Source organism: Platichthys flesus, chromosome 6, assembly GCF_949316205.1.
Source record: "Platichthys flesus chromosome 6, fPlaFle2.1, whole genome shotgun sequence".
Lineage (NCBI taxonomy): Eukaryota > Metazoa > Chordata > Actinopteri > Pleuronectiformes > Pleuronectidae > Platichthys > Platichthys flesus.
The window spans coordinates 15,918,753-16,407,336 of NC_084950.1; the positions used below are offsets into that span (position 1 = coordinate 15,918,753).

At 41.9% G+C, this 488,584-nt stretch overlaps 12 protein-coding genes across 23 annotated transcripts; 4 read left to right on the top strand and 8 right to left on the bottom strand.

The window, feature by feature from the left end:
* Window positions 1–25,656: 25,656 nt before the first annotated feature.
* Window positions 25,657–46,955, bottom strand: cd82b (CD82 molecule b). The gene is made up of 9 exons (XM_062390394.1): window positions 46,825–46,955; window positions 41,324–41,396; window positions 39,886–39,958; window positions 34,638–34,762; window positions 33,303–33,377; window positions 31,444–31,542; window positions 29,930–30,103; window positions 28,534–28,617; window positions 25,657–27,554 (listed from the first exon to the last, which is right to left on the bottom strand). Exons 2-9 carry the CDS (start codon window positions 41,384–41,386, stop codon window positions 27,477–27,479), a joined length of 771 nt encoding a protein of 256 aa, XP_062246378.1. The 5' UTR covers window positions 41,387–41,396; window positions 46,825–46,955; the 3' UTR covers window positions 25,657–27,476.
* Window positions 46,956–51,381: 4,426 nt separating this feature from the next.
* On the bottom strand, window positions 51,382–86,455 carry LOC133955526 (tumor protein p53-inducible protein 11-like). Of its 3 annotated transcripts, none has more exons than XM_062390395.1 (8): window positions 86,326–86,455; window positions 81,200–81,275; window positions 65,599–65,738; window positions 59,352–59,410; window positions 59,160–59,208; window positions 58,848–58,944; window positions 56,570–56,671; window positions 51,382–53,928 (listed from the first exon to the last, which is right to left on the bottom strand). In XM_062390395.1, exons 3-8 carry the CDS (start codon window positions 65,725–65,727, stop codon window positions 53,795–53,797), a joined length of 570 nt encoding a protein of 189 aa, XP_062246379.1. In that variant the 5' UTR covers window positions 65,728–65,738; window positions 81,200–81,275; window positions 86,326–86,455; the 3' UTR covers window positions 51,382–53,794. The 3 variants fall into 3 exon arrangements, with proteins under 3 accessions (XP_062246379.1, XP_062246381.1, XP_062246380.1); XM_062390397.1 differs by lacking the exon at window positions 86,326–86,455 and adding an exon at window positions 85,893–86,260; XM_062390396.1 differs by lacking the exon at window positions 86,326–86,455 and adding an exon at window positions 85,845–86,260.
* Window positions 86,456–103,216: 16,761 nt separating this feature from the next.
* si:dkey-29p10.4 (E3 ubiquitin/ISG15 ligase TRIM25) lies at window positions 103,217–109,188 on the bottom strand. Its single transcript, XM_062390563.1, has 7 exons — window positions 108,900–109,188; window positions 106,614–107,569; window positions 105,960–106,055; window positions 105,315–105,563; window positions 105,186–105,208; window positions 104,697–104,851; window positions 103,217–104,170 (listed from the first exon to the last, which is right to left on the bottom strand). The coding sequence occupies exons 1-7, from the start codon at window positions 109,126–109,128 to the stop codon at window positions 103,626–103,628; spliced, it is 2,253 nt and encodes a 750-aa protein (XP_062246547.1). The 5' UTR covers window positions 109,129–109,188; the 3' UTR covers window positions 103,217–103,625.
* A 2,728-nt stretch (window positions 109,189–111,916) lies between these two features.
* On the bottom strand, window positions 111,917–134,899 carry LOC133955565 (LHFPL tetraspan subfamily member 3 protein-like). Of its 2 annotated transcripts, none has more exons than XM_062390463.1 (5): window positions 134,651–134,899; window positions 133,711–134,514; window positions 115,791–116,027; window positions 114,002–114,031; window positions 111,917–113,244 (listed from the first exon to the last, which is right to left on the bottom strand). In XM_062390463.1, exons 2-4 carry the CDS (start codon window positions 134,135–134,137, stop codon window positions 114,015–114,017), a joined length of 681 nt encoding a protein of 226 aa, XP_062246447.1. In that variant the 5' UTR covers window positions 134,138–134,514; window positions 134,651–134,899; the 3' UTR covers window positions 111,917–113,244; window positions 114,002–114,014. The 2 variants fall into 2 exon arrangements, with proteins under 2 accessions (XP_062246447.1, XP_062246446.1); XM_062390462.1 differs by having other exon boundaries at window positions 134,647–134,899.
* A 36,989-nt stretch (window positions 134,900–171,888) lies between these two features.
* On the top strand, window positions 171,889–266,702 carry reln (reelin). Its single transcript, XM_062389645.1, has 64 exons — window positions 171,889–172,398; window positions 191,439–191,546; window positions 208,345–208,483; window positions 220,061–220,131; window positions 227,160–227,192; window positions 227,307–227,385; window positions 227,510–227,606; window positions 229,275–229,326; window positions 231,325–231,433; window positions 232,227–232,467; window positions 232,641–232,786; window positions 235,554–235,705; window positions 235,886–236,001; window positions 236,329–236,537; window positions 236,668–236,796; window positions 236,880–236,989; window positions 237,171–237,237; window positions 237,508–237,741; window positions 238,816–238,977; window positions 239,584–239,820; window positions 240,118–240,310; window positions 241,051–241,163; window positions 243,871–244,008; window positions 244,192–244,378; window positions 244,626–244,831; window positions 244,968–245,139; window positions 245,401–245,607; window positions 245,700–245,935; window positions 246,106–246,263; window positions 246,354–246,561; window positions 246,678–246,754; window positions 247,207–247,365; window positions 247,466–247,660; window positions 249,004–249,277; window positions 249,378–249,518; window positions 249,598–249,775; window positions 249,881–249,965; window positions 250,092–250,274; window positions 250,469–250,637; window positions 250,760–250,865; window positions 250,989–251,215; window positions 251,328–251,551; window positions 251,985–252,135; window positions 252,273–252,531; window positions 252,675–252,924; window positions 253,061–253,229; window positions 253,438–253,578; window positions 253,860–254,037; window positions 255,243–255,436; window positions 255,533–255,783; window positions 256,130–256,284; window positions 256,378–256,592; window positions 256,799–256,976; window positions 257,107–257,282; window positions 257,602–257,708; window positions 257,808–258,050; window positions 258,156–258,331; window positions 258,429–258,502; window positions 259,210–259,371; window positions 259,444–259,601; window positions 259,775–259,994; window positions 260,151–260,348; window positions 260,874–260,972; window positions 265,835–266,702. Exons 1-64 carry the CDS (start codon window positions 172,146–172,148, stop codon window positions 265,929–265,931), a joined length of 10,431 nt encoding a protein of 3,476 aa, XP_062245629.1. The 5' UTR covers window positions 171,889–172,145; the 3' UTR covers window positions 265,932–266,702.
* Window positions 266,703–268,420: 1,718 nt separating this feature from the next.
* Window positions 268,421–269,738, bottom strand: bncr (bouncer). 2 transcript variants are annotated; one of them, XM_062390479.1, is made up of 2 exons: window positions 269,619–269,738; window positions 268,421–269,030 (listed from the first exon to the last, which is right to left on the bottom strand). In XM_062390479.1, exons 1-2 carry the CDS (start codon window positions 269,624–269,626, stop codon window positions 268,637–268,639), a joined length of 402 nt encoding a protein of 133 aa, XP_062246463.1. In that variant the 5' UTR covers window positions 269,627–269,738; the 3' UTR covers window positions 268,421–268,636. The 2 variants fall into 2 exon arrangements, with proteins under 2 accessions (XP_062246463.1, XP_062246462.1); XM_062390478.1 differs by lacking the exon at window positions 269,619–269,738 and adding an exon at window positions 269,369–269,496.
* Window positions 269,739–269,824: 86 nt separating this feature from the next.
* On the bottom strand, window positions 269,825–270,653 carry LOC133955573 (protein Bouncer-like). The gene has a single exon (XM_062390477.1). The coding sequence runs from the start codon at window positions 270,550–270,552 to the stop codon at window positions 270,034–270,036; it is 519 nt and encodes a 172-aa protein (XP_062246461.1). The 5' UTR covers window positions 270,553–270,653; the 3' UTR covers window positions 269,825–270,033.
* Window positions 270,654–271,139: 486 nt separating this feature from the next.
* On the bottom strand, window positions 271,140–272,669 carry LOC133955545 (uncharacterized protein C3orf18-like). Its single transcript, XM_062390434.1, has 5 exons — window positions 272,612–272,669; window positions 272,233–272,511; window positions 272,120–272,145; window positions 271,921–272,026; window positions 271,140–271,838 (listed from the first exon to the last, which is right to left on the bottom strand). Exons 2-5 carry the CDS (start codon window positions 272,386–272,388, stop codon window positions 271,785–271,787), a joined length of 342 nt encoding a protein of 113 aa, XP_062246418.1. The 5' UTR covers window positions 272,389–272,511; window positions 272,612–272,669; the 3' UTR covers window positions 271,140–271,784.
* An 853-nt stretch (window positions 272,670–273,522) lies between these two features.
* pik3c2g (phosphatidylinositol-4-phosphate 3-kinase catalytic subunit type 2 gamma) lies at window positions 273,523–290,117 on the top strand. The gene is made up of 33 exons (XM_062390634.1): window positions 273,523–273,598; window positions 274,016–274,486; window positions 274,594–274,673; window positions 274,760–274,917; window positions 276,177–276,291; window positions 276,403–276,514; window positions 277,465–277,535; window positions 277,706–277,769; window positions 277,877–278,002; window positions 278,726–278,747; window positions 279,022–279,205; window positions 279,322–279,444; window positions 280,052–280,180; window positions 280,963–281,077; window positions 281,176–281,309; window positions 281,441–281,629; window positions 282,274–282,367; window positions 282,518–282,612; window positions 282,743–282,923; window positions 283,063–283,170; window positions 283,433–283,525; window positions 283,738–283,867; window positions 283,972–284,108; window positions 284,209–284,378; window positions 284,693–284,849; window positions 284,950–285,059; window positions 285,157–285,325; window positions 286,300–286,418; window positions 286,573–286,669; window positions 286,761–286,830; window positions 286,955–287,034; window positions 287,563–287,688; window positions 288,474–290,117. Exons 2-33 carry the CDS (start codon window positions 274,058–274,060, stop codon window positions 288,624–288,626), a joined length of 4,140 nt encoding a protein of 1,379 aa, XP_062246618.1. The 5' UTR covers window positions 273,523–273,598; window positions 274,016–274,057; the 3' UTR covers window positions 288,627–290,117.
* Window positions 290,118–290,795: 678 nt separating this feature from the next.
* On the bottom strand, window positions 290,796–347,912 carry LOC133954751 (1-phosphatidylinositol 4,5-bisphosphate phosphodiesterase zeta-1-like). 2 transcript variants are annotated; one of them, XM_062389232.1, is made up of 13 exons: window positions 347,713–347,912; window positions 337,557–337,700; window positions 310,019–310,120; window positions 305,864–306,059; window positions 304,399–304,600; window positions 302,814–302,958; window positions 302,518–302,670; window positions 299,511–299,664; window positions 298,280–298,396; window positions 296,565–296,734; window positions 293,806–293,932; window positions 291,324–291,473; window positions 290,796–291,077 (listed from the first exon to the last, which is right to left on the bottom strand). In XM_062389232.1, exons 4-13 carry the CDS (start codon window positions 306,051–306,053, stop codon window positions 290,995–290,997), a joined length of 1,491 nt encoding a protein of 496 aa, XP_062245216.1. In that variant the 5' UTR covers window positions 306,054–306,059; window positions 310,019–310,120; window positions 337,557–337,700; window positions 347,713–347,912; the 3' UTR covers window positions 290,796–290,994. The 2 variants fall into 2 exon arrangements, with proteins under 2 accessions (XP_062245216.1, XP_062245217.1); XM_062389233.1 differs by lacking the exon at window positions 310,019–310,120.
* Window positions 332,123–418,031, top strand: LOC133954750 (pleckstrin homology domain-containing family A member 5-like). 5 transcript variants are annotated; one of them, XM_062389231.1, is made up of 29 exons: window positions 332,123–332,257; window positions 332,383–332,459; window positions 334,292–334,349; window positions 379,793–379,876; window positions 386,659–386,779; window positions 386,966–387,070; window positions 389,835–389,907; window positions 393,823–393,923; window positions 395,938–396,053; window positions 397,976–398,482; window positions 400,388–400,868; window positions 401,229–401,312; window positions 402,056–402,175; window positions 403,171–403,224; window positions 403,810–403,890; window positions 406,703–406,765; window positions 406,858–406,938; window positions 407,843–407,992; window positions 408,119–408,220; window positions 408,964–409,122; window positions 410,051–410,206; window positions 410,691–410,811; window positions 411,992–412,107; window positions 413,719–413,925; window positions 414,070–414,231; window positions 414,748–414,881; window positions 415,621–415,763; window positions 416,012–416,111; window positions 417,001–418,031. In XM_062389231.1, exons 1-28 carry the CDS (start codon window positions 332,166–332,168, stop codon window positions 416,101–416,103), a joined length of 3,840 nt encoding a protein of 1,279 aa, XP_062245215.1. In that variant the 5' UTR covers window positions 332,123–332,165; the 3' UTR covers window positions 416,104–416,111; window positions 417,001–418,031. The 5 variants fall into 5 exon arrangements, with proteins under 5 accessions (XP_062245215.1, XP_062245211.1, XP_062245212.1 ...); XM_062389227.1 differs by lacking the exons at window positions 402,056–402,175; window positions 403,171–403,224; window positions 403,810–403,890; window positions 410,051–410,206; XM_062389228.1 differs by lacking the exons at window positions 402,056–402,175; window positions 403,171–403,224; window positions 403,810–403,890; window positions 410,051–410,206; window positions 416,012–416,111.
* Window positions 418,032–420,270: 2,239 nt separating this feature from the next.
* On the top strand, window positions 420,271–443,286 carry LOC133955552 (zinc finger protein aebp2-like). Of its 3 annotated transcripts, XM_062390442.1 has the most exons (10): window positions 420,271–420,858; window positions 421,769–421,979; window positions 422,939–423,046; window positions 423,406–423,592; window positions 424,198–424,254; window positions 424,977–425,101; window positions 431,442–431,509; window positions 439,534–439,647; window positions 441,168–441,197; window positions 442,390–443,286. In XM_062390442.1, exons 1-10 carry the CDS (start codon window positions 420,308–420,310, stop codon window positions 442,394–442,396), a joined length of 1,458 nt encoding a protein of 485 aa, XP_062246426.1. In that variant the 5' UTR covers window positions 420,271–420,307; the 3' UTR covers window positions 442,397–443,286. The 3 variants fall into 3 exon arrangements, with proteins under 3 accessions (XP_062246426.1, XP_062246427.1, XP_062246428.1); XM_062390443.1 differs by lacking the exon at window positions 424,198–424,254 and having other exon boundaries at window positions 424,956–425,101; XM_062390444.1 differs by lacking the exon at window positions 424,198–424,254.
* Window positions 443,287–488,584: the final 45,298 nt, after the last annotated feature.

A 488,584-nucleotide genomic window follows, 5' to 3' on the forward strand; every position in this document is an offset into this window, starting at 1 on the left:
TCTTTCAGGACATCCGCCGAGAGAAAAACATCCGCCGAGCATTACCAAGCAGCGTTGGAAAGCAAACACACAACGATTAGCAAACCAGGAATGATCGGACCAGTTTGGCCCCCCCCCCGCTCCCTCTTCATGTACAGTAAGTGTGCTGACTCTCCCTTCACATCCCCCTCTCCTCACCCTGAGTGCAGCCATTCCTTTGCTGCCCTGTGGTGACAGACCAAGCGTAGCTGAAACTCCCTCCATACACTCTCCCCCTCCAGTCTTCCCAGGAGGAACAACTGGCTGGTGAATGGAGGAAAGTAGGGCAGGGGAGCCACCGCTGCACCCCCTCCTCCACCTCCTCCTCCTCCTCTTCCTCCACAAATCTGATTCACCAGGAAGAAATTATAATTTTTTTTCGGGCATGCAAAATTTCTCCTCCCTTGCAATTTGGAGCTTTTAAAGAAAAATATATCAGATAGATCATGCATTTTTAACAGTGTGGATTTATTCCATGAATTCACTCAATTGCTTCAGGTGTTCTCTTCACATTCTCTGTGCTTTGGCAGGACGTCGCTCTGTGTATTAATTCAGAGACGTCTACCACTGTTCACCACGGCCTGTGGCTGCATACGCCAGCACTAGTATGGAGCTCTGTGGTTACTGGTCCCAGCCCAGACACATTTTCTGGTCTGGGAGTCTTGGATGGTGGAACTGTGGGATAAGAAGGATTTTGAAAAATGAATTACAATGTGTGGAGCGAGTCATTGTGGCCTGGTGCACTGTAAAACATTGTGAGTTGATTAAACTAAAGCAAACAATATTCTTACATAGAATCACTTTTTTATCACCAAATGAATCAGTAGCTTTTAGTACAGTAAAGCCCACATCACTGGTGACTGAACCCACTGTGGTTGGCTCAGCAGTGATGTAAAGCAGATGATGTCCCGGTTAAAAGCCACAGAAACGATCACAGTGTGAGAGATGACTGCTGTGGAATTATCCTCACAATGAGAGATTGTATAGGACTGAAAGTAAAAGCTTGACAATCAGTGCTTGAAAATCACAACGGTGCTTTAACATGCTGTGATGCAACTGTTTAGGTGGATTAAACATTATTATTGTTATTGTTATTATTACTATTATTATTATTATTATACTCACAAGAACAGAAAGAAAACAAGCCAGAACAAAGCAACACATGAATGAATAAAAGTATCTAGACACTGTTAAAAGACCTTGTCAGACTGAAGCATTCAGTGATCCCATTACTGGAAACACATCATTTATCTTAAGGGACATAACAAAACCAAAGGAAGACTAGAAACAGCGAAATGAAGTGGTCCTTGAGAAGAGCCTTGAGGCACACCCTTTGGCATCAAATCTATTGTACAACCTTGTACAGCAGCTCACTCCTCTCATTTACTTTCAGTAATAACATCTGAACTATGTATCCTGGAAAATCTGATAATCAGCTGATTAGAATTTCCCCTAGAGCTTTTGACTTTTTGCACAATGTCAAGGCTGACTGAAAGGAAAGATCCAGGAATTTCAGCTTTGTGTTGGGTCTAATTAATCAGCCTTTAAATAAAGTGGACATGTATTTTGCCCAGTTTAATCTGCAGGACTTTCTGAGGGTGATTTGTTTTGGTGCCATCGAGGAAGTGAGGAGGGAAAACCACTTCAGATTATTTTCCAGTGTCTTTACTGCTGGAAAGCACCAGGGAGAAAATGTGTCAAGCAGCCAAGAACGACAGCCGTCACAGACATTGAGCTCAAGAAGACCGAAAAACTGTCAGGGACTGTGAAGTGAAAAAACGTTGTATTTTTTTTAAACATTGTAATGATAATGATAAATCTCAGTCTCATTTAAATTGAGTTGAATCCACTACACTCCTGTATGATGTTTTACAGTGCATTTGTGTGGCGCGTCTGCAGAAGCCAGGATGACTGCTTTTAACTGGAGAACAGTCACCGGGTGTGGAAACAACACTGTCATGGTGGTCACCGTTTTTTCTCTCCCTCCAGCCCATGGGAGACCCTGCTGAAGATTAATGTGGAGACCTGTTAATATAGTTTGAACCGTGGATGTTCAGGATCATAACTCTTGCTTCTCTCCTGTCCGAACACGACGGTTGTTTTAAATGTCTCGTGAGCCGACAACGATGCTCCTGAAGTTTATTCTGGAATGGCTACTCTTCAAGATGCAGCCCAGTTACAAACGAACAGGTAATTTTCCTGTGTCCCTTCCGAGAACTTGTGCACATAAATGAAATATGGATGCAGCTTGAAATCAACTCCAGCAGCATCCAATCTCCTGAATAAACTTTAGGGATGTTTCCCTGCCAACTCTTGCTTGGATACCAACACTTCCTTAGCAACCGCATGGCCAGTGGCTATGTGTGCGTTTAATGCTGTCAGGAGCTGCGGGGCTCAGCTGTTGATGGAACACAGTTATCCTTTTTCTCATTACTGGCTGATCTATGTGTGAGATCCACCAGGCCTGAGGGAGACCATCAGGGACTTAGCATGTGTGTGTGAGCACAGTGTGGCCAATAAGGAGAACAGACCCGCTCTGTGGAAACACCTGTCCACCACTCGGAACAGAAATCTGAGCACACAAACAAAGGATTTTCTCCTCATCGCACTCCAGATGTCATCGGATATGGATGTAAACACAGCTCGCCGAGTAAACAGCTCAAACACGTGGACACGAGGACGTGCATGCATCATTTCATGAAGGATCAGAAGGCAGAAATCAGGTGCTCCTGCCGTGACAGCAGTGTTGGTTTACCTATTTCTACATGCACACGAGCCGCATCCTTCCACTGACACATAAACAGGGAAGAACCAAAAACCTTTTCTCCAAAACAACACACACCACGCTGGATGGACTTCCTGTTTCTAGGGTTGATTATATAAGCATCTTTGGATGGAGAACAGGTGGTGTCATGCCCACAGAGAAACCTTGACATTTCGTGTTTAATTTGATATTCATCAGACAATAAGTTGCAATGCTCGTTAGGGCAACAATCGCACAACTAAAAAAGTCACATTGGTGATTTTGGAGGAGAACACTACCTTTCCCTTATTAACCCCCCCCCCCCCCCCCCCCTCCTCATACAGACGTTAATGTTAGTGGGCTCCAACATCAGCCCCTAATGGTCATACAAGGTCAGCAGCAAAAGCCCTTGTCTTCTGAAAATCCCTGCGGCACAAAAATATTGTTCTCAGTAGGCTTCTTTGCTAATTTTGCCATAACGGGCTTTCAAAAGTATACTGAAATCGGAGAACATGCAAATACTAGCACTGTAACGGCACTCAGTAGAGTGACTACCTCCACCAAGGCCCAGCAGTCGGCTTTAATACAAACAAGCTGCTCCACAAACTCATGCCTATTAGTTCCCTAATTGTGCCAGATTTTTTTTAATCAAGATCCACAAATTATTCCCTGATCTGGAACCTGCATCCAGACATAATGGGTTCTTTCCTGACTAATTTACCATCTTTCCACCAAGTTTAATTTCAGACGTTAAGGCACACAAGCTGGTGAGAAGCAGAATTATCACCTGGCTGCCGTTTTGCTCAGCTCCGAGGTGTTTCAGCATCTTTCAGCGCTCTCATCATTCTCACTGTTTCCAGCAGCTCTAATGAAGCACTCTACACTACCTGTGGACATAAACAGTCAGCGATGCTCGGGGGAAACTAGCAGAGCATTTAGCAGCTAAAGCATTTCCCGATGAAGTCGGTGTTGACCAAAACAGAGCTAAAAGGAAAGTGAATGTTGGACTTTTGTAAATCATTTAGATATTAACACTCAAAATAAATGCTATAGTGTGTTATATAGTTGCTATAAAAATTATATTATAACAATAATAATACATTTTTCTCAAAACAAAGTTACAAAGAGCTTCATAATGTAAAAACAATGAAAATAGCAAAACAACAAATAGCAACACAGTAATTAAGGAATAAAAAGATGAGACATGTGAGAGAAATTGAAGCATCACATTAATGGAGTTGGAATTAGGTAAAGTTAGGAAATATTTCACGATTTAAGTACGCTGTAAGTTTTGATTCAAATGAAGCAACTGACTCAGCATTTAGCATAAAAGGTGATAATGACGCGATTTGAGTCCTTTGCTTCAGGTGTTTAATCTACTAACAACACCACCCTGCCACTGCAGCTGTCAAATACGTTACAATCTTTAAGAGAAATAAAACATACATAAAATAATTATTATCTACGATAAATAAGTTTATGATCGTTAATTTTAATTCAAAAGAAATGAAGACCAACAAGTCTGCGAAAGAGTGATAGAAACTGACATTTATTCGGCTGCCAGGGCGACGCTCCATCCATCTCCCCTGAGTGATGTGACACATTCATTTACTGAAGACCTCGGTCTCATCATTTGAAGATGTGATATGTGTTCAAAGATTATCCCGGTGATGGATTGTAACCGTCTATCACAAGGAAATTGTGTAATTATTTACAGACAAGGACACGAAGAAGGACGAGAGTGATTGAACCTGTGACCTCGAAGCGCCATCGGCAGCAAAGACCCACAGCTCAACTTATCGGCTGTGAGATATTGTCGCATCAAAGTCCTACTTAGACATCCATCTGTTGATGGATCAGAATTCGGTAAACATGTCCACCGCCATATGAGATGAAGGACTTAATGAAAAGAGGAAAGCAATGCGGGAGTGAAAGGAAAAGAGAAGCAGCACAGGTTGGCTCTCATTAGGCTCCTCTTGTCAAAACTCCACAGGAGGTTTCCTGGGGAGAAAAGCCACACATGCCGAGTCTCATAGTAAAGCTCATTTTTAAATCATAAATCAACGAGTCTGAGTCCATCAGGGGCGAAGTGATGCCTTTGTCAGCTGGCAGTGTACATATTCTCAATAAAAAGGATCTAAGTCTTTGATGCCACAGTTCTATTCCCCTGGGATGAATGTTCAATTTGCTCTGACTCCACGATACCACTCAGAAACTGACAGGAGCATGAAACTTTAACGTGAGATGTGGATTCAGGGAATACGACTCACATTAAATAAACAAAAAAAATCTCTCTCTCCCTCCATCGGTTTTCCTCGTTTGAGCTTTACAGGAAGACGTGTTGTTAATCTCCTCCAGCCGCTCACCTTGTGTGAAGAGCTTCCAGCTTGGCGGCTCTCCGGTTTTCATTAAACTGTTTATCCTGCAGGAAAGTGCATTGTTAATTACTGCTAACGATACAGACGTTTGGCGCCGGAGGGCCTTGTTTAATAATGAAAGCGCTTTTCCTCTCTCTGCTGGAGGGGATGTGACAAACTACACGCTGCTGCACTGGAACAAATTAGCGTTTGTTTTCTTTCAGGCCAACACTGGTTTAAAGATATCATCCACACGCCCAAAACAGGAGTGAAGAGAGATGTTCTGATTACAGCATGGGTCTATAATTTACATTGACCCATTTCTCTGCTTTCCGTGTGGTGAGAGAATTCCAGGAAAACAAGAACACAACACACTACAGGCACAGCACTGCAGGCAGCGCCTCGGCTGCACATCTGTTGGTGTGATTTACCTCCTCATTCGTGAATGTGGCTCAAATATCAAAGTAAAACATGCTGATCTGTGAGTATGCATGTTGTAACATAAAAAAAGTTCTAATTACATAGTTATCTGGCACAAGACTTTTTCAAGAAGCGGTATATATATATATATATATAGATGTGATTTGGGAGAATAATCACATGATTAGAAATGTGGACTGTGTCTAAATCTGAGGCGTTTAGGTTGAGGAGAGTAATGCAGGAGCCAGAAATATAGACTTCCTTATTTTACTATATAAGGAAGGAGGTGGGTCGAGACATTGAAATTTACCAGTTATACCTCAGATCCATGAAGACAGTTGAAGGCAAGATTGGAGTCGATGCCTTATCTGGAGCAAGTTCTTTGTGTTTCGACGGCCAAGGAAGTGGTTCCAGGGTAGCACCAACTCCTTGCTGATCTAAAAGAAAAAAACGCCAGGATTACATGAACACTTCAGATCGCGGTTCACTTCTCTGTGTGCAGAACACAACATTTGTGTCAGTGAAGACTTGATTAATCTTCTTTTCCAAGATCTCACTATAGACTGTGTGCTTTGTCTTCCAGTGACAGATAAGTCACAATCTTAAAAGTAAAAAAATAATGATCAAATATATGGTCGATTCCTATTCTGCCGGTGGCTGAAAACTAACAATATAAATGAAAATCATAAAGTGAACTACCGAACAAAGTTGGACACTTTGGTGGAGATTTTCCTTTTTGGTTTTAATTAATGTCTTAAATCAGAAACAAGACTTTTCTGCAGAATGAGGGGCGAGATGGAGGCGAGAGCCGAGGCCACGTCTGCCATTTATCTCGTTCCCTGTGAACCCTCTTCTAATGGCCATTTAATTCATAGAACTAAGGGATTATCAAAGCCGTTTGAAAATGAGTCGTTACGGAGAGGAGATAGATTGTGAGACAGCCATGGGAGGTGGGTCACGTTAACCCGAAAGGCCCGAAGGAAAAATACGAAGCGCATGCAAATGAAGTATAAAAAGAATGATTATTCTTCTCTCCCTCTAGATTCCACAAGCTCAACATAAGCTCTAATCAGCAATAAAGCATGAGCCCAAAGTGGGAAGCCCGCGAGGAGGAGCCTCCGTCCTCCACCCGAAATAATGTCACAGTTTCGAGGGACTCTTAGGAGGAGAAGAAAAGAGAGACAAAAGAGGATGTGTGTGTTAGAGAACAAAGCTGGACCGAGGAATGGAGACGCAAAGTGACAAGTGTACAAAATTGGGAGCGCATAACCCGATAAAATATAGATCTCAAACATAACAGTGAAGAGGCAGGGTCACCTTGTAGCCACTGAGTGCCACTTAGGAAATAGCTAAGAAAAGCTAAAGCGGCTAGCATTGACTGTATCTTATTCAGTGTTGGCCTTCGTCACTCTTCCTTTTCCCTCTCTATTGTTTACAGGCTGAACTTGATCCAGTAAAATCCCTGTCACAATGAAAACAAAACCATTCTCCTGCTGGTTTTCTGAAATATGTAATTTTCAATATAGGTTTGGGTGCAGTATGGATGAGGAAAAATTCATTAAATCTTGGTCTGGATCCAGATCAGGGAGATTCCAGGTTGTTGTTTCACTTTAAATAATGTTGCAAGACATTTTGTTTGTTTGTTTGTTTACATGTTCACTGATTTACCCAGGGAATAATTCATGGGTCTGGATGAAAAAATCTGGCATATTTAAGGAACTGGTACCTATGAGTGTGTGCAAATTTGGTGCATCCTGATCGAATTTGGGGGGACTGTCAGGACCAGTCTACCAGCACCTCTGAAACTAACATTCAATTATATCTTTTTAAATTTACAGTTTAAAAAACGAATTACTTTATAGTTATTTTTACGATGGTTGTGGGGGTTTGTTGGATTGTCACTATACAAATATCTATGAATAATTCATGGGCACTATATATACCATAACTGAACCAGAAACCCATTGTTTAAACACTACATCCGATAAAAACAAGCAAATCATCCATGATCAAATACATTTAAAAAGTCTAACATACAATACCAATACAATTCTCGGTTCAAATCCCGATTCAGTTGGCTTGTCAGCCATAGCCGTCCAAAGTGTTGGGGGTATAGGTGAGAATGAGACTGGCCTTAATTGAGTCAAATTCATGTCCATTAGCCAAATGTATGCATTATAGTTTATCATCAGTGAATATCATTTACATCTTTATGAGATATTATTACAGCCCTGGATTTAAAGAATATTGCGAACGCATTGAACTATCAAGGCTCTGCCCTGGAGACTAATGACTCAAACCTGAGGCTGCACTGGAGATGAGAGGGAGATTTAAATGTGTGGTACACACAACAAAAGCCCTATTTATATGTTACATTGAAATGCTACAATATTATTCCTGTGTGTGAGATTAAAGGGCGGTGAGAGAGGCATGCACGAGCACGTGCACGGTCACAGTGTGACACAGGCCACTTCATCAGCTCATGCCTCTGCTCACCACGGGCCACCGGCTCTGCTCCACCGTGAAAATATCTTCCGAACCATATAAATATTTATATCCATTAATAGTAAAGAGGCAGCACGAGTAGATGCATAATGCTGGGCTGATTTTTTTTCGAGGAAGATGCACTCCAACTGCCACAATGTCTCCGTCGCCATGACAACAGAGTTCAGCGCGCGAGCTAGGCAGGACTCGGCCCCGTCGGTCTGATCGGGAAGAAACACTGTGCACAGTGAGTGTGCTCCAGCAGCAACATGCATGTTAATGTTAACTTGTTGCTATACTTGTAGAACACAAGGACACATGTTTTTATATGAAGTAGAGAACGTGCGCCGCACACGCTTCCCCGGTTCCTCTGAGAATAGGCTGAGGCACAGATGTGGAAATGTGGATGTGGACGGGATCTGATGATCTCAGGCCATCTCTAGACATTAGTTACCAAATAGCAGGAGCCACACAGAATACTTTGACCATATAAAGATGTGGACGCTTATGAGGAAAACAGATGTGAGGAATTACAAGCTACCGCGTTCACATTCCTCAGGCCAATCTGTGCACGGGTCCAGAACTTTGTCTTAACAAGGAAACAGAGATTGGTTGTCCTCCTGCTGTCAGATCTTGGCTGATGGGGACATTTTGAATGAATAATTGTACACATGAACACACACTCACTGGTGTAGACAAACAAATAATTTCCCCCTGACCCCACGTTTCTCAATCTCTTAAGGCTGCTGCACACTAGAGCATAATCGGGCCAATTTAGACCCGATTTTGCCCTTCCGACAATCGCAATTATCGTTAATATCAAACCTGTTTGATATCGATAGATATGGATTCAAGGTTGATAATTGGCTCCGTCAGAGACCTGCAGCAGCGAGAGAGAGTGAGAAGGAGAGAGTGAGAGAGCGAGCTGACCAGGAGGCGTAACCAGCTGGATGTTGTGTACTTGTACAGCTGCGACTAAAGACAAGAATAAATTGCCAACTTACCTCCAGCTCGCAGTGCAAAATGTATACGCCTTCTCAGCCTTGAAATGAACCCGGTTAAAGTAACAGCCCGTACAGGACTCAACAAAGAAGAAAAGCTAACACACCTTCAATGGCGGCGCAACACTTTTATTTGTCAACACTACACAACAAGCAGGGGGTATTAGAGTGCATGCGCAGGGTTTTGAGTGAAAGCATTTCAAAACCTGAACGTGAAATCAATAAGTCCTGTTCTCAAACTGCAGGACGACAATCTTAAATACAAATGGGACACGAAACATTCACATGGACATTCCGACAGTGCTGAGTTGGACGATGGACAGCTAAGGAAGGGGGTGCTTGCATCCATCTGTAGCTCTCCATCCACAGATGGTGGATGAGAAACAAATGAAAGACAGGAGGCCCAGATAAACCTGGTGTGTGTGTCAGAAAACAGAAGTAAAGTGTTATTAGAGTGCGTGTTGAACACAGCAGCTCCATGAGCGATTAGAAGGCCAAGCAGCCGAGCAGCAGAGCAACAACACAACACTGACTGTGTGCTTTCAAGGTAACACTGCTTTGACTTCCAGACTCAGCCTGCGCACACACGTCGGCTCAAAGTGCCTCGCTGCAAGATAACAAGAAAGTTTTCTCATTGTGTGAAGACAACGCAGAATATCTTCCAGCAGACGATGGAGCTGGAAAAGTTTCGTTTTATTTCTGGTGAAAAAAGATGTGAGGTTTACATCATACAGTTAGTCATTTTCCACATGATGAGAGAGTTGCTCTGTAATGACAAGAGTCTGTCTCTGCTGCTGTCCTCAAAGACTCACTTTCCAACAGAGACGTGACCATGTGAAGGAGGAAGAAATAAGTGTATTAAAAAAAGAGAAGCAATTCAAAATGCTTTAAACGAGACAGAGAGATTTATTATATCACTAAAACAACAAAACAAAATTGTGAAATAGGATGAAGTGAATTAAGAAATGGCCCCAAAAAGTTAAGGAACAGCTTTCTAGTGCAGTTGAAGCTGATATAAATGTCTCACATTCAAAAGGTGAGCAGAGAGTTTTGATGTAGATTTGGGACTTAAGTCAGTCCACATTTAAATGGAAATTTCCATTTTAAAATGTTTCAAACTGGGCTCTTTATTTAAAGATGTGTAAATGAATGGTACCTACAAAAACCTTTTGAATCAGAACAGCCTATTGCTTTTATTGGCTGCTGCGACAGTAGTTTCTCTGTAGTATCATCAGTAAATAGTGGATTTCTACTTGGTGTGTAAAAACTGCAGCTCAGCCATGTTTCTAACCATCCGTTCAAAGATGAAGTTGAATGTTTCCTGGAGATCCACTTGGTTTATTCTCTTCATCAGAAATGTATTTTGGCCCCAGAGCAGCGAAGTGATTTATAAACTAGCAGCAGCTCTTTTTAAGTCTGTTCTCCAAACCACGGGGGAAGCCAGTGTGATGATAAATGTTAGAGGATAATTCCACTTTATTATGACTTGGACCTTATTTCTATTGCTTCCTCCCCCATCTTTGATAGAAAGATAGTGCTCAGACTTAACTACTGGAAACCTGGGACACAGCAACATCCAAAAGAGCGACTTCACAAGAAGAAACACAATTTTTATTTGTGTAACTACTCCACCACCACCCTTAATTGCTCAAAGGCATCTCAGTGGTAATAATGAGGGGGGGTGGGGGGGGCAAATCCTGTTTTTTTTTATTTTGCAGACTTGATGTGTGGATCAAGCCATGGACCACTGTCAAAATCCAGTCCTTGATGTAAGATCAGCATAGTTCTGAAACTGTCTCTGTCGTATTCTGCATGAGATTAATGACGCTTTTCAAATCGTGTATGGACATGAAACCTGTCATTCTTTGCATTAAAACTGAGGTAATAATGTATGGTATTGTTTCATGTCTGTTGGTTAATGCAAAAACGACCTGACAGATGACCATGGCAGAAGTATGTGCTGTGGATCAGGGAAGAACCGAATACATTTTGGTGTGGATCTGGATCAGGGGGCAGATCCAAGATCTGTATTCACTCTCTTTAACACTGCAAGATAGTTTTCTCCAACATTTTCACAGTTTTCCCCACCGAATAATTCATGGTTCTCGAAGAAGAAAAAACGACTGACACGTTTAGAGGACTGATTTTTCTGACTGCATGAAATTTTGATTTATTTTAATTGAATTCAAGGAGGCTGTTGGGCCTTGGTGCTGTAATGAGGGCCATTTTCTCTGGCTCCTAACTACTGTATTTCAGGCTTTGTTAGAGCCACTGGAAAACTTGCTTTACTGATGTCTCCCTTTTAGACATGATGTTATTTGTTCAGACTACAACCCCCCAACGTGCCAAAGGAGACCCCATGTAGAGACAAAATAGACGAGGGTGTGGAGGAAAGACCAGCCTGCCTGCGATGACAGCAGGACATTCCCACACACACACACAGACAGACAACCCGCTGTGTCCCACTGATATCAAACCCAAGGGAACAGAAGCAGGAGGGCAGAGGGTTGAGTTGTCCATTTTTTTTTTGGGGGGGGGGGGGGGGGGGGGGTCTCAGCTGTGCCTCAGGACAGTGAGACAGCGAAATTCACACACACACACACACACACACACACACACACACACACACACACACACACACACACACACACACACACACACACACACACACACACACACACGCCACTCACTGTTATTATCGGAGGTTATCAATTAGGCCTGACCTAGAAAGCCTGTCTGCACGAAGGCTACATAACAGAACGGACACAGACGGGCACACACACTCCAAATCCCTTTGACTCGGCTCACTGTCTGAGAGCCTGGATTAACTCACACACATAAACAACAACATTTATGAAAGACAACACACGCACACAGAGGGTGTCACTCAAACCTCTCCAACGCATGCAGGGCTGATTCACAGAAGCAGTGACCCGAGGCACAAAAAGACGGCACAGATACAAAACAGATACAGGAGGAGTTGCCAGCACGGAGATCAGGAAACCAATGCAGAGCTTTTTAAATGGCTTCACAGATGATACATCTTGTAATAGCATGTCTGTAACTTGGCAACTGTGGAGGCACAGTATGTTGCAAAAACAAAAACAACACTAAGCTGCAGTGGGTGATATGGACAATCTCACCTTTGTTTTTTTTTTATTAACTGGTGTACAGGGAGGGACTGTCGGAGTCTCAGGGGCCATGTTGAGTGAATGAGTAGAGGAGGGTGCAGAGGGATGTTCTGAAGGTGAAGAGGGTGAAAGTCGTCCTCCTGTGCCAGGCATGTGCTCACAGTTAGCAGGCTGGGACGTGCCAGGCACGTTTGGCTACGTTCCCTGCACCGAAACCCCCCCCCCCCCCCGCTTTCATTCACGACTTGGTCTTAAGAGCTTTTTCCTCCTCCATTGTTGAACGAGGCCCATCTAAAAGGGTTTATGCCACTGACTTGTACTAAGCACTCTGGGTGACAGAGCAAGAGCTCATCCTAAATCCTAAAACCCTCTGCAAATGCTTTTCTCTTCTTCCTCGCTGTTCTCTGTGTCTATGTTATTGTTTTGTCACCCCCGGCCCTCCCTCTCTGTCCCCTCCCCTTGTCCCCCAACCCCCCCTCCCCGCTCCCTCCCTCCCACTCTCTCCTCATCTCCTAATGCCTCTATCTCCCCTCCACTCTCACTGTGACAGTGGAGTGCAGGCGCGCACTAATCTAAGCCAGATGAGCAAGAAAAACACAGGCTTCCTCCGCCGCTTGCTTTCCCCATTAACCAAGAGGCCCATCATTTCTCTCTCCAATCACAGGGCAGACTTCTGAGGTTTACCAGCACGTCTGCATATGCACTAAAGCAGACCAGCCAGTAAAGCTCCTCTGTGACTGATTTATAATGACACTTGATGGCTTTGCTGCTGCCATTTTCTATCTCCTCACCACAGACCATCGGCCGGTGGCACAGAGCCAGACTTGTGGCACCTGTTGAGAACACTGCGGTGTCAAAACCGTTTTGCATAATGAGCTCTTTTAATGGACAGATTAGAAATTCCAACATATTTCAGGATGGTGGAGGTGCGTTTTGTCAGAACACATGGGTGCAGTGTTGCATGTTAATGTGGCTCCTGATCAGAGCAGCCTCAGAGTCCAGTCACCATCAGGGTCGAAGTGAGGGGCCGGCCCCTCTGTCATGGTGAGTTTCGGCTGAGGCTTTCATGTAGGACTGGTTGACTTTCGCTCACAGCCGAGGCAGAAGGACATCATGTCCCTATGGGGACGGCTGCTGTCCTGCCCTGTCACTTTCGCTCTTGTATCCACGGGCCATGAAGCACATGGCTAACAAGTCCAGACTGCAGTGAGGCAGAAGAGGGGAGGAAGAGGAAAAAGATCACCTGGACAAAAGGTAGAATGATGGAGATAAATGAATATTTTTTAACAATACAGTTTTTGACTCAGAATTAATTCTAGTTATAGGGAGAGGGTGAGGAAATACTAGTTTCTAGTAGTCTGGCTTCCTGTTTACAGTCTTTATGTCAAGCCGAATTAACCAGTTGATGAAAGTAGATTCATATTTACCGAATGTTTCGAGCCACTCATCTAACCTTCAAAGAAATTCCAAATATTTGAATGTCATGGTACAACATGTTAGATAGATGCACATGAAAACTTTGTGGGTCATCATATGATTCCAAGGGTTCATTACAGAAACCAATTTCACGAATTATAGACCAGTTTCCTCTCCTGATTTAGTGTGAACAATTTCCTCCCTCTCAAGGGAGTCTGAGACGAACCCTGATATCTGAGAAGCCAAGAGGTGAAAACAATATTCCCAATCATCTGTTCCAAATGAGAGTCAGGGTACATGACCCGAATCAGTGGGGCCCTACACGTGCCTGTAATGAGTGAAAACATCAGGCTCAAGTCAGATTAGGAGTCAAAAATACTTTGTTTGTCAGGTTCATCTAATTTTCTCTCAGGCTCGTTCGGGTGCATACAGAAAAATGCAGCCGGAGCATCACTCCACTCTTGTGTCATGTTGTCCATGCTAAATCCAAGCCTTCCTCCATGTTCCACCTTGTATCTTCTCACTCACATTGGATAACCTTGCTACCTCTTTGCAGGCTGCTCACAGAGCAGCTGTGTCGGTTCAACACCCTCAGAGTGGTACCAGAGAAGAACAGCAGAACAGGAGAAGCCTCTGAGATGAGAAATGAAATCTTCAAGTATCTACAACCAAGTCGAGTTGCCCTTGATTCAACCCCCTCTTGGATTCCCCCTCACCCTCTTCCCTCTGCCTCCCCCCTCATCTCACCCTCTTCTTTCACCCACATTCGTCTCACAGCTGAGGGTACGATAAGTGAGGATATGATTTCAATCAGCAGCAAGATCTGGGACTTGAGAAAAAAAAGAGAAACCTTCCTCTGTCAATGCATCATGTTATAAGTGCCCCCTGTGAGTACAGATCTCTTACACGGCCTCTAAAATGCTAAGATAATAACACCAGGAGGAGAGTGTGGTGCAGCAGGAGAACTCCGGATCGCACAGTAACACACTCAATAGCGAGTCCCACATGAATCAAAATGACAAAGCCAATCTAGCGACAAATTCTCTCTGGCTGGCTGTAAAGCGCTCGGCTCTCTGGATGGACGGATACAGGAACACGGGCTGAGTAAATCATGTAGTCATTTCAAAAAGGCAAAATTCATTTAGGTGCACAGCCTCTACAAGCCCACCTCTTATTCCCTGCAGTGGAGTTAATCACATCCTGTTTTACGGGACTAGTGTTCTCCCAAGTGATACAGGCTTTCACTTTTTGTGGGTGCATCATAAAGGTCTGAGAGCGGAGACGGAGAAGGTCAGAGAAAGTCGAGTGAGTCCACTTATTCCTGCAGCAGCCTGTTGAGTATAAAACTATATAGAACCACGAGCTAACCTCAAGAGAGTTGAGTATATTCTATATATAGCGCTCGCTTTTAAAGCTGCTTCCTCCAAAAGAACTATCACCACCATGAATAAAGCAGGTTATCAGTAGGTGGGCAAGAAACTAAAAGCTCTTTTGTGTCACATTTCAGTTTTTCTTAAAGCAAAACCACAACAGCACAGGGTTTCAACGTGTTAGGGCCCCACTCAGACCAAACTGAGAAACATCTGGGCTTTGGGAGATGTAAACATGCCATGGAGTCTGCTTAATGTCCACTAGTGGTAGCTTCATACAGTATTAACCATAAACTGTATATAAAGACGGGCGTCAAGTCAGACTCCCCAAAAGTGAAGCCAAGGTATCTTGATCGCCCCCTAGTGGCAGGCTGTGTTACAGGTCATAGATCCTGCCTGCTCCATCATAGTTGATGGGACATGGTCAGAATTAAAAAGTCAAGGAGAACTATAATACATGATGTATGCGAGTGGTGAGATGCAAACATGAAGAGGAGCAGGGATGAGTGAAGGGGTTAAGCTTCCTTATCTAACCAGTGTCCAGGTGCAGCATGTCCCGCCCCTCAGGTTGTGAGCCTCTGTGTTGGTGAGACCTTTAACAACCTCGACATGTAAGCACACTATCCCCAATAGTCCATAAAAGACAGTGTTCTTCTGCGCCGTTCCTCCCAGTCTGTCTGGTATGGCCTCATAAAAAAACTTAACTGGTCCCACGTGACATCTTCTGTCCACTGGTTGATGTGATTGGCTGAAGCCTCTGTGGCAATAGGTTTAAGTGGATGGTTCTTGGATTGTAAAGTGGTTCAGTGCCTCAGAGATGAGCTCCGGGTGTCTGGTCACTCTGATACGGGCTCCTTCAAATCATCAGCTAGGTCTTAAGTGTGAAAATTAAATGTTGTAATGTAAGAATATTATGGTGAAAATGGTAGTGTATGGTAATGCATAATCCTTATAATTATTGCTATATGTAGAAATGTGGTCATAGGCTCGGGGACCAGAAAGAATTAAGTCTTTGTGGTATTCATGCCGTTTTATTATTAACATTTTTTCCCCAATTTCTTAGAGAATAATTCATGGGTTCTGAAAGAAAGGGGGGTAAATGGGTTAGTTGGTTGTAGGCTCTAATTTGACAGGATTTTCCGCTCAACTATCATGTGTGTAACCATCAACACTGGCCTGGCTGTTTCACTGTTTGCTGTGAACCAGCATCACCTACACACAGACACACACTTCTACTTGATAAGAGCTCCTTCAGTTTCCCTTCCTGCCGTCCACAGTCACAGTCTGAACCATTTCCTCAACCCCTCGGTTTCTCCCTCAGTTTCTCCCCCTCACAAACACACAGGTACTCCAGATACTCCAGCACGTTTGTTTCTGCTCATCACATCGGCCCAGTGTTTTGCTCCGCCGTCTTCAAGTGCTCTGTAGCCAAAAATGTAATTAGGTCACAGTTTATCTGAACAGAAGTACTTGCAAAATAGAAGTATCTCCAGCTTCATTGCTTAGGAAAACGATATGTACACATATGTCCTCAAACTGGCAGGATTAAAAGTTTCTTTCTGGGGTCAATGGAGCTGAAAGCTTCAGATGTTCTCACCATGAACTCATCCTCAGGCTTGTTGAGCTAACACATCTGGCTCCCTGCTTTCCCTGCACAGCTCTCTGCCGAGCACAGAGACGGATCCTTCAGGATTTTGCCAGTGGGCAAAACACACACACACACACAGAGACACCCCCCCCCCCCCCCCGCACACACACACACAAACACCCAGACACCCACACACTGGCACGATGTGTTGAGTGACAGCACCTGAGAGGCTGAGCTGAACTACTTATAGGTGAAAAAACCAACAGCCGTGGCCCGTTTGTCATTATTGCAGTTAATGTGGCACAGCTGCCTGCCTGTCACATGGCTCCACCCGTCCTCAAATCCCAAGATGCTTTGTGTGTGTGTGTGTGTGTGTGTGTGTGTGTGTATCTTGGCTGGCTGCTCCTCCTGCTTAAATACCCTGAGGACGAGGAGACAGTGGGCCTGTGAGAAGCGTGTGATGTTAAAGGTATGACGTGTCGACTGTGATCATTACTGAGTTTGGTGGAAAAGGCCAGATCCCTGCTGTCCTGGTGCAGAGTAAACACACTTCCCCCGGCGAGGAATAGAGCGAGAGAGAGAGAGAGAGAGAGAGAGAGAGAGACAGGGGAAGAAAGCGACACAAACTAAAAAGAGGACGATATGAGACGAGGACGGGGACTGAGACGAAGGGATGGCACACACAGCCACAACAGGGGGCATGCTGTTCTCCCTATTAGACTGTCAATGAATCTCATTAACACGGTTTCTTTAATCAGCATCCGAGAAGTGCCATCCGCTCTGCTCCTCTCCTCCTTCCCCTCATTTTGATTACACTGATGCATATACGTTCAACGTTCATTGTAGTTTTTTATTCTCCTCGTTTTATTGAAACATTCGGATTTAAAACGCTCTGTGGTGTCCTCATCAGTGGCCCGTCTTTACTTGTGGAACGCAGCAGGCTGCCATGTTAAAGATCTCCGCTCTGCCCCCGTCACATCAGGGGAACCTGGTTCATGAGCATTCATGCTGAAAACCTGTCTTATTTAAATGATGGTTTCCTACAATACGCAACATTATGTTCGCCGGCACCACATGTTCATCCTCAGCTGTTATAAAACAGGCAGGCAATACTCCTAATGGGAAAGGAGTCATGGATCTTTTTATCAGGCTCACCCCCCGTTTTTAGAAAAAGTATACTCACTAACTTAGGTGTAACAGAGATTCTCTTATCATGTGTTGTGATCCGTGTATGAAAAGAAAAGGAAGTGTTGGCGTTCCTGTTTGGTTTTCACCTCTAAGAAGATGAACTCTCAGGGACAAAGAGGTGTCACCGATCCGTCGTAGACATCTGTCACATGAGGGGGCCCCTACAGGAAGCAGGCGGGTTGTTAAACAGGAAGCTCTGACCCCATGAAGTGACGTTTCCCTTCTTTATTTGCTGTTTGCTCGTCCTCAATGAGAGCAGCAGTGCAAACAAACCACAGCAATTGTCCGGAGACATGAGAACAGTCATATTTCATTTCATATATTCCTCGTGCATACGATGAATACAGATGACACGAGAGGCTGGAAGCAAGCAGGCATGCCAGACACATTCCCAACACCACACATGCTCATTCTTAAATCATGATCAAATCTTGCCAAAAGTGAACAAATCTGAATTCCAAAAGCTGCACAGCATCACATATGGGACCAGCAGCTTCGTCAAACAGACACGGAGACGAGTGGGAGCTCCTGAAGCTTCTCTGCAAAGCCCCAAACCTCAAACACCCTCAACACACTGTGTGACCCCGACTCTCTCCCTGTACGTCTCCTGAAGGAGCCTCGACTTACACAGAAGCTGTGACGCACATCTGTAGGTCCACAATGATGAACTATGTGTCCTCCAAGTCCTCTCCCTTTATTCCACACTCTCCTCCAGCGGCACAAGGCAGCACATTCCCATTGTCCCGTGTGCTCTCCGGGTGTGTTCCTGGCACTGAACGTGCTGATAGGATAAATAAATCACATGCAGGTCCTCTGGAGAGCAGAGAGACGGCCTGGAACAGGCTACGGGGGAAAAAGAAGACATCTGGTGTAGGAGCCGCAGCCTTTCTGCTGAGGAGAAAATCATCTACCTATAAAGACAAAAACTAATATTACAAACAGGACATAGACTGTGAAATTTCATGATCAATTTTGAATTCCAGCTATTTAAAAATGAAAATTCATTTAGAAACAGTCTCAGATCTTTGTCGTTGTTTTTTCATATTGTTAGTACATCTCTAACATGGTTCTTTACATGAAAGGTTCAAGAAACTATTAGAGGAAAGCAGTACAATGAGACCAATTTTACAAATAGCTGCTGCAATAATAATGCTAATCCTGATTTGTAAAGCACCTTTCATAGAAATAATAGTGAATTCAAAAAATCCATAAAAAGAGAAAAGAAATATAGTGATTATTATAAAAGCACAGGAGTGAAGTGCAAGATCTAGTTAAAGGCCGAAGTATAGAGAATAATTGCTACTTTAAGAGAGAGAAGATCAGCCTGTAGCTTGTGATAAAATGTGGAATGTGGAGCCTGTTGTAAAGTTCGAATTTAGTTCAAATTTCATCAATAACAAAATGCTTAATGTTTTGGCTCATCAGCTCCACATTACTATTTGTGCCAGGACTTTGAAAAGATTCTGTAAGAAACTGTTTATTCTGAGGAAAGAAACACACAGACGTGGAGGAAGCTGCCTCTTTAGTGGAGGAGGTTGTCCTCGGTCACATCTGAGTCACATTTTAAGGGGCTTGGTAGATTCTCAAGAAACCGTGAGAATGGTTCAAGATTTTGGAACCAGAAACAATATTAAGACTTTCTTCTTGATTACGAGTTTGTTCTCATAACATTACTCTATTGTTTTCAAAATCTCATTTCTATCTCAACATGGGTCTAATACTGAAGCTGAAACAGTCTTCTAGATTATTGGATGAAATAAAACCACTGACCAGACGGCGAGATCACATTGCTGCGAGCCAGAAAGCGACTCATCTCGGAGGCCTTATGTTGTGTGATCGCACATACTGGCCACTTTGGAGAGGCCACCACTTTGTAGTGCGTACACAAATGCAGTCATGGACGCTGGAACAGTTGATCCTTTGTAAACCCTCTGCTCCAGTGGGTTAGTGAGCACAGATTCTATCAAACACTGTAGCTACTGCTGCTGGGTTTAGTGTGTGTGTGGGGAGGGGGGGGGTCCACCATCCTCCATCTGCGGCGGTCAGGTTCGGCACCGAGTCAGCAGTTCTCTCCAAATGGCTGAGCTTACTTTGTGTGTGTGTCTTATTGTACAGGAAAGCGAGAGGAAATTTAGAGAGAGAGAGAGAGAGAGAGAGAGAGAGAGAGAGAGAGAGAGAGAAAGAGGATGGATGGAGCGAAGATGAGGAAAAAAAGAGAGAAAGAAGAAGCAAGAACAGCATCCGCAGCCTGTGTGCTGCGAGGACCGGGCGTCGGGGTGACAGGTGCATTATCATAGGTTAATGAGAAGACTGGTGCTGCCTGTAGCTGCAATCAGAGGAGTGCTGCCTCCACCGGCACCTCCATCAATCAGAGCCGACGTGCACGCCCACTCAAGCTCCGAGCACGCTCACAAACAGACACACAGTAGGTACAGTAAACAGGCACGCTCACAAACCAGTATCCACGGCACAGATACGGTCACCTACAGCCCGTGGTGCTCAGTGATACAACACTACTGTGGCCAGAGTTCTGTTGAATTCTTTACAGTGTAATTATGAGGTATTTATGAGCACAATGAGAGATAATTAGCACCTCGAGCCCGGCCTTCGGTTATCATCATGAAGAAGATGTTAACTAGCTGGTGCTGAAGTGTGTGACGTCTCTGCAAATAGACATGGGTGGCGAAAGTGCTGCGATCATCATTAACACGTTTGTTCCAGATCGTTTTCAGACCCGATCACGCCACTTCCGCTAAACAAGTTCAGTTTATTCACCATGTTGTGTTTAGTGGGTGCCCCACAACCTGGAAGTAAAATCCATATTCATTTCCCCGATAAGACAATGTTACAACTGGAGCACTTAGTTTGAAAAAGGTGATAGGAAATAATTGATTCGGCTAATTTATAATTTAGCAATAAATATGTTTATATTTATTCATATTTTAAAACAGAATATCATGACTGTAAATACTTTAGGTAGTATAAAATAATGTGATTAGGGTAAATCAGGGCAGATGTAGAATTCTTTAGATACCTTGTGTAAACATGGAGCATGACCCAGCTTTTTGATACGTGATGCTAATGATACAAAGTGTTGTCTGCAATACCACTAATAGAACCAGTAGATACTTCCACTAATGCACAAATGTTCCATAAAATCCATAATAAGTTCCAATAATTATTAAACTGGGTAAATTGTTAAAAGATACAATTTCACAATGTTAAAGAAAGTAAAGAAAAACATTCAAACCTGATTCAGGTTCGGAGCAACATTTTGTGTGTTCTTCCCTGACCTAAACCACATCCTTTCACCAAGTGTTGTTGGTGAGTTGTCTTGTGTAATGTCGCTGACTAACAAACACACAAACCAACCAGCTGCGTAAACACAACCGTGCCAACAGCTTAATAATGTTGGAGCGAATCAAAGTGAATCTGATCTTAGCCACGCTACACCGTTTAAACTTTGTAATCTACAACCGTTCTTCTAAAATACAGTGTAAAGTAGCATTAAATCGAAATACTCCACAGGGCTACAAGTTCTTTATCATGTACTACAGTATTTTACCTGCGTAAATGTATTCAGTTTCTTTCTAGCACTGAAAACACATCTTTGCAGCCTGCTAAATCTATGGTGCTTTTTAAAATGCAAGTTGTGCCCAGTTGTACTTTCTCTCTCTCACCTCACTGCACTATAGTGGTGAAAAATACTTTTCTTTTCACAGACTCCTATTTGCCGTTGTTCACAGGTGTTCCGTGCGGCAGTGGAGCTGTGCCAGAGTGATTTCAGAGGTCTTTACTCTCCGCAGGCCAAAGAGGCCACATGGAGAGGAGAGTTTGCCCTTATCAAACTGGATTAGCCCGTGAGAGAAGAGAGAGAGAGAGAGTTATTAAGAGGGAGAGGGAAAGGGAAGGTGGCTCTGGGTGTGAGTCAGTGTATCATTCTTTTCCAGCGCGGGATCCAACCAGCCGCTGGGCAGGAAATGAGGCAGAGGACACCCGCTGACCTGCAGCCACTTGCTGCCTCTCAGCCTATCACAGAAACAATTTAAACAGCTAATGGAACGAGGCTGATCCTCTTTCCACCGCATACAGGACCTCTGTGGCTCATTTCTGATTAGAGCTCCTCAGGCTTCTAGGTAATGTGCACCAGACAGGGGATGGACCCAGCTAGTTATGTTATTACACATATCTGTCAGACAGATGCGTGTAGCAGACTGCAGAGGGCACAATGTTTGTTTATGTGAGATCCCTGCGAGAGATTGAAGACAGGAAAGCCAGTGCAGGAGGAAGGGGACTGGGCAGTGCGGGGCAGGCTACAGGTGGAGGGTGGGGGGGGGTCCACTGTGGGGGTGAAAGAGGGGTCTGAGGGGGTGACATGAGCACATGTCCGTGACACAATGTGAAGAGGATGCTGAGGAACAGGGGGTGGCGGGGGCAGCCGCAGAGGGGCCTCGGGAGAGGGGCCCTCACCGGCTGGATGAGCACCAGTGGAGCGGAGCGACCACTGAAAACACACACCGGTAGGAAGTCGAAGAGAAACACAGAACCAACACTGTGGTAAACAGACGTCTCATTTAGTAGCTCAAACGTAAAATACATGTCCACTATGGACCGTATGAACAGATTAGTTTACACAATGTGGAGAGAAACTCAGTCCTTAGTGAACACACCAAACTCACATCCTCATTATTCATTCTTTTTATTTCATTTGCTCTCGGCGGGATCATCATCATCATCTGTCCCATTTCCTCTGCCCTGGACTCAGTGACAGTGATGTGGAAAAAACACAGGAAGCTTCCCTTCCCCCTTGTCTTTGGCCTGGAAAGTGTGTGCACGTTTATTTGTGAACGTGTGCTTGTGTGTGTGTGTGTGTGTGTGTGTGCATGAGTATGAGTATGCTCATGTGCCTGAACCTTTGGAACAGATTTCAGATCGAATATGTTAAAGTCAGTTAACTGGCAGCAGCTTGTCCAGTTGTGGACAAAAGCAGCGTTCTCCAAAAGCTGATTTGGAGTCCAAGGGGTTAACGTGTGGGTCAGCCTTTAGTTAGAATTCTACTCTTGCTTGCATTTTTCTACTCATCTGATTTTGTTTTTACTGCTGTAAGAAAGTACAACCAGTAGCTTGTGGATATACCAGTCAAAGCTAGCAACAAGGTGCCTCCCTTCACTTTTGATGCCTACAACAAACTTCTAAAGAAGGAAGCAGTGCTGGAGACCAAAATTCACCAGTTAAAACAACATGGAGTTAAATGGGCAGCGTGGAAATAGTTTACCATCGAATCAGAAAATGCCAACACACGGATCACCAGCACCAACAAGAGGGTTGAGTGCAGAATTTAGGAATTGAATGAAAGTCTGTATAAAGTCAGTTAGTTGTCAACATGAATAGTCTTCAAAAATAAATTGTTCACTATCAACTAATCTTTTAATTTGTTTCCCAAGTAATCCCTCATGACTGGAACTAATTAGTCTTAACATTATCCATCTTTAATCTGCCAATTATTATATTGATTGTTTTTGGCTGTCGTGATGGCAACACAATGGACCAGAAGTACGGTGGCCGAGACGTCTCGTGGATTAACCAGAACGCACAGCTGCAAAAGCCACACAACAGAAACACACAGGAGGTGACAATGAAATCAGAAGAGTTCTTGACTGTGGTGCTCGGAGCCTCCGCAGAACAACAACCCACCTGCACCTGTATATTTGTCACAGTTTGTCAGGTCACTTAATGACTCTCGGTTCTACTTTATACTGCCTGAGTTACTCTTTGGATTTCTAGTTCCAGAAACATCCACTGAGTGCTGGGTTGGTTTGGACAGATGAGCATCAACTAAAGATTTCCAATCGATTCTTTTTTAATGACAACACAAATGTTGTCTGTTCTTCGACTGAAGTAAAGAGAGTTAACCTTTACTTAAACATCGACCCATTTAAGAAAAATCCAACTTAAATCTGTTTCCTATGGGACCATCATACGAGGCCAACTCACATTGGTCATGTTCACAGTCCGGGCTTGAAAGGAAGAGGCCTGCACCACGTGGCCAGTCAGGTCTGTTTGTTCAGGAAGGAGCGAGCTGGCTTCCTGTTAAGCTTCTGTGGGCGGAGTCACAGGAGAAAGTAGTAGGCCAGGTGAGGAGAGGAGGGGAAGCAGGACGGGTAGTATTGTTTTGAATATTTATGATACCTGTCTACTGATATAAAGATTGGATTTGAGCTTCCACACCAGCAGACTGCAGCCTGAACACGTTCTTCTTAAATTCATTTGTGCATTTTAAATGACAGATTGGTGTTTGGTGGTTGAAGCGGGCAGCGTGGCCACGGCTCCCTGATGAGATGTTCCTTGAAAACAGTCTCCTGGGAGAACACGAGCTGTGCTCACAACGCTGAGGTGAAGAGCCTCAGCCCACGGTGGATCAGAGCAGCGAGGTCTGTGCTGTGTTGTGCGTCAGTGCTGGGGCTTCAGCTCCTGGCATTATGTGACATCATAAGACTTGATAAGAGTCACTGCACCCAAGTCTTATGAGAGAAGCTCTTCTTTATTTTTTATTGCGTCGGATAAATCCTGTTATCGCAGTGAAGTGAGTGGATGTGGAGCTCTTTGTTCTGTTCAGCCACGGGGCAGTCAGACTAAATTAACAAGCAAATACAAAGACTAAATTAGGGCGTAATCAAAAAGAAATGACTTGGCTTAGAGCTGTAGAACTAAGAAAGTAGGGAAATAACTAATTTCTTAAGAATCTGCATTAAACCCAGAATTAAACCTGCAGCTTTTACAAATTAAGCTTTTAAAAGATAATGAATACATTGATGACGCATGCTTTGTTTTATACTTGAAGCGACACAACCTACTCATTTGGCTCGTCTTTGTCCAGTTGCATTTCTGCCTGAGCCAGTGAAACAGATAAGTTTATACTGCCCTCTTGTGGTTGCTGTAGGCACGAATCCTGATACCGACCAAGAGAGAAAGAAAAACTGCCAGAAGAAATATTTATATTTTATATTTAGTTACCACTGATTAAATTTAAGAAGTTTTTGACATTGACTGGATATAAGTTTTAATAATAATTAATAATGTCAATAATAAAAACAAACCAGGGATCTTTTTGTCTCGTGCAGTAGTTAGGCCTCACCTGGTCAGTTCATGAAGTGGAACTCAACCTGAGAAGCTAAATTTGAACGAGGACACCCAGAGGGGGACAGAGAGACAGCTCACCTTCAAAGTAAAAGTTCAGGAGGCCAGAGGTTTGATTTGATTAATGAGTAATGACCCTTACTCCTTGTGCTAGTTGATGGGAACAATATGTCATTTATTTGATCACCGAATATAAACTAGAAGGTTTTGCATGAATTTTCAGAATTATATTAAATTAAACATGTCCCATACTGTGATTCTTGTAAGGCGTCCGAAGCCAAGGTTGGAAACTACTGGGTTATTCTCTAACAATAGGTTTTTAATGCATGTTAAATCATCCAGTATCTAAAATCCAAAAATATAAAAGTAACTTTTAAGTAAGGCTGTCAAATATATGTAGAAGTAGAAAGTAGAAAACACAATGTTTTTTTCTGAAATGTGTATCAATTGCAGCCTAGAATGACACACACACACACAATAATTTACCCATCTTCTTCCTGTGCTTAGTTTCTCAGTGTGGCCTGGAATGTACAGTGTTCGTTTTGGGCTAGGTGGTAGAGAGGATGTTCTCCATTAAGAGGGTTGCCAGTTCAGTCCCCACTCTGCCCCATCTTCATGCCGAAGTGTCCTTGGCAATTTCAATAGGGCCTCACTGTCTGTCAGTGCGAGTCATTGCTCAGGCCCTAATAAACTATGTTTAAATCATGATGTACAGGTCCACAATTTTTGTATTTTTTCAACTTGTAACCACACAGATCTAGTCATAACAACACACAAGAAAAACACAATACGAAGGCAAATAATACTTTTTTATTATTAAACTTTTATTTATTATCATTAAAACAAAAAGGAACTCAAGATTCTGCAGGATGTGGTCATCAATAAAGGCATTGGTGTGGCTGTGTGTGTGCATGAGTTCCATTTGTAGATTAAGAGATGATGATTTTGGATGAATGAAAACAAATTTACAAATGGGAGGCGGGGTCCCGGCCAGAAAGAACCTTTCTGATAGGACAGGAGCACTGAGCCTCCGGATAAACTGCTGCCCCATGGAAACAGAACATAAAAAAGAGCTGCTAAGAAACAGAACACATACAGACGCAGCAAGGGACCGACATACAACTAAACAAAAATCATTTCTTTTTTTTTTGTAAAAAGTGTAGAAACATCTTTAAACACACAATAAAAAACCTTCATCTCTCATTAAGTTAAATTAACGTTTCATTTTGGCAGGTCATTAAACAGAGGGTGGTTGGAACTGTAAAAGATCACCGCTCTTTTTCCTCTCTCTTGTCATGAAAACAATTGGAAGTGACTAGTGCGAGATGGCATGAAAAACTACGACTACATAGAAACACTGTATCCACTACACCTTAGAACAAATTCAGTTTGTTAAATGAAGTGGATAAACTGATGAGGAAATATAAGTAATTTTCTGGTCAAAGCACCTTCTGAAAATATGATTATATGGTTTCTGACTGTTTTCTCTGCTTTTGTTACTGAGAATAAATTAAAGTAAAGATCTTCAGGACGAGTGCTACGGTAGACTGTTCACAAACTAATGCTGTGCTAACGAATTGAAAATACAGTTTTAAGAGCGACGACAGATTTGCTTTCTGTACGCCATCAGCCACGGAGAGGAAACAAAGAACAATAGCACTCTTAAAACAAGGGAATGTGACAACTTTCCTATTTAAAACGCTGACAAAGCACCAAGGTGCTTGTAATCCCTTACCGAGGTCATAGATATATATACAGTTGTAAAAAAAAAAAAAAGAGCTAACATGGGAATATAAAAAAAGACATGAAATACTCACACAATACATCATACACACACTTACTTCATGCAAAACTAGTCATTTTGGAGAGCCACTGGCTACCAGCTAGACCCGCCCGAGAGGAGGACAGGAGCTATGATTTAGAGACGCCAACAGATGATTGATTCTGGGAGGGTGGAGGAGGAGGAGGAGGAGGGTGAAAGTGAAGGTTAATATTAAGGCTACTGAGTACAAGGTCTTGATGACAGAAGCCAAACCCTCCACCACAGCAGCCCTGCCCTGCGCCTCTTCTCCACCCTCTGCAACCAAAAATACCAGCTGCAGGATCACAGAGTGGCACTACTCCTTCAGAGCGTCTCCTACATGCTCCCTCCCTCCCGCCTCACTCTCGTCTCCCAGACTGCCCCCGGAGTCCCAAGGTACTTCAGCTCTCAGCTTCACCTAACGTCACTGAAGTGCTCTCTCTACATCTACTTCTACTACTACTACTAAGATAAGCGCTTTTTCTGAGGTCGGTCGAGGAAAAACACAACACCTGAATGACCATAATGTCAAACTGTCCAAAAAAATCACAAACGTCTCATAGGAAAACACAAGTGATAAGACAACAATGGTAACTTGTGAACTTGATCGACACAAGTTTGATTGAGAGGTGAGTGCGTTTGTGTATGTGGAGTGTGAGAAATTTGCACAGCTGTAGAGGCCGGAGAAGCTGGAATGGGGGAAGACAGCTGTCCATTTGTGTGTATTTGTGTGTGTGTGTGTAAAAAAATGTGAGCCGAGGAGAGCGAGGGAGAGAGAAAGAGTCAATCCATCTGTGGTGTGAAGCTGGCTCTGTCCTGAGCTCAGTACTTCGGCACTTTGGTGTAATCTTCCTGGACGACGCTCTTGCACAGACACATGGAGAGAATCATCCCAAGGAGCTGGAGGAAATGAAGTTGTCACTTTAGTTATCAGAGCTGAAACTGAGCAGTGGAGCATTCACTCATACTTAGACAGCATACGTGTCCAAAACAAAGACTTAGATCCCCTAAACAATGTCAGCTAGTCCACTGTATCACAGTGAGAGAACGACTGAGATCAATTAATCAGACAATTGTTTCCCAGATGCATCGACAGTCTATTGAATGCCAGAAGACAATAAAACGGCCATTGCAATTTCCCAAGCACCAGGGAGATGTTATAATCACCCTGAAAACTGAATGTATTCAGTTTTACTGTGACATAAAGCCTCTGGTTTTTCTTATTAAATGATATCAATCACATGTGCTTCTATTAAATGGGAAGCTGGAGACAGGCGACAAGTTCATTTAGCTCAGCATAAAGACTGTGTCTGCCTTCCGGTACCTTTAAATCTCACAAATTAACACATTGTATCACTTTTGTTAACTCAACACTCATTAAGTGCAATGTAACCATTTCACAATGTGGTTTGAAGGGGGCTTGTGTACAACGATGGTTTAATTTAGTTTAATCTATTCCTATACCTCAAAGTCAGACTAACAATCTTCAAACTGGCCAAGAATGCAGTGAATGCACTGATGTATGGATTAATGGTGATATACATCTTATTGTGGTTATTTCCCTCTTATTTGTGTCACCTGCTCTGTTTATTGTTGATAATGAGCCTATGATGTCACTTCCTGATTTATCCAGGAGCCTAAAGGCCATCGGGAGTCAGAACAACTGGGAACATGGGTTTTGCTACAGGAGTTGAAGAGTTGCTGATGTCATCACCTATAAGCCACATTAAGATAGGGTCTTGGTTTATTTCCTTCCTTTGTATCAAGATTCATGGTCAGCATGACATCAAGAGTAGCAGTGACCTAACCCATACATATGACATGGAGATAGTGCTGAGAAATGTCGGCACAAAATGTGATGGAGGGATAAATATTTTACCTCCACGACTGCCACGCCGACACACATTCCCAGAATAACGCCACAGTTGTCCAGGAGCCATTTCTCCACGCTGGTGATACAGCCCTGAAGGAGGGAAGAACAGAGGGAGAGGGGGGGTGAGGCCGAGAGAGAAATAGAAGGAGGGCAGGCTGAGGGCCAACGTGCAGAGCAGAGATGGATGACGACGTGATCCCAGCCGGACATGAACAGAGCCTTTTCAAAACACCACTGTTAGCTCTGGGCTGAGTCGCAGAGGGGAAGAATAACACGGCTTAACTGAGCTGAAGGAAACAGTCGACAGAGTAGAGTTCCTGAAACACGCCGACCAAACAACAGGTCAGCTCTCCATTGTCTTTTCTTTTACAACAAATCGCTGAGCACAAACAACCCGACTCGGCCATCACTGTTCACTGTGCTGATTAACCACCCAGTGTAACTGCAGTGCCCAACTGAGCTGGAAGCCAGAGTTACACAACATGAGTCTAACTGATGTAATGAGCGGAGGTGTGTCTATCAGCACAATGCAGGCCTGCAGAAGCATTGTTCAAACAGCTGAAGGAACAAGGACTATGGTCTGGACCCAAAGATAAAATGAATCAATTCATAAAGAGCTCAGCTACAGCTGGGTGGCTTTATATTGTAGAAGGAAAGTCAGAATGTGTCAGGAAAATGTCACCATGGTACTGCACTAAATGTAACAAAGTGCATTTACTGTAAATAAGTACAGTTTTAAAGTACTTTCCAACTTGTTTACATTTACAGATGCACCATGTTGACATCATACCTAACAGGCTTAATAATAAATACCACCGAGCCAACTTAGTAGCAGTAAATGTAACAAGGTACATTTACTGTATTTAAGTACAATTTCGTATTGCTTTATATTATATTGAAAAAGCTCAATGTTATAAAACCCCCTCGAACGGCATAGTGGTGAGTAGATAATGAGTGAATTTTCATTTTTCTGTGAACTATCCCTTTAATGTAAACGACAACAGTTAACCTAAGTGATATCCTGCATGTGAATCATGAATCATGGCTGAGCAATTTAAATGAAAACACTGACAACAGAATAAAACGCTCAAGAAAAATTGTCCATTCAGCACAAAGAAGCAGAGAGCAGGCAGCAGTTTCATATGAATGATTGAGATCAAAATGAATTATGAAGCAAGGAGCCACATTTTGAGGGAATTTACCGCCGCTCGTAGAATTATGTTTCTCCATAACTAAAATGCATTCACACATACTGACTAGTTTATGTTTCCTATGCTCAGCCTTGATACTGAGACAGAAATGAAATGGAAAAAACTGGATAAACAACTTTGAGTAAATTCAGATATATGATTTGAAACCTTAGTGCAGAAACAGCCTGAAAGACTTTAGAAGAGTTATGTACCGTTTCGTAGACAGGTAGCTGTGGGGACGTGTGCTCACACAGGCCGACTTCCTGTATGTCCGTGCCAGGCAGGTCCTCGTTACGACAGGAACATGGGTAAAGGTTCCTGGAGCTGTTCATGATCAAATGGTTCTCAGACCAGTTTCCTGGACCAGTCCATCCACAGCACTTCATCTGGTGAATGAACGAGAAGAAGGATGTGAAAACAAAGGATTGCACAAAACTGATGTGAAAACCAATAAGATCATGGGAAAAATACAAAATTGTTTTCAGATTTTCTATTGTGGTATTTCAGGTCATTCTCTTGTTGGCTCCTGTTTTCAGAAAGAACCGGGGGAGAGTGGTTTGGCAGGAAAGAGAGAGCAAAGAGTGGTGCAAGGAGATAGTGAAGACAAATCTTAATCAGAGTGTGGCGCAATCTGACTTCAGCTTCCATCAGACCTACTTTTATTTTATATGGGCTGATGAGTTCATTCAAAGTACAAAAACACAGTTTCCCACTTATCCCTGAAGGTGTAAGCATTTCATTTTTAAATATGAAAAAAACTAATAACATCATGCTTTTATTGAAAATACCTGTACCTCAATTTGCAAACGTCCATACCTGCTATTAAAAGTGCATAAGTGCTTTCCATCTAACAACCACTACAATATGAAGTGCACCAGAAGCTTGATGGTGCTGTCAAAACAGTCAAAATGTTGAGTGGAAAACGCTCAGCATTTTGTCTGCGGAGGGAAAGGAAAGCAGCGGAAGATAGAATGATGGAGGCCTAATTTCTAGGCTGCATGAAACAGAGGCTACACACATAAAGTCAAGTGAGCAAAGCAGATGGTAGATATTTTGGTTGGTAACAATCTAGGTCACATGTTTAGCTGTTTATCTTCATTCATTTCCATCTCTCTTGTGTTGGCAGTAAACTTCCGGATTTCAAAACCTAGGCACATAAAACCATAGCTGTCGGCTAAATACCGCTGGAGAAATATGAAAACATTCAACATCTTGTACTTGACACTGTAGAATAATGTTTTACGTGTAACTTATGCTCTAGTATTGTTAGATAGTAATTATAAGTTGGAGAAAATATAAACATCAGCCTTTGAGTTTTAATTACTAGTTATAGATGAGAAGGATTTCTGACAGCTAATTTAAAAGGAGCTGTATAAAGTTTTTTTCGAGGCCAGTGTTCTTCTCATCCTCTAGACATGGTGTGGATGCAGCGTTACAATGACTAGAAAAAACAGAGAACACTTCAGAGTTAAAAGTTGGATTCAAACTAGTGACGTCCACTACAAAATATGTGCATTCAAGTCACTATAAGAGTTATTATATGCATTAAATCTTGTTCATTTATTAACAGGAGGATTAATGGTGCCAGCAATGCAAACCCTTTAAAATACAATTTGTTTGATGCATTTAGTTTGCTGCATTTTCAGCTCAGTGTACTGTATCATTCAAACTGTCGATGACATTAAACATTTGTGTTTGTCTTGTACAAAGCAGGTCAGAGACTTACCGTCCTCTGAACGAAGTCCCATGTGTGCTCTGTGGTTCTGTTCTGCCCGGTGTAGTTGATCATCATGCCCTTTATGATGTTGGCCATCTCATATTTCAACTGCAATGAGAGGACAATATGTCAAAGTCGATTGCATGTAATACAAATAGTCAAATTATTGTTATATACAGAAACAAATAAATTCATCTCTGGTACATGGAAGAGAAACAGTCTTAAAGAAAAACAGCCACTTTTAATATTTTCAAATATTTACAACCATCTGAACTTTTCTGAAACTGAAAGTTCCTTAGGGCAGCACCTCGGGTGGTCCCGCCCTGGGCTGTTGGGCTGAGACATGGCACAAATATAGCTTAGTAGCAGCATGACTGTTTGTGTGTGTGAGACCACAGAACAGTAGCAGCGCTGCAGCGTCAGAGCTCGACTTGAGATGAGTGAGAGCCTCACCCCATTCTGGGAGAGGGCACCTCCCTGCCCTGTGGTGAGTCAAAGCATAGGGAGCGGGACGAAGGCTACACACACACAAACACCACACACGTAGACACACACAAACACACGCAAACACATGCACATGCAGATCAACAAAAGCGGTGAGGTATTATCAACGGGTGAGTATTTGTTTATGTCCTTGCCATCAGAGTAGGAGACCAGCCCTGGAGGTCTGTGTGTTTAAACACTCCCTGTACAAACAGTGCAAACACACAATGCTGGTTTCTTCTATTTAGGCTGGATCGTGTACTGATTCGCCTATTGGTTTGTTCTGAGAGATATTAAAGGGAAAAAATGGAGACAGCTCAAATTATTGCCCAGTTTGACGGTCACTTATTTGTATGAATGTATTGGATCTGGTTGAGATGCTTTTATTGTATTTCTATGGATTTTATAATTCATATTTTACTGATATTGTTACATTTGAAGGAAACTCTTCCTGAGCCACACTGTCATCTTAAAATCACTTTTAGTGTTGAAGTGTCAGTTGTATAATTTAACAGAAAATATATATATGTGTTGTTATTTAGTTTAACTACACATTATAAAGGAACAGTTCAACTTTCTGTCTGTTTTAGAGTCACTTGATTCTCACTGAGCAGTGATCATGTGTGACCTAACTGACTTGTTTTCTCATTTGTGTGTATTAATGACTAATTTAACCCGCCGGCTTATTTAGCTATGCATCTGGTAAATGATTGAAACTTTATTACACTTCTCTTTTTAAAAACAGACTGACACATATTTCAGAGCAGAGGCTGAGACACATTTTAGTAACTTGGTGATTTGGCGAGGCTGCCTGCAGGTACTGTATATTCAAAGGCATTGTTAGAAAGTGGTTTGGGTCCCTGGGCTGATAATTATGGGGAAACACTACGCATACCAATGGAATATGTCAGCATATAACGGCAGCTCTAGGAAACTACAGTCAACATAGATTTGTTTACTCAACACCGGAAAAAACAGAAACACCCAGAGGCTGAAGTGAGACGACAAAGGAAACATGGAAACACAACAAGTGTAGGAGACTGCTTACTATTTCCCCTACACAAAACATCTCAGTCAATACACCCACTTCATCTCACATTCTACAAGCACCAACATCACATCAGCCACAACGTCCATTCACTTTCCGTTCATCGAGCTATGAAACTGTGTTTGACCACAGAATGCAGGTGCTTACTATGTTTAGCTAAACCATAAAAAGCAGCCAGACAGGCTCCAGCTGTACCAGTGAGAGGAAGAGTGGAGAACAAAAAGAGAATCTTTAAAAAAAGATAAAGTAGAAAGAAGGGGATAACATATTTATCAGGGAAATTAAGAAAGAGGGGAACAGAGAGAAGTAAACGAAGATAAAGCACATTGTCGTTTACCGGCTCTCTCTGGAAGTAAATGAGGACTCCAGCGGTGACCTGGGCAATGATGATGAGCAGGAGGCAGGTGAAGTACTGTGGAGGATGAGGGGAAAGTCAGTATCACAACATTTAGAATCCATACTTTTAAAGCACACTGCTTGAAATCAATCATTTTTGACTGAAGATTATGGAAAATTTAATAATAATTAATAACTTTCGAGGCAGCTCTAAACAGCAGACACACACAGATCAATGATCTTGTGAAGATAGTGAAATATTTAGCAGTGAATGAGCCAAATATTCTCCTAAAGAGACGGTTTAGACCAAAAACAGAGCTAAAAGAGATTTAATACTATTAACTCAATCTTGTTGGTCGAGAACCATTCAACTCCAAAGTAATGATCCTTTTCACTGCCAGATGTATAAATTCAACAATTTCCACATATCAACTTAGTACTAAGGTGGTGGTCAAGTCAATGTTATGTTCATTATTTGTTTCGGGTTCCACCAAATGATGAATAAAAATCAATTACTGAGGTTTGAAAACACAACAAGAAAGGACTTAACAGAGCATTTGACACATCATCTAACATTTGTGTCTAGATTCCTCAGATAACATCTGAAGCCTCGAGCAATTCATTAAAGATCCTTCCATTGTTTTGTCCTCTGTGTGTTTGTGTGTGGATGCGTGTGTGTGATGGGCTGGTCTATCGCCAGCTGGTCATTGTCACTGGGAGAAGTAGGTCACAGCAGTTCTTCAGTTAACTCCTTGCAGGTTTAACAGGATAGAGGTCATGCAGTTGACCCCGCTCTTGTTGTACCCCCTGCATCTTGCTGGCTTGATCCCTGTCAGGCCTCCTCTCTCAGTAGATCAACACATGCTGCGAACCCTCTGCTCACACATGAGCAGAAATGCTCAAGGGCTTTGCTGTCAGCAAGAATCTGTCAGGTGTTGCTAGTCAAGCTTGGCATTTCCAGCAGGTGCATTTAGCTTGATGAACAAGTGCTGTAATTGATTGTTTTAAAGGTGGTGCGATAAATTCAAAACAATAGGAGTGTCCTGTACGTGCAACTGACATATCGTGTAATGTATTTTGTAATTATGTATTGTTTGGGGGCATTTAACTTTGTCTTTGTAATAGAAAGATCAGGTTAAAGTTCTGGTTTGAGACCTATTTATCTTCTTTGTCTCGTGGTTCAACATTGAGTTTCCTGTGTGGTCGTACATGAACGTCTAACAGGAGTGTCTCATGCACATTTCCTATTCAGCTGCGATAGCGATGGTGTTAACTGTGTGTGAAACTGAGCTGTGGTACGTTTGTGTTAGAGCTGGACGTGGATGTGATTCCTCACCAGACCCAGCAGGCAACGGATTTCGTAGATGGCTCCGATGCATCCGAAGAAGCCCATGGCCATCGACAGTGAACCCACTCCGATCAGGATGTATGAAGCCACTTTCACCGTGTGTGACGATTCCTCTGGTGAAAACACAGGGAGAATTTAACGTCAACTGCAAACACATACTGCACATCGGCTGCAGCAGTTTTATAGCAAAAGTTTGAAAGTAAAATTCAGTTCTTCAGTTAAACTCAACATCTTTTCTAAAACAATCACTTAAAATGTTTTTTTCATGATAAAGTCTGAGCAACAGGCTCCTGATCTCTAATCTTGTTTTCTTGCTTTAACCACAGCGTGTTTTGCAAACTAATGCAGCTCAGAGGAAGAACTCGTTCACTTGAAAACCCATTTTGAGGCAGATGGCTACAGTGAGCCAAAAATGCTTCACGTAACAAACCTTCTTCTCCTCGGATTTCAGAATTTTCTGCTGCTTTTCTCAAACAAAAATGATTTAATAGGCCACCAAAGAGAGTTGGACCAGGACAAGTAAATGTGTGGCAAGATTAACTGAGTTCCCTCTTTGGTATGTAGAGCAGGCGATATCCAGAAGGAGGGGCTGGCGCTGAGAAGGGAGTTTGGAAGGTTGGAGAGGAGATAAACTGGAGCCATTATGTGACTGTGTTATCTGGGCTGGAGGAGCTCCAGAGTGTCAGTGCTCAGTGTGTGGATGGAGCCAGAATCTGAAAACTGTGAAATGGCTTCAGCTTCTAAAGATTCGTGGGCCAAACAAACCAGCCAGCACTCTCGGAAAACTCAGTATCATCTCTTCAGTGGAGAAGCTGACAGACCCAGAAGCTCCTTCACCAATGCCCTGTGAAAATGATGCAGTGTTGCTTCTGCTAATATATATGTAAGTTACATATTTAAACATGAAATCTATGGATGAAGCAACCAGTTTAAACTTAGACTTTTACTTAATTATACTATTCATCAAAAAAAATAAATGATGCAGTGTAGGCCTCACTAATTAGGAGAGGTGTTGTTTAAAATATTCTAAATTTAATTTTCACAGACAGTGTTAAGTACGATTTCCCCTTGATATTGAAAACTTAATTTCTGGTTTTGGACTGTTAGGACTGGGATCGATGTTTTAAGACATGACTTTGGACCCTGGGGAATTATAATCCACATTTAAATTTTATGAACCATGTGTTTGATTTTCTAATCAGGAAAATGAGCTGCAGATTAACTGCTAAAAATAAGTAGTCGTAGCTGTAACTCGACGCAAAACACATATTTGATGAATAGACGTGGTGCACAGATGTGGTGTCCTGAAACATCTCTGACGATGCTCTCGATGTAAACTTGCATCAAAGCTCGTAAAAAGATGTCATTACATGCATGTACAAGGCTGCGTCTACATGTTTTACCAGAGCAATGGTGGTTTGAGAATAATTGGAAGCTAAAAGTACTTGGGTCAACATATGCAGAGTGTTTATGTGGCTACAGGGTATTATTTAAAGGGAGGAAGACAAGCATACGGTAGGTTCTATATCCAGCACTGTTGGAGCATGTTATTTCAGTCTCTCTCTTACCCACCCACACAGGCAGTGTCTGCAGAAGCAGGTGGTGTGTGTGCAATTGTCTACAGTTCCTTGAAAAATGAATTACCAGAATTTGGGGGAGGGGGGCATGACATGTATGTTGAGGATTACCAGACCAAACCGTTGCAAGAGACAGTTATGGTTGTTTGGTGCCATAAATAACACAACTATATTTGAGAATAAAAGAGAAAAAGGTGACACGTGTCAGTCCTGAACAATAGACTGTAGACAAAGGTGAAAGATGGGACAGTGAAAGTGAAGCCAAAGCCTTAACCAAAATGCCTTTATATAATTTCTGTCATTTTAGTAAGTTCTTATCACATTGCATATCAGCGTTCATATCCGTCATGTTTTGGCTTCACAACTAGATAGCAATGAAGCCAGAACCGTCTCTGCTCTGAAATGGGACTCCCTGCTAATTGCTCTTTCTGATTTTTGTTTGTAATTTTTAGTCTTAATATTTGGTGAAAACATAAAAACTATTTGACTGCACTTGTAGAACATTCAATCAAAAGGCAGTTTTCCATGACGATTAGCTAACTGTGGGAGCTAAAAATTGAGATGGACGTTTCTGTGTGGATTCCCTGTAACTCTGTGAACACTTTTTGTAGATTGGCTATTTCCTTTAAGATCATATAGCAACAGGAAAACCCTATTAACTGGACTTGTATGTCCCACATGTTGTTTCTATCCTACACTCTTTAAATGAAAGTCTTGTAAAAGGGTGTTTCCTCTCAGGTGTATTTGGGTTACAGAGCAACAGATACTGTACTTGACAAGTGTCCAGCTGTTTTAGCTAACATCTGTATTCTTCTGTGGTCAGACTAAAACACACACTCTGCATGTGGTCGCCCTGTTACTGTGCTGTTCTGTCATGTACTATGGCACATTTCCATGTAGGTCTCTGCTCGATTTTCTAAAATAGATCCTTGGGTGGTTTCCATGGAACTTTCCATTTAAAGAGGCAAGAATTATGGAGCACTTCAAGAAAGCTGCCGTAGGGGGAGCGACGGCTGTTGTTGAGAAAACGTGACCAAAGAGACATGGTTGTTCTGATTTAAAAAGTAAAAGAATAGCTCTGTGTTGAATCGGTAAAAAACATCTTCTCTCTGTTCACGTCTATGGAAAGTTTCTGAATTACACTGCAGCATATTTCCAAACTCTGCTTCGGCAAACTCTCCAGCTCACAGACCTACTTTCCAAGTCTGACTTTTGTTAAGTGCCAACAACATCAACTCAGGATTTTATATAACTGGGGTAAACTATTAACACACCATTGTCTTGATATCGAGGGGCGTATATTTAGGGGCAGATGGTCTTTTAAATTAAAAACAGGGGTCATGAAACCAAGACATTCCCCAAAGTTCCCCTGCTTGGGAGTCAGTGGGACAGCTGCAGAGGCCTCTATTAATATCACTCATAAAGAATGGAAACTGAAAACACAGAGATCCTGTTTATGGCCAGGCAATGGGACAACTTCTGAGGAGCGCACTGAGTCAATAAACATAGTTGTGTGCTGCCTTGGTTTTTCTGTCCTTTACAGAGTGGTAAGGGATTTCCAGTGAGAATATAAATCCATGGACACGGGTAGGAGCTGAGGTCGAACCCATCCTGAGTACAGGGAACAAAAAGACGTGGAGGAGAGAAGGTCATCATGTCCCACATCCAGCAGGAAGGGATATCCTCAGGGTAGCAATGATGCAGGTTCTCTGCTATCTCTGGAAGAACAGCTGGATTATTGTAACAGTTTGACTAGGGGAGGCTGGGATGATTGATACTGTACCGTCTTTAGATTCTGAACGCATGACTGGATGGAGATAAGCAAACTCAGCTCAGTGATAACCTTGGAGTGATTCCTCCCTCGACAGTGACCTCGAGAGCTGAAATAAAAAAGAGGTCTCTGGAGTGTTCAGGACACAAGGTCAGATCCTTGGGTTCTTCGTCATAGCTGCAGCCTCTTCACGACTCATTAGTCAAAGCAGCACAAAGCTTCAGCCTAAATATAGATTTCTTGAGTAGTGCCTGGCCCTCACAAATGGAGCTTTCTTATCCAAAAAAACATAACGGACATCATGTTATCCCAGAGCTGAAAATAATGTGTTCAGATTTGATTTGATTTTCTCTGATCAACAATCCAATATCAATTATATAAGGTTTTATGATAACAAAGAAAACAAGCCTTTTATGCTGTAAACCACTGGAAGATGCTTACAAATTAAAAGGTGCCGATGCTGGCATCTTCTAAAAACTGAAAACATTACATTTGAAGAGGCACCTTTCAGTAGTCTGTTTAGCTGGTTTTAATTAACCCATTTATATAATTTCAATTTCTTTTGTTTCTCTTTATTTTATGAGTCTAATTATTATTTTATCTAATCATATTTTATTCCTACTTTCAATATGCATGTTGGGTTTCATTTAATGTTTACATTTACACTTTCTACAAAGTATATATGTTTACAACTTCCATGGTAGCTCATGCTTCGTGCATCCACATGGAATTACATATGTTATTTAAACAAAGCTTTATCTTGTTTTGCTAGTTAATAATTAACGTAATTTAATCAGCTATTTATTTCAGCTCAATACATTTCTGTTCAGATAATGTCTACTTAAGAGCAGTAACTCTCACTCTCCTTTCCACAGGGATGCAGGTAATAACCAAATATGAGGCGGATCTGAATGTGTTAACAAACTTAGTACTAATAGCTTAGTGATCCACTTCATTAAGTTCATCTCATTTAGGACAGACAGAAAAGTAAAAATTGACTTCCAACAAGTACGAAGTTGTGAGATAATAAACCGTAGGAATTCTTATTTAGAAACTGGGAGAAAACTTCTCCGCTCGCCTCGGCACAGCTCCATCTGGGAAGAATACACTGAAAGCATTCATAACTAGATTTATGGCAACTAAGAGTTTCCATCCTTGGTTCCCTGTTCTTTTCAGGCAGGGCTGGAACTGGGTTTCATACCATTTTCTCTTCACAATAAATAAAATCAGAGAGACACATTGCTGTCTATAACAAAACTGATACCCTTGCCTCTTTCAGCAGGGTATTGAGAGTCTTGCTGTCTCTCTTACAAAACCGTGACTACAAATAGATCTGTGGCAACATCTGTGAGGGTGGGAGATTCTATCTGTGCGTCTCCACCATCTGGGGAACGGAGAGAACACGCATGCTCAAAGTATGACTCTGTGGAAAGTGTGGGGAAATAAACCTGCTGATCTCCAGCATAAGCTAAAAGAGCTTGATCGCCTTGATAATCGATAAACCCTCTACTCCCCTGACAAATATATTCCCATGCATCCCAACATCTGTTATCTGTCTGTTATGTATGTGTGTGTCCACAGGGCAGTTTTTGAGTGGCTGAGAGAGTCATCCAGTTTCTATGTGAGTCATATTTTTGGTTTGTTGGAAACATCCTTTTCCTTGGAATTAGTCCTAGGGGATACAAATCACATAGACTGCACAAAGTAGGTCTGGGCTTTTAGGATTTGACAAGCACACTCTGCAATCTCTATTTTCACCTCCACTGAGCTGGGAGTCACTGGGTCAAAAGTGCTGAATGTCTGTTGAAGTGAGTGTTATCAGTAAAGGACGTGGCATGACAGCGGATGCGTGTGTGTGTGTGTGTGTGTCAGTGTTACAAACACTTACGCAGTACAGAAATGAAGCTCTGATTATCAAAGAGAACCCAGAGTCCAAAGCCCATGATCAAGGCTCCGAATATCTGTGAAGGATGAAACAAACAAAAGTCAGGCACCAAATGTCATGGGAGTAAAACACAACATCTGTGCTGGATGTCTGAAACACTGAGGCATATTTCTGCTTCTTCAGTCTGTCACATCTGGGATTAATCAGATCTTAACTCTTCTCTCTGTCTTTTTGTCTTCCTGTCGCTCTCTCTCACAGCAGACACTGATGGAAAGAGGAGGCGTGTAATATCACAACAGGCAGATCTCCCCAGCCTTCAACAGCCCAACTTTCTCTCATCGCCACTTTGCTGGCTTTTATCAAATTGAACATCCGGTAGTGCTGAGTGAGGATAACCGAGTCAAGACTATTGGAAATGATTTCTAGACTGGGACATTTTGTCACTAGCGTCTAAAAATGATCAGCTCTACCCTTTGTGCTATTGTAATGAGGTAATGAAGTGCAGGACTTTTACATAATTGAGAGGGTGCTTGTGTGGAAGTTGTGGGGCACTGTAGAGGGAGCGAAATTTATAGATGAGAGGCTTTGTTGATTCACCAGCTTCCCCCTTGTTAGCTGCCCCTGCCCCTAATCTACAACAGTAATTAGAGCCCTGGTTAAGAACTGCTCATTTACAGGGCCTGTTGAGCTCCCGGCAGCCATCATTAGCCCACCACTTCCTGGCTTCCCCTGAGCCTCCCCTAGTCCAACGTGTCCACATGGACAAACACTGACACAGACACACATGCTTCCTCTTAGACACCCGTTGAGCGCTCACATCAAAAGGTCTGCGTCAGGTTTACAGCCTCACACTCATTGGAAAGGTCTGGACATCCTCGCAGTCACGTTTAGGAGTCTGGGGTTTTATCAATCCCTGGACTTTATGTTGGGGCTGATGTAAAGAGGAGGAAACAAACCACCTGCAGCTGTTAAGACTAGATTGTGATGAGGAACGCGCTTCATGCAGAGCTGCAGCTACATTTCCCTATGTATCTCAACTAATCTCTCATGATATTTGAATGATGACACATATTCAAATAAAAACCTGAAAAACCCCACACAGATCTCAACGTGTCATGAGTACACAGCTGAGTAGAGCAGTGTCTTCACAGGAAGTGGCTAACTAGTTATGAAGTACATTGCTGGGAAGTTGATCAACAAACACGACAGATATGACGATACAGTACATATATATATATATATATATATATATATATATATATATGTATATATATATATATATATACATATATGCACCAAGGGATGTATTGTATATACTGTAAAGTAACTACATTGTCTTTTTATTGTGAGTAAACAAAGCTGCTGAGGAAGTGGGAGTAATGCTATCTGGAGTTATTGCAGGATGGCCACTAAACAGGGATGAAGAAATGAGTTTACTTACAAAGAAGAGGAGGTTGAAGAGGAACAGAAAATACTTGGTGACTGTGATGCATCCTTTCCCCATGGTTGTGATTCTAGAGGACAGAAGTGAACAAAATGTGAAGGTTAAACATCAAATAGAAATAAGTCATGTGAAAGAAAAGAAAGACACAATATGGACAAAGACACATTGTATTGTATTGTAGGGCTTTGAAGGCACATTTGCTCTTTTTATTCTTGACAAACAAGAGTAACCACCAAAATGAGACAGACTGGAGGAAGACCACCACAAAGTGGCTAGTGGTTTAGTCATGATGACTGTTTGGGGTCCATGACAACAGATGTGGTTAGGTGTGCTGTTGTCGTTACAAGAAGAGGGGAAACTAGGCAAATGTAATGTTATTACCAGCAACAGGCTAGGTTAGAGACACATGTCTTTTTTACAGTCCATTTATTAAATACTTCAAACCAAATATTCAAAAGTGTAGCTATTTATGACCATATTCTGGCTATACTCAACAAGTCTGATTCCATATAATAATTATCATAATTATATTTTAATCAGCCATATTTGTAAAGCTTAACAAACGTATGTACTTGTATGCTTAACAAAGTCAATAAACGCCTAAAAAAAATTATAAAGACAAAAATAAAGCAACAACAAAATGGCCACATAACAGACAAAATAATACTGGTTAATTCTATGTCATTTGCTGTCTGTCATTTTGAGTTGGTTAAGTTGGGTTCATTGTTATGTTTTCTTTTCTTAACTCTGTGTGTGTGTGTGAGAGTGTGTGTGTGTGTGTGTGTGTGTGTGTGTGTGTGTGTGTGTGTGTACTCATATGGCCGCATTCAGTGAATAACACTTTCCTTAGAGAAAACACCTGCAGGCCAGGCCTGCACCACACCACACTGCAGTACAATAGAAACAAACTCTCTGGCAACATGGTCCATAAGTCCAGAGAAAATATTTACCATAACCAGACATTTTCCCGTCAGAGAAGAACTGAAAATATAACCAGCCATTGTGGTTGTTTCAGGAGTCTGTAAATATCCCATGAAGACAACTCCCTGTGAAACAGATGACAAGCTGTTCTCTTCTCTCTGTCTCTTGGAATAACTCAGCTGCAGGTTCTTCCCAAAGCCTATCATGTGTTTCTTACAGTCCTTCAACTCTATTTTGAAAGATCACAGAGGAACTACTTTTTCGAAACTGTAGATTTATTGTACGTAGATTATATACACACATGGCACTGAAACTAATGCTGTGTTAATAAGGCAGTGCAAGAACTGGCTGGTTAAGAAAAGTAATGTACTTTATTACTTTAATGTAAAGTAATGTTTCATGAGTAAAAAATGAGTCACTTGTCAGTGTCCTTCTTTCAACAAGGACTTGTATGTTGGATTATCAGTAAATAACTTTTGAGTCACCTTGGAAACAGTCAAATATCACAAAATAACACCTCTCATTTATAACCGCAAGACTTAAATATCCCTCTCATTAGCAGTGTGTCTGTGTTAACATGCAGGTGACAAGTGAAGCATTAACTTCCTGGTTTCCTTCTCCTTTCGATAAGAGCATTGTCACAACAGGAAATAAATCACTGTCACTTTAATGACCAAAAGGGTATAAAAAAAGTTATTTAAAAGGAATTAAAGAAAAGACAACAGAGATGTAAATGTTCTGTCATGTTTACTTACTTTATGTTGTATCTATGTAACAATTACTTAATTAAATTATTAACAATACAAAATTAAAATGCTGTTTCTCAAATTTAGGCCTTTACTACACTCTGGATATTTTCTTAATAGAAACCTTCCCCTCGATTTAACAATATATCACAGAACGACAACAAAAGCTCAAACAAGCATGCCAGGGCCAGTAGGTGGCGATAAAGTCTCCATCGACTATCCGTTGAGCGAAAAACATACTATTCCATGTAATATTGGGTGATGCCTGACATGGGGAATGCCGTTAATGTGGTGCTAGCAAACTCTTAATTAGACCTAGCAGTGCTAACCAAACGTCTTTCACAGATGCACAATGCAGTGGGAGGTTTTCTGCACAGATGTGTTCACAATAGCAACAATAGCAACGAATCCTCTGCACTATTCAAGCGAGAGGTGGAGGAGCCAGGTGCAGAAGACAGAAGCAGGAAGTAATGTATTTGCTCTGCTGCGTAGATCAAGTGATTTTGTTGACAGCACCCTGATGCAATTGTCAGCTCTTATCACCACAAACTGTTGAGACATCTACGTTTGTGTTTTTTCCGCCAGGAGAAATATGTTTTCTTTGAGTTTTTTTCCATTTGTGCATCTTTCGCAAAAAGAGCTTATAATGAAATCAGGATACACAAAGTCACATCACAACACCATTAGTTATTTTAGTGCAACCAACATATGAACGAATAAATACTGTGCAATCTTTCCCATCCAGCAGACTTGGTTGGGTTTAATCTTTATGTGGACGACACAGTATCTGTGGCTGCTATTAAAAGACATATGATGGCTGTTAAATTCACTCAATAACCTAAATACCACTATAAAATTCATGTTTTCAAAACCGAAAACAGCTCAAAGCCCAAACCACACAGCACATACCCCTGCAAAGTAGATAATCCTAAAAGGAGATTGTTGGCCTTTAGGTCTAGATAGTGAACAGCAGTGGAGATTAAAAAACGGCTTAGTTATGAGTACCATTGTTTGTTGACCGAGCTCTGACCATGTGAGAGCAACTCCTAAAAATGCTTTAGTGCTACTTATTATATTTTTCTAAAGACATATAAGACATGCGAACAGGCCCAGCCCAGTTGATTCTGAAGCAGCTAACTAAATACTGAGGTTGAGAGCAGAGCCAAGCCAAACCATAAAACAGCCAAATGATTTTTGCAGAACTTCCATGAAGATAAAATGCAGCGTTAGAGATTAATTTCTTCCTCTGGCTCCCTGAATGTGAAAGACAAATCTCTTCCAAAGACGGGAAATTGCGATGGAAATTCAAATGGCACAGTGTTACCTTGGATAAGAGCTACAGTGGTATTAGAGACAATGCAGTTTATTTGGACTGGGGCAAGAGAAGAAAGGCCAGAGGAGGCTTGAGCAAATGAGTCATCTGAACTTTCCAAACTCAGTGACCTCACGCAGCCATGTTTTATTCCCCTTCATCGGCCCCAATCGCCCTCCCTGTGGTTCGGCAATGGGGTGACCATTACACTATTAAACACCTCTTATACTGAGGTGTCCCGTTGAAATCTGTGTTTGTTCGCTGTGAAAAGAGCAAGTTCAGAAGCGCGAGGCACAGATATGATTGTGAAGACAGCATGAGAGGGGGATAGCACCTACTGTGTCTGTAATGGACGCAGCATGGATCAACTACAGCCTTGTTGTACAGGGAAACACCAGGCCTTGGGCCAACCTCCAAGTACAACCTCCGATCAGATAGAATTCACTGTCACATCTGTGAGGTCGTTGTGCTGGCATGATCCTGATCCTGTCTCGGTCCTAAACCCTTAATACCATGTCAGCAACCTGCTTTACACATCTGCTACGATGTCATTCATCCATCTGTTCAGAGAGGATGTAGTCTACAGCTGTGTTTGTGACTAAACAGAAATGGTGGGGGAAAGAGTTTCACCATACATTTCCACAAACAGCTACTTGTGTTAATTCAGCTTTTCCGCTTTCCTGCCAGAGGACTAAAACTGAAAGCAATGATTGTTTTTTTTATTATCTGATTATTGTTTATCTGTACAAATGTTTTCAATCATTTGGGTCATGTGAAAGCTGTGGTCTAGACAATCCTTCAAGAGTTTAAGCTTCAACGAATTCTGTGAGATGAACGGGTTTTCCCATCTACAGGACTCTAATACCATATGACATAGAGGGGGGAAATCCCCCCCCACTGGAGTTCAGTGCCCGCGAACTTTCCGACACCCAGTGGAAATGATGAAGCATCTGTAGCATGGTAAAACAGAGCACATGTGCCTTGAACCTGAATATCAGTGCTCATCTGTTTAATTTTTTTCATATCATTTGCAAAAAAGAATGATGTGTCTTACAAGTTACCAGAAGCAAAGCGATGTTCCTAAAAGTCAAAGAACATATTTAATAAAAAAGTATCAGCTCAACTGCAACGCTCTCTACTAAAGCTTTCCAAAAGACAGCATGTGGTTGTATATGAGCTGTTAAAGACTTTGTAATACAGTGATATACTGCAGTTCATAGTCACGACAAGCAGCTGCTGAATACACGGCCAGCTGAAGGCTGACGGAGACCAAGTGGAACCTGGTGTCTAACCCAAAAGCCAACTTTTCTATGGACCCATATTTATTCAAGTCAAGGTTAGGAAAGTTTTAAGTGACTAAGAGTTGTTTCTCCTTGTAAACCATAATACTGCTTAAAAATGCAACTGATGCAAGAGGGACTCAAAAGTACTGCGGACTGGATGTTGCCTCTGTGGAGTACGTGCCTTCCACATGGTTTCTTGAGAGCTTTGCCACAGACAAACTCTAGTACAGCTCACCATTAGGGACATATGATGACCTGTCAAAAACAAGTCTCTGTCCCATAACTACAAGGAACCATGAGACATCTGTGACAAAGTCGTTATAACGTTTACCTGCAAACAATTGCACTTTCAAATTGTTTTGCAGCATAATCAAATTTCATCCAAAGTAGGGGTGTTGATTCTATTGTCGTTTAAGCAAACAACACACAATGTGTTTTTACATTTGCTCTCAAACCAATTGGCTCCGTCACTCAGGGTAAAAAGTCTGATAGGGACTGGGGGGGGGACTTTTAAAGTTCCCACACCAGGTTGAACCACTGGCCGCTGGGATGATGACTGTTATCCTGACACCCTGACCAGAGGACTGTTTTTCACCACTTCTCCGTCTGGGACCAATGAGTTAGGCTGATCCTGGAGGTCCTTCAGGTTCGGCTCTTTTAGAATATCACCAGGTCCCTGACATGAACACTGACAGAGTTTTTTACTTCTTGTACTGATCCCACCCGATCTGTAGATTTGAGTGATGGGGGACAAACTGCTGAGTGTAAAACGCACTGTGAACTGGATTTAAGTTATTATCAAGCTAGTTTACAGACACAATATGTTCCCATCGTTTCCATAGGGTTCCTCTACACGGGGGAGGACTCGCAGTGTTGACAGCGTGGAGCCGGGCACCTGACCAACGGTTTACAACTTACGTGGAAATGTGTTGTGCGCACAAAGTGTCAGAAAGCGAAGCCGAGGCGGAGAACGGGACGTAGCGACCACAGTGACAGACGCTACGTGCAAACACATTCTACGTGTTAACCTTTAACACACTGTCGGTGGTTTTAACACAGTCAGTTTAGTAACCCTAACCCCGTTAGCTAGCGATACGGCGACATTAACCGTAGCCGACAAGCTGTAAACACAGAGAGGGAGTTTGTTCAGCAGCTGTTGCTCCGCGGCTAGAGGAAGTTTCCTAAAGACAAATAAAATGGCAGCTAACCTAGTGGAAATAGGAGGAAAACACTTACCGGGACTTCAACGGAGGAGGTAACAGTTGTCTGAGGGTCGACCGTCTCCTGAGCTCTGCACACTGTGACTGCCCCGTGTGAGTGTGTGTGTGTGTGTGTGTGTGAGATCCAGGACGGGCGTGGGTGCGTGGGTGTGTATGTGTGTGTATTTGTGTGTGTTTAACCCTCTCCTGTCCAATAGTGGAGCAACACTAACGACGATGTAATTACTCTCAATATTTACGTGTACTCCGCTGTATTACTGCACTCTACACCGCATCTACTTTATTTTATATTACTGACACGTTACACTCACACGTTATTCCTCAGATGGTATTTCACGTAATCTCCACTACCATTTCTGACATCTCAAGTTATTTCAAAGTGAAGCTGTGTGCATACACCACATATGAAGTGTTTATCTCACTTCTTAAGACACATCTCTATAGAAAACCTTTATCGTGGGCTGTCTATTACCTTTACATCTATATATTAGTAGTAGTAGTACTAACGCTAGTATAACGCTTGACGCATTTGTTAACAATCAGTGCAACAGCAATGGTATGAGCCATTTAATCAATTAATTTACTTTGATGGTGTTTTCATGGATCCAGGGGATTAGATTTTCTGATCTTAATTATTTTCAATTCTATTTTGAATTCCTTTAATCTATTTCGAATTATTCTGTTTCAAAACAAGCAATGTACATGTGTCACTTTGGGCTCAGGGTAATTGAGATGAGCCTCTCCTTTCGGAATTTTTTGCAAGCAAATTAATTTAGGAGTTAAATCGATAATGAATTGTCCTCTATGGTTAAACCGAAAAGCTCCATCAACCACAACACTGAGCTCTTTATTTTTGTAATTTTGTAAGTAAAGTTTTCTACTCATACTATACTTCCTGCAAAGTGTTAGTAATTGTACTTACATACTTGCATAAACGACCTGAATGCTTCCTTTCCCACAACACCCAGGCGTATGTGATGACACATAATTACTTCATTGTCTGTTTCCTTCTCGTCAGTAAAAATCGGACATTGTGGTGTGCAATATCATCAGCAGACAATGAGCAACCTCTTCTAGACATTGCTTTATATTCTTTAATGCCGTATAATTTGAACTACTTGATTACATCATAGCCATACTATGAGTCTTGGACTAGTGCCGTAGAACTAGTAGTGGCAGCCTGTGGTATTCAACAGTAGTAATTTCAGACCTTGTTATAGAAATGTTAGAAAGAACCTTTATGTGGTTAGACTATATACTCAGCACATGTCAAACATTAGACAGACATTTTCTTGTATTCAACTTTATTTTAACTCGGAAAGATATTGAGGTAGAGACTTAATTTATGCCAAGATGAGACAAATTAACAAAAAATTAAAAGGGAAACATGACACAATAGAAGGAATGAATTATAACAAATCGCAATAAATAGCAAAAAATAATGAATAATTATTCAGCTCCTTCATAGAGAGGAAGGAAGTGAAATAGGGTTAAATTAAACATTTCAGATGCTCTAAGGATAGAAATAAGGTTGTTCAGCATATCAGATACAGGAGCATGGGTTGCAGAGTCTACATGTTCAGGTTACAGGAGCATAAAGAGAAAAAATAGATTCTCAAAGTTCAGTGAAAACCGTCCGGCAACATAATCCAATCAATTGTGCTTGTTTTGGAGGAGCCAAAGTTGAAAGACAAAACGAAAGTAACATATGGTTGTAAAAAACAGTAAAGGCCTCATAAATAAATAAAACCCAGTCTGTCATGCCTCACATGGGAGAGGGCCACCCAACCTTAGCACACAGTGCAAAATCATAATTATCACTGGTGATAAACGTAATGTAGCATGATAATCAGGACCCAAGGGTTACAGAGTCATAACTGAGGCGCGTGGACGAAAAATGTCACCATAATCCAGAACTGGCAAGAAAGTTGTCCCAATAAACACCCGTCTACTATGCATCAGAAACATGATTTACTCGGGATGCTTAGTTTGCTCTCATCCATCCAGATTCCACCATACTTGTACTCCATGACACGTATTCAATTATACAATATCTCCATCTAGTTTTGAGTGGAACGTCCAAGTCAACAAAGCACTTCTGTAAATAATTAAGAGCAGAATGTATCAGATCTGAAATGCATTACAAAATAGACTCATCAGCATAGTGTGAATAGAACAGACCCCGGCATTGAGCCTTGAGGGACACCTTTTTTTTAATCAATTCTGAATTGACATTTTCAATAATCCCAAACAGACTGTCTGTCCATAAGGTAACATAAGGAGCATTTGTTATCAATTCAATCAAGACTTATATGATGAAGTATTTTTAGAAGCAATATCTGACTGACTATATTTAACATCCCAAAAAGTATCAAAAAATACTTTATACTGAGTATAAAATAAATAAAGTTTGTCCTGACCAACCAAATTCTTCAGATCTTTAACTTGCAGTGCATTGGTCACTTCAGCAGAATATAATAGTTGTAATGTAAGACAAGGGGTTGAAGTTGGCTGGGTGTCAGGATCAATGACAGAAAGAAAGGGCACTGTACACATCTCATCAAACACATCACCAGCAGATGTAAAGGGTTTATTTAAAGCTGCACACGTCTGTTTATGGTCTGATACTGAGGAGGAAAGGAAACACTTGTGGTTGACAGAATTTGCTGCCTTCCAGAATTTTGCTGGAGCTGAATACGATTTGAGGATTAGAAACAAATAATAGTCAAATTCAGTCTTTCTTAATGTAGGCGTACGTTTGTTTCTAAGATGCCTAAGAGCAAGAGAGCGATTGGGATTCCCAGCATGCTTTTTTCCTTTTCCTTTCTTCAAGGAGGGATGACATCTCGGCTCAGAAACAAGGACTTGACCCATTTAAAAAAATCTATGTTTGTTTCAAAAGGTGCCTGCTTATCAAACACTTGGGTCAAGGTGATATTATCCACAGTTGAGAAAACAACAGTGTTAAGCTCAGAAAATAATATTTTTTTGTTGATGAGACACAACATAATAATATCGACAGAAATTTCAGGTCTAGTCTGCTGAAAAATGATGCAAATGCTTTATTTACTTATATGTTAATAATGCGGTGTTGCTGGTTAAACCGGACCAATTGTTTACATAGCATTATAAATCATCCATTGTGAACCATTCTAAAATGCGTACCACCATGCCTGAAGACATAAGCCAGGACTCAATATATTAAATGGAAAGTATGGGGAGAATGCATACACACAGAGACACGTGGCAGCTTTTTGCCTATAAACAACCTTAAACAAACATACATTTCCTGTCACACACAATCCTCCTTTTCACCACGTGCCCAGTGTGTGTGTGTGTGTGTGTGTGTGTGTGTGTGTGTGTGTGGAAAGACTGAAGTTAGACTTTGTGGTAGGATACACCAGGTACATTCATTTAAATTCACTGAAGGAATCCAGGTGAAAAACCTGTAGATGATCGTGTTGTGACACGTTCAACAGCCTCAAAATAGAAAAAACTTAACAGAGGGTGACATTACCTCACAGATCTTAAGTGTCCTTGTTGAGACACGTTAGAGCAAAGACGCACATTTTTTATTGTCGCGTATTTTGCTGAATTTGACCAGACGTTTTATGGAAGTCTCTCCATTTTCAAGCAGAGCGAATACTGTTACAGTGATGTTTGATGTAGATAGATGTTCTCCACCTTCTGTTTCCTGTGACGTCAGGCATGGCATCTGTGGTATTTCGCTTTGTTTGAAATTGGATGTTAACCTTTTTTTTTGTTATTGTTTTTTTATTTAATGTCTATAAGAGCTTGGGTTGAGCTTTTAACCATTCCAGTAGGCATTCTAGCTGTCATATTCTGAAATACAGTTACAGGTTTTCACTAATGTTTCATCTAAATTGTAAGAATTTTGGTTTTCTTTAAACTAGAATGAGCTCTTTATATTTATATACTTTATATTTACATCTGGAGCGAGTCCTGTTTGTGAGGCCGCCATGTTTTTTTACAGTAGCCTAGACTGGACAAACTTAACAGCTTTTGAGTTTTTATGACAACTGAAGGCTGCCACAGGTTCTCTTTCATGTTTGGAAGGGGTGGGGGAGGTGAGGGGTATCAGCTGCAACATGCAACTCCACCACCTCATTCGAAACACTAAACCCTTAAAGCAGGAACAATGGCCTTATACCACCATTACATTCTGCATGATTGGATCTTGAGGGCTTCAGCATTTAGAGGGAAACATATATTTCTGATGTTGAAACACTTCATTAATTGATTCATGAATTAGTTGACTTGCAGAATTAATTAGTTTGACTTGCAGAGAACGAATCAGCTATGATAACATTTCTGATTGCAACATGAGGATTTTCAGTTTCTCCTAAATTGAACGCGTTTACTTTTATTTTGGTTTGGTTGGACAAAGAGTGATTTGAAGATTTTAAATTTTGCTTTAAGAAGTTGCTATTGTGAAAATAGTTTTTGTTGCAGGATTTCTTATGATTTCAATGAGTTCAGAAAATAATATATTTTACATAACATATTTCCATCAGACAAGACAACAGGGAACAAAGTTGAAACTTTTTAAGTCTTTAAAATAAACAATAATGTTTTTTATTTCAAACTAAATAGTGGAAATCCATAACAACTCATTTCTGAGGTACAGTATCGCACAAATATAGGCTACATAAAAACACAATGCTACAACTTGGAACAGTTTGACCTGGTATTCGAGTCACAAAAGTACAATATATTTTTTTAATCTACATGAGGGAATGAAAAGCTCAACTTACCATTCCTCTAAAATTTAAAGGACACAACTTACCAATATAATATCTTGACTTATCTACGTCAGAAAAGCCGGAGGATGAAAGAGCCATTTCTTCGCCTCCCTACTGCCGCACATCCCCCCCGACATTGCCCATCCCTCCTAAAATAACCAGCTTTAAAGTCCTCTGAACATTTCACAAGGCTGATGATTTGAGGCCTGCAATATCGACGGAAATGGAACGGCATTTCTCTTGAACTCAATAATTACCATGCCAGCCAGGACAGAGCAGTAGGCTGGGGCATACAATGTCACTCAGGAGACCTGCATTTAATTAAAAACTTGAAAAAAAGGATAATTACTACTTTTCAGGAGTAAGGAAGACCTCACCCATGTTTCACGTTCCCTATCTGAACTGAAAACTCACCCAAACTAACGAGCACATCTGCCTTCGGCGCTGGACTCGCGACTGCAAACCCACAATCACTGGGACCTCAGGACCACTCCCTTCTGGGGCAGAACTCAACGTGGTCATTTGCAACAATATGGACCACCTTTGGAGGCGTCCTGCAGTGTGTTTCTTGTTTGACTCAAAATGATGTTTCAAATTAAATTGACTGTATGATTCAACTGTCTTCTTGACTGGCCTTATGTGCTGCAGAGTTTTAGCTGCAGAAAACGCAGTTAGCATTGCTGGCGTGCTGAACCAGAGCGAGGACATCACGTACCTAAGGGAAGAGATAGAGAATGTTTCGAACATATTGATCGGGTGTTAACTGAACTTTACAGCACAGGGAGTTTAACTGCCTTACAAACGAATGTTGCCTTTTCAATATTTGAGCCATTTTTGGATAATCCATCCACTGTCCATCTTTATTATCAGCTTCATGTTCCTGTTGCTGGCAGCCTGCTACACTTTCTGAGCTAATAACTTTTCTGGATAATATTGCATGCAAGTTGTCGAAACACAAGTGTCACTTTAGAAAATCTGAACTAATATTGAACAAGTTCCCTGTTCTGTTCACAAAAACACCACAAAATGGTAAATAATTCTATTTACATATATACAAAAAGTAGGTTGCAGTGTTGATGACTGTTTTTAAGAAGCTTTAAGGCAAGACTAAGGACACGGTTTGTGTAAAAACTGTGCTACATCGCTAAAGAGGAACCAGTTCAGGTGCGTTAACCCTGACATGTGACACTAGCTCTACAGTAAAGGTCAGAATGTAAAAGTCTCTCCGTAAGATCACTTGGGCTTCGGTCCTGTCGAACAGTGCACACAACAAGGAGAGAACCGCCCGTTTTTGAGTACATATATTAATCTCCGACGTGTAAATAATCTGTACAAAACTATTCCTGTTCACTTTGGTAGAATCTCATGACTGATACCTCAAAGAATAAAAAAAGGTCACCATTTCCCTGAAAACATTGTTTGGATTCAGCATTTCCTTTTGGGTAAGTCTAAGTGTGAACGGCTGATGGGCGTGGTTGAGGGTATAAACTGACCTTAGGGAGGTTCCATGGTGTGCTCAGCAGTATAAGGAAGGGTTCAATGTCACTAAACAAGCGTTTAGATCTGACTGCACCTGAATCCTACACTAATCACAGCTGCTACTTTTCCATCTAGTGCAATCAGTGGGAAGTTTGTCAGGGGAGCATGCGAGAGCGCACACATCGAGGCTTCACTTCAGAATACATACATGTGTGTTAACATCTACGGCAAACAGGAATCACGTTAAAGCACTAAGTCTTGGTCCTTGAGAGGGTTTAAGAAGCCGTGTCCAGATGCCTTTTTTCAACCAAACACAAATACGAAATACCCCTTCTAGAAATCATGTAGCTGTACATTTAGAACACAGTCAGATGTTTAAAATTACTCTGTACTGTACATATTAAATCACAGGACTAGGTAATACAAGAATGCAATGCACTATATACTGCTAACAGCACTCAGCACTGCACAAAGAACGAATGTGTGTCGAGAGGGGCTTGACCTCACAGTCCAGTGAGAGCAGTTCACTTTCACCATGAGGTTTCTCTTTCTTGTTGTGGACTCTGGAATATGAGACTGTGCTCGGGGGTCACAATAGGTTATGTGCCATAGAAAGGGGCAGGGGGCATCTGCTGGCAAAGAGATGCTCCAAGCCCCAGTCAAACAATAATCCAACCTTCTGACCCCACACGTTTGTGATCTTTGCCCAGCTGTCCCCTCCTTGGAAGTATCACATGAGGCCGCTCAGATCTTCTTCTGCTTACGGCCCAGGTGGTAATAGTAGGCCATGGTGATCGCCAGGAAGAGCACTCGGCTGAGGAGCAGGAGCATGGCAGCATGGGGCAGGATCCCGATCTCCATTAATGTGATGGATGTCACTGAAATCACAGAGCAACATTACAGCACTTAAAATATGACTTTTTTTTACCATAAGTTACAGGCACAATGAATTTAAACCTATGGGAAGAGGATATGAAATTATAGGTTCATATTTTCCAAGTCAGTTCACATACCTATATGTATATTGAAAGAGTTACTGGTCACTACTAGTGAAAGTCTCTGCTTAGGTGCTATTCACTGGTAAAACCCTAACACTGGTAAAACACTAACATCTGGATTTTGTCTGCAATGGGAATGGATACAATCAGCATTCACTCCCAGGTCAAATTACACTACAGTAGACAGGTTTTCATCAGCTTTTGGCTGACAGGGCATCTCTTTTCTGGCACGATGTTATGACAATCATTGAACTTCTAGGCATCGGCACAAAAATAGCTATGAACATTTGTGTAATTATTGTTTTTCACATCTTGGGAACAACATGCAAAAGCTTTTTTTGTTCTCCTTTTCTTCGTAACGTGCAAGATGCAACACTGGCTAGAAAGCGATTTGAGAGAGCTCTGCTTCTGGCACGTCTGAGACGTTGAAGAAAAAACGACATATATCCGCTAAATGATGTGTTAAAGAGGTGTAGGAAGCAGCGATGATCATGGATGCCACATGGATGTGTGAAATGAATTTAATAAACCTTGGTGTGAAACTGTGTCAGACTGACAGGCATTCAAAAAAAACAGTCTAAGGCATGTCAGATGAATGATGTGGGATGAATGAGTGAAGCACTATGATGTATCAGAACAAAAGTCAAGTCAAGCAGAGTGAATTCTGTATGTTAAGAGCACATTTAAAAACACTTGACATGCACAGAGATGAAAGTACAAAATTGTTTGACTGATGAATAGAATCAAATCAAAGCACGGTGAAAACAGTGGCAGACTTCACAAAGGGCGGCCGATAGATATGAGCGGGCAAGGAGTGAAACGCATATAATGTGAGAGTAGAAACACATCATCAGCTTGTGTCATCCATCTGCACCGCTCTTAGGTTTTGTTTTGAATATACTGCTCCACAAGGTTTCCTTCTTTGCCAGAGTCACACATGTATAAGGTGTAGTTACTGCCAGTTTATTGTCTGTGCTAATGACTGGTTGGTTTGTAGATGTGGGTTGTAGCATAAGTCACACTGGAAGTTGTTGTTTTCGTTTGCCAAAGGTCCAAGTGGTCATGAGAGGACGCTGAGCCTGGACCACAGGTTCAAATTGAATTACATAGATTTGACAATTTTTGTTATCTTAGACTGGGATCGGAGTTTGAAGGTCCACATTAACACTGTGACCAAAACCAAATTCTTCCAGCTTAGAAACCAAGCAAAGGTTCGGCCATTATGCAGATGCTGAAAAGCTGATTTATGTCTTCATTTCTAACTGACTGTAAGAGTGAAATGCACTTTTTACAGGCCTCCAGAAGAAAGCAATTGAAAGACTCTGCTGATCGGCTGATAAGCAGAACCAAGAGGAGAGGTCTCATTAGTCCAGTTCTGCTCTGCACTGCATTGGCTGTTACACACAGGATTGACTTTAATGCTTACATACAAGGTTCTGATTGGGCCAGGGCCGAGCTGACTCTCTAGTTAACTACGTCCCCTCTAGAGCACTGAGTTTATCTGCAGTCAGTCTATTAGAGGTTCCCATCAACCGCCAAAAAATAAAGAGTTGCAGCTGTTGTATACCACGCTCCAAAGATGTGAAAGAGACGGCCGCTAGATATCAGAGAAGCTAGTTCTTCTAAAAATCTGTTCTCATATATCAATTACAGTATAACATGTTTTTATTTGTATCTATATTGTATGCAATGCACTTTGAGCGACATTCATAGTATGTAAGGTGCTATACAAATTATGCTTATTTATTTTTATTGCGGCTTTCAATGCAGAGACCTGGAAATCACACAGAGTACAAGGGCGTTGAGGCAATTCAAGAGGAAATACAAAGTGTTATTCTTGGTGGGAAATTCCCTCTTTGTGGTTCCCTGGACAGTACCTTCAGCTGCAGTGAAGGAACAGTAACACAAAAAGGGAATTCTGTAACAAAGAATTTTGGCTCTTTGGAACCAGGGCTGTGGAATTTATCCACCACCGCTAAGTCTGTCTAAGGTCCAGTTCATACTGGAAGGGTGTTTATACAGTTTCAAAGTATATGTATATGGGCAAAGCAGTGGTTCCCAACCCGTTGATCGCGAATCTGGCTGCAGTTCCTCAACAGTGTCGGTTGTCTGTTGTTCTCACTGGTAATAGATACAGTTCCATAACCGCCTTGCTTTGTGCATATTCATCCTGATTTATTGCGCCTTTAACAGAAACTGGAAAACGAATATATATAACCTTCCTGAGTGTTATTTTTGGAAGATATCAGGGTGGGAGATCTAGACTTAATGTTTAGAATTAAAAAAGTGATCTTGGCCTTGAAAAGGTTGGTGAACACTGCAATGCTGCAACTCTGCTTACTGAACTCAAGAGGGCAGTATCAACACACATTTAAAACACTGGCAGACTCCAATCTGATTTGTAGTTTCATTTCAACACAAACTCAAGCCCATACGAGAGATACACAGGGGTTGTGTGGTGGTTGGAGTAAGAAGACACGACAATCACTGTAAAAATGATATGTTGGATAAGTGTAATCACCTAGGAACTGGACAGCGAAGTAGCAGGCTTCACTGAGCAGAGTCCACTGGATGATTATCTTCTCTGCTGTGTACAGACCATTCCACATGATGAGGGACAAGCCTGGAAAAGGAAGTGATAAAAGGAAATTTATAAGGTAGAGGAAATGAGAATGAAATAGAAAAACAAAGGAGGCTTTCTAGCAAAGAAGATGTAAGACATGTCTAACAGCACCACCATCAAACTGCTATGAGGGCAATTCACTGCAGCAGTACTCAGACTGCAATCTGTGACATGTACACATGGTGATAATTGGACTATTGATTGTGCTAAATCTCCATACTTATTGATTCTGAGAAAGGCCGTTACAAAATTATTTCATTCCCTGACATTCTTCCCGTTCACTTTCCTGTATTTCACTCCGCCCACGCACGCACACCAACGAGGCTGTGGAAATGAGCAGGGGTGGGCAGAAAAGGTGGGAGTGGTGATGGACTGTATCCTCTCCCTGCCAGGTTCCATCTGTGTGGCAGATGCGACCCCCATCCTTCGCCCCTTCACCGCTCCTTGTCTCGCAAGACATCGCCCTTTCCATCCCTCCTAATCCCCACAGCCCAGCTGACATTTACATAAGGGAGCCGGTCTTTTGTTGGCTTTATGAGATTGAAAGCTGGTTCATATCTTTATCCACAAGTCCATGTATTTGAGGTTGTATCTCTCTACAGGAAAATGCATGAGGACTATTTTTTTATTTGTTTGGATTTGATCGTGTCAAGATTTGAATACGACGTGTCAGAGGACAGGATGTGGTGATTCCTTAGTATCCAATTCATGTCATGAGGACGGAGGCGAGCATATTAAACAGATTTGATATTTTGTGTTACTCTGTGTATATACGTTCAAGGTACTAACGTTCTGTCAAATGTATTTGCCTGATTTAGCTGAAAGTGACAGCCTGGGAAATTTCACTGGATATATTTTAAGCCTGGGCTCTCACCCTCTGTTCCCTTCTTTTCTTTCCCATCGAGGAACAAGCTGTGTGCTACCTGCGTCTCTGCCACAGGCGTGCTGTGCCCCTCACAGCCATCCTAGATCCTGTAATCACTAAGTGACTCACTGACTTGCCTGACAAGTCCTGTCTAACGCAGAAGCATGCGCCGGCCTTTAAACTAAATCTATTAAAATAATGACAATGTAATTCCTCTGTGACAGCGGAGCAAAGAACGAACAACAGATTTATGAGCGTTGATAGTCTCCTGTTGTTGACACGGACGAGTGGGAAAAAAATGATCAATTGAATGCACGACTGAGAGCGAGCATTCAATTGAGAGGAGGTAAACTACCTCCTCTAAAATCAGCCCCCCCCCCCACACACACACACACACACACAGTGTACATACACTGTTCTAACGTCTCCCACTGTGTTCCCACCAGAAATAGACATGGTATATGAGGCGACTGCTGTGAGTCTTTTGGAGAATTAGCCTCTTAAGCCTTCGTGGAATCTAAATGTGCAGCGAAGGACTGTGTTTATGTGGACACCAATATTCCCACTAATGACCTTACTCAGAATAGGACACTATTTTGATTATGATGTTGACATAAGTTGCTAATAAAATATTCCATTCATTATTAATCTAAGACAATCTTTTTTTGGTGATTGTTTGCTCTGTTCTTTACATCAACTTCCATTATGTTGTACATCCTTTATTTATTTTGTGTTTTTGTAAATGCACATCACCATATCTGCTGTGGTAGAGGTTGGTGTTTTCTTATGGAAGCAATAAAAAGCCTGATTCTGAAAAATTATTTTAAACATGTCGACAACAACTTAGATCAGAATACTCCTTAAGTCTTAATTCGATTAATGCTTACACTGAGTATAACCTTGAATAAAGTTATGGTATCAGCTAATGCTGTTTACATGAGAATGTCTCATTCAGACCTTTATATTAATCAGGTTAATATCAGAATATTGGTGTACGTGTAAACGTAAACATTGATGTTACAGCAGGAGGTGTTTTTGTTTTGGTTCATTATCTGAATGTTTGTGTCAGTGTGTGACTTGTAAAGAATGCATTGAGTGGCCTTATCACACTACAGCAGCAGTAAACAAATGTATGTTTAAGGCAGTGTGAAAATCAATATGAAAACATTGTCAGCATCCCTGCAGTACAGAGACTTTACTTCAGTATGCCCAGTATACTCACTGAACTGCAGCTATGCACAACAAATCATGAAAAGCTTCATGAATCTATTATCTGTGTATGTTTCTCGCGTCTTAGAAGCGAGGACTTACTGAGCAGAGCTCCTCCATAAAGGCGAATGGAGATGCTGGGCGAGGAGAGTTCCTCATCAAAAGCAACTTCGTATAGTTGGTTAGGGAACACCAGGGCCTGCGGTAGAAAACAAGCACAACACAGTTCCGTCAAATTAATATAAGAGGATAACATTCTGTATTTCCCCAACGCCCCCACAATAGCCCCAGAATGCAAAAGTACTGACTAAGTCTTCCCGTTTGTGTGTGCTGCCCCTGATACACGGAGGATATTGAGCTCTGTTGGGTTTAAAACAGGATTTGTTCACGTAAAGAGTGCAGAGCAACGCTTACCATCAAGGCCACAGCGGTGAAACCCACTGCAGAGATGAGGATCCACACCCTAATAAGAAAGACATTGCATAAAATTGAGTATAATCCCCTAATTTAGATTGTATATTTGTTTTTCTTGGAATTTAGAAGATGTTGAACTATATTTAACCACACACAGTCTTACGTGTTCACTGTGAGCGGCTGAAATCTCACCTCAGCCCGATTGGTTCTCGCACTGCAAACTTCATCTCATTTCCGAGCATCTGACTGATCTGCAAGAGAACATGGGACAGGAAATGTAACACTAATCATTTAATCTTATCACAAATCAGTGGCTGCTTTCATACATGCGCTCTAACCCTTCACCTTTGTAGACATTACCCAAAGGATCTGTCTGTGTATGATCCTAAAGGGAATAATTAGTTGAACCAGAGATTAATCGGTGTTAAGTGAAGAATGTCCGATTGAGCCGATGTGTGAATGGAGCAGATGATTGCCCATGGAAATCACAGGCACCCAGTGGGCGTGTTCAAATCCAGCTTCCTGCATGTGCTACGCTGTCGACAACCCCTACCTAAACCAGAGGGAGTATTTCCAGTTGGTGTGAACTCCTCTCACAAAGACCATCTCTGATTTTGTTGTGCATGTGTGAAGGCCCGGGCAGGCCATACGTGGAAACAGTTTCTTATGACAACATGTCTTACAAAGCATCGCATGACCACAAAGAAATCATCTCTTCATGGAAGTCTATTTAATGTCAACAGCTCAGCTTTACCGAGCTCCTGGAAAGAAGTGCATTAAAGAGGTGGAGAGAAGAGATGAGTGTCAAAGTAGGACCTATTAGGATGTTAATTAGAGACTGTGAATGTCTTCACCTCGTTATTCAGCCCCTGAGGATTAAGCCGGAATGTCATAACAACATTTACAGTCAATTCTGGATGAACGACCAACTCAAAAGTGTCTGGCAACAGAAAAACCATTTCACTACATATTAACTTAATCTTAGCAACGCCAGGACCAGGCAGCACTCTATTTATATTCCTGAAAGCCTGATGCAAATGGTGAGAGGACTATTCAACAAATTGAAAGCAAAATGTGCCACGCTGTTTCTTAGTAACCAATTTTTAATCACAGCTGAATACAAAGACAAATAATAGTTAGTGAAAAGTAATTAAGAAGGAATGAAGCAATTTTGAGAAGACACACCCACATGATTCATATCTGTTATGATGAGCATCTCTTATCGCAGATGCTAGAAGATTCTGGAATGTTAATAATCAGCAACTTGATTTTCTAGCCAGCTACTGATTTTATCGAAACACACCATTCAGTCACAGTATGTTACCAGCACGATGTTCATGAATGTAAAGCTGTGATAGTGCTGGTATGATGTAGTAGAGTAGCATGTACCGAGGTGAACTAGGTTAGATTAAGATTCAACAGTGACGCTAAACGACCAATATGGAGTCTGAATAAATGTAAACGTGTTTGATTCTATTAAGTGGTAGAATTAAAGAAATGTGTCTGACACATCCTTTGCTTTTAGTTAACTATTGCAAAGCTGCGACTTTCAGGATGTCAGGCAACATTGTGCTCCCCCCGGGGAAATCCACCCCTGAGAGTTTCTGGACAAATATCTGAAAAAAAATGTTCAGAAGTACATTCATCATGTTACTGGGGCAGATTCAGGCTTCAAATAGATAATAACAGGGAGGCAAACCACAAAAACGGCAAGTGAAAAAAATTCTTACAGAGCAGACAGTCAACCACGTTTTTTTTTTATATTCATGAATTGTATATGTTGGCTGGTTGTGAGCAGGGTGACAGCAGATATTTTCGTGAGATGATATCAGTCTCATAAAACATCCTGTTTTCAGGGTTTGATGCTACACGGAATTTTCCAAATACTCTTATCAGCAACAATGAGCCTGGGGGCTGAAAACAGAATGGTAATTCTGGTTGAACCTGGCAGTTTTTATGTTGTTACCAGTGGGGAAGCTATTCACATCCTTTATTTCAGTACTAACACCACACTATAAAAGTACCAGGCATTACAAGTACTCAAGACATTATATATATAAATATATATATGTAGAGGGTTTGTTAATATTTTATGGTTTGTGTCCAATTGCAACTAATTTAATGGTTAGTCGAGTGACTGATAAATACTTTTTTGATAATGGATTTTGATTATTTTCTCAGTTAATTGATTGATTGTGTATTTAAAAAAATGTTGTCACATGTTCTGAACAATAATTGCAAAATGGTTACAATAACTTATTTGTGTGCGACAGGAGAGCCAGACTGAATCTGTCCGAGTCTTGAATACACTCACTTATGTCTGCCCCCGGAGCAAGGAAAGTTTGTGTGTGTGTTTCTCGATGGGGTCAGACTGAGGTCAATGTGTGTCTGTTTTCTAAGTCAGAGGTCAGCAAACGGACAGACAACACAGATGAAGCCAGAGCCCAGATGTGGAGAACTACTCAGAAACCTGTCAGTACATTTTATGATCAACCTTTACAATGTTCAGGCCACCCAATCTTTATCCTTCTCTGAGAACCCCATCCCTCCTCAAAGAACAAACATGTCAGATGCGTTTCCTCCTTTGGCAGCCACTTTGGATCCACATTTTTTGTTCAAACTGGATCCTGAACTTAAGGACAAGCCTGCATTAATTTATAAAATGACCAAAATAACAGCACATTGCAGATTTTTATTTAGTTTTTGAGGGAGGGACATTGGTAGTATCTCTCTTGCGTCTCTGCAACTTTCTCCCCTACATGTGAGTGTGGTGTTGAGAGTCAGTCAAGGAAGAAAGGAGACATGTGTAGGTGATAGTCTACACATGAAGAACATGTATCAGGTATGCATCTTTCATGCCACTGTGAAAACTGCCACACCGAAACTCCACCGAGCCAAACAGTTGAACCACTTCATCCACAGCTTTCAATTATTTCCCTTTATCATTAAACTTCTCTCTTCTCTAAAAAACTGAAACTGAAAATGCAGAACAGACGACTGATTTTCTGGACAGCAGCGTATACATGGATCCTACTGTAAGTTGCCAAGTAGTTTTCTGCTTGACAAGTCTGTGAGCTTTCAAAGCAGAGCTAAACACTAGTTAGATCAGGTCAGGGGGGTTACGAGGGGTTTTCTGAACCCCATTTCCATTGGACCTCGAGGTATCGGCATGTTAATAAATCACGCAAAATGCAACATTGGCAAGACAGCATGGTTGGAGACGTCAGGCATCACTCACCGGGATAGAAAAAGAACACAAAAGACTAATTCCATCACAGTTTTTACCCATGTTTAAATAAACCTCTGTATACTTGCTAAATTTGGTGTTAAAAAGATATGAAAGAAAACTTGAAATAGCAACAAAGCATAACAGAAGACGGGATGAAATCAAATGAGAGCAGAGAATCCACTGATAACACAACAGTGAGTAATCAATATAGTGATTGTTGTACATCTGTTGCTGCATTAAATATTGGCCTGTAGCTGACATCAATACTGTTCTTGTGCTGTGCGCCTTTCCCCCCATATGGAATAATGAGCATTGATGACTATTTAGTCCCTCTGGGATAGAAAAGATCATGAATGATTTTTCTATAATCTTGATATTGGTTAGCGTGTTCAAATGATTGGATAAGTCAATGTACAAAACACATTTAGAAACTAGAACGGCACTTATAACTAAAGCCCTTTATCGCCATGTGTAGAAGAAAAAAATGCTCGATACAAACAAATAATTATTGGTTCTTCCTTGCCTTGATCATGCCCCAACCGGAAATCGTATCAATATTATTTTAGCAATCCTGCTGGCAGCCAATTAAATGGCAATGAAAACATAACCCTCTCGGCAGGAATGTGTTGATGAGCTTATCATCACATCAAAAAAGGAAAGATTTACTTTCTACATTTTTTTTGGCTTATGCTGATTGCATCTCTGGCAAGATGAGAAAGCAGAGGAGTGGGGCAGGCAGGAGAAAAGAAATGAGAGACCTCCTATGGAGGTGAAGATGTGAGAATCGAATGGACAGGAGACACAGCGTTAAAGCAGTTTGGCATGTCAAAAATTTGTCACAGTTCAAAAGAAGCCGCGGATATGACAGAACTGTACAAAGCTTTGCAACATATAATCCATCATCACAGTTTCATCCATGTCAAGGGTTTTATTTCTCTCTGAGAGCTCTACTCCTGCTGCTGAAAATAAACATAATAATGAAGTTGAATGAGCTTCAGATTGCACTCTTTTTGGTTATTAGGATTTCATTTTGTGAAAGGCAGCCTCCACGTCTGACTGGAGGCGTCAGGTACAGCCCAGAAAAGCATGTCTTCTCATCATTTCACAAATATCAGGCAGAATCTAAAGATTTCTGGGCTGGGCTGAGCTCCCAGTGTTTCAACCTCCTCAACAGGGTCTCTGGTGCCAGCTGTGATCACGTGACCAAGTGATTCACTCCTTCCTGTGCCATGGGAAGATTTTGACAAGATCACATAAATATGCATGACTGGCATAAGAAACACTCAAAGGGAGCCGAGCGTCAACCGATGGCACAGGACCGGCTCGGGCGGAATAGAAGCAGAAGGGAGAGGTGCAGAGAGAGAGAAACAGGAAAAGGAAGGGATACACAATGCTGTTTGCAGGAAGAGATGCTTATTCACAGCTGCGATTGCCCAGATTTGTCATCAATCTCTCAGTCCGATGTGTAAAGTAAACAGAGGGAAACTTTTCAACCAGAGGGCAGGAAAATATCCCGGAGAAAAATAATCAGTTTTCCACAGAGCTACAATTTGTCATGTCAGTACGTATATCTGATGGATGTTGCACAGTCAAAACAAATATAAATTATGGCTAAGTGGACATTTTCTGGGCCACACATTATTCATACAACTTTGTTATATCTCTTATTTATGAAGGCCAAAGCTCGAGCTGTCAGAGTTTGTTCGTTGATACATGACCTTAACACTAAAGCAGTCTGCCTTCCAGTGGATTAAAGAAGCCTCCAGCACAGCTGCACTCATACAGCACAGTGGCATGAATACCAACCTCGCTCTCACTTAAGTATGACTATGAGCAAAAGGAATTGCATTCGTATCTCTGGACTGTAGAAGGAGCAGGAAGAGAACAATCAGTGGAGTGCAGCAGGACTTCCCTCCTTTGTTTACAGGTACCACAGGGATAATGTCAACTGTTTCCCATCAAAACCAACTATATGCAGCTCACCGTACTTCAAATTCACAAACACTTGTGGCGAAGATAAATGGAACGACTCAAGTACCAACACAATGTATAAGAGAGGTGGAACAACTAAACTCTCTATGCAACAGTCAATGGCCACTTTATAAAAACAGCAAAGTCACACAATTTTCCTGAAATTTTCCATTGGGTGAACGCAAATGTCGAGTCAGCAGCTCCAAACATTTCCCTGAAATTTTCCACGTCTGCGAATAGGTCAGACCCAGAACCATAACTTGGGCTTAACTCCGGTGAATGTCCACAGCTAATGATTCAGACATTTATGTTCCTACATACAGTTCCTTCGAATAATGTCAGGAGATTGTGTGGAGTTCAGTGGATGTCTGAAAGCAGCTTAAATGTATCTTTTTCCATCCCAATGTTCTGTGAAAGGGATCAAAGCGGCAGATGTCTGGGTTAGGCTAGTTGCTGAGACATTAAGAGAGAACACAAACACTCGGGAGGGCAGAGAAAAGGGTGCTGACATCTCAACACATGCCATCAGCCACCTTATGCCTGCTTCCTTCTGTTCCGTTTCCTGCTCCCACTTGCCTGATTAATATTTCAGTGAGGAAGTGTTTGCTCTGCCTGTTCTCATTCTTATTTCATCAGATTAAAAATGATGCAGTAAAAATCTGAAAAATCGTGATATGTGAGCCCTCTGAACCATAACAAGAGACTCTCATCAGTCTGCAACTGTGCTCCACATGCATGATTATGATGGGTGATTGTGTGACTACTGATATGCACCAGCATGTGTGCTGTTTTGGTGTACACATGACTGTACACTGTCCACACAAATGTTCAAATGTATGGTAGGAATGACATAATACATGGGAAGCAGAAGGCAGGGAGTCTCTCCGGGGAGACAGTCCCATTTCAGTTCAGTTGTGTGAACTCATGGGAATATGTGATCTAGATTCGCTGAAGCATGAGGAGCAAAAGCACACAATGGGTTGTGAGTGATGAGACAATTAGCATCCTATTTCGGCTTTTAAAAGTAATCCATTTCTCTGGGTGCCCACATCTGTGGTTGAGTGCATTTACCTGTTTATACCCTGCATAAATTTTATCTGATTATGGTTTAATACATGCTCATATTTATAACAAGCAGTTTTTTGCACTCATGCAGAAGCCATTTCCCTTTGGTATCTGCATTATCACCCTAAAAAAGGCTAAAAATGACTGGACTGTGTTCATGTGATGTAATCTGACCTTTGAGCGGTGAACTTCACCATCGTCATCCTCACCACCGACTCCGAGGATCTTTCGGCTCTTCAGGCGGCTTATCAAGTCTGTCTGACTGTGCTTCTTCATTAGAGGAGGGTGAGGTTTAGACACCATGGTGCACACACCTAACGAAGGAGGTGATAAAAAAAAAAAGTACAAGGTTAGAGAAGCTGGAATGACAAGCAAATGAGTGCAGAGTCTTCATATTGCAGTAGGGGATAATACATGGAATACAAACACAAGGGGGAAGAAAATGGGGTTTCCATTTTCCATTATGTAAAAATCATCAGTTGAGTATTTCTTATGCGATTACCCCCCTCTCCAAAGCAGCCACTTGTGCAGAGCAGAAGCAGGAAGATGCAGTTACCAATATACAAATAATCCCCTCGAGGACTCGATTTATGCAATGCAATTACATAACACGTGTCTCGCAAATACAAGCAGCAACCCATAAAACCTTCCCCTCAAGTCAAACTAGAAGCAGGAGCCAGAAGTCATGTGGGTCTGTCAGGAGACCAACAGATGTAGGTGTCTCCACCATGAGCCAATGCATTGAACAGAGCTGAGGGTCTCACTTTCCATATCGATTAAGTTCTACTGATGACATGGGACTCGGTAAGCGGACAATGGTTTTGATGTCAGCTTGTACTGCCTACACAGCAATATGCCCTGACCTTGGCTACAGATATATTCATGTCTCACTTAAAATTGGTTCCTCACTGTCTCTTTACGACAATAATGACAATTACTTGTTTTATCCCCACTGGTGTGATTAAAACACCTAAAACTAGTTTTCAATCTTTACAATAAGTTTATGATTGCAGCTTGCAACTACACCTGTTAAGCAGTTATAGTATTCCACTATAAAATAGAGTGGCCCTCACACACAAGGGCAAACATCACCGCCAAGGACCAACCTTATATTCAATCAAACTGAAACGAATTGCTCCTGCAAATATGCCGGATTTTTTTTCATCAAAATCCATGAAACTTTCCCTCAAAATAAAGAAAATCCTCCAAAAACAGTAATAGAGTAATTTATCAACACCTTTGTCAGGATCCACACCAAAGTTGAATGGGTTATTATTTGGCTGACGTCCCAACCTTGTACTTCATTTCGTGGAAAAGAGTTCATTACATTTTCACTGAAAAATCTCATGCAATCCAGACATACATTTGACCATATTACCATTTCGATACAATTAATTGCTCAGCCTTACGCCATTCTCTAGCATTCTCAAACAAGAGCAATTTGTGAACCACTCTCCTGTGGAAGAGGAGAGCAGCTCTAAAAGACAACCGAGGGAAAAACAATCAGTGCTACCAGGAAACAACATAAAGTGCTCACTTTTCTTACAAATGGAGAGTGTAACATCGTAGATGGAGCCACAAGATGAACATTGAATACAAACAGTTGAAACCGTGTATAGTGATGATGCTTATCTCGGGCCACATTGATCACTATAAGCAGTATATTACTATAACCAAATTATGGACCTTCTGTATGATAATATGATATATGTCCACTACCGGAAGTGGCTATGATAGTGGCCAAAGGAAGATGTGCCTGAGGGAACGTGAAAGCGGGACATTTAGGCTAAAAACATGGTGTAAATGATGCAGTTTTCACTCGATTATGAATGTCAGGGCTTGCAGCCACTTGGATGACAACACACAAGCAGTATAGAAGCATTTTATGTTTTTTTCTGTAGTTTACCCCTGAGACTCCTACAGTTTATTGCGGGCTAAAACGCTTCACCCACCCCTCCATCAGCATACTGGTGAGAGGATAATGAGTACATTTTATTTTTGGTGAAGTATCCCTTTTATCCAACAATCTTCTCACAGCCTAAATACCCGCCCTGCATGTTTCCTTTCTTGTTATGCTCTACTGCCATGACCCCATCAAAATCTGTGATCAAACACCAAATAAGACACATCACTGTGTGCCTTGGTAAATCACATGCTTTTCTCACGTTCTAAAATACCCTTGCAAGTCTCTGCCTCTTCATACCACTGCTCCTTGACTCGTCAGCAATGCTGATGTAGTTGCCTAGCAACTGCCAATGGAACGATAGCTTCTTCAATATTGAAAACACCTTTTATGATACTAACCACTTTGGATAATGAGGTTTCTGCTGAGAGTCAGTGCTATTACGCAGTCGCTCTTCTTACTATCACCAGTGACATTTTAGGATACATAAAGAATCTGATCTGTATTCAGTAAATTGGAGTAGAGACATGTTTTCCTTACGAGTGGGTACTATTCAAAATAAAAGGCAAAGCAGGGCTGGGGAGCATTTTTCCTATTAAGGGTCAGGCTAGAATAGCTTCTCTTTACTGAGGCATCAGATGTAAGATATGATGATACGATGATACTTGCAACTACAATGGCAAGAGTCCATTTTCAGAGGAAATGTTGACACAACGTTTCTGAAGGTTTCAACAAGCTAAAGTTAAGACTTTAAGATCATGATGAATTCATTTTAATGTAATAATTTCATTTTATGATGTGTGAAGTGTGACATATATGAAGGGACATCAGGGTCCCAGATTTACTTATACTTCCCCATGATTGAATCAGTCCCATGTTGGTCTTATATTTATTTTTATTACACCATTGTATATATCAATCATTGAGAAAGAACTACAAGACATGGAGACATGTTGCCAATGTATTTATCTTGAAATAATAACTAATTTAAACTAAAGAGATATTAACAAAATTTAAATTTAAGCCTCAAGTTGTTGCAGAATAGCAAAGATGTTCAGTTCCTTTTATTTAATATCCTTAGAACTCTTACCTGTGCTTTTGTTCTTGCACAGCGTAAAAATGCAGTGTTGCCCTTTGCCAGTTGCACTTGCAACAGCATTTCTTGACAGATGCCATGATGTAAGTCGCTGATGACATATAACCACTAGCTGCATGTTGTGTTCACCCTGATTGTGACCCTGTCTGAGGTGCAAGTTAGTCTACTACTTAGTGTTATGGCGACATACATATGTACTCTATTTGTGAACCCAAACCCATTGCACCTCGATGATAAAGGGCTCAGAGACTAAGAATATTAGAAAAAGGAGCTGAAAAAAGGAGACAGCAGTCCACTGTGGGTGGCCAAGATTAAAATTCCAACAGACACAGAGGATGTATGGAGATGCGGTCAAGATAGAAAAGCGGAGTATACAAATAAGTGGAAGCTGTTTACAGGGGTGATTTGGAGAATTACTATTATAGTATTGCTTTAAAATCCTTAGAGTTCTATTGACAAAATCTTTATCGTTGTACCTACAGGGACGTTTATGAGTGAGCGCATAAATGGTCCAGTAACACACAGGCTCTTCTTTACCATTGGAAGACTTAGGCACAGCACCTAGACATGTATTGCAGATTTGTAGTACTCTGGAGAGAAGAGAGGAGAATGAACCAATTGCTGAAAACAATGTACCAGTAATAATCACAACTCTCTCTCTCTGTTCTTTCTGCAGACTCTGTGACAGAACATGTGCTGTGGATGTAAAAAGCTGCTGAACATTGGGGAGATATATTGAGGGACTTGAGGTGAGAACTCCCTAGAAAGATGTTCTGTAATAAAAAATAAATAAAAAAAAGAATAATTGGATCACACGGACAAAAGCAGTGTGTGGGTGTAAAGGATCAACTGTGAACAAATGTGTTACTCAAAATAAGAAAGCAGATTCTACAGCCTGCTCATGGCCTCCTCTTTTCGATAAATAACCAGAGACACAGTTGCTCAATAGTTCCTAAGTCCCCTCACCACCATGTTTGGGATCTCGAGCAGGGCTATGTGGAGCCGAGATAATGACAAAAAAAAGAAGAAAAAACACCAATTCAACTCAACAGACTCTAGAAGCAAGTGAGGGCAGTTAGTCGTGAATGACATGTCTTTGTCTTGTGTGCACTTACAATGATTGACTGAACTCAGTAATCGTATTGCCTCTCGTGGTTAGTGTTAATGTTGTGGATTTCTCATTGCCCTGAGGTATATAGGCGCTTCACCACATTGTGCTTTCAAGCTGAAGACAGGGAGGATCAAGTCTCCGTGCTCTATTTGAGTTAAAACAAGCATCATTGACTCTCAGGGGATTACAGTAAAGTAATCTATCTATCTATCTATCTGTCTACAGATCCACAGTGCTAAGGAGGTGCTTGTTTGACTTACTGGTTCAACTCACTTAACTACCTTAACTACCTCATCTAGCCCTGAGGTTGGAAAACAATTGGTGACTGAAAAATATATGAGGGATTACCATAAAAGTTTATACTCTGACATGAATGGTTCCCATTTCCAATTGAACGGAGTTGTCACTTATCTAGTGAATTACATCTATGAGATGGATGGACGCACATTTTGTAACTGACTTGCATAGTTCTCTGACAATGTATTATATGGATTTATGAAATTATGTGTGACCTCATCTACACACTGAGAAGAGGAGAAAGGCATGAGTTCCCTTGATCCAGAATATCATGACTGTCTTGTGCCCCAGGGGAAGTGGATGTGGGTAACTGTGGAACTTTACTTTGAAGTCTCAGTTCTGCAACAAGCTAAAAAAAAAAAACAGTTCAATGGGAGATGCAGACATGCAGAGTTGCAGCCAGAGTTTCCTTTCTTTCGTAGCGGCTGGCATTTTAAACAGTCAAACTTATACGTGGTACAGCTTCCAATTGCAGAATATTTTACAGATATACATCAATTTTTCAACATCTTCCTGATTCAAAAATGAATGCCTGATGATGGATATGGTGCCGTTTATTTTCAGATCTAAATCGTCTACCTTCATTTTCTATTATCAATGCAAAACTCTACAAATATTTCAACTCCAACCAAGCACCGTCAATAGAAATAGAATTAAACACCAGGGTTGTTTTGAAAAGGTGAAAAGTGTTAATTCTGTTTATTCTTCTACCAACAAGGGAAAGATGAGATAATATGAATTGCACTAAGAAAATAAACCCTCAAATTTTACTACGAGTTGAATGAACACAGTTCTAAAACGACAACAAAAACAAACCTCTTTAAAATATATTTAGTCAGTCCTTGTAATTGTTTTCAGATCAGAAACAGATTACTAAGAGATAAACATGAAGAGTCTAAAATGGCCCAAGTCTTAGTTGAGTGTGGGCACATGAAGCGTACATCAGATATTGCAAAATGAGAGATAGATCCATGTCAATGTATCCAGTTATCAAGGGGCGATGAAACTCAGATTTCTTCAAATCAGCTAAAGTAATAGATTCCTTGCCTGACAGATGCTGGCTCTGATGTAGTGGAAATTACAAATGAGGTTCAATTGTGGTAAAATAAAGAGAAAATTGATGAACACAGAAAGCAGAGCTTACTACAGCTGGCGGCATAAACAAAAGACAATGGAGGAGGCAGTTAGTTCCTGCCTTGAGGTCTTGTCTTGAACAGGCTACCAATACATGGAAACACAAAAGATCTGGAAATGCAGGCGATCTGTGTTGACGGCTCCTCAGTCACTATCAATGGATTATTGTGCATCTGAGTTGAACAGATAAATGGTGTTGTGTAATCATCTGGGAACATTCGACATGAGATGAACTCGCCCTAATGAATCCAAGGATAAGGAGATCCCTGTCTAATATTCAGTTATTACATCACACTAAACCAAGGGAATTTACCCTCTTGTTGCCTGACTCACTCTGACGTGATTACGCAAGCGTGTTGCTGGAGAGATGTCTGAAGATCTTTGGGTAGTTACACACAGAGCAGAGCATACAAGCAGTAACTGATCCTGTGATATGATCTTAGTACAGCATCTATGAAGGCATGGTTTTAACAATGATTTTACAATGATTATGATGTTAAAATGAACATCCTGATGCTGTTAGATACTGTCAGTCAGAACGTGGATCTCTGAACAATTATTTCAAGCACTATCCAATCCACTCAACCGAAGGGATTGTGGATAATGACGGGGTTCACAGGACTGCAGCCCACCATCCCTCCTGGCATTGCTACTTCTCCTTGGTACATCAACCACTAGGAGAAACATATCACATATCACACTTGAATACTTTATTTTTGCAATGCTGGGTTGCTCCCAGTTGTGTTAAACTTACATGTTAAATTAGACACACTATAAACTTGGGAACATTTAAGAATAAGGCTACAAACAACCCATATTGAAACACTTTCCACTTCCAAGCTCATTCTGGAGGAGCCAGTACAAAAAAAACAAATCATAGAGTGAGTGACCGAAGTACGACTTGACACTGCTTTATACCTTATACACAATGCACTTATATTTATTGGTATGTGAAACAGCCAGGTGGTTTATTTGTACCATCTCTTACTCAGTGCTCATGTGGGGTACAGGAATTGGGAGGGGGTGCTAGGGATTGTTTGGTGTTTCCATCTCTGGAGGCATCCTGACACGGCAGGCTCACCGTGAGGCCAGCTCAAAAGCAGTGAAGACATGTTGAGCTTAAGCAGAGCTGACACTTAATGCTGCCGTGCAGCTGGGAGGTAAACAATCGCTTCCCAGGAGCAAAACCGTCGATAATAAACTATTCATTCATGTAAAATATAAACACATCTTTTCTAATTTGTTTATTCAGTAAAAATAAAAGTTTCCAGATCAGTAAAAATAAACACCAATTTGTCTGTCAAGTCTAATATCCGTTGATTTTTTGTCAGTGAACGGAATCAGCGAGGTATGTACTTACAATTAATCTGATTTGCTCATCTCTGCCATGGTCTGTTACTTCAGTGTCACAGTAATTTAAAGATGAGTTATAATTACAATTACACAGAAAATCAATTTAAAAAGCAGATCCTGTCATCATTACTGTAACTAATGACAAATCAACCAAAGCTACAACACTTTCACAAATTATTTTAAATCATGCCAAAGCTTGAAAAAGCTATGGACTTTAAATAATTAAACTATATACACCCAGTCATCAAGACAATCAGTATTGTTAAGGCAGGATTTACTGAATAACTGCAGTATTCCACTAATAGCATGAACACTGTTCATAACTCACAGGGCAAAGTCTGACAAAATGAAGGCACAGGAGGTTTAGTGGAGTCAAAGCAAGAAATACCAGATGTCAAAAGCTTGTCGTCCAGGGTAACTGTTCACCAGGACTTATTAAACCATCTAATGAGGCATTCTTTAATGACACACAACAAGAACTTATTAGCGGATAAAACTCTGCAAACCCAAATACTTTCTCCTCAGGACTGCTGGGAGATTACAGGAGACTTCTTAACTTTTCAGGGGGAACCACAAACACTTCATCACAGAGTTGAATGGTGCAGTGGCAGTGAAAGGGGTTGTGTTACTGCACTTTGTGGATTCAGGCAAATTACATTTAGCTTTAACCTGCACTGCTACAATGCTCTACATTTTCCCTTGCAGGTCACAATTAGACTCATCACTTGCATTACCCTTGAAATAGACTAGCAACAGACCAAGTGGTGGTAACTGGGCTGGGCAGAACAACAGAGGAATCATTAGGGTTATGTGGTTGTATGGAATGTACAAGTGCATCTTAATAAGAGCAGTGAGAAATATATTAAGTATAATAAGTAGATGGCAACTAGTAATGATCAGTTAAAGCAACATTATTAAATCTCAGCGGTGGTTGATTTGTTTTTTTTCTTAACGTTCCTCTGCTGCAAAGAAATAAAATGGACTATTTCAATTGTATCACATTTTACAACATAATTTGGTGTTCTGTAGCTCCCCGGGAGTTCAGTCTCTACCAACACTTCCATTGATATATTTATACACAGCCCACTGTGGCCAGATTAAGAAAATGGTTTTCCTCACCTTCTGAGAAATGGTTAGAGAAACAAGCTTTGAAAAAATCCCTGTACAAAAACCCTGGGGCAACAGGCCCATAGCTTAGGGTAAGAAATTCAAGAAACAACTAACAAAACACTGTCCGGTTTTCTGAACCATTGATCAAAAATAAATTCAGCAGTTCAGCTCCTGTTGTAGACGGAATTCATCAAACTTATTTTTTCACTTCTTTGATTGACTCTTAATGTCGACCATAAACATACCTAACAGTAAGCACTAATCCCTATAAAGTATGAAGTGATATTTTGATGGTACTTTATCAGTTTTTCTGCTGCTATTATTTCCCACAGCTGCCCACCACAATAAAAAATCCATGCATAGTCTGTATACACTTCACTGTGGGCATTTGTGCAACACGCAAGCAGTCCAGGCAGGCAGACCATCGCCCTAGCTCTATATACTGTTGGATGAGTACTTAGTGTGTGCTTGTTTGTGTCCCAGCTATGCCAAGCGTGTAGGGTAATCAATACAACCAATCAACCATCTAATCCAATAGTGGTGACTTGCCCTGGCAGGCGTTTAGATAGTTGGAAGGTCTGTTTTTACTCTCACAGTTCCAAGTGCTGTGACTAACCCTAATGGCATACACTTATCTGTGGCTGCAGCAACATGCTGGAACTGATCTCACACAACAGGAGAAAACCACTCCCAACAACAAATCAGCCACCTACAACTGTGTCACTGGTGCAGACAGGGTGGAGGGAAAGATGAGATCAAAATCCCAACATAGAGAGACTGGGTGGGACCCATATTTAAATAGTGTTTAAATGTTAATGGCTTGGTTATACTGTATTTCAAACACTCTGTTTAAAAAAAAACAAAACACCACACATGATTAATAAATGAGACAAATTTAAGATTGTTCAAATGAAAATGTTCTTAATCCAACTAGTATTCAGTAGTACCCTCAACTACCCACAGTCACAGTGTGCCCTTCAGCCTCAGAAAACACTGAATTATGCAGTTCTAGGGCCAGTTGAGAAGTATTTTAGCCAGTTTACTCAAGCAGACCAAAGATATAATTCTAAACCCTGTCCCACACTACTGTATATGAATCATGCGACTAAGCACTTTGTTACCCCGTTTAGCTAAGTGCTATACAAATTAAGTTATTATTATATTGTTATATAAAAGCATTGTAATTTTGTTTTTTGTTTTCAAACTCTCTACTTAATTACTCTAAGCTCTCTTTCTGTCTTTCCTCTTTGCTTTCTTCTATTCACTGATCTTTATGACGACAGAAGAACTAATCAGGGAGGAGGATTATCTGCTACTACAAGTAGAGTGAACATGTTTCTCAGTTACTAAAGGTAAATCCTCATGGTTTGGATATTTTCTTTGCAAGTCAGTGAATTACGCGTTAAAGCAACTGAAGACTATGAACAGCATTCAATGGAAATACAGTCAGTCACTGATTCTTTAAAGTTGTACCCTAGTGAACTTGTTAAAGTACCGTTTGTGTTGCCGAGGACAACCGCTTCTGGTTGTAGACATACCGTCTTAAGAACAAATCAACCAGGGTCAGTTTATCCATAATTAAAACAATGTTACTTGAAGAGAATATTGATCCATGAGGTGCACCAATAAGGCAAGTTCACCCTTGCTCAGCCTGCTGGAGTGCTACCTGGTTGCTAGGCAGCCGTGCCGAGTGACGAAGACGACTCACTTGCAGGATCCTTCTGCGTCACAAGGGATTAGTTCATGTGGAAATAATTGTAAGATAAAGGGTCAAAAAGAGATCCTTGAAATATCCATCATATTGCCATTTGAGTTGTCATTGTAAAAATGTTATCCTTTGCCATCTCACCTCCTCCCATGAACATGTGTAATCAAGCTGGTCATATATTACTGGGCTCATCATTCTAGCCTTGATAGTGATGATTGATGCACACACACGTAGGTTGGTTCACACAGCAATAAAAACACCTCCATTGCTTATAAAATTCAGATGAGCCGATAAGAGTATTCCATACTAAAAGCCACTAACATCAACATTAGTGTGCAGGTACACGTCAATTTTTAAGTGTTAGGCGAGGAGCTCATAAGACCAAGAACAACAAAAATCCATTTTATTAGCATGTCATTTTCCTAATTGGCCTGTGTGGAAAAAAGACCAATTTGTGTACCTCAAACTGCTAAAGCATTGAAGCAAATATCAACCAGTACATGACAGCAATTACCAAGAATGTGCCATTTCTTTGGTTTATAAAACACAAATGTAGTAATGACTTAGGCTTGATCAGGTAAGCCAGAGATATTTCACAGTCTGTTCTCTGCTTTAATGGCTCTAAAGACCGCCACATGGAACATTTAACAGACATTTAAAAAGCTTTGTGTCCAAAATCTCTTTTGTGAAAACACATTCTTCATTCTCAGAGAGGCCTTCAAACTCCTTGATTTACTACTCAAACCAGTCTTCCTAGATACTATTTCATCCTGTCACTGGCACTTGTTGTTGTTTTACCATGCCATGTTTTCTGTCAAATTACTTAAGAATCTGACCAAGCCTTTGATGTATTACACTGATCAATTTTCAAAACTACAGACACAATGAGGTTTGTGCTCAGGCAGTGCAGTTTGCTACTCAGCCCTCATTCTCTCTCAATAGATCAGCCTCTTGTGATGCAATTGAAAATGCGTGCAGTGTTTCCCATAGACTGTGTCAGTCTGACAGAGTCTAATTTGTCACGCCACAGTTTAATAATGATGCAATTTTGTTTTGACACTTCTCATAACACAGAAGAATCTCTAACTTTGTGTTTCAGACCAGTGCTTCACTGTAAAACTGTGTGCAGCACTATCTGTCCCAGTCTATGTCTCCCTTTGAGCGGTTGCACATGAGAGCGTAGTGGGTGCATGTTACACGATCACATTGATCTACCCTTATCAGCCAGTATTATTGCCCAATAGGCGCTCTTGCTTTTTGCTTTGCCTTGAGTCACTTAACTCAATTTCTGCAGATAAACAGCAAAAAATGAACTGTGTGGGTTTTATGACAATACAAAAAACAGTCGGGCCATGACACTGTGTTACACCTGTAAGACTGACTTAACACTACAGAGCTACTCAGAAGGTAACTAGTGAACTGATTACTTCAACATTATACAAATTGTACAAAAGTAATACATTCAGATTATTTCCTAGCTGTAGTTCTGTGTTTGAAAGTCTTCTCTCGTGAGATTTATTCCTGCGAGACACCTCGTTTCCAAGCCATAGGCCCCTGTCTGAGACAAAGAAGCCTCATATCATCATTTCATCAGACTGCCATTCTGTTACCCTGCTCAGATCCGATGACAGAAATACTTGAATCAATGCCCTTTATCAGAAGGCAGAGCACCTTCCATAAACAGTGCAATACAAACAGCTGCATCCATAGCGGCACAGACACAAACAGCTCCTGTTACTATTCAGACTCTGATTGGAGTGTCCATCACTCTCCCACACTGTGCAAATAGTAAAGGTTATGAAACATTGCCTGTTATGACCTCGCTCAAATCTCAACCCTCCTCTAGTCTAGGCTGTCTGCAGAAAGTATGAAACAGACTTAAAATGTTGGGAACCTCTAACGACATGTCATTCAGCACTAATTAGTTTTAATTACAGGGATAGCGAGGGTTATGTATACTTGTGTTGGTGGGCAGCAATAAGTTGTACAAAAATAATCAACTGACAACATAATGTCAGTCATTTTCTGTGAGATGATAACTCTTCTGGGAAATCATATGTTTTTGTTCAGCCTACAGGTTTACAGAGGCAGTAGACACAGCTCACTTTGCAAGTAGTCAGAGTGACGTAGAATAAGTCTCTGTTTGTTGTATAGCAGCAAAATGTGTTGGTCCTAAACAGCTCTGAAATACCTCGTAAGTCTGGCAGTGGCAAGGCATGTTTGTGTGTTTGGAGGCATGTGTGCAAAGCCTCTGATGTACTCTACTTAAATCACATCCAGGAGAAGAAGGTTTCCCTTAAAACATAATCATTACTGCCAGTTTTGTCACTCTCTATATTGTTAACCCATCCTCAGATATGGCAATGCTGTGTCTTGTTAAATGTGAGCGCGCCCCCACACAGCTTGCTAATCAGGTTTGTGTAGAGCACCCAAATGCCATGAGGGCTCAGCTGAGTTTACACAGAAACAAATGAGGGAATCAACCTTAGCCAACAGCAAATCGTTGTCTGCACAGAATGGTTAGTTCAGGCGTGATGAGGAAGACATCTAATCTGGAAATAGGCAGGATTTGTGTCCTGGACCTGTTAACCCCAGATTATTCCTTTAGCAAGAGTCTGGTTGTGAGGATTGGAATCAATTATAATAAAATGTCTCCTGTCAACTGCAGAATGTTGCTCACTTCCCTGCTTCATAAAAATCAGAAATCACAGTCAGTCAGCCATTGTACAAAATCAACAGATATAAAACCCTTTAATAATTCAGTTATTTGCAATTAATGATGCAACTAAGAATTAATTGATACAGATTAATTATTGTTTATAATTGTGACTTAGTAAAAGCTCTGGTAGACAGACAATTAAACAACCAATCCAGTTGGCAAGTTATGTCCTGCAGCTTTTTAATTATATAAAGGCAAACTATTAGTTCCTAGCTGACAATTTAAACATCTCACCACCCATTTAATATTTGGCTTTTGCTGTAATAAGCTTGACAACACAATATTTCAGAAAAGATTTACAAATTATAGTGTTGTTTATGTTCAAAAAACAACAATAGTTCTTTTTTTGAGAATGACCCCAGCCATTAAGGCTCTGGTAAATCTTGTGTTGCTGGAGTACTGAAGGTTTTGTTTTCGAATGCTGGTATTCAATTTCATCGATGCGGGAGGAAAAAAAGCAACACCATCTATTAAAATGAATTTGTTAAAATGGAAAAGGTGAGCATGGTCTGGTGTTTCTGTGCAGCAGTATTAGATTAATGGTGTTAAAAAATGGCATTGTTTACAGTGTTTTCAAAGGTGTCCTTAGGCAAGGAAGAAAACGTGTATGTGGATCTTGCAACAAACACATCCACAGATTATGGATAACTGTAACTGTGTGTTCCCCTATACTCAGATTCTTGAACTATCTATCTGTGTGTCTGTTGTGAATGGACAGCGAGTACAGTCCAGGCCCATGCACTCAGCACGCTGGGCACAATGCCTCCAGGACCTGCATGTATATACCTTATGTATATGGAGAATAATGGCGGTTTGAGGGACGTTTAGTTTTGGTACCTGCAGCAAGTGTTACTCTTTACAGCACACCAGATGTGAAAGTGTAGAAAAGCTGTGGTAGGGTGAGTCTGAAGTCTATTAGTTACATATTCCATGTTCAGACATGACCAATGGAATTGGCTCCAGAATCTACCTGTAGTCTGCCTTTCACACATGCACAATACAGTGGGAGGTTCTCTGCACAGACGCGTTCACAACAGCATCAAATCCTCCGCATTATCCTGCCAAGAGTTAGAGCAGGCATGTGCGGCGGACAGAGGCAGGAAGTGATGTATTAACCCCGCTGCTGAGATCATGTGATTATGTCTTATGTCTTATGTGTATGACATCACTTTTTCACCAGGAGAATTTTGTTTTTGCTTGTCATATTTTAGAAGTGTTGTCAGACCCCAAACTCCACTGAATCCAGTGGGGGATCCCCCGTTGCTATTCTCATATAGCTAGGGCGCAAGCTTTGCTAATTAGGGGGCCCTTCATCATGCATGTCGACCAATAAACTGTACATCGTGCTAAAAATCAAGAACCAAGGGATGCTTTAAAATGACGTCACAAACGTCACAATTCTGTAATACATAGTTCCCATCCTTCTCACATGTTTTCTGTAAACACCAACTGACATGTAAAGTTTGTTAAGAATCAAAAGGACAGATTTTGGTTAGAGCGGCCTTTAAACATCCTGCTGCCCTGTGAATTGGGGCCATAGATTTGTGGATGTTGTAGCAGCAGCTGTTACCTCCCTGTGTTTTCATGATCTTTTTACCATATGTTGTGCCACAGGCAAAAGCTTCTTTCACCATCTGACTTCGGCGTATGTTGTAAGCACTAAGCTGTACTATTGTGGCTCTCATCTGTCCAGTCTTCGTACTGTTTGACAGGTAGAAGAGGCGAGTGGTGTTTTGAGTCTGTTCTACTGTTTTCTGGTCCATGTCAGAATCTTCATGTCCAAACTCAGTCCACACAGAAGTAGCCCCTCTTTTAAGTAAGAGCTCCTCATTTTGTCTTGGCTGGTCAAAGTCCTTTTTCCGACTCATATATTGTTCCTCCATGTTTGTGTTGCCTTCTTGCAAATGTCCTCCTTCTATCTGTGCTGTGTGAACGCAAAGCATCATCCAAGACTCCAATTTTTAGCCCAATGAAATAAACCCTGGAGTATATTACACAATATACATTTTTCTATCATCATGCAAATTATATATATATATTTATATATCCTAATGCAAAGCCCTATGAGACCCTTCTCTGAGGTACATGGTTTGTAAGCAATGTTGACAACTGTGTTCTGCTTACATTACCTTCTGAGACAGTTTAAAGTTTAATGTCCTTCCTCTCTGTATTCACTGTTGCTATGTGGTGCTCAGCTGTTTTTAACATCTTTTTAATATCATTCACAATGAGATTTGTTTTCAGCCAGAAAGACTGCTTATAAATTGCTTATCACGGGTTCCCATGTGTTTGTGCCCAACAGCTTGTGTTCCAGCTGCTCCTTGGCTCAGTGACTGTATTAACACTAATGCTGAAACGTTTACTGTAGCTGAGTGTCTGTGATTAAGTGCTGTGTGTTTTTAGCATTCAGTTGTTTCTAGCGCCCTCCCTGTTAATGTCATAAATTATGACATTTCATAAAGTTTCATAAATCATGTTAACTCCACACAGAATTTTAACCAAGAACCGTCCTGCTGTAAGGAAATAATGTATTTTCTTACTGTATCACAGTGCCCCCACCCCCACCTATTTCATAATAGACCAAAAGACTTTTTACCTTTCTCATGACATAAAAGATATCTCTCTCTGAATCACAGAAACAAGCCCTGAAGGTACAGACTGCTTTGACAGTGAGCCCCCTTTTACTACGTTTGTCACAGAGTCTACTTTAATGAAACAACCTAGAGATTAACTGAAACGTGAAGTGATCCATGACGCACTGAAGAACACGCACTACAGCAGCAAAAGTAGCAGCAGTTCAGTGGGATCCAAATGATCAGTGACGAGCTGCTGCTAGGTTTCAAAATCGAAGTGTAATCAGTGAGTCAATGAACGGGACAGAACGACAACAGGATGAGGAAACCATGCGGCTCTGAGTTGATGGGGTAAATCTATGACGAGACAAGGCTGCCACCTAAATTTTTACATTTAACATCTTAGATATTCAGATTTCTTACCAATGGGGTCAGTTAAGCCAACGTATAATGCGTGCATTATACGTTATGCTGAGGAGAAATGAAAGGAGACTTTGTCCAAATGACAAATGGAGAGAATGTGAAACCATAAAAAAAAAACGGTTCTGTGCATGCAATCAGAGAAGCAGTCAAAATAATCACAATGCTCCACTGTGAGAATGAATACAGACTCCTCACAACCAGTCTCCACAGCAGAGCTTGTTCACCAGCTGACAAGCACAGCCTGGTATATTCCTCATTTCCAGTGACTGCAGGCCTTTTCCCACACACTTTAAAATGACTAAACCATATACATGCGTGAAGTGAAAAAAAATTCCAACTTTGACTTACTTAATTTGGGTTCGTCAATTGAGGAAGATAATGCTCCTGCTTTTCCCAAGGTCCTGTGACGTCCTCTGAACTTTACCTGTCAAATGAAAATCAAATAATAACATATTATAAAATGAAAAACACAAACTTATAGTCTGAAATCTCTTGGAAGAATAAACCAGAGATTGTTTGAGAAAATAAAAGTGGATGCGACTCCAACTCAAGAAAGCAGCAGATATTTAAAGCATTGCAATAGGAAGTAAAGGGTTTATCAAAGATGATGAACCCAAGATAACATTTTTTAGTGAAATGACTTGCCCAATATACACAGACATTTTCCACAATGTTGTCCCGCCACTCAACAATGGAATTGCTTTTCTGTCAGTTCCCCAGATACAATCAATGAGTTGAGCTGCTTCTGCTGCCATAAAACAGCAAGGTCTGAAAAGCAGCATATGGTCTCAGCTTCTCTAATCTTGTTCACTGGAAATAAACATACTAGCGTGTGTGCTGTAGGGTCGTTATTAAAGCCTAAAGCTACACCCCTGTCACACTAGCAAGTAGGAAATTAAAAGCAAAGATGCCAGGAAGAAAGCCATCCTCCATGGCAGAACAATACTGCTGGTCCTTAGAGACAGACCAGAGGTCGGCGAGTGCTGGAAGATGAAACTAAATATAGCTAACCACCATCTTGCTTAGCTCAATCATATTTGTTTCTATTCTTAGACTCAATCTAAAGCAATAATCACCAAATCAATACAAGAAGAAGATACCTACTGTAGGGAGTGCTGTTCTTGGGGAAAATGAACAACTTATCCATTATTAAATTATCGTATATAAATAAACAAGAAAGTCTTGTGGCAAAGATGCTGATCAGCTACTCACGGTGTTACTTTGTCTGATCTGAAAGGAACAAGTGCCTCAGGCAGTGAACATACTATTCTCACAATACAGAGGCCTGCAAGTGTACATTGGTAGAGTTGAACTATAAATAAATTCAACCTAAAATTACAATGCTCACAGTTTGTGCTATCGGTGGGCTTGGTAGGTCACCCTCTGCTTTGGCTAGCCAGCATGCAGCATGCCAGGAGTGTGGGAAAGACCTGTGGGGATTCCCCGAGCTGTACCCAGTGCTAGTCCTTGCTTCAGTGCCTCTCCACAAAAACCACACAAAGACAAAAAAAACGGTTTCATGTACTACTGTGTAACTCTCCAAGGATCATACCAGCCTCACAGTCCAGCTCCACTGAGACCAGATCAAGTCTCTATCCATTTTCACTGCGTTTGGTAGAACATATAACACAGCTCCCACCAATAAATCCCAGCAGTGAATGCGAATGCTTTCAACAAGGAGGCCATAACAAAGTGTAATATTTAAAGTGCACATGTATGACGGTGTTTACCAATGTAAATGTGTAACATAGAGCAGTGTTGTTGTTCAGCCTGAGGACCATTAGTGATCTAGGTGTTGGCTGGGACATGATATCCTGCAGCCACAAGTATTAAACGCATTAAAGAAAAAAGGTTATCAGACATGGCCCATTTAACAGAGCCACTTCTTAATTCTGACAGTAGATTGTTACTCTATTAACTCCGTGAAAATACCTCATGTTTTTATCATGCTTGCTTTGAATAAGATGACAGGGATGCTGTTGAGCACACACACAAGAAGGAAACATTGTTGGTGGCTGCTTCAGTGCAGCCACTTTTACAGATGTTCAGATACTGATACCACCATCAGAAGTGCCTCAGATACTGCTGAAAATTCAGGACATTGACGATTGGGCAAATCTATCTACTGAACCGATACCGGATCTTTAAAAGGTCATTGGTCTTATCAATCACTAAGTATTCACTCCTCGATAACAGCAGTTGCCCTGTACTTCCACTGGAAACTACTGTTTTTAGTGGCGAAGAGAAGGGGCTTTCCAGTAGTGTAGCAAAAGCCAGAGCTAGCTAAAATGTAGACAATTTGACAATAAATTAAGACAGATAGATAATATAATAAGTTCTAAGGCATTAATTCTGCATATGTATTTGTTTTTCAGCTTGGGTTTAGCCTAAGCCAGGCCACACAGCAATGATAGCAATCATCACTACCATACAGCGTTTGTAGCATACAGCTTTTAAAATATGTAATGTTAGTTTCCTACTTATTACGGCTGATAGTCCGGGTATGGGAATCCAAATCAGGAAGGGTAGATGGTACCGAAATATCGCTAGACACTACCTTCAACAGACATCCATTGTCGCTTACTCCGAGCCTTTTTTAAGATAACTTGGGGGCATTTTTGCCTTGATTGATAGAACATCTAAAGTGTGAAAGGAGGAGAAAGAGGGGACGATAAGCAGCGAAGGGCTACAAGAGAGAGTGGAATCTGCAGCACATGGAGCACCAACTCTAGCAGGTGAGCTACCAGGCTCCTTAACTCCACGACAACTTCATTAACTTCCATCAAGCTGAAAATGAAGTCACCATGGTCGTTAAGAACAGAGAAGAATCCCTACTTCGTTTTTCCTGATTCCTGAGATTGGAAATCCCTGCCCAACCACAGAGCCTGGGTAATATATGGTTTCCTGATCACAACCTGATTAAAAAAAACACTCATTTATCTCCTCATTCGACATCACACTTCCTTACTGAGAGTTATCAGGAATGTATTAGCCACCTTGTTGCCGCCCTCATGTTATTGACCGACTCAAGCCTGCACCTTGGGCCTGGTTTTCTGTTGTGTGTTGGAGTGCTGGCACCAATACAAACATGAACAAGCTCATGTACATTACGGAAAATTACAACAGCCTCTTCTTCCGAGTAAACAAACTGGGCAGGTGGAGGTTGTAAAATGAGTTTAACCTACTTGTCAGTCATCCGGTCATCTGACCTCAAAGGAAATGAACCTGAGACTTTCCCTGCAGACTGGTGAACAGGACGCTACAGCTCAGTTCACAACACCAACAACATGAGTGTTCATGAGAGCGCTGCTTTATTGCTGAACTGCACTTTAGACAAGTCTTGACATGTCGAACACTAACCTGAATTATTAGATGTTGAAAACACTCTCACACCAAGGGCTTCATGCCTCTTGAGAACAGCCATGACCTACTCCACCAACTGCCCTCTCTACCTTTACAGTCAATTTCTGACTAAATGTTGCATAAAAGTTCAATGGAGAGGTAAGGTGCGAATGAAACAAACGTTTTTCATTTCCATACAGACATTACAGCACACTGACCAGCTTGTTATGTTGGTCACGGTTCAGGTTATTTAGTCTTTTCCCTTTGAAATTGGCATTTATGTCTTTTCCAGTTCGTTTGAAATGGGCTATGAAGCATGGGCAGAAAAAAAAGAAATCTTAGAAAAAGTTAAAAAGGATGTTTGAGGAAATAACCCAGTGAAGGTTTGCAGTAATATGTCTGATGATGAAATGTCTACTGCTGCTGTCAGTCAGTCTTGGAAATGTCAATGGGTGATAAACAGTTAAAAGATTTAACTTGTGACGTTGCCAGTCCTCCCTCCCTCCCCTCTCTCTCTGAGACTTGCGGGATTAGACCTCACCAAATGGACACTACACTGTGGTGCGGCACACACTCTCCTTAAAGGGAAGCATTAGGGATGTTTAAAACAATGTCTAGTTTGTTAAGTCCATCCTCGCCGCTAACACATCCACTACGTCTCAATCACTCTCTGTTTCCAGATGCACCAGACGCTTCCTGTCACCTAACAAAGGCCCACAGTCACATTCCATGCACCATGGCGCATTAAAATCGGTCCATATGTTTTTATTGACTCGTAATTGCAAATGTTTCCACAACAGTGGGGCCTCAGAGTCAGTGACAGTTTGGGTCAAACTAAAGCTCATTATAGAGGCTACAACATGTAATCACAAATGCAGCTCTAGTTGAGGCATCACTAGGATTATTTCATATTCAATTCCTGCCAATATATCCCCTTCACCTACCTCTTACACGCTGGATTTTTTTCAGAAACTTTTTAGAATTGTTGTTTGGCCTTGTTGGAGGTATGAGCCCTACAGCGTAATATTCCTGTCCCTACATTTTAGCTTTAACAGTTGTTAAGTTGTTTTCCTAATACTGCTGCCAAGGAGGTTATGTTTACCTCGGCCAAGCTGTTAGATTACACTTTCATCCGTGTTTGTTTGTCAGCAGGATTACCCAAATTTACTGGACAAATTCCTACGAAACTTGTTGAAAGGATGAGGAGCGATGACGAAAGAACCCATTAAATTTGGGTGCAGCTGCGGATCAAGAAAATGTCTCTCAGCTTTCTTTAACACTCTGAGATGGGGCATATTTTACAAATTTGGTCGATTTCTCTGAAAATAAATCGATGGAACTTGATTTTAAAATAGCAGGCATGAAGGGGACTGGTATTTATGAAGGTGGACAACTTAGTGAAGATCCAGATCTTAAATATGCTTTCATGAGTTGGCTGTGTGGCCCCGGTGGAGGAATTCTAGTTTAGCCTGATAAATGAAAAACAATTATTACCCAGCCTTACTTATTAAGCAAATAACTTACTAAAAAAATTAAAAAAAAATAGGAGCCGATTCTTTTAAAATAACAAACAATAACCTACAAAAAAAATAAGATTTGAAAGTAGAAAAATGTTGGTCTGGTTAAAACCCACCAGGAGAAAACTACTTACATGTTGTTATGATGAATGAAGACAACAGAGAACAGAACAAGCACGCACATGTTTAGGGTTGCTGCTGAACCACTTCACAGGTCCTGTTAGTGGGGTGGGGTGCAGAAGCGCTACCGTTACTATGTTTACACATTTTGAATTAAAAAAAAAGCATCGAGAGGTACTTTCCTTTCAAACCTGTATACGGAGTTGTTTATCTTTCGCGTTATATTTGACAGACACGACCGCCACGCTCCCTCCGCTTCTCCTCCAGCTCTTTGCTCCACACGTCCCAGTTAACGAAAAACTACAGCTACGACCAAAGAAACACTCAAACAACACACGGAATCGAACGCGTCCAGTTCAAACAGTGACACGCTCTTTCTGTCAGGGCAGCGAACTCTCCCGACACACACACGCGAAACATGGCTGCAAGCGAGACAGAGTCAACCCGGAGTTTGTGGAACACGCAGTAACAAAAGACCAAAGGTGCGAAACTCACAGCGGGAGCGGGCTGGTGTCCGGAGTCCGTCTCACAGAGGAAGGGTCGCTGCTGGAGAGGAGAGTGTTCGGAGAGAAGGGTGTCTCATCACAGCGCTGAGAGAGGGAGGGAGAGAGAGAGAGAGACAGAAAGAGAGAGAGATGCCGAAACCGTACCGTAAACATCCGAAAGAGCACACACACACACACACACACACAACTTCCTCTACCGTAATATTTCACCTAGAAGCGCGCCGTGAAATTGGTCCACATCTGCTATAAAAACCTCATGAAACAATGGGTTAGTCAGTGGTTCATTATCCTACAGCGGCCCAAGTCTTATAGGAAACAAACACACAATTCATTTGTAGGGTGGTGACCTCACTTATTGTCCTGACCACCTGACAAGTTGCACGTCAAACGTCAACAGAACATTAAATCTTGATGAACGCAGATTACTTGTGAATCTGTGTATTAATGTCGTGCGACAGAACCAGACCAGTGAATCTGATCAAACATTTTGTTTAAAGGTGATGGATATTTCGTGATGTGCACAATAAACATGATGAACACAGAAATGCATATATTGTTGTAGGAAATTGTAGATTCAAATATTTTACATAAGGATTTGATAATAACATTTTAACTCTTATCGGATCTTATTGCTAGTTGATTCAAAGCAAAAATCAATCACTGATTTTGTTGACGTTGTGGCTTAGGATGAAGAGTGGCCATTAACCTCAAGATCGGTAGTTTGATTCCCAGCTCCTCCAATTTGCATGTCCTTGGGCAAGACACCGAACCCTATATTGCCTAGAATGACATTCCTGTAAAGAAGAGCCCTTCTGGAAGCACTGCATGAATGTGACTATGACCTGTGTGATAAATAAGGCTTTCTGAGTTATATACAGAGGAAATGCATGAAATTTGTCACTCCCTCCAAAAATATACAGTGGACCTAAGATACAATATAGACTGTGGGTGCCTATATGAATGTCTGTGCCTATATATAGATTTTTCTTATACTAAAATGAGGCTCATTGACATACTGTTCTTATCATTCTTCCTTTCAGAGCAACATGAATAATTCGGGAAATCAGCTGCTTCTGAAGTATCTGTCTAGTACATCAACGTAAAGACGTCTTTTGATATTATAGAACGGGTTCAGCTCAACAGCCTTCTTCTCCCACATTTTGTCTTCAGACGAAAAAGAGCCAGGTTTTCATCTTTGATTGCCTTTGTAACAGCATTAAGGTTATTCATGAAGGGGCTAATAAAACAAGCTCATCAGCTCAGAACAGAGTTTGCTGAGTTAATGCTGGAGGAAGCACCTCTGAGGGAATGCTGGCAGAGGCAGATGACAGGTGGAGGAGGAGGAGCAGCACCTGGAGGTTGGTAACATAATGGATTAGAGAATACCTGCATACATTTCAAAAGAAACATCACACAGATGACTTTACATTGAAAATTCAGGTAGAGGTGAACCAATCCATATTTGGCTTTTCAATTTAATGTACATACATATCTTTTTTATTTCTGTGTCATGCCAATGCATTTGGCCCATCCCTTCCTGGGATTGCAAGTCGTACCTAATTTACAAACACATACATCTTCTGGTATCCCATTAACAAAACATGTGGAAAAAAGAAAAAGAGAAGACACACACAAAAAAATACCAATCTAAAGCAATTCCAGACGAACTTTAGCTTTGAGAACTTTTTGCAGAACATATCTGCATACATATCGATTTGCTCCAATTGGTTTTCTCCAGAGAAATGTCTAATTAACCCAAGTTTAATATGTCAACAGCCAACACAGTCTTTGCACATCATCCATATTTACGAAATCGTTTCTATTCATCAGCATTCACAATAAAATCTATCACTTACTTGAAATGTGGCAGTCACTTTATACAGATCCCTTATACAAACTAAGGGGCTAAAATACAATTCAAAATATTACAGGACTATTCAAATTTAGAGGATATTTTGTTCCAGGTTCAGTCCGTGTTTGAGAAAGCTCTCTCTAATGTTCCAAGTTTTCCAGGAATAGGGGGGAACCCTGAGAGAAGTGTGTTCTTGTTAATTAATGATCTTAGTACAGGAAATAACCGACAAAAGGATATTGGATTGGAGACCAGTCTGTAATCAGGTTGCAGTGACATTTCCACCCACCTGTGTGGCATCCACCCCTCATTGGCTTATCAGGTATTGGACACTCAAAGGAAACAGTGACATTTCAGAGGAACTGATGATGGTAGCGGGTCGATGTCAAAGGTGAGGATGGTACATAACGGCAGGCGGGGGTCCTTAATAAGAGCGAGGGAAGGAGGGGAGGTCGGGCAAGCAGCCATGTAAATAGTAATGAGAGCACATGCGGAGGGAGAAGATATAGTTTGGTTGAAACGACATTAGGAAGGATACAAGAATTATTTCACGATTCACCATTTTTGGCCTGCGGACAGAGGAATGTGCACGTGCAGCACTTGCAATGTGAGCAGCACATGATAAATTACGAGCTCTAAAAAAGGGGCTGGTATGTGGGAGGCATGTGTTCTTTGTTTTCACCCTCACTCAAACCTGTCAAACAGACAACACGGGTTTCCGACCACAACCAGCAGCATCCAAATTCATCGCCGAATTCATCTCCAACTTCAAATATGGAATCCAACTGGTTTTGGTGTCCTCGCACTTTTCTAAAAGAATACAAATCCTCCACAGCAAGGTGAACCCAGCATGGCTGAAGAGTAGGAGCAGGTCATCAGCTCCATGTGTTTGACACCTCAGTGGACCTAAGTGGCACCAGGGTCGTGTTATCAGCTCTCCACAGACATTCTTACCTCTTCAGATAATCATGTGAGACAGCCTTCTAGGCACTGGACTTAAAGCCCCTCCACTGTTCTTCATCTCATTTCACGACCCAGGATTCCAGGATGTTTTGAAAGCATGACTTATCGCTCACATATGTTAATCAGGTGGCTTTAAAAATTGATTAAGACTAAACAAATCCTCTTAATCCTCCCTTGCCTGGGGATGTCAGGATATGCTGCTTGAGGATTGTCATATTTGTTTCCTTTAAAGGAATGGATTATTTAAGCTTGTTGCCAGCAGGCTGAGGAAACTGAAGCCAGTCATCACCACAGGGAGACTGTGTGAAATTGATGAGGAAGACAACTTCCTGGAATAGAGCAAGGATCATCGGCAATGCTGTCCACTGCAAGCACTGCATGACATGTGGAGGGATATGATGGATCAGACGCTGTAAAATGGGAAAATTACAGGTTATTCCTGAATGTGTGGGCAAATGGAGAGGAGGATTTTGACCCCAGTGGATAAACCTCTGTGTTTTTCTGAGGGAAACATCAACTGTCCTGCATGAGGCCTCCCCCTCTGTCACATGCAAACACAGAGATGAGGATTGGAAAGGTTGACTGAGGTGCTGGCTCACTGACGAGCAGAAGTCAGCTGTTCACCCTGGTTTGGCTGTTTATTTACCAGAATCTCCCATGAGGCTTAGCTTTAGCACAACAGTTGCTCAAAATGAAGGAGGCAAAGGTCAGGTATTAGTAGACTCCAGCCTCAGCCCCTGTCACCCCTCCACTCTGTCTGCATACAGCCTCAGTGGCCCGGCCTCAACCCGACTCCACAAAAAAAGCACAGCCAGTTAATCATTTCCTTGGTTCATCCGTTACTTTGAGATTAATCATTATTAGAATATAAGAACCCACTAATCCAAAAACATCAGGATGCAAATCCAATTACCTTTCCACTCAAAAACCTCCAGAAAAACAGAAGAACAGATACGAGAACAGAAGGTGAGCGATTTCTTTGTGGTGTTTTCTGTTAAAAATGCATTTGGGGAAATCTGCATCCTACAACATTGCACATATTGCATAATCAGGTATATTCAAAATGATTAAGCAAATGTAAATAGTCTTTTGATATGAAGGGGAACACTGAGGCTTTGGCACATTGTGCTGCTACGTGGGATCAAACTAAATATGTAGCACCTAAGCTGCTCTTCTTATAGAAACAATAGTGTTTTTTCTTTCAAGTATAATTAAATTTCCTCCTTGCTTCAGCCAAGAGCTTTTTTGAGAGCCTTGCTTTTATCTGATCCAAGCAGGAGAAAAATAATTAACCCAAACATCAGATTAATGCAGAGTTGGGGATTTATTTTAATTTTCACCTCCGAGCACCGAGTAGTTGACTCAACAGGAGCCAAGTCAGCATTTACGTTACGAATGAAAGTCCCAAGAATGATTCACAGGCTGGATGATGTCTCAGGGGTATATATAGTATAGTATAGTATATATATAAAACATAAACAGTGCTTACAAGTCCCTGTTATAAGAAATGCTAATAGATTCATTAAAAAACACATTAATTCTAATCAATTCTTATTTAAAATGAAAAAGAGCGGTTGATCGTGTCATCTTCTGACGAGACGCACTAGACTGCATATTCTTAAAACAGCAACATGTGCTTGAATCTTTTTACCGATCAATGCAAGGGCGATTGATCAAACCCGCTCCTATTACAGCCACATCTTCCGTTGCGTGTATTCCCTCATAGTCACCACTGCACACTTGAGCCTCTAGAATTGACATGTGTCTTCCTGCACACGGCTGCACAAGCTATTTGCTATAAAGGACTACTTAGCCAAAGAGGTGACTCATTTTAGAGTGGAGATTGGCTTGTTGCTCTCCTGCATCCATGAGAATACACAAAGGAGCACACTGCAGACTTCACACAACCCTGAACACAGTTTGAATACACCTTTGTTTTGCCGGTGCAACACAGACTTAGACGAGATATTTGCAATATAAAGTACCAGGAAATATCGTGTATTCATTTTGCCAAAAACATGACCCCTACAATAACCCTTTTTACTTTTTTACTGTGAAAACAGAGCAACACGTGCAATAATATCCCCCTAATATTTAAAGGGGACATATTTTGCCCATTTTACCATAAGTTGAATAATTCCTTGGGGTCTTGATGAAATGTCTGTAACATTTTTTGGTCAAAATACCACAAGGATCATTTAAAACAGCACCTTTTTACCCTGTCTAAAACAGCCCTCCTCAGATTGACCTGTTTTGAGTGCCCAGCCCCCTTCAATTCCTCCAGTGCCACCATGAGGTTGATTTTTAAGTTGTATTCAGACATGCATACGTATAAAGTCTGGAGAATTGTTGATACAGAATTTATCTGCAGTTTGCTTTTCACACATAAAAACGCACCAGGAGAGTTGCACAGAGGTGTTCACAACAATCACAAATCCTCCAGATTATTCAGGCGAGAGGTGGAGGTGCCGGGTGCAGGAAGTGTCTTACCTCCACAAACTCTCTTGACATCTTTGTCGGAGTGTTCAACGAGTATGTCTCTGTTTTTCACCAGGAGATATTTGTTTGGTTTTTCATTTTTGGGTCTCTAACGTTAGGTTGAATCCTTACTTTACTGTCCTGCCAGCACGAGGTTTGTCCCTTTGGTTTGCTTTGTTTTCAGACACATGTCCTCATGATAGACTGCAGTCACTTTGATGAGTCAATCATTTCATGTAGTGCCCTCAATAGATCCGTTGCTGTGTAATTCTCTGATAAATACTGAAGTTTAGCACATAAACATGCTAAATTAGGATGGTCTTATATTGAGGATATTTACTATGTGCAGCACTTCTAGAAATCTGAGTGAAAACCTTTGGGACCAGTGTAAAATTATGCAGTATGATTCATCCATTGAGAAACAACTTCAACTGTGGCCCACAGGGAGCTGTGTGTGTGTGTGTGTGTGTGTGTGTGTGTGTGTGTGTGTGTGTGTGTGTGTTCAGCAGAATGTGTCAAAAGAAAAGTCCAGCACTCTGCCAATGATAGAGAAGGCGGATTTAAAGTTCCTGGGCCAAATCTCCAGCAGGCTGAGAGATTAAAGCTGAGTCTACTGTGTTCCGGTTTGTCTTTTTCAAGGTTCTCGCCTCGACAAACACCTCACAGCCACGGAGGCAAGAAAAACAGGAGCATGAAAAATAAATGAAAGAGGACGTTTTCTTTGCATCACAAATAAATGGGCAGAATTCCTCTAGTGTAACACAGCAGTGGTGATGGACCTGCATTGCAGTATTTTGAAATATTTTGAGTATGTGCTCAACTCAAAATGTGGATTTTCTAAGAGACGTCAAAGCAGAAAAGTATTTCACGCTGCATTTTGTTCATCCAGAGCCGTGACATCGAGCTGAGAGCGGTTCAGACAGCCTCAGCTCATAAAAAACACGTTCTTATGTAAAGGCAAATATTGATTTGTCCCATACCCTGCTGAAAGGCTGCTCATTGGATTGATGAGACGAGAGAGAACTGAGAGCGCTCTGCCTCCCGTTCCTGTCCAACAGGAGGGGAAATGAGACCTGGGCTGACACTCTTCAAGTCTCAGCTCTGCCTGGTGATAATACGACAGCTCTCTGGTGGAAGGACAGCCGACTTCTCTTACACTTCACCCTGCTGGCTCCAGTCCTTGGTCTATGGACTATATGTCCTGTTCTCCTTTTGTTACACGCTAAAAGCTAAAAGTGCAACCTCAGTGTGATGGGCTCCTTCAAAATGTTGTTGCAATTGTTTCAATTTTAATGCTGTCATTTAAAGGGCAAAGCCTGTGTTTTGCGACTATATGAAATATATGTTTATAAAATACTATTTATTTGTACACCTCCAAATTTTTTTTTTATCATTGGGCCTGGATAGAATATAACATCTTAAATATCAATGATTCAAACTGTTCTTGTAAACAATTCTGATAATTTGTAGAAAATAATGCTTAATTAATTCTCTAATACTTTTTTGTGTCTGTCTAAAGTTAAAACTACACTCAGAAACTGACAGTGAGGCTCAGCAGTTGGGAATTTGACCCTGAGAGTCAAGATTTCCTGAAGAATCAGCAAACTCATGTTTCAATATTATTTAAATTTTTGGATTTAAATGTACAGAAAAGAAACAATGGTGAGCTTAAATTCGACCATCAAGCCACGTTGAGCTTCACCTGACTGAAATATCTGAAAATAATCCGTCATTCATGGTCCCCTGAGGACGACCCCATGTGAGTTTGGTGACCCTATGATGTTTCCTGTAGCTAGGTCCTCAGATCCAAATGTTTTTATTTCAGGTATTTGGTTTATGCCTGTATACTAAAAAAGAATGACACTGCCATCAGCCTCATCTGTCGTGTACTGTGTATTCCACAGCCATCGTCTTGACAACATAAACACCTGCAAACACATGGGACTCTGTTTCATCTCTATCATCCCTCCCATGTGAACTGGATGTGGCCTAGGTCTTGGTTTTTACTGAAATGTATCTTAAAGTCAAATGGAGAGTCAAGCTTTTTCTTAACAAATGATTCTTTTAAAGAAATGGTTTCTGTTTTATCTTTTTGTGCGGAGCAGAATCCACACATGACATCCGAATTTCACAGCAGGAATCACATTTAAGGCGCCCACACTGGAAGATAGAAATCTCTTCTCTATCACAGCCCCACTTTATCATTTAGGCTTTTAAGATCATTGTTTATTCTGACGAGTGCTTTTTGTAGTACATAATTTAAACATAAAAGTTCCCACCCAATGCATTTAGACACTCCTGATATTTTGATGGGCTTTTGCAGGAAACACCACCCACACACTTATATAACAAAGCAAGCCGAAAGCAAAACTTTTAGATGGGTTTGCAGAACTGAAATGAATAATATACAGTAACCTCACTGGTGTCAAGTCTGATGTTTTTACATTAGTCAGGGCTAACTTTGTTTCTCGCCATACTCAAGGAAAATAAGGACATAAATAACAGACAGGGACAGACAGAAGGGGCTCACATTGTATTCTGTTGGGAGCAGCCAGCTGCCCCGCAGGGACTCAGACATTATTCACATTTCACCATGAGACTGAATATGAGATGAGAATAAATCACTCATGTCGACAAAAGCTCGGAGGAGACAGATGAGGGTGTGAGAGGAAGATAGGGTGAGGGAGGGAACTGAGGGACTTCATAATGCATCAGAGGAAAGTCTTACAGTAAGATTTCATTTGGGGTTTCACCAGAAAATAAGTGGAAAGCATAGTTCAAGGTTTTTTTTCTCTTACTGATGTAACAATATACCACAAGCAACTGCCTGCTCAAGGTAATGCCAATGAAAACAGCCAATACATAATGATTTATACATTTTATCGCGTTTGGACCGAAGATGCCCACACTGGAATATTTGCAAGTCTTCATAAAAACAATAATGTCAGAAGACATTTTCATCCGTGGGCTCAAACAATAACGTATCAATTACCTTGAAATCTGTTAAGCTTGCTTTCTACGTGGGTGATAGAATAAGATTCCAGGCAGCCTACAGTAAACTCAGGGGGAAGGCAGAGCTGGAGATGAAAGCATTGCGGGTGGAATACTTCTGCACCAAAAGGGCCTGATTGCACTGGGCAGAGCTGATGATCTCAGGTTGCTTCAGCTCTCAAAGTCACAATGCTGCTGCTGCTGTGTAAATGCCAAACCTTTCGTCTCTCACTGAAGTTCAGCGCCTGAGCATTTGCTTGGGGCGAGAGCAAGAGCTCTCCTGGCTGACATTTTGACAGTGTGGGTGGGGAGATAAATGTGAAGACACATCTCCCCACGGTCGCCATTAAAACGTACGTTGTCACACAGTAGATGGATGTTAATAGTCTTGTTTCATTTACAGCTTTTCATTAATCAGCCGCAATAAAGAGATCAACATGATGAGGCATGTTGTTGCACTGGTACAGCTTAATGGATCTTCATTTTTCCCTGTGGCACTCTTGCAATATTATTAAACCAAATGCAAAACTAACCCGGGACTGAGTCCATATAACCAAACTGTTGATATTGTGGAAATGCTTGTTTATTGGTTTCTGAAGGACATGCATCCACTCACATTAGCCAGTTGGGGGCTGTTCAGTGTAACAGCGTTCTCATCAACAATAACTGCTGCTGTAACTGTCTCTCCATAATGCATCTGTACCATAGAATGACACGTCAACCTCCTCCCACTATCCAGAAATAAAGCTAAAAGATTCCGGATACAAAGGCTGCCATCTTGCAACTTTTGAGCAATTGTCCCATTCACTCACATGGAGGCGACAAGGTTTATGACGTATGCTGCAGCCAGCCACCAGGGGGTGATCAGAAGCATTTAGCTTCACTTTTGGGTGTTGACAAGTCGTCCATCTTTTAAACAGCTCAGAGAGAAATAATCAACTTTGACATCCTCACTCCAATGTTTGATTTATTGCCAGAATGGAAGTGTAGTGAGACACGGGAGACACTGCTAATGCTCACAGACATGAGTGAGCTCATCTGATGTATGCACACGCAGCAACACTGGATCTTTGGCTGCAGCAATAATGTCTCATCAATAGTTGTTTTAGCTGAGACGTGTTTGTTTATCCATCAATAAGTATCTTAGGCAGAGCGTTAGAAAGCAATCAACCAGCACTGTTAAACTAATCAAAACACAGTGCCGCTCTGTTTGTGATGGGAAACCTTCATGTTTGGCCAGAACAAGGCACAAACATTAGATTTTGAAAGCAGAGAGAGATCTCAAGCGTGCCGTCGTGGAAAATGAAGTTGCAGAATGATTAGAGCTCAGAACTGGTTCAGTTCATCTCTGCAAATACCTTATCAATAAATCCTACAAATTAGATGAGGGAGTCCAAAGAGGCAAGTAAAGCCGTTTTCAGACATGTCCTGCGGGTAAAGTCCGGAAACGTGGATACAGAGTTTACCCAGAGTTTGCCATTCCCACATGCACAACGCAGCGGGAGGTTCGTGCTCACAACAGAAACGAGTCCTCTGCATTATTCAGGTTACAGTTGGAGCAGCCAGGTGCAGCACACAGACGCAGGAAGAGATGCTCGGCTGCGGAGATCACGGGATCCTCACAACACATATGTTTGAAGCGTCTTCATCTGGAAATCTCTTGGTAGATGGACGGTTCTGTTCAATTGATCATTATTGTAAAAATAGAGCCAATAAAGAAAGGATGGAAAATCCAATCCTGTCGACATTTACTACCTCATCGGTTTTTCAGTTCCAATTGTAAAGTGTTCCGTTTGGAGGCTGTTATCTTTCCCCACTGCTTTCTCTCATCTCATCTCATTTTCATCCGCTTATCCGGGGTCGGGTCGCGGGGGGAGCAGCTCAAGCAGGGGGCCCCAGACTTCCCTTTCCCGGGCCACATTGACCAACTCTGACCACTGCTTTCTATCAGACCAAACGTTTTAAGACCACTTTCTCTTTCTCTTAAATAAAGATGGTATCTTTGTCAGAGAGATGGCAGGGGATAAGTCTTTCATTTTGCATTTCTATATTTGGCACTTTAAACCCAAGAGAGTTACTATGAAGCAGTTCTTGTTGGATCTACTTCTAAGAAACAGAAAGAATTTTCTGATCAACAGGAAATGAAGTTAAAACATGTGCATCTTTCGGGGAAATGAGTTGAATCTAAATATAGACCCATAAGTATCCATAAGTATCCTCAAATACAATTTTTTTTGTCCCCTATCTTGTCTGACTGATATGTCTAATTCGGTACAGCCTTGATTCGCAGCTCTAGCATTAGTATATATTAAACAAATAAGCTGAAATCAAACTGGTCATACAGGATTGAAGGCTCAGCCGGAGTTCTCTCTACTCACATGTCCTTGAACAAGACACTGAATCCCAGGCACCTCCCAAGGCTTTGTTCTGCCACCCACCCTGCACTTGATCTGACCTTCCCACAGAGAGCCAAGTGGAGAGAAATGCTGAAGACACTGCAGACATGCTGGGAGATGACAGAGAGGAGGATGAGGTTCTGAGGAGGAGGACGATGAGGCAGACAGACACCAGAGAGCTCAACTGAGTGAAGCATGCAGCGTTAGAGATAGAGATTTTGATTATCATATGTTTGGCCTACACTACCACACTGTGACCTGGCCCAGATTCCACGTAGAATCCTGGCACTTGGGTGGTCCGCTCCTGTTTGCCAGATCTGGACCAGAAGTCAGCCATAGCAATACCACATATCAACCAAAGGTGGCCAAAAATTTGCCCTTTTACCACATGGCCCCCTTTATGTTCACATCCAGATCACACTTTGCAGAGAGCACCGCATGTTTTTCCAAAAAGGGGCAGCATTTGTTTTGGGATATTTGGGCCACATTAGCCATTTTACAAGTGGGCCACTCTGTTGTGAGTGGTCCACTTGTTTCAGAAGTGCTGCATCATTTCCTAAAGTGACCCACATCCACAAGCTATCTGGCTATGATATCAACTGCATTTTGCAATGTCGAGAAGAAGCACTATACAACCCACAATCCTCTGATTGAATACTGATGTCTCCGATTGGTGGAGTTCACGCTTACCATGGAAATATTTTCCACGACCGTGAGAATCATGTTGCTTCAATCATATGGTTTAACCAAACATTATGTTTACCTTTGAGTTATAGGGGTGAAAACCACAACAAGATTAAATTTCAGGAAGACAGGCTTGAAGTCATTTGAAAGGAGTCATTCATAAGGGTTTATTGGATGTGTTGTTCCTTCTCTCTCAAAATAATAATATACACAGCCTCGAGATCAAAAGTTTTATGGTCATGATTCATCTCGTACCTGGTGGACCTGGATTAAAACTCTTTTTACAAGGATTTTCCGAAACGTCAATTAAGAAAATGAATGGGAGATTTACTTCTGGAACCAGAGCTGTTGTACAAGAGGGCAGTCACTGTTACGCCCTATAAAACCTACAGGGATGCAGACTGTCTTTAAAGTAAACTGTACATGATGCCATGTATAAAGGATACGTACTGACACATTTAGAAATCATACATTTTGAGAATAAACCACCTGAGAGCAGCACAGACACATGAGACATGGCTTTCATCCAATTGGACGTTATCGCCTCGGCCACAGCTCCAAAGATAAGTCCGCTCATGAAAGTCATGAGGCGTTGGCTGTGGCCCGATGAGGAGAATAAATCGATTTGCTGGAGGGTAGAGGTGAAGGAAGAGAATGGGCTTGCACCTCATCAATAGGCCCATTACCTTTTTCTGTTTCAGATTTCCATGGACCGAGTCTGGCAGATGACTGGGTGAGACTCGTGAGACTTTCCCGCTCACCAGAGCCCACCGACTGTTGCCATGCCAACAAAAGGTATAGCCACAAGGCATGAGTGTGTATAGAGGCTGCATGGTATCCATGTAACGTTTCATACAACATAGCATGTAAGCTGCATCGTGAGAGAAGATGTCACCTCAATTTTGACTCTTGTAGTTGTTTTTATTCATTTTTGACGACAATGTAGTTTCTGGCTTCAGCTCTGGCTCCTCAGAGGACACTGTTTACACCACTGAGATAAAACCACTGTTGGCTCAGTTTTTCCAACGGTCCCTTCTGCTCCAGCAAACTAATCTCATTTGAGAAGAGGTTTCACGGAAAATGAAATGTGTCACATGCACGGGTTAGAAATCAAACTGGAAACTGCTGCATGTCTCAGAGAAGAGACTGGGAGTCAACATGCTTGTTATGCATGAGCAGTCCCATCTCTGACACCTGTTGACAATGGGATGAAGTGGACTGTGAGCGCATCTCTCTGGAGGAGGTTGTTTTCCTGCCATTTTTATATGAACCCAAATACATCCTGTTACCTAATAGCTCCTATTCCAGGCAATAGATGTTGTGGGATCAGTTGAAATTGTTAAATGGAAGTCAGCGTTTGAATCCAACGATAATTGAATTGTGCTTTTTCTTTCTTTCTGAATAATTATGATTAAAGTATTTTCAGTTACTAACCCTAATCTAGGTTTATGTTGTGTAATAGTCCTAGTATGTGTCTTTCATGTGTTTCATGTGTCATACAAGTTGTATTACAGTATGTTAGTATCTACATCATGGATAAAGTACAACACATATAGACTTTACAAACTATGCAGGCTGTCAAAAACCTAAAGAAATATATTATTTAAGTGACAGAATTAGGGTTCAATGAACGTTAACATAATTAATGGCAGATCCATTAAACCTTGAATTTCTGACACCTGGGTTAGAAGTTGCAACTAGAACTTCCCTCAGGTCGGAAATTAACCTCAGAAGGTCGGAGGAACCTTACCAGCCCCGACTACGAAATCCAAGATGGGCCCTCCGTATGTCAACAGTAGTGAAAGCTGTAGTTTTTACTTTTATAAGCCCTTCTGTCATTGAGTGTGCCTTTATACATAGTACTGTCCAAGTACTGTCTGTGGATGCTTTACTACGGTATTAGCGTGCGTGAAATGCTGCGTAATGCGTAAGACCTGGTTCATATTGGTTAAACATATTTAAGACTTTTTTTTAATCAAATTATTACATTTTAGACTTTAAAAGAGCCTGTGCAAAGCTTGAGGCCATAAGTGACATGGGTTCCTGCTCAATTTGTACACAAACCAAAAGTACATTGGTTATTGATGTATGTTGTTGTTTCTATACATATACATAGAGCATGGTCATATCATTTACAGCAACCCACTTTAGAAAATACTGCTGGGTAATAATTTCCCTGATTCTGGTAACATGAGAGGCAGTAACTGGAGCTAATGCAGGAGCTGATGGTCAATAAATGTAACCTTTGCAAGCTAAATGGACTTATTGTGACTCGAATCAGTGGCTTTGACTGATCCTGCTCCAGGAGGTAAAAGGCTGACATGTCCAGCACTCTCTCATGGCTGCTGGCTCTTCCCTCGTCCAGGAGCTCAAGCAAACTGTGCTGCACAGTCTTCACTAATGTCACCAAAAGAGAAGAGAAAGCTTTTTAAAGTGAACTCCCCCACATTAAACGGCTCTGTACATCGACCTCTGGAAAAGAAATAGGAACAGTTTAACATCTCAGCAATTTATCATAACGTCGCCGACAAATCAAAGCGAAGCACATTCACCCACTTACTGTGCTGCATCCGAATGAATCGACTGGAGAGGGAAAGATAAAGAAAAAACCTGAGGCTATTCTTAAGAGGTGGATGAGTTTAGATTTGAGCTTTTAATTAAGGATTGATTTTTAAAGTGTTGGATCTCGTAGATCTGTGTTACAACTCCGTCAATGAGTGTTTTCACCGGTCCATTTGTCCGATGGTAGATTTTTGTTAATTAGCAGGATGACTCAAAAAACAACAGAAACGATTTATCTTGAAGGGGTGGAGCATTAATGAAGTGTTTGTGTTTGATTCTACTAATCTGTTTTCACTTTCTTCATAGAAAGTGTCAAAAATCGATTGATGGATCTTGATGTAAATAAATCATGTTTAGACATGTTAAGGGCTCTGATATTTAGGACCGTGTGCAATTAGATGCAGATCTAAATATAATAGATCTACTGATTTAAAATGTGGTTTCATAAAGGGACTTTGAGGTATGCAGCTCAAGTCGGTTGGTATTTATGTTTATGAGCAAGCTGATTTCTCAGAAATTTGGTCAATAACAGTTTAGGTCAGAGAAGAACCCATGTTCTTTTCACCAAACTATTTGTAGTTGTGAGATGGGGTGTTTTTCCAAATTTTCACCATTTTCCGAGGGACATCTTAATCCAAAACTAAATCAGGCTCATTTAGGTGACTGACATCCATGAGTGTTTGTAATTCGGTGCAGCTCGATTGTATTTAAAGAGACTGTTGGTCCTTGGCGGAGGTGGACTGGATTTATATGGATCTTTTCCGGCACGGCAGGTGGAAATGGGGGAATCGAACGGTGACCTTCTACAAATCATCTGTTTTCAATAAGTGCATTCAACTTCATGCAGCCCTGTGCAGCGCTGACTTCCCATGATGCCTGCTGGTCTTAAAACAATACATGCTGGTTAGAACGTTCGTCCAACTTCATCCAGCGCTGCAAAACGTCTCCAGGTCACGTGACCTTAAAACATCGCAGGAGGGAGCCAGCTGGAGTCAGACAATACAGATGTTCCCCTCCAGCTGCAGCAGCTCTGTGACGACAGAACTCTACTCTGATTGGCTAAAGACTTCCCTGACACGCATGATGTGTGGTATGTTTTTATTCTATGATGCGTTTTCCTGCTGTATATATCCAAAAATGAAGTTAATTTTATACCCACATTTTTTTAAATATAGGACAATTATCTACCTCCAGGGGTGGACTGTACATCAGGACATGTCATGGTACTATGAAGCGAGCTCATCATATCCTTGATATCTTTCTGTTATCCGTCTGAACTTATTTTTTTTCTTCTCTCTTAATACATACAAATTCTCAATATTTATTAAACTTATCCACATAACCGCAGGAATTCATGTACCTGATACGTAACAATGCAACAAATCTCCGAAAAACCATGAAATCTGGCATACAGGAGGGAAAACAGTGACACCTAGTGGGTCCACGCGAAGGCAGGAGGAGCCGTAGTGTGATTCTTTTGTGAAGTTTTGGTTTGTCTGCTTTTGTTTCTATGTTTAGGATGTGTCCCACGTTTCCCTTATGTGGGGATTTCTGGATTTGTGTTCTGTGCACTCTTCACCATGAGGTTTACACCAGCTTCATATCATACACCAGTCCCAAATAATTATCACATTTACAAACACTATTAATAATAGTCATTCATAATTGTTATATTAATAACAACAAAGACAAGACAACACACACGACACTGCTCCATTATGATTCGCGCTCTACTGAGATCTAGTTTGCTTTTGGGAACACCAGTTGAAAAACCAAAATATTACCATAAATCGACTGACACTAAATCGTTTATCACTGTTCACTGATGTGCCACGGACACAGTGATGTAGGAATTAGATTCTTTGCTTATCCTGCAGACACAAATACAGCAAGTGTGCACGTCACCACATCATCCAGACCGAAGCCAGTGAGGATGTCTTATTAGGAAAAAAGATTTTGACAAGCACACTTGCTCCTTGCTCCAACCTCTTGTCCCTTGACTTAACACAGCCCCATTAGAACCCAATGAGGCTGTCTAGAGATATCAATACATCAAATGTTTTATATTCCTCAATAATTATCCAATATATACCTAATGGGAACCCAGTGTGGGAAAAAGCCTGCGAGAGGCTGGCTGAGTTTGAGAGACCACTGGATGGACAGGGAGAGTGGAATTTAATTATACTGACTGCTGAAACCCCCTCCTCCTCCTCCTCCTCCTCCTCTCAGATATGTCTTACGCTCGGCCTTCATGTGTCAGCTGGGGGAAGAGAGAGAGAGAGAGAGAGAGAGAGAGAGAAGCAGAGCCTGCAGAGTGTTTCTGTCTACCTCTGCATCATGTGGCGCCAAGTGTGAAATTGTTGCCATGGTTGGCTGGTGCACCTGCGTGGATTCAAGTCTCTGAAGTGTCTGAAATTATGTGGAACCAGTCTTGTCGCGAGAAGGAAACAAAAAGCTATTAAACCTGGATTAAGAAAAATAACTGTTGGTGATTAGACTGCACTCGTCACAAAGCTCTATTCCTGTGAGCGCTTGAGTTCCAGGCTGGTTGAAGACTTCAGTAAATCCCTTTCTGGAATAGTTAATTTCATACTGCAGATTCTTACAATTAGTCTTTGGAACCACAGCAAGCTGCTCCCTAAACCACTGACATGCTGGTGCTTTCCCAATCATCCAGCATGAGTTTACAGAAAACGCTACCTTGATCCCTCCCAGTGACATCAACAGCGCAGAACCCCGTCAGAAAAAATGAGCCTCAGAGAACGCAGCGATCAGTGAGGCTCTAACGAGTTTGTTCCAGAGGTGGTGTTAATTGTCTGTGAAGCTCGCATGCGGCGAGGTGTCTGAGAGTTTAAACATTTTTGCAAAACAACCGTCAGCTGCAGGGAGAAACTACACCACCCACTCACCTGTGTCTCCAAATGCAAACAGAAAATATCAAGGAGAGAAAAGGATGAAGGTTTTTCTTTGATTGTGACATTTTATTTCTGTCGAGTGGATCATCAGAGGTATCACACATTTCAGCAGGAAGAACATTGGATTTTAAGAGGAAATATTATCCTTTATATATTATTCAGCACTGTCAAATTGTCTCCCACGTACAATAAAAAAATCTAAAAACGTAATCAAAGTTCCAGTTTGGAATTTATACTGTATGCACATGATAGATCCAGTAAAATTTTTATAAAAATCTATAATTTTTGCTAAGTATAGCATTATTAACAGTGTTTGACATTATCCCAAGAGTTTTGCAAATTGCCACATTTATTGAAGAAATGATTTCACGTAATGAAAAAGGCACTGTGCTTTCTTAGTAATGTGTAAATCAACTGACGTGCCAGTGTTAGGGTCACAAACATGTGTTTATGTCTGGAACAGATCACAGATCGTCAGCTGTGTTTTTGACACAGAGAACGCTGGGTAAAGAGCATCAGAAAACCTGTGCTGATAGGAATGCATTAATACTAGACTGCCCCCTGGTGTCACATTAAAGAATGATAAAATACCCTCCTCAAAGTCGAGGAACACTCCCACCCTCTGCAGCTTGTCTACGTCCAGAGGAACAGACACCTTGTTGTGCACGGCTTCCACCTTCCTCCGGTCGCAGGCGACGCACCAGGAGAAGCTGTTGAAGCCCAGACGAGAGTTGTCCCTTTGGCCCTTCCTCTCTATCTGCCCCTCGCTCAGCCCCACCTTCCATCGACCCTCGTCCACAGGCACGCTCACTTCCCAGTACCAGCGGCCCCCTTCCAGGGCCGAGGAGGCCAGGACTTGCGGGAAGGAGCTGAATCGAGCTTCGTGCTCCATGTAGATCTGCTGCGTCTCGCTGTACGTCACCTTCCTGTTGCTGTTTGACAGCTGCAGCTTGGAATGAGCTGTATCTGCATCCAGGATGAGGACGGTACCATCTGAACACAGGAAATGAAAAAAGGGACTATTTTGAGATCACATCTTAGAGTAAGACTTATTGAATGTGGCACTTTCAGGCTGACAGGATGCTGTGATTCATCAGAGTGGAAAGGAAACTGGTGCAGGGATAAAGGTCTTTTCATACTGAAAGTAGTTTGCGTTGCGCTTCATGCTTTGTTCAGAGCAAAAATTTTTGGGTAGAATGTTTGTCACTACTTACACTAATATCCGGGCTCCTGATCATTTCAGATTTCCCCCCCTCTTTCTCTTTCTCATGAAAATAATATATCAGGGAACTCAAACACAAACAATTTTAAGTCGTCCTCCATTGCTCAGTACGAATCTGGCGGGCAACTTCACTTCTACTGGACACGCGACTGTTCCTCACAGCCCTCAGCGGTCAGAGTTCAATATTGTTGAGCCTTGACCGTAGCACGCACAAGAGGCCGTTGAGCCGACATGGATCTCAGAGCGTAGCAGTGCCTGTTGTGTCCTATCTAAAAGAGCCTTAAGAAAATGTCTCACAGAGCAGTCTGTAGAGGTCTCCGTCTTCCCCAGGCACGGTGAGGGTGACGGTGTCCAGACGCTTCTCGGTCCAGCTCTGCAAACACTTCAGCCGGGCCTGATCCACTTCTTCTGGAGCCTCCGACTGCTGCAAACAGCGTCCCAAGTTACTGCCGCTGGGGGGAAAAGGGGAGCAGAGAAAATTATATATTGAAAGTATACATAAACTCATATACAGTAAAACAAGCACACTCTGGTAAATATTTAGCAAACAAGGTTTGATAAAGATTTGCTTATTAAAGGCCAAACAGAAAGCACACACATGATACATCTACAACAAAAGGCTGCAGTGTTTCATAGAATGAGTATCGTCATTGTAACATTTCTTCTAGTAAAACTGTACACAGCGAGGACAAGGCTAAGCAACCCTTTAAGACATTTTCATAGAGAATACACAGTTGTTGGATCATTCAGCTATTGACATGTTCAACAAAGTAGAGAATCACTTACAGTTGGGTCACTTTGCTGTACTCCTGCCATGTGAGGAAGAGCAAAAAGACATTTTCTTAGGGTTAGTTTTCAACAGGATTTATGAAGATATTTTACCAACAAACAAACAAATGGAAGCACACAACTCACCATAATGAAGGCCTGCTCCTGAACGCGTTGGTCTCCCTTGGCATCAGCCAGCTCCTCCAGGGTGTGGAGGCCCTGCTGGATGGAGAGCAGGTTGCTGCTGAGGAGGCTGAGTTTGGCCTCTAGTCCCCCCAGAACCCTGCTCTCCTCCTTCAGCACACACTGAAGAGTTGACTGCTCCTCCTGCTCCAGGGCCTCTCGGATGGCTTCGTACTGCTGCTGCACTCCTTTTCGTGCCTCACTTAAAACCACCTGGACAGAAAGAATAAACAATCAAGATCCATATAAAGTTATATATTTCTCATTTGTCATCACAAAAAATTGTAGTTTGGTCCCATATCCCTTCAGATTCATTCTCTTTTCAGTTTCTGATCAGTTAGGGAACAGCTTGTCAGATTCTCAGTGTTTGTATGACTTGTGGTCCTGTGTGTGTGTGTGTGTGTTGTCCAAATATTACAAATGATGAGGGAACCTTAATCACACTATCACAATTTAAATAGACACATTATGGGGACTTGTCTTGCTTGTAAATATTTACATTTTACATTGTGTGCTGCGCTGCAACACAACAGCGTCCCAGCAGGACCAAAGGGAATGAATCTCACTCTGTATTACTGAGCAGTTGTGTATTAAGATTAGTTGTCTTACTCGGGACGTCTCTTTCTTCTGCTTAAGTTCAGTCACTCTGCTCTCCACTTGCTGTTCGGCGTCCTGCAGTTGTTTGATCTCTTCTTTCAGGTTGCCCTTGGGGAAAATGTGCACAATTTTTTTCACGTAATTATGCTAAAGACAGGTTTACATCAGGCTTCAACTGTAACCACCACTACTATGCATCTACTACGCCCAAATGATACATCACACATTTGATTACATCAGTCGATTTAAGCATTTCAAAGTCTGAATCTTTATGTAGAAATACTAACACTTCTATTTTACAAAATAAACATTGCAGAAAATATATGATTTTTTTTTATACTTTATATTAAATAATTAAGTTACTTTCATTCGTTTGATATTTTATATGCTGAATATATTTGGTTGGTTGTATTTGTTTTCTTTTTATTAACAGTAAAATATCCAGCCTTAAATACATTTTGTTGTCATAAGGTAATAACGATAACGTCATCTTATTATTGAAAGGAATTACAGAATTATTTTTTGCATGTATCTGCTGATATAAGGGATTGGATTTATCGGTATCAGAAAATATTCGCTCCCTAATATTGGTCTTGGCCTTTGCCTGCAAACATCCAGTCGGGCTCTGGTATGTACCGTATGTATGGTTCTATAATTCAAACTCACCCTGAGCTCTCTCTCTGCCTCCCGGATGCTGATGCAGACATGGCCGCGGTGTGAGCCTATGACCGTACACACCGTGCACACACACACTACACACTGCCGACAGTAGATCCGGTTTATCTCCTGGTGCTCCTGGCACCTCCAGGGAGAAATGTCCTCCACTGGAGGAACCAGGGTGTGATTCTGAAACACTGGGGAGTCCAGGTGGGGGCGCAGGTGCTCTGAACACATGGAAGCTCCACACACTAGACAGGTCTTCACAGCAGACTGATACACCGTTTTGGGGCAGTAATGGCACGGCACAGGGCTGGAATATTTGCTCTCCGTTGTGTAAAAGACACCAACATTGCTTGAAGATCCTGAAGCAGCCGGATGTTTGGTGAATATCAGAGGTGGCTTGACGTGAGGTACAGGAGACTTATCTTTTTCAGGCTGTGAGAACCCAGGAATTGAATCCAAGTTGGCAGGTGAGGCCGGTGTCTTTGGTGATGCGTGACTTCCTGTCACTAGTGTGTCTCTTTTTGGGGTTGTAAGAGGAGGTGCCTCACATATGTCGACTTCATCCGAGCTGTCAGAGTCAACCAATGTGACGACCTCTGCTTTACGCTGACTCTGCTGGTTTGAGGCGTCTCGTAGCGCATCACTTGCAGGTGCTGCCTTGCTGTCAGACTTGTCACTTGAGGATGGGCCATCACCGCTCTCCGTCTGTGTCGATTCTGGGCGCACTTTTTTCTCAGATGTCTCCAGACCAGTAGACCGCTTAGAATTGTCTGAAATGGAAGCGGTGGGCATCTTGAGGTCGATGGGGCGCTCACAGGGAGATTCCACAGTCGATCGCTTCGTGGCAGGTTGCTCTGGTGCAGGGGTGCTGGCCTTTCTCTTCCCCAGGAGTCTGCTGGAGAGGGAGGGCCGCTTCAACGCTGCGTCGAGTTTGTTCTGCTCATCATTATTGGATGTGCCTAAAAAATAGAGCAGAACATTGATTCAGCACCTTTACAACAATACTTCACATACATTCATACAAGTTGGCTATTGACCAGCACCACTGCACTAAGGTGTGTTGACCTGCAGCATAAAAGCATCTGCAAGAGTAAGCAGCGACTTTCAGATTTTTCCCAAACTCATCGTAGTGGCGATCTAGTTTGCGTTGTCATATCTTTGGAGGTCGTCTTTACACACAGGAAGTTAATCCAGACGCTTGACTTTTTCAGCATCTGAATGCAAAACATAAAATCCTGTTACATAAATCTATCAGATAACAAAAAAATTTAGTCACTCCTAAAATCCCTGATGCTTCATCCACAAACACTCATTATCTAATTACATAGAGGTGAAATGCGGAAAACTTATCATGGTGATTTATGCCAAACACAGGAAAACTGCATGGACTCAAATCCTACTTGACAACGCACCATAACAAATGAGTAAGACCTTTACTCTCTCTGTGCATGTTGTTTTACATTACAGTCACTAAATCAGGATGGTTTGGTTTATATTTAATAACATATTAAGACTGTATTATACTGTACATTATATACTGGTAGAAAGCATTGAACAGTAAGAACCAACTTTTAATTCTTTACAAAAACGTGATCTGTGGTTGGAGCTTGTATTCATAAGAAAATAATGAGAAATGTCTGTTATAATCTGCAATAGACCAAAGTGGACATCTGAAGATGCTTTGTGTTGTCTGAGCAACAGTCAGAAATAAAAACAAAAGATCCTCCCTTTACTGACACGCAGAGAAAATTAGTTTTTTTTACAGCATTTCAACTTTGTCATTATAGCTGTTAAACCTTGTATTATGAATTCATTATGAATTTTTAACATATATTATATAATGAGATTTATTTTTGTTTTGCGTTAATAAGAGAAGATGTCGAACATCGTACAGATCGTTAAGTCACGTGAGGGTAAGTGTGATAAATGAATACGGGCTATTCAAATAGAAGTTGATTGATAATGATGCTATCATATTATCAGTCACCGGGGCGAATTGTCTGCACTCTTACTGCTTTAGTTACAATTTGCTGAAACTACTTATGTATATTTACTCAAAATGGATGTCGGTGATTTAAGTGTAAAGTTGCTGCATGTGATGACGATGAAATCCAGCCAGCTCTTTATCAGGAAGTAGCTCCAGAGTACCATGAGCTAGCCTGAGGTTAACCCTGAATGTGATAACAGTGTGTTAGCCTGTTAGCCTGTTAGCATGTCCCCGTGGACCTGCTTGAATCAGCTGTGGTCACAGTCACACATCCACTACTCCCAGTCTCCAGCAGCTTGTACCTGCAGCCCATCGGCCCGGGGAGGACATCAGGCTGCGGTCGAACGGCAGAGTGCTGTACACGGTCTTACACCTCCACTCCGGACAGTGGTACGGCCCGTCCGGTGTGACGCTCCACAGGTCCCCGATGCACCGCTGACAGAAGCGGTGGTTACACTTCAGGGTGACGGGCTCCATGGTCAGCTCGCTGCACAGCGGGCAGCTCGTCGGGGTGTCCAGCAAGTTCCCCATTTTGTTTCGACTGATGTTTGGCTGAATTGGCTCCTGTTTCCGAGAAGGGAAGCGGCGGGGGGCGGGGCTACACGTTTGAATCCCGCTTTCACCGCCCCGCCCCGTCCAGATCTTAAAGAGACAGTGTGTGTTTTTATATATAAAGGCTGACTCTTGCTTCTGTGTTGAGGCTATGCTCTAACTGGACCCAGCGTTTATAGTTGAGCACAAGTGTGTGTGAGTTCAGCTTCAATTACACCAGAACTCCAGTGGCAGTCAACTTTCTATGCTGGTGTTAAAGTCTTCCAGCTTCTTGTCTGCTTGTTTAGCATCTGCCTGGCGTCTCTGTTTAATTCAGAACGATGGCGAGTGTTACCAAGCGGATCGGGTTGGAGTTGGAGCTGATAGGTGTCGAAGAGGATTTCTTCCTTTTCTTAACTGCCATGAAGAAAAGAAAGACGTTGTCCAAGTTCGTTTCTTCAACTCAATTCAAAAATGGCGGTGAGTCTGCCGGAGATGCGATGCTACCAAGCGGACCAATCGCAGCTCTGTTCTCTGGGTCGCCTCAACGCGTAGTTATCTTTTTGGAGGTGCACGTCTGTGTACGAAGTCGGGCTCTACGCGTCGTCTGCGGTGAAGCTGTGATGCAGAAGCATGAATTGGGCTTAACTATGAAGGAAAAAACATGATATAGTATAAATAGCCAATTGTATAATAAATAATCAGATACATTTGAAAAATGAAAAAATAAAAACAGTACTGTATTTTTTATTTTATTATTTATTACTTTTTACATTCATTCATTCATTTAGTTCTAAATGAGTTTGTTTATTTAATTAGCTTGTTCACACTAGTGTCATGTTTCCGCCACGGCCAATGGGAGCCAATTAAAAACCTTTGTCTACTAACAAGGTTGTAAATGCAGATTGAATCCATTCCAATTGCCGACAAAACCCGGATGTTAGCTGGTGTTTGTGGGTTTTTTGACCCTCGGAAAAGGAGTTTGTAAATACGCTAAGTACCATTATAATTCAGTGAGTCATTAAAAGCATCCTACACATCCATGGTCCATCCCCACTGATGGGCTCTCTAATACTACCTGATTGAATCTCTCTGGACTGTGTCAACGTGAACCCATGCTGGAATTTTCATTGTCTGAGTTCAACTGCTTCCTCAAAATGTACCCAGGTGTTTCTATCATTCATTACTCCTCATCCTGTCCTGGGTTTAACCTGTAGAGTCTGAGTTTACTAATCCCGAATAAATACATAGGTGACTAAATGTTTCTAGCAAATCGGTAGATAGATGGATGCTTTATTTTTCCCAAGGGAAATAAAGGACAACAAGGAACAACAATTACCCAGTTGCCCTTGAGGCACTGCAGCCTTTTAATGTACCACTTATTGAGATACAGTGAAATGCAATCATACAAACCCGTGTGCCCCGTCTGTGGAGAACTGAGACGGCTCCCATGAGGACAATGAACCACACAAAACTAATCAGTGAACTGAGAGCTGAACTGGCTGAAAGCACTGATTGCTTTGAATAAGAGTAATGTGCTTTCCCCCCTCCAGATCACAGATCTGAACCACTGACACTGGTTGTTGCCATGCTTTCATAAAGCACCAGATACAAACAATCGTAGGTAAAAGTGGTAGGATTTTAATTCTCTCTCTCTCTCTCTGGGACATTCCTCTCTGTGTTGTGGACGAAAGGTGTGACTTGGATTAAAAGCCTTTTGTGTTCCCTTCTGAGTTAAAGGTCAATCTCCTAATCTCAGAGCAATTTTATCTCTAAGAGAGACGGCATTTCTTTCATCAACTGTGTAAAGGTTTCTCGGAATCATGAAGTCAGAGTTAAAGGGCCCGAGAGAAAGTTATATTTCATGTTTGAATACTTTGTATTTGTAATGCAATAATTTAAAATGAAATATTTGAATTTTAATCAAAATTTAAGAATAATAATAAAATCTGAAGGGAATTTTCACATCTCCAACCGATTATGTATATATTTATATTTGTACTTATTTGTTTTTGCTTTTATCTTGAGGATGGCAACACACATTGACCAGTTTTTAATAAAAATATAACACATTGACCGAAATTCTTTGTCTATCGGCTTGTATTAATAATTTATCTGCATGCATATAGAGAGAGCTGTTAAAAGAGATAAGCCATAATGTTGTCCCCACCTAGAACACAAACAAAAGCACCACTGTTATAATATAACACTATCTCTATCAGACATTTTCTTATGTATAAATACTTGAAACATTGAAACACCTTTCCATTATATTAAAAACTCTTTGACTGTCCGTCCTGGGAGAGGGATCCCTCACATGTGGCTTTTTCTGAGGTTTCTATGTGTGTTTTTCCCCCCAGCAATATTGTTGTTGTTGTTCTTTACTCTTGTTGAGGATTAAGGACAGAGGATGTTGCAGCTTGTTAAGCCCTATGAGACAAACTTGGAATTCAGAATATGGGCCATAGAAAATTTTATTGATTGATTTTGCATTTTTGGTGACGCACTTCCATTAATTTGAGAGACTTTAAATCACCAATTTGTAAAATGACTTTAAATGAAATGCAGTCCTTAGTATGGGCCAAGTCCAACAAGTAACTCAGAGCAGGTCTTTCATTCAACACTCCCTGACTAGTCTTTCTCCATGTCTTCAAACCTGACACCCTAAGATTGCAATGCAAGAGTGCTGTTATTAATTTCTAGTCTTCAAACCTAAACTGAAATGTTCTCAGAACCCAGATGACAACTGCACCCCCGTCCCTTAACAAATTAACAAACTTCACAGCAGTGTTTTACAGTGAAAACCTTTATTAAGTGTTAATATAGTCTTAAAGGAATCTCTTGAATTGTTGTAGGTTCATCTCCTTGTTTCCTAATTGTTTGGTATCTATAGAATATCTATTTACATCATATCCACAGGTGAGGCTGGGACAGGCCTCATACTAACCCTTTGTCACTGGAGTTCAATCCTCCGGCACGCCTGTCGCTTTACACAACACTCAATTACTCCGCTGTGTTACCCTGTATGTCCCAACAAAACAAAGCAAAGAGGAGAGAGAATCAGAAAGTGAGAAAGACGGAGACAGATTTAGCTACGCAACGGGACGACTGCGTGCGAGGCCGGTCCGCCAGCCCGACAAACGACTGCACGCAACACATTCACGCAGAAACTCACATAAGAGCATGCACTCAAACACACACACACTCACACAGCAGCTACGAGTCCTGCAGCAGAGTCCTAATAGCCTTCATCACAGTGTACAGACTATAAAATATTTATGTTCTTAAACTGAAGCGTTGTGCAAAGTTAGCTAGCAGGGCGTTGAATGGATTTTTGTTAAAATTTCTAGAGCATCTTTTAATATTCACTGTACATACTTTGCAAATACATTTTTTGGCTCTTTTGGGTGATACTCTTTTATAAAACAGTTTTAAATATCTTTTTTTTTCACCTAGTAAATAAGGAGGAACCAAGGAGTGTTCAAGCAAAAGAAGAAAATAAAACATTCACTCTATTGTCAAACCGTACACATGGAACACAATAGATTTACAGCAACACAATTTTTTCTGAAACGGAGCGGTTTCTTCTTTTCACAAATAAAACAGGAAACACGTCCGGACGTTGATACACACAGCTAAGTGTTAACATAGTCTAATATTTGTCAATACAATTGGTTCATGTAGTGTTTGAATGTACTGTATGGGTGTGGACATGAGTGAGGCAGCACATGTGTATGCGTGTGGATCTGTGCTCGTACTGCAGGTGTCGACCCTGTGCCTTCTCAGGTCGGTGGTGGGTCATCCATACACATCTCAACAGAATAACAGTCTCTGCCCCTGCCATGGTCTATGTGATGTTGTGCAAGGGTTAGCTCCATATAGACACAATGACATAAGAGAGCGCTGGGCTCCATCTAAATACTGGGACTGACGTAAAGGGACTGTGGTGGTCTTCCGGGGTGCATGGGTTACACAGGTTGCTTTAGTTTGGCAGGTAGATGTGAAAGGCAGGCTGGCTGGTTCAACGGTATTCCTCTCCTCCACAGACCTGGACTGCCTCCACACTTTCTAGGATGTTGAGGGACTTAATGAAAACGAACATGGAGATTCAGGAACCTGAGAGAACGACAGAGAAAGTAGAAGTGGAGAGTCACCATTACCTGCGTTTTATTTCCGTTCCATGCATTCATTTGTCAGTTTTACTTTTACTTTTTAGAAGAAAAAAACAGTTTAACAGTTTAACCCTAAACCACGAGGATGGAGGGATGTGCTTTTAGGGAAGAAGGGAAAAGGGTATGAAGATATGAGGGAAGAAAGGAGAAGAGGTTGAGGATATGAGGGAAGAAAGGAGAAGAGGATGAATATATGAGGGAATGAAGGAGAAGGGGATGAATATATGAGGGAATGAAGGAGAAGGGGATGAAGGGATGCGGGTAGAGAAGAGATAAGGAGGAAAAAGAGGATAAAGATATGAAGGAAGAAGGGAAAAGAGGATGAGGATATGAGGGAAAGAAGGAGAAGAGGAAGAAGGAATGTGGAGATGATTGCAGAAAGGAGAAAAGAAAGAATGGATGTGAGGATAAGGGAAGGGGAGAAAGCGGATGAGGGGAAAAAGGGAGTGTGATGGGTTGACCTGGACCATGTAGGCTTGAAAGGTGATTAAAGGTCTGGTTGAGACATTACCCAGTTCCTGAAGCTTGACTAGTAAATTAGTTAACTTCATTTAAAATAGTGTGAGTTGTTTGCATCTCCACTTAAGAGTGAGTTTCCCTCTCAACTCTGAGATGGTTTTAATAAATAACAATTTGAGACCTTAATAGAGAAAGAGTGCATCATTTCAAGATGGATTGTTGGGTGTTTTGTTTTTACTTACGATGTTGATTTGATTAGGCGTTGCCTCCCTCTGTGAAATAAAGCACAACCCCAGAGAAAATTATGAAAGTGCACAACATGGTTCTCACGGTCAAGCTATTAATAGACATGCTTGTTCACACATTGTCAGATATGAGCAGTCCTCACAGAGGTCGATTGTGCTTCACCCAGTCACCAGTAGATGGCATCAGGGATGAGCTAATCGCTCAAAGACAATACAATACAAGACAATAATAATAATAATAATAATAATACTTATAATAATAATAATGCACATTATTTATGTAGTACATATCCAAGGTTAACGAATATATTGGAATTATACAACAAAGAACAAAACAAGACGAAAAAAGAATGATAACAAAAAAAAACAACATTAAACCAGTTCCAAAACACGGCATTAAAAGACTCCACCTATAAAATAAACATGTTTTAAGCAATGATTTAAGAACAGGAAAAGTGCTACCAAGTCTAACCGCCCCAGTTTAGGAGTTCTAGAGGCTGTCGGCCCTGGTCACCCTCAGTCACCTGCCTTGACTTATAGGAGCTCTACCAGCATGTGTTGGCTGGAAGATCACATATTATGACTAGGGGCATAGGGAGGTGGCAGCTTTCTGAGGGCAGACTGTGCTAAGCTGTAAAAGAATTATAAAATAAATCCTAAATTTAACAGGCAGCTAATGAAGGGAGGCAAGAACTAAAGAAATAAGCTCTTTCACTTCGTCCCTTTATCTCATATTTGTCACTTGAAGGTCACCGGGGGTTGAGGATGAAAAAATAGAAATTTCAGGCATCTCCTCTGAGACATGGTTATGTGACTCTGTCGAGAATAATAACTTCTGCATCTCCAGATGATCAAACATGTCACCCTGTTGATGTTACATGTATATTTTGCTCATAACAAGAGGGTGATACCAAACTGAGGAACCATCATTACCTCTTCAAAGGAAGCTTGTTTAAGCCCCCTGTCTGTCTGATGGTTTATTTCCCATTAATAAATGGATCATGATGAAAAAAACCTAACATGTTTAGGAAACTGATATTTAGAGTTTGTGAAATATGGTGCAGCTTAATTGAATTAAGGGGGACTGTGGGGCCTGGGTGGAGAGATGCACCTAACTGAGCGCCACTCCAGTCACGTTCCCTTCTTTCCTTCCTTCTCCTTCTTTCTCCCTTCCTCTTATCGTGTAATGCTGGATGTCCATGCCTGTCTGGTTCTATTACAGGCTACACACCATTAACATACTAATCCCATTTCCCACTGGAACACATACCTGGACATATACATATACATGTCACAGCGTAGGCCTGTGACAGTGACTCAGAACTGCATACAGTATGCAGGGATCTCAGTTTGAGACGGACCAACTTCATGACTAAATCATCACGTCACCTCTCTGTACGATAGATCTCTGAGTGGCGCACTGAGGCCTGATATCAGAATAACCTGCTGGTTTTGGATCCTTAATGGAGCAGCAAAATGCAACAAAATGTAATTCTTCCCAGGCCCAAACCCATCCCTCCACCACTTTTGCTAGAAATCGGTTAAGTAGGTTTAGCGTAACAGTCAAAGGAACCAGCAAACAAAACACCGGTGAAACCACAACCTCCCTGGTGGAGCTATAAGTCAGAAGTGTAGCTGTTCGGTTTTAATGTTTTTAAGTGGCACTGAATCCCAACTGGCTCTGTCTTTCAGGATGTCGTAGAAGTAAAGAGGAACATCTCTTACAAAGGAGATCAATAAAACATCACATTTGATCCATATTGAGATCTGGATACATCCTCCTCACCCTTGCTCTCAGCCAGCAGCTCCTCTGACATGAGTCCGTCCTGCCGGTTCCCCAGCACGAACGCCAGGAAAGAGAGGATGAGCGCATCCAGGATGCCCATGATGGACAGAATGTAGGCCCAGCGCACCGAGCAGGCTCCCAGGCTGTATTTGTCCGTCTGCTCCCCGCACATCCTCCGCACCTCGTCGCTGTCCCAGCCGTCAGGATAGATCATACAACCCAGCACCAGACAGACACCTGCAGGGGGAGGCAGAGAGCGGAGGAGTGAGTAAAATGGAAGTTAGGGATGAGAGCGGATGAAAGAGTGTGGGAAGAAAAATGCAGGGTCATAAATGAGGGCAGGGATAATGAGATTTCATGGGGATAAAGAAAAAGAATGATAATTTGGAAACTCCAGCCTTATAATGTCCAGTTTATGTTGCGTTAGTCAAATAGATTTTCATATCTCCTCTTATAGGTAAGTGAAACAAGCAGTCTTCAAATAAAATGTTCAGGATTATATTCAGTCTTTCTTTTTCTAACACAACTTTGTGGATTCTCTCTCACTCTTGCATTTAAGAAATCATTTTTGAATACATCGCATCTACTTATTCTCAGTTTTTGCCCAAAGTATAAAAATCTCTTTCATCTTCTATATGGATCAGTCTCATCTTCACATTAAAAGAGATTCTGCTCTGAGGTGATGCTGCGGCAGAGCAGCACAAAATAAAAAGACTGTGCCCAGTCTTGCAGGCTTTTCTCCCTCTCCGGATTTTTTACTAAACCCTCCTCATTCGAAGTTTTTGCCCAAGGGGTAAAATCTCTCTCATCTTCAGTTTTGGATGAGGCTCTGCTCTGAGGTAACACTGCAGCAGAAAAGCAGAGGACCTGGAAAAAGAAGCTGAGTGCACATTATTCATAGTGCACTGCACATTAATAATAAAACAAACTAATAAAATGGACCAGCGTCTCTATCCCCCAACAAACACTTTCCTCCCTGAATGCTGTTTGTTTATGTGCTATAGGGTTTAGGTTTTTGAACACTACTCTAGTCTGTTAACCATATTATCTACACAAGGTCCTGTATACTGCTCTATGCTTTATACTTTATACTGCTTTATACACCTAACAGTAATGTTTATATAGTTAAGAGCCAAATAAAAAAAAAACTGAAAAAAAAGATATGACATGAGTCGTCACATAATGGGAAGCAACATTTGCTACGAGTAAGAAAAAGATGTAAAACATATTTCTGTCAAACAACTCGTTTGAAATTTGTTTTTGCAGAATTTGGTGTCTGGGATCTGATCTGATCACTTCCCCAGAAAAGATTACATTAATTTAAAGGAGGCAAAATGAGCATATATCTTTAACCCTCCTGTCGGGTCTGCAGATTGACGCTGGGGTGGTGGATGGGCTGGAATCGACTGACCGCCATACTGACGCAGGCCAGCAGAGGCAATGACAAGCAAAGGGAGAAATGGTAAATCTCTGGGAGGTAGTGTAAATGGTGGAGGATTGTGGAGACGTGTCACATGATTTCAGGCTAATTAAAAGTTTCCCAAACGAATGTGATAAACATTTGCTCTGCTTATGCTCACTCACGCTCCCCACACATGTGTATAAAGCTGACACACTGCCCTTGGTCACACTGCAGTCTTTAACGGTCCTGAGAGATGGTGGGTGTTGGGAGGTGTTTAGAATAAGAGAAAGAGAGAAAAATGACAGAGTCCTACATGCTGCAGACAAACTGCGTACCTAACGGAGCTGAGCATCCCTGAGACTCCTCTTCTACCTTCCTCATCGCTCATACTGTCATAAGAAATGAATCTGCACGCGGTGTCTCAGAGAGAGAGGACTCAGGTGCTCGTTCTGAGTCAGATAGATGGATGGAGCAGGGCTTCAATGAGCCACTCTACAACAGGCCATTCTCAGCCATTTTACACAGAATATGTTCCTATAGTTATGTGAGCAAACCACATGTAAACGATTTGTCATATACTGTAGTGCCACACTGGTAAAAGCCTGGTTTTATGTCCTGATTCAAGCAGCACTCCTTTTTCATTCAGGTCTCAGTTCACTTGAGAGGACGTGATGGGCCCTCACTACTATATATATCTGTCACTCAGCCCATCAGAGCGCTGTGTACAGTATACAGTATCACAGGCCTCTTGACTCTAGCACACGATTAAGCTGCTACAGTGTGACTGAGGACATGATGCACATTGTGACCAGTATGACGGCCGACAACTGTGATTACAGGATTCAGGATAAATCGAAGGACTCTCAAAGGCCTTATTAAAGAAAAACTAACTCAGAGATTTTGAGAATAAAGTCATAATATTGCCAGCATAAAGTCATAATTTAAGGAAATATGTTTTTTATTTTTTTAACGAATGTAAATATAAGAATACAGTCTTCATTTCACAAGGGAAAATTCACTATATGTCCAGAAACCGAAAACTAGAATTACTACACTGTTGAATGCCTCCACCAACCAATGCAGTTTCGTTGTTTCTACGTACTTTCCCCCCCCCAGATTCATATAAGGTCTCTGTGATCTTTACCTTTGACCACTGAAACATACTCACTTTATCTTTGAGTCCAAGTGACAACTGATCAAAAGTTAAAGAAATTCCCTCAAGCGGTCTTGATACATCACATTCAAGAGGCCAAGAACATGTGTTCGAGGCCAACGTGACCTTTGACCACTGAAAGTGAATCAGTTTATCACTGAGTCCAAGTGAATTGTGCCTGATGTAATGAAATTCCCTACAGGCAGTGCTTGTATATCACATTCACAAGGATATTACCCTTGAGCTCAGGCCATGGTGACCAAATAAGAAGAATTACAGTAGACAGTTTTGAGAAAATTACAGGGAAAGTCAGCTTAATTTTGGCAATCCAAACTTTTCCTTTTAAATATGACGAGTATAAGATCAATAAAAACCTAACACACACTTTGACCAACACCAAATATTTCAACCACAAAAGAGGCAATTTCCTCCAACTCCAGGTGGTTCTTTCTGCTCAACAGTCCTCATATTAATGCAAGCAACAGACTGATTTTCTAAATGACACATAGTGTAAACTCAGGACCTAATTTTCATTAAATTACAACTTAATTTTCAAATCTCTTTCCCTTTAAGTAGCCCTGATAAGCCGTCGGACAAATCAGACTCTGGCAGTGGCTGTGTTTTCCCAGCATGTGCAGACTTTTTGTTGTTATTTGTTTAGCAATGTTTGAGTAACAGTTTGCACTATAATAATCTTGGTCAACAGCTGGTAACTCCGAGGGGAAGTTTGCTGAAGTCAGTGCAGATGAAAAGAGACAAATCTTCCTCTCCAAGTGCTGGATTTTGCTTTCGGCTCTGTCGGGAAGGTGCTGATCTGCAGAACTCATCAGTCAACATTAATGTTATTTGGAGACCGAAGGGCAAAAGCTGTCTGTGTGTTCTGTTTTCTCCTCCATGTGTTGGGGTTGGAAATGAAAATGGATTTGTTTTGATGTGAATATAAATTGTCTCCCTTTAGAATAAGGATGAATTCCTACCAGCCCTGTTTCTCAAAGCTAGTACACTATGAATATTATAGAGGTTTATGTAACAAGATCCACTGAACAGAGGGAGCACCATAATAAACGCGTGTGAGTTGATACATATTATACTCTCTCCCTCCTGATACAGTTGCCAAAGAAGCTTCTTCCAGATACTTCTGTGTGTTTCCTCAATGCCTTTGGCTCAAATCAGCGTCGTCATGAATATATCATCGATGCACAGGAGGAGAGAGAAGAAGCTCACAGAGCTGTAGAGCAGGTGAGAGAGGAAGAGAAAGGGAGCGAGGGAGCAGGAAAAAGACGAATAAAAGGGGTTTGAGCCGATAAACGCCAATAGCATCGGAGGAGAGAGACCAAAAGAAGAAGAGATACAGGAGCATTGTAATATCTGTCACAGTTACTGCCGCGCATTATCCCCACCTAAACCCTGAAGAACGTCTCTGGCAGAGGGATGCACTGGCCACGCTTCCACCAACAGAGGGTGCTACATATGTCGCGCCTGTCTCCAGAAACAGCATGTGGTCACAGGAGGAGCTCAGTCTGGAGGCAACTAATCCATACAGGCTCATTTCAGCATTGTGTTACATCCACTTACATAAGGAGAGGCTTAATCAATAGGAGAAAACACAACAATACTGACATACAGTCTGTACAAAATATACAAAGTACCAGAAGTAACCATGAAACTTCTAACATATAATATGTAATATATATATAAATATGTCTCTCTCCATATATATAAATATTTGTATATGTATTAAGGGTTGCTGCTGTGTCTCTGTAGATAGAGTACCGTCCACTATCCAGAGGGTCGGTGGTTTGGTCCCTAGGTCCTCCAGTCCATTTACCATGAATTACTTTCCAAAACTATGATCAAATATACAGTGCTATAGTACATCAATACAAGACCAAGATAACGGATGAAAGAAAATATTGTGTTTTTAGGTCAGTCCCTCACAGCTGGAGCTTCATTAAAAAAAAAAGAGACTGATTATACAATGAAAACATCTGTAATACGTGAAGAGGCTGTATGGTCAGGGGCTCACAACATTCAGGTCATTCTGGAAAATGCAGAAAATTGAAATGCAAACACTTACAAAGCACGTTAAGTCATTTTCGACAGAGGCTCTCATGTTTTTCTGAGCCAATGACCCCCTGTCCTCATGTAACATAGTCTTTATCCCTTTACACTTCTACTTAGTAATGTGAAAGAACAACACAAGATAAATGTCTTGGAAAAATATCAGACTAACAATAGATAGATAGATAGATAGATGTCTAATTTATTAATCCCGACGGAAATTCAGACCAATATTGTCACCATGCCAACACAGAATACCTGTATATCATGTTTATTTATATGTATCCACACATTCTCCTGACTTGGCTCATGCGCATGTGTCCTCTGTGTCTATTTGTGCTGAAACGATTGGTCACCGAGTTCAGAACCTGAATGTCTGATTGTGTTGGTTTGAATTGAGTTACTATCAAATTTAGCTGGAGATCTGGATCTGGATTCTGATACAGGACTTTATTTGTGAGATACATTATGTGTAAGTGTTTTTACATTTTTCCCGCTATTGATAATTGACTGATATTTATGTGGGAAATTTGGTAAAAAAGAAGGAGCTGCAAGTTCTTTTGACAACTGATCACTAATTTAGGTAATTTATCAGCCGACAAGAGTTATAATTGCAATCGGATACTAAATATTAATAAATACTTAGAAATACTAAGTGTTATCATCTGTTTTCTGAATGCTTATAATACTAAACAGGGGGATTTGAAGTCCTTATCGCTGAGTATTTGCAGGCTTCACTCACGTGGCACTGGAGCAGAGATTCACACTGAAGTAATGAACGCTCTGCTCCAATTCCTGTCCACAGAAATAGCAGCACACCTGACAGAATGCAGCTGTCAGTGAGAGTGGAATCGAGCTATCTACTGATGCCGTTATCCCTCCCTTTCAGCTTTGCCGTCTCTCTCTCTGGAGAGGATGCATCAGGGAGGCAGGACGAGGCAGGGACACAGAGAGAGACAGGAGATATGGTGAGAGACAGAGCCCATGTAGGGTGCCATGCTCAAACCGTACGTATGGTCGCCCGCAGGTACTCAGCACCACCCTAACGTCATGAGCACTGGTTACCATATGCTCGAGCACCTCGGTGGAGCTATTCTCAGCCTTTATTCCGTCTTTTCCTCATACACCTCTCTGTGTTCCTGGGAAGACGGGGAGCATGCAAGCAGAAAACCGGACCGAGAAGTGCTGGTTGGCTAACGGCCGCTTATGTAAGAGACTGTAGGTAGGGCAGATTAGGTGCAAACAGCGCTACAGGGAAGTCTGAGGCCAGACCGGCAGATGGTGCACAACGGTAGGACGGCGGTAGATTTGGCAGAAGTACATGGGCTCGTTTCCCCAAAGAGACAACTAAATCCCATTGATTTCCAGAAGAATCCCGTGGCCCTCTATAATCTCTGTGCGTCATTTGCAAGTGGTGTATAGGTGACTGTGGGCCAGCGTGACCTCCAGAGCTGCAGCTTGATCGGATTTAAATATCAGCTTTACAGAGAACAGAGGACAATAAATCACACAATCAAATAATGTAGATGACTAGACTTTAATCTGACCTCCAGAGCATCTGCTTCAGGCTTCACTGTCTGAGTGTGTGTCCGCATGCCACTGACTGCACGGGATGGCAGATGGAAATGTACACTTTTGTATAGTCTCCGCTTTTTCCATCATTTACGCATCTGCAGCACATCCAAGCAGCAGAAAAGGAATTTCCCATTTTTCAACTCCCACAGTCCTTGTGCATCACATTTTCTCCTCTCAGTTCAATCGCTGTGTCGAACTGAATTAGGCAGATGCACAAGCCAAACTCTGCCATCTTCCACTGAATATGCATATCCACGTCTACAACACACACACACACACACACAGATATATGTGCCAGACGTGAGAGATTCCATCTTGGTTTCAAATATACCCATTAGTCATGCGTCATTTGCTTTCCACTTCTTATAGAGACGCATCTTGTTGATGAATAATGAGCTGACAGTCTCTCTGGTGAGCGGCATTTAAGGTAAGAGTCAGCTTCCAAATAGAAAAACCAGCGCAGACGTTCTGGGAATAGCCTGCAGTGTGTATCCCAGTGGGGCATCCCATGACAATGCAGAGGTAAGTTTGCTTTAATGTAAAAGATAATGTTACACTCCCGCAGGTGATATAGTGACCTGAATGCGGGTAGAAACCATCCACTTGAGTTCAAAGGGTCCCTTTATGTCTTCAATACTAATTTCACAATCATCGGACAGAGCTGAATCTTCTCTTATGTCCTCAGTTAAACGACAGCAGCATCCAAAACTGGCAGCATGCGGCCAATAACATCTGTCCTGCCAGGTCATCTGGATAATCTGATTATTTTTATTTCACTATATCAGACTGACACAGGCATTCAACTGTGTCGCATGTGTGAATCTTCACTTCCTCTTTAGAGATTTGCTTTAAAATTAAAATAAAGTTTGTCTTGTTGCTCCACTGCTTTATGTCAAACTGATTTAGAGAGCTTTCATTTTCATAAGTTGTGAATTTGGGTGTGAAGATTATGTCAATCACTGAACAGACTGAACAACAAAATAAACTTTCAGTGTCATACTATTAAAAACAATGACATTAACATCTTGACTGCAGATAAACCAGGTAGGATGAACATAAAGTTGTCTAACTTCACTTTGCACCAAAGACTCTTTTGAAAAAGCTCTACACACAACATCCAGCACACAAACAATAAAAAGGTATATTGTAGAACTGTCTAAAGTGGACTCACTAATGAAAAGGAATAATTCAGCTCCGGACAATTAACACAGTCAGGTTTCGAAAAGGCACGGCACTGTAGTACACCTCAAAGTAAGGATATGATGGGAGCCCACACAACAAAAAAAAAGAGATATGAAGAGACGGCAGCTTTATTACTCACATCCAAATATGAGAAAACCGCAGTGTCAGACTGTTCTTTATCAGAACAGTAATGTGATCTAACCCCCCCTGAAGACCCAGATGTTCCCCGATGCTTGTTGTCTACGTTGTTGATCTCAGAGAGTGTTGAGGTGTGCCAGTGTGGCTCGGGTATTTCGGATGACTGGTGACAAGCACCCCAACGCCGAGCGGCACGATCCGGAAGAAGAGATGGAAGTGATACAAAATCACCTCAAGTTTCAAGGACGGCACAGCTGGTTGTTCTTGTTTTAACAGCATGAGCACGAAAAACAGGATTCCAAATGCACCCACGGGACGCACCCCCCCCCCCCCCCCTGCGAAATGACGAGGGTACAGGCCGTGGCCGGTTTATCCAATCTTCTTCTTCAGCGGCCGGTCCAGACATTAATTAGGAGTGGGCAGCATCAGCCTCCCCTTCACTCTGGACAATCAGGACATCTCTCTGGCAAGTACCCAAGAAACATGGCCCGAGACCAGCGCGATGATATGGCATAATTACTTTCAGATAAATGGGGCAATTAAGAGTGGATGATCTATAGTGGGACTAAATGGACTGTGAAAATGTGGCACTGCTTTAATCTGCAGGTTTATGGAGTGGAAAGATATCAAAGAAAAGGGGGTTCAAAATGGTGGAATAGGGCTTTTATAGAAGGTATTACAGTCGCATTGATGGTTTTATAATCTGTGGCAGTTTATGTGGCTGGATGAGAAAAATATAATGACAAACATATGGGATTTTTCCGTTTCACATATAGAAAGAAGATGAGCACACATTTTAAACAGCTAGCTGCAATTCAAAGACAGCCCTTAGAAATGTTTTCTTAAGCATCAAGTGTACGGCAGAAAGTGGAGTGAGAGAAAAAACGTATAAATCACTCCAACTACCTCCCCGAGAAGGAGATGAGGAGCAGGTATCTTGAGATGAGCTGTCTGCCGTCCAAATTCTATTCCTGCCTCGGCTGCTGGCAAAACTCAGCAGCGGGAGCGAGGAGCTTCCAGGCATCCGCCGCATCCCACTCTGTCAACAATCCTCTGCAATTTTCTGCACGGCGAGCACACGATGCCCACAGCTCGCCTATCAGGTCGTTTCAAAGGCATCAGAAGTGGCAAGCTTGTTTCATCCAATCAGTTCTGCTCAGTGTCAAGACAAGTTTTCCAAAATAATACCAAACTTTTTAACCACCTTGCAGGGCTGCAAATAATCTTCCTGTAATAGCATATTGCAAATTATGATGTAGCTGCAGGCTCCAAGAGGCACTTTGAGCTATACTACAGGGAATAAGGCTTCACAAGAGCTTTAGAAATATTATTTTGTCTACTGCTTCAGTGCCTGACAGAAGAGGATGAAAAGGATGCAATGTCTTTATCACCACCCACTCACTGCAACAGCCAAAAAACTGTCAATCAATTAAACAAGCAGAATTTTCAATACCCAACCAAATATGAACAGGAACAGGCTACACATAATAAGAAATGTTTAATTTCAAATTAAAAACCGTCCTACTTTGGTCATATAGCAAAATGTCACTTTTGGGAGGTGTTTGCTAATTTCTTTGTCTTTCGTGCACAAATGTAAATGAATGTTGACGGATGTGATCACATCGTTTGATAACCCATGCTGTCTAAACGCTATTAGCACTTGCCTATGCTGATGTCTGATCCAATGAGGACATATATTGCACACAGACACATACACAAACATCCAGCCCACCAACTGCGTGGAATGATGGCACTTAGGCGGTCCGCTCCCGTTTGGAAGATCTGGGCCACAAGTCAACCGCATGTAAACCAAAGGTGGCCCAGATTTGTTTTGTGGTCATTGGGCCATAATCACCGTTTACCACATGGGCCACTTAAGCTTTACATCCAGATTACACCGCATGCTTGTCAAAAAAGGGTCCACATATTTTCAGGATCTCATCCAGAAAAGACAATCACATTCTCATAGCAAAATAAAAAATGTTTTAAATGCACATTCCTTGATTCTGTGACACATAATACTGCTCTATAATTAGCATTCTTATAAGACAAAGAAAGAGCCCATGAAAATAAGCCATTCCCCCCTTAGGTGACATTTAATAATCAACTTCATCAGCTGCAGAGCAATCTTCAAGCACGGACCATGACCTAACTCAGGTGACAGAGACATGTGCCCTTATAATACACGCATCATGTCATGTTACAGCAGAGGAGGCACTGCAGAGTTAGAGGTTGGAGGGAGCTGCTGTAGAGGAAGAGGAGTGCAGCGCAAACCGCCATGAGCACTGCAAGAGCGAGTCAGGCCGGGGTGGGTGGGGTGGGGTGGTGCTTATGTAACAGATCCAGATGCAGCCTGTACCTCCACAGAGGATAGAGACTTGCAAGGGCAATGGGGATCAAAAGAGGCCTTTGAAATACTCTGTGAAAACACTGACTGGGCCAACACTTCAGAGACACTGGAGGCCACGGCTCAGGCAGGACTGTGCTGCCTCAGTCAACAGTTAACATTAGCAGTATTCACCAGAGACTCACTTCAGACACTGGGTCTGCAGCACAGCACCAAACCAGTGATGATGAGGACTGAGGCGTTTGCAGCGACAAAATAGCAAAATTAACAGTTTAATCCAAATTAAAGTTAAAGGATTTAGTTAATGCTGTAATAGAGCTTCAGGCCACACTCCGGTAACAGACTCAAATCAATGTGTCGAACTGTTTTAAATGCGTGTGGAGAGGAGGATGACATACGAATTATAAAGTATTCAGTCAAAAATAAATAAACCTCCACCAATGAGGATATATGTTATCTGAACGCGAGGGACAAGGATTTGGGGTCAGATGTCTTCTGGTTTCTGACTCTAGTTCGACCAATCACATCTCAAGAAGTATATCTGTTTGCTTTTTTTGTGTGTTTTCGTGTGATGAAAGAAACTAGTCAGAACATAAACAGTGTACGACCGCAGGGAGACCGAGTTACCCCGGTAGACCTTAAATATTGGCTGTTGCAACCACAGGCTAATTCATTGGCGACGATGGCCAATGAGCTTTTAAACAGGAGGAGTGGTACTTCGGTACTTTGGGCAGCTGGTCATGGTGATTATATAATACAGCATGAAAAGATGTTTTATGGGACACAGTGTCCTTGCTGTCCCACCTTATCTCTCTATTTTTGGTTTAAATCAGCTGCCTCCTCTCCTCCGGCTCCAGCCAGGCCACTTCTGAGGTGAAGTGTGGGGGGGGGATTAACTCTGTTGAATCTATAGTCTGCACCCTGCAGGGCAACAAGGAACACAGGGGAGTCACGATGACGACTTGGCTGACATTTCGATTTTGTATTCACACAGCGCTACACCTGAGCTCAAAGTGTGAGCTAATTAATGGCCATCGATCTGTTTGGTTTGAAGTCTAACAACATGACCTCGAGGTTCCTAATTTATACCAACCTCTCTGAATTTGCAAATGAGCCGTGAATCGATGGATGCGCATTATAAAACAGCACATGGCCGTGCATGTGAAGCTCTTCCTCTGCTGGAACACCCGGGCCATGATGTGCAATTAAAAACATGTTGAGTACATGCATGTGGAGTGGATCCATTCATCCTCTTCTCTTGCTGTCAGCAGTATAGTGAGAGCTGCATGGTTGATGGTTCCCCAGTGCCTCCCGACGGCTATAATTAGATGCTTCGGCTGGCTGTGTGTGGTTCTTCACTTCGAAAACACAGGAGTGTGCAGGGTGTTGATGCAGAGGTGATTTGAAAACAGATTGGCTGTTTGTTTGTGAGGTGAACGGGTAAGAGAGCGGGACAGAATGTTAATCGCTCTGAGATCTTGAACGAAAGCAGAGAAAATAAGAGCGACAGGTTGAAAGACACACGACAACGACAAAAATGTCCTCCTCTCCCCTTTGAGGGTCTCCTGCAGGGAGACGTGTGGATTAGTTCACGAGGCAGGGCTGCGTGTCCAGTGGTTTTGATGGGAATAAGACGGCCGCTCAGCACATTCAGTCGGTGTACCTCTGTGAAAAGGGCCTGGTGAGAATACAGATCAGCTCTGCAGTTATCCCAAAGCAACTGACATCACCTCTCTGCACCACCTGACCGCCAGCGTCAAGCCACCATGGCCGTCAGATTTGCATTCCCCCCCATTCTTATTTTGGGTTTGAGAGCATCTCCCAGCATAGGATTTACATTTCTGTTGCTTCACACTCTCGTGGCCTTGTTCTGTCACATAAAATAATATGAGACCAGTTTCTCAATCACAGACACACTCACCAGTGTTCATAGTTAAAGAGCTAATGCACCTCATTGTAACAAGAGGCAAACAGTGCTTGGTTGTCTCATTGTGGTACTCAATCTGCTCCACTGGGTGTCTGACTCGACGCGCTGCAGAGAGACACAACTCCCTGCTCTGCATCAAGAGTAGAAAAAGGTACGATTGGCCTCCTGTTGTTAAAGTTTAATCGTTCCAGTGTTGCACATTCATTATCACTTTACAGACACTGTGCAGAGAGGATGTGCACAGTGAGACAGTCAAAGGACAGACTAGGATTTATATGTGTATAATTTCTTCCACATATTATACCCTTTACATTACTGTGTGTAACACGCACAATGTCTATGTAATCATAACATATTTTAAACCAGCATGATTCCCAATATTTGATATGAACATGTCTCTACAGCAACTGAATGAGTCGAAAACTAAATATGAATTTACTTCAATGAGGATGTGAAGAATCAGTTCACATTTTCATATATTTTCAACTGGGGTCCCATTATGCACAGGCACAAACCAATTGATTTGGGATTTGACAACGCTGTTTTCAATAAGGATGCATCCGGTCAAAACTTTAGCCAAGCCCCAAGCAAGGAGGGTCCGTTATTAGTGTGGAGACAAAGGATGTGGCTCCTTCATTTCTCCTGAATGAGCTGAATGTTAATATGTGAAGCATGCACTAACACACAAACACACAAACAAACACAAGAACCACAGCAAAAGCATCAGCCTTTCCCCTCAGTCAAGCACTAATCTAAGGCAGGAAAGGGGATCCAGACATGGTGCTCATTTGTAGCATTAGCTGTGGAGAGCTGGAGCTCGCATGTCTGCTCCTGCTGCAGTGGAAAGTGCAGCTCCGTGATGGCCGCTCTCGTGTTCAAGCGCCACCACTTTCCACCTCTGCATTCAAATAGGTTTTAGTGCTCCTTTCAGAACCAGCCTCTCAATAGAGCTAATGGGCCATGGGAGTGAAAGGAAGCCACAGAGGCACACATAATGTAAACAGCGAGAGAGGGAGGGAGAGAGGTGGAGAGACGGAGATATCTTTCCTTATCCCCCCAGACCTTAGATTGTCCCCTCACATCATCCTCCCTTCTTTTCTTTTTATTTTTCATCTCTCTTACTCCTTCATATTCTTACTGACCCGATCTCTCAGAAAACAAAGTTATACACTTTGACGTGTCGATTCATCTTGTTTGATTTTAATATTTAGAAAAAAAAAAATTTAACGGATTTCTTCAAGGCTCTATTTTGGTGAAGCAGTTATAGCTCCAGCCGTAATTAGATGTATCTATTGAAATGACTGCGACAGCTGAATTGTGTGTCTCCTCAGTTACACAGGGACGCTCGCAGATGGCGTTCTTATGAGGGTAGAATGTAATGATCAAGATCAGACAGTAGTTAGTTGCAAGCTGTTCTCAGAAGATGGACTCCTTGTTGAACTACAGTACATGCTGTACTGTACAGTTTCTGAGCTGAAACCATGAACTCAAAGAAAAAGTACCTGGAAACTCTAGGTAATATAATAAGCATAATTTTACATAAAACGATTTGGCACTCAGTAGAGCGCACACCTCCACCAAGGCCCAACAGTATCCTTAAACTCAATCAAGCTGTACACAATTTCACAAACAATAGATCGGCCCCTTAAAGATGTCGTAAACATACCAGATTTTTTTCAAACATGTCCGTTAATAATTCCCTGGGAAAAATGGAAAACAAGTTTCATAACACCCTATCTTAAATGAAAAACAAAATCCTTTTATACGTTCTTTCCTGAGCTCTACCACATCCTACCATCAGGTTTCATGGGAGTCTGCTCCGTTGTTTGATTAGCAAACAAACAAACCAACAATCACCAACTATTACCATCATCCATGTGTTGGTGCAGCTTTTATTAATGAAAAAGTCATATAACAACAGCATGAGAGACATGTTGGATGGTCAAAGTAGGAAAAGCTCTGGTGTATCTTATACACCTGAGCGTATAAGATACACTCGGGTGTATAAGAGTATATACACCCAAATAGATACACAAAATCTATTCATCCTAAAAATATTTTTAGGATGAATAGATTTTGTAATTTTGCTTTCCTATTAATTCTAGGAAAGCGATCCTTTGTAAACACACTGAAAAATAAAAACTGTCAAAACCAAGTTTAGAATATGACTTTATATTAACACAATTAGTCACCTTAATTGAAACAGCTTTTTTTATTTTCGGTTCTAACCATTTAACTAAATTTGGTTGCTGATATTTCTTTTTTTATAGTGCAGTCCGTATCTTTCCAACAGGTCACCCTCAGTCTGCATATTTTATCTGCTGACTTTACAAAGCCTGCGTTCTACATATTCACAGGTGTGATTCATATCCTTCTAAAAAAAAGAAACAATCCCATCTATTAGAGAAAAGCACCGGCACCCGACAGAGACTGGGTGTAAAGCTGTGAAGTAATTATCACTGACCTCACAGTCTTCCCAGTTAATTGGCGTGCAGACCCCTGTAGAACAGCAGCAACAGGGAAATGTACAGCACATACTGTACAGTACTCACTGATGCAAAGACGTGAAAATAGAGGGGATGATGGGGTCAGGGTGAAAATGAGCTGTTGAAGTCGACATGCACAGGGGGTGGGAACTCATGGGAGGGTAACTGACAGAGATGAAGGGAAGGGGCTTGCTTTTGCATCATGTATCTTGCTGTGCTTAGCTCAGCGGAAACAAACACATATTTGCATCTGCAAGCCGTGGACTTGAGCAGATGGATGCACGGACCGAAATAGCTCTGGTGCGGGAAAGGGAGATAGGGAAACACACAAGTCCATCTAGGGCAGCCTGGACGCAGGAGCACTTGTGCACTCTGCTTCGTTTGGCTGTGGTCGATGTTTTCAGCATCCTCCTGTGCCCTGGTTGTTTGATTCCTCATCAAACATTTAACATTTTTGACCTGGGCCTCGCAGAGAGCTCTCTCCCTGCAGAATGCTTGAGACGTGTGCGTGTTCACACGAACTGAGGAGCTCTGTGCAATGGCGTGAATTTGTTGTATGTGGTTAAATGTTTATCTACGACCTCCTGACCTCAACCCAAGGGGATCTGTGAAACCTGCAGCAGAGGCATGACCTAAATTATATATATATATATGGGACTGTGACAGAGAAAAAATGTGAGCTCATTATTTACAAAAAATCTAAAGAAATGCAAATACTTCTCATGATTCTCTTGACTTTATATAACTGAGAACTTATAAAGAAATGATAAGCATTTAATTCATTTTAAGATAAATCACCACATGATGTTTTTTAAGGCCACTGCCAATAATCTAGATGAAAAACATTGGCCTGTTTATACGTAATTGACCCATATAAATATAGTCTTGGCCTCCACATAGCCTGTTTTCAGAGTTTGGGTAGATCTGGATAATTGGGTCCTGACTTTACCCGCAGCAACGCAGCAGGAGGTTCCCTGTACAGATGCGTTCACAACAGCAACAATTCCTCTGCATTATTCAGGCGAGAGGTGGAGCAGCCGGGCGCAGCAGGAAGAGGTAGGAAGTGACGTATTAACTCTGCTGCGAAGATTCCTGCGTTCTCACATCGGTTTCTCCTGAAATTCTACGGACTACATACTCGGAGGCAAGACAGATAAAATCCGCAGATAATCTGGAGCCTCTCTCTGGAACATTTGTGTTCACACATACACCTCCTTCGAAGAAAATACAGAGGATCTGCAGAGTTCAGTGCAAGTCTGAAAGTATCTATAGAGTATGACCTTCATATTATGTAAGTGTATGAAATAGACCTTTTACTCAACATGTTGCCCCAATGTAAATCTGCTCAGAGACAAATAAAAGTCAGGAAATGTTGTTTCACCGTGTGGAAAAAAAAGAAAACCAGTGATGATGATTGCTGAAGCGGAGAGAGTAAGATCACAGCCAGGGAGCAGAGAGCAGTGCTCTGAATACTGACTGTGTCATTCACGTCCTTGCACCAGTCTCGTAGCAGGGAGGACAGCTTATGGCTGGACCCACTGTGTGAATATAAATTTCATTTTGCTTTACTATCGAAAGATGAGGCAAAAAACGATTCAGGGGGGGAAATAGGGGATACAGAGGAGGGGAGCAACACACATACACATATTGTGGCAGTTATCACAAGCATATTGATGATTTGTACCTCCTCATCAAAACATCAGCTGACAGTCAGGGGCCCATTAGGGATGCCAGTGGGCCACCTGTCCTCCACAGGGCCGATAAGTGAAGGCAGCGTGGCTTTAACCTTCAGGTAAGTGTAATGATGTTTGACAGCGCTAAGCAGCCAACCTCGCTCATTAGGGATCCCTGTGCCAGCCTGTCTTGGTCAGGGTCTCTCCTCTTGGCTTTCGCTTTCATCTCTGTGCTGCAGAAGCACAAACCCCAGCAGTCTCCTCATTAGGCAGGCTTATTGCATTAATTCAGCCCAACATAACACACTGAGCTGGAGTCGTTCCAAATAATCCCCCTCGTTTGTGTTGGTTGTGAACAGGAAAACCCGGCTGCTGCGACCGCTGGTGCAGCTGAGAAGAACAGTCTTTGGAAGCATTTTGACTCTTTTCAGACGACAGAGGCCTGCACTCACGCTGGACGACATTATAGTCCACAGCTAGAGAGACAAAATGCAGCCAGCAGGTGAAACGCTGACCTCTATGACATGTGAACAACCCTAAACTCTGATACACCACACTGAGACCTGTTGGCGAAGGAAAAACTGCAGATACACTAACAGCAACCTCTGCCAAGGCCCAACCGTCCCCTCATATTCAATCAAGCTGCATCAAAGATACAAATCCTCTAAATATGTCTGGTCCTTTTTTATAAAATCCATGAATTATTCCTTGGGAAATCGGATAGAATGACAAAAATCAAAGAACGCCCTATATCACAATGTTAGAGGATATAAAAAAAATGATGCCCCCTTAACTGGATCTGCATCCAACTGTAATAGGTTCTTCCCTGACCCATACAGCATTCTTCCACCTAGAGTTGTGGAAATCCTTCCAGTTATTCTGGCTACAAGCAAACAAACAAAAAACCAACAGGGTTAGAAACTTAACCTCCTTAGAGGAGGTAACTAACTAGAAAAGACAATTCACCTTCACTTCAGCCACATACAGAGGGTCCAGAAGTCCAAACCTCTGAACAACACCACTGTTTATATGTGCACAATAATAAGTTCCTTATACAAGCAGTGTTGCAGGATTATGGTTTTGAATAATGTTATCATATGAACCAAACAAACAGTACCAACGTCTCTGGCCAATATGGAAGAAGAAATATCCACTTCTCAGAGGTTTCAGCTGCATGAATGATGTTGTGTTGAATTTGAAAAAAGATTTTCTGACTGTAAGACTTTGGTGTATTTTGAAAAATAAGCTGAGGAACATTTTATTTCTGACCATACCTGTAGTTTATATAGTAATAAGGGCCCCCCCTCACTGGTTGGCCCCTTAAATATGACACCTGTCATTGTCTCAGCAAAACTTCAGCACCATGGACAGCACTGTCTGTAGAGACAGCTCCCACAGAGATACTGAACACTCTCCACCTTCATCACTCACCGCATTTATCTGATCAACTGATCAAGCACATTCAAATAAATCCCACTGATTATGAGTTCAATGGTTCTAATACACAACAGGAAAAAATAGGCCACACAGAAGCATTTTATCTTTCAACATGAGAGAGAGAGAGAGAGAGAGAGAAAGAAAGAGAGAGAGAGAGGTTGATAGGGAGATAGACACAGAGAGATGTAAAGAGGTATATGGATGACAATCTAGAGAGATATACATAGAGAAAGATAGCAATATATATATACATATATATGTATATATAGAGAGAGAGAAAGAAAGAGAGAGAGAGAGATAGACAGAGAGATATATAGTGCTATAGAGAGGTAAAGATAGACATATAGAGATAGAGTTATAGGCCGAGAGATAAAAATGGAGAGACAATATATCAGTAGGATATGGTGTGTTTAAAACTTAACATCTTATAGAATAAAGGTCTTTGGAACTATGTATACGGTATAAACCTATATATATATATATATAAGAACGAAGAACTAGTTGAATCACCCCTCACCCTGGAGGTAACAGGCACTGACCTGATAATGCCTGCATCCAGCCGCAGATCTTGTACACGGTGGAGGTGCTGAGGAGGAAGAAGAGGCTGAAGCAGCCGATGCAGGAGCAGACGAGCATCATGGACATCCCGACGAAGAAGGAGGCGGCCTTGAAGGCGGTGGAGGGGATGGCGGCGAACTCGGTGAAGGTGCCCTGACAGTCCAGGTCCCTGGAGATCCCGTCCCCGATGCAGTAGTGGAAGAGGCCGAAGTAGCCGACCAGCGGCGTGTCCATGCCATCCCCGATCCAGTAGGGCTGCGAGAAGATGATCACGTTCACGATGCCGAACAGGATGGTGAAGATGGCCCACAGGAGACCGATGACACTGGAGTTGCGGACATAATTGGTCTGGTAGAGTTTCGCGGCTTCGGCAGAGGGTAGCATTGATGCGGCGGATCCCGGGATCATTTTACGCAGAAAAAAACTGGGGGAACGCTGCGATGTGTGCGATCACAGGGCGAGGACTGGACATTTAGCACACGGTGTTGTTTTTCTTACCGAACGACCCCGAAAACAGCGCGAACAAGCGGTTGATTTACGTCCGCGCAACCGCAACCATGCAACATCTGTCAGGCGCGATCAACTCATGACGTCGCATCCGAGAGCCAGGCGGTGGGGCAGGGGCGATGGAGGCTGGAGCTGAGCGCTGCTAGCCGGGATGGGTCGCCGATCCCCCGATGTCTTACTCTGAGAAGTGTTCTGGATGTAAACACGCTCCCACTTGCTCCGTCTAGCCGCCAGACGTGCACATCTCTGCCGCACCGATGTCCTTGGAAAGCCGCCGACTGCAAGAACACAGGGAAAACAAAAGGCCCTTGTTATTCACTGCGATCACAGCCACACCACATACAGACAGCTGCACCCCGCTCGGGTTTGGCGACAGAGCGGGATGGTAACACATAAACTAGGCCCCATACCTACGAGTTAAAGAGACGATCACTCAGGGATAAAACAGCACAGACCCCTCCTGGTGGTGGCTGCTCTCCGGGCTGTCAGTGATGCTGGAGGAGGAGGAGGAGGATAGATGGGTCGAGGGAGGAGGGAGGGAGGGAGGGACACAGACGCAGTCCGTGATGTGCGTGTCTGTCCGTGCAAACAGTGACACACACCTCCCGGGGACCGCTGCGTCAACATGCGCCGAGCTGACGACACCAATGCGTTTCTACAGCATTCGTAAATAATCAGAGTGTGGAAGTGATCGACAGCAGATGTATTAATTCTCGAACACGATATCGTCATCCTCATGTCAGCGTCACCTGACGTGTTAAAGACGCACTGCTCTGCTCCATGAGGCGCTGCGCTGCTAGCAGGAGGTTATGTAATACTTCGTGATGCTGCACATGGTGTCCCTCAGCAAACAGAGGCGACACATTACTGAGTAGTATAAGCATTGAATACCTTTTTTCCCTTTAATTTTGTGTATTTAAAAGAAAAATAAGACGCAATGATTTCAAGATATGATGATAAAACAAATCATCGTAAGAGGAAAGAAATTGGGGAGAGTACTGGATGTAAATCTCTCAGTTACATAAGACTGTTTGGAGGAGACCAACCCCAAAATGATATATTCAACTCTCATCTCTCTGCTTATTATCCCAGAAAGGATGATGTGATGTGATGTGACATGTCATTCAGAATTAGAAGCACATTTCACTATTATAGAAGTAAAAAAAAACTACATACAATCATTTCTAAACACTACCTTGGTAGCCGTGCCTATTCCTGTTGCATGCTGCCCTTTAAATGATTGGACTCCTTTCTGTTTCAGATGCATTGTCCTATTTTTGCTCCCTTCAGTGTACTGAGGACTGATGAAGTGGAGTCTATTCATCTCACTGAGTGTATGAAGGAACTGGACTCATGGCATCACTGGAGTCAGTACTAAAATAGATGTTTGTTGAATAGTTGTTTCGTAGATTTGAATTATTCTCCTCAAAAAAGTACTGCACAGATGTATTACATGTATATAATCCTGGCCTTTTTATGGACACTAGACATTTAATAACAATTTAAATGTCATGACGATGGAATAATGTTTTTTTAAATCACATGTATTAAGTACCATGTTTTTACTACATCTGTTTTAAATAGAAATTCTGTTCACCTTCATCATCGTATAAGATAAACAGCAGCATACATTGTCAAAAAATCTATTTCCTGAATTATTTTGAGACATTACATAATAGTACACTAACAGTGTTTTGATTCAGTACTGATGTTCAGATTAATATAAAACCGGTGTTGGACTCAATAGTATTATATCGAAAGGTGCTTTTAATATTCTGACACCTTCATTAATTGCGTATGGGAAACATGAGGCAGTGCCAGGGTCAAGGACCTGAAGGAAAATAAGTCACTTCTATTTTGAGTTGCATAAAAACAAAAAAGTAAGGAAATAGTCAAACATCTGGACACTGTATTCTCTGTACTAGAGAAATTAAAAATGAATACAAGATAGACCTAATTTATGTTACTTTTTGTTTAAACTTTCAGCAAGTCTACAGCAGCTCCTCTGACTGATGCTGGATTTGATTACTGCAAGTGAGGAGTGGAGAGTGTGGGCTCCTACCATCTTGTGAAGGAAACCCCTCTAAACCACATGAAAGAGCTTCAAGTTCAGACATTAACTCTTGATATGGCGAGATGTGAAACCTAACACCATCATCAAGCATGGGCTGAAACTAAATTACACCAACTGAAAAATGTATATATTAGTGGTGAACCGTCTGATCTGGGGTTGCAGAAATGGAAATAAGTAAAAACGATAGTGACAATGTAAAAATAGTTTGGTAGCCAATTGCAGACACAACTTGAGGAAAGTTACAAAATAAAAGTCTTTCACATGACTTAGAGGTTTGGTTTAAGGTAGGCAGTCAAATCAGCTGTATCCTAAACATAGAGGCAACGTTCAAAAAACGTACCCTGGTCACACGCACACAAGGAATCATCACTAGGAAAAACACAGGAAAACTCCCAGTAGAACAGATCAGACAAACTGGGAATGAAGAAAGAAAAACAGACTAATCACACAAGATGAAACAAAAAGATGTGAGACTGCTTCAAGGGGGAGCAGGTTATCACGAAAAGCATGAAGGCAGACAAAGACAGGAAGTGAACCGAGAGATTGAAACAAAGGGAAAGAAGCTTCAACATAAACACAGGGAAGCCTCTTTAAACACAATTTATACCTTAGAGCACTTCAGTAGAGAAAGAGCAGACAGCAAACCAGAGGGGATATTTACCGACTATAACCACAATTCTTTAACAAAGAGCAGAACAAAAAAAAGCTTTATTTAGAAGGCCTACTTTCACACAGTGAACCCTACAAAACAGAAAACTACAAAATCATGCAATAAAAACCAACTGATATCTAAGTTGGATTTAAAAAGTCATGCAAAAAAGTGAAGTGGCTAATAAAATAAGTATTCACAATACACACAGAGGTCTGGTAACATAAATTAATAAATCTCTGCCTCTCATCTAACCTTTCCTTATTGGAGGTTTGTTTTTCCTACTGGGTTATAGTTAACTGGACAAGGGTGTATCCAATTGTGATGAAGGACCTTCTCTGATTGTAAGGGACCAAGAAGCAAGGCAATGAGGAAACCTGGGTTTTTATTGTAGCCCAAAGAAATATAAAAAACATTAGAAACCAAGAATTTAATAACTAGGCATATCAAAGGGGTCAAATAAAGGTTCAATGCTCAATACTCAATATAACAACTGAAGACTGTGTTAATTGAACAAACTGTCCAAACCAAATAGCAAACAAGGGGTAAACAAGATGGACACCAACTGCAACTAAACACAAAGCGAACTAACTAGACACAACCACTATCCAAGCAATTTCTGGGGTAACTTACCTGACTAGTTGATTCCAGCATGTTAGAGCAGGAATACCACTGTTGTTGCTGTTTTAATGATGGTTCTATATATCATGATTCTGTCCCAGTTTTGAACTTTGACTCTTTTTAAGGATTGTTTTACTTTGTGAACCTTTCTGTTGTGCTGACTTTTTACCCTGTGAATGTTTGATTTATCTTTGATTGCACTTTGAGTACAGTATTTTCTGTTTTACTTTGAAACTCCATTTATCTTGCTTACTTTTCTTCCTGTTTCCGTCTCATTTGGCTGCTTCTGAGATTTTCTGCACCAGCGTTAATGTCACATCTTAGTTCAGTTGTCCCTCCTCCTTTTCTCTATACATGCTCTGTGCTACTCTCCTCTGTTAGTTCTTCTGTTTACTCGTTCCTTGTGCCTAAGTCTCTGTTAACATGTCTTGAGCATTTGTGCTTGGTCTTTTCCCTTAATTTCTTTGTGCCTAAGTTTTGCTGGTTTGTATGTTTTAAGTTACAGACTTTTAAGTTTGCTTGTCTGCTTAAATTTAATTTGTCACATCTTGCTCTGACATTTTTTTTAAATCACAAAGAAACCAGAATATGATGTCATGCATTTTCAAAGAGGCCTTTCCCAAGGTATCAGCATTCAATGCGTACTATAGCTATAACCCAAAGCTTATATCGATGACAAAAATAAATCATTTATAAGTAGGAAGTAGGAATTGTATCAATATGAAGTAAGAAAGGTGTCATATAGTGTGAGTGTAGTTATGCATTATCGCACCAACCATGCCCTAATTGCTAATCTGGACAAGTTCTATTAAAGTAACTGTAAAACTTATCAGCTATTCAACGAGTCACTATTTGATAAATAGTTTCAGCTCATGTGTTTCAATGTCGGCCTACCTACTATCTTTATGTTCTTGATGCGGCTTTATTTAGAAGCAGATGGTTATCTCATTTACCAGGAGATGGAGCTATCATACACATGTATGATTAACTTAAAGGGATTGTGAAATGATGCACAATTTGCAACTTTTGTCGAATTTAACTTATTACGTTAAAAGTTTAATAGAAATAATGTTCGCAATGTAAACAAATACTGTTATTATTTAACAACTTCCCCATTTGACAGTAGTTATAGTACCTCAACTGACCATTGAGGGGCAGTATAGCCCAACATTAGGCTGTGGTAGAGCCCCTCAATGAATTGTGTGACATTGCCACATATAGAAAGTAAATATATTAATATATACATATATCTTATGTGAGAAATAATCACTTTCTTATAATGGAGTTTTGAGTCTTGCTCTCGGAGACTCTGTTGTACCAAATTGCTCTAAGAGATGATTCATGAAGTCACCAATCTCTCGCTGTGCCCCCTGGACCATGACCCACACTGAGCCTGGTGCTGTGCATACAGATATAAGAGCAGAATAAATAATTCATTTGGAGCAAGCTTCAGCTTTCCTATATTGTTCTGTCCTGGTTAACTTTTCCGCTGCATGATGTTGACCAACAACACTGTCCAAATAACTGTCACCAACGGACATGATTGTGGGTGCTTTTCCCCACATCTGTCTGAGCTTTAACTAGCAAACCTGTACCTCGGGAGGCCTTCAGAGCCTGTCTAACCAGGCTTTGGCTAATGAGAAAAGAATAGACACATTCGCTTGGGGCTTCCTCAGTTGAACTAGATTATTTTAGGACAAAAAAAGGCACTGGAGTGAGAGAAAGCCAGAAAAAAAAGGAAGGATGCAGAGCGGGGCTGTGACAGTGAATTGGTCAGTGTTTGCCAGAAAAACAAGGAGATTTCAGGGGCAGCGCTGGGACAGAAGAGGAAATGGTGCCTGCAAGAACTTAGTAGAAAGAATGGTTGGGAGAGGATGAGAGAGATTTTGCCCCAATGAATTTTGGGATCAAAGATGTGTGTGTGTGTGTGTGTGTGTGTGTGTGTGTTTGAGTTTGTGTGTGTGAGAGCGAGAGAGAGAAAAGGAGGGAGTGAATGCCAAGCAGAGAAAGCCTGGGTTTGCTGAGATAAGCGTGGGTTGTTGTTTTCTGGCTGCACTACATGCCTGTGTAGTTTTGTGCTTGTGTAAATGATTGTCCTCCTGTGTGCACATAACAGCCGTGACTAGTTGTTGAATTGTGATGCGACTGCACACAGCCCCTTTTTTTTAAATGTTGACCCGCAGTGGCTCCACTCTTGATAAGCGTCTCTCACTAAGTTTTCTTGATCCTTCTGAATTTCCCTTCTGTGTTTCCCACTATTCTGTACTTCTTATTTCCAAATGAGGCCAAAAATAATGTCTTATCTTCTCCGTGCTGGGAATAGAGCCTGCTTCTGACCTTTTGCTGCCAAGCTGCAATCACTGCTGACTGAACGACTCCACTCCATGCAAAACTAATGAGTGCTCTGTGATGGTGGACAGCAGAATGATGTGCAAATGGCCATATGTTGATTTATGCAACAATGACTTGCAGGACATCAAATCAACTTGCTGTTTGGAAGCTGAAATTTAGTCAACCAAATATTTTGACTTTTGGGCATAACTCAACTCAAACTTGATAATGAAATCATTGATTACATTTGTTTTATAAACCTGGATATAGTGTTTAATTTCATTATTTTTAACTTAACTATTAACATATGTAACACATTTTATTGGGGGTTCAGCTTTGTCAGGTAAGTTAAATGAGAAAGCTAACTGACTTAAATCTTAAAACTCTAAAACATGGACTTGTATTACTTCCACCAGAAAAACTGAAAATCTATGAGACTTTCACAAAGATTACTATGTCCTGAAACTTCAACTTCTTAGACTAGCAAGTCCTCGCTACAATATAAAAGTTAAACACTGATAACAACATCAAAATCATCATGCTTGTTTTCAAGATAAAGTGCATGTTCTGTTGAAGACTGCAGATTGAAGCTGGGGTGTACTCTGGCCTGGAGGGGTATTGTATGGCCTAGGCTATTTTACACCCCCGGGTATAGTTTGGCCTACAACAGTTTATCCCCGGGGTATACTCTGGACTAGGCCAAAGTATACCCAGGTTTAATCTGGGCGGGGGTTAATTTGGCCTGTTAAACCAGGACACATCACTTGGACGTACAAAATCTGAGTGTGCTGTGAGAGATGAGCAGAAACCAGTCCACCTGCTGCATGTGCATGATCTATTCACACTAGTCTTGACCAAGCAATGCTTTACAGTGGAGCTTTTTCCATTCAACCATTCACAAACACAGTAATACTGTATATGTTCAGCACTTTCTCTATAATACATAACTCACACACATGGAGGAGCATGGAGTTCAGTATCTTGCCCAAGGACCCTTTGCATTCAGAATGGAGGAGACCGCCAACCTTCTGATTAGTGGACGACCCTCTCTTCCTCCTTAACCACACCCAGCCTGGTCCTTCTGGAGCAAAGCAAAGATTGTAGATGGTCTTAATAGTCACTCTGTGTCAATGGTGTCTCAATTCTGCTTGAATAAAATTACATTTTGTATATACATTTTTTTATTTGACTGGATACTGGATTAAAATCATATATCACATGAAATTGGGTTTAAGTGTTTTTCACAAAATCCGGCAATTGATTGGAGTCTCCATCGCCACCTGGTGGCGGCCTCCATGCTTGTGTACGTCAAATCACCTTTTCTCAAAGATTTAAGGTAAATCTTCCAACACTGATTATTGGTCCATATCCTTACGACTGTGTTGCATTTTGGGAAATTGCTCACAAAAATCTACTCATTCAGTTTTAATTTTACCAAAAAGAGCCATAAGATTCATCAGTAGAAGTCGATATAAAGATCAGTCAAAACCATTATATAATTCAGTTAAAATTGTTGAAATTTCAGGAACTAGGAGATTACAGATTACAGTTTATTCATCATCTGCAAATGATGAATAAAGCTCATGATAAAACTTTGCCTACCAACATCCAGACATTATTTGAAAAAGGAGAAAGATATTATTTCCTAATAGGAGAAGAGATTCCAAACAAAGTTAGATTCAGAACCAAATAATGGAATGGTGCATGACAGTGAAAGGAGTTTATGAAAACATCTAAAAAAAGACACCAAAGAATCTTAAAAAAACAATATATTAAGAAAAGAAAATAGAGTCGATATGTTGAAGAAATACAATGAAATGTGTTGATTAAGGTTTGTTCTGTTTTGTATCAGGTAAATCATATAGTGAGCTTCTTTGAATGGTGTAAAATGATTTGTAACTTAGGAATTAAGGAACTAATATAGGAATGGGAGGGGCCTGCAGCTATTTAAATGTTTAATTTAATTTTGGACTTAATTGTTTTCCTTGTGAATAAATACCTTGTGAAAGGGGGCGGATGATTAAGATAATTCTTCTTTCTGCTACTTTTCATTCAAGATTCGAGATTTTGTATTTGCATTATAATTGTTTTGTTTGGTCAATGACCAAAATAAACTCACCAAATGTAAAATTTCAAATGCACGTTTTTTCCAGTTAGTTTGGTGCTAATTAGTTATTTGATGCTATGAAAACCAGGTGAAATGGCTTGATTGGCAGGTGAGACTGACTCATGATTGGTGGAGAGGGTGTATCGGCGGGAGCGGGAAGTTGCTGCCGTTGCTCCACCCCCTCATTGCCACTGCGCAGACTACAGTCAAGTGCTCAAAATGGCAGCCTGAGGAAGTGGAGACGTGAAAATGGGACACAGACAGTACAGACAACCCAGAGCAGCACCAGAAGTGAGTTGTAATTATTTTCATAGATAAACATGAAACATCCTCAAAGCTTCTCAGCTGTAATTCAGCACCTGTTCCTCTTCTCTGTCCAGAAACTCAGGGGAACAGTTAGAATGCAGGTGCACCACAGAGTTAGGATTATTAACTCCAGCTATAGTTGTGCTATGAGAAAAGTTACTCCACTAAAACCTGTGTTTAAAATAAACAGGGGAGACTAATCAGACAGTTGTATGAGGCTGTTTCAAGGTTGTAGCTTCCTCAAGAGTATATCGATAAGATAGTGGTTTAAGAAAGTTAACATGGTTAGCATAACCACCAACACAGAGCGTACCATGTTCAGCAATCCACATCACATGTTGTCAGTTTTTCTTTTGTTTCAATTGTTGTACCCTCTCATATTTACTATAAATAATGCTAATGTGAATATCTAAATAATGAAAATACTGTTTCAAATTTGAAAAATGTAATCGGTTAATCCCCGAAAATGAACAATATGGTAACACCATGCCACTCATTCGTATTTTCAAATTAAAACTCATGTAGTATATACCTTCGCCAAGGCCCAACAGTCTCCTTATTAAACCACTTTCAAATTAACTAGATCCTGATTTTTCTATTGATATACACTAAATTGCATATACTCATTGATATCAGTCCCCTAAATATGAATGATTATTTTTCGTCAAGATCCATTAAGTTGTCCCTGATCTGCATCTGCACCAACATTGTATTGCTTTTTCCCAGACCCACAGCGTATCCTTCCACCAAGTTTCGTGGTATCCATCCAGTAGTTTTTGTACGATCCTGCTAAATAACAGACGAACAAACACAACCGAAAATATAACTCCTATGTAGAGTAAATTATATAAAACACGGAAAAGTAGCTGAAAAAAAACATTATTTTTTGTATCAAGGAATACACCAATTATTGAAATCATTTAATCTATATAACATAGCAAATGGGGAAAAAAACATTAAATCATATCATGTAGAACTAGATCTGCGAGCGCTCATTTTGAATTAAAAATACTTATCCAACCACAGAGAGAACCAAAACGCAAGAATTATTTTTTTACGGTCATCTCCTCTTTTGTTTTATCCCAGTACTCAGATCAGCCTTGATTGTAACTGCTCTATGAGTAAAACCCATCATAGAAATTCTTTGGCAAACCCTGGTCCTCTGTGCTTTGTTCCTCTTTGCTTCACTCCCAGCATTAAAAAAGTCATGTGGTGTTATTGATGCTAAATCACAACCAGCTTGCTGAGTGCCGACCCACCCAATCACCGCCTGAAAGGGCTGGTTGGATTGCGAGGAAGTTTCCGGACTTTTTATCTTCCTGTTGAAACTCAGGCTTGTCTATTGTAGAGGTGACCCCCACTGTGTCGCACAAACACTAGCGCACAGACTGTTTACCATCACAATGCTGACACTGGCACTTTCCCTCGCTGTCAGGAGGAACTCATATTTATGTATTTTCATTATAACTAAATGGCAGCGTCGCTTGTATTTCCAAAATGCCCTTGTTTTCCTCCACTGGCACTTTTCATCCACTGCCAACTCTTTGCTTCCCTGACCACAGAGAATTTAACCCACTGGTAAACAAAGGATAAAAGGACCCAATGGAAGCAGAGGAGGGAGTAAAATCAACACAATGGGAGGAGTTGTTGAACAGTGGCGGGAGCACTATGTAGTCTGATGTTGGTCGATCTCGAAATGGGCTGATTATAGAGGGGGGAACGAGAACGTGTCTGTGTCCTTCAATGTTTGTGAGCGACTGAGCGTGTGGATGTTGTAGTAGTTATCTGCAATGTTTTGAAAGCATGCATTGACAAATAGTCTAGTTAGCGTCTATCAGTTGGGGAAAAAGACTTGGCATCTGTTGGGAAAGTGAGAAATCCAGCTGGATTTACTTACAATCATTTAGAGCGGCAGTAACCGTTTTCTAATTGTCACCTCACCTAAGGAGGTTATGTTTTCATTCCTTGTTCATTGATTTGTTTGTTGGTTGGTTTGTTTGCATGCAAAAACTACAGATTGCATGAAACAAAGGGCTAACTCCAGGATTTTTTATACTTTTTTTAACATTGTGTATAACAGTTTTTGACATCTTCACAAGTTTCCTAAGAACAATTCATGGATCCCGATGAAAAACAAAGAAGCTTATTTAGGAGACTAATATTAAGTGTGTGTAATTTGGTACAACTTGATTAAATTGAAGGGGGCTGTAGACCGCACAGGTATATGCGCTCTGCTGAGGGACATTCTAGTTCTCATTTCTGTCTGGTCATATTCTATTTTTTTTTATACCATGTATCTGTGCATCTTCATCCTGATAGCTGGCCATTTGTCTCCCAGCGTTACCTGAAAACTATTCAAATTCACTATTAAGCCACATCATTGCACTGGCTGGCATCACCCTTCATTACTTCGCAGAGAAAGGTCCTGTGGTTTGAGTTGCTGCCAGGTAAAATAGTGTACCTCACTCACGGCAGAAAACAGTCGGTAACAAGTTCTCTCATGTTGTTACCGACTGTGGCCTTAAAAATTAAAAGTACATTTATATTTTACCCATTTTTAAAGATTTATATCTTACGTCAGAAGGCTTGAGACAGGTGGTCATAGACAGAACTCCTGAGACACAAAGTAACACATTGAAGGTTTTGGTCTTTTCTTCAGTAAATTACAGAATATTGCCAGGCTTACCCTGTTGGCCAGTTTATATCATAACATGTACTAGTACTTGTAGTTCTTGTACTATAATGTGTTGACGGGTTGTTTAATCTTGTTCACTTCCCTGGGATTTTTTGGGAGGATGGGGAGTCTGTTGCTTTTCCAGCTCAGCTGTCTCCTGTCTGCTCTGATGTTTACACTGCTCTCATTAGACAGATAACACACCACATTACTGAGCCGTGCATCATCTGACTGTTTGTTTGTGCCTGTCAGATTGCAGTTTAGTTGAATGAGTATATTCAAGCATATTTTAATGAGCATGGGTTTTTAATAAAGGATTAGGTCACGCTGGTGTTCAGATGAATTTGTGGCTTCCTTACTGGCTGGTCAGTGCAAACCAGCACTTATACAGGAACAAAATGTTCTACTGTTTTATTTGCAATTTTTATTTTATTATCCAATGTACTCTGGGACATTTAAACCACATTTTGTTTTTATGGATAGTGCAGCACTTTATATTTCTCTTATCTGTTACCATGTACTCAGTGAGTATGTCCTGTGATGTACCACTAGATGGCACCCTGAGAGAGGCGTTGGTCACCCCAGTGGCACTATTAGTTGTATTTGAATGCAAGAGGAGCATTCTAAAATAGGATTCCTCCTCACAGGCATACATGTTATATGTGCCTATACAGCTGTGAAAGTTTAGCATGAGTCTTATATTCTGCTCTTTTGTTTCTTTTCCAGCGCTTTTGCCAGTTTTATTTCTGTCGTTGCACAGAGTGACTGCCAGTTAGTTGTTTGCTGTTGGCGTAGCTGTGATTATGTCAAGGGAAGTCTTTTCCACAGATTAAAGCTGTTAAGTGAGCAGATGGGAGCAAAAGAAGAAATACTGTCATTCCTTTTTATTTACAGTGAAAGTTTATTGAACGTAAAAAAAATAATTAAGCTCATACAATAATAATTGCACATTGAAGACTCCACTGTCCACAATGTTTATACTTTGAGGGTCGCAGGGGAAGCTGGAACCAAACCCAGCTGACATTGGGTGTGTAACGGGGTAAACCCTGAATACCAACATATTTACATTCATGCTCATATTCCCATTTACAATCAATTTAGAGTCTCCGATTAACCTAATCCCAGTTTGCACGTATTGCAGGAGGATGCTGGAGTACCCTGAGAAAATCTATCTACACAAATATGGGAAGGAAGATCCTGCCTGAACCAGTATTCAAAGCGGAAGGCTAGCAGTGGTAGAACTGCACCACCGTGCCACCAGTGCTTTAGGATATAAAATGTTGATGGCTGTGATAATCTTTGTTTTTGCAGAATTTCAAGCCTGGGAAACAACGTTTACGGTTGTTCAGTCCTCTCCACGTTGTCTCATGACACGTTAACACCGTCCAAGACTCTCACAATAGCTGCACTGAGCCTTCAGGAATGTTGAAACTTCCCAAATAGTTTCAGATTTTTTCTGTGACAAAAAGGCTCTTGAGCAATGAACGTTCTTTTATTGTGACAAATATACAGCCTGTGGCAACGAGATGATGAGAACCCTCTTGTGTTGCCGTGTGTCTGTGTGTGTGTGTGTGTGTGCGTGTGTATTGAATGTTTTGCATGGTGAGACAGGCCAGGCTGCGTTTGCTGTGCGTGACTGACAAGGAACAGAGGACCAGGAGCAGCCAGCTATGTGTACCGAAGGACAAAGGTTTCATGTGAGGGAGAAATGTTCCTCCGCACCAGGTCAAGTCACCTTTCACATACCTCCTCTCCTTGTGTATAAGCAATGCCTTTTCCTTTCCATCCGTCTCCATTCTTTCTACAGTGTTCATCCATACATGATCCGCTTCATATTCTCTCTCCCCCCTTCCGTCCCTCCCTCTATCTCTCTCCCCTCAGCTCAATCGCACAACACTGGCTCTCTTTTCTTAGCAAACCTTTCTCTCATCCATTATTGAGGCTTGTTTTTTTTCCTTGAGTCTCAGAATAAAGAAGGGGAACGGATCTTTTGAATTTTTAATGCCTCGCATGAAAAATGGATCGTCACTCATTCCGCAACAATATGAACTGGTAAACTTTGAGCAGGACACAACAGTCCAAGTCACGAGATTGACGCGAGAAAGGCGAAGGAAAGAAGCGATGCACCTCTGGCGTCTTGATCTGTGGAGGCACAGAGGCTCAGAGGACCAAAGGAGATGGAGAAATGTGACTGGAAGGTAACTTTGTGATGAGCTAATTGAAAATCATCGACTGCAATCATCACAAAATTACCCTCTCATCCATATCCCACAAAAGAAGGTCACAGGGGAGAAAGTTGCCAGATTATTAGCATCAGGTTGATACATATGTTTACTGATGTTTATAGATTCATCTCAAGGAGATAATTATATTCAGTGAATACTAGGAATGATTTGAATCCCAAAGGTTGTGGTGAATACGACTGTGTAGTCTGTAGCCTTCTGGGAGTTTGGTTATGCACTAGAGAAACCTGTTAGATGTTGGGACTCCATCTCCCCCTCCAGTCATCTAGCCAGTCACCCACCTCTCCGCTCTTCACCTGCGTCTCAGAGCGTGTTCCACAGCTCTTCAAACACCAGCAGGTCAAGGTCAGCATTGTGAAATGGTAACAAGAGATAGTCACCAAACATCAAGTCTGGTCCCTGCATATGATGGGATTGATCAGGGCTACAGCAGACTGCAAAATATGTACTGTGACAGGCAAAGGCAGGTGGCGAATGGGTCTGAGCAGAAAAAATGACAGTTTGTGTGCTGTATGCTTACGTGTATCTCACTCTTCTTTTTCTCCTTCCATAACGTTTCATACCAGCAGATAAATACTGGCATTTATGATCCAGAAAATACTGGAACATAGTTCTACGATGTCTGCATAGCATGATTAAGCTCCGTGCTGCTGCATGTCAGACAAGTTGAGCTACATCAGGCTAAGAAAGTCGGAGGCATAAAATGCATTCAACAGCTTTGGTGCATGACGCTTTCTGAAAAATATACTGTACCACTGTGGATCTGACAGGCTGATCCGCCCTCATCTAGTTATCCCTATCATAAATTACCCCCCTCGGAAAAAGCGTTGGTGCCTTCCCCCTTTACCTTTACATTTAATCCATACATATACATGTCAGGGCTTAAGGTGGGGGAAGAAGAAGAAGGAGAAGGAGAAGAAGAAGAAATGGACCATTAGCCGGAGGGTGCTGTATATTCCTGCCACAAGCCTGAAGCAGACTATTCATATTTATGCAGACATTTAGTCATTTGTGTCTCCAGTTTGGCCACAGCTCATAAATACTCCTTGGGCAAATTGATGTGATTTATAGTTCCCTTATACCCCCCTCCTTCTGACCTTGCATCCTCTCAACTGGGAGGTTAATGCCAACATATACATATGCAATTGACAGGTCAGTGTGAGATTTAATTAACCATTCACTATTTCCATAGTGATCTTTGGTCTATTAACGCAATGAGACGCCTTTTCATGAATTATCTGTCTGGATGTGTAAGATCATTTCTTCAAAGTTGTGCAACTTTTTATAGTATTTTTGGTGACATAGTGAGTTGTGCATTGGGGACAGTAGAAGATTTTATATTGTTGTGATTTGGCTCTCTGGTGTTAGTTGCTTTTACTGCCTGTCTCTGGTAGCCTTGGCCAGCTTATCACTGACTGCCAGCCATCCGTCAGGGGGAGCGAGGTAGTCCAGAGGACAGGGACAGGGAGGGGCTGGCTGCTCTAGTTTCAGGAGTCAAATTGACGGCAGGAGGATGTTTCTGCCATAGGCCTTGGCTTGTTTTGGCAGTCAAGAGGATCCATTAAGGGACCTGTCCTAATCTGTAACAGCGTGTCCATGTGAATGCCATTTAGCAAGAGGTGCTGGGCTCACCAACAGCAGCAGCGCTGAAGGACACAATGACTGTGGTTTACCCTGTGGTTTTCAAGGCTCCTATGTGAACAAACAATTATTAATCAGCCCAGCGATGCAGTAAAAAGCTATCACTGGTGTCTTTGAACTAAACACGCAATCTCCTTTGCCCTCTCAGGCTTTATATGTGATTTCTTCGCTCAGTCAAGAAACCAAATTTTAAGCCGCTGTGGAAAGAAACCCTTATGCTGGATATCATATTTTACAGTGTATAGAAGCAGGTGTTTTATATGTGGGTTTCATGCACAATATGCAGAATGTATAGCCTGCGGCAATGGACAGAAATAGAACCAACAGCCTGGCAATGAACTGTCAAGAGACGAGGAGCAAGAGGTTCAAATGAGGAGGAGGAACAGTAGAGGCCCAGCTAATGAAAGAAGGACTCAACCAGTGAAATTCCTCCATAACAACAGGAGGGAAACCAGAGAGCATCTATAATCATATCTGACATGGGTGAATGTATTCTGTCTTCATTTTAGCGCCAGCCATTCCTTTCTGATAGAGATGAAGTTCTAATAAGGAATTGATTTTTTTTAGGGAGGGGAAAGCAGTTAAATGCGTGACCTTGTGACCCCATTGCTCATAGTAGGTCTGGCAGGGGATGGTCCTCATCCCAGAGAATCGATGCAGTACACCTCATAACCACCCTCGGCCGCTTCCTGAGGCCCAAATGTGTCATCAACATGTCATGGAACATACGTCTTCGCCAGAGGCGACAGAACCTCCCCCCCCCCCCCCCCCCCTGTCAGATGAGAGGGCAGAAAGTGGCATTTCCGGCATTCTGTGAAATGGTGCAGAAAACAGGAGAACGAGGGACACGCCCCATGGTGTCTATCATTAATGAGTCTGCAGTGCTGACCTCCTGTGAAACTTCATCTGGAAGCCCCCATCTATCTGTTGGTGAATGGGAAAGAGGTAAAGGAGGAGGGGGTTGTATTTGAGCCAGTATCCAATCTCCCCTCCCCTCTCCGATGCATAATTCATTGTTTCTATCACAACAGCCTGTGCTTAGAAAGGCTCAGCTCCCCCAGCCATGCGGCCGGCAGTCTGCTAATATGAAAGAAGCTCAACTCGCTCTGTTGTTCCTTCAGGATTTCTGGCTGTACACACCCTCAGTCATACTTGTATGATTTATTCAGCTTGTTCATCCATGGTGTGAGCCTCGAACCCGATGGACGAGCTGGAAACCACTTTTGTCTTTGTCAGGATCAAGCCACAGAACTTGGCAGAGGAAGTGTGTCGGCATCTCTGTGGGTTGCCAGAGACACTGGTGTAGCTTAACCTCCCACTGGTCATTAGTTTTACTGCTCTTTCTGAGAGGTCCACCACTGAGCCAGTGAACAGCAACTCTGCCTTGTCCTCAATAAGCAACCAAGGAAGGAAGCGTGGAGGACAAGAGCACAGGGTGACTCTTCCTGTTCCTCCTATGCAGTCAATTTTTGTTCCAGTCATTTAAAGTTCACCAGCAAAACTATTAAATATTTTGTGATTAACAGCTCATACATTATCCACATGTCTTATACAGATCAAATAAATGGAAATGAACCTATAAATGTTGGTCAACACTCCCACAAAACATTTACACTGTGATGGTTTATCTATCAAGAGGGGGAGGAGAGATTTTATTGCGTTAGTGCTTCACCCCTATCTTCAGTAGGGGTGTGTTGGCTGAGACCCAGAACTCCACACTGAGAACCTCTTCACTGGGCCACTGGACCACATTTTTGTCTCCCAGAAGGGGTATAGCCTATTATTGAAGCCTGGCACTACCACAGGCATGGAATTGAAACTGTAAGGACATGTTTGTCTGCTACAATGCAGTGAGTTGGAAGAAAATTTGCCAAGCGATGCCATGATTTTCCGGAAGACTCAACAGTTACTGTTTTTTTATTACTCACTCTTTATAGCTGCAATCAAGAATAAAGCTTTGTGTCTGGAATCGTAAAATCTTTGTGAATGTTCTGAGGAATTATTTGGGAAGAAAATGGCTAGATATAAAATGTAATGTTCTAAATTATCCTGCCATAGTGTCACTGCAAGACCCTGTCGCCATCAATGCCAAGTTATGCGTCTGCCAGCGGATGCTCTGAACAGTTGGATGTCCTACCCCCACACCCCAATGCACCTCATGCAGAAACCCTAACCCATAGGCCCAAACTACTACGAAACATTCACACAGATTTACTTTCATTCACCATCGTCATTACTTCTTTATGGTCTGTACAGTTTATCAAGACTTTTCACTGGATTTATTAAAACATGCTTTAAAGTTTTGATGTTGTCTAACAAGTGGAAATAATAAACTTGATTTAGGGCCAAATATTTTGACAAACAAGCAAATTTAGCCTGTGGGCCCTATGCTCTTCTGTTCTAGGGTTCAGACTGACCTTTAACTTCACATTATATAGTTGTCCTCTGTCTTATTTTCTATTGGGTCTCCTTGATTAATATGTAAACATACAATTTCAATTTCTTATCTCTCCGAGCACAAATTGATGTCTCCACTCGAGTACTCCTCTAATCTGTTTGTGTTTTGCTTCAGAGGCAGAAGATAATGGTGATTCTTTAATTGCTGTTTGGCTTTTCCTACCTTTTACTGCCCATGTGCTGCTCCAGGTCAAACAACCTACTGTGACGTCAGATGTAATGGGATGGCCTAATAGCTTGTTAAATAGTGTGGCATAAATGATGGCAGGTAAAAGGGTTGGTGGGGGTGAATGAGCCTAACCTGGCCCTGTGACAGCAACGCTTAGGCTCAAGACCATAATCCATCAGCTTCTGCCGAGGACGAGATCCCCTCTCCAAATTCATGATTGGAATTGCCATTTAATTGCACGGAAAGTTTCCACATGGTCCAAGCAAAATGGGTTTGATCTCGTCCACTGTTGTGTAAACACTTCGTGTCCCAGCTTTATCTCTCTGGTCGTCTTTTAATCTTCACATTAATAAAGAAAAGCATAGCTTTGTGAGCAGGTTAATTGTGGGAGAGCACATTGTTCATGTTTAATTATTGCAACTAGTTTTTTTTTTAGCAGAGAAATTGTTTTCCTCTTTTCATTGTGGGGTGTGGAATTAATGGTTTGATTTACAAATTCAGTGATTAATTTCATTTTAGCTGAATAATTTTTCTATTAGAAAATCTCTGCTCAAGGACTAAATGAGCAGTGCAAAGCATTTTAAGTAAATTACAATTCTGTTAGGTCTCTATGCTGTGTGTGTGTGTGTGTGTGTGTGTGTGTGTGTGTGTCAAAAAATTCTGTGGTCAGAAAAACACATTTCCGATATCTCTAACTAATAGTGCTATTATCTAAAGCATATCATATGATTACTGACATCGCAAAAAAGTCAATGAAATTGTACAAAACACATTTTCCAAGGTACCTCTACTTCCAATCGAAGTATAGATGCAACCTAATGCGTACAAAGACCCTGTGGACAACCAATATCAATAGAGAGATGATCCATCATTATGAAACGGCATTATTACAGAATATAAGTTTGCATTGCCTGATTGGGGTATAGAGCACACATGCAGAGTATGGCCAAAGTTTTTCATTTTAATGTATTTATTCTTGGAGCAGATGGACCATGTGTAAATTATTTTTTAGCAGTAATACATAAACCGTATGTGTCAATGGACTCAGTGTAGGTTACACAAAGACTTTGCTCTGCATTGGCTGTCACTGAGCTGCCAGGTTAGGACTTGATCATTAGCTACCAGTCATTAGCAGCTTGTTTAATTGAACTCATTTGCAGGCTATGCTAATCTGCTGAGGTGACCTTGATTCTGCGTCTGGGTAATGTTTATGCCATTGTGTGTCTCTCTCTATGTGTGTGTCTGCCATTATGAGCACAAAATGCAGTTATCCCCGTGTTTGGCCATAAAAGACTGCACTTCATTAGTCATAATTACCTTTGCTGTTGCCCACAGATGTGATGAGTTTTTCGCATGCTTACCAGACTGATGCCAGGAGAGCAAAACTCATCAGCAAAGGTGCTGAGGGAATGAAGTGCTAAAATCTCAGTCCTCATCTCTGCATCTTTTTCTTTCTGTTCTTTTTTTTTTCTCTTTCACTGCTCACTGTATATCAACCTGACCCCCCTGCCTGTGAACAGAGAGGTTGTAAATACGGGGCGCTCAAGCAGGACAAGCAGCAAATGCATATTGGAGGAGAGGAATGAAGGTGCTTGTTGGAGTGATGGATTAATGAGGCATGGCCTTGTCTGCGAGGGGTGTGTCGTTGCCTCTACGTGGGTTTATATTTATATCTTCCGACTGCAGCCCATGGCTCCTATTCGCCCTGTTCCTGTGGTTATAACCTAATGTTACATTGCCGGTTTGTCTAATTGTTTGTCCGTCAACAGGATTAAGCCAAAACTACTGAGCCGATTTTCTCGAAACCTTAGCAGAAGGTCGGAGTATGGGCCAAAGAATAACCCATTTAAATCTTGCTTGGACAAAGGGGCGGATCCGGGAATTTTATTAAATCACATTCTTCAACATTGCAAGATTGGGGAGTGTTTGATATTCTCCCAGATTTCCCTTGATCTATTAATTCATGCCTCATATCTATGAGGGTGTGTGGACTGTTGTAGACTGTTGGCGGAGGTGTATGCTCTATGGAATGCTATTGTAGTTTGGATTTTTTAAATGAGTTGTTTGTTTCTTACTTATTTTGATAAATATAGTTGTATCTGCAAAAGAGGGTTATGTTTTCATTTTGTCTGTTTGTCTTTCTGTTAATTAACAGGATTACACAAAACTACTGGACAGTTTCCTCCATAAATGGGAGGAATTGTTTCCAATTTGTGTTTCCCACAGAATTCAGCGGTAGTGGGGATGTTTATGCAGGAACATTGATTCCGAGTGACAGCTGAACAGATTAAAAAGTGAAAGACAAGTTCTTGCATGAGAGAAACTACTGCATTGGTCTGACTTTCGGAGTGGATGGTAATAACTTTATGGATGATAGATTTCTTATGTTATTACGGGAAGTGTCAAGTGTCAATACATACAGTTAGGTCCATAAATATTTGGACATTGACACAATTTTCATAATTTTGGCTCCGTACATCAACACAATGGATTTTGAATGAAACAATCAAGATGTGCTTTAAGTGCAGACTTTGTACTTTAATTTGAGGGAATTTACATCCAAATCAGGTGTAGGAATTACATCACATTTTATATGTGGCACCCCCCTATTTAAGGGACCAAAGTAATTGGACAATTGGCTGCTCAGCTGTTCCATGGCCAGGTGTGTGTTATTCCCTCCTTACTTCATTTACAAGCAGCAGATAAAAGGTCTAGAGTTCATTTCAAGTGTGATATTTATGTTTGGAATCTGTTGGTGTCAACTCTAAATATGAAGTCCAATGAGCTGCAACTATCAGTGAAGCAAGCTATCATTGGGCTGAAAAATCTAAACAAACCTATCAGAGAGATAGCAAAAACATAAGATGTGGCCAAATCAACTGTTTGGTACATTCTTAAAAAGAAAGAACGCACTGGTGAGCTCAGCAACACTAAAAGACCAGGAAGACCACGGAAAACAACTGTGGTGGATAACAGAAGAGTTATTTCCCTGGTGAAGAAAAACCCCTTCACAGCAGTTGGCCAGATTAAGAACACTCTCCAGGAGATAGGCGTGTCTGTGTCAAAGTTAACAATCAAGAGAAGACTTCACCAGAGTAAATACAGAGGGTTCACCACAAGATGTAAACCATTAGTGAGCCTCAAAAACAGGAAGACCAGATTAGAGTATGCCAAACAACATTTAAAAGAGCCTGTACAGTTCTGGAACAACATCCTATGGACAGATGAGACAAAGAGCAACTTGTACCAGAATGATTGGAAGAGAAGAGTATGGAGAAGGGAAGGAACTGCTCATGATCCAAAGCATACCACCTCTTCAGTGAAGCATGGTGGAGGTAGTGGTATGGTGTGGGCATGTATGGCTGCCAATGGAAATGGTTCCCTTGTATTTATTGAGGATGTGACTGCTGACAAAAGCAGTAGGATGAATTCTGAAGTGTTTCGGGCAATATTATCTGCTCACATTCAGCCAAATGCTTCAGAACTCATGGGACGGCGCTACACAGTGCAGATGGACAATGACCCGAAGCATACTGTGAAATCCACCAAAGATTTTTTTAAGGCAAAGAAGTGGAATGTTCTGCAATGGCCAAGTCAATCACCTGACCTGAATCTAATTGAGCATGCATTTCACTTGCTGAAGACAAAACTGAAGGGAAAATGCCCCAAGAACAAGCAGGAACTGAAGACAGTTGCAGTAGAGGCATGGCAGAGCATCACCAGGGACAAAACTCAGCGTCTGGTGATGTCAATGGGCTCCAGACTTCAGGCTGTCATCGACTGCAAAGGATTTGCAACCAAGTATTAGATTAGATTAGATTCAACTTTATTGTCATTGCACAGTACAAGTACTTATACAACGAAATGCAGTTTAGCGTCTAACCAGAAGTGCAATAAAAGGAGTTAAAGTGCAGAGTATTGTGCGTATTTGAAATGTAAATAAATAAGATATGTACAGTAGCAAATATATGGAATAATACAGTATTAACAGGTATTGTATGAAATAAGAACTATGAGCAGTAATAACGGAAATAGTACAGTATTAACAGCTTTTGTATAATATAAGAACTATGAGCAGTAAGTAATATATCTGAAGTAGTACAGTAATAACAGGTATTGTATGATATAATAACTTTAAGCAAGATAAATATATAAATATGAATATACTATAGGCAGGATAATACAGTAGTAAAAAAAGTTAACAGTGTAGTGCAAGTGTTCAAATGTTATTAAAAGTGACAATTACATTCATGATTATGTTAGTTTGTCAATTACTTTTGGTCCCTTAAAAAGGAGGTGCCACATATAAAATGTGTTGTAATTCTTACACCGTTCACCTGATTTGGATATAAATACCTTCAAATTAAAGCTGTAAGTCTACACTTAACACACATGTTGATTGTTTCATTTCAAATCCAATGTGGTGGTGTACGGAGCCAAAATTATGAAAATTCTGTCAATGTCCAAATATTTATGGACCTAACTGTATTTGGGTTGTTAGGAAAGTGTGGCTGGACAAAGGTATGTGCTCTTCTAGTTCATGTAAGAACAGATGATTTGGCTCAGGGCTACTAAATACAATTATATAAGCATTAGTGAATGACCAACAATACTCGATAGCGAGTAGCGTCACTGTGCAATGCACTACAAAGCCAGGCATATACTGTATGTTGACACAGTGACACAGTAACACAGTGACTGCTACACACACCGTTGACTCTCCTGGCTAGTTACCAAAAACAAACACAGTGCAGCGACACAGTGGGAGAAATAGATTTTTATTCTCTTCAGCTCCCTGAGTTGAAAGAGAGCGCTTCCCTCAGGCCAAGAGCCAGAGTCTTACCATGCAATGGGGAAAGAGAATAAAAGATAGAGTAGGAGAGAGATGGTGAGTAACAGTGGAGGAGCGTAGGAGAAAAAACCATGGAGAGAGGGCAATGACTGAGAAGAGGGCAAACACAGAGAAAATAGATTAGTCGTACAAAAAACAACAACCGGAAAGGTATGGAACGCCAGAAGAGGAGAGCAATTTATGGAAAAAGGCTTTAGATAAGAGAGATAACATGCTACTCTGTCAGTGCTAAAGAAGTAGAGTTTGTTGTTCCCTTATGGCTGGTGCAGGACTTGGGAAGAGCAGGGTAGTGAATATACAAAGAACATAAGCCTGTGATTGGCAGACACATTTGTGATGGAGACAGACAAAGAAGGGAAGCTCCGTGAGCACAGTCAATAGCGATTTGGAGGAGACGAAGTGAGAGATGACAGCTGAGCAGAAGGGTGTGAAGAGAGGAGGATGAATGAATGAGGGAAACGCTGGGAGGATGGGGAGAAGGGAGTGGGGGAGGTCCTATTGTATATTGTTGTAGGATGGGACTGTCTTGTGACCTCTGACCTGTAATTGGATCAATGAGTGTGTGGAGCACTGTGCTGAAGGACCTACAGTGAAGGATTCGACAGGGTTTTAAATTTGTTGTTGTGAAGGTGTGGCTGTGAGTTTGTGTGTGTCTGCGTGCATTTGTGCACGTGTGTCCATTCCGCGCTGTAAATTACAGTCTCATCATCGTGATGATGATGGAGATGGTGGTGAACAAAGCACTGCTCTCTTTGTCATTGGTTTTCGTAATTAGACATTTAAAGTGTACAGTGTCCTTTTTATTGAAAGCGGAATATAAAGTCAGGAAACAGATTCCACGGAGAGATGGCACATTATCATCATCCGCTCTGCTGTTCAGTATTTCTCGGTTATTCACTCGTAAATCAGTGTTACGTGCGGAAATTCACAACAACAGCTGTGTGTGCGTCTGTGTCACATTTGCATGTTAGAGGTTTCACTTTATTAAGCAGGGCCCCATCATTGATTGAGTCCCTTTTAGTCAACTATAGGTGTCTGTGCATTTGTTTGACTTGTTGATCCCCTCCATGTGGGACCACCAGCTCCTGCTCTGCTGACCCATGTAATTGAGGGCAAAGGCCTTGCTCCTCTATTCATCGGGTGAAGAAGAAGGCCACATTAACACTCTGCCACCTCCACCACCATCGACGTATGTATCATTTCGTCCACTCTTGTTGGTGGTTTTTGACAGTCTGAGTGTGTGTATACTGTTTGAACGATATGTGTCATGTCCAAATCCCTTTGGTTTACCCAGCCATGGGCAGGATGTTTATCCATCTGTGTGGGGTTTACATGCCAAAACAGCCATGATCCGTTGTGTCTCTACAGCATCCACACCCATGGAATCCACAATGCCCACAGCCACTACTTATCTCCACTTGGTTACACAATGCAGCACAATATGGATTTGGCTTTCAGCGTTAGTTGCGTTTAGCCTTTCGAGCTAAAACCTTGATGGTAATAAGACGGCTGTGGGCCAATCAGGTGTTTGCTCCCATGACAACCGGGCCTTCCTCTAATTGGCATCGTTCGACCTGCCACAAAGTCCTGCATAATAAACTGTGGAATATAAAATTGAGCCAGTTGAATTTGTTACAGCAGAGTCGCACCAGCACATTTAATTGTCTTACAACCCCTGCCCCTCTCCAGGTTGATTGCCAGGTGTCAGGTACTGGTGTGTTCTCAGAAAAATGAAAGCAGAAAACACGGTGGGCGCAGAGCTTCTGGTCCTGGTCTCTGGAGGCCCGGTATCGGTGGGATGGGTGGAGTTGAAGAGATGGATGCTGTACAGCCAGCTCTTTGTGTTTCTCCAGAGTAAAACCTTGATCAGGGATATGGGAAGGAGGCGGGGAAGGAGAAGAGCTGGGAGGAGGAGGATGGGCTCTGAGAGGGGGTGTGAAGCTACTGGTTTAAAATGAGATTTTCACTTATTTATTTATTTAGCTGAGCTCATAGCTCAAGGCTGTCTTTTTGCTTTTTGTTGTGTGCTCCGTGGCCTCAGTGCCCCCTTTCCCCCTCCCCCTGCTGTGTTTTGAATGTGAGTGTATCTGCAAGTGCAAATACTATAATGTGTGTGCATGCGCATGTACACCTCTGCTACTACTCCATGTGTGTGTTTGCACTGTGAGAGTGGAACATCGTTTCTAAGTGTGTAATAGTATTTTGTCCCAGCTATCACGGCGTGAGTCTGTGTACTCTATGTGTGAAGCAAGGGCCTGAGCTGGTGTCTGGGGATGAACGGCATCTTTTGGGATATATCTGTTTTATTATGTGTATCTGACAGCCAGACATTCTTCCCATCTATTTCACACACGAAAAGGCATCGCTCCCAGTCCTGCTGCTGAGTACAATGCCTGCAAAAAGCTCAGATTATGCAGGACGTAGCAGAATGAGAACAAGAGCTGTTTTGTATTATTTTTTTTTCGGACATTCATGGACATTTGCACGAAAAGCACTAAAATCAATATCACACCTGTGAGGGTATAAGAATTTATACAAACACACAAGGTATTTTTTGGGGTGTGGATTACAGATGGTGGGTGTGATGAGCATATCTTCCTCATTGATTTTCGGCCAAACTCTAAGCTTGTGTCCTTTTGACTGCAGATAAGGGTTTTGGGGCTAGGATGTTGACATGTTCAGTAGGAAAACTCATTGATCCCTTTTTATACAGGAAACTAGTGTCACGTCAGAATCATTTAAACAAACAATACTTTAGGACGAGAAATACATGGACACCCCTCTGAACAATGAAACAATTTCAGTGATTGCCTCCACATACTCTGCTCTCCAATGCCGTTCAAACACTAGCATTCCTGTTTTTCTTGACTCTTGGCTGTGTCCCACATAACTTCTACCTCCTGTCCTTCCTAATAGCTTGCATGCTGGACATTAGAATTGGTAAACAGCTTTCAGTGGTGTCAAACCACACAGCACTCGCTCCGTCTGTCTCTGTCACAATGTGGCCATGTGTCTGTCATCTCCCATGTCTCATACTCCTCAGCTTGTTCTTTCACAGCTCTGTTACCATGACTGCAGGATGCGAGGGGGGGGAGTGTTGCTGTGAAGACAGTGAACTGGGAGCTGAACTGAAAACGTGGAGTTTGGAGAACAGATTTTGTGTCTAGCAAATACTAAAGAAGTATGAGACCAAGAGTATGTTTTGATGCAGGCGGCCCTCAGCGTGCACTTTGCCATGCTCCGAACTCAGAACGAACTGTATGACTCACAGCTATTGAAAAAAGAACCAGACTTAAATGATGCCAGGTCATGTGCCTCCAACTCAGACGCACACCCACCAATCTTTGAAATGTTTATGATTAAATGATTCTAATAATAAATGTATAATAACAATAATATCTTGTGTCATCCTCTAACACGAAGGACTGGCAGTAGGGCGAGTGCTAAAAATCTTTGCTGTCTGTTGTATGTGTGTCTTTGTTTTGTATTTCTTTTTAAAAGTGACTTAAAATCCAAAGTTGAGGAATTGGGCGGTGGCTTCAAAGGCCAATGCTGACCTCTGAAAATCTTGGGTAATAGAAGACCAGAAAATCTGTCAACAAATTTTTGGTTCTTCAGAAGAAGACTAGTGTGTTTCATTGAAAAGTTTTAGAAATGATCAGTGAGAAGCAGTCATCTTGAAAGTGTGACTCATCTCTGTAACAAATGAGTCTTAACCACAGACTAAAAAACTTGCTTGTCTCAAGCAGGACACTGTCAAGTTTTCTCTGAAAGGAGACTGTTGGTTTTGGTTCCTCACAGGCTCTGGTACTCTACAGGTCATACTATTTAAAAGGTCCTCATGGCCACTCTCATTTCAATTATGAATATTTGTTTCAAACAATTTATTTTTTTCATTAAATTTGTGAAAGATTACCTCAACATTCTTAATACAATAAACAGAGTAGACTTAACATTGATTCAACATGATGCTCTAACAGTTTTTATTTATGACCGGTTGTCTTTAGCAGAAATTATTGCCTCAGTAATTACTTTAAAAACCACTGACTCATCCCTTTCATCAAGATTTCTGTCCTGCTAAATTCTCAGACACACAGTCACTTAATATTTATCTAATTGTCTCGGCAAAGAAGCAGTGGTCTCACTAAGACAGTTCCCTGGCCTCTCACGTAGCACTCAGTGAGTTTACACTGTCTCCTACAAACAACAGATCAGAGTCTGCAAGTCAGTTATTTATGTGAGTGTGTAGAACCACAGTCTGTGGGCGAGGTTGATCCTATTGTGTTTCAAAGGATGATACTCCACTTAATCTACAGGACAGCTTCATTTGTCAAGGTATCAGTGGAGCCACTTCCAGAGGCTCTCAGCCTAATCTGGGGTGGAGGAGACAGGACAGGGCCCTTTTATCATCCAGGGTGGGGGTCACGTGTGGAGCTCTGGGACCCTAATGACTGATTTGCTGCCTCCTTGAAGAGCAGAGTGAACTTTAAAGCACCATCCTTTGATCACTTTTTCATGTAAACGTTTCACTATTTTTAGATATTTTTAGCATGATTATGTTTTAACTCAATTTGTCACTTAATCCCTCAATAACTCTACAGTATTATTACGTGAACCAATGCTTTAATCATTTAAATTGGACATATTATGAAAATGTCCACTTTTGTAGTGCTTCTACACGTTCATTTGGGTATCTGGCATGTCTACCGTCCCAAAAACTCTGAAAAAAAACAACTCCCACGATTTGCTGTGGTTCCTCTATGTCAGAAACGATACACTAGATGGCGTCAAATGGTATAACGACCGAAAAATACATAATGTTCCAACCATGCCCATGTATGGAGTCTCGCTACATGACCTTGGACCAGCCCCGACCATCATTTCACCGGCTCCGGAGAGCTCCCCGGCAAGCGTTAATGTTAACTGGTCAATCTGAGGAGGGCTGTTTTAGACAGGGTAAAAAGGGTGCTGTTTTAAATTATCCTTATGGTATTTTGACCAAAATATGTTAGACATTTCATTAAGACGCCAAGGAACCATATCAACTGTGGTAAAATGGGCATACGGTTAAGCTTGTGCAAAGAATGCTGAGAAATATGTATTAATATTGAATAATCTCACAAAATTAAATGAAAAATTTTCAAATGAAAAGTGTTCAAGAGTTATACATACCACAATCAGGCAATACTAACTTTCTTTGCCTCGCCGCTGGCAAGGTTCATCATTTATGAACGCGATATCTCAAGAACGCCTCGAGGGAATTTCCACAAATTTGGTGGAAACATTTACTTGGACTTGAAGGTAAAAATATCATGGTCACATAACCTCACATTGTTGGGCGGCTGTGGCTGAGGGGTAGAGTGGTCGTCCTGCAACCTGAAGGTCGGCGGTTCGATCCCCAGTCTGAACAATCTGCATGCCGAAGTGTCCTTGGGCAAGATGCTGAACCCTGAATGGCCCCCATAGAATAACAAAGTGCTGGGATAGATGCACTGTATGAATGTGTGTGTGATTGGGTGAATGTGAAACTGTAGTATAAAGGGCTTTGAGTGGTCATCAAGACTAGAAAAGCGCTATATAAATACAAATCCATTTACCATTTGTTGTGAACATGATATTTCAAGCCACTTGGACTCAAGGATGATCTTATTAGATTATGGCGATCTAAGGTCAATGTCACTGTGACCTCATAAAGCAAATTTTTTGGTCTATTGAACAAAATATCTCAAGAACTTCTTGAGGGAATTCTTTCACATTTGGCACAAACATTCGCTTGGACTCAAGGATTAAATAATCTGATTTCGGTTTGCAAAGGGCAAGGTGTCGGTGGCTTCTTGAACATGATATCAAGGCTGTCTCTGGGGAACTTCTTTGAAATTTGACCAGTTGTCACTTGGACTCAAAGGTGAACTGATTAGAATTCATTGGTAAAGGTAAAGGTCATTGTGACCTAATATGAATCTGGAACCAGAATTTATACCTATGGAAACTGCACTGGTCTGGGCGGAGGCAGACATCTACATTGCGGCATGTCTTGTATTGTAAATGCCATTTCATAATGACTTTTTCATGAATTCCCTGAGCTGTTTCAAATTAATTACCTAGTCTATGACAGCCTGCCTTTGTCTTATTTGTCCCACCACAGGATTAATAATGATCAAAAGATCTCTCAATTTTTGCCATTGTTTAATTGTAGAGCTGTGCACAGAGCTTTCCTCGCAATCTCTGTCTTTATGTAACAGTTAGGCTGACCATCAAGAGCACTGGGAGACATCCCACCTGGGCTGGCTGTCTGTTAAAACATCCATAAAGATTTAAACGCTCTCAGCAGGCAGGTCGATTTCAACTTAACCATTCCCCTGCTTTGTAAGAATGTCCCCCCCCAAAGAGTGATCAGCTCCAAAACTTGATCCTTTACCCCAGCACATAAGGACCTAATGATATCAAGTGATTTGGGCTGGATGTTTTAGTAGAAGAAATAAAGGTTTACACAACATTGACGAGGCGCAACAGTTTAAACCCATCCAAGACTTTTTAAACCCATTTCAATAAATTTTGAATTATTTCTGAACTTTTTACATTCAGTCAGAGAAGAAGTAGTAAATATTTAGTATTTTTATGTACTGCATTACTTTATCTGACTTTGAACCATTGTTTGGCAGGTTTATGGTTGCAGAAAACTGGTGGAATTCAACAAGTAACCATAAGATACTTTTAGATTTTATGTTTCAGGAATACATTTTTTTTGTTTTAATGGAACAGTTTTTCGTTGGGAGCAGTTCACATGGAAAAGAGCTCTCTTATGTGTAGTGATTTAAACTGGCTTAGTCACAATGGAAAAACACAAGAAATGAACCTCTGTTTCAGCAAACCTGCTCATAATAATATATCTTGCTTTTTCTTCAGCTGTGGTGTTGTGTACAGTCAGATCTTATATTTGCAGTTATAAAGAGAAATCTGTTTAGTAGTAGTTACTAAAGCAACACTTTGTCATGTAATGCAGTGTGTCATTTATCGTATCAAGTCACTGAGATGTCTTTGTGTCAGTGATTTCATTGCATTTGTCCATTGCTGTGACCTGAATACCATGAGTACTTGTGTGCTGCCCAGCGAGACTCTTGATGTCTGTGACTGCAGCCCTTCCATCTGTGACAAGGCTTTGAGTTTTTGGGGTGATCCTGGCTGGTTTTTACACATTGAGCACCGCACCCCTCCTTTAACTCCTTTCAGGGGGGGACGAGCTTTTCATGGGACTAATTGGAGTGTGCAAACCATCACAGCTGAAGTGCTCCCGCAGGGCCTCTCTTTCTCTTTTCTTGCCTTCTCCCCTCCTCCAACACCCATGCTTTTATTATCATTTGCCATATTGAATAAACAACCTGTTAGTGTAAATTAGGGTCCAGTGAGTGATGAGGCGACACATCCATCCCCTCCTGCCTCCTCTGCCTCTGCTTTCCCTTCTTCCCCTTCGCAGTTACACTCTTTCCATCCCTTTAAGCTCTTTCCTCTTTTGTGCCCCCGCCCTCTGTTCTGCCTTGTTTGGCACGCAGCCTTTTCAAAGACAGTGGTAGTGTGTGTGTGTGTGTGTGTGTGTGTGTGTGTGTGTGTGTGTGTGTGTGTGTGTGTGTGTGTGTGTGTGTGTGTGTGTGTGTGTGTGTGTGTGTGTGTGTGTGTGTGTGTGTGTGTGTGTGTGTGTGTGTGTGTGTGTGTGTGTGTGTGTGTGTGTGTGTGTGTGTGTGTGTGTGTGTGTGTGTGTGTGGATGCAGGGGGTCTGAAATGAAGATTGAAGCGGACAAAAAAGCCCTGGCGCAACCTTGAGGTGGAAATTAATAATGATAAAAATAATTACTGCCCCTCTCTCCTCGCCCACTCCTCCCGACCTAGTTTTCATAATGGAGAACGATAGCCCCCAGTCGCACACTGTGTGTGTGTGTGTGTGTGTGTGTGTCTGTGTGTGTGTGTGTGTGTGTGCTCATAGAGGAAGGGTCTGCAGAATCGCCATGGTCTAAAGGGAATGGATATAGGACAGGACCTACATGAAGGAAACACAGAGGCCATCAGGTGCTGTGATGTGTGTTGGTCTTATTAAAGACCTCTACAGGTAAAACAGATGTTAGCTGCTGCACCCTCTCTCAGCCTCTGGTGCAACAGAAACCCCAGTGTTTGCTGAAGTGTCAAGGTTCCTCAATTTCAGGGAAATATATTTGAGTGTGCCGTGTGTATGGATTGTTTGTGTGTATATTGGATATTCATATCTGATATCAACCAATATATTTATGCTTTTAGAAAATCTAAATTTTTCCTAAAATCTTGTTTTCAAAACCCTTGACAAAGAAATGTAACTGAGTTCTGTTGTCTTACGCCGGGTTCACACCGGATGCGGAAGCGACGCCGAAGCGTGGCGTAAGTGCAGCACCAGGACTCTGGCTCCCATCCACTCCCATGTTAAACCTTTGTGCCGGTCACACCGGACGCTGAAGGGCCGCGCCACGCCGCGGCTGCCTAGCGCCGTGCTGCGATCGTTTCTGCGTCAAATCTATTTTTTCCGCTTGACGCGAGCGTATCGCGACAGGAAACACACTGAAAAATGATTATAAACGATATAGATGACATATTTTATGTGATATAAATGATCAAATATGCATCCCATACTTTGAATTCCCCTTCTGTTGTCCTGGAGTTTTATTTTACCACTTAGACATTTATTATTAAATGTCCCCCTCTGCCCATCCACTACAGCCACACAAGCAGTGATACAGATAAAAAGAGAGAGGGGGGGGCTACGTATTCTCCACATAGGCTTGAGTGGAGAATACGTAATTTACCCGCGACACCCGACATTTAACGGAGCAAACAGCGAAGTTCTTCAACATGGATGACATTATATTAATAATTGAAGTGGAGAAGTAACTTGAGTTGTATGATTCTCAGCACATGTTGTATAAAGACTAGCCTGGATGCCAGACGAACTTAGCCCCGCCCACAACATTTTTGGTCGGGCAGTTCGGTGTGGAGTCGCTCCGTTGGGAAAAAATTATGCCCGACCGGGCCAATCAGATTGTCAGGGCGGGCTTTATACGATGATTGAAAGATGATCAACGGTAACGTAATCAACCACGTCATCAAAGTGCCCTTGGGTTGAATTCGTTTTCAACAAACATGCCTGCCCCGGCGAGCTGAGATGTGTAGATGCTGCCATTGAGTCTGTTTTAGAAGACATCGACAGCGCATTCATTTTGAAAGAGGAACAGAGAACGTGGAGGCGACGCCAAAGCACCGCGCTAATCCCTATCGCCCCGGCGGTTGGCTGTTCACAACAGCCAAGTGCTTCAGCCTCCGGGGTGACCGGCACAAATTTTTAACATGAGAGTGGATGGGAGCCAGCTGTTATTTAAGGCTTGGCGCTGCGCTGAAGGGTCTGGTGTGAACCCGGCGTTAGTAAATAACTCACAATGCGTTGCTTAGCATACGTCACATACTACGTTGCTCTGATTGGTTGTAGGTCTATCCAATTGAGCTTCAGTTGAAACACGCCCCATAATCACAGCCCAATGGAGCGGTCTCAGACTCACATTCTGACTAGAATTGTGAGTCTGACAACGTCAGGCTATATAAAGACACCACCAAAAAAGACACATGTTGGGACCCTGTTACAGTTAATGTTAAAGTATATGCTTGAAAAAAATGATTAAATGCCGTTTTTACTGCAGGCTGATAACAGCAGAAGTATGTGATATTATTAGTAAGGCGCGGCGCTTCGGCGTCGCTACCGCGTCTCGTGTGATCAGTCAAGCGCCTGCGCGCCAGGGATTAGCGCTTATGCCACGCTTCCGCGTCGCTTACGCGTCCGGTGTGAACCTGGCGTAAGTTTATATAAGCTTTGTTATTAATGAACAAAAAACACACATTAAACCAGATATATAGAATATGATTAAGTAATTTTACATGAATCATAAACATTAACACACAACATCTCTTCATTGTTTATTTCCTTTTACACATGCATAATTCATATCGGCAAACATAAATGCTGATACAGCTACGTTTATTGGGCAATTGATAAATTGGTCAAGCTCTGCTGAATATAAACACACATTTATATAGAGCACTGACACTCTATTTGGTGAACTATAGACTTCTGTATGTCTGTTTTTGTCACAAGATAAAAGAATAATATCTGAGCTACGAGGTATTCATCCTGAAAAACGTGCTCGCAAATATTCATGTAACACATATAAGATGACAGTGAACTGTAATGTGGAGAAAACTGAGCCAGGATCAGCTTGCCTGACAAACCTGAGGATTTATACATCAACAAACCCATTATGTCAATGCAGTGGTTTCCGTGAAATGAATGAAGAGACTTTGACACAGAGCTTTTTCCTAAACAAGTGGGGCTAATTAAATATAATGAGCTGCGTGGGTTGTGAGTGTACCAGCCATGGAAACTACTATGGAAATAGTGGTAATCCAGTATATAAACATGCTTTTGTACAAACAAAATAAAGAGGCAGCACTTGATTGATATGAAAGTTTGCTGGACTGAGTTGGTCTGTCACAAGTAAACATTACACTTTGTAGTTATTGAAAAATATTGGGAGATTTCTGAAATGTTCCAATGGACCTGCCATCTCCCCATGCCGACCTTTCAATGTTCTAGCAGAAACTCTATGATGCCAACCAAAGGTTAAGATGCCCCCTGGCTGCTCCTAGCCTGAAGGACTTCTTCTTCAGCTTGAAATCTTTATCCATCTCTGCGACAGTCACTGAAAATCCTCTGAACATTATCTATTCAAGTTTCATTTTTTCAACGTCTCTACAGGGAAAATCCCCCATGGGGCCCCCACACAGATGCAAAAGTAAACACTCTTATTCTCAAAATGGGCCATTGGACTAACAGCTGGGAGCAGAGGGCTGATGTGTTAAGTGTTAAAAGGTCTCAGGTCAGTGTAACACAAGGAACACTTCTGACTGACACACCCCCCTGTATGCTGGCCTATACTTCTGGAAATGGGCCGACCATACTCCACGCATTCCGGGTCTGCTGAGAGTTAAGTAACTATTCCAGTCACACGTATATATACGGTTCCCTTCATACTAAAATGAGGGTTTGCATCAGTACCCATTCCAGGCAAACCTGATCCAACATAACATTCCATTCCAGTTCTTTGATGTGTTGTAATAAATATTGGGCTGCATGTGGTCGTTTGAATGGGGGTCCATTTGGACCCAGGCATGGGTTGATGCCGTCATTTACGTCTTGAGGAACATAGTGGACCCCGGCAGACATGGAAACTATGACTTATCCTTAAAGGTAACGAGCACCACCGATGTATGATAATGGACCATTGTTGGAATAGATTCACATTTTAATGTTAAAAGGTTTTTAGACTCTCTTCAATGTCCTATCTTTTAAGTGTTGTGTGGAGGTCAGTGCTGTTTCACCAGCAGAAAAAAGATTGTGGAGTGCTCAGTCTCACATTTTTCATTATCATAGATTTTAAAGTCTCTTAGATGATATCATATCTTTATCACATAACTATTTGATTCATATTTTAGTCTGTCTAATGGATTTCGCACACTTTGCTGTGCAACCCTTATCTGTAGCTCTCCAAATAAAGGTGAGAAGATTTGTGTGGTGTGGTGCAATGTACTGTATTGTGTATCACTAACTAAGTGGAATAGTCTTCATACAATCAGATCAACATCAACACATCCAACAAGGAATTACTTTATGGTGCCATAACTAAACATGTTGGATCCAGCTTAGAATGAACATTTCACATTTTCCATCTGAAAACTAATGCATACTACCTACATACCTTCATACCTAGGACTGGAATGCATCGATGTGCTTGAGGTGACTACTTGCAATTGGATTTGATCGGCCCATTCCAAGCGGTTTATCGGTGAAAACATGTCAACACCATGTACCTAACTTTGGCGTGGATGTCAAAACAAGGGACATTGTGATTTAAAAAAATAAAGTGTCATCTTCAACTAATTTGTAACAAAGTGCCTATTCTCAAAACGTCTCTCCCCTGAAACAACCTTATGTTAGTCTATTGAAAGATAAACATTTAACACAGAGTCTGTCAGAACTTAACAGTTAAGGGGTATTTTTTTGTCAGCGAAGGCTCAATGCTGTAACTACAGTATGGCAACGTTTACAGAGAGGAACGCTATCAAAGCTGCACATAAGGACTTAAGCTCTTTAAGAAGTCTCACCGGTGAGTTAATGCAGTTAGATTAATTAAAAGTGTTTGATTAAGGCAATGAGGGGCTGGAAGGTGGCTTTGCACGGGTGGAGAGGAACAGCAGAGGAGGACTTAGATAACCCCTGACCTCACTCTCCAATCTCAGCAGACTGGTCCACAGAACTGACCTCGTAGAACCACCGGGGAGGACACACTGTTTCTAAAAAGTTACTGACTTAAGTGGAGTGGACAGAGTTTCTTACTGTACTTTTTCAATTTCTGCTCTCACAATGCTGTTGTCTACATGTTGACATGTCTCAAACTGTCGTATTAAAACAAACACCTAACACTACACGTGTTTCTTGTGAAGCTGCTGCCATGCTTTTCACTTCACTTTATTTTCCCTCTGATGTGTTGTTGACCTAGAAGCAGCAGGGGTCTGGTCACAGTATTACTGAGACTTATATGAGGAGGAAAATTGCTTTCTCTTTTCAGCGACTGTGAGGACTTAGACCTGTGTGATTCTGGGTGAAAGCTGTTGCTGTATTTGGTGCCCATGAGGGCTTGACAAAGAAAAACCAAGAACTATAACATTTGATCTCTGTGAAGAATGGATTGCGACGAAACTATAAAGATAACGAGGAGAGCACTGAGCAGTTGTTTTTGCAGTTTTGCTTCAAGGTAGGAGAATAGTCTTTGAAACATTCCTTTTTTATTTCAACAAAAATGTGTTATGGTGACAAAATCTGTCAGATTACAGACAGACACACACGTGCATGCACGCACGTGCACACGGACACACACACTTTCAAACCCATTGTCATTGGTCACCTTTAGACATATTACATACTAGACATTAATTCATTTCATTGAGACTTAAGTCACTTTCTTTGTTACCGGACTTTCAGTTTAGTCTGAACCAAAATACCAGGCGTGAAAAGTGCCTTGGACTATGGTCCAGAAACCACCGATCGAAATTTCTTCCGCAAAAAGAGGTACTCTCTGTCTAGATCGAACTGAACCAGGTTTGGTTTGTTGACTTTGGGACCAATTGCATCCAATTATGTATTGTTTGACTGACAATACATTCCTTTGATGCGTTGCACCTGTAGTTGATACTGCTGGTTGTTATACAATAATGTTTTAGTGGCAATGGAATTCAAATAATGAATATCTGTTCAATGATTTCTCAATTTAAACAGAATGACTGCTGCCCACCAAATTGACAACATTTAGACGCATGCCCTTGTACAAACTAATCAATGTCAAGTATGCCTGAGTCTTAAGTCCGCTCCCTAAATTGCAGTGTGGAACCAAAACTTATAGGATCGAAAATAAACAATGATCGGATCATCAGATTTGAAAAAGCTCTTACTCTAACTATACACTTAATCTTAGTCACTGACACAGTATTAAGCCTTTTCCCCAATAATGGACACAACTCTTGTCTCTAGTTGACTGGAACTTAGTCTGGAATTTGGAACACACACATACTGTGTTAACAAAAAAGTGAAAAAAATATCATCCAAATTCTCTGGCAATACTACAGTAATGATTATTGAGTACTCATGCAATAATATAGCAATGACTGGTGTGATCTCATTGCAAGAATGTGTGCAGTTTGTAAGTTTGTAAACAAAAAGCACAGAGGCTTCTAGAGACATACATTTTAAAGTTGCACAATATTCTTTGTCCAAACCTCTTGGATGCCTGTACCTCTGTGTGGATAAACATGCTGACTGCAGCTGGACTGGGAACAGCAGCTGTCCTGGCAGGGGAACTACACCACTTGAGCCAAATATACATCTTTTAAATACTTCTTGTGTGTCTGCATGTGATGACATTCAAGAAATACTATATGCATTTTATATGTGTTGATTTGTAAACAAAAGGCCACGTGCATTTTGCTGCTGTGTGCATCTTATATTGTGTGTGTGTGTGTGTGACCGGGTTTAGTCTGTGGAAGCATCTGGCCGTGCTGGCCTGGCTGTGTGCTCCTGCTGTGGGTCAGGCAGGCTGCTAGAACAAGATGCAGCTGATAGTGTGTGTGTGTGTCGCTCGCTGGCTTGTGACTGTTTACGGCTGTAATGGGCACTTAACCACACAGACCCAGCAGGCTGCTAAAGACACCAGAAGAGATGCTCAGTGGCTTTAACAGCAAGTTCTGTGGATATTCCTTTTCACGCCGATGATTTATTTAATGTGACCTTTCTCTTTTAGCTTTGTACCCTGAAAGATATTGTGACGTTTTTAGTGTGGGTTTGTGGTGCACTTGGAAAATGAATATATTTGTTTCCACAAGGTCTGCAGAGGAATAATCGAGGGGGTATAAGTGTATCCTCTACTTGCAGAGGAAAAATTGGATGAGCAGGGAAAGTCAGACATGGAGGTAGTACATGAATGAAAAGTCTGAGGTTTTTTTTCATGTTTTCCTGGATGAAAAAGGAGATAGTGAGACGGGGGAGTGTGTAAAGATTCCTAGAGAAATACTGATCCATCATTTAGTGAGCAGGAACTGGTGAGATAGAAACAGCAGTGTTACAACTGGTGTGCTAAGTGTAGTGGTGGGTTAATGTAGAGCGGAGAGGTGGCGTTCGGCGCTCTGACAAGGGGAAAAAGTTGGAGAATCTTGTGGAAAAGGAGATTCTGATGGAAAACCCATGAAAAAAAGCAACAGTAGACGAGAAGAAAAACAAATCTTAGTACCGCTGAAGGCAAGAGGAGCAACTGAGAGGTCTGGATTTGGAAAAAGAGGGAGAGGGAGATTGAAAGAGGGGAGGGGGACTGAGGGAGAGAGCAGCAGAGAAGGAGGGGAAGAAGAGGGAGGTGAAGAGGGAGGGAGAGAGGAGGTGTGATAGTGGGTGGGAGAGGAGGAGACAGTCTGGTGGATGGGCAAAAAAAAGACAAAGGAGAGAGAGGAGAGTGAAAAGGATCTGTCAGAGGGCTGGTTAGGGATGAAGAAACTAATAGATGCATTGAGATAAGACAACCAAGGTCTCAGGAGAGGGATACAAGAGTGCACAGTGGAGTAACACAGTCATTTAGTGAGAGGTAAAGAGAAGGAGAGAAAAGAGAGAGGTGGAGGAAGAGATTTAGGAATAAAGCAGAGTGATAGACTGGCAGAGAGAGAGGAGGGAGGAGAGAAGAGCTGGATGAGAGAAAGAGGAGGGGAGGCCGTCTCGTAGAACGCGTACAGCATGCGTGGAGCTGGTGTTAGAGCGAAAGACAGACAGAGAGAAGGGAAGGAGGGAGGGTGGGAGGAGAGACGGAAACAGAGGGAGGGGTGAGGTATTTAAGCGCCGGAGCAGGACAGCACAGCCGAAGCTCTGAACTCCCCTTGAGTGAAGGTAGGACAGGGAGAGGAAGCAGAACAACAGAGAGCTTACAGTTTTCCTCACAGACAAGCCCACACACTTAGACCCTTCAATTTCACACACACTCCCACGCACGCAAACACTTTTGGACTTTTGACTCATCTGGGGACTCCAAGAGCTGTCCTTTGGGAACTCTACCTGTGCCGTCCTTGCTCTCACTCATCACTCTCCTCACCCACATCCACCTCCTCAGCCCCTCGCTTGGTGAGGGGAGATGGCCACGGCGTGGGCCTCTCTCGGGGGTGCCTTAGGCTGTGCTCTGCTGGCCCTAGTCTTGGGGAGCAGCAGCATGGATTTCGGGGCACCCCCTGCGAGCTTCTACCCACGTTTCAACCCATTCTTCTTCCTGTGCACCCACCACGGGGAGCTGGAGGGAACCGGGGTGGCAGAAGGTGGGGAAGAGGTGCTGCTCACCCTCCAAATTACGGGCAGCCCCACTGCCTACACCCCTGGACAAGAGTACCAAGGTGAGCTCACCTACTATAATCACTTTTTTTTTTTTTTGCTGCATGCTAATAAGAATGGGATTTATTGTTTTTAGCAATTATTTTATTTGTGATTAAATCATGCAATTTTAAATTTTAGTGGTTGTAAAAATACAACTTATGTGTTTTTTTTATAACTTTTCTTTTATGAAATAAATTCACTTTCCTTGATGAATTCACAATTTTGTTCTAAGTGTGTTATTATGCATAATATGCATCAAAATGAATATATCAAACCGTCAAATCAAGAATTACACATGCACCGCATTTTCTCTTGTTTGGGTCACACATGCTGCGGTGGGACTGTGCAGTTTGTGCGGGGCGGCTGTTGTTGAACAGCAGTATTTATGTAACTGTAATCAGTGTAGTGATGCTGAGTGGGACTCCTATTCTGTGCAGCGAGCAGCTTTGGTGTTTCTCTGAGCTGTGATCCTGGTGCTCCATGTGTAGGTGGCTGCTCCACAGGACTAAGAGCGAGATCCCTCCAACTGAATGGGAGTGAGAGTGCGAAATACTGGGTGTGCGAACGGACAAACGGAGAGCGCCACAGAGAGAGATTCTGTGACTGATGATTACATATTTAAACAGAGGAGACCTTGATAATTGCCTCCTTTCCCACACTGATGGGCTGGCAATTGGTCTTGGAAAAAATATCTCCTCTGACTTCCCAAACTGTCTCCACATTGCTCAGTCACTCACTGGCCACTTAACACTGGGGACAGTGACCCACTCAGGCCACCACAGAGCGACGAAGGTCACATTCCCATGCAGCTGTCCTCTTCTCCAAGATATTGATGTATAAACATTTTATTTATATTGCTGATCTTATCTATCTTGCTAAATACACAATTTTTTTTAACATTTCCTCTGTTTTCTTAATCCCATCTTTGTTCTTTTTTACCTAATTTGAAAGGATAAACAGTGGATGTACTGTATTACACTGTTCTTGTGCTGTTAACAACTGCCTCCAGTCTTCATGGCAAATAATCCCCTTGCAAAAAGGATACGTGCAGCACTGTAATTGTATATATAGAGAAAAATGATATGAGGAGGCCAGGATAACAGAGCAGGAGGAGAGAGGAGTCTGGAAGAAGCAGCATTATCCTCTGTCTGAAAACAACAGCCCGGATCAACCCTTCAGCCAAGTACCTTTTAACGGGGGCCGGGCTTGTAGGGAGAGCGGGTGAAGAGAGATTTGAATAACTAACTGGTGGATGGGAGGGATAGAGCGTAGGGAGAGGTTTAAATAATTAGCATTAGAAATGTGGTGGACTGGGAGGAGGGAGAGATTTAAATAGGGCCACGGCTGGGATCGGATGGAGAAGGAGGAGATTTAAATGACGATGAGAGGATTGAGATGATAAGATACCAGCAGCGGGGCTTGCACAAAAAAAAAATAAGACAATGTTCCAAGCTGCTCACTTTTTTTCTCCTTCCGCTGTTTTGGCACATGATGATAGCAGCTCATTGTCAAATTTGTAGGGTTTTGATAGAGTTTGCTTGGGGATGTAAGGATGAATGGCAAGTGAGCGAGTGAAACGTGGCGGGCTGTTTATGGGTAGCTGTGCACGCAGGAGTAATCCCAGTTTCCTGCGTCTCCTCCACCTCGCTCCCATCCCTCAAACTTTAATGGTTACATCCATGTAAACATGTCCGTACCGCGGGCACTGCCTCGCTCATTGTGACAGAAATTGGGTGGTTTGTGGGCTGTTTGATGTATTCGCCTACTTTGAAAACCATAAGAGAAAAAGATAGAGAGAGGGAAAACAGTACATCTGGTGGTGATATAAAAAAAGGGCGAAGGGAGTATTGCAAAAAGTTTCATTCATTTCAGTGAATGAACATTTGTATTTCCGCATGCTGCATTTATTTGTTCAATTGTTTTTTTTTCCCCTCATTGCTTTTTATGTGTTCCCAGGGTTTTAGTTTAGGATTACATTTGGTTTAATCTAGTAAAAAGCAACGTGTGATCAAACCACAGAAAGACCTGCGTGTGGAAATGGTGGGCGGAAGATATTAGACATGCTGGCCGTGTGGTCGAAGGGCTGAAAAGAAAACGGGAAAGAAAGAGCGCGAAGGAGAGAGGTTGTTTGTGGAGGAAGGGAAAGTTAGAAAAATAAGAGACTGATGACCCCTTATAAAAGAGACAGGACACAAGCGTCTCGAACAACCACCTCAGCATTGGTTGCCGAGCACGAGGAAGATACTGCGTGGCCAGTTTGTCCTGCAGTAATTGGGTTTTTGACCTGACCTCACTGCCTCTTACTTCGCTGTTGCTTTTGAGTGATATGACCGTGTGTGGGCAGCGTATCTGTGCCCTGTGTGTTTGTTGTTGATGTGATTGCTGTATTAGAAACAGAATTGAATGGCCGAGAGAAGTTGTGTTACTCGGTTTGAAATGTTTGAGAGGGTGGATGTATTGGCAGGGTCACAGTGGACCATATGAAAACAGAAATACTGAAGAGATAGTCGGAACTGCTGGGAAACAGAAGGAGGAGAAGTGAAAAGATTTCTGGAGTTGTGCGTACTTGCGTTAAGGCTCTGGGGTCAATCCTTGTACCAGACGAATGGAAAGCAAGTGACTGACACACTGCCCACATACAGCCTTATCTTTCAGAGGACAGAAAGAGAAGAGCAATGAAGCAAGGTCACTCTGGGATTTGAGGTCTGTCCTCAAAAAAAAAAAATCAGGTGACTCATTTGAACTACTTTAGCTAAACTCAGGAAACACTACTTTTTTCCTTTTTTTAATTTCTTCTTTTAACACTGTTGTAGGAATGCGATATGTTCTCCACACAGCAACCACATGTTTATGGGAAACAACACCAGAGTAAAAAACTCCAGCGACCTGTTTGTAAACAGTAAATCAAAGAGGGTTGTTTTTCATTCCTGTTGTTTCTGGCTCTCCTGCTTTGGAAACATTGCAAGTTGATTTTCAAAGATGAACAACAGTGTTCAAGAAAAGATGGTGACACAGCCGAGGTGCAACAAGAAGAGGTTCCAAACGGGCTGTTTTAGAATCAGAAGACATGAAGCACGTTGGATTCATATGCAAGTGTATAAGGGGATATCATTCTAACCAGTTAAACAGTCAGATTAGAAAGCACAATGGAAAAGATTGGTGGGGGAATGGAGCGGCAGTGCGGTGTCCTCTACAAGTCATTGGAGAATAGCTTGAAATTGAGGTGCATGAGCCGAAATGGGGCCAGTGAGATTGATTAAGTTTCTTTGTGTGTCAAGGAATTTATACCATTCCTCCCTGTCGAGTTCACCCCACTTTGTAATGATGCTTGTGCACTTTCGATGAAAGCTACAGTTGTGTTTATCATGCCGGTGGTTTTCATGCAGAGCACATGTTTGGATAAAACATGCTGTTTTGCCTGGTGTCAATTAGTCTTTTATTTTTGGTGCTTGTATTTACAGAATTTGTATTTGCAAATGGGTTTTTATGCATTTCAGTTTAAAGCACTGAATGAGCCATTCATACAAGTCCCTGCTGAGGCCGGCAGGTTCCAATTGGTAGCGTAGCTCTCCCTCGCACCATATTCATTGTCCACACAATTGTCCACGATTGAAAAACAAAATATATTTAATAGTATTCAGCAGTGTGTCTCTACCAAACTGCCACAATAGAAAACAGGAGGCAAAACAGAGGTACAGGAGAAAGTGACAGAGGCTAAAACAAGAGGGCTGCTTAGATAACTATTGACAGTACAGGCTGAAATGACCATTGGTTATATGTCAATGGCTTCTACTGAGGTCCCTGGAACAGGGAAATTATTGAAGCCAAATTAGAGACTTTATACGGTTCAAGGAGATTTGGACATTGCCACTAAATTACATTTTTCATGGGAACTCTTTGTGGGGATAAATTCATCCCCACAAAATGCCATCAGCTCTTCCCATGATAACCTATCAGATTAGACATTGCACATTGCTACAGCAGCTCTCCTGCCAGCCACCAGAAAAAAACTCAATGTGCTTCCTGAGGGAAAAGCCCTTTATCAGTCTGAAAAATTGATTACTTTTCGTGGTTCTAGGAGTTTTTCACATAGTTTGCCATTGACTGATGCCTGTAGAACAACATGTCAGTTATGTTGAAGTGAAGGTCATCGACTCAAGGCCCCAGTACAGCTGTAGAAAAGCAGATGTTATCTTTCCAGACACCGGGTCATGTCAGTGAAGCTTCAGCTTCCAACATTATGGAATACACGGGGCACATCCCTAAGTTTTTACAAAACGTACCCGCAGCTGTCTTTGTCTTAAGTTTGAATGCCAAGATGGCATCAATCTGCTATGGGTATTATGCAGCCTGTTGGATGTTATCATCACCTTCTGCACCACTTAACCTCTGAGGGGACCAATAAAGGTCTGCTTCCTGACCTCTGACCACTTCTTGTCAGTGCTGCCATGCAAGGAGCTCTGTTCTTGCAGAGTGATTAGATTTGTCTGTCATCTCTACTCGTCCTGTCCAACAGCCTAGTGCTCCTTACATCTCTTTTCAACTTACATTTACTTTAGAAAGAAGCAGTAAACCTCTGAGTATTTCTTTCGCTGCAGCAAGCATTGGTCAGTGAACCATCAAAACTGGCCTAGTTTTTATGCAGACATCCCGTTTAGGGGAGCAGGGACACTGAAAGTACGAGTGAGGAAAGAGTAGAGGGGATAGGGGCTAATGGTTTAGTAGGGCTCTCTTGTAAGCCAGGGAAAAGCAACATGCGGACAGCACCAGCACTCTCAAATGGTCCAAATCTGTGCATTCATTAGCTTCCCAGCTCTTCAGCCTCTCTGCCTCCTGCTGCTTTGTCTGAATAGGTCACTTCACTGAGTAGAGGGAAGTGTGTCAAGTGTATTACTGTTTGCAAGGGCTTGCTGGGTGTGTTTGGATGTTCTGTCTTTGTTGATGTTGAATGATGAACCATTTAAAGAGCATTGTATTCACTGAGATATGCCAGTTTCCTTTATACAAGGGAGCAGATGGGCGAGAAATGAGAATGGATATTCATCGTGAATCTTCCCTTTGTCACACGTGCATGCTTGGCCATGCACACAGCACTCAGCTCTTAGTGGGTGATCCATCATGACATAGAGACAGGTCAGATGTTCCGCTGGCTAAACACAAATGTCCTGATCAGCAGGCTATTACGATCATTCGTGTCAATGTAACAACAGGATATGACATGATAACATGAACGTAGGTTGGTATTTTCCTCCTTTCAGTTAAAGGCCTCTGTCAAGTTTACAGGAACATGCTTTTGCTACTATAGCCTAATATGAAAATGTAATGATGGTATACCAAATGGGTGACGACAGATAAATTTGTTGTTGGTTCTTTTGATATCTCCTCAAAGAATCTGTGAGTTCCAGCAACTCAGGAGGATTTGGGACAGGATAGTTGAGATGGGCCGGATGATACATTTACAGAAAATTGATTCCCTGCATCAGAGCACAGCAAATCACCTCAGATAACAGTGACATTGCCAGCTTTTGCCAGGCTGGTGCCACACTGATGGCAGCATGGGACCAGGTGTGGTAGAAAAAGCTAAAATTGAAGGCTGTGAGTGGACCCATGCCAGGCATCAGTGTGTGCCTGTGCCAGCCTGATCTGGGCATGTGGCAAAGAGCTTTACATTTTTTATTTTCAATTTCCTCAAGGGGTTCATTTTCTAGCCAAAACAAGAATGCTCTTAACCGGCAAATGTGAGCAGTGTTTTTGGTAACTTTCATGAGTGGGTAGACGAGTGGGCATGAGTATTTTCAGGATGTTTAAGTGTGTGCTTAAGTTTTGGTGGTATTGCCTTATTTGGAGTGCCCGTTGTTGGGGGGGGCAGATGCTAGACTCTCATTTGCCCTACTGCTTGCTGTTTTTACCATGTTTGTCTTTTCAAGTGTCTGGAGGGTTAAGTTGTAGATAGGACAGAGTGAACTCCTGGCACAACTTAAGCAACATGTAAACCACCAAGACCTATTTTCTTTTATTTGTTCTGTACCTAAAGCAAAAAACAACTGGTTGTGTTCTTATGTTGTTACTCTATTTTCTTTGTTGATGAAGAATAAGCACAGTGAGCAATGCTGTATTTCAGTCCACGTGAATAAATCAGTGTGGTAAACCATTTAGGGAAATACAACAGCTCACAGACGTACGTTATAAGTCCTAAGGGTGAGACACTGTGTTGGTCTTCTAACAGAAACCACAAGGGACACACCCATCCAGAGTCTGTTTAAATATTTTTTCATTGCCAAATTATAGCCTCCCCCCTGCTCCTTTGCATCGGCCTTTTTACTTTTATTTAACAAGCAGTTTGAATCAATGTTTTTAACTTGTCAGAAATCTCCATCAGCAGATCTTCGTGTGACATGTCTATGCAAACTCATGCTAATATTCCCAACCCAATCAACCTCATAACAATGAGCCAGTGTTCATTGTCCTTAAGGAGTACCAAGTGGCTCTAAGCCGGATTTTGAAAAGTGATGGATCCTTTTAAAACCTTTTTTTCCCTGCTTCCCATCCTTCCTGCTGGACGTGTTGTTCTCATGGGGTGGTTTCCCAGCCGCTGTTGATTGGCGTGTCAGCTTTGCCGATGGCCTCTTCCTTCTAGAGAATGGAGCTCCTGTTAGAGGATTGTGTACCTCCTCCACCTTCTTCTCCTCCTCTTGCTCTGGATCCTCCTACTGGCGGCTTCATTGAGAGAGCTGTAATCCCTGCTCGGGGCCCAGTGTGTCGTCTGTGCTGATAGCATTCAGAGGGCCTTGTAGCGCTCCAGTGGACCCACTACAGAGGAGGCGGCCTGGTGCAACTGGCTGGGTGCTGGGCACACAGCGCGTGGCACAGGCGGATTAGCTCCAGCCCTACCCCCCATTCAGCCCCGGCCTCTTTCAAACAACCAGACCCTCTCTGTTCAGAGAAACAGCAGGCTGGCAGAGGCAGATTACACGTTCACGCACACACACAAACTCACACATATTTCTGCCGAAAGTGACAGCATGGTTGAGGGGGTTGGTGTTTACAGGGCCCCTGATGCTCTGTTGTGAAATCCCACATATATAACCTCATACCTCTAGCCCCCACAGGTCCATGTGTCATCAGTGAGCTCTGACTCAGGGTTAGAACATTCACAGAGATTCTCCCAATAGACGACAAGAAAGATTACATACATATATCAATTTGTTCCCCCTTTTGGGGTTTATCAAATTCAACAGGATTTATGAAGTGCAAGCATAAATAGTTGTCCCTTTTGAAATGGTGCATCAACTTATTTAGCGAAATATTAGATAAACTATAAGGAATACCCAGTAGACCAGAGTATTTTACAACCCAGCAGATTATTTGTTGGATTTTACCTCATCTTTTGGGTCTGTGAGACAACAGCAAGAGACTCCAACTTCCAAAAATAAATAACAAAAACATGAAGCAGAGAATGTGTTTGTCACCTGGTGCTCAGAAATGAGACACCTCGACATTGAACACAGCCCCCTCTTGAGATGGAAATCTTGTTTATTACTTCTGCCAAGGAGGTTATGTTTTTGTCTGCAATGGTTTGTCTGTCTGTTAGCAGGATTACACAACTCGACTCAACAGATTACCACAAAAGTTGGAAGAAAGGGACTTTTAGAGTCAGGGAACCCATTGCATTTTTGTTTGGATCTGTATCAAGGGGTGGATCCAAGGTTTTTTCTATGACTTTCTTTTGTTTTGAAAAAGTAGGCATTTCTGTTGATTTCAAAGATCTCTCTCTGGATCTTGATGAAAACAAGTCCAATACCAATAAAGCCAGATTAGCACTGATCACTTTGTCTGAATATAAACAGTTCAATGTTTTGTCGAAAACACATTTGTTTACGTGCAGACATTATATAATGACAGCATAGGAAAGGGAGTGATGCAGTCACTTAATTATCCCAGCCTTCCAGTGAAAGCAAAGGTCTGAGGTAGAGGTTAAGACAGAGGAAAGATGGGATAAGAGAGTGGTGATGGATGCGCTATTAATTACACCAATGAGTGTGTTCTTACCAAGCTGAGCTGGTGTGATTAAGACTAGATGTCAAGGGAAATGTTCCCCATTGATCCACTACCAGTAGAGACCATCTAGTCTTTCATTACTGCGACCAGCTTGTTAATTAGAAATCAATCTTTCCCCTCTGTTCTCTCCAGTACCCTCCACACCACTGTGCTACTCCTTTTTCTACACAAACATTGAAACCCAAGGGCCATGAAAGCACATCAGGCTTTGACTAATGTCAGTACTTTTTCACCTAGTTGGCCATAATCTGTGGCCCCATATCCTGCCTTTCTTTCCAGCTCCTAGGACATCATTGAGTTCTGTAAAGAATTAGCCGGATTCTAGGATTGCTTTCAAACTGAGGACTGAATTAATATTCATGAGCCGATCAACAGTTGCTGTCTGTTATCTGTGACTGCACTGTTGTATATTTTAAGGATCAAATCTCTATCCTCAAATAAAAACTCAGTTACATCAGTTGATTTGTTTTAATACATAATAAAAAATGTGGATCTGTCGTTGATCTGTTGAACCATCATGTGATGATCTAATGTACTACTCCTCTGAGTGGAAATGACAAAGTCTGTAAAAAAATTAAAGCAACTAAAAAACAGTTGTACATGAATGTTTTTATATCTCTTAAATTATAGAGAGGAAACAAGGACAGCAATGGTGTTTATGTTGTCTATGTGAGAATGAGAGTGGACAGTCGCGGAGATGCTGAAAAGGGCTGTCAGAGTGGAGTTGTAAATTGAACCACTGTGTAAAGTGTTATTATTATTTGTGAATGGAGGAGCATGGTTGGAGCTGCTGTCAGCCTTGAATACCAGGGGGCAGCGAGAGCCAGCATGTGTGCTTCTGTGTGCACATATACATGTTCATACAATAATGTCTGTGAACAGGCAGAGCAGATGTCTGGTTTTGCAAAAGGGAGACGTGTCCAGATGTTTCAGGACAGTAAGCACTCACAACTAGGTACAGATGTGATTATGTTGCAGGGAGTCATTTACAGGTTAATGATGTCTGACGATTTTGGAAAAAAATCTAATTTGAAAAAGGGTACTCAGATTTGTAATCACTGTATGCAGGGAAGTGCTTTTTTTATTTTATACAGTGTCTTTGTTGGTCATTATGTTTATGAGGAAAATACTGTCTATCTGCTACACATGCCAGGAACCCTGGCTGTGCCAACTTGCAAGCCCGGCTAAATGTATATTGATTTGATATAAAACTTAATGTTTGGATAAATTTGGTCCTTTGCTGTCAGTCACCTGCTCCAAACATTACAACCAATGTGTTGCTCCTGATGATGCAATTGGAATATTAAGCAGTTCTTTGGGCCTATAGGGCATGGTTAAGGGTTGTGTTGGCCATGTTTCCTTTTATTTGGGCATGGGGGTCGGACACTCAGCTATAAGAGCACCCACAGACAGTAAAATAAATTGATGTCTATGATGAAACTACTTGAAATGGTTTCAGCATTTCCCACTGAATTAATTCAATACATGGTGCTAACAGGGGTGCACGTGCACAAGCACGAAGATCACTCATGCACTACAGATTCCTGAATGAAAGGTACACAGACTGAAGAGTGAACATTCCTATCAAAGAAGAACTGCATTGCTTTGATGTCTGAATATCTGCGTGGACAGTAAAATGGAGGTTATGGACCATAATGCAAGTTTTCTTGAGCGAGCACTTGTTATTATGAGCAGTATTTAAACATTTGTGGTTCATTTTGAAACTGTGGCCGGACAAATTAGAATGGTGAGCCGCAGCAATCTAAATGGGAAGTACTTGGTTTGATGCACTTAGAGTGGGAATATGAAATTCCAACAGGCCATTTCAGTTAAAATGTCTATTTTCTACTATATTGGAATGAATGTTTTTTGAATAAAGAAACCGACGGCTGTGTGATCTAATCACATAATAGCACTATTGACAGCAACCCCTAGAAGCCACACTTGTATTATGATAATAAAACTAACCCTAACCCTTGTTAGTCCATATGTACTGTACAATTGCTGACCAGCATAAAGTGAGCACCATGTCGTTTACTGTTCACGAATTTCAAACTGTTCAAAAGTCCAGGTTGATGCTCTGATAAAATGTGCAGTTTGATGTGTCAGCCCATGAGGACGGCTAAGATGAGGGCAGGTGCACCTGGTGCTAACATACTTACTTATTCTCTTTCATGTCCTGAACCTTACTGAGCTTCGGAAATTCAATGTTTGAAATGCAGGGAATGGTAATTCATCAAAAAGTACTATTTTTTAAACATATTTTTTTAATTCATCAAGAAAATTAGGTACTTACTTTTTTATGCCATTTTATATGATGGAAATAATTCAACAGAAGCACTGTAAGTCATTTGAATAAAACATAAACTGAATAGCTTCAAGATACTTCGAGACTCCCTCTGTAGTTTGATTCCACACTTAATTCATTTAAAAGCTGTTTCTCCTGCCCTGTGCACCTGCCATTTCTACAGTGACTATTAATTCCTCTGTGGTTTTGATCACTTGACACTTCATATACATTACTGTGTATCAGGTTAATTAATGCCATTGATTTGAGGTTTCAAGGTCAATAATTTTCGCAATAGTGACAGAAAAAACCTACTTTAGAAAGCAGGGATCATACTTTTGTACAATCAGCAATCGTTTAAAGACTGCAAAATGTTGTTGCTCTTTGGATTGGTTGGAGATATTATTCAGTGATTACGATTGAGTAGTATCCATGGCTCAAAGAGTTAATCAGAACCTTGCGTTGCTAACAGTTCTATCTTCTGATTGAAGTATGAGCATGAGATCTTGACAGAACGGAGGTGTAATGACAGAGATGATTTGGTGGTCACTGTCACATCAGATATTGGATATGATGTGGCTTCCCTGCAGTTATTGTGAAGAACATTACTCATCGTCTCTCTCTTTGCCATCTTAAAGAGCTGTTTTCTTTTAATTCAGAATTATGTGGGTATGATGGTTGTCAAAGGGATGTTAATATCTTGATAGGTAGGTTGCAGTGGACAGAAAGGATGTTACTCTTTTGATGCTGCTCTTCCTAGTCCGAATTTTCAAGGCCTTGTTTTGACAAATCCAGATCATGATTCACATCGCTGTGAAGTAGTTTGGGGTCGGCTGATGGGGGTTCTGGAAGGTCGGGGACAGACCAGCTGTGGCACAGGACGTAGAGGTCATATGGGCTGGTGTCCCTGAGGCAATGAGGTTATATAGGCTGTGGCCGACAGCTCAGCCCTCATTACTTCCTTCCTGGTTCCTGTCAGGGCAGCACCCACTAGAGCAGGTGGAATGGAAAGGGAGTTATTTACAGCGAAACTACGAAAAGTGTCTGCATTTTTATTATGCTTATTGTCAAAGCTGGTTTACTGGTTGACTATATATATGCCCGAGTGGTCGGTACATGTTTCCGTAGGAATAGGTTAGCATGTGATGAGTTCACATCCATCAATATATTTGCTGTTATGGTGTCTGCTTATGGAAGTTGGTTGTGTGTTTCCTCTTGTAAGATGCTGTGGTTTGGGCCTGACAATAGTTTTTGAGGCAGCTTTGTGTTTTCTTACATTCTTTGAATTATCTTTCGGGAAGGATGTTGTAACTTTTCTCCCGTAACCTGTGCTAGTTATTATATTGTATTACCTGGTTCATGGTTCTCTTGTTAAACACTTTGGATTTTGATAAAGAATTAGCATGTTCAGTATTGATAAGTGATGGAACTGCTTTGCTTGTTATGGCTAGTTGGCTGAAGCCTTTTCTTTGTCTGCACACGTGGATGAACACATGGTGTTGATCATAAGGACAACTAACACTCCAGTCCTGGCAGTCACCAAGCGACAGCGGGAAAGTATCATGGCGTTCCTGAACCCTATTATAATATAACCTTTTTACCGTAACCACCAATTATGTATCTGATGTTGAGTGCGAATTCTTTCATCTTGAAAGTTCTGTAAAACAAACACCTATAAGGTGGGTTCAATTAATACTTAAGCATGATTCCGTCCAACTGCGATAGGTCTCCGATTATTATATCAAGCTGTTCTTTGTTCTGAAAACCTGCAGTGCTTTCTTACCCCGTCTCCTCTCATACTATCAACACTTCTTTAAAACTGATCAAGGCAAAGTCCAAATAACTGAACTGTAGCTGATCAAAACCCATTTAGTTTCTCACAACAGAGATCAGTACTTAGCTGGGATGTGCATGCTGTTTGAGGCTCAATGAGCCTATGAATAATGTTGAAAGACCTGAGAGATGATTTTCTATCAAAGCCAATCTCAGGTAAAGAGAATAGCCTTTGAGTTTTCACAGGGTGATGTGCTTCCTCGGAAACAGGCAATGTTCCATTAGCAACTATGAAAAAATGTTCTGTCATGACTGATTTTGCCCTGTTGATTAGCTGATACACCTTAGAGGTTGTGTCCTTCTCACAAGTCAAAGTTCAACCTTTTGCCACATAGTTAAGAACAACGTGTATATATATATATATATATATATATATATATATATACATATTTGTATTTAGTAGATCATTTTCAGATTATAGAGTGTGTTCCTAGAGCACTGATTTAAAAAAACATTCAAATCTTTTACTCTGGAGACTCTAGAGTACAAAAACTGAGGCTTCTGTTAGAATAATTCATACACCTGTGCTTGCTCGTGTTCAAGCATGTGACACAGGCCTATATGGTTGTAAACAGACATGCATACACTATCGTATAAAAGCGGCACAATGAAGTGTGATTGTGAAACAGATTATGTGTGAGGAACAGGATGCTTGTGATAGAACTGCCTCTTCACTCCTGTTTTTCTCCACGGCTGTCAGAGGGGTGAAGCCAAGTTGGGCAGGCAGGACGGCTTCAGCTCCACTTCTGAGTAGAACCTCAAGAAAGCAAAGTTGACCAAGAACAATAAAAGGCTGCACGTTATAATCTCTGGTAGCTATAAAAAAATCTGTAAAGTTATCTTAAGAGGTCAATTTTCCGTCCGCAAAAACATGGTGGAGATGTTGTTGATAAGCCGACCTGTAGACCTGCTCAGTGGCTCATAGGTTGTCTGTGATCTAGTGTTTCACAGCAGCAGATGGCAGTGCCAGCAGGCCAGGATGGTGCCAGAAGGTTACGCAATGGAATGATGCCTCTAAGACCTGACTGGTACACCGCATGACACATGTGCAGAAACACACTTCCCACACCATCTTCTGAAACTGTGAAGAAGCGTCCATACTTATGTGATTCTGTCTGTCTGTCTTCAAAATCTTGAACTTGTTAGTCTAAAGGACCAATCTTTTCTTTGTCGTACCAGTAGAAACTGGGACTGATCTTGTATGGCGTCAAGCTGATGACTGATAGTTTGAACCATTCAGGAAGCTCAGAGTGAAGTGGCACCCCGGCACTGGCATGACCGAGGAAACAGATGGAATTATAGCTTCCCCCTGGTCTGGCCTTCATTTCCTGGTCCTCTCTGGGGCATGTGTGTGTCTGCCAGTGGGATATGGGTCAGATGGTTGGTTATCTTTATCCAGATTGTTGCCAGGAAAACCTCCATCCATTTGGAAACAAAAAGGGCATCCTCCTGGTTCACTGGGAGAAAAAATGGGGAATTCATTCATAACGTTCGGTATTTTCTTTTCTTGTCTTCTACAAATTATTTTAGCCACTATGTAGCTTTTTGTCACTCATGTGGTACAGTGCTGACAATGATCATTTATGTCTTTGGTTTTTACCTGAGTGCTACCAAGTCCAATCTAGTTAGAATCTCATGTCTTTCCAGGTTGAAGTATTTAATGTTTTTCTGAGGAGTAAAGTGTAGGTGTGGGGAGGTCTGATGGGTGTGTTTGTACACAAAGAGCAGAAAGGAACTGTTCAGGCTATGCCAACCACACAGCGACTTCAAAGCAAGTTGAGTAAGCGTCTCCGTAAATCAGGTCTTCTATTAGAGCGTACAGACTTCCTGTCCAGCTCCCGCCTTAATCCCTCACCACGCTGTTTTCTAAGAATGAGCTCATGCCACCAAGCTTTGCCAACCACAGTGTCGACTGTGCTACGCTACACCATAAGAAGACATTACTGTTGCTTTTAGGATGCCACTGGGCCCAATTTTTCTGGTCCCTAACATGATTACTGAAGCGGCACACAGTGAGCCATTCACATTAGTTTAGAATTTCCAACATGAGCAGCTCTTTGGTCTGTTTTTCAGAATTCAATATGCTTGGTCCTTATTCTTGAGGAACTGGCCAAATTACATCCATCAATCATCAACCCTACCCTTACTGCTGTAATTATAAACAAAGGATTGACATATTCTCAGTCTGCCCATTGGTACATACATTTCCTAAGGCAACAGCACACATCTTTGGGACTAGTTAAAAATGTAAGTATCTTATAAAAATTGAATTCTTTCTGAACCTTTTTTGTGCTGTGTTGAGGATACCTTTACAGCATTTGTACCATCAGGTAATACCCTAATGCTGTCAGAAGAAGTCTGAAATATTAATGCTAATAGTAGATGTTGAGACAAAATAAGGAATACAGTGTTCTGCAGATAAATTAACTGGCATAGAAAATATTTTGTACGATAGAATAGATTTTATTTTTGCAGAATAGTTTGTCACGAAACATTAATTTTTCCATTATTGATTAGTCCTCACTTGGTGTATTCTGCATGTGATTGAGATCTGAGTGACCTTTGCATTGTGTTTGTGAATGTGTGTTTTGTTGCACTGTGTGTTGAGTGTGGTGCCTTAAGATTACTCCTGGTGGATCCAGAGAAGTGAAGAAAGCCCCCGGCCCATCAATAGTTGAGTAGGAGCACGGTTATGTGTGTCTGTAATGAGGCATACCACATCGCATCATTAATATTACATGCTGGCTTGGGGCCAAGGGATGTGCTCTGTGGTGTGTACAAGCATAAAGTATGAGCAGTTGTATGTGGGTATGAGCGCTCTGCATACAGTGTAATGAGTGTTTTGTAATATGCAAGTGTAGGTTCACTTCCAGGAAGTCCGGTTTGAGTAATAGATTAACGTGCGCTAAGGTTTATTAGACAGCATAATAAATACTCCGCCGAAGCTTACAATACTCACACAGAGAACTTTACAACTCTGGAAAGTTATCAAGTAGCAACTTTGGAGTGTGGACATTACAGAGCAATCCTACTGGCCCTGCTGGATGATGTTTTGTTGTGAAAATACTTGAGGTAGCCAGTTTCAAATTATATCTGGACCCCTCATTGTTTGGCCCAAGACACTCACTTTAGCACACCCCTGTGCTAGTCGACAGCCTCCATTCAACTGAATGAGAAGTGGTCTGTGTTTTTTCCTTCAGGGCTAAAGTTGATTGGTCTTACTCAGCTGGCACCCAACCCATCATCCATCTCTAAACTGGCAATCAAATATCTGAAACAAATACTGTGATTTATCGCTACACAATTAAAGTATTTATTTGTGTAACACTTTAATTTAGATACCAGATATACTGTATTATATCCAGAATTAGAGATATATTCAGATTGTTATTTATTTGCTTAAAAAAAGCCTATAATGCATTTTATGTAGCTTTATCTTACAACTGCATTTCATCTTGCATGTTCAATATTGAAACCGTTACTCTTTACTGTGTTGCAACAAGAAAACCCCAAAAATCTAGTCCAGATGTTTGCATCAATTATGTGAGATGAACACCTGGTTTGTCTACACAGCTGAACAAATCACATAAAAGTGCACATAAGTACACACAGAAAATTCATTAATGTGTTGGATGAGAGTGTTGGTGATAAAAGTTCATTCCCGCCTCATCCCCCTTGGCCAAGAGAACGGTTCTCAGAAATGAGGTATAGACCAGAATGTTAAGGGCTACCATCAAAGGCTGCCAGCCTCGTCCTTTAGATCTGTGTGTGTGCGTGTGTGTGGGTGTGCGTTTTTGAGTGTGAGTGTGAAAGAGAGTATGTGTGTGTTTTTGTGTGAAGCACCCCCACAGGTGATTGGATCTCATCTCATCTGATCTCATCCGATTGGCTCATCCGTCTGATACGTTCCACAGGCGAGTGAGAAAGGGGTGTTAGAGGCATGTCTAAATAATTTAAATCTTTCATTTGTATTGATCAGGTAGCGCAGCTCTCCGTGGGCTACTCGACTACTCCCTATCTCTATCCTTCTACGCCCGTTTTATTTTTTTTTTCTTCTAACATTGTAACCTTGTGCCCCAAGCTTTGCTTCCTCTCCACTCTTTCTCCCCTCGACCTCCATATCAAACAGAGTTCAGGTACACTGCTGCGAGGGAGCAGAAAATGCATGAGGAGGGAGTGGATAGGGAAAGTGAAGGAGAGAGCATTTCTTTAAAACCATGATTTCTCAAATGGGAGTGAGGCTGAGCAAGAAAGGTGTTAGCGGTGGATAAAGAGAGAAATAGCGTGGTGAAAGCAGCAAAAAAATCTCTTTTGTGTGAGTTTGTGTTTGTGTGTGAGTAGCCCACTGGCAAATGTCTATGGGGCGTAATGGAGTCTGTGTAACCTTGGGGATTCAGGTCAGTGGAAATGCAGAAATGAGCGTATTGTGTGTACTAATGTTGAAGCCCAGTACAACTTAGTGCATTAAACCCAGTCCATTACTCCATTAAATACTGCATCATGCCTTGGCCTTGGGTCAATACAACATAATGTAAACACTGATAGCATGTCTCACCACACTCTGGATTGGACTGATTGAGTCGGTAATACATACTGTCAAACGGAAATAGCACAAAAGATAAGCACATATATACACAATATGAACATGATAATTGCTTGTTTGAATGAGAAGTTTTTTTTATTTTAAATCCCCTGCGTTCTGTGGGTACTGCGGAGCAAGAGATGCACTGTGCAACATGGATAGAATATGATAATACTTCTGTTGCCAAGCAAAATATCTCTTTCCCACAATACGACTTCTTGTACACACTGTACACACTGATAGAATTTGGCAGTATACTTACGGTTGATGAGAAAAGGGGAACACAGGGCAGTTACTTGTTGCTCAAAGCATTTTTTTAATCCATTAATACGAAAAAGAAATATCTGCACACAAATTACATTTTGTATTAGGCTCTCTAATGATAGGTATATATTTCAACTGAGAATGTTTTGAATGGGAAAAATTGTAAACAGCTTTCTTTTCATCCATTAATATTATAGCAGTAAATTGCATTCTTCATTGTCAAGGAATGCTCTTTGTGTATTTATTCATGCTGTAGTGAAGCATGTGAAATACAGTGTTAGAGCATCAGCTACATTTGTGTACTAATCTGTGACAGTAGAGTTGAGGAGGAAACGTCTGGATATAATAAAGACAGTTGTGGGATGAGTTATTGTGGCTTTGATATTGAGGCGAGCTGGGCTGGACTGTGCTTTTAAGACGGGGTGTAGCACATCCAATATAAACGCAAACAATACACACACACACACACACACACACACACACACACACACACACACACACACACACACACACACATACACACACACACACACGCACACACAGTTTGTTAATGTAGTCACCCAGACAGACAGACAGACAGAGCAGAGAGACAGGGCCACACAGGAGTCTGCTCTGCCCAGATTCCCACATCGAAACACACCAAGCCAAGAGGAATGAACGCCCCAAGCCCAAACTGACATGTAGCTATTGTTACTAAAAACACACCAGTGCCCCGGGTGTCCTCTGCTTTTCCCTGTTCAGTGTTCCCCCTTAAAAAACAGGGGGATTCCAGGTCAGGAAATAAAAATGCCTCCATCTTTCCCAAGTGCAAAGGATTTTGACCTCAATGTAAAAAATGTTTTTTTTGGTGGGTTCTCTGAGCCGCAGAATGTTCCCCCGTGCCCTGATCTGTCTGGCTGGAAGCAGTCCAGTGCCTCAGCTCTTTTTTCCTCCAGTGATGCATCGGGCTCTGTGGTTCCGTCACTCAGGGTCTTTGTTTACTGGGCGGATCAATAGTTGACTTGCTGCTTTATAGACTAAAACTATAGATCTGTACAGGTGGATAATAGAGGAGCAGTTTCTCGTCTCCTGCTTGTTTGTGTGATCTGTGACAAGTCGAGGCTTAGTGAGGCTATCAGGGTTACAGCCAATTAGCTCATCACTCCCCTTTAATATGATTGTCAATAAGAACAGGCTCTGATTGAAGCTCTGTAATTTGTTCAGGGTGAGTTAGATTACATTCTGGTGCTGTTTGCTGTGAGACCGACACTAAGGAGAAGTGAACATGCTGTTTTCTTGTTGGTTCAATTATTTTAAACATGACTTGAGCCCCCTGTTAAGCAGGTTTTTTTCTAATTTGGTGTGTGTATGTCTGTGAGGCAATGTTGCTGTTGCTTTAACACCTGCCTGCACATCTGTGCTCTCTCCTCTGCTCCCTCCTGCGGGGCGTTTGGTGTCATCAGCTTCCCAGTTAATGGTCACTTTATATTTCTGTCTGTTACCACCTGAGCTCTAAGCTCATTAGCAGCAGGCATGAGGTTAGGGATCTGGATATGTCATGTGTGTGTTTACACTTCCAGACTTCCTGTCCACACGCATGTATATCCCACATGAACGTGAACATAACTAAGTATTTGCGATCTCTGACAACTAATCAGCTTAATATTCCCATCATCTTGTGAACTATAGATAAAGGGTGGCTAAAACATTATCAGTTGATATATGACATTTAGCACTTTGGCCTCACAGCAAGATGGTTACCGGTTTGAATACCAGTGAGAGGAGTTTGCATGTGCCCCTGTGCTTGAGTGGGTTATCACCGGTACCAAAGACATGCAGATTCAAAACTGACCATAGGAATGAGAATAGTTGTTTGTCTCTATATGTGAACCCTGTCATACCCTGTCTCTTGCCCAATTATGTCAGCTGGCTCCTGCTCCCTCCATTACCCTCAAAAGGATAATCTGTATAGATAATGGATGTTTATTGTGTTATGTGACATAATCATTTCAGATTCTATTCCAATGTTAACCATTCTCCTTTCTCCCTTTCTTCAGTAACCGTCTCTACCAGTGTATCATTTGATGGTCTGCTGGTGACTGGCCTCTACACCTCCACACCCGTCCAGTCAGCTCCCATCCCGGCTCCAGCCGCCTTTGGCTTTGGTAAGTCTTCATAAGATAACACTGTAAATTTGGCTTCCTCACCCATTCTCCTCGTGCCAATACAAGCTCAGCTCCGCCTTGGACCTCATAGAACAAACAAACCATCAGATCCTGTAAATCGTATCTCAGTGCTGGGAGTATGGTGTATTACAGCAAGCACAGACCAGCACAGTAATCCACATCCGTTCCCAGAATGAATATTAGACCACTTCCCTGCTCCCATTGTGACAGCCCATGATGGATGAGGAGTTGGGGATGATGTGACCATGAGTTTGGCCAGATGAGTTTTCATTGATGTTTGAGAGAAGAGAAACAGAAAACTGGAGGTTAGATGAGGTGAGGACGTTGGAGAGCAAGGCAGAGAATATAAGTAAGGGCCTTAGAGAGACAAAACTAAACTTCCAGTAACAAAGAGCAACTTATTAATAGTCAAAGGTTCAGCGGGGTGGAGTGGTGCAGTGAATTAGCAAAGACATTTAATTTACCAAAAACATATTTTCTTCTTATTACAATAATGAAACGTTTTCTATGAAAACAATTCAGGAAACGATCATGTAGTTCAATTTTGTATGTTAAAAACGCAGATCCTTTATGACATTAATATTCTAGTTGTTGAACCCAGATTTTTGTTTATATTATCAGCGTTCCAGCATCAGCATCCATTTTGACTGTCTGCATGTGTTGCTGTGTGTTATTAATTTGTTTAGTTTCAAAATTGTTTTGACAAGTGCATTCTAATTAAGACAGCAGAGGCAACTAGAATAAAGTTAAGTGGTTGAAGATGTTTAGACTTGGATGAAGTGTGGGCGGATGGAGTCCCTGTGTGACGGGGTGGGGGTTCTCCAGGGGCAATGAACCAGCCATAAAGAAGTCCTCAGAGAACAGGGCCACTGGCCCAGAACTGCTGCACAGCGGGCTCACTTATTCTGACTAACTCCACTGTTCTTAAGATGCTGACTTCACCCCAGTCAGGGCAGCTCTTCACTCTTGGCAGCACTGTTTACTGGGGAGGCGTCCAAGCAAGGATTGCATCACCTTTGCTTCACTCTCATTAATTTGAAATGTTTTAAGGGAAGGGCTGCACAGACTGATCGGCAGCAGCCTGTGGGACTGTGGGTCTCTGCATGGCATGTGAGTGCAAAGCCCTCCGTTACAGTATGTGTAGCCCGGTAAGCAGAGATGCTGTCCAGGTTTCGCAGAGCAGTTACTCAGTCTTCTCAGCTGAAGAGCACTCTCTACTGTGTAAGGCCCCAAGAACACAAAAATAATGTTTTAATGAAGAAGAAACAGAAGGATGATGTATTACGGCCATCACAGTCCAACTGTCTAAATTGCTCTTTGATTTCTACTTTATTTAATTCATCAGCACATCTTAAGGTCGATGGGATGTTTTTGAGAAATGGAGTTGCAGCAGCCTTGATGGTCTGTAAACCCTGCTATCTAACAAGGTGTCACATCTGGGGATTGAAGCGTCTTCAGCCCTGTGAGGCCTGAAGTGAGATAGTCCCAGAGGGGAAGAGCTTCATCAATGAGCTCATGCAAACCCGTTGACAGCGTTGTGCATAAGAGGCCAAGTCTTTGAGCAAAATACTTTGAAGATAATGCACTGGAGCAATAATGGAATGAGATGTTCATTGTTGTTGTGACAAATATTCAAGCATTTGTGAGGACAAAAGGGTCATGCAACTCCTCAAGGGAGTTTGATGAGCCTGGTGTTTAGTAGAGTGTCGAAGATATGGTGTGGCTCCAAATCCCCCACAAAGGAGGCATATAGGAGACACAGATACACATGGTTAGCAACATGCATGCACACATACACACACTTAGAATCCAAAAAGCAAAGCCACGCTCACTCAAGAGCACATGCACTCACTCCACATGTGTGCAGATGTTGGAGCGGCGGATGGCTGGGTGAACATGTGGCTGACAGATGTATCAAGGCAGGAAACTCCAGCATGGGAAGAATGAAAACTCACTGTGTCACCAAATGACTGTGCACATGAAAAGATCAGTGGCAAATTAGGATTTCTAAATGAATTTTTTTTAAATTTTCAATCACAAGACTGTTAAGTTAGAGGATATTTACTCATCTGTGCCTGGGAGGATATGTATTTGCCCCTTTTGGTTAGTTTGTTGGTTGGTTGTCCACTTGGTGGAAAGATTGAACATGGTTCAACAAACAACCCATTACATGTTGATTGGGATTTAGGCAAATCCAGGAAATGGTTTAACATTAAAATTGCCAAATGTTTTATGTCTTACGTCACATTGCGAAAAGCCCAGTTTCCTCCGACAACAAGTTAACCAGCAAGCTGATTAATTACCTGAAGATGCCAAAGAAGTTTTTGATGCTACACTCAAAATTTCTTCGTCTATGGCAGGTTCAACTTCTTGTGCTAACATTAGCTTCAGCAGGGGACTTAGCTTTCAGGCTATCACACACAGCACACTCAACAGCTTTGAGATATTTTTGATTTTTGAACTGGTGTTTCCAATCAGAGGTGTTGCCTCAGCCAGCTTTGCATTTTGCTTTACAACTATTGAATTGAGCATTGTCTGCTAAACACACTTGAGATCACATTTGACTCGCCATTGTTCTGACTGTGTGCATTGATCAGAAATCAGCTTGGCCTGATCAGGTTCCAGGGGTGTGTCACATGGTCTTGATCTTTCTCTCACTCTCACTCTCACTCACGTTTACACACTCTCTCTCACCCAGATGCGCTCCCAGGTACAGAAATGTGTCACAAATTGTCTTAACGTGATGCTGTACCCAGTAGTACTGACATACTACTTCAGTTGATACCTTTAATAGTACTGAGTTTTTACCCAACCCCACTGGGACTGTAACTCACACGAGCATGTACAAATTGAATTGAATTCAAGGGGACTGTTCAGCCTTGGCGAAGGTATGCGCTCTACTGAGTGACATTTTTGTTTTTGCTGGGTTGTTGTTGGAGACAGATGGACATTAGGGAGTATGAATGGTTAGAATCAGAGAGAAATTAAGACAGGATGGACAGATAAAGGCAGGGAGTTGTGGAGACAGTGAGGTTAGTGTTTTTACACTGTGCCGGGGTGTCTGGCGGTTGGTGTGGTCAGAGCTGTGGTAGCAAGCAGACAGGATGACTGCATGCCAGCCTCTGAAGAGAGAATTCCCCATTCCCTTCTGTGTCACCCTTCACTCCTTTTTTATGAGTAAAATCATAAAACCAGTGCACGTACATGTCAACACATTCAAATACAAATGCAGTATCACTTTTCCTCTTCTTTTGATCGTCTCATGTGTGTTTCCTGTTTGGGTCAGACTTACACAAACTCATACACAAACACCATGATGCGGAGACAGAACTGAGAATTTTACTAGATTCCATTCCCTCTGAATAACAATGCACTTCACAATACTTAAAAATAATATAAAAATGTGATGCTTTGAGGGACAGACTTTTTTTTACTACGTCGTCAGAACTCTACACCCACTCATTGTCGAATTAGCTGAAATGTGCTGGGGCATTTTTTGCGGCAGTAAGGGTAGTCTGAGGAATGCTGTAGTTTTGGCTCCTCAGCTGCTGCTCCGGCTGCCCAAGGTTCATTCCTCCTGTGCCTGAAGGAAGGAGATCCCCCATTAAGTCACTGGGTAGCTTACCTCAAACCTTTATTACGCTGTAATTACTTAGGACTGGCGCAGAACCAGGCAAAATGGAGCTAAAAACAATGTTATGTTTAGGCGCTGCGTCCACATGAAGGAAAGAGAATGCAGGAGTGTAAATTGAGTGTGGTTTTTAAAAATGTGCCCGTGTGACTGATAAATTTGTCTGGCTGAGGCACAGCTGCAGCACTTATTCTATTTTAAGGTGCCAGGGACTCGCATTAAAGCTTCAACATTTCAATTTAGTCTTTACCTCGTCACAATATATAGTTAATGGACAAGGTAGAGTGTGCAAAGTGATTCATTTTGTTCTATTAGGTAGTACAGCTTGACAACCAAATTAGTCATTAGAGACCTTTGCAGCTTGTTTACAGTGAAACGTATAAACTCTCTGTTTGTCACTGTGTGTGTAAGTTGTGCGCATAGGACATGTCAACACACATAACAAGAGTCTGGACTGACTCAGCTGCTAGAGATTTCCAAATGCTTCAAGTTTTTCCCTCCTTTGACTTTTATTCCATTAAGAGCACTTTTCTTTCTGTTCCAGCCTGTTGGCTTTCTGAATAGAACTCACACCACGTTCAAGAGGACGTCAGCTAAGAAATTCTGATGAAAAAGATGCCCTGCATACGTTATCATAATCTTGATTTATTTGTTTCGGGTAGACCAAAGAACTGTTAACATTTGCAGCAACGATGAAGTGATGTATGGGCCCGCAAGAGCCAGGAGGCAAAGAAAGATGTCACATGTGGTCTGATTTGTGTTGCTACACTAATGGGAAAATGTTTCTCTTCCCATCATTATTCATTCATACACAAAGACAGAAAATGTAATAATTCAGAATGTCTTTAGCTAAGTTGTAATTATGACAGTGAACAAAAAGCACTTGAAAGAAATAGAGAGCTTTAAAACAGACAAATGGAATGGTATAAATGCCAATATGGGGCTGACAAAGTGGTTGAGATTAAGGGGATTAGTGTGAGTGGAGAGGGAGACAAGAAATGTGTAGAAACTTTGCATGAAAAATGGCAAATGGGGACCAATGAAGTAGAGGGAAGGAGAGAAAGAAGATGAGAGGGTGGCGTTCCATCACTCCCTCTGACGGAGTGGCTGATTGGTGTTGCCTTGCCATTGCTGAGCTGCTGAAAGTGGTCATTGATGGATGGCTCGTTTGCCGGGCGATGTTTATATTGTCGTTAATTTGCATATTTGTATGTATTTGCCGGGCGGTTGGCTTCTGCTGGCGAGGATCAGTCCCCATCTTAATATGATGGATCTGGCTGTCTGACAAAATGGACAGCTTAGCGACAGGGACATCCAGCCGACACTCTGTCCCCATGACGGATGGGCTCATGCTAACACACAGCGCCGATTAGAGATGAAATCCTACTGCACCTTGACCTGTGGAGGAGGGGCCAGAGAGGGTATGCAGCCAGGAGTGTAATCACGCCACCCACACATTTACTAGGACTCATGGCGTAATGAAAAAAATAATAATAATCATGTAGGAATACACAATAAAATTGATCTTTCTTTTCGTATATGCACAATTATACATTCAAATAGAGATATCCACGCATTCATCAATTTCAAGGCTAAAGGTTGGCTGTCTGCACCCTCATGCTATGAAGCCAGATTGAATGCCAGCCAGAATGTCAGAGTATGAGAGATGGCAGCTCACCGTGTCAGTATTTACAGAGACACACTACCTCCTCCTGAACAAAGCCTTGTTTTGGAACCTGTGCATTTTCTCAAACAGTCCCGGGAGAGCACAAGTCCCCCCCCCCCCCCCGCCTCCATCAATGGGATGAAGAAATATTTAGAAAGAGATACTGTGCAGGGGTAGAGATGGAGCATGAAGAGGAATGATATAAAGAAAGGGTGTTGCAGGGAGGAGAGAAGGGGCAAGGGAAGAGGTTCCCATGGGGAGAGAAGCTGTCAGTCCCTGGGAGACTTCAAACACCCTGCATCCCTGTGATCAGCCTGCTCCCTGGCTCTCAGCTGACAGCTCCCTGACTGCGCCGCTTAGACTCCCTCATACAAATGCATGCATACACACATACATGCACACTTGCTTGCTACCATAAGAGCTCTCACACTCCCTGACTTATCCACTCATACCACAACGTTTTCAAATTCCATTGACATATGCATACTCATGCTGATTCTCACACTCGGGATGCGCATCTGCGACACATCCCCCCCTCACATCGGCAAAATAGCCTTGAACACTGCCAAAGTTCCCCCCTTGCAAAACTGTCAAGGACACTGCAAAGTTCTAAACTGTTGCTCATGAGCTATCAGCTGAGCAGAGGCAAGGTGGGGCTATGGTGGTGGTTGTTGATGTTGATAATAATGATGATGACTTATCTAAGCCATTACTCCTTTCCTGCTCAGGGCTCAGGCACCAAGAGGCAGATCCCTCCTGATGATGAATTCATTAGTGCAGAAGATGAAATGAGTTTTCAGGGGCAGGGTTATGTATGGGAGGTGATTTGTGTTCTCAGCGGCACAGTATTAGATCAGACTCTAGATCAGCTGGCCAGTCTCGCTGTAAATCTCCATGCTTTGCTGGCACAAGGCTCCCACACCCCTCTCGCGCCCTCTGGACCGGGCCTTAGTTCTGCCACTCCCACTCCCATATCACACCGCCGGGTGGCTGCTAACAGGTGGCTGAACATTTGGGTGTCTCTCAGAGTCCAGAAGAACGCTTGGGCAATTATGCATGAAAAGCCACGCAGCTTCTTTCCATGTGCAAAAGCCTCTTGAGAAGCACAAAACGGAAGCAACCTTCAAAGAATTCAAACAGAAAACAAAGTATTCTATTATTAATTTAAGGCAGAGCAAAAACAGACTCTGAACAAGTGCATTAGTGTTGGCCATACATCCCACCAGCACAGGTCGAGCCTCTCAGGTGCGATGGTACTGTCGACCTGCTGGAGCCCTGCTGCTGGGAATTTACTGGTTCACTTCGCACCAGCTCTCTTGGAAAACATAGTACCTTCTTTGAACTCCCACAGCTTCGCTAGGAGCGCTTACATTTCTATGTGCATGTAGTGTTCACTGTGTGTGACTTTGTTCTTGCATGTGTGCATTTGTGTCTGCGTCGAGGTTTGTGTGTATGTCGATGTTTGTGAGAGCACACAGATGCACATGCTGAGCATTTGAGTGCTTTATCCTTTCTCCTCTGTACTTTTTGCATCCCAATGTATGGTAAAAAAGGTCCAGGGTGACATAGAGAGCGGGGATAGGACGAAGCAGAAGATGGACTGCCTCTGATGGAGATTTCAAAGTGGTGTTTGAGCTGTTGGGCAGTGTTATTTTTTTATTCCTGTTTTATATATTTTTTTATTCTGCAGGAGAGAGCAGCAGGCGTAGGCTGTTTCTCCCATGTGTGGCCTCTTTTGAGCAAAGCAATGTTATTTTCTGCCGTGTAGAGAGGTTGGTTACATGCCAAAGAGAACGAGAGAGGAAAGAGGAATAAAGATAGAATAAAGACAGAGAGAGCTTTGACTCAAAGACTGCTCAGTTTGACACATTTCTGTGAAAACCAGTGGGTTTGCATCATTTCAACACAGTGGCAAGCTGCCTTTGAAATTAATCTTTGTTCTGTTGTGATATAAAACTCCATATTCCCTATACCTCCACATGCACCGTGCAAGTGTGTGTGGGTCTCTATGTGCTTGGTGAGCAATCTGAGAGAGAGAGTGATTTTAAAGTCTTCTCCACAAGGTGCATGCCATCCAGGCTGCACTCTGAGGTCTATTCATTTTTAAAGTTCCCTTACCGAGAGTATTAGAAGTGCTCTCTCTCTCTCTGCCTCTGTGAGATGAGGAAGTTTAGTAGCTCTCCTGGTTTTTCCCTGTTGGGCCTTGACTGGATCGGAGCTCTCTACTCTCTAAAAGCCTCAGAGAAGAATGAGAATGCTCCAATGCCATTTTTATTTGCATTATATATATTTGCGTTATCCTTCAGCAACTCACCCAGATCCAATCTGACCCATATTTTGGCAGTGAAAATAGTTGGTGACCTTCTCTGTGTTTCGCCCTCCTTACGAGAGCCAGGCTGTTGCCGTGATTAGTTCGATGCCTCCCAGCACTCCTCTGTCAGACCAGGCTCAGCTCCAGCCTCCTCCGTAAACACACATTTAGATACACACACACAGTGTGTAATTACACATGCATGCAAATGCAGCACAGACGCCATGCCTCGCTTTCCCAAGGCCTCCACTGGCTCCTCACCTGTCGCCCCGGGTCTAAGTCCCTCATGCTCAACATGTCTGTGAGTGTGTGACAGAGCCTGCAAGACCTCGGCCTCACCAGTTTGTTTGTTGCATTGACGGGTGGAGAGCAGGGGCGTGGGTGCAAGAAATTAGCACAAGTCAAATCAGATTAATTAATCCTCAACTCAAACTATTAGCCGAGGAGTCGTGTTGAATTAAAAATCAAATTAGCCCTGGCGCCTGCCGGTGAAGCTGTGGTATATTCCTGCCAAGCTACAATGACACATACCCACAGACGGCAGCTGCTCATGGGCTTTCGCTGATGAATAGACATATAGATGGATAGATGGATGGATGATGGAAGAAGAAAAAGGTGCTCAAGGACTCTAGAGATGAGGGGAAAAGGAAGTGTAGTGACTTTGCCACCCAGTATGGTAAGCTTCTCTTGAGGCACAGAGCTGGCTGTCCTCCACTGTGTGCTGCTCCACAGACCTCACACCACTACCTACTCAGCAGGCCTGGCTCTGTCGCTCCGGCTTTCAGCAACACTTCACCCTGATGGTTAACATAACAATATAAACAATGAGAACTGAACCCACTTTTAAACAGGCTCCTGTTTCTCAGCAATAATATGGGAGGAAAGAGAAATAGTTTTTTGGGTCTTATTTTCTGAATGGAACAGTTCTCAAACTCTCTTGCATTTCGTTACATTTTTACATTACATGTCATTTGGCTGACACTTTTGTCCAAAGCGACTTACAATTATTACACTCAACATTTATGAGGGGCCATTTAGGGGTTCAGTATCTTGCCAAGGACATTTCGGCATGCAGATGGGGAAGAGTGGGATTTGAACCGGCAACCTTCTTGTTGAAGAACTACTACTCTACCACCTAGGCCACACCGCCCCACATTTACTTCGAAGAGAAAATGAAGGTGATTAATATGTTGCCCAAATGATCTCTTATAAAGATCCCTTTGTTTGACTAACATTACATATGTTGTTGACTAGTGTACTTACATTAACCAAATTGTTTCCAAAAAATTTAAAACCCAGAGAGATCCGCAATTTTATTCAGTGTGATGGGTTGTTTCATTTTGGCCACTGTAAATTTCGTCACGTCCATTTCTACTCTTACTTCCGAGGCAAACAACGTATTAATGAAGGAAAAACAAGGTGCTAGCCTTTTATTGGATCATGATCCATTGCTGCCTGCTGCGCATTCCGTCCCTGAAGCTTCCCATTAAACTGTAAAATCTACTGGGGGACTAAATAAACCAAGAGGATGTGGGACAATGCATGATCAATCCCTGCTTCATGACATCATCACACTTTCGTTATTGTTTTGATTAAGAGACCCAAACCGGCTGAAGCTACCTATTGTATATTTAAATAAGCATCTGGCTACGTAGAAATCACAAAAATGTACTAACAGAGCCTTGCATTAATAAACAACTTACTTTTTCCAAACTGTCTGATCAACCGAGTAATCTTGTTTCTTGTCGGACCTCACGTATGCATATGCCTTGGGTGAACTATACCATATATTTTTTAGCGAGTCTGTGAGTGTGCCTCTGAGATAGATTGTGTGCCTGTGCAGAGAAGTAGAAGTCTCGTCTATCATACACTGTGAGACTCAAAAACACACAACACTTGTTTGATTCAGAACAACATTCATTTCAATTATGACACATTAGTTCAGGAGGGTACATTATGCTCCGCTGAGGCATCTTATTCCATTTATCATTCATGGTTGTGTGGCTTGTAGCTACTGAGCACTGAGAGAAAGCAGTAAGCAGGTTAAAGCTATTAGCGTTAGCTTCTTCAGTCTTTTAGTTTTCAGTTAAGGGTGTTGATAGATGCAACATGTATGGGTGTGTGTGTGTGTGTGTGTGTGTGTGTGTGTGTGTGTGTGTGCGTGTGCGTGCGTGCATGTGTGTTTGTGTGTGGCCTTGTCCTCAGTAGTTTATGGATGATGGATGATGGCTGCTGTGAGATACAATGAAAGCCTAAATGAAAGAGTAATTGTTCTCCTAATGTATGCATATGGACAGAAGTTGGTCGGTTTCTTTGGTCAGGGGCATTCATACATAAATTTTTTAAAAACACAAATTGTTTCTTTCATAGAACATTAAATTTAATGGACTCTTGAAGCATTATATACACATATACACATGCCTGTAAGTCTCCCATTGTTCACATACTTATCGCGTCAACACTTTTTTATTCAAGTGGCAAAGCTCTCCCCCTCACTTTTTCCCACAGTCTCTTATCCCCCCTTTCCCCCCTGGTCACTGGCATCTTTCACCACCCATATTATCACACAGCTTTCTCCTGGCAGAGCTGTTTCGGACCCCTGCCTCCACCGCAATGCTGCCAACCTGTCTCCATGGCATTGTGATTGGCAGATGCTAAGATGGACGTCCGTTTTAGCCAATGGCCGATCAGAGTCAGGTTGTCATGCATCTCGAGACCCTGCAGTGGTCCGGCTGACCAGCCGAAGATGGCGTTGGGAAGAAATGCAAACACAACAGGCGCACACAAACACATGCACACAGACACACACACACACATAGCATGGGATCATTCAGCAGCACAAAGCGTATGGGGTCCCTACTTAGCTGTCAGTTCTGTTGTGATGTATCATTTATGTTGCCATTGTGTGGCCTTTTCCTGAAACATGTTGACAGAGGCATTATTATGGCTGCTGACAGATTCCCATACATTCACCGGCTTTTAATAACACATGCTAATGCTCCAATAGCTTTATGACAGATTTTAAGAATTACCACATGAAATATGAATCTTTAATGGGCCTGCTCCCCAAATGATCTGGGGTGGTACACTTTGAATTTCTTAGTCTGAGCTAAACGGGGAAATGTACGCACACACACACGCACACCCCCACACCCACTTTAATCTGTGCTCTTTAAATGAGACCCACTTTTCAATTTTTAATCAAAAAGTATTCAGTGATGGCTGACAAACATGAATCAACTACACAAAAATGAAATAGCTTAATCTCCTTAAACCACAGTACGGTCCGAGCAAACTGCTATGCATCTTAATAATATACTTATGGTGGTTCTTCTCCGCATTTGTGCAAACATACACAGTCATGTTAGGCTATGTTTTTGGTTCTGTGTATGCTGTCTAGCAATAAAAGCGTACATTAGTTTTTTTGTTAACAACTGCTCCAGTAAAGGGAAAGCTGGACCAGTGCAGTAGATGTATTGGTAGAAGACAATCACCCAGAATCCTCCTGCCTTCAGGGACTGAATTGTATTTTCTACTTTATAAGCATTTCCGTAGCAACAGAGAGAGAAAATCAGTATACTAGGTGGAAAAACATGTGTAATTGTCTTGAAATCATCTTAAAATCCACAGAAATTGATACAGTTAAAACAAACAGACAGTTTCTGCAAACTATTACTTTCCGTTTGCTCCAGAGCCAGACGTTGCTGAAGGACAGTTGTGTGATGACCGCAGTTTCCAGTTGCTATTTGGTCCTGACCAGATGTCAAATGGTGCGCATAAACTCTGAATGATTCTGGTAAATGTGCACATCAATTTGAATGGTGCCTCTCGAACAGACTAAGCCCTGCCACAGAGCCTATCTATCAGTTCCAATGCCAGTTAGACCGTCTCCTGCTGGTCCTACAGTGTGAAGTCACTGCCAGGCTGAGCCACCGATTGCCCATCTGCTCCATCAGGGAGAATTCTCACTCCATCTATTTGACTTGTTTTGAGCTTGGCTGCTGAAAAGCTCATTAGCTTTGCAAAGTGAGATATGAAGACGGATAAAAGTGGCACTGTCTAAACAGAGATAGATGTTAAAAATGTTAAAGAGTACGCAGACAGATGTGAATTGAAGTGTTTGCATATTTAAAAGAGAGACCAGACGGGAGGGGAAACAATGTGTTGGAGTCTTTGTTACTGGAGACTGAATATGAATAAATAAGAGGTGGTGAACTTCCTGCTTTCTTTTTTTGTGGTGCTTTTAAAAATGCAGCGCAATTACCAGCAGAGATTGATGTCGGGGTGACGGTCATACAACCAACATGTGCCCCTTAAAGTCCAGACACACCCATTTCCTGTGTCTGTGAGTATCTGAGTGAATTTGTGTGTGGGTTTGTGGCTGTATATGCGTGTGTGCGTCCATATGTATGAAACAAGCTTTGCCCAGTCATACCGTGGGAGTTAGCAGGTCATTTTCTTTTCCATTAATCACTGCCGACAGCTCATAAGTGCCCAATCTGCATGTCAAAGAACTGTCTTTGTGTGTGTGTGCTTGTATTTGTATGCTTGCATTTGTCTATGGGTGTGTGTGGTTGCAACAGGCCTCAAGATCCCCCTGTGGCTGCTTACTGAATCAGAAGCGGCCTCTGCTGATATTTATCCTACAAGCAGCATGAATGCATGACCGGTGGCATTTGTTTTGCAGCTACATCTGTAGGCATCGTCAGCTCAGTAGGTGAGTTGTGCGCGTGGCTGATTGTGTGATAACAAGTCCATATATGGAGAACCAACAGTCAGAGCTGATTAATCAGAAAATGTGCCCATTAAAAACAAAACCTTTTAATATGTATTTCCTTCTCATGAATGATTCTTCATTCACCTCTCGGTTAGATTATTGTAATTGCCTGTGTTCTGGTGTAGAGCAGTTGTCTCTTTGTAGTCTGCAGTTAAAAAAAAATGCAGCAGCTTTCAAAATAAATCCTGATCACATTACACCAGTACATGGCCTCCCTTCTCTGGCTTCCTGTCATTCAGAATTTACGTTAACATTTTACTGCTTGTTTTTAGGATTCATTTAGCTTTATTTCATTGAATTGTTGCACCTGCTGCCTCTGGGTGTCTTGAGATCTTAGCTCAAAATGAAGGTCTCCAGCCCCTTGGAGTGACTTCTCCTAATCTCTGGAACATCTTATCTATTCATATTCAAATGTTTAATATCACTGCTAAATACCCACTTCTTCTCACTGGCTTTCCATTCAAGTTAAACTTGAAACATTGATTTAATCTGCTATCGTGCACATTTTAAAATCTGAAATATGAATTATGTTTTCAAGTTATTGTCTCTTCTTAATAGATATTTATTGATTGATTAATTTGCACATTTTAATCTTGCTCAGCACTTTGGTCCTGGTGGTTTTAATTGTGCAATATGGATACACTTTTACTTTTTTGGGCTTGATATCAATCACCCAGTAACAGTAGTTTTGAATCAATACAATTGCATCAGGAGGATTTAGGAGGATCTAGGGGATTGAGACGGAGAAAGAAGGAGATAAACGAAGCACACATCATTGATAGGGAAGAAAAACAAGCACATAAAGCAAAGTTAACATCCATCCCATCTATTAGTTTCCAGAGATGTTGTAAAAAAGAACTCAGGGGTCCAATTAGTAAATTAATGTTCATCATTTATTCTTTGCTCCTGCAGTGTGTGTGCATGTACGGATACAGGAAAGGCGTTGTTATACATTTTCATTTCACAGTGACAAAAGAGCTCTTCTCTCCATTTCTCTGCTCATCTCCCTGAACAGAACTAGGGCTGTCAGAGTTTTCCCCTTTTTCTCTCTCGCCAGGTTTCACTTCAGCTTGTTGCTTCACTGGAACATTTGGGATTTGGAGCTCATTGAATAATAGTGATTTTTTTTTTCTTCTTCTCCCTCACCCTCTCTCCACAGCAAGACATGAAAGGAACTAGTTTCGTTATTTGCATTTTTACGCCTGAGTGTGTTTTTCAAGTGGGAATAGAAATTCTGTGAGTGGTGTAGAGTCCCAGCGCTGCCGTGTCCTGGAGTGCATCAGACTGCCTTTTCATCTTCGCCCTAGCCATACTGCTCTCTGCTCAGCCATACATCAGCTCCTACCTCTCTCGGTATTACCGTCTTACTATCTCTTTCTGTCTTCTGCTTTTTCACTTATTTTCAAAATTTCTCATACTGTTCAAGAGTAACAGTAGCCTGTGGAACATCAGAGAGTTGTACAAGAATAATTGTCCTTGGTGCCGTTCCCACCTTTCTCCTTGTGAATGAGTGATTCATTGTTTCTGTCCGTGTGTCCTCTCTCACCACAGCCCTTCACTCTCTCCTTCTGCTATCTCCTCCGCTCAGTGTGCTGCTCAGCTCCGATCGACACCCTTCTCACTTTCTCTTTGTCTTTGCGGCTTTGCGGGGAGTGTTTTCCGCTGCCACAAGACCTAAGCTTGTTTTATGCACATCTGCAGGGATTCTCAAATTGCACCATGGCAATGTGATGAGAAAGATTCATAGCACTTCAGCTTCTCTTCTCCTGCCACCCACAATTGGACAATTAGTGCCAAAATTGTTGTCTCGACTGCCTTGGCCGTGGCAGTAAATTTGTGGCAAAGGAAATTGTTGTGAAAATGACAACCGTTTGTGTCAGAGGGGGTTGAGAGAAAAGAGGAAAGATCTATGGGTATGTCAATGCTTGCTGCCCTGAGTGCTTCATAAATACCACCACAGAAACTAGTTCTGCTATTTCTGTATGTTGCCTGTAAAAATGGGGGTGCTTAGGGGTTCTTGCTCAAGCAAACAACACAACAATAACCCCCTGACAGTAATGCGTGTTTATATGTGTTTGCCTGTACGAGTGTGTATGTGTTTGCTTAGCGGTAAATCGTGGTCATTACGCAGAGAGGTTGCAGCCGAGGTGATTGGAGAACAGCAGGACTATTAGTGGGTGATTACGTGTCAGGGTGTTATTATACACCAGCCGCTCCTTTAGCGATATATAGGGGGCTGCTTCGCTCGGCACCTCGTAAATCTGACACATTAGGACCACACGCCGCATGCACTTCCACATAATGTGACAATATGTAGTTGCCATGTGAAACCCCCCCCCCTGTAAATCGCAGAGCTTTGATGATTATTCATTTTGAACTCCAGTTAAAGAGTTAGATATTCCTCCACATGATGAGAAAAACACCTGCGTCGAAGAATGTCTTCGGAAACGCCACAGGGTCAAATAAATGCACGGTGCTCAATCTAAAAACATCCAACAGCAATGATAACTAGTTTTGTTTGTACCACGGCACACTCATACACATTGATGTAGGATGTCTAGCAGCCCAAACAAATTAACACACACACACACACAAACAAACACACACACACACACACACACATAGCCAAAACAGAAACATATACCGTGCGGCCGACATTGTGTGTGATGCAATCTGTGAAGTCAAATTCATTACTGTCAGAAATGGGCGGAATTATTTCTCTTTAAATAATTAGATTTGCACCGCGCACACACACACACACACACACAGAGACTCCCAAACACACACACACACACACACACACAATCTTTGCATATTGATTTGCACATTGAGCCCGGGGATATTAAAGCTCCGATGTTATTAATCATTGCTGATTATGTTTTCTGTGAAGTGAGTGATGACTGAGGAGAGGAGAGAAGAAGTGAAGTAAGGAGAGAACTGTGTTTGCAGGTTGTAAAAGGGAGGAGGTCGGCCACCGAGGCGCTGCAGCAGCTCTGAGCATGTCGTCATACAAGCAGATGGGACATCACATACATTTTTAAACTTGCTGAATGTGTTTGCTTCATGTTCACTGGACCACAAAACGACTCCGTGTTTATGAATTATAACAAATGCCCAAATTATCTGTCTGGGAGGAACACGAGTCTCTGTATAGATGCTTACTCCAGTTGAGGTGCTTTCGTTTCCACACACTTTGGATTCTTACAGTTACTACAAACCTGTTTATTCACCCATCCACACATTATCCACATCACCTTTCCTTTGTGGGGGTTCACCCTGGACAGGTCCCAGCATATCGCAGGGCCAACATAGAGAGACAACCATTCACGCCTATGGTCACGGTGTCCAGTTCATTTAACCCCATTCTGCTTGTCTTTGGATTGTGGGAGAAATTGTGGGAGAAAGCCGGAGATTTGGCAACAAACCCACACAAACAGAACCTTTCTTGCTGTGAGGTGACGGTGCTAACCACTGCACCACGCTGCCGTCCGACACAACTGTTCAGCTGAAGTAAATTATTCAACTGCTCTGTACGTCTGCCCAGTGATTGATGAGTCTGGTGGCATCGTGCCCTTGCCCTCTGTGATATGAAGGAAAGATTGTGTGACATGATGTCATTCCATCGGTGCAATCATAGCCGGACACAGACCCTCATTAATATGAGCGAAGCTCGGTCGTGTCAGCTTCACAGGGAGGGAGGAAAGAAGGATCCAGCGAGTTCAGTGAAAAACATGAAAGGAGAGAAGAAAAAAGGAATCAAGGTGTGAGGAAGGAAGTAATGAAAGTATAAACAGAAAACAGTAGGACGCCAGTGGATGGAATTAATAAAAACAAAGTAATACAATGGCATGAGATCAAAAGTAGGAAGGTGGAGATTTATGTGGAACAATGCAGACATGTGAAGCTGCCAATGCCTTTTTCCCTCTATAATTAAATCCTGTTTACACATTAGGAACCATTTACTTAAAACCAAGTTCCCTTAAGCCCAAAGTCCAGTTTCTTTGATAAATGTGAACACCGACCCCCTGACTGGGGGAGGTGGTCTCAGGTAAGGTTCATGTGGACGCTGTACGACTCACATCAGGTGTGATGTTGCCCTTATACACTCTGTACTACCAATGCATTATTACATGGTTTTTGAAGGTGACAAGTTTGACTCAGACTGAACGGACTTGCATAAAATAATTTAGTTTATCAAGTAACTGAGTGTGCAGCAATATAGTCGTGGATATATTTTTAAAGGCTGCTAGTTGGGAACTAGAGTGGGAGCTCTAAAAACCAATGTTTTAAAATAAATTAATTAGAATCCTTTACACCTTATCTATGTTATAGTGATCTTTCATCTTTGACAGATATTTGTTGGTGTCTCACTCTTTCCCTCCTCCTCTGCAGGTGTGATGCCGGAGCGTCAGTTCGCTGGAACCCAGTTTGTTTGCAGTGTCGTCGCTTCCCACGTCAGCCACCAGCCCTCCACCAGCTTCAGCTTTGTCTGGATCGCCCCCCCGCCTGGCACAGGCTGCGTCAACTTCCTGTAAGTACGTGTGTATGTGAAGGATAAAAAGTATCAGAGAGAGAAAGCGACTGAAAATGTTGCGATAGAGAGTGGGACCTTCACAGCTGCCGCACGTCTAACCCTGACATGGTCATGGAAGTCGTAAAACTGTTTCAATAATATCTGTTAATGTTGCGTAGCCTCCTATTGACCCTGTAGGACTGAGACGGGGGGGGGGGGGGGGGGGCGGGGTTTGTCGAGCCGCAGAAAGGATGTACAAAGGCTGTCCTGTCAGAGAGAGCATGCATGCTGACTGGACAGAGGCTAAACCAGGGACAGAGAGAATGTGGGTCATTAAATCCCAATTACCTCGCCTGACGCGACATGTGCAGTGGCAGGTGTTAAAGTGTTTGTGTTTATCCTGCTGAGAATTAACAGCACATGCACACACACACGTGCACTCACATCTTTTCACTCTATGGTACAAACACCTTTGAGTGGGGTCTTTATTGTCATTTTTAGCCTGTTCCACTACAATGGTTTGAAAAAGCATGGGCTCTGTCACGGATATATGTCTGGCGTCCATACAAGACATTTAGAGCCGCTCTTGATGATTTGGTCTTTTTTTGTGACAAGTCTCTGTCACATGACCCCCTACTGGAAGTAAACAACCAGCATGAGCTACCAGTGCAGAACACAAGATGAATCATCATTTACAAGCGTTGCTGACCCCGTTGACATTGCTAACAGCTGTTACGCAGTTCAATTCTGCATTTTACAACAATACAGATGCTAACATGCGGAGCTCAATAGGACGTGAGGAGTACACGGGCATGGCTTCCTGTCCACGCTGGCATGCGCATGCCCTCTCTACCTGAGAGGTCACGTGAAATGCGTTTTCAAGCCCCCCCTACTCTGGTTCATCTTACTCTTCTTCATTTTCTCCATGTCTAACAGTTAGGAACACCCTCTAACTCTCTTTCCCTCCAGTTCTCCTGGCTGGTGATTTATAGTGCGAGGCAGATAATCAGTCAAAATGCAATTAGCAGCTGTTTATGGAGAAGCGTAGACGAAAGGGGAGTTTACTAATAAAGCTGTCCAACACAAAGTCACAGCCACTGAGCACTGCATTGCAAAAGATCACTGAGTAAAAAGTCTCCCAAATATTAGCATTTTTATAAATTTGACTAGTCAGACTTTAATATCCGGAGCAGCTCAGTGTATTTTTTAAATTAAATCCCTGGATGAAAACATTATTATCATCATATGAATTTAGTGACTGGAAAGTCAAATCAAACTGCAAACTAATCCCTTCTTTTTTATCACCAGTCATCCTCTTCCAACACATGAAAGACATTGCAAATTGCACATCAGTGTTTCATGAAAACCACAACAAATTGAAACGTTTTGGCAGGGGTTGTAAAAATCCCTCAGTGTATTCCTGGAGGGGCTCCACAGACGATCCGACAGAGACTTTTATGGACAGAGTGTCAGGAAAGGATTCAGTTGGGGAATTTGCTGAAGTGGAGCTGCCATTTAGACGAGTTCCACAGAGCCAAACAGATTCACTGCCTCTTCTTTGTCTGCCAGCAAACACATTTACTGTGTGTCCTCAGTGTTTGTGTGTCTGTGCATGTGCGTATGTGTGCGTAAACCACTCAGCAGCAGTGTGCCAATGCTGATGACAGTGGGGCAGGCAGGGGGCCATGACTAAATGACAATAGGGGCCCCTGTGGCTGACCTTATCAAAGTCAGCCAGTCACACTCCAGTCGGTTGCTGCTGCACTCACACACACTCACGCATACACACACAGACACGACACACTTCATGCAGATGCTTTCATACAAAAATTCACTTGTCTACTTTTTTTCTCACATGCACAGACATTCCTAGATGCCACAGTTTTGGAAACACATCACACATCTGCAGTTGAACCAGCGCACACACTCAGGCCTAAAAACACAGACAGACTCTGCACCATGTTACGGTGCAAGCCTCCATTTTCACCAGTAAACCTTTATCTCAGACGACCTTTGGTCCATCCATCGACTATCGATACCGCTTATCCCCTGAGGGTCGAGTGGGGGGAGCTGGAGCAAATCCTAGCTGACATTTGGCAGGAGGCGGGGTACACCCTTTACAGGTCACCAGGGTATCACAGCGGCAACATAACGAGACAAACAACCTATTCAGCTACGGTCAATTGAGAGTCTCCAATTTACCAAATCCCAGATTGCACGTGTTTGGGCTTTGTGATGAAGCCTGACTACCCATAGGAAAGCATGAGTTCCTGAAGAAAACGGATTTGAGCCACCGCACCACCATGCTGCCTTAAGTGCTGCATCAAATTTTCCAGCGCTGCGTTGTCAGTGTTGTTACACTTGAGGGCGAGATGTGATGCGCAAACAGCCATCGTCCATCAAAGTTTGCCACTGCAAATAATTATTTTACAAAACTTATCGCATACATCGTGGTTTTGCAACACGACTCTCAGTTATAAGTTAGCCGAGGTAGTAAGATATAAGTTCTGCGAGTGAGAAGACATTCGTCGCGACAGTCCAAAATGTAAATAATGGAATGTCCTACCCTTGCCCTCCCCTGATGGATACAAGGACCATTTTCAACAAGCGGTGTCCATGAGTGTTTAAATTAAAGCCAGAGACATCCAATGTCCTTCAAAGGGCTGGAGCTGGTCCGCCGCCGCATTAATATGGGGGCCGATGAGCAGTTTTATGGGCGATATTGTGGGAGTGTTCCTGGTAACAGATCACCAGCAGGAGAATGATAGATATGATGGAGTGCAGTGACTTGGACATCCAGAAGAACTCATTTTCTGGGTGGCAGTAAATTGTCAGCTAAAGAGAAGGGGAGGCCTTGGAGGTGGAGAGGAGAGGGACACAGGAAGGAGGAGGTGGAGGAGTAGGGAGCGCACACTCACATACACAGAAAAAACAAACATCGAAAGAAAATGAATCAGCAAAAGTTTCAACAATCTATTATAATTCAGCCCTTTATCGAGTAAAAGTACAGATAATAATCTGTTTTTTATTTTATATAAACAACAAACACTTTGAAGTTGTTACTCTGGTCTCTGGGAAACTAATGTTTTATGATAAAGAGTAGAATAAATTGTAATTTATCTATATCTTTAATCTTTATCCATAATTACAAAAGCAGCAATTAGTTATTCCTTCAAAGATACTCTCAGAAATGACCAAAGTAGTGTAGACCTAGAGATAATCCTGTCTTGCACAGAAAATACAAAACAACTGTCGGTGTAATGATTGCATAAAACACTGTTGTGCCCCACTTTTGATTCTTCGTGCACAGACATGAAACTCCGTGTCTGTGCACTGAATGCTTTGCTGCACTTAGCAGAGGTGAGAATGGTTAATAGCTTCCTCTGGTGAATGCAAAGATGCATCGGTGTGTCTCTTCCTTTCTTTGCCCTTATTCTGCTTCACTTACAGTCTCAAAGCAGCCAGGGCAGTCGGGCGTGTGTGTGTGCGTGCGTGTGTGCGTGCGTGTGTGCGTGCGTGCGTGTGTGTGTGTGTGTGTGTGTGTGTGTGTGTGTGTGTGTGTGTGTGTGTGTGTGTGTGTGTGTGTGTGTGTGTGTGTGTGTGTGTGTGTGTGTGTGTGTGTGTGTGTGTGTGTGTGTGTGTGTGTGTGTGTGTGTGTGTGTAAATAGGGTTTTATCTGTAACTACAGCTTGTGTATAGAGCGTAACAGTGACCACCCACTTTTACAACAGCTCTGGTTCCAAATGTAAATTTAACCATCTAATTTCTCCATAAAATGTTCTAAAAATTATTATGAAAAGAGACCATCTATGAGAAAAAAATATCGGAAAGGAAAAGGTAGAAGAATTTGTACATAATTGTTTTAAGAGTAAAGGAACTTCACATCTCATAAACCGCTGCTAATGTTTCATTTTCAACTACTTAATGTATCTTTAAACATCCCAATACATTGTGGTTTTTGACTTGCTAGTCAAAATAGTGTCGTAGACTCTTTTCCTTATCTTTAAACAAACTGCTGCATGTTGGAAAGGGAAATCATGGTCACTCTGTGGTAAACAAAATGTAACGCTGCACTCTCTGATCTCAGCTGAAATGATTCCCTAGATGTGTTAAACGAGTGAGCTCCACCAATCAGAGATTGCGTTAGACTTGAGGATTGATGGTTATGTACACTGCAAATAAAATGTGTTTTTCTTAAAACACAGTTAATATCATATAGACTCCTGGCTTCTACAGGAGCATATACATTGTTTGACAATCTTAAAAATAATATTCAGTTTTCTATATCAAAACTTTTACTTCTAGAACCACGCTGTTGAGCTCTATGGATGCTGTGTGGGTGTATCTGGGGACTGTTTGACCGTATTTGAGCTCTGCATTAATATATCCACGTGTCTGTGTCTCTGTGTGCGACTCAGACGGATGCCGGGTTGGAGATCGTTTTAATTACTACATCTGGGGCGGTTCCCCTCTCAAAGTGTTCCCCTGAGGGGACGGGGACCTAATGGCTGCTCCTGTATGTTGTGGCATCCTGTGTATGTGTGTGTTCCTATGCAATTGTTTGGAAACATTTCCTTTCTTTTTATACATCTCTTAAAAACTTGTGGTTCCTCTGTGGAGCCCCAGACGGATTGAAGCCACTTGTTTGCGCAATTAGGGGGTGAAATAGAATTGAAGAGAGAACGGGCAGGTGGGCACTCGAATACTCTCTTGTCTTGTTAGTTGTAATGAAAAAGGAATGGTTAATGTCCTGTAATTATGCCTGGTGCTGTTGTGTAATTGATAGTGCCATCTGTTTGGAGGAGCCAGACTTGTGTGAGGTGAAGTTTGCCGCTCTGTGCCGTGCTGCAAAAAGTTCAGAGCTCACCGGTTAGAGATCATCAGAGTCCTGAAAGCAGAAAGTATTTATGTGACCACAAAATCAAACAAACCAACCAACAAACTAACGGAAAGGGTGAAAACAGGGTCAAAGGCCAGAGTTCAGACATCAGGCTGACAGATGACCTATCTCACCCAGCTCTCAATTTCCCCTGGCATTAGTCTTCTGCATTGATTCCCTATTATTCCTGTTTCAACATCAAATTCACTGGTTAATGGGCTCGGCTCATCATTAAAGCTCCAAACTGGCCTGTGGCTGATTCACTGGAGACATTGGCCAGGGAACATGAATTATTGGTTCAAGGTTATCACATTTTTTGGCATCACAGATAGAGAAATATGGGTGAAACTGCGAAAGATGACAGAGCACATAAATTGCATCCACCTTTTTTTTCTCTGGAGCTGCAAATCTGACACAGTTCACCCACATAATTCTTATTTTCATATATCACACATTCACATTTAAGACAGCAAGCCCTATATCTCTCACACGGACGTGTTTAACCTCTCTGAAACTTAAAAAATATGTCACTATTCTGAGAATTTAAGTGTAAATCATCTTCCTTTATTCAAGCTCCTCCACACATCAGCCCAGGCTCCTGTTGCAGTTTACCTTAAAGGTCTCTGCATCCATGATGGGGTCTTATTTCCCACTGGACAGTCCATGACCAAAGTTTTTATACACATGCACCTGTGTGCGCAGAAACACATATATGCACAGTACACACCGGTCAATACTCTGATCAATAATGCCAACAATCGTGTGCCTCGCGTCTGTGTGGCACCGAAATCAGCCGACCCACCTGCTGAGACAGTGACCTCGATGAAACTGGGGTGTGGAGATTGAAAAGGAAAGCGGTTTCCTTCTAAATGCAGCAAAATGAGCCATGCTCCGGGGACATGGGGGGCTGCTCCAGATGTATTTTGCACGAAATGATTGCTTGACATTTTGCGCTGTCTGCTCCCGTAAAATGTGCTCTGCTGACAAGACAAATAACGGACAAGACTTACTGCAGGGACTCATCTCGCTGTTGTTTACTCAAGGTAAATACAGTCGATTATTCTCTTTCTCCTCCTCGTCCTAATCTGACCCTCGCTGAAAAAGTGAGGAAAGGAGAGAGAGGTTTTTCAAAAGGCAGATTTTCTAAGATGTCCATTTTTCGATGCAGCATTTCTTTTAAAGACGGAAAGAAAGCACCTGAGCCTCAAAATAGGCATAGAGATAGGCATATTATTCCTACACATATTTACCCCTATAAATACTATTGTTTTTCTAATCCCCTCTAATTATAACTAACAAACAGTATCAAGGCCATTGGCTTCTTCTTCTGGCTTTAAACTCAGCAGTAACTGTGCTTCTTCTGGCTGTATCCAAAGCCCTAACTCCATGACCCTGTGCTAACAAGCAGGTAATTTGCCAAACAACTCCCAAATCCCTCCTCTGTGGAGCTTCATTAAATTTGCATGTTCTCCGAGAGCCTTTTTCAATTAATTAATTTAGAGGCAGGGGGGAAGTGGGAGGGAGTAATGTAATTGCACATATCCAGTTGCACCTTCTCAGCTCCGACGGGTAGAAAAATACCAAGGTTTGGTTGAATTCAAGAAAACGTTCCAGACGTTTCTTAAGTGATCGGATGCTGAGTCAGCCTCTCTTGTTGTGCTGTCTTTACTTCTCCGTCTTTCTGCCGCTTCAATTTTAACTTGTCACTGATTGTGACGCCATAACCACAGCTGGTCCTCAACGTGGGAGATATATCGACCAATTAGGATGTATTATTTTAAGGGCTCGGTCCAAATGCTCCAAATCAGCGCTGGCGACTGGAACTGCACCCTTACTGCAACTCCTCAGATTAATCATGATTACCAACAGACCCAGTGAGCTGGGAGAGCAAATGAGCTTTTAAGTGGGATTTGAGGTGAACGGGACGGGAGTGTCGTCTAACGAGGGAAGAGGAGCGGCGGGACGTGTGTCCCCTCTGCCCTCCGATGTAATGGCGTGTGTGGGCATGGAAATTCATTTTTTTTATGGTCTTCTATAAAGACTCTTGCAAAAGTTTGTCTGTGTGGTCAGGATTCAGTGAAGGCTGTAGCTATATTTACCATGTATGTGTTTTTATGGTAAATAAGCGTGTGTGTGTGTGTGTGTGTGAATGTGTGGCGTGTGTGTGTGTGTGTGGTGTGTGTGTGTGTGGTTAGCAGGGAGCTGTCAAACTGGTTCCTGGGGGATACTTATGGCCGACGGCAACATGTAATCTAACATGGAAGACATGCTTGGTAATTACCCACTCCAGGCCCTTTTGGGAGCTCTTTGAGTGACAGCCTGTCCATCTGCGTATATGTTAAAGCTCATACATGGCTTGGAGTGTGTGTGTGTGTGTGTATGTGTGTGTGTGAGCGTGAGTCTATGTGTGGGTCGGGGAGGGCTGGATCCCTGCCTTTCCTCGCATGTCTTTCAGTTTGACAGTAGATCGTGGACTTTGAAGACAAGGCCTTCTAACCCCCATCTCTATTTCCTCTGACCACATCCCAAAGCCCCCCTCCCCCTCCATTTATTCATCTCTTTCCTTCAATCCGCCTCTTTTTCTCAATCCCTCTCTCTTTCCTTTCCCTCAGATTTGCTCCTCCAGACTAATGAGAGGGGAGAGGAACACACGCGATAAACGATCGTTCGTTTGAATCAGTGGAAGAGAAACGAGGGGGGGGGCATCAACACATTTAGGCCCTTAATTGCTTTTTTCCCCCGAAAGAAAGTCAAATTAACATTTAGATGTTCAATAAATGTTCTGAGTGTATTAGTGGTGTTCCCTCCGTGTGTCTGTGTGTGTGGCTCCCAGAGTAGGGACAGTGATGAGAGGCACATGCTGAGGAGCCGCTGGAGTGAGACAGCAGGACAGACGCCGGCGTCTCGCTGCGACGATCACACACTCCCCGGCTCAGACTAAATGCCCTCTCCTGGCTACTGCTTTAATGACACACACGTTATTAAGTCGCACATAAAGTCCGTCCACTAACATGCACACATTTGAATATGGCTCTTCCCCTTTGATTATATCTCCTCTTTCATTTGGTTTGTCTTTCTTTTTTATTGAGGGGGAGAAAAAGAAACCTCATTAAAGAACAGACAATGAAGTATTTGCATTGTTTTCAAAGAGAAAACTTGGTGCATAATTTACCTAAGTTGTTATATACAAATTTGAGGTGCTGTTGATTGCATTGCTTTTTTATGTAACTTCTCCTTCTACTCAACTTTATTTCACCGGCAACTAGGATGACACTCAGTAGAGAGCAAAAGTTTGCCAAGGACCAACTCAAATTTCATCAAGCTGCATCAGATTGCACACACTCCTAGATATCAGTCCTCTACGTGTATGATTTTATTTGTCCATGCATTTTTCCCTGGACAATGTCAAAAAATACCTTTACAAATACAATGAAAAGTTCCTGCATCTGCCCCTCTGTTTGAATCTGCGCCAAATTGTAATGGGGTCTCTCTCTGCCCATGTCCTATCAGTTCACCAGCTAATTTGCTTAATGCCTCTGACCAACAAGCAAACCAATGGACACGGGTAAAAATATAACCCTGTTAGCGTAGGTCAACAATCAACCTCACGCTCTTATCTCTGCAATTTTAATTAAGATTTAAAAAACTAGAATAATAATAATATAATAATAATGATTAATATATTTTGAATCTCCAATTCGGTTTCCTGGGTCATATTTCACTGTCTCACATGAGACAACACACCCTGACCAACACCGCTTCTAGTGTTGTTTTAATACAGGGCAAATGTGTGAATACAGCATGTTCCCACTATTATCATCCCTGCAGGGTTTGTGTTTCCTACCTGACATGGTAGAATTGCTCGCCCAGATGTGTGTGTCTTCCATGTGTGTATAATTTGTGTGCAAGGTCAAATTAGCTTCCTGATAGAGACCCCCGTCCCCTCGTCACTTTACAGAATCTGTCGAGTGAACTCGAGCTCCTACCGTGTTTAGTAAATATTTAAGGGCCTTGTTCCTACATCCCCTCCCGCTGTTCTTTACCAACCATCTTTTATTCATAAATACCAAACTCAAATTAGTTTCCAGCCAATTCTGAAATATGAGTGTAATTATGTATGTTTTCTCCCCCAGCTCTGCACATGCACTGGAGCTCTTTACCAATTGATGAGGGCCACTTTTCATTATTTATGAGCTGAAATGAACGTGTAAATGCCTCAGCACCCATACAGCGGCTGAGTCTGCATGGTGCACGGGCCAGAGGAGGGTCGAGTTTTGGAGCTGCAAGGAGAAATCCAACGGTCTGTTAAAAGTCTTTGTTATGGTCGTGATGACCTATTGCCAATTCACTCTTTTCTCTGGCGTCCATCACTCTCTACCACCTGGGCCACAGCCACCTCATCCTTAAGAAGGAGTGACAAGGAAGCAGTAGATGGACAGAGTGTGTAAAATGAAGTAGGGGCTCACTAATTCCGGCCACTACATCCAATCTTTGCCTGTTCTTTATCCTCTCCTCCCTTTCATATGTATTGTAATTTATAGTATTCACCGGGTGTGGTGCAACACACTCAAATTGTCTGGATCTCTCCCACAAAAGTGGTCATGCAGTGAATTTGAAATTGCGATGAGGTTACCCGGAGCTCTATTGGTTCCGCTTAGATAATAGAAATGTTGTGTAATGTCTGTGGATCCTGGGAATACCCTGAACACTGAGACAACAGTGCGTTAGGAAGTGTGTCCTTACATGGCAGAGACCAAGTGAAAGACCTTTTGTGCTCCTTGAAGGGGCATTTCTCACTGCATGTGGGTGGGAGGCCGAGATCTGTGTCAGCACGTGTGTGTTTTTAGTGCCGAGGTGGCTCAGATTTACAGGCCACGGATGATGTTCATAATTAATACGAAAGCTAAATTGCAACATTAAAAATGTCTGCGTGCCAGACAGAGGAGACAAGACTCCCGACCGCTGCGCTCCACTCTCCTTGATGGATGGTAACGCTGCGAGCAGTCCGCAAGGAAACCGTCGCAGCTCTGATATTTATCCTCTTTATGTTTTTGATGTCAATCCCGCTCCAACTGCTCCCCCTCTGTGTATTATTGGAAAATTGGGAAAATGTAAATCAAACTGCACAAGGTGTGCAATAGAGCTTTTACAGGCCAGCTAAAAGTGTAGTGCTGTCTCCTCTTGTCTCCTTCATTGGGCTGTTTCTACACCAATCATTTTGCTTCTGCCACTAGACTGTGAGTTACAAAGGGCTCTAAAACTTTTTAATTTTTTCCAATAACTCATTTTAAGGACTTTGAGAGTTGCTGCTTCTTTCAAACCCAGTAATATTTTCCTCCTCTCTTTCGTTCTTGCTCTTGTTTTTATGATATTTTATTCTACATTTTTATTGTATCACTATTTCCCCCTATTTTTACAGGAACATTATAACAACTAGTGATTCATAGGAAGTTAGCTAGTTAACCTATGTTCGGGGGCAGGTGCCTCAACAGCACCGTCAACTGTCAAAGCTACACATACCTGTGACCTTCATCCATTCACCGTTCTACCTCATCCCTACCTCTGCCCGTCTTTACCCAGATTCATTCATCCTCCTTTCCTAATCACTACCCTCAACCCCTTCGCCCTCCTTCCCTCATCCCTACCTTCATCCCCTCGACCTCCTATCCTCATTCATTCATCCTCCTTTCCTAATCCCTACCCACATCCCTTCACCCTCCTTTCCTCATCCCTACCAAAATCCATTCATCCTTCTTCCCTCATCCATTCATGCTACTTCCCTCCCATGCGTACCTCTCGCATTTTTCGTTTGAACTACTATATAGGTATGCGTAATGAGCTTGGTTCCAATAATCTTTCCTCAACATCCTATATTTCCATTCAAACCTTCAAATCACATATTGTTCAGTTGTGGTCCTTGCTATAGTAAATGTGTATTTATCATTATTGCAGCAGCTTCTTCAGTATGCACATTTCCCACCATTGTTCTGGATTTGCCTATGAGCGCAGATCTCTTTCCACACGGCCACAGCACAGTGGAGCACGTCTCGCTTATCTGTGTAAAAGATCCCACTGCACTCTGAGCCATTTCACCCTCTTAGATTTTTAAAGATCTCTCCATTTTCAAATGAATAATGCATTTCTCGGCCACCGGAAGGATTTCACATTACATTCCATACATACGCAGTAGCACGCAACATAGACTACAGTCAGATTTACACTGCCTTGCATGAGGAGAGTATAGTGGTGTAGGGGACGGATGATGATGCAGGAAGATATATTTTTTTTTATAGTGTGAGGATGTTGTAATGTCGTTAATGCAGCGATGATGTGAATGAGGAAATATTTCAATATGTGAATAATAAAGGGACAATTATCCTCTTAGCCAGAGGAAATGAAGTAATGGAGGGACCTCCGACTTTGCTCACATGTCAACATCATCCGCTCCAAAACATCCTCAGAGAAAGTAGTTGATCTGGGGGGGTGTTTCTTGTGGTTTTTATCTCACATCATAATGAACTTCAGCAAATGTCCTCTGATTGAGCACATTTTAGTGGGTTTTAGTGGGAAATGATGCCATCTGTGCTGGATTAATCTGCACATATTGAGGACAGACCAGTTAACTTTGGCGGTGGCGCTGTTTGTGCTGGTGTCAACGATCCGTCTCTCCTTGTCGTTCCTCTCCTGACATCCCACTTTTTCTTTCTCTTCCTCAGCGCCACAGCAACACATCGAGGACAGATCCTTTTCAAGGATGCTCTGGCCCAGCAGCTCTGTGAGCAGGGAGGTGAGTCGACGAACACGCATCGCTCTTCCCCCCTCTATGAACCACGCGTGTGAATCTATGGCACTTGACAGGCAGATATATTCACACCTTCACAGATACATACATGTTCGAGCCCACATGTGCACCTGCCCCCTACTTACCTCCTATTACCGTCAACATTATGCATAATATGAGTGTTCCGGATGACACCGTGGCATGTTTGATACGCCGCTTCTTCATGAAAGTGGCATTGCAGCAATTCTTGGCTCTTTTTCTCCCTAATGATGCAGCCAGAGCCAGAGATATTTGGATGTCCTATATTGCCAGCTTAATTTCAGCTTATGCTAAACTCAGCTTTTTCCCCCCATCTCTCTCTCCCTCTCTCTCTCTCTCTCTCTCTCTCTCTCTCTCTCTCTCTCTCTCTCTCTCTCTCTCTCTCTCTCTCTCTCTCTCTCTCTGTCGAGAGATTTACGCTTTATGGCCAACACTTCTTACATCCACTTTCTGTGACAGCCTTAAGTAGCTATTGACAGACAGCGCTGTTCCACTCCGCATGCCGAGTGTGTATAATTGCTTGTTTACAGGAAAGAAACCTCCTCCTCACTTAAGAACTCCTCCCTGTAGATCAAATTTGACTTTAAGGCTGAAAGTGGAATACATAAGCAACTAGTTTCTTTAGGGAGGTCCATTTCTACATTAAAATATACTTAGTCTTCATTAGAAAATAATATTATCTCTGTGGCTAGTCCCTGGGGCCTCTTTAAAAGTAGTTTGACCCCTAGCAGGTCATTGCGGACGCCACCCCTGCACACGCCAGACAGAGTGCTCAACTTGATAGCTCTATGCTACTTGGAAAAGAGCCCTCAGTCAGGCCTGGAAGAGTGACAGCGAGTTAGTGACGAGGCTTCTCTCTTCTGTCTCCTTGCCCGAGAGCTCATCCTCTCACCACCACTGACACACTGCCCGGATCTTGTCCCTCTGCACAGGAACAAATCTGCAGCCAACAACAGTCACTTTAGTTGTTCATTGCCAAGGCCCTGCAGTATCACACTAGCAGACCTCTTCTACTCACAGCAGCCGAATGAAAAAGCGAAGACTTAGAGGTTAAAAGGCCTCAGGGGACTTGAGCTGTGAATGGCAATTGGCAGAGAACGTGCAGTGAAGTCAAGTAAAAAAGACATGACAGTCATAAGGGATCCACAATTACAAGTCAAATGTCTTGAGTGAGTCAATGTGAGAATACGACAAGAAAATTATCAAAATATTCACAGAAGCCATTCACGTAGAAGATTTAGATGGAGATGTCCACTTGAGCAGATAATGAGATTTTTCCTGTTGTTGTGAACGAGTCATGACAATCTCCTGCTGGGTTCTTCATATGTGAAAGGAAACTCAATTAAATGTCCAGAACCAATTTTCAAGACATTTTCATGTGTAAAAAACTGCTATTGTCTCTTCGGTGCAGAAGAGGCGGGAGGTTGAAGGAAAAGAAAAGATGGGATGATGAGATAGTGTTAATGAGAAACTTGAAGGTCATTAATTGCTGTCACTTTGAGTGGAGGATAGAGGTAATGTGGTGATTAAACATCATTAACCTGAAACAGTGCTGAAAGAGTAGATGTGAGCGGACGGCCGACCTTGTTCTAGGCTTATTCCTTTGATGGCCAGCAACACAACACTCGCTCCGCTGCCGGAATACACCAGAAAATATGAATTACAAATGAAAGAGGAACATGCTGCAGGCAACATAAGGCAAAAAGAGACGATGATAGAAAGGAGCGAACAGACTTTGAAATGAGTCTGATCATTTCTGGTCTCTGGTGGATTGTCAGTTTCTCGTTTCCTCCTCCAGAACCCAAACCTGCAGCTTCGGTAAACTAGTGCAGATTTAAAAACTCATGAAATTGGACAAGGCTCCTGACATATAATGAAACTTGAGAATGAATACTGTGCTGTGGTAAGACCACTCTCAAAGAATAAAGAAGGGTAATAATGCAGAAACTAACTATTATAATTGTTTTAATTCCCTCAACAAAGTCAGACTATCCAGCCAGTGAGGTAGAGGCCTGCAGACGTTTCCCTTCTAGTAGAATCAAACAAGTTACAGTCCAGAACTCAGCCGCAGAGTGGCAGCGAGAGTGCATGCTGCTCAAATCTAGTTATTAGCATTCAAAGTTGAATGTAAGACCTGGGACCGGCTCAAGCCACTTCAGAAGTTCATATTCTCAAGAATCGTGCTTTGAAGAGGAGGAGGAATGAAAGCTATCTAAAGCAGGGTTATCATCCATGCAAGGGAAAGAGGGAGAGTAACAGAGGAAGGCTTCTCATATAAGAAGGCAATCGGGGGTTGATCAGCCAGGGTGAAGACTTTAAGAAAAATTGGACAGATTAGTGGCAGACCTTGGAGGAGAGACGGTTACAGTGGAGTCTGAGTCTGAGCTTAGAATGATAAAGAGGTGGAGGGAGGCAGATATCGTCCAATTAAATTCTAATGTAAATAAGAGATTTAAGGATAAAGATGGAAGAGAAGAGATATACAGTAAGTCTTTGACTTTGCTTCTCAGAAACAGAAGGCCACCTTTAAGCTCACTAGCACAGGTGTTTCTATCTTAAGCCCTTTTTCCAGTGTTCAGTACAACAGAGTAGTTTGAAGCAGCAATCATCACATTGCCAAATTGTTTGCACAGGCTCCTGGAAGTGATTTAAATTTATAATAACAGACTGACTGGAGGATGAAACAGAAGAACATTTCTGCCCCTACTGAGAGACCATAAAAAAGACTTAATAAGCCCACATGAGAGGAGCCAAGTCAGGGATGAGGAGAGGTAGGGGTGCATGAGGAAAAGGGGTTCATGTGCTGAAGGGCGGAGTCGGTGGTTGTTGGTGTTGAATGGCACTGCATGCCGTCCATCAGCTCTATCACCTGACAGCGTGGCCAGCAGTCGCGGCTTCCTGCCCAGCATCGCCAGCTCCGCTCATTTCCAGCGCGGGAATAAATCAGGCCTTTATGGGCCTGGCTGAGTGCGCTGCACCTCAGATGGATTATTAAAGGCACATATAACTCAAAGAGGCCACTGCTCCCTGAGGGGCGCCTGATCACAACGTAACAGAGTGGGACGGGTGGCCTCCACTCTCCTACCTCAGCGGCACCCACCCAGTCTAAACACCAACGCGCCTGCCATCGCTCACCAGCAAGAAACCTTGAGACCTCAGTCGTCAATATCTCATCCTGACTATCTCCCCAAGTAATATTTTCTACCCTTTTTTCCTGTCTCTCGTCCCAGTCTACATGTCTGTCCTCCTGCTACTAAAATCTTACCCTTACTTGCTTGTGTAGTTTCTCCCAATCTCTGACATACAGAAAACCAGGATATATTTAAAGTGTCGAAGAAATAAAGACAGGAAGCCAAAAAAAGATTGTGCCCAAAATAATAGGTTTCGTCTTTACCTTGTTATTAACTTAAAAACAAGAGTTTGAAAAGGCAGCAGAGAAATATAACATCTTTGCTGGCCTCCTCTCCACTCACCTATAATTATTATAAAGATGCCAATCAGTTGAAGGCCCGACTTCTCAATAAGTGTAGAGAAGTGGGTAAAAATCTGACCTTGGAGAACCCCTCTCTTTTACAGCCATCGCAGAAGAAAAACAGCAGCATCTTGCTTCCTGGTGAGTCAGTAATTTCAACCGTCAGTTGGACGGGAGCGACTCGACTTCAAACGCAGTCCACATTGCAAAGGATGTGAGTCAGACAGAGGGGAGAAAGAGCGAAAAGAGAGGACGAGCGAGATCGGAAGAGTGGGTATGGTTTACAGGGTGGGTGAAACAGGAAAAGGAGGAGAGAGAGAGGAGATTAGAGCAGGAAGATGGAGAGAAGAGGGGGGAGAAGATTTAACATGACTTGTGCCCTGCGCTCTTTGTGCTGAGGCGTCTGAGTCTGCCAAAGCTTATGCTCGTTTAGTCCCCACCCGGATCACCTCAACCCTGCTCATCAGCACCCAACTGATTTTAGTCATGTTGGAGTTTACTGAGAACCCCCTCTCTTTGTTGCTCTGTTTATGCGCGTGCATTTGTGTGCGTGTGCATAACAGAGAAATAGCAAAAATGGGGTAGGGGCCTCTATGTGTATGTGTGTATTTCTGTGAGTGTGTGTGTGTGTGTGTGTGTGTGTGTGTGTGTGTGTGTGTGTGTGTGTGTGTGTGTGTGTGTGTGTGTGTGTGTGTGTGTGTGTGTGTGTGTGTGTGTGTGTGTGTGTGTGTGTGTGTGTGTGTGTGTGTGTGTGTGTGTGTGTGTGTGTGTGTGTGTGTGTGTGTGTGTGTGTGTGTGTCCCACTGCATGCTTGTGAGTATAAGCCCCGGCCAGGGAGATACAGGCATTAGCAGAGATGAGCCGCTAATAGAGGAGGCAGTAATTGAAGTCTTTAAGAAAGTGAGAGGGGATTAATCCAAGTGGAATAAGCGCCACAGTCTGCTCCCAATGCGCAGAGGGCTTCGGCAAAAGAGAGACAGGATGGGTGTGGATGGAGGGGTGGGCAGCGGGAGAGATTGGGAAGAAAGTGCGAGAGGCAGCAGGAGTGTGCGATGAAGCACATAGAAAGAAAACTGTAAATGAGGCCTTTTTGGAAGCTTGAGGGGATTATCCAACACACCCCCCCCTCTACCAAAAAATCTTCTGGGCCTTTCTCCAGCCAAATGGCCTCACTAAGAGGAGCAAGCGATTTAGAAGAGTTTGTTGAGACTGTAGGGAGCAGAATATCAACCAAGCATTTATGTCAGAGAGAGAAGGTGGATTACCAGGAATCGAGTGATAGTGCACGCTCTCTTTTCAGGTCCAGTTTGAATCACGAACCCATGCTAACGTAAACTGAGCCAAAAATTGTATGTTCTGATTTTATAATTGCTTAATGGAGATCAACCACAAGAAAAAGAGTTTCACATACTTGAATTGATAGCTCCTCTAAACATGTTTTGAATCACAGCAGGATTAGAGGGGGAGGAAGGGATGGAGAGAGAGAGAGGGAGGGAGGAAGGAAGGGAGGAGGCCTTTTGATCTGCTTTTAATGGGCTTCATCGTCAAGCCTGAGCCACAGCCGTGGAGTCGAGCGTCAGGGCCCACCAGCGCAGAAGCAGAGCAGTCACACCCTCTGAACCACCCAGCTCTGTCACACAGGCCACTAAGACTCCAACTTCTACTGTCAGCGTGAAACTTAACCACCGCCTGGTGCCTTGTGAATCCATTTCTAAGAGCCCAGTATTAAGATCCACGAGGGGGAAATTAGTGCAGCTAACTATCACTGAAGCTTGAGCTCAAAGTTTGCAGAGCCATTACCAGAGTACCAAACCCTTTTTCAATAATCCCACTTTTTTTTAAGGATTTCCGTTCTGTTGTTTAGGGGGGGATCAGAGGAATCATTGAGAACAGCTCTAAGGTTTGAAAGAGATTCTTAAGTAACTTAAAATGACACTTTGGAATGAGTCATCAGTTTGTTATCGCAGTGAGTCTTATCAGGGGGGCAGGCTCATCCTGGATGGAGAACACTGTGGCAGATTATCCTTCTCTTCAGTCTTTTCAAACACCTCACCTACCACAGTAAAGTAGGAAGGCTCACAGCTGCTGAAGGGTGACATGTTCACTGAGGTCAAAGCTACAGCTCCGCTCGACAGTGATTAATCTTAAAATAAAAATGACTTTGATTCCCTAATATGAATATCTGGATATTTGATCTGCGAAATAAAATAACTCTGATTAAGCTTTCTGCTTCATGTTCTCAGAGACCAAATCTGAAATATCACAGGAAAGTTCTGCACCTGATGCAACTGGCATCACGTTTATTTGACCAGTATGTGACATACTAATAAATAATTTCTTGATTCATTTATTGTTAAAATAAGGCCCTTCAACGGTGACGTAGATAAAAAAAAGGAAATATCAAATACTTCGGCCAGACTATATACATTATGCATGATGCAATTTAGAGACTAAAATATTAAACAACAGATGGAATCAACGTCAAGATAGAGATACGAGGTGCTCCTTTTATTTAATAAAAAAAGCTTGGTTCAGGAACTCTTTCACAACCACAGGACATATTTCAGGATGTCGTCAGATAATTTGAAGAACTGCTGCAAAAACTGGCATCAAGGTCAAAGTTTTCTCTTACGTAATAATTTGAAAAAAGGTCCCTCTGCTTTAGAAACTGTGCACATCTGGTTCATTCATCAGGGGTTAGTCTCCTGTTGCTTCATCATAGCAACATCACGTCTTTTGAAAGACAAATATACTGTGAACAGTCCAGGAGGAAGATGTGCTACTTTTATTTCACATGGTGATGTTGTCAACAAAATGCATTCTGATTGAATTTGATGTGTATGTTCAGGAAGCAAAACCACAATACCGCTCAGTGAAATATCATCACTGAATACAAGTTCGAAAAATAATCAAATGCAAATGAATCGCTGTGCCAGGCCTTTGGAGCTCACTTTGTTTTACCTCCTCCATCTTTTTAGGCACAAAGTTTCTAAGGAAGTTTGCTCAAACATGAATGCCGACTCTTTTGCAAAGTGTTTTTAGTAAGTTAGCTCCAAAGTAAGACCACTGTTTTCCTTTTTTAATACCCATGTTTGATTAATTTAGTCTTAACACTCACTACACCCTCCGTTCACCTCCCTCCACATTTTAGAGCTGTGTATCCCCCAGGAGAGACTGATGGTTGAGTCTGTTAGCGAGGCAATGGCCACAGATTACAGCTCACAGGCGCCCCTAGGGAGGATGGCGGTTAATTGGCATTGAACCGTTAATCATGGCCGCCTGGTATTTCATTACTGAGAGGAATTAACTTCAGCAGCCAGGAGACTGCAGATGTGACGGGCCAGGTCACGGGGAAAGTTTGTTTCACTCAGAGATGGTTTTAGAATGGGACCATATCCCTGCAGCTAAGACATGTGACTCACAATGCAAAGCTGCAGAGGTATGAAAAGTTGTAGTGTGCGCGCATCCTGTGGTTGTTACTGTGTTACTTTACTCACCTGTATTCTCTTCTTCTCTGTTTCAGCTCCAACCGAGTCCCCTCTGAGACCAAGTCTTGGTGAGTCTGCGTTTCATTGCATGCTCTTATTTATGTGTTAATTTCAACATGTAAATACCAGTTATCATACAGATTGTGTCTAACTGTGGGCATATGGTGTATGTGTGTGTTTAGTGGAGCTAAACGGTAAACACGCTGTGCTGCGTGACGACTTTGACTCCAACCTCCAAGCAGAGCTGGACCCCAGCATCTGGTATGTGAAAATGTTTCCTTTAATCCAAGGGTGCAGTCACCAACTACTTCTCCTTTTATCATAACTTAGTCTTATATTTCTTCTTTTCCTCCTCCTAATTCTTCTCATCTCTTCTTCCTCTCAGGTCTGAGTGCAGTAACTGTGAGGTGGGAGAGCTGTGTGGGGTGCTGATGCACGGCAGAGCGGTCACGTTCTGTGAGCCCTTCGGAGAGCGAGAGCTGGTAACTACCACGTTTGACCACACTGCAACCACTTTACATTTTATGGCCCATTTACCGTAGATCCAGCAACCAACCGCTCCGTAGCCACAGCCACCTCTGCAGTAAATCTTTTACTAACTGTGACCACAGTTAAATGTAATGTTTAAATAGACTTTACTTTACAAAGTACGATAATTCACTCTTGAGCTCTTTTAACCAAAAATTGTATGATTTGGGTGAAGGGCTGGACATTTACATGACCCTAAAAACAAAAGCACGGTGACTGTCAAGCTTGATTTGTGTAAATCAAGGATCTGTGCTTCTTCTACTTGTATTGACGTATGTAATGCTCATATTCAGTTTGAAATTCTTTATTTGGAAAAGTTTTCATGATCTAACTTCAGCACACATATCACTTTCCACGTACTGTCCATTGCTGCAGCTCCTCTATTCAGCCTCTTTCTGAAACACTCACCTTTACCTCCTGTCAGCGTCTGCGCTCGCTTTCCCTGTCTTTAATAGGGCACATGTCTGATTAGCTGCTATGTGTGCATGATGCAAATGTAAATATAATATCTGGAAATATCAGCTGGAGTACTGACATAGAGCTTCAGGAGTTTTCTGTGGTGGAGAGGAACTCCCCTTACCACAGACTTTGTGCTTTTTAACTTTCCAGTCTTTTGTATACACAAAAAAACAATAACGCTAGAGGAAAGAGAAAACATGTCTCCTTTAATTCAAAAGTGCTGTGTTTGTGGCTGTTTATCACTTTTTGGCTTACCATGCAGCTTTAGCCAAAAACAATATTTCCAGTTGCTGCAGGACATAGAGGTTTATGAAAAAGAGGTAGACTGCTGTGTTTAAAGGGAATGTGAAACCAGAGAGACAACAAGAGGGAAAAACGTATGATCATTTCACAGTCAAGTACAGTAGTATCATGTATGAAGTGTGTTATATACACAGCTAATGTAACCTATTCATGCCCTTTGTGTGTCGTTATGAAGTTGACTTCAAAATGTTCACGCTGAAAGAGATGAGAGCCGGTCACCAACAGAGCAGTGTTCAGTGCCTCATGAATCTATTTACTTCTCTGATAAGCATTTGCTTTGTCTGTCACTGTTCCAAATGTTTGATGCCGCTGCCTGGCCGCTCTTCTGTCAAGTGCAACAAGCATGAACATCCGGAAACACAGAAACGTTTACACACGGGCAGTCGCCAATAAAACAGCTCCAGCTATCAGAGCACACACATCCAAGCATTCACAAACATTCTGTTTCCTCTCTCCCTCTCACAGACTCACATATTTGTATTTGTAAAGAGATACAAAAAGACAGTAACAGATATAGAGACGGATTAACCATAATGGACTTTTTATTCTATATCGTAACTTTACATGATGAAAATGTTTGTACTCCTCTACAGTGCTTCAGGTTGTGACATTTAATGCAGTGATACAGACGTGAAAAGTTGAATATCCTTGACTCCATTATTAGATGAGGCCTGATAACATTAATTCAACCAGAGGAAGTTAGTGAATCTATTCTGTTCGGCTCTCAGCACACTTTACTACTTAAATGTTACAAATCTCAATTTGCATTCTTTCCCCTCTGTTATCAGTCGATATTGTTTCAATCTTTACCGAGATTGAATTATTTGCTGGTGACACATTTATTGCTGTATCTTCCCCAGACAACTGTTCCTCTGAACACCAGCACAGCCTCAGTCCTGCAGTTTGCCCTGGGTGAGTACTAGATCTCCACATGCACTGAGAACAATCACTACACAATCACCTCGTTTCCACAGAGATCAGTGTCTGAGGCACCCGGAAGTGTATTCATTCCTATGGCAACCACGGTGAACTCGAACATGAAAATGAAATGTGTCCCCTCTGGTATTTTTTGCCTCCATGTATGTTGAAATTGGACGTATGCAGTGGATTTCTAACATGCACTTTTATGCCACAGGAAGTTAGGATAAAATGTAATTAGCTAAGAGGCTAATCTCTTTAAATAGATTCTATAGATGAATATGTGTAATATATACAGAGATTTGCTAAAATGTTTCCCTATAACATCTACAAAAAGTATCGCTGTTCGTGTTTTGTTTGGACAGCGAACACTTGGCCCGAATACTCCCTGTCCAAACTGCAAACACCAAAATATTGACCGTTGCCCTCAGTGACAAATTTGTCATCAGCCAATGCCGAGCTCTGAGATTGCCAAGAGACTAATTCAAGTCAGATGTTTGTCGTTGCTTTTACAAAATCTGGGTAATTGTATAATTAAATATTAACTTATTCAGCCGGTTTAACGCATTGTGAATTTCAATAATGTTATATTACTATAAAAAATGTAAAAGAAGTTAGATAAATGTGCAAGAGTTAATTATTAATTTTGATTTGTATATGTAAATAGATATATTATTAGTAATATAATTGACACAAACAATCCGTTTCAACCTACAATCTGAAAGTTAAATATTTTGTACCAATATTGCTCCAGGTTCACATTCCACAAAGCCTTGCAGCCAAATTCTCCCATGGGTGCAGTAGCATTTCAGCAGAGTCCATATCTGTCTGTATTACAGGCACAAAAAAAGAACTCTGTAAATGGGGCGTGAGAATTTTGTGGAACAGACAGATATGTATGAGACATCTTAAACCCTGTTCACATATCTTCGCCCTGCCTGCAGCCATCTGAGACGGGACAACAGATGTCTGTGTCATCCTCAGGCATCTCTTGCTCTGTTATATGTCAGTGTACCAACTGGTACACAGGATGTTTCCGCGTAACGTTCCCTCTCTGTCTCACTCTTCTCTCTCCTCTCCTCCTATCATAAGAATGAATGATTTACAGTTTCTGGAAAGACACCCACAAGGCCATGGCAGAGTTTTTAGTAGTGTTGTATTTTTCATGTCCATTACATGCATCCACCAGCTCTCCTGGGAACTCGGCTGGGAAGAGGAGTACATACTGTCTCAACAACTCCCAACAACCCTCTCACCATTCTCTACTCTACTTCCTAGTGTCTTTCTCCTGTCCTTTCATCTCTCTCTGTCTGTCAATGCTTTGCAGGTGATTAATAGGAGTGTTTGTGGCAGTATAGTGTTGGGTATGGAGTGGTTCAGTAGAGCAGCACAATGAAGTGGTGGCAGGTTAATGCACAGCTCTATTCAGTGGGGATGGAACAGCACGGCAGGACACGGAGGAGACATGGACGCTGCACACAGTCAGGAGGGGGAGAGCGAGGGAGGGGGGAGGAAAGGTGGGGACGTCGGGATTTGCCTGCTTTGCCCATTAGCGACCTTTGACCCTAACCTGCTCCCTCACCACATTTTAAGCTGCAAAAATAGTCTGACCCAACCCAGAAATGCACAAGAATATTCACATATACACAAACTTATCAAGAGTTCATGGTCCTACAGCAGCACTCCTCCTCTGGTCGCCTCCGTCCAACCCGTTCACACTGACCCCGAACTTCTCTCAGACATGTTAAGCTGCCGATCACTACGTTCCGCTATGAAACCATTTAGATACAATTTTCCACTCGACTAAAGGAGGAAATTTGGGAGCAATCAGTCAGAAGAGTCCATCGAGCTGCGCCTCGCTGCTCCTTGGGGCACACACAGGAACATTGCCCTGCTGATAAAATTCAATTGATGAGAAGAATTTAACTAGCTAACATATTGTAACTGTCATACACTGTGTGACTGTCTTCTTTGTGTGTTCATGTTCCCCAGGTTCGGGCTCCTGTCGGTTCAGTTACTCAGACCCCAGCATTACTGTGTCGTACAGCCTCGGTGGTAACGCCAACTCCTCAGATGACTGGATCACACTGGAGAAGATCAGGTCTCTCTCCTTTTTTTCCATTCTTCCTTTCCTCATCCATCCCACAGTCCTTCCATCTGTTATGAACACCCACCTTCGCTCTTTTTTCCTCATTCACACCTCCCCCTCTCAATTTGTCAGTCATCTCGTGTTTGTGCCTGGATTATCCCCCTGCCTTCATCGCACTGTCCCTTCCTCTCCTTTTGCTTTGTCAGCTCTCAGACAGAGACATAATGTAACAGACACTGTTCTAACAACTATATTTAGCTGAGTCTTGGTGCATGTTGCGCTTTCGTGGAAACACAGAAAACGACTCATAGGTTCAAAACATTAAATCACCTGCCGAGTCAATGCAAAACCTGGTTTTGTCTCAGTTTCACTCATAGACTATATATAAAGATGATATGACAGTTCCATAAAATCTTAAACTAAAGCTTCTAGATCGCCCCCTGTTGGCTGGCTTCAGTAGAGGTTATAAGCCCTGCCAACTCCATGTAAATGGATTGGATATGAACCAAACAAAAATGACAGTGTTCGTTTATCCTTTAAGTTAGGTTTTAATCTGTTAAAGGATATAAGATGCAAGATGGCAGCATTCATATCTGGGATTTTTTGGCATCAATCCTGGAAAGTTGGAGTGGAGACCTGTTGTTTATCTTAGTATAAAGTCAATGTTTTCACTCCATCATAACGGAATGTAGTATCTGTTCATGTTCTGCTATTTCAGCCTGATTTGGCCAATTCATGATACAATTTAAATTGAATACAACCACTATCTCCACATTCATTGAGACCCTCCATTTCTCTCTCCTAGAGCCCCCTCCAACAGCAGCACCGTCATCCACCTCCTTCCCATGCCACACCACTCAAGAGCTGAAGGCGTTCGTCTCCGATGGTCTCAGGAGGCCCCTCAGGGCCCCGAAGGCTACGAGTCCTGCTGGGGGATGGACAACTTGCTCCTGGTCAACGCTGCTCACAGGGCCCCCCTCATGGAGGACAACTTAGACCCCCCAGACACTGCTAACTGGCTCTTCTTCCCTGGAGCTACCATCAAGGTATGCTGACATGTGGATGTCCTCCAGCCCTCTCATTATATATGCAGTTGACCAATCCCCAATGACCAGTGTTATTGACGAAAGTTGAATGAATGTCATAATCAAGTAATGTTGTCAAGAATATTGATTTACATTATGTTGCATGTTTTAACGCCTGTGTTCTTATTGGCCAGCACTCCTGTCAGTCTGAGGGCAACGCTCTGTATTTCCATGGTGGTGAGGGCGTTGGCCACAGCTTTGCCTCCACCAGAGACATTGATCTGCACAGGGAAGAGGGAAGGAGCTACTGGGAGGAAGACTTTGAGAGCCTGCCATCAAAGTAAGTCAAACTAATACTCATATATAAACCATTAAGACCTAAGGCCCCTTACAAAATCCCTGTAAAACTGATACATTGTTTGAAAACAACCACCTACAAAGAGTGTTTCTGCAGAACTCCCAACATGTACAAATATTTATATAGGTTCAGCATTTGAAGCAGTTAAGAGACATTAACTAAAACATTTGACAGTTTAAATTTTCATGATAAATAATTTCCTTCTCCCTAAAGTTTATGAACACTTTGAGAAAAACAATAAAGAGGGAACATTTTTTCCAGGTTAGGAATGCTCCCACACTGTACCTTGCCTCTCCTGGTACTATTTCAATGAATCACGATGTATTTCAACAGTCACATATCTTGAAAATGATAAAATCAGTGGCGAACCATGACCCACGATATTCACTTTGCATTCACATATGTGCGACTGTGCAATAGGTCTAACTGGCCCCCACCCACCTGTCTTGATCATCTCATATACATTTCGTTATGAAGTGAATGAGTCACTGTATTTCTACTGCACCCTTCACAACCACAGGGTGTACATTAAAATAGAACGCCATAAAAGACAAAACAATTACAGGAGAAGGTCAAACAGGGTAATTAAAGCTGAGTATAACCACCGGATTAATACTTTATAAAAATGCCAGTCTATGTAGATTTACAGTTTTTTTTAAAAGGCTTTTAAAATTTGGCAGTGCCTCAGCTGACCTGATGATGAGGGGGAGTTTAGTCGAAGGCAATGAAGTTAATGCAGTAAAACGGAAATTTGTTGCCAGACCTGAGGCGCTATCCTTTTATGGTGTTAAATGATGAAAATATATTACGAAACCAAACTATATAAGTCTGGAAAGGGAGATTTCATGGAGAGGAACATCATCAGGTACTCTGGGGTATCTCTGGGCTCATGTATACATGAGCTCTGACACCTGTCTATTGTCATATGTCAAGCACACAACATGCAGCGTGTTGCGTCAAGCTCACGCAGGTGAATGCCACGACTCTGACTGCAGCCCATCTTTTCAGAGTGCGACACACACACATATGCAAGCAAACACAAACACACAAATATACACCGGACAGCGAAAAGCAAGGAAACCCTGTCAGAAGCACAGTGAGAGGTGGAGAGAGAATTGAGACGGATGATAGATCGTGTTCCTGCCTGAGAGTAATTAACGGGCCTCATGCACCAGGTCTGTCACTACATTTTCCATTAATGAGAAGGACCCTCGAACAAGAGTGTGTTTCCACAGTCCCCCTGTACCCTCACGCCTTCCCTGCAGCACGCCAACACGCTGCACCCGCATACTCTCTCCCCCGCCAGGTGTCACGGGCTGACACATGCGTGAAGTAAGCAGGAAAGGGTTTTATGGTGACGGCGCACACCCCTAAGTGTCATTTAACCAAACACCAGCTATGACAGAAGCCCAGCAGCCTATACGCTGTATGACAGAGAACAGAGAGGAAGCAGTGGGGGGGAGAAGGAAGGAGAGGGAGGGGCAGAGGAACGCAGGAGAGGGCTGACACACTGAGTTAACTTCTGTCAGTGCTAATGAGGAGCCTCTCTCCGCTGTGCGACTGCAGGTGTGTGTTCTTTATGCATCAGCTGTCTTTCCAGGTGAGTTATTCAGTATTTCTGGGATTGTGTGTTTGTTGGCCGGCAAGATGTGAATTCTGGCAACTGTTTCCTGACTTCAGTAATAGTCCAGAGGAGATGATGTGTAAAAGAGGCAATCTATGAACATAAGTGTTAATTAGGGTTGGGTATCGTTTTTTTTGGGGGGACACCAGTGCTAAATCAATACTTTAACAACAGTTCCCTTGTCTGAACAGTGCAAAAAGACACCAAGCGGCCGTCGATAATTAGAAGATAGAGTATAAGACTTTTTTATTACTTATAAATAACTGTTGACAATTTAAAGTATACTTTACTAACCTAACTACAATAATTTAAACCCTTAACACAGATTGAGTGTTTAATACAGGAAATGACTCTTCAGTATGATGGTGTTAAAGTTTATATTTTGTTGTGCTCCAAATTTACAAATAATTTTGTTTCCTTTTTTGTTTTTTATCTGTATATAATATATGCACATGAAATTGAGAAAATCATCCGCTGACTGTGTAAACATGCATTACCAATGAGTTACCTATAGCTTGTGACGAGTAACACATAATCTACTTTGCTTTAGTAACTTTTTTCTAATTATTAATGTTGTTGAAATCCTGTCTCTTTCCATTTTTATTTATTGGTTTATTCAGCAGGGACAGTGCACATTAATAAACATTGCTGTAAATGGACCAGAGTTAGCCAAGAGGCTGTTTTTTGTCTGTTACAAGTCACCCTCAAAACAGAATATGTAAATATAAGATTAAAACTACAAAGTCGTTGTGATCGTTTATAGGCATGACGAGCAAAAATGAAAACAGAAGAGAACAATAATTATAGCAAAAAGCACAATTCAGGACACCATTGTATTATATATCAGTAATATTTTTAAACAGGCAACACAGGAGCACGTAATACGTGACAGTTTTAATGCTGAGCGATGATGAAAATGTTTACAGTCAAGGACTTGACGTGTTCTTTTCTTCAAAGACTCTAAAAGTTTTAGTGTTGCTGGCGTTCAACCAGGTTGTTAAACAGTCAGTGATGTGACCGTAGACGACATGTGCATCATACACTCGAGGTAACACCCACCTCTAAAATAAATATACAGTATTTTCCTTACTGAACCTACCCGCCCTGTCCGTGTGTTTCATACAGCTGGGACATAGAGGGAGCTGTTTATGGGACCCAGTGTGGAGAGATTGAGTCGGGCTCGGCCCTCGTGTTTGAGAAGGAGGGCCGGAGGCGGGTGTGCACCCCATACCTCGACACCACGTCTTATGGAAACCTCCGCTTCTACTTCACCATGGGTATGGAAAATCCCCCATTCCATCATTCTGTCATTTATTTGGGTCAAGAAATAGTGAGGTTAACGTGTAGTAATACATCACTCACAGTAATGGTCTTATTCTGTATGGCAACCTCACTGGTATTTTTGTTGCACTTGTGAGTTACTTTGCATGAACTTATTAAGGTGTGTTTGTGTTTAGGTGGTGGCGAATGTGATCAAGGAGAGTCCCATGAGAATGATGTCATTCTGTTTGGGAGGTCTGAAGGCAGACGGGAACGTGTGGTGCTCGACACGCTTCCATACTCCTCTTATAGGGTGAGACTTAAACAACATATTCACAAATGAAAGATCCAGTGCCAGTTTATTTCTATGAAGTAATTTAAATTATTTATTGTGTAAACAGACTTTATGTTACTACTCCGTGAGGATTTGCTGCTTTTCTTTTCTCATGTCATTAATTGTGTGTCTAATGAATTATCTATATTAAAAGGACTGTCACATGGTTTTTAGAATTGAACTTTGGGGAATTGTGATTTTAACTAACTGCAATTTTCTCTATCTTTTGACATTTCATTAATTAAAATGTTGTTCGAATGAGTAAATAAGCGATCGATTCCTTATATCATTCATTTCTCTTCTCAGACTCCTGCTGAGGTATCGGTGGCGCTGCCCACTGAGCTACAAACCCCAGTCACCCAGTTCTGCCTGGAGCAACGATCACATGGGGGGGCCAACCGCCACGTCTGGGCCGTGGACTTCATGCAGCTGCTCCCTGTGCTGCCTGGCACGCAGACACATGTCGCTCAGTTCTCCATCAACCTCGGCTGTGGGTCATACCAGCCGGCCAACAGGTGAGGCACACTGTACAACTGGGTGAGCCAGTGCTTCTTCTGAAAATATGGAGTTGAGTGATCTGTGAAAATCTAATTCTGTTTTTTTCAAATGTTGAGCTTAAAAACCTCCCGTGTTCCCTTTTATCAGCGTCAGCCTGGAGTTCTCCACCAACCACGGTCGCTCATGGTCCCTGCTTCACACTGAGTGTCTGCCAGAGCTCTGCGCTGGACCCCACCTACCTCACAGCACCATCTACTCCTCCGACAACTACAGCGGGTATGAATGGGAATGCACATCTATCGATCATTTTCTGATAATATTGTGTACCTCTACGTGAACACACTGTCGCACTTCTGCAGATGGACAAGAATCTCTATCCCTCTGCCCAACGCTGCTCTTTCAGAGATGACACGGTTTCGCTGGAAGCAGTCCGGCACTGGAACGAGCAACATGTGGGCCATAGACAATGGTTAGAACTAAACAGTTCACATGTTTTTTTTCCATTGATACAATATATTCTCTCTATTTTACATCTTCTAAGATAATACACACACGTGTCTAGGGCCATCAAAGATTATCATAGCTCAACCATATTAAAAACATATTTATGACTGTAAAAGCTCATTTATTTCTCTTCATTTATTTTTCAGTGTATGTTGGTCCAGCCTGTCTTCGTTTCTGCTCCGGGAGAGGACATTGTTCCCGCACAGGCTGCAAGTAAGGATCTGCTTTTTACTAAACCAAATAAAACCAGTAAGAGTCTGCTCATTATCCACCTAATGCCTCCAAGCACCAATCACCATTCAAAATTAATCAAATTGTATTATGCTTGTGATTTATTAATGGAATTTCATCTCTGTCTATTTTTGTCATTACATTCGTTAATTTTTTTAATATCTTACCTCCTCTCCTCTCCTCTCCTCTCCTCTCCTCTCCTTTCCTCTCCTCTCCTCTCCTCTCCTCTCCTCTCCTCTCCTCTCCTCCCAGATGTGACCCAGGCTTTAGTGGCCCAGCCTGTGAGCTTGCCTCCCAGACCTTCCCAGCCTTCCTGTCCGAGGGCTTCTCCAGCCCACGCCTCTCTTCCTACCACAGTTTCTCTTCCCTACGCGGGGCCGAGGTCAGCTTCGGCTGCGGGGTGCTGGCCAGTGGCAAGGCTCTGGTCTTCAACAGGGACAGCAGGAGGCATTTGGTCACGGCTCCGTTAGACAGCTCCCAGGCCAGGTAATGGAAAAGCTGATAAATTACATATTTTTTAGAATCAATTAATCAGGATTATCATTTTTTTTTAAAACAAAAATGAGCTTGTTCATGCAGGCAAAAGATTAAAAGGAACCCATGTGTGTGCTCTTGTGCGAGTATGTTGTTTACAATACATGCACACAAGGAAAACATCTTGCCATCAGCAGATTACTTGTAAAATTGTGTCCTCTCTTCAGTTGATATCCATTCTCCTGCTTCATCAATCCCCTCTTACCCTCATACTCACTTTTCCTCCCTGGTAGATGGATTATGATTATGGGGAGGGCTGCAGATGAGAGGAGAAATGAAAGCACGGGATAAATGTGAAAGAGAAAAAAAGAGCAGGAGAGATGAATTTTGCTACGGCTTCTGTGCTGGATTGATTATGCCTGTTGCGGCTCTCAGTGTGCCACCTGATGGCTGTGTTTAATGCTATTTTCCTGGTTGATCGAGTGAACAGCTGCATGAAAGAGGAAACTGCAGCACTAAGGAAAGTCCAGCTCTGCCAAAGACAGAGAAAACTGTTAAGGGGAGAGTGACTGAAAGTGGAAATTATTATAAATATTACATTAGTGTAGATTATAATATTATTGCCAAAACATGAATAAAAACATAAGAATTCCGAAGCTCACACTACATCAGGACTATGTGCAGTTAACATGATTACACAGAAATGAACTCTGTCTCTCATTCGCACTCTCCCTGTCTTATTCTTTCCTTTCCTCCACCTACTCTCATCCAATTTTATCCTCATTCATTTAATCATCTCATCCATCATCCTGCCACTTTCCTCCCACCTCTCGCTCTACTCTACTGTCTGTTTATCTACCCTTTTACCCCTCTCTCTCTCTCTTTTTCTCTCCTTCTCTACTCTCCTTCCTGAACACACTCTTACTCACCTTACTTTCTTCTCATTTGTCAACCTGCTCTTTCCTCTCTTTCTGTTTTTTCATTTCCATTTTTGCACGTTACTATGTCCGTCTCAACCGCTGCTCCCCTCATCCTAACCGGCTCGTCCCATCCGTGTTTTCATCTCCTCACTTTGCTTCTTTGCAGGTACCTGCAGTTCACTCTTCGGCTGGGCAGTCGCAGCACCCTGAGCTCATGTCCCGCTCCAGACCAGCCCGGAGAGGGCGTCCTGCTACATTACTCCTCAGACAACGGCATCACCTGGACACTGCTGCAGCACTACGCTTACCAAGGCTTCCATGAGCCAAGGTACCTGCCGTGTGTTATAGTGTGTGTGTGCACAGGCTGGTATGCGTATGATTCCATAGAGACACTAAGAGTCCATTAACACACATTTGCACTGCTAATGGTGTACTGAAGGTGTAAGCCACTGGGACCCATTGAGTCAGGTTAAGTCATATAAGTGAGTAATGAAGACAAAGTGGGCTGACTTCCAGATGCACAGCCCAGGGGTCAAAACTCTTCACCAGCCAACAGAGGAAGGCCAACGCGGGTCAGTGAGTCAGGGGCAAGTTCCAGGCACCAGTTTAGTGAAAGGCACAAGAACAAATATTTACTATATAGGGTTAGGGCCTAGACCTCTCATCATCAAATTTGAAAGGGGTTGTGTCCATTTTATAGGAAACCCTGCATAGCATTGTTATAACCAAGTCAAAGCCTGAGTCTACGCTCAGTGAGTGCGTGTGATTATTCCAGATGAAATGTTCAGCATTATTGTTACTGCCAGCAAATATACCCCTCACCTTTACATTTATATGATTTTGGCAATGGAACGTACTGCACACAGGTTATTTCATGCAAACGCCCCATTAAGAGCCTTGAAGTCCAGTTTTACAATAATTTTTTCCCCATTAGGATTGTATCTGTCGAACTCCCGGCTGGTGCTCGTAAGTTCGGCGTGCAGTTTCGCTGGTGGCAGCCGTACCACTCGGGCCGCAGTCAGGATGTGTGGGCCCTGGATGAAATCAGCATGACCTCTGTGCTGTTCAACACCATAAGTCTGGACTTCAGCAACGTGCTCGACGTCACCCAGAGTCTGGGTTTCTATCTCGGCCACGTCCAACCCTACTGCCAGCATGACTGGACACTCAGGTAAGAGGCCTCAATGCTCCGGTAATGTGGGTCAGTAGAGATAAAATATGAATCAGCAGTTGGTAATGTGATTCAGATTAGCTTGTTTTTACTGTTAAGAATTTTGTCAACTGGGTTTGATTAAGTACAGGGGTTTTCCTTACATTCAGTGTGTAATAGTTTCTTGCAGAATCTTCAAAGTCCTGACGCTTTGGATTAAATTGTCTAATATTGTATTTTGTTATTTGTGAAACTTGCTGGCTTTGAGATTATGTTTATCAGTGGCTGACACATGATTTCCTCCCGGTCATCCTCCAGTTTCTCTGGTGAGCCCAGCCCCGGCTCAAGCATCCGTTATGTGGAAACGCAATCGATGCAGATCGGAGCCTCTTACAGTCTGCAGTTCTCACTGGTCATGGGCTGTGGCCGCGAGCCCTCTCCCCACATTGACACACAGGTTCGCCTGGAGTTCTCTACGAATCACGGCCTCACCTGGCACCTGGTCAAAGAGGTAGGAGCATTGCACGTGTCCGCCCTGGTTCCTCATGAGAGGTGTTAACATCCAACCTCTTTAGTTTAAACAGCCCGACCCACACGTTTGTTTATAACTAGCAGACTTGCAGAAGAAGAGAGAGGAAGAAACTTCTCATTTATTCATGAACATGAATATTGATTAACCTATTACAGCATCAGTAATAATGAGTAAATAAGTAGACACTTTGTTTCAGATGAGAAATCGTTGCAGTTACTTTTTATCATCCTGCTATCAGCAATTACATGACAACACTTGAATCAGCAAGCAGATTATCTTCCCATGATTCCACAAAGACTTTCTGTGATCACAACTGGCTCATAAATATTCATAAGGCGCCAAAGTATCTGCCAGGATTTGTAAGTCCTTTGAAATTGAATGGGGCGTAATGAATCAGCGAGTTTTCTCTAATTCTCTCGTGCATGAAAATGCAGTCATCTGGCAAGTGCAGAATGTAACTCTCTGGATGTCCTGTCCTGTTAATCCTCGCTTGTCTTCCAGTGTTCAAGGTCAGAGATACTCTAATCCTGAATTAGCCTTTTATTTGCACATGCTGAGATGCTGATGACGCCAAATGACATTTTAAAGATTATTGTGTTGTTTTTAAAGAAGTAAATGCCACAATAATAAATATAACTTGTTTATTTGATTTGAGAAATGAACATTTAGAGAAGCATAAAAAGTGTCCCATAATAAAACCCCTCATTGCCTTCACCTAGGCCTGTCTGCCCGGCATGACAAGCTGCGCTGAGTTTACAGCCCCGAGCGTCTACCACCCGTCAGAGTTTAAAGACTGGAGACGCATCACTCTGTCTCTGCCTCAAAAGACATGGTAAGTAGTGCACGTCTGTGCAATAGACCCAGATGAAACATTTTTCTCTGATCTGAGTTTCCCGTTATTAATTGCAGTTAACGAGCACAATCACTCGGAGAAGCAGCAACAATCTGCTACAACAAACACTAGAATAGCAGGAGATATCAAACCCGGATCTGCCCACGCATCCAAATCTGCACAAAAATGTATCAGGTTCCCCCCCGACCCATACCACATCCTTCCACCAAGCTTTGTGTAAATATTTCAAGTCCTTTTTCTGTAATGTGTCTAGCTAACAGACAAAGAAGGTCTAACAGCCAGATTTAATGTACATTTTTTATATGAATATATTTGATATTTAGATCTGCACTAAACTGCACACACATTTTTCTTTAATATCCATGAATTACCGCCTGAGAAAGAAAGCAGCAGATGAAAGCAGCCTTTTCTCCAAAGCGGCTCCCAGTGATTGCACAACATTATCAGTGACACATCACACTGGGCTTTAAATAAACACTAACCAGGAAATTCCTACCTGCATTCCCATGATGCAAAATACTTAAATCTGCCCAGAGCATAGCCACTAAAAAAAGAGCACTAAAACGTGGCTTGTGTGCCATTTGAATACATCTGTTATTTAGTGTAAAATGCTTAGTTTCTGAGAAACTTCATTACTAAAATATTAGCACTTTAAGGAAGAGCACAGTGGCGATGCACCGTTTGAGTATGGTGACATAGCCACAGCCATAAACACTCATGTTGTGGATAGAGGAGTTTGAGTCCTGCTCTGTTTTCACCCCGACCCACTTGGATAATCATATATGGAGTAATATGTTGACATGTGTTTTCAGTTTGTTTCACTACTCCTTACTAAGTGTAGATCGCTGTTGCAACAACTAACTGGAAAAATACAGTCCTCCCACACAGGGGGGTCTGAGTCATGTGGGAGCTTCTTCCAGCTCTGGCTTCACATCTGTATTTGCCATACCAATGATTCTAGCTGTGTGAGCTGCTCCGATCTGACTGCCCTGGTTTACCTCTCAGCTGCTGATTCACTGGTACCCTGTTGGTATTCTGCCTGTGCCAACACAAAGACTGTAATTAGTTTGTATCAGGCTAACAAGACTTTAATTATTCACTTTAAAGAGCAAGCGGGAGAAAAACAGTCCCTTTTTAATGGTGGGAAAACACATCTACTTGTACATCTCAGAATCACATATAAATCAACTCAAATAATAACATAAACCTTCCCCACACTGAGCATCGTGACCTCCACCTCCATCTCATTCTACTCCCTTGCTCCTACAGTAAATATAGGTGGTCACATCTCCTGCTGTGTGGGATTAGAGGTCACCGGGTCATGGCAGTAAATGGTAGTAAAACAGCCATGGTTGTAACTCTATATGATCAGGAGGTGGTCCGAGTAGATATGGGTTACCGGATTAGCAGCAACGCAAAACGTGCCTGCTACATAAACCCCCGATATGCCTGACAACCTACGCTGCTAACTCCATTCATCATTACTGTACATGCAACTAACAGGAAGGTCACATGCACAAACATGTACACACTTGCACACAAAAGCACAACCTACATTTAACAGATGATGTGATATTAAGCCCTCTCTCTCATATACAATTTGCACAGCTGCAGATCCCAGACTCTCACTTAAAAAATACGCACACACACACACAAACACACACACAGGAAAACCCACATGAGATAAGGTTAATCTTTATTTGCTGTAAAATTCAATCAACAACCATCCCTGGTAGAGAAATGGATTAGTGACATAGTGTTATTGTCAGTATACTAGATATTGCTGCCATGTGATTTTTAATGTATTTTTTATATATATATTTTATCTATCCATTATCTATGTGGCTTAGCCCCTCAAGGGTCAGAGGGTAACCTGGAACCAGTCACAGCTGACACTGGGCGAGAGGCGGGGTACACCCTGGTCATCGGTGAACGGATCAGGTCCAGTCTACATCCAGGACATGGTTAAACGTTACACCCCAGTCTGTTCACTCCGCTCTGCGTCGGCCAATCGGCTCGTTGCTCCCTCACTGCGAGCTAAACACTCATCAAAATCAAGACAGTTTGCTGTCCTGGCTCCTAAATGGTGGAATGAGCTCCGCATCAACATCCGGACATAAGAAAGTTGACACATCTTCCGCCGCAAACTAAAAACATACCTCTTCCGACTATACCGTGAATAAATAAAATGAAAAAATACTAACAATTTTTGAAACTGACAATTTAGTAGCACTTAAATGGCCCTTACTTATAGCACTTTCGCTTTATTTTTGAAGAAATTGTACTTTCTTGATTCCTGTTGTTCTGGGTTTGTACCCTCAGGGTTAAATGCACTTATTGTAAATCGCTTTGGATAAAAGCTTCAGCTAAATGAAATATAATGTAATGTAATGTAATTGAATGTATCACAGAGCCAACATACAGAAGACGGAAGACCATTCACACTCACATTCACACCTCCAGTCAGTTTAGAATCTCCTATCAACCTAACCCGAACTCTGCATGTCTCTGGAATGTTTGAGGAAGCCGGAAAACACGTAGAAAACCCACACCGACATGGAGAGAACACGCAAACTCCCTTTTCAACTTGATGATGTTTTGAATATTTGTTATTTACAGTATTTATAATGTTTTTTTTATATAACTGAGCAGCCAATTACAGTAGCCCACGTGTGTTTGTCTTTAGGTCCAGTGCCACACGGTTCCGTTGGATCCAGAACTACTATGGAGAGCAGGATGAGTGGGCCCTGGACGACATCTACATCGGTCAGCAGTGTCCTAACATGTGTCACGGACACGGCTGGTGTGACCATGGACACTGCAGGTCAGCCTCCACACACACACACACACACACACACACACAGTCACACACACACAATAAAACTTCCTGAGCTTTTGCTTTATTACTTTTTTTATCACACTCAACATGGAGGCCCATAAATATGTTCAGCTACCACATTAAATCATAGATGAAAGATAAGAAATTCAGCCTCCGTCTTCTCCGTAGGTGCGACGATGGCTTCACAGGAACAGACTGCCAGCCCGTTACCTCCCTGTCCTCCAGTGTGCTCTCTGACTTTGAGTCCCAGGATGCAATGCTGGCCACTTGGCAAGAGGTGATTGGTGGAGAGGTGGTGACCCCCGACATGGGCTGCGGTGTGGTCTCATCTGGATCATCTCTGTACTTCAGCAAGGTACAACAGCTAGAAAATTTACCCCAAAAAATAGCATTTTTTGCATTTTGGTTATTTAATAATGTAGTTGTTGAATTTTTTGTATCTATACTTACTCATACTATATTGATACCATGTATTGGTTACTGAAAAGTGGCTGTGATATATAAGTACTACATGGACTCCCCACAAATAACCTTTACAGTACTTCCTGCATGTCATAGGTATTATTTGCTACTTGATAGATGAACATGCGTGTTGTTGTCAGGCTGGGCTGAGGCAGCTGGTGAGCTGGGACCTGGACACAGAATGGGCGGAGTTTGTGCAGTTCTACCTGCGGGTGGGCGGAGACTGGGCCGAGTGTAACCAGGCCGACAGCAGAGAAGAAGGAGTGTTGCTGCAGTACAGCAACGACGGGGGAATCAGCTGGGGTCTCATCGCCGAGATGTACTTCACCGACTTCACCAAACCCCGGTGAGTGACCTGTGGCTGAAGAAAGGGGAAAACTCATATTTCACCTTTTCACAAACATAACAAAGACACATCGTGTAATAGATGCGTTCATGATTGTACATTTTCAAAGAGAACCTGTCTCCCCTACCACCCTCAGCTTTGTCCACTATGAGCTTCCCTTGGTTTCGAAGACGCCCTCCACCAGGTTTCGATGGTGGCAGCCTCTTCACTCTGGGGAGGGCTACGACCAGTGGGCAATTGATGACGTCATCATTTTGTCAGAGAGGGAGAAACACATCATCCCCATGGCCAATCCTACTCTACCGCAGGTCAGGAAACAGTTTGAGGAGTTATTTTCTGTTACTCCTTTTAATTTGTGCTCAGACCTTGTGCTGCAGCCCCTGCTTCATCTTGAGATATTGCTTGTTTTGCTGTAATGGAAAGTGTTTGCCAAACTGAAATAGAGCTGGTTTAAAATATTTTTGCAGAAGTGCATCCATTAATCTTTTGAGAACTATTTTCCACTGCAGACACTGATACCTGTTATCACTAAGCCCTCTGCTAAAGTCGCCTGCCTTCTGTCTCTGTAGAACTTTTACGAGAAGCCGGCGTTCGACTACCCTCTGAACCAGATGAGTGTGTGGCTGATGCTCGGTAATGAAGGCATGGAGAGGGAAAGCAACAACAGCTTCTGTGCCCCCACGCCCTCTGCCATGGTGTTTGGGCGCTCTGATGGGGATAGGGTAGCTGTCACGAGAGACCTGGTCTTGCGATCTGGCTACACCCTTCAATTTAAGGTACCCACTTAGAATGTGTAAACACTACAAATGGACGGGCAATTTTAAAGGTGCCATTTTGAGAATTGTCTGTGCACTGTGTCCCCTACCAGTTGAACATTGGCTGTGAGTCAGAGTTCAGTGCATCTGCCCCGGTCCTGCTGCAGTATTCCCATGATGCCGGTCGCACCTGGGCCCTGGTGAGGGAGGGCTGTTACCCAGGAACCCCGGGGGTAGGGTTGTGTGAGGGCAGTGGTCGTGAGCTCAGAGAGCCCACTGTCTACAACACCGGAGACTATGAACAGTGGACCAGGGTCACTGTGGTAATACCACGCAATGTTGCAGCCAGGTAGCTATTGTAACAAGCATGCAGCTGCTATGTTGAATAAGAGTTTTTGGAAAATGTCTAATTGAACTACATACTAGTTGCTTAATAGCTTCTATTAATCATTTCTACCACCAGTTTTAATGCCTGCTGTATCCTTCCTTTTACTGAATCTCTTTCGTCTCATTTCCCAGCAAAACCAGGTTCCGTTGGTTCCAGGAGAGCAGCATGTACAGAGATGCTCCAGCTTTTGCCCTGGATGGGGTCTACATCTCTGAGCCCTGTCCAAACCACTGTGGGGGACATGGAGACTGCATATCTGGAGTCTGCTTCTGTGATATGGGATTCACAGGTTCGGTGCCCGATGGCTTCTCTATCATAATAGTTATATTTTTGACATAACTTTATGTTTTATCACACAATTCCCTTTTTTTCCCCACAGTGGAGCAGGATAGCTGCGTACCATCTGTAGCCAGTCCCCCGGAACTGACCGAAGGCTTTGAGGGGAAGCTGAGTCCTCTGTGGCAGAGCCTGAGTGGAGGACAGATAGGAGGAGGCTGTGGTATCATTGGTGAAGGGAAGGCCCTCTACTTCAGTAGCCCTGGGAGGAGAGAAGCACACACAGTGCCTCTAGACACTACCAACACACGGTGGGTGAAATTCACGACTACAAACCTCTCATGATCATCATCCAGACAACCCTGTTAAATTGCGGCTCATTGGTTTGAAGTTAAAATTTAAATTTGACATTTCTGTTTAAATACAGGTTGGTCCAATTCTACATCCGCATCGGCAGCAAAAGTTTGGGGCCCACTTGCACGAGGCCGCGCTCCCGCAATGAAGGTTATTATCTGTCGTGCACTAGAGCATTGAGGCCCTCTGCTGCATTCATGTGGCTGATCCTTAACAGCGCAGTCTGTGGAGAGCAGCTCCACATCTTTTTTGACTTGTTTCCATCTGTTCCTGATCCATCCTGATTCTTGCAGCAAAGCTTGCGTCACTACAGATCTGATCCTTATCGACAGTGTTTTTCTTTGTAATGAAGACTCAGAGTCTAGTGTTGTCTGTTGTGTTCATCAGTCAGCACATTGTGGATCTCTAGCCTGGAGCAGTGCTGAAGGCTCAGTCTGAGTCGGTTTCTTTAGCGACAGATAAAAACCTGCTAAACTCTTAAACCATTTGTCTGTAATAATCAAAGTTTTTGGATTTATTCAATTTGTTTGTATTTCCAGCTGAATCTATTCTATATCCATGAAAGAATTGTCCCCACAGTGTGATCCACTCTCCTCTTCCAGGAATCCTTGTGCAGTTTTCTACAAACAACGGTGTGCAGTGGCAGTTCCTGAGGGAGCTCGACTTCAGCTCCTTCCTAGAGCCTCAGGTGGTCACCATCGAGCTGCCACCTGCAGCTAAAACCTCCTACACAGTATTTCGCTGGTGGCAGCCACAGCAAGGTAAGTGCACGATTGAACACCACAGGAAAGCACTTATTGAATTGCAATATATTTTTGAAGTTACAGCTTTTATTTACTTTCTTCCTCTCCTTTCGCGTAGGGAAACACTCTGCCCAGTGGGCGCTGGACGACGTTTTCATCGGTATGAACGACAGCTCAAGAACAGGTTTCCAAGACAAGTTTGACGGCACAACCCCACTGAGGCACAACTGGTACCGTGTCCAGGGTGGAGAGGTGACGGTGGACTGTTTGTCTCTGGACACAGCACTTACCTTCAACTCTGAGGCCATCGACAGTGAGTCATTATACTGCATTATTGTTCCCAGGCGCATGCACTCTCTCAATTGGAGACAAGGGCTTAGGACTATAGGGTTGTCAGTTTCAACTCCCACACAGGCGAGGAAATTGTATGCTCAGAAAGTGCGGGAGTAACTCAACACACCCTTAACAATCAGTGTCAAGTGAAGCTGCTGCATTTGCAAGGAGAAGCTGAGCATTGTGTGTTGAAGTGAATGAATGCAAAGTTGGATGTTACTACAGCTGGACAGCAGGATGAAAACAATGGTAAAACATAAATATACACATATGTGATTAGACACTGCAACCACAGACAGACACTGTGATTTCACTCAGTTGTGCTCAAACAAACCACAAAAGAGGCTGTGCAGAGACATCACAGTCTTACACACACAACCGGCTGAAATTGAATCACCCATTTACTGCAGCGCAGAGGGTCCTGCATTATGAATGAGGAGCAGACCTGATTGAACATCCTGCCTGTTATTTATGCCTGCACCAAGCTGTGAGCCGATTTACTTTGCACAAATATTACATTACAACCGGGCTCATTCATTAGGCGCTCAAAGCAAGAGCGATTTGGCAACACATCGATAAACAAAGAGCTCCCGTGTGAACACATAAAGCACGTGGATGCTTGTTCCTGTATGCGCTGAATCATACACACATTTCACACATAACTCAACAGAAACTATTACATTCAAGGTTGCATTGACTTTGTGATTTAGGAAAGACCTTATTTCACGTGTCACTGATGTAGACATTTTATCAAATAAAGTCCTAAAGGAACTGTATTTTTTATGCACAGAAAATGTTTTCATTTATGTGGTAACCAGGGGAGACTTCTAGCAGCTGAAACATGTTGATTTATAAACATGGGTCTTTTTATGTATTTTGAGTAAAAAAACGTTAAATCGATCGAGTCTCCACTTCCTCCCACTATCAAGAAATGAATCCAAAATATACCAGAAATGAACACTGTCATCTTGCACCTATGACATCATTTGGAGCCAGAGTTTGGGGAATAGCAGTCAGGGGACGGAGCCTTGGTAGTGAGGCCCCCCCGATACACTAGCTGGACAAACTATGAATCAATCCGTCAATCCTCCTAAACTGTGTTTTTATAGCATCAAATGAGAAATTAAAATAATATAAACATTAAATTACTTTTTAGCTTGGTCCATGTCCCATCAGCTAACATGGAAGAGGCAGGAGTGTTTGACCCATACATGCAGCCTGCCACCAGGTGGTGATCAAGACGCTTTGGTGGAGCTGTCATGTCATCAATCCGTTATGGTGAATACTTACATATATAACGTTGCTGTTATGCTGTGTCTGCAGAGAAGCCGAGGTACGCAGAGAGCTGGGACTTTGAGGTGTCCGGCTCGTCATTCCTGCAGTTTGAGCTGAGTATGGGATGCAGCAAGTCCACTTCCTTCTCCCACGGCGTGCGGCTGGAGTATTCCTCAGACTGCGGCCGACACTGGTCTCTCCTTACTCCAGAGTGTGTGCCCCCAGCCATTGGGTGCGCTGGTTATACCCAGAGTTCCATCTACACCTCGACCCAGTACAAACACTGGAGGAGGATCACGGTCTATCTGCCCAGTGCTGCTAAGTATGTGTTTTATAAATAGTAAATTGTGGACAGCTTTTTCTCAAAGTGCACAAACTGCTGAACCGACTCTGTGTTATAACTTCCTGCTGAATCTCCTTAGCTCCCCTAGAACCCGGTTCCGTTGGATCCAGACCCACTTCACCCCAGGAGCAGAGGGATGGGCTCTAGATAACGTGCTACTTGCCCCTGGCTGTCCCTGGATGTGCTCTGGACATGGTCTGTGTGACAATGGACGTTGTTTGTAAGTATAACATTTTTATATTTCTTTTTTTTGTAGGTAAATGTTACGTACCTTTACCTTTTCTCTCTTTCTCACACAGGTGTGACAAGGGTTATGGAGGCGCACACTGTGTGCCTTTAGCTCCTCTGCCATCTGTGCTGAGAGAGGACTTTAATGAGAACCTGCAGCAGGAGACCTGGCCCGAGGTGTACGGAGCAGAGAGGGGAACTCTGAGCGGAGAGCCTCTTAAATCTGGCACTGCCCTCATCTTCAAAGGGGTAAGAGGTCTTACTTATCATGCAGACGGCATTAAGAGCAATACAAATTCTGTTAAAAAAAAACATAGACATTTCTCTAATCCTGTAATCCATGTTTATTTGCAGGATGGTCTGCGAATGTTAGTGTCACGGGATCTGGACTGCTCCAACACTCTCTACATTCAGTTCTCCTTCAAATTCATCACTAAAGGTACCACTTCACTCTTTTATTTGTATTTGTGTAGTTATATTTCTGTGTGATTGATTCAAATGTGTATATACGTGTTTATTTTTCAAAAAATTGGTGTAACAGTTCATCTTGTGGGCTTTTCTTTAGGTGTCCCAGAGCGCTCCCACTCAGTGCTGCTGCAGTACTCGGTGAACGGAGGGATCAGCTGGCTGCTGCTGGATGAGTTCTACTTCCCAGCCTCCACTGACACGCTCTTCCTTCACCTGCCTCTGCCAGCCAGTGCTCAGACCAACGCCACCCGCTTCAGACTCTGGCAGCCGTACAACAGTGGTGAGCAGAGACACTATTTGAGAGCAGTGTAAAACTCTCCTGACTGTTTTTCTGTCATGTTTCCAAACTGTCCTTCTTCTATAGCTCTCTTCCCCTTAACGCGTGGTCACATTTGCATGTTCCCACTTGGGCCATCTTAAGGACAAATTTCCTCAGTCAGTGTTTAATAATTTCTTCTAAATAATGCCCTTCAGGTAAGAAGGAGGAGGTGTGGGTGATAGATGATCTCATCATTGATGGCAGCTCCTTAAACAACCCACCAGTGGTGATAGACAGCTTTGATGAAGGCCCCAATGAGTCCAACTGGCTGTTCTTCCCCGGGGGAAACACTGGCCTCTACTGCCCCTACCAGAAGACTGGCCTGTGAGAAAAAATCAGCAATTACCTTCTTAATGACAACAACGGAGGTGTCGTGATTTGCATGTTTTGTTTTTGCGTCAACCCAAATGATGATAAAACTGGATTTGTGTGTGTGTCTGCTGCAGGGAGCAGGATGAGTCAGCCATGGTGTTTGTCTCCAGCGAGCTTGGAGAGCACTCTATTACCACCAGGGACATTGATGTAAATGAGAACACCATCATCCAGTTTGAGGTGAACAAACAAAGCCTCGATGACATCTTCTCCAAAGCAGCAATGAAAATAATGATTAATTTAGGATGCTAATCATGGTTCATCATCTTTTTTAATGTGATTTGTATATTAATGTTTCTCCAGATTAATGTGGGCTGCACATCTGAGAGCTCCTCTGCCCACCCAGTGCGTCTTGAGTTCTCACGGGACTTTGGTGCAACGTGGCATCTTTTGGTGCCTCTTTGTGCTGGAGGGGCACACCCCTCATCACTGTGCTCCACAGAGCTCCACCCTGCAAGCATCTACTTCCCTGGCACAACTCAGGGCTGGAGGAGGGAGGTCATTCACTTCGGCAAGCTTCGCCTCTGTGGGTAAGGACGTGATACCTACAGCTGATGAGCAAAAGATAACAAGGGAAATCTGTTCAGGAAACACTTTCAATTGCTTCTAATATCATCTAATAGCATTTTCACCTCCATACAGGTCTGTTAGGTTCCGTTGGTTCCAGGGTTTCTTCTCAACTGGCTCTACTCCTCCAACATGGGCACTGGACAACATCTACATAGGCCCACAGTGTCAGGACATGTGCAATGGCCACGGGGCTTGTATTGGTGGCTCCCACTGTGCATGTGACCCTGGCTATTCTGGACCAGACTGTTCAGTACCTGACACCCCCAACCCTGACTTCCTCAAGGAGGACTTTGAAGGTACACTAACATGCAGGTGCTCACCTGGTACACACACATTGACGATCCATTTCATGTCGGAGCCCTCAAACCACTAGTGGCCTGGGACACATGGACACATTCTTTTCCCTGTGGGAACACAAATGCACCCTGGGTCACATTGAAATTAAAATGTGATGCATGCAATTGGAGTTTCAAATAAACCAACACTTATACCATTAATAATATCTTCATAATCATGAATTTAATTTTTCTTCTTTTTTATATATAAGATATAACAATATATATGTACATACTTTAGGCATGCTTTGCAATAGTTTTTAGATTGATTATAGCTTTATTGAACCCATCTATTACTTTCCCCTATATACAATAAATGCTGAATTTATGATTGTGTGTTTTTCTGTTTTGTTGCTTTCCATGTGCTTCTTTGTGTACAAACGTGTGCCTCTAGGCGGAGCTGTGAATGCTGAGCGTTTCAAACAACTCAGCGGTGGTAAACCATCCAGGAAATGTGGCATCATGTCAAGTGGGAACCACCTGTTCTTCAGCGAGGACGGCCTGCGGATGTTGGTGTCTAATGACATGGACCTGTCAAATGCCAGGTAGGGCAACTGTCATACAAACAGGAAAACAGATATGTATTACCAGCTTGACAACAAAATACCAATACATTTCTCTGTTGTTGTTGAATTTACAGTTTTCAGTCGTCAACTCATGTTTTAATGTCCTCACTCTGTAGGTTTGTTCAGTTCTTCCTGCGTCTCGGCTGTGGAAAGGCGGCACCAGACCCTCGCTCTCAGCCTGTCTTGCTGCAGTTCTCTGTGGACGGAGGTCTCACCTGGGGACTCCTCCAGGAGTTTCTCTTCAGCAACAGCAGTAATCAGGCTCGCTTGGTGGCCCTGGAGATCCCCCTGCGTGCCCGCACATCATCCACTCGTCTCCGCTGGTGGCAGCCCTCTGAGAACGGACACTTTTACAGTCCATGGGTTATTGACCAGGTACGTCTGAACATCTGTCCAATCACAAGGCTTTTAATCATGGCTGCAACGCATTCCATGATTGCTTTAGATTGTTTCCTTCCTCTGTCATATCCCATGTCCATGCCCTGCATCAACTATGCAATTCATCTTGGATTCCACAGGTGGTGGTAGGTGGCAGTGCTAGTGGCTGGGGACCTTTGGAAGATGACTTCTCCTCGATCGATGGCCGCTCGTGGCTCCTTCACCCTGGAGGAACCCGGATGCCTGTCTGTGGCTCTGATGGACCTGCTTTTGCATTCATAGAAAAGTCCAACACTCGCTATGCTGTGACCACTGACATCAGTTTGGGTCAAGACGCCTTCATCCAGTTTGAGTTTTCTGCTTCTTGCTCTGTCACCAACTCCTGCTACTGTAAGTAAAGAGAAATGCTGCGTGTACATACAAAATGAAATAGCCATTTACTAATTTAATAATATTATTATATTGATTTTATTATTTGTTTGCAGATTCATGATGTTCAGATTGTATTTGTCTTCTCTCTATGCAGCTGTGGAGTTGGAGTATTCTCTTGATCTGGGTCTGACCTGGCAGCCTGTGGTCCGAGACTGTCTGCCCACGAGCCCTGACTGCTCCTCCTACACGCTGCAGAGGCTGCTGGTGTCTGACACGTTCAACAAGTGGGGACGCATCACCCTGCCAATCCCTTCATATGTCAGGTCAGCACTGTGCTTCACTGTACTCAAACACAGGAACAAACTTGTGCCACTTACAATCTGATACTAGACTATGTTCCAAACAATAAGTAAGACCTGCTTCTATGCAAACACAGGACTACAATATTGTGTTGATACAAATCCTTAAGTGCAACATCAGGGTTTAGCTTCATCTTTGTCATGTATTTGTGACATAAATGTATTTCTGTAGGTCTCCAGCCACCAGGTTCCGTTGGTTCCAGCAGGCTCCCTTTGACAAGCAGCAGACGTGGGCTCTGGATAACCTCTACATTGGAGACGGCTGCCCGGACATGTGCTCTGGACACGGCCGCTGCCAACAGAGCTCCTGTGTGTAAGTAACAGCAGCTGCTAGCAATGAGCAGGGAGGTGCGAATGAGAACTTGAAATTTTGGGGAGAAAATAGCCACAATTCTATTGAAGTTCATATAATTTATGTGCAGACAGTTTTTATTGCATTTTATTGTTTGTACTTGATGTTTTTAATTCAATCACATAAAGCTATTTATGTTTTTATCGCAGCATTAAAGCCAATAAATGATCAGATTAATCACAACCAGACGGCCACTTTATCTTCTAATATGATTATTTGCATCTGACTCATCCGTCCTCCAGGTGTGACCCAGAGTGGGGCGGAGAGTACTGTGATGAGCCCGTGGTTCCTCTGCCGTCCCAGCTGAAGGACAGCTTCAGCCGAACTCCCTCACTCAGCCACTGGCACATTCTCACTGGTGGGAAGCTCAGCACGGTGTGTGGAGCCGTTGCCTCCGGTGCTGCCCTGCACTTCAGTGGCGTAAGTATACATCTACGTCTGATTTTATTCTTTCTGTTTTAAAAAATGATTTATTATGAAACTAGGGTGTAGTGAAGCATGAATCGCTTTAAATGGCATGTTCTAGCTGTGATATTCTAACATACAAAAGTTCCCTGAAGCATGTTATATGCTCTGGATTGTACAGATTAAAAGGCTCAATACACATTTCCTTCAGACTTTCTCCTCTTTAATTCTCTTGTCATTTTATTGTAAGGGTCAGGATAACTTTATGTGAACACCTTACACTCGTGCTTAGTAGAGAGTATAAAAAAAAACTTCTTGAAGGAGAAGAACACTCAGTACACTACAAACCTCCTTCAAGGGCCATCGGTCCCCTTATGAAACCACATTAAAATTCACTCGATTTTTACTTGGATCTGCACCAATTGCACACACGCATTAATATGAGTCCCCTGAATATTACTGATTTTAATCAATATCCATGTATTATTCCCTGAGAAATTGGTAAAAATATTTTAAATTGTCCTACTTAGTGAAAAACAAAAATCCTGGATCTGCCTACTGATCAAGATCTGTACCAAATTGTAATGGCTCTTTCTCTGATGCATTGCCATACCAGATCTCTCCAAGTTTTGTGGTAATATGTCCAGTAGTTTTGCACATTACTGACAAATATCAGTCGGACGGACCCACCCTAACAAAAATATAACCTCCTTGGCGGAAGTAATTAGTGTGGTAAGAGCACTGACCTGTGCTGATTTACTGGGGCAAATAGATAATAAAGAGATTGTTAGACAAGCCAGACATCTACAACTTCTGAAAGCTGTGGCTTTATGTATTGATCCGTTGAAGAAACACCATTAAGTAAGTAGATGTCAGCCTTTATGTGCAGCTTAGCCTCTCAGGCATTGGCTCTAGGGCAGTATTGCAAATGGACACCATTGACTGGCTGATGCTAATATGGAAAGACAACGTCAGAGAAGCCCCTTAAGACTGAAGGTCACTTGTGAAAGGCCTACAAGATAAATTGCTGGAGTGTTTGAAGCTGAAACTCAAGTTAGTTTTATTCAGGAAATGTACTGATCCTGCTTGAGACTTTTGGGTTTGCATTTAAATGGATGATCAATAGAGAAATAAAGAAAGAGACTAGAGACCAGTGGACAGGCTTCCATCTATCTCAAGCATCCATCATTAACAGCTTCTCTTCTTGTGTCTGTTCACAGAGTTGCAGCCGTCAGCTGGCGACAGTAGACCTGAACCTGACCAACGCTGAGTTCATTCAGTTCTACTTCATGTATGGCTGCATGATCCCACCTAGCAACCGTAACCATGGTGTACTCCTGGAGTACAGTTTGAATGGGGGAATCAACTGGCACCTACTGACAGAGATCTTCTACGATCTGTACACCAAGCCTGGGTGAGTGGTTCTTTTTCACCTGCCACACATGGAAATACCTAAATGTGTACAAGTGGCTGAAAATTTTAAATCTTTGACTCTCTGATCCGTGTTCAGGTTTGTGAATGTGCTGCTGCCCCCTGCTGCCCGGCAGGAAGGCGTGCGTGTGCGCTGGTGGCAGCCACAGCACGAGGGAGCCGACCACAGTGACTGGGCTCTGGATAACGTCCTCATCGCCGGCTCAGACCCGCGTGCACAGATCTCTGACACATTCGGAGGGGTGGCACTGCCCAACCATGAGAGAGCTCCAGCTGATGAGACCTCAGGGAAGATCGGTGAACTGAGCGAGCAGGAGGAGACGCTCATCGGTATTTAAATCAAGTCTTGAATCTGAGTCTACTGAGCTCCTCATTACCTCTTGTTCGATTACCTGCATACCTGCACGCCAACGCCCAACAGTCCCCTTATGAAACCACATTTAAAATCAATCAAGGGAATAAGAAATTCCTTGATCGGCCCCCTGATCCGGATCTTCATCAAAACTTTATTAGTTCTTCCTTGGCCCATGTCGCATCTGTTGTTTTTGGGTAATTTTGCAGGGGTGAAATTATAACCCTCTTAGCGGAGGCAACAACCTAACATCATTTCTTATTGCTTTAATGCTCAACATAACTTCTTAGCTCTATAAGCTTCTAATCGTTGTTTCTCTCTCAGTGAGCGACCACTGGCTGTTCTCAGAGGACTGCGTAGTGCAGCGGTTCTGCAGCTCTCCTGATGGGGTGATGGTGTGTGGGAACGCTGATGGACGGGAGGTGTACGCGGTCACACATGATATTGTTCCTGACAAGGGCTGGGTCATGCAGTTCAAGGTAATTAATGAGCCCTGAAGTGACACAGCCAATATCTGCATCATTGTGTTGTGTGATATCCTCTCATTCGCAACCATGTGTCGTGTGATGTAGATCGCAGTAGGCTGCAGCGCGCCAGAGCGTCTTACAGACCGGCAAATTCATGTCCAGTACTCAGTTGATTTTGGAGTGACCTGGAAATACCTCATGGCCCAGTGCCTACCTGCAGACCCCCGCTGTGGAGGTCAGGTCTCACAGCCATCAGTCTTCTTCCCTGCTGAAGGATGGAAGAGAGCTGTTTATCCCTTGCCTGACAGCCTTGCTGACACGTGAGTCATTCTACCTCAGATCTGCCTCATAAGCACACAAAACACTGAGTCCTCTTTCATATTTAATGGTACTACCGTGGCATGCTTGTCCTAAATTATTGATCGAACAAATTAGAGTCCTCATGTTAATTATTAAAACCACGGTCGTATAAATCTTGAAAATGGTATTTATGTTGTTCAACTAACTTGTCCTGTTTGTGTCTCAGTGCGGTGCGGTTCCGGTTTTACCAGCAGCACTCAGACATTCAGTGGGGTGTGGAGAACTTTTACATCGGCCCAGCGTGCCACAGCCACTGTGGGGGTCACGGGGACTGTCTGGATAAGCGCTGCCTCTGCGACCCAGGCTTCACGGGACCAAACTGCTACGCCAGCACTGCTCTTAAGGTAGATGATTCTGGTTCTTCATCGGTCTTACATTGTCTTGTTAAAAACAGACCGGAAGAGAGTTTGACGATGAAAATATACCTGTTCTGAGATGATCCCTGTTTCAGATTCTGTGTCTTTTCCCCTCTAGGCGTCTCTAAAGGAGCGTTTTGACTGGGAAGGGGCAGCAGGACCCCAGTGGCAGGTGCTGGAAGGCGGTCGGCCCTGCACAGACTGTGGTGTGCTGGTAGAAGGGACTGCCCTGTACTTTGGAGGAGCTGATGCCAGACAGGCTGTCACTGCGGATTTGGACCTTCGTGGAGCCAAGTCAGTACACAACTTCAGATGTTTTCTACCTATCTTTGAATGAGACTAATTATATATTAATACATATATTCAGGTTCAGGTTTTGATTTGGGAAATGAAAGGTTTACATGCTCACAAAAGTGTTTCCTAGAACTGTCCATTACTGCAGCACCTCTTAAGTATAGCTCCTGTATTTTAAAGGCCGCCTCGTTTGCTCTGATTGGCCTTTGTAATTTCCATTACAAACATAACGAAACTCATATAAAAAACTAGACAAAATAGAAATATATGACTGGTTTAAATCTTAAGGTAAATTATAAACTGTGTGTTTTGTTGACAGGTTTGTGGAGTACTGGGCCAGGATTGGCAGTGAAGATAACATGACCATGTGCCATCGTCCAACGTGTCGTAAAGAGGGAGTGTTGCTGGATTACTCCACTGACGGAGGTAACGCCAACAAGAACAACACACATTACATTGGGTGTTGATCCCTTTTTCATCTTCCTGTCTCTTTCTTTTTTCAAACTGTCCACATTGTTTCCTCAGGTGTGTCCTGGACGCTGCTGCATGAGATGGACTATCTGAAGTACGTGTCAGTGAGGCGAGACTATATTGTCCTTCCAGAGGGAGCTCTGACCAATGCTACTCGCCTCCGCTGGTGGCAGCCATTCACCATTTCCTCTGGCCTGGCCAGCCCCAGCCTGGAAAGAGCCCAGTGGGCTATAGATAATATCTTGGTGGGGGGGTCAGACATCAACCCCTCCACCCTGCTAGACACTTTTGATGACGGTGAGTTTGTATGTGCTGAAATAATCAGAGCCGAACAATTAAATGAGTCTTCAGGAAATTAATTTGGACTCTTCCTCCTCTTCTGGTTTCGTTGTCTTTCATCAGAGGGAGTGTCTCATGAGGAAAGCTGGAGTTTCTACCCGAACGCTGTACGCACAGCTGGCTTTTGTGGAAACCCCTCATTTCACTTGTACTGGCCAAACAAGAATCAGGACAGGACACACAACATCCTGGCCACTCGGGAGCTCATAGTGCAACCTGGATATATTTTACAATTCAAGGTATGGTACTGCCAGAGAGCCACATGGCCTAATTGACAGCTGTGATTTGTCATGTACCCTTTGGCTTCAGGTCTTAACACTTCTCCTCCTGTTGCAGATTGTTGTTGGGTGTGAGGCAGACACCTGTGAGGACCATCACTCTGTTCTGCTGCAGTACAGAAAGGACGCAAGGTAAGAAAAACCAGAGGAGAAGCAAAGAACACTCGCTCATAGTAATAAACCCACAGAGAGTTACCAGACTCAGCAGGTTCTCTTGTCTTTATCTTGTGTTGGACGTTCACTCACCCTGCTACAGTGTTGTTTAGGGGACAGTTGTTTTCAAGAAAACAGAGTTTTAACCCAACATACACTACCTGTCCTGTACCAAACAATAGAAGCAAGCAAATAGTAACTGACTCATTGAACATCCTGTTACAAAGTATATATACTGTATACTCTGTTTTAACTGTGTACACTCTGTTCACATTGTATATATCATATCTTTCTCCCTGCCTTCATGTTATATGTTTATTTATTTATTTTAAATTATGTATTGTTATTTTTAAGTATCTCCCTTACTTCTTTAATCCAGCAAATTCCCAATAGTTGGACTAATTCAGGCTTATCCTAATTTTCTTATCTCAGCTCAGCTCAGCTTATCTCATCCACTTAGTTTACCTTCACTTAACTTTCCACTACTTACAAGTGGCAAAAAATTGATTATTGCAGATTTAAGGGGAATGTTCCACCAAGTTATAAAACAAGTATTTACAACATATTGTGATGTGTCTTTGTTTATCTTTCGTACTTATTACGACACAGCTTTGAGTATATTCACATTTCAACTGGTGGATTTTGTTCATAGGAAGCATTTTACATAGACTCGCCTTTCCCCGCAGGTCGGATTCGTGGCAGTTGGTACAGTCGGAGTGCCTCCCCTCGTCAGTCAACAACGTGGGCTGCTCTCCCTTCCAGTTCCACGAGTCCACAATATACAGTCCGGTCAACAGCTCAGCATGGACAAGAGTCACTGTCCAGCTGCCAGACCACGTCTCCTCAGGGTAAAATTCTAACTTTACACATCTATCCAGAGCAATGATCATGGGTTTTTATGATTTGTTGTGTTTTCCCAGGGCGACCCAGTTCCGCTGGATTCAAAAGGAGGGGACGGGAGAGCGGCAGAGCTGGGGAGTGGACCATGTTTACATCGGAGAGGCCTGCCCGGGGCTCTGCAGTGGCCACGGCTACTGTACAAGTGGAGTGGTCTGCATCTGTGATGAGGGATACCATGGTGGGCCACAAACACCTTATTACATTCAAACAACTATCTTTTCAACTTCTAAACAAAGATTTTTTCATTAACGCTCAAAGTTTTAGACAGCTCTACTATTGAGCTCTGTTATCCAGCACTTTCGCCTTGATAATCCGTTTTTCCCCCCCTCCTGCATCCTCTCCCCCGATCAGGTGATGACTGCTCCCTCTCCAGCAGTGACCTGCCCAGCTCCATCAAGGACAACTTTGAGTCGGGCAGTGTGTCTCAGGAGAGCTGGCAGCTGATCCAGGGTGGTGGAGTCGGCAGCGGCTGCGGGCAGCTGTCACCGCACGCCCACGGAGACTCACTCTACTTCAATGGCTGTAAGATGAGGCAGGCAGTTACTAAACCGCTAGACCTCACAAGAGCCAGGTACAGGTACTACCAAAACATAGTGCACACAAACATGCACCTACATATAACTTACAGCTGTGCCAAATTACCTGTAGTGTCATTGTCTGTATTAACAACCTATAATGCTTTATGTTTCTAACCTCTCCTTTACCTTCCTTCTCTGTCCCCCTGCAGTAAGATCATGTTTGTGCTGCAGATAGGCAGCGTGGCACAGACAGACAGCTGTAACATAGCTCTGGATCAGGCTGACACAGTCGATAGAGCCGTGCTGCTGCAGTACAGCGTCAACAACGGAGTGAGCTGGCATGTAATCGCCCAGCACCAGCCCAAAGACTTCATAAAGGCCCAGAGAGTCTCCTACAACATTCCACTGTGAGTGGCACAAAGAGACATGCAGATAAGACTCTGTTCAAAACAGCACTGTGTAACTTTCGCTGAGCAACAGCGCCCTCTAAAGCCGCACATGGTGGTTGATTCTGTTGGGCTGCGTGTCAAAGCGATAAAGTGGTTTTCACGTAGAGAAAAAACAAAGCTTATCCATGTGTGTACTGTTTAGTCCCACTCAATAAACTGAAACACAACTGATGGTGGAGATCATGATATTCCTCATGATCTCCAGCTTCCTCAACCTGTAACAATTATACCAAACTCTGTTAAGAGAAACATTTCCTCACTGAATATTGCTGATAAACACTGTTTTATACTGACTTGATTGCACTTTAATTTTCCGGGTCTGATACTGGTAAATATAAACAATGACAAATTATAACTTTTATAAAGGATACCTAATTAAACAAGTATTGAAACATCATTAGGTTGTTTTTTAGCTACAGCAGTAAAACACTGGCATGTATGTTGACTCTTGCTGACCCTACAATGTTTCCATGGTCTCTCCAGAGAGGCGAGGGTCAAAGGGGTGATGATGCGATGGTGGCAGCCACGCCACGAGGGTGCAGGACACGACCAGTGGGCGTTGGACCATGTGGAAGTCGTTCTGTGAGTACCCAATTCCCAGCAGGCCCACCGGCCCCCCAAGTTTGGCCCCGACCAGTGCCCCAATCTGCCCCAGCCTCACCCGTAACAAAGAATCCCATCTACTCCACACAAACACTGAGATGCAGTATATGGACAAATAAAAGTGCAAACACATCCACCTGCGTGCTGCTGATCAACTACAGCAAACCCCGTTCAGCACTCGCTCGTTAGAAACGGTCATCGCAGCTTCTGAGGTCAGGCCAGCAGGGTAGAAAAATGACTGCAGTGTGCTTTGCTGTGATGGGTTCTGTCTGTGGATGGCTGCTCTGTGTCTGACAGATCCACTCCTGCTGTCAAATCCTCATATTTTCAGTGTCTGGCAGAACACATGCATCTTCCAAATAAACAATTTGTACAGAATTAGTGCATTTCCACTGAAATGACTAACGGCTTTGTGGTAGTGCTCTTTAATCCGTTCAGTCCGTATCAGCAAGCTTTCGAAAGACGTTCACAAATAAGTGGATTGAAGACTCCATCCGTTTCTGTATCTAACGTTGTGTATAACTGAGCCAGTGGATGTCATCATCATTATGATAAGTTTAACCATTCACTCTTTTTATGAATAACTATGAATAAAAATAAAGATCTTGAAAATAATACAGCATACTTTTCTTTACTTGAACAAACACAAATAAACATATTGGCAAACATTAACGCAGAATCCCATCTGTCTGTGAAAAGCTCATATTGGCTTTATCGTTTTTTAATGAGCCAATTGAATAATCAATCAGGCTCTGAACCAAGAATACAGAAATAGAGAAGGTGACCTCACATCTGAGAAAGTGTCTTGAAATGGCATATTTTAGTTTTGTACTTTTTGAGTAGATTTCATGCAAAAGTTTCTTTCTACAGGAAAAAATAAATGTTCTTACAAATTTATAATTAGTTTTGATGCAACTTAAAAACACACTCAACAGTCGTTGATTGTTTCTCTATTTATTTCCCCCCCCCTTTTTTGATATTTATCTCTGCATTGTAGTCCTCAGCCTCCAGCAGTTATAGATTCTGTAGGGCACTGAAGATATGAAGATGGCCTCAGCTAACATTTTCTTAACATGGCAATATCATAAAGCGTTCTGAATGCATTTCGTGCACGTTGCTGTGGGTATCAGAGCAATGCTGATTTTTTCATTTCAATGTGTACCCGATGCATTTCAAATGCCGCGCACAACAGTTGTGTCAAGCGTGCTGATATTTCATGTTCAGATGCACACACACACACACACTCATGCCTAACCTGAGCTGTCCCCTGGTCTATGTGGCCGTGACCTGTCACTCCCCGCCCTCCCTCCCCTTGCACTTGCACGGTTTTCGACAGTGTCTGCTGAAAAGAGTTCTCCGTGATCCTCACACTTTGCTCTGTTGTTTATTTCTCTCTGTTCACCACTCCTCCACTCCTTCACACATTCTTCCCCTCACTCCTACACCTGCTCAATCTTTTCTTTTTATTGCTCCACGTGCCTCTCCTCCCTGCCGCTTAATGTCACCGCTGTGTTCGATCACTCCTCTGCTTGTGCCGCCTCGTATCCGACCTTCCGCCATCCTCCTCGACCTTCCGCCATCCTCCTCCTCCTCCTCCTCCTCCTCCTCCTCCTCTGTCCCTCCTCAAATCTCTTTCCCGTTTTTCTTTTCCCATTCTGTACAACAACGGATGGATTTCTGATGTTTATCTTGCTCTCTGTCTACACCTGTAACATTTTTCTCACCATCCCATCATCTTTGTTACATTCTTTTTTCTGTCTCTCACTGTTTACTCTTTTGCTGTCTTTCACATTCTCTTATTTCTTCATCATTTGTCTCCTCCTGCTAACGTTCACTCCTTCGTTGAACCTCTGACTATCTTTCCACCTCTTCTCTTTCTCCTCTCCTCCTCCTCCTCACTCTGGGCCCCTGCCTCCCTAGGCCGGGGTTCCCCCCCCCCCAGACCTTTCTGCGAGACAGCAGTCCCCTTCTCCTGCCTCCCCCCTCTCGCGCTCTAACCTCTGCTCTCTTCTGTATTCTGCTCCCTCTGGCATGGCTGTAGTGTCAGGTAAGTTATCCGCCTCTTCCTGAATTCAGCCCCCTCCCCACCTCCCTCCTGCCAAACCATCTCTCTCTCTCCCCCCCCCCCCCCGTCCTACTGCGCTAAACCTCCCACAATTTCACTGATGCACACAACCCCCACCTCATTATTACCACAGTCATCTCCATGCCCTCGGCTTAAAATCCAGCGCCAGGCGGGTCAACAAGCAGACCAGCTGTTTGCCAGGTGCAGGTTCACTGATCAAAATTATCCACAGATCAACACTTATATAAATATAAACCATTTTTGGCTTTGAAGGGTGACAGCTATTTTTGTATTGCCCATTTCCCCCCTAAAACGATTCAACACAAAGTCACCGGATGAGAAACAGGTTCCCATGATATTGCGTTGATTCTCAATGTGTCCTCGAGGCCTTTTAAATGCACTACACACACACATGTTACTGGTTCTGTGTTTGTGTTTATATGTGTGATGTAATCCATCACTATACCTGTTCCTGTTGTTTTGTTCTGGCTACGACCTCTGCTACAGCAAACACATACTGTATATTTCACTGATCCTATTTGAAAAACTGGAATAAATTCAATCAGGCTGCACCAAATTCCACATACTCCGAGATACCAGTTGTCTACGGCTACTACCACAGTGCTAAGTTTTCATTTCAAATCAGCATGGCTCTGCTAGGGATGGTTGCGTCCTCACCAACACTCCAGTGCTGCTTTCTAGTGTGAGCGAGCAGAAACTGAGATGTGGGAAATGTTGGAAAAGATGACATTTACAACCTCTTGCTGATTGGGGGTTTTCAGTCATGACTTAATCTCTGCTCGTTCGGCAGGCTCCTATCACATGACCCCTTTCCAGAAGAAAAGAACCGTCATTAGTCTCGGCTAGAACAGCTCTTTCTCAACCAAGTACTTCCTATATTCATCGGGACACAGATCATAATATGTGTTTTTAGTCGGTTTACTTTGGACAGGGATTAAAACTGAGCCAGAAGGATTGTGTGGACATGAGGACTGTTTCAGTTAAAGTAGTTGTATGGACGTAGCCTAAATGGGCCTTTTTCTTTTTCATATCCATTCATTATTCTCTGAGAAATCAATGGAAGTCTTCTGACAGGCCCATCTGACAATGTTAAAGAAAGTGACAAACAAATCCTGGCTTTGCCCCTTGATCTAGATCTGCATCAATACTGAACTCTTCCACCAAGTTTAATCTTACTTAGAAACAAACTAACAAACCAACCAACAAACAGACCGGGGTGATGAATAGTTTGTGGGTCCAGGGTTTATCTCCCACTCCGCTGTTTGCAAATGAGTTTCATTGGACTAACAACCTCCATCCAGCTCCTTGCATGGCTTTGTGGATCATATGGTGTGACAGCTCTGCATTCCCTTTTCACTCATGGCTGTGTTACTGTCAGAGGACAACAGCACATGACCCTGAGCTAGGAGCTTCCTCCTCAATGGCCCTCTGCCCCCGTTCAGACCTGATGTTATCATCCAGCCTGAGTGATCCGATCACAAGTGGTCAGCACTTAGTTCAGGTCTGGATGAACCCAAACACGTCCTCAGTGCGTCTTCAGATCCGATCACAAAAAGTTCATTGGGAGATGGTCTGTGTTGAAGGACCGCCCACTTTGCTAACATCCTCTGACCTGTTGCAATTTCTCAACGAGTCAAACGAGTCAAACATATGACCCATACGATCATATGGTTGTGGCCACAATATCAACGCTGACCAACAAATAATGATTTCTATTTTTTCAAATGGGTAAAATCATTGTAGATCATCTAATCTTTTCGCTCGCTATATTCCTCTCTCTCTCTCTCTCGCTCGCTCCAACAAACACGTATACACACACACACATACACACAAACACAAACTGGTGATGGGAATGTGATATCTGCGGGAGCCGGAGTCACATCAGAGTGTGAACAGACAAACTAATCAGTGCCCACTTGTGATTGGATCTCTCAGGGCGGACGTTAATACCAGGTCTGAACAGAGTCTCTTAGCTCTGACCTCATGTTAGAAACACACACACACACTTTCAAACATAACAGTATATCAGCCATCCCTCCCATTCCACCTCCACAGCCATCTCTCACTCACACACCCACACACATCATCCCCCTACCCGCCACCCTCCACCCTTCCTGAACCCCTGCTTCGCAGAGGCCCCTTGCCTGCCCTGGCTTCACTACTGGCTCACTGGCACCGCCCTGCTGGATGGAAGAGGCAATGAACAGGCTAAGCAAGCGAGATCTTCCGTAGCTTTTTCTGTGTCTCCTTAGTTTCCAAACCACCCCCCGTCTCTGCTCACGAGCCTGCACTCTCTTTAGTTATTTTATTCTTCCCCGGTTTACTCTGACCTCAAACACTCATAGTTCCCCCTCTAGTGTCTGTGAAAGTTGATGTTTGTAAATATCGTGTCTCGTCCTGTGACATATGGTCTGCCATGATGTAGCTAGTACTGCAATGTTCACTGTCTAGCCGCCTCTCATTCGTACAGAACATAAACAAATTCAAGTTGTGTAGAGTAGCATCACCCATCCTCCGACCCACAAGACCCGTGCAGTCGTTGAGTGTTTGAGGTTTTGGCTGAAACATGTTTAAAAATACCAGCATGATGAACCTGGATGTGTGAGAGAATACGACAGCCGACCAATCATGTGTTAGCGTGCATGCATTCAGAGTGTGTGCATGGAAAAGTGTGGATTTTCAGCGCCCTGTTCTCGGTCACTAACGCTCACACTCTCTCCCTCCCTCTTTCATTGTGTTTTTATCCCCCTCGCAGCACCCGCAAACAAAACTACATGATGAACTTTGCCAGACAGACCGGCGTGCGTCACTACTACAGCCGCAAGAGGCGGGCACTGCGACTGCGTGCCTGAACCCGACCAAGAAGGAATCCGCTCTCTGACCTGCCAAGCACACATCGACCCGCCACGCACATCCCTTTTTTCTCCTGACGACGTATCGCCCTGCTGAGTCCCATCCACCGGTGGATTCCAGTCAGCCTTAGACTCCCCTCGCCCATCTCGCCCTCCACCCTCTGCCAGCAACACGGGCCATCCAGTCAGTTCAACGCCGGCCAACCGCGGCCTTCCCAACCACACGGGTTGGCGGGAATGAAACTCTGAGGAAAAGGAGTGAAGCAGACATTTTGTTAAGTTTTTCTTTTTCGTGGATGGTCAGGGGGGTTTCCAGTTGTTTTTCTAATTGTTGCTGTGGTCCCCGTTCCCCACCTACGACATCCCTCCCTCTGGCTGACCTCGCCCATCACTCCCCCTCCTCTCTCCTCACCCTGCTTTTCCTGCCACACTGTGAAATTAGAGAGATAATAAAATAATATATCACTGCTGAACTGACCAGCCAATTGGAGAGGCGCCTCCCTGTGGAGGGGGAGCGGGGGGGTGTACTCCACTCAACTGCCGCCAAACCAGTCCGTCAGGAGAAAGACCACAATGATGATGATGATGATGAGGACGATATCGACCCATGAAGAGGAAAACCGGTGATGAAGAAGAAGAAAAAAAAAGTACTGTGTTCTTGCTGTTCTGTGTGTCTGTGGGTTCTTTTCGTGATGAGTTGACTGTGGTGTTCCGTTCACTCGTTCGTTTGTTTTCTACTAATTCATATGCTTTTAAGGTGGGGGGAGGGACAGAGGGAGGGAGGGGGGGTTGCTGGGTTCCGTTTCCCTTTTTCCCTCGTTTTATCCGGGACGGACGTGGGCCGGGGGTGGGGTGGGGTGGGGGGGGGAAGCCCGGCCTCCTCTGTGAGAAGGAACGAAATAATGATTTGCACGACAGGAAAAGGAGAAAATAAGAAAAAAATAATTAAAGACTGAACAATGCTTTTTTTTTTTGTTTGTTTGTTTGTTTTTGTTATCATTTTTTATATATATATGTTGGTTCCTGAAAATACAGATATTTATGGTAAATGGTTCTTCACGTAACCTATTTAAGATGCACTGTGCGTGAAATCTGTATGTTATTTTTTAGTGTTAAGTTATTAGGCAGTTGAGTCCGGCTCTCAGACTGCATCATCTCCCCTCTTCCTTCTTCTCTTGTGCTGTTTCCCCCCTTTCCATCTCTCTCTCTCTCTCTGCTGATTTTCTGAAACCTGGAGGTGAGGCTCTATTAGTGTTGTTTTTTGAAGTCTGTGTAATATGGACCCTCTTGCCCTCAGTGTAACTCCAGTATAGCAATCTCCTGTATATATATGTATATCCACTATGGGGAGACCCAGCAGCCTTATAAAAGGGAAATAAAGAACTGTCCAAACCTCATACTGTACACGTTGCTTCAGCTGCTCTCTTTCATTATAAGGGATAAGCCTGGTGTGTGTGTGGTGTCTATTTACTTTGTCTTACTGTCGACAACTTGCCAACTTTCCTTCTGTCTGTCACAATCCACCAAGCCCAGTAAACCTAATGGGGACTAGTTTCAGCAGCGGAATAATATACATTGGTTGATCATTGAGTATTAACATTACCAGGATGGTGATTGTGGTTCTGACATGGTAAATGGTCTGTATTCACATGTTTAATGCATTACAAGTCGCATTCACCAATTCATGCAGTGCTACTAAGTGCACAGCCATCAGACGCAATTTGGGTTCAGTATCTTCAAGACTGGAGGAGCCAGGAATCAAACCGCCGTCCTTTGGGGATATGACGACCCTCTGTATCCACCTTTAAATGCTGTTGTTCGTCTTGATAAAGCAACTTGACAGTGTAGCGTGCTGACATGTTTTTATACCTCAGAGCAAGTTCAGAATAAGTTATACTAAGATGTGGAGACACAGACAATGCTTGATTGTGTTGGATCTGAAAATACAGAATTTCCAGCCGTACTTCCTGGACCGTTTTAAGCATAAACCCTACAGGGAAAGTGAGGACACTTGGCTTTAAGGTTCGGCATTTAGTTTGAACGTTTAGGGTAAGGGACTAGGGAATGCATTATGCCAATGAGTGTCCTCACTAAGATGGAAGTACAAACGTGTGTGTGTGAGAGAGAAAAGTACCTGAAATATATTGAAAACTAGTTTGTCAGTCGTTACAGCTCATACCCCGACCACCTTTTTGAAATTTAAATTCACTAGATCTGCATCAAATTGCACACACTCATTAAAAGATCTGTCCCCTAAATATGCCAGATTTTTTTCATCAAGATCCATGAATGATTTTCTGAGAAATAAGGGAAAACGTGTTACCTCACGATGTTAAAAAGACTGGAACGGCCTGCCTAAATTGAAGTTCTTTCCAGATCTACCACATCCTTCCACTAAGTTCCTTGGTAATCCATCCTGTAGTCTTTGTGTAATCGTAAAAAACAACTGACCGGGGGGTGAAATAACATACAAAAAGAACCACAAAATGTTCTATTTAAAATATTTATTCACAGACACTCAAACATTATAATAGCAGATTAGATATTAAAATGATATGTTGACATCTACCCTCACTGTGGTGCACACCTCAGTGTCAGACGACACTGGCCTTCATCACTACTTCATGTTGAGGCTGCAGAGATCTCTTCTTCACATAATCAACCGTGACCTCGGATTAAAGACAGAGCTCATCGGGAGTCTGTGGTCACAAGCTGCCGACCGCCACAGCTACACTGACTAGTGTGAGAGTGATGGAGAGGAGACCGGCTGTGGCCGCCGTGCAGGAGTTGCAGTACGGCCCGTCACAGCAGGCGTAGGTCATGGTGTAGACGGTTCCCCTGAAGCGGAGCTTAAGCACCTGCTCGCAGTCCCTCTTCGCCATGCAGCCCCTGGCCGACAGGGCGCTGTGATTGCCGTAGCGGCCGTCTGCCTTGTAGCACAGCTCGTCAGGAGGGCACTCGGTCACAATGAGCTCAACCTCCGCCTGTTTGTCCAGGACGGGGCTGTAGTAGCACCGCAGGTTGTCACACAGCACCGAGGGGAGGAAGAGGAGGTGGAACCACAACGCAGGAACATGCAGGAGCTGGAACATGGTCAGCCTGCAACAAGAAATTTCACAACCTCTGGTTTTCTGGCATCAAGGCCTGATATTGAAGTTAAAAAACACAATACGTCCGAGTACATTCAGGATTAAGTATCAACCTTCCATCATGTTGGGGCACCAGAGGAAAACAGTCAGGGTCAAGCTGTGTAAGCACGAGTTCCCATCACCCAACTTTCATTCGCACCCTGTCCTGCCTTGTATGTAGGAACTCCATTCGTCCATCTATACCATTTATACCTTGAGGCTCACAGGAGTGAATTCGCACACATAAACATGCATGCTCAACCGGGATTCAAACCAGGAACCATCTAGCTATGAGGCAACAGTGCTTACCTCCACATCACCATGTTGCCCCTCCTAAAAACTTCCTCAAAATCTGAAATTCACTGCTCGTCCCAGACTTGACCGAGCTCATCCGCAGTCACACAACAATCAGTGGAATGATTTCAAAGCATTTGTTCTGAGCCCAACACACATGTCAGTGATGTTTCCTGATTGTCACATTAGAAGTCTGTGCCTTTTGATGCTAGAAACACAATTTAACCACACAACTTATATATTTTTGTATATAAAGACGACTCACCTGCACATTTTTAAATCCAATAAAAATCGGTTGAAACAAGTTCAAACTCTTCTCCAGGTGAACTCAGCACAATGTCCAGATCTCCCTGCACAGACCACGCCCCCAACACACCTGCTCTAAATACACAGCAACTACACCAAAGAGGCATCGGATTTTTTGTTTCTGCTTTTATTGTGCTGCATCCATCAGTAACCACACAGAAAATGTCAGCATTTATCATATCATTTCTTTTACATCAGGGGGATGGCTGACAAGTCCACCCTTTTCTCTCCGGAGTAAAAAAAAATATGGCAAAGACACAAAACACAATTTCATTCACACGTTAATTTATCAAACAACATGCAACACATGTTCCCCCGTCAGAGACTCAGTTGAGAGCTTGTGACCAACAGGCCTCTCCTGTGCAGCCTCCTTGTTATGCAGCGTCAGGTACGTTGTTCCCCAATGATGTGTAGTTTGCACACGAGTCCCAGGCCTGCTCCCTGAGAACATCAGTGATGTTGGCTTTATGCAGTATGTCCTTAATCATCCCCAGCAGCTTCTTCAGGCCGGCGTCATCCCTTGGCGGCCCGTTGCATTTGTCCTTGCAGCAGCAGTCGTGGCTGACGTTGTACTCGACCCCCCTGTGAGACATGAGCTCGTGGGAGCCGCAGAGTTCACCGGCCAAGCAGCCCTGAGCGGACAGCACGTGGAGGGCGCCGTAGCGGGCCGTGGAGCTGGAGCAGCGCTGACTGGGCAGACACTGGCTGGTGAAGTTGCCGCAGGATTTGCCCTTGTGCTGCAGGGGACAGAAGTTACAGAGCAGGGTGTCCACGCTCAGAGCAGGGAGGAGCAGAGCTGTGGCCAACAAGATGGAGGTCAGGAACCAATGTGGCCCCGAGTGACGTCTAATGTAAATCCACACACACACAGGACTGATACACGATGAAGACATGCTTAGACGCAACAAGTCCCACTCATTAGATGTTCAGTGGAGGTGTGTTGTTCACCTGTTGTTCCACAGTGGGATCTCTCTTCCTGTTTGTCACAAGGAGCCTCAGCAGCTGATTACCAAACAGAGACAGCTGCGACCCTGAGGCTTCTTGAGCACGAGTCATGAATAATTTGATCAACAAGCACAAAACCAGAAATATATAAACTTTTAGTTTATCGACTAAAAAAAAGTATTTTGTCTTATGTTTCAAAAGAGTTTTACATGATTTAAACTGATTTTCTGAATGAATGAAAATGCCTGATTATGCTGCCATCTAGTGGTTGGTTCTGCAAAACTGTCATTACAATGTCAATTTGTTTATATATTTTGTATTTTTCAATGTACTGAAACTTCTTTTCATACTAGATCCTTTACGTTTTTATTATTTATTCGCTACAAGGTTTTTTCCACAAGACACTTTACAAATATCTATTTAAATATACTTGTCTACATTTGTAAAACATCTCCGATACTGCAATGGCCCTACATTCCCCTTAGGGAACAACATTTAAAGTCAAAAGATCCAGATTCTTATGTGTCAATATTTTATTGAGGCAAAATGGTTTGACATCACACAAGTAGAGAGCAAGCATTATCTTTTTCATCTGCAATTAAGGGAGCAATCCAGTGAAGTGGCCAAAGGGTGGTGATAAGAATAGTTTTATCTTTAATGATCATAAACAAACAAACACAGATAAAAAGGGGGGGGGGGGTATGCTGACTAGTGAAAATCCCACACGTAGAACTAAGGGTCACAACCTAAACCACACAAGCAGTGTCAAATGTGGGAGCTGGCCATGAGTGTTGTGGACAGGAAGTGGGGCTGATCCAGATTTTCTATTTGGATCAGCCTCACTTCCTAACCCTAACCCTGCACTCACTCATAAATATCACTCCCTTAAACATTTAGATTTATTAATCAAGATCCAGGAATTATCCTTCAAGTAATCATGGAAAATCATGAAAAATGTCAAAGAACAATGTAAAAAAAAGTTTTTTAAAGATCAACTCCTGGATCCTCACCAAACTGTTGCGGGTTCTTCCTTAGGTCATGTCCCATCCTTCCACCAGGTTTCATGGAAATCTGTTCAGTAGTCTTTGTGTAATCTTGCTTCCAACAAGCGGAGGTAATAGAGTCTCACAGAAGAACTCCGTTTTCCAAATTGACACATTCTTCTTTCTTTCTTCTCTTGTCAAGTTCCATAACCAGATGAGAAGGAGAGTGTCCCCTCCTTGTACAAAGGCTCCTACAAAGAAAGGCACATTTAAATATGAAATGATAGAAAATGTAGGTTTCATTGATGAGTCAAGTTGTGGAGGTTTGCTCACAGCCAGCTCCTCCTCCTCATCCCCCACGTCAGCGTCCCTCCACTCCTCTTCCTCAGCGGGGTCGTAGGTGTACAGAGGAATCAGCCTGTGACGTAACTCGTCTAATCTGAAGCAACGAAAGAAACACGTGAACTGCGACACAACAAAACAGGATTAAACTGATCAGAAAATGCTGCTTAAATCACACAAACCAACTTACCTTGATTTGCTCCTGATATACAGAACCTGCAGAGAAGAAGAACAACACACACACTTAACATGGAGCCCAGAATTCACAATGGAAACCAGCTCAAAGGACAGAAGTGCTCTCACCACTGCAGCAGCACATCCCATCAGTGTGAGCAACGCCAAGGGGACGAGGACACTGTAAGCAGGAAGTCCAGGACATCCAGGCGCTGCTTTTGTGGGTGAGACGCTTGGAGTAGTGTGGTTGGAATACATTTCCCTGTGTCCGATGTCCTCCTCCATCGTTCACACAGCACACCCCTCTGCTGCAAGCACCTCAGCTGCCACCTCAGTGAGACATTCAGGAGATCAGTCGCTGTCATTCTCAGAGAAAGGCCACTATGGGCTGTATCGACCAGGAAGGCTCTGAATCGTTACCACAGAGTCAGACAGGCACACAGCTTACTGTTCTCCTAGACTCGGTGTTTACATCATGGTCAAACTTTTTAAGATTATGAAATCTTACCTTGTGTATCATACGTGGAGTTTGTGAGTGCATGTTTCCCTTATGAGGTTCTCAGTTCACTGGAGACACACACACACACACACACACACACAAACAGCGCTTAAATACCCCAACCTGCTCAATCACATTCCTGTGTGAGGAGTAGATGTGACGTGCTCGGCCGGCAGTTCAACTGGATCCACGTGTCTATTACTGTAAATGCAAATGAAAATAGAATGTTCCTCATTGGAGTGAAACCTATTGAAAATGTATCTCTTGTTTCTCTGGATTATTTAGTTAAAAATATGTAATTAACGTTATGTCTACCACAACCAAGTGTTTGCCTTAGGAGGGAGAGGCGGTGGTCTAGTGGTAGAAACTTGGACTATGGGCAGAAAAGGTCTCTGGTTCGACTCCACGGAGAGACAACAAAAGACAAACCTGGATTGATCTGTCCAAAAATCCAAGAGAATTCTCCCTACCCTGCCTAGTGCAGGGTAGGCACCTTGTGTCCTTCACCAGATGGGTTAAATGCAGATGACACATTTACCTACCATTGCATGAGTGTGTTGTGCATGCCTGTGCATGTGTTTGGTATAAATAAACAAATCTTAATCGTGTGTGTGTGTGTGTGTGTGTGTGTGTGTGTGTGTGTGTGTGTGTGTGTGTGTGTGTGTGTGTGTGTGTGTGTGTGTGTGTGTGTGTGTGTGTGTGTGTGTGTGTGTGTGTGTGAAATTGTTTACTAAAACAATGACAGTATTCCTATGATAGATCTCTTGTGTTCAGTTTCTATATTTGTGGATAAAAACTCTTGAACAATCACCTACGTGTAATGCTGTGTTTCCTCCAGCAGAGAGAGCATGGCTGTGCATGTTGGCAGTGGGCGGGGTGAGGAAGCAGATGCAGACCTTTCTAAATGTTGTACTGGTTTAACTTGCTGAGCCTGGTTTCCCGCAGACGCTCTTGGTGTTGACACAGGATGAGACCCCAGCTCGCCGAGCTCTCATGGTGAGTTTCCAACCATCACAACAATCCAGGTGTTTAACAACTAACCTGAAAGTATGAAGTGTGTCCAGTGGATGTAAGAGTCTCAGTTTATTCTATGTTTAAAAGATTGAATTGAAGATTTGGACTGAGCTTTACTTTCATTTAAGTTCTGTGTAAGGTAAAGTACCAGGAAGGTTACCGTGTTAAGTCTTCATGTTTTCTTTGACTTCAGTTTAACTGCTCTAAACTCAGTGGCGCGCTCAGGTAGATTTCCTGTTAAGATTTGAAAGCTTGTTAATTATTAGACAAATTCTAAACCCTGAGTCATAAAACAGCTCACTGGTCCTGCATGTGGTGTCCTCAGGGTCATACACTCAAGTGATTGATTCGAATACAAAGAAAGTGAATAAATGATAATGAATTTTGTGTTTCCTTTAGGACGCATTGAGAGTGTGAAACAACCCAATCCTCTACAATGTGATGGATCCTCCTGACAGGCAAGATGAAACACTCCAGACACAAGAGTCCGACCTCCCCTTGCCTTTGAGAGCGGATCTAGATGAAACCCACATTTACGAGGACCTTGACCAGCTTCAGGAAAAGGATGAAGAACCTTTGTGTGAGACCTCCCCTGCTGAGTTTATCTTCCTGCCTGAACCTCAACCACAACCTCCGGGTCATCTCTCGGCTGGAGGCACTGAGATCACTGACCAGCACAACACAACTGGGCTTCGACCAGTCCGCAGGCCTCCACCTCCACCCAGAACCAGGCCTCTGCCCTGGTTGGAAGATAGACAAGACCCTGCAGCCCCCCCTGTACCCCCTAGGACACTCAGAAAGCAGGTTTCCTGTGACCCACCGAAGCCCGCTCCCAGGCTCATCCGATCCAGGACGGAAATAGACCTTCATGTGAGTATGTGAGGCAGAAAGCTCCTCATCTCCTGAATAATATCACCTAAACAAGAGGTGGTGAGATCAGAGAGAGAGCCCTAAGTTTGTTTTTACTTTCACATCAGGAGCTCTGGACGATCAGACTTATAGACACTCCACAGGGCAGCACCAGGAGGCTTTCCTCTTTTTGTGAGGCAACGTCCAAGTAAGAGAATGATACCAAACGTACAATATGTTAGGAGTGGTTTCCATTCAAACCGGAAACCTGTTTGTCTTTACCATCTCTGGCAGGCTGATGTCACGGCACAAACACAGTGACGGGGTTCATAACTCAGGCGTGTTGTGGGGTCGAGTGCTGCAGGTCCACCCTGCCCTGCTGCAGCAGGTGGAGGTGACGGTCAGCATGGCCACAGAGTGGGGCACTAACCAGATCCCCCTCCCCACCACAGGTACCACACTCATTTACAAGCCCTTTCAACCTCGCCCAGATCACACCGGTTTTACAAGGGTATAATTTGTGGCTCTCGATGGTGAGAATAAGACATATTTTGGGGCTTGGTGAAGTATAAGCTCTGCTCAGTGCAGTTGTACTTTGTTTGATGGGCTGTAAATTCATTAAATTGTTCTCATTGTCAACACATTTCATGATTCACCAGATCCTTCAGACAAATGTTTTGTTTCCATATCTTGATATAACTTCTACTTCTGAGTAAACTTGTGCTATTGTCCATAAACTGGTTTTATAAGGGGATATATTCAGTGTCTCACTCTGCTGAGTGCCACTCTAGTATGTAGGGATATTATGTTTGTATTAAATCCTATGTCATTGTTTGTCAAGTGTGCACATGTCTTTTTATAATTATGAGAGGCAATTTGGTTGTGACGTGTGAGATTCAATGACCTGTTTGAGGGTTAAACGGATATTTCACCAAGAAATGAAAATTCACTCATTATCTTATCTGATAATGAGTGAATGAACGAAGGGGTGGGCGAAGAGTTCACAAGTCCACAAAACACTCTCAGGGGTAAACAGGGTCAGAGCAACTAGTATCTGCTGACCAAATCTTCAGACGTAATAAAACCACAGGAAAACACAACATGCCTCCATACTGCTTGTGTGGTGTCATCCAAGTGTCGGCAAGCCTCAACATTCATATTTGACTTCAAACTGCGTAATTTACACCATGTTTTTAGCCTAAATGTCTGTTGATGTCTTCCTGTCGAGGTGCATTCAGGGACCCTCTGTAATGCTAACGTCTGCTAGCTTAGCCATGTCTGATAGACTTTTAGACTTCAAACGAGTGTAAATGACCTTGTTTCGAATCAAATATGAATGTCGGGGCATGCAGACATTTGGATGACACCACAGGAGCAGTATGGAGGCATGTTTTTTTTTAAGATTAAGATTTGGTCAACAATCACTTCAGTGGTATTGGATTCTGCTCCAACGCTGTTTGCCCCTGAGACTTTTGTGGACTCAAACACTTTTCCCACCCTTCCATTGGCATAGAGGTGAGTAGATAATGAGTACATTTTCATTTTTAAGGTGAACTATCCCTTTAAGACTTGGTTTCAGGGTTAAGGTTAGGCATTTAGTTGTGATTGTTAAGGTTAAGGTAATGGGCTAGAGAATGTATTGTGTCAATGAGTGTCTTCACAACTATAGAGAGACGTGTGTGTGGACTCTGAACTCTCTTCTTTTATCCAGTGAACAGGACAGTGAAGAGTCTGATTGATGAAATCTTCCAGCTGCTGGACCTCACTCCCGCCACAAGTGGGCAATACGTTCTAAAGCTGTGTGACTCCGAGGAGTGTCTGCGAAAGTAAGACACTTATCCAGAAACGTACATGTACCATGATGTTGTAGTGTATGATGCTCCTTATTCTTTGTACAAATTGGTGCTCTGTGTGTGATTTCTCTGCTCTGTCTGCAGTGAGGAGCTGCTGGGTATGCACGACACTATTCAGATCTACCACAAGCTCAAACTGACGGTCCCCCTGCGACTGCTCCACGTGAACAACCTCAAACACAGTCTGTCTAGGGATGTAAGTCACTTCAAACTCTGCCTCTGTTCCCAGCTACACAGCAGATCATTAACCAAGAAGGAGTGGCCTGTCTTCAGTCTCGAAACGAAGTCTAATTGTCAGGGCTGTTGTAAAGTCCTCCACCCTGATTCCTTGACTTTGTTCTGTTTACACATAACGTCATGACTGCAGGCGCTCAGCCGCAGGAATGAAACTCGATAAAGGTGAACCTGATGAGTCCTTTAGAATCAGAGCCATACAAATTCTGAACAAACATTCCACTGCAATTTCATGATTCTACATAAGTTTTAAAAACAGCCACAGTCCAACAAAGCAGCCAGTATGGTAATAGGATAGTTCACCCAAAAAGTGAAAATTATCATTATCATTCAATCTAATACCATTAAAGTAAGAGGTAACCGATTCTTCGAACGTAATGAAACATCAGAAAAAAATACACAACATGCCTCCATACTGCTGCTGTGATGTCATCCAAGTGTCCGGAAAGCCTGACATTCTAAAAAAAAACTAAAAACTTCATGGTGTTAAAGTCATTTACACCATGTTTTGATATCCTCATTAGAGCCGAGCTAGCACGCACACAGCTCACAAGCTCTCGCCCTAGTGTACACAAGGGCGTGTACACTAGGGCTCACTGGTGTGAGCATCCAGTCTTGGACTTTTAGGCTTAAACAAAGTGTAAATTCGAGTCAAAATTTGAATGTTGGGGCTTCCAGACACGTGGATGACATCACCAGAGTAGTATGGAGGGATGCTCCTGTTGTTTAAGCAGTTGTCACCATACACTTCAATTGTAATGGATTTGGCTGCAACACTGTTTACCCCTAAAATTCCAAAAGTGTTTTGCGGACTCAAACACTTCACCCACCCCTCCATCGGCATAGTGGTGAGTAGGTAATGAATGAATTTTTTTATTTTTATGTGAACTTTCCGTGTGTTTCTTCTCTAAGGAGGCAGACCACAGGAGCCCCTGCCAGCTGTACCAGTCCCTGCGTCCTGCCTGTCTCTTTGACACCTGCAAGTAAGAGGACACACAGTCAGGCCTCCCACATCCGCTTTGTACAACGGTGTCAGTGACAATGAAACGCTCAGTGGGTCATGCGTAAACCAACGTCTGTTAGTAGAAAGCATGACTGTTGCTCCTTCCACTCTGTCCTGTGTGTGTGTGTTTAATCTGTCCCCCTGTCACAGGTTGAGCCTGCAGGATGTGCTCAGCAACTACAACAGAGAGGTGACAGAGATCATGAAGAATAAGGTCAGTAAAGACATGACATGATGGTCAGGTATATAAATGACTCTCACACGCATGTGTTTATCAGTTTTGGTTATTGATTCTTGGGTGTGATCTGTTCATGTCTATAGTCTGGGATCAACATCTATGTGCTTTTGAGTCGAGTTTACATCATCACTAATCTTCTCTGTGGACTCTCATGTGAGGAGCTGGAGGACGTCACCAGCTGGCTCAACAGACTCGGCCCCACACAGTTGGTAGGATGTTACACACAATCACACAATTGTGAAGTTGGATCAACACAGACGTTCTGTCAGTTGTTCAGCCCCTTTTTCTTTTTAAGTGGTTTTATTGATCATTTTTTATGCCTCTGCACTGGCGATAGCCAGTGACTGAATGTATTATGTTTATGGTTGTTCGTACTATTCTTGTAAATACGATATATCAAAACACCTGGAGAGAATCTCTTTAAATGTGATTCACACATTTAGTTCAAATCAAGAATGAACTGAATGGATTTTGGAAGCCAAAGGTTAAGGTTGCTGTGACAGCACAAAACATTTTTTCCCGTGTGAACACAATATCTCAGGAAAACCTTGAGGGAATTTCTTTTAATTTGCTAAAAACATTTACTTGGATTCAGATATGATTTGATTAGATCATTTTAGGTCAAAGGTCTCTGTGACCCCTTAGAATCCTTCCTTGCCTTGTGAATATGTTATCTTCACAACGCCTCCTGAGAAGCCTTTCAGATTTTGCTCAAATTTTCACTTAGAGATACAGATTAACTGATTGAATTTGGGTGGTCACAGTGGCCTCAAAACATGTAATCATCGAATTCTCTGTCTGCTGGTTTTTCCACCTTATATGTAAAATACTTTGCTGAGGTATTGTGACTCTATAATGCACCAAAACTGTCATCACCTCATCATTCCACCGAGGAATTTATGAGATTCATTTTCTCCTTTTCTTCTTCACAGAGTCCTGATGAGATTGAAAGTGGTGAGTAACTGTTAATCAACTATATTAGAGTGGTATTGGTTTGTCTGTTTAATATTAACAGTAGAGGAATCGACAGGTGGAGAAAGGGGGGTATGATATGCAAACTACGTTGCCCAATTAAATCAAATGGAGGTTATTGCTAATATGGTACAACCAGTGGGTCACAGGGGAATGTCCTTGGTGTTTTACCTATAACTGTATTATGTTTTAAGTAATATAGGTATTGATAAACTAACCTTTTGATGTGATCTTGGTTCTGTGTTCTGAACTGCAGCCGTGCTCATGCTGCGGGCGGCGCTGCTCAAAGTGCTGCAGATCTTTTTTGACAGCTTCCAGTCAGACTTCAGAGGTCAGGAGGTCACCAGCCACCAGCAGACACGTGATGTCGAGGACTACGGGGACATCTGCCAGTTCAACATCGCTGCTCTCTACAAACTGCAGCTCTCCTGGCTCAACACGTACGTGGTCACATTACTGATGTGTATGTGTACACACACACAGGTACACAAAGATGGACCACCCCCCTAATATCGACACTAGGTTTTTGTCGGTTTCTCTTTGTTCTTCTTCATAGGTATGAGCACTTCTCTGTTTCCTGTGAGTTGATGTACAGAGGAGTGAAGATCTGCGACACTGGCGTTTCCGAACACATCAGCACAGCCTTGTCGTATGGAAACAAGATCCAGTGTAACCGCATGTAAGAGTAAAAGCTGTTAAAAAAAAGAAATATACATAATCATCCTTCTCTTTCCTTGTCTGTGAAGATTCTCAGTCATCCAGGTCGTGGCTTTATCCAAATGCTAAAAAGAGTCCAGTTGACCCTTTCCTTGTTGCCATTCGTTTTACATTGTGACTGTTAATGAAACTGAAATGGATTCGGACGTATCAGCTCTGCTTTCTGTCCTTGCATCGGACTCTGGCTCTGTTTGTTTACATTAGCTTACATTAAATCCATTGTTTTTCACTCAAATTTGAGAACAACAGAAAAAGTTACAAGAGGGGTAGTTCCCCGAAAAATGAAAATGCATTCATTCTCTACTCAACACTATGGAGGGCTGGGTGAAGTGTTTAAGTTCACAAAATGCTTTTGGAGTTCCAGGCCAGTGTTGCAGCCAAATCCAATACAATAGGACTAAATGATGACCACTTCTTATTGAGTAGATAATGAGCGAATGAAAAAAAAAACTTTTTTTTTATTAGTTATTATGAGAGTTAATCTAAACAAACAAAGAAAATGATGTGAGACGACCTACACAGAAAGAAGCAGCATGTTTATGGGAGCATGTGCATGTGTTTGATTTCAGGATGGTGTTCCCTGTTCCAGTGAAGGAGCTGCCCTATGAGAGCATGTTGACGTTTCACTTCAAAGGCTCAAAGAAAGGAAAGAATCCTGAGCTCCTCGGCTGGGCCGTATTACCTCTTTACACCAACAGGTAAGTTGCCCACTACAGAATCCAGTGTTATGTAGATATCTAACTTCCCGTTATGTTGCGCTTTGCTTACGTGTTTGACAGTTTCAAGGAGAGAATTGAGAGGATCAGGGGCATTGAAAGATTTCAGCCACCGATTTAGTGAACCTGTCCTGGTGGTTAAGAACTTTTCAATGTTTCCTCCTTATCTGTTAAATGCTCACATTTATTTTTTAATTACATATAGACCGTCTGTCATGGACAGATTACTACGAGCCCATTCAGTGCGGCTTTATCCATAATTAGCCCATAATCACAAATAACAACTTATAATTCAACTTTAAAAAGAGGAACGTTTCAAAATTCATTTCAAATGGATTTTGGAGGAATAATCTCTGTCTCTTTTTGCAACTGCAAAATATCATTTTCACCTGGGAGACTTATTTGTGGTAAAACAAGCACAAGACAAGGCACAAGGTCTATGGTTTAGGAAATGACGGATGAAGACACCATATATTCTCCATTATTATTGTTTTTAATATTGTAAAAAATGAGAATTTGTTATTATCCTGCCTTGATAGTTTGGGTCACTAACAAGTTTGAAATCACTTTGGGTTTCTGAATTATGTTAGAAACTGATTTATTTACTAATTTTGCAAATGATTTTAATTTATTTCCGGTAATTCTGCTATTACACATTTACTAGAAAGTGGATACTTTTAAATGATATTGTGCTCATACATTTGATACTGCACAACAGTTGACACAATAATTAGTGACAGAGGGTGTGTGCTGTGTGTGTGGAGGACTTTGGCAACAGGGACCGTCCTGCTCAGTCTGTCCACGCTGGCCTGGACGCCAGCTCCTCCCTCCCCTGCCCTGTTCGACAGCCACACTCAACCTGTTGGGGTCATACTGCAGGTTAGTAATATTGAACAACTCTGCCCCCTGTTGAGCAAAACACCACACTACACCACATTACCTGCTTGATACTTCATCCTACGATTGGTCTGCTCCAGCTCGAGTTTCCAAATCAGTTCAAGTGGACCTATCAGAGACCCATCGCACTGCCTGGTTCGGTCATTTTCACTCCACCGTGTGAGGAGCTGCAGAAGAAAATGCTGGACGTCTCGAAGAAGCACTGCCTCTGTTTGTGAGTAGAGGAAAACAACTATCATGTGATGATTTTTGACCATATACAGTTTAACTGCTAAAGAGAGAATTCTATTCCCTGAAATGTCTTCTTGCTTTCTGTGTCTCTAACCGTATCATCTCTTCTGTCAGTCTTACAGAAAATGAGAAATCTTTCCTGTGGGAGAAGCGAGACTGTGGAGACAAAGCCAGCACGTTCCTCCACCTGATGCTGGGCGGAGTTCCCCAGTGGAAGCCTGAATACTTGACAGAGATCTATACTGTAGTAGAGAACTGGCCCATTCATCTACCTGAGGAGGCGCTCTTCCTGCTCAGTGACAGGTAGACTGCACTGGCTTCACATACACACTAGACCTGCACTCACTAGAGCACTTAGCTCTGACAACAGTCTCCTTAACTTAAAACAAACCTATAGGTGAGGCCACATTCGATTTCTCAGCTAGGTTTTTGTGGTAGATACAGATTTTATTGGGTTTGTCATGTTCCATATAAACATTGAAAACAATCAGGACTTAGAGTGAAAACGTTTCTCCCCCCCGAGTCTACTGCAAGACTCATTGGTAACAAAACACAATAATACTGAGGTTCAATTTACCTAACCTTCCCCTTCCAAACATGTAAGAGAACCTATGTTAACCTTCAGTTGTCATAAATCTCAAAAGGTGTTTAGTTTATGCAGTCTGGGCTACTGTAAAAACATAGCGGCCTCCATAGAGAGGACCCTTTGCCGATGTTAATATAAAGTATTTCAATATAAAGGGCTTATTCTAGGTGTAAAGGAAACAACAACTAAACAATTAAATGAAACACACTAGTGAAAAGATCACAAGGATTATTTTTAGATACATTTAGAATTCGATCTCCTAATAGATCTCTTTCATCTAAATCTTACACAATGAACCCTTTTAAAGGTTTATAGCCATATATTTATTACATTACATTCAGTCTTAACACGTCTTTTTCAGTTTCCATGATCAGACTGTGCGGGGAGCTGCTGTTCAGTACTTTGATCAGACATCTGATGGAGAACTGGAGGTGTTTCTGCCTCAGCTGGTCCAGGTAAACACACCCACACCCTCACCCACCTCCACATTAACCACATGGTATCTTCTACAAGTAAATATCTCAGCACGGGACTAAACCATTTGTAGTGTAGGTGTCACACCTTGTTACTTTCCACAGTGGTGTGATGAATGACATGTCCTGCAGGCTCTGAAGAGTGAGTGGGAGTTGGAGGGACCTCTGGTGATGCTGCTGTTGGAGAGATCACTGAGGAACATCCGAATCGCCCAGCAACTCTACTGGTGAGCGCCCGAGAGATCAACAATGTCACTGTGATACATTAATATCTTTGCTTTGGTATCATATTGTGTGTTTTTTCACGCTCTGTATTTTTCACTGCTTGTTGAACTTTTTATGTTTCTATGTCGACAGGCTGCTGGAGGATGCTCAGACTGACCCTTACTACCAGAGTTGGTACAATAAGATTCAGGCGGCTCTGTTGCACTGCTGTGGCCGGTCACTGAGGCAGGAGCTGGAGCACGAAACCCAGCTGGTGTCCGAGCTGGTGCAGGTGGCTGACAGGGTCCGCACCGCTGACAAGTCTCGACGTAAGGTCTGTATTCAGGTCTCTCATCCACCCATTCGTGTATGCACTCACCTAATGGCTCATAATCCTCATTGTTTGTGACTGTAACTGTGCAAGTTCAAGATTTTATTTGAATTTGTTTTTTATTTGATGAATTTGTCTGCAGAATGTTTTGAACGCAGAAAAGATGAGGATCGTCAGCCTCTTCAAAGACGGGATCAGCTTTGGTCTGCCACTGGAACCTGCCGTCCGTGTGAAGGCGGTGGACGTGGATGTGAGAACATTACAAAACACTTATTATTGTTTGAGAGAAACTTTAAAGAATGCAATCGCAAATGTGTTCTTTACAATTTCCCTAAACTAAACACATGTCAGTGATAAAATGCCAAATGCCTGCAGGGAAGTATAGGAAGAATTGTGATTGGGCCTCTCTGCTGTATGCAAGTGTTCTTTAGAGGAATGCAAACTACTGATAGCTGATGTCATCACAGGTCCTCTGAGACGATTGAATTAAGTATTTTCTTATTTGAAAATAGGCCTGTAAGTTCTACAACTCCAACGCTGCTCCTCTGGGGATCACATTCGTCTGCACCGACCCTCTGGCCAAGAACGTCGGTGTCATCTGCAAGGTTGGTAATCGTCTTGCACAGCCAGTCATGTCTCCACCATTGTTCAGTAAGTTAGAAATAATATGGTTCTTTATTGTCCAGATCTCCCTTCTTAAGAAAATGTTAATTGGTTACAGAACAGCTTGCTCATACTGCTGCTGCCCCATGGTACCTAAACTCTGTTGCTAAGTCAAGAGCCACATTTTCATCCCTCAGTGCTTTGTGTTGTTCAGACTGGAGATAACCTGCGTCAGGACATGCTGGTGCTTCAGATTGTCCGTGTGATGGACAGGCTCTGGCTCCAGGACGGACTGGACCTGCAAATGATCACCTACAAGTGTCTGTCCACAGGCCCAGCTCAGGGTCAGTTAGATTTGTCTGTAAATTAATATAAATTACTTATTTTTTCTTATTCATGTGTGGTTGTGAATAATTGTTTACCTCACTTCCATGCTTGTGATCTATAGGTCTGGTGGAAGTGGTTCCAGAGGCAGTGACCCTGGGGAAGATTCATCAGGAGTGGGGTCTGAGTGGGACACTACGGGAGGACACGCTGGAGAAGTGGTTCCACATGTGGAACAAAACCAAGGAGGACTATGAAAAGGTTTCACCATATTCTGAATGTGAACTGTGTGCATTGATCCTTCTCTTGAACATTCAGTTTGATGTGCATTGTGTAACATTGCTCCATTGTCTAAATGCAGGCTGTGATGAACTTCATCCACTCGTGCGCAGGCTGGTGCGTGGCCACGTTCATCTTGGGGATCTGTGACCGCCACAACGACAACATCATGTTGAAACCCAGCGGACACATGTTCCACATTGACTTCGGCAAGATTATGGGGAATGCCCAGAAGTTTGGAACCTTTAAAAGGCAAGTCGATAAAAAGGCAAGCAGCATTGACAAAGGGGAAATGAGTTGCTTGAGTGTTGTAGTTGATAGAATGTGGATTTTTAATGGTAGTGGTGTTTTAATTGTGTCTCAAAACGAATTTGAGGCCCTCAAGCAGAGTATGCTGTTTGTTTGCTTTTTGAAAACTGGAATAAAATATTGTGGGTCACTCAAATTCATAAGAATATGCATCAAATAAACCTGATCCCAGCAGCCCATAACTTCCAGCATCCCTTTGCAAAGACAACAATGAGAATGAACAAGAACCCCCTCCCACTCTTATGTTGCAATGATAGGGACCGCTCTCCATTCATCTTTACATCTGAGATGCAGCACTTCATCACAGGCGGGGGGCAGAAGCCTCAGCGCCTGCATCGCTTCGTGGAGCTCTGCTGTGAAGCTTACAACAAAATCAGACGGCGCTCTGCCCTGATCCTCAGCCTGTTGGAGCTGGTGAGAACTTTACTGAATAATATAACTTCACGGTTCTATCTGAGAATAGATCATGTTTAACATAACAAACCCTCACTGATGGCGTGAACGTGGCCACCAGATGCTACATGCTGGAATGCCAGAACTCAAGGACTCTAATGACCTGCAGTACGTCCAGAACAACCTCAGACCTCATGACACCGACCTGGAGGCCACATCCTACTTTACAAAGTAAGTAAATGTGCAACACCCAGGGTTTGTATCTGCAGTTTTATTTTTTGGGATGCAAGTTATCAGACACAGTTGTACTTATTGGTGTTTGATGTAGGAAGATCAAGGAGAGCATGGGCTGTGTTGCAGTCAAGTTTAACTTCCTGACGCACAACATGGCCCAAGGGAAGAAGCAAGAACCTCTGACCAGGGACGGCATCCCCGCTCCCAGCACCAACATCCAAGAAGCCGTCATCCAGGGATACGCGGTCAAGGAAAAAGATGTGGTGAGGCCAAAAAGGGTTGCTCTTTGTGTTTTGGTGATTTAGATAGAAAAAAGCACCTGTTTTCCTATTACAACAAAAATGTCATGACGATGCTTTAAGACGACAGTCATTTCCCAAATATTCCACTAGGCGGCTGGCAGAGTGAGCTTATGTGAGAATACAGCTTGAAAATGTCCAGATTCACGTCCATGAGTGGGCGTGTCACTGATGTTTGTTACTGACTGACGTGAAAGTAGAAGAGGACAAATATCTTAAAGTGACACGACGAGATTCAAGAGGTTTTAATGTTAAGGGCCGTCTCTGGTGACCATGTGCTTTTAGGAGCGGAATTGTTATGTATCCACGTCCTGCCTCCTGTTTGCTTCACGCAGGCGCCGTTCCTCTTCTGATCGATCCGGACATTTTCCCGTGAACGCATCTGACTCAAATAATCACCTGTTGTGTTCCTCTTATCTGAAAGGCCAACTCTGAAAAATGTGTGGCCCAATTTTCTGGACATTTTCTGGAGTTCACGCCTGAAAACATTGTCAGACATTTGCCCTCTCTTGTTATCATCCAATATTCTTAACATAGGTTCAAACAAACAGAATATTAAACTGTTGAAAGATGAAAAACTATCCAAGTTCTTGAGTAGAAGTCAGTCTTTGTTTCCTGCTGAAATCTATTTGGCCCCTGAAGTAAAAACATTTTTTACAGGTTAGCTCAAATCAAAGTGCTTCACAAAATACATTTGGGGGTACACAGTGTACACGGGAAATTGTATATCATACTATATCATATATAAAGATATGTAATGTGTGGCGTTGCTGAAAGCTATAGAGCTAACAGTAAACAAGGGATGACTTTAAATTGAGAAATCCTACATCCACCACTCACGCTGAAGGAGTCATCAGTTGTTTAAGAACATGGATGTTTATCTAAAACCTCAATCCTTTCGCAGCCAGATTGAAAGATGTGTTGTGTTTGATTTGCAGATGTATAGCCTCAGAGTTACCATTGATGATGGTGTTCTGACCAGTGAGAAGACATTCGGCCAGCTTGAGCTGATCCATAAGCAGTTACAGAAACACTTCATTGAATCGATGCTGCCCCAGTAAGTAAAGAAAAAAAAAAAACGTCACAGATCCAGCTTGCATATCATGACTATTTATATTTGAATGTTTTTTTATTCTTTTATCAAGAAATAAATAATAAGATATGGTTAGGAAACAACTGGACGCATGTCTTGACTCTCTTCTCCCTGATAGTTTTCCGAGCAGGTATATTCCGCCGTCCACCACCACCAAGAAGATGTCTCTGCTGAATAAGTACCTGAAACAGCTTTTTGAGGGACCATGCAAGGGAGTGGGTTCCTCGTGCAACGCTCCACATCACTGCTTGATTCCCCCCCGTGATATTGACCTGGCTCTAACTCTAACTATCTCTCTCACTGCAGAATGAGTTTGTGTGCAGCTTGTTCCTGGACGGCCCCGGCAAAGTCCTGGACGGCCCCGGCACAGCCCCGGGTAAGTAGTATTTTTAATCTGAAAGTTGATTCTACTGTATAATTCAGGGGAACTCTAATAATAAAAGTTTGTATACATATGCTTTGCTATGATTTTCTGGCACTGAAACTCTGATCTTTTGCAGGAGCCCAGCCTCAGATCCAGCTCTACATTTCTTATGTTAACTCTAAGCTCTCGGTTTTGGTAAAACACCTGAAGAACCTTGTGAGTTTCCTTCACTATGAGAGCTGGTGCACACTTCTGGCTGATTTTAGATCAGATTTGTCTTCTCCGACTGTCGTGGGGCATTCGCTATTAGAATCGGCAATGTGAGCAAATCCACAACTGCCAATGACAATCAATACTCATGCTACAAAAGCTTATTCCACCTTCACAGCCATGATTAGGTTCTTGATGCAAAAAAGTTTTTCGCTGCCAAACATAACACACACAAAAGTGCAGCAAGCTGAGGGAATTCATCCCCCTCCATATTTTGTTTTACTTCTGAAGTCACGTTTGCAGGTTTCTGTGAGACCTCAAGCCTCTGCAAGTGTGTGGTTTGACTCTCTGGCCAAATCCCAGGCGTTCTGACGATTATAATAGTTGTTATGTCCAAAATCGGTTCAGAGTTTTAACTCCTCGAGTGTGCACCAGGCCTATCTTCTTATTGCAAATGTTGTAAATTGGTTCTCTGTAGAAAAACATACTTGTTTGTGCTTAGGAGCAACTATTGTCCTTTTCTCTTTTCAACAGAAACATGCAAACGGCTCTAACCCCGACGCCTACGTGGTTATGCGCCTGCGGCCGGACCCTCAGCAGCGCTCCAAGAGGAGGACAAAGGTGGTCCGCAACAATGACAACCCCACTTTCAATGAACTGGTACATCACCTTCTCAGCTGTTCTTATTTCATTAACATATGCTTTACATGAGGAAACTCAGCAGAGCACTTATCTGTGCCGATGTCCCCTTATTAAACCACATTTAAATTCGCTAAATCCAGATTTTCATTTTGATCTGCGCCCAATTACAAAGACGCCTAATTATCAGTCCCCTGAATATGCCTGAGATGTAATGGGTCTCCCGAATCTTAAGCACATCCTTTCACCAAGTTTCCTGGTCATCTGTCCAGTAGTTTTAGTGTAATCCTGCTAACTAACAGACACAGGCAGGTGATGGTGCGACTGCCATCATCTTTTCTTCAGGAGTTGATTGAGATCAACAACAAAGAATCAATATTGAACCTAAATACATCAGGTGCAGATAAACACAATTTTAAATTGATCCTTCTCCTGAACGGGGCGTCTGACCAGGCTGCTCTTCACTAACTCGTTCTTTGATATGAACTCAAAATGTGATCATGTGTCAGGGAAACCTTTTCCCTATCCTCTTTAGATGACGTGCTGTCACTCAGCTCACAAACTCAATCTGACTGATGCGTGTAGCGTTCACTTCCATCTTGAGCTCCGCCTGCGGGGCCGCTCTCCTCGCTGTGTGAGCGGGATGAGATCTTTGAGTGTTAAACCCAGCAGACTCTGACTCAGCAGCCCTGACAGACTGTTGCATGTTTAATGTGAACCAGAGATTTGAGATAGAAGCCAAACATTGGAGGCCACATGCAGAGCCGAGTTGATAGGAGCTGATAACATCTTCCTCCTGTTCACAGCTGGAGTACAGCTGTGTTCCACTGCTGTATGGGATGGTGCTGGAAGTGACGGTGAAGAGCAAGAAGACGTTCGTGGCTGCGACCAACATCAGACTGGAGGACAAGTTCCTGGACAAGAAAACATGGTTTCCCCTCGGGAACTGTGCAGTCTGACCTGAGAGCACTGTGCGCCTGCTGCCAGCAGAGGGCGCAGCCGCACTGAGGGACAGGATCCAGACTGATGAAGTGTGGGAGATTCACCTGAGAGGAGGAAGTGTGCACTGACATTTTTAACTATTTATCTGATGCAACTGAACCTCATTGAACCCTGAGCTCATTGCACTGCCGGTGAATGGAAGACGTTACAAATCTGAGTCACTAGACTCAGGGGGAGAGACTGTTTATTGTGCGAATTATTCTAAAATATTTGATTCTGCTTGTTTCAATGCAGTCTCTGTGATGAAGGAAAGAAACTATTACTTGTGTTATTGTACGTGCACTTTAATTTGTACATGCACTTTGTTTTCGTTGTTGTAAATGTGCGTGGTCGAGACAGTCAGGGTGGCAGATTGAGGAGGAGGTGATACGTTTGTTGTTGTCATTCCGAGGCTGCCTGTCAGTTACCAGACGGAACGTGTTGTTTGTCCCTTTAGGCTGTGTCAACTGGATGTCCTTGACCAGTGGAAGGGTTGGGGTGAGGAGAGAGGGGTGAGGAGTGTGTGGATGTGTGTGTGAGCAGGATGACAACACTGCCTCTCTGGCCTGAGGGGTTGACTTAACATCCCCCTCCCCCCCTCTCTCTCCATCCTTTGTCTTATCCATCAGTGGCGTCCAGACACAGTTATTCACATGCATGCACAAACATGCAGAGGCAGATGTTCACATGCCTGTACAAATATCCAGAAAACAAACACACACACACAAACACACACATCCACATGGCCTCTTTCAAGGCTGAGGCGGGTCTAAATGCCATCCTCCTCCTGACAGGCCTGCTGACCCGTGCTCTCCTCCTCATTCACGGTACTCAGTGATGAACACAGGTAGAAATAGACGCCCCTGCACTGGGTTAGGCTCAATAATGAATATACCTCTGTGAAAGCTATTTATATTATTCCCTGTTGGCTCTCGCACAGGGCGGCTGGTTCGGAACGGAAAACACTGGCTGCTACTCGCTCATCGGAATGTTCACGGAGTGTGAATGTATCCCGGTGTGACTCATCAATTTCAGCCTCAAAGCTGCTGCAACTGATTCTGGGGAACGGCACGTGCGTTACCACTGATCTCAACAAGTTTGCATTGGCCTTCACAAACAATAACTTCATCTGTAGACAAAAACACACCCGTTGTATAACGATGCATTCAATGACCAGAATAAGCCGTGAGTGTGTGTGCGTGTGAGAGAGAGAGAGAGACACTGATGAACTGTTAATGCTACACCACCATGTGGTTGTGACTGGCTGCTGCCCGCTCAGAGGACATTACATACCGGTGTTTATGGTGGCCACAGCCCACAGCCTCCGGTGGCAACTCCTTGTGGCCTCACTGCTCATCAATGTTCACACAAGTCTTCAGAATTTCTCTAACTTAAGTCTAACACCAGTTGCTTCTAAATTTTGAATCTTCCGCCCAAAAACAAAGTCAATAAATAGGTCGATAAATACAGATTTCGTGTCTATCGTATCATTTGCGTCTATTGCTGGAGTCAACATATTTAAACTAGAGTGAAACATTTGCATTCATGATGTCAGGAGAGCCAAGCGTCAGGTCCTTGCACCAATAGGAGCTAGCGGTTGATCAAACCCACCGTCATCCAGACACAGCTCCTGGAGAAGAAGGTGACATTTCCTGAGCTTTGTGCCTCCTGATGGTCTCATGGAGCCAAACACAATGGCACTGGCTTAACAGGTACATCGCATCAACTGTAGTTACTCCGGCACAGTAGTGCTCCTCTCCTCTTTCCAGCACACACACACAGAATGTACAGCTAGTGAAGGTGTGAGGTGCTATTATCAGAATTTGACAAATTAATATCACTTACCCCACATTTAATATAAAATGTATTCTTTTGGAACCTGAAAGCATCATCATCTCATGGTTGGGGTATAAGATCGGCTCATGTGTGATCAACTCCACCTCAATAACTGCACTTAAACTGCATCTATTATTAATTCCGTAATAATGTTATCTTCTTTCTTGTCTTTTGAGCCCTGTCAGAAACTGATGGTATATTCCTCTGCAGCTCACTGTGCACGATGTAGGAAAATACCCTTCTCACAATAAAACTGGTATTTATAACAGATGGAAACTGAGCTTTTTTTGTAGTTATTTATTTTTGTTTGTTTCTACATCAGCCACGCTTCTTTGTGTGTGTGTGTGTGTGTGTGTGTGTGTGTGTGTGTGTGTGTGTGTGTGTGTGTGTGTGTGTGTGTGTGTGTGTGTGTGTGTGTGTGTGTGTGTGTGTGTGTGTGTGTGTGTGTGTGTGTGTGTGTGAGTGACTAAAACTGTGTATAACTGTGTGTAAGAGAGAGGGAGTCTGTTTTTAAGAATACCAGATAAAAACAAAGAGGGTGGCTGGCTCCAGACTGCATCCGTCTCGGGACAGGAGAGGTACCCAGCGGTAGCCTGGAGGTGAAAAAAGAAACGTCTGCTAAATACATGAGCATCTTGTTTGTATGCACACACACACAGGAGCATGTTAAGACAAACTGGAGCACAGAGCAGAGACCAACCTTCAGTAATGCTGACACGATGACCGAAGGGGAAATACAATAATGGTCACACAATGTCACCTGATGTAATTTAAGTCTTTTGTTTTTACTCCCCCCCCAATCCTCAGCCGCTGCCACTCTCCATGTCTCTGGGACTCACCTTTCTTCAGGCTGCTGAAGGGCAGAGTGTACTGGCCCACAAAGTCACTACTGAGGAAGCCGGTCTGATCCCGCACACAGAAGCGGACGAGGCAGAGCTCGGGGACGCTGATGTGGAAGTTCATGTCCGTGTCCCAGTGAGGAGTCAGAGCTGTAACCAGAGTTCACCAGATTATTACAACCAAGAATATTTGATGGGTGTAGTTTCTATAATAAATGTTTGACACTGATAATGGATCAAAAGCACTGTTTGCTAAATGATATGGTAAAGGGTCTGAGTTGATGTGGTTCTTTTCTAGTCTTGACGGACACTCAAAGAACTTTACAGAACGTTTTTTGCCATTCACACTCAGATTCATACAGGGCCTCTATGGGCAGCACTTTCTTCTATGTGGGCCATTCAGGGTTCAGTGTCCAATAGTAACAAACCCACAGAGAATATGAATATAAGCATCTGTGTTTTATCTACAAGCTACAACATTATTCTGCCCTGTGATACGCTGGTGATCTGCCTCACTGCCAATGTCAGCTTGGATTGGCTCCAGCCCCACCACTACCCTCAAAATGATAAGTGGTGTAGATAATGGATGGATGGATTGAGCTTTACGATTCTGCCTCAGTGTTTCCTATTCCCTAATGCAACGGCCTACTGCATCATTCACTGGGCCTAATGTACATTCTCTTTAATACAACAATAATACAGACAGATATCAATAAATAATGCTGCAGATGATGCTACTGACAATAGTTGCATTGATTTATTATTGAATGATTGACATATTAATGAATGACTGGATCTCAGCAATGGCCTCTTCTGAATTCGTTTTAAGTGTAACACAGTGTAAAACAGTAGAAAGTACCATTATTTGGTGATATATGTAGTGAAGTAAAAATGTTATACAGTAATGAGGTAAATGTCCATGGTTACATCCCACCACTGCTAATATGGCGGATATTTAGTAGGTGTAATGTTCATCATGACACCATGTTGATATGATCGTGATGACATGATAATACATGACAATGCAGAGAGAACACGTAGGTAACTAATGAGTCTGCTGTGATTCACAACTCATTTCGGATTCAGAGCTATTTGAACATGTCTCAGTTTTCTTTTCTGTTCACATTCATTTTGTATTCACAAGTTACCTCTTCTCTTTCATAGTGTGAAATGATTTTTTGAGTTATACCCATGCACTGGTGCTCTGCACCCTCCAGGACTTTTTACCATCTCCTCTTTTGTCTCTCCTTCTCTCCATCTTTGTCTGTTTTCTTCAGCAGCCATTCAACACTGTATCTCTTAATGTTATGTTGGGGTCTTGAGTACATTTAGAAAATGCAGGCTCCAAATTTAAGGCGACAGACTGCGTGTTTAAGGCTGATCCACATAAAATATGAGAGGTCCTTATAAACCCTTGACTGCGGAGGAATAAGCTTCTGCACTTGAAAGTCTGATTATAGATACAGTCTCAAAATGTAAGACTCAAACAGTAATTTTCATAGTTATCATCACAAACCAACAAACTAGTCCCAGTCATTATGAAGGTTGGTGATACGGTGACGAGATAATTCAGAACAGTCTTTGTATGTGTGAGGATCCAACTGGTGCACTGACTGTCGGCTCCATGTTTCCAGTCTTCGTGGCAATAGTGTGTGACACAGTTCCCTTCAAAGGAAAAGCACTTCTACATTTTGAAGAATTTCATCAGCACATTTCTCCTCTGAAGCCCAACCGCAGCTTATCAGGAAAGAGTTTGAAAAGGAAGGAAAAGAGGAACTTACAGAAATTGAAAATTTCTGCCGTCTTAGAAAAATGACACGAATCCAGTTAGCTGGTTTCAATGTTTTCTCTTGGAAGTTTACATTGTACTATGTTATGCTGTCACTTGTTTCCATGTGTATTTTATATTTGCATGTATGGGGTTGTCAGAATGTGATCCTATGATTTTACCTCAAATGCTACTATCATCGTTTTTGGCATTAAGTGAAAAAACTTTAAAAGGATTACAATGAAATGTTGTGCAGAAATGTCTTGAGCCCCATATGCATGTCAAATTTTGAAACTACACAATACTTTGTGTAGTTTCAGATTCTGCCATGTTTAGCCAAAGACGTCATTTAGAGCGAGTAACTCTCAAAGCTCGACCAATCGCGAGTCAGTTCTCAGCTGTCGATCATGCCTTACCCTGTTTTTATAAGTGATAGGAACTGCCCAAGAAGGACTGACATCATGTCAGTACCTTTTTAGTTTGTCCCATCCACTAACATGGAGGAGGCAGGTTTTATCCCCTATTCTGCAGCTGGCAACCAAGTGGCGATTGAGGCTCTTTTGCTTCACAATTGGAGTGCTGTCGGTGCTTCCATCTTTACATACAGTCTATGATCCAACCTCAGAAGAAACCTGAGCGGATCCAGTCAAGCTGATTCTTGAGATCTTCTAACAAATCCCACATAAACTCCCCAGTTTGCAATTCAATACTTACAATTGTTTTTGACAGTGTGTGTGCTTTTTTTGCGGGGTTCAGATGCAATCCCATTAATCTCCACCCTGACGAAGGGGTCCAGAGGTTTGCCGCTCCGGGGAACAGGAAGGTTGGAGCCACTGATCACCTGCAGGTTATCACACACACACAGACAATATGGAGAGTCAGTTTAGGGGCATGTAAGAATCAAAGATTTCCAGGGATAAACAATAGAAGGTAAAACAGGAGAGGCGGTGAGAGTAAAGAGGAATAGAGGGGAGAGCTGTGGTTATACATGGAGAGAGGCTGATCTGCAGTCCTCTCACACTGAGCCTTCCCTTCCTCAGCCCCTGATCAAACACAGACCTGCTGGTACTTATCATGACATGCCCCACTTGGCTCTGATAGAGCTTTACAGTGTCCGGCCCAAAATTACAGTCCCTCTCCTGAAGTCATGCCACAAATACTCAACAGTCCATGTGTACATACGTGTAGCTGTTTGGATTCAGGATCTGAAAACAGAACAGTTTGTTGATAAATAAACTCATTAAGGCTCAAAGGGAAATATAGTTTTCCACAGCCGATGAATAATTTACTGTTTAAGTATTGAAAATCCGACCAAGTCACAACACTGAATGCTGCTCATGACTATGATTACTCCCGAGTCGGGAGCTGAGGCAGGATTTTCCCTGAAGTGATCGAATAATACATAGTGATGATGTGAATAAATAAGAGCTTTTTTCCCCAGGGCAGCCAAAAATCAAACACAGCACATATGTGAGGCAGTGTGTTGGGAAGGTGTGTGTGCAGGTGTGTGTTTGTGTGTTTTTTACTGTTTGTGTGGCTGTGTCTCATGTGTTTATATTTAACTACACAGCATCATCATCATGAAGTTTTCACTATCACAGGCATAGCAGATACAGTTTTTTAAGCAACACACTGGATCCAGCTGAAACATCAGAAAACAGTTTAAAAGTCAGTTTACCAAGATGACAAAAGGATGGTTCTCATTGCCTACTAGCAATGCAAATAATTTAGGTTATATTTGGTTTTGTGATCTGCATCCATTTTCTAAAAGATCCCAAACCCACAGGAGGTAATTGCAAGCACTTTCACCAAGGCCCAACAATTCCCTTAAACTCAATTAAACTGAAATTTTAAAAAATTCAACATAAACATCCTGTTTGACAAAGTTTAAGGAAGTGATGAAAAATTCCTGGATCTGTCCTTTTGTCCCGATCCCCATCAAAATGAAATGGGTTCTATCTTGACCCTTGTCCAACACTTTTTTTGAAAATCCATTACAAAGTTTTGTGTAATCCTTTAGACAACTGAACACTCAGACAAGGGTGAAAACATATCCTCCTTGCTGGAGTTAACTGAATATATATATTTTTTAACCGGTCTATGAGCAGCAATGACGCTTTAAACCTGTGAACTCACTCCACTCTACACCTTGACAGAAAATAACAAACCAATACGAAGCACTTTACTGTAGAACTCTGAAATTTGCTTTTAGCTGTTTAAGAGAGACTCACTGCAGCTTTGATGACATCCTGCTCCTCTACCAGTCAAATTTGCACTTATGATAATTTGCTTTCAGTCTAAAACATCAGCCGTGTCTAAGACCTTGCTGTCAAAAGTTTTAATGAGAATTTGTTGATCTAAATCAAAATTGTTGAGTGAGCTCCGTGGATTTCCAAGATAAGAGGGACAAAAATATATTGCTGTTAACTTGAAATGACTTCCACTAAGAAGATTATATTTTCAATTTCATTTGTTCATTTGATGACAAAAGTATGCTAAAACCAAGCAACCAATTTCCATGAAGTTTTTTGGAGGGGTGGCGCATGACATAAGAGGGTGTGGCTCAAGATCAGGGGGTGGATCTAGCATTGGTTTTCACTTTCTTAACACAGACTTTTTCTACATTTTCATTGATTTCTCAGAGGATGGTGTATTGTCTGTATTTATAGGGCGGTGTGGCCTAGGTGGTAGAGTGGTGGTTGTTCAACAAGAACGTTGCTGGTTCAAATCCCACTTTTCCCCATCTGCATGCTGAAGTGTCCTTGGCAAGATACTGAACCCCTAAATGGCCCCTCATACATGTTGAGTGTAATATATGTAAGTCGCTTTGGACGCTAAATGACATATAATGTAATGTAATGTAATATAGCCCAGTTCGGCATGCAGATAAGGAAGACTAGGATTGAAATGCCGACCTTCTGGTTAGAGAATGACCAAGAAGATATGGCATGTTTAGGGGACCGATATTTATGAGAGTGTGTGGAATTTGGTGTAGAGCTAAATAAAACCAGGACGTAGTCAATTTAAATGTGGTCCTACGTGTTGTATTGTGGTGGTGACAGATCCCAAAACAATGACCAATATGGTTTATGAAGTTTTTTAACTATGATTCACAAGTTGTTATTATCATGAGATTGACTCCAGCAGAGTTATTACGACGTTCCCTCATCTCCCTCGTCTGCTGTTCCACATATTGTCCTTACTGTACGAACTCCTGTATATCTTTGAATCCTACCATTATTTTCTGCATATGAGAGAAAATAGTTTTACATCATTGTTGGTTCACAGCATCTTGTGGGAAAGCACAGGATGCTTCACTACACTTCACTACACTAGCTTCACAACGGCCTAGATTGTGCAGGATAGACATTTATATGCACGTAAAGTGCACATGCACACAGAGTCCTCTAACATTACACCTTAAATCCATAAATCCCCCATGAGTGGCTTACGCAGCGTTCAACGCTCTGTACCTTGAGCAGCAGGCGTGTGGCTTTCAAGCACCGGCTACAGCCGGGATCAAAGCTCGTCTCACTGGACATGAGCACCGCCGGCTTCAGGGTGTACCCGCAGCCCCCGTTGTCCTGGAAACGGCCATTATTAAGGTCCATAGGCAGGCCCATGGACTGGAAGTTGAGAGCCACTGCAAAACAACACGGGACAGTGTTGGAACAAAGACAGCGAGGAGCCACAGAGCAGAGGCAACAAATCAAACTGAAGACCAAAGCTTGTCAAAATCAAATGTTCAGATGATCAGCCTGCATACTGTCCTTTTTCTGAAGCTAATTCTGCAGGAGGGAGCTAAACTATACTAAGACTCCAAATGTTTACACAACGATGGCGTTTATTGCATCAGGGAGGCGTTCAAAGTCAGTGACTGCAGCAAGAGCATGTGTAGTGGGTTTTTTTCTGCAGTGCCATGTGTGCTGCAGAGCTGTGCTGATGAATTAGTGTTTGCCCGGAATAACATCAATATTGCAAATATTAATTTTGTCCTCGCTAACACATTGCAATGCGTACATCTTCCAAGCATTTCACAGGATCCCAGGTTCTACTCATGTGAGAGGATCTGATCATCCAGGCTGCGGCTCTGTACCAGTCTCAGTCTGCTTATCAGTCAGCACAGTGCTACATCAGCGTCAGTGGTTGATCGATAGTGATGGATGAAGAGGATGTGTGAAGGCAGAGTGAGTGACAGGGACACTGGCCAGATTTAGAGCTTGTGGGTGAATGATGCACATCTATGTCATGTGCTGGAGTGAAACCTAGTTCTCATGCTGGATGCTTGAATAATAATAGTTGCTTAAAACCAAAATAAATTTGCAGCCAGACGTTGATGCATTGTATGAATAAATACATCGAGGAGGGTGCAAAGTGATTTGGAAAAGGTGTAATGAGTACGAGTCCCTGTGAAAAGAGATGAGGTGGTCGCTCGGGGTCCAGTCCACATTTCCATGGACTGGATGGAAATGTTCTTTTCTCTGATAATCCGCAGGACATTTAGTCAATTTGTTCCCTTTAAAGTTCTTTACTTCACTTCATCTCATAAGCTCATAATGGTTTGTGTTGATTGTTTTGTCTTTGTCTAGACATTTCTGATTTCTTTTTAAAGTGATAACACAAGCAAAATATAGCAACATTTTTGATAGATTGATATTTTCAGGGTTTTACTTTTGACAGAAAGTACGAAGAGCTTCAGGGGAATGTCATTGCCCCTTTTTAAGTGGCAGTTTATTATCAATAAATAAATATATAAATGTTATAACTTTTGAAGTAATTATTTTATTGCCAATTTATATATCAATAAATTAAACACCTAATATTTTTAGCAGTTTAGTTTTATTTATTTGGCTTAATGTAAGTATAATTAATCTATTTATTATTTCATAAGGATATTTACTACCTAGGTCAAATTAATTGAATTTAATGAATTTAATTAAATGATTTATAACCATTTCCATGATTCCCACCATATATCATAGCTTTATATAAAATAATACAACATTCACTACAAAACATTTTGCACTTACTTTCTACTTATAGAAATCTATAAAGTTTCAGCAAAACATGTTAAAATCTGTATTGTTGCCAAGTTACAACAATACTCATCGTACACACAGTCATGTGTGTTGTGTGCTCTCTGCCCTTTTATACAGAGGCATCAACTCTCTGTCTATCTCTGACTCACCAAGCTGAGAGCCCACGTTCCAAAACTCCTGAGGGTTGTAATTGGACGAAGATGTCCTGAAGGCCGCTGGGTAAATCCTGCTGAGGAACTTCTGGTTGTGCCGAACAAAATCTGCACCTGAGAGAGTCGACACGCAAAGTTGAAAAAGGTCAGACGTCTCCTCTCACATACACACATGTGTTAATGAGGGTTCATGAGTTCACTCTGACTTGTTCACAGTGACTATGTAACGCTGTGATCCTGTGAAAACAAGTCTATATTTAGCTCAGCCAAGGAGGTTGTGTTTTCACCCCTGTTATTTTGTTTGTTGGTATGTAAGCAAGATTAAACTAAGACACATTTTAGCATGTAGTATAGGTCAGAGAGGAACCTATTCAATTTGGTGCAGATCTGGATTTATTGTGTGAGATGGGCATTTTTCACCATTTTCTTTGATTTCCAAGGGAATAATTCATAGGTCTTGTGAAAAATATCACATTTGGGGAACCAATGTCTCTGACTGTGTGGTGCAGCCTGAATTTAAAGAGACTGTGGGGCCTTGGTGAAGACATTTTAGCGTAAACAGGATCCCGTAAATGAGATCATTCTAGTGATCAAGTGTCAAGTGGATCCGGTTTCCACTCCTGAATAACTATCTTCATTCTGGATAGACTTGGTAAAAACCGCAGCCAGTGCCTGTATGTGACCGTTCCCCTGAGGGGTTTGACAATGAAAAGAGACTACAGGTTTTTTTTACAGCTTCACAGTAGATGAGGCTGCTCATCATCCCTGACAACCAGGCTAACCAGCTCATAATGTGTCTTAGTGTCTGAAAGGGTCATCTCTCCTCAGCAGAAACAGATTTCATTACTCTACATCACTGTGTTTCTCCAATATACTGCTGCACAGCAGAGTGATGACAGTTTAACTCAATATCAGTTGATCCAAACCTCTGTGGGCTCTTTTTACGTCCCCAACAGTGGGAATATTTCTGCTTCATTTCCTGAATTGTACTCCCCTATGTCATATATGTCATGTTGAATATGCATTTAATATTATGGAGGTTTATAGCCTTGGGTGTAATTGCATTTCTTGTCAAAAGAGGGACTTTCAGCATAATGTGATCATAAATCATGTGCATCTGCTGGGCTCATCAAAACGATATTTTCGAATATTTGCAATCAATTACACGCAGTCAAAAAATGCTACTTTCCCTTGTGTCATGATTTCAAACAAATAAGTGACAGTTTACCTGAGGCTCTAGCTAGCTTGTGTGCTTTCTTCTCTGTTGTAGACGTGTTCTCATAGCAGCTCTGACTGTCCTTTGAGGAACTGAAGCTGACGAACTTGACCGACTTCGTGTATATGACCAAGTCAGACAAAGCTTTGGCCACAACCACCTTCTTCTAATCATTTTAGGATTGAGAGAAAGACAAACCAATGATAACATTCATCAAACAACAACAAATAGTTCACATTTAAATACTTACTTTTCATCCAAAATCTCTCTGTGTTTCAGCTCTCCCTGACTTACTTTTTTCTTTGGCCCTGACTTTCTAGGACACCAGAACTTTGATGTGGTTTGAAACTCCTCGTCCTCCTCATCCTCCTCATCGTCAAACTCGCTTTCATCTACGCTCTCCTCTATCTCTGTTCCTGATGCATCTTCTGCACTACTCTGAGGCTTGAGCGTTTTATTCTTAATGAGGATTTTATACTTCAGGTCCTGGTGTCCCCACAAACACACATATACTTTGGTATGAATTCACATTATAATATAGATAAATGTTGGGTTATCTTGGCAGATGCATTTACATCCAACTCATAAAAGCATCACATAGATACATCAGTGACCTTGTTCCAAAATTCTCAAACTTTTGTTTTAATGTTTTTTCAAGAGGATGGTATTTTAGTCTAAGAGCAAGAAATGTTGATTTCACGTTCACATTGTGTAATGCTTTCACCCAAAAGCCTGCTCATTCAAGTGATTTTGTAACACTACACCTTGCATATCTAAGCACAAGCAGGGGCTAAGTTTTGCTCTTCTTGTGCTAAAAACTGTCCGCTTGCACTCAGATATTTTATGGACTTCCTGTGCTCCAGCTTCAGCTCTTTTCCTTGCTGTCATTTTGCTTCTCTGCACGCATGAAACATCTGCTCTTGCTGTTGGACTTTGTCTTTTCCAATAATTTTTTTTTTTGTCTGTCGAAATTCACTGATCATTAGAATTTCAGGTGTTGACAACAAAAATTTAAGCACAGTTTATTTGAGTGCAAGCACAGAGCTTTGAGTGAGAGCATTGCAAAATCTGAACGTGAAGTCCTGCTCTCTAACTGAAAGAACACACTCCTGGATAAAGATGGATGAAAGAAAGCCACCCTTATGGTTTGATACAAAGTCTTCACACAGCGGGGCAACCCCATCATACAGAAGGAAAAAGCAGCAGGTCTATCGAATCACAGAACCAAACATCTGCCGCTGCATTTCACCACCCGCAGCTCCAAATCTGTTGGTAATCTATAGGTCTCTCTCCGCAGATGAGCAGCAATATGCTAAAAGTAAAAAGGTCTTGCATTTGGAAGCAGCTCTATGGTGATCCACACCACAGGAAGTAACACATACTGCATGCACAGGCAAAATATGCAAAAATAATTACAGCTCTGTCGACATTAACAACCAATAAGAGTTCATATGGTTTGGAAATTGCAAGCTTCAGAGCTTCTTTCGTCCCTGCACGCTTTCCTTTTTCATTGCCATTACACAAAATGATACAGTCTGGGATAGAGGGACAGAGGCTTTGCTTATGTTAGTGTAATTTAGGATTGCACATGAGGATCTTGAAGAGAATTCCATCATATTACACCAGTAAACAGACTTATTTATGCTCATTTTTAGGCTTTAAAATTGGCAATAGCACCCATGTTTTCAGTTGAACCTTAGCACCTTCATATTCCATTCCGAGCAACGAGGTCGACCAACCTGATGCTTCTGGATGTTCAAAGATGTTGGATGTAAAATAAAGGTGAGCCTGGGCCTTTGCAGTGGCTGCTCTGAAACAGTTTACCTCTTCACGTCAGAATAGCTTAGACCCTATACGAACATTTAAATCATTATTAAAGACTCACTTCTTCTCACTGGTTTTCAATTCCAGTTAAGTTTGAGACCTCGACTTCATCTGCTATCGTGCAATGCTTAAAATCTCAAATATTTATAACCTTTAACATTGTATTCATCCATCCTTTTTCTTCTGCTTATCCGAGCTCGGGTTATGGAGGAAGCCGGCAAAGTATGGTACCCCATACGTTCTTCTCCTTAGCTACACTAAGTTCGCCATGGGGGTACCAAAAGCTTTCCTGGGCAAGAATGGATATGTAATCCCTCTTATCAGTTCTGGGTGTTCCCCTGGGTCTCCTACCTGATGCCCGGTTTCTGTGCCAAATAAACCTCCAGTGGTAGCTGCCCAGCAGTCATCATGACTAGATCCCCAAACAACCCCTTCTTTCCCCTTTCGACATAACGTAGCAGTGGTTCAACTGCAACTCCCTCCGGATGTCTGAACTCTTCACCCTATATCATAGGCTGAGTCCAGCCCCACGACAGAGAAGAGAGAATAAAGTAATGAAAACTCCCAGGCATTGTATTGGTTCCACTGAAATGATTGGGTGGTATCTAATTTATGTCAAGCTGAATGGAAATTACACTCAGCATTGCTCGGTGTTCAGACTAAAAATTAAACCACTAGCACCGATGCTCCCACATAAACCCACCCTCCCCCATATATATTGTATGCACACTCAAGATAAAATATAAGTTTTTTTTTTTAGAGTAAAAGTACCACAAGTCAGAGGCATCAGAGCAACACTCTCAGAGAAAAATCATATTAAACAGACTGCTCCTGTTTCAGATTAATCTAAATGAACAATCCGCTCAAGTGCTTAAGCATGTTCAAAACGATGGACACTTCTTGGGATCAATCGCTTCACGTTAGATTTAGTGAAATTCTGCCAGACTAAAGAAGCTCGCAGACGTCCACCCCAATGACCCAGAGGAGGAGAGAGGCAAAGGAAGCCTCAGAGAGGGACTAATGAGGCCCTCTGTGCTGATGAAAAGGTCTTGATTTCCCTTATTTCCTGTGCTACATGACAGATGATGAGGATACGTGCATACAAACACCATCATCCCTCTATATGCATGAGCGGCTCAAACATTAAACACACACCTTAACTTCACTTTCAGTCATTGCTTCCTCTGAGTCTTACATTTGGGCTCGGGAGGTCTCCAGTTGTCAGATGATCCAAGGGAGCTCTGAGCAGCTTCTCCCCAAAGATGGAGATGAGGTACTGGGCTATGACCTCTTGCTGCTCCTGGGAGCAATGGTTTTCCAAAGACAGGATCACTGGGAAGGCAGACACCTGTCAAGAAATAATACCTGATTAAAAATAAATATTCAATCCCCTATTTCTAACAATTAACATCAACCTTGACACAGAGAATTGCAAGAAAAACTTTGCTATCAGAGCGATTGCAGCTCTATCAGGGTGGACACCGAGGTTACCTCGAAGGCATGTTGCATCACTGTTTCGATGACATCCCTAAAGAGAATCTTTGTGGTCAGGGTGCGGCCGTGGTAGACGACAGGCTCCATATTTTTCCCATCCCAGCAGTCAATCTCCAGACAGCGACAGCCTTTCCTCAGAGCACTGAGTCACACAAGCAGGGAAAAACAAACAAAGACATTTTCTCTCCAACACAAAATAATTAATTATTCTAGTCATCACAAAAACATCCAAAAAAAACTATTTCTTACAAAAGCTTTTGCTGCCCCAATTTATTTATTCATATAATTAGTATGATCAGGTATATATAGTATAGAATATATAAAATATTTAAGAAAAACCTTTCGATTAATCCCTTTGCAACAATATGTTTTCTTCCAACTCTGATGCAATGGTTTATCAACCCTTAAATTTGAACTAATCCACCCTTTTCTACTAGTTTCTTTCTGTTTAATATTGAAGTTACACCACATAGGTCCATGTATGTTGTGAGAGACTAAATACCTCTAATCTCGATTGTGTTTATAAGGAGTGAAAGTATTGCCACAACAATCGTTTCTTTCTTAATTGTACATTTTACAATATAAAAGTGTTGTTTAGCATGGTCAAAGTTTTATATTGTAATTGTGTGATGCATTTCAGAGAATTGAGGATCTACAGAAACCACTCAAGTCTGAGTGTTCAGTCTGCAACTAGAGGCGGGAAACAACTAGCTTAGCATAAAGACTGGAAACAGGGGGAACAGTTACATCCAATGTTCAGTATGCCTTAAATCTAAATGTCACTAACACAGTGCACCGGGAATTGTCTAATCAATACACAATTTGAAATGTAAAAGTGACATGGTTAATATGTTGTCAAACATGTAGTCACTTCCCTGCTAATAAATCATTGTTAGTCATCTAATCCTCATTTATCACTTGCCAAATCCACAATTCACAAGGATTTTGTAAATCATGTTTTTTTTCTAAAACAAATTTGGTTGTTTAACTTTCTTCACTCTTCCACCTGTGGGCTTACGGAATAAAAAAAACATCCCCTTTCCCTGCCTCACCCCATCCCCTTGAGATCACTCATTCATCATCTAAGTAAACCAGAGCCTCCAGACCGCTGGGTTGGAGCGCTCCACTATACCCACCGTTCTGGTCGCTCAGCACTTTCACAGGGACCATAACTACAGCACTTCTGCTGCCATCAGCCCCTTTTGTAATCACCTCCATTGTCCCATAATAGGACCACAGCAGTTTCACTGTCTGCCTCAGAGTGGGTCAATGACATGAGACGAAAAGGAGATTATCCAGATAACATACATGCAGGTTTGGAGGAGAGTCCTTAAAGCGAGGATCACAGTGTGTGGAGGAGTATTTTAGATCTGTATCATTTTTAAATTGACCTTATCATTTGTTTTGACTTAGATCAAAAAGTTGATTGATGCATTGTCCCAGATTTAGCTGATGTTGGCTGATTGGCAAATGTAATCCATGTGCAATTTGATACATGGCACAGATTAAAAATAGGTTAAAAGTTCCTTTTGACAAGTAATGGGAGTCATTTTTTCTGGCTCTGCTGAACTGCCCTTCCTACCAAACATAAGCATTGAGGTGGCTTTTTCCTACGAGTTGGTCTCCAGTCAGGTAGGTGTTGTGTGATGAGGAGATGAAGTAGCTGGTGAGAGGCTGATCCATGTCTTGGTACACAGATCTGTGGGTCTGGTCGAACACGCAGCAGTCTTGGGACTCCATGTACCTGAGGAATCCCTCAAATGTCAAGGACCTGCTTTCTCTGGCTGGAGGAGGAGGAAGGAGCAGAGTAACACTAAAGTCAGAATCAGTATCAGTTCCTTTACCCACTGCAAAAAAAGTTTTAAAAACACAAAAAGACTACTGCTCCCACAGTGTTGCCAGATTTAAACAAATCAATAGGACAACAAGCATAAAGGCACAATCTGGTGTTTAGCAGATATTTAGCACACAATGTTTACAAAGATCACCATCCAGCATGTTTACCAACTAATAAATTAGCACAAGACACAAAGTAGGTTTGTGGTAATGTAGATGTTGGAAGTATTTAAGCTTGACCTGCTGAAGGGCCTAAAGGAAAAGTTGTAGAAAGAGTATAGTGACAATCCCAGTTGATAACCAGAGTCAACCATTCACACTTAACTTCCACACCGACAGACAACTGGTCTCCAATTCATCTAAACTACTTTTTATCCTGGTTATGATTTCAACTCCCAAAGACACATTTTCAGCAATTATTTTTTGTCACAAAATCACATTGGAGAACAAAAGAGTTAAAGTATCCTTAGTCTGACAGGGGTGTGCTTTAAATCTCTCCCGACTAAATAATCAGTTCAAAAGATAAGCAACATCACTGAAACATTTACAGGTAGAAAACTGCAAACACAAAAACTTGAGATAAATTACCTGCATCTCCATGCAAAGACCATAAACTGTAGAATCATAAAATTGCTGAGCCTAAAACAAACGTTTCTCATAGGTCATTGCAGGGAGGGCAAAAGTTTAATCAATAACATTAAAACCAACTGTAGATTGATGAGTATATACATACTATAAATACACAGTATAAAGTATATGTATATGGTGCTACATGAGCTTTAAAAAATCTTCTTGATGTCTCCTCTTACTCAAAGATTGCACCATGAAGTGAATAAATGTGCGGTCATGCTGCAGCATCGACTAGTTGTTGTGAGTTTTGTGTTTTTGTTTTGACAGTTTTTTTGTTTGTGGCTGTATAAAGGATTCCGCAGTGCATTGGGAGACAACATCTGGTCTACTGGTCCACTGACGTGCCTGATTCCTCCATTTTCCTTCTGTCATTTCAGCCTCTTGCCAGTGGGATCATACAGCCAATCACTTTGTCTGCCAGACACCACTGGTGCTCAGATCTGAACTCCTCTTCCAGCTAAATTAGTGTGATTACGTTGCAAAGCTTTATACTCCTCAAAGACTATACAGTCATTTTCTCTACCCATATAGTAATAAGCAGCATGCAGCCTGACATGTCACATTGTTCTCCCTTCATTCACCTGTCTCTTCAATCTCATATCTGCCAATCAAACTCTCTGCCGTCTCTTGGTTTGCTGTGAGCTCCATCTGCTTCTCGTGGAGGAACCGGACGAGGTCATGTGCAGGCAAAGTGGTCTGGCCTGAGGCGTAGCATTCGTACAGATGCTGGATTTCAGTTCTCCTGGAGGTGGAGGGCTTGTTTCTCTTCATCTTGTCCTGCACACATAAAAACCTCTCAATCCATTGTCACTGACCCTGGAAAGTTATTTAGGCCCCAAGTACCGGCGGTGGGAGGCCCAATTGAAATTGTAAGAATTTGTATTATTATTAGGGACCTAGCCCGGAATGGTGGGAGTCCCACATGTATTTTGAAGGATTTTGATTTCCCTTTTGGGGTTTTTTCAGGGCCTAGATATGCTCAAATTCTCACCAAATAGCAGGAATTTCAAATCCTAAAATGTATTTGAATCCTGAGGTAAATTGAAATGGGCGTGGCAAAATGGCTCAACAGCGCCATCTAAGGAGAAGCCCCACAGTTAGCTTTCACCGATCTTCACAAAAATCGGGACACCTGTGTATCATGACCAGTCGCACAAAAAAGTCCACATTGCATTTTGAAAAACACAAAAGAAAGCCTGCCATTTTGGACTTAGTGGCCATTTTCCACATTTCCGCAATTTTACTTTGACGAACTTATCCCAGGGCTTTCAGATCAACTTCATATTGCGATGAATGTCATCTCAACAAGATGGAGATATAAACGACCTTGAATTACTTGTTTTTGTCACACGGTGTGACCGTGGCGTCAAAGTTTGATTACACGGCATCACGGCATCATCTCAGACATAGATGGTCCAATCGAGCTCAAACTAGACTTGTAAGACAAGAGTCCCGGCGTTATGACATCTACACAGACATCATGTCTTAAGATCACAGCGCCCTCTGGTGGCAACAGGAAATGTCTTGTTTTTTGTATGTCTTACACTTGGATGTATTCCTCCTCATCCACTGACGTCAACCATGTCAAACTTTGTCAAAAGGGTCTCAAGACATTGATAATGTAGGCATAAGATTACTGTGACTTTTCTTCAAACGCTATATTCGAGGCGTGGCATTAAAGTCTGTCAACTTGCCCGGGACACATGCAATTGCTGTAACTTCAGTGTTGAAGGTTCATCCTCTCAAACTACATTTGTGTAGCAACAGCCCCCCATTACTCACCAGCGCCCACGAAAGTGCAGCCACGGCACCACGATGGGCCAACATGTACAAAAATCTGTAGGGCCATGTGGCTTTACATTACAAACATAAAAGTCTCAGGGATAGATATGCTGGATAAAACAGGAAGCCCGCCGTTTTGGCTTTAGTGGCCATTTTGGCCAGTTTAGAAATGTTTACTTTGACGAACTTATCCATAGGGCTTTCATCAGATCAACTTCATATTGAGATGAGTGTCATCTCAACAAGATGGAGATATAAACCACCTCGGTATATACGATTTCCTAACAGGATGTGACCGTGACATGGCGTAGAATCTTGATTAATCGCCAAGAAAGACTCAATATTGACACATGAACGATATCAGCTAACAATACCAACACCTGCAGCTCATTACACTAGCAGCTAATGATAGCAGCTAACAATACCAACACCTGCAGCTCATTATACTAACGGCTAACGATAGCAGCTAACGATTCCAACACCTGCAGCTCATCTGATGCAACAATAATTTCTTGAGAGACACATAGTGGAGTAAAAAAAACCCACAGTGATCAAGAATCAGCCAAGAGGTTCACACACCTACATTTATGTAATGAATCAAAAGTGTTATTAATCCTTAAACACAAATATATTCTGCATATGATCTATGATTTTGTTGCAGGAAAGCCTGACACAATTCCTTTATTTGTGATTCTTCTTTATATTTTAGATGGTCAGAGACAGTGACCTAGGAAGTATGGTTGCTGGGGGTGCTGCAGAACCCCCTTTTTGAAAAGACAGACATCACAGAAGATGTATAACATATAATAATATTTAAACCTTTAAAAATAATTTCTCTGATGTTATTTACTTGGGGAAATTATTGCCATGATCATTTTCACTTTTGACCCATGTTGTGTATCAAAGGGTTAAGCTGAAAGAATTTATTGTGACTCACATTATACAGACAAATAGATCTGTTCAGTTCACACTAAAAAACATTATTTTCTCTCTTCAGATCGTATAAATATTTCAGCTTTTATCTAAAACATCATAGGAGTCTAACACACCTGACACTGTGACATTGAAGCAAACTGACAATAAATACTGATTTGCTTAATATATCTCTTAAAGTGTTCTTTTATTTAGAGGCTTTATATAAAGAAAATTTCAAAGGATTGCCTTGGAAATTTATCATGAGATTTAAAATGAGTTTCTCAGTCCAGAGTTTAATGATTAGCTCTGCAGAGGTTTACACAGTCAGCAATATGGCTCAGAGTGCAACCCTGATCAGATCCATATGTCAATATTTACTATATCATTACAGCTCAGCCAAGTCAATGGATCATGGTCAGAATTGTGACGTTTCCTCAAACCGTATAAACAGTGAGGTGCGGCGAAGGGTTCATCCTCCGCCAAAGGAGACGATGTGGTGCCACTTACTGATGGCGCCACCTATTGGTAACAGGAAATAAGCCTTGTTTTACAACTATCATTCAATATGTGCAACTGATAGCCTGGATCGTAATGAGCAATTAGCAGGCAAGGATCGACATTGCGTGATGGAGACAGGAAGTGAGGCATTTGGCCTTGCTGCAGTGCGCAGAACACATGCAACACGGAGACGTGCGCTTGTTCACTGATCACTCTCTCCACTAACCGCAACAGGCTTCAAATGCATGTACTCAGGCCCGTTAGTGCTACAACGTAGCCCTAGTCTTTAGATTGTTTCAAATCTTTCTGTTTCCTTTAGTTTGTAGCATGAAAACATCTTATAATTTTTCTGCAAAGCTTAATATAAGTTGAATTTAAAACATTTAAAGCACAATACACAAAAATAACCTTCACCATGGAATTTATGTTTATTTCTGTTTGTTTGTTTGTTTGCATTTGTCATGCAAAGTTACACAAAAAAAACACAACAAATTTCCATGAAACCCAGAGTAAGAATTTGCTTTGAGGTCGGGAAGAAACGATACAATTTTGGTGCGGATAGTGGTCAGAAGTCGGATCCAGGAACATTAGGAAATGCAGTGTGCAACATTTATATTGCTTTCTCAGAGAATAATTAAAAAAATATTGTTATTATAAATAATAAAAAATCAAGCTTATTTAGGGGACTGATATTTATGAGTTTGTCACATTTGGTTCAGATCCAATTAAAGATCCAGATCTAGTAAATTTAAATATGAGGACTGTTGAGCCTTGGCAAAGTTATGTGCTTTACTGAGTTCCTCTCTTTTTTGTATTGTCATGTTGAAGATATTAGACACAGCGCATCACTTTCACTCTATAAATAAACAGGAAATACTGAAAAGCATCATATGTGTGCATGAAACAAATCCAAGCATCTACTAGAATCTTTCTCCGCATGAGAGAGAATAAAGTCAGGACCTCTCCCTTTCTCTCATCCTCCACCCATCTCTCCCCTACACCCACTGCACCTCTTCTATCGAATGCAGCGTGGCCTGTGGAACTTTCTTATTTCAGTCCCTCTCTGATTCTTGTCATTCCTCTCAGACGGCGAGACAGAGGCGTCTGTGACTTTCTCTGGCTTTGTGTGTGTCTCTCATCCTCCATACCTTTCATCCCTCTGTTCTACATCCTGTCATAATTCTATCATATGCCTATAAGCCAGTGCTACCTGGGAACCCGGCAGTTGGACTCAACTGCTGCATCTGCCGCCTCAGTGTGAGTGAAAACAAGCAGCCAAGTGATCGTCATTAACCTATCATGTCAGTGGCAGAAACTGTAACTGAACCAAGAGATCCCTGTAAGGTGGTGCTCTGTATTTAAAAAAAACTAATAGTTGACCAGAAACATCATACATCTTCCACAAGATAAGATAAGCATCCTGAAATGCACTCTTACTAGGGAAGAGATTAGCTAAAAACAACAGCTACAATGTCAGTTAAACTGAAAGGTTGAGCATTAACATGAAAACATAAAAATACATCATGTAAACAACAGCCTACCTCAGATATGAATGCTCTCTGAGCCCTTGTAATGTGGATGTTGAGGAGGTAAACAGGAAATCAGCAGGTCATGAAAATAAGTAATCGTCTTCCAGCAGGGCTCTGAGGAAGTACACAAAATTGTTGCCATGGTAACAAACATTCTGTTTCTGGGGATGCTGTTTAGAAAAGGACACAACTGCTTTACGCATGACTCTGTCTGAAGTATGGTAGAGGAGGATTGGGTTTTCTACACAATTTTGGTTCCCCAGACATGAGCCACACTCATGATATGAAATATGAGATGAACAGAATATGTGAATAAATGATTTTTACCCTCATATTTCTGCGTCTGTGCCACAAATGCACTTTTTGAAAAGTATTTTTTTTTACCCATTGTCCAAACGTCCATTTTTACCAAGCTTTTTGTTACAAATAGGTGGAGTCTATAGGGTTGGCGGTGCCACCACAGTCACCATCCACTACGTCTCGACTCCTAAGGAATTTGTTGATGCCTTAACATTTTTATCAAACAACAAAAAATCAATTATTTCAAATGAGCTTTGTTCATTCATCGCTGCTCGTGTTGTGGTCACGCCAGATAAAAGCCGGATTCAGATAGGACTAATTGTGTTTGTGTTAATAGCTATTGGAAGTTATTTTGCTGTAATTTCTGGCTCTGGTGCATTTGCCACCAAGCTAAATCAATATGACCTATGTAACCACTACTTTAAATCTCCTAAACATCAATACGTTAGTATTGTCTTGAGCTTATTAGCAGCCTCAGAGAGATGCTTAGAGTTCTTATAATCTGCTATTACACTTAAATGCATTGTGCAATTGCCACCAGGTGAGAAGAGCACGTATGCACTCAGCCTGAAAAAATTAAAGAGTTATGGAAGTTTGCAACTGATCACAATAAATGAAATGCCCTATGTCGAACCGATCTGAATCTTCATCTGAAGCCCTGATATTCATGAACAGGGTAAATATATTTTCAAAAAATCGTGGCCATTATCCATCAGTTTCTATGTTGTTTAAAATGAACAATAGTTTTTTTAAGATTTTATTTGATGTATTATCATTCATCATCATAGTATTTAAACAACCAATTGTAGACGAATGAGTTCTTTGAGTGTTGCCAGAAGAAATTGCTTGTTATTTCCCACCACAGCATTCTAAATTGAGGCAGTGGCAGTCTGCTGTAAGTGCTCCTTTGTGAACTAAGCTGCTGTCAGGACGTCAAGCAGATAAACGCATGCAGTCTGGGAGCAGTGGAGACTCATTTCACTGGTACTAATGGTATGGAAAAAAGCTCACATCTTAAAAAATATCAAAGCCACAGTGGAAGAAATTGCGAGCACAGTATAAAAACTAATTTATGCCTAAGTCGGTGATGGTGAAAGGGAAAAAGTCCACTGGTTCTGTGTTGGCTTTTTTAGCAAGTTTGACAGCAACTTCCTCTCTGGTTATCGGAGTAAATCTGAATGTTATTGGTGTGGCGTGAATCACTGGTGCACAACAATAGTTATTGCCTAGTCATAGTCCAGCAGAGTCATTCCTGTCCACCAGGCTGTAATGGTTTGGCCTGGAGCCTGTCAGAGCCATTGGGCAAACAAGGTTGATGTGATAATTCCCAGGCAGCGAACATGAATCCCTGTATATGGCTCATGTCTCTGCCTCACTGCACCGCTCTCCCTCCACGGTTGGTTTGTTGGACTCAATTGGGAGCAGAGCGTACTTTTGTATGTAAGCTGTCAGTTTTTTGTTCCTGTGAGTCTGTGCATATTGTGAGGGTCGATGGTGGATAAAAGATCAGATGTCCAAACACGTGTTCGTGGAGATTCTACATTTCACATGGAGCTTGGATCCACCAGCACATTACTGCAGCGGCTGTGCTGCTCATTGTGCGATCCTCAGATCACTTTCCTTCGGATCACACTCTGATGATCAGAGATTGGGGTGTCTGTCTTAACTCAGATGTTAAGTTTGATCATGCAGTAAAGGCATAACTAAAACGGCCCTTCTTCAAATGCGTAAATGCTCCTTTATTAAATGTGACCTGAACTGTGACTGGGATAGGTGGGTGGGGAGCAGACCATCTTTCCTACTGACAGTGCGTATCCCAGCTGGATTTTCACCGGCTCATTGGGTATTCGTTCGCCCATTGGAGTTTTGAGTCAGGGAGAAGAGTGCCAGTGGTAATGCCTGGTATCAGGGGATAACTGGAAAACTGGAAAACTGTGAAACAACCAGAACTCTGACACAGACAAATACATTCATTCACTTGTCCACGGTCTTTCCCTAAACGTTAGTAGTTGGAGCATATTAAATAGAATTTCCATAGGTTGCACATTTTACGGATAAATATAATAAAACATTAAATTGTTATGCTAATTAAAATGTATCCAATCGACATTACCTTCCCTACAAATGTATTTTCAAGTTGCATATGAATGTAAGTGTTGGGAGACAGGACTGCAGAATGGTTGTTTATCAAAATAGGGAAGCACTTGTAAAATTGAAGGGATTAAATGGATATAACCCACACAAAATACACTTACACCCATCTTCCACACAGATGCTCATTGTCATCACACACACACACACACACACACACACACACAAAGTGCATGCTGGCAGAGTTTGTTACCAGCTGGTTGAGGAAGATAATAGTGATGGGCTCATTATTATGAATGAATGGCTTTATGTTCCGGATCTCTCTCCTCTTTCTTAAGTTTCCCAGTGGATCTTTGTCATCGGAAAAACCCAGACTTCCAAGAAATCCCTTTCAACAGCAAAACAGAGGAGTTTCTTTAATTTATCTTTAAAAAGTTTATACATAATTCAAAAATGGGGGGAAATGTTAAAAGACTGGGATCTTGTGTTTATGGAGTATAAAAATCAAAATGCATAGCTGCTTGATATTCTTGCTACTTCATTCTCGAGACATTGCTGTAGCCAGGAGCGAATGGCCATCTGTTTAGAGAAAATCTCCATCCAGCAGCGTTCATGTTGTGGAGGCATCAAAATCCTCCTTCTCTGACAGAGTGCGGAGTGAGGCGGACAGTTGGTTATTAGGAGAGATCCCTGCCAGGGGAAATCAGTGAGCCAAGCAGCGGGCAGAGATGTCCATTTGTTATTCAGCTCAGGACGGAGACAATCACACAGATATAGATCCAATCCTAAGGAATATGTGACACCGATGATAACTCGCATACAAGCACGTGAGATGCCGACATGCTGTGACAGGTCGTCCATATGCAGCTCAGGACACCGATGATAAATATTACACAACATAAATTTGACAAAAGAAAGACAAAAGCCTGAAATCTGGGGATTGGGTGGCTGCAGGTTGTTACCGCACATCTCAAATAGCACCACTTCTCTTTTTGACTGCTCACTTGGCTTTTCTTCTGGCAGGAGACATGGGGAAATGTTTTAAAGCTGACAGAGCTAACCTCTTTGTTATTGTGACATTTTTTTTTGAAAGACTCATAAGATACTTAAATAATGAATGGACCAACACTTAGTGTTAGCCGCTCTGAAGAGTGCAAATTTAATAACTGCTGTCAAAACCTTATTGCATTATTCGTAAAACTTTTGCTGACTGTTGTTTTAATTATCTCAGGTTGCAGCCGATTTGCAATGAGCCCCAGCAAATGACATATCCTCTTTCCGTCAGTGCCATCCCGACAGCCATGGGAGACTTTGAGCCTCACTGGCTGCAAAGAGCGATGTGAGGGAAGAGCCTCCCCCTGACCGGGGAAATGGACCGTTTAGCTTTCTGTTAAGGTTCACGTCTCCTCTTTACTTAGCATCAAAACTCTCTATTAGACAGCTTGTTCTAGATTGTAAATGCTGATATTGTTTGCGGTAAATCAATTAAATGTGTGTAACTTCAGGAGCTCAGTTTTGAAGCAGTGTGGGATCTTGGTCTTGTGGTCTCCACCACTATTCCATATTTTAATAAGTTTATTTGTTCGGTGAATCCCCAATATCCAAACAGATCAAGGCCCATTAGTGGTTTTATCTGTCTGATGGTATGATACGTAGCATGGTGCAGTTAATTTGCTAATGTTGCTGCTTTGGTCACTTTTATTTACTTCTGAAGATCCAGCTGAGGATCATAACACCAGACTGGAGTGCTGCTAGTAAATTCACTTGACAGGAGCTTTTTTAAGGGCCCAGAAACGGCAGATATTTATTGCCTATTTAAGGGCCTTTCTCGAGCCCCAGGCCCCAAAATCACTCAGGAATAAAGCCTACATACAGGTTTTATACTGTGAATATCTCCTTCAAGGTTCTCAGCTATTTTATTTTATCAAAATGAAATGAATATCTCTGGCCTCAGCATACTTTAATGATTTAATTATTGTTATATGGGCAATTCCACAGACATATGAATAATTTATCACGATATATGTGATTTGGTTATTATTTAATTTCTGTTAACAGATACTCTATCCTTCGTCTTGTTAAACTTAGCTTGCCGTCATTGGAGTTTTAGGAAAATAATTGTGTTGACTTGCAGAATCCTTAAGCAATACATCCTCTATGGAAGTGAAATGTTAACATATATAGTGAGGAAGTACACACATTTGAGTACAATGCTTGAGTGTGAGGAACATCAGCATTACAAAGGAAATATCATCCAGTAGCACAGCAGTGAGAGGAAAATCCAGACAATGGTGACTGTGTATCTTTATTTATCTCCTGTATATCTCACTGGTGTCGAGGGGATAATTAAATCACACCACCTGTGTCTGCATCCCTCTCAAGTGTCTGGGATTCATTATAATTATATCCATTTAATGCAGAAGTAAGGTACAGTTTATGTCTTTCAAATGACTCTCCCTCTCTCACTAAATCAGATATAATAATAATTACAATAATAATAATAATAATTATAATTATAATAATTATAATGTTAAAAATAAACAACTTTATTTCTATAGCACTTATGCAAACAAAAATGTGAACGAATAAAACAAAAAAATATGACGTTTCATCGTAACTAAAATTTTGAGGACTGCAAAGCAGCACTGGCCAGGCCCGAGCACATGCATTTTGAAGCGTTGCATGCGTTTTTGCCTGAAAAAAAAATCAAACTTTGACGCCACGCCACGGTAACACAGTGTGACGAAAAATCGATCTTTGAGTTAGTTGTATCTCCTTCTTGTTGTGATGACACTCATCTTAATTTGAAGTTGATCTGACGTAAGCCCTGGATAAAGTACCTCAAAGTAAAATTCTTCCAGAATACGTACATTTTCCCCACTTTCAAATTTTCTGCAAATTTTGGTAAGAATTTGAGCATGTTAAAGCCCACAAAAAGCCAATTAATTTGCCTGAATTTCAATAAGGCCTCACTGTCTGTCAGTGCCTGTTCAAAATAAAATAAAAAGGGGTTTAGCTTTTACAAAATTTAAAAAGGAATCCCCCAAATTGGTATACAGTAGCATTTTACATTCAACTACATTGGGGTTTTAAAACTAAAAAGAATAACGTCAGATGTAGTGGCGTAGTAGACACAATGGTCTGAGTCATAGTTGGGGGCTCCTCTGTAACATCTAAACAGGAATATGAATGGAATATTTTTCTAGCAACTCATGTAGACATCATAATCAAAATAATGTCTTGAAATTTAAATGAAAAAGTTAAGAGTCAGAATTTTGCTGTCTTTGTAAAAGTAGTAATTTCTTTCGTTTTTCTTTTTTACATAAACATAAAGCGATCTCTGATGAGGAATCCTACAATTTCGCTTGGCAGATTATGAATTTAAATTAAAACTACAAATTGGGAACAAGATGATTGATGTTTTTTCACAGCAGGTCTGACTAATGACATTAATGAAGGCGCTGGTTCACCCTTGTTAATCTGATTATTCAAATCTGTGCATATCCTACTGTCACACGCCAACATGTCCTCCATGTTGATCATGTTGCAATTGGTCCGTCAGTCAATTCACAGTGTGTACCCCCTGCTGTCCCACCCACAGGCACAGTAACGTCTGACTAAGTATGTAACTGCAAGCAGCTGCCTTCCTCTTTGTTGTTGTGGAAGCCGGTTATTGTTAATTCTGAGAAGAGAAAGGAATCGTCAATATATTTAAAATAATTTCACATATGACATGACAAAATTTGTACAAAAGTAAAGATCTAAATATTTGGACATTACTGAGGTAGGGGAGAGCACGGTAATGTGAGACATTTTTTACATTTGCTCCCCTCTGGGCGAGCTAAAATGATATATCATTAAAATTTACAAATTTTCCATTAATTCAGGATTTTTCCAAGTAAAGGAAATGATCAGAATGTCTTCAGGACAAAGGGCAGTGAAAATATGATTGTTTTTAAAAAAGTGGTCTTGTGTCTCACTTTACCCCAGCTACGGGAAAAAGTGATCCACTTACTTTTTCCACTTTAAAACTACCATAACAACACATGTTGTAATAGTTAAAATCCTGACAGCTAGATTGTCAACCACACATTCCAAAACTAATATCGGACTACTAAAAGAATCATGGGGATTGGTCAATTAAGCACATATATGATTATTTTGATTCATGTGATCTCTTGCACACCCTTGTTTACCTTCACATTGTTTCTCCGTCCAATTGGCAGGGACAGGGATATTGTTTTTCTCTGCGTATTCAAATAATGGTTCACGGCACTTAACTGGAGCAAGGCCAAGGAACTGGTCAACTAGTTGTTTCAAGTGTTTGGCAAGCTCCTCCTCCATCTCATCTGTGAATATTCTCTTTGCCTCAGCTGCTGCACCCCAGGCTACTGATTTTACTTTCCCTTTCTCTTTTTTCTTTATGAATCTGTTGAGGGTTGTCTTATCAATATTTCTATCCCTTCCAGCTTTTCTTAAGGACTTCTTTCCTTGCATGACCTCAGCGGCTGCACTCTCCATCTCTGCGAGGGGTGTTTGGCCCAAGGTTGTCTTCCTGGTGTAGTTTTTTGGCATGATGGCTTTTCTACAATGTTCATGACATTAATTACATATGTAATGTAATATTACACTAAAATAGGTTTAAGACTAAAATTAATATGTTCTTCATGTCTCACTCTACCCCACAGCCTTTGTCTCACTTTAACCCACAGCCACCATTTTAGAAAAAACAACATCTTTTAGCAATTCAGGCTAATCTTCAGCTAGCATCAATCACATGGTTTTATATGTTGGAAGTTCACCAACATGTATGATATACGTTTTTCTGCAGTTGATTAAGTTCAAAGCGAGAACATTTTCTTTTACATGCCAAAAAACACATTTTTGTGAAAAAACATTCTTACCACAGCATCAGCACCAAATTCTCCTTCATGGCAAGGGGGAATGGGAGGGGCTTTAAAACATGGTCACATGACCACAAATATGTTCCGTTGCCTAGATACAGGGGATGTCTCACATTACCCAATGTCTCGTGATGTGTTGAAGGTGCAGTCAAGTTTAACATTCTCTGCTGATATAGAATTGATTATTTGGGGTCTCAGTGTGAGAGCTGGTGGACAGATATGAGCTCCACCATCCAGGTTCCACTGATGCACTCTCAGGAGGTCACGCTAATTAATCAGTTGCTTGGCAACTTGTGGCAGGGACAGGATTTTGTTAATCACACGTTACGCTGAGGCAGGGACGGGAGGAAGTTGAGTCATGGTGCAGCTCACCAGCCCCCCCCCCCCCCCCCCCCCCCTGCCCGCTGCAAATATCTGGCAGCAAGCCTCTGTACTTAATGTTTTAAATATTCCGGTCTCATGCTCTGGATTTGAGCACAATGGCCTTGAGGATGTATCAACTCAAGTCCTATTGACAATTCATTTTTTTCTCAAACAGCATTGCTTCACCGGATCACACGCCACGCGCCCATAATGAAATGCATGAAAAAAACATTTACAGATCAAATAAATAGAAGCTTTGTGACTCGGTAAATGCTTCAGCTCGCATCCTCATTAATCCCTTGCATCATATTCAAACAAAGCTTCACTACAAAGTAGAGATTTACAGAGGGTATACCTCCACTAATTACCGAGCCGCGTCCTGTTTACCCTCACAAATCCTCAAGCAGCGTGCTCGTGACTGAAGGGAATGGGAACCATCCAGGGAGTCTTGTTGTCCCACATTTTGCACACTGTCACCTTGGCATCTGTTTGTCAAATAAAAGAAAGATAGTCTGAGCCCTTTGCATGACACTCCACCCGAACCAATCCAAACAATAGGCTGTTCCCCTCCTATTCTGGCATCCCTGTCTTCTCAGGAGACGACGGAGCGACATTGACAGTGAGCCTGTCGGGTGAATTTCTTGTGTCTAAATGATACATGGAATTTAGGAGATTTATTCTTTTAACACTATCTAAAATTACATTTATTTTAATGTGCCTCCTCCTTCTCTGTCTCCGTTTACATCCATGCACACAGAGCCACTTGACTTCTGAAAGAGGACATCATACTCAGCGTGGATGGAGCTCTGAGTGCTGCAGTCTGTCTCTGTGAGCTGCGAGGAACTCATTCATAATAGCTCACTAAATAAATCAGGAATCCATTAATTGCATTTCACAACAGTCATGATCTGCAAATTAGGAATCGAGGGACTCATTTTGTCTACCATGCTGTAATTGCAAGGCAGGCACGAATGCAATTAGTCCAATCCTGAGTCTCTGCTAGGTTCTGCTCTTTCTGTCATTTGCCCCTATGTTTTGTTTTGACATTGGCCAAAGGAGGCAAGAGGAAGTGCATAGCACAGTGTCTTTTATCATTAACATTTTATTGGAGCAGTAAGCAACTGCTGAAAACTATTTTCCAGAAGGGAAAGACTGGATATCATAAGCAAATTCCTAAATGATAAGCTGTGTCTCATTTCAGGGGCTACATTTGAAGAATGGTTTTACCACAGCAGCGCAACTATATTGTCCCATTTTGAAGGCTCCTTCAAATGTGGTAATAAACCGGTTCTTCCATCCACAAGAAATTAAGTCTATAATTGGTGGATCATTCCTGGCCCAACCCTGTCCCAGGATTCACTGGGAATCGGTGACAAAACCTTTTTCAAAGAGGATATGGTGGCGGCACGCAACGAGACAGCATCACGCTTCCACTCAACCAAACAGCTAAAAACCAAAAGGCATTAAAACGTTCATGTTGTGTCCAACTTCAACTCTGTTGCTATAGGCAACAGCAAAAAGAAAGTGCAGGACGAGCTGGTGACACCACTCACGAAGGAGGCAGGCCCTGAATTGAAAAAACATAGTCCATTCAAGAAATCGAGGAGAGGAGAGGAATGTTCATGGTCATCCATCCATCCATCCATCCCTCTATCCATCCGTCAATCCGTCCGTCTGTTAGGGTTTGCTTGGTCTTTATTTATGCAAACTTTCTGCTGAGCAAAGCAACCGCAGTGAACATGAGCCGCCCAGGCCTGATTAATTGTCAGCCTGCAATAAGAGGAGTGAGAGCAGTAAAGGGAGGAGGTTTGGAGATAGGTAGGAAAAGGGATAGCAGGGGGGCTAGCCGTCCATGCACGCAGGGACACGTCCTGCCTGAAAAAGGAAACAGTCCTCTGACTGAATCACTGTGTTTCATATACATTTCTGGTATGTGGACCCAATGCATACCTGTTCTTGTGTGTCCTGTTTCTGCCTGGGTAAACCACAGGTATTCAAGCTTTTTGTCTTTGTCCAATAGATTCTTTGTTCTGCAGCTCAGCACTTACCCCCAACCTGACATCCCTCCCATGCTCTCCTATCCCTGCAGGAGGTCAGATGTGTGACAACTCGTCATCCAAGATGAATTTGAGATAAGTGAGGAATCAATACTTATTGATTAGAGAAGCTGCCACAATAAACTCTTCCCTTTGCCTGCCTGCTCTGCCTCAGCATCCCAGTGTAGGAAGCAAATGGTGCCCAATGGTTTCCTCCATTCGGGACGTGTTTAGTGGCCCAGACACAACCTCTCTGCAGGACTCAGCTGTGTCCGACTGCCTCTCCAACAGACAGACAAATTTAGATTCACGTGCAGACAGACTGTGGAACACTGTCATGGGAAGAGATGTCAAGGAATAAAAGTCTTGTTACTTTGAGGAATATTTTGAAATTTAATTTATTTTAATTCAAATGCTGTTTTCGTTAACGCTGAGTTTTTTCATTATGGTGAGTGAGTGCAAACCATTCTTTACATTTATATGTGATGTGCACTCAATGCCTGAGAATTTATGTGCTATACCTTTATGCTTACTGGACCTCAACAAGGGAGGAAATGAGCTCAGATTTCCCACAATCCATCACTCCTACCCATCGATTCAGTGCTAATTTACTCCCCCAGTCGTTTCACTGGTGCTGACACTGGTCATCTTGTCACATGCGTTTATATAGTATTTCTTCATTTGAACTTTAAAATAATTGAGGAGCAGGTATAATTAATAAAGATAATAGGAAAAACAATCATTTAAAACAATATACAGTAGACAGAGTTAAGCTCCACATTAAAGCTAGGGTTGGTAATCCTGGAAAAGTAAGTAAAACACTAGGCTACACTTTGAAAAAAATATGCAGCCGGGTCACATCCCACCCCTTCCATCGGCCCTGTCATCAAAACAAAGGACTGCACACTTCTAGATGACTTTTCTATGACTTGCTCGCTAACTTCTGGCTATAATCTCTGCTTCATCTGTGAATGTCTCTCAAGCTGAGCAATAAGAGAACGACAGACAAGCACGGCAGCCAATCATTAAATTCAGACCGATTTATATGATTTGTTGTGTTTATTGCAGTCCTGCGAGGGCCACAGACACAAACAAATATATTTCTTGATGGTTATCAGGGTTTGAAGATGATTTCAGCCAATAAGCTTAAAAGTGTTTTAGAAAAACTGACCAACCTTACCTTTAACTACTTGTAAAACAAGTAAAATCAGAAGCAAAAGGTATGGGATTAAATTACAGCAGGTCATGAATCCTCATGTTCTCATGTTGTCGAGAGAAGCTTTCCCATAAGGGCCTTATAAATAAACAAGGTTGAATGATGCATATTGTTGTGTTTGGTGTAATTTGGAGCTTTCTATTCAATACTCCAAAAACAAACTCAATACACCTGAGTAGATGGGGGGGGTGGTTTCAGTCACTGACTCACCACAATGTCTAAGGTTCAGTATGTCACACAAGCAGAATAAATACAAACCCAGTTTTTTTGTGCACCAGGAGAGGGGAGACACTCAGAAACATATTCATTTAATTATTTTCTAAGTCTATAATCAGTAGGTTGGTCTGAAATGTTGATACATTTAGATAATTTAAAGATTTGACAAAAAAAATGACATTCAAAATAAAACAATGAAACTGGATAAGGCCCATTTAATCAAATCCACTCTAGAAGTTAATATGTTCTTTCTTGGCCCATACACCACCATTTCAAGACAATTGCTTCAGTTCTTTTTGCGTATAACTGCTCAGAACTGTGCCTGCAAATGACAGGAAAACATTTATACATCCCATTTCAAATGCTTACATTTCCCATCAAAGCCATTTTCACAGCACTGCCCTGTGTGAGAGTTTTACCAATGACTCTGTGACTTCTGATGCAGAAAGTCCTTGTTTTTTGGGGGTTGTTTTATTAGCACCCTATAAACTGGCAGCCTTGTGAGGTCTCTGAAGACAGATCATTTGTTGCAGAACATGTCAACATGACATGAAGGGTTGTGTAAAGCTGTCAGGTTTTTCAGAATTACCAGAGCAAATTCCTGGTAGGTGTAAACCTTCTTGGCAATAAATACTTTCTGATTCTGATTCTGATTCTGAGGTTTCTAACTGCAAACTTCGTAAATCCTGGCCAGATCCATCTTTTGGGGGAGTTAATACAAAGAGTGTCGTCATTATACAAACAAATAAACAAGGCAGAGCTCATTTACACAGAGCCGAAGGATGCTGGTTGGGATATGAACAAAAAAGTGTTTTTTGATATGACAGTGGTTGCATTCTGCTTTAGTCAATGTAACTCGCTCATTTTTCATTTTGAACTGCATACACTCCACTGAAGAGCAGCACACACACATTCACTTAAGAATCCAAACTCAGGAGCCATTTATAAAGACAAACAGCCGAGTGACTTCCTGTGTGTGAACAAACTCCCCTAAAAGGACAACACCACACAACCAAACAACTTTTCAGGTCATACAAATAAGTACGTGACACAAGCAGTGACCTTAGTTTGATCGTGATGTTTGCGCAGATCTCACCGTTTATGTGCGACCTTGAGTTTGAAAAGCTCCAGGCCCCAAAAATAGCCTCAGAGATGAACAGATGTTCATACATAAATATGTGAGCTGGGATGTCAAAGGCCGGGTCACATGTTTTTTAAACGTGAATACTTACTTTGGAGGTTATACTCCAACTCAACATAAATAATACTGTGGTCCGTTTTCTTTAAAGGTCACTGCCCAGAGAACTGTTGTTTATTACCTCTTGTATCCATCTTGTTTGATTGGTAGTTAGCAGGATTACGCAAAAAACTACGCAACTGATTTCCTTGACATTTTCTTCTGAGGTGGGACATGACTCAGGGATGAGTCAACAAAATTTTGGTGCAGATGCAGTTTATAGGGGGAAGATTTTTTACTTTCATTAACATTGGGAGATAGGGCATTTTTCTACATTTTTTCTGATCCCTCACAATAATTCCTGAATCTTGAAGTATTATGGCCATGTTGGAGAAAACTTAATTTTGAGCTTCGTATCATTTAGAAGGGTAATATGAGGGTATAGGTTTCGCAAATAGCTAAATACTTCTCCCTCAGTCTTTTGTCTCATCAGCATTCCCAAGTATCAGTACTTTAAAAAGACTGAGCAAGTAACTGAAGAAAGAATCAAACGTTGTCTCTTTTCTTTAAATATGTGCGCTTTAAGAGACTTCATAGTTTCATCATAAAAAATCGATTTCTTCTCTCATGCCTTTATATTTATAATATTCTGACTTTATTCTTGAATTTTTTTTTTTCCTCAGCATGGCCCTAATACTCATTGTATTTTACTGATTCAACATACACAACTATTTTGTGTCCTTTCCTGCACACAGTTTGCACATATTATTTATTCTGTGCCCAGTAAATCACATTCATTAAGAAATGTGCGCAACCTATTGTCATTTATGAGAAAATATATCAGCTCTTTATTAACTATCTTTGAATCAGACAGTAGGGGCTGATAATCAGAGAGGTTGACTTTGTTGTCAAGAATCATCATTTGGAAATATCAGCGTTGTCCTGGAGGAGTACTTGCCATCCGCCTTCAAGAGTTATTCCTGGACTGGAGCCTTTCTCACTGTCGCTCACATGACCCTTAATGCCCTGGGAGGACGCTCATGACCTGTTTGTCACATTGCTCTGCTTTCCCATCAGACACAGGATATGAGCGTCAACAGGGGACGACTGCATGCTGTGACATCACGAATGTTGGGAGATGCGCTTTTCTACATTTCTGTTTCTAAGAGAATAATTTGTGGATAATTAGGCAGGTTTAGGGGGCCTTCATTTATAATTGTGTTAAATTTGGCGCAGATCCAAATAAAAATCCAGATCTAGTGAAAATGAAATGTGGTTTTATCTGAGGACACTGAACAGAAAAAAATGCAGCACATTTATTGGGACTGATATTGATGAGTGTGTTAAACGTGGTGCAGCTTGAGCCTGTTGGGCCTTGGGGGAGGGATCTGCTCCATTGATTGCCATTTCAGAATGTTAATCACCTCAGACATTTAAGATGTCGGCAGTGGAACGCGGCCTCGTCCTCTCCCACAAATCAAGACAATCACGCTTTTGCATCACTTTCCACCAGCGCTTCCTCCAAGAGCAAATCTGTAGTGTGCAACTCGGGCATAAACACGCTGCAGGGCGAAGGCGACTGCTTGTACTCATCATGATGAAACCAGGGATTTGTGATGTCAACACATGCAAACGACTTCATGAGCGCTGAATCACACCCATGTCAGGTTGTCTGCAAATGAAATCAAATCGATCGATGTTAAGTAGTTCTTCATCCTAATTGATAATCTTCTCTGTTACTTAAGCAGCATGATGGGATCTTCGGAGTAATGATGCCAGCTGGAATCAGCAGAGAATCCACTTGTGTCCAGTGCTTTTACAGTAGCCATTTATAATGATGCACAGGGAGCAGGAGGGAGACATGTTACTTTTATGATGTATACAAAAAGGTTCTTATCTAAACCAACGACGCCTCAAGACAATTATGATGATGATGTTAGTTAAGATATTTAACGGTCTCATTAATCTTGAGCGATACAGACGTATGATTCCTACCTGCTTCCGCTGTTGGTCTTACAGCATGGCTATGACTCCTAAACTCAAGTTGCTTTAAGACATGAAATGAACTCTGGATATTCGCATGAAGTTATGTGGATTGGTTGTGTAGGAGAACAAAAAGCACAGAATAAGATTTCCTGCCAGCAAAAGTCAACTTAAATAACCTCAGAGTGGGCCCATGTGAAATTCTCAGAGAGATTGAGCGTGTTGATGATGTTTCAGACACGTGAGAGACCCAAGACGGGAATAATACAAACATCTCAGGATGAGAAAAATGTGTCACACACAAGACATTGAGATTTAAGAGCTTTTGGGGAAACGGGCCAGCGCCGCGGTCGATGTGGTGTAAACTGAAATAAGTGATTTCTGCAGGGGAATTAAAATGTGATGTCCTGCCTCCGGCATGCTCTACCCAAACACCACTCCTCATCTGAACCTTCTGGAGATTTTCCTGTTGTTGCTGTGTTCTTCATGTGTGAAAGACAAACTCTGGAGACGGTCAGGCCCCCATTGTTCGGCCGTTTTCTAGAGTTGATGTCTGAAAACAGTTTCAGTCCGTGGAAAGAAACTTTTGAATATATCAGCAACACCAAACTATTAAATTGAACACAAGACCAGCTCTGTTTTTTTTTACTTCACATTGTAAAAAAGACCCGGTAGGTCTGGGGAAAATAACTTATTTTATCCCCCAGCAGAGACGCAATGCATTTCCTCTAACAGTTACAACGGACCACTTCCACAGTCCTCTAATTACAAAATAGACTACCCACTCATTCAGTCTTAATGACACATATCAGTAGTGGAAAATCTCATAAAACCTGGAAAGAAAACATTTGGACTGCACCCAAGAAGACTGTGGATCCAGTGAGGTCATGACTGTGGTGAACAGAGAGCCATTTGTGGGTTGAGTTTTTTGAGACTGTGAGTAACAGTGATTCACGGAAGCAAGTTTAATGATTCAGAAGTGAACTGTGAGAACTACACCTCCTTTCCTGACTCTTTGTTTCTCCCTCACATACTTTCAAAGCTTAGTGACCCATATTTTCATCATCTGCATTGCTCGTGCTGCATGCTTCTGCAGCTACAACTGCATTTTTCCCAATCTTGCCAACTATCCTGACTGCTGACTTGACTTGGCTCTAATAGCTGCACTGGTTTGTGGGTTGTGCATGCCAGTCAAATGGTACAGCGTGTTACAATCGTAGAAGCACAGATGACATCCTATTCACATCATTAAGCAATGTGTAAGGAATGGAATAAACATGCACTTCCATAGGAGGTTATAGCGCCTTGTAAGCAGTTGTTTTTTTTAAGATAGATTGTACCGTTCATGTGAGCTGAATATGATTTGTTATTGATCGCATAATAACAAATTGACCCTCAATAGTAGTTGGTGATCCAACAATCCATCTAATGATTCAATAAACATCTGTCTCTCGGTCTCTCTCTCCTGACGTTGTCCAGATGGGCTGAAAGTGAGAACGCAAATGTCCAACTTTGTTGCTGCAGGCATTGTCTTGAGTTTATTTTGTCAACCCCTTTGTTAAAACTCAAGGTGTTGTTTGAATAACACCATGTGAGACAGCAGGAGATTCTCCAGAGGATTCATAGCGAGAGGGTGGACCCATCAATGGCAAACCTGAAAGAAACAAAAAGTATGCAAATATTTTCGAATGAAAAAGACGTGCCATACATGTAGAAGACACAGGTGAGGATTTTGGGGGATATGGGCTGATACAGTTGTCGATGCGCTGCAAACAGAAACAGGTGATCTCCACAAAGGATTTTGTATGTTATGTCCCGCCTGTGCTGTGCCAGCCTTCATCTGAACATTCTGGAGATATCTGTATTGTTATGAATGCATCTGACCAGAGAATCATCTGCTGGGTTGTTCATGTGTGAAGGTCACTTTTATAGTCACTTTTATAGTTTCATGAAGAAAGCAGCAACAGATGTATTCACACAGGCCAAACAAACAGCCCTTCCAAACAGGCAGGTTTAGAATGGGCACTGCCCACATATAATAGAATCCCCATATTTACAAGAATACATTTCAAAGCACAGTGCTCAGGGTGGAGATGTCTCTATCTGCGCAGGCCTTTGATGCCAGCAGATGAGAGGTGTGCACAGATGCCGAGTGGGTCCCGTCTAAAGATTAGAGCCTCCCCCCCGCCAAAACCTTTTACCTAGAAATGACAAGCACAAGGCTGCTGCTGAGCTGGCACCAGAACAAAGGCCTCCAACAGCTGCTTGATAATGTGCAACCATTAATTACATTCTGATGCCTCAAGTCTGGCCTGTGTCACTGAGCAGAGAAGCCTCGTCTTGCTGAGGGTAGAGCAATTATGTAAGAATATGTTGAACAATGTTAAGCAGACACAAAACGGTTCGTACTTAATAGTAAATCTCTCTCTTGCACTTCTTCATTTTCAGACCCTGAGTCTCCTCCGGGACAAGAATTCATATTTTGTGAGTTGCATAGCTGATTGCAATGTGTTGTCGGGCTCACCTTGTTCTTTTATTCTGTCTATAACAAGGAAGAGGCCTTGTGTTTACAAGAAAAGAAGAATGTTAAAGTATTTCAGCTCCTTCAAAAAGTCTATTGCCTCAAATATTGTATTCGTATAAATTATGAAGTGTGCCTCAGATAAAAAAATTACGCATTTAGTGGCTCCCAGAGAAATCTGTTCCTAACAAAATGAATAAACAATTAACTGGAGCAAATCTGCAGCGGTCAAGGACTTAATGGCTCCGCAGCTGTTTGGCTTGTTCTCTGTTTATTTCCAGTCTCTCACTCTACAATAGAGGCTGTAGAGAAAGATTTAAGGACAATACCAGCAATAACGTTTCATGTCACTTTCATTCAGGGCTCCAACTTTAGCTCAATGCATTTGTTTGCCTGGCTGCAGATGAAATGCTATAGTTGCAGTTGACAAATGTCTCTCCCAGCTTAAAGATGAATTACAGGAACTGACCCACAAGTCTGGCCTTTCTGTTATAATGTCAGACCTTGGAAATACAATAACAATATTAGTCCATGGCTAGGTGTGAAATGCTCACTCATTGCAGTAACTCAGGGTCTGGTGAAAACTTCAATTAAATGGAAACTGAATTCAACTGAGTTACTGCAGATTCTCTTTGACTAATATGCCTATTAATCCAAAACTTTGTGAGTCAGATATCATTTTAATAAGAAGCAGGTATGACATTCAAATCTAAAATATAAAGGTAGGAAATGGCCAGAGTTGCTTGCTGGAAAAAATTAGAAGCTTGGAGCATAGCTGTCAGTACCTCCCACACTGTTCAACCCTGGTATTAACTATCAGTTATGGAGTGATCCATCACAAGTAGTCAGCGCTACGTTCTGGTCTGAAAGCAACCAAACGCATCCAGAATGCATTCTGAGATCCGATCACTCAAAACTTCCTCACAGCAGCGTACATTTATTCTTTCAGTCCATCCTGACTCACCTCACTTGCTTTTTCATTCTCTTTATATCTCTCTCGCTCCAGATGCAGAAGCACACACAAACATTGTCATTGGACACATTTGTATCCTCAATCTAACTAAAAACAACATAATTTGGTCTTCACAAACAGAAACTACGTACAACATATTCAGGATGCATTTAAATGCCTGTGAACAGATGTAATTTGCCCCGTCCACTTGTGAGTAAATCTCACAGGACGGATGTTAATACCAGGTCTGAACAGGTAAACCAGAATAAACAGTTGATATCAGGTTCTAATCCAATCTTTTCCAGACTAACAGGTTTCATGGATTTTCTGCAAGACATCAAAAAGCTGGGGCTCTGGCAAATAGGACATTGCATGTATTTTCCTAATACGATACTTGAAATGTTTATTTTTCTTATTTTTAAACCATCTACAAGTTCAATTTTGAAGGTTAGGATGTGGATTGTCTTTAGCTAGGCATTATGCAGCAGAGCCTCTGCACCGCATCTCAAATCAATATGAGGTTAATCAAAAGGGCACACCAAGCTCAACATTGCTGAATGTTGTTATTTTATTTCCTCTCAGAGACCACTGTTTTAATTACCCGAGGGAAAAACCAGCAACTGTTTTGTAAGCCACGTAACCAGGAAGCTGTTGTTCTGCCCCAGGTAAGGTGACACAAAGGATTCAGTGTATGACATCTGACCAGGCGTGGCATCACCGCCTCCTTGTCCTATCTTTAGACTTCTTCTCCACAGTGAATGAGCGAGCAGTTGGCAGATAGGTCCACTTCCCACCACCAGCCCCCGAAAAAACAGTGGCCTACGTCCAGAAAAACAATGCAACACAGTGCCAACAAACAGGCCAGGCACAGTGGTGCTGGATGACTTGTCTTTGTTTGGTGTGAAAGGCTGATGCGGCAGTTTCACCGCACACGGACAAAAGGCGGGGAGCAAGAAACCTAAAGGTAGAATTGAACCGGGGGTGTGCTCGTACACTTTAAATTTGTCTGAATGAGCCTCCAGTGCCGCGGAGTCACAAGAGCTCCATGCCTACTGTGTGTAATCTAGTTTGAACTAATTTAAATGAGACATATTATGCTCTTTCTTTTCTCTAGTTTGTTATATCGATTTTTTTGTTTAGGTTAAAGTTCTGCAAAGTAAAATGGCCCAAAGTCAAGGGAGCTAATCTCCACCACAGAAATCTTTAATCCTGCAGCTCCTGACAGGCCTCATCACTACCTTGGCCGATACTTCCACTAGAGTAGCACGACCATAACAAAGCCAGGTAATGTGAGAGTGGAGGCTGATGTTTCTTACTCATGCTGGATCAGTAACCAATCACAACAGAGAGCGTGGGCTGGCCATTCAGACTAGACTAGGATTTTTTTTTTCAGGGAGAATTAGAGAAAAGAGAGAGTTGAAATGCAACCAAAATTTTTGGCCGATACTTGAGTGAGAGACATTAATGTTACATGGTCAGCATGAAAGCCACTTGTTTTTGTCAAGATTATGATTTGGAATATGCTCAATAAGATATACAGAAAGAGTTTATATTTGTTTTGGATGATCACAAGATAAAGCAAAGTTAGATTGAAGAGAATGGGCTGTGCAATATCATTTTAAAATGGAAATAAAGACTAACGTTTTAGACAATCTCTCCTAGAAGACATTTGTTGCACTTGGCTATTCATATAAAAATGAGAGTCACAAAATGTGATAGAAAGAGCTGTGTAAAGAATGACAAAAGAGCTAGAGAAAGAAATTCAAACCCTGGTTTGTAACCACTGGTCAATCATAGCAAGCGACTCAGGATAAAAATCATGTCAAGATTTGCAATAATAACCAAGACAAACCAACGTGCAGAGAATCTCTCAGACTTTTAAGAACCCTGGGTTCTGGGGCCCCAAGTCATTTACCCAGTTGGTAATTGAGCCTTGTACATACTATAGACCTACATTAATAGATTTAATTGAATTGCAACACATCAAAACCTGGAGGAAGATCATTTTCTGACTATAAACAATAAATATATCATAAAAGTGCGACAGACAAGGTCTTGGTGGCAATTAAATTTAAATTTAAAGAAATGTCTTTTAACCCCATATTGCTGAATTAGGAAGAAACACAATTTTGACTGAGCCTATCTGTGAATGGATGCGGTTTGCCAAATCAAAATAATTTAAGATATAGATTGGACAAATCCACATTAAAAGTATTGAACTGATGAAACATAAGGTGACTTTTATTGGAGCTTTAAAGTGTTTCAAAGCTCAACCATTACCACTGTCGTTCATTAAAAATGCATCCACAAAAGTTTTTTTGACAGTGAATCAGTTTGAAATATTGCAGCGAGTAATGGAAGAGTCAGGAGCAGCCACAGGAAGCTGTAAAGGTGAGGAGCTGCAAGCGACAGGCTGCACCACTCCAGTTTCTTGGTAAGGTGGCCGACTCCTTTCACTGTGCCCTGCTGTTGGCCGACTCATGCCATGTGCAGCCTGAGATCAGTTCGCAGAATTATGGGAAAGAGCCCAAAATCGAATAACCTTAGCATTAGAATGACAATAGTTTGCTTTTGCTGACCCCAGAATTGAGTGACCTATAGTACAAAACTGTATTTTCTGTTTCAACAAGTTACCACATGCGAGTTTATCAGCCGTAACTAATAAATACACATACAGAGTCACTAACTCTGGAGGATTATAACCTCCTTGTCCCTCTGTGCTGGTAGTAGAGTTGTGCTTTTGGAAAAGTATCTGTCAATTGTGGAAGCCCCTGTGCTCCTACAGCTGTCAACGTGTTTCCTCAGCGACGACATGCCGAGCTAAAATGAAAGCGAATCATTTTTTGCACTTAAGTACTATTTTTGTCTTATTTTGACAGTTATTTGAGCAGATGTGAAGTGGTCTAAGGTTGTATCACAGGCTTTCACATTGAAATAAATCATTGCAGCTGATAAGATTTCATATAAACTTTTTTAGATGTGAAAAAGTACAGAATAACTTTCATTTCTGATAACCGAAAAAGAAAAAAAAAACGTACATGCAGCCCATCCACGTTTATTCAAATTTGACCCAAGCCCACACCTAGGAATTTAAATGAACACATCTTTTTAACCCATTGCACAAATTTTTTGAAGGTTACCCATCGGGTACCCAGTTCAGGACTTTATTTGAGATCAAATCTTTAAATGGCTTCATAACCTGTTTTCACACTGCTGAAGTACGAGTATACCTTGTGGATTACCAACGTGGTTGGAGAGCACATCAAATTAACCAGTTCAGACAGACCATAACCTGGCCTCTGGACACTTGAAAAAAAAGCAGCCATTGTTAATATTTTAGCAACACCTGTGCTTTTCTTATATCGACGCTATCTGCTGTGAAGAAGGCTTATAGGGGCCCAACTAATCAATTTGCCCTGGGGGCCCCCTGCTGCCTAATCCGGCCCTGCTCCATTGTTGTTCACACTTCTAAAGAGCTGTCTTTCTTCACAACAATACACATCCACGGCAATAGAAATGCAAACAATATCATAACCACAGTGCATTCACAACTTTACAAAAAGCTACAAAGATAGATAGATAGATCAGTCGGTTGGTTGGTCGGTAGGTAGGTGGGTGTGTAGGCAAGTATATTGATATAAAGTCAAACATTACCTAAAACCAAACATATTGCACGTATGTAAAGGTTTTTTTCTATGGAGGATGTACAAATATTATTTAGGATATTGATATAACACAGAAAAAAAAGAAACTGTTTTTATAATTTTGATTAACTCACCCCTCTCAGACAAATTAATTGATAAACAACTAGATAGGTGTAGATAGATAGATAGATAGATAGATAGATAGATAGATAGATAGATAGATAGATAGATAGATAGATAGATAGATGCTAGGTGGTAGTAAGGTAATAGGTAGGAAGCTATTTAGGTAGTTAGCTAAGAAGGTAGGTAGGGGGTTTGTAGTTAGGTAGATAGGTAGTTACAAGCTAGGAAGGTTTGTAGGTAGATAGTAGGTAGTTATTTGGTATTAGGTAGGAAGGGAGGTAGTTATTTAGTAGTTAGTCAAGAAGGATGTAGAAGGGAGGCAGGTAAGTAGAAAGGTAGTTAGTAGGAAGGTGTTAGTTAGGTAGGAAGGTAGATTGCCTTAAAACATAACCTAACACCAAGGAAACATTGTGCATTGGTGAAAGTGTTTTTCTTTGAAGGCTGTGGAGGATATTGATATAATAACGGAATAACATAAACACGTGTTATGTGCTTTGACCCCCCCCCAGACTAATGGAGTGAACCTGCCCGCCCTACCCCCCCTCTATGGAACCATCCGCCGTTGCCAAGGTTCCCGTGTACGCGCTGACTGCGCGATCTGAGCCGCGCGAGCGTCGTACAGTAGTGTCAGACATGGCGGCGGAGCTACAGCCCGAGTGGATCTGCTGTCTCCCTGCTTATTGGAGTTACGGGGTGACTCGGGATGGACGTGTCTTCTTCGTCAAGTAAATATCAATCCCCCCCCCCCCACCCTCCTCCCGCCGCAGGTTCCCGGCTCGAGTCGCGTGCTCCTCGTTTCGGATTGAAACCAACTCTCCGTGTGTGGTAACGTTTCCTCTTCTCTCCCCAGCGAAGAAGCCAAGAGCACAACCTGGCTGCATCCAGTGAGCGGCGAGGCGGTGATAACCGGCCACCGGAAAACTCCAGGTGAGGTGTCGCCCAACAAGTTTCTCCGTCGTCTCTATAATGTCGTCATGTGCAGCTGCTGTGGTTGTTGTTACCCGCATCGTGAAAGCCATACTCCCCACACTGAGAGAGAGAGAGAGAGACCCTCACATCCACGCCGGGGTTCGAACGCACGAGTGGGTTTTTGGCGCTGTTAAACTAAGTGAGCCCTGTCATGCCCCCCCACTCTGCCCGGCCCCCGAGCCCCTCTCCTCGGGCACACAAGTCTCACACTGGCCGGTGGTTGGCGACTTTTACCGAAACAATTCATTTGAGAAGTGTTGTTGTCAGACACGTGTTGTTTCACCTATCACGTTATCTCCGGGCACACACAGCAACAGCTGCTACACTCTGAGGACTGAGGGGTTACAGTAAAGGCTGGAGCTGCACATCTACTAAATTAGTTTTCGTCTGGCCCTCCTCCACAACACGCTAACCTAAGCTAAACCTAAAACACTTTGCCAAGTGGTAATATTAGTTTCCTTTCATTGTAGTGTAATCGTGATCCTATACTGTGCCACTGTACACAGCAGCAGCCTGAGGTCCCTGCAGAATGGTCCCACTAATGTAAATGCATCTCAACAGGACTGCTACTGTTTAGACTTTGAATTAAGGATTAAAATGCAGATTAGGCTTCTCATTTAATTGTGTCTTTTTAATATATGAAATGTAATCAAATCATAATTTCAAACCATAACGATCATCCTTTCCAAGATTAGTCAGAGGTCCTCTTCATGTCCTGATAGCCATCAAAATTACATTACATTACATTACATGTCATTTAGCTGACGCTTTTATCCAAAGCGACTTACATTTTTAGAACACTCATCATTTTATGAGGGGTTCAGTATAAAATGTATTATAGAATGCAATACAATATACTACAATGCAAGGATAAATAAGAAGGCATTAGAGGACAATTCTGTGCTCCATCTTGGCACATGATAAAAACACAGGCTACACAAAGGCCAATTTATAAGTGGTGAGCCTTCGCATCCCATTTACTTCAAATCTGTGAGAGCGAAGAGTCGAATAGAAGACAAATGGGAGAGTTGTTTCCATTGAGTTTGACTTTGGTGAACTTTTACCCATATTTGCATATGTGTGACTGTCCCATTACTCTAAAATGACATATGAACTATTTTATTTACTTTATTATTCTAACTTTAATCATTTTATCAACAGCAGTTCTATGGTTTTATTGTGTGGTTAGTTTAGGGGATGTTTATCTGTGCCTGTTTCTTTTTATTGCCCTAAACCAAATTGAAGTAAGGATTAATAAAGCTCTACTGTACTGGATGAGTCCTCAGCAGGGAAGACACACACAACTGAGGCAGAGGCCTGAAGTTAGGCAGCATGTAAAAGTCATCTTCTAGTAGTTGTCAGTGGGTGTACATGTCTTTTTAAGGTGTAGCTTTGATGAGAGGGTGGATGGGAGGGGATAGGATGTAACGTTTGCATCTTTTCAAAGTGTAACTTGCTCTTGCGATCTTTTCCACGATTACTATTAATGAACAGGAAGTTATCGGTATCCAAAACTTTAAATACTTTTTCACTCATTTTTTTGGGGGTGGAGGGATCTTTCATTGTTGGTCAAAGCAATTTGAAAATCTCAAATCGAGCTTGAGGCAAGTGTGATGAGGATTTCAATGACTTATAATTGAAAGGAGGAATCCACAAATTACTTAATTGGTCACAGTCAAAATCCTCCAGGTAGTTCTACCATTTTGAGTTTTGTGTCATCTACTATTATAATGAAAAGCATCTATTTGTTGTTGTTCACAAGTTTTAATCCACCTCTTGTTCTTTGACAGATCTACCCACTGGGTGGGAAGAAGGATATACTTTTGAGGGTGCACGGTGCTTTATCAAGTGAGTCAAACGCCTTCACGACACCTCAACACACACATGCACACACACACACATGCACACACGCACACGCACACACAGACACACACACACACACACACAAACACATACGAGGCTGAGGCTCAGAACATGTGTACATTATATAAATATTCCACCTTGTAACCATGTTGCCTTATTTACCTCCACCACGGATGTTTTGTTTTCACTCTGTCTGTTTGGTGGTGGGTTGGTTTCTAAGCTAGATTACACAAAAACAACAGATCAGATTTTCATGTAACTGTATGATGTATCATGGGTCAGGGAAGAACACATTGAATATTGGTGCCGATCCAGATCAGTTTATGAATCCAGGATCCAGGCTTGATATGGCGTTTCTTCAACATTTGCACTGTTTTCCTAGGGAATAGTTGATGGATCTTGATGAAAAAAGTCAGGGGAGTTTAGGGGATTGATATCTATGAACGTGTGAAGTTTGGTGCAACTTAAGGAACTGTTGGGCCTTGGCGCATGTTTGCACTCTACTGAGTGCCATTCTAGTTATTAAGAGGAAATTATATATTTCAATTTTATTCACCTTATATGGAAGAAAAGCTCATTCGAACCTGAGCTGCTACTGTGAGCATGCTGTGTTTCAAAGTCAAATATTGCTGGGCTGTAAATAATGGAACCTTTACTCCCTATCGCCGTTCAGTAGAGGCCGTTTGCAAAAGTTAATGATTACACAGGAGCATTGTGCAAATACTAGACAGTCGTGGGCAAAGTGTGGTCGCCGTCTTCTTGCGAGCTGTTTTTATTTATTCAGACTTGCCATGCTCAAAGCTGAGCCTACTTTGGGGAGTTGAGCCAAAGTATAATGCGCGCTCTATTTTCTGACAGTTATCCTCACTGTTGGAGTTTACACGGTCTGTTCACAGTTCGAATTCACACTTGTCATTAAGTAGATGTTGGAAAATGTTTCCAAGGTACATGCCAGTTTCCTGTTTTTGCAGTAATTTTTAAAAGTCATCTTATTTAAAGTCTCCTTCCATCAATTTTTTTTGAACATCATATCCACAGTATGCCCATTTGTTGAAACTGTGTGGGCAGGAGAAAATGTGATATCTATCCTCCATGTCCACTAAGAGACTTTGGTTTGTTCTGTTTCTGCCCCTATCCATTTGAAGACCATGCAGGATCCTCACAAATTACAATAGTAGTTGGGTATTTCCCATTTTCTTCTCTTCCTTTGGCAGCCTGATACATATGACTACTCAGCAGAGATCATAAGCTCTGTCACTCAGTTTGCTCTGATCCCTAATCTGTCCTCAGAATGTTTCAAATCCAAGGAGCGGAGTTGAATCTTTTTTTTGTTATTTTGAAATTCTTAATGAAACACTCCACTCACACAGCAGGTATATCTTTTGCAGAGGATTTTCATGAGGAAATAATTGCCATATCACAGGCAGCAAATTGAGGATATTATTATATCTTATTCTGACTGATCTGTCCCGCCTTGTTTTACTTCCTCACAAATTGGAGGGGCTTCATGTGGCAGGTTGCCATACATTCTGGTTGAGAGGCAGTCATTTTAAATTCCAGCACTTTCTCACAGCCCCTTCAGTGCAGAGCTAACTTGTGGATGACATTCATTATTTGATTTCTTTGATTCAGTGCCCTTGACAGCAAACATGTCACAAACTAATCATGTTGTCCCCAAGTGAGCAGAATACATTTGAAAGATTAAAACAATATTCAAGTCATGTGAAGCAAAGCAAGTAAAGCATCTCCTGAGTATCTCCGTGTTTGGTTCTACCACTGAGTTTGAAAAATGAATAAAATTCTGTCAGTATATTCATACCTACTGAACATACTAGCCATCACACGGCTGCCTGATTTAGTGAAAGCTGGTACCGATTTTGCCGATGGCATATAGAGAATAAGCCTAAATGTGACCAACCCTGCCAAAGGCTTACTTCTGTGGACTGCTTCTGTAAGACACATTTCCCGAGCCTTTTTACTTTGACCCGCCCAGGAGGTTTCCCTTTGTTGCTTTACTTAGAATTCCAGTTACAACTTGTGGCTGTCCTTACAACTCTCTCTCTCTCTCTGTGTGTTTATGTGTGTGTGTCAGGAAGCTGGCTGCATCCACCGATAAACATCATGGTCGTTTCAATGCAAAAGATCAATCTTTCAGTTCGTAGTGATGTGTCTTACTTAAGCTTTGAGTAATTGGACCTTGTAAAAACCAGGCCTGTTAATTAATTTTTTACTCATTGTTTCATGTTGACAGGTTTATGTGATAAATGTCTTGGGCAGTCCATAAGTAGTACATTTTGAGGCCTTATGTGAGGCTGCCAAATATAAGCCTCTGAAAACTGTCCAAAACCATTATAGCCCGATGACAGGTGGATAAGACTATGTCTTGTGTTATACAGTAAGTTATCATTACTTAATCAATTAAGTATTATTAAGTTTAGTTTATATTTTTGCATTTCTAATTTACGTAAGCAGGACAAACGACAGCGCCCTCCTCTTGTTCTCTGACTAACAAATCAGGGACAGGATCTAGATTCATTTCTGTGAATCAGTCTTTTTTTGAGCCGATGAAAGGATCTGGCCCATTCACATGCTGGCAGTGTAGCTTAGCTGTTACCATCGGGTTACACAGTGTGAGCATCAGTGAGCAGATTGTGCTGACGTTGCACTGTTCTATGATCGTATGTGATGGGGAGGATGGGCGGCAGGTTGCTTGTGTCATCGTGAGGCAGAGGTCCTCACATGATTTAATGAACTTTATGGCAGTTTGAATTTTGAGTGAGTGACGGTCAGTGCGGATGTTACTTGAATTAGTCATGGCTTGCTGCTCTCCTCACACTGAGCAATCCTTTTTTTAGTTCAGGGCTTATTTGCAGTTGGCTCTGTGCCAGGTGGCTTGTCACTTTGGTGAACTAGGTGTTATCTGGTCAGTAGATGCCCCCCCCCCACACACACACCCTCACAGAGTGAGAGCATGAGAAGGTGTAAAATCTGCAAACTATTTAACGTCTTAATTTAATTCCCATGCAGACATGTGGAAGTGACACTCTTTTGTTACTATGTTACATTGGAAAAAAAAAAGGATTGGAGGATGACTCTTCAGTTTTTCTTTCTCTAGTGCGTGATAGATTTTTTGTCGATTATTCTTTTGCATCATCGTGACATGACAAGGCCACACATTTGCATAATTCTCACCTAGCGGCTTGTCTGGTACGCCTGCTGATGATGCCAGGTGAAGCAAGAGCAGAGGCTGACGTTTTCCTATTCAATGTGGAAGCGGTTGACCAACCAGCAGAGTGGACCAGCTGGCCAATCAGATCAGGGGGGAGGGGCAGGGACCTAAAGAGACAGGAGCGATCAAACAAAGCGTTTCAGACAAATGCTGAAAAGAGGAGCTGCAGCAATGGAAAGTTTGAGGAAAGAAATGCTTTTTTCACACACACACACACATACACACGCACACAAACACACACACACACACACACACACACACACACACACACACCAACACTCAATCTGCTGTGACTCATTGACAATTGTGGGGTGGGTCAATAGCACCCATCCATTAGTCCTAATACATTCACATTTTAAGCCAGTGGCTTTTGTTCATGGTTTCAAATGCTGAACTTAGCAATAAATCAGAAAACACTGAACAACATCCGGCTATTCTCCAGATTTGGTCCTTCAGGAGCTAAAACAATAATACACACATCAGAGTAATGGACACTTTGTACTTTAGATCAACCTGACTGTTACTAAGTACCCTGATTTATGGTTGAGAGGTGGGAGCTGGGAAGATTTATCTGTTTATGATCTAAAGTGTGCTCTGATGTTGATGATAACATGTAGGCTCAGTGCAACATGCTACATGATTCTACACACCACCCAGAGAACAGTATCTGTTCAGTTCAGGTTTTGTTTGTGACGTAAACAGTGTTTTGATGAGACTTTGCCATCTAGCCGGGTTGTGTTTTCCATTTTTTCCCTAGAGCACATGATCCTACATATTTACTTATTTACTTAACAAGATGCAGGGGGGGTACATTTGTGCTCTAATATGTCTTAGAGAAGACATATTATGCTCATTCAGTTTCCCCCCTCATTGCAATAGGTTTTTTGTGTAGAAAAACAAAAGTTTGCAGTAAAGCAAAAGAGCTCCTCTCCGCCACAGAGAACACTGTTCCTAAAGCTCCTAAACTGCCGTGTCAATAGCCCAGCTGATAATTCTGCATTGTCGTGATGTAATGTGGTATCACAAATCCACATATTTGCATAATGCACACCCAGCAGATTGCCTTGCATGCCTCCTAACAAGGCCAGGTAAAGCAAAAATAAAGGACAAAATTTCATACATGTGCTACAAGCGGTTGACCGATCAAAAGAGAATGGGCCAGCTTGCCAATAAGAGCAGACTGGGTTAACAAAAGGGGGGGGGGGGGGTCTTAAAGAGCCTTAATTGTGAGTTGGTTGTAGGAAGTGTTCATAGATGATTTTGATATATATGATTTTTCATGAAAAGACAGGTGCAGACGTCCTGTCAGTTCCCTTTGTTTGTTTGATAATCTTGACCTCACTGCAGAAGTCAAAGCTAATTGCTGTAGGTTATGCAATGAGATGGTTGATGTGTTGATAAGTACAGTAGGGGACTCACACAGCTGACCCTCACAGTGCAATTGGCCAAATGTCTGGCTCGAATACCATTTACTTATTAATTTGTAATTTGATGACATTTCGAATTAGTCCATTAAGGGCAATTATCCACTATCAAGTGCTCATGATTACAAAGTTCAACATGAAATATAAATATTGTGCTAGTGTGCTCTGCAACCGCCACTCTCATTCGGCTGTTCACTTCTTCTTCTGCATAATTCATCACTCAGGACAGAGGAAAGCATGTCAGATTATATTTGGCCAATTATGACAAATCTCTGTTTAGTTGTTCATGACTTTTCTGCTTGATTTGGATCAATACTCAATTGCGGTAATTGTCCCTCAAATCGAAGTAATCAAATCCTCAATATTTTAATGGCACTGTGGTTTTTATTGATAACCTGTTAAATCTTCTAATGTGGTGAAAACTATTCAGAAGCCGTATATATTTCTTGTGACTAACATTTGGCAAAATGACTCAAATAAAGGTTCTTGTTTAAAAGACACGAAAGCATTGACATAGACAAATATGATGAAATGCCATTATTAGGCTATCCAACTAAAATCCTTTATTATTTTACTAGACTGTGGTGCATGTTTGCATTTACAGAAAGGCTTTGCATGCAGACAAAAACACCTACCTATGTAAGAGCAGAGATAAGTATTTGTTCATTGAAATAGAGCCACTTTTTTATGCCATTACAGTGGTAACAAGGTGTTAATAGTTGGCTGTATAAACAACCAGCACAAAAACTGTAGCTTGAAGTGAGGATATGTTTATGTTGTTTTTTGAAAACCTTTTTCTAATCCTGTTAGTGATGGGTGAATAAAGCTGCTCTTTAGCTCAGTCTCTCTGTTGCTTGGTGTAGTGAGGTTAAAAAACACTTATAGTGGGCCTGATCCATCGTTTGATTGAAAAACTGGTTGATTTGAGCCTATAAATTTTAAAATATCAAGCCTCCATTACAATTCAGTGTTATAAGGATTTACATCTGTCAATAAATCAGAAATGTTTCACAGGATGTTAATATGATAATGATAATTCTTTGAGGATGTCTCACGACTAGCTACTCTTTTTATATTCAACAATATCATTTGATCCATTGATAGAATGAAAATTACACTTTAATTGCCTATAGTAAAACATTTCAAAAGGTCAATAGTCATAGCTAATTATTTACTCAACATGAAGTGTCAATGTTTACCTATGTGGGTTATCTGTATCTTTACCTTGGATGGAAGTAAAATCTGAGTGTTGATCCTTCAGGGCAAAAGTGACTGAGTCCCTGTGCGCCCTCCATAAAACTCAGACGGACAGTTATGACACACAATTAAAGGCTGACCCTTCTCTGCACGGAACAATCCACGCATCTATTTGTGAGCAAAGCCTCATATCTGACGCGATTATATAACCCTGGAAATCCAGTCACAGAATCCCCTATGTGAGTTGTTTGAAAGATTTTTATATTGAGTAGTTTAATCAACAATCACAATTGTGGCCTCTGCATTCAGGCTAATTAAATACCATCAGGTAAAATATTAGCTTTGTGACTTTTAATGCTGCTGCTCTGGTGCATTGAATCAAGAGCCCACTAGTCGAACGAAAGCTGCCAACAGTCACAACTGTGTGCTTCAATCGAGGTGTGATTAACTGCTCTCTGCCTCCAAAACAGGATTTTAAGCAATAGCATTGTCACTACCCTGTTAATCGCCCTTTATAACTCAGTTTTCAATTCAGGAATCAATGTTGTTTGTTCCTTGGACATAGAAAATACTGTGATTAGCTGGTAGGTGTAAAATTGTATTCGGGGACCCCTCCAGTCAACAGTTAAATGTTAAACCACCGCACTAAATCAGTTTGCACGGCATATTAAGCTCGGGAAAACTCTGCCAGCTCCCCCACTGACGCCATCTATACAATGTGTTGTTTCACGTAGTGCAGCCAAGCACACATAAAACAAGTATTTACAGTTCTATAAAGAAACTAAATACATCAAACATGTGGCAAAAGTGCATAAAACCATCACCATTACACTTTCAATTTAAGGAATGGACCCAGTATCACATGATTACTGAAATATGAGGACAAGCAGATACTGACATTGCAAATTTGTTATTGCCTGGATGTAAAATGTATCATTTCGAATTTGTTTGATACATGTTTCTATCTCTTTGACACCAGTGAACTATCATTACTGAAAGTACCCCAATCAAAACAAATTCACATTTTCCATATGCAGTGTTACTGAGGCCAAATTCTTTCTTTTTTTTCATCAGTAGCAACAGTCAACTTTTACATGTAAACATCTTGGGCTCTGGTTTCAGCAGCACATTCATCCATGCTGGTTTAACAACTTACAGATTTATGACAGCAACAAGTAAAGCTATAGTATATCCCAGCACACACTGGCTGACACACTGGACAGCTCACACAAGACTGATGACCACATTCACACTTATGTGCAAATCAGTGGCCAGTTACACCGCCCTGTAATGTCTTTCATGTTGGAGAAAACTTGAATACACAAAGACTACATGCAATCCCCTAGACTGACTATATATAACATTTAATAGGGGTAGGTAGGTCACCTAGTTGAGGCTAAAGTCCTCTGCAGCAGCCGGAGGTTTCCTGTCTGACTTCACCGTTGACAGGCGACATAAACATCACCACACGTGCTGAGTTACCATTACACTTAACTCTGATGGCAACACCCTCTCTACATGGCTCTGGTAGCACATATTGTGAGCTTACAGTTAGATAATAACACAGTTTAGGCACTGGTACCGTTTTTTAAAGGTGCACCGGCATAAAAAAAACTCAAATGATGCCAAAACTGACTTACAGCCTGTGTGTCCTCTCATTTCTCTCCCCCTTTCATTCGTTACCTGTCCTGTCAATAAAGGCATAAAATGCCCTAAAAATCATTATATAACCATTATCATGGAATCCATGTGCAATGTGTTTGGAAAGAACTAAGACATCCTCATATAGATGGCTAGCATTAACAAATAACACACTGGGTAAAATGCCATATTCAAATTGTAAATCTCTGAGCGACTATTTTCACACTCCCTTGGCAGGGGAGGCTCTGATGGCTGTGGCAGCTGACTCATTGACTCTGTCAGTGCTCGGTATTCATGCTGCTCACTGTTGTGATTTAAGAGGGAAACTAAAGGATGTGGATCTGCTGTACATCATTGTCGTCTATGGCTCCATAACCCTATATTGTGAGGCTGGGTGCTGACTGGGAGACAGACACTCAACTAGGCAGACGATTGAGCTGCTCTCAAACATTTCAGTCTCTGTGGGGTCCCTTCCATCTGGCTAGAGCTTGAAGAAAAGCATGTTTGAGTGTGTGTGTGTTTTGGTGTTGGGATGCTGTGTGTGTGAACATTAAAGATCCTCTGATGCTGGTGACTGCCCCAGGTGCTGATTAAGAAAGACTCTCAGTGAAAATCCACATCAGACCAAGTCAGCCTCTCCTTCAGTTCACAGTATTTCTGGCTGCCGCTGTAATGCCTCTGTTGTCTACAAACGTTGTGCACCAATCGTGGATTGTTTCCCATTTTATCTCATGGGAAAGACTCTTCTCAGGAATGGAAAATAGAAACATGGCCATTTTTGACTAGATAAAGAAAGTCTTTGTCTGCAGTGGTTCTTTCTAACAAGGTGATGTTGTCTTGTGTGTTTTAGGGTCCAATATAAAGATATATCAAATTGAAAAGAAATATTGATTGCTTGTTCACATATGCAATGCCATTGCTGGAAAAAAAAGATACAACACACTGTGACATGGCAAATTTTGTTATTGCATTATATAAGGGAAAGGGGGGGGCTCTTGCCTAACAGCAAGAAGGTTCCTGGTAGGGCTGCACGATATATCTGCGGGGCGGTGTGGCCAAGGGGGTAGAGCGGGTGTTCTCCAACATGAAGGTTGCCGGTCCAATCCCCACTCTTCCCCATCTGCATGCCGAAGTGTCCTTGGCAAGATTCTGAACCCCTAAATGGCCCCTCATAAATGTTGAGTGTACTAAAAATGTAAGTCGCTTTGGACAAAACTTCAGCTAAATGACTTGTAAAGTAATGTTATATCTAAAATTGACTGCAATCGCAATACCAACATGCGCGATATAAGTATCGCAAATGAAAACTTGAACTGCGATATATGTTGTTCAGTACGTTAACGCTCTGCATGTCAATATATTTGGCCAATCAGATGGAGCCCTACTGCACTAGATAATAAATTATAGATTTTAGATCATTGATGGGCCTATCCAGGTTTTTTTCCTGCATAGAGGATTGTGAGCCGCCTCCCTCAAATTTCGTACCGCCTCCGCCTCCTGACATAATTGCCCAAGGCATAATTTATATCTATAAGCAATTGATTACAATTTTTTTTTAATAACTTTCTATGGTCCATACATGTTTGAAAAGACCCAAAATTATTACAGGTCTTTCTTTCTGGAGGTGGCATGTTCTGTTTCTTTTTTCTCTCGGTACTCTGGCTTGAATGGCAGGATGAAAAAGAGGAGTCATACACAGACGAACATGGCAACTTGAAAAGACAACCAGCTAGCGAGTTGTTGGTTATGAGGGTCGACGCCGGTGTCAATGTGCTGTTAACAAAATCACATGATTTCCGCAGTGGAATTCATATGTTGAGTTCATTTTGTTGTTGTTGTGAACGCGCCTGACTCGCACCATCTCCTGTTGTGTTCTACATATGTGAAAGTCCAAAGAATATCCGGATCCAATCCAAATCAAAGGCGTTCAAAAGCACCTAAAATAGGCCAAGACTCTCAAGGGTTAAGCTTAATATGACATATTTTTTGACAAATGGAGCAAACCTTGCTGGTGAGCAAACTGATTGATGTACTACATTAAAGAATATGTAAGTAACTGGCCGTGGTACAGAATATGTTGATTGAATGTTGGCCTGCCCCTGGGTGTAGTAGGCTGTATTAATTCTTTGGTCCTAAAGCCTCTTACTTCAGTGGTGTCTTTGATTTAATGCTGAGAGAGCTGTTGAACTTGAGTAATCGTGCATTAATCTGCAATGAGCTGTCCTTTACTAATACTTTGCCAGGCGCACCTGCCATCATGGGGGGTCATGCTTTTGGTCAGATATTATTCCACACATGTGATAATTTGATTTGCCAATTTTTAGGGAGCAGATCACAAGTTATGAATATTAGGGAATCTATTCTCTTCTATGAAGACCAGTTACCTTTATTTTCTTTTTTTCCATATAGTTGGGAAGCAGAGAGGGATCTAAAGTTTGAGAGGCACATACAAGAACGATTTTGCAGCATTTGATCTGCAGCCCTGTGAAAATGTTTCAGTATCCTGGCAGTTCTCTGCCCTCTCTGATGTCAAACATTAAAAATACTTACCAAAGCCTGAATGAGTGGTTCTGAGGAGCCTTTTTAGTTGACAAACTTAATATTGGTAGAAATTTAAACTCCCATTACAACTACGACACTGTGGTAGAGAACCTTTGAGATTGAAACTCTCATGTTGGGATCCTGTACAAACAAAACTTGATTATAGCACATAGTGATGAATTCGTTTAAAGTTTGATATCTGTTTGTACTGCCGGTGATGACTTATCTTTTAAGCTCTAAAAACGGTACAGCTGCTCTATCATTCCCCAACAAAGCAAGAACCCTCTCCGCTTATCTTTTTTGCTTGTCAGTATACCTCAGTCCAGAGGACAGTGCACGGCCCAGTTGTTTTCCAGATGGTCTGTGATGATTAGGGAGCTGTTGGAAGCCGTCACTTTGCTCAAATGCGCTACAGCTGTGAGCTTATGGAGCACCATGTTGAAATTTCCACAAGCTTTCCTAAAACAAATTGTTACAAATTCAGCCTCTGAATTTGACTTTATCCATGTCCAAACTATTTCCTCCCACTATTGAGCCGAAAGAGAAACCAAACCACAGTTCTCACGATGTCCCCAGCTGGATGAAAAGTGTCCACTAAAATACTGCAGCCTTTCTTCTCTTCTCACTCTTCCAGAGGATTGAATTAACGGTGTATTGCTTTACTGATTTACAGGTTGCTGCCAAGTTTTCAATTTAGCAGCAGCAGCTAAGGGATTAATATTGTACCCTCCTGGTCCTGCGGCTTTGGCTTATTCGCTCTCTTCTCTCCCTCTCTCCTGGCAACAGTGTGAGCTGCACTATTCTGCTGCAGCCCTTGACAGTCCCGTGAGGTCTGCTGTCAGATATGGTTCAGGCTGCACATAATGTATGCTATCAGAAGGACTTTGTTTCTTTCTATGAAATAAATCCCCTTTTTATTATCCCCTTGAAATTCTTGTCTGTATCTCTTGAGCTCAGTGACAGCGCAAATGCTATTGGCTATTAGCTGTAACAAATTATAAACTTGGAATAATTTCTCTCTTGGGGTCTTAAAAATCAGTTTTCATAGAATAATGCCATTGCTATTAACACTTGCCATGTTTACCTCCTCCGAGGGGGTATGTTGTCACTTGTTACTCTGTGTGTTAGTCAGCAGCATTACACAAAAACTACAGGACAGATTACCATGAAACTTGATGGAAGGAAATAACTAGTAAATCTCAATTCGAGTCGTCTCTAATTCTATTCAATACTGATTAATTTAAGAATATTTAAATCCAAAATAATAAATAAAATGGACTGTCCAGCTCTGTTAACAAAAATAGTTTTGAATAAATATTAAACATTTGGCTCAGGATATACGTTATCATCTTAGTAAACTGAATGGGATGGTTGTAAGTTAGATGAGCTTTTAGATTTTTATTGTATTATGTTAGTATTCCAGTATTAGTATGACCTCTGGTTTTGTGTGTGTGTGTGTGCATGTGTTTGTGTGTTTGCTAATCTCTTCACACAGTCAATCTCATGTATTTAGTTATTAATCGATGGTGTCGCATCATGAAACCCGATCTTTCTGGTCACTTTAACAGTTGTGTCCTGGCTACCTGCAAGTGTCTTGTGTGTAGCAGAGAGTGCACACTATATTTTGGACTTTTTCGTTGTGTTTAAACTAACAATAAGTTATCCTCAGTACTGTTTAGGTCATAATAACTAGTGATGCGCAGGTAAGCAGGAGTGGGGGGGGGGGGCACCTAGACAGGAGTCTCTGACACGGTACAACCAACCTTATGCCTTTACAGCATTGGTTCCATCGTTGAAACCCTGTATTCTCACTGTTTGTCGCCACTGTTTGACATTTACAGCCTCGTTCACAGCCTCTTGTCTCTCATCTCTGCTTCACTGTGTCAGTGTGTGAGTGAGTGGGGGCGGGGCCAGTGTGTGTCTGGATAAACTCTGCAGAGGAGATGAGATGAGGAAGCGGCACGACTCGATCAAATAAGACAGCTTATTGATTGGCGCACCTGTGTGACCACGCAAAAGTTTTAGCACTTCAAAGATCACTGTTTTTTTATTTTAGATATCTGTCCCTGCTTGTGTTAATATATCACTGTTTTTTTATTGAATTTGCTGCCCACCTTGACCAAGACTGCCTGGTAGAAGAGATTGTATGTCATGGACACATCGTGGACAAATAAAAAAGTACTTATTTATCTATATTATTTTATATTGGTTGCTCACGAGAACCCAATAGTGAGTGTTTATTAATAATATAATAAAGAGGCTGCTCAATGTGAATGAGAGCCCTTACCTTATCTCTATTAGTTTTATTACTTATGGGTGAGATGGGATGGATGACAGGCTTGATTTTCTTTTCAGTCCCTCTTCGGTGCTGGCACTCATAGAAGCCATTCATGTGATAAGTCCTTATGCAATATCATAACTGTGTGGAGCACTTCAGTACTGATTCCCAAAACCATCAACCCAAAGTGAAACTGCTTTTTACAACCTCTTATCCAGTCTCTTATGAGTCTGTGTTCATTTATTTGAGTGTGTGCATGGCCCATCCTGACTTGAGTGCACTGTAGATTCTGCTGCTAGATGGGACACTTGAAAGATATAAATAGTACCCAGGTCATCACGACTGCTTCAAATAGTACCAAGTTCTGTAAGATGTGTATTAGTGTGAGAGCCATCAGATTACACAGAGAGTAGAAACTTCTCGGAAACTACATATCAATTCTGTGCATAGTGAGTTACTTGCTGAGGATTTGGTTCCCTTTCTGTGGAAGGGGAGGGATTTATTGTCAGTGCCAGTGATTGGCTAATACACTACATTTATTGCTCAACTGTAGGGCAGTGACTCCTCTACTGTCAGGCTTCTCTCCCACGCTCTGTCCTCAGATCAAGCCGTCCCTGCCTAAACAAATATTTGAGATCTGTTCCAAGTCCCTCATTAAATAATGTATACCTGCTGTGATTGATATTGCACATTTGTGTTTCTCACAAGCTAAATGGCATTGCTGGAGTTACCAGAAGAGGAATGTGCCAAACTGGGGTTGGAGTCACAGAAAACACACAAAAACATGTTGCCCCTTGTTACAAATGAACAGGAGTAGTTTGTGCAGCAAACACAAAACCCTGGAAAAAACAAACAGCTAGATCTGAATCCCTTGATCTGAATTGGTGCCTCTGAGCCAATGAGTGCATCCCGCTTCCCAGAGTTCTAGCTCTCTGTTTGAGTTCAGGTGATTCTCTTATATCCGAGGAGAATCCCACACATGGTTGCTGAAGATAGCCTTTGGATGTTTACTGTAATAACATATAAAATAATACTCACCAAAGCATTTAGTAGGTGTCTTCATGGCCTGAATAAAATTGTCCTTGCATTTCCATCTTCTTGAAACATTTGCAAAGTCTTGATTTGACAGACACATATAATGCTTTTTTTTCAGTTTGTTTTATATGTAAAAGTTCTACAAAATGTAAAGCCCCAAGTATTAGCCACAGAAAACACTTCTACTGAAGCACCTTATCACTTCAGCCAATACTTCAGGGGTATTGCAATGTCACGTGACATCACAATGCCACGACAGAGCGGGACAGCTGGCCTATCAGGGCTGAATCGGGAGGGGGGCCTTAAAGAGACAGAAGCTAAATTCAGGTGTTTCAGACAGAGGCTGAAGAGACTAGCTGCAGCAAAGAACAGTATGAGGAAAAGGATGTGTTTCCTGAACATGAACACATGTTTCAACGGTTTCAAGTATAAGCCTAATTAAAATCATGAACCTGATTTTATTATTTCACCTATTTATGTTTTAAAGACTGCATTATTTGTCTGTTTTCTGTTTATTCCACTTTTTATAATGCATTACAATTACCACCTATATTAGCGCACTCTGCATCATACTGTGTGTCCTTGTGAACATGCAGACAGACCTCAAGATGTAAATAGTAAGCGCACCTACCTCTCAAAACATCCCTTCACCTCACCATAAGTGGTTCAAAACTTTATAGATTACCTTTACAGGCTACATGCAATAAAATCAATGTGCCCTTGCTGTTATACTGCATATCAGCTCGGTGCAGCTTGTTTTCTGGTTTAGTTAGAGTATGTGGGAGAGCCAGAGTGGAGTGATCTGACAGGGGCTTCATAACTGTAGTAATGGTTGCACCTCATAGTGATCCATCAGTCTAATCAGCTGTCAGGCCCCTGCAATATGTTGCTGCTGCAGTAGGGATGAATTTTCCTGATGTCTAGAGTCTGGTTTAAATATCAGCACTACTTGCTCAAGGATAAATGCAGCCCTGGCACCGCTGTGCTACTATTCACCATCTGACTGTGTGTGCAGATATTCATCCTCCACTCTGGGTGAGAGGCAGCACGCTGTAAGACCTCTGCTGGTGGTTCAGATAAATACACCCTCAGCTTTAACCGTGATGTTATGATTGCTATGTTTCAGCCTCTGTGGGGCTTGTGGACAGTGGGGGAATTTTCAGGACGTTCTCCCTGTGTGACAGCTTTATTGCTGCCTGCCACAAGACTGATGATGGCTCTTACTGAGTGTGTGTGTGGGTGGGTGGTATGGTGTGTGTGGGCAATAAAAGTGGTATAAATGTCAAAAACTGTGGAATATGATATGATGATATAAAGAAAATACTTTTTGCACCATCAAAAGATCTCGATGAAATAAAGCAAAACTGACACATTATAAAACAAATAGACCCTTTCTTAAAATCTGAGAGAGATTGTATATTGAATTCATTCATTGTTATGATCAGTTGATTAATCAATTTATCGATAGATTAAAAAATTGATGGGCAACTTCTTTGAAAACAGATTAAGACTTATAGTCCTTTATCAAGCAAACATTCTAAAATGTGTCGACATGCTTTTATGTGGTACAGTGAATTTCATATTTTATAACTGTGACTTTTCATTTGCTCTACCTGGGCATTTTCAAATAGTTCTTCAGTTATTTGAAGAATAATCAGAAATATGAACACAAGGGATTTGGTGTGTTGCAGGTGTCAGAGCAGCTAAATGAATAGATGAGAGCAAGAGAAGTAAGAGTTCAGAAAGCTGAGCTAGAGTAGTAATGAAAAAGTGTCTATGAATCTCTGTTGTAGGTTATATAGGTAGGTTGACTACTATATCTTGTAGACTCCCATGGGTACAAGCATGGCAAACTACCTTAGGCTATAAATGCTATGGTTCATGCTATATACTCAAATGAACATTTAATGAAAAGAAACTAGGTCATTCAACCACTCCTAGTAATATATTTCATATATGTTTTTTTTGCTGTAATGAAATATACCACAACTACTCAAGCCTTTTAAGTCACTTTAATCTTCATGTTAACCACTGAGAATAAAGCATTTTTATTTAATTTAGCCCACTTTTGTAGAAAGTTTGAACCATGAAAAACCTCTACTCCTCAGTCTTGGAAGCTTCATGAATAACTTTCAAGGCTCTTTTTAGTTCTTGTCAGGTTTTGAGGAGTTCAGAGCTCTGAAATGCTTCCTTGTAATTCAGGCTCTTGTCCTAGATTTTTCTGAATAATCTCAACCCTTTTCTGTGTAGTCATTTGGAACAAGCCTTTGTAGTGGACTGTACGATTCTCTGAGCTGTTAGAATTGCCTCACTACCTATTTGTTTTCATTGTTTATGTATGGAGGAGCGAGGGTCATTAGTCATTCAGTGTGACAGAGAAAATGTGTACACAAGAAATTTGCTCTTTGCCGAGAACTAAAGCACAGTTAAAACTGGCTGTTTGCCAGGCTTGAAATGGGCTTGACGCTATCTACAGTCTAAATGTCAACATTCTCAAACATGTATATCCATTTTATTTAGAAATCGAGGAGCTGTTGTAATTTTGGTTGAATTCAGATTGATACTATTTATTTATTTAAAAGGCTATAGTTAAGTTAAGTGTGACTAAGGTGAATCCCAAGCTATCCATACTATTAATAGTTCTGAAGTGGGTCATTACTGGTGTCCAGTAAAAAAACAAAGTAATATCAGCCTTATATATGGTAGATATATCAGTTTTACTCTCTAATATAGCTATGGGCCACAAAAAATCCATGTGGGTCAGACTTTAGTGATGACAGTGGACCTGAAGCCTGCTGAATAAATAATTGGAGGCTCCTGGTGCTGTCCACACTCCACACAGTCTCAGATTTCAGGTGAAACATGACTCAATAGCTTTGTTACTCATGCTCTGTCTCATATTGTTCCTCTGGAAGCATGAACAGGATTGTAGGTAAAGCCCAGCAGCCCTGTTAACAGACTCATTCTAGTAATGAGGCACTAATAGAGTCATGTTGAGAGCCTGCCTCAGGCAAATAGGAGAGGTATGTATGAATTAGGCCAGCTTTTCATTCCTATCCTCCTACGTCCCATTGCAACACCACACAGTTTTAAAACTGACTAAATAAACCTCCACTTAGTCACTGAGTGCTTTAAGGTTTTGGGCTCTGGTTGTTAATCCTCAGTTGCTCTTGATAATTCTGCATTAATTATGAAAGTCAACCCTAAACATTATGAGTCACTAACAGATTCCTTACGTCTAGACAGATGTTTAGAAACGTTTTATTTAACCCTTGGTATAATACAATGACTGTATGTGGCCTGATGTGACCTTCGTGATAATGGACACTTTGAGAATAGTGTGTCCACTTAAAAAGAAGAGGCTGCCTTGACTAATTAATAATTATTGTAGTGTGGAGCAGCAGTAGAGCTGTGGAACAGACATGAGGCTTTATAACAAATCAACAACAGTCTTCATCTCACAAATTGGCCCATGTTCATGATGCACAGTGTTCACAAAGCCAGGAGGTTCAAATCAGTCATATTTACCTCCTATCAAAGAGTTTGGGTGTGTTAGAGCTGGGATTGGCCCTGTTGCTTCAGTTCACTGTGGTTTGGAGGAAATCTGTAACAGTCACCACCCATATCAAAGGGGCAGTAATCATGGAGATATGAAATTATATAGATATACTCTGAGCAGAAGATTACCAATTCAAACGTCCTAATGCAGACAGAGGGGCAGATATATATATTTCCCCTGTTTCCCCAGAGAATAATTTATGTTTCTTAATGAAAAACACATTAAGGAAACTGATGTCTGAGTGCGTGACATGTGGTGCTGCTTGATTGAGTGAAGGGGACTGTCAGGCCTTGGTGGTGTTACATGCTCTACTGAGGGCCATTCTAGTTTTAATATTGCAACCACAGTGTCATGGTGCTTTGTGAATTTCATTTCTCCTGAGAACCACAGAGATTTTCCTCTGTTCCTCTCATGTGAATTTCCAGGTATGATATATCTTCTTACTGTAACCAAGATTAAAAAACTATCCTTTGAGGAAGCATTATTTATTGTGTCATGAAGAACATGGGTTTTCTGGCTGCCTTGTATTTTAGGTTTGGAACTTAAAATTTGAATTATAGTAGGATTATTCATATTTTCATTGAACAGTGCCAAAAATGCCAGAAAAAGTATAACTACTGTCAGTGCTTTCCCACAATTCAGGTTTCTCAAAAGAGAATAAGAATATATAAATACATATATATATATTCACAGTGTGTGAAAGCAATTATTGTTGGTGTTAAATGCCATCATGAGGATACAGTATATAGATATGAAAATGAAGATTCATTCAATGAGATTCATGAGCTTTTCTACAAATTCAACTGATCTTTGAATGGATCTCAGTTTACATTAAGGTGTGAAGCTAATAGCGAGGGCAAATGTTTTGGGAACAACTTCATCCTCAGTCTGTAGAATTTGTCTCCTTTGCTGTGACTAACAGACACTGATTAGACAGACATGGTTTTTTCTGTCACCTTTACCCAATAAAAAAACAACACTGTAGGTGATAATCCATGAGTCATGAATGTCTGCAGATCCTGTGTTTAGATGTTGTTGTTTAGATAGAAAAGGCCCAAGTCAATGTTTCCCAAGTTATAAGGTATCTGGCAGGAGGTGTTGTGGATGTATGTGCTTTAAGGTCCTGGCAACAATTACTTAAATTTTCTTTTTTATGGAAACATAGAGAATCACTTTTTACATTTTTCGTCTACCATAACATAACACACAAAAGCAACAGGAGTCCCTACTTTACTAGCGAATTACTAAAAAAACAGAAGGCACCCCCCCCTTAGACAGGGTTACCAGGGGGGCTGGGGGCCACCTGTTTTTTACTCACTGGCAACGACGAAGCATGTCTGCGCTCGGCTGTGACTCATCAAGTCACAGCCGAGGCCTGGAGAGCTACACCAGTGTTTGAGACTGTCCCTCTGCTCCCTCTGTTGTTTACAGATATGGCTTCATTCGAACATTACCTCCCACTGAAATGAAGTTGCTTTTCTGCTGAGTGGGATGCTGTTTGACTGAGCTCGAACATTTTTCAATCTAAGAGCCTTTTCTTCACTCTGGAGACCAGAGTTTGTCCATTTATTCTGTAAAGTAAGCAGATGTCCCACTTGGTGACGTCTAAGCAGGATTATGATGTGGACTGCAGGTTTCTCAGTGATTGTTATGATCATAGACTGTATGAAGATGGTATACACATCTCCACTTCGTCCCACTATCAAGAAATGAAATATCCTGTATACGAACACTGGCATCTTGTGAATTTGAAGCCGTGGCAAGATCCCGTTGATACATGCACTTGACCAATCACAAGACTAATCAATCAGCTATCAACCATCTTTTTATAACATCAAAAATCTGATTAAATGACAGAAACCATCATTGAGAAAAATGCATTTGATGTGAACTTGTTTTGTTTGGTCCACATCCCATCAACTAACATTTATGACCTATACTGCACCCAGCCACCAGATGGCGACCAATATGCTTAGGGTCTACTTATTGGAGAGCAAACATCTTTATATATGTTTTTCACAGACTATAGAAGAGAGAGAATCCAGGGATATTTGTTTAGTCCTTTGTTTAGTAGTTCAAATGTGTGCTGACCATCGGCAGTCATCAGAAACAGGATCAGTGATGAGGGCGGCCAAAAAACAGTAGCTTCTATCATCACTTTCCTTGACTAAGGGAGGAGGTTAGTGATACTGTTGGACTCTAGAATTCAGCAGCTGTCCCAAACTCCATTGAGCAACTCGAGGGGATTCAGGCACGTGGAAAGGATTCCCCCTCTACAATCCCCGTTTGGAGGGTACAATCAGGAAACAGATGATGGAAAGAATGACCTGGGTGCAGACCTGTGACGTGGTGGAGAGGCCACATGTTAAATTTAGCCTGCGGGCAGCTCGGCATCCCACAGAAATTGCAGCTGCTGGGAAAGAAAGCAGTGTTGTGACACTTTGACTGCACCTTGAGGGGAGAGTAGATGTTATAATGATTTGATGTGTGTGTGTGTGTGTTGTCTTTGCAATACTCCCCTGTTATTTTCTTTCTCCTCCGGCACAGCCATTAATAGACTGAGTTGCACATCTCTGTGTACGGCAGAGAGATGAGAAGCCACTTTGATCTGGATTATTTTGAGGTATCCTCATTTGATTGAAGTTATTTTAGTTTAATTAAGTTTAATATACACTATCCTTTGAACAAGCTTTAGTTTCTGTCATTGTCTGATATCTGAACATTTGTCTTTTCTTTGATCTCAGCAATCTCTGTGCCTCTGTGGAACATTGTGTAAATAAAATAGAAAAATAAGTCTTCATTGTTCAGTGCTATTGTTGCATCGTCTGATGCAACAATAGCACCTTATATATATTTCACTTTTATCATTTGGCAAGATAAACAGTGTCTTTGCATGTACGTACTATGCTTTAATCATACTTCACAATGATAATCACAGCCTGCATATCATGTATATCCCTCGTGCTGTAAGTTTGGGCTTTAACAAAAAATAACCTTGAAACACTGGAAGGTTTTTGCACTTGTCTGGATTAGGGTGGATGAATGTTATATTGATGTTGGATATTTTCATGAGTGTGTGTGTGTGTGTGTGTGTGTGGGGGGGGGGGGGGATTGCCATTTGTGCTTTGGATTTGTGTCTATCCATCTGCAAGGCTTTTCTCCTAAACACAGGCGAATCTTAAAAAGTCTAGCAGCTGCACTCGGACATCTCCTTCTTCTGTGATTTTCTTTGATGAGTGTGCAAAATTGACTGAGATCATCCAGCCCTCCTATGATGTGGGTTTAATTCTTTATGCCGGCGTGCATTCCTGTGCTCTTCTCCAGAAAGTGATGTTTTTCTCTAGCCTTGTTTACCAGCTGCAGGGATAGCTGACTGTGATGCTGAAAGTGAGAAGTAAGCACTGAGATTAAGACCAGATGTTGGCCTGCTTGCTTTTAGCAGTAGTTTTGCTAAGTGTGATCCTTGCTTTTGCCCAGCAGAGGGCCTCAAAGGAGCATAACATTATCTAATATAACCTCACCATTAAGATTGCACATTGCAATGTATAGATAGATCTGTTTAATTTAAAATATGACATTTGCCCTCACAACTGGTGATTAAAATCAGAAAACATACTTACTCTGGCAAACCGAAAAAAATGTCACATCAGTAAGAAATGTTATTGTCGTAAACCCCTTGAGATTTATCGTCTTGTTTGTGTGTGTGTGTGTGTTTGTGAAGGGGGAGGGGGGAGACGTGGTCCCAAACAGTACAAGGGACAATAATACAGCTCACGACAGTTACAAATCAAGCATTACAACAAACAAGAGAACAAAGTAAGGACAGAAAAAACAAAAGACCAAAATTACTACAGCCTCAGAATAGACAGAGTCAAAAGATAAACAAAAAGATCAATCTGTTGAATAAATAAGGAATGAAGGCGAAACAAGAACTCGTTGAACAGTGACATTATCATTACTCAAAACATAAGCATTTGGTTTAACCCAACATTTTCAAACAACCTAGATGACGATGGGAAAAACTAAACTACAACGTAATACAATCATAAGGAGCATGGACGCCTTCTATACAACTGGTCTGATCCGAGTGGCTCAGTAAGTAATGGGGCATATAAGGAACAAAAAGTTTAAGTCAATGCAGGTCAAACGAAATTGAAATCCAATGAAATTGACGTAGTATATGTCTAGAGGGAGTTGGTCTCCGATTGAGGGATGGTGTGTAAAGAATTAACAACCAAGTACAAATCTGTTTTATGTAATGTTGAGGGGATGAAGAGTATTTCGGCATTTTGTAAAAAAAAAAACATACTTAAGTTTTAGCAGCATTGTCTCTTGATCTTATTTGGTCCATGTAATTATATAATTGTACTAAATTTTTCAAATATATTCTATAAATGATATAGTTCTATAAAATTGTCCTGTCGGAGACATGGTTATCTGTGGACCTTAGGGGGCAGTGTAGAATTTTTGTTCATTATGTCCAGCATCTCTGCATCAGAATGAGACATGGAATTGGGGAATAAATAGAAGTATGTCAGTTAATAGAACTATGGAATGCATTTAAGATTTACAAATAAAGTTTTTAAATTGTGTCCATGGTAATATAATATATAAAAAATAAGCCAAATAACAATATGTAAAAATACAGTATACAAAAGATGATAACTTGTTATAAATAAAGGTGTAATGTGCTGATGGGGTGCAATATCATGTAATAGCATACCTCTTTTATGAGTAAGTGAAAATAAATTCATGAATTTGTATGTGAGCAAGGTAGTGTGGCTATATAAATGTGTTTCTGTGTCCGTGTGTGTACGTTTGTGTGTGTTTGTGTATTTGTCTGTCACATTGTTTTTCTACCACAAGTCTTATTAACAACCCATTTTCTGTTTTTTTTACTCTTTGTCCCCGCTCCCCCCCACTTGTCCATGCTTTTTTAATCATCAATCTATATAAGTGGCGCTTGAGTGCGTGTTCCTCTTAGAGAGTGAAAAGGCCTTGACTCTGCTCAAAACAGGAGGAGGACTGGGTACATTCACCTTGGGATGTTTACAGTAGAGTGTGTTGACCGAGAGGGAACATTTCTTCATACTATCTGCTTCTCACACTGCTAACTCGGATGTTTACTGAAACAGCGTTGTGCACGTGGCCCATGTATTTCTAAATAGAAGAAGTGGACAACATTCTTAGTTTTTTGCAGTTCACAGTTTGTTGAACCATCCACCTTACTCCCTGCTTCTTCCTCTCCTGTCTTTCTGAGTAACCCCCTCCACTCTCATAATGCACATGCTTGTCCAGATGTTGATATATTGCCTCGGCGAGCCCTTATAACCACACACCTGACACATGCAGCTGTTGGTCAGAGGACCGTAACCAGGAGGGAGCTGCTGCCCACATAATTCAGAACACATTTCCACGGAGCGTGTTGATGTTAAACAATATTATCCTTCCACGGTCATCGTCAATGAGCTGGGCCTGACTGGCCTGGTTGTGGGAGTGCTGAGCTGTTAAGGAACTGGATTTAAACCGTGACAGAAGAAGCTTGTTGTTCTTCTTCTCTGAGGATTTCAGTAATGCAGCTGCACCTACAAAAACAACAGACCTTGGAGTAGACACCCTGTTAAACAGATTTAAAATGATTCGGCCTCTCCCCTTTATGAGTCTGTTTTTACAGAGGAGCTCAAATTATAGAAAATACTTAACGCAGTCCCTTTCAAATTCAAAGCCCTATAGCACTTCATTCTTCTAAGCTACAATTTTGCTGTTGACCTCACTGAGAAAGGCATGAAAAGATACAGGAACGTGCCAAACTGGCATTGGGTTGAGTCTCCATCTCATCCGACTGCCCTAGACTGAGAGCTGTCCTCAATTTGTCAGCTGGGCCTTCCCCAGCACATTCCCAGTTGTTGTTTGAGAGCCGCATTGATCGCCCCTGTTTCAAATATGGATTAACAGGGTGTTGTAATAGAATGTCAGATCAGGTTATTGGAAAGTTAGGCGGGGACATTGTTTGGGATACATTAAAGCCACATCCTTTTATTTTATTTGTCAGCACTACTCATGTATATCTGCACCATGCCCTAAAAATAGCCTCTATGTATAAACTGAATGTCTAATTTCCCCTTGAAAATAGGCTACTTCTGAGAAACTAAATACACACGTCTCCTTGTGAGTGGACTCATTCAGGAGTCAATGTGTTTTTCAATGTAACCATCGTCTCTGTGTGCATCTGTTGATTTACATTAGGCAGCATTCCGGAGCTTTGAAGCTGTAGCCATCCGTTCCCTGTAGGATTCAACGTTCAGCAGCATGTCTGATTAGTTTGTTGTTGTGTCTGCACAGAAGTTTGTATTTCTAGCAGGATTTTTGTTTGCACAGTGCTTCTGTTCTCTCTGGGAAGTTGAATCAGTTTCATTGACATTTAACCTGGTTTGCAGATCATGCACCTCTCAAGAAGCTTGACGACATTATTATTTACAGTTAGAACTTAATACTTAATCTATATTTTAAGGGCTAATGCAATATTGTCTTACTGCAATATATCATCCACTACACTCAGGAATATAACTCTCTCAACCAAATCAAAATGATGAGAAACATAACAAGGCAAATGTAAACAATTTTGCATGTTCTTAAGCTATACTTGAACAGTCATTTACATGTAATCACCAGTGGTTTGATCTCAACGCTTTTGTCTTAGAGTTAACTATGGGAGCTCAATAACACAGTATATTCTTCAGTCTAATTCTTTGTAAATTACCTCAAAGATGATACGGATCTATGTTCTCTCGTTGCATTGATGATATTTGATCATCAATCATTAAACCAATGTATTGCTCTAGATTGACAGATTGTGACACCCAAACTACATAACCAAGTTGATGCACAGCAATCTTATGAATTGAACCTGTCTTTAAAGAAGAGATGCAGAACTGATGAGGTTACGTTACGTGTTTGTTAAGGTGCGGTTGCTTCACGTGACTGAAACTGGAGACAGGAACTGTAAAACGTGCTGCTCCCCACAATGTTTGTTCAGTCATCTGCTGTTTGCTCAACAGCAACCTGAAGATGTATTTGATAGTCCACAGCCCATGATGGGTGTTTTTGGGCTTCTTCAGAGAGCTAAAAAAAAAAAAGGCCTTGAGAAAATTATGACTGTAATAAACAAATTTTTATGTAATTGTAAGTTAACGTGTCATAGGAAAAAAACGGCCTATGATTACGGCTGTTGTCTGTTATTGGGGCAACTTCTAGTCCCTCTAACTTCTATCATGTGTCATTTCTAAAGTCAAACATTCAAATTTACATAAACCTCCTCTGCTTCTCAGTTTGTTCTCTCTCTCTCTCTCTCTCTCTCTCTCTCTCTCTTTCTCTCTCTGTCTCTGGAAGTTTCTTGGTCTGTCGCTCTCATGTCTGACCCACTTCTGTTGGTCATCTTTTTTTACAATGAGTTGGAGCGATGTCTAAGTGAGACAGTGCTGCCCCATCTCTATGCTGCTTACGCTAGCAGTTATCTCTGCCCTAGGACCGGAGGAACTAGAGCTTAACAGATCCTGTGTTGCGTTTCATTACATTGTCAGTTAAAGCCGGCCATTCTCTCAGTATCTGCTCATCTGGAATCAAAGTCCTTTCCCCTCAGCTGCAATTGTGGCAGCTTTTCCCGCAACTCCAGTACGTTCATATCTCTCCCTGTTAAAGTTGCGGATGACAGATGGATCAATAGCAGTCAGCACCAGGGGGGGTGTTATCTGTTTGTGGCTGCAGTTGATGATATTGGATTTTGCTCCTATATTGAGGGCACAATCCTCCCTGTCACATATTCTCTGTCAAAATGACTTGCACGCACACCTTCTCACACACACGTACACACACATAGCAAATGCAACTTTCCATGGCATTACTGGTTTTATCAGAAGTAGGCCAAAGCAGGAGCCTGGCCCTCTGGCAGACCTACTGAGCATGCTCAGTACTGCTCAGGGCGAGTTAGTGGATCAGGACCTTTTTCTATACCACCACCACATTCCCATCTCTCTGTCTGTCTCTGTAGATCTTTCACAGCCCCTCAGCTTCATGCACCAGACAAAGAGGATTTAACACAGGATCTAAAGAGAGATAGCCAGTGTTTTATTCAAAGGATACAAAAATAATGATTCATTTTACTGTTGTTTACATTATATATTATCTGTTGGGTATTTTGCAGATTTTTGATTATTGTTTGTTTGTAAAATGAGAAGAAAAATGTTTAAATACCATTCACAGTATCACTGCAGTTGGCCATCATGTCTTGTAAATAAGTAGATAAATAAGTATAAACAAATAAATAAAAAACTCTTTGAAATGTATGTATTTCTATATTTATCCATTTCTATTTGTACATTCATCATTCATTGGTTTCCCTGCATCTACGTGTAAATATTTTTGTATTTATGTGTACATATGTTAATTAGGTTGTTGGGCTTCATAGCCATCAGAGTAAAACCCGAAATTAATTGATTTACTGTTAAATAAGACAAAAAAGAAAAGCAATACATTGTATAATTAAACATTTGCTTAACATAGAAGAGATTAACTAAATATTTGCAGTTCAGCTTTACTACTTTATTCATAACTAAGATAGTCAACAGTGTTGAGTTAGCACGCAGTCGTTCTGCATTGGAAACTGACAAACCTACACACTCACAGAGCTCCCATCCCACGAGGAAGGTATCTATGGTCACCACTCTGCAAAAATGCATCCCTGCAGCTAGGTTCCTTCCAAGAGAGGAGCGCTAACAGGCTCCTCTTGAAGTGACGTGATGTACTTCAGCTGATCAGACTGTCCAGTGTTGAAGGGCTGCATCCCTCACAGCCTGAGTGGCACTTCAGCGATCATAGATCCCATCATGCCCAGTAACTAATTATTTAGAAGAGCAGTCTGCATCTGAATGTGAGCCAGCGGTGAGATGTAAAACCCTTGTAAACAGCATTTTTCCTGCCCTGGAAATCAAACTACAGGAATCTACAACTGCTATCCCTGTATCTTCCCACACCACCTGTGTTTCTCACACTCTCAGCCAATATTCTCTTTTGGCCCCTCTCAGTTACTTACACCGACTGAAGCAATTGTGTGGCTGCGACAATAGCTAATTCAAATTAGATTATTTACCATTTCAATGCATTTCAATTGTACTCATTCATATTCATTTAGACAATTATAAGAGAGTGCCATAAAACTTGAGCCTTTTTGTTGTGGAGCATTTGAGATGGGGTTAGAGTTCTTGAACGGTCGAGTTGAATTGACAGTTTGCATCCCGTTTATTTGGGAATAAGTACTTTGGTATTGTTATTTTACACAGACATACACAATGTCACGTTTGGTGAAGCAGAGTTGATTACATTCATAAAACATTTGTCTCCACTCTTTTGCTGAACTTTATAAGGAGCAGGTTTGAGGAACAAAAGTTTGTTCTGCGTCTCAATTCTTCTCCATAATCAGTCTGAAACTGAACTGTAATCTCATGAGGAGAGTGATCAAGTAGATGGAGCCATGACACATACTGCCTTGGGCTTCTCCACTGCCGTGTAATTGTCAGTTTTCATGGTTCCTTCTTAAAAAGTGTAAAATTCAATAATCTCTTGCTCAGTTATACAGTTATTTGCATGCTGTAATAAAACTACAAACAAGACATGGAACTGTTAACTGATCATACTTTGGTCACACTCTGCTTGGCGGTTGAACAAACTATAGATACCTTCTGTCTCTGCTTATAGTTTGTGAGATAACGTGGTGTTTCAGGGGATATTTTCTACTAGGTTACTTGGTCTTATTTTCAATGAGGGGATGGACGTGTGATACTCCTTCATATCTGTTACCTTGTTTTGGTGTTGGTTACGGAGATTCTTGTGTTTGTTGCTGATGTTGTTATTGGATCATGGCCTACATTATCCACTCCCAACATGCTAATTGCACCGGTAGACAATTCATTGCATTTGTTTTGCTCAGGTCCACTGTGGAAATGAGAGCTAGTCAGGCCTGATTTACAACATTTCCAAAGCTGCCATTGACTTGCAGGAGGAGTGAAATGTTCTGTGAAGTGCCAAGGTTTCTCATGCATTCAGTGTTATTTAAGTATGTGGATGAGCTGTGCATATACTGTATATGGCTGTAAAACATGTATTTTACAATCCTCTTATAAGAAGTACAACCCAAACCAAGCATGGGAGACATGCATGGGTACTGAACTGGTTGACTTAATATATGCTCAGCTGCTAAATTATTAGGTGCATCCACTTTAAATTAAGGCTGTTTAATAATTGAATCATCTCCATGTAAAAAGCAATGCATTTAAACAACACCACAAACTACATCCGGCGATTGTCACGCAGTTGGATCAACATCTCTCATTAGCAGTCTGAACATGACATCAGTATCGTAACCCTGTTGCAGGTAGGATTTCGTGCAGGACAGGTGTATTAGACGGCAGCAGGTGTAGCTAGGTACACATAATCAACTGTCAACTGAATAAACTGAATTTCCAACCTGCTATATGAATCTACTTCCACATGTGTCACCACTGCCTGTTTATTATTCACAAACTGTTCATACTAGTTCCCTATACACAACTGCACACCCTCAAATTCACACAGAATTATGTGGCCTACCCAATAGAGTTTCAATTTCACAAGTTTTAGTTCTCTCTCAGCGAGCTTTGTCTCGGGGAAGTTAAATGTGGCTTCGATCTCAGTAACAAACTCTGACAGAAACAACTGTTCACCAAAGCTGTATTTTATCCAGGTTTGAAGGGGTATGGGATGGTGCAACAACCATCAGTGTGCTTATGTGAAAGGGTTATGAGATGATATCTGTAGGACAAATAGTGAAGTAGAATTTGTGGACACATACACTTTCTTTGCGCTGCAATCAAGACACATTGGTTGAGTAGTAGAAACCAAAATTCCTGTGTACTTGCAAGTGTTGGGGTGAGATCTTACACCCAAAGTGCTGCCATGTAAGCAGTTGCCATTTTCCCATCCAGTGCCCACGTTGTTTAAATAGCGAATGCACTTGTCCCCAAGGGTGTGTTGGTGTTCAGATGAGGTGCGGTCGGACACATTGTTAGTGTTCTGCTATCTTGACCAAAACGTTAAGATGATAACATGTACCTACATACAGGAGGTGGGTGCCGCATGCTTCACCTCAAGCTACTTTGCTGTACCCTGCAGTTGCCGTAGATGGTCTGCTCTTGTAATTTCCTTTGTGAATAGCATTATGTCCTACTCCCTGGCATCATAACCACAATCTAACAAGGTTCTAGCACTCCTAGCTTTTGAAGGGAATAGGATATGACATTCCAATTGGTTTATTGCGAAACATGCCCATTAATAATTAAGAGAGTAAGTGCAACCCTTTTTTAAGCATGTGCCTACTGCTGCAACCTTTTTTTCTGCTATGTTATGAGCAAACGTGGATATTGATGCTTCCTAAAAACACTTTCTTAATGCACTTAAGATCATATAACATAAGAGCGCTCAGTGTTGTAATGTATGCACAGGAAAATCTCTACACGCAGTGATAATAAGATTATGTATCATTTTGTTCTAGTCCCCGAGCTTCCTATGACTTGATCATTGCTTTACTGGACAGATTTAAACACACTTATTTCATCACTCTGCAAAATACTGAAGACGCACAGTTCAATGCTATGATTACATAAAGGTTTGATTGTTTACCTTGAACAGAACTATAAATGATTCAAGAGCAATGATTACATCTGTATTTGACTCAGAGGTGTAAATAGAGAGTTGACAGGCTTATGTTTTCTGTTGTGATCTGAGATGTAAAGTATCTATAGATATTTCTGGAGTGGGATTGGAGTCGGGACCCCCCGCTAATATACTGAGTTTGAGGTAAGAAAAAACAATGAAAGTCAAGTCTGGTGAGTAAGGAGGTCTTACAGTAGTGTTGGAGGGGGCAGGGCAGAGGACTCGATTGGTGTTTGGACTCGCAAACTTTGGAATTTGTGACTGACCGTGCTGCCAAGGTTCCACAAAGCAGCCGGAGCAGTGAAGCGAGTTGTCCAACCCCTCTGTTCTCATTCTGACCTCCTGTGATTTCAATCGCTTCTGCCATTGTGCTTGAAGAAGACTCCAGTTCACTGAGCTGCAAACCTGATCTTTCTCCCACTCATCTGCTTCATCATTGTTGTGACTTTAGCATCTTGGTATAATCGCAGGTCTGCACATTGCCTTTGCCTCCAACTGGCTTATCTGCTCTAGTATGAGATACATCCCAAATACTGCCTATTGATTTCCAATGTGTCATTAGCTCACTGATTTCTGGCCAGCTTATTTGATTATAGTCAGTGGGGTGTTGTATTTCTTTAGAGGGTTTGACTCTCCTAAACTTCCTGGCAGCCTGGGGGAGCGTGAGTTTGACCTCCTCAGTGACTGATCCATTTTGTGATCCATGTTCCCTTTTGATCTTTTTCCTAATTAGTCCACATGCACGCACAGTGCTTAGTGTAAACACATCTTCCTTTCATCACCTCCTCCCAGTGCAGTTGTGTATCTGTGCACCATGAAGTATTGTGTTGTTTCTAATAACATATCAACAATACATTCAAAGGAGACAGATTCCGGTTCATCATTTTAGTTTAGGTTATTACTTGAATGTTTACATGCTCTTATGCTCAGAAAAAGCATCCCTTTCCTCAGGCTGTCCATTACTGCAGCTCCTCCTTTCAGCCTCTTTCTGGAACGCTTGGTTTTAGCTCTTGTCTCTTTAAGCACCCCCTCCTACCCCCCTAGTATGCTCCGATTGGCCAGCTGATTGGCCCATTCTGTTGTGATTGGTCAACCTCTGTCAGTGCATCTAAGAAATGTCAACCTCTCTTCTTGCTTAACCTGGCTTTGTCAGGGAGACTGCTAGACTAGCCGCAATGTTTTCAATATGTAAATGTAGGTCAGTTGACATCACAAAGATGTGGAAGAAGCAGCCAGATGACTGATGAGGTGAACCAGGTGCTTCAAGAGCCATTCTTTCTGTAAGGGAGAGGAGCTGTCCATACCAAGAATTCTGTACTTTTTAACTTTGCAGATCTTTTAAACCTTAAACACGCAATACAAAAGGGCTAAACAAAAATAAAGCATTATATGTCATTGAGAATAACGCTTCATACTTAATGATCACAGTCATGTCAGTTTCCATGAGAGAATTAGTTTTGAATGAAAAAAAAAACTGATTTGCGCTTATTTCGATTAATCGTATCTGCACAGTGAAGGGAACAGCTTCAGACGTTTTCCTTTGTTGCTCTGTTCTTTGAGATCATGTTGGATAACACCAGTCTTGGTTGGTATTTTTCCTGGAGCGTGCCATGACATGTCATGGATTACCTAGAAGTCCTTCACTGTGCACAGCCTGAATCCTTGTTGTTTTTTCAAAATAAAAATGTCTGTATTTGCATTCATATAAACACTTGTCTTAATCAGCATAAATTAATAATTCATCACAATTGTGACCTCCACAAAGTCCTTGGTTGGAAACACTAAATGATTTTCCAATTCCCTGATGTCACTAGAGTGACTAGATCTTGGTCTTGTTTGTCTGCCTGGATGTAACTGCTCAGCACTCAGGAGGCCACTGTTGTTTTTCTGCCTCATTTGACACACAGCTAATTACAGGAGTTGGAGAACCCCTCCCCTAGACCACATGCTCACACAACAAGGCGCCAATAGGGTGGCCATCTCAGCCCAGCCCCTCACTGGCTCCCCTAAGACAAGCTTGTGATGGGACTATTTATGCATGCACTGTTCTTTCACCATCACTCAGCTGAACAAGGAGGCCCCTGCAGAGCCCTGGCTAACTATCCCATTCTGGTATCTTTTTCCAGCCGAAGAAGTTTTAGTTCTTCTGAATTCAAGCAGGTAATAACCTGCAGCCCAGTGACAAAGGAGAGCATGTGTGTGTATGTGTGTGGGAGTGTATACAGGCGGAACCGGAAATAGCCAGATACGAGCGTGAGTGGGCAGGTATAAGAGGATCCTCTAAGGGAGGGAGGATACACATGTGAACACTTACATCAATTCCCTCCCCCCTCATGTCTGTCTCTCTGTGACTCTGCGTGGGCCGTTAATGAGTCTGAAAGCTTCTCCTTGGCATCTGCGAATTGATTGAAGCCTCTAGTGCAAAGCTGAAGCAGAAAAGAAACAGTGTTGCTAGATGATAATTGGTACAATGTAGGTGGAGGCTTTTTATTATTACTTTGTAGCCTTCTCCACAGACCAGCCTGGCTCCAGTGGCCTTATGCTCCCCTGCATATAACAACTGGTTATAAGTCACACAAGACGATTATGGAGTTGAAGGTATTCCACGCTTTCAGGGGGCAAGACTCTTACATGAACACATCATTGTGCACACACAATCTTTAGCTTTACTTTAAAATCAAACTGAGGCCTTAGGTTCCTCATCACTTGTCTCATAGAACACACACAAAAAAAAGAACCTTAAGCCTTTTACTGGATTGTATAGAGTGTGACAGTGACCACTTTGAGAACGGCTCTGGTTCTTGATGTAAATTTCCCATTATTTTTCTCCATTTATTTCAGAAAATCCTTTTAAAAACAGTTTGAAGAGTGGAACCAGGCCGACCAGCCTGGCAAACAAGATTAATCAAGACCATAAAATTATAAGAAATTGGAAAAAAGGCTAGTTAACCCTAATCCTGAGTCACTGATTTCTCTGTGTGATAAACAGAGAAATCATTGCTTTACAATTTCGTAGCTTGTGGACAGTCTACCTCAGTTGGTTACAATATAATGGCTGATGACCAAAATGTCTATTCATAATATAAACGGGATTTTTACTTCAGGAAACTACACTGTTGAGCTATTTTTGTTGCACAGGTGATTCTATTGTTTACAGCCTCTATACAACTTTTAACTACACACACATTGTCTTGTTCCTTTACGAGTCTCTCAGCTCTGACAGGCAGACAGGAGTGCTGGAGCCAAACCATTCTGCTCTGATAACATCAACAGATCTGAGCTTGCCCAATGTGTTATCCTTACTCGTCATAAAGCCTAATTGTGTGCAGCCATAAAATTGGGAGGAGTAGTTAAGTTTTGGGATGAGATGAAAAAGAGTTTGTGTGACCTTGGTATGGTCATACACCCCGTTCTCCCCCAGCTACCCACCCACTCCTCTCATCTAGAACAGATTCTTGGAACAGTAGTCAGGTCTCTCACTCCTTCTGAATGCCTGATGACCTGCACTAAGGACTACTGCAGATTTGTTTCCACTATAAAGCCAGAGTTTGGCATGTTTCCCAAATGTACAAAAGAGGAACTTACAACAAATACAGTTGCCTTCAGAACAATTGTTCAGCTGGAGGATTGAACGTGACAAGGCAGCAAAATGGAAAACACCCTGAGCAATTGAAATTGATGGCATTTGTGATATTGAACTTAGCTTGATGACGTGTCTGCTTTGATGGTGACATTTTGTCTTAAACTGTGTCCTGATGCTCCCCTAATGACTCAGACTACATCTACACTACAATTATTAAGTGTATTAAAACACATCACTGGTGTTTCGTTTATTACACTACTCCAGAGTTTTTTAGCGCCTAAAACTGAGATGTTTATAAACGCTGTTAGTCAAATTTAATTTATAAAGCTGCAATCCTGTGACATTTGGAAATGACTCAGTCACACGTATTTGCTTCCTGTTATGTTCAAACTTGAATACCAGGGGTGGATGTTGTTATAGTAACTGTTAGTACCAGGTCCACCGCTTCATAAGTAAAAGAAAATAAATCCCTTTTCACAATAGTGTTTTGTCGTTAGTAGTATTTTCTGTAATGAAGAAACCATCTGCAGAGCGACAATCTGCCTCCTACTTACACCACAATGGTATTGTGTCATACTTTTTCGGGTGCATGCATGTGTGGATGGAGATTGAAAATAGCATTTTCAAGCTAAGACGCATTGTGGATTTAGCTTTACAGTGCTTGAGCAGTCTGAAAAACTCTGTAGGCTAGAAGAGAATACTTTGAGAAACCTCAGTCGTCAAACATAGACTGGTTGTTGTAAAGAGGAAACATGAACTGATGTCTAAAACCACACTGTCCAGTTTATGCTTTAACGATTGTTTGATTTGGACACTGACAGCAAACATTGATTCACTTATCGCGGATAAAAAAAAACTGTCCAAAGCACAGGCCCAGATGGCTGAACAGCTTGCTTTGACTTTCCCCTCTGACACCTTTTTTGTGGGCGTTGGAGCACAAAGATTCGCCACAGACTCCTCTTTCATGGATTGAGTCAGTAAATATCATATCAAATATCCTCCAGACACCCCCTCTGCTTCCTCTCGAGGCGTGGTGTCCATTCTGCACTCCAGGTGGTGCTTATATCCCCTGGCACCATGCCCCAGCATGGAAAGCCCTCCCAAGAGAAGCAAGGATAGCTGAAGGACTGAATATTTTAGTGCAACCCCCCCCTCCATCTTCATAAGGAAGACCAATGCATTATTTATGGAGTAGAGCTGGTCAAGGTATAGTTCACATCTTACGTATTGGGTTAACATCTGTAATGTCTCTTTACTTTTTTCAATCCATTTAGCATTTGTGTTCAGTTTCTATTAAAACTCAGATACCTTGACAGCTACAGTCCTCGCTTTAGAAATGTTGAAGTGTAATGAAAAGGAGGGAACGGGGAGAGAATAGCAGCCATTAACCAGTGTATTGGCCGTCTCTAGATGTCTTCCTGTGCCATTGACTGCACCCAGCAGGTTGATGAGTGGAGGAGCTGTTTGGCTTCTAGGTTGGGCTGAGGTCATTGTCCAGGCTTTCATGTCTTCAATAGCCACAGGCTCCCTGCTGAACCTACTTAATATTCAGTTCTTTCACTCACTTCATCCCATTGAAAGTAACAAGCCTCATAGCATCAGTCCAGCAACTGAGATGGACAATAATGAAAACTTAAGATACCTATGATTAGGTGTGGGCAATATGACTTCAAATCAATAACACGATAATTTCAAACTTTGACCTTGATTATTATTAATGAACAATATGTGTATGCCTCACTGTTCATGTCTTAATAACTTCTGATTAATGTTGGTGTTCATTGTTAAAGTGTAAAGTGAGTGCAGGTCAGTAGGGGTGTGAAGAGGGAGGACATGAGGCGGGATAATGCAGCCCTGAACGTAGCGAAAACCTGCCAGTACGTGAATTCACTAACTGGGGAAAGAATTAACTGAATTAACCAACATGAGAAAAAATGTATTAGTTTTGACAGGTTACTAAATATCGATTCCAACACATATTTGGTTGATTGCCTAGTACAATTATCAGGATGTTTCAAATTGCTGTCACGATGCTCCTTTTAAGGACCTGTGCACTTCCTTTTCAACATGCGTCTTTGTCAGGACTTGCTGAAGAATTAGCCGACGGTGGTGCAGCTACACCACAGCCCACATTCATATTAAGGCAGTAGATGCCAGGAATAACACAGGCAGCTCACTGAGGAAATAAAGCTCAAGTTCATTTATGTCCAAATTATTGACTTGCCCTAAATACAGTCCCAAAATAAACAATGGGAGGAATGGAATATGTTAAATTCTGGGAGATGGAGTCGCTTTGGTTCCTTTTGTGGTCGACATGTTTTCAGTTGTTATTGAGTTGTCCCATACTGCTCCATGAAATGTTGTGTTTCTTCCATGTAGGGGGCAGTTTAGAATATTTGTAATTTGCCCCTCGTCAGGGTATCTAAAGCTCTTGAAACTGTTTTCTAAAGAACTGGACAGTGTGACGGCAGCAAGCAAGGTGGTGCAATGGTTAGAACTGTGGGTGGTTCTCGGTTCAATTCCCAGGTCAGCCGGGGTCCTTTCTGTGTGGAGTTTGCATTTAGTCTCTGTGTCTGTGTATTATAAGAGCACTGTGGCTTCCTTAGAGGAAAGACATGCAGATATAGTTTAGTACAATTGGACACTTAACTGTCCAAAAGTGTTAATGTGAGAGTGAAAGGTTGTTGTATGTTGGCATCCTGCCCGTGTCCCCCACGACCCTCAATGGATAAGCAGTGTGTCAAAATAATGGCCTTACAAGGTCTTAAAAGTGTTAACTCACATTTGAAAAAGTGTTCTTCTTACATAAAGATATTTAATTTAATGTTCTTACTTATCATTTAATTGACTAATCATAAATAAAGAAGTAGCTCTTAATAATACATACAATTGGGGAGCAAAAACAATTCTGATTATGTAATGTCATTTTATTTACAAATATATAAAATACCTAAATGGGTTTCCATCATCTATTATTCTTCATACTGTAGCTCACCAGTCCGTGTATGTTAACGTGTGTGTGTGAGAGTGTGGGTGTGAGCATGGGTGTGTATGTGGGTGTGAGCATGTGTGTGCGTGTGTGAGAGTGTGGGTGGGAGGGATCAGTGAAAAGCACCTCTGGCCACCTCGCTCTCTTTACATCCGGACTGTGACATCATCGGCTCTCTCGGGTTTCACGGTGTCTCTACTACGGACGCACGCGCCGCAGCAGCAGCAGTCGGCGCGAGGCAGCAGCGGCGGACCGAGCGCGTGCTCCAACACCGACGCTTCTCTAAAGTAACAACAACAAACTGTCCACGTCTGCACATCTGGATCCAGCGGTTGCTCGCTTCACTCCTCGCCCTTTGTGACTAAAGCGCGATCCTCGAGGAGCCTGCACGTTTATGGGAGCTTTTCACCGTAAGTAGAAGGAAAAGCCTGCAGTGCCGTTTAACGTGTGCGACACAGTGCAGCCCGCACCGAGCCGAGGGTGGCTTTTAACGCGATGGCTTTGTTTGGGGAAGGGGGGGGGGGTCCTTTCATTGTGCTGACGCTGATGGTTGATGGCTGGGGGGGGGGGGGGGGGGCTGTACAGACGCAGCCCGGTGCTTTAATAGCCTGCTCCTGTCAGGCTCCCGGTCCGCATTGTGCTCCTCACATGGCTCTGTGTGTTTCTGCTGCACAGTTCACCGCGCTTTTCCAAACTACACTCTGAGTCCGTCCGAGAGGAGAATGCAATTCAGATGTATATGTGTGTGCTCGTGTGCTGGTTGGTCGGTTAAGCTGAGCCCTCCGGCGTTTTCATGGAGCTGTACATAACGGTCAATGCAAACCCGCTGCAGGGGGAATACTTCAGTTTGCATGCTCTTGTGTAGTGTCAGGTGTTGTAATTGTGTTTTCCCCCCTCATCCCTGACAGTGGGTCTGGATGATCTTTTAAAAAAGCTTTTATCCGTGAATCACAGCCGATTAAGGCCGTAATTACAGCGTTGCCCACTGTCTCTCCTCCAGTGATCCAGACCGCGTCCTCTCATTAATAACCCATTCAGTCAAAACCACATCTTCTAAGCAGCAATTGTCGTTGCTCTTTGATCTTGTGGCGATGCAGGACTTCCTAGGAACACACAGGGAGAAGTTAGACCTGTTCCTCATAATCCTGAATGATCTTCATCTAGGCATGATGTTTGCCGCCTTACTTTGTTGAACTCTTATCTTATCTGACTGACTGGCTAGACATCCAGTACAGTTTAGTGTTATGGCTAACTATTCAACATCATACACATATTTAATGTATTGTGATAGATTGACACATGTCAAACCCACGGGGGGGGGGGGCTCTAGTGCTTGTTCCCCCTATGAGCTCATTCACTGACTATTGTCCTCAGAGCTGGAAACACTGATGCCTCAGCAATGTTTCCTACAGACAGATTTTATTTGTGGTGTTCAGGCTGGGGGGTGGGGCGCTCTCTTATTAAAACTTCCAGTCAGTTGCGAAACATCCCTGCATACACAATCGAACATCTGTTATAGGACACTTTTATCCATTACTTTACTAATTATCACATTCTTGCACATTTTTACACACTCTGTTTCAGCTGGACAATAAATATATTAAAAATATGGGTAGGGGCAAATCTTTTTTTGATTGACCCTCTTGATTAAATCTGTAGATGCGAGGCATATCATGAAAGAGCAGGTCAACAGCAGTAATGGAGGAAACCAGATGCTTTGTTATTGACTGCTGGTCCAGTCCCAGCTCTCTGAGGGGGAGACATCAGTGGGAGAGGAGGAGACATCACTGGGAGAGGAGGGCGGGGCTGCGTTTGCTCTCAGGCTTGGAGTCATGAGGGAAAAACCAGTGTCCTCTACATATTCAACCAAGGCATCCATTAACATTGCAGGCCCAGCATCCTTGTCGGATCTTTATATTTGTATTCATATGGAGAGGAAATTATTGTGAGATGTGGTTGTCCACTATGGGCCTTGAGAGTGAGATATTTTATTTTGTAAAACAGAAGCAGGTAAACATGGTACATGGTGCTAGCTCATACCTTTTTATAGCACTGTGAAATCAGACTTTTTCAGTTTTGAATTGAGTGGTGGAAAGGGGAATGAACATGTGGAAGCAAGAGTTACTGCTCACGTCTTATGACATTTTTTGTCTTTAATCATAAAAATGCAAGAGAGCTGAAGGTAACTTTTGAAATCACCTTTTCCACGTCTCTTTCAAAACATTCTTAGTTTCTTTTCCCTCAAGCCCCCCTTCGAATCTCATCCATCTTTAAATCGTTGGCTTTGATTTAAACTCTTGTACTTTTTGTCCTGCGGTGGATCTACGTAGCTTTAAAATGTGGATGTGATTCTGACCTCACTCTGAGGAAGTGAAGACATAAATATCAAGAAGCGCGTGGTGCAGCACTTTCAGCCCACTGGTCTTTGGTTCCTTTCCCGTATAGCACCGTGAAAGCCATATTGAATGCCCTGCCTGGCCGGCTGACATCTTTAATGAAGCCTGAAATTGAGCAGTGAATGGTTAACAAGGGGAATTTTACGGACACTGAAAATGTAGATAGAAACTCGAGATGTGTGGCTACTGCAATGACATGAAGTTGGCTTGTTTTTTCGCGAATAAATATTTAATCAATCTTTTGTCTGGTGTGGAAGAACTCGGAGCTCGGTTGGTATGATTACTGTGCACTTTTCCTCCACGGTTACTCCCATAAATATGAAATTTCTCTTCCTACAATCTGTGTTTTTATTTTTCCTCAAGACGGCGGCTTGTTTCCGTGGCTCTGTATTCTCCTTGAATAGCCTGTTCCGCCGAGTCACCTTGACACACTTTGCTCAGAGTCACAGCTGCTTAGAGGGAGCTGCTAATTGAACTGTTTGTGGAAAAAAAAGGAGATTTGTTGCCCGAATGAGCAGCTGTTTTCTGTGCATGAGTTAAAACAAGGTCTACGAGTGATGGTCAAAGTCTAATAGGCGTGTTGCTGAAACTATTGACTGTGTTACTATGCATCACCGCGCTGTGGAGAAGGTTTTTGACGTCATATCCGTACAGATCGGTCCTCCCAATTAGTCCAGGATATGCGTCCCAGGTATCAGCATTTTGTGACAGCCCATTGTTTTATTTTGATCCGCTGCACTTCATCTGGCCTCTGTACGACCGCAAAACCCCTAGGTTTTTTTGTCTGCTCTCCCGCTGCCCCCCACATGCCCTCTCACAAACCCGCCTATTCTGCTTATTCAGCTCAGCTTTTGTGGGGAGGTCTATTCATACCTCCATGTCCGTGTGGAATTGAGGCGTCCCAGAGCAGCACTAACGCTCCTCCTATGCTAGTTAAGAGTACTTACCCGATAACACGCAAAAACGCTAATCAGTTCTCGCTGGCCTCGTCCTGCGTCGTGTCCGTGTTCCCTTCCTGTGTAATAGGATTAGATTTATGAGCATTAACAAGAGAATTAATTATTGCTGAAAGGGTCTTTTTAGTGATTTGTAGTCGGATTTGTTTAAGTCACCAAGAGGTTTTCATGCTGGACTCTTATAATATGAAATTATCTCAAAATGAGCGTGATTTTTAACTGCATTTTTTAAATATTTTGGATCCATTTTTAATTAATGATTGAGATAAAGTGTGCTACTTGTAGACAACAGACATGTGGTCTCATTGAGTAATTCGAGTGTCCCTATAGTCACATGTGAGGATGCAGGATTTAACATTACGTGTTCTTATATATAACACTAATATGGAGTAGGGAGTTTGAGCATTTGGCTTAAATAGGATGTTGTGATTTCACAAGCACAGCACTATCAGTGTAAGGGTGTAAACTACTGGACAGTAAACTGTTCTCACTTATGATGCTGGAAAGAGCTCTGAGTAGACCAGCATCTTCTGTGGGCGGAATGTTTCATGAGATCATATCCTTTAGAAGGGAGGCTGGATTGCTTGATTTAATCTGACCTTCACTGGTCACTTCAAGACAAAGTGAGGCACAGTCCTAGAAGCCTTGAAGCAGATTAAAAGGTTAAAAATGATTCACACATATATACATTTTTTATTTCATTGGAAGATGTATAAGAAAGGATCTTGATGACAGGAACGGGTTAATTTGCTTTGAAGGTAAATCTAAAACCACTGGTAAAAAGATTAAATCTTGTAGCAGCATAATTAGATAATGTGTTAAAAGACACATTTTAAAGAGGTTCTAAACATGCCTGTTTGGAATGGGTCATTTGCTTGCAGCTTTTTATTCCATGACCGTTGATTGAGTTGGTCAATTAAAAACTTCTGCTGACTTGTGCGGCTTTCAGATATGCACCTAAATCTGGACCTCTCCTGCCAGTATTATGTCGGAGCGAGCCCATATATACCAGGAAGATTTCCAGAAAATTCACAGCTAGAATGAAGGATGAATTTTTGTCCAAATGCCTTTACTAAATATCCATTACAGCCGAGTCAGTCACTTCTTCTCTCACCATCTTTGATCGGCTATAAACAAAAAAAACACGTCTCTTTCCACATCAGAATGAAAACGTATTGTCCAGCCTCCTGCATGCTCTACCCGTACGTCACTCATCTTCTGAATATTCCAGAGTCCGACCCAGGCAATCTCCTCCTGCATTCTTCATATATGAAAGTCAAATCTGACAAAGGCAAAGTTCATGTCGGAAAACGGTAATGATGAGGACATGCAGGACTCAGTCCGCAGAGCCCTGGGGCCAGTATGGTCAAAGTCACAGAATTTGAATAAAAACCCCCTGTACCCAAATTAGCTACAGCAGTTAAAACTGTTCACAAAGATTTGCAGAGAAGTTTGTTCCAGTTTTTCAACACATGAGGAAACCCCCTCAGTTTTTAGAGTTTCTACACCCTGTGAGGATTGACAAAACAAAGGGCCACAATAATATTTTTATTTTAACCCTAACCCTAACCCCCTTCCATAGAAAATAAGTATGGTATGATGTTAGCTATCCCCATAATTTCTCTTTAGTAGTTAACAAACAACATACTGTGTCACTATTATTTTTCCTTTTCTCTTCTAACTCTCCACTGAACTTGAGATGTTGAAGGAGAGATAATAATGGTGGTATTTGAGATTCTCTGCAGTTCAACAACTTAGTTTTTAATGAACTTTGGACTTAAATAAACAAAGATATTATCTCTGGGTTAATGACCCAAAAGGATATTTGCTGTGTTTGGGTTCAGATATGATATGTGCAAGGTGGAATGTGAACCCGATGTTTGTACCCACCTCCCCTCCTGAAAAAATGCAAGCAGGGTAGATGTGGATTCCAGCTTTAGAATGATTTTTTTTTGTCGGGGGGTCTCCGAACCTTAAATCAATTAAACTGAAATTATATGTTTCAAAACTCATGAAAACCTATCCGCCCCCTCTCTCTATCACACCAGTGTAAAGATCCTTTTAGGAGCCTCTCGGTTGTTTGTGGTTAAACTTTATTAGAAGGGGGAGTAAAGGATCAAAGACCCACCCAGAACAGTAAAACCTAAAGCCGGTGGAGTGTTGACCCCAAAACCTTAAGCTCTTCATTACAGCAGCTCACTGCTAATTGCTGTGGACAGGAGAGTCTAGAGCCCAGAAAACTGCCCGTCTCTCCTCACTCAGTGCTACTCAGCTCCTGGTGCCACTCCTAGTTCCACCATCTCGATGCATCCAAGGTCAAGAGAAGGAGAAACCTCCTGGTGGCCTCCATCCAAACCCACCCTATAAACCAACAACCTCCCTCTGGAGAACAAGAAGGAAATCCTGAGTCTAGTGGAGAACGAAGAGCACAATGTTTTCAAAGCAAAAAAAACCACATTATATGCTCCCCCTACTCTAAAGCCCCGTGATTTTATTTAAACTCAATCTCGACTGATGTGACCACAGACAACATCCCTCAGAGCATGTGTGACCATTATAAATGGTCTTGCGAGATAACATTAGCTGGGAGAGGTATTTTGAAAACATATTTACTCTAATTAAAGTTTTAGTTGATAGTTTTGCAGCATCAAGTGATTTTGATACCATAATGACTGCTGTCATCAACTTTAATTGCATTGTTTTCTAGTTAGGTCTAGAAAAGAAAACTTGTGCTACTTAAGACAAGGAAATCAACACACTTACTTTGTCAGCAACTTTTTTGCAATATTATATTTGAATAGAATAACAAAATGGCTCAAGGAGCAGACAACCACTGATGGTTGTGGGCTACTTTTGTAGGTTGTTCAAAAGGGATTTTATTCCACTACTAAACATGTTTTTTGTAACTTATCCTGCTTGTTCGGGTCCACACATATTAACCACAGCCATCGTGTTACTTCATCTCCCCATGTTTTCCGCTGAGGTTTAAGAACTCGCTGTCCTCTCTGTATCACATATATCATGTTGGAAATGTGTAGGGCCTTCTCAAATAGCTTCCGCCCTTATAGGTGCAGGGGTGCTTTTGATCTTGCACGACCTCCCTGTAAAAACACTGACCTCGGACACGTATGCAAAACGTTACTTAACGCCAGGAGGGTCCTTTAATTTTAATCTGTAACTCCAAGCACCTCTTACTGTTTATTTTTATGTTTTAACCATATTTGAAAATGTATTAGTCAATACCATGCTTCACATCGTGTGATCTTATATCTTAAATATTTATGATTTATATTTATTTTAGGTTAATAAACAGTGCCCGTTAAAGTCAAACAATTTGAACTATATACCTCTGCCAAGCTGCCTTTATGAAACTACATTTAAATTCACTAGATCCAGATTTTTATTTGGATCTGCACCAAATTTCACAGACGCGTAGGTTTGTCCCGTCAACATGCCTGCATTCTCTGAGAAATCAACAAATAAACAAAAATCAACAAAAATAAGGTTGAAAAATCCTGCAATGTTAAAGAAAGTGGAGCAAAAATCCTGGATTCCACCCATTTCAGATCCACACAAAAATTGTATGGGTTATTATCCTACAAGAAAACCTAGCTAAATGATAGAGACAAGAAAAAACTGATATTTACATACCCTCCTTGGTGGAGGTAGTTAATTAGATGTATCATTTAATAGAGTTAAAAGTTAATATTTCCCGATGTTTAAATTGTCCACACTGAGGTCAGTGTGAGGCTGAGTTATAAAAAAAAAAGAAGAAGCCTAATGCATGTGTACACCACAAAGTGATTAAGATAATTTAGTGTGACCCCACAAAAGAAAAAGGTTACATAAACCTGTGTGTCAGGCATCTCTCTTGTTTGATTCAGTGTCCCCTCAAATAGTCCTGATGAACAGGTGCTGATAATGACTCCTGTGTTTTAATCAGCGGTGGTGGGGTTTTGGTCCGGGGCCAAGCTCCAGTATCGAGTTCCTATGGCTGATATTTCAGCAAACACCTGTCCAACACTACTTACATATACAGAAACTGACGTGACAACGAACAACTTGACCATATTGGAGCCTTCTCTTGGTGTGGAGAAGAGTAGACGTTGCCCTTTTGAATATCGTATTCTGGTCCGCTTGATTCTAAGAAATATGTCTCTGTCTCTTTTGGCTGTTTACTTTGGCAGTTTTAACTCTGACATTTTTCATTGGACAAGTAGTGTACATTCGTTTTCTCTGAACTTGTGTACTCATACTCATTTACTGTACTATGAATTAGAGGCAAAGAGACTTCACCACATGGACCACTGAACCAAAAAATGATGTGTAAGCAAACTGCAGACTGCAAATACTAGCAAGTAAAAAAATTGTTTGGTTCAGTGCTCATGCAAGACATTTTGCTTGATTGAAAACATAATATTTTTAGAAACAAACACTGCAAAATGATGTACAGATAGCCTGCCTATTGCATAATTGAGAGGTTGTATTCCCTTCGCATATGATACATGGTAATGCATCACTCTTAATTTATTGCAGTTTTTGCAGTTGTGGCTGTCACTGTTTTATGGACACATTTTCAACCTCTCAATGTAAGACTATGTATCTAAGGTGGGTTTTCAATTAAAAAAATATTTTTTTATATCCTTAAAGGTATCAAAAAGTTTTTGATTCCCTCTAATGAAATGGCATTGGCAGTTAATTGGTGGCTAAAGATACCCTTTTATTAGGACCTCTTCTTCTTTTAGGTATGGTTAAAGGTAGAGTTTGTAACTTGTTTTCCGAAACACTCTTTATCTAACTTGTCGAAAACCTCTTCACATTCAGATGTATTAGGACTTCGATAAAGAAGTTAAGTTCTCTCACAGAACAGTTTTTAACACGTCCACTAATTTCATTAAAATAAAATGATTGAATCGCATACCTGTCTGTCACTAACTAACCAACCTGCCTGCCTGTCCTGTCACTGCACATGACCAGAGTCGTTAGTGGCGGCGATAGTGCAGATACTAAAGTCAGAATTTAGCATGTGGGTCACAGAAATGTTCTTCTCTCAGTTATCAGGCACTGCACGATCATGTGTTTTGGGTGCGTAGTTTGACAAGAAGGCTGATGGGAGGGGATGGGATATTTGCTATATAGGTGGCATTTTCTTTCAGTGTAGCCTGCACTTGCTTAGGTTTTCTAAGCCATATTTTGTCATTATTTAGAAGGAAAGCAAAAGTTTGATTAATCAAACATTTAATTTTTTTCATTTGTTTTTTGGAACTCGTTCTTTATTGTAATTGTTAATTCAAATCTGCATGACATCTTACTTTTAACCCACCGTGGTGTTCGGACTCTCTCTCAAACCCTTTAAATCCGCAGCCAGTCAACCTATGTGCCGAGTAGTGCAGGCATGTGTGATGGGATACCGAAGGAAAACGGTGCCGTTGTTCTGCCCCAATACCGCACAGAGTGCTCTGCTGCCAACAGTGCCTCCAGTAATTATAGACCAGAGCTGTGGAGACGCTTGCTCTCCAGGCTAAACTGAAACCAAACCCCCTATTTCATACTTGGTATTCACTCTTTCCCGTACATGAATACCCAGTGTTTAAAAACTGTTATTTTTGGGCTGTAGCTTTGCTCTCCTGTATTTAGAGTTCAGCATGGCGTGAACTGGAATATAGAATAAATATTCACGTAAAGGCAGTAGTAGCTTTGGAGACTGTTGTTGACACTACGGCTCTTTCCTTTATGTCTCCTCTGAAGCTGTTAATATACTTGATTATAGATTTTCTATCTCTGAATCTTTGGTTATAACATAAGAATCTGATGACCTGGATCTTCATGTTACATTAATTAATCAGTCTAGTCATTATTCCAAGGATGATGTAATAGAAACAAGTTGATTAAGGGTTTACTAGTAAACATTAGAGAGCAGTGAAGCTTATCCTTCTTTCTGGAAAGTTTACTGAGCCCTCTGCCTCCAGGGCTGTCACATCTCACACAGCACTGAGCAGGCTCCGGTGCATTTGAAACTGCTCTTGCTGTAATGGCTCTAGTCAATCGGTTCCTACTTTCCAAAGCCCACATGGTTTGTGTCCTCACATGGAAATCATGTAAGGGTGGAAGTGGTGTGTTGTAATTTTGTGATAGGATGGGCGGGGGGCATCTTCTATGCCTCTGTCGTTAGCTGGTGAGTTTAGAATGGCATGACGTTCTTATTTAGGTTTTGGTCATGATTATAGAAGCTGTTTGGTAAAGACCAATGTACTCGAAGTCTAAATCGATCAAATGCTGTTTTCCCCTTTTGTATATTGTTGTAAATGGCTTAAGTTGTGAGTTTTTTTGCTGCAAACCTTTTGCAACATTTCCGGTTTCAAAGCTCTCAATAATTTTTGTTGACTGAATCCATTCATTTGTTGTGACAAGGTTTTTATTTTTGAGATATTGGCAGTACCTGAAGATGCCTGTTTTCATACCGTAGAGTCGTGGCACTTAGTTACAGTCCATTTAGATTCTCCAGTTAACCTAAACACAGTCTGAATGTCTTTGGACTGTGGGAGAATCCCAGAGAACCTGATAACCCACATAGATACAGGGAGATCCTGCAAACTCCACACAGTAAGACCTCGGCCAAATCAAGATTTGAACAAACTCGATGTGAGTCAACAATGCTAAATGCCGCACCATCGTGCTGCCCTCATTTCATGAAGTTTCCAGATAATATTTGCACACTGTGTATCCCTCTACCTGGCCAATACAAAGTGACCTCAGCTGGTGTCAACCCTTTGAAAATATAAAGGTGTTCAGGGCATCACAGCATATCCATATTGATCACTAATTTTTGCCTTTTCCTCTCTATCCTTTTCTCAACAGTCACAATGAGCGGAAGGTGACCTGTAAGCATCCTGTCTCAGGCGTACCCTCACAAGACAACTGCATCTTTGTCATCAACGAACAGTAAGTCTCTTGTTTATGCTTCAGAATGCCACTGGGTAGCATTTTTTAACACTATTGTATGTTGATGCTGAAACTCGTTATGTGTAGGAACAAAACGTTTCACAACATAGTGCTGGGCGATATGACTTTAAATCAATATCAAAATTATTTCAGCTACCTATCCTCTTGGCAAAAGCCTTAAAATCAAGGGCTAACTTACTCAATTCAAGAGGTTTTTGTGGCAGAATTGGGCAGTTGTTTTCTGTCAGTGCCAAGGCAGGGTTAATAGCCTTAATGCTAATGGCCAACAGTTGAAAGCCATTGTATCATGTATACATCAGCTTGTGGGAATACCATGATTCACAGTCCCGTCGTTGTGACCTGGTCAAAAGGTCACAGCCTTTTCATTTGTCATAAGTACGAGATAAAGTCCAACAATGTCATGTCCATGTGGTCATCTGCTGTGCTCTCAGCGTAACACTCATCACATGTCTGCCCACATGATGAGATGGTTTAAAGGTTATCTTGAACTTTCACTTCAAGAGGAACTACTCTGTGAATATAAATGTGGTCAGTGTGTGTTTTCCTCAGAAATTGCTAGTGCTCCCTTGTCCAGTTAATGGTGCTTTGTCTACAGTCCTGCACAATGTCCAACAGAAAAAATATGGTATTTACTGTTGTGAAATTTTGGCCGTCTTTGCAGATTCCGTGTCCCAATCGGTAAACATACAAATGCACTAGACTGTTTGCATCACAGACTGCACACTGACATTAACCTCAACTCTTATCTCCCTTCCCCCTAGCCTAGGCTAGTTGTGCAATTCTCCCTTTCTCACTTCCCTTATAATCCTTTGTAAAAGCAGATTTCCAACGATGACATACTAATGCACTGAAGTCGTGTCATCACAACTGGTGTCAATTATTTTATAGAGCAACAAAATGCTAATTGAAAAACGTTCCGTGTTAAGATGTGAAACTTCATTCCCATGTGGGAAACTGTTGCCAGAGATCCATAAATAATGCAGGAGGAATTCCCTAATGATCCATCACAGGCACCAGTTTCAGCTTTTTTCAGTATGTGGCAAAAAATTCTGAAATCCTGGTTTTACTGAAATACACAGATTTTCCAAATACGTCAATATTTTCATGACCTGCATTTGTTTAAGCAGAGACTGAAAAAGAGCGTGTTGTGCAAGAACTGTCACCCTGCACTCTCTTGACACATTCCTTTGCACACTGTTACTCTCACATCTGTGCTGTTTTTCACCCCGAGTGGGAAAAAAAACATACCAGCGAAGATGGTATCTCATTTAGAAATTGGTGTTTTATCGTTTTTAAGATAAGATGCTAAATTAATCTATATCAGATGAGCTGGAGGTCAATTTCTTCAAGGCAAACAGCAAGGAGATGAATCTAATACCGGATTCATTGTTGTTTTTAAGTTCAGTACAGCTCTTTCCATCCAACTGTTAGCTATGTTTTAGAAATAGTAATGAGGAGGAAAATCTTTACGTTGGCTGAGTAATAAAAGGCAAAGACAGATTTAAGCTGCCACAGGGATTAAGAAGCCAGGCTAGAAATCACTGACTAATCTTCTCTGGACTTTAAGTAAATACAAAATACAAAACTTCAGCTTCAATTTGGTCTTTTTAATTCCAAGTACCTACTATATAATTAAGTAAAACATTTGAAGGAGATCCTTTCCACCAAGCTCAAGACATATAATAAGAATAAAACATTTATAAATACAGCCAAAAGGGAAAGTTAAGATGGAGTTGACCTGGATTTGTTTTGGGTTAACAGATTAGAGAAAGGAGACAAATTCTACTCTCAGACTGTACTTTTATCCCATTATAGATAAAAAGAGACAATGTCTTTCTTGATGTGAAAAATCTCTTTAAACATCCATGAAGTCAGTTGTCACTGTGGTTGTACTGCACATTGTCGGGGAAAGTTTGCTCTGATCAGGACAGACACTCAATTATTTGCTTCAGAGGAAGAACTCTCTCTCAGGCTCTCAATGTTATGCAAATAAAGCACAACTACTTTGACCTGGAATACAAACAGAAAAGGTTTGTTGCCCTTATTACAGTTATTGTGGCCTCTGTTTCAAGGCTCAGTGTCAGTCTTTATGCAGATTGTACTGGCAAGTTTGACAAATACATGTCAGCAACTCCCAGTAGTGAACTCCACTGTGTTACTGTGGAGGGACCAGTTTGAGCTGTGACTCGTACGTTATCCTCTCATAATCCGCTTTAACATTGTTTATAGGTAAAACAAAGTTGACATTACAAAGACAGCAGTCACTCATACTTACCCTCTCAGTTATGCCGGGAGGTGCACGTTCCTGCTCGAGTCATGGGTCAGGCACATTCTTGACACGTGACTACACCTTCCTCACCCTCGGAGAATGTCAGCCTCAGCAATCTTCCGGACCTACTGTACATGTCTGAGCATAATTTTAGTGGTGCACATGATCATTTGCACAGCAATGTTTGTGTGGCATATGAAACACAATTGGCAAATAGCATTGTAGGATGATTCATATTCCAATCAGGGCTGGTTTCTACAAGTTTAATCCAAATTACACACACAAAAGTTGTGTCTCAATTCTGGGGCTGAATCGTTCGGAGGATGCACTCTCTGTGAATTTGTATAGACTGCGAAGGCCGAACCAAAATTAGACCATCTGATCTTTTAGAGGTTTTCTGTAATCACCTTCAACAGCTCGCACTATCCTTATTGCTGTTGCCTAACAACAAGAAATGGAGAAAGTTTTAATGTGTTTTGGTTAATAATCCTTGTTGTGCACACTAACAATAGACTGTAAGTCGTTTGAATGGTGTTTTACCGGGTGACCTGTTATGGATTTGCATTCCAAAGTCTGGTCAGGGTGAACCTTTCTGTTAGTATCACGTCAGGCCTCATAAACAACGCAGGCAGTTCTTTACAAACCAAGGCCAACTTGTACATCCTCTATTAGAGCACAACTCTGTTAAGTGTTAATTTTTCCTTGACAACAATTAATGTGTAAACACCCCTTCATACAAAATGGTAAAGGAACTGTATTTATTCAATGCTTCCAGTCTTATCGTCCACTCAAATCGCAAGTACTGCAATCATCCATTCACACACACCTTTGTACATTGTCGATCAGCCTTTAGGAGCAATTTTGGATTCAAGGAAACTTCTGAATGGAGGAGCCTGCAGGGATTGACCCACTGATCTTCTCTACCTCCAGAGCCACAGCCGCCATATTCTGTGTCCCCACTGGAAGTAATGGCTACATTTACTGTAGAGTTCTCACTATGTTGTTTTGCTATGTTAGAGCTGGGTGATATGACCCAATATAAAATAATATACAATATACTCGCCTTAATATAAAAAATATATTGTAAAATAAACACTTTTCTATGTGAGTTAAATTCAGAAACAAGATTTCTGTCCTCCATTGGGGCCAAAGGATGACCATAAGTCAGCATTATATGACCCCCTAATTAATAAGTTTCAGTTTTGAAAACCTTTAGCATTAGCTTGCCATGCTGCCTGATGTTGAATGATGATTAATTTCAAAATGATAATAATGCATTAGTTACTTTCAGAAACACTGGACTGTTACAGAACAAAGCCACATCAATGCAGGTATGACTGCAATAACTATTAGTATCTGTACATGTTCGATTTTATCTCTGAGGTAAAGAACCTGCGATGGTGTACAAGAGTACAGCTTGCCTTATTCTTCTCGTCTTTTTTGTTCATTTAAAAAATGATGGTCAGCTTCACCACCAAACAAAAGTCTTTATGGCACAAATTTTCTTTAGAAATGCTGTGTGGTCATTTAAAAAAACGCACCCTCAGCCGCTCAGCTTAGTGTTTGCTTAGAATGGCAACACACAGACCCAGTGCACTCACACAAATGCACAAAATCCATGACCATGATGTGACACTAATACACAAGGGGTGGTCTTCCTATGTGGTATTGCTGTTAGGTTTTGTTTTTTGGTATCTTTGTTTGTTCACATATGTTGCTCAAACTTTCTCATTTATTGTTTTATTTAACATGGAACACGCAAATATTATATGTAGCTGTACCACAGATGATATAGCAGCATTAGTAAGTGTGGCCTATGCTGAACTTAAAAGTTAATGAATAGTGTTAAATATTTAGATTGGGTTAAATTGTAAAGGTATGATTGAAAAGTCATATTGTTTGTTTGTGGTGATCCCTCCAGAGGATTTTGCATAATTTAGCTTACAACCAAACCAACCAACAAACAGACAAGGGTAGAATCACATATTTGGTGGAGGAACAGGAAAGTGAATGTGAATTGTTAGAGTAAGTGTAGTTATCTGGAGGTGCAGCTCATCCACAACCATTTTTTTGCAGGTTAATGAAAGTTTTTTATTTAAGTTAACCAGGTAACCTTTTATTTTATTATTTACACATATGAACATAGCAATATGCTCCTACAACAGCTTTGCAAATACTTAGAGTATAGTAGCTTTTTTTCCTTCCTCTTAGTTGACCATGCTTGGCTCTTTTAGGTTTCCAGTTGAGATCCTCATTCACTTCGCTGTTCACATAGAGCTGTGGGAAATTACTCTGTACAATACAATATCCACTGCTTTTTGGGTGACAAGCTGCATCATAAACAAGAAAACTGTAATTCAAAGCAGACAAACATTGAAAACAGCTTGTTGTGGATATGAACATATGTCATCCATGTTGTGTCCCATGCTAACACGTTAGTGGAAGCCAGTCAGAGCAAAGTCTCATGTCAAAGTATAAATATGAAGCAGTTGGTGGTCTCCATTGCGTGTGTGCATTGTGTTTGACATAAAGGGTTGAGAAGTAAATACTGGAGAGGCCCAGACAGGGAAACAAACCTTGGAAGCTTTGTCTACACGACTGCAGATTTTTTTTTTTTTTTTAAGGATATTTCACCCTTGCTTTAAAAACAAATCTCTCCTCAATAATCTGTCGATATGCTGAAACTGGTATATATCACCCATTGATTTTGGTGCATGCTCATTAAACAAAGCAGTAGTAGGCATACACCACAAGCTGTGACATCATCGTTTCTAATGGGCTCTGTTTTACTCATACACACTAATGCACATAAAATTAAATCAGCTTGTTTGTAAAAAATAAGTTGTTATACTTAAAATCCTGTTTCTGTGTGGACGAGAGGCCCAAAAGTGGAGAAAAGTTTGTTTTGCAATATATCCGCATTAGTCTGGTGAGGGCATGAAGAACAAGACTGGTCAGAAACGTTAGTGAACGATCTCAGTGGGATGCTTTGGTTTACTCTTACATTATCCTTTGGTTTTCAAACAAAAGTATAATTTCATATCACAAAAAACCATTGTTGTTCATCATTTTGTTTAGCTCATTGAATCACTCCAAATGCAGTAGATTTACTGGAAGTATATTTTTACTGCATATCTTCTTCTGTATCTTTTTTCTTTATCTTCTGGTTGTCATTGGGCTATGGCAGCTAATCTGACACACTGGCTACTTTTCAATTTCACAGCAGGCATATTGATTATCAGGCCCAAACTAATTATCAACAAGGAGCCAACACACACACTATCACACTGGAGCTCATAGGCTGGAAATGGTTTATCGGCTAACGAGAGCATCAAATAGAGCAGTTTATCTGTTAAAGTGAGTCAGCTCCCCACCTTTGTTTTGATGACAAGAACACACATCATTGATTACGGTTCACTTAGGATTTCGTCCGTCACTGGAAGTGCTGAAAGTCTCTGGAGCTCATTTCCTGGAGCCACCTCATTAGATACAGAAGAATTCAAACCTCAGCGGCTGCTCAACACTCTGCACAATAAGCTATTTCGGACTGACCAGTTGAAAATTGTGCACACTTCAACTCAAGAGACCATTAGTAACCCACTTCCCTGATAGTGACCATGGGAATGTGTCACCTCTACACAGAACCCCAATTATATATTCCACAATCTAAGGCGACCAATTAACTTTAATGATAAAATAAATACTCATTCTTGTATAAGTCCAGTGTGAAGTTACATAATAATAAGATTATGCATGATTATGATAAAAGTATGGAGTTGTTTTTATCAATGTTAACAGTCTTGTCCTTGTGTCTGACAGATGATAGACTGAACGATTGTAGGTTATCTAGATAGATGTACCGTTTCATCTGAAGCCTTTAAATGTTGGGATATTAATTGATTTAGCAGGGTAGAGTTTGCAGCAAGAGTTAGCAGTCTCTGTCCCTATTCAATGACCTGGAACCATTTTATCTGAGAGATCACACTTTCTTTCACTGCTGCAGTATTTCTGCTCCACTCTGGTTTCCCTGTCTTGTTCCCTCTAGACCACAATGTTGTTCCCTTCCTAAAGAATGTAGGACATATCCATGAGCCAGACACAACAAGGTGTTCTATCCTATCTTGTATTTTCAAACTAGCTACACTTTTCCACATTTGCTGTAAAGAAAGCTTTGTAGACATCCTGGCCTGAATCAACTGCTGTAATTGCCATATTCCAATATTCTGGACAGACACTGCAGTGCATTAAAAGACGATAGAGGAATGGACATGTATCTATGGTGACATGGTGGGAGTAATTGGCTTTATCCATAGGTGTGGGTTGAGTTCTTATTATAATAGGTTAAACTTTAAAAGAGAGAGAAACCAGAGAATAAAGGCTGCTTCCTCCTATTCTCCTCCTCTTATTGGGATCACAAATTTAAATCGGTTTTCTATATCTCTGTCTTATAATTTTCCTATTTTCTCACTGCACTTTGTTCTTTTTATTTCAGATCTTCCTCTAAAGTGCCAGCGAATGAGAAGAAGGATCAAGCACTTAACATCATGAGTGAGGCCGCAAACTACACAGGTGGCTCGGACTATGCCGCTAACCCCGGTAGCCCAGCAGGAAGAGTACGTATCACACATTATTACCATTGGATTATCAAGCATGTCTTTTAAGTAGGGGATATAATGTAAACCCAACTTAAATTATTTGTAATTCCTTTTTGATAGTTTGAGAAAAGTTTAGGAAAAAGTAGTTGTTTCTTTGTGGATCAAGCTCACTTTGCTGGTTATTCATTGATGCTCTTTTTCTAGCCCTCAAGGCCTTCCAAAAAGATTCATAATTTCGGGAAGAGATCCAACTCTATCAGGAGGAATCCTGGTGCCCCAGTAATGAAGAAAAACTGGCTTTATAAACAGGTAAGCAAGAACACATGTCACCAAGCTTAACTTTATGTGTATTCCAGTAAATCGCCCAATAAAGTGTTGAGAGGCAGAATATGTAAATTAGTTTGATTTCAAGCCATTCTTGTGACATGGCTCTGTGGATTGCCATTAAATCTGGTCCAGATCATAAATTCCATGTAAAGATGAATTCTACTATCTTCGTTTATTCCTTTCCTGTATTTTGTGATTATCATGTAGCACGTTATCATAGCGGCGTAAATTATGTCTGCTTTAAATGATTAAAAAACATAGATAGATTAATCTCAAAGAGAAAATATGTTTTGTACTAAATTTTGCCTCTTCCTAAAAACAATCCAGTATCAGTTAGGCTGTAGTTAGCACTGGCAGAGCTTATTAGTATGCTGATGTTTGCCGTTGTGCCTCAGTGAAGTCTCACACAGATGCTAGCATGACTGTGTAGTCATGTTAGAATGAAGCTATCCAATCCATTACACATAACAACATATGGCAGAACAACATCAATATTAACAATAATAATTCATATTGAGCTTTATTTGACAATTGACTACAAAGTGATTTGATATTGATGTTCAGATGTTCACATTAGTTTATTTTATTTGTTTTTAATAAATATATTTGTAATAATGCAACTGATAATTAGAACTGAGGATATTTTAGAAAGTTTCTGTATTTAGCATAGTTTGGGAACATGAAATCATCTTATTAATGCAGACTACAATTTCCCTTCTTCTTACACAAGGAACAAGGCTTATGTTCTCCCTCCCTCTGTAACCTACTCTTAGCACAAAGTAAGCTTCTTTTTGAAATCTCACAGGATCCGAACATTTCTTTTGTCCAGTGTTTCTGCTCAGCCAGTCAACCAGCACGGCCACTGTTTAAATACCAATCCCTCATCGCAGCTCCCTGGTTACTTGCAGCAGAGTGAAGAGGGGGGCGCTTGAGGCGGCTCTCAGCCAGCCAGGGCTCTCTCGTGCTTCCTATAAGTGGGGGACTCATTTAGTTTTGATTGCAGCCTCCCGGCACAGTTTTGTGAACACATGATGGCCTCCTTTGGTACAGCTGCCAGCTGCTGTTTCTTTGGGAACCTCAATCGGGGTGACGTAGAGCAAGCTAAAGACTCAAAAATCTGCTACTCTGAACAGAAGCTGGATTTGCACTTTTATTTTCCAGCCTCATTGAAACCTGGAAGCTATTGAAGTCCTTGGTTGAGGGAACGCTACAGCCTTTCAGATCCTTTGGGAGAACAAAGTGATTGATGCAAAAGCCTATTTTTTTTTTCTCCCGCTGAACAGAGGACTACCTAACAGAACCTTTGATTTCTGAAGTTTATTCATCAACACCTTGTAAACCCTGTGGTTGGGACTTTGATTGTACAGAGAGAGGGTGGCAAAAGAATGGTTGCTAGGAAATTTGAATCTAATGTTACATTTTAGATATGGCTCCAAACTGCACAGCATCTGGCTTTGTGAAATAAGTTTTGTTCTAATGTGTTTAACATGCTGGTTCGCAGAACCGAATTTCCATTTAGAATAAACTGCAGTCCACATGCCATTTGACCATAATGACAGAGTTGTTGAGGTCCCTCCCCCCTGCGTTTGTCCCTCGGTGGGATCCACGATCAAGGACTCAAGTTTTCCAATAAAGCAAATGGAGGGTTAATACCCTTATCCTCACCCTTCATCCGTTTAATGCTGCAGCCTGAAAACCCTCTTGATCACGGCGTAGCAATACTGAAGAACAACTTAAGCACTGGATTTTTTGGGGGGGCCACTAAGCAACATGCTTTGAAAGTGAAAGCTGGTTCTTGGTTGAGAATACAGAAGAGCTCTCTGATAATTGTTTTGCATCATATTAGAAAAACTAAAATGTTTCCCCCTGAGCAAAATAAATGTCCCTAACTACATTACACAAATTTGTAAAATTGATAAAAATGTACTCCATGAATGTAACTTATTTACATACATTTTAAATTACCAAAAAGTCCAAGGAGGGACTTTATACCACAATATACAGGCACATAAAGACAAAACAAGGAAAAGGATATCAGTTGTTTTAGTGACATGTCAGTTGGAAGTTTATGATAAGGGACATTTTTTGTCTTACAGCAGCGATGAGGACAGTCCAAACAGACACCATTTTGAATGCAATATATGAGTAAACATGCAACAAAAACACACAAAATTTAGAAAAGATATGATAGAAATGATTATGGAGTGTAAACAGAGTATCCCCAGTGTTTGTTGATTATATACAGTGTGACAGATTGCACTTCAGCATTTCAATTGCACTGATAGGAATGATTATTGCACTGCTCAATTTAGATAAACCTGGGTTTGGCCCAGAATTGTTTTGTGTGGTCCACTGGGAGCAGAGCTGCTTGTACAGTGTAACATCAGCAGCAAGGAACCACCTGTGATGGATTATCACAGCTCCTTCAGTGACGGTCTGTCTATCAGAGATGACAGCTCTCATTCCCCTCTGTCCCATCACCTCAACTGGGTCAGAGGGGTATCCCTGAGCTGAGCTGGCCCTCCCAATGGGTCTATCTAGTTTCTTTCCTGCCAGGATTCTTTGATTCATAGCAACTTTTTAAAAAGCCCATCATCATCGAGTGATATGTAGCCTAATGGTTAATCACTTGGAATGAATTCAATGAGGCAACCATACCAACCTCTTTTTCTTTGTCATTTCAAAATGTAACCCCCTCCCCTAGCAGGTGGTGTAACTGTATTCTGTTCCTCTGCTCTCTTTGCAGGATAGTACAGGGATGAAGCTGTGGAAGAAAAGGTGGTTCGTGCTGTCGGACCTGTGCCTCTTCTACTACAGAGGTGAGTCCTGTCCACGTGGCTGACAGCACGTTTCATTTGTATGGAGCTGCTAACGACAGTGATTGGTTTGGATTAGTAGGTCACTGAGCTTGTGACCTTCAGAGTACCACAAGGCGTTTTCTTGGCGATTGCAAGTCTCTGTGGTGAGCTGCCTGTCAGGACCAACTGAACAGGCGTATTAATCAAAAGGGCTCTACTGTCGTCAGACTTGATATTTAAAGGATAAATTTTCCCCAAAGCAAAGCCAGGGTTTTACACAAGGCTAAGATGCTGCCATAAGCATAGCAGGAAATTGGATTTCACATGTCCAGTTACCATAGATGATTTTTTTTTTTTGCATACTTTTTTTGCGTAATCCATGGATTCAGATACTGTACATCAAACAGAAATGATCTGGGTAATATTTACCTATTTATTTATATCCTCTAATTCCACGTTAAAGAGACATCATACTGTATCATTAGTCTCTCTTTTTGAACATCTTATACTTGTAATTTAGTAAAGACAACCAATGTTTATTTTAGTAAAAACAACCCATGTCTTCCACTGGTGTGTGCACGGTGGTGCAGTGGTATGCACTGTCGTCTTACAGTAAAAAAGATTTGGGGTTTGAACCTGAACATTTCTTGGTGGAGTTTGCATATTATCCAAATGTGTGCGTGAATTTGTTCTGTTCAGTTGTGTGCTTCCTGAGACGTCTCATTTACCCAGTTGTGAAGTTGTTCCGATCTTGATGTGTTTTGTGCATTCAAGCCGGAATGTGTAAAAACATGGATACTGTACCTAAATGTGTTGTAATTATGTGTTCAGACCGATAAACAACACCTTGACATCTCATTTCAATATTTGCTGTTCTGTCCCGTCTAGCAAGACACACAACACAAGCACAAGACAAGCTCCCCGTCTTCCCCAAGTGCCACAGAGAACAAATCTTTCCATCAACCAATGTATTTATAAAAAAATGCACAATATAAATCAAAAGCAGTCATTTACCTTCATTGTGCACAAAGGCCAAAATAACAAACAAACAAATATATCTCGAAATCAACATTATCATCTGTCACAAAATGAAAAAAATACAAATCAGTCAAAGCCAGGAGTTTGACAGAGATTCCAAAGAACAAAGTAATGATGTGGCCGGTTGGAATTGACGGAGAGGAGTGTCCCCTTGCAGCTCAACCACAACATATTGGGTCTGAGCAGGAGGCCAATCATCTGCTAAATCTACCACAGTCCACCTATCACAACCTCGTCCTGGCACAGACCTATTTGAATACATTTTCTCACACGTCCGGTCATCTTTCACCATGAGAAAAGAAAACATACATCCACTACTGAAAATACACAATAGCAGTTATAACATTCCATAATACCCAAGATCAGAGAAAAAGGATTAGGTGTGGTTTATGCATGTTAATCATTAAACCGTCTGTTTTGGCTAAATGGTTTGGTGTTAGGCGCTTGTTAGGACAGACATACAGTTTGCATGTGTGTATATGATGGGTTCACTTTCAAAGCTCTTATTAAAAGCTGATGTAAAATTATGTTAATTGGTTTCCGCAACTTTGCCAAACATTTTCCAACATGTTGCTTTGGCATTCACGTGAAATTTACAAGTCAGAAGCAAATCTCTCAAATGCATTAGGACCTGCAGCTTATAAGTCGACCAGAGACTCTGAAGAGTAGCTAATGAATGGACAGAACATATCTTTCCTGTAATTAATCGTTTACTTTGATTGAAGTGGAAACTTAATGTTTTATTTATATGACCATTGCCACTGTCCGCATTCGGTTTTTCTTATGTGGGACCTGTAGGCCAGTTTAAAGCAGTTTTCCATTTAATTAGTAATGTCTGGCTGTCCTTATAAATCTCTCTCTTTGCTACTGTTGCCCAGCAGGAATATATTTGCAAGCTTTTGGTGGGATTTTTTTTATAAGCTGCCCCCTGACTGGGCATTTCAGCATTTCATATCAAATATTGACACAGCTGTGTCCGAGAGCCTTGTGCCTGAGAGCTTTCCTATTGGAAAGAAGTGAATACTGTGAATGACTGGGGCTGTTAGGTAACTGTAGACTAGGTGTACTGTTGCTGTAGCTACAGAGAAAGTCTTGCGTGCCCCTCTGCGCACATCATGTGGATGCAGTCGTCATTTCTGCTGATCAGGAGGACATCCAGTCTGTGTTGTTTCCGTCTGCCAGTCCTGTCGCCTTCTTTCCGCCCACTGACTGACAAAAGCCACAGACGACAGCGGACGGGCTGATGTTAGGAAATTGTATCCATCAGCAGTGAGTGGGCAGAGGGGTCATGAACTGAGCTGCCCTGCAACTAAACACAGCAGCTATCTGTTGTCGTGATCTGAGCATTGTGGTGCACTCAGGATCTTCCACCATGTTAGCTGGAGTGCAGAGACCTTTCTGCAGAAGACGCTGTGTTTATGTGTGTTTTTATAGAGAGAAGCAGAGACACAGAGTCTTGATGAATAAATGAATGTGGAGCCAGTGGGCTCAGGTTCACCTGATGCTGGTGATCAATTTAACTTCCCTTATAACTTCATTAGTTGATGCATGGCTCGAACATAGCTTCAGGGCAAACAGATCTACGAATAAACTAGCAGAGGCCGACCAGAGGTCAGCTATCTTTCAGAAATATGACTCACTGTTCATATTGAGCCTGTACAGAATGATTGGACCCTGTTTTTTTGATGCTATTTTTTTGAAATTTGCTGAATTTATCTCGAAAGCATCAATATGTGAAGTTGACTGGGGGAAAAAAGAAAAGAAGCTGGTGTCTGTGGCCTTCGCATGACTGTAATAAACATGACCAATTTCATTTGGTCCAAATGAAATGATTCGCTGGTGTCACTCATCGACCGGCCTGCCTGCTCACACCCTGCCCTCGGTCACGCTGCACATAACCGGAGGCTTTACAAAGCGGAGAGGCATACACCTATGAAGTAGAGATGATAGTCGTAGGTTAGTGAGCGAGTCACAGAAAAGTCACCTTGCAGCATGTGACGAGAAGGTCGATGGGGGGGTTGCGATGTATCGTTGCAAATTGTATTCTGGCTAGCTTTTTTTTATAGGCTTCCCAACCCTAGCTGTAAGACTTTAAAACCTCTTCTACATCAGAATGAGCAGAAATTCACAGGTTTTCCAAACTTGAGTAAACCTGCTTAATAAGGCGATTTACTTCTTTCTTTTTTGCCTTTCTGTTTTCCCCCATCATATTCAACGTTAGGAACGCACCGACAACTGATGTGCTCTCTCACCTCACTTTCCTTCCAAAGTCGTACGTTCACCCTGGTGAAGAGCGCCGATTGTAGCCGGAGCCCATTAAAACCTGTGTCTGCTGCAGAGTCATTTGACCTGGGAGTTGATACTGATGTATCCATTCACATTGTAGACAAAAGCCACATGTAACTGAGTGTTGGTGGGTCTTCTGACAAGTGGATTAGGGGCTAAACAACATGCGTCCAGCCAACACTCGCACACAAACATGCACACATACCACAGTGCCTGCCTGTTATATTTTGATTTCCTGCTCTGTTTAGTGTAAGCAGTGCAGATTGCTTATATCAAATTGATAGGTCAAGCAATTCTCTGCTTAAAACTCTGGACTCTGTAATCCCTCCTGTGGAGAGTGCGCCATTGTCAATGTGGAGCCCTGTCTGCTAAATGAATGAGGATTAGAGAAGCGGGCCACAGAGGACATCAAATCAATGCTCATCTTTCCTGCTGATTGGACTCGATCCCCGTCACTCATTTGACAAACACTCCAATTTTTTGCATTTTCTCACTGTGGACATGGTTCTGAATTTTTTTTAATGTTCAACAGAGTTCAGTATAGTGTCATCAAGAAAAATATAATCACAGAACAGTTCCTAATTCAATGTGTTTATTTGTTTTAATCTGCAGATGAAAAGGAGGAGGGGATACTGGGCAGCATCCTCCTGCCGAGCTTTTATATATCTATGCTGTCTGTGGATGATCACATCAACAGAAAATATGCCTTCAAGGTCAGTGCATGGTTTCAGTCCTGTCAATCTTTGTAATACTCCACATTTTGTTTTATATTGTTGAGCCTAGAAAGGTGAAGTATAGTTTTAGTTTTTGGAAAGAAAAAATGAAAGGTCAATCAATTAAATGAAAGAGCTTATGAGGTTAGAAAGATGATTTTACTGTGGTGGTCGGAGTGTATATTTTCACAATGTTTTCTTTTAGCTTCTTGTTTGTAAATATATTTGAGATTGTATTGCTCAATTTAACTTAAATTTGTTATCTGTCAAAACCAGAACATAACTTACATTTTCCTTTTGATGAGGCTCACCAGTGGAAATATGTATGCATATATATATTTAAAACCAGATAAGTACTCAGGATAGTGCATTTTTCCACTCAGGCCCAAAAGTCCCATTTTTAAACTACGTTAACAATCACTAGATCAGGATTTTTATTATGATCTTCACCAAACTCGTTGGAAATGTTGGATCTGCCTGTTTATCCATATCCAGTCGCAAATGTATTGGGTTTTTCCTTGGTTCATGCCCCAGCCCTCCACAAATCTCATGGAAATCAGTAGCACAGTTTTTGAGTAATCCTGCTGACAGACAGACAAACAAACGAAATTGAAAACATGACCTACTAAGGGGAGGTAATTAACTTTTTTTGTATATGTTTTCTGAGCCAGTGGGACTTTAAAGCATTGACCTGATGGCAGCAACTAAAAGTATTGCTAGACAGCATGAACGTTTTTGAGGCTTAGAAAGCAAATACGTCATATTTGACTACTATTGCACTACAATACTCCGTGGCCTCAGAAAACCCAAGGTCCAGGCCGACAAGCATATTTTTCTGGGATCTCAGTGGCGTGTAGAGTATTTGACTGTGGATCCCTCGTAAACCCTGAGAGACAACAGAGTTGTCCTGCTAAGTGCAGCCTAAAACCAGACGCCCAGAAGTCTGCTCATGGTCTCTCAAACCACACAACCCACTCTTTCCAGCTTTGACTCAGGCCGAAGGAGAGTCGAGGTAGAACAGGGCCCAAACTCAAAGTTCACATCGATTTAACTGAGTGTTTTTCATTCTTAAATTTCCCTGTCTCTTGTTCCTGTCCTCAAAAGTCCCCAGGTCATTAGAAGTTCTCATTATTCCGTCATATCGGGAGCGATGACATTACTGTTATTGTTATCAGACAGGATATTGTGGTTGCTGCACTAAACAGTCTGTTTTTCTCTTTCTGTCTTTGTCTTAAACAATAAATTGCTTTGTACGCTTTGAGGGAAGAGCAACAATGGAACGATGTGTCTGCCATACAACCGATTGCAGGGTAAGTCCTACAGTACTGTGGCAGATTTACTGCCCTAATCTAATGGTATGCATGAAACTCAGGTGACACACGGTTTGATTTATAAGTATAGTGCAGATGACCACAGCCGGGAGCGTTTCAGGAACTAGATTTTTTCCACCGTTATTTGGGAGGAAATATGATCCGCAATCAACGTCATTATTTTCTCAATCTTGCATCAGCTGTCGTTTGACAACAATTCTGGGGCTTTCTGTGTAGACAGCAGATTTCCAATTTTATCCTCACAAAACACAAGTAGATACACTTTTTGGAGGTGTTCTAGTTCCACACAACATTTTGGCAATTTTTTATAAACAGCAAATGAATGTAGATAAATTGAAAAGTCTTTAGCCGATGCATTTTTGATCAATGTGCTATGCCTCGTTTGCTCTCCACCTGTACTGTGCAGGTAGCCAAACCCTGCTTAAACACGATTGGTCAAACAAGAAATTGAAACCAGAAGGCTTCTAGTCTTAATATCATGTCCCTTGCCTACAGATTTCGGCATCTTCACATACAGAATCTGTTTATAGAGATACAATATTTCTCACAAAGTGTCTCAACATCTCTTCATTCTTCCGATTTAGGGAGAAACCTACGTTTACCAGTCAAGGTTATAGTTGACTTAATTTTTTATTATCTTCTCTCTTTCAGGTTACATTTTCTGCGTCTATCTGTCACAACAGGCAACACATCCCAACATGAGGACATACTATTTTTGCACAGACACAAACAAGGAAATGGAGTCTTGGATGCAAGTAATGACGGATGCTGCCCTTGTGCATTCAGAGCCGGTCATAAGGTTAGTAACTGTGTCACTAGTACAGAATAGGCATTTGTAGAGACAGGCAGATTGGGAGATTACAATGGGATGTTTCGCTGAGAAAAAGGGTATTTGAGTTCTCAAAACATGCACTAAAGACTTCCTTGGTATATTGCTTCATCCTGATTTTCTTTTTTAGCATTTGTTCTGCAAAACAAGTGCTTTTAAATCCCCCTGTTAAGCCTTTTAAGTTCTCTGGCATCAACTCAACACCCACTTTTGGCTTTTCTGGTCTGTGGCTTTGCTGGAGAAGCTGTGGCTTTTCTCTCATATCATGTCACTATTTTTACTACGTTGGAGTAACATACATAAGAATGCCATGTGTATGGTAGACATGCGTGTGACACATGGTGCATGTGTTTTGTTGTGCACAGCTGCACCGACGGATCAGGATCACTGCCTCCTCAGGATTGGGTTATTTCCTTTCCTTTTTTAAAACAGTGTTAAGTGTCTGTCATTTGGCAGCGTGCCGGTCTAATGCCCTCTTTTTACATGGCCGAGCAGAGGCGTAATGGTGAAGTGCTCTGTAATTACACAGAGCGGCAGTGCCTGAAATCCACTAAATAGCATTGTTTAATGTGATACTGTTTCAAGACTATTTATGGTAACAGCATTGTAATATATATATATCTAGTTAAGGACTCTTATATTTGTTTTGCATCTTGTAGTCTCTGCTCTATCATCACATATTTTAAGCTGTTTTTACCTTTCTTTACTCGAAAAGAGTGGTCTTTCAATTTGAGAGCAGGACTCGTAGATTTCATGTAATGCTCTGACTCAAACTCTGCCCTTGCACTCATATATAATGCTTCTCTTTGGATTTCCTTCGCTCCAACTTCAGCTCTTCTCCTTGTGACCATACTGCTTAAGTTTACACATGAAAAGTTGCTCTTACATTTCTCCGCTACTTTTTTAGATTTGTTCTTTTGCTCTTTAATTTTTTTTTTTCTGTAATGGGTTTTTTTCGTTCACATCTGAGTGTGAGCACAGGGTTTTGGGTGAAAGTACAAAATGGTATGTGTGCATGTTTATGTGCAAAATCTGAATGTGAACTCAATAAGTCCTCCTTTCAAACTGAAACGCCACCTTCTTGAAGAGAGGGAAAAAAGTCAGTTACCTTCAACTAAAACCTAATTCTACTCGGACTTAAAGGGTTAAGTCTTTCTAAAAATCAAAAGTATGAGTTTGAGACTTTCATAGGGTTAAAAGTGTTTCTCTACTGGGCTGGTGGAGCCACAGAAGGCTGCAGAAGTCATTATGTGAATAGTGAGGCTATTTAAAAAAAGGATACAAGTGGAAACTGTGAAGGAATGCCTTTGCCGCTGCCCTCTTATTGCTAACCCAGTGAGCCGTGCTGCTGAGGGGGAATTTGAAGAACTTTGAAGTTGTGACCTTGAATCCTGCTGATGCCAAGGAGTCATGGTGTCTGTTACCACTTGAGACCTCCCTAATGACCACAGAGTTGTAGGTGGGTATTCTAGAGAGGAGGTAAAGGAGAGCTGCAAATGGATCACTGGAGCCAGGGCACCACCTCTGAGGCGTGCCCACAGACGCAGTGTTTTATTGGGGGATATCCGATTTCCTTTTACACGCTCGACCTCCCCTGGCAGCTGGAAGAGACATTGTGCACCACCAACCTTTCCTGTGGCACATTTATTTTAATTTCAGAGCATTGTACAGGGTTTAAAAAGGTAGGGCCTTAGGTTTGCACAGTATGTTTTACCCATACTCAATATCTCGTCTCTAACTGGGGATGTGGCACCAGAATATCCCAGCTGCCAATTAAATGTAGTTATCATCCTCCAATCACTGCCAAGGCAATCTCATCTTGCTTTCGGATCTCTCTGCGTTTGAGATAATTCCTCTCACCGTACTCAGACTTTCTCTTTTGTCTTTTCCAGGTTGGACAGACTAAAAGTGGAGCAGTGCGGCCCTCAAGAGATCAACCACGTGGCCAACAACAGGCCACCGCTCACACAGCCCGAAATCCAGAACAACGAACGCAACCGAGAGGTCGACCTCGAGTGCACTTTGTCAGTCACCCCCGACGCAGCAGAAGAAGAGAGGAAGCAGCGAGAAGCGGAGCGCTATGGCTTCCACAAGGAGGGGGCGGTGCAGGAGCGTCCCCTCACCAAGATCAACAGCATCAAACTTCAGCCCGCCCAGGCAGCGGCTATCAAAGCCAACATTGCCTCGCCACAGACCCCAACGGAGATGGATGGGCCCCATCGAAGCCCGCAGGTTAACGGATCTGGTGAGCAGTTTCCAGCGGATCGAACCAGAGTCCCTCCCCAGCAGAGTCCCAACTATGAGCCGGAACGCAACCTGAGTCGTACCAGCTCTATGCAGCAACTGGAGCAGTGGGTTCGAACCCAAAGGGTGCGCAGCCAGGACGACGACACCAGGAGGTTGGTTTCATTATGTGGCAAAATGTAATATTACTGTTTCAGTTATTTCATAGTGTGACCTCATTAATATATGTGTGTCAGGAAAGGAGCAGTACACACTGTTTTTAGGTTATGCACATGAGGCTGATGTTGTCCCACTTCAATAAGAAGGGGAACTTGGCTTATCTGCTGATTCAGACAAGAGGGATTCTCCTCAAGTGCACACACACAGTTCTTTCGACTGACACTGATTTTCCAAAGCTCTGCAGTCCCATTGCTTTTTAAAGCTGTGTTATTTCAAACCAAGGGCATTCACACTCCTCACCACAATTTAACCACTTTAACATTCAAGAGTTTCTGTTGAGTTTCTTTGTCTGGCCCCCTCGTATAAAGTCCGCAGAAGTCCAGGGACTTGAGAGAACAGAGAAGGAGATCGGAGAGGAGATCTGAGATAAATGAAGAAAAAAAACACAAAAATAACCAATATCTCAGGTTTTAAAAACTAAGATGTCAAGAGGGTTTGTGGTGTTTATGTGCTATAAACAAAAACATGAAGTCTCTGGAACAGAATCAGTAAATGCACATCCAGCCTCTACCTGCTGCACCACCCCACACCTGAATCCTGCTACTGCTGGTCATCTGCTAAAGGCAATGTCAGGAGAAAGTCCAGATCTACACGATCCTCCGTAGATCATGTCTGAAAACGGCTTAAGTAGAACTAGGGGGTGAAGAATGGCCAAGCAGAGCCAGAATAACTATCTTCCTCTGACCATGCAGGGAGAGACCCAGTTTTAATTGGTCCTGATTGGTCCTCTCATTTTAGTCTGCCTGTCTCGTCATCTGCTCGCCCTGCTTGTGCTCATGTTTGACAAAGCCTTGCCTCTTTTTTCGCCCAATCACACCCTGAGTACATTAATTTGAAAAAATGGGCACACACCTGCTTTGAGTAAGACCTTGTGATTGACAAGACCTTGACGCTTCCCATCCTCCCTCAGTTCAACAGTCTCTGTTCGTCAGCCACAAGCCTTTTTTTCTTAACTGCTACTGGGTTTTAAAAAGCAGAGCTCTGACTCTGAACTTTCTGTGGAAGTGGAGCTTTTCCTTGGTTCTCTCTATCTACTGAAAACACACAGAAACTAAAAATACCCACTCTGTAACCAACTGTTAAATCATACTGTGGTCAACTTGATTGATGTCATGTTGTGCTATTCAGACACATCCAGAGCAGAAGATGTGATTCAATTTGAATCTAGACTGGTGATGCTTGGCAACTACATGTGACACTGGCAGCCATTAGAGATCAAGATCAGGGACTGTAATATAAAAAGTTGAGGCTACAAAATCTTACTTTTAATCTTAAGTAAAAACTTGATAAATAAATAGATAAACATAATACAAACAAGACATTATTATAGCGCACACAACTGAATGAAATTACACATTGAATAAAGAAATAAATAAGATTTGAACAGACATGTGAATTATTGCTGATATTGGATGAAATTGCCAGAGATGTGGATAAATATATTAGAAATGGTGTAATATAATGTCTGATTAAAGGGAAGGGAAATTTCTTATTTGTATGCACTGAACACATAGAGGATGACAGTGTTGTTTAAGAAGTGAGGTCTTTACTCAAAGGTGTTCGGGTCATACACAAAGTCAGAATCAGGCAAATCATTACATGTAAGGAACAGACAAAGATCCATGATCCAATAATACTTGTAAGGGTCAAACACGAGGAGACAGCACAAGGAAGAACACAAGACAGCATGAGAACACTAAAAACAACAATGATACTCAGACAGAGAATATAGGGGGGGTGGGGGGGGGGGGGTACTGGTGGTAACACAGGGGCGGACAAATCAGGTACAGCTCAATGAAATCAGTTCAACTGCCTATTGATGATCGGTTCTTTCTCCCCAGCGTCTCGTCGTACCAGACACTGCCTAGAAACATGCCAAGCCACCGGGTCCCCTACATGCCTCAGTATGCAGATAGCTACCGCAGCATGCCCAGGAATAGCATGGCACAGCGGGACAGCATCTGCAGCATGTCGCCGTCGATGTACGAGCAGGTCTTGGGTTCCATGCCGGCCGACAAGCGGCGCTCCATGCGCGACGATACCTTGTGGCAGTTGCACGAGTGGCAGCAGAGGCAGGCGTACACCAGGCCGCCTGGGCTCTACGGCAACATGCCCAGTCCCAGGACCATGATCAACCTGTCGGACCACGCCGCGCCGAGCCACTCCATCCCCCCCTCACCCTCCCACGGCTCGCTGTCCATGTACGGTGGCTACTCCCCGATGCGATCCTACAACATGAACAGCGGTCACTCTGAGGTCTCCTCCCCCGTTTATAGAAGAGACGGGAGCATCGACAGACGTCAAAGGCCGCAGCACAACAAGGTCAGTTTGGGCAAACAAACAACAAGTGTAAATTAGGCAACAAAACAAAAGAACATATCTTACAAAATGTCCTTAAAATCAGAAGCAAGATGTCTTTTCACAATAGTTGCTAGAATATGAATTGAACTGTTTACATTAGAGCTACTTCTGAAGAAATCGCCGTAAGTAATTACACATGTACATTTGATTGTGCAGGCACCAGATCATGTGCGTAAAGAGCGTTGCGTTTTTAAATATCACTTTTTCGGATACAACGAAATTGCTACAATGCCACTATGTACAAAATATTTGTATTTGGGTGAATCTAGTCCATGGTGTAACTGACAGTCATACTTGTTTTTGTTTGACTGTGTCCTGCAGTATGCTTACCCACCTGACAGGAGGTCCATGCCCGCAGGGATCCCAGTTCAAACTATCACTGCCCAGACCCTGCAAGGCAAAACAGTAAGTCCTCGTCTGAGTTGTCCCCTCCTGTGTCCTTCACTTTCTTCAAAGGCTCAGTCAGTGAAGAAACGTGCATGAATTTCTGTAAAATGCACCTCCCAGTAATTTCACGCCTCAGTTGCTCTATATACACACGTGCACACGACCACACGCACACACGTGTGCACACACGCACACACACACAGGTAGGGAAACAAGGCTATTTTAGTAACATTACCTGCCTGTTCCTCTTTCTGTCTCTCATTTGCCTCCAAGAAGACAGAGACAGAATCTTTGGATGTAGATTGAGGCAGAATTTTAATGCATGTTCCAAGTGGAAGGATTTAGTGTACGTTCACTTCAGGAGCTCCTTAGATCTTCACATCAGTGGAGACTTAAAAAGCCTGTCACTCACAACCCTCTAAGTCAGATCAGCAATTTATTTCAAAGCCATACACGGTGCTGTGTCCTCACAGAGCTTGGAAACTGCGTGAACTGTGATTGTGTAATAAATGCTAAACTTTCCTGTCTTGAGTGGACGTGTAGAATCTGGCTGCTGCTGACAGTGATAGCCCCCTGGATAATTGTGTGGTCCTGAGCTGCATGAACACTCACTACCTGGATATAAACTCTTCACCTGTCGGGTGCCTGACGCTTCTCTAAAATCTCCTGTCCTGGTGTGTTCTCTCCTTTCCTCTCCCCCCCACCCTGTGGTGTATCCCTGTTCCACTGTGGCTGTATGTCCCTTCCTCCCTCCCTTGCAGCCTGAGGAACTGACTCTGCTGCTGATAAAGCTGCGGCGGCAGCAGGCAGAGCTAAACAGTATCCGGGAGCACACTGTAGCACAGCTTATGCAACTAAACATGGATGGTGACAACCCAAAGGTCAGGCCCTAAGAGATGCCTCCGCAGGCGTGTGTGTAATCGTGTGGTGTGTATGCCATCCTTACCCATGACCATTATCCATCTTGGTCTGGAGTATTTTTTTTTGTCTGAACACATGGCTGACTTAAGGGGAAAAGCCCTTAAGTTGGCATTTTTCGTAAATCATAGTCTTTGGCTTGAATTGCCCTGTCAGCATATTTGGGGATCAGCTACTTTAGAAATCAGCTTTTTCCAAAATGTGTGAAATGTCTCGAGACAAAAAATACTTAGTTTAAAAAAACTTAAGATCCAACTTGTAACAAATTAATGACAAGGTCACATTAGGGCAAGCAGCTGATCAAGCCATTTTTTCTGCCATGAAGAGTCCAGACAGATGTTACCCGGAAATGAAGCTAAAGCCACTGGCGAGCTTAAAAGAGCCAGAGGCTAAGGAGGTTAAGACCACTGGCAAACGTTAATGTTAATTCAGGATTTTTGCATTCTAAGTCTCCTGTGAGTCGACAGATTTGACGGTTACTGATTTAGGTCAAGCAGGCGTGAGGTGGAGAATGGTTGAGATTCTGTGATACAGGTCAGTAATGACTTTGGCTTTTGCTAGCTAATGTTCTACCATTAATCTAAGATCTTCATATACCAGTTTCACTAAAAATATGAATGCCTTACCTAATGTGGGAGCAATTTGCCTGCACTAGTCCAAGACAGTTCCTGGCCATTTGATCTTTATAGAATTATATTACTGCACTCATTCTGTTTCTTCATATAGTGGATCTGGTACCTAGCCTAATTTTTCCACCATGACTGGTCCTACCCTCCTTTCTTCCTGGTTATCTTTGGGTACACTGTAAAGGACATGCCTGCGTGTGTTAACCTTTGTGCGCCTGTGTGTGTGTGTGTGTGTGTGTGAGTATGTGTAAGAAAGAAAAACTGAATTTCTCTTCTTTTGTCTTACTCTCCTGTTGCCTTTGTTCTTCTCTCTTCTTTGCTGCTGATGCTAGAATGACATGCTCTCTCACCACCTCCAAAGGAACCTCATGTTTTTGGACAATCAGGTGGGGTAATGCATGAATGCATGGCCCGGTCTCCTCTTGACATGAACTGAATGTAAAATAAGGAAAATGAAATATCATTAAAAAAATTGTTATATAGACATAAGTATGGAGCATTGTGTCTTTACCAAAGCATTTAGGCCTATGCTAGTTTGTAGCTCCTGTCTCTAGATGGGCCATTTAATTAATTTGTTGATCTGAATACACACCCTGTATGAGCTGTCAGCTTTACTAACTATTATGTATAGTAGGGGCAGTCGACAGGCTGCTCTCAAACTAAAAGACCATGCTCATAAATAAGGATAAGAAAGGAAAAAAAAACATAGAAGTGGAAAGTGCCTCCATTAATAAGTAAGCCTCTTGGCGTTCTGCTCGACAGTGTTGACGCCGGTTTGAGGATTTCTTATTGCCTCTCTTGCCTTATCCATCCCTGTTCATGGTGGATGCACACATTGGTGTTTGAGTCTGCTTAATGAGGGAGAGCTTGAGCGAGTGAGGGTGTCTCAACATTGTGGGTGTGTTGTCTCTGAAGTGAAGAACTGCTATAAACTGACACTTGCTGTATCGCTCCTCTCCACACTGGACAAGATGAAGGAGAATGACCCTTTAATCGTCATGACTCACTCTTTGATTGAGAACTCTGCCCCGAGGCCTCAACTTTACCAGCAAGTAAGGCCAGCTCACAGACTCTGCGCCGCCTCATCCTCACCAGTCGCTGTTGTCCCTTTTTGGTCTTTTGTGCAATGCTCCTCCGTCAACGTCCGAGTCCCTTTGGCATCTTGAGACCGGTCTCCCCTGTATTGTGTGTTTTGCCAGCACCCCCTCATCCATTGCTTTTTGACTGTTCCTCTCTGATTACAAAAAAGACATGCCAAGTATGGGCATGACTTGTTTGCTTCACTGTTCAGTTGTATCCCCTCCTCCCTCTCAGGTTCGGCTGAATACTGATTCGATGTTGTGATGTTTTTAGAAAGTATTCAGCCTGCTGTCGGACTATCCTAAATCAGGAGTGAAAGCTGTGGTCACACACTTAGCATTTAGATTTCAAAGTCCTGTATTTGTAATTCATCTTGTTTTGTCTAGCGCCCCAAACAGTGAAGGTCAGAGTGTGATTTTTCAAAAGCATTTGCAGAATGTGTTCTCTCTCTCATCAGCCACCTGGTCTTGGCAGGAGGTTTCTAATTAGCTGAAGTTAATTCGGCATTGCCAGACATGTCTCTTCAGTTCATTACCAAATACTGTATCTATTTCTGAGGAAATATACACCCAACTTAAGTCTTGCCAGGGATAGTTTGTCTGCAGGATTTTTCTAAATCAGGTGCCATAAAGGGCCCACAATTTGCACGGGGGAACTTATATGCAACCTCCTTATCCAGTAAGTTGCATATTATATTCAGTTCTTGTTTGCTGTTAGCTCTACAACTTTGAGCAAGAGCTGAATATCATTGAATATTTATTCAATATTTTGATAATTGTACCTTGTTCAAACACTTCAAAATGACTACTTGCAGGACAGCAGCACTTCAAGGTACAAAAATATTTCCCTGCCCCTGGTTTAATTTAAGTAGTACATTTAGTTAATTGATATTCATGTTTCTGAAACAGATATGTAACTCCATATCCTGTTTGAAGTTCTCTTGCGGTCTGCTCTTTTCAACAAACCCTGTTTATAGCGGATGTCTGACTGGACATACTTGATCCAGTGAATAGACTTTATACAGAATAAGACCTATTGAAGTCAAGGGGCCACTTCTGAAGATGAAGACAAATGTTTTCAAAATAAACTTTCTCCTCCTTTTTTACCTGTCTTCTTCATTCCATCCTCTTCATCCCCTCTTTCATTCTGCTGATGGAAAGAATAAAGAGAGCCGGCTTGTTGTTTGTGACGATAGCTGTGACATCACTTTGCTACTTTTGAAGTTTAAAAGTGCAGCTGAAGAACGCTCCCACCCACCTTCACCCCGTTCTCCGGCATTTCAGACCAGCAACAGCTGCATCCCCACCTGTTCAGCTGCTGGAAAAACTGTCTCCCTCTTCCTCCTCCTCATGTCACACGTAGTCCACACAACGTCACAGTGAAGCCCCCGGAGCTGTGGAAGTATCTGCATGCTCTGTGTGGAATGCTATGTGGTTCTGGGGTCCCATCTGCTTTAACTGTGTTTTGTGGTTTAACTGAGGAACAAGGTGTTAAAAGAAGGTGTGTGTGACAGAGTGCAGGTGCGAGGGTGGAGTCTGAAAGTATTTTTGACAGTGAGACGTTTGTTGTTGTTCTGACTCTGTTGGCCAGCATTTAAATTGAATAATTTCATTCAAATTAGTAAAAAAATTCATTATTGGGGGAAACAAAAATGTGATCTGATTTATGATATGATAACATAATGAGCTGAAGAACAAACTAAAGGCCAAAACGAGCAAGAAGAAAAGATGCTCCAGTTTTGGCAGAGCATCACAGAGGAAGATATCTGCTGATGTCTGTATATATCTGATTTGATGATAGTTCGATTCAAATGTATGCCGATCCTTTTAATTGGTCTTGAGTGTAAACTAAAGATAAATCTCGCTGCTATACCAGTAAAGTCCTTATTTAATTTCAAATCCAGTGAGAGAACAAACTCAAAACAACACAGAAACATGTCACTGTCCGGAAACTGTTAACTGCATTTGTGTACTTTTAGAAGACTGTGAATGATGAAGTATTATGTGATGAATACATTACTTGCAAACATGGGATCCAATGCAGTTAGAAACATTTACTGAGATTTTTTTGTTGTTGCTGTTTTCTAAATAAGATTATTTACATTAAAACAAGAAATAGTAAAGATTGGGTTTCTTTTGTTCTTACTTTATACTACTTTCGTTTCGGCATATTAAGAGTATAAACATCCAGTATTAACTGAAGTGCAGTCTTAAGTTGGCAACATAGTGAGACTGGCTGTATTTCAATGAGTATAATTTCGCTTGGATTATTACTAAATGCCGGTTTATAATAGTTGTAAGCATAATGAGTGTTTAAACATCCCAACACGCTCTGTGGTTAGTTGTTATTCTTGAATTAATATTGTACTTAGACTCAATGCAGCCCGAACGAGTACTTGGATCAATTAGCTGCAGAGCATGTACTGGATAAAACCCGGTTGTTGGAAACAGTTATTGCGCTGACTCCAGACTTTAGTAGGTAATATCGTTGTACATGCCGCCATCCGATCGCTTTACCAAAACACACTTTGTGCTGATGGAGACAAACCAGTGAGGCTGATGTAACATGATGCACCAGCGTCATCAGGGGAGAGACTGTGTAGACTGGCTGCTCTCCCCGTTGTTGGTTTGCTAACTCAGATGGTCTGAAATCGAAGTCTTCACTCAGGGACAAATTCTGAGGCTCAGAGAGAGGGAGAGCCTCGTCATTACACTGCATTAGATCTCCACATCTTTGCCAGTGCACATTTGTCATCTCTTTCTGACGTCCTGTGTTTCTCCACAGCTGAGTCAAGATGACTACAGAGGACACGCCTACACGGTCATGCCAGGAGAAATGGACATCGATGTAAGTTCAGTGTGACGTGATGAAACACACAGCACGATGCTCTGTTCAGCTGCTCACAATGAGTCCCAACTCTTTGCCGTTTTCTCTTTTAGAGCAAACTGAGCCTGCTGTGTGAGCAGGATAAAATGCTGGGGACACAGGAGGAAAAACTTCAGCAGCTGTACAGAGAGAAGGTGACTAAACACAGCACATCTGTCTTCTTCACAATCTCACACTGTTTACAGGGGTGCATTGTTTAGTAGTGCCAACTGGAAAAAGAATAAACTAAACAGAATACACAGTTTACAGTGGTTGAGTTCTAAGAATAGCCTGAGTTCAATTCATGTGAGAAAGAGAGAAAACATTCACTGTCTCCATCCTGAGTTTTGTCTGATTTTACAGGGTTGTATTGCATTTGTTGGACTGAAAAGAGCCCGACTCATTTATTGGTTGGCCAATAGAAATCTGCCAAATATGAGCCTTTCACAGACATATCTGTAACAGTGTATATGTTTGCTAAAATGCATAGATACGAAAACCTTCAATTTTTCTTGGGTCAATTCCATTTATGTGGTTGTGTTTTTCTTATATTAATAGTTAGTTCTCAATCATTTTTTGGTATATTTATCAGCTGATAAATCATCTATCATGTCAGAACATTTGTACTCCCTCATATCAGAATTAGCTGCCAAAGATCTGACTACTAAACTCAACAATAATGTAATGCATAATGTAGCTTAACATTGGAGTCACTTATGCAGTTACTTGAGATTTCATTCATACAGGTTTTATTTTGTTACATGAATAGATGTCATTGTATTTTAGCTCAATTGTGATGTTTTATGTTGTTAGAGATTAAATATCTGAATGTTTAGACTGGTGACAACACAAAAGAAGATTTTAAAAAGTAATATGCAGCCTGGCCTTTTTGTAAAAAAAAAATTTTTGAAGAGATATGTGAGCCGAAGACTAGGTTATCATAAGAGTTTTGGAATCCCTGCCACAGGCTGAAATAATGATAATCATCCGATAATGTTTGATAAAGTGAACTGAACTGAAAGGTTATGTGTGTATTTGGTATGTTGCGTGTTACTTCAGCACACCCTTGAGACGGCGCTGCTGTCCGCCAGCCAGGAGATAGAGATGGGCTGTGATAACTCTGTTACCATGCAGAGCATCATCCAGCAGCGAGACTTACTGCAGAACGGCCTGCTCAGCACCTGCAGAGAGCTGTCCAGAGTCACTGCTGTGAGTCATACAACCCATTCCCACACACTAACACACACAGGCTGGACACGGAAATCCTCTTATCTTCAGGAGTGCTATTATGATGACAGTTTTTCTAACATTTTCATCTTATCTCTCCCAAACCAGGAGTTGGAGCGCTCGTGGAGGGAGTATGACCAGCTGGAGGGAGATGTGACTCTGGCTAAGAACAACCTGCTGGAGCAGTTAGAAGCACTGGGAAGCCCTCAGGTAGGATCACTCTAGAGACGGAGGCTGCACTACTTCGATTTTACACCCCTTGGGCAGTCTAACACTGGCGTGGTATATAGTCGGGCTTTGGTTTAAGAACTTGTTTTCCTCAGTGCTATAAATAATCTGGAAGTGTGAAGGATTCCCTGGAACACCTTTTTTTGGTCAACACTTTTCTTGACTTTGGGGAAAAAGTGTGTGCACCTCTGTCTTTAGGGTGTGGATGAGGGGAATAAAGAGAATTAAGAGCAGTTCTTAATTAAATCTCTCTTTTATCTCATCCTTCATCATGTAAACACAGAGAATACCCAGCTTACACTTATTCCTGGTCGAGCCGGAGCAGAGGCTCGCTCAGATTAGAGAGGTCAGAGGGCCAGCAGGGAAGCTGTCAGTGGTCTTCTTAAGTGCCTTTCACACTCTGAGAAACCCTATCATCAGTAAGGAGGAGATAATTAAGTGTCAGTTTCTCTTGCTCCTCTGTTCTCCCTTCTTTCTCCGGTCTATCTTTAACCCTCTTCTCCTCACTTCACTTTGCTGATCCTGTTCTGAGGATAATATTTCTCGCAAAGCTCTTGCAGGAGCTAGAACAGATCAGTGTCTGCGCTGAGATACATGATCTCCCCTCTCACTATTCCACATTCCACACTCTATCTTCTGCATAATAATGTTACTTGATTATAAACTTGAGGTAAATCTCCATGTAATGTTTGGTGATTTGCGAATGTCTCTTTGCGTTGTTTCAGACGGAGCCTCCCAGCCAGCAGCACGTCTACATCCAGAAAGAGCTGTGGAGGATTCAGGATGTGATGGAGGCCCTCAATAAACACCGAGCTCAGAGAGATGCTGCTGATGGGATGGGGTTCTATGGGCCCAAGAACAACTTCAGTAAGCACATAAACGAGGTGAGGCACAACTGACTGAGAAAGTCATTTATCAAACAAAATGTTAATTTCCATGGTCATCCAACTCTTAAAATTTATTTTTTTTTTAAATCTTCCAAGCAATTATATTTTAAACAACACATTAGAGCTGCTTTCAACCCTTCCAGATAATTTCAGTTAAACGGGCTTTATGTGAGAACAAAAATGTCTGAGTCAGTTGTTGCGGACGTTCTTTGGAGTCGGGCCCCAAGTGAGAACTCTAGAGAATGTCAGTGAGCCCATGTGAGAACCCAGCAGGAGATTCTCCAGAGGATTCTCCTGAAGAAAATCGGTGCGTTGATGACGTTTCTAGTGCAAAACTGGGAGAAAAGGAAAAAAAAGAAAATAACACAAATATCTTGTTATGAAATGTGTCAAACATGTAGAAGACTCAAACGAAGATGTCAACTTGGAAAAACAATTAGATTCCAAACATAAGCATGTGATTTCCTCAGTGAAATGTATAGACTACGTTCTGCTGGGCCACCCCTCACCTGAACGCTGTAGATATTTTCGTGTTGTTAAAAAGCATTGGACCTGGAGAACCTCATGCTGCATTGGTCATTTGTGAAAGGAAATCTCCAGAGAATGTCTGGACCCCATCGTGCCGACATTCATGTCTGATATAATTCCCCCACATCTCTTCCAGTTGTGTATTTGATGATGATCATAAGCCGGGGGCTCAAAATGCCAGCTCTGCTCATGAGCACTGTGAGTCACTGGTATTATTAGAGTGGATGTGTCCGTCATGCTCGAGCAGCATTTGGAGCCCTCTCTCTGGCTAATCAGCTGCTTTACCCGTCCTGTGGGCCAGAGTAACCCAGTACCAGATGGTGGTCGCCCTGAGCGTGCGGGGCGGCACCATGTGTCACCTTCCTTCTTGTCCAGTCATGCCATGTATAATCCCCAGGAGGAGGACTCGGCACCCCCACGGCCACCTCTACCCCAGTCCTACGAGCCCATCCCCCCCCCAGTGCCCCCCGTGCCCTCTCCCGCTGGTGTTCGCCCTTCAACACTCCACAGGGCGGAGGAGAGGAAGGCCACTCACAGGAATGGCACGCACAGTGTAAGCTCGCTTGCATTGACCCCGCCTTCATCTTTGTCATCGCACCCCATTCCTCGCTGTGATGGTTTTCACCTTCATTTTGATGGACACCCCATGTCGTCTGAATTGTTTTTGTTTGGATCACCTATTTTTTTCACTTGATGCCATATTTCCTCATGTTTATTTTTTCAGTTAGATGAATGAAGCCTTGTTTGTTTTTGTCTCTTTGTTTTAATTGAATTGTGCCGCTTCATTTTCTGTTTCTGTGAACAAACGTGTCCATGTGGGCAAATCAAGCCACGTCTGAGTTTATGTATGTACTTGCTGCTTACTTTTATTTATTTGTCTGTCAAACAGTTGTTCAAACTCTCACTACATAAGCCTTTTTTTTCCCTTCAAGCTATGTTTATTTCTGTCTTTAAACATTGACCTAGTTTTCCAGTTTGGAGACAAACTCTCCATCACTACATCATCACTGTTTAATTGTTCTGATGTTCCTCTGTAGGGTCCTGACTACAGGCTGTATAAGAGTGAACCAGAGCTCACCACAGTAGCTGAAGTGGATGAGAGTAATGGAGAGGACAGATCGGAACATCCGTCTGACAGAGAACATCCCGGAAACAAAGGTACGTAAGAATAAAATAAGATCAGGCAAACATGATGCCACTTTCTCATAACTGTTTTCCTGTGAGTCTAAGTAAATCATAAATACACCTAAAATAGAATAGATAAAAACAAAGTTTGTCCTTTGCTGGTGTATGCTAACAATAGCTAGCTCGATGTAGCTTGGCCGCACAGAAGCAATAATTATGTGAGGACCGGCTTGACAGGGAATTAAAACTAAACAGAAAATTGATATAAGAAGAAGATTCCATCCCTTTATTCCCTTCTCCCAAAGTTTACTTCTGGGACAACTAACTAGCTCCATCACATCCCAAAATACCTACCAGCACCACTTATGCTGGCAGCAAGAAACCATATTCGGTGGAAGAGAAAACTGACATGCAGTAAACCCGTTTCTAACACGTTATAACTTTGACCTGAAAAACAAATACATGGTCAGACTGACCTTATCAGTGTTTCACACTTGAACTTACATGTCAGCCATTACCCAGTGTCTAGCTGTTACCATTGCTACATGGTAAAACTGCATAAATCACCGAACTGCTCAATTTTATTGGGTTGAAATGTGTGTAGGAGCCAGGATCACGGAGTTATTACTTTATTTAGATTTAATGGCACGATACTTTCTCTGTGACAGGATGGATTCGATTTACTTGCAGAGCAAATTGGTTGACATTAGGTGAAACGGCTGACAAAGCATAATGCAGGTGTTGTGAGGTTGAATCGTTACACTGTAGCCTGAGCAATCAATGGTAACAAGAGGCTGATGCTGCTTGCAAATTCTGCTGGGAATTCTGTAATTATCAGTGGAGTGAGCATGATGACATGGTTCAGGGTTAAACTTGAGGGTCTCACAGATACATATGTTTAATCCTACAGATGGAAAAATATTAATAAACTCCAGTAGGTGATAGCAAGCTTATTATAACACTTGTCTTTTAAATTGTATTCATCTATGTGTTAATCTGTAAATTACTTTTACTGTTGAAAGTGTGTAATGCCTTTCTAAGCCAGCTGTCAGTAGAGGATAATGATAAATAATGATGTGCTAGCGTGGAAGTATCTATGAAGAGTTTTTCAGTTCCAACATGTACATCCTGTATTTTTGTATCGTGCAAACTGATGCATGTAACGCAACAGTTTCGATTAAAGCAATTGCTCTGCCATTGAACTTGTTACTAGGATTGTCCTACCCAGTTGGCATCGTCCCACCTAGAACCAAATCTCCGGTGCCTGAGTCGTCCTCCATTGCCTCATATGTTACTCTAAGGAAGAGCAGGAAGCCTGACCCCAGGATGGTGAGTCCATGGACCTTTTTTCCTCTCTGGAAGTGATGCGATTTCTGACAATAACTGTAAATAGTTTGGCCTTTTTCAACCTTAAGGGCTAACACATGGTGTCTGATATTGTCTGGAATAAGCTCTTTAATGTAAAAAGGGCTGCATCTTGTGGCAAATCAGAAATGTTTTCTCTCTGAGGTAACAGTACAAATATGAATGTTTAACATTCTATTTCCTTTTCTTCTCTTGAACTGACAACAACTTCATTTTCTTAAACGTCCTTATTTGTTTGTCCTTCTTTAGCTTCTGCTAGAAGCGAACATGTGCAGAAAAGGCAGTTCGTAACGTGGCCAGGGTGTGACTCGTGCTCTCAAACCCACGCTGTCGTAAAATAGATGCCGAGCTGGGTTTAGACAGTTTCCAGCCTCAAACGGCTATCAGCTTAAATATAGAAACATGTCATTAGTGCACCACACTGTTGGGTGTGTCCTGTTTTTAGTTTGTCTGAGTTGGAAAAAAAGATGGACATGGAGTATAAATGAACATGTGTGAAGAGTCAGCAGCAAACACATGCTCACGCAGTTCTCCCTGGAGGACCCAGAGTGCAGTCTGTGGTTATAAGAGTGTGTCATAGGCCTATGTAGTTCATCATGGGCCTTTGGGTCTGAGCCTCTTGAACAATCTGGAGAGGGTGGGTCTGCGTCCTCGGGCTCTGGACTGAATCCAGTTGAGCCGGCCCCTCAGCTGTGGCACAAACCTGAGAGTGAACAACTTCTCCTTAGTTCACTTAACATCAGCCATGATCACCGGTCTCTCTCTCTCTCTCTCTCTCTCTCTCTCTCTCGCTCTCTCTCTCTCTCTCTCTCTCTCTCTCTCTCTCTCCCTCCCACTCAGGTATTAACAGGCCCCCAGCGTCTCTGAGTGCACCCATGTGTGCCAGCAGGAGCGTGCGAGTGCAAAGTAGTCAGGTGGTTTCCATATGCGTTCGCTCACTTTGGTTCTAAGAGAGTGAACATTAAAGAGCCATTTCGCCGTCATTATTGTGGTCATTATGTCCATCATGACTGTTTAAAGGGGCAAAAGGTTTTTCCAGTGGGTGGAGACTATGGGATTATTCTGCTTGGTCAAGTTAAGAATTATTTTTCATGAATGCTTCGTATTCAGTGCAAGGGCTGCATTATGAGAAGTGACCCAACCAGATGATGATTCCATTTAGTTCCACACATCAACTGCAGCTCTACCTAGTAAAAACTTATGAGGCTGGCATTTGTGTCCTAGTGATGCGTATCTGATAGTGATGCTTGACTATTAGCTCTACTTCCTTTCCACCTAAATTAATGTGTGTATGGGTTTTTCTTAAATGTGGGTAAACCCGCTAAAAAGGTGATTTTCCCATTACCAGGAGAGGATTGAATGCCGATCGTATCCATTCCCATTGCAGACAAAAGCCAGATGTTACTGGATGTTAGTGGGTTTCGTCACCAGTGGAAAAGGGCTAGAGTTGAACACACCAACCGTAGTTCTGTCTTGTTTGCCAGTTGGAATGTGCATCCTTGCTTTGCTTGACTGATCGCGATGCCTCATTATTTTGATCTCTGCGTGTCTGCTGTTGTCCACCCTTGCGAACAGGAGCGTCCACGCAGCGCAGTGGAGCAGCTGTGTGCTGGGGAGAGTGGTCGGCCCAGGATGAGTGTGGAGGAGCAGCTGGAGAGGATCCGCCGCCATCAGCAGGGGTCCCTCAGGGAGAAGAAGAAAGGCCTCAACATCCGGGGCGGCGGCCAGGACAACACACCCTCCCGCAGTCACTCGTTTACTAAAGGCGCCCGCGGCATGCAGGTATTGGATGACTTATCACAGCCATTATTTAGACACTTACTCAAAACTGAAGTTGAGTAAAGGTCTAAATTCAACCCTGGAACCCTGTCACATGATTGAATCTCACTGCATCTGTGTCTTGCTTTTCTTACGTGTCTTTTCCAGACCCAGATGAGACGCAGAGATGAGGTGATGAGCTTTGACATTCAGGCGCTGGAGGCCTCTCTCAGGGAGCAGGAGGTGGTGAGGGAGCAGGAGACGCCCGCTGAGGAGATTGCACGTCTTAGAGAAGCCTCGCACGCTGACCACTTTAATTTGGACCGAGAGGTAAGACGCAGCAGTTGGCCGTCTTACTCATCCAGCTGAGAAGGTTAATATTAGCAGAGGCACATTATTAAGTGTTCACCAGCAGAACATTGAGTATAAGGGATGTATGGAATAATCAATCTGGAATAATTCAAAGAATTGGCATAATTAAATGGTGTTAGTATTATGCTTTTGATCTGCTCATTCTGTAAATAAATAATATGCCACTTACCATAACACCATGTGTGTCCTTAATACAGGGTTTCCATGGTGTCTTTAAAAGTCTTAAAGGTCAATGAACTCCTGACGGTTTATGTTCCCATGTTGAATTTTTGTGGAAGAATGTGGAACAATCTTCTCTGCAATGATAATAATGAGCGTATGTCGCTTATGGGTCATTTTCTGTTTAATTTCTGAAGGTTTTTATTAACACTCTAATCTTCAATGTCTTTTTCCTTTGTTAAGAGTAAAATGTTTTCCATTCATTGTATGAAGTTAGCCATATAAAGTGTTTGCTCTCCGGTTGTGTGTTATCAGCTTTCTGTGCCTGACAAAGTGCTGATTCCTGAACGTTACATTGAGTCGGACCCTGAGGAAGCTCTGAGCCCCGAGCAGGAGGCTGACAAGCAGAGGAAAGTTGACCGTATCAAAGCTCTTATGGTAAAAAACAGGTAAACAAACATCTTTGTGATCCATCATCACTGGTAACAGTTTGATAGCAAAGAAAGATCTGCTGGCATTTCTTAAATCCAATAAGGATGCTTTGGTGAGGGGGCTGTCTGTGCATGTGAGCAGTGATACTTCGCTGCAGATAAAATCTCAGTAGATCTCAGGGTTATATTTACTATAATATAGTAGTATAAATAGAATCAGAATGGATATATAACTTTAAAATGAAAACTCATTTTACAAAAGAGACAATGCAGGAATGATTTGCACTTTATATATTACATTAAAAAATATGTTTATTTCTTAATAGGTAAACAAACATTTTATGAATCATTTAAATTGTTTTCTAATATATGTATCAGCAGAATTTTCGAGCTTGGACATTTTTTACACAATAAAATCGTTATCAGCATTCCCCCCCCTTCTCCCCCCTTGATCTTTATTGATCGGGGTCTGTGAAGTCTGGGGTCACAGCAGATCATGATCATAGCTGTTCACTGTGCTGCCTGCTCTCTCCACGCAGATCAGGGCCTCAGATGTGCAGAGTAGTTCACGCTCTCATCTTGCCGCTGTGGCATTTAAATCAAAATGTCATTCCTCTTGAGTTGATTTGAAAAAGATAGCTTGTTTATCTACTTGTAAACCCGGTTAGTCTGGAAGTAAGTTTGGAATTAAAGTTGTTTATTTTTTGTATACTGAAGTCTTTTTGGTATGTTTGTGTGTTTGTGCTCGTGCTCGTAGTATGCATAACGTGTTGCCGAGCACGGGTCTGAGCCCAGAGGAGGAGAATGAGGAGGAGGTGACCCTACAGGAGAAGGAGAAGATGATTAATATCTCGTACGAGCTGGCAGCTGAAGCCTCCAAACGCAGCAAGCTGGTAGCAGGTAAGTCTCTGCAGAGAATGGTGGGGGCTTGTTCTTACTTCATGTTGTACTTAATCAACATGTATCTACTTCCATTGTGCACGTGTTTGGTCATTTATCATTGCTGTCTCAGTTTCTCCATTAATTCCATTGACTTCAGTGATTCTTTGTGGTTTTTGGCAGTTCACTACACATTCAATTTGCTTTTGTTATTTCTTTTTTGCGCGTGTCATTGTGAGCTCATCATGTTGCTCTGTTTTTGTTTGCAGTGAAAAGCCTGTCATCTTCTTCCCCACCCCCTCCACAATCTCCTAACACACCCCCTCAGCTCGCTGATGGGTCTCACTTCATGTGTGTGTAGTAGCACCAGTAAGGGCCTTCATCAACCTGTTTTTGTCCATCATCACAATACTAAAGTGGATTTGTTTTGTTTGTTGTGTAGGGAGGGGGGGATCAGCATGAAGGGATGCATGCACATTTATATTCAAGGAAAGGAAATTAGTCATCTGTTTGGAAAGCTGCTTTCAGATCAGCACTGAACTCCGGTTAATGTCCTGAAATTATCTGGAGCTGCTGTATCTAAGAATGCAAATCTCCAAGTCAGAGGCGCTGGACTATCTCTGGAGTTTCTCCTGCCAGCCCGCTCGTAAAAATCAGGAACATTTCCAAGTTACCCATGTGAGAATACAGCAGGATAATGTCCGGAGGATTCACCATGAGTGAGTTGGCGTGTTAATGAAGTTTCTAACAAACGACAGACACAAACAGAAAAAAAACAAGAGAATACAAATATCTCATTGTGAAAAAAAGGCATCACAAACGTAGAAGACGCCGTCAAAGTTAGTAACTTTGAAAGAAAACAAGATTTCAGAACTTTTGGTGATAAAAGATGACAATGGTGTTTATGTCCTGTAAACAAAGCCAGGTGAATTTATAGTTTATGTCCTAACTCCTCCATTCTGCATCACATCTCCACTGAATGTCCCAGAGATTTCATCTAGTTGTGAAAGTGTCTGAACCGGACAACAAAGTCCAGAGGAAGTCTAGGCCCCATTCTCTGGACGTTATCCGGAGTTCATGTCTGAAAACAGCCGTTGTAATTTGTATTCTAGCTTTAGCTGTAGCCACCACTTGAACTCCTCCTGTACATTTCTTTGAGTCTGTGTAGTTACTCAGTGTATTTGTTGTTGCCTGCTGATGAACCTTAAAAGGACAGTGAATGGAATATTGACTGTTTTCTCGATTTCCCCTACTGCAGCACAGGCTCTGGCTTCAGTAAAAACCTACACATGAAGGAAACAGCAGTGGAAGTATAGAGATGAACCTGTAAACCCAAGGACATCAGCACAAGGCCCACGGCCCACAGAGAGAGACACTTTCCACTCGGTCTTCACCTGTGACTTCTGTACGCTCACTGTGACGTCTCAAGCTCCTGTGCCACGAAGCACACCTTTCTCTGTGACACTCTGCAATCACCTTCAGACCTTTAACGTCGCAGCTTCCTTTTCAGTTGCTTTACAAAACTTAAGTTTAATTTTATTATTTATATGGTTTTATTAGGTCCTTGTTTGAATATGGGCCGATGTATGTGTGTACATGAGGCTAACAGACCGAGTCCTGTTTTTTGCAATGCCTAATTTCTATGTGTTCAGATCATTTAAGCTCACTTAAGTCTTTTATAATCCACTCAATTTGTTTTTCAGACATTGGTCGTCAGCCAACCGTTCATATTTATCCATTAACTATCAAGAACATATGTGGATGCGAAACATAAATAGACAAACTGTGCATCCTTCCATTGTAATGAAAGGAGGAGCCTTGTTCTGGCTGCAGACTAAGATTATTTGTAATTTTTTCTTATTTCTAGGTTGTAATTATTTAATTACGGGATCCTCTGCAATCCCTCTCGCGTTTCTGCCGACACTTATGTGAATGTTCCGGCTTAAGTCATTCTATACATTTTTTGTGTGTGTTGTTTTTTAAAAGAGAGATATTTAAACTGAGAGGAGAAAAAAATCTGATTTTGGTTCTATTTTGTGATATTTTGGTTTGAAAAAGAAGAAAATATTAGCACATGTAAAAAGCAATAAAATATGTTTTGTGGATCCAGGATGACTTTTTTTGAGTGTACAAAGTGTAATTATCAGAGGTTTACTGTGTATATAATGTACATGGTACAGCAGGATGGGAGAATGTATCCAACATGAGGTTACATACTATATTTGATTTGCAAATTTGTTCATATCCCATCTGTTTTATAACATGTGAAATAAATGTTGCCATTTTTAACGTGTGGTTGCATCTGTGTTCTTTACCACCTCTGTAGTCAGTTGTAATGTTTAAGCCTTTTACACTTGATGCTGTTCACTGACTCTAATATAGTATTCAATGTTAAAACTTATGTTGTTGATATTCACTCAGTCAGGACTTTACAAGTTGGACAATGAGAGCTGAGTCCACCTGTGAAAACAGTTTACTTAATCTCTACCACCAGGCCCTTTTAGAATTTTGTTTTTAATATCAATATGTTATGCTTGAATGTTTAAATGATCAGCTTCATCAGAAAGGATCATATCTTAAACGTCTCATTGATAAAAGGAGGTGATTTAATGTGAAGGTTCTGTGTGAGTGATGATGGCCACTATAAACAATCTACTGTGGCCCCCTCTTGTGGTCATTTTGCTGCAGCACCATGGGTCATATTCTGCTACCCTTCTATAACAAGCTCAAGTAAGAGAGCGAAGATAAGAAAACAGGAAGCATTTGCTAATAACGCCCCCTTTATTTAAGGTTTATAGTTGAAACCATTTGTGTTATTAGTTAATTGAGAAGAAATACAAAGGAACAAATTTTGTGATCAGGTAATGAGGTAGTAATACATGTTGATAGTGTGTTGAACACTTTGTAGTAAGCCTCAGAGAAACACATGTTAATAGGGCATTCATTCTCAACTTTGGTCCAGACACCCCTACAGGTTTTCCTAGAATATAAATTGTATTTCATAGTTTCTACCTAACAAACGAGGTGACTTTCTAAAATGATAAATAAAGTCTCTCAGTGGATGTGCATTAATTTTCCCTTGAGTGGATCTACCACCCCACCCTGAGAGACACTGCAGCCCTTCCATCGACTTGTACGGAGCTGACGGTGTGGCTGTCAGTAGTCGATGCGTCAGGACTTCCATGGATGATCAAGGAATGGATTTATCAGCATGACATCTTGCTGATGTGGCTTCTGCTGATATTTGAAAGGCCATCGTGGGGGGTCGGTTCCTTCTCAGGAGGCTGGGTATACTAAACAGCGTGACCTTTTATGAACAAGCTGAATCTCCCTTTCACCGGCCTGACCGAGGATTTAAAGTCACTGGAGTCAAAGAGGTGGAACTTTATTGAACTAGAGGGAGGAAGGAGCTGGCACTTGTAACAGCCACATGGGCAGAAGCTAGATGGACTCTCGCTGCTCATAAGATCACCTGAGCAGCACCTTGGAAGTCAGAACCAGCGGGTACAGGTTTCTGTCTTTCCAAGCCTATTGAACCTGCATTGCTGGGGTCAAGCTTATACCCAGACACCCCCAGATGGAGCTAAAAGCCTCAAATGGGCAACTAGGTTGACAGACGGAAGCTCATTGCAAGGATGACTGTCAGGCTAGGTTCTGAATGTCTGACTGTTAAAACCAGGTGCAGGTTGGAACTCATTCAAGAAGAGAGGATCTACATCAGTATCTAAGTTTCCAGGTCATTCGAGGATTGCGAGAAAAGAGAGGCAGTGAGAACATCACTCAAGTGTAGAAGGATCATCGACATTGCTGTGGGGTGCTACGAGCGGGCTACTGATGGAGAGGGTGTGTGATGGCTGGTTTAACACCCGAATAACCCTTTGACACCAGATTTAACATTGATGATGTGTCAGAGTCACATCATCTCGTATTTCATAAGAAAGCAAGGGAAACAAAAACAGGAGGCAACACATACACGCTGTAAATATCAAACTTTGTGTCAGATATAACCGGAATCAGTGAAACACTATCATATCTTGATGAGAGACATTTACAGGTACAGTATGTAGAGTTTAGTGACATCTAGTGGTGAAGTTGTATGTGGCAGCTGAATACACATCACCTAACCCTCCCCTTCCAAACATGAGCGAGAACCTCTGGTAGCTTCAGTTTTCAAAACAACTCAAAAGGTGTTTAGTTTGTCCAGTTAAGGCTACTGTAAAAAAAACATGGCGGCCTCAGCAGAGAGGACCCTCTCCTAAAGCTTACACACCTTTAAAGAATAAATATGTTCTAAACATAAATTAGCTTGATAGTTGATCAGTGGCTTATGACAGAGCATGAAGAAGAAGAAGGTTCCCTGAGGATGACTCCTGTAGTAAACACGGACTCCTCTTTTTTTTTAAACACAGAAGAAGAAACACATGGGGAGTTTAAATCCCAACGTATCAGTTTTGCCTCCTCGTGCTGCAGCTGACCAATTAGAGAGCAGTCTGCGTGGTGGACCCCGCCCTCTCTGTAGTGACGGCGGCTCAGAGACACGGAAACTGTCCCAGGGTGCAGAAATCATGGCAGAAATGGCTGCTGAACCCACCGGAGAAACACCCGCTCTGGCTGCCGAGAACCGCTCACCCTCCGCGGGGACAAGCGAGAGCAATGGCCAGGACAAAGAGAATGGGCTCAACGAAGTGGAACCAGCGGGACCAAGCGCTCACGTAGAGCTGAAGATGGAGGAGGCGGGCGGGGAGGCCAGTGAGGAGAAGCCCGTTGAAGCTGCGGACAAGGCCCCGAGCGAGGCGGAGGCACACGACGGCACCGTAACGGTCAGCCAGGAGGAGACAGCCGCTCCCGAAGAACCGGAGACGAAGCCCGAGCCCGAGCAGAGTCCCGGAGAGGGCAACAGCGAGCCCGCCAACGACAGCGCCATGAAGGAGGCGAAGGAGGAACCGGGGGAGGACAGCCGGTGCTCGGAGGCGGACTGCGAGAAGAGCAAAGCGGTGTGTGAGGACGGGGAGAAACCGGGCAGCGGAGGCGGGGAGCTGGACGACAAGAGGCGGCCCAGTGTTGAGATATCATCCTCTGACGGTGAACCGCTGAGCCGCATGGACTCGGAGGACAGGTGGGTGTGAGCAGTGACAGGTCACTGTTGACCAGGGGGGTGTGTTTGCTGTGACAGGTCCACGTTGACCAGGGGGGTGTGTGGGCTGTGACAGGTCACTGTTGGCCGGGGGAGGGTGTGAGTATCAGCAGTGAGTCACGGTCCGTACGAGCACATGAGGACTATTCATTTCTGAATGTATGGTTTAAATAAGTAAATATCTAAACTGATTTCATACTTTGAGCCTGCAAACATCTAATTTCAATTGAACTGTCTGCACATATCTACACATGAGCTATAAAGCGCAAACAACTGAGTGTAAAACAACCGTTCAACATAAAACTCAAAATACAAAAACACAGTACAACATAACAAAAATGAAATGCAACACAAGAACATAACTGAGCTATGAGGTGTACAAGGGTAGCTGCAGTTATTAGGTGCTCTATGCACACGTGATTTGAGCCAAGTAACAAGTAGTCATGATGGACAGAATCAATAAAAACTAAGAAGAATAGAAAAACAATATATGGTAAAGTAAATATGAATAGTAATACTTTTAATGGGAGAATTACATTTATTGAAAGTTAATTCTGCTGATAAAACTGGCCGGACTCTGGAAAATAGGGAATAAATTATTAAACAAGCGATGAGACCATTTCATAGAAGTCCCTTGGTGATTTTAACAGCATGACAAATGAATAATATCGTGAAAAGAGCGCTGAACAAAATTATATAATCGATTTGGTGTCAGTGATGAACGTGGCATGCATGGAAAACCAGTTGCAGCCAGAAGCCTTTCACGCATAGCAAGCATGTAATGCGGCAAGTGGTATTTGCACCTGTTCTTCACGGCTGTGTAAAGCCTGATCTGAGCTGTGAGGATGTTCTCTAAGACCCATCCACCCATCCACCCTCTCCTCTCCCTCAGTATTAGCAGCACCCTGATGGAGATGGAGAGCACGGTGTCCAGTGGACGCTCTACTCCTGCTATGATGAACGGACAGATCAGCACCAGCTCCTCCGTGGCTAAGACCGTGGCCTACTCCTGCTGCTGGGACCTCTGTCCGCAGTGCTTCAACTCAAGTCCTGATCTGGCTGAGCACATCAGGGGCATTCATGTGGATGGACAGAGAGGAGGGGTTAGTAGACTTTAAGATTTTGTACAAGTTTCCTGTTGAGAATTTAGCAAGATAATGTCGTTTTTTACTGTATGCCCGCCCCTGACGCTTGTAGGCCAAATCCAAGCATTTCTCCAGACTACAGTGAATGGATGTCAGAGGACTTGACAATGTTACCCTTTTACTTGGATTGGCTCCTAAAAACGTATTAACTGTTAAATGTAAACAGTAGCATGGGTGGTATAAAAATTCAATCCAAGCTGCCTCCATTACCCAAAAAAATATTAAGTTTAAAAATGCAACAAAAATTATGTCGGCTTGGCCGCTGAGCTAATATGCTGGGGGGAAAAATCACTAGATCGACTTGTCATTGCAAAGAGCCCTGTGACGTGTGAGCTGGATGGAGATGGATCTTTACTAGTTAGTTAGCTAGCAACAAACGCAAAGCATGAACCCACAGAGCCAGTGACACCTTTAAAACTAAGAATCACTCCCCCCTCTGTCCTGCGCTGCTTTACACTTTAACAATAAACATCAACACTAATCAGTTATTAAGACCTGAACAGTACTGAAGTATTTTTTATGATTGTTTGATTTGCTATACAATTTATTAGACAAAAATGCTGTTCACCTGCTACACACAACACAAGACGTAAAAGCCAGGACATCAGGATTTTAGTGAACGTAACAATGGGGATTCATGATCCAACACCATCGTGGTAAATGTCTTCTCATATCCCTTAATTAAAAAACAAAACATGATGTTTTCGTTGCCTTCCTAAAAGCTACTAAATTATTGAACTTTGTAGCACATGTGCTTGGGACAAAACTGTCTTTCTGTATTTCTTTCTGTCTAACAATCCTTCCCCAAGCTGTCTTGACAATTATCCCTTTTTATTCACTGTTATTTTACTGTTTCCAACTGTTCCCTTTAACTTTTCTTCTCCTGTCCCATCTTCTTCTCTTTCTGCGTTCCTCAGATGTTTTTGTGTCTGTGGAAGGGCTGTAAGGTGTACAACACACCATCCACCAGTCAGAGCTGGCTCCAGAGACACATGTTGACCCACAGCGGAGATAAGCCCTTCAAGGTAAAAACCAATGCCTCAGATAGGAGGTACATCATGGTGATGATGATGATGAATGTTATTGTCCACATTATAAATTTACTAAATAAATAAAAATGCAAAATTCAAGCATTTGATTTATATTTTTTTTAATATTCAAATTGTATTCAACTGCTGAAATATGTTCAAGAGCCCGAGTGTTTAGTGTCGAGGTTGAGCCATCATCTGAGTTTCCTCTCTAACGCGGTCTAGTAATCTAACACAGGACAGCAGCTTTGTATATATTTAAACAAACTTAGTGAAATAAAACATTTGTAAGTTACTTGTTTAAGATACCAGCTTGTCCTACTAAGTGTAACATTGTTGGTTGTGTTCCTCTGCAGTGTGTAGTCGGTGGCTGTAACGCCAGCTTCGCCTCTCAGGGAGGTCTGGCTCGCCATGTGCCGAGTCACTTCAGCCAGCAGAGCTCCTCTAAAATGTCCAGCCAGGCCAAACTCAAAGAGGAGTCCCCGTCTAAGGCTGGACTTAACAAGAGGAAGAAGCTCAAGAACAAACGCAGGTGCTCCCTACGTACGTACCTAGCAAACACACACACACACACACACACACACACACACACACACACAAAAACACACACACTAACCCTCTGTCAAAATGTTTCTCGTCGGAGAAGAGGCACATCACGAGTGTGGCCAGCCTCTGGAAGTTCTGTTAATCGTGAACATCCCTGTTGGACAGGAATACAAGCCGAACACACTTGGATTTTCTTATGTTATTAGATAGATATTAAGTTGTGCTGAGAAAGTTGTTTTCAGCCTCTAACGACCCACATGTCTTTCTTGAGACGAAAAAGGACCACGCATAAGACCTGTATCTGTCTATGGATTGTACAGACTCGCCTTTTTTCTCTCGAACACTTCTACATGTCTGTTTTTTAACCTTTGAATTTATATGAAACAAACAACTTAATCAAAATCAACAACCAAAAGAGACATATTGAAAGTTGCTTCTGTAAAACATGTTTATTAATATATTTGTTATTTTTTTTGGAAGGTGTTGATAGTTATTAAAAGACTCTTTAGTTTAACTTTTTTCAGTCCATTAGCTACAAATTGTACATACCTAGGGTTATCGTCCACTGTTTTCCTAACCAAAACATTTTGATTGTTCCCTAGATAACCATTCATTTACAAAAATATACTTTGCAGAGACAGAACAGAAAACAGGGAGAGGTAATGATCCATCCAAGCAACTGTCTTTGTTCTTTGTAAGTCTTCTACTGATGCACGTCAATTCAGTCAACAGCAGCTGTTTTGAAAAGTCCTCACAGTGGTGCATTCATTGGCACACTTATACACTGATAATAGACAGACACGTTGCCAGAAAACTAGAACAAAAACACAAAATTATAGCAAAAGCAATAATGTTTTTATTATATTTGAAATGCAGACCTTCATCTTTGGTTATTTTCATAACATGGCCAAGGTTTTTGATGACTCTACAAAGTAAACTTCACTTGCTAAAGACCAAACAAACATTATGGATATAATTCACATGATGTAGAATCTCAACTACTGATCATGAGATAGCTCATGGTTTGGTCTCACCTACATAGACCAAAAAAATCATAGTTAAAGACAACACATGTACTTCCTCTGTAACATTTTACAAAGTGCCCTGCATAGGTCTGAATTAATGTATTTGATAATAACAGCAAATGTCAAGAGGCCTAAGTTGTGTTACCACTGAATATTTACAGTTGGGCAACTACACCCTATGAATCACATATGGTGATTCATATGATGGTATGGATCACATTGTTCAGTCATGAGATGATTCTGATGTTGTCATTGCTAAGTTTTAGAAACGCAAAGCATTGGGATTGTTGGAGTTGGAGTCCTGGTGTTATGTTTGATTGACTCTGGTTCATCAGGCTGCCCACCTTCCCTTCCAGCGAGGCCCCACGACTTCTTCGATGCTCAGACCATGGATGCTATACGCCACAGGGCCATCTGTCTCAACCTCGCCACCCACATCGAGAGCGTGGGCAATGGCCACAGTGTGGTCTTTCACAGCACGGTGAGCGCTCCCTTTCTATTCTATGTCTGTTTGGGTTTACCAATGGCTACTTTTTTTCAGATTAACCGAATTAATGAGGAAGTGTTCAAACCTTTTACTTAACCTCGAGTACAAATACATACACAAAATGGATTCAAGTAAAAGTGTTTTCTTATCAGCAAGTACTGCTGCTGCAGATGTGCTTTGCTACCGCTGAGAGAGGCGGGGCCTAATATTACCTGCCTGCTCTGATTGGATGAGTGGACCAATTCCCCTCTTGTTATTGATTACTTTTTGAAATACAAAAAACTGTCTGCGTGTATTTATTTATTTATTTATAAATATATATATATATATATATGGAAGTTAAAGTGAAAATAACCGGAAAATACGTCTACTTAAGTAAAGATGCCCAATAGATACACAAATAATTATTATATATTGATACGTAAGTAAAGTAACAGTAAATATGCGTTTTGCTTTATACTGGCAAAATCATAATTTATATTGTTTAATATTCTTCAGTGTAATTTATTAGAATCAACCAAAATTCAGACAAATAGGCTTGTTTAAGATTTAGAAAAATATACTTAAAAATGGCCTTTCAATACAGATTTACCTTGACATTATGAAGAACTTGTTAAGAAATTGAATGTTTTTATGCATTCTTTGCATCTGCATATTAACAAAAACTTAGTGGCTGCAGAAGCTGTAGTCTTGTGTTTCCATGTACACAAAAGGCAAATAAAAGCATCACTGATGAGAACAATGTTCACAGATTATAGTCAGTATGTATTCTGAATCATCTCAATTGTCTCAATTGTACTTTTTCTATTAATGAATATAGACACTGTGTAGTGTAATTTGCGTAATTTGTGTGCTATTGAAATCTCTTTATTATGTTATTTTCCTTTTGGACAGCAGGGGGTGTGAAAGCCTCACTGTAAATTCATTTATTTCTCCTCCGTGCACTTGAAGTGAACCTTGTGAATCGCCCGGGGCTTGACGCTGTTTTTCTCTGAATCGAGCTTCACAGGAAACACAATTGGATTGTTTTTGTGTATCTCAGTCCGTTCTGAGCCCTGTGCATTATACATTATTAATGAGTTGTAAAGTACCTTTGCACCTTTCTATTGAGGGCATTCATAAGCACTTCTCACTGACGATGATTCTTACGAGTGGATTCTATATTAACGTTAACTATAAGATAACCTGGAGGTTTAAATGACTGCTGTTCAAGTAGGGATTACCCTGTCTCTTCTGCATAGCTCTCAAGCTGCATTATACTGTAACTTTTACATATTAGCTTTAAATGGAAATAATTGTCATGTACAACCTAATTTCTTCTTCCTTCACGTACAATATGTACATAAGACAACATAAGATAATCCTTTATTTCTACAATTGAGAAACTTGCTGCGTTACAGCAGAAAAGAGGACTCTCAAAAGACAGACGTCAGTAAACGTAATAATAACATGAAATATAAACGCTAGAAAAATAAAAAATTACTGGAATAGGAATAATATACAGTGTGTGTACAGTGAGAGCAGCTTATATACAGTGAAACGGATTGCACATGAACTATTGAATTGCAGAGAGAGAAATAAGTATTGCACAGTGAAATTAGTTAAACATAGAAAATGCTAAACAGTGGTTACAGTTCCACTCACTCTTAAGTTCAGATATGTAATCTTAATATTGTAATTTATTTATTACATATTGTAAGTGTCCTTAGGTGTCTAGAAAAGTGCCCTGAAATTATTAATTATTATGATTTTTATGCCATTTGCTTTGTATTGACCTTTTCCCCAACAGCTATTCTCTCATGTCGTAGTAGGAAAACAATAACAATGGCTCTGTACCACTAATTGATTTCATTATTTATACCTACTGTATGCGTTTCCTGTTGTGACGTTTGAAAAAGGTCTTTATTTTTTCTTTATGTAGCACTTTACACAGCGAATTAGCCATCTTATATGTTTCCCCCCCAACAGCTAAGTCATATATAAATAATACATTAACTGTGCTTTTTTGCATGGTAATGTGGCACGCCATCGCTCGCTATCCTAGCAGAAATAATTGGTGCACTCATGAGCAGAAGAATCTACATTAACTGCACATTTTCTCATCCTAAGAGAACAGTGTATCCTGGAGCACTTATTGTTTTGCTTTGTTATGTTGTACGATCAGTAAAGTTGGAATTATCATCATGATATTAACAAGGATGTCGGTCAAATTTTGTATGTCACAATATGGCAACGTTACGCGAAATCTCCCAAAAATGAATTGGGGCAAAGAACTGGGTTCCATAGTTCTGAATACATGAGGTCAAACTCAGAAGTTCTTTAATAAAACTCCTTGGTTTTAATAACAATTTGCCTTTTCAGAACAGAAACATACTAGGGGAAGACCATATTTTCATTGTATGAATTTTAAGTCAGTAAAGCAAAAATTATATTGATACTAAATCCCCAGTCAATTAACCTTACTCACAATTAGAAAATTTGACATGTTTGAAAAGCCGCTTGGTTAAACAGCTGCTTTAATGCAAGCATGACATTTTTTTTTACACATGAACAGATGTCATGTTGTCATCTCTTTCCCTTTCAAATTCTTTTCCACTGGAAATAATTGAAGCATTAGGGGAACAGTAGAGTGTTGGATAGAGTTTTTACACAAACCCAAGATTAAGGCTTCTGTTCATGTTAAATTTAATTGGAGTGTTGAATAGTGCTATCGTCACTACAGTATTGCTTTGCTCTTAACACAGTCCCTTTCAACTCTGTTCTGTTGCCCCTGCAAACCTCAACACTCTCCAGCAGCCAAGAGTTTTAAAAGAAAAGCTCAGTGAAGAAAAAAAAAAAGTGAAGATAAAGCTTGGGAAGAGGTTAAGAGAGGTAAACCGCATATTTGGACATACACAGAGGAGGAGGAATAGCCAGCCAGCGGAGAAGGGGGAGAGACAAATGTAGAGAAAATGAGAGAAAGGACGAGGAAAAGTGGCGAAGTAAAGGTCAGAGTCATGGAATCGGAAGGAGATCTGGCCATTTGAGCGTACATTCTCCCTCTCTCTAATCCCTGGAGGATTGTGGTGGAGAAGGACTGTGGGGCTGCGTCAGTACTCAGGCCCCAGCAGGCCCTCCCAGGCCTGGGGAGATGGAGCAGAGCTGTGGGGGGTTCTGTGGAGTTCGGCCAACAGTCCTGCTGACACGCCAGAGCAACTCAACAATGTTTATGATGGGATGTTTTTGTTGCGTCGATCTGCGTCATCCACTGCTTGACCCCCTGACACTAGTCAGGCACCCAGTTTTAGCAGCTCTGCCTTTTCCCGGCTGCAGCCCAACCCCTCTCATTGCTTTGTTTTGGAGCCACTCTAAAATCCACTGTTAACTCCTTATTTCCTCCTGCTCTCCCTCTCTTCCTCCCTCTCCGTCTCTTACCTTCCTCTCTTGAGTCTAGAGTGGATTAAGATCTGTCCCTTAAAGCACCGACTTCCATCATCAAACCGCTAATCACTTCATGCTGCTTTAACACAAGCCCACTTATGATCTCCGGCCTTTACATAGCCCATTCAAGTGTGCACTGGGTTTCTGATTATTAACCTGGTGCGGCGAGGAGCCTGAGGGCCCACGTTTACAGCAATGCATTTTTTATTAAAAGGGCAGTAAAGCAGCTGATGGTGTAGTAAGTCTAAGAGACACTTCCTGTTGAGCCCATTGCAGCAAGAACTGGATTCATGCTTTGGCTTGACCACATAGCTATTTGTTAAATCTCCATTATGTGGATTTACGGGACAGGTAAATGAGATTAGTGCTCTGAAAACAATTTTAAATAAAACGGGCCCAAGAGAAGAGTATGTATTAAAAACTATTTTGTTGTTAAAAATGTTTTGTAGGGGAGGATTTGGATATAGATGTTAATCACAAATGTTTGGGATTCTTCATAAGACCAAATAGCAATGAGTAGAAATTAGGTGAGGGTTTACAATGGCAGACAGTTCTGAAGGCAAGCTAATAAACCATAGTTCAGAATTACCTGCATCTGTATGAATGCATTAATGCTGCTGCACAGTGACAGCATGCTTTTCAAAACAGCAGGCGACAGATCTGTATCATTCTAGCAATAGGCAAAGTTATTTCTTTCTCCATGCATATCTGGTCGCACTGTACAGACTGGGTGCTCTGGTACGCCCTCTAGAGGTATCTAGCACATGCATACTCTACACAAGCATGGTTAAAAATAAATAATAATCCAAGCCTTAGACAGTATGCTGACATTAGAATCTAATCCATGACATTTACCTACTCTATACGTTTACATTCGTCATTTAGAGAATTCAGGCAGACTGCAGGACGTCCCTATGACATAAATTCACATGTTATACTCCTTCCTTACTTTGAGTCACTGAAACCTCCACCATTGTTTCCATTTACAGTTAGACTGTAGCACACATTTATTTTATTCGTTATTGAAAGGCTTTTCAATTTCATATCAAAAGTATATCTTTCCAAGCGTGGTCGTTTTTTTCAGGTTCATCACTCGTGCTGCTTCGCCCTCCCCACTTCTTCTCCAGTCCATTCAAAGGAGTTTAATATGTGAACAATATGTTGTCAAACAAGAGACAACAACATAGTGGATGCGCCAACTTAGCTGCAATTTAGAAGGCTTCTCAGAGACAAATGTTATGACACAGAGCCTGCAAAAACAAAATTCACATCTGCTAACCTAGGCTTAATATTTCTTCCAAAAACGTCATCAGTCTGTAAAGTAATGTGTTTGTTGTGCCATTTGTTTTACTAACTACGTCTTTCAGACAACTCTTTAGCTGAAAGCTTTTCAAAATATGAATATCAATGTCATAAACCCCCTCCAGCATTGAGAGCAAAAGTGAGTGTGCCATTCCCTTATTCATTAGCTTGGAGAAAGTATGGAAAGCTAAAATTAATATTAAGATTTTCATGTTGTGCTGGACAGAAGAGTCAATCGTGCACAATTTTTCATATTGGTGTGATAAATAAAACCAATTTAAGATCCTTTTAATAAGATAATTTGTTCATATTTGGTTCAAATGTGATAGGATGTAGAAGCGGAGAGGAGAGAAGTGATTCTAGGTCTTTGTCTTCGTCTGTGTCTGGTGTCTCAGCGGAGCCTCCTCCCTTCTGTCCTCAAACCAGTTTCCATCATTGCCGCAGCCAGTCCCTGGAGTCATAAAAATAATTTCAGATATTCCTGTGCGTAAGAGAAGTTCTTCACATGTGAACTCATTCACTATCCTAAAAATAGACATTCCTGACAAAAAAGAGCCAATTGACGCAAGAGGTTATATCTGTGGCTATTTTTGACACCGCTGGTTATTTTTCTAGCTTTTTTTTCCCCTACTGACAATATTTGTGTGGATTCCAGGCCAGTTTTACTATAAACCAACGCAGCATGATAGATAGAATGTTATACATAAAAAGCACCAAATATTTAGGAAATCTGCCATTGTCCTTAGTGTATTTTCACAAGAAGAAAAGCCGTGACGTTTGTGGTTGCGTTGGCAGATTAAGACATGCAAGTAAAAGCAGGTGACCGAACATAAGACAAGTATTGAACACATTTAATATTAGTACCGTAAACATTAGAAAGTTGGTGCTACATTCAGCCAGATTTACTCCTGTTAACAGTGTTAAAGCATCTGGTGCTAACACCAAGAGATGGGACTTGTTAATACCATATCTTCTTGGCTCTCTACAATCCCAGCTGGGTTGAGCAGTCCTTACTTTGGTCCAAATACTTTGGGCATATCAAACATTTGTCTGAACTTGAATTCCTTGGTCTTACAGTATGTTGCATGGGAGTATGGGATAGCTCTTGTTGAAAATAGAAACCTCACTGAGCTCTTGCATGCATTATTAAGATCGTTCCCGTTGCTTATTAGGGTAATGATCAGCCACTATATCACTTGGTGAGATGTCTGAAGCATGTAGCCTAATTATTAGCCAGATCTGGGGCCAGGGTGGGGGCATGTCTTTGAAGCTGATTCTCTACAGAAAATTTGACTGCAATATGAGCCCAACCCAACACTTTCATTCAAATCGGGTGCTTGGAAATTACATATTGGCTTGAAATAAGAAATCGAATATATAGATTGAATTATACGTTTTTTGTAAATATTTGGTGGTTACCTTTCATTGGTGATGCTGGTTATGGTCTGGCTATTGGGGTGTTCATATGTCAAATCACAGCAGTGCAGCAGAGACAAATTGACTGTGTGAGTGAAATAACAGTGAGGAGGCAGGAGTAGTCGTTTTCTTGGTGTCCTTGTTTTTATGTCTTTCATAACTCAGCTTGTGTTGGTGCTTGATTGTGTGTGTGCAGGTGTTGGCCAGAAGGAAAGAGGGGTCTGGCAAGGTGAAGGTTCTCCTGCACTGGACACCTGAGGACATGTGAGTAAATCTACTCCTATTCTATACATCATCTGATTGAACCTTTACCTCAACTCATATACGCTTAGATAAGAATTGTGAGGCTTTTTGCTGCTACTTTGCCAAGTCACTCCACAAGGTGGTTGGACCGGGCCCACATTGAGTTTGACTTGATTTCTCACACACCTTGAATATCATGGGGTGGATGATGAAAAATCTTCCGGTCTAGATGATCTTGTTCATGGTAAGCTCACGTCTCACCTGGCTGCTTGTGATAATGAGGCTGGTTAGGGATAAGATGAGGTTGGACTATCTCCTACTTTGGGCGGTCATGCCATTGTTCATTCGGGTGTAAGAAGTGTACAGAGTTGGAATTGAGGAGGAGGGACAAGGATCAGAGGAGAGAAGAGATTCCGGGGAGGGAGGGAGTCGGGACAAGAGATCAGAGACTGTGGTATATTGCTGTAGAAAACACCCCTCATTAGCCAGCTTTGCTTGTTGAGTCTTTTTACACAGATGTTACACAGATTCAGATTTATTGATCTATATGCCTATGATCTATATGTCTCCCCCACCAGTATATTTCTGAAACAAAGCCTTCACATTCCATTTTCATGCCTTAATGCAGAGCAATGAGGTGTCAGAAAGGCCGCCTAGAACATGCTGTTATAAAAAAGATGGAGAGGAGTGGAAGAGAAATGAGGGGTGTGAAGGGGAAGGAGGGTTTTGCAAGTAGGTGGTGTTGTCAAGCGGCTCAGGAATGTTATCTGTTGGTGGTATAAAGGGCAGGGCCTGCCATGGAGGCCGGCGGTATAGCCTGTGCCTATCATACAAACATTTCCTTTTCGAGCTGCAGGGGTACCTGCATGTACAAGTGCACATCAACAATGTATGTTTATCTGTCAGATAGTTTTATGATTCTACTTTCCATTTGGTAGTGCAGTCAACTTGGTGGTCTTTGTTGATGTCAGGGTTTGCAAAACATCTTCCCATCTTCCTCTCCTTGCTGAGCCAGTAGCCTACTTGTCATGGATAACTCTCAATATGGGAGCTTAAAGCTCTGGAGCTCTTCCTTAAATGGAGCTAAGAGGAATTAGCCATGTTGGTATTCTCACTGAGTGTAATGTTACATTTATTCATTTCTCAAGCACTGATGATGTGAGGACTGGCCATTGGCAATTAAAAAATATGTCTCTGTATGATGCTCTCTTGGTCTGGTGCTGGTTCTGCACCTTCTACTTGGCTTTATCTAGGTCTACAGACGTTTTTGTTGCACAGATATAAATCAAAACCAACCAAAATCCATCGAAGAGAACCGCATGAAAATGTTCAGTCTACACATTAGTCACATATATCCAGGACAGGCTGGATCATGTTCCCACCACAAACGACTGCTTCGGAGTTTGTTTGGGACCCTAACGAGACCACCTCTTCTAAAGGTGCTTAATGTGGTTGTTTTGGTCTGCACCTGAGTTTGACCCTTTCCTTTTGCCCAAAAAGGTGCACAAAAGGGTCTGATTAAACGGGACTAAGTAGTACAGGTGTGAAAACTTCCTATGATAAACCTTGAATAGTTCCCGAGAAGTGGTTCAACATCCATAATTACTCATAGGCTGATTTACTGTCTTCCTTTTTTCATGGTTTAGGTAATAAATGTCCGTCATAGTAACCATTTCGTGTAACCTCTGAATGCACTTTCATAACAACAATAATCATGCTCTGCTCAGCCCGGTTAGGCTCACTAGCCTCACCAGGTTCAGCCTACTATTGTCAATCTCTGCACCACTTTTGCCTCACCTCATTTAAGCAATTTTGCAGAAGGACCAGACGTTTGGACATTGTGTTCAAAATGAAATAGGTCTTTCTCACAGAGTAGAGTTCACAGAATGCTGTGATTTTCAGCAGGGCTCTTGTTCAAGGAATTTCCTACAAAACTGCCAACACTCCTATTAAAGAGTTGACTGCATGGCCTCTGAAGATGATCAGAGAGAAGAAAGAGGAAGAATGAAATAGAAGAAGACTAGGGTCAAGGGACAGGTAGGAGATAAAAGGTAGGATCAGTGCGGGCCAGGGTTCAATTGAGACAATGAAGAGGCTGAAAAACAAAAAGATTTTGTGAGAGCAAAGTTGGCACTGGTTAAAGAACGTGGATGCATCATGAATTACATTGCAGCAGACAGCCTCGGATGAACACACTGTAGCTAAACCCTTGTACTCTCATCCCTCTGCCTCAGCCTCCCATTTTCCCTTCTTTCCTTTCCCCCGCTCTGATCCACCTCTGCAATCTCCTTCTCACCCCGCAGTGGGAGTTTAATCTTGTGCATTGAGAAATAATGAGGGGAAGGGAGCGGAAGAGAAAGATGAAGTTTGGTGATCAGGAAAGACTCGTCAGATTAATTCCAAACAGAGAGACATAGATGGAGATTGATACTGAGACTCAAAGGCAGGATGGATGAGGGAACGCACTGCAGAGACAGAGAATGGAGGAAAGTGAGAAATGGGAGTGGGAACAAAATGGTTGTGGGAGAGAGTAATGTGACGGAGAGGCAGAATGAAACCAGAGAGAACAAATGATTGGGGAGAGATTTATACAGAAAGATAGAAAATGAGAGTGAGATGGCTTTTGGCTTGGCCCATGCAGGAGAAATCAGTGATGCTACTGAGTGATACATTTGCACTGCAGTTAGCGAGTGCTTTAGTAATGAGTGTGTTCATTAATACCCACAAACAATCCATACAAGGGTGGTGAAGAAAATGCAAGCCTGATGCATAGTGGTGGTGCAGTCTTCATAATAACAACAGTTTTCTGCTTGGGACATACAGAATAGATGGCCTTTGTGCTAATGTCCCAGGCTAAGAGAAGAAAACTGGAAATTAGGTTTAGCTCTCTGAATTCCAGATCATTCCGGTCACACACAATAAACTTCAACCCTTTTCCTAATAACTTATGATTAGTGTCGGTTTATACTAATAAAGTGTAAAGTGAGTGTGGGTCAGCAGGAGAGTGGAGGGAGGATTCTCAAACAAGAGACTCTTTAATCTGCATCTGTCCTGATCCTGAAGCGGTGGTTATAATTTTTCACCGGCAGGATATCGCTAAAACAATGAACGTAGCGGCAAACTTGAATCAATTATGCATCTAAGAATCAAGAAATTCCCCTACCTCTAGTTCTGACATGCATCCCCTCATACAGTCAATACATGTTTGAAAGCAGCTTTACATAATATTTTTGCATGTGGAGAAGTAGAAATCTTGATGGGCTTTCCATGTTGTGCTTCAATACCTAAGCTATGATTCAGGGTTTAGCAAATATTTGTGAAATATTTTTAAAATTGGCCAATTTAGAGTGAGTGTTGAATTGTGTTTGATTTCACATTGTTCAAATGTATTCTTTGACTCACTGTCATGTCGTAGTATTAGACAGAAATCTGTTGGGCATTTGTCAGCCATCATGTGTTGTTACCCTCAACAGCAAACTACATCAAGTTCTGAACTATGTGTATGTTTCCCAGTCACTGAGTCAATGATTAGCCTCGTACATGTGGGAAGTCATATTTATTAATGCAGGAGCAAACCATTCACTTTATGATTGACACTCATTAACTTCATTTGGATTAATACGTAACTGATTAACATGAACCCTTCTGAACATGAACCACCCAGCTCACTGAGAACAAAGAGAAGGGTGTGTGGGCTGAGAAAGAGAGAGAGAGCACTATAATTGCCGCCTAATCTTTGATGGATGTGTGAATGGATTCCCCTGTATGCTGCTGAATGCTTTGGAATAATTAGACTACACATACTGTGACGGGGAACGCCATGGGCCACTGGCATCCTAGCTCATCAATGTGGACAAACTATGGTGCTTATAATGCACAAGATAGGTTTGTCTCTTAAACCTTTGTTAAATTGTTTGTCATTTGTTTTCATTGTGTTGTTTATCTTCAGGAAGGTGTCAAAGGGTACAATAAGCACTAGCTAGTAGGGCTCCCCTTAATAGTTTTTTTTTAGATTTATTACACAAGAGAAGTTGACATTTTCTGTTTTTGATATAAAATGCCATTATTTTACTCTAAGTCATTGGTGTTAAATTGTTTAATAATTGGCATATGAATTATTGATAGGATCAAAAAGTTTTGTGAGGTCACTTTAACCAGATTGTTAACAGTTCATCCTTGATTCCAAGTTAACGTTTGTGCAGATGTAATGAAATTCCCTCTCGTCTGATTTATCACAACCACGAGAATCGGACAGAGGTGAGGTCACAGTTAACTTGACCTTTGCCAACCTTTGTTGTACACTGAAGACATCTGGGTTGGAGTGAGATTTTATTTGAGAATTTCAGCCTTTAGTTCCTGGCACCATTTGTCAACTAACCCTTTAAAATTGAATCAACATGAAGACCAGAAAGCTGTGAATGATGTGAAAAAAGCAAACCAGAGACAGGCTGAGAAAAAGAAGCATTGCGCATTGCCAAATTTGTTTTGTTTTGTTTCTCACTCATATGTATAAATTGTGTTAGCTCCCTGACTCCCACTAAGAAATATAATCTTTGGAACTTTGTCACATCAAGATGGAAACACTGATTCAGTTTTCAGAATAAGAGCAGAGATCAAGGATGTCTAAAATCACTAATGATCCATAAATGACAATCCATTCGAGGTGTCAAAGGAATGGTTCCCTTTCTTTATGCGTATCTCTGATCATTGAGCAACAGCCGTACATCAATGGCTGATCGTGCTTTGAGTGAGCGGCCAGTGAACATGGGTGACTTGGTAGCTGGGCTAATTTCAGCCAGTTTAATTGCATTATGGCTGTGATATTTGGAAAGTAGTCTGTCATTTTTTCCGGGCATGAAGATACAGATCTGGTCTAAAGAAAGAAGAATAAAAGAAAGACGGAAAAGCTACAAGCAAACGTTTAAATGCTGCTGTTTATAAATGAGATGTAAAACAACAGAGGAACTGCTACTCTGATCTTGTAGTAATAAACCTCCTAAGCATCAAATTATCATACATGGGCAAATCAGTCACATACAAATAGATCCCACATTACCTGCAACACGATTGGTTGGTAGAGGCATAAAACCATGAAGCAGCCATACAAGTTTATAGACTTATTCCCAGTTTAAACCTGTCCCTTTGTTAATTGTTCATTCATCTCTTGTGGACTGTGAAAAGTTCCATATAAAGCCATTTAACATGTTAGTGCTTTAATACGCACACTGCTGACTCTTAATGAACGTATTGCTCCTGTCACCACTGTGAGCTTCCAGGTTTGAAGAAATCCCAGTAGCTCTCCCACACTGCTACTCATACATACATGTCTGGCTCATACAGAAGAAAAGCAAACAGTGTCATCGGTAAAATCAAATAAATTTGTTTGTCTTTATTTGGCTCAGTGGGACTTTGGCTTGGAGTGGACATCTGTTTGGTAGTGATGTGGTGTATGTGTTTGTATGCGTGACACATGTCCCCCCCCCCCCCCCCCCCCTTGTGCAGCAGTCCTGTGTGCCTCCAATATATCAGAATATAATAAATCATCTGCACCACAGCACACTGGCTCTGACATGTTTATGGTGACTCTGGAGTGGAATGTGCACATAACCGTGCACACACACAAACACACATGGGTGTTTACTGCATATTTAACACTCTGCAGGTCCTCCTCTGTTATTTGAGGTTTGCTTTTCACAAGGGCACTAACTCAAGACTAACCCAAACTTTAAGGCCACTTTGTAGGGGACTGTTTCTTGTCTTGTCCCTGCCTCTCGTCATCTTCCTCTTCAGCTCTCACCACCATTAAAGGGGATGCAGAAACTTTAGCTATGCACTGCTGAGTAAAACAGAAACTTTTCTATGCTTTACCAATTTTAGGAGAATTTTTATGTATAAGTCTACAGCAATGAATTGGTTAAGGCGATTCAATTATAACTAGATAATAAGAATAGATTCATCATTGATTAGTTGGGTCTATGTTTTTTTTGCATAGCACACACTGTGGAAATGTCTCCTGAGGTTGGGGCGTTAAGCCAACCAATGCTGGGCCTTGTGTACCACATGTGGCTGCTCCTCTGGGGTAATCGTTTAAAAAATTGTAGAGGGAAACACTGCAAACGATATAGCGGACACAAGTGTACAGACCTAGTTTTCAAAAGTGTAGGAACATTGACATGAAAGCCTTCAAAGAAGACCATTAATTGCAAAAAGTGCAAAGCTGATTGTGTGTGGCACAGCTGCATAACTTCACTGCATATGCACTAACTAAAAAACGTGTTGGAGCCATTGGTGAAGGGGACTTATTATAACTAGTTGGACCTAAATTGTAGATATTTGAAACTGTAATCATGGTCTTAATTAAGTTGCAGATGTCTGTTACTCATGTACAAAGACAAGTATGTTGTTTTTAAATGAACAAATTTACCTTTCGTCTGTTTATCCAATCAAAAACCAATTCATCAGAACTAATTATTACCTAATTACAATTATTATAATTAAAGATACACCAATAATCTAGGTATATGAATCAAAACTGCCTTTAAGCTATCATTGCAATCATAGGCCTCATACTGTGTATGATAACTTCCATATGGGCAAGTTTCATGAATTCATTTTTATTTAATATATTAAATATATTTAAATTAGAAAAACAATTATGCAACAAGAGAGTTAAACTTAAAGACGTAAAAATTATCTAGGACCGACTGTGACCTTGTTAATCATCTGGGGGGAATCTCTGAGGGGCCATTTATTTTAAATTGTATTATAGTCTGGAGTGACAAATGTGTTTATAGCTTATATACAATGAATGTGATGGTTATGAGTTGGTCCTAGTTTTTGTGAATGGGTTAATTCAAAGTGCACAGACAGAAGTCCACCTTCTAATGAACATCTAATCAAACCTTGGCCCAACAGTGATGTGTGGAAGCCCGAAGGGTTATGTTAAATGCAACATTTTGGTAGATGATAAGAATGCCGCCCTGGTTTTCATAACTTTTTAGTATTGACCAAATTGTCCCGTGTGGCTAACCCCACCCTCCCAGCACTTGCCATAAAAGGATTTTAATCCGTTGTGTGAGTGTTTCCCCTCCCACTCTTCTCCCCCCAATATCTCCTTTCCTGTCCTTCACTTGTCCGCTTGCTATTACTTCCCCTCTTTTGTTCTCCATCGTTACCTGCACCCAGTTACCCAGTTGCGCTGAATGGGCTGCACATGAGGCACTACCTGCAGACGCTCCACTTAATGGGCTGACTAGGCATGTGAATGAGGGATTTTGGCTCGGTGTCTGCCTGCTTGCCCAACTGCTGCTTGCAGTGTGTGTAAGTGTAAGTGTGCGTATGTATCTGCATCTCTTGGGGCTCCTGTGATGACGCACATGGTGACGGGGGGAATGCTGGGGGTGGAGACAGGGGAGGCTGGAGGAGGGAGGGGAGGTGCACTCAGCTTGCAAAGCTCTTTGTTTCTTTCTACTGCACCTTGACTTACCACGCCAGTGCTCGCACGCTCCCTCTTTCACAGGGGATCACACTGCTGTGGGGTACAGTAAAATGCAGCTGAGCGGTACAGTACAGTGCACGTGTGGCTGTGTGAGTGTGTCACTCTAACGCTATCACGTCGCTGTTCTTAAAGAGGGGGGAAACAATCGGGTTGTTCTGATTTGAATGTGCCCTATATCTATATTTTAACCTGAATTCAAATTAGATCACATTAAATGAAGTCCAAAATATTCTCACATACATGTTCACAACTACGTACACACAGTCGTTCACATGTCCCACTTTTGATATCTACTGTAAGTACACAGTAGATAACCATGGAGGTGTAGTGTGGATAACCAACATCATGGGAGGGTACAAGGCTTTGTCCTTTGTTTGTGTGTCTGTGAAGGTCTGTGTGAGTTCCATAGCTTTGGTCAAGGACATGTTACCTATGGAAATGTACTCAGTGTTCAGAGGAAGGTGTGATAATGTGCCCTGGACTCTTTGTCCATCGCTCTTGTTCGAGCTTCCACCGTGACATTCTCTCTGTGTGTGATCTCCTGCAGACTACCTGACGTGTGGGTGAATGAAACGGAGCGGTGTCAGCTGAAGACCAAAGTGGTGCACTTATCCCAGTTACCGCAGGACACAGCCATGCTGCTGGACCCAAACATCTATAGGTGAGTGTGTAGTGGTGTTTGTTGTGCAGATACACAATCCCCCACTGCTGTAAATTAATTTACCCTCAGCCAAACACATGTTTCCCCAGTGTAAAAATTATTATTTTATGAAATTAGACTGCCACGAAAGAAAGAAGCGTTTTGCCTCTTTGTGTGAGAGAGAATGTGTCTGTAAGTGTGTGAGCCTGTTTTTGTGTGAGTACCAATGCCTCCCTCCACCAGGTGGCACCAGAGCAACCTGGTGAAATACAAGTGTAGATTTAGTGTTGTTAAGTGTTGTTGTTTTTGCCTGTGTACGAGGAGGCAAACATCCCAACTGTACAGTCTGATAAAGGATGTTAATGTTTTGCCAGTAGCCACATCTTGTGGCTGTTTTGATTTGACAGAAATAACAAACAATCATAATAAAGAGGCGCAGTTATTTTAGTATTAAAGACTGTTTCACTTGAAAAAGATTGAAATTGCAGTTCACCAGTGTAAATTTGATAAACTGATAACTGATATGAGAACAGAAGCATCAAACTCTGCCCAGCATCAGCTAAGATATTATTTAAAAATGTCTGCGACTCTGCAAGAATAAGTACACTTACCACGAAGAAGACAAAAGAAGGTTAGCTTTATGGTAGACCATAAAAGGGTGAAAATGATTCCTAAAAGAAGAACAATGTGCCTAAAATAACAGAGCGGTCATCTTACCAGAGATATATGGCACAAGAGTGTGCTGATCAGCACCCAGGCTGACTGATTTTAATTAGACCTGAAGGCTCAGTCACTTCGAGGGCTGCTGTTGGACTCTGGTTTCATCGTTGAATATAACCATCAGCACTTAGCGGATTTACGTAAAGGTTGTCCTAATGCATGAAATCCCCAAACAAATGAAGAGACTGGTGCCTGTGACAGCGAATACAGCCAATCAGCTCCATCACAGGATCACATTGGATAACAGATATCATACATAAGCTGCTTTCAGACAAGCACAGAACTCTGCAGGTTTGAACCCAGGTTTCTGAAATAGAAACTCCGGATTACCAATTGACTTTCTCAGCCTGATCTCCTAGTGTAATGTCCGTAGAAACTCAGGAGAAATTGATGTGAGAAGACAGCAGGGGATCCCCCGCTGAATTCCCAGCAAAAGTGAGTGGGGGGTTGATGAAGCTTGTTACACGCGACAGACGCTAAAACGAAAAAATATATATAATAAACTAAAAGGAAACAAATATCTCCCGATGAAAAAGCGGTGACACATACATTGAAGGAGCCCCCAAAAATGTCGAGAGGTGCGGTAATAAGATCTCTCCGCAATAGAGTTAATACGTCACTTCCTGCCTCTCTTTGCTCCTCCCCTTGCCTGAACAATGTGGATGATTTAATGCTGTTTGTGTCTGTGCAGAGATATTCCTGCTGTTGTTTATGTGTGAAAAACAAACTCTGATTAAACTCTGGACCCAATTCTCCGGACTCAACATGTCTGAAAAGGTATTTTAGAGATGCTCTCTCTCACACTTTTTCTCTGTTTTCAGAGCACTTCCTCAAAAGCGGCTGAAGTGCAGGTAAGCTGAAGCAAATACAAATACTCTTAAATCTTTAACAGTATTGTTTCTCTCTTAAATATTTATTTACATCTATATATTCAACACACACAGTACCATAGTGTGATTTAAATTTTAACTTAATATAGTGAACAACATTTTTATATTAATCAAAGACAATGAGTGAAGGTCAACGTTATTTGACCTGGTTATTGATGCAAACACATTCAACAACAAAAGCACAAAACAGAATTTAAAGTAGATGCTGAACAAGACACAGATACCAGAAATCAACGGTATTGTGCAGACAAGTTATACTGTATTGTATTACAACTACTTATACATATTATATATGTATATGTGGTTGTATATAAGAATAAAATAAATGTTAAATAAGTATACATTTAAGAAAAAAATAAGTATGCATGAAGTATGTGTATTGAATTATAAAATAAGTCTAATCATAGCGACTATTGTATAGGACCTACGGAAGTTGACATCTGCTCCTTCAAATACCTTATTATTTGAACAAGGGCCATACTGACAGGAGTTTGCAGCAGTGAAGTCAGATGTACAGGAAGACGAGGCTGGTGCATAAACAAAGAAGCATTAATGTGACAACATCAGTGCATCCATGCACATCGTTTGTAGATGACAGTGGTGTTTTAATGTGTATCCACACAACACAGCTGCCGCCTCCTTCTTGTTTGTTAACCCGACTGTGAAGCCACACGTCTCTGCTGTAGTAACACACATTTACATTTTCAATATTCCTTTGCTGTAACCTATATCAAACTCTGCTGATGCATTGATGATATGGTAATGTTTGCACGTCTGCAGAATTACCCACGGCCCGGCTCTCCTGTGGTGAAACATTATCGCAGCAGATTACTTGTCGCCCACAGTTTCACCGCTGCTGTTTACTGTAAAGCCAGCAAAGTGAGAAACGAGCTGATCCGAAGCCACGACCCTTGGCATTTCATAGTCTCACTCCAACATGGGGCAAATTTTTTTGCCACTATTCATTATTTCCTTGATTGACCTCAGTAGTTCAAGCGCGTAAAAGCTGTAGAATACACAGTGTAATGTGTCTGCAAAGTAAATCAGCTCAATATGGATAAAACCCATTTCTCATACTGTAATCTCTCTGCTGGCACACTTAGAACAACTCATTCTCTCCCTCTCTTTCTGTCTCTCCTGTCTTTGTGCTCAGCCTGTGAGGAGTGGACTCGATACTTAAGGGGAAATCCTTGTGCAAAGGACATTTATCTGTAAGGGATGGGACACTCTTCCTATGTCTCTGCCGAACGGGGGAAGTGAAGAGGCGATAAAAAGGGAGTTCTCCTTTTTTTTATATATTTTGTGTACATGAAACAATGGTTGTAGCCAAATGTGGTGGTAAAATAAGACTAACCATTTTTCAAAGAAACATTTGTGTTCATCAAAAATTTAAATGAATGTTTTTAAAAAGCACCCAGCTGAACATATTCTTCATACCCAATGGTGTTAAAAGCAGTTTTGTGTACGTTTGTCAGAAGATGCAGCATCTTTTATAACTGTTTTGTGTAAAATATTTATGCAGATTTGTAACTTATTTTTTTACCATGTACTGTGGCTTTTTGTGAAGGTTTTGAATAGAACCGTATTAACTGTGATAATATATGTTAACTATCACTTATTGGGATATTTGAACATTTCTAGTTGTAATTATGTTGTACATAACAAAAGTCTTAACAGATGATCCTATTTATACTTCCTGAATGCAGTACTGTTAGCTGTGTGTAGGACAGCGAGGTGTGACACCGTGTCAGTCATGTCAGACTTTGTATTCAATACCTTGCAAAATGTTACAGAAGCAATAACTCTCTAGTTGCACTTAACCCAATATGTAGAGTACTGCATAATATGACTCTGACATGTTAGCTCACACTTCAAATGTAAATCTCACCAGTTTGTCAACTTAAACAGGAACTTTGCATATCATAGTCCATATGATACATTTATATCACCGCCATTTACAATTATTGATATGAAGTTGTGTTTTCTACTGTGTTTGGAAATTGAACATGTGTTTTTAATAAAATGGCGGAATCGACAGATGTTGACAAAATGCAAGTTGTTTGTTTTTTTCTAATAGACCATGTTTAAAGATGGACAACGTGACTATAGGTTCTAAACCACACCCTCTCCTTCTCCATGTTGCTATATGGTACATGGACTGAACTAAGAAAGTAGAAGTACATGTTTACAATTTTCTCAAATATGGTTTCTGTCGTCTTTTGTAGTTCTCATCACACCAATGTACTCAATGATAATGTGCTCATTCTTCTCGTTTTAAGCAGTTATTCGATGCTATAAAATGGGGTAACATTTTACAGTTGACAGCTGCGACCGACTCGCATTTGGTTGAGCCTTGATACGGCTTCACACCATGATCACCACTACGTAGACTCTTAAAGCAAATGACGCCTATGTACAATGGCGGCACCCATCCATATATGTTTTAAATTTTTGTTCAACATGAGAAAGAAGAGACGCCGCAACCATTGCAATGTTATGGCATTGACGCAAATGCAAGTTGTTGGAATGACCTAAAGGAGCAATGCCTCCATGCGTACGAGTTCCCTGTGCGTGCGTTGGAGGGATTGGCTGGATTATTTGGCGTCTGTAAGCGGAACAGCTTTGGGAGCATGCTGCGGAGGAGCTAATGAATGGGCCGGCAGGGCAGAACCCCTGCCAGCCTCAGCTGTCAGTGAACATGCCTGGAGAGACGACTGGGTTCAGGGAGAGGTCTGCTACAATACGGCCGTCCGGCTCTTTAATATCTCATGCACTCACACGCTGACACATGCAAAATTCATGGGCGTTTATCACTCCAGCTTGTGATATAATGAAGTTCAGGAGTTGCTCCATTGTTTTGCGAAGGAAAGCACTGAACTTTTGGCACCCTGTTGTGTTTGTGTGCTTTGTTTTATGTCTTTCTTAGAAGAAGGGCCCTGGCAGCTCATGGAAGAGTTTGGTGGTAAAATTGATAAGAGATTAGCCAAGACATGAAGGCAGCTCATTCTTTGGTCATGTCACGTCCTTCCAGAATCTTATCAGCGAATGGCTTTTTTTTCCTGGGATCTTGAATCAGGACAAGATTTAAAAATAGGTGCTGTTCTCACAAATGTTTTGTTTTCTACACCAAATGTAGTCAATTTGATTCAGCTTCAACAGTCCAACACTGGCCCCTTTTAGACTGGAGTCCCTTTTTGAACTCTTTCATAAACCCTCATGGATTATTGCACTATTAACGCCATTAAACCTATTCATTCATGCTATCGATCAAGCCACCAGTCATGTGGCAGCAAAGAAATAAATACAATCATTCAGAAACTGGTCGAGAGCTCCAGTTCATGTTCCCAGTGAATATAACATCAAGGGAAAAATGCGATCTGTGTGACTTTGACTGTGTCGAGATTGCTGGTGCCAGATTGGCAGGTTTAAGTATTTCTGCAACTGCTGACCTCCTGAGATTTGTACACTCTGCAACACGATTTACTGAGAATAGTTTTTATCCATCCAGATCATCCATCCAGGGAGAAGCAGACAGAGCTGCCTCACAGATAAAACAGTTCAGAGGAGAATGACCAGACGGGTTGGATCTGACAGAATAGCTACAGAGACTCAGATAATCACTTTTTACAACGGTGGTGTGCAGAGAAGAATCTGAATGCAGCTTGAGGCAGACGTTCATGTCAAATTCCACTTCAATCAGCCAAGAACAGAAATCATCACCACTGGACAGAAAAACGTGCCTTGGTCTTAATGCCTCAGTCTGAGTGTTGTTGCTGACCATGTGCCACAGTTTACCATCCTTTAGTGGATACAATGTCACAAGGAAAGGTTTCATGAAAGTGACTGCTACTTCAGTGACCTCCTCAGTTATCAGATGTGAATCCAGCATAATCTTTGTGATGTAGTAGAACGTGAGATTGACAGCATGTGAATGTGCAGCTGACAAATCTGCAGAAATGAATTGATGAATTCATGTCCACCCACACGCAGCAGAATCTCAAAGGAGAATGGAATCTGTGACATAAATAATGTAGGTTGTGTTGAGGGGATGCCATACACAGCATTAGCCTGGTTTTCCCAACTGGGTGCTCGGAAATGGTCATTCTTCAAAACAGAAGTATTTGGATTTTATTGTGTTATCTAGGATTTCCATTCACCAATTCATTTCCCATGGTGACCTCATGAAGTAGATTCTATTGTTTGGCAGATTTACTGTTATTATATAATAAAATTATGTAAGACATCTAAATTCGAAGACGGTAGATGAAACAATACAACATAATTTGAAAGCAATGGTAAAAGACAGGGACAAGTAAAGTAAAAAGCCATTTGGTAAAAGTCAGTTTTGAGAAAGGACAGTGAAGTTTCAAGTCTGAGTTCCTCAGTAAACCTGGTCCAGATACTGTTCATCACAACAGACACTGTTCACAATTGAATTTCATGTGTGTCCAATGTATCTGGTTGAAATTGTGTTCACCATCGCTTACTTTGCTTTTGGCTTTTTTCACAGTGCAAGACTAAACACATGATCCCATATTTAAAGGAATGGTTGAGCAGGAAGTTCTTGATGATAAGCATGTCCTGTGAGCCGAGAGCGCACACATTATGTACAATAATTCAGTTGCCTGTGAGTCAGAGTGCCAGACAGTTGAATGGACTCACAGGTTCCCACAGTTCTGTCGACAAAACTCAAGTCATTCATTTCCGACCATGTTGCTGTGACAGGGTTTGGAGCCCATGATACAAACAGGAAGTCAGACAAATCAGCTTTCCTCAGTAATCCTCGTGCAGTTAAGAGATGGGCACATGTTTGCAATGCACTAAGTTTCAATCTTTGAGGTTCTGATTTTCTTTCGTGGCTCTAGCAGTAGAATACTTTTCATGCTTTACATCCTTGCTGTTCAAAATATGCATTATTTCGCTCATTGCATACATCTGTGCAACGCTTCTTTTCACGCTCCGTTTCAGCTACTGGCCCACATTTGAAAAAACTCAGTCTGTCGTGATTGGTCAGCTGCTTGATGTGCATGCTGGGAATGTAACACCAGGTCAATTCATGATCAGTTGTAAGCACAACAGCTTTACAAACAAAACTGTTAAAATTGTTTTGGCACAGATTTGGTACAAGCTGCCACATTGTCATCTGGCCCACATACAACGTGGCATTTTGACACGAGTAAGCCATAGAAATACCACCTCAACCAAAAAGGTCCCAAAAGTGGCCCAACTTTGTCTTGTTCTATTCGGGTCAGAATTCATCATTGACCACATTAGCCACTTCAAAAGACCAGAAGGGACGTATCTCTGCCCACATCTGTTTCTATCTGAGGAGCAGAATATCTCTCGGTGAAATTTTTGAATTATGTGCTATTTCATATGTAACAATATAATTGTGTCATCTCTATATGTCCGAGTTAAACATCTAAATCAGTGATGTAATCACTTTTACAAAAACAAGCCACACACACACACACACACACACACACACACACAAGGCATTTCAAGCACAGTGTTTACTGTGGGAGAGAAGGACTCCCTTTGCTACGGACTCTGTCAACTTCAGACCTTTTACAATAATTAAAAAGCATCATTGACACTAAAGCAAAGACCCCAAAACACTACATGTGCACTTTGAATATGAAGAAAATGGTTTTGATAGCATGGGTGTTCCTCGAGCCCAAAATCTAGCGACAATGATTTATTTTGGGCACTGCATTTTTCCAAAGCAATCTGCAGACTTGATGGTGCCCCAGGAATAGTCATTAAAAACTACACTTGATTTCATTATTTCTCAGGTTTTATAGTTTCTACATGTGACCACCTCAATGTGAATACCGTCAGTTGGACTCTCCTATGACCCCACAGCTGGATTGGGCGTCCACATTTCTTCAACGTCTTCATCTGTCTTTGGCGGATCATATTTCGAGTCTCTCCCCAAAAGTGATGATTTGCAGGATTTTTTTAGCTAAACAATAGAGCGAATACTTCCTGACCTGTACCTGAATCATGAGCTGAGAAGTGACATCAGTTGGAGCAAACAGAGTGATTGATAAAAAGACTGTCAGAGAGCGGACAGCGTGCACCGCCTGCAGAACCTAATCCCGCCTTAGCCTGTCTGTGGAGGAGAACTCTGGGAAACTCCCCTGAAGTGATGTCTGTTAGCTCAAACCCAGTGAGATGGATGAGCTTCTCCCCTTCATCTACTCCTCCTAACACCCATTCCGATGCCAACCCCCTCTATCTCGACTGGAAAATCCCAGATGCATTTTTTGTTTTGGATGTATCATGTTTGAATATGGATGAAGATATTCCAGAAGATGAATCCTCAACCTGTAAACTGTGTCATGTGAGCCTCTGGTCCATGAGTCATGTGTGACACTGCAGCTGTGTTGTCCGCTGGTTCTTGTAGTCTAACCACTCAAACCTGAACCTTCCATCGTCTCTGCCTGCTCTCACTCGGTGCTGAATCATCCATCTGAGTTACTTTGCGTTAAATCTCACCTTTTTGCTTTGGCAACACGTGCCCCTGTCTCAGTTAAGAATGAAGGCATTACCTCAAAAACTAAAAGTGACGAGCTGCTGTTCTAAATCCTGGGCTTGTTTGTCTTTACCGTCTCACATGTCTCACAGAGACAGAAACAGAAACACTTTGGAGTGAGTAGAACCTGAACGGTTCAGTGTGGGGTATTGCTGTATATGCTGATAAAAGAAAGATGTATATGAGCAGTGGTTATCAGAATAAGTAATGTCCTGGCAAAAGTTTAGTTTTTTTTTTTGTCATTTAATGAAATCTAAATATTTAGTTGAGTTTTTTATTTAATTCCAAGCCTCTTGGCAACTTCATTATTTTTCATTAACATCATCTCTCTTTGCAAAATCAGAGAAATTGTGTTACCCTAACACGGCAGTTCAGTGTGATAACAGTCCATATAAGGGATTCATGCAGGAAGCTGAACCAATCAGCACCCGGTGCGTGCCTGCAAAAATAGGGACAGAGGCAGATCAGCTGTGAGATGATTTGTAAACTCATTTTTAAGGAGATGTCACTTTCAGTGGGTTTCCGTCTTGTTTCCGATTCATCTGCTTCAGCACGAAGCTCTAATGGTCTTTTTATTGAGTGTCCTCGCCGTCTCCGTGTTTCTCTTTGAAGACTGTCCATCCTGAGCTTTATCACCTTGTATGTTTCCTTCTGACTCCTTATTCGTCTCTTCAAAGCCTTTTGCACAAACATATTTTGACAGCTTTGGAAACTTCTTTTATCGCAGATGTGCATAGTGGAGAAACGGTCAATAATCTGTCCTTAAGTGGCGCTGGCTGTTGACCCCTCCTGTCAACACAAGGACAGGATCCCGTCTAAACACTTTCCAGCTGGGGACGCCCGTCACTCCTCGGCGGTGGTCTCAGGTTAGAGAGCAAGATGATCCCTCTCTTCAGTCTGTCTCAAATTGTATTGGTCTCAAAGATTTTCTTTTGTCCTCAGCATGGAACAGTTTGATCAAGAAACAGTTTGAAGGAACCAGGGCTGCAGTGTTTGGTCACAATTTACTACAGAACGTTTTTTAAAAAATGAGAAAACCCTTCACATCTAAAAGCTTCAGTGAAAGGATTAATAAAGGATAATAATGAATGATAAAGGGTAATCTTTTAACAGGTGCCTCGAGGTGAGTGGATTTTCTCCTTGAAAATTCTGCTATTTTCTGTTAATCCAGCACCTTTCAAGTTCTTTTAGAGGATGTGTGTGTTTTTGTTTTCACAAATTATTAGAGAACAGCGATATGTTTAATCTTAGTTTATCAGATGATTCTAGTGTTGATTGATAATTGAATTTGTCTTTCTTTATACTTTGAGTTCTTTGTTTATTTTGAAGCCACTTTCCCTGTATCTCTCTTACTTCCCATGTTCCCACTCATAGGATGGTCTGCTCTGGTCCTAATGTGTTTCACCAGTGTTCAGTTTTCTCCTCTGTTAGTCTGCTGGGTCCACTGTGGTCTTTATCACGTCAGTTCAGTTTTCCTCCCATGTGCACTCGGGAAGGCAGGGACACATCGATTGGTCATACTCAGGTACAACCGTTCAACCTGCTGGAATGAAATGTGGGATCAGGTACTGTGGGCGGCTGTGGCTAAGGGGGTAGAGTGGTCGTCCTACAACCTGACCCATCTGCATGCCGAAGTGTCCTTGGGCAAGATGCTGAACCCCGAATGCCCCCCCATAGAATAACAAAGTGCTAAGAATAGATGCACTGTATGAATGTAAAACTGTACTGTAAAGAGCTTTGAGTGGTCATCAAGACTAGAAAAGGGCTCTATAAATACAAAGCCATTTACTTCATCTCATCAACAGTCTCATTGGTGTTAATAATCTAACTGATCTATTTAGGATTTTTTAAGCTCTACTAAGAAATACAAATCTAGCAATATGCGGTAGTTGCATATTTTGCTTAATTTCTTTATTGATAAAGCTTGTGTTTGTTGTGACACTTGCATTGTCTGGTCCCAAAGAACCAAATGGTTTCTCCCTCGGTGCGAACAATCAAACAGACTCCAAGTTGACATCACACAAATACAACGAGAGGAGCCTCTGAGGGGGGCAAGTCAGAGTGTAGATGTTACATAAGTTGTCATCACAGTTGACCTGCATGCAACAGAACGGCCTCCATTAATGAGTTAACGTCGGGCTCTGTCATTGTGCTCGGCCCACGACTCATTCACTGCTGTTTGAACATTTGGCCTCTGCCACAATGTCGCATGGCCCTTTGGCCATTTACCCAGCATCACGCTTCCTCTCCACTCTCCCATCGGGCTGTGCGGCCGTACGATAGGAGCAGCTTTTATTTATAGATGTTGGTATTTTATCAGATCCACAGTGTGTCATCAGCACTTGAGGAGAAACGGCAACAGCAGGGAGAGAAAGAGAAAATATAATTGGGGCATTTTGTGTTTCCTATTTCAGCTCAAAGTTATTTCTTAGTTTGATTGTGTTTCATCATATATCCCATCTTCCTGTTGTTTGTTTTTCCTGCTCGTTTTCTGAATCTGGTTGGAAGAAGTGTAGATCTGGTTGGATAAGATTCTGCACAGATAAAGCGATGATGCTCCACATTCTTACAATAGCATTAATAAGCCATGCAGAAGCTTTGTCCCGATTCAGGGGCTGCATCCTACAAATGAGGAATTACAGGACTCATTTGAAGGAGTATTTGAAATGGGAAGGATGCAGTTCCTGTATGTTTGTGTTCCTGTACTTGTGTCTTTGTGAGGACCATTTTGACCAGTCCTTACATTTTCAATGGGCTGCTTGAGGGTTAAGACTTGGGGCGAGGGAATGTATTATGTCAATGTATTATGTCAATGAGTGTGTGTGTGTGCGTGTGCGTGTGCGCGTGTGTGCGTGTGCATGTGCGCGTGCGCATGTGTGTTTGTGTGTGTGTGTTCCCGCGCGAGCACAAGAAACCCGCACTTTCTTTATTGGGACATTGTGTTTTAATCGTGGCAGGTTTACAGGCTGCTTTACGAGGGTCAAGGCCAATGGATGGGACATGTCGTGATGACAGATGCAGAAATAAATGGTCAGGGCTGTTTTTCTGTGTTCTGAACTTAGGCCCTGGGGAGAACCAATTAGTGAAGGCACATTAGCCATGCCCAGCATCAGCTTCTCTTCGAGCTCATGCGAGACAGAATAAGTCTGTCTCAATCCTTTAGGTGCAATGCCATAACATATTCCCTATGCATATGTCTCAGGAGGATGGATGTTGTGCATGACCGAGGTCACCATATGGGAATAATGTCATGCCTCTTTTCTGCCTTTTAACCAATCCCTCCTGTCGGAAGTCTTGAGATCATCCTCAGCATCAGATAACATCAGAACTCCTTTCTGTGGACATGAGAGAGAGAGAGAGAGAGAGAGAGAGAGAGAGAGAGAGAGAGAGAGAGAGAGAGAGAGAGAGAGAGAGAGAGAGAGAGAGAGAGAGAGAGAGAGAGAGAGAGAGAGAGAGAGAGAGAGAGAGAGAGAGCGCAGTGGAGTGCAAGATCACGTCAAAAGAAATTACTCACAAGACGTCAGGTCAACCACGTTGAAGGAGCAGTATGGCTCCCACATTGTCGGTATCTCCGTCATCCTCATGATTGGTTGTCAGAGCAGTGTAATCAGGGCTCGCTGGTTGTGTTGAGTTTATTAGACCCCTTTTATTCTCATGATTAAACACATTTGTCCTTGAAATATGATTGGTCTGCTACCTCTCCTCTTATCCTCCCATCTCTAAGCCCTTCAGAGATTGATCAGCATTGCCCTCTATCTTTCTTTCCAGCTTCTCACGATCTTCATCTCTCGCCCCCTTCATTATCCCCTCATGATATTGTGCATTAGGCTCTGACAGATACGACTTCTCTTTCTACATTGATGAAAGTCCATCAGTTCCATTTGGATATGGCAGGCCTGCCAACAGGAAATGGATCATGAATATGTATGAGGCAGGAGTGGCATGCCTTGCACAGTTGCTGAAAACCAGCATGTTTGTCCCGTTACCCACCTGCCTGCAACGAACGCACCACAGTATTGATACACTGCTGTCACATACACAATAATCCATGTAAATGGTGCAGTGTACGGGAATGGTCATGTGACATTATGCAAGTGTGGATGGAGACGATTTTAGTTTCAAATTGAAATCATGTGAAGTAGCCAAAGCTGTTTGCTGTGTTATTGTAACAAATCATAATTTACCACCAATTTTGAATCAGTTCATCCTTTAGTCCAACTGAACGTGTGTGCCAAATTTTCAGAAATCCCCTCCAGGCATTCCTTGGAAAAAAAATTTGCGAGGCATTATGAGCACTAGACAAATGTCCTCCTACTTTATAGCAGGGATTTTAAAAACGTAATAAAAAAATATTTCAGAAGATGCTCTCTGTCGGGAGACTCGATCAGAATGTAAAATCAGTTGGAGAAAAAACAAACTACACTCAGCTTTTGTGCTTCGTGCAAGTTAAAGAGTGGAGTAGAGCCTATTAGATGTGGCTGACTCCTAAGGTTAGTGTTTAGCTGTCTGCTCAGGTCAGATTACTTAATGCAGTGGTGACCGTTCTCTCTCCTCACTCTCACACACACACACATACACACACACACACACACACACACACAGTGAAGGGGCATGTCACGCTAACTCTGGCATGGATGCTTTCATCTCAGGGCCAGCCCACCTCTCTGAATTGGCTCCCTGACACCAGCTGCATTGCCTGATATGGAAATAACTTGTGACTGTAAAAGTGTCAGTGTGTGCGTGAGTGGACGCTTGTGTCTTAAACTATTAACCGGGCCTCGTGTCCCAAAAATAAAAAATAAAAAGTCTTGTCTGTAGATCACTTGTATAGGTGGGATCATGAAGCCGGAGACGGAGCGAGCGAGGCTCTGTTGCTGAGACGTCTAAATCTTTCCAAGAACGAGTGGGAGGGTTTGGTATTTGTCAGTATTAGCAGTGTTTGCACACAGGTAATATCTTACCCGACCATTAGCTTTTGAACTTTCCTTTTTTTTTGTTGGACGTCACCACATGACAGCTGCATCCTCCACATAATAATCACGAAGCTCAGCTGGTCTCATGTTTAAGAAGTTTCCTTGAACGCAACATCAGACGATATCTAATCTCTGATGACAAAGCTGTAAATTCTGAGCACTCTTTCTCTCTCAGCTGACACACTGCTGATGCGAGTCCAACGTGGAGCGTTTTAATGCACTGTCAAACCGACTCTTCGATGTTCGTCTTACTCTTCTCTCTCGATCTGTTTTCCGGGACTATATGTCATGTTTGCTAGTTGTTATTGGTCCCAGGTGTGTGGTAAATCACAGTTGGGGAAACTATGGTTTAGTATGTGGAAAATATAATTTGTTGGGCTTGTATGAATACCATGAGTAGGATTTATGTTGGCTAAATGTCAGATTTGTTTTGCTCAGTGCTTCGTCATACGCTAATCAGATGCAGATTCCATGTGAAAATGCAATCAACGACATCAAACCGGCTCATTTGAATGGATGTGATTCAGAACACCACAGATTAACACTATCTCAGAGTTGTTCTTCTCTGTCCAGATGTTCTAACCCTAACCCCACAATGAGATACATGACATCCGCACATAGCAGCCGTGGCCAAAGGCATGATGACAAGCTGCCTCCCGCTCTCAGAGAGACTCAAGGAGGACAGTGATGATAAGGGCTGAACACAGAGCGCTGCAATGTGTCTCTGTGCTCCGGTCGGGGGTGACACGTGGAGCGGGGCCTTTGCAGCCTCCTGCCTCTCAGGGATCCTTTGGCCTGTGTATAATTGATGAGCGGAGTGAATAAGAGATGAGTTTGTGACTGTCAACCAGCCTGATGGGGATGGACAGAGCTCAAGTTTGGCTCTCCTCATCTGGCTGATGATGACAATGATGGCGATGATGATGATGATGATGATGCCCGTGCTGCTTCCACGGCAGTGTCCTGGACTCGGCCCGGGTCGTGCATCACCACTATATCACCGCTGCCTCTTCTGGATGGCAACACAGAGACAAAGGGATGTGCCAGAAAAAAAAAGAGAAGGGAGCCAGGGAGCGGGTAGAGCGAGACAACGGCGGGGCTGCTGTGTTGGGGAGATGGAGAGAGCAAGAATGGAAGATGTGTAAAAGGAGGGCAGAGGATGGGAGTGGGGGAGGGGAAAGCTGCAACTGCTAGCGAGTGGGGGAAATCACTTTATGTAAGAATTGTCTGTATTCAGTTGCTCCGGATGTTTAACAGAGTATAACCTGCCAGCCACCTAGAAAATATAAAAATCCCTGAGGGAATCCATGTGAGAGAGCAGGAACATTTACAGAAACTTCACAATGAGCAAGAGGGTCTGTTGAAGACATTTATAACATGTGAAGGATGCAAAACTGGAAGGATACAAATATCTTGAGATGAAAAAGAGGCGCCAAACAAAGATGTCACTCTCAGACTGTGTCCCAATTCAGGGGCTGCCTCCCTCAGAGGATGCGGTCTACATGGCTCACGACAAGAAGGTTTCAATGTGTACATGTGTCCTGTTAGCTGTCGGGTTGAATTAAGGACTGATACTTAAATTAAATACTATATTCCATTATCCCCTTTCAAAACATTTGTTTCTTGGGCCCAAATCCATCCGTGTGAGTCTTTCGTTGCCCGGGATGCATTAAGAGGAGTCTTCACAAAGGTTCTGCTTAGTTGTGCCTCTATGACATATTTGGTCTTTAAATGCAGCCTCTTAAGGATGCAACCTTTGAATTGAGACACAGCTTCAATGTGCCATAAACAAAAACACGGTGTTACGTCATGTCCTGCCTCCTGCGTGTTCTGGAAATGTTCTTTGTTGTTGTGAACGGGTCTGACCCGCATTCTTCCCTGTTGTGTTTTTCATATGGGAAAGTCAAACTGTAGCAGATGTCCAGGCCCAATTTTCCAGACATTTCCCATTTTACTCTTTTACTTTTAGCTGACACAGAAAGAGGGAATCAGTCGGAGACCAAATACGTCATTACAGTGAAAAAGTTTCCAATCATGTATTTGAGCAGCTGGAAATGATTTGGCCACATTGTTCATAGCATCATTGAAGCATCTGCCTGCTGCAATAAATCTTTGGTAAACCCAGAAGTGTCCTATGAGCTTTTCTCACCTTCAGTATCTTTCTTCCTTTGTGATTATAACATATTCTGTCTTGTATGTCTCGCTGAGTAAACAGAGGCAGTTTGTGTAGAAAATGTGTTGGACTGGTGTGTTTGAAGGTTGGGTCTCCTCTCATGAATATTAGGAATACTATCATGCCGAGGTCAGCTCGAGTCACCAGGACTCGGTTCGCCATAAGCCTTTAAAACCCCGGGTGTGATTGGATAGTTATTACACTGGGAGATGAGCAGTCCCTGCTTGTATGGTTCCAGTACAGCGGAGGGGTCCGGACCTTTCCCAGTCCCCCTGCGCTCGGCTGATCTCTCCTGGAGACTGAGATTGATGTGAGCGCACACAGGTTAGGAGCAGGCAGCGGAAGAATGTCAGAGTTTGCCCCTGTCACATATCGAAGCTGCCAAACAGATATGAGATGGCAGAGCTGCCTCTTATTCAATGTTCCACAAAGCGGTAAGAAGGAGAAAGTGCTGTTGGGCTGAGATCATTTTTCATGTTCAATTTTTATTTTGGAATATTTGGAGCACATCAATTTAAAATGCCCCAGAGGAAGTCTTGATGGGACTTGTTTTTATATTTAGAATGTCTATTTTTACCCTGCTGTGGAGGAGGTGATGGAATTATTTGGGTATAACTGAGCTTTCATACAGGACTTTTAAACAATTTTATTCCTTAAACTCGGTCTCAAAAGTGTCAAGCAGAATTATGAAGTAATGATTGTGAGGTGAAATGCCTGTGGCAGTGTGTGTTACATTGGAAATGTTGGAACAGCAATGTTCCACCATGGCACGAATGCATTACTGAGGTCGTCTCCGAATCATTTTCAATCTGTGTCCCCTTTTTAATAAGCATTCTGCCTTTTTGATACAACAATTTACATATCAATGCGTTCCTTCACAGAGGGATTACCAACAGAAAATGGACTCGTTACAGATTTGATGGGAAGAAGCGTTTTACAAATGGCTCATAAAGGAATGCATTTTCCTCCTCGCTGACATGAATGCTAATGCTCAGTTGTCATTGTCGTGTCCAGAGATAAACCCTGCGATGCACACTGTTGCCACAATCTAGTTTCAGGACAACACTGAAGATTGTCCTGGATTAGAGAGGTGAATGATAATTACTGCATGCAGTTAATGAGACAAGTGTCATCTGTGTCTTGTGACATGTAAACAAACAGCATTCACTTATAGAAGCTTGCTAAATATGGAAAGCAAATTCTTGACTAGACAGAATTTTGTAATTTCAAGGTCAGGATTCATTATATCAGTGCCGGATGTGCCATCATGAAGCAACACAATCCTGTAAGGGAGCAGCTGGTGTCACACAATGTCTGCTCTGATCCACATTGTGTGTAATAAAATAATAAACTATGACAAATTTAAATTGAATCAAGACCACAAATTTACTTTCATAAATTAACATATAACATCTGTGATATCAATTACCAAAGGAAAATTAACCTTTAGAAATTAAAATCATGAACTTTTATTTGCCAAAAAATTAAATATATCTTATTGTATGTCTGTATTTTGATTTTCTAGACTTCTTATTCAATCATCTATAAAATTGATGTTTAGCTGGGGATCAAAGGAAGTGTTTTGGATGAGGCGCACATTAGAAAATCTAAAATACAGACATCATACGATCTACACATCTGAAACGCTAAACAAACATCCAACATCACAGACATGTTAAGGATTGTGTTGCAGGTGTTGGACATCAGGGATTGAGATAATAAATCATGACAAATATTTGACTTAACATGTAAATAATGTGAAGTATATCATAACCAGCACTTTCAACTTAACTTGTGGACATCACTGTGTGTGTGTGAGACGTCAGAAAGTTTTTGGGATTCTGCTCTCAAGAAAGCTGCAAGCTGAATTAACGCAGGTCAAGCAATTAGCCCTGACCAACAAGTTCCGTCTGAACGGGCACTGTCCTACTGTTATTAACCATACATTATTGGACAATGTCCTTCAGCTGGAGTCCAGCTCTGGCAAACTTTCAAACTGCCCAAATGTCTTTGAGCAAAAGTCTTTCAAGGATGTTGGTCTGTAAGGAGCCGTCCTCTGACCAAGTGAAGACAGTTGCCTTCCAGGGTCTGACAAAGTTTTATATCATCATTTCATTATTCTGTCCTTAATTTTTCCTGCACCAGCAGCACTAAGAGTGGTGATGATGGATGGCTGTAACGTTTTGGATAGCTATCCATTGTCTGCAGAGATGTTTACCGATTAAATGACTGTTGGTAGGGCTGGTGATGAAAGCTGTGTTTTCAAGAACGTCTCTTCCAATAAGCATCAGGGCCGACTCTGAACTAGACTTTTGAAGTTTGAAATCCCTTAGACTGTGTATAATGAAGGAAGTTATGACAGCTTCCCAAAGCCAAACCCGATCTCCTCCATGTTGGTGGATGAGACATGGGCTTAACTAGAAAAATCAAAGCACTCCCCGAATATATGTTTCTCAAAGAAAAAAAAAATCTGCCATTTTAGCTTTCGCTGTTATACAGACCAGCTTTCCATGCGGATGGATGGTAATATTCTCTGGAAAGATTGGTTTTAATCAGTTATTTGAATGTGGACCTCTACACAGTGACTCCACATCACGATCACTACTGCGTAGACTCTGGCTCCAAATGACGTCAAAAGATCAAGATGGCGTCACCCTGATATATTTGGCTTCATTTTTGCACAAGTGGAGGGAGTGGAGATATGTGATCCATCTTTATTTACAGTTGATTGGTCGTACCAATAATTCAAAAACAGATAATCCAGTGTATTTAGACTTTAATCAATGCACATGCTATAACAGCTTTTTGATTTTGTCTAACTCCTTGGCCTTTGATCGACAGGGGCAACCTCCCCTTAAATCGTTCTAATGACAATCCCACAGAGATCTGGTCTTAAACAAAGACTTCTCACAGTATTTCCTATTGCTGAAGACCACAGTGTAAATGCAAATGTCATCTACAGCTGTCCGTCTGCTGCATCTTGTGACAGTGGAATAGAGACATGCTATGGGAACCCGCTGGTTGAGGGGATATCTGAGGTGGAGCCATGGAGAAAGAAAGTCTGCCCTTTACACAACCGCTGGGACTGGGTGACTGACATTTCTGCTAATGCCATCACATGAACCGTGCCATTTCAGCAAAGACGTGGCCCGATGCCACCCTGTGCTCACACCACTGTGACCACGCAGGAAACTCCATGTCTCTCAGTGTTTTCAAGTGAGACCCTGTGGAGGTAAACTCTTCCAGCCGTCTGTGGACGTGCGCTGCCTCCTCCTCCTCAGGCGTCATATCATGAATGTTACAGTATATTTATATACCAGGACATGGCATGGCCACACCATATATCACATGGAAAAGCTTTTATAGGTTGCATTATACAGCTTCAAATGGGTTTCCGACATGGGGAGTTAGGTGTCTGAATGTCATGAGTGTTGACCTTAGCCGGATAACAATACATGGTCCACTATCACAGCACACTTTGTGAGGGGAGTTGGAGCTTCCTTGGCTCAAGGACTTTCTCTGCTCCTCCATAGACTGAACCCTCCTTTCTCTACTTTGTGTCTTTTGGGGGAAGGTGTTAGTTGGATATGAAGCAGGCGAGTAGGAAAGCGGTGTAGCGAGGGGAGCCGAGAGATTCAGCTGAGTCCAGCGTTTTTCTCTCTGCTCCCTGATGGTTCCCAGATGTTTTTAAAGCAGTTGCTTTCTCTGTATTTGCTCTCCTTCTACAAAAACCCCTCCTCTCCTCTGTGTCTCAAGCCCCCTCCCTCTGGGTCTGTCCTTCCAATTTCCCCTCTGTTTAGGGATTACACCCTTCACAAAAGTGCTCGCTTCACCTTGTCTGATCGTAATCACCCCTCGTCAAATAAACAGTCGTTCTCCACACTTGTTCACTTTATTTCTCTTTTGCCTCTCTTATTTTCTCTCCTCTGTATTTCCTCCTCTTTTCTTCTCTCACTCTCTCCCTCAGCACTCATCATTCATCTGGTCTGGTCGAGAGATACGGCCATTTCTCCTATAAGACACCGGACCGTGTTATGTTTTGCAGTGTTTAACCACAGAGCCAAATTCAATATCAAATGCATTACACATGCAGAATTTATTTGATTCTAACGCACCCGAGCACCAGAGCGGTTCCCTCTGCTCATTCATTCAGTGCTGAAATGAATTTGGTTCAAGTGCAGAAATAGAGCAGTTGTGCTTGCCCCTTTTCTCAAGCACACATCTGTGTGTGTGTGAGAGAATGTGGAGACGGTGATATAGGGAGGCTGGTAGTAAAGTGGGTGAGGAAGTCTGTGTAATCCTCCACTCTCTTCCTCAGCTCTCCCTCAAAACACAGGAACTTTACTCATATCTGTCTTCACCATGGAAATGTCTCTTGAAGGAACAAGTCAGGTTGTACCAAGTGTAACCCAATCATCCTAACCTTCACCTCTCATCTGTCAGGCCTAACCCTGGCCTTAACCACAACCGCTCCACTATGACTCATAAAGCTTTGGTCTGAAACCAACCAACAAAAAACTAGAGGTCTAAGATGGAAATCCCTTTTTTGATCTACCCACTAAATATGTCATCAAAATCCTAATTCATTGAACAACCTAACTCTGACCACGTGACCTAGATGCATAAACCGAACTGTCCTGGTCTTGAACCCAGAGATCAGAGGGTTATAATACTGTTTGAGAACAAAAATATAAAATTTAACCAACTGAGATACCCATGTGATTCAGAATTTCATAAAACCTTCTTAAAATCCAAATAACATCCTCAACACACGTTAACATCCTACTCAGGAATAAAACTAGTCCCAATCTCAACCTTTAGAAGATAAAGCTTCAAGTCAGAAATCTTTCATCTGAAAGCTGATCACTTGCCTAACACAAGTCACAAACAGGACTGAAATCCAAACAACTGAAAACTTGGACCACTCACTCTGGATCTAACCTTAAAGATGGAGATATGGTGTGGTATGTCCAGTAGGTGATGGGGGAATCTAGAACTATTAAGTGAAGTGTGTCTGCCAGGGCCGACTACCTTTGACTTCTCATGTAACGGCAGAGTAGATGGATGATCACAAATAATCAGAAATTAGTAAATCTGGCTTTAAAAAACATTTTTATACATTTTACATATCCTCCAAGTATTTATTGATGATGCTTCTGCATATCATTACTATTATCTCTTCTTGCTTTCTTTATAGGTTCAGATATTTTACGTAATGCATTGTTTAGCACATTTCCAAAACTGTTGCTGCATATGCCCTAAAAGCAAGATTGTCCATGAGGGCCACTGTACTGTGGTTAGTAGTGCAGGGAGATAATCCACGGCTCGGCTCCAGCGTATGAGCTGCAAAGTTAATGATGCGTCATACACTCTGGTATTACTGATAGCTCCAGTGGGAATTACATTGTTTTTTTTCAAACCGTTGACATCACACACAACATGTCAGAGGCTGCTGATTAGATCTGGCCAAAATTGAAGGGACTTAATGGTCAGATTGCTCTATTTGGTCATATTCAGCTCCCCTGATTAAACCAGCACGGCTCCCTCGGTCAGTGCGACTCCAGTTTTTCCTTTCTCTCTCCAGACACAGGTTTCGTGTTCACCGACAGACAATGAAGTTGACTGTAAACAGAGTGATATGTTGTGATGACGCACGACCCACTGCAAGCTCATTGATATGGAGAGGGAACTGAGGGCAGGGGCTTCCTCATCAGCAAACACATTCCTGTGATGTTGACTGAATGAACTCCTGAATGCGCCGCATAGGACTCAAGTGTATGTGTGTATAGATGTGCAGAAATTAAGCAAAGTCGAAGAGACACCGAGTTAGTGACTTTGCTTTGACTTTGTGTGACTGCTGCAACCACAAATACACAGTCGACGCACCGTGAGCAGTGAGGCGGGTCAGTCAGGAAGCAACTTTCTGCCCACTTCTTTCCTCTCCTCTTACAGTACTTGTTAAACAAGCTTTCCTGCTAACAGCCATCAACAGTCGTGTCATTCAACACATCAGCACAGCTTTTTCATTTGTCACAACTCTTCAGCTGTGTTGGCTGGGCCTTTTTTGGTCCAACACACAGCTCTATTCAGTAGGAGTTGGTCCTCAGCAAGGGACCATAGGATCTTTTCATATGTATGACCTCTGTTGGCAGTTTATTCTAAAAAGTTGAGCTCCTCATTTTCCCTATAAGGTAGATGTATGCTTCTGGATTAAGGGGTTCAGTATCTTGCCAAGGACACTTCGGCATGCAGATGGGGAAGAGTGGGGATTGAACCGGCAACCTTTTAGTTGGAGAACGACCACTCTACCTCCTATAGGCCACACTGCCCCGACATCAATGGAGATACCACTCAACTATAACTCAAAGCCGAACTCACATGAAACCCCTTAAATGACTAAAATCAATTTGAATTTTGCTAATTGCAGTAATTATAACTATATTTTCAATTTCTTTAACAATGGCTCAACATAAGGTTGAACTTAGCAGTGGCTTGGTTGTCTCCAAGCTGCCTTTTCGTTAGTTTTTTGAGTGGATGTTAGCAATTATCTGCTATACGCCTTAGTTTACTCCTGCAAATGAACTGGATATGTGAGATGACATTGTTACACCAAGTGGTCATTTTCTCAGGTACAATCTCTGCACAATTCATTACAGTGGCGCTGTTCTAAAGTTCTACTCTTCAGTATCAAAGTATTAGCTCAAGGTGCTGCTGTACATTGTAGTTCGAGGTATTTCTAAGTTGACGGGCATCAAAAGTGACTTTTTGGCAGAACAGTTTATCCGGAATGTGTTGTATTGTTCAGGTGTAGCTACCAAAGTTGACGTGTGTAGTGTGTGTCTCAGTAGTGAACTACAATGGCAAACAATAGAGCACAACCCTCCACCCATACCCAACACTCCCCTTACGAAACCACATTTAAAGTCACTAGATCCGCACAAAATTGTTCACGCTTATAAACATTGATCCCATAAACATGCCTGATTATTGTTCATCAAAGTCTGTGGAACATTTTCTGAGAAGGTAAGGAACATTTTCAATGCAGTGTTGAATGTTTAGAAGAAAACTCCTGGATTTGCTCCCTGATCCGGATCCACGCCAAAGTGCAATGGGCTCTCTCTCCTCAACCACACAGCATCCTTCCACCAAGTGTCATGGAAATCTGTCCAGCAATTTTTGCATAAACATGCTAACTAACTAATGCAGATAAAATACCGAACCTCGTGGTGGATTTGAGATGTTTGCAGTTGTTCTAAATCTAAGTTGGTGGATGCTATAGTGGACAGTAACAGTACCAACTCTAAACTAACCAACTGTATAAACTGTATAGAGTTCACGTAGTTTGTTTCATGTGAGCTGTGTGTCGGCACAATTATGTGTCTGTGTTCAGAGAAAAATGCAAACATGCAAAAATACACGGATGCCTTGAGCAGAAAATACTGTTTCTATTTCATTCCTTCAGTGTTTTTCATAGTTCTCTTTTTATCCTTTATCTCAACCTGAATACTGTTAATGCAAAGGAGTGTGTGTGTGGTCATGAGGAAACTGGAGTTGTGATGGATGTAATCCGGAGGGAGGAACTCATCTTCAAAAGAGGCATGAATGTAATTATCACACAACAATGGCTATAATTAGCAGAGCACTAGCTGCAGCTCTTAAGTACAATGACGAACCTTGTCCCAGATTCTTTGAATCATATTGTTTTGTCTTTTCTTCTTGTAAAAATGTTCATTATCATGTGATGAACTGTTGACCTGCCTTTTCTTGAACCCATCTCAATCGGCTCATTTCTCTTTCACTACAGATGACTCCCTTTGTGTTCTCCTCCTTCCATCCTTCATTATGCCTTTCTCTTCTTCAGAAAGATGTTTACTCTGCTGTTTTTTCCCCGCTCACTCTCTCTCACTGATTACCACTTACTGAAGAGTCCTTCTCATAATCTGCTGCCTCCCTTCCCTCTCCTCCCTTCTGTCCCTTCTTATTCTTATTAAAAAACTCTTCCACTTTAGTGTCGTCCTGGCCCAGGTCCCACTTGCCTCTACTAAATGGTCCAAGGTATCCTCCGGACGCTGTGAGTCCTCTCTCCACCTCCCCTCCCTACCTCCTCTGCCAGCCCTCCCTCTAGCCTTCTCTCTCTCTCTCTCTCTCTCTCTCTCTCTCTCTCTCTCTCTCTCTCTCTCTCTCTCTCTCTCTCTCTCTCTCTCTCTCTCTCTCTCTTCTCTCTCTCGCTGGCTCGGCATGTGAGTAGTGACGCACGGCTCTGCTGTCAGGGAGAGATAGCAGACCTGACTCCGGCTATGACGTCATCAGGTTATCTCCAAGCCGTACTTCTGCAGAGCTCAGAACCACACGCACACATGCACACACGCACAAACACTCACACACACACACACAAAGACTCACACACACACACACACACACACACACACACACACACGCACACAGACCCGAACACACAGACCCGCACACACAGTACTTATTTAGCAGCACACGAGCACAAGCGTCAGGATTGTGGAGCTTCTGCTTGTACAGTGTATTCATGTTTCATGGATCCAAAATGCATCCACGACAAGTAATAAGTAATAAGTAGTTATTTACATGAAACTACAACGTGAAATGAAATAAATAAAATCATCCGAAGAACAAAAGAATGACAAAATAAGTAAATATGTCTTTTGCATGTGCAGGCTTGTGTATGTGTGTGTATCAAGATAATTATCTGTCACATTCATTGATGTTGTTTTAATTAAGTGTCCCTCACTTTGTCACTTGCAGTCTCATATCGTTTCTCTCCGAACAGAATCAGTTGCTTTTCACTGTCAATTTAATCTGTGAAGTTAAAGGATAAGAAATCAAATATCTTCTAGTATTCCAGTCTGAGTGCCATTCTAGTTTCTGAATGTAATAATATGAGAATCAGAGTGCGTATACCTCCACCAAGGCCAAACAGTCCCCTTATCAAACCACATTTTCCTGGAGACATCATCATTCTTTTTTTAACCTATACCACATCCTTCCAGCAAATTTCATGGTAATCAGTAATCTATGTAATCCTGCCAACACGCTGACAGACAGACCAATACGGATGTAAACATAACCTTGGCAGAGGTAATGAAAATCATTTTTGTCCCAGCAGAGAACCCATGTCACGCTGCCAAATGAAGCCCTGCTCCAAAGACAGATAATGGAAAAGTATCCCAGCTGTCCAACCATTATTGAGGTCAATGTGGAGCCAGTGATCTCCAGTGCTGCACCATCTCTTCCTGTAATGAGAGGAGGGGTTTTCACAGGTGATGAATGGATAGAGACGTACCTGGAAAAAGTTTTGTCAAGACTGGCTTCTCTGTGCGCTGAAGAGTAACGAGCATGCAAATTTAAATTTGCTCTTTGTTGTTTTGTGTCTTTTTTAATTCGATATTTTGGGTTTGTTTCAGTTTCTCACATCAAAAGGCAATTTGCTCAAAATATTAAATGGGGAAATAAAACTAAAAAAAGGCTGGAAAAGAACTTAAGGTCATTCTTTTCATTTAACAGTATAATTTAAGATCCAGTTCCTTATATCCTGTACAGTTTGAATCTTTTCTGATATGTATTTCCATCTTCACTTGTTTGCTTGACTGTTAGTTTGGAGGATTAAGTAAAAAAAAACATTATGGACAGATTACAATGAAATTTGGTGAAAGATAATTTTTCAAATATCTGATTCCACTTTTACACTCTTACCTGAATGTTATCTTTATTCGCAAAGCAGAAGATAGGGCTACATTCAATTTCCCTCTGAAGGGGAAAATATGGCAATGGTGAAGCTCACTGGGTTTGGGTGGGATTCACATGAATATAATTAGACAGCCTGCTTTTTTCCATGTCATTGAATTCTGATTAGGACGTGGTGCCAACGCTAAGATGTGTTGCAGAGTTTGGCACCTTCATTAGGATTAAAGACGCACAACGTAGATGCAGGCAGATGTTTGGAGTGGTGTCTGGGTGCGGTCAGGGACTCTATCTGAGGACAACAGAAACAGCAGGACAGGCTTCATTGAAGTAATGGCTATAATGGCAGAGCAGCCGAGGGCTGGGATGGATGGAGCTCCAGCTCTTTTCCTTTGTACTCTCCAGCTTACATCAGCCTGCAGCCATGATGCAACATGGTAAAGGAAGAGAGGCTGACAATAACACATGGAGCGGCTCTTTGAACATGAAGTTTGTGTGATAGCAGGAAGTGACATTTGCAGCTTGTCCGGAAAAGTGGAATCGGAGTTGTGAGCTCAGAGAGAGGGCTCATAATGCTGTGAGCGTTTGATCACTCACTTCCAGTTCAATCAGAACTCTGTGGAGGAGGACGAGGGGGAGGGACACTATAGAAATGGAGATCAAATGTTTTCAGGAAAGAGATTTGTCACTCATTTAATTGAAAGACACCGTTATCACCAGCGCTCATCTTTTTATATTTTCATGTCTATGTTGATACTTACACCGAGGTGATTAGCTGATACCGAGTAAATAACCAAAAGATTACACCGTGACTTTAAAATATTTATATTATCTATGAAAGGCTGTAATCTAGAATTTGTCAGTGCTCTTTGTTTGACAGCTATAAGTGACTCTGTTATCTATAACAATAAGAAGAACCATAAACATATCATCAGTATTTCAACACTACAATTTCTTGTTACTCATTGGCACTGATTATCAGTGATAAGCTATTAGAGATAGATACAACTTAGGCACTGTTGGATTTGTTTCCCATTACATATCATTTAGCTGACATATCTTTAAACAGAAGGGGGGGGGGGGGGGGTTCTTACCCATGGTTGATCTGCACTTTCAAAAAACTTTTTCTGCAATTCTGTTTTTTGTGTCCTTTCACACATTGTGGATCATCGACCACATTTTTGGGGTAAAAGGGTTGTTCTGAGCTTTCCTACTGCAAATACAGGCATCAAACAATCTCTGCACACTTCATCTGCATCATTAAGAAAAGCCTGATTTAATGGATACCAGAATTTACACAAAATTAAGTGTAGCGAACCTTGATGTGTTTGATATGTGGGATATATAATATAGACATCTCAATTCTATTCAACAAATCATAATAGACATTATCTCAAGGCATTTTACATAAAAGGTAAAGAACTTAAAATGTATAGAGAAACCCAACATTTCCCACAACGAGCAGCACATTGGGAGAGAGAAATCCTTCATTATCTGGAAGAAACCTCGAACAGAACCAGAGTCAATGAGAGAGAGAGAGAGAGAGAGAGAGGAGAGAGAATGCTCAGTGTATGATGGTGTATATTGTGACATTGGGAATATATGCGACATATTATCTAGAGTCCTTAACTCTGGAGCCAACTTGAATAAATTATATTAGTTTATTATTTATTTAATTATTTATTAAACTGGCCATGAACCACACAACCAATGAGGCAGAGTTTACCAACAATACAGCACAAGTTGAACATCCTACAAAATAAACATGGCATAGACTCCATTACAGAAAAAACTTCCATTTATCCATTTCCATTTATCCATTTATTAGGTATATTTGATACGGGTGGAAATAAGGAGTTATGTTGATGTTAAGTATGAATCGATATGGAAATGGGGCAGTTTGAAAGAGGCACTTGTTTCCTCCATGTTTCTGGGCTGCTCCTTCCTGAATGCTCACCACACGTGACACAGCACCAGGCGGCACAGTCGTCTCTTGGCACGGACTCATACAGTACAGGCAACGAGCGGTGATGTCATTCCTCTTTTTGGGGATCTCATCTCACTCCTGCAGGGGTGACCAGTGAGATTTATAGCTCATCTGATTGTAAGTCAAAGGAAGGTGAGAGCAAGGAGAGGGACAGTGACCACAATCCCTCGGTGGCCTCGGATGTACCGGAGAGGCTTTAGCTCCCTTTTCACGGGGAAAAGTGAGAAATAAGCCGTCTGACAGAGGCTTTGTCTCTTGAGCTCCGAGCTGTTGACCTGACAGATGGAAACGAGTAGCGAACCTCTATGTTGCTCACAGAAAACAGACGTGTCACAGGAGTCGCAGACGAAGCCGGGAAACAAGCTCGTCGTGTCTCGACATCATAAGAATCCATTGACTGTGAGTGTAACAGCTCTAAAAAGGGACAGAGATTAGCGCAGAGCTTCAAATGGGAGACGGATAATCGTGTCTCCAGTTTGCTTTGGCAGGATCCTCTCCTCACTGAGCCAGAGATATCAAACAGGTCAATGACCAGCAGAGACAGATAGCAACCACAACCTCAGCCAGCTTCATCAGTCATCCCCTGACTGTTGGCACAGCTCCTACCTGACTCAACTTCTGAGGATTCACATTGTTCCCACTGTAATTTGACACGATTACGGCAGTATATCCACTCAATAAGAGCTGCTGCCCAGTTCCCTTCATGATGACGAAAAAAACAAAGCGAATCCAAACTCTGTGTTCTGACAACAAGTCAGTATATTATGGTTGTGTAGCTGGAGGGGATTTACTGGACTCGTGGAAGAAAGATGACTGTATCTCGAATGGAAATGTGACTGTGCTTACACCTGCCGTCCTGTGTCTGGGGCGTAGTTTTTGAAAATGTACTTTTATTATTATATATTTAAATCTTAACTCCCAGTGGTAAATAAAGAAACTTTAAAACAGACCGTGAGCTAAAGGGATAGTTCACGGCAAAATGAAAATGCTCTCTTTATCTACTCAGCACCATGCCGTTGGAGGGGTGGATGAAGTGTTTGAGTCCACAAAACTCTTTTGGAGTCTCAGGGGTAAATAGCTTTGCAGCAAAATCCAATACAATTGAAGTAACTGGTGACCACGTCTTCAAAAGTACAAATACAACAGAAAAAAACACAACATGTCTCAATACTGCCTAGTTACTACAAAAGTATTTTGTGGACTCAAACTCTTCACCCACACCTCCATCGGCATAGTGGTGAGTAGATGAGTGAATTTCCATTTTTCGGTGTACTATCCCTTTAAGGAGTTGACTTATGGACGTTTTGTGAGTAACTTTACCAAATCAAGATGGGATCACTATGTTGAAGTATGAGACGAAGCTTCATGAACAGTTTGTAATTCTGCCTACCTTAACATTTACCTGAACTCCTGTTTGCCACCCTGCAGGCTACCCCACCGATCAGGTGGATTATCTCTCGGTGTTGTCAGCAGGACAGTAGAAGGCCAAACCCAGAGGCGGCTGTGATATATTACTATGGTGGCCTCTGCACTGTTTATCAGACTTCATCCTTTTTACTGCCTGCATCTATCAGGCTCCCTGTAGTTAAATACTGAAGATAAAAGCATATAGTGCAGGGCCCCACATAAAAACCACCACTCAGCTGATTTATGAGCTTGTCCTCCACCAAAGATCTGTGATTCTCAGGGCCACAGTGCAATGACGACTGTCCCGCAACATGTCATGTGTCCCGTGTTGTGAAGCAGCCACGGACGGCTCTATCCTACGTCCCTCCTGGTAATAATCCTCACCTCCGTAAAGGCTCATGTTAGTGCAACATAGAGCTTCTTGGAACGTGGTGTTCTTTGTGGTGGCTGGCTGATGACACATGCTACCGCACCTCACTGTGTCACAGGTGATTGTGGTGCTGCCACCTCTTGCTCACACTTCGTGACTTCAGGGATTTCTTGAAGGAGCAGGAATCAGGGATGCACCTCCTCCTCCGTGTCCTCTCCGTGGTTAATGTGAAGCTGACCCCACAGCGGTTGTTTAAAATGTGCTGTCTGCAGTTCTACTCTCTGTTTGATTGACATTTAGAGATAGCAGGGGCTGATGGAAAAGGGCCTGTTTGCTCACTGTGATGGGGGAGAAGGGGGGAAGATAGACAGCGTGATAGAGAGAAAATGGGAGAGCAGATCATCCTGAACTATGATAACCTTACGTTCTCTTCTGATGACACACGCTCCCGTCTCTGTCTGGGCTGATTATGGTGACAGCAGCCTTGCTCATCTGATCCAGCCCCTGCACCACATTCCTCTGATGAAGACACTGGGAAGGAGAAACAGTCTTTGTTGTTTGCTTTGGGAGCAGCGCCTCAGTGTATGTCTGCCTCTGCTGTGACTCGCTGCACAAGACGGGTTCCTTCATCTCATCATAAGGAACATTTTCCTTATGATAATATCAAATGAAGGTTTTGATTTTATATATTTTCTTAAATAAATCAACTTTAAACAAATATAATTCCTTTTTTTTCTTTTCCAGACCGGAATCATATATTACAAGTGTACAAAAGGAAAAAAAATATATATAGCTAGAAGCACAAAATAATTCAATGCAACTCTCCCTGCATTACATGGATTAGAGCACTGGACTTAAAGTATACACTTGCTCCACATCGTTTATCCGTCATGCAGGTTATGTCCATTTGTTGGTCTGTCTGTTTGTTTGTTTGTTTGTTTGTAAGCAAGATTACAAAAGTACAATTGAACTAATTTCCACGGAATTGATTTTGTTTTATTTTCTTTAACATTGTGAGATTTATCAACATTTTCCAATGGAATAATTCATGGATCTGAATAAATAAAACTAGGCACATATAGGGAACTGATATCTATGAGCGAGTGAAATTCGGTGCAGCTTGATAGAGGTAATGTAAGGAGACTGTTGGGCCTTGGCAGACGTATACACTCTAGTGCCATTCACACATTATCAATATTTCTTACATTTCTGATGCGAAACAGATATTCTCCCAAAAACTGTGTTTTTAATCTCTGAGAATTGACCCAACACTTTATTTATGGGGGTGTAAGAGGAAGTGTGACGTCTGACTGGAGGTAACTTTACCAGGCTGTTGATATGGTATCTGACTGAAGTGATCTTTGGACTCGCTGAGAGTTTTATGGCACTATGTTAAACTTTGATGTCCAACCAGCACTGCATCTTTACTGTTCACTTATCTGATTTTATATATTTCTACCCATGAATCATTATGTGTTGATTATCTATTGTGATCACTGAGCTTTTATAGATGCCGAGGTACATGCCGTCCTTGTCTGGAGCCACATATTTAATACAGTTAATGAGTGGCTCCAGTTCTGTGTTTGAATGCTGAATGAAAGCATAGAAATGCATTACTTGGACATCAGTTTTGTCAAAACATCTCACTGTGTGGTTGAGCGTGTGTTCCTCTGTCACGGCTCAGTGGAGCCTGTTGGCTCCATCTCAAGCCTGGAATGTCCCCTCTGTGTTAATTTGTCTTTTTGTTCTGTGTATTTTCGTTTGTGAGAGAGAAAGGGTGTTTTTTAACTGCATTTTATTAGACTGTTAATTATCCAGGTTTCTCTTTGTAAATAGAAATCCTGGCGGAAAAAAAAAAAATATGTCCGTACAGTATGTTACACAAAGCAGTATTCACAGAGGGAAAGGAAATCAGAAAAGACGGAAAAACAATAAAAGGCATTGTAATACTGAAAGGGGGCAGGCACATATGTAATGCATGCACTAATGTGTGTGTGCATATGACTGTTTGTGCATGCGTGCATGTCTCCGTCTCGAGAGATTCCCCCCACAGCCTCTGGCGTACTACATTGCATCATGTTGTGTTATTTCATCTCGTACAGGAGATCATGAAGAAAACTCAGTGAGTGAGACTATTTATGTTTAGGGGAACATGATTCGTGCACGCATCTTCACTTTAGTCTCATTTCCCTGCTCATTGAAGAAACTTAACACACTGTACATGTGTTGGACTGCAGCAGACCAGCGAGCCGACATATGATTGGAATCTTCCAGCCCGACCACAACCGCTGCTGCCGTCACCACCGCTGCCACAGTCCTTCTAAGAAATAGATCACCTCCAAATATTGTGTTATGTAACCTTTAAACAACTGCAGATTTTCTCCCCGTTGCTGCTTTCATGAAGGAGACGCCGGACCACAAGCGTGCCTGGAGGCCAGATGCAGATGACGGTCTGTCAGTTTGCGGGCCCATGGTCGGGCCGTCACGATGACATTAACACTCCAAGAATGTCTGTAGCGCTCGCTCTCGACCATCTTTCCACCCTCAGCTCGAGCGAGGGCAGGCTAATTCTCCCCCTGCAGAACGTGGATTGTAATGGGGGATTGCTTGTAGCATATGTTTGTTAAACCGCAGTGCTCGCACTTTAGGTAAGCCCCCCCCCCCCCGGTTTATTTTTGTAGCGCATGAAAGTGGTATGAATTGTTTGTATAGACAAGATCCAAGATGATCCTTTAGTTTGAGTACATTTTGACTGGATTGCTTTTGTCACCAGTCGATTTCGGTTTGGGCTCCTAACCTCCACTCTGTGTCGCACGGTGACAGTTTGGACCATTGGAACGATGTCGTGCAGCATGAGGGTGAGTACAGGATTTTTCATGCATCACAGAACTCCCCATGGATCAGCTGACGACATGCTTAATATACTTTGAGGGGGGTCAGGCTTGTTTTTCATTGGCTCGGGTTGCACCAGCTGATAACAGCCTGTCAGCCCCCTCCTCCTCCTCCTCCTCCTCCTCCACCTCTCTGTAGCTGACCTTTTTTTTGGAGATAGCAGCAGCCCTGATATGATGAGGGTTTCATGAAAGAAATATTTAGACAGATCACAAGCTTGAGCCTGTGCTTTGACACTAGCGATCCTGGTGCTGACAGCAGCTCCTGGAGTGACTAATTAGACTGCGAAAGGCTTCTCTGATGCAACTTGGAAGGAACCCGGCTAATGCCAGCACACAATAACGCTACGGAGATAAAGCCTCCCAAATAACTGCTAAGTGTTTACACTGTGTCACTTACATCTGCAGTGTGGGTTGACATTCAGTTTGTTATTACCCAGTGCTTTGTTGAACAGCCAAATGAAGCCGGGCCTGAAGGTTGAGGTTAGCATGGGTGAAAGAACCAGGCCTGGCCTATCCCACATGTTTCATGTGCAGCTTGCTGAACATAAATCTCGGCCCTGACTTCCATCTTGATAAAATATCTGAAGCAGGAAAGTGGAGTAGCTGTCGCCTGTAAAGGCAGCTTCCTGTGTGGAGGCTCTGGCTCGGTGGGGCTTGTATGAATTAAACATGGAGCAGGGCCATTATAAATGACATGATCAGGACGGCCGAATAGGAATGTTGGAAAAACAATGCGACCAACAGAATCTATCATCTCTGCCAGCTCAGTGAAAGTTTGTCCAGTAAGGCCAAGTCAGCAGCTCTGAGAGTACGGCTCCAGTGAACACGCGAGTACTGCGATAAACACAGCAGCATTGAAATGAGTTTGGAGAGGAGTGCAGTGATGCTGGGTGTGGTGTCACTGTTGGTATGTTGTGAATGATAATCTGATCTGTCTATTACCGCTCTATTACTTTTTACTATACATTATTGTTTACACTGTAGGAGACACCCTTAAGGTTCGAGATATGTTTTTTATGTTTACCTCTGCCGAGGAGGTTATGTTTTCATCTGCATTTATGTATTTGTTATTTGTATTATGATATTCCTGAGTGCAATTTGGAGCATATCTAAATAAAAAGAGCTAGTGACTTTAAATGTGGTATCATCAGTTGATAATTTGGTCTATTATATGTCAGCAAAAGGGGAACGAAGCCATGACAGTCTTCAAAAGTCAAGTTTAATCACATATGACCAGCGAGCCACAAATCTAATACAACTATAACACTGGATGTACTCTATTTGTTAAAGAAGATAAAGATAAGTAGCCAGTAACAATCTTTTGAGTTTTTCTTTTTTGCTTAAAGCATTTAACAAGGATCAAAATTGTGGCTGATTACTTTTACCTTGATTACAAATTTCAATCAATTTCATTTAGACTTGAAGTGAGGTAATGGGTATTCATTATTCTGTGCATGTGATGTGTGATTTGATTTATTGAACTGAATAGCTTTCGGCTTGGGACAGATGGTTTGACAATACTTAAGGTAATATTGATCAGATCTATCAATGATAAAGATTATCACTAGTTTCATGATCAGCTGAACAGGATCTATTTTGTTTAAAATTCAATTCAACTTGTGTCTGTTAAACAGCATCTGTTCAAATGAATTGCACTTCGTTATTTAACAGATTTTCAAACAAAGCCACTCTGGTGTTTCCTGACATCACTGACTTGCAGCAAAAAGAGTTTGCTGACATTATTATTTTGTATGTAAAGTGGCTTCTTTTTACACAGACATAAATATGTAGATAACTTTATAAAGAACTACTCTTCATTTGAGATTTGAATGTTGAAAGCCAATATTTATCTCCATCTATCACTTTCTGTTTGTCACTTGTGTTTGTGTCACCGCGGCCGTAATCGCACTATGGGACTGTTTCCTGTCACGTTCGCACTGCCTCTCCGCTGATGACGGTGGCAACACTGGGCGCCAAGTCTGTGGCAGGTCCATACAAGTCTTTCACTGGATAGAGCTTGGACTCCCTGTTTGTTTCATATGTCAGTGCGCTGTTATCTGGACCAGGAAGAGACACGTTGATTAAGTGGCCTCTTGAACAACAGTGGAGGTTGACCAAACCACATCTGTCTCTCTTGTCATGAAAATAAACCAAACAAGTATGTCATCAACACACAGTCTGGAGAGATCCTCACTGAACTTGGTCTGTAAACACGGCTGATTTAGTTTAATTGCCAACTGACAATAAGGGAAATATAATAATTAATTATATACCACATCGCTCATAGCCTGTATATAAGTTACAGCCAAAACTTGTCGGACAAATTTGCACTTGAACAAATATCAGTGGGATATGAATTACCTTTGGACTAAACTGTATTTAACGTCTACTTTCCCTTTTTAGTTTTGTCCATGTCCCATCCAGTATCATGGAGGAAAATTGAATTGCATATTGGTCAGGTCTATGGAAAATGTAGATATCAAATTTTCATTGAGGGTCGAGAGAGAGACGGTGGTCTAGTGGCAGAAACTTGGACTATGGGCAGAAAGGTCTCTGGTTCGTCTCTGGTTCGACTCCACGGAGAGACAACAAAAGACCAACCTGGATTGATCTGTCCAAAAATCCAAGAGTCTCCCTACCCTGTCTTGTGCCCCTGGGAAAGGCACCTTACTCCCCCAACATCTGCTCCCCGAGCGCCGTACATGGTCGCTCACTGCTCTGTGTGTCCTGCACCAGATGGGTCAAAAGCAGAGGTTAAATTTCCCTACCTGCATGAGTGTGCCTTTGCATGTTTGTGCATGTGTTTGGGACAAATAAATGTATCTTAATCTTATCTTATTCATTTGCCCAGACGCACAAAAAATCCTCTAAAACTGCATGTTAAATCCATTATGGATTAAACATGCAAACTAGCTGTAACCATGTTTTGGCTCTAATCACTGTCAAACTTAATGCTGAGGAACCCACCCCGGAGAGTTCAATATGCCAATACACTATGATAGTCACAGCGCCCCCTGGCTGTGAAGTTGAGTACCATGTTTTATACTTTGATTCACCTCAAAATTTGTAAGGGAAACCTTGAGACACTGGTGACGCCATGTTGTGACACTTAAGCCTTTGCATCGAACAGCAAGGGCGTGCATTTCAATGAAACTCAAGCAAACAGGAAGTGGTTGAAACCTCATCGCATATGCTCCAATCTGCCTCAAAATGGACATGTACAATGAGAATCATTCTGTGAACATGAGGACAATATTTGTTAGCTAAGGCAGAATGGCTCAACAGCGCCACCTACTCAAAACTACAAGTAGTCTATCTGGTTCAAACTTCATCTGAATAACCTCAATATTTGAGAGCCGACTCAAGAGCTCAGCTGAATCGTGACACATGATCAGCGAGCGTTCTCCGACGCCACCCAGTGGGCACAGGGGCGAGCTCTGACATCCTTCCCGCCGAGTCCGGAGCGAATGCCTCTTTGGTGCGGCCGCAAGGGTCGGGACGGTAACGTACTTGCTTGTAGGTCTAGTTTGAATTTACATTTACCACACATCTATATAGAAGTGCATTGTATTTGGAGTGCAATTGAAATCTTCAACATAATTATATATAAAATTGAATTTCAGCTGGGGCAAGTGACGCCCTGGCCCCGTCCCTGGATCCAGGTGGTTTAATATCCGACCATCTCAATAAAATATTTTCAAAATACTAGTGCTAGAACAAAAGTTTCACATTGGTCAGTTGAACACATTTATGTCTTATATGTCACATACTATTCTAACACTGGGTCTCCTTTCCTGTAACATTGCGTTCTAGCTGCGTCCCACTGTGGGTGTCCTTTAGTGTGAGTGCGGCTGTATCTCCCACATTCTTCCTTGTCAGATGCACTGTCGTCTAGTGTGGTCTAAAAGGTAAACAGGACCCAGGGGGTCTGCGAGCTCCAGTCTGCATTCGCTGCTCAGCGTCAGAGTCAAGTGTTGGCTAATGGAGCCTGTCAAAATCCCTGTAGCCTAAAACACCTGCCTCCTGAGGCCTTGTGCGTGGACGTCAACTTGCTATAGTAATACCCACCAGCCCCTGAAGCTAGACTCAATACTGTGCTGTCACACTTGATTTATACACTAAGTAGAGGGGAATAAATGCTCTAATTAATCTTAATTAAGCCTCTGTAATCCTGACAGAACTTTATGAGCTGTGACTGGTGTGACATTGTAAAAATACAGCCACAATTCAGATTTTAAGTTTACAGTTGTGGGGCAGTATTTTCAATTTTTTTTTGTTCATATGTGGCATTCTGTCATAATCTGTTTTCCTGTGTACAGGGCTGTACTTTGTCATGCATGGCTTGCAAACACAGCAATTCCTTCATCGTGTTAAACTCACAGGCCTTTAAGAAAACCTGGAAAATGTCTTGCTTGTAATCCGCTCTGTGTCAGTTCTTTTGGACAGACTGAATCTTTGGTGAAATGTGACTTTCTCCGGTTGTAGAAGCTCCACAACGACAAGGCTCCTTCACAAATTCACCTTCTGAATAGGATTTCATCTCCTTAGCTATTAGCTCCTACCAAAAACTTGCCTGTGTAGCGTTGCCTCTGTCAGAATTCAATCTTGTGAAAGCTGCTTCCTGGGCACATAAACTCCACCGTGGAGCATTCATTTCATCCAAGAGCTTTTGACCTTGAAACTCATCCAGTTGAGTTGCAGGTTTCTAGCTGTAACGAGGCTAAAGATCGCCCTTCTTTATCATTCTGCAAACTAGCTACGCTGTCTTGTCTTTGAAAATGGGAGGATTTCAAATTTCAGCTTTGTCATTTGTTGTTTGTTGTGCAACGTACAGGGGTGTGTGGGGAGCTGTTGGATGAGTTTCTGACATATCAGTATTGCAGTCTTCAGGCTCTTGTATAGTTGAATCATTGTCATGAGTCAATTCTCCAATCTTAGCACATTTTCCCTCACTGTGTCTGCTCAAAATGGCAAAACTGTCTGGAAGCAATTTCACATCAAGAAAGAAGAAACAGGAGATAAAGGGTTTCCTACAGTTCAGTAATCAGAGTGTATGTAGTGATCAATTTGCAAACCAGTAGCCTGAACTATAGTTTGCTTTCTTTCTGCAAAATAGCCAAACCTAAATACTCACGTCTTCAATGTCACGTGTGTCCATAAGCTGACATGTCCTTTTTTTGGGACATTTTGTCACTGAATGACACATACGTATGATCAAGACAGCACATATCTCCCTTGTTAGCATTGTTAGCAAACCAACCTCTACTTCATGGACAAAGACACCGGAGTGGAGCAGGTCCATAGCTGACGACATACAGTGTGAGCAGTCAGTTTGTGTCAGACAATCAGACCATGCGGTGTGTGCACCTAAATACTGAGCTTCAGCTTCACATTTCAGATCATTTACTAGTGTGAGGTGGGATTTATCATCAATAACATTTGTCCATTTGTCTTAATTGGAAAGAGCAACACTCTGCATCTACTTTTCTTGGTTTTTCGCCATGATGCTTGTCAGCTACAAACATTGTGGTCATGAGAAGTTTTTGTACTTGTGAGTTGGTCTTGTGAGCCACATTGGCTCGGGAAAGGCTCCCCGCCCCTGTTTTAAAAGATTATCGCTCAGAGATAATGGGGTAAATCAAACAGGATGGAGCAGGAGTAGACTAATTGTAGTGTTTACTAAAGCAACCAACATCACTGTAGTGCAGTGCCACACTTAGGTGTTTACTGTATAAGCGTGGTTGTCATCACTGTGTATTGTATGAATTTTTTTTTATAGTATTAGCTCCCCAAGATATAGATCCTCAGCATCCAGCTCTTGGTTTCACGGCTGCAGATACTGTGCAAGTAGAAGTAGATGTTGTACCACCTCGTATTTTTTCCTGTAGATTTCACTATTACCTGTTATATTGTCTTTAGTTTCAATTGTCGTCATTCTTTTACAGGCTGCTTAAACTGTGCATACATTCTCTTTTACAGCAGTGGTCTGGAGGGGACATGGAGCAACTTAAAAAAATACATAATAAACAATGCAGAGAAGAGTGCGGGCTCTACGTGGATAAGCACAGGGAGACAAGTCATACATTTAAAGCATATAATAGGTTGGGAATTCTAGGTTGTTTTGCAGAATATTCAATGAGATCATTTTTCTCACACTCAGAGAAATATTTCCCAAATCACCTCTGGGACCTGGAGCGACTTTAGTATGGACCAGTGTTCCAAGCAGCTTTTTAGATAAATAAATAGCAGTTTTTATTACATCTCTCATTCAGGGAAGACCAACCAACCTTACCATAAAAAATGCAGTGGTGAATGTTGTTATTGTCTCAAGGCCTGAATGTGAAGGCACTATCATGTCTGTAACATCAAACTTGATTGAGCTTCCTCCTACAGCTCAGGCTGCTTCAGTTTTTCTTTCCGGAAAATTCCACAAGGTTGCATGATATGTAACTGTGCATTTTGTAAGACTGTACCAGTGTAAAAACAGGACAAAGCTAAGATAAGACGACATTGCATCATAAGTGAAGTGTTTTATATTTATGGATTTGCTGAACTGATGATTTGGTTTAATTTAAATGGATAACCATTGTAAGATTTAAATCAATTTGAGTAGAACAGCAGCACAGTAGTATTTAGTATCTGTATAAAGATGCTTTTCGTCCTTTTGCATCTCTTCCCTTTCAGGGAAAGAGGCAGAGCAATTGGGATAATAACATTAGTTTGGTATTTGTTAGTCTAAGCCTTGCAAGAGCTGTGGTTGTTAATTAACAACATTTAAAAAAAAATGCTCCTCAACACTGTCTCTTACAATTATCCATCCAGCATGCTGGCAAAGTTATAACTATAGACAGGTGCATTTCAGGGAACATTGGGGACCCTAGATAAATGGTAAATGGTTTATTTTTATATAGAAGCTCTTCTAGTCTTGATTGACCCTCAATGTGCTTTACAGTACAGTTTTACATTCACACACACATTCCTACAGTGCATCTATGGGCAGCACTCAACATTTTGGCATTCGCAATGGGGCCGACTGGGATCGAACCGCTGACCTTCTGGTTAGTGGTGGACAGCCTGAGGCACAGCCACAGCCACCAAGCAACCCCACTCCTCTAAGCAAATTAACTGATAATAAACCTCAAAATTACAATCTTGGAAGAATTATTTTATTATCAAAATTAGATAAACTGTGCATTGAGAGAAAAGTTCACAACTGATGCATTACAGTATACATCTTATTGTAAATGCCTTGATGCAGCACATTTCTATCAGACCCAGCCAGATTAGGGGTTCAGTGTTTTGACAAAGGACACTATAGCATGTAAACAGGAGGAGCAGGGGATCGTACTACAAACCATCTAGATAGTATACTGGTGAATATAGCGTTAAATCAAATGGCCATCATTCGCCAGTGGGTTGCAGAATGAAGCATGCACAGTAAAGAGCAGGAAACAATATGATGTCATGAGCTGTAGTCAAACTTTCATTTGATTAATGGACACAGATATTGATCTCCAGCTATTTTACGGTGACATAATAAATCTCCTTAAAGAGATTCATGTGTATTCTTTTTTTAAATACTTACCATGGGTCGTCCTGAGGTCGATGAGAGAAATCACATGATGTCAGTATCTCCAGTGGAGCTGTGGGAACAGCAAGTGTTCTCCTTTGTGCAATGGAAACTCCATATCACTTCGCTGCTAGTCGTCATGGATCAGCAAAAATATCCAGCCAAGGAAAGTTGAAAACACATAGTACGTCCTTCCCAGATGTGCCTGCTGCATCAGTCAAACATGAGGTGCATGTGCCCTCAGCTGCACATACAAACAAATACGCACACATACGTGGTCACATGCTTATACATCCATTCACAGACATATGTTCCCTTAACAGACTTTATCTTTGGACTCCTGAGTAGAAGACTTATCTGGCCTTTGAGGCCAAAATCAGAGTGCACGTGTGGAGGAAGGAGCACTTTCCTCATGCACTGGAGGAATAACAAGCCCTGCTGGGTTTTTCTTGCCGAGCATAGATTAGATCAGAGCCAGAGCCTGATGGTTTGGTCCGCCTGAGAGCTCCAACTCTTTGGCTTTTACCACTTGGACTACGTGGAGGCCCGCTCCCCAGAGAACAGTCCAGCTGAGGCCAGGCAGAGTAGAGTGCTGCAGGGAAAGTCCAAGTCCAACACACATCGGTCTGAGCACCAGGAAGTAGAGAGAGGAAATGACCTGGGCCTTTGGAAGTCATTAAACCTTTAATCTAATACCACAGGGATAGGACAAACTTAAGCTGCTCCCATCGCCCCGACTGTGGAAATGTTATTCACTTTCTCAAGTAATTTTTTTCGTTTGCTTTCAGTGTTTTTTTTTCTGCTTGAGACCATGTCTGTTTGATTTGATTTCTGATGATTGCTCACGTAAATTATTCAGTCCATTGAAGGGTTCTGGCTTGAATATTTTAAATTCCAACATATCATGGAAAAGCCAAATAAACACAATCTTGTCACAAACATGGAATCATTATAATTTGGACCAACCAAATATTGATAAAATATCAATTTTGGAAACATAATGTAAAAAAAACAAAATAGTTATTTTTTTTATGTGATGCTCTCCTTTAATTGATCTTTATTTACTTGTTTGCTTGTCTTGTCTTGATGAGCATCATACTGCTGGGATAGTGGGAGTCCGGCAAAAGTGGGGGTTGTTTAAATTTTTCAACATATGCCATTTTAGCACTTTAATTATTGAATGCTCCCAGTGAGCCGTGAACTTGTGCATAATGCAGACCCGAAGAAATGTTTCTGCTCTGTATATTCTGAGAAATTTGGCTCAGGCGTGTGCTCGGCTTACAACTCAATACGTTTTTTCTGAACAGTGAAAAAGAAGGGTCTTCTGTTCAGGACTCAAAAGCGAAATGCAAAATGTATCGTCAGCATAAAGACAAACGTTTAGAGTAGATGACCTGGACTGATCGATTTATACATTGGGGCTGCTGTAGAGATGGGAACCTTTGTAAATTTAAAGAATCCTGTAATTAAAAAAATTATCCTCTTGCTCCTAGCACGCTACTTCTAAAAGGCTGAGGACTTTATTATGATTGCGCTGGTTGGGAAAGCTCAGACCACAGCTTACAACATCTGCACCCCTTATTCTCAATCATCACTTCAACAATCACACGCATTTCCACTGGCTTTGCCTTTAAAGGCTAACAGGGATCTGTTGGTACAGAGTGTCTTTGCATGCACCAGGCTCTTATAAACACTCCTGACACGGGGTAATGTTCAGTGTATCCTGGGGCACACATGCACGCCTCCTGTGAATTGAACCAAATCTACTCTGCTGTGAACAAAAAGAGGACAAAGCTTATCCTCCGGTGAGCAAAGACGACAAAATGTTACAGCTTTGAAAAAAATACATTTGTTTTTTGGTAATTTTATGTGTAAAAGTACCTCAAGAATTAATTTTAGGTTTTCATGGTAAATTAAACAAATGTTCTGCCTCTGCCAACACTGGAATCCCTGTTTAAACAATGTCAGTCAGTCAAATCCCTATTACCTACAAAGCTCTGTATTTATAGATGAATCCAGTCAAATGCTGGTGCAGGGCTGATGCTAACTGACAGCAGTATATTTGTGTCAATTTCCTTAGCGATCTAGTAAACATGTTAAAGTAGCGAGTTCTTGACCAATTGCCGGAAAAATTACTTCAAACGTGGTCGTGAACGTGGGGTGGATAGTATGCTCCAACAATCACAGGGAGTGTGTTTGCATTGTGGCCATCATCAGTTTGGCGTTTAGGCTTAAACACCTTCTATGTCCCCCCTTGTTTCCTGTGCAGCAGTGTGTGGGGGTTTGAGCTAGGTATTGCTTAGATTGCAGAAAATATCAATATGGGATAAATACATTATTGAAAAAAGCGAGATTGCTCTTTTTCTCTTGGAGGTAGTATGAGGTCCAACTAGAAAAAGATATGGGCCCCAACTCTTTCCCGTATGAGGCTGATTATCAGTTTTTACTGTTGATAAATAGAATTATGTTTTATGTCAGGTTAGATCGATCTCTGAGGCTCTTATATGTTATTTATTGAGTAAAAAAAATGTACTTCCAGTCTTGTTTGGTAAATATTTTCTAACATTTAAATTTTGCTCTAAAACTGAAAATGTCGCCCACATTGCACTTGGCTGCGGCTCGTGCGCGGCAAAGGATCATGTACAATTTCCCCCTGATGTTTACAATGCTCAGGCTTAACCAAATGACAAGTGTAAGCTGTTAGAGAGGTTTCTCATTTTTGTCAGTTTACTCAAGACAGCCTTTCCTCCATTAAATGACGTCAAACAGTCACTGGGAAGGCTAAATAGGGATTTTTTTTTAAGTCTGCTGCCTTCTACACAACTGCCCCTACTCTGTTCTTAATGGGAGATTTTAAGACCCCCCTCCTCCTCAGCTGATAAAGGGATAAAAGTGAAGGGGTGGAGATGCTTTATACTCTCAAATTAGGGGCTAAAAACGTTGCCTTAAAAGTCTCTGTTTATGGTATCAACCATGTGTTTCCCCATAAAATGTTATTGATAGAGGAGGGAAGGAGAGCGGAGAGTTGTGTAAATGGAGGCCTGAATCAGCCAGCTTCCTCTTGAGTGGACCACACACTTTATGGGTAACTTCCTCCTCTCCGCTGGACCAAGAACCGCCTGACGTGTCCCGGCGCCATGCTCTGTGATGGCAACCAGGATAAACGGTACAAATGGCGTGGGATACATGGCAGCTTAAAAGCCTCTGTCCCAAATAAAAGTTCCAAAGAAGCAAAAAGGGAGAGGGGCTGTCACAGTCTAAAGATGAAGACCAGCCACGTGAGACGGAATCTCATTGGCCGAAGCTGGGACAAGGCTGAGTCCGCTGCTGCTGCTTCTTTCTTGGGGACAGGAAGTCTGCTGTGGTGTCCTGTCTTCTCTCTGCTTCTCCTTCTGTTTAGGTGCCAACATTTGCCTGTTGGCTCTTTGTCAGTCTGCATTTTTCTATGCCAAGGCCTCATAGGTCAACCAAAATCAAACAAAATCATGTTTAACAGTAAATCACTTGATTCAGTCCCTGAGAAAAACTGACTCTTATGTACGTGAACCAAACCTTGGAGGGTTTGGCCTGAAGAGAGGAAAGCTGACCTGCGTAGTTCACTGAGAGCCCACAGCTGTTGGCTGAGTGGAACCCTAAATTGGTCCATAGGTTTGTTTTTATCCGCGATGATTGTTTGTGTCTGGTATTTGAGAGACAAATAGCATGTACTTCAGATTCCTCTTAGTATAAAGTCCTCCCTAAGCAGCCGGACACATTCTCCAGTAGCATATTTACACCCCTGGAGGATAAAGTGGCCGGTGGTTCCAGGCGATGTCATTAAATTATAAGTTACAGCTTGGAATCTGTTCATTTCTTCACTGAAACTGATTCTTATTCATGAACTCAGGGTGTCTTTGAATAAAGAGTATAAGTATCAGTGCTCTCTTTTCCCAAATGTAACATCTGTAAAACTTGCTGCCTGGAATTTTGGGGGATAATTTCTGTGAAGGTAACATGAGGCTGTAATGTCAAAATGAATCACAGCTCAACTAGAAGTGCGTGCACCATAAATTGTCCTTTTAGCCTTGTAAAAAATGTAATCTGCCACAAATGATTTTTCTGACCTGTTTTTCTTTTATATTTTTTTGGGCGGGCAGCAGAATTAGACTGTGAATAAAACACTTTTGCAACAAAGTTAACAAAGTATACGCAGTTTTTTATTAAACATTGGTAAACAACTTCTCCACGACCTGTGTTGGTAGAGAAGTTTGCCTCTCGGTTTGTTTCATCATGGTGTCATGTTTCCATCACTACCGATCTGAACCGGAGCCGATAATAACCTGCTTCTACTGTAGAGTTGTTTTGACATGGGAGTGAATGCTGATTGTATCCATTCATATTGCAGATGAAAGCCAGATGTTACTGGGTGTTAGAGGGTCCTTTGAAGTGGAAAAAGGGGCTTTACATAACATAACCTTATGACCAACGTGTTTGCAAATATTCTTTATTTACACATCCGACATTCTATTGAAGCTTGTTTGTGTCCACTAGATGAATGTTAATCCAATAGTCCTTCTCCTTTTAGCTTTGTGTTTGGTCTCCACCAAGTCCTGAGTAGGCTTTTGACCTGATATATGTCAGTCCTTCCTTGTTTTCTTCAGTGCCAGTCCTCTGCATTAAGCTTGTTAAACATACAATAAAGACAAATGTGTCCCAGCAGTGTTTCATACTAACATCTAGACAAAAAGTGCATTGGACTAGTTTTTATTAATGCTAGCTAACAGTACATGTCATTGTCAACACTTGTAGTTTATAGGTACAGATTCCCTTATATACTGTATTTATTGTTAACTAAATGTGATGATCAGGAGCATCTTTACTATTTGTGAGTGATTTTGAAAAGGTATATTGTGACGTTCATGTACAGTTAGGGCCAAGTTTGTGTCTACTTCATTAGGACTTGGTGCCCACTTGCTTTAATATATTTCAATCCCCAGTGAATTAAGAATATTGTTAGGAATAAAGACGCTTCTGTGAAACATCAAAGGGGTCATAATCCGTAACTTGGAACATGCGTAAAAATTCACTTTTCAATTTTGATGGTCTCTAAAAAGTCAGTCGCTCAACACCTCACAAATCAGGCATGTTTTTAACTTGACAGTTGTGTGTTTGTGAGTGAAGTTGGCTTGGAAAGAGTTTCATGAGTGTTATTGGATTTTGTCACCCCATAGAGGTCCTTTGATCCTTCACCTGGAGAAAATCAACAAAAATAGAGGTTTTCACCTTCGTGTGGATTCCTTTTGAGGGTTGTTCCAGGTAATTAGTTGTTTCAGAACTTAACAGATGTATGTTGCATTCAATAATCATTTCTTTGATTGTTGTAGGTGATTATGCTTTTGGAAAATGTTACCCATTACCCTCAACTTTTTTCCCTGACTGGAAAGATGCCGTAAAGCACTTTACCCATGACCCCCTGTTTCCCTGACAAGTGAATGGGGCCTAAAGATCTGTTTCTGGGCCCGAGCTTCCAACGGCATTCCTCATGTTTAGGAAAACATGTAAACTGACGTCAAAAAAAAAAGTGAGCAGTCAGCGCCCTTGGCCTTTCTCGCGTGGCCCAGATGCCCATATGAAAGCTGACTTTTGTGTGCTGGACAACTCATAGGTGGACGACTGTTTTTCCTGGCACGTCTTGAACAAATATAGACCAATTACGCGGGGCTGCCTGGTGTGTCAAACCATGATCTACGGTTTTATTTTGCATTATTTGAGAAGGCTTAGTAAGAAAATCTGAGCTCCGCGGAACAGGAGAGACAGAGATATACAGCATAATACAAGTTCCTGCAGTTTAGCTGGGCTGGCAGAAAACTCAGGCTCAAGGAGATATCTGGTGTCTTAGACACGTCCCACGCCAACCACATGGTCGGAGTGAGCTCTGATGGCAGAGCAGCTTTGAAAACTTTGATGTGAAATATTCAAAACTCACACACAACTTTCCCTAACTCGCCTGAATATATATGCAATAAAATGTGCGGCTCCTTTCCCACTCAAACCTTGGAATTGCATTATTCATCTGAGACAGTGTTTCAACTTTCGCTCGCTCTCTCTGCCCGCAGCGCTCCCACCCACACCAGTGAATTAAGTACCCATCTTCTAATTCAATCCCAATATTCTACCCTGTCTTTCTCGAAAACCTGAGCCCTCTGAATGTGCACATTACCTGCATGTTGGAGACACAAAAACTATTTTACCTCATGAGTTGAGGCAGATTAAGATTATATGATGACTTTGTCCATAACAACTGCTTAATTTTGTATTATACGTATATGTTACAGAGTTGGAGGAATTGTTCAGATTTTTAACTTTACTTGAAGTACAATTACCAAACTATAAAACTATTCTGGGGCAAGTTAAATTTCTCCACCACTGAGAGTTAGACTGTTGGATTATCATTTACAATGCTCAAAAGGAATTGCACAAGGCTTAGTGACATCCAGCAGTAAAATTTAGATTGCAACCAACGAAATAACCCCTTACTTCTCTCTTTCCAGGCATTGAAGTGGACACATGGTGGCCTTTAAGTAATGTAAAAAAGCAGTAAGTCCTCAGCAGGGCCAGTGTTTGGTTTGTCACTTCTGGACTACAATGGAAACATGATGGTGCAACATGGTGGTCTATATGGAAGAGAGCTGTATGTGAGAACCCAAATGTCCAAGTCAACTCTGGAGTTTTTCCATAAAGTTCCCTGGTAAAATCTGTGGAGAATAAAAAAAGTTCCCTGCCCTAAAAACTGAAACCCCCCGAAATCAATAGAAATAGCTCAGGATGAAAAAGGGGGGCCATACATATAGAAGATGCAGACTTCAACGTGGAAGACAAGGGATATTCAAAGGTTTTTAGTAATGCGATATTAACAGTGGAATTTCCTGAATGCTCTTCTCAGGTGCATGGCACTCTTCACCGGAATGATCCTGAGATTTTCCTGTTGTTGTGAGCTAGTGTCTGAAAACGGATTAACAATATCATCTATTTCTTCCACTTGATCTCCCAAAAACCTGCAGACTGGACTGTCAGCATATAAACTGAGTGTTGATGATGCTTCTCACACGTGATGGACACACACCAAAAACAGGAAACAAATATCTGACCAGAAGATCTCCCGCTGCATTGTGCATGTGTGAAAGGCAAACTGAAGAGAAATATTGGACGTGTTTAGCTGTCCAATATTTGATATGCATGTCTTGAATTCAAATCCAGTAAACAGTTTGCTTCTCTGTTCTGTTTGTTAGTATAATTGTTGGTATAGAGGTGAACTGTCCCACTGGATAAATGTCTTTCCAGAGTCTTCAGGTGGTGACACTTTTTCTGCCTTGAAAAGGTCATGAATATCAAAACCAAAACAGCTATTGGCAGTCTGAGTTCAAACTTATTTGAATTGGCATCAGCTTTAAAAAAACAAATGCATCTGCTAAACCTCAGCGAGCGAGTTTGTCTCTTTTAAGGTCATATGCGCATGTGCCGTGTGTGGACACGTGTTTTGGTGTGACATTTTCGAACCCTACTTCTAGATACAGTATGTTACAGTCTGACACGTCTGGGGAGTCAGCAGTGTTATTTACCAACAAGCACAGCAGGAAAGGTGGCGGTCAGTTTCAGTCCTCGTCTACATTTAAATTTATTGTATGCACTTTCTCTCTTCAGGTTTGGCTGTTTATTAATTATCAGTAAAAAAAAACTCTATAAAACTGGATTCTCACATTTAAATCCTAGAGCTATCATATGCCTGTGTACTTGATTTAAGTTTGAATATTTGTAAGACTTGGGCTTCATTAGTTTTCCATATTTTCACAATATAAAAACACAACAATCTCCAGCCTGAATTATCTGGAGGAGAAAAGTAGTACAAGCAACAGATACATCAACTTAAATATGGATATTGATATAAACGGTTTGGCAGATGTTGAAATCATTCACCCAGACTGAAACATTTGGATCGGCTGATTGTGTAATAAGAGACAAATTACAGTTGGGAAAGCAACATCAGGTCAAGTTGTTTTCCAAAGAAACACGAAGCTTGTCGATTCCTTAGGTATCCGGCCTATGGCATCCCTGTTCTTTGGGCACTCAATGCATGCATGTCTACGTATATAACTGAAGTGGCAATTGTGTGCGTGTGTGTGTGTTTGTGTTGAGATGCGTGTTCACAGCACCTCAGTGGAAACTTGGCCACGAGCCAGCCGTTGCCCATGAGGGCCGGTAAACACGCTGCAGAGGATCTCACTCTGTGAACACAAGTGCCAAACGCAATGTAAACTTGTTTCCATCACTTCATTCAGCTTCTCACTCCCCTTTTTTTCCTTCTGTTCCTTAGCCTTCACATCTGAAACGCACTGAATTTGATATTTAATGCACATTAATTTGGAAGTCTAACATTTGAGATCTCAAGTCTCAGTGTCGTCGGAAAGACAGGCTATCAGCTCTCTATAGCAGCGGGGGCTGGGACTCATCAATTTAAATGACATTGTGGATCCCGACAAGAGCAACAACAACTGATTCTCCAGCTCGGGGTTCTTCATACCGAGTCTTGTGTTTCTCCGAATTAACAGCTGAACAGCTCTTTGTGCAGCAGTGGTGGCAAGGCTTCAGGGTTCTGGAGTCCAGCAGCAGCTCTTTATTCGCCAGGCCCAGTTACTGCAGGTCAACTTTACAATTTCAGAAAGAGAGTTACCACCAAAATGATCACAGGCAAAACCAACAGCTCATTCTAAACAGGTTGGTTTGGAACAGGCACTGCACTAGTACAATTATATGTATGATAATTGAAAGCTCCTTCTAATACTTCCAGATTTGAAGTGAAAATCACATCAGAGGTATATCCTCGCTTTGTTTTCATATTGATATGAGTATGGGGGACTACAGGGAGAAGTGGTTAAATGCTAAGCATTTCTGCAGGAAACCGGCCGTTGGACATTCACACTTCCTGAGGAAACATCAGATCTGTCATCTGTCGGCCCCAGAGGCCAGCACAGGTCTGAGCGAGGTCACAGCAGATGACTGCCCCCCCACGCAACATCCAAACCAGATGTCTGATGAATTGCTCCTCATAAAAGATTCCCTTTTTACAATGGACCGTAGCATTGCCAAATAGAGTAAGTCCATTACGTTCCCAAGTCGTTAAAATGCTCACGGGTAATCCAAAATGGCCCCTAGACATGCTTGTAGAGACAACTGAGACATTTTTGCTGTGATCTTGTCCAGGGTTTACTGGCTGCTGAAGACCAAAGTGATTCATCTTCATCTGCCACAAATTAGGAAAAGGTGTCTCTAAAGATGCAGGTTATGACCAGTGTCATTCCTCCTGTCCACTGACAGTTTGTGGGGGAACGAGGTCAGCTGGTGACTTTCAATTTTGATAGCATGGGTGTTGTTCCAGCTGTTCCACATCTGGAAAAACTGTACTTTCTCTTCTTATTTTCCAGTCCTCTTTTTATTACAATACACACAAATTACACAACCTTCTACTCCTGACGTGATAGATTTGCCTCTGAAATGTAAAAAAAGACGACCAGCGATGTGACAACATGAGAGCACCACCATATCCTGCAGGTAATGTGGATGCGTCCCTGTTTTCTGGCCAGCTTCTAATCCTCTCTCCTTTCCGTCTCCTCTTCTTATCTGTGCAGAGGGAATGTTTCTGTTCCTGTCACGAATGAAACAAACCACATTGTTACAGCTCTCCCAAAGTA

Bases quoted from the DNA above. Each gene is read 5' to 3' on its own strand.
- cd82b (XM_062390394.1), bottom strand. From the start codon at position 41,386: ATGGGGAAAGGATGCATCACAGTCACCAAGTATTTTCTGTTCCTCTTC. The intron at 34,763-39,885 runs GTAAGTGTTTGT...TGTTTTCACCAG, and splicing joins GAGCTTCATTTCTGTACTGC to AGGAATCGTCACACACGGTG. The intron at 31,543-33,302 runs GTAAACGACAAT...CTCTCATTGCAG, and splicing joins TTTACTTCCAGAGAGAGCCG to TTGAAATATGAGATGGCCAA.
- LOC133955526 (XM_062390395.1), bottom strand. From the start codon at position 65,727: ATGGTGTCTAAACCTCACCCTCCTCTAATGAAGAAGCACAGTCAGACA. The intron at 59,209-59,351 runs GTGAGATTTCAG...CTTTCTTATTAG, and splicing joins CGAGAACCAATCGGGCTGAG to GGTGTGGATCCTCATCTCTG. The intron at 58,945-59,159 runs GTAAGCGTTGCT...TTTCTACCGCAG, and splicing joins TCACCGCTGTGGCCTTGATG to GCCCTGGTGTTCCCTAACCA.
- si:dkey-29p10.4 (XM_062390563.1), bottom strand. From the start codon at position 109,128: ATGGGGAACTTGCTGGACACCCCGACGAGCTGCCCGCTGTGCAGCGAG. The intron at 105,209-105,314 runs GTGAGTTGTGTG...CTCACATGGCAG, and splicing joins AGGAGCAGGCCTTCATTATG to GAGTACAGCAAAGTGACCCA. The intron at 104,852-105,185 runs GTAAGTGATTCT...TTTTCCCCCCAG, and splicing joins TACAGCAAAGTGACCCAACT to CGGCAGTAACTTGGGACGCT.
- LOC133955565 (XM_062390463.1), bottom strand. From the start codon at position 134,137: ATGATCCCGGGATCCGCCGCATCAATGCTACCCTCTGCCGAAGCCGCG. The intron at 116,028-133,710 runs GTCAGTGCCTGT...CTCCCCCTGCAG, and splicing joins CTGGATGCAGGCATTATCAG to GTGTCTGTCTGGTGCTGGGT.
- reln (XM_062389645.1), top strand. From the start codon at position 172,146: ATGGCCACGGCGTGGGCCTCTCTCGGGGGTGCCTTAGGCTGTGCTCTG. The intron at 244,832-244,967 runs GTGAGTGACCTG...TACCACCCTCAG, and splicing joins ACCGACTTCACCAAACCCCG to CTTTGTCCACTATGAGCTTC. The intron at 250,638-250,759 runs GTGAGAAAAAAT...TGTCTGCTGCAG, and splicing joins CCCTACCAGAAGACTGGCCT to GGAGCAGGATGAGTCAGCCA.
- LOC133955573 (XM_062390477.1), bottom strand. From the start codon at position 270,552: ATGTCTTCATCGTGTATCAGTCCTGTGTGTGTGTGGATTTACATTAGA.
- LOC133955545 (XM_062390434.1), bottom strand. From the start codon at position 272,388: ATGGAGGAGGACATCGGACACAGGGAAATGTATTCCAACCACACTACT. The intron at 272,027-272,119 runs GTAAGTTGGTTT...TCGTTGCTTCAG, and splicing joins TATATCAGGAGCAAATCAAG to ATTAGACGAGTTACGTCACA. The intron at 271,839-271,920 runs GTGAGCAAACCT...CTTTCTTTGTAG, and splicing joins ATGAGGAGGAGGAGCTGGCT to GAGCCTTTGTACAAGGAGGG.
- pik3c2g (XM_062390634.1), top strand. From the start codon at position 274,058: ATGGATCCTCCTGACAGGCAAGATGAAACACTCCAGACACAAGAGTCC. The intron at 281,310-281,440 runs GTGAGTAGAGGA...CTCTTCTGTCAG, and splicing joins AAGAAGCACTGCCTCTGTTT to TCTTACAGAAAATGAGAAAT. The intron at 281,630-282,273 runs GTAGACTGCACT...CGTCTTTTTCAG, and splicing joins CTCTTCCTGCTCAGTGACAG to TTTCCATGATCAGACTGTGC.
- LOC133954751 (XM_062389233.1), bottom strand. From the start codon at position 306,053: ATGAAGAGAAACAAGCCCTCCACCTCCAGGAGAACTGAAATCCAGCAT. The intron at 302,671-302,813 runs GTAACCTCGGTG...ATTTCTTGACAG, and splicing joins TGATGCAACATGCCTTCGAG to GTGTCTGCCTTCCCAGTGAT. The intron at 291,078-291,323 runs GTGAGTCCCAGA...TTTCACCTCCAG, and splicing joins CTTCAGCAGCCTGAAGAAAG to GCTACCGCTGGGTACCTCTC.
- LOC133954750 (XM_062389231.1), top strand. From the start codon at position 332,166: ATGGCGGCGGAGCTACAGCCCGAGTGGATCTGCTGTCTCCCTGCTTAT. The intron at 389,908-393,822 runs GTGAGTCCTGTC...TTTAATCTGCAG, and splicing joins GTGCCTCTTCTACTACAGAG to ATGAAAAGGAGGAGGGGATA. The intron at 406,939-407,842 runs GTGACTAAACAC...GTGTTACTTCAG, and splicing joins AGCAGCTGTACAGAGAGAAG to CACACCCTTGAGACGGCGCT.
- LOC133955552 (XM_062390442.1), top strand. From the start codon at position 420,308: ATGGCAGAAATGGCTGCTGAACCCACCGGAGAAACACCCGCTCTGGCT. The intron at 421,980-422,938 runs GTTAGTAGACTT...TGCGTTCCTCAG, and splicing joins TGGATGGACAGAGAGGAGGG to ATGTTTTTGTGTCTGTGGAA. The intron at 439,648-441,167 runs GTGAGTGTGTAG...CTCTGTTTTCAG, and splicing joins CTGGACCCAAACATCTATAG to AGCACTTCCTCAAAAGCGGC.